This window comes from Paramisgurnus dabryanus, chromosome 5, assembly GCF_030506205.2.
Source record: "Paramisgurnus dabryanus chromosome 5, PD_genome_1.1, whole genome shotgun sequence".
NCBI classification, from domain to species: domain Eukaryota; kingdom Metazoa; phylum Chordata; class Actinopteri; order Cypriniformes; family Cobitidae; genus Paramisgurnus; species Paramisgurnus dabryanus.
The window spans coordinates 38,436,560-38,987,090 of NC_133341.1; the positions used below are offsets into that span (position 1 = coordinate 38,436,560).

At 37.8% G+C, this 550,531-nt stretch overlaps 3 protein-coding genes and 1 long non-coding RNA gene across 5 annotated transcripts; 1 reads left to right on the forward strand and 3 right to left on the reverse strand.

Moving 5' to 3' along the window:
* Positions 1–56,572: 56,572 nt before the first annotated feature.
* Positions 56,573–444,213, forward strand: LOC135774117 (astrotactin-2-like). Its single transcript, XM_065284005.2, has 23 exons — positions 56,573–56,927; positions 131,804–131,991; positions 166,786–167,185; positions 211,330–211,479; positions 237,322–237,426; positions 247,652–247,798; positions 253,354–253,521; positions 280,088–280,172; positions 280,640–280,714; positions 288,811–288,948; positions 317,337–317,487; positions 332,347–332,513; positions 334,524–334,712; positions 377,567–377,691; positions 379,305–379,409; positions 379,763–379,942; positions 392,922–393,184; positions 403,597–403,730; positions 403,877–404,025; positions 427,685–427,826; positions 438,162–438,262; positions 439,507–439,690; positions 441,885–444,213. Exons 1-23 carry the CDS (start codon positions 56,615–56,617, stop codon positions 442,120–442,122), a joined length of 3,897 nt encoding a protein of 1,298 aa, XP_065140077.1. The 5' UTR covers positions 56,573–56,614; the 3' UTR covers positions 442,123–444,213.
* Positions 332,383–342,686, reverse strand: LOC135774147 (uncharacterized). Of its 2 annotated transcripts, none has more exons than XR_010543651.2 (4): positions 342,497–342,686; positions 341,956–342,043; positions 334,532–334,647; positions 332,383–332,507 (listed from the first exon to the last, which is right to left on the reverse strand). It is a non-coding gene; the product is annotated as an uncharacterized lncRNA (long non-coding RNA). The 2 variants fall into 2 exon arrangements; XR_010543652.1 differs by lacking the exons at positions 341,956–342,043; positions 342,497–342,686 and adding exons at positions 335,099–335,192; positions 341,315–341,943.
* Positions 381,881–386,820, reverse strand: trim32 (tripartite motif containing 32). The gene is made up of 2 exons (XM_065284017.2): positions 386,663–386,820; positions 381,881–385,736 (listed from the first exon to the last, which is right to left on the reverse strand). The coding sequence occupies exon 2, from the start codon at positions 385,710–385,712 to the stop codon at positions 383,727–383,729; it is 1,986 nt and encodes a 661-aa protein (XP_065140089.1). The 5' UTR covers positions 385,713–385,736; positions 386,663–386,820; the 3' UTR covers positions 381,881–383,726.
* An 8,544-nt stretch (positions 444,214–452,757) lies between the features above and the next one.
* On the reverse strand, positions 452,758–536,002 carry pappaa (pregnancy-associated plasma protein A, pappalysin 1a). The gene is made up of 23 exons (XM_065284047.2): positions 535,019–536,002; positions 527,975–528,267; positions 526,991–527,760; positions 522,830–522,975; positions 522,323–522,616; positions 521,359–521,551; positions 517,669–517,790; positions 512,482–512,980; positions 503,753–503,881; positions 503,492–503,583; positions 495,676–495,872; positions 484,898–485,005; positions 484,269–484,401; positions 483,871–484,084; positions 477,844–478,018; positions 471,082–471,265; positions 469,529–469,730; positions 468,885–469,080; positions 468,540–468,687; positions 467,750–467,865; positions 465,023–465,094; positions 462,912–463,010; positions 452,758–456,369 (listed from the first exon to the last, which is right to left on the reverse strand). Exons 1-23 carry the CDS (start codon positions 535,404–535,406, stop codon positions 456,265–456,267), a joined length of 4,875 nt encoding a protein of 1,624 aa, XP_065140119.1. The 5' UTR covers positions 535,407–536,002; the 3' UTR covers positions 452,758–456,264.
* Positions 536,003–550,531: the final 14,529 nt, after the last annotated feature.

Below are 550,531 nucleotides of genomic sequence, written 5' to 3' on the forward strand. Positions count from 1 at the left end.
AGAGTAAAAATTTAAAAGACTGCAAAAACCCTAACCCTAAAAACCTGAACACCTCCTAGACATTATTTCAGTAAATGAAAATCTGTATCTTTTATATTTTTTATATTATTTTAGCTGGGTATAAACCAATATATAGTATACAGTTATTTATTCTAGACTATGGATATATTCACATTTATCCACCTGTCGGTTTTTGTGGCGCCATGTGAAGTTGATCTCACCTTATAACTTTTGTCTATTGCTGTCTGTAGTAATCGGTGGACTAGCGCACATGAATTTAGTGGTTATGGAGGCCCCACTCCAAGTCTGAGGCCCTCGGCATTTGCCTACTTTGCCTATAGCCCTGCAATGTCCAAACACACATTGCCCTATTTGAAAAAGTAGTTGCCCCCTAAGCCTTATATCTGTTGGGCCACCCTTAGCAGAAACAACGGCAATCAAGCATTTGTGATAACTTGCAATGAGTCTATTACAGCGCTGTGGAGGAATTTTGGCCCATTCATCTTTGCAAAATTGTTGTAATTTAGCCAAATTGGAGGGTTTTGGAGAATTACCCATTCCACTCCAAAGTCTTCATTTTGTTTTTCTTCAGCCATTCAGAGGTGGACTTGCTGGTGTGTTTTGGATCATTGTCTTGCTGCAAAACCCAAGTTCGCTTCAGCTTGAGGTCAGGAACAGATGGCCAGACATTGTCCTTTTGGATTTTTTGGTAGACAACATAATTCATGGTTCCATTTATCACAGAAAGTCTTCCAGGTCCTAAAGCAGCAAAACTACCACCACCATATTTTACTCTTGGGATGTTGCTCTTTTTCTGAAATGCTGTTACTCTAACGCCAGATGTAACAGTAGACACACCTTCCAAAAAGTTCAACTATTGTCTCGTCTGTCCACTGAGTATTTTCCCAAAAGTCTTGGGGATCATCGAGTTGTTTTCTGATGTGCTTGTATTTTCTTTTTGCTCAGCAGTGGTTTTCGTCTTGGATCTCTGCCATGAAGTCCATTTTTGTCCAGTCTCTTTCTTATAGTGGATTCATGAACACTGAGGCAAGTGAGGCCTGCAGTTCTTTAGATGTTGTTGTGGGGTATCTTGTGACCTCTTAGATGAGTCCTAATCATAGGGAAACCATTTTTAGCTATAAAGCACCTATTAAGAACCATACGGGGGTGATATAGCACCACTATAGCACTGGATATGGTTCTATACAGATTGTACACAGGTACTACATATGTGCTATGTTGCACAATGGTTCCCCTATGACCGGTGTGCAACGGGGTTTGACATATGTTTTCTATTGTTTGGTGGGTGTATCAGAACTGCAGTCCAATCAGCAACAACATGTAAATAAACTACACGGTACTAAAGAGACAGCTCGCACAATGGGTTTAAGGTTGGAATATTCTCTTTCATCCTGGACAGCAAGGGCAGTGACTGTAACATCAGACCCGGTGCCAGACAAAAATTCACGGACAGGCATTTCATTTTTTCAGGGGGGGCACACATGAGATCAACCTCACTGCAATGCATAATATTATTTATTATGAATTAAATGGGAAAAAAGCGAGGAAGAAATAACATACCTCTTCATTAACGCAATACAACGGAGAAGTCGTAAAGATTGGACCTAGCTTACTGAAGCAGTCTAAACGCAAATAAAACACGTCGCAGGGCTCGACACCACTGTTGTCCGCTTAATATCAGAGACAAGTGGATTTTTTAAAAGGCCAAGTGAAAAAGAATTTTACTTGCTCGACCGAATAAGTAGCCTATAAATACGGCAAAAACATTCACCAAAAATGTGTCACGGTGCGGTTTTAACACAAAAGAAGGAGAACCCAAACGCAGATAATGTATAAAATAACAGAAGGTTTATTAAACTAAACAACACAAAAACCCACGTAGGGGTAAAACAGATCAGAACTAAACATGAAGGAACACGAAACAGAGAAACAACCACAGGATACAAAATAACAAACAGACTATGAGAATGATTCAGGTTGACCGGATGACGGGAACAACAAACACTGAATCAAGACGACTGTAGACAACGAACGCGCACACAACAGAAAACGAGAGGGCAATATAAAGACACGACATCAATGGGGAACAGGTGAACATAATTAATTACGTAAGACACAAACACATAAGGGAGTAGGGTAAAAGTGACATTTGAGACATTGGGAACACGTGACACAAATACATAATGTGAAAACACGTGTCCCCACACAAAACACAATGCTGCCATGACCTTGCCCTCTGAAACAGGACCTGAATCATATCAAGGTCAGGCAAGACCATGACAGCGACAAGACCGTGGGAACACGTGGAAGCCACACACACAATATGACTCCACGTGTCCCCACACAGAACATAATACTGTCATGGTCCTGTCAGATGTACTCAGACCTCAATCTAGCACGGAAGGTCTGACAAGACCATGACACAATGATTCTGCATCCTTTAGGGCGCACTCACATTATCCTAACCAAACCAAACCAAGCCCCAGCGCGATTGTCACCCCTCCCTACTCCCCCAGATGCACGCACTCACACTGTACTTGTATCGATCCGAGTCCGGGCGCGCTTTCGTCATTAAGATGCGATTGTTTTGAAAAAGGCAGGAAGTAAGGCTCTCTCTTAACACTGGAATGCACCGTAATGATAAGTCTGTGTTTTTTATTCGGAGTCGTTTGGTGCGCGATTACAGACAGCCCTCTTACATGTCATCATATTGCTTAGTTCATCTGTCATGTGCGCAGCTCGGACATTCACGTAACCCCGCGGCGCGCATCAAAAGGTTTTTACGGAGGCAGATGAAGGTGAGTGGTCGCGCAACTGACGTCTTCACCTTTTGAATCGCACTCAGGCGCGATTGCGCTCACACCACAGCCTTCCACGCCTGAGCCCAAGTGAACCGCGCTCCGGCCCACCTCTGCAACCCGGCCACGGCGCGAATAACCAATCCGCGCTCGGGCGCGGAACAGAGCGATCACACTAGTCAAACAAACCAGGCTTTGGGGGTCAAACGCGCCCGAGCGCGGTTTGGTTTGGATAGTGTGAGTGCGCCCTTAGTCTCAATGGCGACCGAAAGTGCATAATGTAATAACGCAAAGTTAAACAAATAAGTGCAGCAAACACAAAGTGAGTTAACAAAGTGTGTTAAAAATACTGCGGTAAAAATGTGGAGTTTTTAATAACATGATACAGTTAAGCAGCATCACATCACGGTTGAAAATTTGACAGATTTAATGACAGTTCACTAAACAAGTAATTAATATTAAGCCACTTACATTTTAGACGCAACGTTGACTGTTTTGTTGTTTCGGCAGCGAAAATAGTTGAAAGATAACAGCAGAACCATAACGTGTCAGTCTCACTGCAGGCAGCACTCAATCGTGTCTTAACTTTAAGCTGTGGCGCTTAGCAAACAACCAAACATTTCCGCGCTCACTATTGACAAACCAATCAAATACGTTTAAAATATATTTTTTTTTAAATCAGACCAAACACATTTTTATTTTTATTCAGGAGTTATATATGTACAAAACAATAACTTTTAATGAATAACAGTGGCGTATTGATAAAAACATGAAGCTGGTGAACAGGTAGGTAAGGGAGACCTTAGGCTCGTCCAGGGCGGGCACTGGTGACTCACAGGGCGGGCCCGGCCCCTAAAGCCCGCCCATGGCGACGGGACTGTGTAACATCGAATGTATTTTACAGTATTTAACACATATTTATAACAATTTCATCAGGCTCCGGAAACATTTCAAAAAGAACACAAAGAATGCAACTCTTGCGTCATCTGAACCGTGTGTTTAAAGCATCACCGTTTCTGTTTAAAAAATGTTGTGCAACATTTTGTTGTGGCTGAACGCAGCTCAGGTGTGATGAACTTTTTCACACAGGGTCATGTGGGTTCAGATTTTGTTTTCCCTTTATAATAAAAACTTTCATTTAAAACTGCATCTTGTGTTATCTTTTGTTAATATTTTAATTAGTTTGATGATCTGAAACATTAAACTTATGAACAAATACATACATAGAGTATTTTACTTATCTGAAATACAATTTACAGAAATACTGTATTATTTATAGTGAAAAAGAACTTCAAATGCAGCCACAAATCTAACACTGTAAACTGAAAGGGTATTTTAGTTTTAGAGTATAACTATATTTTTATATTAAAATAAATCTAGGAATATAAAAATATAATATATGAAAAATAAGAAAATAATCTATTTAAAACTTACCAAAGTAACCATGGTTTAATCATGGTTATTTTGTGGTAATCATGGTTTTACTACAGTAACCATGTTTTTTTGTTTGAACTGTAGTAAAACCATGGTTAATTTTCGTAAGGGTACTGCCAACTAGTGGACATGAAGCTAGCATTTTTTCATTTATTCTTCGCTGCTCTAAACAGTGAAGAAGAAATTAGTTCTGATTTGTAGCGTTAGCTTTAGGGTTAGCTGTATCGTGCATAACTAGGTCTTGTTTAAGGAAATATTGGATCGCTTTACATGGATTCAAGTACTTGCTGATACAGATGCCAGAATTTTTTGTTTCGGAATCTGAACAACTCTAGATATAATTCTTCTTAAAGTACCTGGATAGTCATATTTCCAGTGAAAATTGGAAGCGCAGATCCATGAACACTCTCAATGGCTGATATTACCCACAGTTCATTGCGAGAGCGAAGAGCTTATTGACAGAGCACTGAAATGATGAGTTAAACTATATACTAAACATTACAATTTATTATACAGTAGTACACCATCTATAAATGTGGTATGAACCAAATTATATGTTTTGCTAAATGACACAGACAGCCAAATGTAGTAAAATAGGATTGAATGATAACCATATAGAGAGGCCACATATTTAAATAAATACATTCTGCCGTACACCCACACTGTACGCTTTACAATCAGAAAAAGAAAGTTTATGAAGACCTTGATTAATCTCTGAATGTATAAAAAAAGATTTGAAAGCCTTTTGAAGTTTGAAGGTTATATAGGCTTTCTGTGCTATGAATACTTTATAATCTATACAGAGAGAGAGAGAGAGAGAGAGAGAGACAGAGAGGTGAGGGTTTGGCTGATTACCTGCTGATTTATCATTGAAACATCACAAATATAGTTAAAGCAAACCTTTTTGTAATATAGTTAAACCCTTCCTTGTTTATATGACGAGCCATAATCCAAATGCTGACACAAGTGGTTTATCACAAGCTGTTTCTTGCAATTGACCGAATGACTACTAAAATCAGCAATACTAATAGGTTTACATTATATAATAGTTTGAATCAGTGTTTAAAATGATTTTCAAAGCATAAACAAGCAAAACAAATAATATAACAATCACTTTAAAATGTTAGTACCCACCCTGTTTCCTTAAATGGTGCATCTTTTTTTCTCGTTTTATTTATTGGTTTCCTATTTTTTTGGCTTTTTAACCACTTTCACTTGGGTTTAGGGTTAGAATTACTTTTTGTTTTATAAAAATGACATCCTAACCCAAACCCCAATTCTAACCCCAACTCCAAGCAACCATGGCTAAATTTGGCCAAAAACATGGACAAACCTGTATATTAAATATCCTCCTTAAGCAAATCTGAAATCTAACCCTAAATCCAAGCGAAAATGGTTTAAAAACCAGAAAAAGTAAAGAAACCAATAAATAAAAAAAATAAAAAGATGCACCATTTAAGTGAAAGCAATTACAATTTGGCGTATGTATTGCACGATTTTCACACTGTGTGCTATTTATACGCATCTACATGAGACTGGATAGTACCCCTGATGATGTCATTCTTTAACGGTTGATGGTTGAAAGGCAGGACTAGAGAGGTAAAAATATTGACCATCACAAATCCATAGCATTTTTAGTGACGCATCCTGTCAATATTAACTATCTTTGACTGAGTGTCACTGATGTGTAAAAGCCGTTTGTGATATTAGTGCTTTATTCTGCATTGTGTTTGAAAGCAGTACGATCAGCTTCATTTTTTAAATCTTTCAAACGATACACTGTAAACCATTGACAGATGTGACACAGACTGCACTCGATTATATTAAGAACCGACCATAGACGCCAGCAGCTTGTCACTTTACATTTCACGTAAACAGTGTGAGGAGATGCTGAACTGGACATTGATGAAGATTTCATCCCTAGAGATGACGGCCAGTAGTCACTGTGCTCTTATGAATCAAATGATGCTGTCAGCTCGTCCCTCGGCAGCAGAACCCTGTTGTGATGAGAGGCTTTGAATGAAGACTTTGTGCTGAGATGCATCACGTTGGATGCTTTGAATGCATTGGCCTGTCTTCACCTGGTATTGACATGTTTTTCAAATGCATCTCCTGTGAGCGCTCGTGATGGGATTTGGTCAAGGACACGCTGTACATCACCGTGTCACCGAAGGTTGATACGGCACAGAAATGTTGATTTGCAAGTTGATATTTCAAACAAGATGCTGTTTTTAGTGGAGTATCTGTAGATGTGCTTTACGTGATCTCTGTCAATGTGGGCTAATGTGTGGATTTTAAACATAAAAATCAGACATCAAATCACTTTTAAAGGCCTCATCTGTTGCCAAGTGCAGTAAGTTAGGGTGGGCGAAATGACCAAAATCATTTACTATATATCAGGACACAGTTAGGTTTTATTTCATTGAGGTTTTATGCTATTACAATCTTTGATACCATAGAATTTTTTTTACACCAACATCAAAAACTAAGACAACAACAAACAAACAAACAAACAAACTCAAGCTCACAGAAGATCTATATTCAAGAGATTTAAATGAGGAGCAATATTATCTAACTTCTCCTTTAAGACCAAAGTCTAGATCCTATATACTGTTAATGTGCATTTTCTTTTTCATCTGTTTACTTTCTCTTAAAAAATAAATGTTTGTTTTTATGAGGATACTTGCAAAGCAGTACTGTTTTTGCCAGCCCTTTTAGTTTTAGTCTTTTGGACGAAGATGCTTTTTAGTTTTAGTCACTTATAAACTTGAAAGTTTTAGTCAAGTTTTAGTTGACCAAAGCACAAAAAGGTTTAAGTCAAGTTTTAGTCGATAAAAACGCAAAAAGGTTTATGTCAAGTGTAAGTCAATTTTAGTAAAAAAGGAGTCTTTAACAAATTAATTTAGGTTAAAAAGTATTGGAAATGGGCTTAAGCTTACCTTGAAATGTATTACAAGCCGATTGTGATTTACCGTCATTTCCCAATATGCAATCAGTTTTTCTTTCAGATGGATTATACTGAAAGTATGTCCATAAATCATCTCGTCGTTTCCGTTTATTGGCGTCACCGGCACGGTCCTTCGAACTCTCCACAGCCGCAGGTGTGTTGTTGTTGTGTCGAATCTGGTGCCCGTGCGCGGCATGGCTGCAGCTGAGTGGTGGGTGTACCCAAAACAAGGATAGGAAGCGAAAGCATTGCTGATACTTTTTACAGTAGATAAAAACAGACAGATTTCATCCATAATAGGCAGAAATGACATGCATTGTGAACTTCAGACTTATAATCATTTTCGTTTCGTCTCATCAACGAAAACTTGAAAGCGTCTCATCATGTTTTAGTCACCTTAGAGCCATTTTTAGCTAGTCATCGTCGCGGTATCGTCATAAAAAAAGGCTGCGTCAACGAAATCATTTTGTTATCATCATCGTTGACGAAAACAACACTGTTGCAAAGACAGGCATTTTTATGCATATGTGTATTTAAGGCCAATAAAGCAACAAAATGCTCAGCGGATATGCACAGCTTGTGCTCTCCTATCACACAGAACCAGTTCGCGCATTTAGCTCTGTTGTTTGTGTTTCAACAGCTTAAAATGACTTGTTGTAAAACTGTGGTGCTTAAATATGTGTGCAAATGTTAAGTTTTCATGACTTAGCGCACAAAATCTCTACCCATTGAGACATTTCTACTAGTTTAATCTACCTGGTTTATCATCCACCCCTAAGTTACATTGCTCTGGTGGTTATGTTTAAGACATTTGACAGGTCAGGTGTGTGTTTACAGAAAAATAATCAACACACATGGAACATTTCTCAACCAATCAGAATAAAGCATTCAACAGACCTGTGGTTTAAGGTCAAATAAAGCGTGTGAAATAGGGATGATCCTTCCTGCACAGGATATGTACATTAATGCAGATCTTATCCGTAACTCGTTCTGTGTGCAATGACACTACAGAAGTTTTTGGAAGCATTGAGGAAAATGATGGCCGGAGGGTATGAGACGGGTCTGCTGAGGAAGATGCTGTCAGTTAATACCGGTTCTTTTCACTTGACTGCCTATTCAATAAAACAGCTAAACAAAACCCCAGAAGATCCACAGCAAGTGCTTTTGGCATAAATCTGCCCAAGATCTTACCATTTACCCAGTCTGATTGATGTGACCGATCAAATTGATCTGAACTGAAGTTACAGTTAGCTATGATCCTTGATTCTGATTGGACGAGAGGCAAATATAATTTTATATAAATATATGCATTTTTTATTCTTGATACTATTATAAAATGTGTTCATTGGCCCCTTACGAAAATAGTAAAACCATGGTTAACACAAAATGACCATGATTTCAAAACCTAGAGTTAAACCAAGGTTACTGCAGTAAAACCATGGTTTTGCTAATAGTAATCAAAACAGCAAAAAAAACATGGTTACTAATACTTTTCCCCAAAAAACATGGTTAATTTTCATTAGGGACAGTCATTTGGAAATTGAAGGTAAAGGGGAAAATAATGTAAGATATTAAACTAACATTAAACTAAAAATAAGAAATTAAACTACCACTATAAATACGAACAAGTCCTGATAAATGGCAATGAACACTACGATTTAAATATACAAGACAATGAGGAATCAGTAAACAAAAGTATGATGACAAAACATCAACTAATCCTGAAAATATATAATTTCTGTTTGCAAAAGACTTGTAATATATAACACTGTTAAATCAACCAATCAGATTAAAGCTTGTGATTTTCATAAAGCTCTTAGTATTCAAACTAATCAGATGAGACATAAAAGCATCTGCTGAATTCAGTTTTTAAAACCTTAATCGATAACAACACTAATTACTTTAATGTTTCTAAACTAATATATAGTCCATCATTCATATAGGAAAATATTTTCTTTACATGCGTAACCTCAAACCTCCTACATTTCTCTGCAGTAAATCAAAAGTCTGTGACGAGCAGAAAGCATTAAAAGCTCGGCGTTAATGCCGACTGCCACTAATGCTCCCATCAGCTGACAGTGTTGTCTTCTGACACCACAAACTCTTTGAAATACATAAATAAGTAAATACGGTTGTGTGGCTTCTACCATTTCTCTGATAGCGAGTGTGTAGCGATGCTTCTGAGATTAAATAAACACGAAATCAAACTTGATGAGCTGAAGAATATTACATCAAATGTGTTATAAAGTGTGTTCTCCTACAGGCGTCATCCAATGTGTTCAGATCTTACAACGTGTCACACACTGCTGCTAAAAAGTAAACACTGTTATAATTCATCAATAATGCACTGAAAGATATTCATGCTAAATGATGTTGTTAAGAGAGATGAATGGCTTCTAATAAAATAACTACTTTATTAAACATTAAGGAAACATCGACTGTAGTTTAGGAAATAAGAAAGCATTTAAACTTCACTACAGTAGGGGACTTTATTTCATTTAAGGGAATCATGATTGATTTCTTATCCTAATTGCCGGAAGAACACAGAGAAGCAGATCTTTTAAAAGTTGCATTGACTTGTTTTTCTAGAGGAAACCAGAGTAAAATGCAATACAGTAGAGGATCAACTTTAAACTCTTTCAACAGCTTGGTTTCCACCACAGATTTTGTGCAAAACATAACAATTTTCTTCTCACTATAAATCCTAACAAAAGTATGCCGATGGCATTTTACGTACTGCAGAAACTGCATTATCCAGGAGCGTTTGATTTCAGGTGAATGACATTAATGTTTTCATGAAGTTTGCTCCCTATCACTGCAAAAATGACTTTTTTACTTAGTATTTTGTCTTGTTTTCAGTACAAATATCTAAAAATTCTTAAATCAGATGTATTTTCTTGATGAGCAAAATGACCCAAGAAAATAAGTCTAGTTTTTCGACCAAAAATATAAAATTTAGTTGAATGTTGTGCTTAAAACAAGCAAAAAAATCTGCCAATGTGGTAAGAAAAAAATCTAAAAATATGTTTAAGTTTTTCTTAAATGCTTAATTCAAGAAAAAAATCTCACCCAATTGGCAGATATTAAATTTGATATTTCTTGTCTAAACAGCAAAAAATGATTTTCAAGGAAAATATATCATTGAATCTTTGTCTTGTTTTCAGTAAAAATATCAAAAAATTCTTAAACACTAAATTCAAGAAAAATTTGCCTACCCCATTGGGAGCGGATTTTTAAGGCGAGTTGAAGTACTCCCAAAAGTGCTATTACGCCATAAAATATAGTTCCTCTTTTAAATCCGCTTAGAAAAGCGCTACATTTAATTTTGTGCCACCAAACTTGCTCGTATAATTACTCGTCTTAAATAGGAAAAACGTTGATGTGTTTGGTCACTTCTAACTTTATCTCTGTTTGGTACCATTGAATGAATGGGGCTAAGCTAAATGCTATCGAAGTGTCGCCGCGTGCCACAGCGATGAAGTGCACGCACTAAGATGATAGAGGGATGTATCAACTCTTCCTAGTTAAGGTAATAACATAGTTTAATATGGAAAAAGGGTAGACTATTCCTATAATTTAAGAATTTTTAGATAGTTTTACTAAAAGCAAGACAAAAATACTAAGTAAGAAAGTCATTTGCGATTATACTTCACCGCATGTACTGTAAACATAATACTTTGTTGAATATATTGTGATTATGCTCACAATCGCAGCAAGTATAATTATATTAAAACAGATGGCGTGTGCTGATTTTAATCGCAAAACACGGCCACACTGCAAAAAAATTATTTTCAAGGAAAAAAATCTTAGTATTTTTGTCTTGTTTTCAGTAAAAATATCTTAAAATGAAGATGCTTTTTCTTGATGAGAAAAACGACCCAAGAAAATAAGTCTAGTTTTTAGACCAAAAATATCAAATGTAAGTGATTTTGTGCATAAAACAAGCAAAAAAAAATTGCCAATGGGGTAAGCACATTTTTGTTGAATTTTTGTTGAATTTAGTATTTAATAAAAATGTTCAAGATTTTTTTGCTTACACCATTGGCAGATTTTTTTACTTGTTTTGTTCACAAAATCACCTAAATTTGATATTTTTGGTCTAAAAACTAGACTTATGTTCTTGGGTCATTTTGCTCATCGAGAAAAAGCATCTTCATTTATTTAATTTTTTTAGATATTTTTACTGAAAACAAGACAAAAATACTAAGAATTTTTTTCTTGAAAATCATTTTTTGCAGTGCATATAAACACTTTAATCACATCTATACCACACTAACTGAAGTGTGCATTTTGTCACGCACCTGGGGCCTCATTTATAAAACATGTATGTGCGTAGGATTCTTACTAAAAGTCTACGTACGCACAAAAGCCAAAAATGGCATACACCAAAAATTATGAAGCAATGTTCCCTTTATAAATAACAGATCACCTGCAAGTACATGAATCATCCTAATATCCCCCCCCTGAAAGCCCATTCTCCCATCAAGTTTGTTTTTTTATAAATCACAACCTTTGCGTGGGAACTTGCGTACGCACGTTTCGAGTTTGTATTTTTATAAATCACAACCTTTGCGTGGGAACTTTGCGTACGCACGCTTTGTAAACGACGCCCCTGAAGCGCAAACTAGCAATGCAAATAATGCAACAACAGCGTATAAAACCCTTACAGAGGCATTGTTCAAAATATTTTTATCTTCATCACAACACCGTAAAACGAAATACGTCCATATTTCTCATTTAACGTAAATAAATTAAAATGGTGGACAGTGACACACCTTTATGTGAGTTTATCATTTGTGCTCAGCATTGGGCCATGTGTGAACTATATTTTAAATCCATTTCTTAGCGAATAATCAGAAAACTGCATGTACACAGGAGTGAAGAGGTAACAGCTCAGTCATGTAAACATCTTACTGCGATTAAGTCCTTACTCTGACTATTGGAAATAATCACATTATGAGGGTGCGTGTAAACGTAGTCAATCTCATGGTACTTTGATGTCATACGCCTGTCGGTCTGTGCAGTGTTGAACACACCTATTCGGGCAGTTTCCTAGAGAGAGATTACATTAATCCAGGACTAAGTTATATTAGGAAATTTAAATCATTTTTACAAACAACCCTTGCAAAATAACAGTACTGGTGTACATCTTGAAACAAAACAACGGCACTGATATATGTTAAGATATGCCCATGCTAGAGGTTTTTAAATTAAGGCATCTCAAACATGCATTGTAGCCTGGAACTAGCTAGGCCTGTCCTGGAGACCACCCCTTTATTTATAATAGATGGAGATGCAGGTGTGTTAATCAAGTAATAATGGCAAAAAAAGCTCCTTATACTTTGGAGTGGCCACGTACAAGGTTTATAGTATATAGTATGGAAGTAGGCGGTTTTGGACGCAGCCTAGGTGTTACATGGCACCCACGTGTAATCTACGTGTTGTTTATTTTGGATGTTATTGAATAAAATACTTTAAACGGATTTTGTTGTTATTTATTCTTAGCGGAGTTTACCGGAAGTTAAGTGATGACCGCGAAAGTCGCTTGTTTATGTTGTTACTGCTGAAAGGGTTTCTTGTTGCAAGTTTTTTGACAAATTTACCATCTTATTCACCTAATTCACAATATAAAAAAGGAAACACACTGCACATGTCACTACGGCAAGCAGCAAGTGTCCGACTTGACATCTTCTTCAACTCCTCCCTGGACTGCAAGCAACAAACCTCGCCAATCTGACTGCACAGTGCCGCATGAACTCGAACACACCTACTGTATTCCCTTACTTAAAAACTGATCATGTGACGCACAGCAAGTGTAAATGTTTTCATTGCACTGATATATATATATATATATATATATATATATATATATATATATATATATTTTTTTTTTTTTTTTTTTGAATTGCCTGAAAAAACACCTCATGTGAGGGTAAAAACTTTTTTGTGATATATAGTTTTTGCAAAATTGACTTAACCTAACACTTTTCTGTCACTGAAATTCATGAATAATTAATTAGCAAGAACCCGTTTAAATAGTTTTTATCCGTCGCACAGTGTTAATAACTAATGCTGTTTTATTGAAGTTAATGCCAGAACATTCATTTCCTCCTCACTTTGTGATTTTTCTTTCTTAAAGGGGCCATGGCATGAAAATCTGACTTTTTCTCTCCATGTTTCCATGTGCTGTATTTGGGTCCCCAGTGCTTCTTTCAACCTAGAAAATGTGAAAAAGATCAACCCAGTAACTTAGTTTTGGTTAACCATTCATGTGAAAATATGTCATTGAAATGTGTCTCTCCTTATGATGTCATAAGGAGATCTTATTATAATAATACCACCCCTTAATCTGCACTATCCAATAACGCACAACTATTTAGTGCAGAGAGAAAGAAAATAATTCACAGCACAATTGAGTTTCAATTTCACAAATTTCACCATCATTGCAATTAATGTGGTTAAATTTCATCAGCTCATTTGCATTTTAAAGCACACACCCATAAATGGCACATTTTTGCTCACACATACAAAGTGTCAATTTTAACATGCTATAATAAATTATCTATATGAGATTTTGAGCTAAAACTTCACATATGTACTCTGGGGACACCAAAGATTTTTTTTACATCTTAAAAAAGTCTTGTTACATGGCCCCTTTAAAGTACCTGCACGCTCCCATTGTCCCTAAATGGTGACCCATGCTGCAGTGCATATACAGTAATGTAGTGTCCTAACAAAGAACAAACTACATCCTCATACAACCTTCAGGCAAATACTTTCTAACAAAGTGACTGTGTTCTTGGCCCACACTGTTTCTCAATGATAATTTTAGGCAAGAGTCATTTGTTTAATGATTGTTGCCCAGCAGGCTGGACTCTATTTTTATAAAGGGACTCGGTTGACCACATGTCCCGCTCACTGCGTACCAACTATCATCTGCGGAGCAAAGGCAAAAAGCGTGTAAGCATCAGCCAGGTCTTTACTTGCACTAATGCTGCCCACTAAGTCTCACATCGGCTTCATTTGTTGATAATTAGTTGGCATTCTCAGCAGAAAATAAACAAATAATGGAAGAGCGAGTTGCTTGTGTGCACAGCTGAGGTTGGTGTTTGCCAGCATCAAAGCTTCGTCCCCTCCGGCTCTGCCTGTGTCTGCTGGATGAGGGACACACATGCGGTGAGATACAGCTGGAGGTTTGGCTTGATGTGAGTGAATCTCTGCTGCCCCCTACAGAAAAAAATCATACAAGCACCTTCTTTGGATATCATTTCATATTCAAAATATCAAATTTAAGCGAATTTGTGCTTAAAACAAGCAAGAAATCTGCAAATGGGGTAAGCTTTCTTGAATTAAGTTTTTTTTTAAATCAAGAATTTTTTTTACCCATTTTTGCAGATTTTTTTGCTTGTTTTATGCCCAAATTTACTTAGCCTACATTTTATATTTTTTGTCTAGACTTATTTTTTTGGTCATTTTGCACAGTAAGAAAATCTTGATTTTATAATTTTTAGATATTTGTACTTAAAACAAGACAAACATACTTAATAAGAAAGTCTTTTTTTTGCAGTGTACTAGCTTGTAGATTGTAAAACTGGCTTTGGTAAAACTACTTATAGACATATAATATTGAAGCCAATACTATCTTGTAATAAAAATTGAATCTAGATAGAAAACGTATCATAGTAAATCAAAACTTTGGTTTTATGGCTGGATTTATGGATGCTTTTTGCCACTAAAATTGTTTGTGTAGATGATTTTATCAATTGCATTGCTTTATGGATATTTCCAACTTCTATACTGCTGTAGGCATTGAAAAAGACTATCCCAACATGCATTGGGCTGTGGAGAGGCAATAAAAATGTGAAATGTCTAGAGATGAGCTTATTGGCAAACTTAAAGTTGCATTTCTGAGTTCTTGTGTGTAGATGAGTTTTGTGTGTTTGTGTAAAGTGTGAAGCATTGGCCTGTAGGATGTTTTATTGAAGGATTACAGCAGCTGTAGGTCTGCTACATTTATCAGTTGACCCAGTTGAAGTAGTGTAGGTGAGAGCACATTTACTCAACCATCAGCTCAAGATGTGACATTCAACGCTCACCTGCACCTTCTCATCATCTCCCACAACAAATACCCTCCACAAAAAGACAGGATTTTCCCCCTGTTGCCTGGAAGGAAAGCTTGGCCTGTTCAAATCGAGCCCCGGGAACAGCTGTGTGTGAAGATAAAACTGGTGAGGTAGGGTAAGGTAGTTTGGTAATAGGATTGCCTAAAGCTGGAGATGTCGACATAAGGAGGCAAACCCTGATAATCTTTACAGGAACTTTTCCCTACTGCTCCATTCGAAGCGCTTTACTAAATTTGCAGCGTTTGATCCAGCACAACACAACAGACCCCAGTGCTAAAGTCATAAACAGCTGAGACAGGACTGGTACAATAACATGAATATATTGTGACTTTGAGACTGTGAGTGTGGCTTTGCCATCTCAAATCTAGTAAATATTCATCCGTTGCAAACAGACATGGATTCTAAGTATGGTAGACATTATGGAGTAAGAAAGGGTCTGTTATTGATAGTTTTCATGTGTCGTCACGCACTTAGGGGAAATGCCTCACTGGTGGGCAAGAGATCGCCATCTGCCTTTCTCCGCAGGTTAAGAATTGAGTGATTTCTTTAGTTTAGCCTAAATACTGAAGAGATGTGGAGATAAGATTGGGCTGTACATTTACAGAATGCTGTCAAAGACAAAAACCCAGAGAGGAAGAATTTGTGAATTTTGTGATTTAGGTATGTGACAGGTATGTGCCTCGAGGCAGTGAGGAAACAATAACAGCCATCAATATACACTCGTAATTACAGTGCCCACTTCATCAAAGTAAACACTGGATATATTCATCATTGTATTTTTAATCATAAAACATTTTCTTTCCTGGATTGGTGTCACGTACCGAGACAAGTACAGTGATTAGTTACACTAAGTGCTAAAGCTGAAGAGTTGTCATGTGAAAATGCAAAAGTGATGTAAAAGAGTGAAAATGCAATGTTTGCGAATCTTTTTGCTCTTTTATTAGATCATTTCTTATAATAAGGGATGGTTTTCCGGTCAGGGTTTATCCCAGTCCCCGATAAAAATGCATGTTTAAGCTGCCTTCATTTAATAACCTCTTGCATTGACATATCTTAACATATATCTGTACTGCTGTTTTGTCTCAAGATTCATGAGTTTATTTATAAGTTATGTTTGTAAAAACTATAATGCTCGCAAGGCTAAAGACATTTCTATTTTCTAAAACATATGACTAATAGGATATTTGTAGTATGTTATAACTCTTTTGTTTGTTTGTTGTATGTTTTTTTTTTATGAACTCATGGAAAGCACGTTGGTCGACTCAAGTTGAAATTCATTTTGCTATATAAATACATTTTCATTAAATGTCCCAATATAACTATGGCCTAGTACTGGATTAATCCGGGAAACCACCTCCAGAAGTAATTTAACTTGTGCTCAGAATGAACTTCATTGTTTTTCAGAAATATGATTTAATTTATTATAATGCAATACAATATTTTAATTGGGTGGCAGTATAAGGCTATTTAAACATAGCCAAAGGTCTGCCATTAATCTGATGGTTTTAATATAGAATCAGGTGCTTTTGTAATCATAAGTTCCCAAAACTTTTTTTTCATACAGTATCTTATTTTCATATCATTTAAATACCGTGCCTTAAACTAGATATTTAATTGACCAGATGGTGCTGCCTCTCTATGCAGAGCCCAATGTAAACTGACGCTTTCAAGACAATCCTGATAGGTCATGTGACTGAAAACTATCAATAATTTGTGTGTTTTTATAAACAGTTTCTTGGTATTGAATCGTGTTGACTTTGGAGATGCTCATTGGGTACTGTACTAGATTCAATAATTCATCATTTATTTTAACACATTGTCTCTGCATCAGATCAACATAAGCAATCATCAATACGCCACACACAAAACACTTACAAATAGCAAGATCCCATTAGATATCATTAGGAAGCAGTCATTGTTGCAACTAACATGTCAAGACTGTATACAGCACATTATTCAGGCTTATTACACGGCTCTCTGGAATGCTTGATTCTGATTGGTCAGTTGAGACATTTGCAGGTTCGTTCTTTTCGAATAATAACCGCTCCAAAATAATAACGCATAGCCGGTACTACTTTTACGAGTAAGATCGCTCCGCGCCAATAAAGATCAATAAAGATTACTGTCTGTTTGGCGCCATCTTGTGACAAACACTGGACAACCACGACAAGACACAGAGAGCTTACTGAGACTGAACTTGACAAAATAGAGCATGACAGCTACGAAGCCAACACACAAAAAAATACAGAATGGGCATTAAAACTTCTCAAAGACTGGCTAAAAGAGAAAAAAATGGAGACAGACAAGTATGAAGCAGAGGATCTTAATAAGGTATTACGATCATTTTATGCATCTGTGCAAAGTTTCGCGGAAGGATAAAAATGTTAATTTAAAACAAATATGCCAATAAAATGTTTCAAATTCATATTCATGTCCAGTTTTTTTTCTTATGTGACAAGTAGCCGTGTAATAAGCGGGATAATGTAGAGTCAGCCGGTAGTTATCGGGAAATAAGCCCCTTCAGTGTGATACAAGACCCTCCGCTTCGCGTCGGGTCCTGATCACACTGTCGGGGCTTATTTCCCGATAACTACCGGCTGCCTCTACATTATCCCTTACATATACTCTCCTACACAATTTAAACATATCATGATGACAGCAATAATTATAATATTTATAAATGATCATCAAATATGAATGCAAAAATAATGTGTTGTGACAGATCTCTCTCTCTCTCTCTCTCTCTCTCTCTCTCTCTCTCTCTCTCTCTCTCTCTCTCTCTCTCTCTCTCTCTCTCTCTCTCTCTCTCTCTCTCTCTGTCTCGCCAAAGCATTTGCAGCTGAGCCTACATATACTGCAAGTAAAAGTTAAACAAAGTGCAAAATTAAAAGTGAAATAGTAAGTTATAGAAATAACATAATAAGAACAAAAAGCTAAACACGAAGTTAAATAACAGAAAAAAGCAATAATATACATGAAGTATCTACATATAACATTGAGTCAGGTCAGATTGATTTTCTTTTATACAGTATATTGTATATTTTATACACACATTGTGCTGCTAACACACAGCAGTCCTTGGGCCCTATTTAACGATCTGAAACGCAAGTGCGAAGCGCAAAGCGCAAGTGAGTTTGTGGGCGGATCTTGGGCGCTGTTGCTATTTTCCCGGCGGGAGAAATAACTCTTGCGCCGGGCTCAAATCAATAAGGGGTTGGTCTGAAGTAGGTTCATTATTCATAGGTGTGGTTTGGGCGTAACGTCAAATAAACCAATCAGAACGCTATCCAACATTCCCTTTAAACGCAAGGGCGCAAGTTCCATGGCGGGTTGCTATTATTATGACGGATTTACCAGGCGTACGCCAGGAGCGGTTCACAGCCGAGGAGACCGACGTTCTTGTAAGAGCAGTCAAAGACATAGAAGTTATTTTGTATGGGGATAGGAGAAATCCGACCAAATCAGCGTCGGTTAAACAGGCGTGAGAGGAAATAGCCACAATTGTCTCATTAGCTGGCATCCCCAACGTTGCGCCAAGCGCTACAATGATGTCAGGAGACGGGGGAATCCCAAGCTTGCCAGCATAAATCGGGCACGCCGTGTAACGGGAGGTGGATCTGCCTCAGGACCTGACGCCAGCAGAGGACATCGCTGCGTCCACCCTCACCGCTGAAAGGGTTTGGGGGCTTTGAAATCGGACCCAAGAAACGCAAGCAAGGTCCAACCCCAAAGTACTCTTACAAATCAAGTTCATATACATTAAGGTTTCTTATGAAAACATTTTAATTATTATTTACATAAAATAAACGTAATACAGCCACACAACAAACTTATGAAAATATTTTAATCGTTATTTGCATGAGAATTTTTTAACGCAGCCACACAATAAATAAAAACTATCACCACAATGCTCACCACTATGATTTCCCTTATCTCGTGTATTAATATTTTTTAGTGTAACAATTTATGATTTGCAAAAATAACTGTTGCATCGTTGTAGATTAGATAAGCAAAGTGTGCGCGCGTTGTGCACGCTATACATTATGGTCAAGCATGCGCCCTTAAATTAGCATAATGAACAACGCACCACTGACTTTAAACTTTTTTTTCTGGTCAGTGGCGCAATTGTTTTTTGAAACTGCAAAATACCATCAGGGATGGTTTGTGCCGGAACACGCCTCCTTTTTTGCGCTGAACCGCCCAGGGAGCGCAAGTTCATTCCCTAGTTTGCCGACGTGCGTCTGTGGAGGGAAAAACCCGCTGTGCGCCGGTGCAAAATACGAATGATACATGCGTCACTGACAAAGTCAATTGCGCTGGGTGCTAGATAGGGCCCCTTGTGTTCTCCAAACAAATAGATCAGTTTCTCATTGTTAACTCTTTCCCCGCCATTGACGAGTTAACTCATCAATTAAGAGAAAACGCTTCCATGCCAATGATGAGTTTTTCCAGCAATCTGTATTTCCGCTATTATCCACCTGGTGGTGCTCTTACCAACCTTATAAAACCTGGAAGTACCCCCTTAGGGCAAACAGTTGAAACTCCGTGTAAATTTTGACGATCGCTCTGAATCTGATCTCTATCAAAAGTCCTTCACAAAAATGCAATTACCTCAGCTTTCTGCACAAAATTTGGTATCTACCCATATTCGAGAGTTTATAAAAAGAAAACAAATAAAGATAGGATGAAACTTTTTTTATTTAAAGAACAACATCTTCTGGAAGGCATTCAACTTTTGTGAAAATCCTACAAAAATGCTGCCACTGGCAGGCAACTTTTTAATAAAAACCGCTGGCGGGGAAAGAGTTCGGTTGGTATTTTTTGGTGGAAGAATGTTCGAATCTTTGCACTTTGTGCATTCTGTTAGAAAGTACAGCTCTGTCTCGATTTGGTTTGGTCACAGTCCAGCCTCTTCTCCTGTGGCAGCCATGCTCTCTCTCTCTCTCTCTCTCTCTCTCTCTCTCTCTCTCTCTCTCTCTCTCTCTCTCTCTCTCTCTCTCTCTCTCTCTCTCTCTTTCCCTTCAAGGCAGGACAAAAACATCATAGATCAAATGTCCAAATGTTCATATGGATTCCCAGTAATGCATAACATGAGGAGTCCAAGATTATGCATTTAGAGCCCTGTTTTAATGCTGTTGAAATAGTTTACGTTGGGCACCCACAGAAACAGGCAAATTAATATTGATTAAATATTCACATTGATATTGTTTTAGTTGTAAAGAAAGCAATGCAATCTTGGAAAAAAAGAAAGAGAAAATGCAACAATGCAAGGGCTTCTAGCCTGTTCAGCATTTTGCTTAAAAACACAAAAGTCCCTCTATGTCGGGTCAGTGTTTCAGAAGACATCCTTCAAACGTAAACAAATAATTGCCTGCGATTTGGCCTCATTCCACACAAAGGCAATGTTAATATTTGATTAATGGTCCCTTTGTGTCGCCCGCGCTCTTATAAAAACAACAGAGGCTCGCGATTGGACGACACTGAGCAGCGTGGTTGGGCGGAGGTGACCTTGTGCCCGTGAGCTCACGTGAAGATGAGGAGTCTGCAGTCCACATCAAAACTCCGGCATCAGCAGTATTTTCTGCTCCGTTGACTTTTCATCTGAGGTGCCCTCACACTTCACAAATCATCCGAAGACTCGCCAAAGTCCACATATGTTTTCCCGAGAGCGAGAGCCGAACGGTGGCCGGGCAGATCGGATGCCAGCGGGGAACACGGAGCAGAGGAAGAAAGAAGTGTAGCCAGCACATAAACAGAGTATTGTGCTTTACACTGACCTGAGTTGGCAGTATTATAAAATGCTGAAGGTCTGACTCACATGCAGTACAGTACAGGGTCAAATCTTTTCACACGGAGCAAGAAAGAGTCCTCACTGCTTTATTTCCCTTTCATTTCCTAAGGCTAAGAGATGTCGTGACCGATCAATTTAACATTTTTGATTAAATCGACTAATCCTTTATATCCAGGTGCAAGATTGTGTGAAAAGTGAATCGTGAAATTCTGATCCATCTTTGTCTCTCGCTTTCGGATAAACAAGAACGAAACGAGGTGTGAACGCAGTTCATCGACTGACCCGGTAGTTCATCAAATCCTCCATATCCAGCATTCATAAAACATAGCTTCCAAATCCAGGCTCCGGGCCGAGCTCCTCCACCTCATAAATCACATACTGTATATTTTATGACCAACCAGTCAGGATTGTAATAAAGACGAGTCGGCTCAGATTGATGGTCTTTTGTAATTTAGATGGGAAGGTCGGAGTAATTTTTGCACGGAGGGATTAAAACAGAGCTTTACGTTGACGAAATGCCTCGTGCGCGTCTAGCTTTAGCATTAGTGTGAGAATGATGGCGTGTGTACGTGACTGTGAGTAACTAATAGTTAATCGAGTCTTAATGGTGCCACAATACATGAAGGAATTAAATATGGATGAAGAGATATTGCTTCATATAAATGCTCATAACTTTGGCTCTTAAAATCCCACGGAGAACAACGTATCAGAAATTACGACGGCTAATGTTATTCTGAATTATGCTATAAACTCTGAAGTGGAGTGGGATGAAACTATTGCCTGCTGGGCTCACGGCTTTGGCATTAGTGTGAGAATGATGCAACGTTTGCTTGCTGCAATGTCTACGTACTGGAACTGTGATCAATAAAACAGATAAAGTGAATGCTAAAATGAATAGAAAATGAATGTAGAGATATTTACATTCATGCAGATGCTCCGATCTATACATCACTATGTGTGTTCACTGGAATCAAACCCATGACCTTTATGTTGCCAACAGTGTAACGAGTAAAGTAAAGCATTACGTTATAAATGTGCACATTAACATTTGAGTTACTTTTTAAAAAAGTAATGCAAGTTACTTTTCAGTTTAAATAATTCAATTTAAAAATGAAATAATGTCATGAATTAAACTGAACATATTACGTAGAATTACGCACTCTGTGCGCCGGAGCGGGAATAGTTTGAGTCAGAAACGGAGATGGCAGGCCAGAGCTTGACATTTTTGCGATCATAAAAAACACCGCCAGGTAAGAAAAAGTGACGCAAAATTGACTTAAAAGTAACGTAAGCATTACTTTCCATGAAAAGTAACTAAGCGATGCAATTAGTTTTCTTTTTTGGGGAGTAACTTAATAGTAATGCATTACTTTTAAAAGTAACTTTCCCCAACACTGGTTGCCAACACAATACTCTAATTCCTGATTTACAAGAAGATCTGGGAATGATCAGATATTAATGATCAGATATTACTTCACATAAATGTTAAAAAATAAAAGAATCATGTTTCTGACATTATTAACTCTTTCACCGCCATTGACGAGATATCTCGTCAATTAAGAGAAAACGGCAATGACGAGATTTTCCGTCTTTCCGCAATACCGCTATTATCCACCAGGTGGCGCCCTTCCGCAACTTTTTAAACCCGGATGTATTGCCCTATGGCAAGCGGCTGCATGTCCGTGTCTGTTTTAAAGATCGCTCTGAATGGGATCTCTATGAAAAGTCGGTCACAAAAATGGAATTATCTCTGCTTTTTGCTCAATGTGGTGTTTTTGCAGAAACCTACCCATATTCAAAAGCTGATTACAAAAGAACCACGGAAGGTAGGATGAAACGTTTTTTTTTTGTTTGAAAGCAGAGGGTCTGTTCTTTCATTTGGTATATTGTATGTTTATATATTTAAAGAAGAACATTTTCTAGAAGGCATTAAAATTTGGTGAAAATCATGAAAAACGCTGGCGCTGGCTGGCAACTTTTTTTAAAAACGCTGGCGGTGAAAGAGTTAAACAGCTAATGTTAGTCCAAGGAACTCTAAATTGATGTGTGGTTAACTAGTGCAATACTGATCCCTTAAACATGATGTCATTAATGTTCCACAATAACCAAAAAATAGCAAAAAACAGTGTATTAATTCTGAAACACTCATCTTGTTTGCCATTGGTCGACAAACACATACAGTAGCCCGCCTCCTGACTCACACTAATGATCAACAAACAAAGCCAGAGAGTCTTGTTGTTTGTACATTTCAGGTAGTCAACAAATCACTTCACCTGCTAGGGCGACAGATAACAGCTTGATCATTTGTGATGTCATCCGTGACATCATCTGTTAGCCTTACTGTAATACATGTGAGAAGTTCAATTATTCATTCAAACTACACATGAAAGACCGGCACATCACAGCGGGTGCCCAAATCAAACAGGCCGAATAATTGCACCTTTAATAAAGTGTAGCCGAGCTCAGGGCCGTGTCTTGCAGTCGTATAGCGTGCCAGTAATCAATGTGAAGTGACTGGAGAGCGATCGATGGTCTTCGGCTGCTGATGAACTGCGATCGATACGAGCGGGTCACCGCGGTTCCTTCTCCCTTCGCCACGGTTGGTGGTTCTGGTTTAGTCGGAGTGCACGCCGGTTAAGTCATCGGACATTTTGACAAAGATTGAACGGGACCATTATGAAGGTCGGGTGTGTTTCCACGTCTCGAGAGGTGCAGTACAATACAATAACAGAGTCCCGACTGTAGAGTTTATAGTTTTGTTTTACTGTGATTGTAGAAAATATGACTTTATTACCTAAGCAGTTGTCTCTATATTCTGAGTGGTTGAAATAGGATGAGCCTTGTGTAAAGATTTTATGACGTTCTGGTTTACTGTCTACTGTAGGTGCTGTATGGATTGGGTCTCTCCGCCAGTACAGTACAAAATCTCACAAAGGTTATCTCTTTATGAAGTATATGCTATGTTTGTGTTAGCTTGAGGAAATTGTCCCATAAGCCCATCAGCAGATGGACGGCAACCTTAAGAAAACAACACATCTTGGATGTCGAGAAGCCAGCGGAAAACATGTCCGTCCATTATTATGTGTGTGCAAAATTCTTTGTCAAGTCTCCAGGTACGTCAACAAACATCAGCAGTTTAACACAAAAGCGCAAGAACAGCAGGATGAGTGCATCTACCAAGAGCTGACGTAATGAAAGCAGAAGTTTCTTCTCAGTTCACTCCCCATACAGATAAACCTGACTCAATCCATCAGACACAATTAGATCACACAACTTGTACATCTAAAAATAAAATATAAATGATTTCAATAATGCTTTCCAAATATGAAAATATTACGGCTGTCAAACGATTAATCAGCCTTAATCGTATACAAAATAAAAATATGTGTTTGCTTAATATAAAAAGTTTTTGTGTACTGTGTGTAATTATTGTGTATGCATGTATATCTGTGTGTTTGTTTATACATAATATATGTATATGTATGTATATATATATATATATATATATATATATATAATGTTAGAAATAAAACAGATGTAGGGAAGAACTGAGGCAAAAGTACCAAAGCAATTTTCTCTGATCCCTGACTACATTTGCATCCCAAACTATGACAGCATCTTTAGCACACAACCCTTGACAGAGCTGATAAATATTGCATTATTACATCATCGTTTAGCGCGTATAGGTCCAGAAAGCTGTTTTCATCCATGATAAGTAAATTACAAAAGCTCCATTTTTTTCTTATAAGACATTGTAGCTGTGTCCCAATTCAAGGGCTGCAACCTTATAAGCATGAGACCTTAAAAGGTGAGCACTCGGTCTTTCAAGGTGGAAGCCTCAAAAGTTCGCGAAGAAAACTGAAATGAGACGGTCTAACCTTCGGTGGACCCATAATTGGCGTCACCTGCTGCAAGCGCCTGTCAGTAGGACACAGCGGATGTTTCTGACTTATTAAAATAAATATGAAATCAGAAAAATATTAATTTATTTTAGAAAATATGACACGTTGATGTAGATTAAACTATTCAACTGTATATCAAATTAATCAACCTTAGAAATAAACACAACATAAAAATAATAATATTAACACAAAACATAACTTATAATGCAGTGACAAGAAAATTTTTTTCTGATAAATACACTTTTATTTAATAAAGGTTTTAATTGTTTATTTTAGAATATCCAGCCATTATATTCAGCCATTGCAGACGCGCAATGACTCTTGGGATATCCTTGGCTGTTAAGGATCCATTCGTTCTATCCTTAAAAGTGCGGAGATATGAGGACGCATTTTGAGGCTTCATTCTAAGCATCCTTTGAATTGGGACGGCCTTACTGGCCTTAAGTCGCGCTGCTGTGACGCAATCGGTCTTAAAATACGTCCTTATAAGGTTGCAGACTTTGAATTGGGACACAGCCTGTGTTTCTGGTTTCATGTGTTACAATACTGATCGATCTACAGATTGTTTAGTGCAATAACACATTGTGAAGTTTTTCTTCTCATAGTTTTTAAAAATTAAGTTAAATCAGGTTTAAATGTCAGGACTTTCTGTCAGGACGAAAGTAACACTTGTTACTTCTGTCCCGCTGCTAATACTGTTGTACGTATATGTTGAAAATGTATTTTATTTTTATTTAATTTAAAAAGTGTTCATACTGTTTTATTCTCAACGACTCAAGTTTGTACTGCTGGGATGTTTGAAACATTTGATGAAACTTAAATTTAAAATGAAAATGTAATTTTTTATAAAAAATAAACCACAAAATATGTTTGCATTTACATATTAACAAGCTCATAGTCATGTAGTTACAAAAAACAAGTGTAACACAAAAATTTGTCTTGTTTTGTTGTGTTACTTTTGACCCACCTGTGTGTTACTTTCATCCCAGCTGATTGGGTCAAGAGTAACAATGAGCTCCCTATGTTCAATGTGAAAATATACTGAAATCGTTTTACATTTGTTCAAAATTATACCAGGTATTGATGGACAACACTTGTGAGTTATTGACCACAGCAGAGATATATATCTGTCTAAAGTCTTTTTTCTGAAAAATGGTGCTTTTGCCCCTGCTCTTCCCAATATATATAAAACATTTATCTTATAATACATTTATGTGTGTATTTATATATTACAATAGTTACACACAGTACACAGAACTTTAATTTTGTATGTGATTAACTCATTCCCTGCCAGCATTTAAAAAAATTGCAGCCAGCATTTTTTGTGATTTTCACAAAAGTTTCACAAAATGCCTTCCAGGAAAATATTCTTCTATAATTATATAAACATACAAATATATCAAATGAAAGAACAGACCCTCTGCTTTAAACAAAATGAGGGAAAAAACGTTTCATCCTATCTTCATTTGTTCTCTTTGTATAAACTCTTAAATATAGGTAGGTTTCTTCAAATATTACAAAATTTTGAGCAAAAAGCTGAAATAATTGCATTCTTTAAAGAAATTTTGTTAAAGATCATATTCATGATGATGCTCAAAACATACACAGAGTTTAATAAAGCAATAAGCCCCGTAAAGCAGTGGGTTACCACAGCATTTTATAACAGCAAAGGGGCGTTGTTAGGCATGACGCAAAGCAGAGTGCCTAAAACCCCCTTAGCTGTTATAAATGCACTGTAACACCACTGCTTTGCGGGGCTTATTGCTTTTATAAAACGGTTACTTCATATGCATAGCAGGAGTTCATAAAATAAAACACAAATAAGTTGTAATTATATAAGTACAAAGACGCAACAAAGACACAATAAAAATATGATTTAAGACTGGTGTTTATTTTATAAACCAACATTCATCTAATTTATACATTAACATTTACAACTGTTGCAAACGTGCAACTGTTGAAGAGATGATCAAATATGCTTTGCATGCTTAACTCTTTCCCCGTCATCGGGTTTTTTTTAAGTTGCCACCCAGTCTTAGTTTAATGCCTTACTGAAAAATGTTCTCCTTTAAATAAACAAACATAAAATATCCAATGAAAGAACAGACCATCCGCTTTCAAAAAAAAAAAAAAAAAAAAAAAAAAAAACGTTTCATCCTGCCTTCATTTGTTCTCTTATCACCTCTCAAATTTTTAGCTAAAAGCGGAGATAATTCCATTTTTGTGAAGAGCTTTTCTGAGAGATTAGATTCAGAGCCACGATCCAAACAATGTGTTTTTAGTGTTGAGTGAATGCGTCAGTGTTTAAGTTGGGTAAGATCGCCACCCAGTGGATAATAGCGGAAATATGAATTTGAGGTAGAAACTCCTCAGCGAACGTTTTTCTTTATTGACGAGATGACTCAACAATATTTATTGACAGTTATCTGGATATCGCCTGTAATTGTGCTATTGTAGACAAATTCAAAATATGATTAAAGACTGTGATGTTTATTTTCATAAATCTGAACCGTGGGTTTACCGGGGTATTTTATCACATAGAACGCGTTTCAACCAATCAGAATGAAGAACCAGAACTGCCCGTTTTATAAAATGCATTAAATTAGTTGATGCTTCAGTTTCTTTTAAGTTGAGTAAGAATAGCGTAACTACAGATAAAAACTCGTCAGGGAAGCGTCATTGACATGGAAATGTTTTCTATTAATTGACGAGATAACTCTTCAAACTCAGTTAATTGCAATTAATCACTTCTAAACAATAATACATATTTTAACAGTAAGGTTGACCTTTTGACCAAGGTTACAATAATGACAAGTCAGATCTCCAAAGCCAGTAACCTTTCAGATATCAGCCCTGAGCACAATAACTAATGAGGTTTGAGATTGTTGACTTCTTCATGTTCTTAAATTCATTAAAGCAGTTGCAGATTTACACTGATAAAGACAGGTAGGGGAGTAAACAACGAATTGGTTTGATCTAATTTATTGTGCTTGCATGATTAAAGAGTCAGTTACATTTCATCATTTGCATTGCTTTTATCTTCCAACTAAATGCAATAAGTTCAATGCTCTCTCATATGTAAGTTGCTACCCTACAGTAGATGTTAGTGTATGTGGCATCTTCTTTCTCTTTACTCAGAGCAAACTTTGGTGAAAGCCACTTTGAAGTAAATGATTCATCTTGTGTCCTGAGTCAATCTTTAGGCAGAACAGTGATGTGAATATCTGTTTATTTCCCTGTTTGATAGTTAGGAATTGAAGTCCTCTTGAAACACATCTGAGATTAAGGAAATGTCATCTCAATAACTGTACTGAGACTCACTGAGTGCTGCTAACACACATCCAACACCAGGACTCAGAGGATTTCTACCACAGACAGGTCACATCTCAATCTACAGAAAAGTTACAGTAAGGCACTTTTAATACATTTACATGGGACTTGCAAAAAATAAAAAATTTAAAGTAGGATTGAGGGCACAAATTATGCCCATTTTAAAAGATGCCATAAAAGTCTCAGGTGTACATAGAATGTGTCTGTGTAGTTTTAGCTTAAAATACCCCACATATTATTTTTATAGCATATTCATAATGCCCCGATTTGCATGGGAGCAAAAATGCGTTTTCGTGTCTGTACCTTTAAATGCAAATGAGCTCCAGCTCCTCACTTTCTTACCAAGAGACAGTGAGCGCTTTTAGTTAAAATAGATCTGATTAATACAGTCTGAGACAATAGCATCTTTAGTTGCATTAGTGCTACAGCGTGCTAACAAACCCATTTCGGTAAAATTAAGCAGTCAGCCAGTGGCTGTGGGCGGGGCTTTGTCTGTGTGACATCACATTAACAAACTTTTTTTTTCATTTAGGTCCACCTTGTTAAAGTGGATTTTGCATATAGGTGCCCTTTAAACAAAGATGTTTCATAAGTTTCCCAATGCCCACAGTCTAAAGAAACTTTATTAAGATGTTATTAAAAATAGGTTGAGAGAAGAATGTTGATTTAATCTCATATAATAAATGACGTTTATCTTATTAACTTCTAGAACCTTGAATAGAGTTAAGTTTCAGGTTTAGGCTCTCCATTATGAACTGTGGAGAAATACATTGACATTTGATCTCCTGAAATGCATCTCTCATTTCACTAGTGTGTAATATCAATTACTGACATCGTCAAGTAATATCCATTCTTTCAATTTAAATTTAATTATCACGTGAACCCAAACGAGTTACGCAAGAACATCCGATAGCAGTATGAAACTAGTATGCGTTACTAACAAGAACTTCATCCACTTAGAAAAGTCCCACTGATGCTGTGGATTGAGATGAACTTATATCGAACCCATGAATGGTTTCATTCATATAAAGAGAGGATCGATGTTACTGAGGTGCCTTCATAATTCAAACAAATCTGCAATTAAATAAATAATCCAGTGGGAAATCCTGTGAGATTTTTTATCAAGGGGTTTAAGCATTGTAGTTGGACATTTTGCTTTCAAAGTGTTTTACGACGAGCCCAAGAGAGATGACTTCAAACGCTCGCCTCTCCTGACTGTCTGGCCAACGCCTGATAGATATTCAGCCCGGGTTTCAGTCGCAAAGGCATCGGTACGGGAGAAAGAAAAACAATGCATAAAGTTCATATTAGTTCATGTTTTATTCATGCTCCACAGTAACTGGCACAGATAAGCTTCGTCACCGCTGGTTTTGCAGGGGTGTGGATGGGTTTTATAAAGTGTGCTTTGATGCAGCCGCATACTAAAGCAAATACAGTATACAGTACCTTTAGCTCAACTGGTAGAGCATTGTATGAGCAGCACAAAGGTCATGGGTTTGATCTCCATTGAACACACATACTGAGAAAATATACTGTTGACACTGTTAAAAAAATGTCATCATTTTAAACTTGGCTAACTCTAAAAACCTTCAGGTTTATGGTTAAAAACTGTAATAGATTGAACTAAATATTACATTTCACAGTGAAATTAAATGAAAGTAAAAAGTTTGTCGTTTAAAAATAAAATCTGTATAAATTACTATTTATTTTATAGTGAAATCTCTATTATATTCAAATGGATCATGCATTTCCTTTTACAGTAAAATATAGTTAGAAATGGTTTCAGTAAAATACAAGTTACTGTAAAATTAACTATAAAAAACAGTCAAAACAATCATATTTTATGGTGCTTTTCTGGCAGCCACAACAAACAAAACACAAAAAATACAGATTTTTTTAGACTGAATGCACAGTACGTTGCTAAACTGGATAAAAGTGTTTGTCAGATGTAGAAATGATAAACAGCATGCAATGAATGAAATGCTGTCTCCCTGTCTGTCTGTGCTTTTCTAGCTCTATCATTTATGGCGGTGCAAAATAAATTCATTAAATGTAGTTTTTGTACAGATGCACACTTGGTAATTTTCAATGCATTTTTTTTTCAAAAGGGAATTGAATTTCATGGGTGAAGTGTACATCTAACACAACATTTATTGTGAAGAGCACGGTCATTTCTATAACCCCCTGTAGTTTTATTCATTGCCTCGGTCGTCCTCTTTTGCTTTAAGTGTATGTGGTTCATCATTTTCAGCTTCAGTGTTTCTTCAGTCTTATGTGCTGAATTGTAGGACAACACTGCCCCCTATTGATGTTTCTGTCATCACACTGGAGCTTTATGAGGTCATCCATGCATTTCAAACAGTTACAGCTAAAACATCAGACCACAAGCCCTTTTTATACTGTATGCCATCTGTAATATAGTTTATAATATGTAACTGTTTGTGTTTGAGCTTGTAACTCATGCCATATACACATCTAAGAGTGATGATCTGTTTTATTGTTTTAATACAGCGAGGAATGCAGTGAATTACCAAATCTGTTTCTGTATGTCTGTCTTTAACACACAGGTTTTTGCTGAAAATACAAAGCAAATTAAAGATGCATTAAATCAATTAAGATATCACAGCTAAAAAAGAAAGATACAGTAAATATATCTTGATGATGAGTAAACAAGCCTGCTCAATATTTATACAAGACAAACCGAGAGCAAAAATAAAGACATTTTTTGGATTAGAGAAACCTTGAGGTTAAGATCAACAGTAAATGAGGTTTTCACATCTGTGTTCTGATACGTCATACATGTCATTTTCAGTTTTCATATACTGGATAAAATCATACAATCATATTACTTTTATCACACAACAGTGCTATTTTAGGTGAACATGGGGTGAATTTGAGTAATTTCATGCTTTGAGCAGATCTGATATCATTGACTTCTAAAAAAATTCATTGTCAATTTATTAAGAAATATTACAATTGTGAGTTTAAGACATTGTTGTATTTTTAGACTCGAACACAACATGTTGTATTGAAAACAAAAGTTTGATTTCCTTCAATATGCATAAGAAATAAATGTATCTGTCATTTTTTGTGGTATTATTTGATATTCGTTGACCTTGATTATTGTCTCATTGAACCTCCATGAAAAACATGCATCGAGACACATTTCATTAATTTCTCTAAAAATCATTAGTTGACTTTATTATTATTTTTTTTATTAAAGTTGTTTTGTTAAAAGCAATTTCCATACTGTTAAGTATCATCTGGTACGTACTGTTGTTTCGACATATAGCCTATTGTTGCGTATATGTACAGGATAAGTAACAGTATGAAATCTGCTTACGTAATTTTTTAACGCAACGGGTTTCCTCAATTTTTTAAGAAAAGTCAACTAATCATTTTTTAACTGTTCAACTATTACTAGAAATCCATTTCCATTTATCACATGCTTTAATCCAAACTTAAGGTTCACCTCAAAATAAAATTTCCTAATAAAATTTGACAGCAGACAACTCTGTGCCGGATCCGTGCCAAAGTCGGCAGCTCAAGTGCGGAGTTGTTTGCTGTTTGGGTATTTTTCTGTTTACGGTAACACAAAAAAAGACCATAAATCGGTCAAAATATCTCTTTTTTTTTTCTAGAGAAGATAATAAAAAATTTTAATTCTTTGTTGAACAATATTTTTGTTTGTTTGTTTAGTATGAAATAATTTATACTACACTAGTCAACATTTGAAGTGAATCAAAAAAGTTGGGTATTGTTAAAAAATGTAAGACTTAAAATCCACTTTAAATGTTGACTAGTGTAGTTTGATATGATATTTGACACTACTCATGCTGTACAGAAACAGGACATGACAGTAACAGGTCTGAGGCGTTTAATGAAACTTTCTTTCTTCATCATAACATTAGATGAATGTGGAGGGACTTTACTGATATTAACTAGAGTCATTTATAGTCAGTGCTTTGCTTTGAATGGGCTTTTATTCATGTGGCATATGTGATGTTTAACCTCATTCATTTCAAAGCCGTAGGAGTGAGGTGATGTCACAGTAGTACAGTCACAGTAATGTGTGCACGGTTTAGATTTTGCAGTCATTGTGATTTTGTAAAAATGCATCTAACATTGGATTCCCAGTATATTTGTCAGACCTTGTTTGATGGTGTAATTGGGAGAAGCTAATTGAATTCCGGGAGCACTTCAGGACAAAGCCCTGGGGATATCACCATGGCAACCTCAGACGGAACCTCCTTTGTTCCACCTCTAATGTAACGTTCCGGGTGTTAATAAGATCAGCATCCCAGGAGAGACCCGGCTTGTATCTCTTTCTCTTTGTTTATTATCGTCTCTTTTACACAAGCAGGTGAAGGAATTTATTCAAACAGCACAAATAAAATGTCTTATACTTTAAACCTGCTGGAATTGCAACATGCTACCAGATGAAAGAATAAAGAAAACATTGGATCTTCACTATATTTACCTGTAAAAGTTTTTAACATTTGACATCTGTACTACTGTAATATATTTCTCTTTTCAAAGAAAACAAGATATTGCACTAAAAACAAATATATGGCCGTTTCTTATTTTATTGATCAGGAATGGATCGTATCGGAATTGGTCGCTCAATATTCAGAATGATGTCAGTTCTCATTTGCCCTCCAAAATGACAGATGCATCCACGTTTGAAGTGTTTTGAGAACCGCATAACCCAATTATACAACATCATCAAACTATCATTATTTGTTTGCTTATTAACTCATTCCCCACCAGAATTTTATATATCAAATGAAAAAACAGACCCTCTGCTTTCAAATAAACAAAAAATAATATAAAAAAACCCCTTTCATCCTATCTATATTTTGTTCTCTGCTTATAAACTCTTGAATAGGGATATTTTTCTTTAAAAAAAACATTTTTTGTAAAAGGAATTTTGTTAGAGATCAGATTCAGAATGATTATCAAAACATGCACAGAGTTTAAAATTAGTAAATAACGTTTTGTCGTTTTTTTTTTTTTTTTTAAAGGTCATATATTAAATAGCATGCATTTTCAAATAAGATGCACACTTCTTGTATCCAGTATTTTGCTTTTTTATGACTAAAACTCAAATTTAAATTTTTGTTTTTCATAATTTTGGTAAGTAATCGCAGTATTGCAGATTAACATAAAAATTCATCAGGAAAAAATGTTTATGCAAATGTTTTCTCTTAATTGACGAGAAAACTCATCAATGGTGGGGAAAGAGTTAAAGTAACCTCTAGTTACATTAACTAACACTAAATTTGCATAGTACATGTATGTAAAATATCAGACAGATAGTGTCATAACTTTGATAAAACATTGACATTTTAAACTACTGAAACCGCATGAAATATTAAGTGAAAGAGCTGAAAGTTCATACTGTACTAGTGTATACTGTGGGGTTCACATTTGATTATTTTATGTTAAAGTTCAACTTAAAGTATATTTCCATTTTTTGCAACTTAATAGGAAATATAAATGTTTTGAATTTCTTCAGACTTGCATTGATATGATAGTATATTTCATTTCTCCAGGCAGGCATGCTGCTCATTTGAACTCTATAGGATACGTTTTTTTTTCTTTCATGATCCTACAGATGGGAAACTCATTGGCTGAATATATCATAGTGACATTTGTATAATTAAGGTCAGTCATTTCTCTACTGTTCCTGACCACAAGACACTATTTTTACCCTTTCCTGACATACTCATCTTTACGTAGTGGGGCTATTTTCCTCTCTCTCACAGTTTCCATTAAAGTTTTACCAGTAAAATGTATATTGGGCTGAATGGACATTGTGCTCCATCAAAGGAGCAACAGCAAGATGGATACGTTAAAAGTTGTTCTTGTACAATAATGGGTTTTCTGGGAATGCCTCTCTGTACATACTGTAAAACATAAGACGATCAATCAAAAATATATTTTTAAGTGTATTTGTACACAATAATGTACAGTTGTTAGTAAGAAATGGGTCTGATTAAGCAAATCATTTAAGAACATGAAATATTGATTTGAGTTTAAATGATGTTATTAGATTATAAAATACATAGATTAATATAAAAACCACACACAGTGGTACAGAAGACAGAAAGCTTTACCAAATCATTATTCAAAAACATCTGCTATCCGACAGCCATTTGATAAAGAAATAAATTATTGCCACGTATCCTACTGTAAAAGGTACAGCACTACCAATACCAGTGTTGTGCCTGAATCAGGGGCGTAGCCAGTAATGGGCCAGGGCGGCACTGGCCCGCCCACATAACTCCCTGGCCTGCCCAGGCAAGTTTAACCAAAATACATTTTTAGTTTATTTTTATTATTCAAATGTATTTAATAAAATATATTAACATAAACCGGCTTTATTATTGACTGGTGTGTGTTTAATTTGCTTTCTAAATAAAATGGAATTGTTAAAGCAAGTTTTAGGAAGCTTCCGAAACGTAATTGGTTGCTTGGTTGCTAGGAGTTCTGATAGATAGACTCTGTGGGGGGCGGCGGACGGCGGGCTCTGGCAGTCTGCCAGCTAACTTTAGCCCTTTTCACACAGATTTTCCGTAAGATACACGGGACAGGCATCCTGGAATTTTACGGGACCGCTTGATATTTTATTCATTCACACTGCCAAGTTTACACCGCATCTGATGGTCCCGGAAAGACACGTGACATGTTGAAAGTCCCGCCCTCTCTTCTACGCAGCGTCTGAAGTTTGCATATTATTTATTATTTCTCTCTCCAGAAACAACTCGCGTGCATTTTTGTTTATGATAAGACTACAAAGGAGCGCGTGAATGCACAGTTCTATTCTGGTGAATGATCTCAGCTTCAGAGTGGATATTTGACAAGCTCCCTGATTTCTGCTTTGATACAGTTTTCAGACATTTCTCATCGTGATTGTTTATATGCATTTAAAACCCGCATTTTGAGGAGCTGAACAATACATCTCGTTGGGATGACATGCGGGTATTTTCGTTTATTATAGGTCTTCTGTGGGTAATCCGTGCGGTGTTGTTGTAGAAATATCCATATTTAAAATGTTATTAACGTTATAAACTACCTTCCGGTAGCGCCGCCATTTTGGAGTGATGCGCATTCAGGATGAGAGCTTACGCAGCGTACAGAGTTTCTCTGCTGCTGCTCTGTGCCCCCGCCCTCCGAATTTGTCATACGTCACTAAGAAAAGTGCGTACACTACGCTAATACTCTCTCCTGAGTCTAAGATGGCGGCGCTACCGGAAGGTAGTTTATAACGTTAATAACATTTTAAATATGGATATTTCTACAACAACACCGCACGGATTACCCACAGAAGACCTTTGTTTATCATCCTGGAGCCGTTTGGATTTAATTTGTGAAGGATGGACGCACTTTTTTGGACTTGAAGGTCGTGGACTATTGCTGGACCCCGTAACATTACATTTAATCAACAGAAAGATCTAAAATATTTTCTAAAATATCCGAAAATGTGTTTGTCTGAAAAACGATGGACATATGCAACTTGGACAGCTTGGGGGTGAGTAAATCATGGGTTTAATACCGTTTTTGGCCGAACTATCCCTTTAATAATTTACTCATCAGTAATCAATCATTTTTAAATGATAAAAGTGTTACTGATAAAGTTAAACAAAAATAATTAATAATTTTCACCTCACAAACAGTGTTTTGATTGGAACACACTCGTGTTGCTCATGTATCAGATGTACTATTAATGCATCTGTGTAATTACTTACCTGATCAAGAGGGGGCGATCTGTCCAGGTGATTCAAGTAAAATACATCACGTATGGTCGGTGTGTCACATGCAGTGTAGTCGCACAACTTTATATTTTTTAATGCATCCAAAGCTGAAAATGGGATCTGATAATTACTCACCCACAGATGGTTGGCACCCCACACAGCCCCTTTACGACTCTCCTTCAGGTTTATCACCCGTCATTTGTCATATACAGCGAAAATAAATAACCACGCTTATTTTATATCAGACAAAGATGACCACCAGTTCAGAGAAAGATGATTAGAGGGCCGCCATTTCACTAGTGTTCCTATAGAGGAAGAGCATTGTTAGCATGCACAAGGGTCATGGGTTCGACTCCAAGGGAACACACATACTGTTTAAAAATACTACTTTGTCATGCACTGTAAGTATCTTTAGATTAATGCTCTGTCACATGCATAAATGCAAATAAACATATACAAATGTCTGTGAATTTACGGCAGGTTACTGTAAGTTACACACTAAAAGATTTTTAACTAAAGAAGAAAAGTTAACTTCTTTAAATTGCTAAATATTATTTGATAGTTTTGTAAATATATGTTTTAACAAACTCTGACAGATTGTGTTGACTATAAACAGCATATAAGAGTTTTCTGAAGAGCACATTTATAGCTCTTGGCTTCTTAATGAAGTATATACTGTATGCTGCTGTCAACCACGAAAACCAATTTACAAAAGAAACCCACAGTTTTATATACCCGACATCTGTTACAACAGCATTTGATTTGACCTGCTCTCATTTAATCTCTACAGTATATAATATCAGATTTGTGTACTGTACTGTGACACAACAGCAGCTCAAAGGTTAAGATATTTCTCATTAGCTATTTCAGAATGACCTCGCTTATTTCCATCCTGCTAAATAAGAAAAAAGGTTTGTGTTGAAGAGAGCAGAGCTGATTATCATGGAAAATAAGCAAGCAGATGTTGGATGTCAACATACCAATTTAGCAGAGCACCAGAGATGAGAAACATCTGTGCTTACTGATACATCTTGAATGTGCTTTTAACGTCATCACATTATTCATTAAGAGCATTTCATATTAAAAACAAGCTGCTCTAGAAATCTGAAACATTTCTCAAAAGTATATATAACATTTATACAGTAACAGATTTATGTGACCTCCAGCCTTCCAATTGGGACTTTTGTGTTGTTTTTGAGACTTCTCTTGCTTTAGTCCAGGTTTTGTGTACCCTTTTAAAAAGAACACCTTTGCACCTAAAGAGGTCACATTGGTACTTTAAAGGCAGATATCTGTACCTAAATTATACATATTAGGACTTTTTTAAGGGTACTTTCTCAGTGACACCTTGGGGCCATTTTATGATAATTTCATCTGCTATGGCATCACTGCAAAACCTCTTCTTTGGTTTCTTTACTGTATGTTTCAGCGTAGATTCAATTGTTTGTTTTAATGAAAGTGAAAAGCTGTATTTTTATTGTTTGTGGTATCTGTGGATTTGTTGGGTGTGATTTTATGTAGTTTATATTTTTATTATAGTAAATTGTGTAATGGCATCCTCAGGTTGCATGTGGAAGAATATGTGAAGCCGGAAGATCTCAGGGCTGTGTGCTGGAAAGGTTTGAAGCGAGCGTCATTATTTTACTGTAATATTACCTCGTGTTTTGTTTGCCTCTCATGTTGAGTCCCACATGAGGTGAGCTTTTTGTGAAGTACTATTCTTTCAAATCCTTAGTAAATATAAGTGCCAAATAATTCAGACTTTCTCTTTTTGCCAACGTGAAAATTGGACAGAGCAGTTGGATATTACAGTCTGAATAACATCTCTTTATATTTTAGTTTTGACACTGTGTTTTGAAATGAAAGGCTTGATTTGTGCCCACATGCTGCCTAAAAAATCACATTTTACTCACTACAGACATCAAACATCAAATCATTTGTATTAGCTATAACCAGTGGTAGGTAAGTAATTCATTACTAGTTACTAATAGTTAGTTACTTAACTATTAACTACTTTCACCCTAATATACTCCAACTACTGCTTAATAATACTTAGTAAAGTAGTTGTTAAGTTTAAGTATTGGTATAGGTAAGATTAAGGATGTAGAATAAAGTTCCCCTAAATCAAGCATTATGATGTGCTTTTTAAGTATTCATAAACAGCACTTAACGTTTTTCATGATAATAATAATAATAGCATAACAATATTTTGAAATTATGATGAGCAAACATGCCAACTATAGTCATGAAGGCTAGCGAACTATTGTCGATCAACTATTGTCGATCAACACAATCCTAGTCACAACTGCTAATGACAGATGAATTAAGAAAACTGATGGGCCAGAAATACTTCTTACAGGCCATAAAAATATATTTAGCATTATTTTTACATTATAAAGGTAATTTTTCATGATTACTGTATTCTTCACAAAGCCTGAGTCTTAGATTCAGAGATTTTATTGAAAGTTTAGTGAAGTTTAGTGTTAATGCAAGCACATTAGTTCAGATACGTGATGCTGTGTAAGGAGATGATCTTTAAAAGACTGAAGGTCTGTCTGGTGTGTGACTAGAGATTAATCGTAACGATTATTGGTTTAAAGGTAAAAAAATGTCCATTGGTGGTTAGTATTACTGCGTCATTGTTTTATTTACCGTTTAACCGTGCCAGTGTCACGGCTCAAAACCCCTGTCTAGCATCAATCAATTTAAGCAATAACGTGAGAAAAACAAATTTTGTTCAGGTCTGATCCCATGTGTTTGTGATGACTGTGCTTCACTCACTGCGTATACATGGACAATTGTAATCAGTTTAAATAAAAATGATTTATACTCTGATCCACAAAAGCGTGTGTTTGTCACGGTTTCATCTCTGCAGCACCGCATGAAGTCAAACAGGCTTTTTGGGCACACGTGAATGGATGTTTTTGCTGCTGCTTCATCATCAGCACGACACAAAGCTTTGCGTGCTCGTCGTTTATTAATTATGACCTGAAATACACGCACAGCAATTTTAGGAGCATGGCTTGTGTGCACATCTTAAAACAGCCTGACACTATTTATGCAATGTGTGCATGTCAAATGATCAAATCTGATTTAAAACTTGCGCCATATTAACACAAACACATCAATCCGAAAACAATATTTAAGTGTTCATGTAAACACTATGATACGATTTTTCAATCAGAATGATTTCATTCTGATGGAGGCAAAAGATGTCCATGTAAACGTAGCTACTGACTGAATTTAAATTTCAAACATTTTCACATTTAGACAAATCTAATTGTACTGACGCATGTTTACTTAATAATTCTTTAGACAGATCAATCTTTTCTCTTCATTCTCCATTAAATGATGTGATCTGATGAGTTTAAAGCTTTGTTTGTTTCTTCTGTGATTGCTGTGATTGCAGGTGTCGTGCAGTTTTACTCCTGGGTCATAAAGTTCACCAGATTTATCACAACATACACAGACGACTTGATAATTTGTGTTTATATGAAAATCTGATTTACTCACTTGTGTTTTATCTGAACTAAATGACTAGATTTACCTCACGACCCCAAATGTGTCATGATTTTTTTATTTATTTTTTATTAATGTTTATTTGTTTTTAACAAAAATAACATACACATTAACACATATGAAAGGAGAAAGGAAAAAACATAAAAAAAACACATAATAAAAAAGGAATTATTAATAATAATAATGATGATAATAATAATAAATGTGTCATGATTATTGATAATTAGGGCTGGGAAAAGATTAATCGCGATTAATTGCATTCAAAATAAAGGTGATTTTTGGCATAATATATGTGTGTTTACTGTGTGTAGTTATTGTGTATATTTAACCACACATCCATACATATATTAATGTCAGATTTTTTTTATTTATATATCAATTTGTATTTATTTATATATAATATAGAATATATAAAAATATAAATAAATATATATACACATGTAAATGTTTCTTAAATACATACATGAATGTGTGTGTATTTATATGTACATAATAATTACACACAGCACACACCAGGGCCGGAGTGGGGCCACTTTTCAGCCCGGGAGTTTCAGGCCCAAGACCGGCCCACTTTTTCTATAGTGTTATTCCAAATTAGCACTTTTTTCAAATTGGATAAATAAAGCAACAGTTCAGCTCTTACTATAGTTTTTATTAATATCATGGTTCAACAAATAAGATAAAAGTTAAATAATATTTAACTTAAGATGAGAAGTTCACAAAAATATTCCTCTACACTCTAAAAAAGGCTGTGTTATTTTTTACCCATAATGGGTAAATATTGGACAGAACAAATGCTGGGTTAAAATAACCCAATGTTGGGTTGTTGTTATGCAACCATGGATTATAATAACCCAACAGTTGGGTTAAAACAACCCAGCATTGGGTAAATTTTAACCCAGCAGCGTGTTCTGTCCAATATTTACCCATTATGGATCAAAAGTAGCCCAGCCCTTTTAGAGTCTATTCCACAAGAAAAGGTTGATAAATTATTAGCATTGCTAATGCTATGATGCCTATGATTAATCAGGTGCAAATAGAAATATAAAACCCAGTCCTAATTAAAAAAGAAAACAATTTGACAAAAATATTGAATCCAATATTGGGTAAATATATAGCATAAAAGTGATTTATAAGCTTTTTTTAGGCTTGTCATTTTTGACTGGGAACACAAAAGGTGTTATAGGGTTCTGAACATAACCTGAGGGTTAAATAACTTTAATTCATATTGTTTACTCATTGCCTCCTCGTTTTCAGCGGGGGACTGCTCAGATGCTGCTTGCATAATATTTGCAAAGTCTATGAAAATCGCATGTATACACAAAAGGCTAATATTTTAACTAAAAAAATGTTGGCTTGTAAATAGTTTGAAAACGGTATTAGCCGAATAATTACGTTGCTAATGCTAACCATTACTAGGCTTATTTCTCTTTAAGTTACCTGTTGTCACTTTTGTTTGTCCTCTTGAAAATAAATCTGTAAGTTTGGCACATTTGGCAGCAACAGCATCCTCCTCAAATGGCTTTTTTCTTCAACCTGATTTTTACGCCCTCCTCCTCTCAGACGCGTATACGGTAGGGCCGGCCCAGCCTACCGGAGAAAAGTTTTGGAAAAGACGTGCTATGGACCGAACCAACTCTATGGGAGGGGAGGGGAAAACTCCCTCACATGGTACAACCCATGCAGAGGCTGCGCGCTGCAGTGTCAATACGAAACGTGTGAAGTGTCATTTAATAGAAGATAGACTCACTAACGTGACAAATGTAAAAAATAAAAAAACCTCGACCGGCCCAAAAGTGAAGCGGCCCACCGGGAATCCTCCCGGTTCTCCCGATTACCCACTCCGGGCCTGGCACACACTCATATAGTATGCAAAAAAAATCACTTTTATTTCGTATGCGATTAATCGCGATTAATCTTTTCCCAGCCCTAATGTTAATGTTCATTTTTTGACGTTTATGTGAACAAAAGTGCACTTACATGTAAAATCAATTTGCTTCAGTCCTTTTTTTACATTTCTAGAAATTGTTCGCAAACTGTTTGCCAATTGTTCGATAATATTGATCATTTATATAGCGCTTTATGTTTATGTGTGACTTTAGTAGATGAGATGACAGACAACCTGTTATAATCCCTGTTAAATATCCCTGCTGAATGTTTTTATTTTCAGTTCTGAGGTTATGAGAAACATATGTTGAACAGCACGGTCGAGCCAGTGAGGACTAAAAGAGTCATGATGTTGAAACACAGGAGCACTAAAGCAGAGGACGCCGCTGTGAGCAGGAAACCAAATGTGTGAGGCATGATTGCAAATTTTGGCTTTCATAGACTCCACACATTTTAATGGAGCTTTTGATCACAAGCCGGACACGTGGGGCTCAAAGCCTGAGCCTGGTGTGGCACGATGTGGACTCGTAAGATTAATGCATCCCAGGGCAAGATGTGAGGTCTTTATAGCTCATTCTCCAGCCTTTATTCAAGGGAATTTTCAGCCTCTAGGGCACCTTTTAGGCATCCGCTACCTTTGTTCTCAAACTAGAAAGGCAGGATGAAGGACATGCATAAGGCATGACGGTTTCATCCTCGCACTAATACACACATATAATCAGCGTCCGTCACAGGGGCTAAAGGTTAATCTGTGCATCATTCATTCTGTACCGGTGGTCACTGTTATGTATAATGCTACAAAGGTTCGAGATTAAGCCCCATGTGATCTTTGAAAAGCAGGACACAACAGCCTTCAAACCCTCTGCACCAGATTGCCTCGCAATACTCAAAACTCATTTCAGAAGCTGTCACAATAAAATATTAGTGCACCATTTTCACAAAGACACGTTTGAATGGAAAAATTACAATATCGCAGCGTGAATAGAGCTGTGTTTTTTTTTTTCTGGGATGCTGAAACAGAAAGCACATCCGGCGCCTTTTGTTACCAAAAATGCATTTAGCAATTTTTCAAGGTAAAAATCTGAATCATTTTATATTTGAAAGCCTTTTTGTGGTTTTTGATGAGAAATTACTTTAGAGCAAGTCTTATGGCACATTTAAAAATACAGAAAAAAAGCAAACCCATGTTGTGAGGGATACATAAATAAATGAGAAAGATAAACTTTTATCTATTAATATTAAATCACCTTAGCATGAGATTTAAATGACATCATCCTGTAAGTATCATATCACATTAACAAAATGAATATTGAACTTTCATTAAAAAAATTCTGATAATTTACTTACCCCCATGTCATCCAGGATGTTTATGTCTTTGTTCAGTCGAGAATAAATGAAGGTTTTTTTAGGAAAATATTTTAGGAATTTTCTCCATTGATGCAGCTTTAAATGATCCCAACCAAGGCATAAGGGTCTTAACTAGCAAAACTATTGTCATTTTAGCCAAAAAAAGTACTTTATAATCATTAATTTTCATCTTGCACTAGCCATGTGATGCGCCAGCGCGTCCTTACATAATAGGTTATCACATGTGCCACGGTCACGCGTTACCAGGCCAAACCCGCCAAATGCAGTTCGATTTCGGCTGTGGCGGTTAAGACCACTTGGCTGGTTGAATATATTTTTTTATTGTAGTTTTCTTAAAAGTAATGTGAAATTTATAAACAATGACACTGGTAAACTACAACTCCCATGAGCACCCAGCGCAACATACTGAAACCATTTGTGGACCAAAGCGCCACCTTCTTACCAGAGATAGCGTGAGAGCTGATGGATTTGTGAATGCACAGGACGCAGTCTGTCTGAGCGCATACACACACACTTTTGGAAAGATAAAACAATTGCATGGAAGTGATTAAAGAGCTATAAAGTGCGTGCAAACTCTCTGGGCAAGTGCGGAGAGAAATTCATAGCGCATCCCTGAATGCACACATCCCAGTTTTGTCCAAAATCAAAGAAAACCCACCAGTGGAGAGGTTTGCTGTAAGGGTTTTGTCTTGTGTTTTGTTTGGTTTTGTGTTTAGGTCTTTTATTTTGACATGTTCTGTTTCAGGTCTTGTATTTTGAATTCTTGTCATGTCACATTTCACTTCCTGTTTGTCCCTATATAACCAGTTCAATCTCCACATCACACTGCGAAGTATGTATAACAGCTGCAGCTCTGAGCGTTTCATGGTCATTGTTAGTATCTTGTTTCATGTCTTGTTTTGTATTCATGGTTTTGACCTTGCCTGCATTTTTGGATTACTCTTTTTTGGATTGGCCCTTTTGGATTTGTTTGCCAGCCCTTTTGGGATTTATAAATAAACCTTCTTGCACATGGATTCTCCTCTCTCTCGCTTTGTTTAAAGCAGCCATATGTTACATTTGCGCATCATTTTAATGTAGGCTACTTTGTGCAACAACAATAATGCCCTCTCTACATTTGCCATTAAAAGTCTTAAATCACTTTTAAAACCACGATCAATCATATAAAATTTACTGCTGTAAATAAATATTTTAAGTGTTTGTCGAGGGTTTTTATCTTTTTACAGTTAACCTTCTACACACTGCTCCACAAACGATATTTTGTTATCAGTCGACTCTGGAAATTGTGCAGTACTTTTGGACCTAAGGGCAGCCTTTGATACGGTGGACCATTTTATTTTGTTGAAATGATTACACTATGAGGTTGGTATCTGTGGTGTGGCCTTAGATTGGTTCAAGTCCTACCTCTCAAATAGGACCATATCTGTAGAAATTTGAGAATTTTCAACATCCCCAGTACCAATTACTTGTGGGGTGCCTCAGGGTTCGATTCTGGGTCCAGTTTTATTTTCTCTTTATATGCTTCCACTGCGTCTAATTTTTGAACGTTATAAGATCTCTTATCACATCTATGCAGATGATACCCAGCTCTATTTACCACTAGACTTGGGTGATGATTCTGTTTTCTGTTAGCATGTTTCATGCTCAGTTAAATGAAAACAAGACAGAGGTTATCTTGTTTGGCTCTAGGCTACAGATTGAAAATCACAGTAAAACTTTGAGTCACCTTCAGTCAAAACATCATTCATATGTTAAAAATCTAGGGGTCATTTTTGACTCTGATTTGAAGTTTGACAAACAAATAAACTCTGTGGTCAGAGCTAGTTTTTTCCAGCTAAAGCGACTTTGCTTAAACGATATGGAGATCGTTATTCATGCCTTTATATCCTCTAGGCTTGACTATTGCAATGCCCTGTACACTGGAATTAGTCAGTCATCTCTGTCACGTCTACAGATTGTCCAAAACGCTGCTGCTCACTTTTTGACGGGGACCAAAAAGAGAGAACACATTTCACCAATTCCGGCCTCTCTTCATTGGCTCCCTGTGAAACAAAGAATTGATTTTAAAGTTCTTATTTATGTGTTCAAAGCTCTACATGGACTCGCCCCTACTTATGTATCGGAACTTTTACGTTTTTATTCGCCTCAGAGATCACTTTGATTTTCATTTCATTTACTTTTAAATGTTCCGAAATTGCGCCTGAAAACAAAAGGAGCTAGATCTTTTTCAGTCTAGGCCTACTCATAAATGGGTTTTATAATTGTAAGAAATTTTTAAATGCTGTATTAAGCTGTGATGTTATGATTTATACCTGACTGCGATTTGCTCTGTTTTGACCTTATTTTAATTGCTTGTTTAATTTATTGCATTGTTGTTTTGCTTGTGAAGCACTTTGGTCAACCTTCGTGTTGTGTAAAGGTGCTATATAAATAAACCTTGACCTTGACTTTTAATATATTCATTAGAAGTTAATCTATTGACGCCTTACTAGCATGTTTCTCATGCACCTAAATATATGATATGATCTATACTGATATTACCAGATAAATAATGTAGTCTTAATTTGGATGGTTAGTCTGCATTTGAAAGTCAATCTGCATCTAATGTAGATAAATCGATTAAAATTACTCAAATAAAAGTCATTTTAGAGTGCCCAAGTCAAGTTTAATCATATAAAATGTATTTTACCAGCAACAAAATTATGGCCAGTGAAAATGCTGAGTGGGTAGTTACTTTAGAAAACAACTAGCCACTTTGGCTGGTGAGCAAAAAAGTTAATGGCATGCCCTGCGTGTTACATATGTGAAACACACACTTGCAGACCATTTTAAACAATAAAACTGATACGAGACATTAATTCGTGTCATTTCACAAAGAGCAACATTTAAACGCTCCTCTTTCTCTACATTTGTAAAGACTGGAGCAGTAGTTTCAAATACGTCATGTGTTACCTTTCCATGTGATTACGTAATACATAAGGTCACGCTGACGCATCACACGGCTAGTTCAAGACGAGAAATTGTGGTTATAAAGTACTTTTTTTGGCTAAAATGACAATGGTTTTGCTAGATAAGACCCTTATGCCTCGGTTGGGATCATTAAGAGACATTTGAAGCTGCATTGAAACAACTGTTGGAGAAAAATCCTGGAATGTTTTCCACCCCCCAAAATCATTTCTTCTCAACAGAACAAAGAAAGAAATAAACATCTTGGATGGCATGGGGGTGAGGAAATGATCAGGGGCATGTTTATATTTAGGCATGTCCTACATTTGGTAGCAAAACAACCAAGATAATTTCATGTTTGCCCTTCTGGGGTGGACAAACAACACTTTCTGCAACTCCATTTACAGAAACTTCATTTTAAATAATCATTTTAAGCAAACATATCATATTTTTTAAAAACGAAACATATCAAGTGCATATTTTGAAAAGCGTGCTATATTATTTTCTGTCATAAGTGCTTTGTTCACTAAGTTTGCGGAAGATTGACTGGGCTCCTCAAATCTAAACATTAGAAATATACCGTAAGAGTCATAGCTCCAGCAGATTCACCTGTCAATGCAAAGTTTAAAGCAATGAAAGACCTCCATACACGCTCACTGCAGTAAAGCCCTCGATAAATCCTCCACATCCTTTGTTTTCAGCTCTCATCCAAATGCGTTTAGGCCTCGGTGCTGTCGGGGGCCTTGGGATCCGGTTGGGCGACCGTAGTTGGCACCACAATGCCATTGTTCTCTGTGCAAAGAGAGCTTTAAGAGCCTGTGTGCTATTGGGGTCTGTTCAAAATCTGCCATCTGTGCTTCCAATTAAACGCTCTCATAGACGAGAACCCATCCAAGGATGTGCTCAGTACAGTTTCTGTGTAGGCCAGGACATGGACATCAGCAAGGTTAAACTTCTTTGTTCTCTTGGTAAAAGATGTTTGTGTTCATCACTAGTGCTCAGGGTTAACCATTTCAACAAACCTCGAAACTTGAACTACTGTATGACTCAAATCATGTCTCTCTCTGCTAGTACTTTACAGGTGCATTGTGTAACTTTTAGAAGGATCTCTTGACAGAAACTATATTATCAGTAGTGTATAAAGACCTTACAAAATGAACTGTATTGTTTTTATAACTTTAGATTGAGCAGTTTTTTATCTACATACACCGCAGGTCCCCTTATGTAGAAGTCATCATCATGTTTCAACAGAAACCCTAAACGGATAAACTGATCTATGTGTATTTAGTCACTAAGTTGTCTCAGGCGATGACGTGTTTGTCCTGTGGCGGCTACCGTAGCTTCTCTATGCGTTTCAAAGGGAGGGGCTGTGGTTGCAATTCACAGTCTCACCACTAGATATTGCTAAATCTACACACTGACTGATCTGGTTGCACAGGTGAAAAGTAGGGCTGGAACTAATCACGTGAATAGGTACAAAAGAAGCAGAAGTACCATTACAAACGCTATTCCAGGAAATATCGTGAAGCGCATTTATATCGCTGTTCTTCAAATAGTTTCAGGTATTTTCATGTTAATAAATATATTTTGAATGATTATGTTTGACGAGTGTTGCTTTTAGCACGTTATAAACGACTCAACTCACAGTGATTTTAGATTGATAAGGACTTCCTACTGACCAAAGAGCTGTAGTACACGCAAAGGCGGTGCATGAAACACAGAATCGAAGCCTTGCAATTCAGAAAGGTTTTCAAACAGATATTTTTATTGGGGAATGCGATGCATCGTCACTGCCCTAGTGAAAAGTGTATTATTTTGATTTAGATTAAAGATGACATCCAGGACATGTGTAGACACTGGAGGATCATAGAGACTTCTTAATGTCTTAAGATTTGCCACATAGCAAGAAGACTACAGAACTAACCACTAATAACATCCTAGCAATCTTTAGCAATGTGCTGAAAACACTCTGAAGCACAAAGTAATACCCTGGTATTCGTACTCTACATTTGATTTAGTTTTTTAGAAAGTGTACAAATGTTTAAATCTTCATATATGTTGCACTTTCAGTACCGAATGCTTAACCATTCTTTTCACCCTGTTACCTTTCACCCCCTTCTTATCATCACTGTGATGTCCGACCCTTCAGAATGGTAAACACTTCACTGAAGAGTTAAAACAATTTATCAACCCTCTTTCTTTACTTAATTGTGAGCCATTTTATCAGGAAAACAAAGGTGTTATCTTCTGAATGCTAAACTCTTACCTGTGAGCTACAGGAGCTTCAGTTTCCAAAATGAGATGTGTTGGCATTTTGTTTAAATTTTGTTGGCATTTAAGAAACAAAGACTGAAGAGCAACAGGACTATGGTAATGCACTTCTTGTTGTTTATCTGCTGTACTGTTGTAATTTTTGAATCACATAGGGACGCATTGTGGTTAAAATCACATCTCTCTGTTCTTTAGACTCATCTTGTGTCTTTTCTTAATACTGTAAGTGGATTTTTCAATCTTTTAGAGGGATTTTGAACATAGCATGTTTTTGTGAAATCTTTCTACATCAACAATTTCATTATTATAGAAATCTTTAAGAGTCTAAATATACCATCTAAACCAAATGTATCTGCCATAAACCAATTTAAGGCATCTGGTGACAAAGGATGCTCAAACATCTATATGAATATTAATCCAGCTACCTTTCTATTTCACCATACCTGTGATGTCCTAATACCAAAGTAACTCGAAATAAAGTCTACTTTATGAATATATACTGAAAAAATAATGTGTATTTTCATACTGTAGGGGTGAGCGGGGCACAAACTAATGCGGGGTTAATTGTAAAATGGCTAATTTACATACTGGATTATACAGGTCCAAGTAAATACTATTCATCAAAATGATAACTGTTAATACAATATCAGGAGAAATAACTCACAATTATGATTTTTTTATATGCATTGCTGCATAATAGACGGATGTTTAGATGAAGGATGATGGATGGATGAATGTGTGGATATCTATCTATTATAGGCAGATATAGAAACAATATCCATTTTTAGTATATAGACAGAATTTGATTTAATTATTTGTGTTTAAACTAAAATTTCGAGCAGGTGTAACAACAAACCCTCTGTTTGTTACAATGAACCCCACCTATGGGGTAAAGTTTGCACTCTTGTCACTTTATGTGTAATTGTATGATAACGGTAGATCTCACAAACAACTTTTAAATGTTTATTTGTAGCAGAGATGTGTTTGTTGATTGTATAAAAAAATAGTAACTTAAATATTTTTTAATGATAGAGCCAAAGACAAAAAGCGTGAGTTTGTGCCGCTCTCCCCTACAGTTGTGGTGATTCTCTGATAATGTTTTTCTTGTCAGCAGTAGATAAACTAGTAGTACATGTCTGTTTACCCGGTAAATTGAAGTGAAAAATGCTATTCTGAAAGCGTGAATCTGCATGTATTTTTATCCCAGTGTGAATTTCTCTTAATTTGGGTTGCAGGTTCGACATCACAGAATGACAGTAAGTGACGGTGGCATTTGTCTCCATAATTGAGCAATCACACGTCAGTCAAACAGACTGAAGCATTTCACACCGAGTCTTGTAAAATAGCAGACAGAAAAGATACTTTTTTCAGCGCTGTGCTGAAACTTTTTATTGTTTTCATTGTTTAAGTGTTTTGTGCAATAAGTAAATTATTCATGAGGCGATTCTCTTGCTTTGTTTGAATATAGATATGTTCAAGAAACTTTTAAAACGATTTGTGTTTTAAACTAATAAATGCAGTAAGGTTATACAGTATACACATTATTGAAGTCATCCCCTGTAGCTAAAATAACAAACTAAGGTATGAATGTTGGCTTCAATAAATGAATGCGATATAAAGGGAAAAGAAATAGGAGTAATTGAGGCTGTGACATAACAAAAGGCCAATTTGTTTTATAAATGACAACCATATAAGCTGTCATGGCGATGTATAACGGTTCAAGGTTTTTAGCTCCTCTAGCGATAAAAGTTCATTTGTTATTTTATGGCAGAATAACTCAGAACAATGAAGAGATTCTGCTGTCAGACGGACACATGCAGTATATGCTTATAGAGCACAGGACGATCAAACACAGGTTTCATGTTTCTTCTGTGAAGATGAAAAATTTTCATATTTTGTGCATCTCCTCTTAAACATATTTGTAGTATTTTAGGGCAGTATTATTCTTTTTTTCTGGTAAAAAAGTCTGCAGATGTTGGACAGAACTGGGAACACATTAATGGACTAATGTAGTTACTCAAAAAGCAGATGACTTTGGGCCGGATCTGGCCCGGAGTATTCTGCTGCCTGGGAAAGAATTCTAAAATATTTAAGCAAGAAGTTGGGGTGGTTTGTCCAGTAACATCAGACTGAACTCCAGTCAGAGTCCAGAGAGGGGAGGGCTTCATCTCTAAGTGTTGAAGCAGCACATTTCTAAAGCAATGGATCATGCTGCGTCCCTGACCCTTCATTACCAGCCACAGCAAGGTCCATTAGCACGCATACACTGAACACCAGGAGGAGAATAAAGACAAGAGAAGAAAGGGGGGTTGCTATGATGTAGCTGGGTGGTTGCTAGTGTTTTTGGGCAGTGAGGTGATACTGCATTAATATAGAGCAGGGGCCTCCAACCATGCTCCTGGTGAGCTACTGTCCTACAGATTTGAGCTGTTCTGAGCGTGGTTGGTGATACCTGCTATAGAATGACGTATTTTTGTACTTTTTTTAAATAGGATTTTTGTTAATTGCCTTAAAGGTGCATTGTGTAACTTTTAGAAGGATGTCTTGACAGCAATGCAACATAATATATACACCGCTGATAATATAGTTATGTAAAGACCATACATAATGAATTGTATTGTTTTTATTACCTAATGCTGCGTTAACACCAACCACGTTTCCGGCATCAAAATCACGTCTACCGTGCCTAGTTTGCTGCTTGAACAGTTTGAATGCATTCGCTCGTCTAGAGCGAAGTAAACGTGCGGAAAAAGCAAGCATTTGACGTGCGTCAGAGGCAAAATTCGCTTCTTGTGGGAGGGGCAAGTGCTATGCGGTTGTCTGTTTGCAAGATGACTGATGTTGATGGTGCATTTATCGAAAGAGTTACCGGTTTGTATTTGGTAACCTTACTATAGGGGGAAAATAAACGGCGCGTGTCGATAAACTCTCTCGATAAAAAGTGAAATGTTTATTACAACTTACCAGGTTGCCCGATGTCCTCACTGACACTCTTCCAAGCGAGGTCCTTTTTATTCATGTCTCCTCTATAGAAATAAGAACTTGTGTGGTATAGCTCCGGGTGACTGCTTACGGACAATATCAAGCCTTCAGGTTGAATGAGTGATTCCGGACGGGGCTGCCGCCACAGCAGGAAAGTTCCGCCAAAGTTCAAATATTTCAATTCGGGCGATAGCCGCAAATTCGCGTCAAACGTAAAATGCACAAAAAGTACCATACCGCGGCAGGCGCTCAAACGCCTCATCTGCGTTGCGAGACCTCCAGACGCGCGTCAACGCGTCTTCACATTGACTTAACATTGCAATCACTCGCGCTTCACGCCTCTACCGCGGCTGGTGTAAACGCAGCATTAGAATGAGACATTTTTATCTTCATACACCGCAGGTCCCTGTTGCCGTCATGTTTCTATAGAAGCCCTAAATGGACAAACTGATCTATCGAGCGTGTTTCATCCCTAGATTGTCTCAGACAATAACATGTTTGTCCTGTGGTGGCTATCATATGCATTGATCCACAGAGTATTTTCATACCAGAAAACCTGTTTTTAAATGTGTTAAATAAAGTTTGAAAGAGCTGTCGGAAGCTTGGTGGTGATGATGTTAATGTCGAATAACTGTGGTTTAGTTTGCTTGTAACCTCAGGTTAGTTTTTCATTTCTAGTAAACGCTTCAAGAAACCAGTGTCCCAATAACTTACAGGTTGGCCTATAAAAATATCATCCATAGTCATCCCTGTGGTGCTCTATAGCAGGGGTTTTCAAACTGTGGATCGCACAGTGGGATCAGGTGGGTCGCGCAAAATCACTAGTTGTTGTAGTGAATGACACAAAAACATTTTGGGATCGCAATTGAACGTACACTTAAAGAGGACCTATTGTCCAACGTTTTTACATTTCCTTTGGTGTGTTAGTGTGTATTAGTACATGTTAACTCTTTTCTTGGACTACAACAAACACACGGTTTGGTGATGTAGAAAAGACCGACATTATCATAAATACTCCCGCTTCAGACTCACAGCCTGTAAGTTAACTCCTGTTATTACACGGCTCTCTGGAATGCTTGATTCTGATTGGTCAGTTGAGACATTTGCAGGTTCGTTCTTTTCAAATAATAACCGCTCCAAAATAATAACGCATAGCCGGACTACTTGCACGAGTAAAATCGCTCCGCGCCAATAAAGATCAATAAAGATTACTGTCTGTTTGGCGCCATCTTGTGACAAACACTAGAAAACCACGACAAGACACAGAGAGCTTACTGAGACTGAACTTGACAAAATAGAGCATGACAGCTACGAAGCCAACACACAAAAAAATACAGAATGGGCATTAAAACTTCTCAAAGACTGGTTAAAGAGAAAAAAATGGAGACAGACAAGTATGAAGCAGAGGATCTTAATAAGGTATTACGATCATTTTATGCATCTGTGCAAAGTTTCGCGGAAGGATAAAAATGTTAATTTAAAACAAATATGCCAATAAAATGTTTCAAATTCATATTCATGTCCAGTTTTTTTTCTTATGTGGCAAGTAGCCGTGTAATAAGCGAGATAATGTAGAGGCAGCCGGTAGTTATTGGGAAATAAGCCCCTTCAGTGTGATACAAGACCCTCCGCTTCGCGTCGGGTCCTGATCAAACTGTCGGGGCTTATTTCCCAATAACTACCGGCTGCCTCTACATTATCCTTTACTTAGCATTGCATTGTGACCAAATCTTTCAAACATGGTAATGAGTGTCAAATTTACGGCTGACGTCAGAGGTATTCAGACCAATCACAAAGTACAGATTATCTGTCCAATCAGGGACACAGAGCTTTTCAAATCCATGCATGTCAGGAAGAGAGTGAAATCTGTAGCTACAAAAATGCAGGTATGTGGAAAATAATGTTTTTTATCATAAACCATGCAAACACATTGTATTATATCAAATACACAAAATAATGTTGCTTTTTAGCAATGAAATAGGTGCCCTATAATTTGACAATGAAATTATAAACTATTTCTTCTAAAAGAGAGAAAAAAGAGAAAAAGTGATAAGTCCTGAGATAAATGGGTCGCAGGATAAAAAAGTTTGGGAACCCCTGCTCCATAGCATTGAATAAAGTGTGCTGACGCTGTCCATGGTCCTGAAGCACTGATTCATAATCCACATTTAGTCTGCAATATTAGAATAAAACAAAGTGTATTACTCGCACAGCTGTGAAAGATTGTAACAAAAAGTGCATTGACTGATAACCAGATCACAAGGGCAATATCCACAAATAAATGCATACTTTTATTTATCTGTAATGCTGAACTCTTGCTCTGCAAACCTGGAGCAGTTTTAAATTTGTTATATTAAATGGAAGCGGGAGCTTGTTGATCGTATTAAAGCTCATAACCTGATGGTTTGAAAAACTTTAGATTTTCTGCTTCGATTCACCTCCATTACAGGACATTAATTCTCAATTCACTCTTTGTAATAAATATTATGAAGCCAGTAATGGAGTGTATTGCTCTTTATGACGAATGGCTTTGGCCCGGTTTCTCTGCACAATTTCTGGCATCTCTAGGATCCGCTTTTACACGAAAGACTCTGAATCATTGGCTAAGTGCAATCATTCAGGGTCCAGACATCTCATACAATGAAAAGCCCTGATGTATCGTGTCCCACATGAATGGCTGTAAAATATCACAAAGCAAGGCAGCATTAAAGATCAGGACCTGCAGTAGGTGGATGAGCATTGTTTGTAAGAACTGAAACTTGAAAATGGTAAGAAAACAGTGCTATTGTTGGCCGACTTACACAGTCCTCCCATGCAGATGGTTTCATATTTAGATGCCAGTTCTGCTGCACCAGTGGACATTTTACCCCGTCTGCAGAGATCACCCGAGTGCTTTGAAATCTGCATTACAGCACTGAAGTGTAAAAATCCCTGACCTGCAAGGTTAAGCAATATTTTTCATGTTAGCACGAAAAGAAATCTCATTTCATAATTGAACTGTTTAAAATGCAGGTGCGAACCACTGCTGTAGATTTAAGCCTATTATACAAGGTTAAGACGCACAGTTGGAAAAATTGTTTGCGTCTTCTGGAAAATAAGCATTGATTAACTGGAAAATAATTTATATAAAAGAGCCCAGTAGTTGATTGTCAGTAACCAAAAGCAATGCATAAATAAAATTCTGAGAATAATCGTCAGGCCTTGAGACGCGTTGAGACTCTGGAGTTCAGGATCACGGACAGCAGCCATGCACACATTCAACAGAAACATGACTGGATGCTGAAGGACGACTCTGCCTCATCGACATTCAGCTTGTGCGCAGAGCTAAAGTTTAAGAAAGAGCCAGAAAACTCACTTCATATTGTTTTTGCCCATCTTGATTCTGAGCAGCGCTGAGACCCAAACACACTTTTTGTAAATAATCCCGCTGAAATATGCTAAATATAATAACTTTATTTCTTATTAAAGATCCCAGACGTGTTTCTTGATTAGTTTTGTGAGATTCATTAATAAATATTTGATTCCGGTGTGTTTCAGCTAAAAAGCATTTTGCATTCGTTTCACACCCTTATCACTTACCAGCAGCTCACTACACCGGCAGAGTGTAAATAACTTTGTAAGCAATAAATAAGCTTTGGCCCTCAAGCAACAAACACGCTGTTCTGAAGCCCATCTTAGAGCGTGCAGGTCGGACGCAACCAAAGGAAGAAGGGAAGGGACAAATTGTTCATTTATTGGTAAAAAACAAGAAAACAAGCGTGGCAGAGCTATCTGTAAGATAGAGAGGAGAGAGACCGGACTCATTACATGCAGTAAACCATTTAGAGCGACTCTGTCTGGACCGGAGCTCGCTGCCGTGTTGTTTGTCAAATTCAATTTGGCAGAATCAGAGGGCTCCTTGGCACAGAGGTCAAGGCAATTTCGACGACAATGAACCTCATATATCCGTTGGGGGAAAGACTTGCATTAGCTCTTAAGAGTCTCTTTGCATACACACTTTCAACACTTTTTGTTTGGCTTCAATGTGTGTCACTGAATTTTCTGTGTATTTCAGGTCTGAAGTAAAGCAGATGCAGACTCATCGTACACGACACATCGGTTTAAGAAAAGCAGCACAGTCTCTGTGTGTTTACATACTGTAGCTGCTCTCTCATTTCACTTCTATATAAAGTGCGTTCGCATGATGATTTTAAATAATGTGACCTTTTTGTAATTTAACCTATGCTGTGTTGTTTCAACCCAAAATGCTGGGTTGTTTTAACCCATTGTTGGGTCAATTTTTAAGTGTAAAAATTGCTGTAGTTCTGCAGCTGTTTTCCAGTAACTTACTGTAAATTTAAATGTTTGTTATTTACTGGCAACAGTTTATTAAAAGTTAAATGAACATTCAACATTAACAAGTCTTCATCTTTACAGAATAAAAATAAAATAACAGCCTCATGAAATCCTCATCAGATTTTGTTTCCCAGAATGCTTTGCATGAGGATTTTTTATTCTGTAAAGATAAAGACTTGTTAATGTTTAATATTCATTTAATTTTCAACAAACTGTTGCCAGTAAATAACATACTGTTCATTTAAATCTACAGTAAGTTACCTTCAAACAGCTGACAGTACTGTAATTTATACAGAAATGTTTAACAGTGTACTGGGTCGGGTTCATCCATTTTTTTTTGACCCAACACTGGAATTTTTTTTTTTTTTTTTTGAGTGCATGCTTTTAAAAACTTAAAAAAATAAACTCAATCACCTTTATTAACATACACACTTGACAATATTTTTTTTAATAAATAAAAGAACATAATAACAATATCAAAGCACAAAATGTGAATAAAAACATCTTGTACACAAAACAATCAATACAAAAGGGCAAAAATTGAATAATATTAATAATATATCTTTAATATTTTAGGAAATATTTTCAAAGTTTCTCATGAGGAAATCCACAGATTTTAGAAACATGTGAGTGTGGGTGTGGCCAATGTCCTCATGTTATTAAGTATCTCAAAATATTATATAATATAATAACAGACTACAAAATAATAATTACATTTAGGCTATTAGGTAATGTTGTTGTGTTGTGGCCATGTTCTAAGATAATAATATTAATAATTAGTAACACAATAAAAAAATATTAATTCCCTTAACACAGATGTAAAAATATGAAAAAAAATATATAAATCTTAAAATCAAGTTGTCCCTTGTAGTGGTGTTATTTGTTTATTACACAAGGATAATACTAATAACTTTAACATTATCTGCTAATAATAATAATGCTGACTGTTTTCTGCTGCCTGTCTCTTCTGAATGTTATAGTTTGTCTGTGTTAAGTTTATATTATGGTATTGTTGTTAAGTATTGGTCATTGTTTACGTTATAATGTGTTTGTTATGAAGGATTGCGTTAATGTGAATGTTTGCTGATGATCCATCGGTGCTGCCGCCTGCCGGTTACGCGCGTCCCCTCCGCGCGCTATAAACCATCCGCGCTTTACGCGAGCCGCTCAATCCACAAGCGGCGGCACCGCGAACGGAGCGCAATGACACCGAGAGGCGCGCGTCTCCTGCTGCTGCTTCTGATGCGGCTCTCCGCTAGCCGAACACGCGCCGGAGGAAAACCCGACGAGGACCGGGACACGCGAGGCGACGCGGAGAGCGCGTGCGAGGTGAAGACCGTGACCGTGTCCACGCTGCCCGTGCTCCGCGAGAATGAGTTCAGTTTTACCGGCGCGGGCTCCGGGAGTCTCTCCGGAGGGGAGTCCAGACTCCTCCTGTTCGTCCGAAGCGACCTGCCGGGTCGCATCTCGGTTCTGGATGATCTGGACAACACCGCGCTGCCCTACTTCACCTTAGGTGAGCTGTGTGTTAGTTGATGGATGTTCTGTGTTTCATTCATAAAGGATCTGAGTGCACGAGAGAAAGATGCTGAGTTTATCTGATCTGTGTTATGTGTGCGTTCTTGCAAAGCAATACAGCAGAACTGGACCAGTGCAGGGTTTTTAGTGTGCAGTACGCTCTCCAAAATCTTTGATGCTACTTTACAGCACCTTCTGCACCCTCATTGGGTTTTAAGAGACCCCAGGCCCTTTTAATAGACCTGTGTCAGGTGGATTGCCTGCATAAACAAAACTAAAGTGCATGCATCAAATGTATTCTTCATTACATTACATACATAGATATGCTTGAGCTCTACCTCTTAACTGCCGTAGTACATTACAATCATGAATGCTGTGAATATTCATGGTAAGATTTGTTTATTTGTGTGTGTCCTGCATGGTGCAATCTTGACCATTATCTTTGTCAAACTGCCATAAACATTTATGAATATGTTAACATTTAGTAAAATATATAATAGAAACATCTTTGCATATGATTATTATTTTGCTTTCTAAAACCTAAACATGAAGATAGACAGGAAGGTGTGGTTTTGTGCGTTTGGAGAAAGTTTTTAATGTGTCAGATTTTTTAGATTTTTAAAGCACCAGTATGTGGATGGTTTTCTGTTTTAGGAGACAGTAAAAAGTTTGATCACTTAGTTTTTTTTTGGTAGCTATTATTAAACTTTTTGTTATTGTTGTTGTTGTTGTTGTTGTTGTTGAAAGTACATGAAGTGTTTAAAAGCTCATCAGCTTATCTTCTCGAGATGTTTGTATTCATCAGATGTGTGTTAGATTTGCCATGAGTCGTCTGTGAATATAAGGTATAAGGTGATGATGAAGGTGATGATGGTGAAGTTCATAACTGCTGCACAGCTCCCTGTTTAGTGTGCAAGAAAACTTAGTATTGTGTGCATGACTCGCTGGACATAACAAAATGCTCGTAGCCAGGACTGCAAATGTTTGCATGATAAACAGTAATGGGAATAGCTTTATATTGACCAATGCATTGGCCTTTCACCTATATATAGAATTTCATTTTACACGCAAACACAATATTGATACCGACTGCTACTGGCAGCAAACAACTGGGGAATATCCCTATACATGTAGTTATGTATGACTCTTCTGCATGTTGGACACGGTTAACAGAGACGCATTTGTGGATATGGCACTTGAAAATATTGACATTGAAAGATTTGTTTGCGATCATTTTCTGCACAGCATCATTGTATAAAGTAGAAACATTTAACCACATGTTGTGAAGCCATGAGTCAACTGCTATTGTGGGCATCACATCATTACAGTTACAGATTATTCATTGTGATCCACCAGCAGAATGCTGATATGTTTATATAATTTTCTGGTTCTGTCTGTAAATAGCAGAGAACTGGTGTCCCTGAACACACTGTACTGTACAATCATAGCTGGATATCCTAAAGGCACTGTGATTTACAGTGAGAGAGTAAAGATTGGAAAACATCATTCTGCTGTTCTCAGAGCCTTCCAGGTTTATAGGCCACGAGAACCAGACGAGTGCAAAATGTCCAACCCCATTTTAGGACTTTGGAGTTAAATGCATGAATTAAATAAAGCTGTCATGTGGAGTACTGCTGCTGTATGAGTGGAGAGATGTCCAACTTTCTTTTGTTTGAGCGTTGAATACATTACAGCTCCCACAGAAAGCAAATGGTGTTAAACAGGCAGACATTGAGCTGAACGAAAGCTGACGGCTGCTCCAATAACAAACCCAACTTTATATCACTAAGGACAAATTCACTAATAATTGTTTGTGCTGGTGTCATTTATTTTCACATTATTCTGTATTGTTTTACTCTGCATATTGCTAGCTATATATAGCTGAACAACAAGATAAGTCATCTATAACTTGAGTCTAGGCTAATCTATAGGTTTGTGTGATGAGAGAATTTCAGGGCAACTTGGCTTAGCATTTATTTATATAAATATGCAACCCATTTACATGAAATGCGTAAAAATTGTGTGAAAATTATGGCAAATTCTAATTTTGCATGCATGTGATATGTAATGTTACGTACACACCAAACGCGTTGCTTGCTCTAGATTACTCGCGGGATTTAACTTTGTGTCATGCGAATTTTTCCCTTGAGTTGAATATTTTCAACTTGCCAAAGGCACGTTTGAGGTGAATAGCACATGTTATTGCGGCATTGTGTTATTCGCATCACCCACGCGAGGACGCTTCTGATTGGGTCTTTGAATTGACTTTGTATGTAATCTACTCTCACAAATCGTTGAACTCGTGTTTGGTGTGTATTCCCCATAATGCTACGTACACACCAAACGCAGGGCATCGTGTTACTCGCTCTAGTTTACTCGCGGGATTTAACTTTGTGTCATGCAAATTTTTAGCTCGAGTTGAATATTTTCAACTTGGGCGAAGACGCGTTTGAGGTGAATAGCACGTGTTTTCAAAGCAAAGGCGCCGCCCATATCGCGTCATTCGCATTGACTTTGTATATGATCTACTTGCGCTCATCGTTGAACTCGTGTCTGGTATGAACCCACAATAAGTCCTTCCCATGCACTTAATATTAAAAAAATTTCAGTTTTTTTAAACCATGTTGGGGTTAGAATTGGGGTTTGGATGTCATTTTATGTAACAAAAAGTTGTTCTAACCTCAAACCCAAGCGACAATGGTGAAGAAAGAGAAACCAATCCATAAAATGAAACGGAAAGGACTGGCATATAATATGCATGCAAATTGAAATTTGGCATCTGTATTACACAACTTTTCACACTGCGTGCTATTTATATGCATTTCATAAAAATGGGCTGAAATATGAGACATGTTTGCACTTAAACAGGATTGGTTACGCTGGATTGCAGGAGGTTAGGTAATACAGTAAGACGCAGGTTTTTGTGCAGAAATATCTGGTATATAAGCTGCGTGACGGCTTGGATTCTCCTCGTGTCTTGTTAATGACAGTTTTCCGCTCTCACGAGTCGATCCGCTTTTTCTGACCCTTCAAGTATCCAGAGAATTCGCTGACCTTTTCCTGATCGTCTCTGTGTTGGCCTCTGGAAAACAGTTTGCAGCAGGACTTTCTGAGTCAGGCTCGCACCGGTGGCTTCTTCCGGCCCAGTGACCCACGCTCGGCTCGATCCATACTGCAGTGCCACGAGTTTTAACTGGGATCGAGCCAACGGTCTGGAGGCTCTGGTAGTGAAACACAATAAAAGCCAATATCATAGTGAAAGCTTCATTTTCTGTGTCATCTGCTCTATGATAGCAATGAATCTATATTACTGTAATGAAGAACCACAGTCTGACCTCATCAGCAGTTCTCTATGAGAAATAAATGAATGGTTGGAAATATTGATCATTGGCAGAGTAGCTGTGCTTCTTTTGTATTACAAGTTCATGTTTGTCTAAGAGGTGAATGATGAAATCAACTTCATCTTAAAGAAATATAAACATTTCCTCTAATTTATTCAAAGTAATGTAAACAAAGTCGAATGATAAATTCAAATCTCATTGGTTCTCATACGACTCATGATTCGTTTTCATATGTGCGTTTTGTTGAGATATGCAAGAACCAATAAGATTTGATGTCATCAACATTCTGATATGCTTGTTTAAGTTTAAGGTTTCACTTAAAGGAACAGTATGTAGGATTGTGGCCAAAACTGGTACTGCAATCACACAACTGGTGGCCAATACACAAAATGACAACATAAACATCAGTTGAGGGCTGCAACTCCACTTTTTAATTTACAATATCCTGGCCAGACCACTGTTGTCAGTGATAAAAGTATTTGAAATGAAAATGATTTCTTAATGTCTAGTGACATATCAGGGCCATTTTATGATTCATTGATATAAATTTCTTACATACTGTTCCTTTAATAACACACCTAATACACCTAGTTTAGCTTCTGAGGATGTAACTGGAGTCATTTAGATGAATTATGAATGTATGTGCTTTTGGAAGCTTCACAAATTATATACAGTGGGAATATATGTGACCAAATCAATCAAATGGATCAGTTTTTTTTTTATGGAGATTTCTACATTATTGGACATGACAATATTTGGCTGAGATACAACTATTAGAAAATCAGGAATCTAAGGGGGCAAAATATTGAGAAAATCTCATCGTTCTCATGCATCTCATGAATAGTTTTCATATGCATTTCAGGTGATAAATGGAAGGCAGATATATCCAGCCTGATGGAATTTGAATGTATTTTAGAAGTTGGCTAATTAATATGAAATTGAAGTGAATCATACAAAAACTTATGATTATTAAAAAATACATCTGGTATGGCATGAGGATGAGTAAATTAAGAAAATATTATTCTTCCCCACCAGTGTTTTTAATGATTTTCATAAAAGTTTAAGGCTTCCCAGAAATAGTTTTTCTTTTAATATATAAACATACAATAAATCAAATGAATAATATAAGATAATTGCAATTTTGTAAAGGACTTTTGTTAGAGATAGGATTCAGAGCAATCATTAACTCTTTCACCGCCAGCATTTTTAAAAAAAGTTGCCAGCCAGCGCCAGCGTTTTTCATGATTTTCACCAAAGTTTAATGTCTTCCAGAAAATGTTCTTCTTTAAATATATAAACATACAATATACCAAATGAAAGAACAGACTCTCTGCTTTCAAAAAAAAAAAAAAAAAAACGTTTCATCCTACCTTTAGTGGTTCTTTTGCAATCAGCTTTTGAATATGGGTAGGTTTTTGCAAAAACACCACATTTTGAGCAAAAAGCAGAGATAATTCCATTTTTGTGACGGACTTTTCATAGAGATCCCATTCAGAGCGATCTTTAAAACAGACACGGACATGCAGCAGCTTGCCATAGGGCAATACTTCCGGTTTTAAAAAGTTGCCTGGTGGATAATAGCGGTATTGCGGAAAGACGGAAAATCTCGTCATTGGCGGGGAAGCGTTTTCTCTTAATTGACGAGATATCTCGTCAATGACGGGGAAAGAGTTAAATATACACCGTTTTTACTGTTTTTGGATCAGTGGGTGCTTTAGTGTTTTATAAGTTGGGTAAGACCGCCACCTAGTGGATAATAGCGGAGATATGAATTGCCCCAAAAACTCCCCCTTGGCAAGAGAGTGTTTTCTCTTAACTCATGAGATAAATCTTAAGGGGATCGCACACCGGCCGCGCAGCTCAGCGTTGCGCAGCGCCGCGTCGCGACGCGCCTAACAGAACTCGGAGGTATTGTAAACCGGAAGTGCACATTAAATAGCGCGAGCTTCGTCAGATAGCGTCTACTTCAAAATGCAAAATATACGTTAGCAGCCAATGTTAATCCTTAATGATTTGGGGCAAATATGATGTTATTTAATGTTAAGCTATGTGAGTGGCGCTGTGTGGCGCGACAGGGATTTGAACAACTTCCTGAGTCACAGCTGGGCGGCACGGACAGGCGCCACCTGGCGGCGCCGGTGTGCGTACACTCATAGAAAACAATGTGTTCAGTTGATTTAGAATGGCGCGGCGCTGCGCGGCGCTGAGTGGCGCGGCCTGTGTGCGATCCCCTTTATTAAGTGTGCTTGCAAAAACACATTTATTGTTATTCATAAGTTTTATTATTATTATTAATATTCCACCCAAATTTTTGGCCAGCTCCTGTGACTAGGCACTTTGATACAGAGACACAGTTCAAACTTTAAAACATTCAGGCAGTGCAGGTGTAAGTTGCTTGAGGAGATGATGTCACAGATCCATGTGGTTCTTCCGCCATATTTGATTGAACAGAAAACTGAAAAAAAAAGATTCACAGGTCATAAATTTTGTCCGAACTTAACGAACCTGGATGTAAATGACCAAGTCTCACAAAAGTTACTAGAAGGATTTTTTTTATTTTCGGAAGCTTTGCCCATCACAGCCCAAATGAAAAACCTAAACAGGAAGTCGTTTATTTCTCAGGAACGCTTTCACATATTGAAACCAAACGTTGTACATGAACTCAGGACTTCAATGTGCACAAGATAAAAAAAAAACTAAATCGCAGCACCAGAGCAGAGTTCATCTAGAAATGCATTTTGTAGTTATTATTGTTATTTATAGAGTATCTTTACAAAAGCCTATGACCCTGTATATTAAACTATGCTGTGGGTTACGTGTAGGGTGTTCAGTCATTTTTGGATTTTTTATATTTTATTGGTGGCCTATCCACTTAGCAACATCTTAGTAACCAGTTAGAAAACCCTACTAACACCTGGTAACCATCCAGGACACTTTAGCATTGACCACAGGCAAGTTTACCACAGGGAAGTGTTTTCCACATTTTCTTTATAAATTAATGTTTATAATATAAACATCATGTTATGATGCAAATCACATTTAGTCCAACCGCATGTTTTAGAATTTCATCATTTATTTTAAGACAAACTTAAACTATTGAAGCCATGGGTGGTAAGAGAAACACATTTGTGTTTTCCTCTCAGCATGCATTCACAAGCTGTTAGAATAAAATATAAGGAGAGAGAGAGAGAGAGAGAGAGAGAGAGAGAGAGAGAGAGAGAGAGAGAGAGAGAGAGAGAGAGAGAGAGGTTTCAAGAGCTTTACCTCGAGTCTCAGACATGATTTATTACCTGAAGCACAAGGGAATGTTGAAAGACAGAGAGAAGATTAAAAAAAGACAAGATAGAAGTTTTTATCCTTTCTGCGGTTTTGTCTGCTTTGTGTGGTCTTTTGTATTCAAGGTGAAGAATTTCATTGACCGGCTGAAGGAATAATGTGTGACAACATAACTGATGGCTTTCTTTTGAGCTCATGTTGACCGTATAGCTAAAAATGTTTATTGTAGGACCTTAAAAGAATCACTGGATGTTTTGCAACTTTTTTTATAAAAAATAAAGCACTTGATGGCTAATCTTAAAGATAATTCAGAATATGTAATTCCCAGGAAAACCAGTGTCACACATTCACTGGAGATGGAGACGTGCTGGTAAAACACATTCAGTGAACTGGAATTGTCAGAGAAACGAAGAAATGCTGCAATTATTACGTGAGCATTTTTCATTGATTTTTTTCCAACCTTTACAAAATGTCAGACTAATTGAAGGAGTTTTGAGGATAATTAGTTTCCCCTTCACAATCCAAGAGCAATTAGCAAAGCCTAAAAGACACAGTCTATCATGATTTATTATTTTCAATCATTTATATCCTCTGTAAAATCATGCAGTGTAGATGAACTTTTGCTCTCAGTTTAGCCTACTTAGACAACATACGTAGGCATCATTTGTGCACATGCTATTATTTTAAAAGCAAAATGATGTTAAAGTGCATCTAATTCATTGCTAAAAAACAATGTTATTTCATGTATTTGGTATAATACAATGTGTTTGCATGGTTTATGGATAAAAAACCACATTATTTTCCCCATACAGTACATTTTTGTAGCTCCAGATTTCACTCTCTTCCTGAAATGCACAGATTTGAAAAGCTTCTGATTGGCCAACTAATCTGTACATTGTGATTGGCCTGAATACCTCTGATGTCAGCCGGAAATGTGACGCAGAGTCTTGCACAGGTCCATTTTTGGAGACCCGCTCCCACCCGTACCCGCAAAGTTCAGCACCAGATCCGACCCGTCACCCGCCGTGCTAATATCAAAATTAAATCCGCACCCGCCCAGACCTGTTAATATTTGGCCCGTTCACTGACCCGTACCTGCATAAATCACACACGCTAAAATCATTCCCATTAAAGTTCTTTATTTTTTATCTCATACCTCTCTCAACATCATAACAATGAAAAAGTAGTAGTAAGTAGTAAAGTAGTAAATCTTTATTTGTCCCTTTACAGGGCAATTTATGCAGCAACAGACCTCACAAACATACAATTTATGAAAGGAAACAACACAATAACCAACCATAAAACAAACATAAAACAATCCCAGAGCATTTACAGTACAGTAAAAGAATCACAATCTCGATTCATACATAAACGTGGTCATCTTTTTAAATGATGGTGATTCACTTGCATGTAGAGTATTTCTCTGTACTCAGATGCTGCATTTACATGTTCAAGTATTTACTTTACAACAATCCAAAATGTTATATCAGTCAAACTTGTGTAAAACCAAACCCTATTCATTCACCAATCAGACCCCATCGTTTCTCTCCTCTCTCTGACATGGTTGGTTCAGGAAAGAGGGGATACAGCTATGGCCAAATCTTGTGAGATTTTGGGTTAAGAGTTACGTTTGGGGTAGGATTATGATGAAAAGTAGCTGTTCTGGTTAGATAGTATACAGCTACGGCCTACATTCATTGAAATGTTGGGTTTAGGGGTAGAATTAGGATGAAAATAGTGTTCATCAGGCCGTAGCTGTATCCCTTCAAGCCACAACCCACATAATCACTTTACATGGTGGATTTGGAGTGAAAATGTTTACACAAAAGAGAAAATAATGAGCGCCATTGCATGAATCGTGGTGGCGACGGTGAGATTGAAGATGCATCAATATTTGTGACCTGTGCTGGCAAAAATGAGTCGTAATGTGCACAGTGTAATTTTGAGCTACATGCAAAAGAAAGTATTAATGTCGATTTTGGTTTTCATAAAAATAAGTTTTCATAAAAATAAGTACCTCATCTAGCCATCCCAATGCTCAAAATAGTCATTAACTCCTTCCCCGCCATTGACGAGATATCTCGTCAATTAAGAGAAAACACGAGATTTTCCATCTTTCCGCAATACCGCAAAACCTTCCGCAACTTTTTAAACCCGGAAGTATTGCCCTATGGCAAGCGGCTGAATGTCTGTGTCTGTTTTAAAGATCGCTCTGAATGTGATCTCTATGAAAAGTCTGTCACAAAAATGGAATTATCTCTGCTTTTTGCTCAAAATGTGTTGTTTTTGCAGAAACCTACCCATATTCAAAAGCTGATTGCAAAAGAACCACTGAAGGTACACTCTAAAAAACAAACGGTGCTATATAGCACCAAAACAGTTGCTTTGGATCGTAACGATAGAAGAACCATTTTTAGTGCCATATAGCACCGGTGAAGAACCAGTGAAGCACCAGTGAAGCACCTGTGTAGAACCATATAGTGCTATGTAGAACCATATGTGGTGCTATATGGCCCCTATATGGTTCTACACTGGTGCTTCACTGGTGCTTCACTGGTGCTTCACTGGTGCTTCACTGGTTCTTCACCGGTGCTATATGGCACTAAAATGGTTCTTCTATCGTTACGATCCAAAGCAATTGTTTTGGTGCTATATAGCACCGTTTGTTTTTTTAGAGTGTAGGATAAAACGTGTTTTTTTTTTTTTTTTTTTTTTGAAAGCAGAGGGTCTGTTCTTTCATTTGGTATATTGTATGTTTATACATTTAAAGAAGAACATTTTCTGGAAGACATTAAACTTTGGTGAAAATCATGAAAAACGCTGGCGCTGGCTGGCAACTTTTTTTAAAAACGCTGGCGGTGAAAGAGTTAAACATCTAAAATGATTTGTATTTTTTTACCATCCTAAAATGCTTAACCTATACAAAGATGCGTCTCAATCCACATGCGTGTCTTCTCATATTGATGTTATTTCCCATGAAGAATTTAAGCAAGAATCTTGCAGCCCTAGTCTGAAAACAATCAGGGTCTAATTGGTTATGTACAATAAATCTGTTAATAATAAACATATTGAGTTTCTTCACGAGAGCGCCCTCTGGCTTTTGGATGTAACAGCATTTTACCGAAATTCATTGAGAAGCATAACAAGCATCATCGGCCGATTTATCGGCCCAACACTACCTGTTAGTCTAGTACAGTATTATTTCTCATGCTGGATCTTGTGAGCAGTTGACATTATTGTAATCTCTTGCGATGTGTCTGCTATTCTCTGTGTTTTTCCTCATAAAACTGAAAAGATAGAACACAGGTAAACTTGTAAAGTGCCACTTTTCATTTTTGGCATTGTGAAATCCTTGTTGTGTGTTTCGTTAGTGCTTGACAGATTTTATAGTTGTTTGACCGGAGCCTCCCAACAGAGTCACGCTCAATTATTTATGATAAATGCACTGCCTCTGCCCCATTTGCATTTATAACTCACTTCTGTCATTTTTATAGCAACTCTAAGGGGAAAAGCGATCAAAGCGCGGCGTGACGGAGCGTCTGCACACATCTCACGCCGGACACTTCAGTCAACAATCAGCGCTAGTGTTCGGTTAAAGACTTTGAGTTTTATACACAGACTTAATCAACTCTCTGTAGGCTGCAAGCCTTGCATTTACACAAACCTTTGATGAATTAAAACCAAAATTATTTGACAGGGGATATACTGGCTCCCAAATAAAAGAACAATTCTGACAGATCTTAAAACAGAAAGTGCTGTGCAGAGCAAATGGTCATTTATTGTTTTCTAGTGAAAGGCATTTGATCATTTAAAGACATAAATCAATTCTTTAAAACTACACCGTTAGTCGTAGCATGTGACATTGGTTAAAAGATGGACTTTCAGAAAGTGTTTGGTTGGGTTCATGAGTTTTGCTGATGCAGATTGCCTGTGGAGCTTCAAAAGCATCAGCCTCTTAAAATTGACTGCATCAAGTGATGCTAAACATTATTAGTCCTTGTGTGTCTCCTCTTTCTGTTGTTACATTGTTAAATTGTTGTTAGATATATGCTCAAACGTCATGAGATTACTGATAGACATATGATTTACTTTTCCAGTTAAATGTGAGTATGGTTCTACATGGTGCCCTTGATTTCTTTAAAAAACAAAATTAAAGGGGGCATTTCACAAGACTTTTTTAAGATGTCAAATAAATCTTTGGTGTCCCGAGAGTACGTGTGTGAAGTTCTATCTCAAAATATCTTATAGATAATTTATTATAAGATGTTAAAATTGACACTTTGTATGTGTGAGCAAAAATGTACAGTTTTTGGGTGTGTCCTTTAAAATGCAAATGAGCTGATCTCTGCACTAAATTGCAGTGCCGTGGTTGGATAGTGCAGATTAAGGGGCGGTATTATTATAATAAGATCCCCTTCTGACATCACAAGGGGAGCCAAATTTCAGTGACCTATTTTTTCACATGTTTCACATGTAGAGATGTGCGGTTGGCAGTTACAGCCGTGGACTCCGCGGATCGGGCGGATGACAGGAAGAAAAATAATATTTGTACCGTGTTTGATTTGACCACACATTTTCTAATATAGTTTGGTGAAAAAACAATGTATAAAACTGCTAATGTATGGTTCTGAATAAGCTCTGCCTGTGTTTACATGAGAGTACATGTACAATCAACTCATAGTATGCTATGCAAATCTGTTGCCAACCTCACAGTTCCTCCTCACGTATTGGTGTGTGCGTTTGTGTGTGTGTGGCGCGGACCGTTTAACGCCGCAAGCCAAGGAGAAAAGACGCAAAGTGTAACAAAACGCACCGAACCGTGACCCTTAAACCGCGGCGGCGGGTGGTTGAACCAATCAAATAAAAAATATATGTTTACATTGTTAAATATTGTTATCTGACTATCCCAAAAAATCGAGCACACTTTGAAATAGTCAAAATTGCATTGCCCATTTGCCAATTGGTCAAAAACATTGTGCGGATGGATGGCGGACGGATGATGAGTTTTGTGATGCGGTTGCGGATGAAATAATATCCCATTTGCGCATCTCTACTGGGTTGATCTTTATCACATTTTTAAGGTGGATAGAAGCACATCTGACCCAATCAGATTTTTATGATATGTCCCCTTTAAATTTGTCTACACGACTGTATTGGGATATTGGAGGGTCTGTATCGACTAAATTTTAGCTACTGGGTTATTTTTAACCTGCCTAACTTTAAATGGCATGTCTTTACTCTTAACACTGTTTACTCAAAACCCAGCTGTATACTTTATATACTTTTCTCTCACTGTACTGAGTTGTCCGATTTTACAGCTCTGAATAGTAAAAAACAAAACAAAACATGTATGTTGAATATTGTTGAGAATTGAAAGTAATTCAGATTGTAAGTTCTCTGTAATTGCATAAAAATAAATCCCACCACTGATTACAATAAAAGGTCTGACACATCTATGAGCAAAGGTTAGGGTTAGGGTTATGTCACTGGAATTCATCTTTATAAAGTCCGATATTAAACTGTTCTCAGTTTGTGACCAACACCGAAAAATGTGATATTAACCACCCAGCCAAATTTAAATGATCATATTACACCCCTTCTGAAATCCTTGCACTGACTGCCTGTCCAATACAGAATTGAGTTTAAAATCCTTCTACTTGTTTACAAAGCTTTGAACAATTTAACATCATACAAACTTACTTCAGCCATATACCTCAAGAGGCGACTATACGATCAGAGGAAAAAGCTCTCCTTTAAACTCCCTGCACAGAAGTTAAAAACCAAAGGAAACGCGTTAGAAGTGTCTGGACCTATTCCTCATATCAGATGGCCCCTCCTGAATTTAAAAATTTACCTTTTTACTTTGGCGTTTAGTACTTGATTTCATCCAAACCAGACATGTTTCTTGAATTTGCTATTACCTCTACTTATGTTTTTAGTTTTTGTTTATGTGTCTTATGCTATTTTGTTTCTGTGTCTTGATGCTATTATACAGCGGTTTGGCCGGCTTCCAGATGTTTTTAAATGTGCTTTAGAATTAAACTGAACTTGAACTTGAGATGATTAAAAAAAGCCAGATTTTTAGCTACTGGGTTATTTTTAACCTGCCTTAGTGTTTACTCAAAACCCAGCTGCATACTTTATATACTTTCCTCTTACTGTACTGTGTTGTCCAGTAAATAAGTTAACTCTTGGGGGCTGCGCTCAAACCACGCCCACTCGCAGGAAAGATGTCATCTCTCTTAACTTTCAAATAAAGCTACAACCTGAATTGGATGCTCGTGACCGTGTTATGGGCGGAGCCATGCTAGGTGGCTCCAGTGCATCATCGAGCTGCAGTTTTAGCCACGCCCAAATAATCCTGAACACAGAAATGTGGAAAAACGGTGAAGCTCCACAATTCAGGACTACATAATTCACAGTCTTTGCAACGTGTTTCAACAATACATCTATAATATGTTCAGAAACAATTCTCTGAATAGACTTTAGATTAATTGAATAAATGAATGTTATTAATTTAGACACATGTGGAGTGCAAGTAATGTAATCTTGTAAATTGCAATTACAAGAAATGTTTCACTTATTTTTGATTAAAGATGTAATTTGTTACTGTAACTAATTAAAAACAAATGATCTTATTTCGTACTCAATGCTGCCTCTTTGTACGATCTCTGTTCTAAAGGATGTGTTTGGTGAAAATACATATAATAAGCAAGGGCAAAGCTAAATAAATTCACCCTTATATGCAGTTAATTGTAAATAAAGTAATATATTATATTTCAGTAAACTATAGCAGGTGTGATGTAGTAGAGACAGTATGTGTATTTCTATGATATAGTGTGAGCAGCTCACAGCAGTGGATTTCATAAAGCTTTCAGTTAAACCCCAGAGAGAAACGGTGGACATCGTCAGCATCCGGCCTTTGTTCTCTCTTCTTTTGAGTTGTATTCTCTTTTTCTTCCTCTGAAAATTGAAACCAACAGTTCCTACATTTATCGCAACATCTGCAGAAAATAAAAGGACACCCGACGCTATTTTTTCTCTCTTTTTCTCGCCAGGATGAATCAGATTGTGACCAGTCAGCTTTTTGATAGATTTCTTTTGGGCATTGTTGTATAATGTACACAGGAGATGCAGACGTCTCTCCACTTCCATTCACAGCTTTAACTTCAGTTGAAGAGTTGCAAGCTTAAAGTTGCCATGAAACGGAAGTAGCGATTCCCTTATTTTCCCCGTAGTGACGTATATCCGAATGAAATGGCTTTTGAGATGAAATAAGGCAGGGCTGGATTTGAATTTGTCCATCGAGATCTGATTGGATCGTTTGAAGTTGGGTCGTGTTGCTAATTGCTAATCGCTGCAAAAAAAAGGGGAGGAGATTTGCATTTTTGATTAAAGATTATGAGCACACACAAATTTTAAAAAAATAATGAAGCTCACAGATAAGTCATTTGTTAATAATACCACAATATTAAAAATATATATATAGTTTTTCATTTCAATTTCATTGCGACTTTAATTCTTGTCCATCTCCTGTATTACGTTTTGTGTTAGCAGCGCAAAGGTCATGGGTTTGAACCCAGGGAACAGATTATAACTTGTAATGTCGCTTTGGATAAAAGCATCTGCCAAATGCATAAATGTAAATGTATTGCTGTTAAAAAGGACACTGGCAAATTCTTTGTAAATGAATACATCACCACTATATTCAATTTTTTTCTGTAGCGCTCTTCACAATTTTGTATTGTTTCAAAGCAGCTTGTCAGAAAATCAGAGTAATAGAGACATAAAGAAAAACTAAAAAAAATATGAAAATATATATCATTACTGCACTTTTTTAATAAAATCTGTCCAATACTGATCCTAACTGTATAGATTCAGAGGACATTAGGTCTGATGTTTTTTTCACTGCACAGCCCAGCCTTCATCTCAGATATGAAGAGCTCGGATGCAAAAGCCACTAAACACCTCCTTCGTCTAAAATAAGATAATGATGTTGTTCATCAAATACTTTCACTTTAAATCTGCTTAATTTTTTGTCAGAATCCAAAGTAAAAAAATTTTTTTAGCAAGGTCCTCAAAGTACTCAGAGTGCATAGACGATACTATCAGATAGGTAGCTGGTTTTTGTGACGATATTTGGTGGTTGTTATTATAATCATACTGCAGTTTCACATAAACATGCACATTACGTGTTTTTCCTCGCATGAGAGGCTTTGTGGGTTTCACTTGCATTTTCGCACTTCTTTTTTGTCTTATCATAAAAATGTACACCTTAAAATGTATGTTTTTTCAACCTACATTTTTAACTAAAAGTACTTTTTAATTAATCATATAACTTGAGATTTTTTTTATTGATGTGATTTTTAAGTTAATAAAACTTTTAACTTTTTAAAGTGTATGCTCAGGTTCAGTTTCACTTTAAATGGCAATGAAAAGGTTTTTCACAAATTTCACTTAAATAAATTTTACTATTTTGCTGCAAAAACCTCTACTTCTAAAAATCCAATTTGCTGGACAAGTTTCAATAAACAGTTTCAAAAGCATTAAAGAAGCATCTAGAAACACTGCAAATGAGTAAAGTCAGAGGCAAAAATGTAAAAGCTGCAGCACACATTAGGGGGCGCTGTGTGATGCATGACTGTTATATTCGGGTTGCTATATTCAGGTCCAAGTACCTACAGGGTAGTGTTGGGCAATATGCCCCATTGTGAGATGATCCTATCATCAGCCTGTGAGATCAATGATACACGATCGTATCGGTGGGCGGGGCAATAGCTTACTTAGTAGGTGTGCGCAGACCGATCGGCGGCTGACTTGAAGCAGTGCATGCCGGTTAGTAATTTTGTCCAACTTGAGCTGGCGCTGCAGTCATGTGACTGTGACGTACGGTTTTAAAGTAACAAGAGAGCGTTCGAGAGTAGCCAGCTGGCTACTGAGTTGTGACGACACAGCTCTTCATGATTGGTCGCCTCACTGATGAGAACGATCATGTGCGTTTCAAGTTAATCCAACCTTCAGTTCCACTAATAAACGTTATAAATTCTGATAATAATGCTCATTTACAATTAAACATGTTACAATTAGAGTGTTTCCATCTGATCTCTTTTGATCTTTATGATCTTCAACCATCTGTGATCAGTTTTTCTCCTCAATTTACTTCCAGATTTGTTAGTGTTGCTGTACACAGCAGATTAACATGACAGACCAGGACATTAAATCTGTGATGAACTCATAATGACAGAGTCCAGTGTAAAGACAAACCCTATGAACAAAGGCCAGATGCGTTTGGCCGAAGCACACTTAACCCCTGACAGTCACCGACTGCACTGCTGTGTGTGTGGACATCATCTCATGGAGTTAAACATTTGGAGCCAAATGCATTGAAAATAAAGTGAGCGTGGAGGACGTCATGACCTGAACTTACAAATCACAAAGATTTCTTATTTGCATCTTCATAAACTATAACAAATTATTTAAAATTGCATACTGTCTTTACTGGATAAATACCGAAAACTGCAGTCATCTGCATGAGAGAGATTGACATTGACTCCATATGTCTCTCTCTCTCTCTCTCTCTCTCTCTCTCTCTGACAGATGTGCTGAATCTTCCCCTCGTTGCTCATTCAAAGCTCAGGAGATTTAAGAGCTTGCCGTTATAACTTATTTACATGTAAACTGTGTCTTTGCTTTTTTAATTCCTTATAATGAATATATATAGAGATGAATGAGGCAGTGAGCAGAGCTGGATGGCATACGATTGTGTGGTCTTGAGAGAATTTGATGATTTCATAAATCAATTTTAAAATCTTGACTTTATTGCAGAGTTTGATATCTTGGCAAATCTGAGCACGATGTAAAACATCGCTGAGATCTCTTGAGGGCTTCAGATGAGAAACCTGAGCACTGTTTCTTTAATATCATTGTGATTTAGATAAAATCATGGAGATATTAATGAGATCTCACCTGTGATCTCATTTTAATTGCAACTGTATGCTATCATAATGCATTGTGATGTATTGATATTGCACTCTTGGAACAAATGTGTTAAAAACAACACATTAGTGTTGATTCTGGGACAACACACTAAATGCGTTTACCCATCTCTGTTAATATTGAAACAACACATTTTGTGTTACTTTTAACACAACACATACATGTAATGTGTTAAAAGCTTAACGCACAAAGATCCTTTCTAAAAGTGTGTATGCATTGCATTGTGAGGTTGTGGATGATACGGAGTAGGGCTGAACAAAATCATAATCACGATTAAAAAAAAATCTATACCCTGAAGAAGGCTATCTGTGCCGCTGCACGTGGGTAGCTGTCCAGTTATATATATATATATATATATATATATATATTTTATGTAATATAGCCATGTTAAAATAATGGCTTTTTATAACACTTTTTTGAATACAAAGAGTGCCTTGGACCCCCCCCCCCTTTTTTGACGTTTTGTATACCCTACAACACCAAAGAGCACCTTCAGTTTTTTTTAGATAACTAAAATTTAGTCTGCCATTTCTGAGCACTTTGGATTTTTCTTTATTTCATCATAATCATGATTATTTTGGTTTAAAAAAACATGAACATGATTATTTAACACAATTACTCTAAAAACATGCATTTGTTTAACCTTTTTTATTAAGTAAGTGTTGCAATTTGCTACATGTGTCAAAGCAGTGGTGCCTTACAAACACATCGGTAGCACTCAATTTTTATTTTACTTTGCACAATAATGGTTTTGCCTCAATTATCTTGTTTTTGTAATATTTGTTTTATTATTTAAACTATTAATTGCACAGCCCTACTTCAGAGCCCTAGTGTTTATAGTATGATCTTCACATTATAATGTTGACCTCCAGTTAAAGTCTCTGACATAAAGTGTTAAAATGCTTGCGGTCTGTCTGTGCAGGTATTGTGTTATATACAATAAGTGCTTGTGTTTAACTGTGAGATAAACAGACTGGAAGCAGACTAAAGGTAAATGTTTAATAGCACCAGCTGACAGAATTAGTCATGACACAAGAAAGACCGTAAATAGGGCAATACCTCCATAGCCAAAAGCTCGGGAGCTGTAAAATATTAATGTTTGAATATGAACCACAGGGCTGAATCGTCCTTCACCGCCTGTGCCATCTGGACTATCATGTGTTACACCTCCAGCCAGTAAATGTGTTATTATCCAGAACCAAAGCCTGATCATCTTCTCTGCTTCAACATTAAATCAATACAATAACCCAATTTCATTCTCTTCATCTGCTAGGATGATATGTGACTGATGTGAATATGCTAATGAGCTAATTAATAAATAATACAGCTGCTTATGTGGATGGTCAAAGCGGTCAATGCTTTTCCATCGTTTTCCTGTTGCATCTATTTTGTATTTTCTACATAATGTCATAGCATGACATGAAGACATTGTCTAAAGAGACTTAAAGTGGACAAATTATGAAAATCTGACTGTTTAAGTTCTACAATTGGGTCTATCAACCTAGAAAATGTGAAAAAGATCAACCCAGTAACTTAGCTTTGGTAAACCATTCTCTGCAAGCATGTGAAAAACAGCTTATTGAAATGTTTCTCCCCTTGTGATGTCAGAAGGGGACCTTATTATAATAATATCGTCCCTTAATCTGCAATATCCAACCACGACACTGACATTTCGTGCAGAGAAAGAGAGAGAGAGAAAATAATTGACAGCACAATTGAGTTTTAATTTCAACAAACCACCATTATGGTGATCAGTGTTTGCATTATCAGCTCATTTGCATTTTAAAGGACACACCCCAAAACAGCACATTTTTGCTCACACCTACAAGTGGCAATTTTAACATGTTATAATAAATTATATGTGGGGTATTTTGAGCTAAAACTTCACACATGTACTCTGGGGACACCAAAGATTTATTTGACATCTTAAAATGTCTTGTGAAATGTCATCTTTAAAGAGCATTACTTATACAGTGCTGCATCATAATACTGATCAATTATCTGTTATAGCAGTGCTGTGTGACAAATAAACAATGGCCTTATTTATCTTTTCTTTACATTTTTCAAGACTTACTACAACCTATTCATTGTTGTTTAACTTTTTACATCAAACCTGGTGAGGACTGGCGAGCCTGGTCAACATTGCAGTATTTAACGTGTTTAAAGAGATTTATACGTGCATCAGATTTATAATAAACCTTGAAAATGTCAGGTAACAGTAGCAGAGGTGTTTATGTGTCTGATCTGAACTTCTGCTGCTGTTTCTGATTTAAGCAGTCGTCTGACAGTGAGGTTTGGTGTCAGTTGCTTGTCTTATTGAAAAACTAAAATACTCTTGGAGTGCCAGGTTCAGGGTCACCTGCTTAAAACAATTGAGACTCGACTAATGGATGAAGGCAGTTCCCTTTATATTTAAACAGTCACTAAAGTGGCTTAAAATGAATAGCTTTGTTCCATGCGTTGTCGTAATTTCACTGAAACTGGAAGTTTTATTGAGTGAGACGCTTCAGATTCTACAGAGCATTTAATTGGTCAGAAAAACTGCAGTGAAGAATGATGTCATTAAAACCATTGAGCCATATTAGCAGAAGTGAAAGACTTTTCAATGTTTGGGAGCACTGGTATCCTATTTATACTAAAACCCCAACAATTTTCATTTGGTTTCACAGAAACTTTAAGATGTTGGGTGTAATGACAGAGCCTGTTTTTAAATATATTGACCTTACGGTCCTTTTGCATTTGTGTCTGTCTGTAAGGGCATTTAAAAATGTTGAGAAAGCACTGATGGGCAGATTGATGGATAGGAACATGTAAAGCTGGAATGCAGAGCCTTGCAAAGCATATTTTATGTATGTATGTAGCATAGACTGTAAAAAAAGGTGGACGACGCCCATTTGCGCTCTTCCATTGGTGAAAAGTGAAGCCGCCAGTGTCCCGATACAGTGCTGACATCTTGGGTCTTGAGTCTGCGCAGTAGCGATTTCGGGTCCAGTCCTGCACAGTAGTGAGCAGGAAGTAAAGCTGTTAAATCAAGGCCCCGCCCTCGCAGAATGCACATATCACAGCTGTCAATCATGACGTTTTTACAGCATTAGGGGCTGGACACACCAAAACTTTTAAAAGCGGCTGAAAACGCCTTGAGGACGCCGAATGCCAGCTGTTTTTCATCTGAGTGCCAGCTTTCATCAGCTGAGCGCTTTGGTAGCTGTGATACTTCAGCTACGAGCCGGTTGGTTGCTGTGGTAATGTCCCGCCCCTCCTCCACTGTGATTGGGCGGCCGTGTGAGAACTGACATTGACGAGCGGAGCTTTTCATCCAAAGTTGAACATTTTTCAACTCTCGGTTTTCAGCGCGGAAGAAAACCGCTAGCTGATGGCTTATTTGAAAAACGCCGAGCTTCCATTGGAAACAATTGAAAACATGCGCCGGCCGCGGGCGTAAAAGTTTTGATGTACACAACCCCTTACATAGCTAACTAAAAACAAACTTATTTTAAAAACAAACACTTGAATTTACATCAGGGTGATAAAAACAACAGTAAATGACAAAACCAGCTTCTAAAGATAGTTGAAATGTAATGACATTTTTTATCATCAGAGAGATCGGAAAGTTGCCCCTCATGATGCCACAAGTTAAACTCATGCAAATATCTTTGCACACAATGCCTCATATATGGCCTTCATTGTGGATGTAGCTTATAGAAATCTGGTGGTGCACATACAAAGTCTGACAAAGTTTGTATCACACGCACTTCATGTATGCATAAAAAGTGAACAATTCCTTGAGATGCATTGTGTGGATGTGGAGTACAGAATTGCCTTAGCAAGGAAAACATCATAGGTTCAATTCCAAGGGGACAGGCATACAAGTCTGATAAAAGAAAATATATAGATTGAATGCAATGCTAGCGGCTTTAAATAAAATTGTCTGCCAAATGCTTAAATGTAAATGATGCATTATGCTAATGAGAATTTGTGGTGAAAAGACTTCAGTATTAATATGTTTTTGTGAGTCTTTGACAGTATAAACCGATAAAGATAGTTGTAGTTGCTGTTAAACGGTGTCTTTTATTTTCTTTACTCTGGGTTCAGGACAGTATGTACTGTACAGAAAGATGTGATCTGCTCTCAAACATCATTTTCAGTAGTGTAGATTTGACTCGGTGCCCATTTCACACCTGTAAGAGAAGCGTGCTTTCCAGAGAGAGTTCAACAGTACCGCTTAACCCGACTTGATCTATCATGACTTCAGTGTCAGACAGAGTTTCAGCTGAATTTAAGATCAGATTTTTACCGGGAAGGTCTATTGAACATTCAGTTATCCATTTAATGCCACATTGTCACCTTATCTTTTTAATGCTCTTACATGAAGAGATTCAGCGTTGATGAAATGTCACCAATAAAAGGATGACACTGGTGCTTTACAATATTTGTGCACCTGCAATATCATCAAACATTGAAAAGATTGAGGTTTTCTTTAATATTTGTCAGTTTTTATATTGAAGTAATAGTTTCAACCAAGTAACTCAAATGTAATAGCTTTATTAATTTTTTTTAAAAGAGAAACACATTTTTCTGTACTGTATCTCATTGGTATGCCTGTGTTCATCTAGCCTGTGTCGGAGAGTTTATCGGGCACAGGCTCGGCTTTGATCCTCTACCCAATTATACACCCTCCTGTTATTACAACACATGTTATCCAGACGTCCGGGGTTTACGTGTGTTTTGAGCGCTGGAGAGCAGTGTCAGGCCCGGCTATGCTAATTTGTTGCTGTGAATTTATGGTCGTTTCTCATGTTGCAAAAAGGTTAACAGGACAGGTGGGCTTGCGTGTTTATATACCACAACTGCTCATCCATATTTATTAGCTCGCTGTCCTTCATAAAGCCTCTTCTGTCTCCTTCACTGCCGTGGGTTTCAGAGACGTGCAGTGATCCCGGTAGATAGTGTGGTACGTTGTGCAAGCATATTTTGGGTCACTTGTTTGTAATTGTAATGCAAACTAGATATGCAATTCCCAAGGAATTACCAGTGCATGAAAATGCAAAAAGTTGATTGACAGAAATGTAAAAGAAATTTAGTCTAGTAGTTTACCTGGCTGTTGACATGTTTTAGTGTGAAGCTAGCATGATTTAAAAAAGTTATCATGATGAAATATGATGCTAGCATGATTAGCATGATTCAACATGACGTTAGCATGATGCTAGCATGATTAGCATGAAGCTAGCATGAAGCTAGCATGATTAGCATGATGCTAGCATGATTAGCATAAAGCTAGCATGATTAGCATGAAGCTAACACGATGCTAGCATGATAAGCATGAAGCTAGCACGATGCTAGCATGATTAGCATGAAGCTAGCACGATGCTAGCATGATTAGCATGAAGCTAGCATGATTAGCATGAAGCTAGCACGATGCTAGCATGATTAGCATGAAGCTAGCACGATGCTAGCATGATTAGCATGATCCTAGCATGAATAGCATGAAGCTAGCACGATGCTAGCATGATTAGCATGAAGCTAGCACGATGCTAATATGATTAGCATGAAGCTAGCACGATGCTAGCATGATTAGCATGAAGCTAGCACGATGCTAGCATGATTAGCATGAAGCTAGCACGATGCTAGCATGATTAGCATGAAGCTAGCACGATGTTAGCATGATTAGCATGAAGCTAGCACGATGCTAGCATGATTAGCATGAAGCTAGCACGATGTTAGCATGATTAGCATGAAGCTAGCACGATGTTAGCATGATTAGCATGAAGCTAGCACGATGCTAGCATGATTAGCATGAAGCTAGCACGATGCTAGCATGATTAGCATGAAGCTAGCACGATGCTAGCATGATTAGCATGAAGCTAGCACGATGCTAGCATGATTAGCATGAAGCTAGCACGATGCTAGCATGATTAGCATGAAGCTAGCACGATGCTAGCATGATTAGCATGAAGCTAGCACGATGCTAGCATGATTAGCATGAAGCTAGCACGATGCTAGCATGATTAGCATGAAGCTAGCACGATGCTAGCATGATTAGCATGAAGCTAGCACGATGCTAGCATGATTAGCATGAAGCTAGCATAATTTGCATGAAGCTAGCATGATGCTAGCATGATTACCATAAAGTTAGCATGAATTTAGCATGAAATTAGCATGATCCTAGCATTATTAGCATGATGCTAGCATGATTAAGATGATGCTAGCATGATTAGCATGAAGCTAGCATGATTTAGCATGAAGCTAACAAGATTTAACATGAAGCTAGCATGATTTAGCATTAAGTTAGCAAGATTTATTATGAAATTAGCATAAAGCTAGCATGAAACTAGCACGAAGCTAGCATGACTTAGCATGAAGCTAGCATGAAGCTAATATGACCCAAAGACCCAACCCCCATGTCTCTATGATGTCCGGATCCAGAGATATAAGGCTTTGTTTATTATGTTGCTAGGCTGCTCATATTTGGTTGCTAGGGGCGTGGCTTAATACCTCAATAAGGATGGTGAGAGACTGATTGGATGCCTGAGTAAAATGAGCCCACCCCCATGTCTCTGTGACACTGTGCTGCAAAGATATCCATCTGGGCATTTTATAATTGCAGTCTATGGGAGATGTTGCTAGGGTGCCCAAAATGGTTGCTAGGGGCGTGGCTTGATAGCTCAATAAGGATCCTAAGGGACTGATTGGATGCCTGAGTAAAATGAGCCCACCCCCATGTTTCTATGACACTGCGCTGCAAAGATATCCCATTCGGGACGTTTTTAGTTCCTTATATGGGCATGATTCCTGCCCCATTATAAGTCTATGGGGAAATTTGGGGACCTCTTACACCCCAGGGGTACAACTTACACCCCATTGTGAGGTATGTTCTTACAGAGCCTGCCAGCCTCTTCAAATGTGGCAAGTCACAAGTTTCTGTGAAATTCTAGGTCTGAGCTACGACTCGTCAAAGTTTGTCTCCATGTTAAGTCAATGGGATTTTTCGGCTGCTTTTTCGCCCCTGGGGCAAAGACCGTACCCCCGATCGCTTAATAAAGTCATAGCACACTATTCCCGAATAGTCCGCACGTTTGAGAGTTTGAATGAAGTTTCTAAGTTAAGCGGTTCGAGCCGTATTAATTGCGGAAATTTGGTTGGAAGAATAATAATAATAATAATAATAAAAAGCCCAGTAAGAACAGTACAGCGCATTTTCAATGCACTGTAATAAATACGAATAGCTGTTAGCTAAGCTGCGACTATAACGTTGTTTAAATTACTTTATTTATTGTAACTTTATTTATAAATCAAAACCGCCATCTTCACAACAGTAAGCTTATAATAATGATTTATAATTTGAGTTGTTGGGTTCAGTTTCACAAAATATATGTCAGTTTAACTTCATTTGAGTGCATTAAGAAAATATCTTTGGATGATGAATGTGCTTTAAAGGTCACCTAATATGGCAATGTTTTTAAGATGTAATTTTAGTCTCAAAGTGTTTCCCACAGATCTGAAATATACTTGTGGTGGTAGCGGTGAAAAAGGCAAAAAAAATCAGCCGAAAAAAAAAGGTCTACTATTCATGTGACACAACACAATACTTTGATTTATTGAACATTTTATATTAATTTCACATTATATTTCATAAATGTTCAAAGTGGGTGGTGATGGCGCAGTGGATAAGACACTGTGACACACCATTGAGTCCCTGAAAAAGACACTTAACGCCTAGTTGCTCCAGAGGCGTGCGACCTCTGACATATATAGCAATTGTAAGTCACTTTGGATAAAAGCGTCAGCTAAATGAATAAATAAATAAATTAATCCAATCACCCCAAAAGCTGAGACTGTTTGTCAAAGCACCACAAAAACACTTTAATGTTTAATATTACTTTAATTTTAACAATAATATTAGGGCTGCCATTAACAACTATTTTTATATAAATTAATCTATTGACTAATTTATTGATTAATCAGTTATTCTTAGTGATTAATTTACCACCAAAAAAATCAACAAACATTCAATCAAACACATTCTTATATCCTAATGTTCTTTTAATATAGCATACTCATTTTCATATTATATATAAATACTATTTATTAACTGTATATGTATTTGTATTTATAATGTATTGTTATGCATTCTGTCATTTATAATAAAAATATATATTTTTAAATATTATAAAAGGTCTTTCTCCGACTGACTCCGGTTTTTCACACAATGTTAATTAGACCCAGGACCCGGAATAATTAAACTGGGACCGACCTGAACACCGGGTCCTCCGTGAAGACCTCTAATGCATAAAACTCTGCTCAAGTTCAGATCCAATGTGACACAGAGCTCAAATCGCACCCAATTTATCAACAAACGACTCACCAGGAGAGACATGTCGTGCTCGCACGCAAAATGTAATTATCAAAGAGTGTCATTATCACGAAAGAACAAAAACAAAAATGAGGCGGTTGTTAACTCATTCCCTGCAACCCAGTATCACGAAATTGCGTGACTATTTCACGCATGGACCAGCGTGACAATGTCACGCTTTGCCGCGTTTGAGCGTGAGCATGTCACGCTTTCTGTTTGTGTCACTGTCACGTATTGGTTACTCAACTTTTTTGTCCTAATTTCTTACCATTGTCGCTTCGGTTTAGGGTTAGATTTACATAAAATGACACCCTTACCTAAACAAACTCTAACCCCAACGTCAGGTGACAATTGGATAAAGTTTAGAAAATATAAAAGAATAAGTATTGTATCTTGTTTTTTTATAAACCAATACTTAAAGTGACAAATACTTAAAGTGACATATAACACAAGCACCAAATCTAACCCTAAAACGAAGCGACAATGGTTTGAAAATAGGACAAAAAAGTTGAGTAACCAATACGTGACAGTGACACAAACAGAAAAGCGTGACATGCTCACGCTCAAACGCGGCAAAGCGTGACATTGTCACGCTGGTCCATGCGTGAAATAGTCACCCATTTTCGTGATATAGGGTTGTTCCCTGCCAGCCATTTTTTGAAAAGTTGCCTGCCAGGAAATTTTTCTTCTTAAAATGTATAAACAAACAAATATATCAAATGAAAAAACAGACCCTCTGCTTTCAAACAAACAATAAACAAACAAACAAAATGGAATTTTTTTTCATCCTATCTATATTTTTGTTCTCTGCTTATGAACTCTTAAATATGGGGTTTTCTGTAAAAATATATTTTTTTTAGTAATAAGCTGAAATAATTGCATTTTTGTGAAGGAATTTTGTTAGAGATCAGATTCAGAACGATTTTCAAAACATACACAGAGTTTAAAATTAGTAAATAACATTTTGACTACAGCTTTTTATAAATTAGGTAATGAGTGGCCTAGTGGATAATCACTGTATTGCAGCTTAACATAAAAATTCATCGGGAACAAGCTTTTTTATGCAAATGTTTTCTCTTAATTAACGACATAACTCATCAATGGCGGGGAAAGAGTTAATATAACTCAGTGTGTGTGTGTCTCTTTAAATGCAAATGAGCTGATGCTTCCCTCCCCAAAAACATACACAATTTTTTATTAGACAATCACATAACTTCATTGTTCATAATCAACGTGTGGTAATACATTACGTATAGAAGAATTAAAATATAAATGATGAACTGACTGTGGATGGTTGTGGGCGGGGCCTGCGCAATGTGATGTCAGTTTGCTCAGAAAAAAAAACCTTCAACAGTTCATCCCATGAAACTGTTGGGGTGTTACAAGGATAAAAAAGAAGTGGTCTTATGTTAATCATTACAGGGTGGTTGTGTACACACACAGCATTTAAAAGTGAATTTCGTATATAAGTTGACTTTTAAATGCTTTTGAGAGAAAAGTTCAAATAAAAGTTCTGTCACTTTTTAATAATTTAATAATTTTCATTTGATTAAACCATCTTGTTGTTTTAAATGTACAGTAAAGGAGAAGTCAAACATGCAGTATAACCAAACACAGGGAGATTAGAAAGCATGGACTAATATCAGAAGATGTATTATCAGATGTTATTAAGCTTGACTGAACACTAACATTGAACACTTTATTGTGCTGTAGCATATTATTCGATGTCAGCTATGTAGTGAAAATCAATAAAGTTTCTCCGTATCTGTATGAAAACCTCATTTAATTCTAAACCACAGATACATTACAAAGGCAAATAGCACATACTTCAAAAACACAAGCCTAGGACTGTACTCTCCATTAAAAAACCCAATCATTTAACCAAACAGGGTGACAGCCAGATATAAACCACACCTGCAGGGGTGAATGGGGCGACTCGTCCTGTTTCACCCTCTTTAAATGAACAGGCGTCAAATGAATTTATTAAATGAAAAAGATTCACATCACTTCCTGATTGCTAAAAAAATCACACGAGGGGTAAACTCGTATTTAGATTTGCATGTCCTCTGCATAATAGAGAAGGCTTACTGATACATAATAACAGAGAAACAGATACAATGTGTCAGTTAGCATTCATAATAGAAGCTGATGTGTTACATTTGTATGTTAGCAATGTAGCAGATAAGTTCAGTGATATAAAATGTGTGTAACTTTTAATGTTGTATGTTGCGAGTCATTTTCTGGTGCTGAAGACTACAATAAGCTCTATAATTATGTCATATTACTTATATTATCTCTGTAATGATGCTTTTTCACTGTACCACTGTACAGTATATGTGTTATATAAAGACTTGATTTCCCCTCACAATTCTTTATTTTGTGATAGCATACGATCTGTGAGCCATGATGAGACCCATCAGAGACCCAAAACGTTAAAACAGCGTCTATATTTAACTTGACTCCTGAGCAGCTCTCATTGTCTTGAAAACCATCTTTCAGAAGATCACAGATGTATTTTCCTCCGAGCTGAATCAAACTTTAATGAGTGATTTCCTACATTCACAGATTTCTTGCTTCAGGTGAAAAAATCAATGTTGTGGAAACTCCAGACATTGCTGAACCTGTGTAGCCAAAGTATGATGACAATAGTAGCACGTTACACTATTAAAAAATAAAGGTGCTTCTTCACAGTGAAGAGCATTAAGACAAAGATCACATTTAAACTTTATTTAAATGCCCAAATAAATCCTGAACCATCTGCATTATACACTTGACAATAAGTTGGAAAGGTTAGGATGCATTTATTAGCATAACTCTGCTTGATGTATAACCCACCTTTTGAAGGAATAGTTAAAAAATTAATTTAGTGCCATCCCAGCTGTATATGAGTTTCTTTCTTTATCTGAATATACACACAGGATGGCAGGTAAATTATGGGCTATTTTTCATTTTTGGGTACTATTCTTTGAAAATATGTGAACTGTAGAATCTGTCTTCATAGTAAACATTTAATATTAAAGGTGCTCCACGATGCCATAGATTAACCAATTATTACTAAATGCTTCTCTGAAGAACCTTTATCATCATGAGAACATGTGACCCTTGACACCAAAACCAGTCATAAGAGTTTTTCTTTAATTTAGAGGGTTTTTTTATTAAGATTTTATGGTTTGTTAGAATAGGACTATATTTGAAAATCTGGAATCTGGCGGTGCAAAAAAATCTAAATATTGAGAAAATCGCCTTAAAGTTGTCCAAATGAATTTTTTAGCATCACATATTACTAATGATAAATACATTTTTTATATTTGTGGTAGGAAATGTACAAATTATCTTCACGGAACATGATCTTAATATTTTTGGCATAACAGATATCGATAATTTTGACCCATACAAAGTATTGTTGGCTATTGCTACAAATATAATCTTGCGACTTATGACTGGTATTATGGTCCAGGGTCACAATTTTGTTTTACAAAAGGTTTTTGTAGTGAAAAAAGGTTCTTTATGAAAGAAATGGTTCAATGGAATTCAATGATTTGCGCGAGTAGATTACATACAAAGATGCGAATAGACAGAACTCGCAGCGTGATTGTCGCGTAAACACGGCGCTATTCGTCAAACGTGTCTTTGCGCAAGTGAAAATATTATGAACTTAAGTGAAAAATTTGCATGACAAGAAGTTAAATCACGCAAGTAATCTGCATGCTTTGTATTTTTTATTCTATGTAGTGTATGTATATCTGTTTATACTGGGATGTTAGTTTGTATGTGTTTAAAGGATACTGACCTCACTTTTCGAGTGTCTTTAGTCAACAATATTTGGGCAGCAGCACTTATGCTGCGTTTACACTAGCCACGGTAGAGGCGTCAAGCGTGTAGAGGCGTCAAGCACGAGTGATTTCAATGTTAAGTCAATGTGACCTCGCTTGGAAGAGTGTCAATGAGGACATTGGGCAACCTGGTAAGTTTTAAATACACATTTCACTTTTGAGTCACATGACGTTTATCGACTCGTGGCATTCCTGACGTTTTTTAAACTATTTTCCCCCTATAGTAAGGTGACCAAATACAAACCGCTAACTCCCTCAATGAATGCACAATCAACATCAGCCATCTTGCAAACACACAAACGCATAGCACTTGCCGCTCCCACAAGAAGCGGATTTTGGCTCTGACGTGTGTCAAATGCTTGCTTTTTTCACGTTTTTAGAGCAAAGTAAAAAACAAAACTGTTTGACACCTCAAACGCGGCTGGTGTAAACGCAGCATTAGACAAAGAGAGTTGTGGGTGAGAAGGTCTGGTTTGTGTCAACGTGCTTTTCTAGTAACAGACAGATATATTACAGGGCTGAGAGCATCTTGAAAACAAAGTCAGTTAATCAGTTAGATTCAATAAGTTAAAGCAACACTTTGCCTCTTTTCATGATGAGAACAAAATCAACAGCAGCTTTTGACTTCAGGTGTAAAAATGACTTCTGTTTATTTTTATCGATTTAACTTCATAAGCCACAACAAGACTAAAGCTGTTAACCAAATAAGTAAATGTTCATGTCCGAAAACAAAAGACACACATGTTCATTCCTGAATGCATAGTTATTCCTTAGGGAAGATACAGAAATAAAGGAAAATGCAAAGAAACCAGTTAAGTCAAATAGTTATGGGTTGCTCCAACATGATCAGCTATCCAATGACATTGTTAACTAGTAATTTATTTAGCCTACAATAAAATTTTTAAAACATCATACTTTTTTAAATGGCACTCCTCCATAACTTTCATCTTTTAATTTAAACAAAAGACATTAATTGTTTAACATTTAAAATGTTAATTGCAAGAAGACATTTAGCATTCAAACCTATTACATTTTAACCTGATAATGATAATTGAATTCACTGTGGTCAGTTTATCTTTTAATAGCATTTTGATCACGTTTTTATTCAACACATAATCAATTTCCAGGTACTCGTGTGTTTTCATCCATTTTATGTGTGTTTGTGAAGGTAAAGCATTCGGTGAAAACGCAGCCACACAAATGAGCTGAAATTCAGGCTTTGAAACCTGCTTCTCAAAGCGTGTCAATCCAAAATACTTTCTGCATTTCTTTCATTGGTATTCGCTGGCGCTCTGATGATAAGAGAAACGTCTGTGACTCTGAATGCCAGCGAGCAACTAAAAGGCCTGCCAGCGCTCCGTATTATAATGTTTATTTTGAGAGCGAGCATCGTGTAACATTATCATATTTACTGACGGGAAGTGGTCCACGCGGGAGGAGGGGTGATAGCTTTCTCTTGATAATATCTCAAATGTGCTCATGCATTACTGATGCATCTGGACTTTTGTTTTGGACTATTTCGTCTAAGATAACAAACCCGGCACCCAGAGTATCACAATCCTCTTTATTATTTGGAAAGCAAGTATTTTGTGAACGCTATCCCAGTAGGAGATAACTGAGCAAATCTTTGCACGCTTATCTTCAATAAACACTGCCTTTTTTAAGATTAATACACATCTCCTATGGGCTTGATATCCTCTCCAGATATGAAGGTTATTATATTTTGAGTTAATCTGCTCAAGTGGACGCTGGGATTTATTCGGCAGCTGTGCGTGACTTATGCAGGCCGCGTCCACTTACATCACAGAGAAGGTAAAAGAGATTATCAAAATCCTTTTATTAAATATTGATAATAATGCTGCGATATCTCCCAGAGCTGATAAGCACTTCTTATATCTCACTGTAGACAGCGAGAGGTTTTAATTCGATTTGATGAGAATATATAATTTATTTATTTGATACATTTAAACATGGCAGGAGAAGCTCTGTGCCAAAACCTACTTTTTTGAACCATAGGTTGGGTCAAATATAGTCAAATTGTCTAGGCTGCATAGTTTAAAAAAATATCAAATTCTACAAGAATGCAATCCCACAATGCATTAAATACAATTATATTTTAAACATTAAAGGTGCCAAAGAATGCATAATCTGTTAAAGTATTATCTGATATCTACACAAAAGGTTTGTGGCTTTATTAAGTGCAAAAATTAACCAGAGTCAGTTTTTCATGTCCATTTACAACCCTAGGATTTGCTTCGAATCATAGACTGTAAAAAAAGATGGACGACGCCTGTTCGCTCCCTTCCATTGGTGAAAAGTGAAGCCGCCAGTGTCCCGATATGGCGCTGACATCTTGGGTCTTGAGTCTGCGCACTAGCGATTTCGGGACCAGTCATGCGCAGTAGTGAGCAGGAAGTGAACCAGCGAAATCAAAAACCCGCCCTCGCTCTTGCAGAATGCGCATATCACACGATATCACAGCTGTCAATCATGACGTGACACCACTGTTTTTATATCATTAAATAACTAACTAAACACAAACTTATTTTAAAAAGAAACATTTGAATTTACATCAGCGTGATAAAAACTACAATAAATGACAGACACCAGGTTTGGAAAAAAGATAATTGAAGTGTAATTATTTTTTTTTGATGGTCTCAAGTCCCATTGAATAACATGGGGAGGTGGGGTTTATGACCTATACTGGGACCAGTTACTGGGGGGCGATCGAGACGTTTTGGCTTCACTTTTCAGGGCTTGTGCGGCACGCTTGCTTTGAATGAAATGGTCTATTATTACCTTATTTGAAAGGGTCATGAATAATAATGTTGAGCTCTGCTCTGATTGGCTGTTTCTCAGAGCAGCTAATTTCAATGGCTAATTTGTATGAATCTGTATGACCACATTCAAACGATGGACTTTCACCACTGTGATTCTGAGTTTAGGGGTGGGGTTTCAATATTTATAAGCACACATGCACACTTAAACACACACACACACACACACGCACGCACGCACGCACGCACGCATGCATGCCCACATTTATAAACACACACACTTTTAAAAACACACAAACTTTTGTAAACACACACACACACTTTTATAAACAAACACAGAAACACACATGCACGTATGCATGCACACGTTTATAAACACAAACACACTTTTATAAACACACACACTTTTGTAAACACACACACACACACACACACACACACACACACACACACACGCACGCACGTTCTGGTTTCCATGTTTTTTGGGGACATTCCATAGACGTAATGCATTTTATTCTGTACAAACTGTATATTCTATTCCCCTTACCTGCCCCATTCCCTAACCCCAACCATCACAGGAAACTGTCTGATACCTTAGATTTTCAAGAAACATCATTCTGTTTGATTTATTAGCTTGTTTCCTCATGGGGACATCAAAATGTCCCCACAAGGTCACAAAAATACTGGTATTCCTATCTTTGTGGGGACAATTGGTCCCCCCAACGTGATAATTACCCGGCCGCACACACACACACACACACACACACACTTTTGTAAACAAACACAGACACACACGCACGCATGCCCACATTTATAAACGCACACACTTTTATAAACACACAAACTTTTGTAAACACACACACACTTTATAAATAAACACAGAAACACACATGCACGTATGCATGCACACGTTTATAAACACAAACACACTTTTATAAACACACACACTTTTGTAAACACACACACACACTTTTGTAAACAAACACAGACACACACGCACCCATGCCCACATTTATAAATGCACACACTTTTATAAACACACAAACCTTTGTAAACACACACACACACTTTTATAAACAAACACAGAAACACACATGCACGTATGCATGCACACATTTATAAACACACACACACACTTTTATAAACACACAAACTTTTGTAAACACACACACACACACACACACACACACTTTTTTAAACAAACACAGAAACACACATGCACGTATGCATGTATGCACACATTTATAAACGCACACACTTTTATAAACACACAAACCTTTGTAAACACACACACACACACTTTTATAAACAAACACAGAAACACACATTCACGTATGCATGTATGCACACATTTATAAACACACACACAATGTGTTTGCGTACGATTCATATGAATTAGCCAACTTGTAAAACACATACCTGTAAGATCAGGCTGCTTCATTCACACAGAACCTGTTGAGGACAGCGAGACATGTGACCTTTCAAACCTCTGTTGAGAGATATAACCTGCATTATTTGAAACAGAACAAATAATGACAGAAAAAGTTTGCAACATTTTCTTCTCCGTTAGTTTGTTTCTCTGTAATTAAATGTGTCTTCTGGCTTTAAGTGAGTTATTTGTTATCAGTAATGTCTTCAGCGGCAGATAGGTGATTCTGCTCAGACACTTTCATTGCCTTGTATTGGCTATCAACTGTGAACACACAGACACAGAACTCATTCTCAGCGGCTTTCACCCGGCAGGTGGTCAACATCTAGTAGACGTGCTGTAAGTTATAGCTGGAGCAGATAACCAGTGTTTGCACTGATGGCCTGCATCACTTTCTTTCAGTCGCCTGTAAATATTCTGCCTGTGATTTGCCTGCTGGCTGAAATATTCACTCTTGTCATGAAATATACACAGACTTTACTCTGGTAATGTTGTGAAGGGTGTTTAGTGCTGGAATGATTTGAGTTGTGACAGGTCATTGCGGGGGTAAGCTGTAGATGATAGCGGTGGGGTGAGAATAGATTTGTTTTCATGTATGTATGAAGTACATGACACAGTCGCCTACGGGTCTCTCTCTGCTGTACTGAATCTATACTCATTTCAACTTCTGTTTTATTCAAACACACAGACTGACACGTGAGAGATGTCATGCACAGGGATTGTGGCATATTATCATGCAATAAAAGAAATCTTACTGTTAGGACTCGGCAGGACTGCTCACAGTTGTTGGATGAACTCAAATGAATAGAGTTAAGTGAAAATAAAGAGTGTCAGAAGTCTCAAATAGGTCAGCATGAGGAGGAGATATTGGTGAAAAGCAAACATGCAGTGCTGCAGTTTCCTACATTAATGCATAATGTAAGTGATGTAAAAAAGGTAGAAAAGGGTGATTCGGCCCCCAGCACTTACGGTATATTAACACGCGTGCACACACACACTTTTATAAACACACATTGACACACACAGACACATGCATGCATGCACACACAAACTTTTATAAATGCAAGTGCACAGACTTTTATAAACACACAGAGACGCACATGCACACACTTTTATAAACACACACAAACACGCATGCATACATTCACGCAAACTTTTATAAACACGCAAACACACACTCACATGCACACACGCATGCATGCACGCACACTTTTATAAGCACGCTGTTAAAAACGCACATGCACACACTTTTATAAACAAACAAAGACACACACACACACACACACATGCACGCAAACTTTTATAAACACGTGCACACACTTTTATAAACACACACAGACACACATGCATGCAAACTTTTATAAACACGCACACACACATGCACACACTTTTATTAAAACACACACAGACACGCATGCATGCATGCACTGTTTTATAAACGCATATGCACACACTTTTATAAACACACACACAGAGAGAGACCACTGATGGTCATGATAAAATGTTTTCGAATCAGGCAGATGCGCTCAAGACCTCACTTATTGATTTCTGTCAGAAGGGCCACCAAAGATTTATAAGTGATGTGACCTTCTGTTCGGCTCTCTTTACTCCTCTGTGAAATTCACTCCAGCGCGCACCAGCAGCTTCTCAATGTTGTCTTAACCCACCTTCATCCAATCCACAGAAACAATTAGCTAATAACTTCAAAGAAGAATTTACATACGCCGTTGTGTTCGCATGATTTAGGAGCGCTGTTTGCATAAACGCAGTCATTAATTTGTTTACTGTAATCGCACAGTAAAATCGCTCCATTTCTCATCCGTTGGCACAAATTGCTGCGATTACAGTGTTTGGAACAATGTTGAAACATGAAGTGTTTATATTCAATGTGTGGAGTGAAACAGACTCCTCTATCAGATCTGATTGACATTCATCTTCAGTCTGTCCAGGACTCTCTGAGGTCTGTCAGGAGGAGGACGTTAGCTGATGTTCTCCGGTTCTCCAAGGTTCTTCTGTCTCCCAGCAGTGTCTGTATACTGGAGGTCATAACATCAGTCATTCACTCTTTCAGGTTACTGTGCTCGGGGCGAGCTGGAGGCTTGTCTTAGCCCTAATGTGCTCTGAAGAAATATACTGTAGGTTTGGTCTGGTGGGAATCAAAAGTGTACAAAAGCTCTGCATGTAAGTTACTTTAAAAGGTCCACTATGTAGATTTTTAGCGGCGTCTAGTGGTGAAATTGTGAACAGCAACCAACGGCTCAGTCCACAGCTCACCCCTCCTTTTCGAAACGCATAGAGAAGCTACGGTAGCCCCCACAGGACAAACACGTCATCGTCTGAGACATAAGGGTAGATTTCTTCAAAAATACCAAATTTTGAGCAAAAGGCTGACATAGAGCCTTTATCAAAACATACACAAGAGTTTTTTATGTTCTTGAATTAGTTTATGCTTCAGGTTTTTATAAGTTGGGTAAGAGCGCCATCTGGTGGATAATAGCAAAAGTATAGATTACCGTAAAGACCCATCAGAGACGCGTCACGCGTCATTGACAGGGAAACGTTTTTCTTAATTGACGAGATTCAAGCTCATCAATAATAACTCATCAATAGTGGAGAAAGAGTTAAGAGTTGTATGGGGGTGGTGACCCCTAGTTCCTCCAGAGGTGTGCCACGTCTGACATATATAGCAATTGTAAGTTGCTTTGGATAAAAGCGTCAGCTAAATGAATAAATGTAATTTAAATGTTGTATTCCTTGTGCTAAACATAGGCAAAGTGTCAAAAAGCACTTGAAGGTATGATGGAGTATTTCAGTGACGAATGCACTTCTCTCGCTGGACACCTTGAGGGGGTTGGGTTTATTTGAAAAGAATCAGTTAAGATAATCCGTAGATTATCGGTAAAGATTAACATGAGATAAGCAGAAACAGGGTGTGTTATATGAGCTTCAAGGTTAAATTTGCGGCAACTTATATTAGTTAGAAACAGTTTATTTGGACCAACCTTTGGTAAGTCTGTGCTTCTTGTTTACGTGATATATTTTTGATTTGCAGAGCCACTCCTTTCAGTATGTTTTAAATGAGAGTTGGTTTTATTCTGGGAAATGATATCGATGAATTGCATTTCATCAAGACAACATAATAGACTTCAGATAGAACGAGCACAGGCCTAAAAGCTCCTTCAGTCGAATCCATCATTTTAAGATGAAGCCTACATTTCTTTTGTAAAGCACTTCTGGGAAAATCTCTACAAGGTTTAAGTACGCCGACCGCTTGAGAAAGTTGAAACGTTATACCGTCATTTACAGTATTTGCTGTTTTATCATAACCATAATCAGATCGTAATGCAAAAATCAATTCGCTTGCAATCCCAACCATCGTTCGAGTCATAACTCTGCCCTGCACGGCTCTGGAGAAGATGCCGAATGTGCTTACGAAAAAGATTCGGGCCAATTAGGACTCTCCCCACGGAGTTAAGTGTCGCTCTCGTACAAAGGTCTGACACTGAAACCCTGCTGATGGTCGAGCGTGACAGTGCCAACGGTGCAGCTAATGCTAGGCTGGCATCCGAGGATCTGCTGTATTCCCTCGATAGCTCTTCAAATCACTTGAATTTGGCATTTTGAAGGAGAGAGAGAGAGACAATGTCAGCAGCGGACATCTCCTGACTCCACCGGACGCTCTTGCATTTTACATTCGGAACAGATAATTAACCACATGCCAGATGGACGCCAATACAGCAAAACTGACAGTCTGTGTCTGTCTATGTCTGCAACAAATGAGCCTAGAAACACTTCCATTGATCTGCTTATCCACTTCTGCTATCACGTGACACGCTGCTTGTATCCACGGTGTTTATAGATAGATGTTTGGTCACTTTGCATTGAAAATAGAAAATGTGATGATTGACACAAATGAAACCATAGCAACGTTCACCGTCTCACGCCTGTTTATCATTTGCTGTTTTGATCAAAGTAATATTACAACGTTGTGTTCTGCAATTTTAATATGCACTGTCTACAGAGGTGATGGGTTTTGTTTGCATTTGTGAGGCTTTTTCACACAACGCTGTCTTCCAGTGTTGTCATGTCCATGTGTCTTTGACACTTAACAGTTTTTGGCCTTGGCTATTTTTTGTCAACAGATAAGTAAACGCTCATACCTCTGATTGTCTGCACCACACACATGTATTTATTTTCTCAGAAGACAGACCTGTCATATTTGTGGTGCATGTTTTAATACTTCATCAACAACTAGTTGTTTAGTTTGGCGTTGTACACACTGCGCTGAATTTTTGTAAAAGCGGTTGTCACTTCCTGTATTTAGCAGTAGGTAATTCGGTAGTAGAATGTGGTTGTCAATCATGTAAATTACTGTGTCTACAGAACAAGATTGAGCACTGAAAGGTGAAGTGACAACCGAATTTAGCTGCATTGTGGACAGGGCCATAAACTCATTACTTTTATTTGCATATTTTTTTATTGCAATCAATAAAGTAAGCATTTTTCTAAGTAATAAACATAGTAAACCATTAGACAACATATGGAGTGTAGATGAAATTCACATTAAGGCCATAAAGAAGGGTTGGAAATAAAACCGAGAGGGCATAAATAAAATTACAAACAAAGTAAAAGATTGAATAACTTACTAATTTTAATAGTATTCGTAGCTTTCTTATTAACAGATGTCCAAATTGTATCCAAATATAAACTCAATTCTTGTTTGAAGACATTGAAATGGGGATTCTTTTTTGTACATTTATGGATATGAAACTTTCCAGTAAATACAAGAAGATTTATACAAAGCTTGCATTGAATATTGCCTTGTCATCAACATAAAATCCAAAAAGAATGTGTCTATAAGTTAAAGAATTATATTTTGGACAATTAGAAATTCAATATCACTCCAGAAAGACTTAGTTAAAGGACAGTCCCAAAACAGATGATCTCAGAAGAAACTTGATAAAAGGAACAGGATGTATCAAGGTCATCTGTAAAAAGTGTTTGACGGGAAATCATTTTATAAGATATCTCTTTAACTTTATTTGTTAAGAAAAATTTCTGGGGGAGTGACCATGCATATGTCCACACTGCAAAAAATGATTTTCAAGAAAAAAAATCTTAGTATTTTTGTATTGTTTTCAGTATAAATATCTAAAAATTCTTAAATTAAGATGCTTTCTTGATGAGCAAAATGACCCAAGAAAATAAGTCTAGTTTTTACACCAAAAATATCAAATTTAAGTGATTTAAAACAAGTAAAAAGGGTAAGCAAAAAAATCTTGAAAATGTTTCTTAAACACTAAATTCAAGAAAATTTCAAGAAAAATTTGAATACCCTATTGGCAGATTTTTTTGCTTGTTTTATTCACAAAAACACCTTAGTGGACCTCAACAGTTTACAGTTTTTTAATGCAGCTTATAAGGACTCTAAACGATCCCAACCGAGGCATAAGGGTCTTATTTGAAAAAGCATCCTCATTTTAGCAAAAAAAAAACTTTATAGCCACAACTTTTCGTCTTGCACTAGCTGTGTGATGCACCAGCGCAACCTTACATATTACACTGCAAAAATGTCTTTTTGCCTTGTTTTCAGTACAAATATCTAAAAATTCTTAAATTAAGATGCTTTTTTCTTGATGAGCAAATCGACCTAAGAAAATTAGTCTAGTTTTTACACCAAAAATATCAAATAAAAAAAACTTAATTTCTTCTCGACTAAACAAAGAAAGACATTAACATCTTGGATGACAAGGGGTTGAGTAAATTATTGGTATTTTTGGAATGAAAGTGGATTAATCCTTTAATATCGCAATAATAGTATTGTTTGTATTGTGTAATGCTAATCACTCCCCAAATAGTACAGCACACCGTGGTTGCATGAGTTCTAGTATGTGCACTGCACTTTTGCAATAATGTAATTTGTGCATTTATGTGATCTGCATAAATCTCTTAGAAAATCAGCTGTTAAAACAGTTGGCCCGTGGACCTCCTTTTACAGCATTTTCAATATTTTGCCCATTTAACCATGAAATCATCTGTAATATAACCGTGGGTCTGGAAATGTGTAAAATCGTATGAACTGTTTTGTCTCTAATCATTGATTTAGATAAACTGAACTCTTTTAATCTTTAGTTCTGTATTGCTTTGTGTGTTTTGGCAGAATGCTGCCTGTCTGTATTTATTATTCAGGTTTAAAACAGCAGTGTAGTGTGCAGGTCTGAGCCTGAGATGTTAGCGGCACAAATCCCAGCGGGAAATGAAGCATCTTTTTAATAACAGATGACAGAGACCATCTATTGCGGTCATGTGATATAGCGACGCGGGCCAACAGAATCCCACTCAATACGCTGCTTCCCGTTTGGGATGGCAGATGCTGGCAGAAGCAGGGCTGTAGGATACATTCACATTGACTTTATTGCTGTGGATATGTTCTTTATTATTTTTTCATAGATGGCATAAATATTTTATTGGGGAAAGTCTGTTATTACACAAGGTATTACGGTTTAAGAAATACTAGAACAGTTACTGAAAAACTGAAAACTTATCAATTGCTTTGATAGGAACGAGCTAAAGAAAGGCCCATAAACTATATTATTTGCTTTATATTTAAAAATGTGAATCTGTTATATATATAATAATCCAGCTATTGCAATATTAATGTGTACATTACAGCTTTTTAAAATGACCTCTCTAAGTAAATGCTTCATCCATACCCTGAAGCATTTAATAGTTGACATCACCCAAAATGTGTTTAAAACATAACTGTAAAAATACGTTTTTGGTGATGTCATTTCTAGGTTTTCATCATAGACCGTATAAATCATAGAAGTAGGGTCCATGACATCACGCGCATGTTTCTGAAGAGCATTTGTGAAGCCCAAAGTGGGCGGGGCCAGCCGTCGCCATCTTGACAGTGCATCATCTGGTTGCTGAAACCACGCCCCCATAGCGTGACAGTGATGACAGCAGAAGCAATCCACCTGTCACTCAAGTGGCCACGCCCTTAATTATGCAGAACTTTAATGTGATAGTTTACCCAAAAAAGAAAATTCTGTTATCATTTACTCACCCTCACATTGTTACAATCCTGTTTAAATTTCTTTGTTTTCCTAAACACAAAGGAAGATATTTGTAATTAAGGCAACAATACACCAACTTCCATAGTAGGAAAGAAAAATACTATGGAAATGGTGCTCAAAACGATTTTGTTACAAACATTGCTCAAAATATCTTCATGTGTGTTCTTCAGAACAACGAAATTTGTACAGGTTTGAAACAACTTGAGAATAAATAAATGATGACAGAATTTTTATTTTTGGGTGAACTATCCCTTTAAATGGGACATATCATGAAAATCTGACTTTTTTCATGTTAAAGTGCTATAATTGAATCCCCAGTGCTTCTATCAACCTAGAAAATGTGAAAAACCACAACCCAGTAACTTAGTTTTGGTAAACCATTCTCTGCAAGCATGTGAAGAAAATAGGTCATTGAAATTTGGCTCCCCTTGTGATGACAAAAGGGGATCTTATTATAATAATACCGCCCCTTAATCTGCACTATCCAATCACGCCACTGCCATTAAGTGCAGAGATCAGCTCATTTGCATTTAAAACGACACACCCAAAACAGCACATTTTTTCCACACCTACAAAGTGGCAATTTAAACATCTTTTAATAAATAATTTATATGATATTTTTACCTAAAACTTCACACACTGCAAAAAAATTATTTTCAAGAAAAAATGTCTTAGTATTTTTGTCTTGTTTTCAGTAAAAAGATCAAAAAATTCTTAAATTAAGATGCTTTTTCTTGATGAGCAAAAAGACCCAAGAAAATAAGTCTAGTTTTTAGACCAAAATATCAAATTTAAGTGATTTTGTGCATGAAACAAGCAAAAAAAAATCTGCCAATTGGGTAAGCAAATATATATATATATTTTTTTGCTTGTTTTATGCACAAAATCACTTAAATTTGATATTTTTGGTCTAAAAACTAAACTTATTTTCTTGGGTTGTTTTGCTCATCAAGAAAAGGCATCTTCATTTAAGAATTTTTAGATATGTTTACTGAAAACAAGACAAAAATACAAAGAAAATTTTTCTTGAAAATATTTTTTTTGCAGTGCATATACTCTGGGGACACCAAAGATTTATTTGACATCTTAAAAAACTCAGACCAGACTGTAAATATTTTTTTCTGCTGTAAAGTTGGGCATTTTAAAATGGGGGGGTGGTCTATGGCATTGACTCTAGTCTGTCTCTAGAGGCCAGTGGATGAATTGCAGTTTAAGTCACTTCTATGGATTCACGAGAGAGACCGGTAGGTTTGCCACTTTATTTTTGTACATAAAGTGATTACAGCTCACGTGAATTTCAATCGTATGCACTGAAACGCACTATATTAATATATTGACAACATCTAAAACATTAAGCTTTTTATACATTATACACTTTATGTACAGTTTGATCATATTTTTGTATGCATCTTTAGAGATGCAGAAATGTTTTCCTAGCTTACTTTCAGATGAAGTTAATAATACCTGAGATTGTATACAATTGTTTGACAGCAGTACAAATAACAAGCCCTGTTGTTGTCTTTCATTCTGTTCTGTAAGAGAAGTCCAAATACTCTTTACCTTTTACATTAGATGTGTTGTTGATTTCTGTCATGTCAGTGGTCTCCACTCATCTTCAGTCCCTAGAGAGCTGGATTAAGTCTCGTACAGCAGGGATTCAGTATCAGTATCTGTAGGTGGTCTGGTTTTCTCTTGAAGGGAGACCCAGGGGTTTTGTGTACAGTTTGTATGAATGTGTGCTTTACTGGACCGCAGGGATCCTGAGCATCACACTCCAGTTATTCCTGCTGGGATCACACTGACACGTATCTTTAAACTAGATGGGTAATGACAGAGTTTCATGTTGGCTTGTCAAAGTCTGATCTAATATTTTACAGTATTGAAAGACAGTCAGATGAACAGTCAGACAAATACAGTAGTTTATTGATTATATACAGTAAGGGTCTCTCTCATGAATCCAACAAAGAAGTGACTCAAGATGCAATTCAACCACTGGCTCCCAGAGAAAGGCTTCAAAATGGAGTCAACCCATGCCCAACTTTACAGCAGAAAACATATTTTTACAGCCTGGTACAAAAAGTGGTGGAAAGACTTTCAGCAGTCATGTTTATGTGACGGCACGCTTTAATTTAAATTTCTGAGCTGAAACATTTATCAGTGCGCTACCATGAGGGAGTGTTGACCTGGAAATGATGCACATTGTGTTAAAATGCTTTTAGTAATGCATCTCAGTGGAATGCACAACAGTATTAAAATGAATGCGCTTCCAAAACAAAATCCATTCCCAGAACAGTAGAAAACTACACTCCTCCATTCAGCCTGAAGTAATAAATCACATCGCACAAAGCGTCTCCTGTCTGCAGGGCTGCTGTGCTTCAGATGAGCTCTGTGGGATGATGTTGTGGTTTCTAGGAAATAGAGCATGAGCCTGGGCAGATATTCACAGTAAGGGACAAGATCTACATTGGCGAAGAGCGTTATATAGATCGGGTACGAGGAGAGCTGAAGTGTAGACGACGGGAGGAACGCATTTTCTGTGTAAAGCTGTAGGTGTGTTAGACCAAGCTGTTAAAAATCACGTGGAGCGTTCATGGATTTGGACAGCATGTTTCCTAACGTACATTTCTAATCTCATCATCAAGAACTTGTGTGTGTGAGAGAGAGAGAGAAAGAGAGAGAGAGTAAGAGCGGGTCAATAGTGTGACGTATTCCTCTTAGTCCTAATGTTGTTTCACCACTCATTGTTTTTGGTTAAAGGCAGAGTGCACGATATCTGAAAAACGCTTTGGAAAGGAGAGTCGGGCAGATTACCAAAACACACTTGTAGCCAATCAGCAGTAAGGGGTGTGTCTACTAACCAACATCGTTGCCTGGGTAGCGTACAGTATGTGTGGAGCGGGTCTATCAAAAGAAGGTCCAGATTCTATTGGGGTAGGGGCGTGTTTGTTTAGGTGATTTCAAATATCAACATTGGCTTTCAGAGATCATGCACCCTGCCTTTAAAGTTACTGTTGGTTCATTTTTTAAAGGCTATAGCAATAGCAAGCGATCTTTGAAAGCATCTCATCCTCCCTTCTGAGGGCTCTCCAAAGCCACACCTCCTCCAAAAACACATGAACTCTTCTTTTAGCTCTTTCTTGATGTTTTTGTAGTAGCCGCTTCTTCTCCATTGTCATGTGTTCAGGAGGAGGATAAGGTAGCTGCTGTTTGCTTATCCATCTGCAGGGTTGCCAGATTGGCATAACAAAACCAGTATAATGGCCACTCAAAACTAGACCAATCATCTTAGCCCAAATAGCAAAATCTTTAAATAAGTAATATGACAAAACAAAGTGTTGCTGTTCCTACTTTAAACTTTTAACTTCAAAATGTAAAACTAGAAAGGACATTTTGTGAAGACAACTATATATTATAGGTAGATGTGCACTGTTTTATAAAGATTGAGAGATTGGGAGCTTTCTAAGGCTTTATGTTTTTAATGAGGTGATAATTATTTACAGTGAAAACCCACAGCAACACTCAGGGGTTCATACATAAACACTAGGATTTGAATGCATTATATTTGACAGACTTCAACATAAATGTCCATGCATAAACATAAAGAGGACAAACGAGGAATCAATGCATTTTTAATGAGTACTTCTAAATTACTGTGAGAAAAATGGTCTTTCCTTTAAGAGACAGAAACTTTATTGAGTTGAGAGTTTAATATTCTGCTCATGTAACTCTGTACAAGTCAATTCACCTTTTCCTATTAAAATGATTTACAATGAAACACCCAAAAACCTGCCTTGCTTTTGCAGTTAGTAATATCTCTTATTTAACAAGATTGTTCCTTTAATATAAAATATCAGAAAAGCCATTACTTTCAGACAGAGTTTACATTAATAATAGAAAAATATTTACAATCTAAAAGAAACATTGTGATGAATAAAAGATTAAATGTAAAAGATTGACTCTGTAAATCACACACCGCTGCTGCTGCTGCCGCTTCTTATTTGAGTTTTCCTCTGTTGTTGTTGTTGGCTGTATGTTCAACTTAATACTCTGAGTGATTTTAAGGCAAGAATCAATGAAAGCTTCTTTACACTTAAGCTTCCAAATTCAATAATAAACTGTTGTATTGCTGCTTTTAGAAATCAAAAAATAGATAACTCTTTATGAATATCATTCCAGACAGCAAATGACTCCAAACCGGACCCGGAGTCATCTCTTGTCTGTATTGTTATCAAGAGCCAATAGTCTGTTTATCATGCTGCTCATTCTTTCATTTGTTTGCCTGTCATTTATTGTGCTAAAATGGATTGAGGACCAATGCATGTGAACTTTGACAGCTGAAGAATAGATTTAGGTTTTATTCTAATTAAGAGAACCTCACGGGACATTTTAAGATGTAAAATAAACCTTTAGTGTCCTCAGAGTGCGTATGTGAAGTTTTAGCTCAAAATATCATATAGATAATTTATTATAACATGTTAAAATGACCACTTTGTAGGTGTGAGGAAAAATGTGCAGTTTTTGGGTGTGACCTTTTAAATGCAAATGAGCTGATTGTAATGCAAACACTGATCACCATAATGGTGGTTTGTTGAAATTGAAACTCAATTATTTTCTCTCTCTCTCTGCACTAAATGGCAGGACAGTGGTTGGAAAGTGGATTAAAGGGTGGGATTATTATAATGAGATCCCCTTCTGACATCACAAGGGGAGACACATTTCAATGAGCAATTTTTTCTGTGCTTGCAGGGAATGGTTTACCAAAACTAAGTTACTGGGTTGATCTTTTTCACATTTTTTTAGGTTGACAGAAGCACTGAGGAACCAATTATAGCACTTAAACATGGAAAAAGTCAGATTTTCATGAGATGTCCCCTTTAAATACAACATTGATGTTTTGGATTAAGTCTGGATTCTTCATTATAAGCTTAACTGAAGTTTGTTTGTGATTAGAGAGACCGTTCTGTCATATTTTTCCCTACGTCAGTTTCCTCTGCAGGACTTCATTTTCAGATTATGTAAAGTGCACAGAGTTATGATGATGATCATAATGTAGACAGTTTTAGCAGTAACAACATAAACAAATGGCTTTTGTAGAACAAACATAACTTCCAGTAAACTATGCAAAGAATCAATAACAACAAAGACCTTTAACAGTAGTTTATTTCTGATAACAGGGGACATAAATTACAAGTAAATTACTTTTGTTCACATATTATATCTAACACGTATCAACTGTTACACTGAGCTTACCCATAAATAAATGCAGACCAGAAGTTCACTTTGTTTCTGGTGCATAACCGCGTCCGATGAAACTGTTGTAGGTGGGAACTACAGACCTGTTTAGACACTTGTTTATGTTCAGACAGACACTGATTAAATGTACTAACCCCAAACACTATTACTATTAAGAAATAACTTAATACCACAAAGATCAGATTTAATTTTTTTTACCTTCAGAAATGTTTGGGTAGATACATAACAAGATTTTGTTTAGATATTTTAAACACTTAAAGAGTTCAGATGCAAAAGCCACTAAATGCCACATCCATCAAAAATGAGAAAATGAATCCTCTCTGAACTTATTATACATTCATCAAATACTTTCGTTTAATCCAGGCTTCAGACCATTCAACGGCACAATGATTTTTTTAGCAAAGTCCTCTAAGTGCATGGAAAATGATTGGGATGAACAATGGCACTAATAATTTCAGTTGTCGAGTTGCAAACGTTTTCACCTGTTTAAAAGAGGTTTCCTGAATTAGCATATTGACGAGCCTTTTACCGTAAGACTTTTTTAACTGGATATTTTTACCAAAAAAGCTTGCGTGCACGTACTGCAGCGAACAACAGATTTGTTAAATAGCAATGTAATGACTAAAGTGACCTTTGTGAAAATGAGGCATTTCAGTTACTGACCTGTTCATAAGCATTAAAGTCGAACGCACTTAGAGGTTTTCCTTATTTTGTACGATCACTAATAAATTAATGAATTCCTGCAGTTAGTCAATCAACTCTTTAAATGTGCGGCTAGAGAATCATTTTTGACACTGATGGTCTTGTTTGCTTTTACTGATGGTTAAGACACATGGAGAAATCAAATTCAGATGGGATTGGATGGATAGAAATGAACATTAATTACAAATCAAGAGTATGAGAATAAAATCAGCAGCAGTCATGTGCTTCATAAATATCTGTCAGCACTGTCATTCCCAACGGTTAATTATTTGCAAAACATATTTGTTTTAATCTGCATCTGAGTGAAAATGTACTTTAATATGACATTTATTCACGTTATGAGTGTCTCCTGTGTTTGCAAACAGGCACGTCTCTTATTCCTCCTGCTTATTTCATTTGCTCGACTCCAACAGAACCAACGACTCGTTGAGTCAGTTCAAGAAGAACCTCTTTAGCCACTTAACAGTGACTCAATAATATCAAAGAAATGCATTTTCTCAATATGAAGTCAAAATTGAAATTGATTTTATCATTATCAGTTACTTTCGCTTCAGCCTGGTAATGAACCCTGCATCGATTTTGCTTGTTTTTAAAATTCAACTTTCTGTTTCCAACCCAAACACATGCCATTAACAGACCGTCTCTCTCAACCAATATGCAATAAAGAGACGAGCGCAGTAAATGTCGCTCTTTAGATTGCAGATAGCACATTCAATAAGATTAGTGTTTTCCAGAACAAAGAAAAGGCCTCATTTAGTTTGAAAATAGTAATTTGAGACAATTCCTGAACTTTCTTGGTAAAAAAAACTCTTGATGTAATGTCTCTGTGATGGAGGCGCTGTATCACTTCTATATCTTCATGCCTTATACCCGTTACAAGACACAAGCTGATTTAAAGACACACTGTAAAAAAAATCCGTAGAAATTGCCGCTGGGTTGCCGGTAATTTACCGTAGATTTAAATTTATGTTATTTACTGGCAACATTTTGTTCACAGTTAAATGAACATTAAACATTTACAAGTCTTTGTCTTTACAGAGTAAAACTAAAATAACAGCATCAAGCAAAGAATTCTGGGAAACAAAATCTGAAGCAAAAAACAGAAAAAGGTTGATGATGATTTCTGGTTCCCAGAATGCTTTGCATGAGGCTGTTATTGTATAGTTTTATTCTGTAAAGATAAAGACTTGTTAATATTTAAAATTTATTTAACTTTGAACAAATTCTTGCCAGTAAATAACATAAATTTAAATCTACGGTAAATTACCGGCAACCCAGCTGCAATACCATTGTAATTTCTACGGAATTTTTTTTTACAGTGCACAGTATCTTATTTAATGTTGTTGACACGATTGTGTTACACAACTTACAGTACGTCAACCTACATACAGTAACACTTAATCCCATTCGATCCCAGAAAGTCCCATAAATTGCCTTCTGTGTGAATGCAAACACGTCCTGTAAAGGGGACCTAGTAACATTGCCGTAACATTTACGTAACATGTCGTGTAAACAAAAGGCAGGAAAAATGTAATAATGTTAGAGATTATCGTTCACTTTTTTACATCACAATTCACAATGAGAAATGTTTGCAAACTGGAATAAAGTTGAGATTGAGAAGCTTCTCACTAACAACGCAAACAGAGATCGATCAATAGCATCATAGAACTGCACGTCATGAAAATAAATGCACGCACCTGCTTTATAAGTTTTCAAATTGATTTTAAAAATCTTCTATTAGTTTTAAGGCATTGCACGGACTTGCTCCAGACTATCTTTCAAATATGATTACAGTATATGAACTCTCAGATCTTCTGATTCTTTTCTTTTAAAGGCACCTTATAGTAGAACAAAACAATTTGGTGATGCTGCTTTTAGCCGTTATGCTCCTCACCTCTGTATATAGTTATTTTATTATTTTTTTATATATATATATATATTCATTCTTATAAATAAATTTTTTATGTATCTTAATGGGTCTATTTTACTTTTTAATTGTTTCTTTTAATTTGATTAATTATTGTATGTATTGGTAGCCTGGGTGCCAGCCGATCTTAGCCCCGCCCACCACGATTTGAAATACGGGGAAGATCGGTCTGGGGATTCACCGTTGAGGAGCTACTATGCGAATACCAAAACAGGCCGACAAATCAAATTGTGAGGGCGGGCTTTATACGATGATGGACAGATGATCAACAGTAACGTATCAACCACGTCACCAAAGAGCGCGTGTGTTCAATCTGTTTACAATGAAATGGCTGCCGCTGGTGAATTCAGATGTGTGGATTCTGACATTGAGTCTGTTCTAAAAGATATCGACAGAGCATTGATTTAAAAAGAGGAACAGAGAAACGCGAAGGCATTTGTTTATGTTTTCGCCGTCCTTCCTATGGAGGACAAAGTTAAAGAAGCAACTGAAATGGGTATCACAGCGATGCAACTCGGCGTGCACGACGAGATGGATATAATTAGCGGTCGTTGCCAGCTTCTTTTCGGAAGCCTGGAATCGTGACTGCTGAATAAGTGGAGGGACATGCTAGGCTCCGATATTTTTCAAGCCAACGTAATGGGTAGCTATCGCTGGGATGAAGTTCAAATGGTAAGAGATAGTCTTACTGTATGACTTAGTAAATACTTAATGTTGTGATATAAATGAAATGTTGTAAACATAGTAGGTGTTGATGTACCTTCGCTAACTCAGACTTAGTATAATTACAATGATTTTAGTATCATTGTAGCGAAATTACTAGCAGTTCGGTCAGGCTGCTAAAGACGCCATTTCAACATCACACACTCCGTTGCTCTGATTGGTCGTATGTCTATCCAATTGAGTGCAGAGGCATTTTTCGGTTGAGACACGCCTCATAATTTTAGCTCAATGGAGCGGTATCAGACTCAAATTCTGACTAGAATTGAGTATTACAACGTCAGGCTAATGTATTGGTTCTTTGTCAAGCACTTTGAATTGCATTAATTTGTTTAGAAAAGTGCTATATAAATAATCTTGCTTGCTTGCTTTCTTGCACTGTAAAAAGCAACGTGTTGCAAAAAGGGGAAAAAAGGAAAAAACTTACACCTAAAAAAATTAAGTTTTATAAACTAAAATGTTCTCACTTAAGTCTGGGTTTATAGACAAAGCTTAGCTAAAGCCAGGACTACACTGCAAAAAAAATCTTAGAGTTTTTGTCTTTGTTTTCAGTAAAAAATATCTAAAAATTCTTAAATGAAGATGCTTTTTCTTGATGAGTAAAACTACCAAAGAAAAGAAGTCTAGTTTTTAGACCAAAATATCAAATTTTAGTGATTTTGTGCATAAAACAAGCTAAAAAATCTGCCAATAGGGTAAGCAAAAAAATCTTGAACATTTTGGTTAAACACTAAATTCAAGAAAAAATTGCTTACCACATTGGCAGATTTTTTTGCTTGTTTTATGCACAAAATCACAAAAATTAGCTTTTTTTGGTCTAAAAACTATACTTATTTTCTTAGGTCATTTTGCTCATCAAGAAAAAGCATCTTAATTTAAGAATTTTTAGATATTTCTACTGAAAACAAGACAAAAATACTAAGTAAGAAAGTCATTTTTTGCAGTGTAGTTAAATTAAGACGTTTAAGCAGTTTTTATAAACATGCCGTTACTGGTGTGTATCTTGAGACAAATCAGTTGCAATGGTATATTTTGAGATCTCTCAGTACTAGTTATTTTCAGTTGAGACATCTCAAACATTTGTTTTAGTCTAGCACTAGTCTTAAAGGGGTCATATTATGAGATTATTTTAAAGATGTAAAATAAGTATTTGGTGTCCCCAGAGTGGGTAAGATTTTAGCTCAAAATACCCCACAGATAATTAATTATTGCATGTTAAGATTGCCACTTTGTAGGCCTTAGCAAAAGTGCGTCGTTTTTGGGTGTGTCCTTTAAAATGCAAATGAGCTGATGAAAAGCAAACACTGATCACCATAATGGTGGTTTGTTGTAATTGAAACTCAATTATGCTGTCAATTATTTTTCTCTATCTGTCTGTCTCTGCACTAAATGGCAGTGCCGTGGCTGGATCGAGCTGATTAAGGGGCGGTATTATTGTATTTGGCCTTGCTAATAACTACATCACAAAACATACCCAAACTAAGTTACTGGGTTGATCTTGTTCACATTTTCTAGGTTGATAGAAGCACTGGGGACCCAAATATAGCACTTAAACATGGGAAAAGTCAGATTTTCACACTATGACCCCTTTAAGACTTTTCTCTAAAACCGGGGCTTAAAGTAAGAAAATGTAAGTTGAAAAACTTTGTTATAAATTGAAGTAATTTTTTAAATTGATCCAACTTTTGTGGATTATAAGCAAATTTAAGACGCTGCACATAAACCCCGACAAGTGCACAATTGGAAATACAAAGCACGTGATGTGTCTTTACAGGATCTTAATGGGAATTATGTGAATGCACGCACATATTACGAAAAATCATTGGCAGCGTAAATAAACCAAAATAAAACAATCCCCAGACAAATCCCAGAGACATTTCCATGTGTGAAAATGGCTCTAGATCATTTTCTATCTTCGTGACTTCAGCTACGATCCCCCAGTTTTGATTTTGACAGCAAATGGCGGAGATGACGATGAGCTCCTGTTCAGATTGAATGAAGAAGTTGTCAAAGTCCACTGATGAAGTGTTGTTGGGTTAAAACAGCATGTCATAATAAATCCACTGCCTGGCTGCTAATCTTCAGATTGTCTGGTTTGACATATTCACATATTCTGAGTGAGATATATTTGGATTTTACTATAAAATATCATTGAGTTTATTATATGAGGAGTCTGGAAGGTTCAGTGATAGATTACACTCTCTGCCAACGTTTACTGGCTGTGGTACAACTCAACGTCATCGGGTTTTAACCAGGTAAACTCACCACTTTAACATGCACTTCATCACCCATGTGTAATATTTTGAGATATTTTCTAAAGGTTTGTTTGAGGATACCTTTAAAGCGGATGTGTAATGTAAAAAAAGTAATTTAGTAGATAGTCCAAATGAGTTTTTCGACTACATTTGTTAAATTAAATTGGTCGCGTAATTGCTGTGTAATTAAGAACTATTTTCTGGTGCTTTTGCTATTTTAAATAGAGACGCTTTGTTCAATTTCTTTCTTTCCAGTTACTTGGATCTTTAGACAGAAATAAATCAGAAACAAAACTACTGACTTGAACTAAAGTGATTAGAGGTTTTAAAGGTAGGAGTTAAAACTTTTTAAAGAGTTTCCCAGGATTTAAACTGTGTGCCTACGTGACCGAAACAAAACCAATCTAGCCACTTTGCTTTTATGTTTGTTTGCTAGACAGCCACTTTAAGGCTTTTACTTTTATTTAACTGCTACAGAACGTCTCAGGAATCCAAGACTAGATGTATTTAACGTGTATCACACTGTTAAAGTCAATCACTTTCATGTTTCCAACACCCGAATGTGGCTCGACATGGACTGAACCAGATGCCGCACGCACCTGTCGCACTATAATTGAGTTCAGATGTTTCCATATTGGCTAATCATACTTAAACAACTCATAAATAAATGTTTAGCTCAATTGTAATGCGGCGTACACACCAAACATGACCTGAACGATTTGCGCGAGGAGATTGCATACAAATTTAATGAAAAGACGCAAATAGACCCAACTCGCGCATGGATGACGCAAATTGGGCAACACTTTTACCGCCCCAACAGGTCTTCGCGCAAGTTTAAAATATTAAACTCAAGAGAAACATTTGCATGACACGAAGTTAAATTGCTCGAGTGATCTAGAGCGAGGAATGTGATGCTTCGCATTTAGTGTGTACACAACATAAGTCTGTTTCTTTAAAATAGTGACATCACACCTCTATCCTCAACAGTCCTCATGTTTCGAGGATTCATCGATTGTTCACGATGTGAATGGTGTGGGATGAGTTACGGTCGAAGCTTAACTCATCAGATTGAGGTTTCAGTCATGAACAGTATTAACAGCAGCTCATGCCTTGGCAAACATCTTCAATTATTCATTATTTAGTTAATTTATTATAAGCAGAGGCTTTCTTATGCACTTACGGCCCTCGGGCAGCTTTGGTGCCAGTAACTCTCTTTGGTCCATCAATCACAACCTCCAGGAATCAAAACACAAGCTTCGAGTTACTAGCCCAGATTTCTACCTACTAATCTAGTGTTGCACTTTTTATCGCGGTACAATCAGTGAACGAACAAAAACGCTTGATTAACTCGTTCCCTGCCAGCCTTTTTTAAAGTTGCCCACCAGCATTTTCACAAAAGTTTCACAAAATGCCTTCCAGGAAAATGCTTTTTTATAAATATATAAACATACAAATATATCAAATGAAAGAACAGAACCTCTGCTTTCAAACAAACAAACAAAATGGGGACAAAAAAAACGTTTAATCTTATCTTCATTTTTTTTTAATAACCTCTTAAATATGGGTAGGTTTCTTCAAAAATTAAAAAAAAAAAATAAGCAAAAAGCTGAAGTAATTGCATTTTTATATAGGAATTTTGTTAAGAGATCAGATTCAGCACGATAAAACATACACAGAGTTTAAAAACTTTTTAAATTAGTTTTTGCTTCAGTTTTTTATAAATTGGGTAAAAGGGCTATCTAGTGGATAATAGGGGAATTATAGATTACTGTAAAAACTCATCAGGGAAGCGTCATTGGCAGGGAAATGTTTTCTCTTAATTGAGGAGATAACTCGTCGATGGCAGGGAAAGAGTTAATAATGCACTGATTCCTTATTTAATGCATGCACACAAAATGCATTGCCACAAAGGGGGCGCTATAGCAGATGTTAGCATTTTTCTCTTCTTCTTTGGTCAGTTTTATGTTTCAGGTAAAGTTTGATACATCAGTATGTTTATAGCTGTTGCTATCTGAATAACAATACATTGGTTTTGGCTTCGTAATTTTATTTCTTTAAGATTTGTTAGCACCTGGCCATTGACGAGACTGCTGGTTTACAATGCTTTGACTCAGTATTTGTATTTACTCTCGTGCAGGGAATATTTTTTCAACTTTTCTAGATCACCTTAGCAAACAGAGCACATTTGAGTAGTCCAAGGTAATGCCGCATGAAAAGGCGTATAACCTTCAGTCCTTTTATTGGTGCATGCTATAAAAACATAATCAGATCCAATCAGTGTAGTTTAATAAAAAGCCCTGTGTTCGTCATCATCGTGTACAGGATTATCAGATTTTCTTTGGTCTGCGGGACCCGTAATTAATAACATTCATCTGCAGTATCAAACTGCATGGAGGTCATTTCTACAGGTTATAGTTTCATATATTAATGTAATTCTTTCACTAAACATATATTACTGTATTGTAATCATTTGCATGGTCGTGAGTTCTTTGCATACTCTCATTGCTTGTATCGCATATATCTCTGTCGCTTATATAAGCGTGATGAAGGTCATATCTGGCATATTCATTCCATGCATGAACTGAATTTGGCAGCCGTTCAGAACCCTTGTCCAAGGGATGAGAGATATTGGGGCGAAGGGCCAAAGCTGATCTCAACCAATCACCTGAGGTCTTGTGTGTGACAAGTACTTAGTTAACATCATTTACAGTACTTTTACAGTCATTTACAGTACTTAAACGGCTGTGTGCTTCAGTTGTGGATAGAAATAATATTTTGCATCATCCAACTTTGTTGAGTTTTTATCTTGCTAGCAACTTTTCAGAACATCCTACCAACCACATGGCCTACCACCATTCAGAATATCTTAGCAACAGCATAGCATCACCATAGCAACAGTGACAAGCTTCATTAGAAAATGCTAATTTTTGTTATCATGTGATGCAATGTTACGGCAAATCAATGTGATCTGTTTGTGTGTTAGTGTGTGTGTGTGTGTGTTTAGTTGGAAACTGTACTCATGTTTATATCCTGTCAGAGGAAGCACACAGTTTCTCTGTGGTTCCTCCGGGCACCATATGTCCTCTTTCCCTTCTGTTGCTTTAGATGTTGGCAGAGATTGAGCAGATTCATCTTGATTTCAATTATACAGATCATGTCATGGGTACAGTATTCCCCAAAATGCTTATAAAACACTGAAAAAAAAACACTAAAAGGAAATTTCCTGACAATCATGTACTGTAGAAACTACTCAACAGGTGGCCCATGGGCCACATCCATCCCGTTGCACTTTACTTTGTGGCCCGCAGCCTTTTGGGCTGTCATCATCCTGACCAGTCCTCAGTGACGTATCACCAGCAAACCTCCAAATTATTCTAGTTCATTTGTGAACCCATTAACACTTTCCCCGCCAGCGGTTTTTTTTTAAGTTACCAGCCAGCGCCAGCATTTCACAAACGTTTAGTGCCTTCTAATTTTTATTTTTTAATATATACATATATCAAATAACATGCAATATATCAAATGAAAAACAGACCCTCTGCTTTCAAAACGTTTTATCCTATCTTCTTTTTATATAACCTTTCAAATATGGGTAGGTTTCTCAGAAAATATCAAAGTTTGAGCAAGATGCTGAGATAATTGCATTTTTTTATAGGACTTTTGTTAGAGTTCAGATTAGGGCCGGGCGATAGAGCTAAATGTTTATCATCAATATTAAAAAAAAATATCATTCGGTAGCGATAATTATTGATACATTTTTTTAAGCTTTTAGTAGAAAAAGTTTTAATTTCATCACTGTATGTTTATTTGCACACTTTATTGAGGCAAACAATAAACAATTTTAGTTTAGCAGCAGAAAAAAGTGTATATCTTACATTAAAATGAAATTAGTGTTAAATAAACTTTATAAATACTCTCTCTTGTGCATTTTCCTCACCATAATGTTTGATTCCTGTTCTTTGTTTCTTGTTTGTTCTAAACTTTGTCTGGAATGGTGGATCGGCTCCTTTTCTTCACCTACATTTTTTTTATGTACTGTAAATGTTGCCAAATTAGTAAGGCCTAGTAGAGTAATAATTTGAATAAAACAAATGTTTGTATTGCATATTGTATGGCATATAATAGGCTGTTTAAGATCTAGGAACAGCGATGTAATGTAGTGCGATGCAGATTTATCAATGCATTAACAGGCGTCATATCGAATGTGTTTTTTCTATCTATGTGTTTTATCGCCCAGCCCTAGTTCATGTTCAGAACAATGATCAAAACATAAACATAGTTTTAGAGTTTTTACTGTTTTTAGATCAGTGGATGCTTTAGTGTTTTATAAGTTGGATAAGAGCGACACCTAGTGGATAACAGCAGAAATACTGATTGCCGTAAAAACTTGTCATTGGCAGGGAAGCATTTAATTTACACGATAATTCTTGTCAATTCTCATGTCATTGCATTTGCATCAGGATTATTGTTTCAGCTTGATCTCACAGGAATTCGTATATATTTTACAATTTGGCTAATTCACATGAATTAGTTTGAAGTGAGTGCTTATAAAAATGTAATTATTATAACAGCAAACAGCAATTCATACAAAAACGTACGAGTGTGGTCGTATGAATTATTATGGATTGCCATGAGATTGCGTTGGTTGTTCAGCAAACTGAGATGTAAAGCGCAGTGACAATGGACTTGATGGATGATATTATTTTTGCACAAACAGAGAAGTCGTTCCGCATGCCCACATTCTTCACAAGCTGAAATGTCTTGGCTATTCCAATATTAGCACTGTAATATATATTATTAATAACTTAAGGACCTTTGTTTCTGATGCCGTAGGAATGTGGCTCTCCCGTCTACTGAAGTTAAAAAGGTCTTCATCTGTTATAAAGTATTCTTCAATTAGAGAAAAAATTCTGCTGCAGAGAATGAATTTATTTCACATACACAAAACCTTTGACTTTGAACCTGCTAAATAAAGAATAACATCATAAATACTTAACTACATAAATAAAAGAAATACGTCTAGCGGTTGGAGTAGTCCATTAGCTTATACTTCCATGTGTCCTAGAGAAAAGTTCAGACTCGGGATGGTTTTCCAGGTTCAGAAATGTTGATTTGGGTATGATTATGACCTGCTTTTTACTCCTACGTGGTGGCTCTGCCCCAAGAGACGTGGAGATGTGTAATCGGTTGCCCGACTGCTTCATTAATGGGATTTTGCTGCGTTTCAACAAAAGTCAATGTACTTTAGAGATAAAGCTACTGTTTATCCTTTTAATGTGTCACTTTAAATACATTAGGCTTTTTTGGCCGTCTGCCTCCTTAATCCTGCACGAAAGCGACGAGACAAACCATTTATAACTTCGGCCGTAAATATCGGCCGCATTGTTTTCCGTAATGATGCTAATTTCCTTGTAGAGGAGGGAGTTTTCTTGTCGTGCCGGAGCTAAATTGTATTAGAGCTGAATGGGATTGCATTAAAGGCGTAAAGCAAGCGCTGTAGGTTTATGAGCTCGTGATAATGCGATGTAAAACGTGGGTCACCTTGGTGACAGAGGAGAGAAAAGAGAGAAAGACCGAAGCTGACAGGATGAGAGCAGTATGTCAATAGTAACAGTAGTAATGTTGAGTTTTATACTGTATGCTATGAGTGTATTGGTTTGCTTCTTTACGGCACGTAAATGTACGGTGACAATATGCCGCATAATCTTACGTACTTCTAACACTTTTTTAAGTCTCTGAACACGAGTTTGATAAAGTTTCCCCACACCTGCAGCCAAATTCTTCTAGGCCCCGCCCCCACCACTGGCCCTTCTTAGCCACACCCCCTTAAATAGTACATAATAAGAGCACTGATACGATAAAATACACAAAATTACATTTGCAGTAACTTGTTGTTTTTGCCTTACAGTAATGCATTTCATGTAATCTGCATTTAATTTGCTTCAATGCAAATTGTGAAAAATGCTATAGAAATAAATTAGAATTGAAATAATCTTGGGTCATTGAGTTTCATCCATAATATCTAATAAAACCCATTTAATGGATCATTGGATTGTTTTTTTATAAGAAATCCCACCGCTGTGTGTGTGCACGTACCTGCATGTGATTGTTGTGTGACTGGCGGCTGAGGGATTGAAGCAGGTTTGAGCCCACAGGCTGTTGCTGTATGAACACACAGACAGTCACGGTGTTTGTCATTGTGTTTGTGTGATGCTGTCAGTATGAGTGACAGATGTTACTGTGAGAGCTGTGAGCAGAGATTCATTTTAAACTACAGGGGTGAGATATTTATACATCCATTAATTACTTCTGCTGGCTCTCATTCTTCAGCTCTGGTCTGATTCATGTAGCAATAAAACAGATTCTAGAAATCACGGCACTCTTATAGTCAATTAAATACAATCTTATAAACGTTTGAGAACATATTTCAGAACATATACATAGACACTGAGAGTGAGATATATTGAATATTGTTAATGTGTTTTTTTTTTTTTAGCTCTACCTGTCTATATGTGTCTGATCTGTTAGAACTGTAACTTTTCCTGCTGTTTGCTGATTGGTCAGATCTGTAAATCTCTGCTGTTTGCTTTATTGCATTGCTATAAAACACTGCGGCACTGGAAACACTTGAGTTTTATTTCTCTTCAGAAACTTGCTTGCATGGTGGCTTTGGTTTGTATAAACTTCTGTATTGACACTGCATTGCACAAATTCTGATTCATTCATTCATCTTATTCATCCAGAATCTGATTCACTCATTTATCTAAATTACTCACAACATAGTTCACTCATTCATTTAAATCACTCAGAATCTGATTCACTCATTCATCTAAATCATTCAGAATCCGATTCACTCGTTCATCTTAATCACTCACAATATGATTCACTCGTTCATCTAAATCAGAATCTGATTCACTCAATTAACTAAATCACTCAGAATCAGAATCACTCTTTTGATCTTAATCACTCACAATATGATTCACTTGTTCATCTAAATCGCTCAGAATCCGATTCACTCGTTCATCTAAATCGCTCAAAGCCGATTTACTCGTTCATCTAAATCGCTCACTATATGATTCACTCATTCATCTAAATCACTCACAATCTGATTCACTCGTTCATCTAAATCGCTCAAAATCCGATTCACTCGTTCATCTAAATCGCTCAGAATCCGATTCACTCGTTCATCTAAATCGCTCAGAATCCGATTCACTCGTTCATCTAAATCGCTAAGAATCCGATTCACTCGTTCATCTAAATCGCTCAGAATCCGATTCACTCGTTTATCTAAATCACTCACAATATGATTCACTTGTTCATCTAAATCGCTCAGAATCCGATTCACTCGTTCATCTAAATCGCTCAAAGCCGATTTACTCGTTCATCTAAATCGCTCACTATATGATTCACTCATTCATCTAAATCACTCACAATCTGATTCACTCGTTCATCTAAATCGCTCAAAATCCGATTCACTCGTTCATCTAAATCGCTCAGAATCCGATTCACTCGTTCATCTAAATCGCTCAGAATCCGATTCACTCGTTCATCTAAATCGCTAAGAATCCGATTCACTCGTTCATCTAAATCGCTCAGAATCCGATTCACTCGTTTATCTAAATCACTCATAATATGATACACTCGTTCATCTTAATCACTCACAATATTTCACTACTCGTTCATCTTAATTACTCAGTATATGATTCACTCGTTCATCTTAATCACTCACAATATGATTCTATCGTTAATCTAAATAGCTCAGACTCTGATTCACTCGTTCATCTAAATCACTCACAATATGATTCACTCATTCATCTTAATTTCTCAGAATATGTTACACTCGTTTATCTCAATCACTCACAATATGATTCACTCATTTATCTTCATTACTCAGAATATATTACACTCGTTTATCTCAATAACTCACAATATGATTCACTCGTTAATCTAAATAGCTCAGACTCTGATTCACTCGTTCATCTAAATCACTCACAATATGATTCACTCATTCATCTTAATTTCTCAGAATATGTTACACTTGTTTATCTCAATCCCTCACAATATGATTCACTCGTTCATCTTAATTACTCAGAATATTTTACACTCGTTTATCTCAATCACTCACAAGATGATTCACTCATTCATCTTAATTACTCAGAATATTTTACACTCGTTTATCTCAATCACTCACAAGATGATTCACTCGTTCATCTTAATTACTCAGAATATTTTACACTCGTTTATCTCAATCACTCACAAGATGATTCACTCATTCATCTTAATTACTCAGAATATTTTACACTCGTTTATCTCAATCACTCACAATATGATTCACTCGTTCATCTTAATCGATCAGAATCTGATTCACTCATTCATCTTAATCGCTTAGAATCTAGTTCACTACTTCATCTAAATAACTCAGAATCAGATTCACTCGTTCATCTAAATAACTCAGAATCCGATTCACTCAATCCTTGGAATCACTCAGAATAGGATTCACTCATTTATCTAAATTACTGATAATAATAATCACTGATCCACTCATTCACCTGTGATATGTGATTAGTTACATGTTTGGGAGGTAGGAAACCGAGGCGATATCAAACCATGAAAATGAGACGTCCATTATATGGAGAAATTACTCAGCAATGCTGTTAAATGATGGAATTGCACATGATTTGTCCAAAAGCGTATTAAAAACAGCACATAGACATATAAACAACAATAATAACTTGATTTTCACCACAGGGGGAACACAGTTTTGGCTTTGTTTGTTTGTGTGTGTTTGCTGACCTCTCGCTCATAATGAACATTTAATTTCTCAGGCTGAAGCGTTGATCTTTGGCCACTGAGAATTACTAAATGAGTATTTCATGTGAAGTTCCCAGTATGAGGTTGTGTTGGGTTTCTGTCTGTTATTAACAGCAGGTCTCTGGAACGGCCGTAGACTTTAATGCTGAGCATTAGCGGCTGAACTTTGTGTTGGACACATAATTACAAAATTACAATGCAAACTGAATCACGTCTCTGTTGGGCATTTGCAATTTTCGCATTTTAATAAACCCCGTGTCCCAGAATGCCAACAATTCCATTTCAGCGTATAATAAGACATCCATGTGGCTTTAAACTGTCCTAATATTTAATTTGAAAAGAGCTCAGCGAAGCATGCAGCTAATACGAGCCTTTCACTAATAACACAAGCTTAGATTGCTCATTGTTTCTCATTCAGCTCTGATAAATGAACAACATGATCTTGTGAATATGATCGCTCTCGTTTGACCGCTCATATGTCATTCTGTGTTCGGTGAAGAAGTCTCTTCACTTTTACAGGATTTGTTGGTGTGATTTTGTGATATCACTGACTGCAGGTGAAACTGTGCTGTTTTTTAAAAGAAGTCTGTTGTGATGAATTACACAGTCAGCACTTTCTATAATGGTCAAGTTTTTTTTTACCCTCTGTGCTGTCATGTCCTCAATAACAGATGAAATGTCCACCTGCATCTCTGATCTTTCTGAATGAGAAATATCACATCATCAAACGCTCGTCACTGTTGTGGGAAATGTTATTTTCTTTGAATCGATGGGTCAGTCACCGAGTTTGATCAGATTTCTAGTTTTATCAGATTATGTCTATTGCTCGTTGGCTTCTTGCTCCACAACTTTCAGGGATATTTTTATCCATAAAGAAATACATTATTGAAAACAAAACTCAAGACTTCCTTAGATGGTATTAGTGATACGTAAAGGATAATGTACAGTCACCTAGTTGTTATTACAGAATAAACCCCAAAGAGTGATCACCCTGAACTTAGTTAGGTGTGTGGTTTACAGAAAAAAAATCAACACCCGAACATTTCTCAACCAATCAGAATAAAGCATTGAACAGGCCTGTAGTATAAATAGACAAAATTTAAAAGGAAAAACATTTCATAGCGGCTTTAAGCTCCAACACAAAGTTCAAACAAGACAAAAATGCCTTTGGTTTTATTATTTGCATAAATTATGCACATTTATATTGAATTATAAGTATTGTGCGACATCTGCTGTCAATACAACCTGATCTTATGGGAATGTATTTTACAAGGTGGCTATTTTGTGTGAATTTGTAGGGAAAAAAACATAATGATACCCACCACACAACTATACAACATTTTTTTTGCAAACGAAGCAGCAGATTTGAGTCAGAATAGAGTCTCTCTTGATACACAATCACAGCCTGTAAAATGCCTCGGGTCTGCCAGCGTTTATCAGACTAAACAAGACTGATGTATACTTGTTTCTCAGCCATGAAACTGTCACTGCTCTCTCGCGCACACTCATCCATACTTATTCACTATCAAGAAGAAGACTGAATACATTACTACTCACTTTTCAATTAAATCTAATTTCTGCCAAAAAAGATAAAAGTAGTAATTTTTGCTGTAATGAAAAGATTAAATGTGATATTGGATATTCTGTTGTGCAGTGCTTGTAAAATAATGCAGATGTAATGTTATGTCCTGCAGGTGTTCTGTAAAGCACCTGGGGCTGAGTGCACCAGCCAGATGTGAAAAAGTTGGGTGTAAACAGCACTTAACTACGTCAGGCTTTGTGAAAAATGTTTACGCCTGTTGCACCATCTAATACTACGACTAGTTGCAGCTACGCTCACATTAGCTGTGTTTCCATTACAGATTTAAGCAAAACTTATGCAATATTTTCTAAATGTCAATAAAAACGTTTGTGAAATGACAGCGTTTCCACTAACTGATGATATGCAACTAAAAATAAGTTTTTACTCTCGCAATAAGTAATTACAAACATATTGATGGAAGTTTGTTATTTTAAGCCATTATTTCAACCAAAGGAGGAGTGTTATCCAAACATTATTGGCAAGGAAAGCCTCTTATAGTTGGAAGCAAATATGTTTGAGGTGTTTCTTAGAGGTTTTAGTAAATACCGTATCATCTTCAAATAATGATTTTGATGTACATACATCAGTTGACCTAAAAATGCGAAAACTATTTTCATCGCAGTATTACGAAATAAACCTCTTCTGAATTGCTTGGAAAAAACACCTAATGCGAGCGTATAAAGTTTTTTGCGAAATTGATATATTTCCATTTGCCATAATTTTAATTTGCACAATTTGAACGCTAATGAAAACGCAGCTATTGATATATGATAAATGTGAGTTTTTCCTCCTCTCACACATTTACAAGTGCATTGTCCCTCAAGATGCGTGTGTCACGTGCCGACCCATCAAACCTGCACATTAAAGATGCAGTGTGTACATTTTAGAAGGATTTTTAGACAGCAAAGTAATATAATATAGATAACTGTGTTTTCAGTGTTGAATAAAGACCTTACAAAATAAACCGTATTATTTTTATTGCCTTAGAATGGTCCATAGATATATACACTAGATGTCGCCTTGGGGCTCTGAGCATGCGTCAAAACCACCGCCATCTTAGAACAGGGGTCTTGTCATTGGAAGTATCTAGGTAAAGCAGCTATCTCCGCCTGTACTTCGAATTCATGAACGATGCCAGACTTTTGTGCTGCGCATGGATGAAAGGGCTACTAGCACTATGCATTACAGTTAGAAAAAGTAAATTTTCATAAAATTAAAACTTTTATTTTTTCCTGGACTAAACGCTAAATACATGTCTGACTGTTGAAACGAACCAAAAGAAAACAAAGAAATTTGCGTTCATGACGATTTATGGTGATTGTATTTCTGTTACATCATTGCCTACAATGACGCTGATGCGGGATTCCCCTGTTTCAAGATGGCGGCTCTGTTTGACGCATTCGGTCCAATGAACTGCTGTAGCCAAGGCGACATCTAGTGTACTTATCTATGAGAATGGTCCCCTTACATGGAAGCCGCCATTTTGTGCCTTCATGTTTCTACAGTAGCCCTAAACGGACAAACTTTTCTATAGAGCGCATTTGTCACTACGTTATCTCAAACGATGACATGTTTGTACTGTGACAGCTACCGTAGCTTCTCTATGTGCTTCGAAATGGAGGGGTGCAATACGCAACCTCACCACTAGATGCCGCTAAAATCTACACACTGCACCTTTAACTAAACAAAAGCCTTTCCCGTTTGTCGATTGATTCTAACAATCCTGAATTAAAACGAAATTAAACTAAGCTTTTAATACATTTTATACTCTGTGTTTGTAAATAGCTAAATATTATATGATATCAGTATTTTTTGGTGCGGTCTCTCATGCATGCATGAAAGCCTAGTGCGTATGCATTAGACACGCAAATGACTTGTCAATTTAATTATTTCTATTTTTGCTATGGAAACATGTCAACACTTTATACTTATGCCTACTTTTGACTAGACGTAAGATTTAGTCTTGGACATACGCTATGCCTAAATTGTGAAACAGGTGTAAAAGCTACGTTGGACGTAAAGTGCATTTAATTTCCAGACGCGTCTTACAACGTGTGCAACCGGCCCTGAACTTTGTGCTTTTTGAAATCAAATGTACTGTTTACCATTCGATCACTGAGATCCAAGTCTCTCTACATGCAACTCGGAACCCTTCAATGCAAGTATTTTTGATTCTTCCAGCCACTTTATCGCCTGCTGGGTAAAACCAGTGAGTCAGATCACTTATATCAGAACTTGCACACCTTTTCTCAACAAGCCACATGATTTGAGGTTTAACAAACAGTCCTGGACAAGGCAAATTTCAAATGTGAGTATTAGAAGTTTGCTGGGATCGTTTATCTTACATATGAGCTTTAGCAAACAAAATCCAGCACAATGTTTCCAGCATTGTGTTCCTGCAGCGTTTTTCCCGCTGTGACTTTGAGCCGAGCGATACGGCCGGCCGAGGCTCTGGTGTGAATGTGATTTGTGAAATTCAGATAGTCTCTGCTCGCTCTCTGGCAAGTGTGCTGATTGCTTTTCTTTGGGAGAAGCACTTGAGCCTGGAGTTGAGTAATAAGTGTTTTGCTGACTGTGGCCATCGAGTGACTTTTGTTGGAAAGACATCGAGGGCATTACTGCAGAGTCACCGAGGGTCACAACAACAGTGAGGATTTAACAAGGACGTGTGGTGAAGCAGTTTCTAACCGAACACAAAATGGGACGATGTGCACAGGACGAGGTCTTGGAGATCCTCTCTCTCTCTCTCTGAGGTTGAAGCCCTGTGGTTGTTCTTGCTGGTTGTGTTTTGAGACCTCGATCAGTCCCAGTGCATCTCATGTTGTTAATGGGGTTACGCAAATGAAACACAAGCAGAGCTGTGATGTGGGGACGTCCTGTGGATCTCGGCCCGGTGACTCTTCATACTGATGTCCCTGTTCTGGGGTCAGTATTTTAATGAATATTGAGTGCAATATGTGAGGTTTATGTTAATTGAAAGGTTTTTTTTCTGTAATTTAAATGAAAACAACTGAAATGAACAGAACTGATTTCTGTTAATAGGTTTACCAGCCGTGATGTGATTGTTCATTGTTGCCACGGGCTTACCACAGTTTTTTTTTTTATTGTAACAGATTTGACATTGTTGCATTGATGAAAAACTGTTTGTTGTTGTCAAAACAAGTCATGCAAACAGTGAGAACAAACATCTTTCATGTACTGCTAATGCTAACTGTGTCTGTGACATTATATCTTTTTAAAGTGCACCTATTTCATTGCTAAAAAACACGATTATTTTGTGTGTTTTGTATAATAAAGTTGTCCACATACTGTACATTTTTGTAGCTCCAGATTTCACTCTCATCATGAAATGCACGGATTTTAAAAGCTCTGTGTCCGTGATTGGCCAGCTAATCTGTGCATTGTTATTGTCCTGAATACCACTGATGTCAGCTGAAAATGTGACGCTCCTTACCATGTTTGAAAGATTCAATTGCTTACAATAGTTAACCATAATCAGACTCTAGTTGCCCATTAAATATTTTTTGTTGAAAGCACTTAGTAGCAAGTATACTAAATATTTATGATAAAAACTATATGTTGGTTTGTGAACTAATCTGATATCAGATATCTCGTCAATCAAGAGAAAACGCTTCCCCGCCAATGACGAGTTTTTCCGTCTTTCCGCAATACCGCTATTATCCACTAGGTTGCCCTTCCGCAACTTTTTAAACCCGGAAGTATTGCCCTATGGCAAGCGGCTGCATGTCCGTGTCTGTTTTAAAGATCGCTCCGAATGGGATCTCTATGAAAAGTCCGTCACAAAAATGGAATTATCTCTGCTTTTTGCTCAAAATGTGTTGTTTTTGCAGAAACCTACCCATATTCAAAAGCTGATTACAAAAGAACTACGTAGGATGAAATGTTTTTTTGTTTTGTTTGAAAGCAGAGGGTCTGTTCTTTCATTTGGTATATTGTATGTTTATATATTTGAAGAAGAACATTTTTTGGAAGACATTAAACTTTTGTGAAAATCATGAAAAACGCTGGCGCTGGCTGGCAACTTTTTTTAAAAAACACTGGTGGTGAAAGAGTTAATGTATTCTGGGTTGGGCAGTATATCGATTTTTGGTATTTTTTCCAGGAGGATGTGAGATGAGTCAATACCGATTAGAGGTCTTCTCGGGTCCAAAGACATGTACCCGACCCTTTACCAGAACCCGATTTGCTTATAAAAACAGACATAATTATACCCGAGTCTGAACTTGATGCACACATGCAAGATTGGTTCTTTTCGGGTATGTTCTGCCAAAACACAAATATTTTTGAATTACCTGAGGTCGCTCATATTATACCTGACCCGTGTCCGAGGCACACGTAAAAACTTTTAGACCTGAACCCGCTCGGGTCAGACCTCAGGTTTTTCAGATCTAAGTGACCCCTTAAAGACATTTAATACTGATTATACAACAGTTTTCTCTGGTTCTCGAATCTGATTGGCTGAGCTCTTCCCAGCTATGCCATATTCTACCAATAACACCACAGTAAATTATTCTGCCAACCCCTTCTTGTCATTTTAGTATTAGTGAGGGAGGCTTCCTTAAACACGTGAGTCATAAGCTTACATGACATATCTCTGATCGGAAAAGCTGCTACCAGTGCGGATGGTCACACACACACATCCACAGGCTCAAACGCTGTTTTAAACACTTAATAAGTTCCCTAGCTCGTGAATCAGTCTGTGTATCCTAATCGGAAGTGATTATCCCATTGAAGATCAGCGCTCATGGATGTAAACTTCCGGGGACGTACCGCAAAAATGTCACATCGGCGAATAAAGCAAAGAAAACAATAATTTTCTCTTAAGCAATCTGTTTAAACATCTCTCCAAGAAATGTTATGACATCGCGTTCCGTCTGGTTAGTACGACAACTCTGATTAACATGGAAAATATACCTTTTATTGCGTGTTGTGTGTAGTTAGGACTTGTTGTTATACTGTATGCACAACTGGAACTGCACTATAGCCTATTCTTGTGGTATCATAAAGTTTCAAAGTTATCCACCTCTAAAGAATACATAAAAGTGATTAGCCGAGTTGTATAAGTTCATGGCCTGAGTCAACTGCACTGACGCCATACTAACAATAGTAAATGTTTCTTGAAAGAGTTTGCCGTCCTCTTTATGGAGATGAATACGTCTGAGGATGAATTTGTTAATGTGATGATACAGCATTATCAGCTCCAGTGGTATTGTTATAAGATCTTTGCAATTGTTTTCTTAAGCACGTTGAGATTATTGCCAGCATACTTACAGAGGCCATGCATTCATCAATAGATAATAACTGAGCTATTTAGCCATTGTGTGCTTTCGTGATTTCTTTTGCACAGAGGTTGCAGATTTAAACAAAGCTTATAGATATTGACTAATGCAACCACACTGAACTAACCATGCTCTTCAAATCGGGTTCAGCCAGGCCCTAACTATATGTAATTTATTTAAATGTATTCAGCTCAGAGTAGTGATGGTAATCCACTCCAAATTGATCTAAATGGCTCGAAAGTTTTGGCGTGCTGCCTGGAAAGCAAGTTTTTAAGCTAATTGAAGTTGATGGTGTCATGAGACTGAGAGATCCTGCTGTTATCTTCACTTGACCACTTTTCTTGTATTTATGTTTATTTTCAGCGTGTGGCCCGAGGGCCGCCGGTGGGTCGACATGTTTTTATTATAAAGGATCCGATCCGTGTCAGGCTTGATTACTCACTGTCTGCTACTTTATACAACAGGAGCTGATTAAAAATCTGATCACACCATAAATTTCCCATATAAAGCTTGGCGATTTTTGTCTATTAGTCAAAAAAATGCTGAAAAAGGTGTTTTTGGAGTTTTACATAAGATGAATTATTATAACCTAATGCGCCACTGTCAGCTAAATTGATCGTGGACAAGTACAGTAACTGAAATCAAAATTTCACCTTTAATGTACACATTAATGTTCAGTCTTGTCTCACTGTTAATACGTTGTTTTAATACGTAACTTTCAAAAACACAAAACATATACATTTAAATACACGCCGAAGAGTACAATGTAGACATATGTGCATCATTTATTTGTAGCTTACGTTTTTTTTAGCCACAAAACGTAACACATTTACAGATACCATTTTATGGATAATGTTACCACCCTAAATGGGGTCACACACAGGACACGCAACTCAGCGCCGCACAGCGCCGCACCATTCTAAAAAAACTCGAACACATTGTTTTCTATGAGTATACGCACACCGGCGCCAACAGGTGGCGCCTGCATGCGCCACCCAGCTACAACTCAGGAAGTGCCACTAACATAGTTTAACATTAAATAACATCATATTTGTCCCAAATCATTGACGCGTATTTTGCATTTTGAAGTAGACGCTATCTGACGAAGCTCGCGCTATTTAATGTTCACTTCCGGTTTACGATACCTCCGAGTTGTCCTAGCCGCGACTCGACGTGGTGTGTAGCGAAGCTGAGCTGCGCGGCCGGTGTGCGACCCCCTTTACTCTAACAAAAGTATCAGAAGTACTTAAAATGAAGATGTGCATAGTCGCTGTCCTCTCTGGAGTTTATAAAGTACAGAAATTAAAGTTAATCCAGCTTCTCTGTGTCAAATTGTTAAATAAATAAGTCAGTAAAATACAATTAAAAACATAATTCATATGAGTATTTTTTTATTAATAGTAATACGTAGAAATCTGTACGTCTGTAAAGCTGTTAATACATAAACAATTAACATATTAATGCTGTCAACACGTCAGTATTATACGTTTCAGTGTGTATAAAAATGTACCGTATTATCCGGGACTATAAGTCGCTGCAGAGTATAAATCGCATCAGGAAAAAACATATATAAGTCGCACTGTACTAAATGTCGCATTTATTTAGAAAATTATTTCACAGAATCCAAGCCGAAGAACAGACATTTAATCTGTAAAGGCAAGTTATTCAAGTAAACAATAGCACAGAACAGCAGGCTGAATAGATGTCCGTACATGTTAACGTAACATTAATAGTTATTTACACAATAGCATACAAAACATACCTGGGAGGCTGAATAGGCTAAATTAACACGACAAGCAAAATCTAATTCAAAAAGCATCACTGAATCCATTGAATTACATAAATAAAGGAGCAGCATAGAGCGGACTCTCGCGGCTGTAGACGGTAATGGTTTCTCTTGGTTCATAAGTCGCACCTCAGTACAAGTTCCAGGACCCGCCAAAAGTGCGACTTATAGTCCAGAAAATACGTTAATCAAATACAACCACAGTTTATGTTAAAATGCACACATATTCTCATGAGATCATGTTGTAAAGTTACAATTACTATATGCAAATAATTGATTAGTTTTTCTCCAGGAATATTAAGAGAAACATCTGAAATAAACTCAACACTCAGATCTTTACATCATACTGTAGTTGGTTGAAAATCTTCCTGTCTTCCGAATGTCCTGCCTTCAGCATTCCGGTCATTCTGAGCTCTCCCAGGATCAATTTCCTGCTCATTGTTACCGGTAAAACCACTTTGCCACAATTCTGCAGATCCCTTAAAAATATCGAGCTTATTGCGTCCGAGGTCACACCGAGCGGTCAAACCGCAAACGGGACCTGATGGAAACCCATCCCATTTATCTGATATCTGTCCACATGTTATCAGCGCTGGGGTCGGATCACATGTGCCGGCTTTAGGTCTGGATCTGTCCTTTAATAACAGAGCTGGGTTCACTGCAGGCAGGAGATGGTTTAAAGACCGGAACAGATCTCTGGGTCTTAAATGATTGATCATCAGTTCAATAGAGCTCTTTAACATTACTTTATCTTTAGTTCAACTGGTTTTACTAAAGACCTCAGTGGTATACAGAAAAAAAAACATTGGGATTTGTTAGGAATAATAACATTGGTAACGTAACTGAAGGGAATCGTTTTTTAAAGATAAAAATGTTCTTGTATGTCTTTCTTCTTGTTTGTGTTTTACAAACATATAAAGGTATAGTAATGATCTTTTGGATGTGCGTTTATCTTTGCCATTTCATATGAATTCATAAACATTTTAAACTTGATAGTTGCCAGAAAGTTCGCACCACTGTTACTTGGATTAAAGTCGAACCTTTTTCAAGCACATCTAACAATGTCACCTTTAGTATAAAGACGTCAAGCAGCGCTATAGAAATCAAAAGTGTTGCTATAAAGGTCCTCGCTTTCCTCCTAAGTGTGTGATGTTCAGCAAAGCACATTTGATGTGGGGAAAATAGACACCTAGGTTTAGATTTCATAGCTCAGCATTTGATGTCAGAAAATACTGAAACAGCCTGAGGACCCAGACGGAGGTTCTGCCAAGGGCCACAATACAGCTGGAGCAACAATTTATCAATCATAACACAATGATGTAACAACATTAACATCATGACAATATATCACACATAGTATATGCATATACAACTGCAGAAAAAATAAAGAGACCACTCCAGTTTTGCCTTTAATCATCATTTCTACATGTATTACAACATTTCTGTCCAGTGTATGTTACATTTCAACAAAAACAAACCTCGCGGGTGACAAAAAGTCATCCAAAAGCAATGTAAAAGACTGGAGTAGATATAAAGACACATTATAGATCAGGGTTATTTCATAACATTTATATTTCAGAAATTTGCCTAAAATGCATGTAAAAACATTAGCATTTTGTTATTGAGAAATTAATTTATATACTGCTTTTTTATTTATTTAACCCATGTTTTCCCTATTTCAATTTTCAGTAAATAATTGCAAATAAAAACATTATTTTATTAGGAACTTGGTAGTTGGCAGAATGAAACAAAAATGATAATTTTACTTAAACACATAACTATAAATAGTAAATTTAGAAAAACTGAAATGGTCTCTTAATTCTTTCCGCGACTGTAATTGGAGTTCATTCAGCATTTCATTTATAGAATAATTAATTACTCTCAATAAAGGATGGGAAGTTTATTAGCACACAATGATGCTTTCCATATTATGCAAAATCGACTTTTACAAGGCATTTGGACATAAATGTGTGTTGGCAGTGCTACCCACTCCATTTTAAATCCCCATTAAACCAAAAACATGCTGTTTTGATTCTCTTGTTAATGTGACATCACACTGATAAAGCCCCACCCCCAGCCACTGACTTTACCCAAAAGCTTTTCTAAATGTGTTTGTTAGCACATTGTAACACTAATTATTATAACAATATTGTCCCAGACTGTATTCACAGAAATCAGATCTATTTAACTGAAAGCGCTTACTGTCTGTTAGTTAGGGAGGGAGGAGCTGTAGCTCATTTGCATTTAAAGGTACAGACATGAAAACAGTACCTTTTTTGCTCCGGACATGCTATAATAATATTTTCAGCTGAAATTTCACAGACATAAAAAACAATCTTTAAAATAAAGGTGCTTAAAAGCAATGCCATAGAATAACTTTTTGGTTCTGCAAAGAACCATCTACTCAAAGGAACCATTACTTTATACATTTTTTATAATCCGAAGAACCCTTTTTCATCTTAAAGAAAACATTATGCTTCAGATGCCCAGGTCAAGTTTCATTCCAAAACCAGAAACAAATTATTCATACAGAAAAAATAAAACCTGTTTTTGTCTTTGTCTTCAGATTCTTCAAGCTGTGCCATTGTGTTCATGACAATTAAGCACATTTGATTTCTTATTACTGTAATGTTAAATTTGTACATCATAATATGTTATTTCCCAGAATAAATGCATTCAGATTTGCACTTTGACTTACGCGTGGATGAAAGTGAAGAATACTTGTAATGAAATAAATTGTTTACTTAGAATATCACAGCAAGAATCATTGTGCTCTGAAAACTGAATTTTTCAGTGTGTGTGACCCTCCAAAGAAAATGCAGGACATAAAACAAACAATATAATCTATATCTGTATATAAAGAAATATAATCTCAAACTTACAAAAAACATAGTAAAATATTAGGGGTCAAGCCCAGAATGGGCGAAGACCCCTATTGTATCGGGATTCTTCTTCCGATTCTTCTTCTCCTTCTTCTTCTTCCGCCATTGCGGTCTATTGCAGCCAATAGCAGCGTACATAGGAAAGTTATGAAATTTGGCACACTTATAAAGGACTGTCCAAAAAGTCTTCACAGCAAATTTGGAGTCTCTATCTCTAACCTGCTAGCAGAGATGTATAGTAACGAAGTAGAACTACTTCACTACTGTACTTAAGTACTAAAAGACAGTATCTGTACTCTACTGAAGTATTGTTTTTTTCTCCTACTTCCACTTTTACTTCAGTACATATTTTCGATGAGTTTAATACTTTTACTCAGATACATTTTTTATGTGCTGCATAGTTACTCGTTACACTCAAATGTTACGAATCATTCCAAACCCACATTATCACTGTCGGAGCGGTGATACACATTAGAAACACACACAGATCGTGTTCTAAACCAATCGGAGAAAGTGAAGGGTGGACCCCTCCCTCCCTCTCACTCACAAATATGAGCCGGGGTTGTGGACATAGGTCCTGTCCCAAATGGCACACTCTGGACTTGTGGTTCTCCTCAGAGTCCACACTTTGATGACATCACGTAGTCCAGACTTTAGGGACCCTTAATGCGAGTCCACGTGGGTGCAATGGAGTCGTATTTTGGGACAGACTCGAGCGTCACACCGGAAATAGGTAGAGAAGTTGCCCGTCAGTGTGAGCTCCTCCCTTCCGTCGTCTGATTGGTCTGATTGCTCTTTCGCAAGGACTTCTGGGTTGGTAAAGTGCGCGAAGCCTGCTGCAGTGCGGGCTTCACTGAAGACCGATGGGACACCCTACGGACTCGTGGACTAAGCGAGCACGCGCAATTTAAGGCCACGAGACCAAAAGTCCACATGAAGTGCGCCATTTGGGACAGGGCCAAATGTGAAGCGAAGAGAGAACCAAAGTGCGCGAGAGAGACCGAGAGAGAGAGAGAGAGTGCGCGCGAGAAAGGGCCAGTGTCTGTGTGAAAGAAGGAAACCTAAATTCATTGAAACACCTTTTACCTTTACCTATTACCATTATATCGACTAATATTTCATTAATTCTGAATTCTCTATCTCCATATCAGTTAAATTAATCTAAATTATCTGAACATTCATGTCCTTGTACTCCTGCTACAGCCAAAGAAATTGTGAGTGTCCTTTAGCTTAAACATTTGAAATAATATAAACAATATTATATTCAAACTTTTGACTGTTTTCTTTAATAACTACATTTCACAATACTTGTACTTTTACTTTCAGTACTTGAGTAGTATATTTAAAAAAAAAACTACTTGCAATACTTAAGTACAAAACATGTTTAATAATTTAGTACTTACACTCAAGTGCTGTGCTTAAAGAGCACTATAACTTCTACTCAAGTCACTTTTTTGAAAGAGCACTTGTACTTTTACTCAAGTCTGGGTCCCTAGTACTTTATACATCTCTGCCTGCTAGTGCCAACAGTCCAAATATGCACTTATGTTTTTGCTTCTAACTTCTAACCCGTAAGTCCTAAACACGAAATTCTTTCATCTGATAATTTGATTTATCCGTCGTGAAAATTTTTCCATCATTTTGAATTATTCATAAAACCCACTTTTACGAACTCGTCCTAGTACGAATGTTTTACACACCTATAACTGCGATCAATGTATTCTCACGGGACTTGTTTCCTTTGAGTCCTGAATAGTTGCCGAGTCCAACGATACCAAACATGCCAGAATTTGACTTATGGTTAGCCATGCACAGCAAAATAGCCCTTTAAAAAACACACCCCGCAAGCGTTATTTTGATCGACTCGAAAACACCATACGACATTACATTATCTTCTGAACAAAAAAAACTATTGCCGTTATATTAAAATTTCCATCAGAAATGGCCGAAAATTGCAAAAAACGAAAAATTACCTCCAAATGTTGTGTTTTATACACATAAATGGTTATAACTTTTTTCACAAGATTTGTGTACAATGATGTACGAGCAGAGTCTGAGGCCACATCAAAAAAATTGTATGCTTGCACCACTAGTTGGCCTTATAGACCCTTTTACTGTTTGTACACAATGATGACGTGGCAGCGTATGCGCGCGCATTTAGGCAACGGAAGTATTGTAAGAATCAACAGTGAAGCAACACAAACAGTAAGTTATTTTAAAAAAATTGACTTTAACAACATTTTCACTACAGCTACCAGATCCGTGTACTATAGTGGAGTGGATAAAAGACGTTAGCAGATGGCCAAAAATAAAGTTGCCAGATACATATATACGTATATTAGTATATTATATTAGTGCAACCAAACGCAACAACGGGACATTTTGATGTTGAGAAACCGTTTTAATAAACTTTCTGAGTTGCTACCACGTTAGAACCAATGGGGAATAACACCACTTCTGTTGCCCAAATGCGCGCGCAGGCTATTTGATCACGTGAGCTGTAAAAGGGTCTATAATTTAACAAAACCTTTAAAATCAAGCAAGCCCTATGGTCATACAACTGTTTCTTCATTAAACTAAAGTGTATAGTCACGAACTAGCTAGATGTAACACAGTCATGACCTGAGGTTGCATGCACAATTTAGTCATTGCACCACCTAAATGGTCATTTTTGCCTAAAACTACTGCAACAGTACATCTTAATCCTTGAGTAATCATGGATTATTCCTTTCATGGATTGGATGTCAATTCACACCCTAACAACCAATGAGAATACCTTATCAACCGTTTTTGCAAGACCTATATCTCTGCATCAAAACATCGTAGAGACACGGGGGTGGGCTCTTTTGACTCGTTAAACTTGTTGTAATATGTTGTGACCCACTGCAAACACCACTCACATGTCCTTCAGTGCTCTTATATTCCATGATTGTCAATAACAGAAGGACAACTGCAGTAGACAAGAACATAGATTATTTGTGTTGATTACTTTTGTGTTTTTTCATCTGAAATCATTAGGTTTACTTAGGTTCTTTAATCTGCTTATCCAAACTCAACTTTACACCCTTCTGTGCCCTTTTCAGCTTGACCCCGGTATTGCTGCTTGCAGCTATATTTCAGTGTTGATCTGTTGGTTGGTCATTTATCTGCACTCTTAGAGGAAAATGTACCACCCCAGTGACACCTTTTGTACCTCCTTGTACCTTTTTTAAAGTATGTTGTTGCTTGTTTAAAAAGAATTAATGATAAATTTCATTCTTTCATAAAATGTCATCAAACTGTGGTCCAGCTGACTGCCAACCAGCTTGTGGCAAACTTCTAGATATTTATCATTAAACAGAGTACAAAAATATTCTTGTTGAAATTGCATAGTACAAATAATAAAAAATGTAATGATTTTAGCTGAATGTGAAATCATTTTTGGTCTCTTGCCATTTCTCACGCAGCTGAACTAAATTAAATGCAGGAAGGGATGGTGCCATGACGCGGGTCAGATTCAAAGCAAAGTTTCTAGGTTACACACCACAGATGTCCAGCAGATTCAGTTCATGTGTTTCTTCTTCTGTGTTTTGTAGAGATGTCAGGAACAGGTGTGGACATCTCTCAAGTGCACTGGAAACAGCAGTGGCTGGAGAACGGGACGCTGTACTTTCACGTGTCCATGAGCAGTTTGGAGCAGCTGTCGCAGGTCACGCAACCCCCCGTCCACGAGCCCCCGCGTGTGTTACACGAACACATGCACCTGCTGCACATCTCTGTGATGGTGAGTAAACATCATCATGATGACACACCGAACGTCACAGAACGACAGTAAGCAGACACATCATAAGAAGACACAGTGCACTTCTTCACATTTATCTCTTGATTCGCTTCCATTCACACACACTTTGACTGTTAAGGGTGAGAGATTGATATCCAATCTGACAGGAGACAGGAGAAACCCTCAACAGGTGAAAATGAGTTTGGAGGGAAACACGTATGGTCTTCTTCACTGAAAAACAAGGTGTTTCTGTCTGCGTGTGCGATAGGCCAGCGGCGCGCTGGCATTTTGAGTAAACATCATTAACTGTAATTCTGTCAAACAGGTGACAGATTGAAGACGGTGAGCGCTGTACCTTCACCAGCCGGCTGTCGCTCATATACTGTTTATATTCACTTGTTGTTAAGTTTGATCCCTCCGCTCTGAAGATGAACGATATGAGTTTAAACTAGAGAACTGATGGTTAATAAACACATCCACACAGACTCATGCCACAGTCTTTATTACTTCAGTACGTAAAAAGTCATTGTGATTGTTGTTTATCACTTCTAGAGTTATTCTTACCAAACCACATGAGTTACAAATCCATCTGAACTTTTCTTTGATCAGCGTGTTTTATGAGGCGACAAAGGAAACTCCTAAAAGAATCAGAGATTTCAGCTTCATATGGCTTATTGATTTCTGTGTAGTACAGAGTCAATTGCTCTTAGACGCTGACTCCTCCAGTGAGCACCTAATAAAGGCCAATTTATGAGACCCTACAAGCACCGTTAGCTTTAATAGTCATGTGGACGGTCGCCCTGCATGAAAATATCCCTGAAAACAAGATGCTTTCGTTTTTGTTGTGCAGCGGATGCTGATCCTTTATAAAATATTACTGCATATTAGAAGGAGATTTAAGAAACGCACTTAATCTGTGGCACATTACAGTTTTGAATATTGTTTGAATGTCTTTTTCGAGCACCCTGAGATAAACATCATTCACATTTATGAATGAATCAATTTATTGATAAATAATAAGCAATTTGTGGTAAGTATGGATTATAACAGTATTTAGGGGTGCACGGGGCGAAAGCTAACGCGGGGTTAATTGTTACACGGACTGTTTACATTGTTGCACAGGGTTGAGCGTTTTGTTTTTCCGGTATTGCTTTCACGCTTCCAAAAGACGATCTCCCACAAATTATTGGAAATATATAAGGTTTTTCCAGAGAGTTACTGATGAACGAGTGTTTTGGTGGCATGAAAGATGACATTTTTTCATCATATGTTTTTTTTCGCTTTCTAAGTTGGGTGTGTAAGATATCAAATCCAATGCTTATGCTGTCATATTAATCAGTGTCTGGTTGACTAACACATAGCATCATTTTGAAATATGTCTGCAGCTCTTAGCAACTTTTTTGGTGGCTTGAAAATATTTTGACCCAGCAGGGTTAGTTTTAACACAGCACTAACGATATGAAAACCGCTAATATTAGCGTAATTCTTGCCGTTGTTTTAAATAGGCTATACACTAATAATTGCTTGCTGCAAACAAAATAAATGCGACTTTCTTATCAAAAATTGTGTCAAAATTTATTTTTTTCATGTCTTTAACATTAATTTACAGAGCACCTAAGGGGACATGGAGCAAAAATGAAATGAAGTTAGTTTTGCGTGAGCATGTGAAACTATCATGTTTAGTTTTGCGTGCGCACGCGAAAGTTTCACGTGAGCACATGAAACTAAACTTTAGATTTTTTTTACTCCAATGTCACATTAGGGGCTCAGTATTGATTGAATAAGGTCACGTCAAAGATTGAAATCATAATTAAATGAATGGCTAAAAACAGAATTCGATTTTCGTTTTCTCTGAATTTGATTTTAAGACTTTAGTATAGTTTTTTACAGACTGGGTCATATATGAAAATGTTTCCGGCTTTTTTGTCATAATGTTCTCACATATTTAGACATTTGTATCCATTTATAATTGAACTATTGCTAGAAAAGTGCTGGATGAATGAATACAGTGTGGATACCTGTCTTTTATAGACGGATATATAAACAATATCCACTTGACGTATATGGACAAAATTGTATTGAAATATTTATATTAAAAGTGTTACAACTAACCCCCCTGCCTGTTACATTTGTTGTAACATTTGCACTTCTGTCACGTTTGGTGTAATTGTTCAAGAATGGTAAGTACTAGAAACAAACTTCAAATGTTCATTTGTAGCAGAGATGTGTGTGTTGCTTGTGTAAAAATATAATTAATCAAACTCAAATATTTTTTGATGATTGAGCCAAAACCAGAAAAGCATTAGGTTGTGCCCCCCTCTCCCCTATATCATATATAATTCACACACTGCTATACGCTAGAAGATGGATGCAGGGATTTATCTCTCATACAGACACAGAAGCATCATTGAGGTCAGATGCTGATGATGGGTGATGAGGTCTGGCTCACAGTCACTGTTTCTGTTCATCTCAAGAGGTTTTGAAGCAGGGCGGGCGACTTCTTTCTTTAGAGACCCTCAGACCAGCACATAATGAGAACACAATTTTCTAAAATGTCTTTTATATGATGTGGCTTTAAGATTATTCTTCAAGTACCTTTAGTCATGTAGTGTAAGATACGTGAAAATACGACACTGATCTGGGATTATTCTTATCTAACAAATACTTCCGTGTAGTTCCTCGTAATGGGAATATAATCTTAAGATCTCACAGGGCAGTTGAAACACAAATAGTTTGATAGCTTTATCTTTATTTCTGAGCTGCTTTTGAAGGTATCGTACATTGCATTGCAGATGTAAATGTGTTAATGCTATAATGTGTTAAAAATCTCAGTGTTAGGTGGAAAGAACAGAGAGGGGAATTTGATAATTGAGTCCTCGCGTCTGTCTCATCACACACAAACACTATTGATCTATACAGTAGTTAACAATCTCACATTCATATTATTAATATGCAGTCATACAGTCAGTGTGTACAGAGAGAGTATTCAGTGTTTACTGGGATCAGTTCAGTAAGGTTTTTCTTTGCATACAGCTCGGAGCAGTTTTTAGAATGTCTTAATAATAAACAGTGAGTTTATAGATGTGCAATGTTTAGTTTTTAAAATCATCTACATAATGCCGGATAAAATTGAATATCTAATTGAGTGACTAGAGCGTAAATATCATAATGTTGAAAAGTACTACACTGGAATAGATAGCATGCTGTTTTTATGAAGACATTATGATGTCAATAAATTATAAGATAAACTCATTAATTGAGTTTGCTAAGGCGATTATAGATTTCTCCTTGTTCACTAAATTAATCTCTGCTGTCATGGTTAATCCTGAGCTATTTATGTCGATGGAAAACACACAATGTGTAAAATAGATATGTTTGTTTACATTTAATAGTGAGACATTTGCAGCAATTTAGAAAATTAAACATGCTGTCAATAATGGTTATGTATTGTGCCTAATAACAATTAAAGAATAAAAATAAAAAAATCCTATACTTACAGTGAGAAAGAGACATACTTTATTACCTGGCCCAACAAATCATCAGAGAAATGACATAGCAGCAACCTTGAAATGTCATAGCAACCACCTAGAGATATCATAATGCAGCAACTACCTTAAAATGACATAGCAACCACCTAGAAATATCATAGCGGCCACCTAGAAATATCATAGCGACCACCTAGAAATATCATAGCGACCACCTAGAAATATCATAGCGACCACCTAGAAACATCATAGCGACCACTTAGAAACACCATAGCGACCACCTAGAAATATCATAGCAACCATCTAGAAACATCATGGCAACCCTCTAGAAACATCATAGCAACACCTAAAAACTTTAAAGCAACCACCTAGAGAGGTCATAGCGACCACCTAGAAACATCACAGCGACCACCTAGAAACATCATAGCGACAACCACCTAGAAATATCATAGCAACAACCTAGAAACGTCATAGCAACCACCTAGAGATGTCATAGTGACCACCTAGAAATATCATAGCGACCACCTAGAAATATCATAGCGACCACCTAGAAACATCATAGCAACCACTTAGAAACATCATAGCAATCACTTAGAAACATCATAGCAACCATCTAGAAACATCATGGCAACCATCTAGAAACATCATAGCAACCACCTAAAAACTTTAAAGCAACCACCTAGAGAGGTCATAGCAACCACCTAGAAACATCATAGCGATCACCTAGAAACATCATAGCAACCACCTAGAAACATCATAGCAACCATCTAGAAACATCATGGCAACCATCTAGAAACATCATAGCAACCACCTAAAAACTTTAAAGCAACCACCTAGAGAGGTCATAGCAACCACCTAGAAACATCATAGCAACCACTTAGAAACACCATAGCGACCACCTAGAAATATCATAGCAACCATCTAGAAACATCATGGCAACCCTCTAGAAACATCATAGCAACACCTAAAAACTTTAAAGCAACCACCTAGAGAGGTCATAGCGACCACCTAGAAACATCACAGCGACCACCTAGAAACATCATAGCGACAACCACCTAGAAACATCATAGCGACCACTTAGAAACACCATAGCGACCACCTAGAAATATCATAGCAACCATCTAGAAACATCATGGCAACCCTCTAGAAACATCATAGCAACACCTAAAAACTTTAAAGCAACCACCTAGAGAGGTCATAGCGACCACCTAGAAACATCACAGCGACCACCTAGAAACATCATAGCGACAACCACCTAGAAATATCATAGCAACAACCTAGAAACGTCATAGCAACCACCTAGAGATGTCATAGTGACCACCTAGAAATATCATAGCGACCACCTAGAAATATCATAGCGACCACCTAGAAACATCATAGCAACCATCTAGAAACATCATGGCAACCATCTAGAAACATCATAGCAACCACCTAAAAACTTTAAAGCAACCACCTAGAGAGGTCATAGCAACCACCTAGAAACATCATAGCGATCACCTAGAAACATCATAGCAACCACCTAGAAATATCATAGCGACCACCTAGAAACATCATAGCAACCACTTAGAAACATCATAGCGACAACCACCTAGAAATATCAAAGCAACAACCTAGAAATGTCATAGCAACCACCTAGAGATGTCATAGCAACCACCTAGAGATGTCATAGCAACCACCTAGAGATGTCATAGCGACCACCTAGAAATATCATAGCGACCACCTAGAAATATCATAGCGACCACCTAGAAACATCATAGCAACCACTTAGAAACATCATAGCGACAACCACCTAGAAATATCAAAGCAACAACCTAGAAATGTCATAGCAACCACCTAGAGATGTCATAGCAACCACCTAGAGATGTCATAGCAACCACCTAGAGATGTCATAGCGACCACCTAGAAATATCATAGCAACCATCTAGAAACATCATGGCAACCATCTAGAAACATCATGGCAACCACCTAAAAACTTTAAAGCAACCACTTAGAGAGGTCATAGCTACCACCTAGAAATATCATAGCCACCACCTAGAAACATCATAGCGACCACCTAGAAACATCATAGCGACCACCTAGAAATATCATAGCAATCACCTAGAAATATCATAGCAACCACCTAGAAACATCATAGCAATCACTTAGAAACATCATAGCGACCACTTAGAAACACCATAGCGACCACCTAGAAATATCATAGCGACCACCTAGAAATATCATAGCGACCACCTAGAAACATCATAGCAACCACTTAGAAACATCATAGCGACAACCACCTAGAAATATCAAAGCAACAACCTAGAAATGTCATAGCAACCACCTAGAGATGTCATAGCAACCACCTAGAGATGTCATAGCAACCACCTAGAGATGTCATAGCGACCACCTAGAAATATCATAGCAACCATCTAGAAACATCATGGCAACCATCTAGAAACATCATGGCAACCACCTAAAAACTTTAAAGCAACCACTTAGAGAGGTCATAGCTACCACCTAGAAATATCATAGCCACCACCTAGAAACATCATAGCGACCACCTAGAAACATCATAGCGACCACCTAGAAATATCATAGCAATCACCTAGAAATATCATAGCAACCACCTAGAAACATCATAGCAATCACTTAGAAACATCATAGCAACCATCTAGAAACATCATGGCAACCATTTAGAAACATCATAGCAACCACCTAAAAACTTTAAAGCAACCACCTAGAGAGGTCATAGCAACCACCTAGAAACATCATAGCGATCACCTAGAAACATCATAGCAACCACCTAGAGATGTCATAGCGACCACCTAGAAATATCATAGCAACCACCTAGAAATGTCATTGCAACCACCTAGAAATATCATAGCGATCACCTAGAAACATCATAGCAACCATCTAGAGATGTCATAGCGACCACCTAGAAACATCATAGCAACCACCTAAAAAACATCATAGAAACCACTTAGAAAAGCCATAGCAAACACATAGAAAAGCCATAGCAACAACCTACAAATGGCATAGCAACAACCTAGCAACGTCATAACAACAACCTAGAGATGTCATAGTGACCACCTAGAGATGTCATAGCAACCACGTAGAGAAGTCAGAGCAACCACCTAGAAATGTCTTTGCAGCCACTTAGAAAAGCAATAGCAACCACCTAGAGATGCTGCAGTAACCACCTAGAAACAACATGGCATCTATCGAGAAATGCCCTGGCAAACACACAAAAAAGCAACAACCACCACCCGGAAACCACCTTTTTGGTTTGGAGATTTTTTACTTGCTGCAACAAATCACCCGAAAAATGCCATAGCAACCACCGGGAAATGCCCTAGCAAACACCTTAGCAACCACTAGGGAAGCAAGATATATATACAGTATATATCACCAAAATATCATAAATGTGCATATCGCTACACTTTGAAAAGATTTAGTTTGAAGCAGATAGCAGAGAGACTGAAGAGATAGACAGAATTTCTTTTCCCAGAAAGAAAGTAAAACACGTATGTTGTTATATCATTTTTAAGTTACAATCTTAAAGCATTATTGTATCGCATATTGTATATTACATCATATAGCAAGTTATAGTGCATTTATCTTTAATATCGTGTAGCCCTAGCAACCACCCCAAAACACCAAAGCAACCACCTAAAACCCCATAACATTGTTGCACCATTGGCAAACTAACATTGTGTGTCTGTTTAAATGAGTTTTTCTTTGCACACATTTGGTCAGTATTGTGTTTGTGTGTTTGTTGTGTGGCTAAGTCACAACAGAGATGTGTTTTACGAGGCACTAACAGTCAAACACAACTCTTGTTTACATCTGTTGTTCATTAGTTGTATTGCAGCTCACAGTGCAGTGGTCTCAGCAGCTCTGCGTGTCCTGCCGGAGAGGACGCAGGGAGTACACGCGGTGTGTTTGCATGCCGCATGCGTCCCTGAGCCTTTGCATAATGGTTTGTAGCCGTTACTCTCTCTGCATGTTTGGACGAGATGCCCTCAGGACACTAACAGACTGACATTCATTCAGCCTTTTATTCTCATGTGTTGTGTATCAAACAGAGCTGTTAGAAGATAGTCTGGATTTTAGCTCTTATCTTAGAGCTTTATTTAAAAACAGCCTGTCCAGAATACAGATAGAGCTCAGGAGACCCTTACACAAACACCCTGTCCATCACATTATTTATGATTCTGCCCTTGTATATGAAACTGATATCTCATGTTGTCTGCTAAGGGCAGCATCACTTACAGTGTCAACCTCAGACGTCACGCCCACAGACCATTGGATGAACGTCTGATACATACGGTGTCATGACCAATTGGGTCTCCCCTGACAATACAGTCTTCTTAGGACCGCAAATGGTACATAAGGAATAACTGACAAGGGCCCGTTGAATTATTCGAAAATAATGCACACCCAAAGTTTTTATGTGTTTAGCTTGAAATAATGGCACAAATAAATATTTTTGATCTATAAAGGCTTGACTTTATTGCGTTTCACCCCTTTGGAATCGAAACCAAGAATCGCTAGGAATTAGAATCGCTAAGCGAAATTAAATTTGGAATCAGAATCGTTACATTTGAAACGGTGCCGAACTCTGGTTGCACACCGGTTTGTTATTGTGGAGACCTTTCCTTGCCCCTAAACATGACGTGGCACAAAACAAGAGGTGATTGGTTGCTTTACTGTATGTGTCAGTCATATGGTCTCTTGGGCGGTAATTAGCTATCTAAACCTAACCACTTTTACTAACTCGTTTGACTTTGTCATCTTGGCAACCATCTGAAACGATCAACATTCGCATTTGCCAAAATTAGGTTTGTTTGGTTCAGACGAGTGTGACATAAACATTGCTTTGGGCGACTTGTAATTGAATAAGTGCAACTCGACTGACCCTCCATATGTTACAGAGTTTCCTGGTGATTTTATTTACGCACCCGTTCAACAGCACATGATGTGAGATGTGTGGTTTAGAGGCGTTTAAAGTCGAAGCACTCTTCCTCTACAGTTTAATATACTGAAAGCGTGTGTGGGATCTTCATAGCCTCCGGCCGTCAGGACGCTATGGAGTTATTAAGAGTTTTTCAGAAGGAATAAGTGTCACACTGACGCCGCTGTTATGATGAGATACAGCACAATGCATTAAAGAAAACAGAGCAGACCAAACATAATCGCCTCATCTCACCGGGAGGACAGTGTGCGTCTGGGGAAACACTAGCAGAAATTGTGTGTTGTGTATTAGTGTAACTATACAATTTCATACACACAAACCAATGGGATATAACAAAACAGATATTGATTTACAAATCATGGTTTTGTGCACGTGTGTAAACATGAATCGAGTTCACTCAAAGTTCAGTCGGCTGATAAGACCGCACGTAATGTCTGTACTGAATGATACTGATACTGTCAAATAAAGATGAGCAATCTGACATCACATCAATAATTCAAACTATAAACACAGAGTTGACTGAGCAAACTTTGAAGCTGAGGTGCATTTTAATTCATTTTATAAATATGTGACCAGGATAATACGATTGACATACAGTAACATGTACAGTAACACACAATGTGACACACAGTGATCTGGGGTCAGTCCTGTTTTGTATCACAGACGACTTTTTATAAAAAAAATCTCATTACTGCAACAAAACATATGATATAATGTAATGATATACAGCAATGTTAAAAAAAAATGAGTGCAACATCAGTAACCTGAAAAACAATAGAGCCAATGGTAAAGATACTTGTTTTGAATTATTGACTCATTTATTCAAAGAGTCGCCAGCGTTTTTTTTTTTTAAGTTGCAAGCCAGCGCCACAATTTTAAAACATTTCCAGAAAAGTTTAATGCCTTCCAGAAAATGCTCTTTTTTAAATATATAAACATACAATATATCAAAAGAAAGAACAGGCACAAAACATTCATTTTGATCTCTTTTTATCACCTCTCAAATGTGATTTCTTCAAAAATACCATTTTGTTTTTGCAAAAATGTGAGATAAATGAACAAAATAAAAAAACAGATTCAGAGTGAAGATTAAATCATACTGTTTGGTACTGTTTGGCATAAGGGAATACTTCCAGGTTTTATAAGTTGTATTAGAGCACCACCTGGTGGATAATAATGGAAATATGGATTGCCGTAAAAACTTGTCATTAGCATGGAAGCATTTTCTCTTAATTGACAAGATAACACATCATTGGCAGAGAAAGAGTTAAGTAAGAGAGGAAGCAAATGTTTATTATAAAATATATCTGCTGCTGAAAAGTAAATGGGCCATTCAAACATTGCTCAAAGGAACAATGCAATTTTATTAAAAAGTTTATTTCAGAGGGGAAAAAATATAAAGAAATGCAGCAAAGTTTGGGATGCTCAGCTGAAATGACCTCATTTTTTTAAAAGGCAACAAAACCTGAAACACATGAAAGAAAACAAGCAACTACTGTAAATACAGATCAATGAATAGTCAAGATTGCAAAGATTCAGACCTCTAGAAAGATCAAAGATGATCTAAGATGATCTGTAAGTACTGTGACAGTCAGAAGAAGCCAATCTGTTTGCAAGAAGCCCCATAAAGCAGCATTAATGAAAAAAAGACATCAACACATCAACTGACCCAAAGAAAAATGACATTAACTCTTTCCCCACCAGCGTTTTTTTTTTTTTTAAGTTTTTCATGATTGACATTGATGAGTTAACTTGTCAATGGCTGGGAACGAGTTAAATTTTGTAGACTGATACTGTAAGTAGGGTAAAATAGTTTTGGCTGTGGATCCTGGGCTGAAATATCTGTTTCTAGGTGTCAGAAGTTGGTTGACTCGATTTGACAGAGATGTACAGCAGTTATTAACAACTGTAGTTGTGCAACTAAATATTAATAATTCAATAATTAAAAGTTAAATCTTACGAAATTTCTTGAGTTTCAAGTGTCTACATAGAAAAATGTTGACACTGTTATTTTTTAACAGCTTAAGATTTGATTTCTTTGCTTCCGTTAAAAGAACAAGACAGACTTGATCAATTTTGTAAAATTTTGTTAATTTGAAATTGAATGTGTAATGTTTTGAATACATTTTAAATAAGGAAATAAACTTTATAACAGTTTTGCACTTTATTCACGTTTATTAGTACAGTGAATTGTATACCACTTAATAGTATGTTTTATACATTTACATTTAACTCTTTCCCAACATTGACGAGATATCTTGTCAATTAAGAGAAAACATTTGCATGAAAAAACTGATGTTTTTATGTTAATCTGTAATACCGCAATTGTCTGCTACCGTGATTACCCAATTTATAAAAAACATTTTTTTATTAAATTTAAACTCTGTGTTGCCTATGTTTTGACAATTGTTCTGAATCTGATCTCTATCAAAAATCCTTTACAAAAATTCAATTATTTCAGCTTTTTGCTAAAAAAAAAAATATATAGATTGAATGGATCTTTTTTAACGTTTTGTTTTGTTCTGTGGACTAAGCCTTTCTGACTTATTAAAATAAATATAGAACCACAAAATTAAATGTTATTTAAAAAAATATGACACCTGAATGTAGATGAAAGTAAACAACAGTATATCAAATTTATCAACCTTTGAAATACACAAAAGTAAAACATACACAGTATTGCAGAAACAATATTAATACAAACATCATTTATAATACTAAAAGAATGACAAGGACATCTGAAAAATACACACTTTTATTTAACAAACTTTTTCAATGTTTAATTTGTAAAATATTCATCGTTTTTAGGCATGCAATGAATTTCAGGAAGGCCGAGGTTATGAAGGATCCATTCGTTTTATCCTCCGCGGCTTCAGGAAAGATGGATGCATTTTGAGCTGCTGTGATGCAATCGATCTTGGAATGCAGCTTTGAATTGGGACACAGCTACAATTTAAAAAATTACAAATATTCATGTGTTCAGTTCTGTAACTTGTTTTAGGAAAACCTCACACAGTCCTTCCTCATTCAGACAACAATTAAATCTGAATGTCTGCACTTTATTCATTCTTTAGTCTTATATATAGGGTTTATTATAGGGTGCAGAGATGTTGACCTTATGAGTTTATGGATGTTCCAGCATGACTTGTACCTTCCATCCGACTCAATTTAGTTTTCAAATGGTCCGGGATTCGCTCGACATTCTGAATCCAATAAAATCAATATTTCTGCTAGCAGCATCTGCTCGTCTAAGCTAAATATAAAACGATATTAATAGAATAAGAGTTTACAACTTAAATACAGCAAAATAGCACTGATACCAGAAACTGCATCTCTCTCTCTCCTCTGTTCTTACACTTTCCTGTCTTTACTTTTCATGATTTATTCTCATGAATGTGCGTGTTAATCCTCAGATGTGCAAATGCAGTATATGAACATGACAGATCACATGAAAATGATTTTATTTACCTCTGCTGTCTCAGCAGTTTTTAATTCTTCTGCATTCAACTCTGAAGGTGAAATTGTGTCTTTATTAAACAGTAACATACACATATGTATCATCAACTTCCATGATTTTAGCTCGTAAATACCATAAATACTTTATACACCGTAAATCATGCTGCAATTAAAAGAAATGTTGATTCTGTGGTATGTTCATGGCTTTACATCTGAAGATGAATATCTAACTGAAAGTATGTAATCATTTGAGATGTATAATGACAGCTTTAAGGAAAGGTTGAAGTAAAACGGTGTTTAACCACAGCAAGCTTTTGGATATTTATAGTACACAGTTTTGTAATCTTTGCTGACTTTCTGCCAGTCTGATGTGTGTGATATTGCATTGTATAAAACACGGTTACATTAACTCAGATTTGATTGCATTGCTATGTTAACAGGATATACAGTCTTTAATTTTATGCTAAACAGGAGATAGGATGAGGAAAACACAACCTCAGTGTTTGTTCGATGTAAAGATCTGTAGAAACAGAGATGGACGATTCAGAGACGATTGATTGGTGTTTAAAGATGGATTCTTAACTTAAGACCAATTTTGCCCATCCGCTCGGTGAGCTTAGCAGTAAAGCATTCAGATTAGAGGTCATTAATAAATGCACAAGCAAATCTAAAGCTCTTGTAAGCTCATGTATCTTCCACAGAGATCCCAGCCCTAAAGCAAACTTCAATGGGAAACCCAATAAAGTTCACAAAAGACTAACTACTCTTCAATATTTTATAGCTGAAGAGATTTTAGGGACAGCACATCATCTGCATTATACTTTCAGCAGCTGCTTTGAGATTCACAGGGAAATGGACATCTTCAAGCAACCAAAGATGGTTTAGCATGTAAATGATAAAATTATTTTCATATTTGGATGAACTTTTCTTTTAAATGAAAGTGAGGACTTCTTGGCTGATTTCTAAGTCTGTTCCTGAAGCCCATCTGCTGAGAGTTATATTTTTCACAGATATCACAGATTTAAGGGAAATATAAATCTGTAATGAATGATGTGAGATGGGCTTGTGTGACAGACACATGAGACAGACTTATGGTTGGCCATCTATAAACAGGTCTTATCACAAAATGTTATAGTGTAAGGTTTATGCACAAACCATTTCAAAATATGTTGACAAAAAACACATGTATACAGATATACTCCTCCGAAGGGTAATATAGACAGTTCAGAAATTAATGATAGAAAAATTATAAAGACTAAAATTATTTGTTTTAAAAATATTTGTCTGTCTTTTAGGCACAAGTGACATTAACAGACATTAAATGAGCATTAAATAATAAGTGACATCTGGAGGGAATTATGGATATTCAAATTATATGCAAATGAGGTTATGCATTGCCTGTTCCTGAATGTTCCATATATGGTCATGTGTAAATGGGGATGAGAGCATCCTTCATGCACTCCAAAAAACGTTGGGTTGTTTTAACCCATGATTGGGTCAGATACGAGAAACTCAACTGTTGGGGAATGCAGGGTTCATTCAAACCCAATGTCGTGTTGTTTCAACCCATGGTTATGTAACAACCCAGCACAGGTTTATATAGAAATTAACAGTTGGGTTTGTCCAAATTTGATCCAATCATGCGTTAAAGCCAGCGCCCCCCTATTCATTATCCAGGTCCCTTACCTTCAATAAAAAAATAGCTAAATATCTTTCCTGAATATATGCTGATTAGTATTTTGTCTTATAGGGGACAAATCATGAAAATCTGTCTTTTTCCATGTTTAAGTGCTATAATTGGGTCCCCAGTGCTTCTATCAACCTAGAAAATGTGAAAAAGATCAACCCAGTAACTTAGTCCCCTTTAATAGTAATAATAATAATAATATGCATGACATTGTTATTTTTCTTTTTTAATATTAGCACATAATGAACTCTTTCCCCACAAGCCTTTTTTAGTTAGAGATTAGATTCAGAACGATGATCAAAACATACACAGAGTTTACAATTAATTAAATTCGTTTTTTGCTTCAGTTTTTTTTATAAATTGGATAAGAATTAAACTCGTCAGAAAAGTGTCAGTGGCAAGGAAATGTTTTTTTCTTAATTGACGAGATAACCAGTCAATGGCAGGGAAAGAGTTTAAAAGCATTTCACTTACTACATTTGAAAAGCTACATTGTATTTATAGGTCTAAAAACTACAACAAAACTCTATATTCTGTTTATAATAAATGGAATATGGCCACTGTATTCTGTTTATTTATAAATAAAATAACTACTTCTAAAACTAAATATAAACAAAATGGGTATAAAAATATAATGTATGCTGCTGTTGACCTGCCATTGGCTGTTGTATTTGAATAAATAATGAGGTGAGTCTTTAAAAGGATAAATGGCTATTCCAGGTGCTTAAATTATAAATGTAATTGTTTCATATTATTAGGTTTTATTTTATTAGGTTTTATTCTAAATATGCAGTATTTTAAAGTTACCGTTGTAGAGAAGTAGTAGTACTGGAATATGGAAATCAAAACTTATGGATCATAAAAATGGCAATGAATAAGCACATCGAGATACACTGACAAGACATATTATGATCAATCAGATGAGTCATGCATGTGCATGAGAAATAATGGCTTTATACGCTCACTTGTCATTGGCTGAATGTTAGTTCACTCAAATCTAAGTAACAAATCAGTAGAGAGTAGTGGCAATGTAAAAAAAGTGGTCTGGGACGTGTTCTCCGGTCCCCTGCGTTTGCTGCACTCATGGTTGCAGACAGTATACTAAGTTTAATACATACTAAGTTTTTTGGTATAAACTTGCGAACGACCCCCAAGAACACCTCTTTCAAAAGTCTTGCTTCCAGCGCCCCCTATAGGGCGAGACCACCCCCATTGAGAAACGCTAGCTTAAAACAACCAAACATTTTTTAGAGTGTGATCCCAGGATGCATTGCAGCTATGAAGATGGTGGATGAACTGTAAGGATGATTATAAATACACATACAATGAGAAACATTATTAGCTGCTTTGATGCAGGGGCGGCAGTGGCTCAGTGGTTCATGTAGGTTGTCTACAAACCCAAAAGGTTGGTGGTTCAATCCCCTGTCCTTCAACAAGACACCTAACCCCAGCTGCTCCGGATGAGCTGGATGGCGCCTTGCATGGCTGACACTGCCATCGCTTTATCAATGCAGTCCATTTACCATTTGATGGAATGGTTAGTTATCTAGAAGAAATCAAATTCAAGGGCAAACGTTTCCACACATGATATTTGTAAGTACAGCAAATTCATGTTACTTTGGAAGTTAGTTTAAAACACATACGGTTGTAATATACTGATAGCTCCGGTTATTTGGGGATTTTTTTTAGTAATGTACTGGTAAATAATTGATTGTAAATATAATATGTGTAGATTCATCTCTAGTCTCTCTGGTCTCATTTTGCTAGTAAATGTCCCAGGGCAGTTTGTTATACAGAACCAGTATGAGTTGTATGGCCGGATAGAAACACATCAGCTGGATAAACCGGTCCCATGTGGTTTCTTGTGTTTTTAATTGGTTTACCTCGATAGATTTCTTTCCTCTTTAATAAACTCTCCTCTCTAATGCGCTGTGTGAATAGTTAAAGCGCACTGAGTATATTATGTGCAATATCTAAGAGGCAAATTAATATTTAACTGGATTTACAGCTAATCATCGCAATATGAAAAATTTAGATTATGCTTTGTGGCGGGAGCCCTTCAGACAGTAAATGCATAACATATCGATTATAGGCGTTCTTTTCTTCTTTTACATTTGACTGTTTAACCCTCAACCACACACACTAGAGATGATGTTTTGTCTTTCATTGGATCAACACAGTCTCACACCCATGGCGTCAATATTTGACGACACTTGACCATGCGTCAATATGTTGACGCGGAGGGTATACCTTTCGCGTCACTTTTTGACGAACTGGGGACTTCAATACTATTAGGTACGCGAAATTAAACAGTTGTCAACTGACATTGGGGTTAGGGATAGGTTTGGGTAGGGATGTCATTATGTAAATCTAACCCTAAACCGACGCGAAAATGGTAGAAAATGGTAAGAAAATAGGAAAGAGAATTTCGCGTACCTGATAGTATTGAAGTCCCCAGTTCGTCAAAAAGTGACGCGAAAGGTATACCCTCCGCGTCAACATATTGACGCATGGTCAAGTGTCGTCAAATATTGACGCCATGGGGTGATATAACTCACTCGCTATATTCTTTTGAAGTGATTCGATGATTCAAATTCCTCTTAAAGATAATCTGTTCCTTTAAAGAAAGTAATAGTTTGAAAGTTTGGAGAGTAATAATTATTCAGTGATGGAGTTGCAGTGATCCTCGTAGGCACATGAAGGGACGGAGGTTTAATTCATTCAGAGCTGTGAGTGATTGTCAACCTTCTCCCGCTTGTGAATTTCTCATTTCTTATTCACAAGCTTTATTCATCGCACACCGCTTGACAGTTTTTCGATTTGAGACCTTCATTGCTGCACAGATCAACAGAATATAATGGAGTCCCAACCCCCTTCCTTTCTTTACAGGCAATATTTCAATAAGACTCGACTGTAAACAATCTACAGTATAAAACTACCACTCAATTATTATTGCCAGACACAATCTTTGATTTAACAGTTGCGCTCTTGTAATTTTTCTTTTCGCTCATATAATCTGCATTACCTTAATAAAATATTCAAATATATAAATATTAAAGCGCTGAATTGTTTCGCTGGCATCTCGGTTTGTGGATTAATTGGCATGAAAGAGCAACGACTGGTTACAGATGAGCTGTGTAGCGGATCATTTTCTCCTGAAGACAAAACTAACGTAATAAATGCCCTAAAGTGGAATACATTTACATATTTTGGCAGATTAAATGATTCACACACCTGTCACAGATCTGCTTGACAACAATCCATACACAAACACATAGGACCAAACCATCATATTGGCGTGAAGTAACGACTTTTGGGATTTACTAAAGACGCGCAGTGCTGAAAAGATGACCTTATTGCATATGTATTATTATTTAAATGATTTACTAATGTTTGCGCATGTGATATTACTGATATTTGCGCTATTATTTAACGCTGAAAAAAGCATGCCTTAAGTTATTTTGCACTTGAAATGACTGCAATTGTTGCTGATATGAGGAGACATCACAGAGATCAGACAGCGTGTTGTACAATGCAGAGGATTTTTTAACACGTACTAGTTTTTTTGGAATGCCAGAGGAACATATTATTCAAAATTATGGTTTGCCAATTCATGTTATTTTTTTATTTGCTGGAGGTGTCATTAGGAGAAGTCACACAATAGCAGGTGTTTCAAAACTTCCTCCAGTGCTTTTTAGTGTATTGTCTTCAATAGCTGGGATTTCACACCCTGAATTTTCAGCTGTTGCATCTGTGTTATTTATTTTGCACTTTTTAGGAAATAACCAGCAGATATTACAACTCCCATCGGCACTTTTTTGGAATTGTGCTTTCAAGCTAATTTCCCCCGTTTAGTAAATCTGGCCTCTTGTGTGTTAAAAACTGAGATTGCATTAATACAATAAACAAACAAACAAACAAACAGAACTACACAGTCATTTCTGAAGTGATTCTCTTACAAACAAACAACTTTGCACCTTTTACATAAGAGGAGCACAGATGCAAAAGCCGCTAGACGCCACCTCCGTCAAAAATGAGGTATTAACCAAATGCTATTGACACAATCAAATAATTTTAGTCCAAATCCACTTAATCCCGGTCTCAGGCCATTCAGAAATACCAGAATCCATTAAAAAAACATGTCAGATGGGTTTTGCATCTATTTGCATGTATTTCTTTTTGTTATGAATTCTTATCCTTTGCTAATGCAAACATAATTTACGATGGCTTATATGCAATAGCACATAATGCTTTTTCTTAATAGCCTCATCTTTTCAGGTGAATATGACATGGATGTTTCTTGACATTTAGTGTAATTCAGCCTACTAGAGTTGGGATCGCTCTTCCCATCATGCTTTGCCAGAAAGCAAAGGCTACACTTGACTCCAACTGCCGTCTGTTTTTTACTTGATCATCTGTGATCGTGTCTGGCGAGTGATAAATGGCTCTTTTTCTGTAGGCCAATCACAGATTTGTCTTTTTTTAGCTGTCCAACACTTTAGAGGATGATTCATGAGCAAATTGAATAGAGGTATTTTTCTTGTCAAAAATCAGAATAAGGCTGCAGGATTCAAATTGCCTTCCTTTAAATGATGCACATGTGCACTTTCACATTTATCTGACAGTGATTAAGAAAAGACAAAGGTCCGTGTTTTTAATTGAGTCACATGTTTGCGACGCATCGGTGATGTTTCTCTTTGGCGTATTTACTATCGCCAAAGCCTCCGGCTCGACATCTCCACTTACCTTTCCACCGTCTGCAAGGTTACCATGGCAATAGTTACCGCTGGAGACCGGGAGTTCAGGGAACGTGGAGAGCAGGGCTACAGGGAGAGAAAGATTATTGGATGATGGAGGGTTAGTTATGAATTTCACTGCACTTTTTACTTTGAAGGATTTTATGAAACGCCGCAGGTCTGAAGGAAATATTTATACGCGTATGCCATGAATCTTAAAGTGCATTCATTGTAAATGAGGTTTTACTGTAAAGAAAACATTGGGATGGGACTGTATTTCCTATTAGAGATTGAATGAGTGAAAATTCGTGTTTGGCTAACAATTAAACAAACACATGCACACTTACCTACAGTCCCTTTCTCAAACTGATGACATTTCTTAAAGTCGCTGTTATGTGAAACCTTTATCATCACACAGATCATTAATAACATTCATTTCTACCCTCCGCAGTAAAGCGCGGTCGCCCTTGGGTTTTCTTGGCTTTGTAATTTATTTCTCATACCTAGCACACAGGCATTTTCCAACCCCAGATTAAAATATGACTAAATTGAACGGTGGATGCATTGATCATGTGGACATGAATATGGCAAGCTGAAGCCCTCGATCCGCTCGCCGTTGGTTTTGTGGCTATACTCGGATCAAAAGAGGATGTCATGCCGATTTTATAATGAATGTTGCAGATGGTTGAGAGGATTTTTATGTGGTTGTTGTTAAGTTGTTTTGCTGTGTTGTTTCTTGGGTGTTTCTGCTGTGGTTTTCTAACCAGAGAAAATCTGTCAGCTCCTCGGATTCAAAGCAAATCTGTTGAATTTTTTATTTCTCTACTAAGTGGATAAGTGACGTGTAATCACTTAGAAAACTAACAGTACACCCTTATTTGAGGTATTGTTTATTTCTGTGTAATTTCTCCCATTTGTTACATGCTGCGATAAAGTGAATAAATGCAAACGCAAATCAAAAAATAAGAAAATCTCAGAAGACGTGACAACTTGAATTACAAATCATTTAAATTTTTCTGTTGTTCTGTGATTTATGAGCATTAGTAGAACAAAGCGTTTCAGATGTTCACCCACCCACTTGTCAGTTCCTGAAATGTTGTATTCACAATGTGATTTTACTATAGTAACTGAACAGATGCTGCTTTTATTGGCACAGCAAGCATGGATCTGCATGCAGGTATCAAAGACTTATAAAGGTCAGAGATCGGCTGCATTCAGTCTTCATCTCTGGGTCACATAGCACATAAACATTTGGCTTAATTGACTTTGGATTTTACCCAAAACTGATGAAATCACAAGCTCCAATCAGATTGTTCAAATGCAACAGTGGGTGGGATTAAAGGTGCACAGGGTTTGCCAGGAAACAAAATCTTTAAGATTTTTTGTGCAAAACTCTCTTTTGCTACGTACACACCAAACGCGTGGCTTTGCGTTACTCGCTCTAGATTACTCGCGGGATTTAACTTCGTGTTTAATATTTTCAACTTGGCCGAAGACGCGTATAAGGCAAACAACGCATGTTTTCAGGTCAAATGCGACGCCCATATTGCATCATTTGCATCTCCCCACGCAAAGACGCATCTTATTGTGTCTTTGCATTGACTTTGTATGTAATCTACTCTCACAAATCGTTGAACTCACATCTGGTGTGAACCCACAGTTAGAAATACATTAAAGAGGATCAAAAGAATTCTTCACAGTGATGCCATTGGACGGTGTATTCAAACTCCAGTCCTAGCAAACTCCATTCCCAAAATGTTTCAGATGTCTCCAACTCTTACTCACCAGCTTGTTAGTGTGTTCATTATGGAGACTTTTTTGTTCAGGGTTCCGGTAAATTTCCGGAAACTTTCCATGGTAACTCAATCTGGGGAATTTTGAAAATATTCCAAAATGGAAACCTAATGGGAATTCATGGGAATTATATGGATATTTATATAAACTACATCATATACACTACCCAGTCTCACAAAATTACGTACTTATAGCCACATAATTTTTTTATTCTTTTTCGTGATCATATCACAAATTTCTGCTTATGTGTCATTGTCACGTATTGGTTACTCAACCGTTCTGTCCTATTTTCTCACCATTGTCGCTTCGGTTTAGGGTTAGATTTACATAAAATTACATCCTTACCCAAACCCAACTCTAACCCTAATGCCAGGCGACAATGGATTAAATATATTTAAAAAATCAGAAAAAATAGTCAATCTGAAATGAAGGGTTAAAGACTTATAAAGACTTATCTCAATAGTTCATTAATATTACTTTACATGGCTATATTGCTTGACTCAAATAGCAGGAATCCACATCCGAAAGCAGATAACAGGTGTATAGTGTTAGGTCTGCAAGGTGATTATACATGAAAATGGTTAAATGCAGTGACTTTTCTTACTGATATTAAGCGACAGTTCATCAGGAAGTGACAATTTTACTCCTGAATGTAAAAGTGTGCTTCATTCGCAAATGTTTAATTCGATATTCCAATTATGAGCATAAGTTTAATATGCATATTTGGATGGAAACATAGCTATTGTTGCAGTTGGGTCCGAGTCAAGACCAAGACAAGAGATCAAGTGTCGTGTCCGAGTCAAGATCGAGTCCACATCCAGTTTTATCTGCTCTTGGTCTTGACTCGGACTCGTCACTCAATCTCTGGTTTTGACTCCGACTCAAGAATGACTCTACTACAACGCTGTTAAGAAACATAGCCATAGTCATAGCTATAGAAGAACCATTTTGGTTCCCTTAAGAGCATTTCAGTCAACGAAGAACTGTGATTGGTCACTTTGCACGTTGGGCAGACTTTTGTAAGAAGCTCTTAGCTCAGATGTTTCAAAGCAATGAAGCATTTTTTAAAGAAGCATTTTATCTCTTTACTTTGCATGTTATTGGCAGATGCCAAGCACTCATGTGTTTTATCAGGTTTTTACTGTGAAACCCGTCATCCTGTTAAGGAAATGTAACATAAAATCTCCTCATTAACATATTAGCACCTCCTTATTCTCTGTGGATTGTGAGGAGCCGAGCAGATATTCATAGCACACTGCTAATGACTTTTCTGAAGCTACTCTCACTTCTTAATTACTTTGCTTTACCTGCTAGACAAGTGCCTTCCCATAATCCCCTTTACATAACCCCGACTCAAAGAGATTAGCCAAAATAACTTCCATATCTCATTAACCCCGATGCCCCCCCTCTGTGGTTTTCAGTCCCACTTCTCTGTGTTGTGTCAAAGACCATATAAAGTTCCTCACAAATTTCTTTCCCGTAACCATATTGATTCATTTAAACCGGGCGATGTACACGTCTGGAGATGGGCTGTAGATTATCAGGGAGACTCTTGTTAGTCCCTTAAAATGTAATGATGGCAGACGTGAGGACCGATGTACGATAATGACTGTGGTGTGAACGCTCGCAGTTCTTTCTCTAAACGCCGGAGTCATTTCAGAAGCATTAAGCTTCACTTTGTCAATGCCGCTCTCAAGCGTTACATTTCCCAGGCCTCTGTAATATCCACTGTAAGATTGGATGAGACGTTGATGTAAAATAAAAGAAATGTTGCTGTCATGGTAGAAAATGTGAATTGAACAGAATAATTACTGACTGACAGTGATGAATCTGAGTATTTCTTTTAAAGATGCTATAGCAAGAAAGCATTTACCAAGAACATCCAAGATGGTTAAAATCAAGTAAAACAAAAACGTAACCGGTGGAAGGTAATACAGTACGAGGTTAAGAGTATGGTACGCATATTTAAAACATTAAGAACATTTATTTCATGCTGTAATATTATAATCAATCACTGTAAAAGTTGGGTTATAAATCTATGCTGGGTTGTTGTTCCTCAACCATGTGATGAAACAAACCAGCATAGGTTTATTTATAACCCAAACATATGTTGTATCCAATATTTACCAAGCCTTGGATTAAAAACAACCCAACAATTTTTTTAAGGTTTAGTCAAAGTCCCTTTAAGGAAGTTGCACCACTAGGTGGCCATGTTTGCAACACCTACAGGCAATTACACTAGTCAAGTGGATCAAAACTTTCCAAAAAGTGGGCTTAAACCAGTACCCAATATACCTTCTTGTCTGGGACAACTTTGATGAACTTTTTTGATCTACTTCAAATGTTGACTAAAATCCTTTAGTCATGCAAGAATAAAGTCATATCTACTTGAATGGGAAAAGAAAAAGACTGCAAAATACTTTACTTTTTTCTTGTTTTCAGTAGAAATAAATTCAAATTCTCAAATTAAGATGCTTTTTCTTGATGAGCAAAATTACCTAAAATAAATCTAGTTTTTAGACAAAAAAATTAAGTAAAAAAAAAAAATAATCTGCCATTGAGGTGAGAATTAAAAAGAAAAAAGTGTACTTTTTTTCTTAAACAATAAGTTAAAGAAAAAAAATGTCTCACCCCATTGGCAGATATTTTTTCTTGTTTTAAGGACATATTTACTTAAATTGCATTATTTTTATTTTTTTGGTCTAAAACTAGAATTATGTTCTCAGGTCATTTTGCTCATCAAGAAAATGCATTGTGCTTTTAAGAATTGTTTTATATTTTTACTGAAAACAAGACAAAGTCATTTTTTGCAGTGCAAAAGAAAATCAAATGAAAAAAAATCTTTGGCCATATTTTCGCATTACATAAAAAATCGAAAAATAATCTCAGATTTATTATAATGAAAATAATCATTAGTTTCAGCCCTACATATTCTGATCAACAATTAAACCTGACATCAACTCTACCATACCTTTGCTTCCTAAACTCAATAGGCTTTATGCCCAGCTGCACTCCTTCCTGAACTTCGGCCAGCTCCTTGTTTCCTGTCTGTCATTATTGGACAAACTGATTAATCCAGGTGTGCCTGACCTCAGTAGTCACAACAACAATAATCAGACACACCTGGATTAATCAGTTTGTCCAATAATGGCAGACAGGAACCAAGGAGATGGCTGAAGTTCAGGAAGTAGTGCAGCTGGGCATAAAGCCTATTGCACTAAAAACATCTTTTATTTAAGGTCATTAGAGCAACTGAGCCTGCACACAGGTTGTCAAGCACCTCCCGTGACTCTATACAGAGCTCCTCCCTAAAGAATCATCAGTCTTTATCGATTGATGATTGGTTCATTTAACCGGACGGGACTTCTGTCACCAGAGAGGCCATATTGAGCATTGCATCGTCCCCTATGCATAGTAAAATGAGTGCTCAATCTTGTTATATTGAATATATTTGGTTTAGTTCATTGATCATGTTAGGGTTAAAGATACAGTAGAGAACTTTCCATTTGATGACACAAATCAAATTATTTCTGTCCAGACTAAAGTGATTGTGTATTTCTAATTTCTTTGAACGCAGCGGCAGGAGATCTTGAGACTTTTTCATTTTCCTGTGAGAATGATTCTCGAAATCAATTAGCACGAAATCTGTGTGATGAAGAGTTTCCAACAGTTTCTATTAAAGCAATCAGTAGGAAATGGAAATAGATGTGTAAAATATGTGACTTGACTCAAGTTTTTACCATTAATACTTTAGACATTATTACTGTTACTGTGGTGCATTTCTGCTATTGGTGAACTTGACACCTGTTGTATGACTTTATGGCACTTTACTATCTTTGGTTGTCAGACTCTATTGTAGTTTAAAGTTTGATTTATAGCTCTACGACATAGGCGATGCATCAGTTTTATTCATACTTCATACGTCGATGTGCAATTAGATGGTAAACAGACAGCACCTTTATTGCAGCTTGGCTTGTTAAATATTAGCTCCTCAACTCCATCTTGGTATTTATCGTCGCAAATAGAAATGCTTCAGAGGAATGCGATGCATATTTTTTGATCTGACAATCACAGTACTTGCAATCCGGTTAGACCCATTGTTACATTTTCGGAGAGGTGCGTATCAGTCCATGCCAGGGGTCTTCAACTACTTTTTTTTGGGGGGGGGGCAGATTTAAAAATTGTAAATAGTACGCGGGCCAAACTTTTACCCCTATTTTTACCTTTTATATATTTTGTGGGTTTTTTTGTGTTGTGTGTATTGTTTTTGTTAAAAACATATTGAAATACATCACTTATTTCGGAATTTTAACAATCATAAAGTTGACCATTATTCTTAGTTAATCGTAAATTGTTGTAATATGCTTATAATTTGTGAATGCAATGCTCAGTTAACTTAAACTTGATGACGTATATGCAGTCTGCATTTGCGACCTCTGGAGGCTGCAGCCTTCCGATTGAGAAACGGCCAAAGATGACCAGCGGGCCGGATAAAGATAATTGGAGGGCCGCACTTGGCCCGCGGGCCACCAGTTGACTAGCCCTGGTCTATGCCATAGGGTACAGCGTAGGGTTCACATCTATGCATAGGCTATGCCATAAAATCGACACAAAATAGGGCTTAATAGGCCATGGCACACTGTCCAACGTCAATGCACACATAGTTTAGCTTCAAGTGAAGCAACATTGACTCACTGCATCACACTGCACGACTACATAAAATTTCTGATCACCGTCGGAATTTAATATTCATTGCAAATCCAATTAATTCAGTGAATGTTCAGTTTTTATGCTTTGTTTTGTTTGGTTAAATCACCTGTGAGATTGTCTAAGTGTTTGCTGCAGCATCAGCAGCTGGTGTAGATGTTTGAGTCTGGCAGAGTTTTTCATTGGCGATGGTTTGAACCACCAGACGAGAGATCAGCAGAGACCTGGAAAAGTGCTGAGATGATTTTCTCCATGGCGCTCAGCAAATCTGTAGTCACAAGCAGTCAAAGAGAGTAAAAATAATGAGAAATAACAAACTATACAAACTCAAGAGGAATGAACATGCAGTCACAATAATAACTCAAGAATACTGCAGTATGATTTTATGGATCAACATGACACTAATGCGAGTAGTGTATTGTCTAGTTACCTTATTATAGCCAAAAATTGAATAAGAAAGTTAACTGTGTGTTTCTGCAAAGTACTGTTTTGTTTACTGTACATACAGTAGTGATTGTTACAATATGATATTGGTTATGCATAACCAACATTAACCACTTTTAGCCGTTGGCTGCCCGATTTAACAATTAGGAACCGGATTGACCTCTTGTGGTATTGGCACGCGAAACGGTCTAGCAGAGTAATTACAGTCCATCTGAAAATGCCAGCGTGAAGGGCAAAGCTCAGGGACTTGAACTGCTAACTAGTTCTCCATCTCACAAACACTTCTTTTTTAAAAAGTGTCGTGAGGTGCGAGCGAGCGTACTTCACCCAGCAGTGCTAATTTACCAGTGTAATGAGCGGCCATTGATGCATGATTATCAGGCAATTATATTTGGTTACCATGCAAACAGAGAGCATCCTGGGACATCATTACACAGCATCACAAAAACACAACTCTTGTTTTCCAAATGGAAACTATTAGCTTAACACCGGCCCGTTCGGCCCTGATTTGCATAAATATTAAACTGATGTCATCTGCCGTGACAAATTGATATTCAATTGCATCTTCGGTCTAATGTGAATGATGATGATGATGATGATGATTACCATCAGATGAAGTTGTTGGAGTGTGAGTACAAATTGATTTAATTGTTCCTGTTCATTGTGGGAGCTCTCTTAAAGAACAGAGCGGGTGGGTACGGTTTGAGATGAAACATTGATCGTTTTTCCCACTTTCTGTCATTTATGAGAATATGACAATAATTGTTCAGCCACAAGTTTAATTTGGTTAAAAGTTTAGAGTCACTTGACTGAAATGTTTTTCATGATCTAAATGTTAAAGGGCACCTATTATGGCCTCTTAACATAAGTAATATAAGTCTCAGGTGTGTCCAGAATGTGTTTTTTAAAGTTTCAGCTCAAAATACCCCACAGATCATTTATTATTTCATGTCCAAAAAACGCTGTTTTAATGTCTGTACCTTTAAATGCAAATGAGCTACAGCTTCTCGCTTCCCTACAGACAGACAGAGAAATAGTATCGTGTTGACAGAGTACATCCCACTGAAATTGAAAACTATGGTAATGCAGGACTGTAAGTGGGCGGGGCTTTATCAGTGTGACCTCACATTGATAAGAGAATCAAAACGGCATGTCTAATAAAACTGCTTTGGTTTAATGGGGATTAAAAAACAAGGACCGGGTGGTTTTTTTCATCGTAGGGTGATTGTGTTCGCACACTGACAGCACACATTGGGGAGGTTTCCCGGACAGCGGTTATCCTAGTCCCAGACTAAAATGCATGTTTAAGATGGCTTAATTTACAAACCTCTTGACTTATTTTAATTTATATCAGTGCCATTGTTTTGTGTCAAGATGCAAACCAGTAATGTTTTTTAGTAAGGTATGTTAATAAAAACTACTTATATGTCCTAATATACGTAAGTCCTGGACTAATCTAAACCCATCCCATTATGTCCAAACACCTTGTTAAAGTGCATTTTAAATTTAATTTATACCAAGCCCCTTGGTATTAGTATTAAATATAAGTGTTGAATCAATCTGGGTGTTTTGGATATCATTCTGATCTAACAGTATATGCACACAAGCATCATGCTGACCTGGAGAATCTGTCCTCAGATGTTTGCTTTATCTGTCACAGTAAATGTTTTTACATCTCTCTCTCTGTTGATGCGTTTTGCATTGACTGTCACTGGCCGAAACATCATAGAGAAAAGATCAGACAGGACAAGAGTTCATGTATCATCTCATCAGTACATGAGCACTACATACACACATTACATTATCAAAATATTTTAATAGAAATCTCAGGATTGATTTTCCCCTGTTTTAAGAATCAATAGTTTTTGTTGTATGAGTGAGTGTTTCGATATTTGATTTATGAATGATTATAAAAGTATTTTCATTAGCTGTGTTTCCATTCAAGATTTGTGCAAAACTTTATTGTTATTTTTTAAATGTCGACGGCAAAATGACGTTGTTTCCATTAACCTACTAAAGCAGACTTTTGTTGTCTTGTGACAAGTCTAACCAAAAACCATGGCAACAGGTGGGTTTGACTTCATACGGCACAGCTGTACTCCCGAATCGCTCTTTTGTGGTATGATGATGTGATGCACTTATCATTGAGTGCGTTTACATGCACAGTCTTACGCCGATTATGCTTAATAAACTGATAACACGTGGGGTCATGTAAACGCGTAAAGCGGTTTTCTTTAATCGGGGAAAGCCCATAAACAGCGTAAGCAAAAACCGATCGGCACAGGTAGTTTTTTGCTCATTACGCCGATTTCGCGTGGCATGTAAACACCTTAACCCGCTTTCTCACGGTTTTGTCCATGTGCGCATGTCTCCGCGTATGAAAGATAAACGTCACACGCGGAAGTAAGCGCAAGGTAACGCATAAAAGTCTCCGCTCGACTAAAGCAGTTGGCAGAGAAACTGTGAAAATAGAAGCTCATGTTACATTTACAGGTTCTGCAGACACGAGGAGAGATACAACAGTACAGCTTAAGACAGATATGCCGTCGGCTTTTTGATCGACTATTATGTACTATGGCGGTGACGTCACTGCCTGCGAGAAAACTGATAATTCTCCAAGTCCCATGTAAACGCAGTTGACTGCATAGCCGGCTTATTGATTTGCATGTAAACGCATGAAAACAGTTTTCTATAATAAGCAGATTTTTAATAGTTATCCGCTTATTCTGTGCATGTAAACGCACTCATTGTCACGCCACCTAAAGTCGACCACACCTCAACTGAGTGTAAAAACTTTTTTGGGATTAGTTTATGTTTAAAATCTTAGACTTTTTTTTTTACAAATTTTCAATTTGCAGATTTTAAAAGGTAGGGGTGAGCGGGGCACAAACTAACGCATGGTTAATTGTAACACGGCTGCTTTACATATTGCTACAGGGCCGAGCAATCGGTTTATTTTACTGTCAGAAGATCTCCTGTGAATTTGTGAAAAGTGTTGACATGTTTTGGTTAAGATATTAAACAAAGAGTGTTTTGGAGGCATAAAAGTAAATTTCTTTATCTTATGTTTTTTTTTTTTTGATTTCTGATTTCTAGTTGTCACAGTGTTACAATGAAGCCTATATTAAATGAGCTTTTTATTCATTTTAGTGGCTCAGTGCTTTTATAAGGTGTTGTATGGTTTAAAGGAATCTTTCTGCTGTCAGTAGGAAAGTTTGTAAACTCAAATCTTGCTTGACTTAATCTTATTTTTATAAATCTGTTTGACTTGTGACTGTACCACAGTATTTATGTCAGGTGATGACAGCATATTTACTAGATGAGAAAAGTGATATGTGCATCTGAAATTTCATTTTCTTGAATCACTTTAGGGGGCTTGAGATAAAAGATGAACTTGTGCCTCTTTACTTTAAATCTCAAATGATTGATTGTAAATTATAAATGATTATAAAGTGGGCAAAAGAGTAACACAATAGAAATCCAAATAGTTTTCTTCATTACTCACTACAGATGCTGGATGTGCTAGCATTAGATTTGAACAAACACAGATATCACAGATTTCCTTTGCCATCTTGTCAGAAACTTCACAAAGTTTTACAACAGTGTTTCCTTATAATTCTTGTAGAAAGCATTTAGTGTCTCTGTCTCTCTCACTTTGTCTTCGGTTTGTTCCTCAATTGTCCAGTATGTGCAAGGAGGTCACATCTGTCGGACTGATGTCTGAGTATCTGGGGTGTTCGTAACTCTTCACTAATACTCGACCGTAAGTCAAAGAGACGGCCAAATCTCTCACCCAATCTGCCCTCGGCGTGCCGTCTCATCCGCAGACAGACAGATAGAGAGAGAGCGACATGAGGACATTTTGTGCTCCGTGTGTGTTCGAATGGATCGAGGCCACGGTAACGCCTGTGATCTTTACTCTGTTTTCTTAGACTGAATGTAATCTGGTCAAAAGAATGAGCTAGAAACCAAAACATTCGTTCAGTCTAAGCGGACTCGCTCATGTGGAGTCAAGGTTTAATTTGAATTTCATATCAGGTCAGATACAGAGGAGAAAAGTAATTGATATCTGTTAAGATCGCCCTTTAGTGATCTTCATACATAGTGTGCATTTAAAACGTCATAGACTTCTTTTGTTCCATGTAGTAGGCAGCTAAATTGTGCTGTCTTCCAAGAAAGCTTATTTTGATTCAAATTTAAGATTGCATTGCAGTATCACTTGATATAATAAATATATTTAAAGGAACACGCACACATTTTGGGAATTTTGCTTATTCACCGTAACCCCCAGAGTTAGATAAGTCCATACATACCTTTCTCATCTCCGTGCGTGCTGTAACTCTGTCTGACGCACCCACCGCTAGCTTAGCTTAGCACAAAGACTGGAAGTGAATGGCTCCAGCTAGCATACCTTCTAAGAATATACTGTAGTTCCCAGGATGTATACGGTTAACAGATGGCTGTGTCTTATATCTACTTGTTATTTACGGTGTGACTATACAGATCACAACACATAAATAGGAAAATGTTGGCGTTATTTTGTCACTTATTGGGAGCAGAATGCTAGCTGGAGCCATTCACTTCCAGTCTTTGTGCTAAGCTAAGCTAACAGGGCCTGCGTCAGACAGAGTTACAACATGCACAGAGATGAGAAAGGATATGTATGGACTTATCTAACTCTGGGGGATACGATGAATAAGCTTAATTCCCAAAATGTGGGCGTGTTCCTTTAATGCAAAGTATTAAATTAAATATCTTATTGCAACCTTAAAAAGTAAACCACATAAACGGCAGGCTTAAAGCCTGTCTTACCACTGAACAAGCCCTTGACTATTATGGGATTTTGTTCTTTCCAACCTCTTATTGCTTGAAGGCCATAATTGAACAAAACTGTGGCGGGTATTGCTTAGGGTCTAACCTCTCTCTCTCTCTTCAAACACATCACCGTGAGAGTCAATTTCTGGCTCTGAACATGGAAAAACGCCAATATGCCCAAATGAATTCTGTCACCTGAGAGAAGGACAAATAGAGGGAAAACAGGAGGGTGTCAGGACTGGAGTGGGAGGAGACAGCTGGCACGGCACATGGCACTTAAACATCACACCGCGCACAGAGACCGACACACGCTGAGCTCGGTGCGGGAGTCCACTCTGACTCTAATAAGCCCGCTTGCATGTAAGAGACACCCAGAGTTCCCTGCGGGTAACAGAGCATCTATCTTCACACCTCTCCGTACCCCAGGACTCCCAGACGAAACAGATGTCAGATAGTCTGCGTGAAAACCGCCGATTCCTAAACCCGGAGCAATGCTTTCTGTAACAGACCTATAACTGAACCTCATAGATGATGAACGGCTTAAACTGTCTGGCCAAGCTGATGTTTACCTGGTTATTCAGTTGTACGCCCAGCCTTACCAGCTGACAAGTACAGTATAATTAGGGAGATAACTGAGATGATTGAAGTGCACTACATAAGCACAAATATTTACGTACAGTACAGTAGCCCTGATCATCAGCCCTGCTCCATTTAAAGGGCACATATTATGCAAAATCCACTTTTATAAGGTGTTTGGGCATAAATGTGTGTTGGCAGTGTGTGAAAACAACCAACCTACAATAAAAAAAAAAAAAAATCTTCATTTTTTTATCCACATTAAACCAAAGCAGTCTCATTAGAGATGCTGTTTTTATTCTCTTGTTAATGTGATGTCACACTGATAAAGCCCCACCCACAGCCACTGAATGACTGGTTAACTGTACCCAAAAGCTTTTCTAAATGTGTTTGTAAGCACTTTGTAGCACTAATGTGACTAAAGAGACTATTGTCTCAGACTGTATTCACAGGAATCAGATTTATTTTATCTGAAAGCAGTAGCATTATAACAGATTTACATTATTTTCAAATAATTCAAAGGACTGGAGTCAATTATTCCTCTTAAACCACAGTTACCACAAACATTGCTCTGGTGCCTATTTTTAAGACATTTGACAAGTTAGATGTGCGGTTATCAGAAATTAATGCATACCCGTGAGACATTTCTCAACCAATCAGAATACAGCATTCAACAGACCCGTGGTATAATTTAAGACATTTGACAGGTCAGGTGTGCGATTTACAGAAGAATAATGCATACCCGTGAGACATTTCTCAACCAATCAGAATAAAGCATTCAACAGGCCAGTGGTATAATGCAAATGCAATTGATTGTTTATGTTGTTGTTTATGAAACTCATACAGGTTTAAAACAACAGTCTATTTGGGGGATTTTCACCTGGATTTGGCCTACCCAATTTCAAAAGCTTCCCATACCCACATGCAGAGGTTTACATACAAAAGTTTGGTATAATTTTACAGGAAACCCTTTGAAATTACATAAAACACTGTTGAAAGTGGTAAACATGGTTGTATGTGTTGTCAGTCCTCTAATAAACACAAAAATAAATAGGCGCTTTTTAAGTTTTTTTTCTAAAGTCTGTATTTGAAAGTGTATAACTCTGGTCCTGGGTGCCTCAGCTACCTGCAGACAGTTCTCTTTGATTCCAGCAGATGTCAGCTTACAGGGGAAAAATGATTTTTTTCTATATCATTATTTATGCAAAAGTTATTATATTCCAATTGAAGGGAGGAATAATACCCTTTTTGTATACAATTTCTGGCTAAAAATATTTGAAGTGCTCCCATAACCACATACAGTGGAATAAATGCATTATCTTTATATCATTTTGCAGAAAACCCTTTGAAGTTACATAAAAAGCTGCTGTTTGTGACAAATGGTGTTATTTATGTTGTTTTTCATATGATGAAACACCAAATTGTCTTTTTTTATGTTGTAAACACAGTCTATGAAAGTGAATAACTCTGGTTCTGTGTGCTCTAGCAGACTGCAGACAGTTCTGGTTGTTACCAGCAGCAGACAGTAAACACCCAAAAAAGAATGAACTCTTTATCATGTCGCATTCAAAAGATATTCTTATTTTACTGAAGGGTGTGAAAATACATTTTTCATATAAAAGTACTTTGTTTTGTTTTGCACATATAATAAATAGCTAGGGATTATTAATGAACACAACCAAATAAAATGCTGTGAATGGACTCATTGTTTAGAGTAGGACCTAAAATAAAAGATGGTGTATCATTTGTGGCTATATGTGCTATCTGAGGCAGTTCACACTCAAGTTTCACATATGTTTACAAAAGACAATTTTTTACCTTATTATTCATTCGACGATTGTTGGATATGTGATGACAATAGAATAAAAATAACGATGTAGCCTTATTCCTGAGAGTGAGAGCTTTCATTTGATATAAGACTTGCCCATGTTTGTCATACTTGAAAAATATGAAATATGTGAATATTAAATCATATAAAAAATGGGGGGGGGATGATAGTGTAAATTAAGTGTAAATAACTTTCTTACAGTAAAACATATCTCAAAGTGATGCATATCTGCAGAAAGTATCACAAACTGCCAAAACTAAAATCAAGCCATTTTTATGTGAATATTCTGCTGTATAACATTAACACTTACATTATCATTAATCATGGCACATTTGGGGTTGTGACTTAAATCTAGTCATCTAGTTCAGATAAAAGACAAGTGAGTAACTAATGAGTAAATAAATGAGATAAACACAGGACAAATCAGCAAGTCATCTGTCTGCAGAAGAAACAAACAAAGCTTTAAACTTATCAGATCGCATCATTTAATGGAAAATAAAGAAAAAAGATGGATCTAAGATATAAAGTAAACAACTAGATTTCCCTAAATGTGAACATTTTTTATTTAAATTCAGTCAGTGAAGCGCTGTAATCACAAACACAGATCAGACCTGAATGAATGTGTTTGTCTCACGTTATTGCTTATATTGGTTGATGTTGGACAGGGGATTTTAAGCCGTGACACTGGTGCGGTTAAACGGTAATTATGGGGTAATACTGACCGTTGGCCATTTTAATGCAGTTATCCATTAAACCGTAAATCGTTACATCTCTACTCCTGAACCTCCAAAGATGAACCTTATGTGGGATTTCTTTTTGTAGTTTCAGGCGAAAATAATAGGGCTAATTGCTAAGGAAATACTATGGTTTAGTAGAAATTTGCATGAAACAGTTACAGTGATGGTTGACTAATAATGCAATGAGTAATGATCACAGCTTCTGAATGATTCACAATCTGTTAACACTAGATTATAATAGCAGAATTTTCAATCTGTTGATATAATAATAATATAATGTTTTGTGTTCATATTCTGGTCATTCTTCACTGTTGTCTGTAGATTTCTCTGTTGTATTAAAGTTGTGAATTGTGCATCCCTGTAATGCAACGCCTTTGAACATATTACTGTTTATACCAGATGGTCTCAGAAATGTGTTGTTGATTTTGTATTTTCTTTATTATTTCTCTAAAACTGAATATCTCTTGATATTTGAAGAGTTTTGGTGTTTAGACATACGTTTGATGGCATATCTAGCACATGAAGTTATTAAAGAAAGCTAATTGATTTGAGAAGCACAGGTGCAGATAACAGATAGGGAAGTTTATTTCTCTTTCCCATTGGTTGTTTCTTATGTTGAGAATTTATATAACATATTTGTGAGGTTATTGCAAGCAGATTGGGTTTTTACAGGAAAACAAGACACCATTACAAATGATTAAAAATGATATTTTGCAGTACCATGTTCATACCATACTCATTGTTACAGTACAATACTGTGGTCTTTTTCTTTGTTATTTTATGGTCCTCATTTCCCCTTATTTTTTCCAATTATGAGACACAGACGAGATTTTTACTTCACAGTCTCATTCTTTCATCTGGATGTAGCGTTTCCATTTCCATTCATAACATTTGCCGACCGGCTCCATTGTTTTCCATCTTAAAACATCAGACATTGTGCGCCGAGAGTCCCAGGAGTGTTTCAAAGTTTAAAGAATGGCTTGGCCTTTCTCATTTCTCCGCGTTTAACTTTAAGGGAAGTTTACTTTCATTGGCTGAGCTGTTACGGGAGATTAATGGACACATTTGGTCAGGGCTGCATGGTTCCCATCGAAAATGCCCATCTACCGCCGTATGATTTATGGACAGCCGGCAGTGCGTGAGCTGTAATTTGAGAGGGGTTTGTTTTTTCTCATGAAGATGGAATATTTTAAATCAGATATTAATAACAGCACTCGAGTTCTTTTATACAGTGATACAGAGAGACGGAGGGAGGATGGATGACAGAGGAAACTGTTGTGGTTTAAATTGGTCAGCGCATGATGATGGAGCTCTAATAGTTACTGAATTATAAAGTACAGTCACTGAGGACAAAACAATGACTTCTATCTCCGTTATTGTCTTCTGAATTGAAGGGTTGTTAATGTTTTGATTTTGGTGTCCAGTCATTGCTTTTCCAGCAACACACCATTAGCTTTTCTTCAGCTGCCATCATTACCAGTTTGCCCATCGCTGGGCTCATGCTGGGCTTCTCTTGAAGAGTCATGAAGTTTCTGTTTGTTGGCTAAGTATGGACATCTCTTCTTCTTTCTCATCCAGGGTGGTCTGATCGCTCTACTTCTCCTCATTCTTCTCTTCACGCTGGTCCTGTACACCCGTCAGCGCTGGTGCAGACGCCGCCGGGCTCCTCAGAAGAGCGCCAGCACAGAAGCCACTCACGAGATCCACTACATCCCATCTGTTCTGCTGGGACCTCCGCAGGGCAGGGATAGTTTTCGTGGATCCAGGCCCCTGCAGCACAGCTCGGTCATCGGCGTGCCCATCCGAGAGACGCCTATCTTGGACGACTGCGACTGCGAGGAGGACGAGCAGCCCGGACACCTGCTGGATGGGAAGGTTCATTTGGATGATGACTTGTGCAGCCAGGGAACCCACAGCGTGGACAGTTTGGGGAAAGTGATGGGAGAGTCCAATCACAAACACTGTATGGATAACAGAGGTAAGAGGAATCTTATTTTATGGCTTTGGGCAAACCGATTGCATTGTACTAAGCAGAACTCAGCTCCATTGCTGTAAAGATGAAAGAACCTCACAAGTTAATACTCTAAAGTTCGAGGGAAATAAAATGCCACAAGCAGAGTCTTAAGACTAAACTCTGACCCAGAAATCTGATGAAATGTTGTTCCAGGTACACGTCTTACTTGGCATGCTAAGAGAAGACACTTTCTTTTCGCCTTCATCATCAAACTTTAACTTTTGACTTTAATTATCACATCCTGTATAATCCCTGAAGCCTCACACACCTCTAAAATTGGGTTAACCAGAAACCTAAAGCATGTACACTAAAATGAAAGGTCACAGGCTGAAATGAGAAACGCTCCTATTTATCTCTTTCAAGTGAAACTGATGTCACGTGTTTAAGCACATCTGAGGAGGGTTTGATATAAAGTCACCTGAATTATACTGATGAGTTTGATTTCTCTACCATGTGGGCGCTTTGTCAGGATGGAGGATGTATATCCAATATGCAAGAGGAAAAAGTATTTGTGTACAGGCATATCTATATGTCTGTCTGTATGTATGTCTGTAAGTCCATAATCCTGTCTGTCGGTTTGATTGTTTGTCTGTAAGTCTGTCTGTCTGTATGTCTGACCATAGGTATGTACGTCTTTCTGTAAGTCTGTCTGTCCATATGTCTGTAAGTCTGTCTGCGTAGCGGTTTGTTTGTAAGTCTGTCTGTCTGTCTGTAAGTATGTCTGTCTGTTCGTATGCATGTCTGTCTCTCTGTATGTCTGTTTGTATGTCTGCAAGTCCATCTGTCTGTAAGTCCGTCTGTCTGTCTGTAAGTCTGTCTGTGTGTCGGTATGTCTGTAAGTCCATCTGTCTGTGAGTCTGTATGTCTGTATGTCTGTAAGTATGTCTGTCTGTTCGTATGCATATCTGTCTCTCTGTATGTCTGTTTGTATATCTGTAAGGGGCTGGACACACCAAAACTTTTAAACGCGTCTGAAAACGCCTTGAGGACGCCGAATGCCAGCTGTTTTTCAGCTGAGTGCCAGCTTTCTTCCGCTCTGCACTTTGGTAGCTGTGATACTTCAGCTGCGAGCCGGTTGGTTGCTGTGGTAATGTCCCGCCCCTCCTCCACTGTGATTGGGCGGCCGTGTGAGAACTGACATTGATGAGCGGAGCTTTTCTCCCCAAGTTGAATCTCTTTCAACTCTCAACGCTCAGCGCCGAGCACGGAAAAACCGCCGAGCGCCGGTTTTCAGCGCGGAAAAAACCCGCTAGCTGCTGGCTTATTTGAAAAACGCCGAGCTTCCATTGGAAACAATTGAAAACATGCGCCGGCCGCGGGCGTAAAAGTTTTGGTGTACACAACCCCTAAGTCCATCTGTCTGTAAGTCCGTCTGTCTATCTGTAAGTCTATCTGTGTATCAGTATGTCTGTAAATACGTAAGTCTATCTGTCTGTCTGTATGTATTTAAGTCCGTAAGTCTGTATGTCTGTAAGTCTGTCTGTAAGTCTGTCTGTAAGTCTGTCTGTAAGTCTGTATGTCTGTAAGTATGTCTGTAAGTCTGTATGTCTGTAAGTATGTCTGTATGTCTATAAGTCTGACTGTAAGTCCGTAAGTTTGTCTGTCTGTCCATATGTGTGTATGTCTGTCTGTAAGTCTGTCTGTTTGTCCGTATGTGTGTATGTCTGTCTGTAAGTCTGTCTGTTTGTCCGTATGTCTGTAAGTCTGTCTGTAAGTCCATAAGTCTGACTGTCAGTCTGTCTGTAAGTCTGTCTGTTTTCTGTAAGTCAATTTTTGTCCGTTTGTCTATAAGTCTGTATGTATGTATGTCTGTCTGTATGTTTGTAAGTCTTTCTTTCTGTCTTTCTGTCTATTTCAGTATGGTTATGTAAAATATAAATCTAAAGCTTTAAGGCGAGTGATGTGCAGTTTTCAGTGTTCAGTAAGTATAAAATGGCACATTAGACACAGACGTTTTTATTAGGCTATAGCTCAAAGCATTATTCATGTTCTTCATGAATTTCTCGGCAAAAGAATAAAGTATTTCCCAGAACAGTACTCAGTTTGGTTTGTTCCCGCCCATGAAAGAGACACACGAGTTTCTTAACAGTGTAGATTAAATTTTACAGTCTGTATTTGATTTAGTCATTAGTCAAGAGTACTGTACATTCAGTGTAATTGGTAACAGAAAGCACTCGGACGAGGGTTTCTACCAGAAAAATAAAATAAATACTGTGATCTGATTAAAGCCAATAAAGCATCAGATCTGTACTTACCGGATGTGAAGTACATGACAGGTGATGGAGGTGTGACATGACTGTCAGGGGTACCACCTGATACTCTCAATACTTATTTATTTATTTTTGGTTGAAATTTTAAAGAGTTAAATATTCTCCATTCATCTGTGTAAGACCTCAGTGACCGGCGAATTAATCATTCCCACAGAGAAGAGAGAGGGAATTGATGTGATATTACAGATAGGTCTATAATTGTATTATTTCTGAATCTGTTTAACCCTGTGTGTCAGGCAGCTTTTAAATTATACATCTGTTTTTAGAAAAGCCTTCAGGTTCTGAGCACACAGTATTCATCATCATTTCAGGGGTTTCCACTTGATACAGCAACATTTAAATGCTTTCTCAGTATTAGATCAATGCACCTGAAAATCAACCTTTCGATCTTAGCATCATGAAACTGGATTAATTCACACTTAAACTCTAAAAACAAACAGGTCTTTAGGAAAGTTTTGTTCCCTTTCAGTCGGTCACTACGACGTCACGTCGTGACCGACGAATTGGGAACTCGCTTAGAGAGACCAATCTGCTTCGAATACTACTAAAACGCCAATGAACTTGGCATTGAGATATTTGCATAATGCTGGCGCCGCCCCGCCAGGTGCGTATATAAGCCACAGGTGCAAATATGGAAATTAGCTTTTTTCGCTTCGAAAGCCGGCATTATCTGCTACTGAGAAGCTACTCTCTGCTCTTCTGGGAACGGTTGCTGAAGTTGATTGACAAGCAGTACTGACACAGCGGACGCTCGCAGTATTCCACTGCTCTGCATATTTTTTGTTTTGAGTTTAGTGTGTGCGTTGCCTCTCCCTGTGCGCATCATCAGCTGAGCACCTAAAGAGTGATTTCCCTAAAGAGTGATACGTGAGAGCTCTGTGTCTTTTTAAAGACAGCCACTCTCTCGTATATTCGGAGATCAGCGTCCTTTTCAGGATAGCTTTTCCTCTGTGCGATCTTGGATGCGAGAAGTACAGGGATTCCAGTGACGGTCACGAGCGCTGTCTTCGTGCTTGGGCATCGAGCACTCCGAGGCTGCGTTCGTGGAGAGCTTTTGTTCTCTCTGTGAGAGCATAACCCTCTTGGATTGCGGAGACGACTGTCGTTTCTACGGGAACGACGTCCGCGCCTTTGCAGTGCTGAACGCCGTCATGGTGCGGCTGTCAAGCGCTTGCAGGACGCTCTTCGCATCACTACGCTGAGTAGGACGGAGGATGCGTCCTTCACCTACCGGCCTTCTCATCCTCAGCCGGTTGAGGCTCCGGTGGAGACTGCAGAGTCGTGTTCTGCGATTTCTGCCGAATCCATTGGACCTCCTTCTGGTCCCGTCACTTCTGCAGCATCAGAGGGGTGCCCATTTTTTCCCTCCGAGGCGGAGTCGTCCCGGAGATGGCGGCCGTGCCCGCTCGAGCGGCGGAAACGGTAGAGTTGGAGGGGTTAATCCCTCTCCGCCCGAACCGTCCCGCCCACATGATTGGTACTTCGGAGCTGTCCGGGCATCTACGGTCCTCACCTCCTGTGCCTGCCTTTCCCGACGGCACGAAGAGCTGACGTGATTTGCGGCCGTCTCGGCCGTTCAGCTTCACCCCTCATCTCCCTCACTAACGGAGCCGCTAAGGGGGGATCCCTTCAGTTGAGCGGGGGGTTGCGATGCAGCTGCGTTCCTGGAGGGACCACCCAACCCTTCCCTCCCGTGTTTGTATAGACAGTCGTCCGGTTACGGGCGCTGCCCATCAGGCATGCGGAGACGCGGCTTCAGCCCTGCACGCATTAACGTACTGCAGGTTCACCAAACGAGGCTTTAGAGATAAACGAGGGAAGCCGCGACCTTCAGTCGTGCGATGTCCACCACAGTGTTCAAGATCGCCACCCTTGGCTATGTCTGGCTTATATGACGGAACAACTTCATGAATGCTCCTGTCTCACAGACCGGCCTCTTCGGCGAGCCCGGGGAGTCGTACAGCTCCGCTGCGCAGACTGAGGCGATCTCCTAGGTCGTGCCCCGGCGGATGAGAGCTGCCCTGGTCCACCAACGCCGGCTCCTCAGTCTGCCTCTCGCCGTCCGCGTTCTGCGGCGGCCACCTCCGTTCCCCTCCTCGGACCCCATCTCGGCAGCGCAGGGGAACCGGTCGTCAGCAGCTCGCCCCGCCCGCTTAGCCGCTTCCCGTGAAAATCGGGAGTTTAAGTGGCCAGAGACGGGCGACCCGGAGTGGCAGAGGATCACTCTTCAGGAGACAGTGATTCGCTCCTTCCCCCGGTAGAGGGTCGGGTGGAAAATCCTTGGTTTGCATATGTTCCACCGGCTGTCCAGCCGGTACCCACTTAACCACACATAAGAGTGCATTCCTCTTTCCTCTCCAGGTCTCCGGAGGATCGAGAGAGCCGTGGGCGTACACCTGCTCACTCTACCTCTCCTCTATCGCCAGCGGGTGTCCTGAGGAGTCCGAGCTCTCCACTGAGCAGACCGGACCACCAGCACCCTCATCGGAGTCTGCGCTCTCCGCAGAGGAGACCAGACGACCGTCACCCTCAGCGGGCTCAGGTCAGTGTCTCACACACACATACTGTAGATGTTTATGCTGTCACAGCAGACGCACCGGCAGTATCACCTGTCTCGCTTCGCTGCCCCACCGCGGGTACTTCGGTAGTGTCGTTAATTCTCCTCGTACGGTCCCGGGATGCTTCGCTTCAGTTCCCAGCCCGTCTCGTTGGGTTTTACGCACTATCCGCCTCGGTTACGTAATACAATTACCGGCACTCCCCCAAATTCTCGGGCATTCGTTTCACTATAGTGAAAGCGTCCGATGCACATGTACTGCGTGCAAAAGTCGATGTCCTGCTGGCGAAGGACGTTTCGAGCCGGTCCCTCTTACCGAGAATGATGATAGGGTTTTTCCAGCCTTTATCTCATAGTACCCAAAATACGCGGTGGGTTACGACCGATTTATTTACACACCGGCTCTACAAGTGTGATCCTTTAGGATGACACGCCGAGGCTCGTATTTCAATATTCAGATCGGTTTGCAGCATAGACCTGTAGACGTGTACTTTATGTGTCCATCTCCCCTCGCCTTAGACCGTTTTTCGCTCTGCGTTCATGGAGTGGACATACTAATACTAAGTACACCATTCGAGCTGTCTCTCTCTCCCCGTGTCTCCATGAAAGTGCTAGTCATGGCATTAAAATATCAGAGAGAGAGAGCGTTGTTCGTATTCTGCTTATATTGACGTCAACTATAATGGCTCGTTCTCGGCAGACGTGCGCGAACACAGAGATTTAATGCTTCAGCATCTCGCTCGTTTAAGTCATCAGGTCAGCTGGGAAAAGAGCAACTTTGCCCCGTGCAGAGGATCCTTTTTGGAAATAGACTCGATCGATTTATTGGCGTGTTTTACAAGAGCGCGCAACCAGTCAGTTCTGACTTGCCTCGGTTTAATTCGAGGGAAGTACGCGGTCCCTCTGAAACAATTTCAGAAGCTCTTGGACATATGGCAGCATGCTGCGGCTGTGACACTGCTCGAGCTGCTTCATATGAGACCGCTTCAGCATTGGTTTTACGATCGAGTCTCGAGGAGAGCGTTGCGCAACGGCATACACTGTGTAACCATTACACCTGCGTGTCATTTCAATTTTACCCCGTGGCAGACCCAGCATTTCCGATAGCAAGATATGCCCCTGAGTCGGGTCTCCTGGCATTCTGTAGCACATACAATGCCCCCAGCACGGGATGAGCAGCCACGTATGACGGGCTTGCAGTCTCAGGGGTGTGCATAGCACCCCAACTGCCGCGAGCGGTGCGCTGTATATCTGGGACTTGTACGCTCCGCTATGGAGATGCGAGGGAAGGATGTATTAGCCGACACCGACAACATTGCGACTGTTGCGTTATTTACCGTTAAGGCGGTTTTTGCGCTCTCGTCACCTGTCGCATCTCGCTCGTCATCTCCTCCTTTGGAGTCAGAAGCATCTGAGGTCCCTTCGTGCCATTTACATCCCGGGTTCGCTCAATACAGCGGCAGACGCGCTTTCCCGAGCTGCGCGCCCCGGTGAATGGCGACTCCACCCCCAGACGGTCCAGCTAATTTGGAAGAAGTTTGGTCGTGCGCAGATATATCTGTTTGCGTCGCCGGACGATACCCACTGTCGCCGGATTTTATTCACTAACCGAGGGCAGCCTCGGCGTGGATGCGTTGGCACACAGCTGGCCGCGGGGGACGCGAAAATACGCATTCACTCCAGTGAGCTTAATTGCACAGACACTGTGCAAAGTCAGGCAGGACGAGGAGAGCCTTTCGTTAGTCGCCCCATACTGGACGACCAGGAATTGGTTTTCAGAGTTAACGCTCCTCGCGACAGCCCCTCCCTGGCGAATTCCCCTAGGAAGGACTTTCTTTCTTTAGGAAGGGGCACATTATGGCACCCGCGCCCCGACCTGTGGGATCTCCATGTATGGTCGTTGAGTGCGCGCAAGGTTTAGGTGATTTATCGCTAGCGGTATCTAACACCATCGACGCGGTACGAGCACCGTCCACATGACGGGCTTACGCGCTTAAATGAAACCCTTTTCGTCACCTGGTGCTCTTCGCAACGCGAGGACCCCAGAGAATGCTTAACATTGTGCTTTTATATATCCTCAACATAGGTTAGATGGTAGGCTGTCACCCTCCACCATTAAAGTTGATATCGCCGCTATTTCTGCTCATCACTCGCTTATTAACGGCAGATCAGTTGGCAGCATGATTTGGTTATTAGATTTTAAGAGGCGCTCGCAGGCTAAACCCCTCGCGCCCTCCCTCTATTCCTCCTGAGACCTGTCCATGGTGCTGAAGCCCTACTACAGGTTCCGCGTTCGAGCCTTTGCAGTCTGCGAGTCTGAAGTTTTTGTCAATGAAAACTCTGACCCTGCTAGCATTGGTCTCCGTGAAGAGAGTAAGGAATTTACATGCATTCTCTGTTGACGATTCGTGCCTTCAGTTTGGTCCTGCTGTCTCACTGAGACCCAGACCAGGCTACGTGCCCAAAGTTCCCACCACTCCCTTCAGAGATAAGGTGGTGAGCTTGCAAGCGCTGCCCCCCGGAGGAGGGCAGACCCAACCATGGCTTTATTATGCCCCGTACGAACGTTACGCATCTACGTGGATCGCACACAAAGCCTTAGGACCTCAGATCAGCTCTTTGTTTGTTATGGTGGTCAGCAGAGAGGGAAAGCTGTCACTAAGCAGAGGATGTCTCATTGGATAGTTGATACTATCGCCCTTGCTTATAATCTGCAGGGCATTCCTTGTCCATTTAATTTGAGAGCTCACTCTACTAGAAGTGTTGCCTCATTTTGGGCATTCGCTCGTGGTTCCTCGCTAACAGACATCTGCAGAGCTGCTGGTTGGGCGACACCTAATACGTTCATTAGATTTTAGTGTTCGTGTCGAGCCTGTCTCCTCTCGTGCCCTTTCCTCGTTAGGGGAAGCACAGAGAACAGGCTCGCAGGTCGGCTTGCAGCCTCCGACTGCTGCTCCAAACTGAGCTCAGTATGGAAGGCCACCAAGGCAAAAACGCGTAATAATTTGTTTTGCCTTCCTCCGCTGCCTTGGCAGCCTGATGTTGCGGAGCATCCGCTGCCAGCCTCTCACTAGCTGCATCCTCGCGAACCTGTGTTTGGCTCGGGCATCCACATTGCGTCCCACCGGGTTCCTTTGTGAGTATTTTCCGTGGGGTTAATCCTACTAGCCCACGTTTCCCTCAGCAGAGCACTGCTTTGCTTACACAGCCACGGCTGTCATTTATACCTCAACTACGGTTGACTTTCGCCCACCAATAGCCCTTAACAGGGCGGTGGCTTCCGCAGCGTCCCTATACCGCTCAGATAGGGCGCTTCCCAGTCGCTAGCACTACTGTGGGGTTAAAGGAACATCTAGTGCCCGGCCTTCTGCCTTAAAACCTAATTCTCCTTATCCTTAAGTGGAACCGGAGGGCTTTACGCAGACACTGGAAGAGGTCAGCCCTCAGTGGCGTTTTGGTAGGGATTCCCAATTCGTCGGTCACGACGTGACGTCGTAGTGACCGACTGAAAGGGAACGTCTCCGTTACGTATGTAACCCTCGTTCCCTGAAGGACGGAACGGAGACGTCACGTCCCGTCGCCACAGGGCTGCTCCCTGCTGTTTATCGGCCGGTCACACTTTCCGGCTTTCTCAGCGAAAAAGAAGCTAATTTCCATATTTGCACCTGTGGCTTATATACGCACCTGGCGGGGCGGCGCCAGCATTATGCAAATATCTCAATGCCAAGTTCATTGGCGTTTTAGTAGTATTCGAAGCAGATTGGTCTCTCTAAGCGAGTTCCCAATTCGTCGGTCACGACGTGACGTCTCCGTTCCCTCCTTCAGGGAACGAGGGTTACATACGTAACCGAGACGTTCTGTTGCTCTTTAGTGTCAGAGGAAAACATTAAAATGACTTTGACAATATAATATTCTTCCTACAAAACATTATGTTTAACTGTTTCCCCGCCAGCGTTTAAAAAAAGTTGCCAGCCAGCCCCAGCATTTTTTATGATTTTCACAAAAGTGTAATGTCTTCCAGAAAATGTTCTTTAAATATATAAACAGACAATATAACAAATGAATGAACAGAGCCTCTGCTTTCAAACTAAAAAACGTTTCATCCTACTTTGATTTGTTATCTGGGCATTTGTCTGCGATTTCTCAAAACCTGTCGGCGAGTCAGAATCAGGGCTAAAATCGTGCAGTCTGAACTCTGCATATTGGGATATTTCCAGGTTTTATAAGTTGGGTAAAAGCGCCACCTGGTGGATAATAGCAGAAATATTGATTGATGGAAAAACTTGTCATTGGCAGGGAAGCGTTTTCTCTTAAGCCCTGAAAACACTACACGATTTTTGCCCTCCTATAAGATCATTACCTTATCACACTGTGCGACATGTATCGTTTAAACTCAGGTAGGAGAGGCATGTAGACTGTACGATGATGACCTGGAAGCTTCGGCGGCAGCGTCACATGTTGCGCAACGTCACCAGCATGCGCTCGTGGTAAACAAATACCAGCACGCAGGTCGTAGCAGCACACACGGTGCGTTGATCATGCCGAATTTCTGACACTGTCAGAAAACTATTGTAGGCTATATCTGGACGCAAGACCAGGAAAACGGGCGTCTTTGAACCTCTCTCACTGTACGACATAGGACCACCGATGAAGAGCCACGATCACAGAAATCGCGACGATAGTTTCACGATGGTAATCTTTCGTCTGGGACAGCCAATAAACGTGCAGTGTATTCCGGGCTTTAATTGACGAGTTAACTTTACTTGCACAGTGTGATATATTTAATTTAGCTGTGTACTTACATTATCCCAAAAGCTCCCAAGGATTTGTAAATCCAGAGAAATAATTATTTTAAATAATGGCTGTATCTTGTCTCCCTTGTAATCGTTGCCGTTTTAATGACTCAAAATCCACGCTTTCCTCAGTTTCTGATTTGACTTTGTAGGTGTCAGCAAAAATATGCTGTTTTGGTAAAATGCAAATGAGCTGATCTCTGCACTAAATGGCTGTGTTGTGGTTGGATAGTGCAGGTTAAGGGGTGTTATTATTACAATAAGACCCCTTTCTGACATCACAAGGGGAGACAAATTTCAATGAGCTATTTTTTACATTTTTGCAGAGAATGGTTTACCAAAACTAAGTTACTGGGTTGATTTTATCACATTTTTTAGATTGATAGAAGCACTGGAGACCCAATTATAGCACTTAAACATGGAAAAAGTCAGATTTCCATGATATGTCCCCTTTAATGTTGAAATGTTTGTTAGATTATTGAATCATTTATTGGCGAGATGCTGTGTTTGTCTGTATTTGTTTACTAAAGTCAATATTTGATTTCAACTACAGTATTTTACATCTATTCAGTGACTTAAATAACCTTTGCTGCTATTATAATGGTTTACATTACAAAGCTGATTTAACAAGTAAAAAAATACACTATTAACTGTAAAATATGCATGCAAAAACTTGCATTCCCACTATAAGTTGTAGTCATGTGAATTTCTTGAAACTATAGCTGTCAGTTTTCTGCTGGTTTGGGTTGGGCTGTGTGTGTACAGATTCTCCATTTCAGATTCTGATTTGCAGTACTTACATTACAAACTGCTGTTTTAAGACGGATCTAATGTTTTTGAACAGATGTGTTGCTTATAATATTTTTATTGGCACTGGGGGTTTGCAGCCTGTGGTGCTGATGTTGGCACGTGTTTCTGGATGAAGGATGGAGATCTATCAGAGTGATGTTGACAAACACAAGGAGCTTCAGGCCTGAATAAATAATGAAGCAGTTCCCTGGCATCAGGCCTGCTCCAGGACTTTAGCTCTCCAACACTCATTTTTATTTCTCATCATTCACAAACAAGAACATTTAGGTGGATGTCATTTCAATCCAGAAAAATCACAAAATCATATCGTGAGTACTTTCCCTTTGTTGTAATTTTCAAACAGCCTCTTAACACAATTGTCACACAGTTAAAATTAAAAATCGTGTCAAAACACAAACATTTCTATTAAAGCTAAATACAAGTTTAAAAATCACCACTTAGTAGTGTGTTACTAATCCTTCTCCTGCTACTCATCTGTTGATGCTGTCAATCACCTGTCAAAGAGATACATGCTTGTACTTTCTAACCCATTAGATGATAAACAGAGCCATGTGATGTGATGAGGTTTGATAGCTAACCTATTTTATATATTAAATTATTGTCCAGTCAATGAAAGACAGATGTGATGCTGTAGCTTTTTCAGTATGTGAATTTTCTCTGTGCTTTGCTGTGAGTTGTTTTAAATTGATTATGTGGGGTCTGAACGTGTTCTTGGAGTTTAATGGTGGGATATTCACTCATGACTGTCAGTCATGTCAGATGTGTGGAGGAAGCGTCTGAGACGGCAGTGTTTGTGTATTCTGCACCTCACCATCGCGTTCGAAGATTTTCAATTCATTCATACACAACCACAATTTGATTCAGAGAGTTAAAGTGAGTTCAAGGTTTAAGAGTCCATTTTATGAGAAAGCAAGATGTATAGATAATATATGTTGGATAGAAATTAAATGCATTAGCCTTGGTTCAGAAAATCTCAGAGTACCTTTCTGTCTAAATTGCTTCTTAAGACCAACATTATACAGCCGTCTGAGAAATATCAGCGCGACCAAATTTTATAAGTGAATTACATTTAAAAGAGTAATTCACTTTCTAGATGCCAGAGCACGAACCCGAGGTGATTTTGTGTGCAAGCAGCAGTATTTTGTGTAAGCAGCAATATATGTGTGTGAGCAGCCATACTTGTGTGCAAGCCATATTTCTGTGTAAGCAGCAATATATGTGTGCAAGCAGTAGTATTTGTTTGGAAGCAGCAGTATTTCTGTGTAAGCAGCAGTATTTTTATGTAAGCAGCAATATTTGTATGTAAGCACCAGTAGTTGTGTGTAAGCAGCGGTATTTGTGTGCCAACAGCAGTATCTGTGTGCAAGCAGCAGTATTAGTGTGTCAGCAGCGAGAGTTGTGTGCAAGCAGCAGTATTTGTATGTAAGCAGTAGTATTTGTGTGCAAGCAGAAGTAATTGTGTGCAAGCAGCAGTATTTGCGTGCACACATTAGTATTTGTGCATAAGCAGCAATATATGTGTGCAAGCAGTAGTATTTGTTTGTAAGCAGTGGTTATGTGTGAGCAGCAGTAGTTGTGTTTAAGCAGCAGTATTTGTGTGAAAGCAGCAGTATTTGTGTTTAAGCAGCAGTATTTGTGTTTAAGCACCAGTATTTGTGTTTAAGCAGCAGTATTTGTGTTTAAGCAGCAGTATTTTTGTGAAAGCAACAGTATTTGTGTGTGTGCAGCAGTATTTGTGTGCAAGCAGCAGTATTTGTGTTCAAGCAGCCATATTTGTGTGCAAGCAACAGTATTTGCTAGCCAGCAGCAGTATTTGTTTGCAAGCAGCAGTTTTAGTTTGTAAGCAGTGCTTTTGTGTGTAAGCAGCAGTATTTGTGTTCAAGCAGCCATATTTGTGTGCAAGCAACATTATTTGTTTGCAAGCAGCAGTATAAGTTTGTAAGCAGCAGTATTTGCGTGTAAGCAGCATTTACGTGTGAGTGTTCGTTTGTGTGCAAGTAGCAATATTTACGTGTAAGCAACAGTATTTGTGTCTAAGCAGCAGTATTTACTTGTAAGTGTTTATGTGTAAGCAGCAATATTTGTGTGCAAGCAGCAGTATACGTTTGTAAGCAGGTTTTGTGTGCAAGTAGCAATATTTACGTGTAAGCAACAGTATTTGTGTCTAAGCAGCAGTATTTACTTGTAAGTGTTTATGTGTAAGCAGCAATATTTGTGTGCAAGCAGCAGTATAAGTTTGTAAGCAGGTTTTGTGTGCAAGTAGCAATATTTACGTGTAAGCAACAGTATTTGTTTGCAAGCAGCAGTATTAGTTTGTAAGCAGCAGTATTTGCGTCTAAGCAGCAGTATTTACTTGTAAGTGTTTATGTGTAAGCAGCAATATTTGTGTGCAAGCAGCAGTATAAGTTTGTAAGCAGGTTTTGTGTGTAAGCAGCAGTATTTGCATGTAAGCAGCAGTATTTATGTGTGAGTGTTCATTTCTGTGCAAGTAGCAATATTTACGTGTAAGCAACAGTATTTGTGTCTAAGCAGTTGTTGGGATGTAGAATGTTAAAATAGGTGACAGTTTTCCGTTAGGTGAAGGTTCTGTCTATAGTAAATTGGCACTCGACAGCAGACAGACGACTCAGGTTTGGAAAAGTGCTATTAAATATTTCACCAATAGTTTCAGATGTAGTCCTATGGGAATTATGTATAGATGTAGATTTGAAACCGGTTCTTTCAGAATTCACACTAGAATGTAAAATCAACAGAATTTTTTAATGTTCTCATTTATTTGAATATCTTACAATATTATTAGCTGCTTAAAGCAAATAATATGTAGAAGTGGTGTAAAACTCCTAATGCAGTTAAAGATTGACAGCTATCATTGTGCTGTTATCCTGAGGCAGCAGAGACGGCTGTCTGCTAAATAAAGTGTTGCAGAACGCCGCCGGCCGTCAACCGTTAACTGTATGTGAGGCAAAGACCACAATTACAATCAAATCATATTTACCATTAATCTGTTTCTCTCTCTCTCTCTCTCTGTGTGTGTGTGTGTGTGTGTGTGTGTGTGTGTGTGTGTGTGTGTGTGTGTGTGTGTGTGTGTGTGTGTGTGTGTTTGTGTGTGTGTGTGTGTGTGTGTGTGTGTGTGTGTGTGTGTGTGCACTTTGGCTAAAAGGCTGAATAATTTAATGTGGAAGTGTTTTGTGCATGCTGTGTTGTGAATATCAGTCTATGTGTGTTACTGAATGTCTGTTGGATTGTGCAGTACTTTACCTTCCTCATGTTTTTTGCCTCTGGTTTTAATAAAGCACTTTCCCCATTGCTACTTGTAAACCTTTTTAAACACGCTTTGAGCTCCAGTGTTGTTTGTGTAGAAGCCAAATACTTGCATTTACAATGAAATCACTGCAAAATTGTTAGTGTATATCTTTATGACATTCATATACATAAACTATGAGGGAAACCCCACAGCCTTTAAATCATTATTTATTGTACTTTAAGTTATCAGTTTCCATCACCATCATAAATATTTGATAATAAACAGATGTATTTCTAGACCTTTCCAGATATTTCTATTGAAATTCTTACCTGTGACTCACCGGCGTGTTCAGTATTCAACCCCTGAACCTCCTGTATGGATCTCAGCTCAGTCTGAGGTCTTTTAATACAGAGTCCAGCTGGAGAAACTCACTCAGTGTGTTGCTTTAAATCCTCTGAGACAGAAAGCTAAATGTATCAGATATCTGACTTACTGTGTGGAGAGACATCGGCCTTATTTCAGGGTCCACTAGACGTCCACAATGACAGCATCAGATGTTTGCGAAGCCGATATCACACCCGGGGAAAGGCTTTGACCCACATGCTGGTCAGATAAATGACCAGGTCCTGTATGTTTATGTTTTGCTTGGTTTCCATCACTGGATGTATTCAGGTTCAGGAGACAATAACACATCAGATGGGGATGGTAAGAGAGAGAAACACACACACACACACAAAACACATTGAGCTCTCACCGATATGAAAATATGTAATATGCGAATACTATCAATATGCAAACAAATGTAAGAAATGTCATGCTGTCAGATTTATGAAAACACAAGCATGTTTCACACAGTTTGCGTCAGCGTCTCTGTGGCATATCTGTGCTCGGCTCGGTACTGAAATAAAGACATTCTGGGTTAATACAGTCATTCTGTTCATTTCATTACGGTTATAAATTATGAAATGAATATCAGGAGGAAGCCACTGAGAATTATTACAAACTCCAAATCTAATTTACATCCAAATGGCCATGTGTAAGAAATAGACCGAGAATCTGTTAATGTTATACGTTTTTTATGATTTTTTTTTAAACGCATCATTCAAACTTGTTCATTTTTAAACCTGGCTTTAGTGATTTTAATAAATACATGCATAATGTTATAAAACCGTTTGCATTGTTGTTTTAATTGACATCATGTTTGGCTGAAACTGAAATGTAAAATAATAAATTCCGTTCTTTTCTTCGCATGATTTCTTACACGAAATGGTGTTGAAATACATTCAGGACTCACAGTCTGTCGAGTGAACAAAGTACAAAAATAAAACCTCATTATGAGTAAAAGGTTTTTTATTACGGCCTGCACATCTTTGCCTCACCACCAGCTATTTGATTCACGGGGGGCAAAGCACTAAAAAGTGTGAAACTACAACGTGTGAATGTGACTGAGTTTTTTCAGATACTTCACGCCTACAGTATATGAAATGTACATGTACAGTAATAGAGAGTCAGAGACGTTGAGTCAGTGGTGAGGTTGCTGTGAGATGAGCAGGAGATTTGGAGGAACAGAATTTGGTGACTTGGTAATATTATGTGTAAAGCAGACCGGCGGTTTGTCATCCTTCATTTGAAGTCTAAATCTCAAAGTGATTCCCAAAGTGTGGTACGGGTATGCGAGCTGCCACCAGGGGCTGCGCGAGAGTAAAAATATAATGGCGGTCTGTTTCTTTAAGTGTCGTTGGCTTAAAGGGATAGTTTGGCCAAAAATGATATTAAACCCATGATTTACTCACCCCCAAGCTGTCCGAGTTGCATATGTCCATCGTTTTTCAGACAAACACATTTTCGGATATTTTAGAAAATGTTTTAGATCTTCGAGTTGATTAAATGTAATGTTACGGGGTCCATGACCTTCAAGTCCAAAAAAGTGCGTCCATCCTTCACAAAATAAATCCAAACGGCTCCAGGATGATAAACAAAGGTCTTCTGAGGGTAATCCGCGCGGTGTTGTTGTAGAAATATCCATATTTAGAAACTTTATTAACTAAATAACTACCTTCCGGTAGCGCCGCCATCTTAGTTGCGTCCCCATTCAAGATCAGAGCTTTACGCAGCTTACGGAGGCTACTCTGCTGCTGCTCTGTGTCCCCGCCCTCCAAATTTGTCATACGTCACTAAGAAAAGTGCGTACACTACGCTAATACTCTCTCCTGAATACAGAGGAGTCTAAGATGGCGGCGTTATCGGAAGGTATTTATTTACGTTAATAAAGTTTTAAATATGGATATTTCTACAACAACACCACGCAGATTACCCTCAGAGACCTTTGTTTATCATCCTGGAGCCATTTGGATTTATTTTGTGAAGGATGGACGCACTTTTTTGGACTTGAAGGTCGTGGACCCCGTAACTTCACATTTAATCAACTGAAAGATCTAAAACATTTTCTAAAATATCTGAAAATGTGTTTGTCTGAAAAACGATGGACATATGCAACTCAAACAGCTTGAGGGTGAGTAAATCATGGGTTTAATATCATTTTTGGCCGAACTATCCCTTTAACTTAGCACCCGTATCTATACGTTACATTAGTAATACGCTCGCTTATAATGTTGATTCATAGGCGCAGCAAATTTTGCTGCTTATGCTATCTGTATTATGTTATGCTATCTGTCGATTTTTTCTGTGCTTTTCACTGCTTCTATTAATGTAAAGCTGCTTTGAAACAATTACCAATTGTGAAAAGCGCTATATAAATAAAATGTAATTTAATTTTTCCGTAAAATATTAAAAAAATATGAAGAGTAAACATTTCCTTTGTAATTGCTTTTATTTAAAATAAAAAACTATAATTTATTATTATTATTTTAAAGTGGGGATTGGAGGTGCGGCAACCCGGTTGGGACATAGAAGGGGGTGCGCTGGAAAAACAGTTTTGGGAACCGCTGGCCTAAATAATCCCCAACCCAGGGCTCGCAAAATTCCTGGTAGCTCTTTGGGCAGGCACTTTTCAGTTTTTGGTAGCCCAAAATGCATGCAAGTAGACTGAATAAAAATAACTATTAATTATTTTTTATGTAGAATATTGAGAGCAAACATCTATCAAAACACAAGTCATAATTATAGAAAAGAATTAAATTACAATCATATTTGCTTCTCACTAAACTTAACATTTCTGAACAGATAAAAAAAACACTTGATGTTGACGGCATAGCACAGGGTTCCTCAATTAGTTAAAAAAAAAAAAATGCAAACTTTTGCCAACAATTCAAAGCCATTGGCCACTGATGCCACAATGTTTGCTCTGCTATTTTAACGTATTATGTTCACTTCAAGACATAAATAATTGTTTTTCCTAGCATACATGTCAAGTTGTTTTGTGTGTGTCTGTCTGGTAAAGACATGAGATGGAGAATGAGTGCGTGTTGTCGGAAATGCAACTCCGTATGTGAGTTTCTGAAATGAAAGTGTGCTTCTGTACTTAGCTTGTGAGTAACTGTTATGCAATCTATATCACATTTAAGCTTTCTGTGGGAGACTACTTTTCCTAAGTGAGGATAGTAATGAATGACAAGATGACATTGGAGGAATTTGTGCGCAACAGGTCAAGAGCATCAATAACAAATCATTAGTGAGCGCTCCTTGTACAGTTTGAGCGATCGCGAATGGAAAGGGAAACTAAAAAGCGAGCGTGCATTCAAACGCAAGACCTTTCCATACCTGATGCACAAATTGCATACGATATAATTACCCAAGAATGCAAAAGCATTAAAATATATTTTTCCTCCCTAAGATGGCCCGACGGGCAGGGCAGAGATACATTAAGCTGGCCCGACTAGAAGACACAAAGACGTCGTGCTAGCGATTCTGCAACCACATCAGCACAAATATAAGACGAATATAATGTTAATATTCACTCAGGGCAGGTTGTGTTTGATTGAAGCGTGTGCTCGTGAATGCAGTTCTCTGTCATGTGTGTTTGTTCTGGTGTGTTTGCACGCGTCTCATGTCTGCTCATGTTTGCTGTAGACAGATTATCCAGCCTGAGACAGTCACGATGGAAATGAATTCTTTCCACTACAACTCCTCTGACGTCTGCTTTTGAACGACACAGATGAATGAAGAGGATTTAACACGGATATAAGCTCAGCACTGCTCTCATACTCAGTCTTTTGCTCTTTATCACCTGGGATGTCTTAGTTTCACACCTTTCTGCCATCTGACAGCTGGTTTCTTAACTCACGGCTCATGTTATTAGTGTTAGACCTTCATCTGTGCTTTATCTAACACATCTACGGCATTTTTCCTATTATGTGGACTGGACTGCATTTATTATGTGACGTTTTACATTTTGAAAACCAACCCGGTCAATAGAAACGGAAACGGTTTACTTTTTTAATACACGTTTCTGTATGTTCACATGATGTTATGGGAACGCCCCCTGAAGGCCAAAACATTTCTATCTTCTGCTGTCCGTCAGGTCACGAAGTGAGGGATTTATTTCGTTTGGCCAAATGTCGAATAGTCGACAAGGAGACTTGTTTAATGCATCTAAAGCCTACCCAGTCTCATGTAGATGGGTATAAATAGCACAAAGTGTGAAAATCGTGCAATACATACGCCAAATTCCAATTTGGCGTGCATATGATACGCTAGTCCTTCCTATTCACTTAAACGGCGCATCTTTTTTGTTGTTTTATTTATTGGTTTCTTAATTTTTTTCTTTTTTTTAAACCATTTTCACTTGGGTTTAGGGTTAAATTTCAGATTTGCTTAAGGAGGTTATTTAATACAGAGGTTTCTCCATGTTTTTGTCTATATTTAAGCCATGGTTGCTTGAAGTTGGGGTTAGAACTGGGGTTTGGGGTAGGATGCCATTTTTATATAACAAAAAGTTGTTCTAACCCTAAACCCAAGCAAAAATTGTAAGAAAAATAGCAAAAAAAAAGAGAGAAACCAATAAAATGACAAAAAAGATTGCACGATTTTCACACTTTGTGCTATTTATATGCAACTCCGTGATACTGGGTTCTCTAAAGCACCTATCGGATCGGAAAACTTTGTATCCTCCGATAGACGCAACCACACGCCACTTTTGTGCGTTTCTTCATAGGAAATAAATGAGTCTGGTTTATCTGCCATCATTTGCCCTATGTTAAGCCTGATAAACGTTATTAGTTTACATTGATATAACGGAAGTACATATATATTATATTGTCTGTACTTTTGTACGATTTCATCCAGGCGGCAATGCGAGGTGAGAGATTCTTCACAAGATAGATGTAAACATCACAGAAGTCGAGCTCTGGCAGGGATATTTTCAGTTTCTGAAATACGGTAGCGGGTGCCTGCCGTAAATGAATCACAAGTCCCCAAAACTTGCAGTTTGTGTTCACATGTTCGTTTTTCTTCTGTTGGGAGGCGATGCAAATATTTGTGTCTTGAAACAAAAGGAAAGTTGATCAGCTTGTGCTGTGTATCCACGGAGAGCCCAGTGTACAGTAAGCCACCATGCCCAATGTTTTCTCCTTCAGGTCACATGACTGAAAACTATGAATTATTGTGCAAAGTCTTTATTACCTCAGTACTCGTTACCAGAATAAAGTCATTTGTAATCGTTCATTAAAATGTAATCAGTTTCTCTACAACTAAAGCATTTCAGCTGATATCAGCTAGACTGCATGTGCAAAATCCCAAATCACTACAGTGAATATTTACTACAGTAAAGTAGGTAATGATTAACATTAATATAATAAAGGTTACATCAATAAAACATTGTGAAAGTAGATTAAAGACTAGAGAAGACAACATAAACTTTTTTTTACTATATAAAGTGTTCAAAAAAGTTTGCAAAGCGTATTAGAGGGAGAGAGAGAAAGAGAGAGAGAGAGAGAGAGAGAGAGAGAGAGAGAGAGAGAGAGAGCAGGTCTCTTGACTAATTGGTTGACTCTATCCACCAATGAGCATTCAGATTTCTGCCCTTCACAAACTTCACACATCCGTCAGGTTACATCGTTGTTTCTCTTCTCTCTCTCTCTCTCTCTTTCGCGAGTAACTGTGGATATGTCAGCGTTGGAAAGGGCACGAGGACATTATCTTCTGACCAGACTCTGAAGTTCATTAAAAGAATTCCAACATCATTAAAGTCAGACTGTTTCCAAATGTCACCTCCTGTTGGTCACGCCGCCCTCCACAGTGACACATGGATTGTGATGCCGCTGTGATGGCCGTGGTGAATAAAATAACAGAAGGGCGTTTGATGTCTGAGGACTTTTTTGTTATCATTGCATTCTGTTAATGTACAAAAATACTGATGTGCAAATAGTAACTGCCAATATAAAGTATAGATTAGGGCTGTAACAATATATCGAGTGTCCCATTAAAAAGACCTGTCTAAAATCAATTCTGCATCGCAAGGCTGCGATTCTGTGTTTCATGCACAGCTTGTGCGTGTATTACGGCTCTGTGATCAGTAGGAAGTCCTTATCAATCTAAAATCACTATGAGTCGTTTATAACGTGCATTTAAAAAAGCAACACTCGTTAAACAAAATCATTCAAAATATTCTTTATTATCATGAAAATACCTGAAACAATTTAAAGAACAGCTATATAAATATTCCTGTAGACATTTCCTTGAATAGTGTTTGTAATGCTACTTCTTCTGTGGCACAATTGGAGTTTTTGCACGAGAGCGTCCCCTAGTTTCGGATGTGCCGGGATTTCACCGTAATTCATTGAAATTCATTCATTGAGAAAATGCGTATTTGTGAGATAAACCGTTAAAGCCCTAGTATAGATAGCATTTAATTATTACACTTCCTTACTTTAATACATGTACTGTACAATTGCAATGGCTCATAAATGTGACCTTAGGAGGACTTCTGAAATGAGCGCCAAAATGAGTTTTATAAATCCATGGTTATACTATAAACACATTGCAAACCTATAAATGATCAGATAAACTTACAGTCTAAGGCTTGATGCTTTCCATGGTCAGTTGCATTCCTGTCTGGCAAGTCACTTACAATGCCTTCAACTATTTTAGTCAAAGGTTTTTGCACCATAAACACCCAGCAAGCAAAAAAACAAAACAGTGAAATTACAGATAGTCCAGCTATGAGTAACCCACTTCTACCCAAAATAACTTGGAGATGTATGATATTCCAGCATGTCAGCAAAGTCAACTGGTGTTCAAGGTGTTTGCTTTCATTTCTTTTCTCAAGTATTTCTCAAGTATGCACATCGTCTATTTTTGGGTTATGGTTAGACCAGTGGCGGCCGGTGACTTTTTTTTCGAGGGCGCTCGATGCGAAGTTTTTCACAACATGTATGTAGGCCATTTCATGTATGTGGTTCCTTTTTTTAAAATATGTACTGTATTCTGCGCATCACGTGATCCTATGTGCATCACTTGTCTTGTCAAAATAAGTGCCTGCTGCAGATGCGTCTAAAGGGTTTATGATAAAAGACACGCTCGCGTTTGCCAGATACTCTCATAATCTCATACATAATCAGAGTTTAGTGTTAAGGGTGTGTCTTACGTATATTTTGTGAACGTGGGCGGCTCTTTTGACGCTTGTGCAGCAGGCACTTATTTTGACAAAACACGTGATGCACACAGGATCTCTCCACACGTAGAACACATATGTTGGAAAAAGGAACCACACACATGACGCTCCAAACACTTATTTTAAAATTAACGCCCCTCGGATGAGCAGTCACGAGCCGCCACTGGGATAGACATCTATTATACTTTCACTGGCTGCCAAAATTTTTCATTGTTTTATCCAAAATTGCTTCTGGACAATAACCTGCACAAAGAAACAAGCTTTTGTGTCCACCGTACCTACAGTATAAGACTTTTGTATGAGAATGAGCTATGATTGCATCTACAAAGTCCACACTGTTGCCAAATAGATGTTAATATGCAAGCAGACAAATGAGATAGACAGGTGGATGGATGGATGGATATATAGATAGATCTATTGCGATCTATTGAAATAATGTATTGTGACCACTGTATGTTGAGTTCAGCACTGATCCTCAATTCATTTGATTGTTTTATTAAGCAGCTTTATTACTCGCTCTTTTCATCACATCATTCAAATCAATTAGGCTGTTTTTAACAATTATACTGTGTCTGTTTATATAATGTTTTTGTGGAATTTATATAAAAGTGCCAATGTGAACAAAATTGTAAAATGATGTTTCATAATTAATACAGGCTTTTACTTGTGTTATGTATAATTCTGTTTTATCTCCTAGTTTAATTTGATATGTGTTTTTCTGTTTGATTAGAGCTTTCTGCAGGTCATTTGTTTTCAGCTCTCTCTAGATCATTGCATGTTTGTCTCTACATGAATCATTAAGAGAATGATTGTTTAAACAAACAATAGAGATTTAAATATAATGTGGGTAATATAAACTCAACCCAACTTAAAGGGCCCCTAATATGCAAAGTCCACTTTTACAAGGTGTTTGGACATAATTGTGTGTCGGCAGTGCGTGATCACAACCACCCTAAAATGAAAAGAATCCAACCACTCTTTCTGTTTTAATCCCCATTAAACCAAAGCAGTCTCATGAGACATGCCGTTTTGATTCTCTGATCAATGTGAGGTCACACTGATAAAGCCCCGCCCACAGCAACTGACTGACTTCTAAATGTGTTTGTGTGTTAGCACATTGTAGCACTCACGTAGCTATACTATTGTCTCGGACTGTATTTATCAGATTTATATAAACTGAAAGTGCTGACTGTCTGTTGGTAAGGGAGTGAGGAGCTGGAGCTCATTTGCATTTAAAGGTACAGACATAAAAAAAATGGATCCGCCTTTGCAAGTACAAGTAAATACTTTTAAAAATCACAAATCTGCCAGTGTCAACTTTTTTTTTAATCATTTGTTTGTCTTTCTGTTCATCATTTTGAAACACTTCTGTGTGTCATGAACATCTCATCTGATTAGCATCTGTTGATTATCTTTACAGTGATTTCTAATATCAATGTTCTGCTCTTTTCTGACTAATGGACGTGATGATTTTCACCATCTGCCTCATGAAAATAATTCATGCAAGCTTGTAAAAAATACAAACAGATATTGTTGTGTTTCTTCATCACTTCATTTGCATACATTAGATATGTAGATTTCATATACTGTACATTCTTATTTGCCAGTGGATCGGTGGGTATTTTTTCATTGGATTATCCCGTAGCGGGTTCCCTCGGTTTCTAACATGCTTTGAAGTTTCTTAGACTACAGTACACAAAAGCCAGTTGCAATTTCTAAAATCTCTTAATAAATTACTTACAGTCGTTCTTTTAACTGTAAAGTTAACCCACTTGAATAGCAAATGATAAAACATGCTTTTAGCTCGCAGGAAGATGTCTGAAAAAATTATCCAAAACATTGCATCATAAAAGTTCTCTGCAGGCCTGTAATATGTGTGCTAGAGATCTGATTATATTTAAATTTTAAACAATCTGCAACCCACAAAATTCTGTATAAATTGTCTGTTTGTGTACAATCATGTGATATTGGCCACAAATGAAGAGAAATGGATTTTTACCTGGACATAAACACTATTGGTCAAATACTGTATGTTGGGTCACTTTTGACTCTTTTAATGTTTTAAAACCTTTTGATTAAGAAGGATACGCTTAAATTATTAAAATTAGTTTTGTTAAAGAATGCTTTTGAAATGGATGATTTGGACTGAATAATAAAGACAAAACTGTCTAAATAAATTGGTACTGTTTAAAAAGCATATTAGGCTGTGACCTCGCTTAATAATTCATAAAATTACATATCCATAGTTTTGATAAAATCTATTAATAAAGAAAAAGTAAGGAATAATTGACCATGAACCATTGAATTATTAAAAAAAAAATAATGCACTCCCCATTTGGTAATGCGACCACGACGTGAAGTGGAGTTAAGGGCCGTTCACGTTATAATGATAATGATAACTAGAAAAATATAGTATATATATTCACAATATATTCACAGTTTATAGATGCGCGAAACACAGCGTGTTATAGTAAACACAACAAGAACAGCATATTTATACATACTTATTAATGACATGTAAACAATTACAATTGTTTTTATTAAAGGAAATACTGTATGCAATATTAGTTAATGCCATTGAAAATAAATGATTTACGCATGAGTATTGCGCCACACGAGCAAATTAGCATAAAGTTAATGTTATTGTCCGGTGGTGTGGACGCTAATATAGTTATTGTTATAGTTAACGCTATTTTGTTATAATGTTTTATTTTAAGGTTTTGTCCTTAAAAGTTTTCTTACGCTTTTCCGTTGCTAATTCCAAAACATCATTTTACAACGAGAGAGAGCAAAAGAGCGAGCAGGAAGGATGAAGACAGACTATAGCACAATATTACATAGTACAATATTTACATATCAATATATGAACCAATCCTATCAATATTTATATATATTTTTTCTTAATTATTTATGTATGATTTGTTTTTGTTTTATATGATCAGGAATGAAACAAACAAAACTGAACAAGCAAGTAATCAGAGTTTATTTATTGCATTCATTTTCTTTCTTTGAATTATTTTATTCATTATTTTTCTTTTGTTACCACACACATTTATACTTTATTTCTTGAATGTTATTTCAGTTAAAGGTCCACTGAAGTGCCTTTGCTCACGTGCAGCATTATTTGATGTGTTGACATCAGTTTCATTGAAACAATGGAACTATTGAGAAGCCCCTCCCTCTTTTTAAAGTGGCCAATAGCGTTTCATGTACTGTATGGCACAGTCCAGCAAAGACGTACTGTGAGAAAATGTTAAGGGTGGACGCTTCAGCATCTAAACAGCATTTGATTGGACATGAAATTTGATGAGAAGTAGAAGTGTAGAGTGATGTCATAAAAACTCTTTTAGCACATGTGCCAAACTGTTAGTTTTGAATGCTTATATCTTCTGTATGAGACTTTTGTCAGTATTTTGGACAATACCGGTTCATATTTATTCTTAAGCCTAACATATTTTTACTAAAAAGAAAACGTTTCATTTTCATTTCATGGGGACTTTAAACTTGGTGTTGTGATATGGAACTGTAATGCGGTTGACAGACCTGGAACTATACTTCATATGTGTATGTGTGTTAACCGAAAAATAATGCACACCCATAGCACGTTTCTCAGCCAATAAGAATAGAGCATTCAACAGCGTGTGGTGTAAAAATACATTTGATTTGATTTGACTTGGCATGTATATCCAGATGCACAGTGTAGTCAATCACAGCCTTTAAAAGAGAGGGAATCGGATGTTGTAGTGCTACAATAAAATATACCAGATCACAGTAATCTGCTGGATAGTAGTACACAAGCTAGACGTGGTCTGCGAGGTTGTGTTCACCCAGCACATGGTTTGCGTAGGCAATGCAGACGGCGTGTGGAAATAAATGGCGCTCTCAGCAGGTCCAGAATCAGTTGAGCTGAGAGGAGATCGAGCGCTGTCTTTCCTTCACTCAACACACAGTTCACGAGAAATCGCCCTCATTTATAGCACCTTCCATTAACTGAATTATCTGCGGCTCTGATGAATTGCTCGCCCATAATAATTACATTTTCATAATGTCTTTTCTGGTTCATTTCCGTCTTTACATGTGTTAGTAATTACCAAAGTACCTGTGTGCCATCAACCTGCCTATATTTCCTTCAGCAAAAACTCACCAAATCAGGAATTCAGTGTTTCTTTAGGGTTCGTGTATAATAAATGAATAGATTGAATTCAGTCTTGAGTATAGCTGTAGATGTTACGGTAAACACAGTTTTACTCTGCTCTGGGGATGGTGTGTAAGCACATGCTGCATATATTCCTGTATTGTTTTCAGACATCATATCTGACACGCATGCGGGCTTGGTGATGTCTGCACGGCTCTCTGACCGGACTGAAAGTCCATTAAGGTCTTCCCATGAGAACCAGACCGACCGGATCGATGGACTCGGCCCGTCAGTTCTCATCGGCCGGATTTTTCTAGATGCTAAAGGTCTGTGGCTTCATTACCCTTTAAGAGGCTTTCGGCAATGGTTGCTACTTTTGCACCTATATTGGGGGGGGGGTATTTTCACTTGTGCTTTGGCAGAACCCCCAAATTGCTTCATGATTGTGATCTTGAAACAAATGATTCATTACAGAGTGATTTATAAAGAGTGAGTCATGAACTAAACCACCATATTCAGGGCAGAAAAGTACACTTGAATGAAGCACCCATAATGCATATTGTATTTTGTAAATGTGAATTAACAGCCTGTTCTCACGAGAATTCGTACATATTTTTACAAGTTGGCTAATTTGTATGACTTTGTACAAAGGTAAAAAATAGTGAAACCCTCCCCTTAACCACAATGTCACAGGGGCAAATTGTCCAAAATGTACAAATGTTGTCGTACGAATTAAGTAAGGAATAACTGAATTTTTAAGAAAATAATGTACACCCAATGTGGTAATTCCTGTCATGCCGTTACACCGCGGGTGTGCATTATTAAAAAATAATTCAAAGGACCAGAGTCAATTATTCCCCTTATACCAAGGTTACCACAAAAATTGGTGGCTATTTTTAAAGAGCCAATAAGGTGGCAATTTAAGGATCCTATCACTGTTCATAAGTCCCAGACAACAGGCTTAAATGCATGCAAGGTCAAAAAACACTGTAATTTTCTCAAAATATACATTCAAAATTATCTCATTTCTCAGAGATCCCCAAACGATTTGTGTAAAGCTGTTCAACGACTCAGTCTGCCTAAACCCCACCTTTCAGTAGCCCACTCTGCTCTGATTGGTCAACTGAAAGAGTCTCCACACAGACCACAGATCAGTGGCACAGACCAACAATAGTGCAACATGTATTGACCTAGTGCTAACATGAGCCGTTTCTCAATATGCGTTCTTGTCTGTACTTGTGTTCTTGTGGACTTGTGAAACGTCATCAGTCGCGGCCCAAGTACTGTTCCAATTCAAAGTTCGCATCAAGCCCAAGTTCACATAAAATCTCCGGATGTGTTCTTGATCCGCCCATTTTATCGAGGATGCATCAGAGGAGACTTGTGTGGACTTATGACAGCGAAGTTTCCCAGAATGCATTTCGCGTCAGGAGTTCGTTCTTCCGAGTCTAAACTTGCAAGTTCGAACTACGAAGGACACAAGTCCGAGTTCGGCGTACTTGGTTTTGAGAAACGGCTATGATTTTATCCACATCAATACATATCATTCATTATTAATCCAAGCAATAAAAACGACGATAGAAACTAAGATTTTACACTCATTTAAGCATTTATGTAAGCTAACCGGGTCATAGCAAAACCGTAAGTGAGCATGTGTTAGCCGCTTGTTAACGTGACTCTCTGACAACGACATCATTCATCATTAATCCAAGCAATAAAAAATTATGATAGACTTTTTACACTCATTTAAGCAAGTATGTAGCTATAATCATACTTACAGGTTGTGGATAGGAGACGCATGTTGTTCCAAATAAAGTGGGTACTAAACCATCTTTCATTGCCAAACGTCTAGTAAATCCCTCCGTTAAGATTTTATTTTAACCACTGATTCTTCACAGCCAAACGTTTAGTATATCCCTCCTTGAAAAAGTAATTTTAACCGCAGATTCTTCATATATCTTCATCCTTTGGTAGTGGAAAACAACACAAACTGAAAACACAGAGTGATATGATGTTTACACACTAACTAGCTGTGGGCAGGTCATAGTTTTCGGCAAGGCTGTAGGCGGAGATTATTATGCAAAGTGTTTTTATTACGTGGATAAAGTCAGGCAGGAGATTCTATCCATACAGTATGGCAACTCGTTTCAGCGATTCAGAGTCGACTCCCTACTTTAGAAGCCAATAACTATATTAATCGTGCACTTTTTGGTTCAACTACTTTGCACATTGTTTACATTGATGGACAGCTATATGACACACTGCAATGCAGGTCAGTTTCGATTTCGGATCTGTGTGGCTCTTTAAGACATTTGACAAGTTAGGTGTGCGGTTATCGAAAAATAATGCATAGCCGTGGAACATTTCTCAACCAATCAGAATACAGCATTCAACAGACCAGTGGTATAATACGCATTAACCACCCCGTAAAATAAGAATGAATTACTATAGCCCTTTTCACACAGAGATTACGGAAAATGCAATGATTTGTCCGGGATCGGTTGATTTTTGGTTTATTCACACTACAAACGATTTTCCAGAATTTGTTCCTGCTATCGCACACATACTGCAAAGATCCCATAAAGACACATGACGTATTTAAAGTCCTGCACTTGGTTGTTTTTAGTCCAGTTTGATGACATTTCTCATCGTGAATGTTGATCTGTGTTTGTGTCAAAGAGCTGAACCATAACTTCTTGTTGCGTTGACACGTGTTTCCTCACTATGGTACACACTTTACGGCATTGTTTCTGCCTCTTGTTCACATAGAATCATTATCGTGAATGTTACGGCAAGGTCCTTTTTACGGGAGTGATCCTAGAACATTTACGGAAAGCTTCTGAGACCAAAGTGCTGTGTGAATGAGGTTTATGAGACTGCTTTGGAATTAAGCAAGCATTGCATGTCGATTTCCTATTTACACATGTTCTTAATACTGCACAGGCCTATCGATGATTTATAATCCTGTGCAAATAAATTATTGGTCATTACTTATTGTGTTTCAAAACAACATTAATATTAATTTGATGTCATTACACATTTGATTTCAGGTATACATCTGTTCTCTTGGAGATGAACTGACAGTAATATCTATGAAACAGAAGACTTGTTGTTGTTGTGAATGTGACGTTAAAGTTGAGGACATCTCTGATTATCCCTGATGGATCTTTCACATGATGAGATCTGTTAATGGCCTTTGTGTAATGATCTCCTTCTCCTCCAGCTAAAGCACTTTCTCTATATTAGTTTTTTATTTTGTTTTTGTGTTGAGAAGCCGGCATTATTACAGCAGCACTTCTGAACAGATGTGCTATAAAACTGTTAATAACATTAGAAGAGGCGTTGATGGATCACCACACGACTACAACACAAGAATATGATCGCCTACTCCTGGCTGAGATGTTTGTGTTGAGCCGTGCGTGAGAAAAACACAACAGAATCGTGATCTCTTCTTTCATTTTTATCCTAAAGTCATAATGGACCATTTATGAATAAATTAGAAAATATAACTCTTTACTATAAGTTACAGACATGTTCAATACATCACTATATATTTTTATTGAGATTGTTAATGTTTGAATTAAGTTACAGCAGAGGTGATAATAAGCAAAATGTTCACACTATCAGTTGTAGTGATGACTGAAGAGGTGTTCAAACTAAATGACTGTAAGACTTTATAAGTTATTTAATTTCTAAAGTAAAACTTATAAGGACAAACTTTAACATTACAGTCGAGATGTACACCCACAACATTAAATTACACATTAAATTAAGTACAATGTTATTACAATGCTAAAAAAAAGTTGTGATCGCTGAATTAGCACTATACGCTAGTTAATGATATTTACTAGTTAATGATATATGCTTGTCAATGCTATATCCTAGTTAATGCTATATGCTAGCGTTTAGGCTGAAGTTCTACTATTGACGTTACAGTTACGTTTTGCAGGTCCATACTGAAAAAAACACAAACTTACAACTCAGAAACGTCCATTAACAATCTCCAAACAATTGATTATTCCTCAAAATCTGATACAGACTCAAACATAAGATCTGTTTACACACACACAGAGCTACTGAAGGAGAAACAGCCAATCAGAGCAGAGCTCAACATTATTATTCATGACCCTTTCAAATAAGATAATAATAGACCATTTCATTATAAAGACAAATCCTAGGGTTTTAAATGGACATGAAAAACTGACTCTGGATCATTTTTGCACTTAGCCACAATCCTTCTGTGTAGATATCAGAGAATAATTTAACAGATTATTACAATGCATTCTTTGGGACCTTTACCTATTAGTTGTTGTTCATTTAGAATCAATTTTGGTTTATCTGAAATTTAAAGAAGCCAACAATCTGATTTTTTTGTGGTGTTGGATGAAATGTGCTGACTTTGTTGTAAACTAGACAGTTTAACTGTTTAAACCAGCTTAAGGTAGTCTGAGCTAGACTGGTAAGGATGGCTGGATTTAAAAGGGTTTTTGAGTCCTTTTACGATCAGTTTTGGTGAACAGTTGAAACTAGTTAAGATCAATAAACAAGCTTGGGTCTTGTGGTCAGTGAGACCGCTGCTGTGCTGAAGGTTTTTGGTTGATGAGGTTCTGCTGTGTCCTCGTGTTATAAATTATCTGGACCTGCTGTCTGCAGTCTCTCCTTAAGGTTTTGGAGTTGTACATTACTTAGTTGTAGTTTTAAATTTAGATTTAAGATCTACTGGCCCTGCAAATATACAGATAATGATTATGAGTGATTTGAATTTGTAGGATCAGCTTTAAAGCATTATTCATAAGAAGATGATCTGAGAGCCGTGTGTGTGTTACTTTCTTTTGTGTTCTCAGTTTATCTGCATCACCTGCAGCTCTGTGTGATTTCTGCATGAGCGCCGCAGTGTACACACTTCACAGATACATTCATATTTCATCCGGCCTGTGGCAACAAATGCTATAGATAGCAGACTGCTCCTGTCCTCTGTCCTGTCCTCCCCTGCCCTCTCAGACTCACAAAGAGGACAAAACCTGAGCTAACAAAGTACGAAAAATACCACTTTGGTCATTTAAATGTAAATTTTTAAGATAAAGCATTTTTTTTCCAGAAGTGTAATAATATTAAAAGAATAAAAGCACTATAAATCATGCTTTGTGGAAATATTTTTACTTTTGATGTCACTATAAAGTCAGATATCAAATGTGTTTTGAAAACTACACCAAACTACATTTGAATGCTGGAAAAAGTAAATAAATAAAATAAAAACTGGCAGCATTCTCTTCTCCCAAACATTGGGGGCGTGTTCGTGTCTACTCTTAAACCACGCCCAATTGCTTGAAAGTTGCCATCCCTCTCAACTTTCAAAAACCGCTACTACTATCTTAATGAATGTTCGCGATTGTGTTACTGTGGGTTCACACCACATTTTGAGTTTACCTGCTTCAGTCACGCTTGAAATTCTAGTAATTCACGTGGAAATTCACGTTGTGGGAGGGGCTTCTGCGACTCCACTTGCTTTCTGTAATCACGTCACTACTAGAGCAAGCTCCTGATTGGTTAACGCTGCGCGTTTTTCTGCAGAAGTTCAAATGTTTTAACTCGCGTGTTAACCCATGGCAACGCTCATTTTGCGTGAACTAGACGCGCGAATGAGGCAGAATCACATTTCCTGTGCTGCCAAATGCCTCATTAAATGCGCGTCAACGTGTCTTCACATAGATTTAACATTGAAATAACTCGCGCTTGATGCCTCTACCGCGGCTGGTCTAAACGCGGCATTAGGGGCGGGACCATGTGCGGGGGCTTAAGTGCATCATTGAGCCCCCATTTTAGCCCCACCCAAATAATGCTGAACACAGAACCCTAACCCTCTGCAATTCAGTACTAGATAGTTAACAGTCTTTTAAGTGTGTTTCAGCAGAACATTTCTAACATTTATAAACAATTTTCAAGATTGACTTTACAATTTGGTTGCACATTTGTAAATCATATTATTGTAATATATTAACAAAATTGAGACTATTTTTACACATTCATAAAGTTATTAAGTGACATAATGGTGATGTTTCCGTAATTGAGTTTGATTGGGATGCATGCTGTTGTTGTCATGAAACGGAAGTGGAGTAAGGACGCAAACGCCGAGTTCGAAAATAAATAACATTTAATGATAAAATAGGAAACCAAAAACACGAGGAGTAAAATGACGAACAGGTAGCAAACACAGGGACATCCAAACATGACACTGGAAACAGACTGGGTAGTAATGACAATCTTCCGGCGACAAGTGTGACACAGACAGCAGTATAAATACACAAAGACTAATGACACACAGGTGGAATGAATGAGGTGATAATTAACAATTGTCCAGGTGATGACAATATGGAACAGACATAAAACATGACACGGATCACCATGACAGTATTTCTTTATATGAAATTAAATGACATCACAAGCATATACATTTTTTGTTAGTTCAAAAGATACAACAGAGAAAGATCGAGCAATTTATCACCCCGGCTATTAAAGAAAGCAAAGTCGAAAGAAACCCAAAACTTTAAAGATGAAAGGTAAGAAAAAGCAAAGCCATTGGTATTGGCAGTGGCACATACAGTACACCCCTGACTCATTTTGGGTGATTATAAAAAAAGAAAAACAAACACAATTTGCAACACAGAAATCAGTGTAAATAAGTCGAATCAAAACAATCCCTTTATTATATAGGTCACAGGCAATGTCTCATAATATCATTCAACATTTTCTTTTAACTACAGTAAGCATTTGTAGCTGTGTTTGTCATTTCTATTCTGTTTGATGTCAGCAAGTGTTTCCTGATGACTGTATTATCAGTGTTGTTATGGATTGACATGGCACATTGCTGATGGATGATGAAAAAGAAGAGGAGGGGTGGATGAAGACTGCGTGTGGTGCGAGTCTCTAAACACTAAATGCTTTCCCTGGTGGATCTTCGTCTCTTTGGGGACTTTAATTGTTGATTTGTTCACATTATCACTTGTGCGCATTAAAAGTGCAGTAAATTCCCAGCAAGCAATTTTGCATTTAAAAGACGCCGTTCAATAGTCGTCCACAATCCATGGCACAATTTGGGCTGTCAGTGAAACCAAACACATTTAATCATGGTTGACTTTGCTTGTATGCTAGAATATCGCATCTCACAAGTTATTTTGTCAAGGCTTTGCAATCAAAAAATGTGGTTGTAATGGAAGTCAATGGGGCAAAAAAGACACAAACAACTAATTATGGAGAAAAATGTAAAATCTGATGCTGCACAAAAACTAAAAATGCATCAAAGCCAATGGGTCTCATTCACTAATAATTGCGTACGTTTTCGTATTTAAGTATTGGGTGGGTTTACAAATATGACACTTCATTAATATGACATATCTGTAACTAAAATAAAACAGACAGGAGATCAAGTGATTGACGTTTGGACTTCTCATTACATCTACATTATGTTTACATTAGGCATTAAGCAGACTTTAAAATAGAGATTTAAAAAGTGAGGAAGATAATCGTGAAGATTTGTCATTACGTGCATCTTTTTAATAGGTTTAGAAATATTATAATATAAAATATAAATGTTATATATCAACATTATTATAAACATTATAATTATAGCCTACTATTGGATTATAGTGTACGTGATTATTGCGTACGAGTGATTTTAGGTTTTCTTGAATTTTTGCGCACATTTAGAAGACATTTTGATACAAAGTTTTTGTTGAATCACGATTTGTTCGTGAAAACATCCGTATCCCAAATTTGTGCATACGCATGCTTAAAGGAATAGTCTACTCATTTTCAATATTAAAATATGTTATTACCTTAACTAAGAACTGTTGAATCATCCCTCTGTCATCTGTGTGTGTGCACGTAAGCGCTGGAGCGCGCTGCGACGCTACGATAGCATTTAGCTTAGCCCCATTCATTCAATGGTACCATTTAGAGATAAAGTTAGAAGTGACCAAACACATCAACGTTTTTCCTATTTAAGATGAGTAGTTATACGAGCAAGTTTGGTGGTACAAAATAAAACATAGCGCTTTTCTAAGCGGATTTAAAAGAGGAACTATATTGTATGGCGTAATAGCACTTTTGGGAGTACTTCGACTCGCCTGAAAAGTCCGCTCCCCTTCTCACTCTCATAATAGGAGAGGGAGGGTGTTACTGCGCCGAGTCGAAGTACTCCCAAAAGTGCTATTACGCTATAAAATATAGTTACTCTTTTAAATCCGCTTAGAAAAGTGCTACGTTTTATTTTGTACCACCAAACTTGCTCGTATAACTACTCGTCTTAAATAGGAAAAACGTTGATGTGTTTGGTCACTTCTAACTTTATCTCTAAATGGTACCATTGAATGAATGGGGCTAAGCTAAATGCTATCGTAGCGTCGCAGCGCGCTCCAGCGCTTACGTGCACACACACAGATGACAGAGGGATGATTCAACAGTTCTTAGTTAAGGTAATAACATATTTTAATATTGAAAATGAGTAGACTATTCCTTTAATGAATCAGACCCATTGTTTTTATAAATCTTTGACATGCCCAAGACCGTGAAAAAGGTACAAAAAATCCAGTCCAAAATCACTTTTTAAATTGACAATTGGTCATTTTGTGTATTTTTTCCCCAAATCAGTGACATCACTTATAAACTTGCCAATTATAGAGTAAAAATCATGGAATTTGTATAAACATTTGGTAGTACTGAGGTTGATTAACAGATATATGCAAAAAAATCCAATCAAATAATAATCTGATAAATTTTTACAGCTGTCTAATTTAGTGGCTTTTTTGTACACGAACACCCCGGAAGGATAGTAAATTTGAACAACCCACAAGCGTTAAAATCACTCTGTTGTTGTTTACTAGGTTTTTTTTTCAAACTTTGAACTCTCGAACTGTTGTATAAAAGCAATATTGCTCTCGGCACGATATTGCGGCCTCGTGCCTCTGTCCTAATTACAGCCGTGATGATATAGAGCTACATCACACTCCTACTCCAGCCATATTGCTTTAATATACAGTTCTGCTAAGGTGCTAAGAGCCTCGAATAAAACTCTGCTTTCCTCAAAAGCTGTTGCTGTTTCATCCTGGTCAGCCAGAAAGAAAGATGATTTCTTTCCAGGGAGACTGACGAAAGCTCGTGTGATGCCAAATTGTTTCAAACACGTGATTTTAGTCTAGGCTCCGTCTGTGTGCATTATTCATCAGATGGTCAGATGAGTATCTGTCGTCTATGATCATCTCATTAATCTTCAGCAAACAAGCAGACTATAAGATATCTCAAGATACTGTTGCCTCACATCTTTAACACTGATCAAAACATGTCTATTCAAAAACATTGAAGAGCATGAAGAGTTACTGTGGTTTACTCATAAAAACTTCATCATAAAACCCGACTTACTTTCTTCAGTGAAATTTTGATGGTACTCATAAAGTTTTCTTATTCGTCCTGTTATATTTTTTTAAGGAAAGTATCTTAAAATAAATCTTAAACATTTGTTTCATATTTGGCGATCCATCATTTCACTGCATACAGAAAGTGTAGTGCTCTGTGTCTTCACTATCTGCTTTATGAAAACATTCATCTTGAAATAATGTTTGATATAAACCTCACAACATTCATAACAATGATGATAATCAGCGCTGTTCAGACACGGTTTTATTCTCTGTCAGGCTATCGGAGACATTAACAATCTTTTGGACACAGATCTTGCTCCTAACCTTCATGTCTGTGACATTGATAAGGTCTCGAGGGAGGCGTTTAGAGCTCACGTGTCTCTCCATCTGATCTTTATTATAGCTCAACCCCTTATGAGCGGAGGAAGCTTGCTCTCCGTCTTGTTCTTCAGACTGTAACCGATTTCGACCCTGATGGTGTTTGGTTCTGAATTATGGCTTTGGTTCTCGTCTTAGTGCTTGTTGAGATCTCGTGCAGGTTATTGACATTTTTCTGTCTTCTCCTGCGGTGCCTATAACAGACAAACCGTGTACACAACACTTAATCCCAAACAAACAATTCACCCCATCCCTCCTCCTCGCCGCGCCCCTGGGGTCCCCTCTGAATCTTCTGAGTGGTTTTGGTGGATTATCTTGAAGGGTTTGCTGGCATCACTCCACTGAGATCCAGTCCCGGACCTCGACACGCCGCTATTGGCTGTGTCCAATTCCTAAAGACACTGTTTAAATGTGCTGCCTGTGCTGATAAGGGAGTCACAGAGATAAGATGAGAGTGAAGGAGAAACAAAGGGCACAGGGCTTCAGAGGACTGCTGTGTGTCCAGCCACAGATGAGCAAATGGATTTGCCTGTAGACAGAGCTTTCGTTACGGCCTTCATGCAGATCGCCGTGGAGTTTATCTGTGACGGCAGAAAATGCCGGACTGTTAGTGACGGCGGAAACGCTTGAAATCCTTTTGCGGCTAAAGTGACAGGTGAAAACTTTAGCTTCCTGGGCAATCTTCAAATAATGGTTTTCAAAAATGTCATCTTTGGCTGCACGGCAGGTGTCCAAAGCAAACAACATGGAGGTGTATTAAAACAGCTTCTAATTAAAATAATGATAGATTTCACAGAGCCCAGGAGCAGGAATGAGTCACACTGCAAATAAACGTTGACTCATTATTAATGTTTGATTCCTCTGGCTGGGATTTCTCAATGCTCTTGAGCTTCTATTAAAGTCCAGTCTTGGGTTTCTGCAGCTCTTCTGTAGACTGACTGATCTTGAGTAATGGACTGTGTGATATGGTCATGCAAATAGTACAATAATAAAAATAAAACATACAAATATCATAATAGTTGGGATTACACAATGTTTAGGGTCACTTGACTCTTTAGCCTACTCTTAAAAATCTTTGATTTAACTTTGTGTAGCTTAAATGTTTGACATTTGTATTATGCACAATTTATTCTTTTATTTTATAATTAAAATATTAAATGTATTCTTTACCTTTTACTAATGACTTCTGAAAGATTGTGTTTTCTAAAAAGTTGCTAAAATAGAACAGTTTTGATTCATTTTGAATTGTCATAGTTTTTTTCAACATTTTTGTTATTTTATTATTTTAAAATGTAGAAAAATATTAATAAAAAAACTATCGTCTTGACTTCATGTTATCTTTTGTTCCTGTAGTCTTGAGTTTCTGTAGTCTTGAGATCCTGTAGTCTTGAGTTCCCCTCCTCTAGAGTTTTTGTTGTCTTGAGTTCCTGTAGTCTTGAGTTCCCCTCCTCTAGAGTTTTTGTAGTCTTGAGTTCCTGTAGTCCTGATTCCCCTCATCTTGGGTTTCTGTAGTCTTGAGTTCTTGTTGTCTTGAGTTCCCCTCATCTTGAGTTCCTGTCGTCCTGAGTTCCTGTGGTCTAGAGTTCCTGTAGTCTTGAGTTCCTGTAGTCTTGAGTTCCTGTGGTCTTGAGTTCATGTGGTCTTGAGTTCATGTGGTCTAGAGTTACTGTAGTCTTGAGTTCCAGTGGTCTTGATTCCCCTCATCTTGAGTTTCTGTAGTTTTTAGTTCCTGTAGTCTTGAGTTCCTGTAGTCTTGAGATCATGTAGTCTTGAGTTCCCCTCGTCTAGAGTTTTTGTAGGCTTGAGTTCCTGTGGTCTTGAGTTCCTGGGGCCTAGATTTTTGTAGTCTTGAGTTCCTGTAGTCTTGATTCCCCTCATCTTGGGTTTCTGTAGTCTTGAGTTCTTTTCGTCTTGAGTTCCCCTCATTTTGACTTCGTATAGTCTTGAGATCCTGTGGTCTAGAGTTCCTATAGTCTTGAGTTCCCCTCATCTTGAGTTCCTGTCGTCCTGAGTTCCTGTGGTCTAGAGTTTCTGTAGTCTTGAGTTCCAGTGGTCTTGATTCCCCTCGTCTTGAGTTTCTGTAGTTTTAAGTTCCTGTAGTCTTGAGTTCCCCTCATCTTGAGTTCCTGTCGTCCTGAGTTCCTGTGGTCTAGAGTTTTTGTAGTCTTGAGTTTCTGTAGTCTTGAGTTCCAGTGGTCTTGATTCCCCTCGTCTTGAGTTTCTGTAGTTTTAAGTTCCTGTAGTCTTGAGTTCCCCTCATCTTGTGCTTCTGTAGTATTGGGTTCCTCTTGTCTCGAGTTCCCCATGCCTTGAGTTTCTGTAGTCTTGAGTTCCCCTTGCCTTGAGTTCCTGTGGTCTTGAGTTCCTATTGTTTTGAGTTCATGTAGTCCTGAGTTCCTGTGTTTTTGAGTCCCTTTGGTCTAGAGTTTCTGTGTTCTTGAGTTCCTGTGGTCTAGAGTTTCTGTAGTCTTGAGTTCCCCTCGCCTTGAGTTCCTGTGGTCTTGAGTTCCTCTTGTCTTGAGTTCCTGTCATGTTGAGTCCCTTTCATCTTGAGTTCCCCTTATCTTGAGTTTATGTGGTTCCTACTTTCTGTTGTTCTAGTATTTTGGGTAATTTAGGCAGGGTAATTAAATGATGTTTGCAGCCTGAAACATGCTCTTGGTTTTATTATGAAGTTGTTAATCCATATGAGTGATCTGTCTTCTAAACCCATCCACACCTCTTTCCTTATTTCCCCGTGGCAGCAATTATGAAGATAAAGGAGTCAGTCATCTGCTGTGCTGGTTATTAATCTCATTCACACTTTATAGAGTTCAGTGTAATCTTAAACTTTTATAAGTTTATAGGTTCCGCTGTTCTGCATATTAACATCTGCTCACACACCCGTTGAGCCCAAATGAATTGTTTTAATTTCTAACAGTTTTTGTAGCAAGTTTAGTTAATGTTTAGTACGCCCAATAAGAATTTATTGCCTGATTAAGTCGTCTCCGTCTTGGCTTTCCTGAGTGATCACACAAACGGCACCACACAAATCCAACAATTCCATTTTAATCGTGGACAACAGCACGGCCATTGAAAGGCAACAGACTGCATTTATAAGCGCCCAATCAATATCCTGCCACAGCACGGCTGAGATGGAAATGGAGAGAGCCATCACCGGTGAACGATCGGTGTCTGTGAAGCCACAACCCAAATTTTGCACTCTTAAGGATTGTATTTCTAAATCCCAACAGAACAAACCCGGGCCGTGGACATGAAATATGCATGCAGCGTTTAACCTCCCGTGTTGCGTCAGGTTCTTCTCAGTCACGGCAGGGCAGATATAAGTAGATCTTGTCCAACCTTGATTTGTTTGGTTAGCTGTGGCTGGATTAGCCATGAGCACATTTAAAGACTCGACAGGGAATACTAAGTATTACCATGCACACAGTCTTTACCATGCTTTTGATCCCGATGTTGCGGTGTACAGCGTAACAGTGCATGCATGCTTATATATTGTAAAACCCTCTTATCTTCTCTGTTGTTCATCTTTCCCTAACTACAACTCTCTACCTACATGTAAACTAGTACTTATTTTTGGCTCCATTAACAAAATGTTCAATGCTCATAATGCATTATAAAATACTGTATGTGATTTCCCATTGTAGCACATCTGTAAATAGTGAATAGTAAATACAAAGTTTTGTGATATTCTTATAAATTTAAATCAATTTTGAAAGATTAGTTTGGAGGTATACATTTTTCTTTAACATTGGTCATACTTGCCAAATTACACCCTTGATGTTTTTTTATTTTTATTTTTACATGTAGCTGTAGAGACGTAATCTTTGTTCAAATCTTTTTGCAACAAAACAGCTTCCCTGGGCTGAGGAACAATCTCGTTCAACAAACTGGCGTACATTTCTCTATTGGTTTGCCAAATGCATAAGGACTGATTAGAAACGAATTTGGAGAAATTAGCATTTTCACAATGGTGTTGTAGACTCCAGTGAGAGATTAGTCAAACGAGATTACAACAGCAATATAAACACCAACAGAGCTCATTCAAATTGAATTAAGAGTTTTTGTCCTCCATTGTCTTTGTTGTGGGCCCACGCTGGAGAAACACGGTTTGATTCGGTCTACCGCTTCTCCTTCTTCATTAAAGAACACATGCAGTTCACAGCAGACGTGCTAAGTTATACTGTACATTATATGAGACATTATATGCGGAAAAATGTATGTTATGCTTTGTGTAGGATTTTTATTGATCTTTTTCCATAACCTGTTTTCATTTAGTTCGTCATTTAACTAAATTTAACTTTGCAGTAATCAACCCACACATAAATCATCTGTGTTGTTTTTACTTATTTAGCATTTATTCTTGATGCATCGGGTAAGGGGTTCGCATTAATATTTAGCAGCCAACCATTTATTTAGCCCAGCATGGTTTTAAAAATTGATCACGTTGATGCCATAGAAGAACAATTATTGGTTCCCTAAAAAAACATTCAGTCAAAGGTTCTTAAAGGATCCCAGCAGGCATTTCAACTTAATTCACCGTTGAATTAACGTCAAGGACAGGGTTGAATCAACGTTGAACAAACAACTGACATAATTTCAACCAAAATTCAACGTAGATTTTTAACCATTTTATTAACCTTTTGCAACCGTTTAGCATTAACTGCTGTTTCAACGTTGTTTCAAAGTTCAAACAAGAACCGACATTATTTCAACCATATTTCAACGTTGAAGATCAGTCATATGCCTGCTGGGAATAGTTCAGCCAAAAAACTCCCCCTTAAACCATCCACAATGTATATGATTATGCTTTTCAGACGAACACAATCTGAGTTATATTAGAAAATCTCCTGGCTCTTCCAAGCTTTATAATGGTAGTAAATGGTGCTTCTGATTTAAGGCCAGTCATTACCAGAAGCTAGTCACTTGAGTTTGTAACATTTTAAACTTTGATATTTTTCTTACAAAATCACAACAATTAGGCCTTGAGCTGTGTGGATTACTTATGTGATGGATGAATGCACTTTTTTGGGCTTCAAATCAGAAGCACCATTTACTACCATTACAAAGCTTTGAAGAGCCAGGGGTGCGTTTCCCAAAAGCATCGTTCAAGTTCCATCGTTACTAACATCGTTCAACGATTTGGTGTTTCCTGAAACCATCGTTCAAACGAACATTCGCAAACTGCATCGCTAACTTGTGTCGTTGGAACGACAGCTCTTGACCTGTCGTTAGAAGCATCGTTCCTTGTTATTATCATATTTAGACTTACGTTGATCATAGTTTTGTAAGCAAAATAAGCAAAAAACATGTAGTACAGTCTATATCCATCCTTCTAAATATATTACAATTTTATTTTACGTCTTTAAATTTGTAAACACAATGAAAGTGCTGCATTTGAAAACTGCGCATGTGCACACACCTACGAGCTTTAAGACCCTGGGGAATCCCTGGGAAGAGTGACGTAAAGGGAACTTGCGCGTGAATTAAATATCTTGAAAATAAACAACAGATAACTAAATCACGATAACAAAATCAGTCTTCCGATGCAATATATGTTATTTACAGCAATAATCTGACATTAAATCAATTTGCACAGATTGATTAGTACTTCACCTCCCACGTGACATCATCAACTATGTTGTTAAACCAACATCGTTCAAACGACGAATGTGCAACAAAGTTACTATGCTTTCGGGAAACAGTCTTGACAAGGTAGTTCGTTTCTCCAACGATGCATCGTATTATGGTCGTTCAGCAACAAGTTACGTCGTTGTTTGGGAAACACACCCCAGGACATTTTCTAATATAACTTTGATTGTGTTCGTCTGAAAAAAATATAATGATACACATTGAGAATGGCTTGAGGGTGAGTACATTTTTATTTTTTGGCGGAACTATTCCTTTAAAAGTAGTGATCGACCGATATATCGGCCGGCCGATACATCGGGCCGATTTTAGCAGGTTTTAGGTGTATCGGCATCGGCCGATTCGCGGCTTGCGTTCGCCGATAGTTTTTCCCCGGCATTAATTACAGACAGGCGCCCACAGGCAGCTCTGTGTTGCTGCCTGCAGCCGGTGCATTGCCCCTCCCCCTACTAGCAGAGCGGAGCGCTCCAAGCTTGTGCTGGTAAGTTTTAAACTTCAAAGCATCTTTTAACTGTTTGACTGAAATATTGCCATATACTTTGAAAGTGTAAACACGTTGCTCTATATGTGCGTGCAACCATAGCTAAGAAAGTTTGGTGGTCCTAATGGAAAACGCGAATGCCTATAAAACTGCTTGCCATTGTATTTAGGGAGCTTCAAATAGCTTTTAGGCTAACCGTATGCATACGGCAGCTGTTACGAACACTGGTCATAGGATTATATAATGCTGACGTTGTTCCGTGATTTCGTGGTATTTATAGGAGTTTTATTCAGCGACCACCAGTCTGACGTTTGGACGCGACGCGTGCTCATAATGCCGCAAGCGAACGCAGGTCATGTGATCAGCCGAACAGCTGATCATAGATGGACAGGGTGGGTTTTTAATTCTCATCTCCATAAATATATGTAGTAGTAAAAGGCTAAAAATCAATATCCATTGCTGATAGTTTCTCATCATTGTGGAGAGCGCAGTTCATGGTTGCATACGTTTATGGTTGTTAACGCGGAGTTTCGCGGAATTTTCGTCAGCGAAAATAAGAAATTCGACCCAAAGCACTTAGTTCCAAACAGTTCACACATGACTTTTATGTGACCGGAGAAGTGTTTTTTTGTTAGTTTTGTCAACATTTCCGTTCACTGGGAGCGCAAAGATACATGCACTCTCTCATCCATGTCTCTCTCACTGCACCTCTCCCACGTGCACGCGCTCTACTATCTGACCGAAGTCCGTACACAAATCCTCATGTATTTGTTCAGTTTTATGCGTTTTAAGCGAGCTGAGGCAAACTAACTATCCCTCGCATTTATTATAGGGCACTAGGGTGTGTGAGGTACAGAAGTGGGGCAATTGGCATGTTATTCAGAATTCTTAAGTTGTTTTTTGATCAGTATTGCTGTTTACATTTTCCTTGTCTTCTTATTAAAGACATTTGCTCTACAAGAGATTAAGTTAAGTGCACTAAAACTTAGACCTAAGCATTAAATAGGTTGTAAATAGTTGGTTACTTTCATGGGTAAAGTAAAGTGTTCCCCTTGTTATGCTGCTTGGTTGCTGCTATTGTGTGCAATGGTGTAATTATTATTTTATTTATGTATTTTAAGCAGCACTGAATTTTCATACTTGTTCTACCTCACCTTTTCTTACTATTTGTTAAATATAGTTCAGTAAATGTTCCTTTTTTAAATTAAGAGTTGTAACATTTGGTTTTATCATTGTGTCATTTTTATGATATAAACTGAATGAGAAAAAGCAGTATCGGCTCCAAATATCGGCTAAAGAAAATCGGCAGCCTGTATCGGTCATCGGCTAAGGCTGATGGAAAAAAATCGGTATCGGCATCGGCCCAAAAAAATCCATATCGGTCGATCCCTATTTAAAAGTACTGCCTTACCTTTTATAGTATAAAGAAACTTTTCCCACTGCTATGAACCTTTTGTGCAACAGAAATGCGAAGCTTCTTTATGAATCCTTATACCACGAGGATGTTGAATGCTTTATTCTGATTGGTTGAGAAATGTTTCACAGGTATGCATTATTTTTCAATAATCGCACACCTGACCTTAGGCCAAAAGTTTGGGGACATTACGCAAGTGACGTTCCTACGTAAGCTTGCATTTGAAACCTTATCAAAGAACCTAATATATTCAGAAATATTTAGTATAGGCTATAGTACTAAAAACGGGGTAGCACTTACATTTTTCAAGAGTCCAGGTGTAAATACAGTACACAGATATAATTTTAGACGAATTCTGATCTTTGGCTTTTTGGTCGATGCAAATGAAACACAGCGTGTGTCTCGGACCGAACATGTGTTATTATCACGGTTAAAGCTTTCTCACATTGATCTTGTGTGTTGTGAATACGGTCCATAGATGAATGTGACACTCACATCAAACTGCTAACAAACAAGCAAATGCTAATTAGAAAGCAGATGAGCGAAATTTTGCAAAAAAAATATATATATATCCGGCACCGTTCAGAGTCGACCATTCGCTGCCTCATTCCTTTGTGAGATCTCCGTCAGGGGTCCTCGATGAAATCGCCCCTGTCCACAGCCATTATACCTCTGCTGAGAGCGCAGCCCTCTACATATCTCAAGTTAATTGAAGTTGTGATACAGTGCCGGCCGCGGGGAGCGGCTCTAGGCCTTCCTAATGGAGGTGGGAGATAAATTGCAGTCGACTTTTTGAGGCATCTCGTCCCGCTCCATTCTTCTGTTTCACCTCCTCCCGTTCTCGGAGCAGACAATACGAGGAGGAAGTTTATTTTTGTATGTAATGCCTCCGCTGTGGTGCAAATGGGCCAGAACGTGTTCAGATGGGTCAGTCGTGTCCCCCGAGGCTTTCTGATTTTCTGCCTGGTGGAAATCACACATCACGGCGTGACGCGTGTCTGTCCTCCTATAGTGCTGTTGATTTCCAAAGACACACATGCAAAAAGTATGAGATGGGGAGTGTTGAGGAGTCATCATGGGTGACATGAAAGATATTTTGTGTTCATGTAGACGCATAACATAACCAACCAATCTTTGAGCTCTTGTTTTAAACGTTCGGTGTCTTTAAATGCATGTTTATAAGATGAACGAGTTGAGAACAGGTAAGGGCGGTTTGTTAAAGACAAGATGAATGCAGAACTTGCATGACCTCATTTCTCTTTTAAGGACAAACCATTTACTGAGTAAATCATCTCGCACACTTCGCGCTCATTTATCTTTTTAACACAGAAATAGATAAATTGTAAATCATACGCTGCATTTTTTTTACAGAGTCGTGTGAAATGTGTGTGTTTCAGGGTTGGATCAGGATCAGGAGAGCGTTGAGGCTTTGATGCAGAGGTTTAAGGACAGTTACAGGACCAACACTACAATGGAAATAACACACTTTCAAAACGTCATACACAGCTCGTCCACCGGACGGAAGAGAGGACCGACTAACACAAGAGGTATGAAACACACACGTTGCTCATGTGTATGTTTTGAGTTTGCGTCCGGCCCTTATTTCTTCATGCCAAATTTCCTGACACAGAATGAAAATCCCATTCCGTGATCCTCTTCGAGATCTTTGATTTCCGCTTATAGGAAAGTGTGACTTTAGTGCAAAACCAGTTTTTTTTATGCAACAACAAACATAAATGGTGCAAGTTTTCCAGTTTTGGAGTTGGAACTCAATTATGCCGAGGAGTTCATCGGGCCACTGCCAGTAGATTAGGCCTTTGGAGAAATGAAACGGAAGCAAATGAATCGAATACACGGTCAAATATTTCACGAGACAGGGTCAGCGTGTATGTTAATACCTCTGCGTCTGACTGTGCATTTTGAGTTGAGAATTACTCGATTTCTCTCTCGGGTCTTCCCTCACAATTCCCACTGCACATCTGCATGGATTTACACGCCGGGCTGAACTCGAAAGCAGATTAGCGCTTCAACGGATGAGGGAAACTGCAGCACTGGACTGAGGTTTTTAAAGGGACAGTTCATGCTGAAATTACATTCAAATTGTACGAGTTTGGAGCGACACAGAGATGAGGAAATAGCTGGGTTTCCATCCAACGGCCAAATTTAATTTATGCAAAACAAATTGGCATACAGCAGAAATAATTTGCAGCATTTTCGTCCCAAATGTTCAGGAGAACAAAATCATCACCTGCGTGAAAATATCAGTGGGGTTTAGAAATAACGGTTCAATATAATGCATTACTTGTGATTTAGAGCACGCAGACAGAAGTCTCTTACAAGGCTGATGTTTGCCTAAAAATGAACAAAAGTGTTTCAGGCAGTTTTGGGATGTTATAGTCATAGTAGTAAATGCTGCTCAATTGATAGATCACTGTGTTAGCAACACAAAGGTCAGGGGTTTGATTCTCAGGGAAGTCGCATACTGATAAGATCTAAAGACTGTAAGTCGCTTTGGATAAAAGCATCTGCCAAATGCATAAATGTTAATGACCGTCTGTATCAAACATTTAAATCAGTGGTCTCAAACTCACGGCCCGTAGGCTATTTGCGGCCCCTCTCTGCGGCCTGCATCTGCTTTCAAAATATAACATAATTTGCCGTCCAGCTTTGCGGTTTTATTTCAGTAAAATTTTAACATAAGTGGATGAAAATCACGCTAATGAAGTTTCAGTTTTGAGTCCTCTAAAGAAAAAGAGTTTAATGTTTGCTTAGCTCGATGTGAGAGGCGTCTTATCTGTCTGAACTCGTGAATCATTATAAATCTGTAAGACGCTCAATCTGAATTATTTTCTAAGACAGCGAGTGAATGGTCGGCTTGTGTGAGTACGGTCAGCGTGTTGGCAGGGACAGATACAAAGTGTCTCTCTGACAGCGATTAGCTATGCTAACGTGACCGCGGGCAGCCGCCGCGGGAGACGACAGAGAAGACCATCTGTGTCCAGAGCCCAAAGGTCTGACACCGTCATTCCAACTCCTTACACAAATTATTCACAGCATCTCTGACGGACTGAAGGACGGCATCATGGGATTGTTAGCGGCGGAGGCTGCGTGTTGGGATCCTTAATTTGGAGTTTACCAATGACTATTTTTAAAAGATCCCAGAATGCATTGCTCATAGGAAATTAGACCTTAAGGGCACATATTATGCACAATACAAGGTGTTTGAAAATAAATATGTGTTGGCAGTGTTTGATCAGAACCACCCTGCAATGAAAAAAATCCACCCACCTTCTTTTTTAAATTCCCATTAAACCAAAGCAGCTTTTTAGACATGCACATTTTTTGTTAATGTGACATCACACTGATACAACCCCGCCCACAGACTGACTGGTTGATTTTACCCAAAAGGGGTCAAATGGGGGCATTATGAACATGCTATAATAAATGATCTGTGTGGTATTTTGAGCTGTAACATCAAAGACACATTCTAGGCACACTCGAGACTTATATTACATCTTGTACAAATCTGCATAATATTTGCCCTTTAAAGTGTATTTCTTTTTTTTTATCCAGAAATGAAAAGTTAAAAACATAATTAAGGCAGGTTTAATACTCAAGGGTTTGATTAAATTGGATGTGCACCATGCAAGTATAATAAAACAGGCATTAATACTACAACTGATGTAGTCAGAACGTACCTGACCCTGAAACAAGCTGCAGATCAGATATGAAATTGCTGGAGTTTGTCAGATTGTATCAGCGTTTTACTTTGATGTTTCGGCTTTTTACAGAGTAATTTTGCCTGAATCACGGATTCATCTGCATACAGTACACCTCTGTGAGGGCCGCTCGCGTCTGTAATTGAGCTTTCATGTCTTCTTGACTGTTGAAACGCTGTACGGTTTGATCTGCTCAGATGTTTCTCCTGGATTAGACAGTCTCGATCTGCTCGTGTGATAATTGGAGGAGTTTGACGCTTGTTTGTGAGTTTGAAACAGACAGAGAAATGTCATGATGGTGTTTGAATTGCTCTCAGGCACATCTCACCTGTGTTTTTATAGAAAATACTCTTTAATTACAGTTTATTATAGACAGAGATTAGCTTAAACCAGGACTTGGCCTTAGTTTAATTAGGAAATATAACTAGTTTTAACAAACATGACTTACTAAAAACATTACTTGTGTGCATTTTGAGGCAAAACAAAAGGCACTGGTGTATTTTAAGATATGTCAGTGCAAGTCATTTTCAGTTTGGACAGCTCTTACATTTATTTTAGTCTAGGACTAGTCTAATCCCTGTCTGGGAAACTGCCCCAAAATGTCTGACAGGCAGCTCTCAGCAAAGTGTGTTTGTGCCCAAACTTTCTCAGAACTGCTTATGTTTGTACCTATAGATGATGTTATTTTTAAGCAGAACAGGGTGTTATATAATACAGCAGATAAACCTTCAATGCTTGACCTAAGTTAAATAACTTTTTGTGCAATCTTCATTTATGTTCATATTTTGTCTGTCGTCGAGCTTCAGATGAGCCCAAATTGTGACCACTTATTTTGTCCATGAAAAAACAATAAAACATTTATTTTCACCTAAAAACTCATCTTCATCTAAGTACCTTAATTATAAGCCTAATGCATGTTTTTAATAGACCAATGACAATGTTTTTTTTTTTTTTTTTTTTTGATTGACAGTATCCCAGCTGAAATTGTTATTGCCCAAAGGTTGCTCTGAGCTAAAGTCTTTTATACAGTAAGCTCAACATTTGATCTCATGACTGTCTGGAAGAAATAATTAAAACATCTCATTTCTGATTCTCCTATGGAATAACAATAATATGCTGTAAAAAATATGCAGCATTTTTGTCAAATCAACATATATTTTTATGTTACTTTAACTTAAATAATTAAGCTAAACAATTTCAACTTGATTTTATAAGTTATGTCAAGTTTTGCTATGCTTCGAATTAAAATGGATTAAATATTACACCTCCCAGCAGAAAAAGTAAACATATAAAAACGAATCAATGTTTCTCCAAATATGCACACTTTGAATTAAAGGCCTGATGGACGTTGTCATGACAACCATGCAGGAGTATTTTTAAATATGACTGAGGGTCATATTTCAATTTAAAGGTATGTACTCCATTACTGGCACAATAGGATTTTCAGAATAAAAAAAGTTCAAAAACTGAAGCTTAACCATCTTTAAAATAAGGCATAGTTGTTAAAGTACATTTAAACTAATGTAAATAAGGAATGCTTCATATCGCCCTCGTGCTGGTTAACAGGTTAAAAATAAATAAAAAATAGTAATTTCTACAAATTATTACAAGTATTAGTCTAATAATTTGTTATAATTAGTAGCAAATGACCTTTCTTTATTTTTCTGTGAAACACTCCCGTTCATTGCATTTATGTATTTTTGCAGTAATGCACCTTTGCAATACAATAAATCGTGCGTGCATGCATGTGTGTACATGTTTGTTTGTGTACAGCATGTGTGTGTCTTGCACAAGGCACACTGTACAGATTGCATATGTATGCAGAAATAAGATGAGCAATGGCTGAAGATGTCTCAGCAGGTTTATAATTAGCGTGTCACTCGGGTCTCTGTGGTTCTTTTGGGTCGGTATAAAGCTCAATGCAGCCTGGTTGAATTAATAAAACACTCACTGGTTACAAAGACATTGAAATAAATCAATACTTTAATCTCACCGCATTAACTTGATATGGAACCAAACCAGACTGTTGTTTCTTTGTGATGCTAGTAGGTTACTCCTAAGCACGCTGATAAGTGTTGTTTGCTAGGGTTAGTATTATTAATACATGGGTCAGTAAGTTTTAATTTGACCAAACAGCATCTTCGCATTGTGGCCGTGAGTTTTGCATTGAGATGCTCGGTGGTGAGCTTGACCTAGAAACCACCCAGAGCACCCTGGCGATGTTCTAAAAACACCTTAGCAACCTGATTGAAAGGCCCTGGCATCTGATTTGCATCGGTAATGAGCACTCACATTTGCGTCTGGAAATGAAGAAATGCAGTCGACCCTTTCACAGTAGAGCGTGAGTTATAAATTTAAGTCCATTTGTAAAGTATGAGAAAGCAGTGGTGGGAGCCGTTAATATGCCCATGTGTCTAAATCAAACGTTAATCAAAGTTTGAAGAAGTGAACGAATCCGAAGCCAAAAGACTCGGAGACGGCCATAAACCTCACGCCTGCCCTCCGCAATGGCTTTCAATGTACGGCCGTGACTCTTACACATAAAATCTGTCGAGTTTATTTGTAGTCCACTTATTAAGACCTGAGCGACCCAGCGTGTGCTTGCTGCTTTTACTGCAAGGCTTTGTCTTAATCTTTGTGCTCCCAATGCTGAATTATTGTAGGAGAGAAAATTAGGAATGGAAATAAGTTACAGTAAGCTGTTATGAAAGCACAGAAGCTTACTTAATTTGTATTATTTTAATTAAAAGTGAGTGATAGTGATACTCAGACAGGTGAATGGGCCGAACAGGTGTGATACTGACCCACGTTCACCTTAAATGACAGAGAGAGAAAGAGAGAGAGGATTATGATCATGAGAAGTGTTAAGGGCATCAGCGGTCAGCACTGAGATCAGACAAGATGCTGTGCGACTGATGGAGATGTGAAGAGATCACACTGAGAACTGTATGTCATATATGTTTTTTAAACCTTATTTTAAATTTGATGTGCTTTTATGTCTAACAACACTCTTTAGCCACAAGGATGTGTTTTATAAAGCTAAGTACTGTACTAGGCTGTATGCCGATTAATGCATAGACATATTAAGGACATTTTCACTGATCAGGTTCGGAGACCTGTGGCCGGTTGCATAAACATAGCTGTGACGTTAAGAATGAGTCTGACTAACTAGCAATTAGTTAGGGCTAATCAGTCTTATTATTTGGATTTAAATTAGACCAATCTACCTTTCTATGTAACATACTTAAAACAGTTATGATCAGTCTTGAAGAAAAGGTCCTAAAGGTTTATGCAGCCGCCCACAGCTGTTCCACCAGTTTAAGCCAGATGACACACCCAGGCTGGAAGACCAGGAATATAAGGCCAGCCAACCAGTTTAGCCAAGCTTCCAGCTTAGTCAAGCTGGTTTAAGATGGTGGGTCAGCTGGTCTTCCAGCCTTACCAGCTAAACCAGCTAAAAAGTATTCAATAACCACCTAAAAATAATTTGAACATTGCCTTAACAGAGAGTAAGTTGTGTTTTCTCTCAACACATGTTAAGGCAAAGAAAATTCACTTTTTGAGTACCCTTGCAAACAGTGATGTATCCCATAATCCCTCTCTCTCCCTGTTGTTTTTAATATGAGTCTTTAAAATAACCTGCACATAACAGAAGAACTCGGCAGGACTCCTGACATAAACATCTGTTTGTTAGCTCATCAAACGAGTGACTGTTTGTTTCATCTCTTGTGTTTTGTCATCTTGTTATTTTGAGCTTCACAGATTTTCATCTGTGAGTTTTGCTGTAGATCAGTTTTTAAAGTTCCCAAATGATGTCAGTGAAGACAGCAGTGCGTACAGTGTATTACAGTAAACTATGGTGTATTACAGTATATAACCGTATATTATAGCAGTGACCCGACACCAAGAATAAAAATAAACATCTATGCTTTTAAACAGTACAATAAAGGTAACATTGCATTTTTTGTAGTTTATTTGTTATGTATATTGTCAGCCAGGCTGAATTTTTATAGTATTACAAAGCCTCCTATGTTTTATTGCTTAACATAACCTGTGTTTAATTCAGACAGATAACACTTAACTATTTACTATAGTTTTTAACACCTTGACTCTGGATGTAAAAGCAAACTTGTGCGAAGATGCACATATAACTTGTGTTTTATGCAGCAGGTAAAGATCTGTATGAAGTGTGAGAACAAACACACGTACATATGCTCACATACTGTACACAAATAGACACATACATACACAAATACACACAAACACATGAAAAATGCAATGCAACAAGAATAACTCTCTATTGTGATCATATAAGTTTTATTCTAACACATTTCTGTTTTAACAATCTAATATCTTTTATAACTGAATCTAAAGCAGGAATGTCAAAAAAAGGCCTAAAGAAAAGTCCAGTCTGTCCTGTGAGAGGATTTAAGAATGTAAAAAAATGAATGTTGTCCATTTATTATATTAGTATGACATTTTATGAATCTAAGGTTTTTAATGTGTTATGTAGCAGATCTTCACTGTCCTTCTGAAACTTTGTATGGCCAAATACAAGAAACAGAAAAAAATATTTTTTACACTTTGTGTTTTCTAAGTTGACAGGCACTTTTTAATACTTTTATTGGTAACACCTTACAATAAGGTTCAAAGATTAACATTAGTTAATGTATTAACTAACATTAACAAACCATGAGCAATACATTTGTTCCAGTCTTTCTTAATCTTTGTTCATGTTAGTTAAAAAAGCTTTTAATTGTTTGTTCATGTTAGTTCACAGTGCATAAATTAATGTTAATAAGATTATAATGAATTATTAGTAATTAATAAATTAATAAATGCTGTATAACTAATATAGTTAACTAATGTTAACTAATAAACCGTATCGTAAAGTGTAACCATTTTATTGGTTTAATTTTTGCAAAAACCACTGAAAAATAAAAAGAGTGATCAATAATAATAATTTCCCTACTGGAAAGATCAGCTAAAACCAGCCTACAGTAAGATGGTTGGCTGGTCTACGAGCCTGGTTTAAGTTATTTAAGCCTGTGTAAAATGCTGGTTTTAGAGGATTTTTGGCCACTTCTTTAGCTGGTCAAGCTGGTCTTAGGTGGTAAGGTTGGGAGACCAGCTGACCCACCAGCTAAAACCAGCTGAGCTGTCCCACCAGCTTGACCATCTTAACCAGCTTTATCAGGCTGGAAGGGCCATCTTAAACCAAGTGGTGGGTCAAACCCCTCTAAACCCAGCATGCTACACCAGCTTAGGCTGGTTTTAGCTGGTCTTTTTAATAAGGTTATGACAAAATAAAATTGACAAAATATGGAGATAAGTGATTTTGCTACGATTTGTGTTGTAGCTTCCATCAGAATCTTATTTTTAATTCAGTCACACATTCAGTCCTATTGAGGTTGTGCTTTTCAGCTGAAGCTGATAGGTAACACAGTTTTTTTCTGGGTCAGCATCTGGGTCAGTTCATTTGTAAATTTGCTGTCAGGTGTAAAGACATCATAGCGTACTCTTCTAGTCTAGAAACTCAGTGGTATTACGACTGATAAACAATGATAAGACATCAGCTACAAATAGAGAAGCTGGCATGCATTGAAAAAACTCTGACAAAAATATGTTGATTTTTGTCATTTGGGCCAAGCTGATTTTAGGAGCTTATGTGCAGAAGGGCCTGAAAGAAATTTGTGCTTTGCTTAAAAGCATTTTTGTCACAGAAGCGAAATCTGCTGAGCCGCGTGAAGGCTTCATTAAAATCGTCATGTGTGGTCTGAACGGATCTCACTGATTCTTCTGTCTGTTTTCATGGATCGTCTCACTCTTTGATCTCCAGGATCAATCGCTTTAATCTCTGAATCATTCAAAAGAAAATAAATTCTGTCCGCCTGTCTGTCTTTCTACACTGTTCACTTTCTAAAAAGCAAAAATTATCTGTAATAAAACCATTTTTTTGCATTGTGCTGAGTTAATTCAGTTTAGTAGAGAAGGGGAGCGTGATGTATACTGTAAGTAATAACAAGCACAGGCCAAGTAAAGAGTTTAGTTTGACAGCAGGAGAAAAGCTGTTCCAGCGCTGCAGGGATCCCAGAAGACTGAATCACATAATGACATGCATTTTTACAATCAGAAGACTTCTCGTCTTCACCATCAATAGTTCTCGGTCTGCGTCATTTCACAATTAAACATTTCAAGTCTCCATCAGTCCCCCCTACGTTTGGAAGAGACAAAAATCAAAAGTCTCCAGAGAGAAAAGTGCCATTATTGTGTTTTAAACCCAGGAATCATGGGAGTGCAGAAAAATCAAAGCAAATTGAATTGAATTTTGTAAAGAGGACAACAAAGAAACCAAAAGCAGCTTGTGAAAGAAAAATAACTCTTGAATCAATGAGATTTCTGCTGGACACATCTGCTAAAAAACTATTTTATTGCCCACATTCATCTTTTATTTATAGGAAAGACAGTAATGAATCAAGACACGGCACAGGCAAGACTTGAACTCCATTAACCAACCGTTCTGTATAAACCTGATGAAAGTACACAAAACCACTGTCCACAGCTTTGATCTTTACAGTACTTTACTATATTAACATTTATATCAACTATTATCCTATAGATTAATTTGTAGTATGTTTTTTATATTATTCATATTATTCTTATCAATGCGAATGAAGCATTAAGCGCGAGTGATTTACATGCTAAGTAAATGCAAAGATAGACATCATGTGGCGCAAATTTAGTATTTAAATGGGATATATATATATATATATATATGTTGAGACTACAAACTAGCTAAAGCAACTACAGTCATAAAGATTTCACTACTTCACTTTATTCTGTATGAACTGCACAAATATTTTTTCATAATTCTTTACTATTTACAGTATGATACTGTATGCATGTTTTACAGTTGGTTACTGTACTTTTTACAGTGAAATACTGTTTAAAATACAACAACCAATGAAAGTACTGTAAGTTAAATAACAGTAGAGAGTGATTACAGTACTGACCATACATTTTCCCATAATCCTTTGCTATTAACAGTATATTACCGTATATTTGTTTTACAGTTATTTACTTTACTTTTTACAGTAAAATACTGTTTAATTTACAACCACCAATGACAGTACTGTAAGTTAAATAACAGTAGAGAGTGATTACAGTACTGATCATAAATTTTCCTATAATCCGTTGCTATTAACAGTATAATACCGTATACATGTTTTACAGTTGTTTACAGTACTTTTTACAGTAAAATACTGTTCAATTTGCAACAAGCAATGGCAGTACTGTAAGTTAAATAACAGTAGAGAGTGATTACAGTACTGACCACAAATTTTCCCATAATCCTTTGCCATTTACAGTATATTACTGTATACATGTTTTACAGTTGTTTACAGTACTTTTTACAGTAAAATACTGTTCAAATGACACAAATCAGTTACAGTGTATTAAAGTACAATACATGTTATCATATTTTTTTTGGCCGGTGGGTGCTCGGCACAACATCACGCAACGCTTAGGTTTCTTAGTAATGGCAGATGATACAGGAGCCTCCAAGCGCTTTGGAAAGAGGTAGGAAAGTGACACAGCTGTGTTTTAGACGTGAAATGTGAAGTACCCCTTACTGAGCTCATTCATCAAAGCATTGTAGATTTTACATCTTGTGAGATCCACCAAACAGAGAGGCTTCTGAATTTCCAAAGCATTTTTGATTTAGATTAAGTAAGCATATCTGGCATTTTCAATCGGTGCTCGGACATTTTGGTGGGTGCTCGAGCCTTGGAGCACACATGGGATCGGTGCATATGCATGGTATTGATATAGATTCTTAATGTATGTCACATTAATCTTTGACGAACACAGTTGAGTTGTTATAACTTATAAAATATAGCTGAAATATGTAAAATTCATTTTGTAAGTTGAAGCAACTCATAATTTGTGAAGATACTGTAAATAATAGTAAGTTGAAATGACTTGTAAATCTAAGCTAATTAAACAGAAAAGAAAATAAGGCAGCAAAGTGATTTTACAGTGTCATTTTTTTCTTATTTTTTTCTGTTTTCTTTATTCCATGTAAATGCTTGGAATCAATGCAAAATTGTGAAAAGAGCCACAGTATTTAAATACATTTGAATTGAATTTGGCTTTAACGTTGTACACAAAATATCCAGATTTTATACTTCTGACTTTATTAGCAAATGTGCACTGTGATTTTTTTTTTTTTGGTATCAAATCTTGCAATTATAAAATGCAATGGTTTACGTCATAAGCTAAATGTAATAAATGTACTTGTAAGTGGGAGCTTTCCATTAACAGTGAAAAGGTCATGGGTTCAAATCCCAAGGAGTCCCACATAGTAATAAAAATGTATGACTTGAATGCACCGTTAGTCGCTTTAATTAATAATTCCTGCCAAATAAATGTAAGAGTATAGAAAGCTGGACGACACAACGTCATTGGTCCTTGACCCAAAATAAACTCATTCAGGATAAAATTACTTGGCACTGTGGACGCAGAAGGAAATAAAGAAAATCTTCCCCTAATGCCTCCGTGAACGCTCTCTCGTTCTTCTTCAGTGCAGTTTATCATGAATCTGACATGTTCTGTTACGGTTAAGAGAAAAAAAAGTGTTTTACTTCATATGAATTGTGCTCTCCGAATGCAATGCGATGAAGCACATCGGCTCTTTATTTCCACACGCTCCGTAACTGCACGGGCTTGAAAGAAACTGAGACTTCAGAAGTGATTTCTGCCTCCGTTTTATCACGCATGCTAATTTTGTTTTCCTAAACACAATTTCTTTGCCGAATAGTTTAGAAGCGGTTACGAGAGAAAGGAAACAGAAACAGGCGTTCGCTCGCTCTCCATTTATGTTAAGCTCTCGGGAAATGACCTTTCTTGATTTAGCCAATTTTATTCTCTTTTCTATTTCTGTGTCTGTCTCTTTTCTTCAGCATCACAGGCACTGAATGCAATAGCTTTGATCTCGCATTTCAAGTACGGCACTGTACATTTTCATGACAGCCAGCTAGCTTCTTCTCTCAGGTCAGCTTTGATTTGTCTGGTAATTGGGTTTTGCCGCTTCAGATCTGTCTTTATTAGCATGCGACTCTGTTTTTAGTCCTTGAGACGTGTTTTATTGAAAATATCTGCTTCAAGAGATGCAGTGCTGAGCACATTACAACCGTAAATGCACAATGACCATCAGCTGTCAATTATAGTATCGAAACAAGATGATGTTAAAGTAAACTTTTCAGTCGTGACCCGGTATTACTCTGGCATTGCAAAACAACCAAATACTGGTAGTTTAACTCATTCCCCGGCAGCATTTTATTTTTATTTATTTTTTATAAAAGTTGCCCACCAGTATTTTTGTGATTGCTCACAAAAGTTTCACAAAATGCCTTCTAGGAAAATGTTCTTCTATAAATATATAAACATACAAATAAATCAAATGAAAGAACAGACCCTCTACTTCAAACAAACAATAAGCAAACAAACAAACAAACAAAATAGGAAAAAAAATATCCTTTTTTTCTGCTTATAAACTCTTAAATTGGGGTATTTTTCTTAAAAAAAATAGCAAAAAAGCTGAAATAATAGCATTTTTGTGAAGGAATTTTGTTAGAGATCAGATTCAGAACGATTTTCAAAGCATACACATAGTTTAAAATTAGTAAATTTTTTGCTTTAGTTTTTTATAACTTTGGTAAGTGCCATCTAGTGGATAATTGCGGTATTACAGATTAACATAAAATCTCATCAGGAACACGGTTTTTCATGCATTTTTTTACTCTTAATTGATGAGATAACTTGTCAATGGCAAGGAAAGAGTTAAAAGAGCATCTGATTTTTCAATCCATTCAAGATGGTGGATGACTTCAATATATTAATTTAAGTAATTCAGCATTTTTGCGTGATGTGTTTCTATGGTTAATAAAGTAAATTATATAGGGGAGGTTTAGGTTAAGCCAAGACTAGGCCTTTGGTCAAATTAGGACAATAAAATAGTTTTTACAAACAAAAAACAATACTGGTGTGCATCTTTAGACAAAACAATGGCACTGATATATGTTAAGATTTGTTAATGCAAGAAGATTTTCAATTAAGGCACCCCAAACATGCATTTAAGTCTTGGACTGGGATAAGCACTGTCCAGGAAAATAGATTTGTAACACGCTAAGTTAAACTAAAAATGTTTTCAGACCTGTAGATTGATTGCTTTGTTTCAAAACCGGAGGTTAAATGGCTACAGTGGTGCAGTTTCATGTTGGTTTGGTTTTCAAACGAACCAGACTTTGTAAATACAAGTCATGTGCAAGTAAACTCTCCTTTAATTTGTCTGGGTGCATCTGTTTATTTTCTGTGATTATGATCAAAGTTGTCTGTCGCGATTGACAAACAGCAGCTTTGTGGAATTAATGTGTGGTTTTTTGGTAAATGCGGTTATATTACTTCATTATTCTGAGAAATCAAAACTTAGGCAGGACAACATTCTTACCATCTACCTATTCGGAGAAAAGCAATAAGACATTTTATAAGGAACAGGTGCACTTTGGTTTTGAATGGTGCAGAATTTGTGACCAATTAATCTATCAGGTATATTTATTAAAAAAGATACAGTAGCCTGTTCGTTGGTCCATTGGGTCAGATTTGCAATTTGTTTGTTTGCAATCGGGCCAAGACCACCTCGTTCTCGGATCTGTTTTTGGTGCAGATCCGAGCGCGATTGCCGTGTTCACATATGCACAAATGAACCAAACCAAAGGAGAAAATGCAGCAGGTTATGAAAACAAAGGCTCAGGTCTGAAAACACCCTAAGTCAAATTTATTGTCTAAAAAAAAGTCTAATTTAAACAGACTTTGAATTCTGATTGGATGAGGGAAGGATATAAGGAAGTTACTTCTGAGATTTACAGGAGGGGTTTAAAAAATTTTCAAACCATTCAGAAGTATGAAGATCCATTTTTTTTTCTGCATTGAGATGTTAATGATAGTTGAGTCATTGTGGGCTCATTCAGAGAGGTTAAATCTTCTCATTTACTTTAAAATAGCACACAGAAATTTGCATCATTAGCATATGCATGAATTTACAAGATTAATGTAAAATGTGTTTGAGTCGAATTTATGTCACCAAACTCTAACATTATGCTTTATTTCACAAATTAGCAATATCAAGCATACACGTTCCCAACTGAGAAAACAGCTAGTTTAACAGGTTGATAAAGAGTCAGTTTGTTAGTTGAACAAATTGAAAACAATTAAAACAGAGATTCATGTCAGCGAAATAATTATTACTAAATGCACTTTTCTGTTTGTGTATGACTGAAAAAAACAACAACTGAAAAATCACATTTATCATTAATGTCTACAATAAAAAATATTGTCCCATGTGCATGTGAATAAGGACATCTAAAATGTGTTGATTGGTCATATTTATTAAACCCTTGTTTTGTCAGGGCAGGGACTTTCAGACACATCACATAATGTTTCTCAAGACTGGGATCGGATGAGAGATATAAATGCAGGTCTGAATGTCTCTGCATAGCTTGGAGAATGATATTATTGTGTAGAGGCGGCCATCCATCTTTCAGGATTGAAGAAAATCCCACCTGAACTCAAAAATAGTGAAAACAGCAGCAGGAGAAGCTGAATTTTCAAACCAGTCACGCAGCAGCAGGTCCGTATGGAGAAACTGGACATCATCTGATTCTGAAACAAAAACAAAACTTTGCCCGAGTTCTTCTTTAGGATAGGAAGCTAAGTTAGGGTACAGGAAACAATGGTGTGTCTTTAAAAGTCTACTTTTTTCCGCCTCAGACTTAAAGTTCAGAATCGCAGGTAACCCTTTTAACCGTTTGTTTTGAATGTCATATTAACTCAATTTTTAGTTTCATACTAAATATAGTTTCTGGCTCACAAAGTGTAGTTTTAAGATTAGTTCAGGTGATAATATATATGTTCAATATGCAAATGTGCAGTCAATTAGTAAAGATAGCGCCTATTTGAGCATTTGCGTAGAAAAAAATCGGACATGTGAGTTCCAGGCACAACCAGCGGGCGTCGGTGTGAACTCACTCACCCCGCTGACCACAGCCTGATCTCAGATACATGTCATTTACTGGCTCTGATGTATAGTGATGGTCGTTTTCGAAGCACTGCTTTATGAGGCTTCGAAACATTTACGAATATTTTGTTTCGAATCAGTGGTTCGGAGCTTGTTTCAAACTGGCCCAAGTCACGTGATTTTAGCAAACGAGGCTTCATTAGGTCATAACTGTTTCGAAACGTTTCGAAAATCCGATGGTTCACCACTAGGGGGAGTTGATCACATGACCAGTGTCTAATAAGTTTAGGTGAATTTGGGTCAGTTTTATTATGAAAGTTCATAAAACATTTATCCTTCTGACTAATAACACTGCCATGTTGTCTACTTTTTGTTTATAGACAGATTTAATGACAAAAATGTGCATAATTAAAAGGGTAGTTAGTTTTATTCATTTGTTTGCCCTAAATAAAACTAAAAACACATAATACACTTTTAACTAGGTCTTAATTAAGTTAAATAATTTTTTTAACATATTTTAATAAAAATCTTGCTATTATTTTGTAAAGAAAAGTGTAAAATGTTTGGACATATCTGCTTTTACACTATTTTGACCAGCAGGGATCGCCAGCGTGTGTGGGTTTCGAACTGCTTCAAAAAACTGAATCAATTTTCGAAGCAATTGGTTCAATTGATTCGAAGCTTCGAAAAGCTTAGTTTCTTCCATCACTACTGATGTATCAGTGTCTGATGATCAAAATAAGATTTAGGGCCAGATTTACTAAATGGGGCAAGTTAGCATAAGAGCGCAATTCTAAAAAAACGCTTATAGGAGTTGTAATATCTGCAGGTTGTTTACTAAAAAAAACACAAATTAAATACCACAGGCGCAACAGCTGATTTCCATCATAATCTACTAAAAGCAGCGCAAATGAGTTCAGGGTCACAAATAAGCAGAGCTGATGAGGTGCGGGTGATCTATTAACACCTGATGAGCTTGAGTTCAGCACTACAGACATCACAGCTGAAAATGTGATATGTGTAATCCCAGCTAACGAAGCCATAGGACACTGAAAAGAACTGGAGGACAAAAAAAATTAAGGTTAACTTGATGTTTTGAAATGTCTGCTATTGTGGGACTTCTCCTAGTGACTCCTTTTTTATTTACTTTAAATAAAAAAATAACATGGTTTGGCAAACAATATCTTTGAATAATATGTTAATCTGGCATTCCAAATAAACTCTCATGTGAAAAAAAATCCTTGTACCACACGCTCTCCGATCTCTGTGATGCCTCTTTTTTTTTAGTAACAATTGCAGTCATTTCAAGTGCAAAATGATTTAAGACATGCTTTTTTCTGTGTTAAATAATGACGCAAAAACTAGTATTATCACACACACAAACATTAGTAAAACGCGTTGCCTGAATCATTGAAATAATCTCCTCCCTTTAATTTTGCGTCTGAAAGGGAAACTCATAGAAATGCATATGCAATAAGGTCAGTCACAAAAATAACTAGAGCACACCTTTACAGCGCTAATTATCCACACGGCGTCTAGTAAATCCAGACAGACGTTATTTAACGACAAAATTATTGTATTTGTTTTCCTATTTTTATTCTTCTTCTTCCGACATTGCGGTCTATGGCAGCCCATAGAACCGTAAGTAGGAAAGTTAGGAAATTTGGCACACTGATAAAGGATAGTCTAATGTGTCCCCAGAGCAAATTTGGAGTCTCTATCTCAAAGCCCCTAGTGCCACCAACAGTCCAAAGTTGCACTTATGTTTTTGCTTATAACTTCTGATCCGTAAGTCCTAGCAATCAAAATTCTTGTTTCCTTGGCTCAAGACGATTCCATTGGACCCTACAACGTCATTTTCTGTCATGAAAAATGTTCCGCCATTTTGAATATTCGTAAATTATTTGTGCAAACTCGTCCTGGAGCTTTTGCCCGATTGCCACCAATGAGAATACCTCATCAACCGTTTTTGCAAGAGCTATATCTCTGCATCAGAACATCGTAGAGACACGGGGGTGGGCTCTTTTGACTCATTAACATCACTGTAACATTTTTTGAGCTGAGTATTGCCACTGCAAACAGCCCTCACATTTCCTACAATGTTCTAGTTATCAAAGTTATCAGTGTTCTAGTTATCAATCATTGTCAGGGAAATGTTTTCTGTTAATTGACGAGATAACTTGTCAATGGCGGGGAAAGAGATAAATGTGTTTTCAGTTTGTCACAACACAATAATTGTGTTATTAACCACCTATTCTGATAAAATGATTATGAACTATTATAAAAACCAAAATCAGGCAGGATTTGTCAAATGCTGGGGGTGTGTCCGCTGTTGGCGCTGAAACCACGCCCTCTTGAGGGAAAGCTGCCATCTCTCTTCACTTTCAAAACCAGCTACAACCTAAAGGAACATTTGTGATTGTGTTAGGGGCAGGGCGATGTATGGTGGCTTCAGTGCGTCATTGAACCACCGTTTTATCCCCACCCAAATAATCCCGAACAAAGAAATGTGGAAAAAAATATTGGTGTAACTCCCCCATTTAAAACATACTGAATACAGTGTCTGTGTAACGTGTTTCAGCAAAACATTTTTAAACATTTATAATGTGTTTAGAAACAATTCTCTGAAATGACTTTACACAGACTTTAATGATGATTTAAAGACCAAATCAACATTGCTATTTTGTTTCCACCTTAGTAAAAGTTTACGTGTATGCATTTAGTTGATCCAAAGTAGAATGTACCTCAAATGGACCAGATCTTTGCTCCATTTCTTGTTATTCTCTTGTTGAAGCTGCTTTGAGAAGGTTTACTTGACCCTTTTATTGACCAATGACACCCATCTTCTTTTGGTGATGTTGATTTATCAGTAGATCTGCTTCTGAAATCTCTTTCCAGCTGCTCTCTAATAGAGACAGAGATTCATTACATGGAGCTCTCACCTCATTTGAACTTCTGTATCTCCTCTCATCTTTCACCCTGCTGTCCTCCTCCTCCTCCTCCTACATCTTCTTCTCACACATGATTCCTCAGACATGATATTGCTGTGTGTTACTAACCCAGCGGTTTAAATCTGGTGCCATGCACATTTGAATGACTTTACAGTTTCAATGCAAGATAATGCGTTTAGTGTTTGAAGAAAATATCCTATGCAGTTTTATGTTAAGTAACTAATGCTTTTGACTAATGTAGACTGTGTGACTGCATCAGTTCTCCTGAACACAAATCATCTGCTAATGATCTCGTTGTTGTCAGATTTGAAGTGTTACACATGTAGTGTCTGAAATAAATGAATGTCCAGCACTGTACGAGTCCAGATGGCATCTGCTCGGAACGATGAACAATGAGTTGTTAATGTAATGACGAGATCCAGCGTCTGACATCCAACACAACTCACAACATATATATCCTGTCTCTATATCTATATATGGATTATGGGTGACACAGATAGTTAATGTAAAAGTGTTTTGGTCACTGTCAGACACAATGATAATGTGACTTTAGAAAGTCCCTGTAAAAGTGTGAATATAATAAAATGCACTTGATGTCTAAAAATATTCGAGGTATCTCTGTTTGATTGTTTTGTAGTAGTATTGCTTGGCAGCTATCACTGTTATTTTGGCTCATACTAAGGCCATGTTCACACTAGGGGCTCTATCTTACACCCGGCGCAATGCAGCGCAATGCGCAATGCAAGTATCTTTTGCTAGTTTCCACCCTGTGCAATTTTTATTTTTACGTTTAGCGCCACGTTGTTTAAATAGCAAATGCATTTGCGCCCCCTTTTGCGCCCATGGGCATTCTGATCTAAAAACGAGGTGCATTGTTGGCGCGTTGCTATTTTGAGGCAACTAAAATAGACCACACCATTGACCCACAAAAACCTGCTCTTAAGTCATAGGGTTACAACGCGATATGTTTTTTTGTTATTTAAAGAACGCATTAGTAATATGCGCCTATAAATGGGACGACGATGCGGGTTTGCTTATCACACACATGAATGCGCAGAAGCACAAAATTGCTTTGAATATGAAAGATTAAAGTATTGAATGTAAAAGATTATTATTGAGTCTCTTGGACATTTTTAAATGCTACTTCAGGGATTTATTGGATATGATGACTCTGTACCTGTGGATATGGTGAGATGAGAAACATTTTTAAGTAATGCTTAAAAAAAACTCAAGACGCTGAAACGGCTTTCCGCACGTTTGTAAATTCTTTGTCTCCTGTTTGTTACAAATAAAGTATTTTTACAGTACAAACCTTTTCTTACATACAAGTAAATTATTATTTTTTTAAATATGTTGGATAGCCATAGATTTAAAGCAATTCAAAGCCTGCTTTTTTACTTCCATGACTAAAAGAAAACGGGTTTTAAAGGTTTTAATAAAAAAAAAACAATTTCAATACAAGTGAAAATCAAGACAATTATTTAACATTAATCTTAAACTGGGGATCTTCTTCCTCCGCTAAGTTTTTCAGTTTACAAAGTCCGTCATCTAAATAGGGATTAGACATAGCGCAAGCGCAACAGGCTTTTAAAGGGGATGAGAGCTGAGACTCTCATTGGTTTATTGCACGTTACGCCCAAAATACTCCCATTACTCATTTAAAAAAATAGCACCAACCCTTTTCGACCACAAACCATTTTCCCGTCGTTAAATTAGCAAAAGTGGATTCGGACACGCCCATTTAGACGTTGCGCTGTGCACTTTAGACAATGCGCTTAGATTGGTAAAATAGGGCCCTAGGGTTGTGATGATAGATGATGCTATTGTATATGGATGATGGTCAGACATATGGTCGATAGTGGGCTTTCATGCAGATATTTCATAGATCGGATTCAGAACGATTATCAAAACAAGCGCAGAGTTTAAAAATTATTAAAAAAGATAACTCGCCAATGGTGGGGAGAGAGTTAACATGTGCATTGTGCGCTTTTCCTCGTTGGGTTGTGTTGCTAATTGCTAATCGCTACGATCTTTTCCCTGACTCCGCCCACCTGCCATACCATATGACCAGAAGTAATGAGAGATCGTTTTGAGAAGGGGAGATTTGGGTTTTTGTTAAAGATTATGAGGTCACATGATAAAAAAATAAAGCTCACAGATAAATCATTTGTAAAAATATACCACAATATTCCAAAACAACTGACAGTTTTTCATTTCAATTTCATTTTGACTTTAAAGTTTCACTTTAGGTGAAAATTTAAGTTGAATAAACTATTTTTTAGGTGTGACCAATAGATTGTTTATCCAACTTTTCACTTTTTCAGTGCTGATATGTCCTGTGTTTGACGTCAGATGCTGTGTCGCTGTCTCCTTTGTTAACATGAGTGCACCATGTTATTAGCCTACTGGAATTCAGGCTTCTGATTGGCCAATGTGGCTTTGCGGTTAGCGTTATAACAGCACCTGCTGGTTTGGCATGTTCTTGACAGTGCTTCATAGCATGTTATTGTGTTTTCATATGGATGGAGACTTTTTTAAACCTTGGTTGTGTGGAGAAGATATTTGTTTTAACAAAGGAGGGAAAGCAATTTATAAAAAATGCCTGTGTACGTGTTGACTAGGCCTAAGAGTTCAGTGCTCAAATCAACCCTATTTTGTTAAATTTGGTTCACTTGTGTGCTTTTTGTTTTCTAAATAACTCGCTTGGTGATGATAAAAGTGAGTCATAGACCCCCATACATTGAATAAGGGACCCAAGCCACATCTGGAGAATTACACTGGGGCTGTAAACAACTTTGAAACAATACATCTTAGAAACCGCACAGCAACATGATTAAACCTACATCACTGACTTTTTCTTCAGAAAAAGTTAAAATCTCATCAGAAACACTATTGGGAGACACTGCTATTATGAACTTTACCATTCCTTTCTCACTCTCTCTCTCTCTCTCTCTCTCTCTCTCTCTCTCACACGAGTGCATGCTGGGAGTGAGTGGAAGGAGCAGGTTGGCGTGAGCGAGGGCTCTGTCTGAGTGAGATTTTCTTTCTTCTTCTTACTTAACAATTATTTATTTATTTTTTCTTTAGTTATAGGTTGTAAGTTAAGTGAGGTAGTTATCACTGACTTCGGTCAGTGATCTAGGATAATGGATGCGAGAGATTTCTCGCAGTTGACACTCAGGCATGGATGCAAATGTATGCCTGATGCTGATGTGTCGGTAGAAGACTGTTTGATAGCCGTAAGTGCGGTGGTTGGGGGCAATAATATTCAGTCTGCCTCACGCATGAACAAGGCTATCGTTTTCTTTCTCAGTGAAAGTCTAATGGTAGATGAATTGATTGAAAGTGGATTAACTATCAAAGATTCCTTTGTGCCCGTTTTGCCATTGTCGAGCCCATCTAAAAAGGTTGTTTTCTCTAATGTACCTCCTTTTATCAAAAATGAAGCATTAGAACAATTACTCCAGAGGTATGGTAAAATAATAAGTCCTATAAAGATGATCCCGCTCGGTTGCAAAAACGCCGAAATAAAGCACGTAATGTCTTTTCGGCGACAGGCTTTTATGATCTTAAATAACCAAAGTGATCCTCTAAACCTGTCGGCGAAATTAAGTTTTGATGGAAAGGACTATACTATTTTTATTAGTTCTGAATCCATGAAATGTTTCGTGTGTGGTAGTTTTGGGCATGTAAGACAAACTTGTCCGAATCGGAACAAGCCGGCAGGTGCTGTTGCGGCTCCAGCTGCGGATGCAGAGAACAGCGGGAGGGCTTCAGGTGTGGATGTTGCTGCGGCCGCTGTGGAAGTACAACCCCAGCCGGCCGGAGCGATCTTTGTGCCGGATGAATCGCCCGAAGGGAGACCGGGGGTGGCTACCTCTAAAGTCGGCCCGGTGGAGCCTTCTGAAGAGGCGGCTGGCCCAAGTCACACGCCCGCTGTTCCGCAGGCAGAAACGGGGCTTATACAGGCGCGGTTGCAGGCTGTATCTAATGCTGATTCGATCTGTGTTGAAAATCAAATTCAAATGGACAAAACGGCTGCGGATGACCAGTTAAGCCAAAGCCAAGAGTTTATTTCCTCACAAGAACTCACGGAATCTAAGTTACAGACGGAAGATTCTGATAAAGATTACGACGATATTGAAATGGGTGATTATGATGTGACTGATTCTGAGCCTGCCTCTGGTGGTAAGTCAAAACTTTATTCTGTCAAAGAAATTAATCATTTTTTGGACACCACAAAGGGACTCCGCAAACCGAAAATTGAAAATTATTTTCCTGATTTAAAACTGTTTGTGGTATCGGGTACAATGGCAATGAAAGGGGCGTCGTTCGATGAGCTCGACAAACCTAAACGGTATCGTCTGAAAAAGCTCCTTAGCAGTGTTAGAAGTGTTTTGAACACCCATGTTAAAAAGTAGATATGGATTTGTCTTTTTGGAGAGGTTTTTACAGCTTATATTTACTGAGTTTTCTTATTTTTACCTTTATGGCACCTTTGAGATTTAGTTCTTTAAACATTAATGGGTGTCGTAATGCTATTAAAAGGGCTAGTCTTTTTGACTATGTGACTTTAAAAGGTGAAAGTATAGTGTTTTTGCAAGAAACTCATACAGATGCTGATAATCAGGTACTGTGGTTAAGTGAATGGAAAGGACAAACTTTTTTAAGTCATGGCACCTCTCTGAGTGCAGGGGTCGCTATTCTGCTGGCACCTGAATTTAAAGAACAGCCTGTGAACATTATTGAATTAGTCCCAGGTAGAATGTTGAGAGTTGATGTGATAGTTCATGGATTAGATTTTTCTTTTTTTAACGTGTATGCTCCTAATATTGGGTCTGAGCGTGTTTCCTTCTTTGAAAAGCTTAAAACCGCTCTCAGTGATGTCTCTAGCAACAGGATTGTTGTTTTGGCTGGGGATTTTAATTGCACACTAAACCACACTCTGGATAGGAATCATATGGAACCACATAAACAGTCTGCTGATATGCTTAGGTCTTTGGTCACATATCATGACCTTGTAGATGTCTGGAGAGAATCTTTTCCACTGGCTAGACAATATACTTGGATGAAAGTGAATACTAATATGATATCTGGGGCTAGGTTAGACAGAATTTACGTACAAAGATGCACAAGAGACAAATTTTATAACTGTTCTATTTTTCCTACTGGTCTATCTGATCACCATCTAGTATCTGTTGACGTTACCACTGCTGAAAACACTTACAAGCACACTTATTGGAAATTCAATAATCAGTTGCTTTTAGATCAAAACTTTGTTAACGCTTTCACTTATTTCTGGGAGATGTGGAGAGAGAGGAAAAAACAGTATAAGTCACTAAGTCAGTGGTGGGACATCGGTAAAGTCCACATTAAGGTGCTTTGCCAGAACTTCTCGGCTTACACTAGGAATACCCTGGATAAGGAGATGGCACAGCTAGAGCAAGAGATCCTACACTTTAATACTGAAGGGGACAGTGCAGAGATCAATGTGACTCTGGAACGAAATAAATTTCTTTTGCGGAGCCTTCTGGAGGAACGAGCCCAGGAAGCTCTAATTCGTGCAAGATTTTTAACTGCCAACAACATGGACGCTCCTACATCCTTTTTCTTTAAACTAGAAAAAAAGACTGTGGACAAGAAAATTTTAAGCTGCCTAAAGCTCCCTGAGGGGGGGAAAACTACCGACAGTCAAAGAATACTTTCTCATGCACGATCTTTTTATGAGAATCTTTACACTGCTGATCCCTGTGAGGAGGAAATGGCTGATCTACTCCTCCAAGATCTACCTCAGCTCTCAGGAGGAGAAAAACTAAAGCTTGATAAACCACTGACTTTGGAAGAACTATCCTCAGCTGTCCAAGACTTGTCTCCTGGTAAAGCCCCTGGCTTGGATGGATTAAATGCAGAATTCTACAAACGATTCTGGTCAGTCATCGGAAATGATCTGCTTCTTGTTTTTAAGGAAAGTATAGAAAATGGCATCTTACCAGTGAGTCTAAGGAGGGCTGTGATCACTCTACTTCCTAAAAAGGGCGACCTAGAGGATATCAAATGCTGGCGTCCAGTTTCATTACTGGGTACAGACTACAAGATCTTCTCGAAGACTCTAACCAATCGGATTAAACTCTGCATATCATCTGTGATTCATGCGGACCAGTCATATTGCATTCCTGGCCGCACTATTTTTGATAATCTTTTCCTGATTCGAGACCTGATTTCTTATGCCAAAGTACACAATCTGGATATTGGCCTTGTTTCTCTAGACCAGGAGAAAGCCTTCGATCGGGTTGATCATGGTTTTCTCTTTAAATGCCTTGAGGCGTTTGGTTTTGGCACCCCTTTTATTACTTATGTTAAACTGCTGTACACAGATGTCTATAGCATGTTAAAAATTAATGGTTCTCTTACAAAGCCTTTTAAAGTGAACAGAGGTATAAGACAGGGGTGTGGTCTCTCAGGTATTTTATATGCAATTGCCATTGAACCTCTACTGGTAACATTAAGGAACAGGTTGGGTGGCTTAACAACAGTGTGTCCATTCAATGAAGAGCCAGTAACTGTTAGACTCACTGCCTATGCTGACGATGTTACCATCTTTATTAGGTCTCTTGAGGATGTTAGAGAACTAAAGAAATCCCTTGAGGTTTTTCAGAAAGCTTCCTCCTCCCGCATTAATTGGCAAAAGAGCGCTGCCTTTTTGCTAGGCGATTGGGTAGATGGAGGGCCTCCAGCACTTCCTCAAAACTGCTCATGGAGTTTGGAAGGCATTAAAATTTTAGGAGTTTTTCTTGGATCAGAACTGTATATGCAGAAAAACTGGGATGGTATCTATGATAAAGTGGTTGGACGTTTACACAAATGGGAGTGGATTCGCCCACAGTTGTCTTACAGAGGAAGGGTACTAGTGATTAACAATTTGGCAGCCTCAATGATGTGGCATAAGTTAAACGTGCTCAATCCACCTAAAGATCTGTTACAACGCTTACAAAAAGTATTTGTTAATTTCTTCTGGAATGGTTTTCATTGGACGCCCCCTGTAATTCTTTACCTGCCAGTAAATGAGGGAGGTCAAGGCCTGATAGATCTTGCAGCGAAAGTTGAAGCAATGAGGCTAAAAGCTGCGCAAAATCTACTCTACCCAGTAGAATTTAGACCTTGGGTGTCATTTGGCATGGCCCTCCTTAGATCTTTTGGTGGGTTTGGGTTGGACAAACATTTGTTTTTAATGTCTTATCATGGTAAGGTGTTTACATCTGATGTCAAATTTTATGCCTCTGTTCTAGACTCTTGGTCAGTTTTCAAACTGCACAGAAATGAAAACCACCACTATGGACTTAATGAACCTCTGTTCTTTAACCTTCTTTTAAGTGACTATACTTGTACATCTAACACTGTTGTCAACACCTTCATGGAAAAAGGGTTGTCCAAGGTGTCTGATCTGGTTAACCTTTCCTCCAAAACATGGAGGTCGGCAGAGACAATATGTAGACAGACAGGCTTTAAATCTGCGAGGATGATAAAGCAGATAACTGATGAACTGAAAACAGCCCTTCCTGCCACTCTTCTCCTTTTTATTAACGGTGCACTGTCGGGAGCCCCTTTTAAATGCACCTTTCCTAAGCTAACTGTGTCCCCTAATGTTCCATCGGGTGATGAAAGAGAGGGAAAACTGCTCACGTTTAAGCATTTACATGAAATTGATTTTCAAGAGGCCGGGAAAAAAGAACTTTATCAGACTTGTGTTAAGGTCAAGTATTTTAAGGGGATAATGGACAGAGACGATTCAAAATGGAGATCCTTTTTAATGACTCCAGCTGGTCTTTCTCCATCATGGAGGCTTTTTTACAAGGGTCCCCTACCCAAGCGATCAGGAGACCTACAGTGGAGGGTATTGCATTGTATACTGCCCACCAATACCCATGTGTCTAAATTCAACATGAATGTTTTACCAAATTGCTGCTTCTGTTCGGCACCTGAAACTGTCTTTCATGCGTTTTCTGAGTGCCCCAGATTGATTCCACTGTTTTCAGCTGTAGGAAAAATACTTAATGTTTTGGGGTTTGTCTTTGATATAAGTCTGTTTATTTTTGGCCCCAGATACTCAAGGGCGCTTAAACAGCAATGTACTTTAGCCAATTTCCTAACTGGACAAGCAAAGCTGGCCATTTGGAAATCTGGCAGACTAGCGGCTGAGGGGAATAATGTGAACCTTCTTGAGTTATTCACCGCATTGGTTGAATCCAGAGTAAAAGTAGAGCACAGGTTTTTCCAACTGACTGATAACCTACTTGAATTTGAACTTAAATGGTGTATAAATGGGGCGTTATTGTCGCTTGCTGAAAATGGAGATATACTGTTTAATTGGTAATATTTGTTAGTCTTTGAAATTGCCTACACATTTTATATGTGTGTATATATGGAGATATGTATATGTATATGTGTGATTATGTATGGGTGGATGCATTATGAATCGAGTTTTATATGATGAGGTGATTGAGTGCAAGTAAATTATGTTCCTAACTTAACGATTTAATAAATTGTGTTAAAAGTCAAAAAAGTCTCTCTCTCTCTCTCTCTCTCTCTCTCTCTCTCTCTCTCTCTCTCTCTCTCTCTCTCTCTCTCTCTCTCTCTCTCTCTCTTTAGCCGGAGGAGGTGTGTTTGGTCATCAGGGAGATTCAGGATCTGAGATGGATGATGATAATCAGATGAAGTTTTACACTGAACACAGAGGCCGCAGACGCAGCAGAGGTACTCACATCACATTCATACACCTACTGTACACATCTCCATATTATAATGTGATATATTTCAGTCTGGTGTATGATGATGAACTCAGACTTCAGGATTCAGGATTTTAATATGTCACTATAATGAATAGTAATAGCTTGAGGCACGTTCCTGAATAGGGAACAAATAGGTTTAGTTTTTAAACCAAACACATGAGCCCCTGGTTTCACAGACAAGGCTTAAGAACCCTGCGGAAAAAAACAGCATACCAGCAAGACCAGCATATGTTGTGTTTTGGTGCTGGTTTGCTTGTGAACACAAGCTAAACCAGCAGCTAAACCAGCATCAAACCAGCATTAGGACCAGCATCAAACCAGCATTAGCACCAGCTAAACCAGCATCAAACCAGCATTAGCCCCAGCTAAACCAGCATCAAACCAGCATTAGCACCATCATCCCATGCTGGTCATACCAGCAAGACCAGCATATGTTGTGTTTTGGTGCTGTTTTGCTAGTGAACACCAGCTAAACCAGCATCAAACCAGCATTAGCACCAGCATTCCATGCTGGTCATACCAGCATATGTTGTGTTTTGGTGCTGGTTTGCTAGTGAACACCAGCTAAACCAGCATCATCACCAGCATTAGCACCAGCTAAACCAGCATCAAACCAGCATTAGCACCAGCTAAACCAGCATCAAACCAGCATTAGCACCAGCATCCCATGCTGGTCATACCAGCAAGACTAGCATATGTTGTGTTTTGGTGCTGGTTTGCTAGTGAACACCAGCTAAACCAGCATCAGCACCAGCATTAGCACCAGCTAAACCAGCTTCAAACCAGCATTAGAACCAGCATCCCATGCTGGTCATACCAGCAAGACTAGCATATGTTGTGTTTTGGTGCTGGTTTGCTAGTGAACACCAGCTAAACCAGCATCAGCACCAGCATTAGCACCAGCTAAACCAGCTTCAAACCAGCATTAGAACCAGCATCCCATGCTGGTCATACCAGCAAGACTAGCATATGTTGTGTTTTGGAGCTGGTTTGCTAGTGAACACCAGCTAAACCAGCATCAGCACCAGCATTAGCACCAGCTAAACAGGCATCAAACCAGCATTAGCACCAGCAAAACCAGCATTAGAAACAGCATCCCATGCTGGTCATACCAGCAAGACCAGCATATGTTGTGTTTTGGGGCTGGTATGCTGGTGACAACCAGCTAAACCAGCATCACACCAGCATAGACCAGTATAATTCCCGTACTGGTCCATGCTGGTTTGATGCCGTTTTTTCAGCAGGGGACAGTCCTAGACTAAAACACATGTTTGAGCTGTCTTAATTGAAAATAACTTACACTGACAGATCTTAAAATAAGCCTTTGCCATTGATTTGTCTCAAGATACACACCAGTAATGTCTTTTTCTAAGGTACGTTTATAAAATATGCTTATTACACCTCAGTCACGACATTCCAAGGTATGTTATTCCGAGATAACAACCGCCTGCAACTATAACACACGGTTTCAAATCATTATTACAGATACAGTTTAGGATTACACAATATAAATATGTATTTTAATAACATAAACAACATTATATGTACAAGTGATTAAACCAAGTTACGTGTTTTCCTACCGTAAGGTCTGCATTCGTTAAAAATGATTTTATTATCATGAAATAAACCCCGACGTGAAGCGTTCAATGCATTAAGCATTTCTGCGATGATAACCTGCTGTCTCTACATTATTCTTTACTTTAACACCTTAATTTAACCACGGCCTAGGCTTTGTTTTAGCTAAGCCTTGTCTGTGAAACCAGGCCGAGTTGTTTTATGCAACATTTAATTTATAATTTATATGTGGTTTGCAGATTTTACAACCCTGTTAATATCATTTGATTTTATAAGGTATGGTACAGTTCTACCATAAAGACTCAGAAGGCAAGTGAACGTTTGAATGACATTTATTCCATGTTGAATTAAAAGACAGAAATTCAAATCAGACTCAATTAAATGGATGCTTGAGTCTCGTATAGATTCTTTTGGCGTATGCCCCGCCTTTCGTCCGGGTCTAGCTGTAGTCCGGCAGATCCTGCCTGATGTTGAAGGCAGGGGTGGAGCCTACCCCCGGACAAAAGAACAGGGAACAACCTGGTGGTGGTGGGGAGGATGGAGGCGAACTTCAGCTACGACACCTACGGGCAGCAGGAGAGAGTGTTAGTTCAGCGTTTAAATAGTCGGCATTGAGCTGTGATTGGTAAGCCGATTTTATGAATGAATGACGTGGTATTAGAGTCTTCCTGGTAGAACTTACGCTGACGCTTTCATTTCTATGTAAATATCTAACATAAATTTTAATAGTGAAATGTTGTGGCTACTGAGTTTGGTAAGAATTGTTGTTTTGTAGATGTTTATAATTTTGTATTGTCCATAAAGAAAACCCATTTGTATGGTATATGTTCGTTTGGGTTGAATGGTTGAGCTGGACACATGCAGTCACCACAACATTATGTGAAAAACTGAAAAATGAAATGAGATTAGTTACTTGTCTCCCGTTGTGTTAAAATGGTCCATTTACTTTCATTACTTTTTTGTGTTATTTTAAGGAGCGGTTTATTTTTGTTATGGGGAATATCATTCAGGGCTCACTATTATAGATATCTAACATAGCAATTGTGATGTTATTACAGCTGTGTTTCTTCTGAGAGATCCATTGACAGCATGATTGAGTTTCAATTTTAACAAAACATCCATTATGGCGATCAGTGTTTGCATTTCATCAGTTCATTTGCATTTTAAATGACAAAGCTCCAAACAGCACATTTTTGCTCACACCTAAGTGGTAATTTTAACATGTGATAATTAATTATCTGTGGGGTATTTTGAGCTAAAACTTTACATATGCGCTCTGGGGACACCAAAGACATTTTTTACATCTTAAACAAATCTCATAATAGGTCAGTTCGTAGAATATATTGAGCAATATAAACAGTCTAAATAAACAAGTTTTCTTTTATTACTGTAATAACTAAATGAGATGGAACAGTATAATTCACTCTAAAAATGACCCATGTGGTTAATATTGGACAAAATACATGCTGGGTTAAAAACGACCCAATGCTGGGTTAAAAATGACCCAATGCTGGGTAAAAAATGATCCAATGCTGGGTAAAAAAATGGCCCAATGCTGGGTTAAAAATGACCCAATGCTGGGTTAACAACGACCAAATGATGCGTAAAAAATGACCCAATGCTGGGTTAATAACGACCCAGTGCTGGGTTAAAAACGAACCAAGGCTGGGTTAAAAACGACCCAATGCTGGGTAAAAAAACGACCCAATGCTGGCTTAACCACGACCCAATGCTGGGTAAACAACGACCCAATGCTTGGTTAAAAACAACCCCAATTGTTGGTTAAAAACGACCCAATGCTGGGCTAACAATGACCTGATGCTGGGTTAATAACGACACAATGTTAGGTAAAACAACGCCCTAATGCTGGGTTAACAACAACCCAATGTTGGGTTAAAAACGACCCAATGCTTGGTTAAAAACGACCCAATACTTGGTTAAAAACGACCCAATGCTGGGTTAAATACAACCCAATGCTGGGTTAACAACGACCCAATGCTGGGTTAACAACGACCCAATGCTGGGTTAACAACGACCCAATGCTGGGCTAACAATGACCCGATGCTGGGCTAACAATGACCCGATGCAGGGTTAATAACGACCCAATGTTAGGTAAAAAATGCCCTAATGCTGGGTTAACAACGACCCGATGCTGGGTTAAAAACGACCCAATGTTGGGAAAAAAAACGATCCAATGCTGGGTTAACCATGACCCAATGCTGGGTTAAAAACGACCCAATGCTGGGTAAAAAATGACCCAATGCTTGGTTAAAAACGACCCATAATAACCCAGCAGTTGGATTTAAATCAATATTGGGGCAATTTGAACTTAGTGCTGTCTTCTGTCCAATATTTACCCAACATGGGTCAAAAATAGCCCAGCCATTTTTAAAGTGTTCAGGCAAAAACGAAACAAAAGCTAAGCACTTTAGAGAGGGGGTTGACAATACTTCACACAGAGTTACCCTGGTAACTAAATGGATGTAATGTGAATGTGAATAATTTAAGTCACATCAGGTTTATTATTCAGTATGTGGGCACTGTTTTAGTTGATCTAATATCTGATCAGTGTCTTTTAACAGCCTTAGGCGATGTTAGTTACATACAATAGCTCTATACATAACACACGAATGACACAGAACCACATTTCAATTTCGAAACAAGAAAGACAATGACATCGTGGGACAATGCGAAATATAATCCATGATAAAACTGATGGTCTGCAAAATACAGGCCACCTGTGACTTAGTTTACAGTAGAAATATTAAAAGACAAACGCTTCAAAGAGTGATGGTCCAACCAATTACGAGTTTCACTATTAAATGTTAAAAGGGAGTTGAGGTGATTCCTGCATCAAATGTACAAAACCAGATCCGCTTGTGCTGGAAGAAACATCCCAGCACGTTCGACTTTACTAAAACAGAGGACAAATCAGTCATTTCCTGTTGTTAATTTCATCAGGGTTGAGAGACAAACAACTGCAGGTAAAGATGATTAGCTCAGCGTGTAGCATCACGGCCCTGCAGTCACAGTAATCCATCACCGGCTTTCAAAATGGCCCACTGAGAATATATGATACTGCACAAAACACAGCGTATACAGGAGACGAGCAGCACTCATCTCATACGCCTCAATGTTACCATAATGACTTTAATGACACAATGTGGAAATCAGGTTTCCTACAGTACACTCACATAAACCATAGTTTTGATTTTATGACCTAGTGAGCTGCCTACAGAGCCATCACCGAACATGATAGATGTACATCATATACATTAAGATCTCATATGCATGCCTCTGAAAGGAGAAATCCCAAAATGCATTGCAAACATCTTTACCCATATTTCATTTTAAAGGGGACGTATCATGAAAATCTGACTTTCCATGATTAAGTGCTTGGGTCCCCAATGCTTCTATCAACCCAGAAAACGTAAAAAACACAATTACTTTGTTTCGGTAAACCATTTTTAATACAGATTTTGCTCCCTATGTGACATAAGGGAACTTAATCACCACCATCAAGTGCAGAGAAAGAGAAAGAGAGAGAGAGAGAGAGAGAGAGAGAGAGAGAGAGAGAGAGAGAGAGAGAGAGAGAGAGAGAGAGAGAGAGAGAGAGAGAGAGAGAGAGAGAGAGAGAGAGAGAGAGAGAGAGAGAGAGAGAGAGTTTGCATTTTATCAACGTTTGCATTTTATTAGCTCATTTGCATTTAAAAGGACACCCAAAAACGGCACATTTTTGCTCGCATCTATAAAGTGCTTTAACATGCTATAATAAATGATCTATGGGGTAATTTAATCTAAATCTTTACATACACACTATGGGGCCACCAAAGACTTATTTTACATCTTATTGGTCTCATAAAATGTCCCCTTTAATACTAAAAGTAAAAAATAGATATGTGTTGTCCAATATTTGTGTGCTGTGCATTATGCTTATTAGAGTGCATGCTAATGTCAAACCGGATTGAAATTGAAGATGAGTTTTGCATGATGTATACGTTTTAAAGTACATTTTTAGACTAGCCACACAAAGTGCATGTGTGCAACCTCTCAGTGCCAGACAAGAGAAATCCAATACACTACAGTATGTATAAAAAGAAATAATAAAGTAGCGCAGTACAGTATGTCTCTGAAATATGTTTAGTGGAGGATGTGCTCACATCCACCGATAGAGAATAAGAGTTGTTAGTGATTTCTTCAGTCCAGTGTTTATCTGCTGAGTGCCGTAGCTGTGAATTATTCTTCTTAGCTGTGATGTTTTCAAGAGGATTTTTGTGTTGCTCATTCAAGGACACGCACACACAATAATCATAGAATACAGACAGGTGTTCTGTAGCAGAGATTCTGTTGTGTTGATTTGTGTTTTCTCTTTAAGTGCATGTTAGAAAATCTCTCTAAGTGCAGGTTCAAGTTATTTAGGAAAACTGAAATCAACAAAAAGCATGTGTGTTTGTGTGTTATTGGCATGTTGTGTGCATGCGTGTTGGTATTTTCGAGTGTCGTCGAGTGTTTTGCGAAGGACACACCAGTGTGAGGGTTTGCTAAGTGATGTCAAAGACTCATTCGTAAGTGTGTGTGTGTCAAGTGTCTTTAAAGACTGTCCCATCTTCTCTGTTCTTTTAGTGACTGTATTAGGTGCGCTTCACATTTTGTGTGTTCGGCGCAAATACGTTGTTTTTAATGTAGACGTGTGGCAAGCGCCCTCAAAAGGGAGTGAAACGGTCACGAAGCATACTTTTTTTCAGGCACTTCACCGATGCAATAAATTGATATTTCAAATATTTCAACTTTTCAGAACGTCACATCTGCACCACAGGTCATGTGTCAAGAGAACCAACCAATCAGCTTCACCCTTTACACATCAACATTGTGTCATGTAAACATTGGTTCATTCAGTAAGACGATTATAGCTGTACATGGATACATAGTGCATGGAGACACATTAGGCCAGAGGTCTTCAACTTTTTTCAAACCAAGGACCCCTAATGAATAGAAAGGAGAAGTAGGGACCCCTAGTACATTAAGACTATTTATTTTTTTAACACATACGTTTTACAATGTTTATGTTACAAAGATATTCAAAAAAATATGCTTTTTTCATGGGATTGCTCTTCAGGTTTATTAGTTTATTATTATAAACCTATTCTGCCGTCCAAAGCGAAAGCGCAGTAACTACACACTTGGTCGAAATTGAGTTAAGGCTTGAAATGAGCTTTATGACATCTGTTCTGTCTTGTGACAAAGTCTCCTGGTTCAATTTTGTCCCGTTTCAGAGAAATGAGGGTGTCAAAATTGCAGTAACTACAAAATCCATGCTAATACCAAGGCAAACCGCAGTAAGTGATGTTACTGCGTTCTGGCTTTGTTTTTCCGGCTTTGATACCGCAGATACTGCGGTTTCCCCCGATCGTAACACACAGAAACAACAAACCATGGCACAATCCCGCGGCCAAATGATGGTTGAACTCGCGTTAAAACGCAAAAAAACAAATACTGGTAAGGAAGATAGCTAAATAATACCTCATGCTAAGGCAAATTACAGTTTTATAAGTAGTTAACATTGACTAGCCAGCTGCTAGCAAGTTTTGACCTACCTGTGCTCGTCCATTGAAGGCAATATCCTCTGACAATAATGATATAATCCGATTCAAGCGCATTGGTGTTTGTTGATTCGAACATCTCTCCACTTTTTAGGCAGCTAATCAAATTGTATTGACAGGGGTTACTCCTTCAAAAGTTTGATAAGAGTTTGGTAAAGTTTTATTGTTAGGCAAAGATAGCGGAGCCCAGTCAACCTGACGAGCGCAGCCGGGCCAGCAGAAAGCACACTATGTGAAAAAGTACACTTCCATAATAAGTGCTCTTTCTCCACGAACTAATTTTGTAGGCTACTTAAAATTAAAACATTTAGTTTAGTACTTCTTAAGCTAATCTTAAAAATATCTAAGTTTACATAACTGTGCTACTTTGAGATGAAAATTAACTAAAATGTACATACTGTTAGTTACCACTTATAGTACATTTGAAACAATAATATCTTTGGGACAAACATGTTCTTCTATTTTTAAATGATGTTAATTTTTAACTACTGTTTTAAAGTAAACCTCGTCTAATGTAATTTTTTTAATAAATAAAAATTAATAAAGTGAGTTAAATACTCTCTTTGTGGTAAATTGAGCATTTTTAGCATTCACAAACATAAATAAAACTATTACAGTTATTAAAAACAATCAAAATGTATTAAGAAGCATGAGAAAAAGTTGAATGAACACATTTAGTTCGTAGATACTGCACTTTGCTTTTGCAATAGTGTTTTAGTTGTGTAAGGTCTTTCAAAGGCAGAGTGCAGTATCTGCATTTTGGGAGTCAAAGGTCACATCGGTGGTCATGTTTTTTATCTATAAAAAATTTCTTCCTAACAAGGCATTACATGAATGCATTACCACTAATCTACCTACAACATGTTTGGCTGGCTAGTGTAAAAACTTTAAAGCCATTTTTCTCAGTTTCTGTGTTTGCGTAGATACTGCACTTAGGCTTTGGAGGGCAGTATTAATGCATAATTTAATAATAATAAAAAAAAAATCATTCAAACTATATTTCAAGGACCCCCAGTAATACCACCACCACCTTTTTTTTTTTTTTTGAAAAGTTGCCCGCCAGCATTTTTTTGTGATTTTCACAAAAGTTTTACAAAATTCCTTTTAAAAATTTTTTAGAATTTTCTTCTAAAAATATATAAACATACAAATATATCAAATATAACAGACTCTCTGCTTTCAAACGAACAATAAACAAACAAACAAAACAAAATATTTTTTTCTCTGTGTATAAACTTAAAAATATTTTTTTTAGCAAAAAGTTGAAATTTTGTTAGAGATCAGATTCAGAACGATTATCAAAACATACACAAAGTTTAAAATTAGTAAATAACGTTTTGGCTTCAGTTTTTCATAAACTGGGTAGGTGCGCCATCTATTGAATAATGACGGTATTGCAGATTAACATAAAAATTATTCAGAAACAGTTTTTTATGCATATGTTTTTTCTTAATTGACCAGATAACTCGTCAATGGTGGGGAAAGAGTTAAAGGACAAGTTTGGTGTTTTACACATAAAGCCTTGTTTTCAGATTGTGTATGTTGAAATAGAACGGTTTTGACAGAATTTTGGACATATGCCGCTAGGCACACATTATTCTTGAAACATTACTTTAACACAATATTAATATATTATTATGGTCAAATATGCTAAAGATGTGTGATATAGATAGTATGCTGATGCATGAGTCTGGACACTTGAACTATAAAGTTTCAAATATAAGAACCAAGTGTTCAAGATTAAATGATAAAATGCCTCTCTTCTAAATATGATGAATATAAAAGCATTATTATGTGACAGGGTTGAACATTTTCTTTAAATTCTTATGGTCTTCTCACATCAGATGTTTTCCTCTTCTATTCTTGTTTATTTCCAAGTTATATTTGGTATCCTAAGGCTTTTGTTTACCTGTGTGTGAATCAATTTATCCCACATCCTTCTGTTTAGCTCCTTTTGGCTGATGTCCATCATAGAGTTTTGCTAAATGTGTTAGGTGTATCTCCGGTGGAGTAAGCTGTAAGTTAGTAATGATGTGCTACGGTATAGACGGAGTGTTTGATCAGATTGTTTTAGGAAAGATGTGAGAAACTGTGAATGTTGCACAGGTGTGACTCCTGAGATCAGATTATGTGTTGTCTCTACACCAACAACAGCAACAAATATAAACATCCTGGCTGCAGAAATCTCAGTTTGGAGTAAATCTGCTTCAGCATCAGCAGTACACTTTTTTTCACCTTCCCGAGCCGCTATAGCACTTCACCGGGTGGATCTCGGCACAGTTTCCAAGACAACACTTTCAATATTATTTTTAGGCTTTATCTAAACACTGTTATCCGAGACATGTTAAATAATAATGAATACCCATGAAGTGTTTCTCTAACCTGAGTAATTAAACTATGAAACAGAAAGTTTTGGATATGTTTATCATGGTACAGCGTGCAGGAACTGATGCATCAGATTTGGCTTTTTGATATTTATGGCTTTGTTCTTCCAGCGTGTTGTTGGGCTTTATCTGCAGGATATGTAAAGCGTCTCATCTTCATGAGGGCAGTCAATGTCTTTCGTCATTTCTCTCCGGCTGTGGACAGTTTAGCACACAGAGGCTTTAGTTTAACCTCTGTCTTGCAGATGAATTGCTCCTGCTGGATGCTAAGCTATTATTTATATGCTACATAAATCAGATCCATCAGAGAAACGGGAATAAATGCCGCACACCCACCACCACTCCACAGTGGACTCCAGGATTCAATTTGTAGTCAGGCGGTCCTCAAAAAGAAATTGTATTGTATATCTGCATTGTTACAAAATGATTCTCATTGACCTTTCATTGAGGTTCCCACAGTGTTTTTACAGACTGGGTCACAAAGTCTCTTCTGCAGGTGTACATTTCTTTAGGATTGGTCAGTGTGGGAGGTGTATTGGTCAGTGTGGGTTTGGTGAGAGTAGTTTTGTATTAAATGCATTGCATGTATGTGATCTATGACGGTTGTTTTTCCTCTTCTCTCTCCTCACAGGCGGACCACACAGTCCCATGAGTAAAGCCACATTAACATTGATCACAGTCTGTACGTGTGTGGTGGCAGTCGTGTACGGCACACAGACTTCATGTCCTCTAACTGTAAAGGTCACACTTCATGTACCTGAACACTTCATTGCTGATGGTGAGACGCACGTATACATACATATACATTTTACTTAATTTTGGTTATTTTTGTCACACAGCCTAGAATGTAAAACTGTATTTATATCAGCATAGATGAATAATAAGAGTTCTGTACATGTTAATGAAATATCATGAGCCTCAAACATGATTTTCCTCCTTCTTATGTAAAACTTGTGCATGCAAAAGACCGCTGGAAAACAGACCAATCTCAACATAACACTAACTGTGACGTTACAGTCAAGATGTACGCCCCTAACATTAAATTACACATTAAATTAAGTACAATGTTATTACAGTGCAAAGTTGTGACTGAGTTAGCGCTATATGCTAGTCAATGCCATATGCTAGTTAATGCTTTATGATAGTTAGCGCTATATGCTAGTTAATGCTATATGCTAGTTAGCGCTATATGCTAGTTAATGTTATGTGCTATAATGCTATATGCTAGTTAATGCTTTATGATAGTTAATACTATATGCTAGTTAAAACTATGTGTTACTTAAGTAAGGGATAATGTAGAGGCAGCCGGTAGTTATTGGGAAATAAGCCCCGACAGTGTGATCAGGACCCGACGCGAAGTGGAGGGTCTTGTATCACACTGAAGGGGCTTATTTCCCGATAACTACCGGCTGACTCTACATTATCCCGCTTATTACACGGCTACTTGTCACATAAGAAAAAAAACTGGACATGAATATGAATTTGAAACATTTTATTGGCATATTTGTTTTAAATTAACATTTTTATCCTTCCGCGAAACTTTGCACAGATGCATAAAATGATCGTAATACCTTATTAAGATCCTCTGCTTCATACTTGTCTGTCTCCATTTTTTTCTCTTTTAGCCAGTCTTTGAGAAGTTTTAATGCCCATTCTGTATTTTTTGTGTGTTGGCTTCGTAGCTGTCATGCTCTATTTTGTCAAGTTCAGTCTCAGTAAGCTGTCTGGGTCTTGTCGTGGTTGTCGAGTGTTTGTCACAAGATGGCGCCAAACAGACAGTAATCTTTATTGATCTTTATTGGCGCGGAGCGATTTTACTCGTGCAAGTAGTCCGGCTATGCGTTATTATTTTGGAGCGGTTATTATTTGAAAAGAACGAACCTGCAAATGTCTCAACTGACCAATCAGAATCAAGCATTCCCGAGAGCCGTGTAATAATGCTATATATGCTAGTTAGTGCTGTATGGTAGTTAATGTTATATGCTATAATGCTATATGCTAGTTAATGCTATATGCTAGCGTTTAGGCTGAAGTTCTACTATTGATGTTAAAGTTACGTTTTGCAGGTCCATACAAAGAAAACACAAACTTATCACTCAGAAACGTCCATTAACAATCTCCAAACAATTATTCCTCAAAATCTGATATAGACTCAAACATAAGATCTGTTTACATACACACAGAGCTACTGAGCTACTAACAGCCAATCAGAGCAGAGCTCAACATTATTATTCATGACCCTTTCAAATAAGGTAATAATAGACCATTTCATTCATCATAAAGACAAATCCTAGGGTTTGCAAATGGACATGAAAAACCATCTCTGGGTCATTTTTGCTTTTAATAAAGTCACAAACCTTCAGTGTAGATTACGGATGCACCGAAAAGAAAATAATTATCTGAAGCCGAATGAAATGAAACACTTAACCAATTATTTTATTTTTGTCAAATTATTTTGCCAATTTTCTAACCAATGCACACGTTACATTTTCAGAATGTCCTTCTTACTATATTTATTTCACATTATTTAACAACGACATTTTTTTTAATATTCCAGCAGTCATTATAAGCACTTTTACACCTGGTAACATCTCTTAACAGATAGATTTTTGACTTGTTAAAACTTTTTCATTTACATCCGACTACATAAATGAGTCTTGTCCAAAAGTATATTAATCCCATCTTCTATTCTTGCACAAGATTTAAATAACCTATTTATTACTCTGCCTTAAGAAACTGCAATGACGCTTATATAAAACTTTACTGTATGTTGAGCAGCAGATGCGCCTACGTGCACAGCCAACCACAAGCAGAGAGAGAGAGAAAGAAAGAAAGAGAGAGAGAGGGAGAGAGAGAGAGACCACGGCAATATTGACAGGAGCATGACAGAAGAAAATACATTTATTTTTAAAACGTAAATGTTTTATTTCTTGTTTAATATAAGCATGTTTGTCATTGTAGGTCTTTACTGATTTTAGGAAGTTTTTATTACATACTGCTGACGGTCTTTGTCGTTCCTCTTCTCATCTATGACATGAGATGAAGGGCTAAAGTCTCTCATTCTCTGTTCTTCCTCTGTATTGTATTCAGCAGACAAATACCCATTTTCCCTACTGTGTCTTTCTCAAACACTGCATGGTGTTCAGGATGTCTTGATTTTAAATGATAAATGAATCTTGTAGCGCTGTATGTTTTCCCATCTTTCTCTGACACTTTAAACTGCTTTCACCAACATGTTTAGTGCGTTTGCGAGCCTCTCACTCGGCACTGGTTGATATTAAAATGTATTCTGTCTTTTCACTTGTTCGACTGAACATCGAAAATTAGTTTTTGCTATTTGCCGATCATTCAGTGCATCCCTAAAGTAGATATCAGAGAACAATTTAACATATTATTTCAAAGCATTCTTTAGCACATTGAAAAATTTTTTTAAACAAAAACACATTTCAAAATAATAGTAAACTAAAAAATAATAATAATAATAATAAAATGAAACAAAAGTAAATTATGATGTGACAAAAAAATTCAAAATAAATCAAACTTTGACATATTTTGTGTTTCACCCAGAATTATATAAATGTTTGCTTGCAGTTTCTTGAGATCTCGAGATCTTAATCAGTCTATTTATATCCATTTCAAAAACAATTTAAAAACATTTTTGTATTGAAAGAAATGATTGTGCTGGCATAAATAATTTTTTTTATCTAGTTAATATCAAACATTTAGACCTATGCTTTAATAAAGTTTAAAAAATAATTATAATTTTTTCATTTCTTTCATTTTAGAATGTTAGTGTTTCTTATGGTTTCTTATAAAGTGTGTGTGTGTGTGTGTGTGTGTGTGTGTGTGTGTGTGTGTGTGTGTGTGTGTGTGTGTGTGTGTGCATGCCTGTGTCTGTGTGATAATATTCTAGATAACAGGAATGATCCACTTTAAATGTCAGATATATATATGATGCATTTGTGTCCGTAAAATAAAGGAAGAGTGTATCTTCTGAATGATGCAGTGAACATTTACTGTAAGATTTTGTCTGAATCTGATGAGATTTCTCTCTTGCATCAGTGAAAAGCAGCCTGTTTATCATGCAAAACATCTTTTGCACCCCCAGTCATTTATATCTCAATATCTGATTATTTCCGACTCTGCTTGAGATAGGAACTGTGTCCTGTGTGTTTTTTTTAAAGCAATTGTTTAACATGAATATTTGTAAGCGTAGTGAAACTTACATCACTGACTGTCTGATTATATGACAGCTTAGAAATACAAATCTGAGCACAACACCACATGCAATCAAAGTAAGCAACAAAATGAACAAAAAATGAAAACTAGGGTGTTACAGGGTTAAAAATTAACTATTTATGGAGCGAGTACATAAAAAATCAGTATCGTATATCTTAACACCATTCACAGCAGCGTGCTTATAATAATGATTTATTGTTAGAGCTGTCAGGTTTGATTTATTTCAATTCAACCTACACAAAGAAAATGACTTTGCAAGTAACTTTTATGTATCAAACAGAGATGGCAATTTGTTACAGTTTTTAAAGCAGTTGAGTCACTGTGATATGTTACTACTTCTCTTTCAAAATTACTAAAAGTAGATTATTAAACATTGTCTTGTAAAGAAGTCGTAAGATTATGATCAGTGTGGTCCTACACCGCAGGTCAGACATGGCTCTGCTCCAGAAAAGCAGAATCTCTTCTCCTGTTTTTTTTTTTTTTACAATATACACCTGTGTTTTGAGTCTGTTTTTAAAAAAAATATCTTGAGGTGAGTGTTTGAATCTTTTAGACGAGTACGAGGAGGCTTCAGTTGTTGTATTGGTATGTCTAGATTTTTAACCAAATGCTGGATAAATATTGGACAGAACACATGTTGGGTTGTTGACAACTTATCAGTTGACTTAAACATGCAAATAGACTGTTTCTTTTGCAGTTTTGTGAAATACACCTTTTCCGAATTGCCTTAAAGGGGCCATGGCGTGAAAATCTAACTTTTTCCATGTTTAAGTGCTATGATTGGGTCCCCAGTGCTTCTATCAACCTAGAAATTGTGAAAAAGATCAACCCACTAACTTAGTTTTTGTAAACCATTCTCTACAAGCACATGAAGAATAGGTTGTTGAAATTTGGCTCACCTTATGATGTCATAAGGAGCTCGTATTATAATAATACCGCCCCTTAATCTGCACTATCCAACCACAGTGCTGCCATTTAGTGCAGAGAAAAAGTGAGAAAGTGAAAATGATTCACAGCACAATTGAGTTTCAATTGAAACAAACCACCATCAATGTGAACAGTGCTTGAATTTTTATCAGCTCATTTTAATGGACACACCCAAAACGGCACATTTTTGCACACACCTACAAAGTGGCAATTTTAACATGCGTTAATAAATTATCTATATGGTATTTTGAGCTAAAACTTCACCTATGTACTCTGGGGACACCAAAGATTTATATGACATCTTAAAAAAGTCTTGTGCCATGGCCCCTTTAAAAACCACCTCATTCGAGCGCAAAAACTTTATTCTTTAAACTGTTTTTGTGCTAGGACAGAAGCAAAAAACTGACTATTAAAACTGGTCATTTCTGTATGCAATGCTGGTAATGCAACTGCGTTACACTGAATATATTACTTTAATAATGTTATACATTGTTGCTTTTAAATGTATATTATTATATTAAAATGTCTTTAATGTAATTAAATGCTATCAAATAGTAATTTCAGTTTTTGCTAATGTATGTCCTGTCATGTTTGTCCACGCCAGTCCAGTATGTGCTTTAGTATGATGACAATAGCTGCTACAGCAACTTTAATCCTTATGTTTCTGAATCTCTCTCTCTCTCTCTCTCTCTCTCTCTCTCTCTCTCTCTCTCTCTGTGAGTGACTCTGGCGAACATCCAGAGCTTCATCCAGTTTCTGATTTAAAAAAGCTGAAGGGATTATAAAGCAGTAAAGCCATTTAATTTAAAGTAGTTGTTATCTTTAGGAAGAGCTGTATACACACTTTCAGAAAGCATGACAGGTGTAGACACACACCGAGTCTGCGCATCCCAGAAAGACGGACGATAGAAAAAAACTTGATTATTTTATACAGAAAGATCTTCTGTAAACCTGATGTGTGATTGTATACTGTTAATATATACAGGATATATTTTGATAAGCGTGTTATCCAGAATATAAATCACTTTTTTATATTTGCATTCCTTTATACAGTACACCTTATGTAATGCGTGATTCATTTGATCTGTTCAGACCTATGTTTACAGGGTTTATAATAGAGCTGTGAAGTTAACATGACTTCTCTCTATGTCTTATGTTTTAATACAGGCAGCAGTTTTGTTGTAAGCATGGGAAGTTACCTGGATGTTTCAAACTGGTTGAATCCAGCAAAACTGACCCTGTACTATCAGACGAACACATCCACTCAATGGGTACGAGACTACTGCGGTCAGAGGACCACCGAACCCTGCGAACAACTGTGTGATCAAGATACAGGTGTGTGGACATGCATGCCAATGCACTCGCTTTAAAAACTATACATAAGACTTTTAACTGGTTACTTTGACTAGAGGGCTACTAGTATATTTTACGCAAGACAGGTGTGTTACTTGAAGCGGAACCATGAACCATGCGAGATGTCAAAACGAGATGTTGACAGGTTAGCTGCTTGTGTAAAAGTCATTTTCATACCTTACTAACACATATTGGTTTTTTTTCTGGAGTTGTTAATCTATTAAAATGTTTTTTATTTTTCAAATAATATATGATGTTTTACGTACATCCCAATGAAAAGTCTGGTCGTGCTCTTCTTTTTTTTTAAATAAATGTTCACAGTGTTCTTCTTATACATGCATTACTTGGTGTTCTCGACTTATTTTGTATACGATACAGCAAATGCCCAAATCTCGGTTGGGTTTAGGGTTAGGTTTAGGTTAGGATTAGGTTAAAAACAGCGGTTCTGGCTCAATGCGATACAATATAGCCTAAATCCTGTGAGATGTTGAGTTTAGGGTAGGATTAGGATAAAAACAGCACCTTTATCTGGTGAGATTTCACGACATTTTGCCATATCGTTTTGCCATCTTGCGTGATTCTTTGTGATTATTAGTGATCCAATTACAACCCTGTCTTGCAGTCCACAGTCAGACCCATCTCCATTTTTTGTATATTTTGAAATATAAAAAAAAATTATATATATATATATATATATATATATATATATATATATATATATATATATATATATATATATATATATATAAGCTTTTATATTCACATGGCATTAGAAGGTTTGAAAAGGTTCAAATTAAATATATTTATTTTAAACTGCAAAAACATACTTCATAAAATTCAATATTTTGCCAGGAAAATATAGTTAATGTAGTGTGGGTTGTAAAATTAGAAATGTATTTGTTGTGCCTGAAATATATTTTGAAATATATGTTAATAATATAAACCAAATATTTTTTTCAATTAAAAAATATACACAATTAAGTTTTACTACCTACAAAATGTATTTAGCATATATTTAAAATATATTTTTGCCCAGGGAATTGTCTAGTTTTTTGCCATATAGGGGTGAACCGATAAATGCACTATGCACTTATTATACGTGGTCTATGACTTTTTTGAATCGCACTGCCCATATTATTCACAGCTATTTTATGTACTACGGCTTTTGATCACTAGGTCCTTATCGATCTGAAATCACTGTTAGTTTGAGTAGTTTATAACATGCATTGGAAAAAGCAACACTCGTCAAATATAATCATTATAAATGTTCTTTATTATCATGGTTTGAATAACACCAATATAAACAAATCCTTAAGCCAATTCCTGGAGCTGCGTGTCATAGCTGGGTGTGTATGGTCCTTCGTCTGCATCGCATATTGAGTTTCTTCACGAGAGCGCCCCCTTGCTTTTGGATGTAGCGGCATTTCACAGTAATTCATTGAGAAGCATAGCGAGCATCATCGGCTGATATATCAATGCAACCCCTAATATGGGACACAAATGTTGTCCATGCAGGTTAACGTGGTTTGCCAAGGTTTCTGATCGCTGCTATCATTTTATAACACGCACCCACACACTTCATGGTCGTATTTTGAAAGACATTTATTTGCCTGTGACCTTCGACTGTAATCTACAGCTCCATGTCTCAATCAGGTTGAGTTGGTTTGATAAGCTTGCCAACCCGTGTGGATCACGGGATAACACAACCCCACTGTGTCATCAAGGGCTCACGGCTTATAAGTCTCATGCTTGACATTTACAGTTATTGTTGTGAAATCTGTTTCTGATCTGATGTCTTGTATTACGCTCACAGTTACACACGACAGCATGTGTGCTGCTGTCAGACCGCTGATAATAAAAGTACAGTCTGGTAATGAGACGATGATCGACAGACAGACATTTCATATTTCATCTACTGTAGATTCATATTCTTGTGTTTTGGCAATGTAAAGTAAAGCTATACACCTTGTTTATACACCACATCTATTCTGTCTCTAGCGTCTTTAAAAATAGTTTTAGTGGTGTAGGTCTCTTGCTTGCATTTATTTTTTTATAAATGTAATAATTCACACTCGGTTCTGTGACCTGACATTTTGAAGCATCATCCACCTCCTCTGCCTCTTCTTTAACCGTCCTTTCTTTAAAAATGGGAGGAACCCAGATAAAGAATGGATCTGTACGGTAGGGTGACCCGTGTTGGAATATATCCCCAATGATTTTAGCACATGAGTTTGCTAATGCACTGTCAGATATGAAAGATACTGCCGTGATGTGGTTTACTGTATAAAGCCACCTAAACAAACACTAAAGGTTAGATTCATAAATGTGAAGGTGAATCTGGAAAACCAAGAGAAACGGCCCGTTAAAAAGTGCTGCATAAGCTGAGCGGGGTGAGAGAGAGAGAGAGAGAGAGAGAGAGAGAGAGATGTTTAAAAGAGGATTAAAAAAAAGAAAAGATACCTTCGGTCATTACCAAGGTGAACTTATGTTAGTAATGTTATCTAAAGGAACAGATGGGTAAAAAAGGACAAAAGAAAACACAGACATACTTCTGCAGGGAAAAACAAATCTAAAGCAAGTTTGTGACTTTATTTTGAAAGTATTGCATCATTTGGTGTTTGTCAGGAGTTATATAAAGTGTGTGATTTATGATCCCAAACATAAACATCAGTTTCCAATTGTGTCAGAGAGATTAACAGGAATATATCCTCCTGCAACATCAATATTGTTTGTTTGTTCTGTTATGAAGTTATTGTATTTGCATGTATGCAGATGCTTTTATCCGACTTATACCATGCATTACATGATGTACAGTTTCTCAGTATTGTTTGGGATCAATGACCTTTGATCTTTGTGCTGCTAACACAATGCTCTACCCACCAAGCCACAAAACTTTGTCAGAAGACAGGTGTTGAAGAAGACAGACTAAGCTGAATTATTCCTGTACTGACCTTGTGTAACCTCAGATGGTGTTTGTTGTGGATCTATTAAAGTGATCTGGTAGGTTTTGTTTTAGGATATGGACTATGTGACTGTGAGGGTGCAGAAGAGAGTTTTGTGTTTTTAGTCACTGTACTCAGATCAGTTTCTGTGAAGCGTGTATACCAAGGGGCAACCTTCCAATTTTGATCGTGAAGTGAAGTATTGAAGTGACTTAAACTGTAATTCATTGACAGGCCGCTAGAGACTGGTTCCAATAGGGAGTCAATTCCCATAGACTGTAGATGTTAACTCTTTCCCCGCCAGCCAGCGTCAACGTTTTTGTGATTTTTACAAAAGTTGAATGCCTTCCAGAAATTGTTCTTCTTTAAATATAAAAATATATCAAATGAAAGAACAGACCCTCTGCTTTCAAACAAAAAAAGTTTCATCCTACCTTGATTACTTCTCACCTTTTAAATATGGGTAGGTTTCTTTAAAAACACCACATTTTGAGAAAAAGCTGAGATAATTTTTTTTTTTGAAGGACTTTTGATCAGAGTACGAACTCTGTGCATGTTTTGAGGATCCCTCTGAATCTGATCTCTTTCACGTGAGGCGTTGCTTCCGTGTTGTATAACGCCGGATTTCCACCAACTGCGTAGTGGCTGCAGATAGGCTTCGCTGCGTTACGGCTCCGCACTCAGCCGTCCGCCAATACCCACCATTTCCGTATTTGTTGCAGAGCGGCTGCGTGCTGAAGTGACGAGGACCCATGAGGTTTCGCAAATTCACATGATGATCGCGCAATATCTAGTTCTGTCTCCGCCCATTATGACGTTAAATTATGACGTTTTTCTGGACCAGCCCAGATTATTATTTTATTATTTTTATATAAAGAGTACAAATACATTCAGGGAAAGAAAATCATTGTTAAATTACAGACAATTTGAGTAACAATAAAAAAATATAAAAGATAAATAAACATCATAATCAGTAATTGGTTTGCATGAGGTTAAGCTATACTGTCGTAAATTCTATACATGGGTAAAAAAAGTGCATAATTTAAGCCACATCTTTAAATAAATCATCATAACATTTCAAAAATAGCATAATTTTTTTTTATAAGTCTTAGAGATGAGACAATGGATCTTATTACAGAGGGGATTTAAGCCATTTTTGTTTGTGGATGAAGAATTTAGCATATAAAACATTTTGGGATATTACCAGCCCAGATCACAACAAGAGTTCTCGCAAATTCAGGTATGATCGCGATAAAGTCATGGCTCCGCCCTGCGGAGCTGTCCGGCATCCGGCCAAAATAGAAGCTCTGCGTATTGTGCCGGAGGGCTGCGGATGGCCGGAGCTGTGACAAATTTGGAACGCAATCATTGGAAATACACACATAGGGCCCTATCTTGCACCCAGCGCAATTGACTTTGTCAGTGACGCATGTATCATTCGTATTTTGCGCCGGCGCACAGCGGGGTTTTTCCCTCCACAGATGCACGTCAGCAAACTAGGGAATGAACTTGCGCTCCCTGGGCGGTTCAGCGCAAAAAGGAGGCGTGTTCGCGCGCAAACCATCTCTTATGCTATTTTGCAGTTTCAAAAAACAATTGCGCTACTAACCAAAAAAAAACTAGTCTAAAGTCAGTGGCGCGTTGCGCGTGGTTCATTATGCTATTTTAAGGGCGCATGCTTGACCATAATGTATAGCGTGCACAACGCGCATACACTTTGCTTATCTAATCTACACAGATGCAACAGTTATTTTTGCAAATCATAAATTGTTACACTTAAAAATATTAATACACGAGATAAGGGGAATCATAGTGGTGAGCATTGTGGTGATAGTTTTTATTTATTCTCATGCAAATAACGATTAAAATATTTTCATAACTTTGTTGTGTGGCTGTATTACGTTTATTTTATGTAAATAATAGTTAAAATGTTTTCATAAGAAACCTTAATGTATATGAACTTGATTTGTAAGAGTACTTTGGGGTTGGACCTTGCTTGCGTTTCTTGGGTCCGATTTCAAAGCCCCCAAACCCTTTCAGCGGTGAGGGTGGACGCAGCGATGTCCTCTGCTGGCGTCAAGTCCTGAGGCAGATCCACCTCCCGTTACACGGCGTGCCCGATTTATGCTGGCAAGCGTGGGATTCCCCCGTACAAGGACGTCAGTCTCCTCGGCTGTGAACCGCTCCTGGCGTGCGCCTGGTAAATCCGTCATAATAATAGCAACCCGCCATGGAACTTGCGCCCTTGCGTTTAAAGGGAATGTTGGCTAGCGTTCTGATTGGTTTATTTGACGTTACGCCCAAACCACACCTATGAATAATGAACTTACTTCAGACCAACCCCTTATTGATTTGCGCCCGACGCAAGAGTTATTTCTCACGCCGGGAAAATAGCAACAGCGCCCAAGATCCGCCCACAAACTCACTTGCGCGTTGCGCTTCGCACTTGCGTTTCAGATCGTTAAAATAGAGCCCATAGACTTGAATGGAAACCGATTGACTCCGCCGCCGTTCTGCAGCAGATCCGCAGCCTTTCCGCAGTCGGTGAAAATCGGGGGTAAGTTGCAGAACGTCCGCCACCTGGTGGATAATATCGGTATTGCGGATAGCCAAAAATACTTTTCATTGGCAGGTAAGCATCAATCCATCAATGGCGAGGAAAGAGTTAAAATACCCAACTTTACAGCAAGATACTGTATAATATGTTTACAGCCTGTTTTTGGTCTATAAAGCTAATTTTGCTTTATAATAATAAATAAATATTAAATAATATATCTTTGGAGACAGCCATTAGATTACATCGCCATATAAAATGGCAACAACATACGCTTATGAACCATAGAAACCAGCATGGTCATATTTATATAGAGATAGGATAATGATAAACATTTTCAACATTTACAAAATAGCATTTGTATTATCTATTCACAAATTCCTGATCTTAATTTTTCCCGCTTCTTGTCTTTCATCTACACTTTTATTTCTACAGTAAGTTTGCTTTGTTGTTGTGGCTGGCAGTGCGATCGAGCTGCTTGCCGCTTTTGTGACGTGACATCACGCAAGTTAGGCCTACATACTGTATTGTAACCTTAACAAAGAACCTAATAAAATATGAGCATATTCCAAAATATTTAACAAAAGCTATAGGGCAGGGTTCCTCAAATCTTACCCTGGACCCACCTGTGATTTTCTAGTGATCATAAAGACCTTGATTTGCTTTGCTTGTGTGTTTGATCAGGGTTAGAGCTAAAGTCTGCAGTGCTCCGGACCTCCAGAGAGAAGGGGACTGTAGGGAAATGCGTGCAATATACATGGGTTTTTATTTTGTTTTTAATTAAGTGACAATTACTTTACCCAGTTTTAAGATGACCCGTGCATGACAATGGCTTCACATCACATAATTTTTATGCAGGTTTACACAATGAATGATTACAGAAATATAAACAATAAAGCAAATTAGCAGTTGCACATTTCTCCTGAATCACTGCAAAAATAAATTCATATCAACATAAGTTTTACTTTAACTTAAAATAATTGATTCAATTCATTTGAACTTAATTTGGTTAAACTTGTATGCAGCACTGCAACATTTTTTACAGTGAAATGGGTGTATATATTATACTTCTAGATGTCTACAGAGTCAAACGCTTAATATTTCAGCAGTGTTGTATAATTTGGCGAATTATTTTTTTCACTTTATTGTAAAGTGTACATATTTACAGTACTGTACTGTAGCTAGAGTGTTTATGATGACTGTAAAACAGAGTTGCATAGATGTATATATTGATTTCCATCAATCACTGGTGTATAACAGTGGCTCAGCCTTGTTTATGTGACCCGTTTAGTCTTTAGATTTATTACCGGACACATTTAATAGGGCTAAATAAAGCTCAGCATTTACACAGTGACAGGATCACTACAGCAGCATCAGGCTGAAGTTTAGCGGCCCTTTCATTTGAAAAATTGATTCGGCCTATTAATCAGTCTGCACGTGGCGATCTGTGTTTTACTTAATGGATCATGCGCTTTATTTATGAGCTTTAAATGCCATTTTCTCAACAAAGATGCAAAAGAGACTCGTCATAAAACCCGAGTCAATGACTCGGAGAGCAATTTCCTATAACGCTATGGAGCGCTTTCAGAGTGATGGCACGAAATCGCTGATTTGCCAGATGCCTTTTTTCCCTTTCTAAATGTTTGGGATGTAAGTGGAGCTGTGCAGATATTGTTATGTTAATGAAAGTGATTTTGAGCTTAGCTTCAGGCGAACGCTTACTCTGTGGTCTCCTCTTCTTCCTCTTCTGGTTCACTCCTCTTCCTCTTATTCACACTTTTGAAGATCTGCACACATGATGTCTGGTGAGAAGAGGAGCAGATTAAAGTGAGCTGGCAGTGAGCAATTTCTTATATGCATCATACTGTATGTGTGGCATACCTCAGTATATTACATTGTATTATTAAACATGTCTTTATGATATCTTTAATGTCTAATCGACTGTTATCCAGTTAAAATGTTTCCAGGTAAAATCAACTATAAAAAAAAAAAATTAAAGGTTGTTCATTTTGGTTAAGCAGTATATTGGAATGCTACTCATTTGTTTAGTAGTTTGTTCAATCACAATTGTAATACTGACATAAATAGTATTTGATGTAATCTTTATTCTTTAATACTAAACCCAGTTAAGAAGCTTAACTGCTTACTCAGTTTACTTAAGTAAATTAAGTAACTCATCTTAATTATTTCATGTGTGTTGTGGCAACATCAATCATTTTTATTGACTAACTGAAACTGTAAGGATGACTGAGTTCCCAGCATGCTTTGCTTTCATAACAAATGAAGACAGTAAAAGTTTTTAAGCAAGATGAATGTTATGGGGATGTGTTATTGTTTGTTTTTCTTTAATGTTACAATTCAGAAGTTTTCTTTTAGGTATATTTTTTTGTTTCCCTTAGGTTCAGGACGAACATGTTCATACCATTTTGGCATGTATGCAACTTTACTCAATGTATAAATCATGTGCAAATACTCATGCATTTATCAACCTGATCTTACGGATTTCCGTGTTATAGTCAAATAATATTTTTCTCATTTATCTGTGTCTTTGTCACGGATCCCCGCATTTACTCAATTGTTTTTCCTATTTTCTGTCATTTTCTCTTGGGTTTGGGGTTAGAACGACTTTCTGTTACATAAAATGACATCCTAACCAAAACCAAACTCTAACCCTAACGTCAGGCGACAGTTGTTTAAAAATAGGAAAAACAATCAAGTAACCAAAACGTAAAACTGACACGGAAAAGAAAGTCTGTGGTACGGACACAGAAAAATGCGGAGGTCCGTGACAATGACACGGATAAATGAGCAAAATATTCCGTGACTATACCATGGAATTTTGTGAGATCATGTTGCTTTAATCTTACTTGTGCTTCCTGTCAGCACCATTCATTATTGTAAAAAAAAAAGAAATATTTATTTAAAAAAAAAAAGTCCAACAAAAGCAAGTGAAGTTAGCTGGCTCAACACAAATCAATTTAAATAAAATAAGTTGAGTGAACATTTCCCATTTTTACAACTCCCACGGTTTGAACTTTTACAATTCCCACAGCTTATGTTCAAAGAAAAAAAACTATTCAATTGTGTGGAAATAGGTGTAATAAATTTATTAAAGGGGCCACGACATGAAAATCTGACTTTTTCCCCAGTGCTTCTTTCAACCTAGAAAATGTGATCAACCCAGTAACTTAGTTTTGGTAAACCATTCTCTGCAAGCATTTGAGAAAAAAATAGCTAATTGAAAATGTCTCTCCCCTTGTGATGTCAGAAGGGGCCCTTATTATAATAATACCGCCCCTTAATCTGCACTATCCAACCACAGAACTGACATTTACTGCAAAGAGAGAGAAAATAATTCACAGCAAAATTAAGTTTCAATTGCAACAAACCACCGTCATTGTGATCCGAGTTTGCACTTAATCCGCTCATTTGCATTTTAAAGGACACACCCAAAACGGCCCTTTTTTGCACACACCTACAAAGTGTCAATTTTAACATGCTATAATAAATTATTTATATGGTACATTTTGAGATTTATTTGACATCTTAAAAAAAGTCTTGTGCCATGGCCCCTTTTTAAACCAACATGCTATTTTTGAGTGCACAACATTCACATATTCTGTAATGATATGTATAGAAAGATAAAACTTTCATAATCTTATACTGTTATGAATTTATATAGATGCAATTTGCTTCTATAATGCATCACAAAGTTATAACTGCTACAGTAGGCAATGCTTTGTGCTTTGAATGTTTGTCATCTCCTTTATCATGGCTGGCTAGAAATAGATTTCATTGTGTTCTCACAGCCGGTCAAGTGTAGCAGGCTTTGTGTTCTTTAAATTAAAGAAAGACTACACTTTTGTGGGTTTGTGTTTCTAGCATGTTTATATAATAGATAGCATATAATAGAGTTATTTGAAAGGGAAGTGTGTGTGGTATGACAACAGCATTGAATGGCAAATTTATTCTTAAATAAAGTTTGTTGTTTTTTTACAAAGATGTATAATCTGGAAATTTTTTTGGTAACACTTTACTATAAGGTTCATTAGTTAACATGAACTAATAATGAACTGCAGTTAAACAGCATTTGTTAATCTTTGTTAATGTTAATTTCAGCCATCACTAATACTTTATTAAAATCTTGTTAATGTTAGTTACTGCACTGTGAACTAACATGAAGAAACAATGAAAAGCTTTATTTCTATTAACTAACATTAACAAAGATTAATAAATACTGTAACAAATGTGTTGCTCATTGTTTCTTCATGTTAGTTAATACATTAACTGATATTAACTAATGAACCTTATTGTAAAGTGTTAATTTTTTTTTTATGTTTGCCTTTTTATAGTGGTCAAAAAGATATTCTCTAAATCTGATTGGTTGAGCAGTGTTTGAAGGTGTGGTTAAAATACAGATACATGTGACCATGTGTGTTGTTGATTTACAGCCAGATTTACTAACCGGGGCACCAATGGGAGTGGTAATATCTGCTGGTTATTTACTAAAAAGGCACAAAATTAAATAACAGGCGCAACAGCTGATTTCAATAATGACCAACAATCTACTAAGAGCAGCGCAAATAAGTTCAACCCAGTCTCACGAAATTTCGTTATATAGTAACGTATTTTTTTGATTCTTTTTTGTGCTATTCTCAAAAAAGAATCAAAAAAATAAGTGACTATATCACGAAACTTTGTGAGACTGGGTAGCAGCGTTCAGGGTCACAAATAGCTGATCTGATGAGGTGCAGGTGATCTACTAACACCTGATGAGCTTAAGCTCAGCACCACGAACATAGCAGCTAATGAAGCCATAGGACACTGAAACAAACTGCAGGACAAAAAAATGAAGGTTTACAAGAAGTTTTTGAAACACCTGCTATTGTGTGACAACTTCTAGTGACTCCTCTATTATTTCCTCCAGCAAATAAAAATTGCATGACTTGGCAAACAATATTTTTGAATAATAGGCTGTTTCTCTGGCATTCCAAATAAACTCTTACGTGATAAAAAATCCTCTGCATTGTATCACACGCTCTCTGATCTCTGCAATGCCTCTTCTATCAACAATAATTGCAGCCATTTCAAGTGCAAAATGATTTTTCCGCCTTAAATAATGACGCAAATACCAATAATATCACACGCCCAAAATAACTAGACCACACCTTTTCAGCGCTAATTATCCACTGCACATCTTATGTAAATCCCGACAGTTGTTATTTAATGCTAAAATTATGGTTTGCACTGGCACAAGCTGTTAGTAAACCTGGCCTTTAATTGTTACATCGAAAAAGTATATATATATATATTTTTTGTGGATAAGCTATTGAACTGTATTGTTTGATGCAAAACCCAGATGCAAAAGCTGCTAAACATCACTAAATGAGATCGATTATACGTTCATCAAATAACTTTGCTTCAAACATGAACGTTGTTGGAGAAGCATCAGCAGTGATGCCGGTAAATAGACAGTGGTTTTATTACAGCCTATCTACATGTACATGTTCTTAAATATAAGTAAATATAAATCAAAAGTCAAGTCAGTGATTTGGAAAATGCTAACTTAAGCCTGATAGCACTAATTGCACGCGATCCCACCATCCCTGCAAAACGCCATCCAAAGCCACGGCTCCTCCAAAACACATGAACACACAACAGCACTGAAGCGTAACAAAGTGTCATAGCATTCGGTCCAGTGGTCCAACATTTTATGGTCCTACACTGCAAAAAAATATTTTCAAGAAAAAACATTCTTAGTATTTTTGTCTTGTTTTCAGTAAAAATATCTAAAAATTAAATTAAGATGCTTTTTCTTGATGAGCAAAACGACCCAAAAAATAAGTCAAATTTAAAAATATCAAAAATATCAAATTTAAGTGATTTTGTGCATGAAACAAGCAAATAAAATCTGCCAATGGGGTAAGCAAAAAATCTTGAACATTTTTCTTAAACACTAAATTCAAGAAAAATTCACTTAAATTTGATATTTTTGGGTCGATTTGCTCATCAAGAAAAAGCATCTTAATTTAAGAATTTTTTGATATTTTTACTGAAAACAAGTAAAAAAAACGTCTCGGGTTACTAATGTAACCATTGTTCCCCGAGAAGGGAACGAGACGCTGCGTCGCCGAAGCTACGCTATGGGAACGCCCTCTGCGTGATTGCGTCTGAAGCACGTATGTCAAATCAGTCCAATGGTCAAGTGACACGTCATAGGCGGGTGACGTGGGAACCAGGAAGCTATAAAAGAGCACCCGGCAAGCCGACTTCAGCTAGATTGTGCCGAAGCAAGGCGAGACAGGGATGCAGGGAGTATGGCAGGGAGACGCAGCGTCTCGTTCCCTTCTCGGGGAACAATGGTTACATTAGTAACCCGAGACGTTCCCCTTCGAGGGAACTCGAGCTGCGTCGCCGAAGCTACGCTATGGGAACGATGTACCAAAACACCATACTACCAAATGCCTGTCTGTGTGTAAAAATGCGCACAGCTTAAGACATGAGCACCTGGGCTCCAGGCGTAGCACCAACATCTAACTCGTAAAACCGAACGAATGTGAGCGGAGAGGACCAGCCTGCCGCATCACAGACATCCTGCATTGAAGCCCCTAGCCACAAGGCTTTGGAGGCTGCCATACCCCGAGTAGAATGAGCCCTGACGGCGATGGGTGAAGGCCGTCCAGTGGTCTCATAAGCCAGAGAGATAGCCTCAACTATCCATTTACTGAGTGTCTGCTTGGTCGCCGGCAGGCCTTTCTTGGGCGAGCCAAAGCACACAAACAGTTGCTCAGACCTTCTCCACAAAGAAGATCTGTGAACATAGGCATCCAGTGCTCGCACTGGACACACCAAGTTAAGCTTTTCCTGATTCCTATCCCTAAATGGGGGAGGACAGAAGGCCTGAAGTACAACAGGTCGTGGCACATTAGTCGGTACCTTAGGCACATAGCTGGGCCTTGGGTACAAGAAAGCCTTAACCATCCCCGGTGCAAATTCAAGGCACGTAGGGGAAACCGACAGGGCCTGAAGGTCACCCACTCTCCTCAGAGAAGTGACTGCCAACAGAAGTACTGTCTTAAGTGCCACAAACTTGACTGGAACGGTCTCAATGGGCTCAAACGGAGCCAAGGACAGACCTTCCAGCACCACGGCCAGGTCCCAAGCTGGGACCCTGGGTCGGACTACAGGCCTCAGCCTCCGAGTGCCACGAAGGAAGCGAACCACCAGCGGGTCTCTCCCAAGGGACTGCCCGACTAAAGGAACATGGTAAGCCGAGATGGCCGCCACATACACCTTCAGTGTAGAAGGAGATAACCCTGCGGTGAACTTTTCCTGCAGAAACTCCAAGACTGTACCAATTGGGCAGTTCACAGGGTCGTGCAGGTGTTTGCTGCACCAGGAAGTAAAGACTCTCCATTTAAAGGCATAAAGCTTCCTCGTGGAGGGAGCTCTGGAGTGAAGAATGGTCTCGGCAGCCTCAGCTGAGAGACCAGATTCTATGAGTCTGGCCCCCTCAGTGGCCAGACCCACAGTTTCCATAACTCTGGACGGGGGTGAAGAATCGAGCCACCCGCCAGAGAGAGGAGATCCCTCCTGACGGGTATTTCCCAAGGCGAGCCGTCGAGGAGGGACACCAGGTCCGAGAACCATATCCGGTTCGGCCAGAGTGGGGCTACCAACAACAAGCGGACGTTGTTGCGACGAACCCTCTCCAGAACTCCCAGGAGCAGAGCGATCGGGGGAAAAGCGTACAGCCGTAGCCTCGGCCACGGCTGAACCATGGCATCCAGTCCCAGCGGTGCTGGAAGTGTGAGAGAAAACCATAGCGGACAGTGTGTCGTCTCTCTGGACGCAAACAGATCCACTTCCGCCTGGTAAAATCTCGCCCAGATGGACTCCACCACCTGAGGGTGGAGCCTCCACTCCCCGGGCCTCAGCCCCTGTCTCGACAGGACGTCTGCTCCCTGATTCAGACACCCGGGAATGTACACTGCTCTGAGGGACAGCAACTTCCCCTGTGTCCACAGAAGGATATGGCGCGCCAATTTGTACAAAGGGCGTGAACGCAAACCCCCCTGGTGGTTGATGTACGCGACTACCGACGTATTGTCTGTCCGGACTAACACGTGATGGCCCCGCAGGTGAGGGATGAAACATCTCAGGGCGTAGAACACTGCCATCATCTCTAGGCAATTTATATGCCAGCTGAGCTGCCTGGCCCCCCATAATCCATGAGCCAGATGGCTCCCCATAGTTGCTCCCCAGCCTGTGAGGGAAGCATCCGTTGTCATCGTAACTCGACGGAACTGAGCCCCCAACATCAGTCCTTGGGAGAGAAACCATGGTCTCTTCCAAAGATCTAAGGCACGAAGACATCTGCGCGTGACCTTGATCAGACGGAACGGGTTGCCCCTCGGGGAAAACCCTTTGGTTTTGAGCCACCACTGTAGCGGTCTCATGTGAAGCAGCCCAAGGGGTATCACATTGGACGCTGCTGCCATGAGCCCCAACAATCTCTGAAATTGTTTTACAGTGTGTGACTGGCCTAACTTCACTCTGCCTACAGCCAAAAGAATGGATTCCACACGAGCAGGGGACAGATGTGCCTGCATTGTCGTTGAATCCCATATAACGCCAAGAAAAGCTGTCCTCTGTACTGGAGAGAGCATGCTTTTCTTTGCATTTAGCCTTAACCCCAGTTCTCTCATGTGGGTCAGCACAGCATCTCGATGCTGCGCTGCCATACTCTCTGATTGGGCTAAAATTAACCAATCGTCTATGTAGTTTAAGACACGGATGCCCCGGAGTCGTAATGGAGCCAGCGCTGCATCCATGCACTTTGTAAATGTACGGGGTGACAGAGATAGACCGAAAGGGAGAACCCGATATTGGTAAGCCACGCCCCCGAAGGCGAACCTCAGGAATCTCCTGTGTTGCGGGAGGATAGATATGTGAAAATACGCGTCTTTTAGATCTATCGTCACAAACCAGTCCTCGGATCTGATTTGTGTGACGATCTGCTTTATAGTTAACATCTTGAACTTTAGTTTTGCAACAGACCGGTTCAGATGACGTAGATCTAAAATCGGACGTAACCCCCCGTCTTTCTTTGGAACTATGAAATAGCGGCTGTAAAACCCTGACTCCCTGTTGTGAGGAGGAACACATTCTATGGCTTCCTTGCACAAGAGAGTTTCTACTTCTTGTTCCATTATTAGAGCCTGCCCAGCACCCACTATGGTAGATAACACGCCGTTGAAATGGGGTGGCTGGTTGCAAAACTGAATTTTGTAGCCCTTTTCTATTATTTGCAAAACCCACTGAGACACGTTTGGCAGGAGTTTCCACGCTGCCGAATTTTCTATAAGGGGGACCAGCCTCTCGAGACTGGCTTTTTGTGTACTGCTTAAACTTTCCCCGGTGCCCTGAACCAAACTGGCAGGGTTCAACCTGGGTGATATTAATGCCTCCCTCCTCGGAGAGAGGTCTTGCGTGCCCCGCGCACGAGGCACACAAGAATATGAAGCCGCTGTGCCCCGAAACACACACTGCGGCGGGGTTAACACACTGACATCCCGAGGGCATCGAGGAGAGACGGGCACCGTGTTGTGAGGTGACTGCCGGCTCTCCCCGATTGGGGGCTGCCCTCGGAAACCTGACACTACGTCCCTCAGGACTTCTTTTTAGCCGACGCCTTCCTCGCCATAATAACAGCCCTCAGGTCTGTTTTCTGTTTAGAAGATGTCTGAGTACGACCGCCCGAACCCCAGTTCTTTTGAGGGGGACCACGAGTGGCAACACTACGCTTCTGCGATGCTCTATACGATGGCTGCTCCCGCCCAGCAGCCCTAGAATCAAGAGCACGGCGGGGGAGATAGCGTTCGAACGCCGCCGACTGCTTACGAGCCTCCGTAAATCTCTCGACGACAGTATTAACGGCATCGCCGAAAAGACCGGAGGGCGCAACGGGCGCGTCTAAGAGGAAAGCCCTATCTGAGGATTTAAGCTCAGACAGATTAAGCCATAAATGGCGTTCCGTGGCTACGAGAGCTCCCATCGATCTACCCACGGCTTTCGCAGTTTCTTTAATCGCCCTGAGTGACACGTCAGTGACTCGACGAAGCTCTTTAAAAACATCAGACGTACCCCCCGCCTCGGTATCCAAATCTTTAAGTAGTTCTGCTTGGTACGCCTGTAAGACAGCTAGGGTATGCAGTGAAGCCCCAGCCTGCCCTGCAGACTTATACGCTTTACCCACTAAAGACGAGGTTAACCTAACCGGTTTCGTGGGAAGCGAAGGCGATTTTAAAGATGACGCCGCAGCGGGGGAGAGATAGCTCGCAAGCGTCTGCTCCACCCGGGGCATCGTTAAATACCCGTGCTCACCCATCCCCACAATGTTGGAATACATGGCGGCGTGAGGGGTATGAACACGGGCCGAATACGGAGCTTTCCATGATCTCGACAGCTCGCTGTGGAGATCAGGGAAAAAAGGCATGTTGCGCCGCGAAGGTTGAGATTTTTGCTTTAAAAAACGCTCGTCTAACATGCTCTGAGGACGAGCGCTCTGTGTTTCCGCCGGCCAGTCTAACTTTAAGCGAGCCACAGCATTAGTGACAACCTCCATCAAATCATCGAACGCGGGGGACGAATGAGAAGGCTCCTCAGCGTCCACCACGTCCACAGACATAATATCGACTTCCTCGGACGACGATACATGCAAAACTGGGCTCCCGCCCTGGGCGGAAGAAACCGCAGCGCGTGCTTCCGAATCCAGAGACGGGGCGCTAGATCCCGCGGGTGAAGGCTGAGAAAGGGGGAGACCCGTCTCAAGCTCGTCCGCGAGATCTAGTTGTGATCCCCACGATCGCAGCTTCCGCCCTGCCTCGGCAGCAGCGGGGCCAGAACCGTGGGGAACACGCGGCTCACCACCCTCCTCGAAGAGAGCGAGCCGCGAGCGCAACGTACGGAGCGGCATCCTTTCACAATGTGCACAACCACCCCTCTCAAGAGATGATCGTGCGTGTTGTGCCCCGAGGCACATAACACATAGACGATGCGAGTCCTCGCTCGTAATGAAACGAGGACACGGGGAAGCACACTCCTTAAAACTTTGCTTAGACATGATAATGACACACACTCGCTTGCTGAGGCACAAAGAGCTGAAGTCGGCTTGCCGGGTGCTCTTTTATAGCTTCCTGGTTCCCACGTCACCCGCCTATGACGTGTCACTTGACCATTGGACTGATTTGACATACGTGCTTCAGACGCAATCACGCAGAGGGCGTTCCCATAGCGTAGCTTCGGCGACGCAGCTCGAGTTCCCTCGAAGGGGAACTAAGAATTTTTTCTTGAAAATAATTTTTGCAGTGTAAGCCTTCCACAAAGGATATATATTTATAAAAATACATTTAGATCACTTAATGTAGTGATTTCAACCAGCAAAACACCTTAACATTTCTCATTGTCATATGGATTTGAAACGACACAAGAACAATTAAATCAAGACATTTTTAGGTGAACGATTCCTTAAAACAAAAGCAAAGGTGTGTAATGTTGCGCACATCATGCGATCTCTGCTGCGCTCGTGTATCTCGCGGTTGCGAGCGCAGCTGTGCTGAGTTTTATCAGACGTTTGTCTCTGCTGGAGAATTGGCTGATAAAAGCCTCTTGTCTCTCCACACACACGACTCTGTGAGAGAGCGTTCGGGCGTCCGGGCCCAGCGCCAGCTCAATCTCGACCCACAACCGGCTTTTGATTAAACCGCAAGGTTATCAGCTCTGCTCTCTTCTCTCGCGGGCCGCCTCGCAAATGTATGATTCGCTCATGACTTAATAAAAACTAGCCAACCCTCTCTTGTGTTCATCTGCTATAAATATTCTCAGATTCTCTCTCCTACATAGACGACTAATAGAGGACAAAATGGTTATGTCATTTCATAGCATTGAGGTTTATCAGACTCTCTACTGCTGTCCGTGTGTCTCTGAAACAGTCGGATGTGATGAATCGCATTGTGTAACGCCAAGAAGTGTTCATCTGAACAGCAATATCTCCCACGCGATGAACCTCCAGATCAGAAAAATGCCTGCGCTGCCTTTCTTCAGATTTTAATGAAGGTGTCTGGTTATCACCCGCGGTTTAAAAGCAAAAGAGTTTTAATGATCAGATTGATTCTGGTCAAATCTTTCATCATGTGAAACAAGGCTTTGCTACTGTACAGTAAATGAAGTTTGTGTGTTCTGCCGTGCATAAAAGTGAGTTCAAGTTCGCCCACAATCCATTCGATGCTCCATTTGAAACCAAGGACATCGGTAGCTTTTGTATTGGACCTGAAAGCTTGCAATAAATTTATTTTATGATCTCAGTCAGAGTACAGCTAAAACTCCTTCACCGTTGGCACCGCCAGCACAACTTTTCTGCTTTTGCTGTGAGCAGGTGCGTGTCTCAGGTGTGTGACCATGAGTTATGATGTTAATGAGAAGAAAAACTATTCAGCTTTATTCGCATTGCACCGCAGGAACTCATATCTTTTTAAAGGTGAGATAAGACGATCACAGACCAAGGTTGGTTGATAAAAGTTTTGCTTACTGTGCAATCCATTTTATAAGCAAAATTGTGCTGTACTGGAGAGCCGGTGTGCATCCTGTCATTGCAGCTTTGACCTCTAGAAATGCGATTCTGATGCACTCCATCTCTTTTCTTCAAGGATAAAGGCTCGTGTTGTACCGTTATACCAGGCTCTCCATCACACCCTGTGTCCAAAAAATATGTACTTTCATACTATATATGTAGTACTGCATATGAAAATCAGTTTTTGAAGTAAGTAGTATAGTATGTGCAAGAAACAGCAGTATGCCAAGAACAGTGAGAAACGTCCAGATGGTCTACTGCATCTGCTGAGATTTCTCAGTATGCTTGAATTGAGGTTTTTCTGTCCCACGAGGCTTTTGGAGCCGAGAAGCCGCCACACCTATCTTTAGGGACAATCGAGACGTAGTGGTTAGAGAGTTGAGCTTGTAACCCAAAGGTTGCCGGTTCGATCCTTACGGCTGGAAGGTTACGACTGAGGTTTTTCTTTGAGCAAGGCACGTTTCTCACAGTTGCTCCCCGGGCGCTGCAGTGATAGTTGAACACTGCTAATGTCACATGACAGTGTAAACATGATGGATGTTATACTGTATGGCCAAAATTAATGCATATTTAGCCTGGTCTCACTGTTAATACACCGTATTAATGCGTATGTGTACTTTTTGATGTTTAAATAGATGAAGCATACATTTTAGACGTATTTGCAACATTTAATCGTAGTATTATTACATTTTTACAGCTACAAAACATAAAACATGTACAAATCTTTCATACCATAAAGATTGCTGTATAATTTTCCTTTAACCATTTTAAGGAAGTCACGTTACTGTGGTGGCCTATTTGCATGTCTCCAGGTATTGCTAAAGCAAGACTTGTCAGATACTGTACGTGTCCAAAGTCCCTCCCACAAAGGATGTCATTATTGACGATTGGCTCTTTTTTTTTGGAAGGCTGGACTACATCGGCCATATTGACCGTTGCGATTTCCATCTTAGTGATATTAAATATCTCTGGTTGACATGACACCACACTACAGCATCGGTGCAAATGACACAGATAACAGTGCAAGTCACTGTGCAATCATACTGTATGTACGGCAGAGTAAATAAGCAAATATAAGGAATAAAGTCTATAAAAGTTCAGGCTTTGCTACAAAAATAATGCAATAATTTTGGCTGCATTTACATTGCATGTTTGAAGTGACTCAATTCCGATTTTCCCCCATGTGGCACAGATTGGATATAACCCATGAGCATGTAAGCAGGAAAAAAAGTGCATGGATTCCAATATTCTTTGATTGGTTTTAGGCCTTATTTGTACTGTAATATTAATGGTCAATTCGGACGGGATTAGAAATCTCAGTAAAACATTCAGAAGTGGGAGGGGTAACTCGATTGTGCAGCGCCCAACTCATCGTCACATGAACATTAGCTTGTTTCCTGATATCAGATGTGCAAACAACATGACACAGACAAGGAAAACGCAAAACACTGTGATTAATTTCAGTTTGGAGAGAACGTTAGTTTCAGAAACAGTTCACTGTCTCTGAGAAGTAAATTTGACTTTTTTTTTAAAGTTTGTGTCGTGTTATTCAGGAACTGACTTGCCACTGACTTGTTTTTGCGCTTAGAACGCAAGTAAATGCTCTTTTATATTTAAAATAATCCACCAAATTAAAAAGAAATTATTCAGGAAATGAGGAAAAGTCGCCGTAATCTTTACTGACATTGTCCGTAATGATTACTGACATGGAGCATTTGGACAGGACTAAAATCACTGAGAAGCTCTGATAAAAAATGCTTTACCCCACCTCCATCTTGTATCATTATTTTCTTTGTGTCCATTGCATATTGCAACATTTTACTTCCTCTGTGGTTGAAGCTGTTTCCGGGTCAGTATGTCTACCTTGAATTGTTTGCCAAGTGTTTAGTGTAAATGCATCATGCATGACCTTTTGATGTGATTACGTAAGGTCACGCTGGTGCAAGACGAAAAGTTTTGGGTTAAAAATAATTTTTTTCCTTGCTAGAAAATTTTGATAGAAATATTTTTGTTTAACTAGATAAGACCCTTATGCCTCAGATGGGGTCAATTAGAGTCCTTTGAAGGACCACTGAAGTCCACTATATGGAGAAAATCCTGGAATATTTTTCTTTAAAACTTTAATTTCTTCTTGACTGATCAAAGAAAGACATAAACATTTAGATAACATGGGGGTGAGTAAATGATCAGGATTGTGGAGTAATCCTTTAAGATTTGCAGTGTAAATTCAACCTTTGATGCCAAATTGCCTTTTCAGACGTCTTTATTTCAGGTCAACTGAATTACTTCTGTATAATAGAGGAGTCAAGGTAAATCTGAGAGCAGAGCCAAAAACATACGGTTGTACACATGTGAGAAGCAATTGAAAGTTGTCCTTCAAACAGAGTCATTCAAAACACTTTCTAACTTTCTTCAAAAAGATTTCAATAATCCTTTGAGACGCTATGACACACAAAGCATCGCTTACAGGATTTCGAAGGACAAGCATTTACTGTATAGACAATCCACCTGCTGAAGATCGCTGAAATCCTTTCAATCAGAATAACAGTGACATGATGGAGAGAAGCTGTGTTGACTGGTGCTCGGCTGTTTTATAAGATAGAAAGGTTTGCTGTGTCGTACAGAAGAGCTCTTACGGAGGAATCTGTCACATATTTATGCAGTCATAGGATATAAATTATGAAATGCTTGGTTATTAAACTAATTACATCTCTTTCGTCTGCATGCACAGCAACTTTTATTACATTTTTATTCAGGGTTTTGTGTAAAATTACATTCACTTGTTTTGTATATGAGAGTTTTGTCTGCAAGTAGGAAAGCACAAAATTATAAAATCATTTTGACGTAAAATTTTGCCTTGCATATTAGCGTATTTTTATGAGAATAAATCATGAAATCAAAGCTCTAAAACTCAATGAATCTTATGATCATGGTGTGAATACAGACAAGTGCATATTATTTCTAATATTCATCCCTCCAGCTCATGAAATATGAATGTCTGTGCGGGCTGTTTGTGAAATGACTTTTATCATTGTTTCATTTTCCCTCCGGCCAGCGCAGCGGTTCAGGAATTAACCTCATATCTGAGGATCTTCTTATCTGACTTTATGGGTTTTTAGAGTCTGCTGTTATCTTAACTCATTTAACTTCTGTGAAAGAGAGGCAACAATCTTATTTTAAGTAATATTGTATTCTTATATCTGTTGTACCGTGTTTAGTCAGATTTGATGTAGTTTATCTTCTACATTTTGATGATACATTTAAAGCACATTAACTGATAAAGATATGAAATCATTTGGTAACACTTTATTATAAGGTTGTATTAGTAAACATTAATAAATGCAATAACTAATATGAACAAACAATATCATTTTTTAGCATGCTGTATAAATTCTTGTTAATGTTAAAGTCAATACAGTTACTCGTGTTAGTTCATGGTGCATTAAGTAATGTTAGCAGTCACAATACTTGATTTTATTAATATATTAGTAAATGCCGAAATTAACATGACTTAGATTTATAAACAATGTAGTATCATTGTCATTGTTAATTGATGTTAATGCATTAAGTAATTGTTAACACAACAACAAGTTTATTGTAAAGTGTAACCAATTATTCTATAGTTAAGGCGAGATTGTCTTTCAAAAATAACGACCGCATCATTTGTTTGTGTATGCAGCTTATTACAATCTTTGGTTACGTTTCAAGGTTGTTTGTTTTTTGCATCAGATGGGACACATTTTTTTATGCATTTGTTAAATTAGAAACCGTTTCATAAACATTAATAATAATAATAAGATATTTTGGATCATTTAAGTTAAATGCTTAACACTAAATGCGTTGTCCCAGAATCCACCCATCTCTGTGTGATTATTGAAACACGTGTTACTTTTAACACAACTTGTGTTTTATTTTAACACAAAATCAACACAAAATGAACATAATGTGTTAAAAGCTTAACACAAAAAGTTAATACATTAAAAATTAACACATCTTTCTAAGAGTTTAGTGATCCCTTTTGCGTCTCTTTCTCATATAAATTGAACGTTTGACATTGGTACACTTGGAATATTTGTAGTTTTTGAAAAAATTACAGTTTCGTATGCTGTGTTTTATTATATAATTAATAAGTTAGTGTTTTTTGCTCAAAATGCCTGAAGTGTAAAGTGTAATATTTTTTAAACTTTAAAAAAAAAAAACTTTAAGCATCAACTAATTGAAAAACATAGAAAACTCTGTGTATGTTTTGATAATCGTTCTGAATCTGATCTCTAATTATCACAGCTTTTTGCTCAAAATTTGTATTTTTAAAGAAACCTTCACATATTTAAGATGTCATAAAATGAGAACAAATAAAGATAGCATGAAATGTTTGTCAATGTTATTTTTGTTTGTTTGAAAGTAGAGGATCTGTTCTTTCATTTGATATATTTGTATGTTTATATATTTATAGAAGACAATTTTCTACAAGGCATTTTGTGAAAATCACAAAAAGAAAATAATGGCAGGCGACTTAAAAAGAAACACTGGTGGGGAAAGAGTTAAGTTTGACCTGCTGCCAGTAGAAAAGCTAATTCTGTAAACACATCTGTGGGTCACATTTGCGAGAATGGACAAATAACTTAAACAGATATCTTAGTTGAAGTATATAGGTTGGTTAAGACAGCTTTACCTGCACCTGAATAAAATATTTAAACATGTAGAGCTCTCTTACTATTCATAATATTCTTTGACAAAAGTGCATGTCTTTGAATTGTAGTAGTAGCTCAGCAGATAACACTGCATTAATGTTTTTTTTTTTTCTATTTTAGTTTTATGTTGTACTTTCATTGATTTTATGAATTGTACGGTTCATATCTTGTTTTGAAAATCATAAACTCTGGCAGCATAAAAACGCTTATACTTTGATTTCCATGCAGGTTAAGAAAAGAAGAAAATAGAAGCAATAACAGTCGCTGTGCTTTGATCACTAAGACAAGAAAAGCCGCAAAGAAATATTGGACTTTCTTCTGATAAATATGAAAGCATGTTTGAGGCTTTCTGACTGTAATGTGTGTGGAAATTGAGATTAGATTGGTCAATGTTAATAATACGAATTATGCAAATTCTTTCATGTTATCAGAGCTCATGTTTATGTTTAAAAGAGTTACACATCTGAACGTCAATGCTTTAGATAACAGCTCATCAAAGTGTATTAGTTTCATTTAAGAAAGATGGGAAGTTTATTCCGTTTCAAACCATTAAATTAAGCATACACTTTAAAACTGATCGATAAAAAAATCATGAAATCAAAGTGGCTCATAAAAGTTAGTTGTGAGAAAAGATCTTGCCTCATTCGTTTCCAGGTGACCCTTGCAAATGCGATATACACTCACCTAAAGGATTATTGGGAACACCTGTTTAATTTCTCATTAATAAAATTATCTAATCAACCAATCACATGGCAGTTGCTTCAATGCATTTAGGGGTGTGGTCCTGGTCAAGACAATCTCCTGAACTCCAAACTGATGTCACAAAGGGAAAGAAAGGTGATTTTAGCAATTTTGAGCATGGCATGGTTGTTGGTGCCAGACGGGCCGGTCTGAGGATTTCACAATCTGCTCAGTTACTGAGATTTTCACGCAAAACCATTTCTAGGGTTTACGAAGAATGGTGTGAAAAGAGAAAAACATCCAGTATGCGGCAATCATGTGTGCAAAAATGCCTTGTTGATGCTAGAGGTCAGAGGAGAATGGGCTGACTGATTCAAGCTGATAGAAGAGCAGCTTTGACTGAAATAAGCACTCGTTACAACCGAGGTATGCAGCAAAGCATTTGTGAAGCCACAACACGCACAACCATGAGGCGGATGGGCTACAACAGCAGAAGACCCCACCGGGTAACACTCATCTCCACTACATATAGGAAAAAGAGGCTACAATTTGCACGGGCTCACCAAAATTGGACAGTTGAAGATTGGAAAAATGTTGCCTGGTCTGATGAGTCTCGATTTCTGTTGAGATGTTCAGATGGTAGAGTCAGAATTTGGCGTAAACAGAATGAGAACATGGATCCATCATGCCTTGTTACCACTGTGCAGGCTGCTGGTGGTGGTGGTGGTGTAATGGTGTGGGGGATGTTTTCTTGGCACACTTTAGGCCCCTTAGTGCCAATTGGGCATTGTTTAAATGCCACAGCCTACCTGAGCATTGTTTCTGACCATGTCCATCCCTTTATGACCACCATGTACCCATCCTCTGATGGCTACTTCCAGCAGGATAATGCACCATGTCACAAAGGTTTCTTGAACATGACAATGAGTTCACTGTACTAAAATGGCCCCCACAGTCACCAGATCTCAACCCTATAGAGCATCTTTGTGATGTGGTGGAACGAGAGCTTCGTGCCCTGGATGTGCATCCCACAAATCTCCATCAACTGCAAGAATCTATCCTATCAATATGGGCCAACATTTCTAAAGAATGCTTTCAGCACCCTGTTAAATCAATGCCACACATCAGTTCTGAAGGTGAAAGGGGGTCAAACACAGTATTAGTATGGTGTTCCTAATAATCCTTAAGGTGAGTGTATTGCTATGCAATAACAGCGTGCCCAACAAAAGTCTTCGAATTTTTTCGAAAGGCAATCTTTTGAAACCTGAATCTTAAAAGAAAGAAACCAAACGATCTCTCATTGTACTTTTGGATGATTATACGCTTTGTGGTTTCACAGTGTACAGTTTTATTGTACAGAAACACATTTTGTTTTAAAAATGGCCTATAAAACAAACAGGTGAGATATCTTTCTTTTTCTCCTGACAACACGTTTAGACAATCATCTCTGTGTATCATATACTGTATACTGAGAGTTCTTATGTGAGGACTTTCAAGATAAGAAAGATCTGATATGGCAGCAGTGAGTTCACCTCACGTTGCCTTTACAAAGCTTTGTACTGGACCGAACCCATGAGCTGAGCAGCCCCGCCGCTCCCATAACGCGCATCACGCGCTGTGCGTAGGGCATCACATGCTGAGGGGGCACCAAAAATAATAGCCTAATGAAAAAAAATTATAATGCTGAAATTATTTCATTAGTCTATAGAAATATTATTAGGCCCTTTATATCCATGTATATGTTACAAAAAAGGGGGAACGAGATAATTTAATGGCTCTAGTCTAGAAAGTATGCCCCCAGCCTTTGATGTCCGTGCCGGTTGATCGCGCGGGCGCCTGACGAAGTTTGACAGAGGCCGTTTCTCAATCCGAAGGCTGCAGCCTCCAGAGGTAGCATTTAGAGGCTGCATACGTCACTAAAACTTTCTTATTTCGTAATATTAACGATTATAAAGTGAACTATTATTCTTAGTTAATCGTAAATTGTTGTAATATGCTTATGACTTGCTAATGTAATGTTTAGTTAACTGAAATAAACCAGGCTTGATGACGTATGCAGCCTGCATATGCGACCTCGCGCAGGCTGCAGCTTTCGGATTGAGAAACGGCCAGTCAGAAGGCAACTTTTGGAAATGGTCCCGAAAAGACAGCAGGAGTCAGGATCGGAAAAAAGAAAAAGGAAGAAACTGCGGGATGATGCCCGTGCATCACTTGCAGGTAAATCCATCATGTTTTATCATTCACTCCTATTAAGGGAAATGCGCATGGGCTGCAGCTGCTGCTAATCGTAATGCGCCTCGAACTTGCTGTGCTGATATTAATGTTTAGCAAACTATGTTGTTATTTATAACTTCAGTGCAAGCTAAATTGAGATTTTACTGTAAAACATTACCTATGCATATTCACTTTACAAATAACTGACGCAGCTGTTACTTTCTTTTCTACGTTTCTTTAGATATTGAGCAGCAGTTTATTTTGTGGTTTATTTTGACGTGACGGTGGTTAATACTTTCTCAGTAAAAGTTAACGTTAGCAGTCAGTGCACATGTTACAATTCATCACTTTAAATATATAATATAAATATAAAACGTCATGATATGAAGCAAACATTACTGTGACACTTAGTTCTCTGAATCTTTGTTTTATTTAAGAATATTGAGTATTCTTGTTTACTTATTGATGTTTATTTAATGTAATTTATTTAAAGTGACATTGTACTTGGGAAAACCATGTCTGGATTATTTTGATAATTTAAGTTTGGTAATTTTTTCTGTTTTGCTATTCTATAAAAGTTTGCACTTAAATGTGTAGTGTGTGTTGGCTAAAGCTGTGAAGATTTTACTTTCTGCTATTAAGTTATATGTTTGTCAATAAAAAATTAAACTGGCAAAAACAAACATTGTTTTTCTCAGGGTCGGGGCATTATAAAGGAATTATGCTTAGGGCACCAAAATGGCTAGCAGCGGCACTGGAGCTGAGCGACCGCTGGACGCCACGTGGACATGAGGGATACATGAATATAATCGGTCTGTGTGTTGTGTTTTCACAGGTGAATGCAGCTGTCTGGAGGGTTACGAGTCTGACCCGGAGCACGAGCATCTGTGCGTTCGCACCGATTGGGGTCGCAATGAAGGGTGAGTGTCAGAGTCGAACAAACAGAGAGGTGAGAGCGAGAGAGAGAGAGAGAGAGAGAGAGATATTATTCATCACCTCATGCCAAATGTACTGTAGTAACTCTGGCTGTGCATGTTAATGAACTCAGTCAACAGCTGGTCTAATATAACAGCAATGAAACATTTGGGCCAAACGTCAACTCCGGGGTCGAGGGGAAGATAAAAAGTGGGACAGTGTTAAAGACAGACCGCAGTTAGTGTTGACAACATTATGATCATTTATTAGTAGCAGTGGCTAAAGCAAGCTTCACATTTACTACTACTTATTGGGTTGGTATTGTATAATCCAGCTATTAATGCCATAGTAAGCACATAGCAACATCCTGGCAACCACTTATAATGTGTTCATGCATGCTTGCCACAGACAGAGTGATTTATGTATCATTGTGCATGTTGTTCATAAAGGCTTTTCTGTGTTTGGTCCACAGTCCATGGCCGTACTCGAACCTGGAGAGGGGTTACGATCTCGTGACAGGTGAACAGGCACCTGAGAAGATCTTCAGGTAAGCCCAAATCCACATCTCCTTGTCTGTCTCCTGAGCTGTCTGAATCTCCCATACCGAACATGACAATCCCCTGGGTGTCCAGACGGGCGTCCCTCATCTGCTGTCAGTCACCCTCACAATGCTTCTCAAGGCCTAGGGGGCTTTCCAGAATGAATTTGCCTCAGGCCTGTCTTACCTGGTGGAGTTTCTGGAGCTTTTAAATCAGGCTCCAGTTCACCGTGAATATATAGTGGCTTTATATACAGCATTTATATTTCATCTGCTTGATATAATGTTGGGCTTAGAAAGGAGACAAGTACAGGTCACAAACCGCAGCACGTCACTTTAGATTTCTGTACGCTTGTGAATGAGTAAAGTCAGGTGGATTCATGCATGCTGACAGCAGAGTGAATGATGTTTATGTGTTTATATTATTTACATGAGGACTTTAAATGTTTAAATGTTGCATCTATACAAATGTAGTGTCAGAATTATATTTATTATACATTTGTTTTTATTAAAGATGTTATGAGATAAATGAGGTTGCATTTGGCAGATGCAACTTACAGTATAAGTCAATTTTAGGTATAATTTTCATCAATATGTGTGTTCCTTGGGATCGAACCCATAACCTTTTGCGCAGCTAATGCAATGCTTTATCAGGAACATAACAAGTGTTTAATTAGGTTATACAAAACTATTTACATTATGCTTTTGGCAGATGCGTGAATCCAAAGCAATTTATATTGCATACTAGGTTTGCATTTTCTTTGGGATTGAACCCATGACCTTTTTTACTGCTAACGCAACACTTTACCAGTACAAAAGCACAACAAGTGCTTAACTTGATTATGCAAAAATATTTACAATTATGCATTTTGCAGATGCGTGAATCCAAAGCAATTTATATTGCATACTAGGTTTGCATTTTCTTTGGGATTGAACCCATGACCTTTTTCACTGCTAACGCAACACTTTACCAGTACAAAAGCACAACAAGTGCTTAACTTGATTATGCAAAAATATTTACAATTATGCATTTTGCAGATGCGTGAATCCAAAGCAATTTATATTGCATACTAGGTTTGCATTTTCTTTGGGATTGAACCCATGACCTTTATCACTGCTAACGCAACACTTTACTAGTACAAAAGCACAACAAGTGTTTAACTAGATTATACAAAACTATTTACATTATGTTTTTGGCAGATGCGTGAATCCAAAGCAACCTATATTGCATACTAGATATACATATTCTTTGGGATTGAACCCATGACCTTTTTCACTGCTAACGCAACACTTTACCAGTACAAAAGCACAACAAGTGTTTAAGTAGATTATGCAAAAATATTTACATTATGCATTTGGCAGATGCGTAAATCCAAAACGACTTAAATTGCATACTAGGTTTACATTTTTTTGGGGGGATTGAACCCATGATCTTTATCACTGCTAACGCAACACTTTACTAGTACAAAAGCACAACAAGTGTTTAACTAGATTATACAAAACTATTTACATTATGTTTTTGGCAGATGCGTGAATCCAAAGCAACCTATATTGCATACTAGGTATACATATTCTTTGGGATTGAACCCATGACCTTTTTCACTGCTAACGCAACACTTTACCAGTACAAAAGCACAACAAGTGTTTAAGTAGATTATGCAAAAATATTTACATTATGCATTTGGCAGATGCGTGAATCCAAAACGACTTAAATTGCATACTAGGTTTACATTTTTTGGGGGGGATTGAACCCATGACCTTTTTCACTGCTAACGCAACACTTTACTAGTACAAAAGCACAACAAGTGTTTAACTCGATTATACAAAACTATTTACATTATGTTTTTGGCAGATGCGTGAATCCAAAGCAACCTATATTGCATACTAGGTATACATATTCTTTGGGATTGAACCCATGACCTTTTTCACTGCTAACGCAACACTTTACCAGTACAAAAGCACAACAAGTGTTTAACTAGATTATACAAAACTATTTACATTATGTTTTTGGCAGATGCGTGAATCCAAAGCAACCTATATTGCATACTAGATATACATATTCTTTGGGATTGAACCCATGACCTTTTTCACTGCTAACGCAACACTTTACCAGTACAAAAGCACAACAAGTGTTTAAGTAGATTATGCAAAAATATTTACATTATGCATTTGGCAGATGCGTGAATCCAAAACGACTTAAATTGCATACTAGGTTTACATTTTTTGGGGGGGATTGAACCCATGACCTTTTTCACTGCTAACGCAACACTTTACTAGTACAAAAGCACAACAAGTGTTTAACTCGATTATACAAAACTATTTACATTATGTTTTTGGCAGATGCGTGAATCCAAAGCAACCTATATTGCATACTAGGTATACATATTCTTTGGGATTGAACCCATGACCTTTTTCACTGCTAACGCAACACTTTACCAGTACAAAAGCACAACAAGTGTTTAACTAGATTATACAAAACTATTTACATTATGTTTTTGGCAGATGCGTGAATCCAAAGCAACCTATATTGCATACTAGATATACATATTCTTTGGGATTGAACCCATGACCTTTTTCACTGCTAACGCAACACTTTACCAGTACAAAAGCACAACAAGTGTTTAAGTAGATTATGCAAAAATATTTACATTATGCATTTGGCAGATGCGTGAATCCAAAACGACTTAAATTGCATACTAGGTTTACATTTTTTTGGGGGGATTGAACCCATGACCTTTTTCACTGCTAACGCAACACTTTACTAGTAAAAAAGCACAACAAGTGTTTAACTCGATTATACAAAACTATTTACATTATGTTTTTGGCAGATGCGTGGATCCAAAGCAACCTATATTGCATACTAGGTATACATATTCTTTGGGATTGAACCCATGACCTTTTTCACTGCTAACGCAACACTTTACCAGTACAAAAGCACAACAAGTGCTTAACTTGATTATGCAAGAATATTTACAATTATGCATTTTGCAGATGCGTGAATCCAAAGCAATTTATATTGCATGCTAGGTTTGCATTTTCTTTGGGATTGAACCCATGACCTTTTTCACTGCTAACGCAACACTTTACCAGTACAAAAGCACAACAAGAGTTTAAGTAGATTATGCAAAAATATTTACATTATGCATTTGGCAGATGCGTAAATCCAAAACGACTTAAATTGCATACTAGGTTTACATTTTTTTGGGGGGATTGAACCCATGACCTTTATCACTGCTAACGCAACACTTTACTAGTACAAAAGCACAACAAGTGTTTAACTAGATTATACAAAACTATTTACATTATGTTTTTGGCAGATGCGTGAATCCAAAGCAACCTATATTGCATACTAGATATACATATTCTTTGGGATTGAACCCATGACCTTTTTCACTGCTAACGCAACACTTTACCAGTACAAAAGCACAACAAGTGTTTAAGTAGATTATGCAAAAATATTTACAATTATGCATTTTGCAGATGCGTGAATCCAAAGCAATTTATATTGCATGCTAGGTTTGCATTTTCTTTGGGATTGAACCCATGACCTTTTTCACTGCTAACGCAACACTTTACAACAAGTGCTTAACTTGATTATGCAAAAATATTTACAATTATGCATTTTGCAGATGCGTGAATCCAAAGCAATTTATATTGCATGCTAGGTTTGCATTTTCTTTGGGATTGAACCCATGACCTTTATCACTGCTAACGCAACACTTTACTAGTACAAAAGCACAACAAGTGTTTAACTAGATTATACAAAACTATTTACATTATGTTTTTGGCAGATGCGTGAATCCAAAGCAACCTATATTGCATACTAGATATACATATTCTTTGGGATTGAACCCATGACCTTTTTCACTGCTAACGCAACACTTTACCAGTACAAAAGCACAACAAGTGTTTAAGTAGATTATGCAAAAATATTTACAATTATGCATTTTGCAGATGCGTGAATCCAAAGCAATTTATATTGCATGCTAGGTTTGCATTTTCTTTGGGATTGAACCCATGACCTTTATCACTGCTAACGCAACACTTTACCAGTACAAAAGCACAACAAGTGTTTAACTAGATTATGCAAAAATATTTACAATTATGCATTTTGCAGATGCGTGAATCCAAAGCAACTCATATTGCATACTAGGTTTGCATTTTCTTTGGGATTGAACCCATGACCTTTTTCACTGCTAACGCAACACTTTACCAGTACAAAAGCACAACAAGTGCTTAACTAGATTATGCAAAAATATTTACAATTATGCATTTTGCAGATGCGTGAATCCAAAGCAACTTATATTGCATGCTAGGTTTGCATTTTCTTTGGGATTGAACCCATGACCTTTATCACTGCTAACGCAACACTTTACCAGTACAAAAGCACAATAAGTGTTTAACTAGATTATGCAAAAATATTTACATTTATGCATTTGGCAGATGCGTGAATCCAAAGCGACTAAAATTGCATACTAGGTTTACATTTTTTGGCGGGGGGATTGAACCCATGACCTTTTTCACTGCTAACGCAACACTTTACTAGTACAAAAGCACAACAAGTGTTTAACTAGATTATACAAAACTATTTACATTATGTTTTTGGCAGATGCGTGAATCCAAAGCAACCTATATTGCATACTAGGTATACATATTCTTTGGGATTGAACCCATGACCTTTTTCACTGCTAACGCAACACTTTACCAGTACAAAAGCACAACAAGTGCTTAACTTGATTATGCAAAAATATTTACAATTATTCATTTTGCAGATGCGTGAATCCAAAGCAATTTATATTGCATGCTAGGTTTGCATTTTCTTTGGGATTGAACCCATGACCTTTTTCACTGCTAACGCAACACTTTACCAGTACAAAAGCACAACAAGTGTTTAAGTAGATTATGCAAAAATATTTACATTATGCATTTGGCAGATGCGTAAATCCAAAACGACTTAAATTGCATACTAGGTTTACATTTTTTTGGGGGGATTGAACCCATGACCTTTATCACTGCTAACGCAACACTTTACTAGTACAAAAGCACAACAAGTGTTTAACTAGATTATACAAAACTATTTACATTATGTTTTTGGCAGATGCGTGAATCCAAAGCAACCTATATTGCATACTAGATATACATATTCTTTGGGATTGAACCCATGACCTTTTTCACTGCTAACGCAACACTTTACCAGTACAAAAGCACAACAAGTGTTTAAGTAGATTATGCAAAAATATTTACAATTATGCATTTTGCAGATGCGTGAATCCAAAGCAATTTATATTGCATGCTAGGTTTGCATTTTCTTTGGGATTGAACCCATGACCTTTTTCACTGCTAACGCAACACTTTACAACAAGTGCTTAACTTGATTATGCAAAAATATTTACAATTATGCATTTTGCAGATGCGTGAATCCAAAGCAATTTATATTGCATGCTAGGTTTGCATTTTCTTTGGGATTGAACCCATGACCTTTATAACTGCTAACGCAACACTTTACCAGTACAAAAGCACAACAAGTGTTTAACTAGATTATGCAAAAATATTTACAATTATGCATTTTGCAGATGCGTGAATCCAAAGCAACTCATATTGCATACTAGGTTTGCATTTTCTTTGGGATTGAACCCATGACCTTTTTCACTGCTAACGCAACACTTTACCAGTACAAAAGCACAACAAGTGCTTAACTAGATTATGCAAAAATATTTACAATTATGCATTTTGCAGATGCGTGAATCCAAAGCAACTTATATTGCATGCTAGGTTTGCATTTTCTTTGGGATTGAACCCATGACCTTTATCACTGCTAACGCAACACTTTACCAGTACAAAAGCACAACAAGTGTTTAACTAGATTATGCAAAAATATTTACATTTATGCATTTGGCAGATGCGTGAATCCAAAGCGACTAAAATTGCATACTAGGTTTACATTTTTTGGCGGGGGGATTGAACCCATGACCTTTTTCACTGCTAACGCAACACTTTACTAGTACAAAAGCACAACAAGTGTTTAACTAGATTATACAAAACTATTTACATTATGTTTTTGGCAGATGCGTGAATCCAAAGCAACCTATATTGCATACTAGGTATACATATTCTTTGGGATTGAACCCATGACCTTTTTCACTGCTAACGCAACACTTTACCAGTACAAAAGCACAACAAGTGTTTAAGTAGATTATGCAAAAATATTTACATTATGCATTTGGCAGATGCTTGAATCCAAAGCAATTTATAAGTGCATTAAAGGTAAACAATTTTACCAGCATGTGTGCTCACTGGGTTCAAACCCATGACCTTTAGCACTGCTAACACGATGCTGTACCACTGAGCTATACAGGAGCTCTTATATGCATTACAATATTTTTCAGAAAGTTTTCCAAAAGAAATAAACCTTTATGATGTATGCTGTACCATTACTGTGATGTACAATAAAATCCTCTATCTGTGAAATAAATTTGAGATCATACCGCACCCCTAGTGTGACCAGCTCAGCTGAAACAAATGTGCGCTGTGCACTGCCCAATTACCTAATGTAATACCAATATCCCACTTTGCTTCTCTCAATTAAACCCTGTCTTGTGTTAATTAAACACCGAGATATATTTCTGCCTCCTTCCTCGTTTTCAGCCGCGAGGCTTGAACAGATATTGGGTATAATAAAGATGAAAATAAATTCCTATCATCGGTCAGGTCGCTCTGCACTAAACCAAACCATTGAGCATCTGACCACAGAAGGCATTTAGTTCATCTGACAGCGGTTGACTGATAGCAGAGGCTCAGGGAGTCGATCGATGCCCTCTGAAGTGTCAATTGATGGTCGGGAGCTCGGCCGAGGATATCGCCGTCTGATTTATGAATGGAAGTATGCATTGATTGAGAATAATTCAGATGTGCTTGTCTCAGTCCAGGGTCAAGAGCAGGGCTACCTTCAGACCTGAATGCATGCGTGACGGATGAGTTTCAGGCAAACAAATCGCTCTGTTGTATGTCGGAGGTCCATAAGGCTGGTGTGACCGTTCATACCACAGTAAATACATTTATTTACCTGAGAAAGATCGATGTTTTACTGTTTTGAGCTTTTAAAATTCAATATTATGTAAAGATTTCATATAGAGGCTGTTTATTAAATTAAGTTTCCATTGATATGATTGGAACATTTACGTTTTGACATTTAAAGAGCTCAGATGCAAAAGCCGCTAAACGTCACATCCATCAAAAATGAGATAATTATATTAATGAACTATTAACTGCCTTACATTAACACATCTTGACATATATCAGTGGATTTGTTTGTCTCAAGATGCACACCAGTATTGTTTTTCGTAAGGTATGTTTGTAAAAACGACTTAAATGTTCTTATATAACTAAGGCCTAGTCTTATTAATTTAAACCCTTTCTGGGAAACCACCTCTACATATCATATATAAGTGCTGTGGTATATACGCCTTTAGGGATAATGTAGATCACATTTGTGACATTTTAAGGTTGCTTCTAAAGAAACCTCAGGAATATTTTGAGTCGGTAGGCATTGCTACACTTGGTATTCCTGTAGTATACTTGTCTGTCTGAAAGTAGATTAATTTCCTCCCATTAATGATGTGGTCATTAGTGGAAATATTAAAAAGCGTTATCAGTATATAACCGTAGTTAATGACAGCAAAGACAGAATGAATACTAGATGAGAGAAAGAGGGAGAGATGCTGTGAGTGAATGTGTGTGGATTTACATTTACATCTTTTTTTAAGATTAATCATTATGCAGCCCTAGTTTTCAGCATTATTTAAGTCAAGTCAAGTTTTTTTTTTCATATGTTCTAATGATTGTTCTTCTTCTAGACTGTATTCTTCAGAATCTCTTATTTCAGAGTCAATTATGTCCATTATCAACAACTCTTTATAATGTTTGTTATTGTAGTTATTGTTATGAAACATCCTTGTTTGTGTTATTCTAATTGCTGTCTGGATTGATGGTCTTTATTTGTGTATATGAATAATATATGAAGGCTCTCTCAGCCGTCTGTACTTCAGTCCTCATTGATATTCAGCTGACTTGTAAGCCTCTTTGTGTTGATGTCCATCATTCTGCAGGTCATCCTACAGTCTTGGTCAAGGCCTTTGGCTGCCAGTCAGTAAGAGCTTTGTGGTTCCTCCGGTTGAGCTGTCAATCAATCCTATCGCCAGCTGTAAGACAGACGTGTTGGTTACTGAAGACCCAGGAGAAGTGAGGTGAGTTAATCACAGCTGAACTCAACCAATGCAACTAATCCTTCTGTGTGTGTGTGTGTGTGTGTGTGTGTGTGTGTGTGTGTGTGTGTGTGTGTGTGTGTGTGTGTGTGTGTGTGTGTGTGTGTGTGTGTGTGTGTGTGTGTGTACCTGGTAATTATCACGTTGGAATAGCAGTACTTTTGTGACCTTGTGGGGACATTTTGAGGTCCCCGTGAGGAAACAAGCTTATAAATCAAACAGAATGGTGTTTATTGAAGATCTAAGGTACAAGAAAGGTTTCTGTGATGGCTGGGGTTAGGGAATGGGGTAGGTAAGGGGAATATAAAATACAGTTTGTACAGTATAAAATGCATTACGTCTATGGAAGTGTACCCACAAAACATGGAAACCAGAATGTGTGTGTGTGCGTGCGTGTGTGTGTGTGAGTGCATGTATTTTAATGGGTAATTATCAAGAAAATAATGATTCTTTATATAGGTATTTATACATGCAATTAGATAAAATAACATACAATTATTCTACATTGTCTTTTAGCATTACATCTATTTATCTGTCAGTCCCTCTATCTGTCTGTCCATCTGTCTTTCTGTCTCTTATTCTCTTTCTCTGTCCATCTGTTTGTCTGTCTGTCTCAGTCTCTTTCTCTGTCCATCTGTCTGTCTCTCTGTCTCAGTCTCTTTCTCTGTCCATCTGTCTGTCTCTCTGTCTCAGTCTCTTTCTCTGTCCATCTTTCTGTCTGTCTGACTGACTGACTCTTTCTCTGTCAATCTGTCAGTCTGTCTCTCTCTCAGTCTGTTTCTCAGTATCTCTGTTTGTCTGTCGTACTCTCTGTCTGTCTGACTGTTTTTCCTTCTCTCTGTCTGTCCGTCTGTCTGTCTGTCTGTCTCTTTCTCTGTCCATCTGTCTGTCTGTCTGTCTGTCGACTGACTCTTTCTCTGTCCATCTGTCTGTCTGTCTGTCTGTCTGACTGACTCTTTTCTGTCCATCTGTCTGTCTGTTTGTCTGTCCTACTCTCTGTCTGTCTGACTGTCTTTCCTTCTCTCTGTCTGTCCGTCTGTCTGTCTGTCTGTCTCTTTCTCTGTCCATCTGTCTGTCTGTCTGTCTGTCTGACTGACTCTTTCTCTGTCCATCTGTCTGTCTGTCTGTCTGTCCGTCTTTCTGTCTGTCTGACTGACTGACTGACTGACTGACTCTTTCTCTGTCTGTCTGTCTGTCTGTCTGTCTGTCTCTCATTCTGTTTCTCAGTGTCTCTGTTTGTCTGTCCTACTCTCTGTCTGTCTGTCTTTCTTTCCTTCTCTCTGTCTGTTTGTCCGTCCGTCCGTCTGTCTGTCTGTCTGTCTTTTTCTCTGTCCATCTGTCTGTCTGTCTGTCTCTTTCTCTGTCTATCTGTCTGACTGACTCTTTCTCTCTCCATCTGTCTGTCTATCTGTCTGACTGACTCTTTCTCTGTCTATCTGTCTGACTGACTCTTTCTCTGTCCATCTGTCTGTCTGTCTGTCTGACTCTCTCTCAGTCTGTTTCTCAGTATCTCAGTTTGTCTGTCCTACTCTCTGTCTGTCTGACTGTCTTTCCTTCTCTATGTCTGTCTGTCCGTCTGTCTGTCTGTCTGTCTGTCTGTCTGTCTGTCTGTCTGTCTGTCTGTCTCTTTCTCTGTCTATCTGTCTGACTGACTCTTTCTCCCTCCATCTGTCTGTCTATCTGTCTGACTGACTCTTTCTCTGTCCATCTGTCTGTCTGTCTGTCTGTCTGTCTGTCTCTCTCTCAGTCTGTTTCTCAGTATCTCTGTTTGTCTGTCCTACTCTCTGTCTGTCTGACTGTCTTTCCTTCTCTCTGTCTGTCTGTCTGTCTGTCTGTCTGTCTGTCTGTCTGTCTCTTTCTCTGTCCATCTGTCTGTCTCTTTCTCTGTCCATCTGTCTGTCTGTCTGTCTGTCTGTCTGACTGACTCTTTCTCTGTCCATCTATATGTCTTTCTGTCTGTCTGTCTGTCTTTCTGTCTGTCTGACTGACTGACTGACTCTTTCTCTGTCCGTCTGTCTGTCTGTCTCACCCTCAGTCTGTTTCTTAGTGTCTCTGTTTGTCTGTCCTTCTCTCTGTCTGTCTGTCTGTCTGTCTGTCTGTCTGTCTGTCTGTCTCTTTCTCTGTCCATCTATATGTCTTTCTGTCTGTCTGTCCGTCTTTCTGTCTGTCTGACTGACTGACTGACTCTTTCTCTGTCCGTCTGTCTGTCTGTCTCTCTCTCAGTCTGTTTCTCAGTGTCTCTGTTTGTCTGTCCTACTCTCTGTCTGTCTGTCTGTCTGTCTGTCTGTCTGTCTGTCTGTCTGTCTGGTTTTTTTCTGTCCATCTGTCTGTCTGTCTGTCTGTCTCTTTCTCTGTCTATCTGTCTGACTGACTCTTTCTCTCTCCATCTGTCTGTCTATCTGTCTGACTGACTCTTTCTCTCTCCATCTGTCTGTCTATCTGTCTGACTGACTCTTTCTCTGTCCGTCTGTCTGTCTGTCTGTCTCTCTCTCAGTCTGTTTCTCAGTGTCTCTGTTTGTCTGTCCTACTCTCTGTCTGTCTGTCTGTCTGTCTCTTTCTCTGTCCATCTGTCCGTCTGTCTGTCTCTTTCTCTGTCCATCTGTCCGTCTGTCTGTCTCTTTCTCTGTCTATCTGTCTGACTGACTCTTTTTCTGTCCATCCATCGGTCTGTCTGTCTCTCTCTCAGTCTGTTTCTCAGTGTCTCTGTTTGTCTGTCCTACTCTCTGTCTGTCTGTCTGTCTCTTTCTCTGTCCATCTGTCTGTCTATCTGTCTGACTGACTCTTTCTCTGTCCATCTTTCTGTCTGTCTGTCTGTCTGTCTTTTATTTTCTTTCTCTGTACATAGGTTTGTCTGTCTCTTTGTATATCTGTCTGTCTGTCTGTCTCTCAGTCTCTTTCTCTGTCCATCTGTCTGTCTGTCTCTCAGTCTCTTTCTCTGTCCGTCTGTCTGTCTGTCTCTTTTTTCTCTTTCTCTGCCTGTCTGTCTGTCTGTCTCTCTCTCAGTCTGTTTCTTAGTGTCTCTGTTTGTCTGTCCTTCTCTCTGTCTGTCTGTCTGTCTGTCTGTCTGTCTGTCTGTCTGTCTGTCTCTTTCTCTGTCTATCTGTCTGACTGACTCTTTCTCTCTCCATCTGTCTGTCTATCTGTCTGACTGACTCTTTCTCTGTCCATCTATATGTCTTTCTGTCTGTCTGTCCGTCTTTCTGTCTGTCTGACTGACTGACTGACTCTTTCTCTGTCCGTCTGTCTGTCTGTCTCTCTCTCAGTCTGTTTCTCAGTGTCTCTGTTTGTCTGTCCTACTCTCTGTCTGTCTGTCTGTCTGTCTGTCTGTCTGTCTGTTTTTTTTCTGTCCATCTGTCTGTCTGTCTGTCTCTTTCTCTGTCTATCTGTCTGACTGACTCTTTCTCTCTCCATCTGTCTGTCTATCTGTCTGACTGACTCTTTCTCTCTCCATCTGTCTGTCTATCTGTCTGACTGACTCTTTCTCTGTCCGTCTGTCTGTCTGTCTGTCTGTCTCTCTCTCAGTCTGTTTCTCAGTGTCTCTGTTTGTCTGTCCTACTCTCTGTCTGTCTGTCTGTCTGTCTCTTTCTCTGTCCATCTGTCCGTCTGTCTGTCTCTTTCTCTGTCCATCTGTCCGTCTGTCTGTCTCTTTCTCTGTCTATCTGTCTGACTGACTCTTTTTCTGTCCATCCATCGGTCTGTCTGTCTCTCTCTCAGTCTGTTTCTCAGTGTCTCTGTTTGTCTGTCCTACTCTCTGTCTGTCTGTCTGTCTCTTTCTCTGTCCATCTGTCTGTCTGTCTATCATTCTCTTTCTCTGTCCATCTGTCTGTCTATCTGTCTGACTGACTCTTTCTCTGTCCATCTTTCTGTCTGTCTGTCTGTCTGTCTGTCTTTTATTTTCTTTCTCTGTACATAGGTTTGTCTGTCTCTTTGTCTATCTGTCTGTCTGTCTGTCTCTCAGTCTCTTTCTCTGTCCATCTGTCTGTCTGTCTCTCAGTCTCTTTCTCTGTCCGTCTGTCTGTCTGTCTCTTTTTCTCTTTCTCTGCCTGTCTGTCTCACCCTCAGTCTGTTTCTTAGTGTCTCTGTTTGTCTGTCCTTCTCTCTGTCTGTCTGTCTGTCTGTCTGTCTGTGTGTCTCTCTCTTTATCTGTCCATCTGTCTGACTGACTCTTTCTCTGTCCATCTTTCTGTCTGTCTTTCTGTATGTCTGTCTTTCATTTTCTTTCTCTGTCCATCTGTCTGTCTCTTTTTCTCTTTCTCTGTCCGTCTGTTTGTCTGTCTATATGACTGCCTGACTCTTTCTCTGTCCATTTTTTGTCTATCAGTCAGTCTGTTTCTCAGTATCTCTGTATGTCTGTCCTTCTCCCTGCCTGTCTGTCTGTCTCTTTGTCTATCTGTCTGCCTGTCTCTTAGTATATTTCTCTGTCCATCTTTTTGTCTGTCTTTCATTTTCTTTCTCTGTCCGTATGTCTGTCTGTCTGTCTGTCTCTTATTATCTTTCTCTGTCTGTCTGTCTGTCTCTTTGTCTATCTGTCTGTCTGTCTGTCTGTCTCTCATGCTCTTTCTCTGTCCATCTTTCTGTCTATCAGTCAGTCTGTTTCTCAGTATCTCTGTTTGTCTGTCTGTCTGCTGATTAGCATTTTGTATTGATTTCTTACAGTACTGTATGTCATATATATACAGTTTTATGTTCTCATTTGAACTATAATTATATATTTAACGACCGTGTGGTTGGTTCTGTATTTACTGCAACACCAATAAAAAGTCTTTCCCGGTGAATCTCTGTCCTCAGTGAGGTCATCTCCTCATCATTTAGTTTCAGTATTAGTAGATTTTTTTATTTTTTTATTTACCCTTTATTTTACCAGGTGATGTCCCATTGAGATATTCAAATCTCTTTTGCAAGGGAGCCCTGGAGTCTATTAGTAGACTTCTGACACTTCTTTCAACCTCTTTATTTCTGTTAGCCTCATAGCTGTTGTTGATTTTATCACCCTCAGGGGAGCGACTTATTTATTTCACATTTTCACAAGCAAGCTGTTTTCATCATTGTTGCAAACCCAACATATACGGCGAAGTGTTTTCATGGTGTCAGCGTGAACTTCAGTATGGACTTACAGGTGTAGACTTACAGCGTGAAACCGCAGACATCAGATCTTAAGTGAGGTTTATGAAAGCTTTCTTGACACATTACGATGGATGGTTTTTATTCCACACTAAATTTGTTCTTAAAAGCCTGCCAGCTAAGGAATTATGTTCTCGGTTGCGAGTGCATTATGGAAAATTTAAACAGTTGGAGCACATTTGAGAATATGATCTTTGCCAAGTAAGTCAAGCAGTGTTGAAAAGTTGTTTAATGAAGCACAAGAGTTGCGCTTCGTATTTTGTGTCCGGTAATAGGATTATATTAGTTTCTCTGAAAACACTCTCTCTCCTCACACGCTTAGATCATTTCTGTTTTCTGATGATAAATAGCTTTCATTAACATTTCAATTTCGTCCCAGAACGAGGCGGCCGTCTCTTCCCCCTTTGCCTGAGAGGGGAAGTGGGAACAGAGGCGTGTGATTGCTTTTATTTGGGAATGGATATGAATGGTGGATTTTGCAGCGGTAGCGGGCCGTTGCCGCCCTATAGCGGTGTGCTGCGGTTTCACGACACTCCAGAGGTTATCGCCAATTTCGACTGGAGTGATACGTCACGGCATTTGGGAAAATACACAGTCCTAATGTGCTTTTAACACAGCTGTCAGCTGCAGTCATGCAGGCCTTTGCAAATAAACTCCTTTAAAGACAGTGTTTCGTTTGGCAACTAACAAATTTAGCAACCATTGATGGGACCAATTTCCAGAAAAGTGCATGCACATTAGATGTAGTTCTGATGGGATCTCTGGAGAAGGATTGGTGTGTTATATTGAAATAGCATTATTTTAGTAATGAGCCCAACATTGATCTTAACTAATGATCAGTTTGTGTGTTCAAGGTTGAAACTTTGAACCTAAACACAGAGAATTCAGCATGTCCTGCTAATGGGTTCAAATGTGATCTCTGTGTTTATTTCTATTGTTGTATAATGCATACATGTTTCCTTTTTCTCTCTAATGAGTGTGTTGTGTTGTGTTATAATGAGGAAGTATTTCTGTGTCGGGAAAAGCAGTCCAGGTTCAAACTAAACCAACTCTATAGCCTGCGTACATTTCTTGTAAATAAGGGAAGATTGTGAATGATTTATTAAGCTTAATTAGTGCTTAACACCATGGCAGGGACCAAATAATAACTTTGAGAAAGGAAACACACACATTATTTGTGATTAGCCGTTTCAGAGGAATACATTATATCAGTTTAATGTATCTGGAAAATAATTAGCTCTCAGTTTCATAGGAAATGTCTGTCACATCGCACACGGCACATTGAGTAATGGGCCGTCTTCATTATGCTAATGAGATTCAAAGGGAAGACCCGGAGTGAAAGCTGCTTACTGAAGCGACTGAAAAACAAAACATCATCGAGTCTCAATATTCAACTGATGAAAGAAAGGCAAATCCATAAGAGATGACATGAATTTAAAATTAACTTTCTTGTGTGTGATTCATCCGTAATTGTTGCTCTTATTTTCAGCTTTGACATGTTTTTTTTTTTCCTTTTCTTGGGCTTCAGCAGTGTCCAAATGCTACGCATGAATGGTTACTGGTTCATTTTACAGAAAGTAAATCCCCCACAATCCTTTCTGGTTTTGTAGCCCATTTGTTACCGTCCATTCAAACTACAGGATAAAATAAATAAAAATTTAAATATATTTCAAAATATAAAAAATGGCCAAAATATATTTTCTAAAATATATTTTGGAATGTTTACCTATTTTTTTGGCCACTTTAAAATATATATTACACTTATTACACGGCTCTCTGGAATGCTTGATTCTGATTGGTCAGTTGAGACATTTGCAGGTTCGTTCTTTTCAAATAATAACCGCTCCAAAATAATAATGCATAGCCGGACTACTTGCACGAGTAAAATCGCTCCGGGCCAATAAAGATCAATAAAGATTACTGTCTGTTTGGCGCCATCTTGTGACAAACACTCGACAACCACGACAAGACACAGAGAGCTTACTGAGACTGAACTTGACAAAATAGAGCATGACAGCTACGAAGCCAACACACAAAAAAATACAGAATGGGCATTAAAACTTCTCAAAGACTGGCTAAAAGAGAAAAAATGGATACAGACAAGTATGAAGCAGAGGATCTTAATAAGGTATTACGATCATTTTATGCATCTGTGCAAAGTTTCGCGGAAGGATAAACATGTTAATTTAAAACAAATATGCCAATAAAATGTTTCAAATTCATATTCATGTCCAGTTTTTTTTCTTATGTGGCAAGTAGCTTCGCGTCGGGTCCTGATCACACTGTCGGGGCTTATTTCCCAATAACTACCGGCTGCCTCTACATTATCCCTTACATAAATACATTGTAAAGCATAAAACTATATTTATCTCCCCAAATATTTTAATCTAAGAAATATATTTAAGTTGCATTGGAAGAAAAACTTCGTTACGAAGCTGTAAACATAACAGTTTTAAAAAGGTTAAAATTAAATAATTTTCAATTTCAAAAATGTACTTTATAAAATAATACTTTGGCAAATAATACATTTTTGCCATATGGGATGTAAAATTCGAAATGTATTTGCTTACCCTTGAAATACATTTTGAAATGTATGTTGATAGGCTATTTGAAGGTTAAAACTAAAAATATTTCCAAAGAAAAAAAATGAGCATAACTTTCTACAAAATGTATTTAGCATATATTTAAAATATATAATAATAAATAAATAAATGTCAAATAAATAAATGTTTTTTCTTTGCGGTAAGGGATTGTAGATCTAAATCCCATTGTAGGACCTAAATTGTTCATAACACAACACAGCTAACATTTATATCCTGGATGATTAATAATGAATCACTGTGATCATTTCTGTACTGTCATAACTTTAAGACTCAGCACTGGTTTATAGTAAATCTGGCATTGTCAGGGTGATTTTTTGGAAAACTGAAGCGTATCTTAGCAAATTAAATTTCATTAAAGTGCTCAGCCAGCTGTGTTCAGGAGAACGTCACCGTATTAAAGGCTTATAAACAATATTTGATGGATTTATTCCCCAAACTTTGCATATTTCCTGTTTAATTTTCATCTCTTAAGTCTGTTATATTATTGGACGGCTGTAGAGTTTGGCATTTAAACCCAGACAATAATCGATCGTGTGCTGTTTGCATGTGCATGTTTGTGTGATGTCTGGATAAGGAGCTCATCCACAGGAATGATGGAAATTGATGGGTATATGTATATTAGTATATGCTAAATAATTATATACTAAAATATAGGCACGTTGTAATGCAGAGTTCTCAAACTTCTTTGGTTTATTACTGTTAAACTTTCATAAATTCTTAAATTTCAAGTATTCACGACTAAAATTGCACTTCATGTTTTCTTTTTTTTAATACTTTAAAGATATATCGGCTAAACTGCCTTTCCATTGTACACGACATTCGGATGTGACTGTCAGAGTTCGCCCCCTAGTGGCAGTTGTAATGAAATTTCATTTTTATCTAAGAATATATTTATAGTTAATCAATCGAAGTGTAACTGATAAAAGAGTTACAAAAAAGGATTAATAATTTTTACCTCACACAAAGTCTTTTGAATGAAACACACTGAAATGCATCACTTCTGGTTAGCGTGTCACAAGAAGTGTAGTCGCACAACTTTATATTTCTTAATGCATCCAAAACTCAAATTGGATCCGCAGATATTTGACACCCCACGCAGCCACTTTATGACCCTCCTTTATGTTTATCGTCCGTCATTTGTCAAGATAAAAGTAACCACGTTGATTTTAAATCAAAGATGATTGGAGGGCCGCATTTGGCTCGCAGGCCACCAGTTGACAAGCCTTGCAATGGATCGATATGAATCAATGCATCAGGCAAATGTCTAACAATATGATGGATCAATGCCACACATAAAATGTTGAGATTGGTACCTTTATTTTGACACACATGTTCACAAAACGTGAGCATCGTTTACTGAACACCAAAACAGAAAGCAATGAATAGGCAAAGCAGAGAACTTTGTGTCTGTGGTCCAACGCTCTGATTAAAAATGGATAAATCCGATTAGCATTTATATATTTATACATCATTATTCATTTCTTGTATTTATTGATTTGAACAAAACTCTACAGTTTATATTCTTTGACATGATCCTCAATTCACAATGTGGCTTGCTAAAAGAGATATAAGTTTTTCTGAAACTTCATTCAATGAGGTTTGACCCGATTGTGAGTGTAAATTGCTTTCAGTGACCCACATGCTTTTACATCCAAGCTTTTCAGCATCACACAGGACTTTGTAAGACATTTTTTCTTGATTCATGCGACCCTTCGTGATTTACAATAAGGCTTTTGGATCAATACTCATCTGCAATGTGCTCCTGACGGGACAATGAATTCATGCATTACCACGACACTGTTTATTAGAAACGCTATCGCCTCTGTGATTGATATGCTGACGCTCCAAAACTTCAGTCAGTGAAAGTCAGACAGAGACTTTAGGTGGCTCGTAGACTTTAACAGCTCTGCTTATAGACGCCGATCTCCTGTGATTTAGATGGCACCGTTTAGCGATTCCAGCAGCGTGAGGTTATGTTTATCACAGACATCCACACGCAATTGCGCCTTTAGCTTGGCAGTAAGCCGATTCTCATCCAGACTCCACAGGTCTTGGAGACCTGCACCATCTGAAAAGGTCCTTAAAATCCCCAAATCGATTCGACTCCAGGCGTCTCCAGCTGTGCTCAAAACCCATTGTTCTGTCAATATGAAAGTGTCAATAAATCAAGGGGGTGCACGACAGCTGCTGTGCTTTTGATGAATGGCAAAACCGAACATTACCACAAGCTAATGTCCTCTGTACTGCACACATCTTTCAGCCTGTCATATTTCATACAGTGTGCCAATTTTTCCTGCTTTGACTTTTTTTAAGGAATATCTAGAGGCAATTTTCATGGCACTATCTGTTGTGGTTTATCTTGCACAAGCCAAATTCTCTTTTGATGCCCACAGACCAAACATCAACTACTCTGGAGTTGTAATTAAAAGTAAATTGGCCACACCGTATTGAATATTGAATGGAAATATGAAAAACAAGGAATTTGCTGAATTACAGGAATTAATTTTGGGCTCTATTTTAGCGATTTAAAACGCACGACACAAGTGCACTTAAGGCGTGTCCCAATCGACTTTTGCTAATTTAATGATAGGAAAATGGTCTGTGCGCCTGGCACACAGTCTAAAAGGGTTGATCTTATTCTCGAAATGAGCAATGGGTGTATTTTGGGCTAACGTGCATTAAACCAATGGGAGTCTTATCTTCCACCCCCTTTAAAACCAGTTGTACTCTCGCCATGCCCATTCTCTCCTTACATGATGGAGTTTGTAAGCTGAAAAACTGTAAGCAAAGGAAGAAGACCACCAGTTTAAGATTGATGTTAAAAAATGTTTTATTAATTGAAATTTGTGTAATTAAAACCTTTGGTTATATCAGTCATGGAGTATTAAGTAAAATAAGCTGATCAAGTATAATGCATGATTATTGTAAGGTTTTAATAAGAATGCAAAATATGAAAAAAAAGGTTTGCATAGGTAAAAATAATTTATATTTGTAACAAATGAGAGATAAAGAATTTACAAATGTGTGGAGAGCCGTTTCAACACTGTTTTGAAAAATATTACTTAAAAATGGTTTTCATCCACAGGTACAAAGACAACAAATACAATAAATCTGTGGAGTAACATTTAAATAAATAAATACATCATCTTACCAGGCTACAGGTGAAGCAGCTCTTTACACCTTCTAAAGTCCTGTAATCTGTCCTCATTATGTCCAAGAAACACTATACAAATCTTTAACATTTTAATCCTTACATTTTTCATACTTAAAGCATCATGAAACCCCACTGTTTCAGCTCCAGTCTACCTCACTGTCATTTTGAAAAATTCTACTTAAATGGGCGTGGACGCTGTGAGAAGAACAGCGATAAGTGGGCCAACTGATATAAGCTAAGATTTACTAAGATTAGCAGTATTACAGAAATAATTAAACTGAATATAATATTTTACACATTTACTTCAGAACCGTATCTATGTGCGATTATCCTGAGCCCCAGACACCTCTCCCCCGGCTGACCTGGCAGCACATGCGCACACACACAAAAGCGAAACGTCTCCACATTGGATAAGAAGATGCTTTCTTATGAATATTAATAAGACACTGGCGGTTATGAGGTACTACAGTAATTTGCCTCGTCACAGCCCGTGACATTTACACGATATGGAGTTTAAACCCGGAAGACAAAAATATCACAAAAAAGCTAAAAATTAACTTTTCTCCTAATGTTAAATTAACAGATACTAACATTGTCTTTTATGATGTGCAACACAACTAACTTTGTTAACATCTAAAAAAAGTGTTGGTTAGTGTTTCATGATGCTTTAACTTATTCGCCGCCATTCTTTTTTGAGAAGTTGCCTGCCAGCATTTTTTTATATTTCAAATGAAAGAAAAGACTCTGCTTTCAAACAAACTAAACGGAAGGAAAAAGTTTCATCTTATCTATATTTTTTCTCTGCTTATAAACTCTTAAATATGCGTATTTTTCTTTAAAAATGCAATTTTTAGCAATAAAGCTGAAATCATTGCATTTTTGTGAAGGATTTTGTTAGAAATCAATTTCAAAACGATTATCAAAGCATACACAGAGTTTAAAAATATATATTTTTTAAATTGCTTTAGTTTGAAAAAAAACCTAGTGGATAATTGTTGTATTACAGATTAACAGGAACACGTTTTTTTATGCAAATGTTTTCTCTTAATTGACGAGATATCTCGCCAATGGCGGGGAAAGAGTTAAATATGTCTGTGTACTGCTGCGTGTCCATGTATGTGTATTATGCACACACTTCCCGTTTATAAGCGCATATTACTAACACCCTCTTAAAAATAAAAAAATAAATATTGCACCATTTACTTAGACCAGATTTTAGTTTGTCAATGGCGAAGTCTATTTTAGTTGCCTCAATATAGCAACACACCAACAATGTGCCTGAACACACCTTGTGGGTGCACAAATGGGCGCAAATGCATTTGCTATGTAAATAACGTGGCGCTGGACACGAAAATGATAACTGCGTCCAGCTGAAACTAACACTTGCACCTTGTTTATGATAGGGCCATTTAGCTTAAAGTTTTTGCTTTTGTTATTGTAATACTTTGCTATTCTGTGTTTTCTTTGTTTCGATTTCATGTGAAGTTGCTTTGGAAAAACTAACAATTGTGAAAAGCGTTATGTAAGTTATGATGTACCATCACGGTCATTTCCTAAGGGGCATTTCAAAAATTATTTATAGCATCTATTTTTTCTTAAATAGTTTATTAATTTAATAGTTTAGTTTATTAAATTTTAAGTAATATATTCATTAAATTAATAATCATATTCTGACAAATTGAATTCTCTTTGCTGGCTAGTTTGAATGGTGCTGAGAGGTTTAAATATGGGGTCAATCCAAAATCCCCTTGCATTATTCCCTTTGCGATTTCACCTCGAGTCTCATCTTCTGTTTGTGAAACTGGTCGTCTGATGAGGTCTTGTGTTGACTTCTGTCATTTGTCATGCATGTTAATGATTTCAATTAAAGGCAGCGTGCATCACTGGAGTTTAGTCAGCCACTGGAATCTGTGATGAAGTCCAACATATTTGTGAATTACTGGCAGAGGCACATTCATCAACTTCAGATCAACCCTGAGCAATTATAAGTTAGGTAATCGTGGCCAAGCAAGACGCTGGCGTCCGGCAGAGGTGATCCATCTTCCTGGAGGAAAGAGAGAGAGATAGCCGAGATTAATAATGCTCACATTAATGTCGCTCTTTGCATCTTAATCCTGAAAATCTGTTGTGGGCCAATGCAGCACCAATCTAAACCACATACGATACGGCTAGATTCTTCTCAGATAAGCATTTATGTTAAAGAGGCATTTATCAGATATGGAACTGGAACCAGGTGACCTTGTGAAACATGAGCTGAATAAAACTCCTCATTTTAAACAATAAACTTATTGCAATGTGATCATTTCTATGTAAAAAAAATATTCTGCTTTGTGTTTCATGAATGATGCCTGTTGTTTTGTCATACAGCAGCCATCTACTGTTATAGTCTACTTAGCCTTACAATGCTTTTGGGAAACACAGTCCAGAGCGGTTGATGTGTTCAGATTTGTTAAGTTTGGTTGCAACACTGTAAAACATAATGGCAAATCAATTTATATTTTAATGTTACTTTAACATTTCTTTTTGTAATATTTCTTGTGGATTCGTGCATTCATAACTCGACTTTTCTCTAAAATAAACAATGAATTACTAATGATGTTGTACGACTAAAATAAAATCCCATATGCCGAAGACAGTAGGAAATATATTTTAGATGAATGCATGTCAAATGCATTTGAGTCTCTCTCTCTTTCGCTCTCTCTCTTTGAACAGCTGGGTCTTTTGTTGCCTACTGTACAGTTTTACTTGTTTCTAACTCCCTGGTTGTTCTCCTGCATCTTTTGTTTTTAACAAAGCCATCTGTGAGGAGGAAGCGTTTGCAGACGTTACTTCCCTCTCCACCTGCCCGACTCTTTCTCCTCACGGTCTGGGACTCATTTTCCTGCTTTGTTGGGTTTGGCAAACGGTTGCAGAGATGTTTGTGGACTGTAGCAGATGTAGTGAATAAAGATGTGCCAGAAACTTCCTACAGGAAGTTAAAGTTTTTGTATCAGTGCAGTTTTGCATATGTACGGCAGTGTAACCGGATGTCAGATGGAATAGGAGAAATGACTGGTGCATGACAATTGAAGTATCATCTGTGGTGTCCTGTTTTGGATTTCTTTTGTGTGTTTTTAGTGTTTTTATTTAATAAATGAAAAGTAAAAAGATTGTTGATCCATGCATTTGTCAGTCGCTGTTATCCAACTTGCTGTGCATTCAAAATACAAGCTCTATATTTAGCATCAGTTTGTGTGTTTCCCTGGGATTCAAACTCATGATTTGGTGTTGCATGCTATACAGACAGAGCCACAGTACAGTTCACTGTAATCTCTAATGCTGTTTACTATGAATGAAGTGCAGTTGATAAAGTCAAGATATCCAATAATGATTTAATAGACCTGTCGGTCATTAACGATTCACTGAATCTGTATTATATCGTCCGCATTCACTCGAAGCTTCATGTAAACTGGAACCGAGTCAAATTATGATGGAAGAGTAATTGAGCGGCTGGAATCCAACCAGACACAAAATACAACAGAATCGATCCACCTAATTTAATTTCTCCTCTCGCTATCATTTCCAAGTCCTGTTTACGAGTTATGCAATGGCTTTTGAAAGAAATAAAGTCACAGCCGTAATTTTATGACGCCATCTGTCCGGCTTATTATAGAATGTTTAGGGGAGAATAACAGCTTCTGTCCCTGGAGTCTTTTCTTACATCACTGTCAGATGACGAGGTTGTCAGGCTGAAGTCTTTCAGTGCCGGTGTTTGTGAAAAGGTCAATTGAGAACAGGAACAGTTTGTAAAGTTTCTGTCTGTGATTTTGAAAGCAGGATAGACTCTTATGAGTGACACACAGTTTTTTCTTTCTTTATTCAGGCTAAACGTTTCTTTCTGAAAAAGGTTTGGTGTGTCAGAGCAAAGCATGCTGGGTAATTCTAACAGATCTTATTCAAATGGTCAGTTTGTAGACAGTTAAAGTATAAAAGCAGTAATGGCAAATGGAAAGAAAACCGCACAAAAAAGTACATGCTTTTGAATCAATTAGTGCTTTAGCTTTTAAGTGTTGCATACTGAAAGAAAACTGAATGGCGTTTAAAGCAAAACGGGTAGATGTTGTGAAAGATTTCATTATAAATTTCACAAAGGTGTTGTAAAATAATTGTGAAGCTTTTTAACTCTCTGGGGTTGCCTGCGGCACAGGCGACCCAAACTCTTTATTTGTCAATCAAAGAGACTTAGATTACTCTGCTGATTTTGGACACAGATTTGATTTAAACATCATTTAAAATCTTAAAGGGTCTAGTTTTTTTTTTCTGTCCACTCCCAGTAAAAATAGTATGCTGTGCTTTTTGCAAAATTAAGAAAATAAACATGAGGGGAGATTTCACAAGACTTTTTTTTAAGATGTCAAATAAATCTTTGGTGTCTAGAGTATGTTTGTGATGTTTTGGCTTAAAATACCCAACAAATAATTTATTATAAGATGTTAAAATTGTCACTTTGTAGGTGTGAGCAAAAATGTGCAGTTTCTTTAAAATGCAAATGAGCTGATCTCTGTACTAAATGACAGTGCCGTGGTTGGATAGTGCAGATTAAGGGGCAGTATTATTCCCTTTCTGACATCACAATGGGAGCCAAATTTCAATTAGCTATTTCTAACGAAAAAACTAAGTTACTGGGTTGATCTTTTATGCATTTTATAGTGTATTACTGAAATATGTAACAAATACAGTAAATCTGTAGTACTAATTGTGTTACACCGTTAAAAAGTTTTTTCACATTTCTGTGTTCAGGATTATTTGGGCAGGGCTAAAATGGTGGCTTGATGACACGCTAGAGACAGCAAGCATGGCCCCGCCCTTAACACAATCATGAGCATCTATTCAGGATGTAGCCCATTGAGATAAATGGCAGCTTTCCCGCCAGTGGGTGTGGTTTCAGTGCGTATAGCAGACACGCCCCCAGTATTTGAGAGCAGAGAAACCTGACTATTTTTACAAGATTCAGATAACTTATTTTATTTATTTTTAATTATTTAAATTTGACTGTTTGGTTACTATCACTTTTTCTGTTCTGAGAACACATTTAATGTTGGACTTTACATGATGACACATTTCCATAATGACCAAAACAATTTACCAAGAGCAGCGCGAATGAGCGTAGGGTTTAAGACATGTCTTTTTTAGATGTTAAATAATGGCACAAATACCAGTAAATTGACGAGCACAAACCTTAGTAAATCATGTTGCATGATTTATTTAAATATCTCTCCCCCACAAATGTTACATCTGAAAAGGGAAACTCAATCAAGTCAATTGCAAAAGTTCATGGATTTTCATTGCGTTTTTTTAGTAAATCCTGACAGTAGCATATATATATATATATATATATATATATATATATATATATATATATATATTTTTTTTTTTTTTTTTTTTTTTTTTTTAAATAGGCGTTTGTATTTTGCAAGCTGTTAGTAAATCTGGCACATAGTGTGAAAATGCTGTCGACTTTTTGTAACCCTGAACAACAAAACCAGTCATATGGGGTCAATTTATATAAATTTAGGTTTGTGAAAGTTTAATAAATAAGCTTTCCATTGTTGTATGTTTTGTTTGGCCCATTCACATGAAATGTGTATAAATATCGTACAATACATATGCCAAATTCCAAATTTGCGTGCATATGATACGCCAGTCCTTTTCGTTCACTTATACGGCACATCTTTTCGTGTCATTTTATTTATTCGTTTCTTATTTTCTTTCAGCTTTTTTAGCATTGTCACTTGGGTTTGGGGTTAGAGCAAGTTTTTGTATCAAAAAATGACATCCTAACCCAAACCCCAATTCTAACCCCAACTCTAAGTGACCATGGTTTAAAAGTAGACAAAACATGAAGAAACCTATATTATATGACACCTTAAAGCAAATCCCAAATCTAACCCCAAACCCAAGCAACAATTGTTTAAAAAAATGAAAAAAAGAGAGACTAATAAATAAAACGATACGAAAAAAGCGGCATACATGGAAAGGACTGGCATATCATATGCACGAAAAATTTGAATTTAGCCTATGTATTACACGATATTCACACTGCATGCTATTTATATGCATTTCATGAGAATGGGTTAGGTTTTGGACAATATTTTGCTAAGATATTTAAAATTCTGTAATCTGAGGTTGCAAATAACATAAATATAAAAAAATCACCTTTTAAGTTGTACAAATAAAGTCCTTACCAACATATACATGTTTTACTAATGCTAAATCATTTGTGATATACACTGAAAAATGATTCATTGAATTTAATCAATTTTTTTAAGGTAAGTGGTTGCAATCAATATATTTAAGCTACATTAAACAAAAGTTTTATATTTTATTTTACTTTACTAATCTTTTTTGTTTAAATGTAGCTTAAATAAATTGATTGCAACCACTTACCTTAAATAAATTGATTAAATTCAATGAATCATTTTGTTCAGTGTATTTACGGTAGGAAATGTACAAAATATCTTCATGAGACATGATCTTTACTTAACATCCTAATCATTTTTTACATATATATATTTTTTTTTAAATTTGACCCATGCAATGTATTGTTGGCTATTGCTACAAATATATCTTGCGACTTATAACAAGTTTTGTGGTTCAGGGTTACATTTGTAAACCTGATTGAGTAGTTCATTGAAATCAGTAGACTCATCGACTCATGGATATGATCATGCATTTCGAGCAAACTCAGTTGATTTCTGTTGAATTTAACAGTGCAGCATTGCAGTTTGGTGAATGATGATGTCTGTGACATGAAAAACCGACAGAATATTACTGATGATGAACCAGCAAATCTCAGGCGAGTAAATGAGCTCTTGTCCCATTAAAGAGTAAATGCAGCAGACTCAGAGCTAACTATCCTCCTGTACACAGATACACTGAACAGAATACATCATGATTAGTGATGCACACTGAGCAGAGATGCTTACTGAGCACTTTTCTACCGAACACGAGACCATTAGTCATGTGCCGACAAGGAGAACCGCTCGAACTGTAGCGGGGTTGTTTTTTCCCACATTTACCCAATATAACCTACAGTACAGTATATGCTATTTGTAATGTTATGCCATATGTAAAAAATATTTAAATAAATGTATAACATAAGGCCGCTTTAGCATCACCTTGCACACAATTCAAAGACTGAAGTCAGGACACAGTGTTCCTGTAGCTCACTTTTAGGCATTTAGAAGATGCTTTTATCCATAGATTAGGAAACCAATATATCTATGTCAAGTATTTTTGGAAGAGATGGGTTTTTAATAGTTTTTTTTTAATGTGGACTGGATTCCAATAAGGTCATTCCATCAGCAGGGAGAAGTGAAGGAAAATGAGCGAGAACGTGATTTAGTGAAGCACTGAGTTAACAGCACACAGGTTGTGGGTTCGATTCCCAGTAAACACACACACCAACACAGTCTCACACCCATGGCGTCAATATTTGACGACACTTGACCATGCGTCAATATGTTGACGCGGAGGGTATACCTTTCGCGTCACTTTTTGACGAACTGGGGACTTCAATACTATCAGGTACGCGAAATTAAACAGTTGTCAACTGACATTGGGGTTAGGGATAGGTTTGGGTAGGGATGTCATTATGTAAATCTAACCCTAAACCGACGCGAAAATGGTAGAAAATGGTAAGAAAATAGGAAAGAGAATTTCGCGTACCTGATAGTATTGAAGTCCCCAGTTCGTCAAAAAGTGACGCGAAAGGTATACCCTCCGCGTCAACATATTGACGCATGGTCAAGTGTCGTCAAATATTGACGCCATGGGGTGAGACTGTGTTCACACACACACCTACTGATTTAATGTATAGCTTGAGTCGTTTTGAATAAATTGGTCTCTCAAATGCATGACTGTAAATGATTCAGAGCGTCACGGCAGAGATTGAGTCAAACGGTTTATTCGCATGAGATGGAAATTCATTTGCTGGCCACAAAGGTCAAGCAGGTGTCTGTCTGTATTCCAGAAGATAAGATGGAAGTTAGCAGTTAATGAAAGCGAAAGTGAAACGATCTGCGTGTGAATTCAGAATATAGTTAGACGTCAGAGCTCCATTCAGTTGAATATTATTTCCAGACGATAATATTGTCTAGCATATCAGCGTCGTCTCTTTCACTGTCAGTCATTCTAGTGTGCTTTAGAAATGCTCTGGCAAAGCTTGTAATGTGATGAACATCTGAAAACCTTCTCAAGGGAACGCTCGCAGCTTTGTTATGACAGCTATGATGTCCACAGTTTTTGCCAGACGTTTTATATCTCTATCCTAATGTATCAGAATATTACTTCTGCTGGATGATAATAACAAATAATCCAAGCATCATTTATATATATTTTTAAAAAGAGTAAGCACATATCACATGTATATTTTTATATGTTTAACTGTTTAAAGAAAGCAATTATTAATATTTTGCTGTGGTATTTGAATAGATATTATTGGTGTCAACTTATGTTATGTTGACAGTCACAGTTTTAATTCAGATTGTGTGAGAGATATGAAAGGAACAGTGAGGAGACTGGAACTCACCAGGACACTTTTCATCTCAATGGAGAATAATCATTACTCCTTCATTACAATTACAAGATTCCCTCTGAACAGTGTTTAAACTTAAATGAGTCATAATGGAGGAGGAAGAGAAGAGAAAATGCTGCTTGAATTATATTTCAGCTTCAACCTTATGCAGATCTGGGGTTGCCATCTTCAGCAAAGAAAAAGACTCTTTCGAATTATTTTAAGATGAAATTATGATCTTCTATCTGCCTTATTTTTGACGTAAGCTTCTTTATGCAAGACTTTCAGTGAGCCACTAAAGCTAATGGTAGTCGTATTGTCAGGAACACGAGTGTGCCATTTTGACTGGCTTGTTAATGTTTATTATGAAATAAAGGAAGACTGGCTTCATTTGTGCGGATAGGGGTTGTCATAATAGCTGGTACAAACACAGTAAGTTTCTGCCAAACAAACTATAATCCATGCACAAGAACTAAATGTGTATCTGGCGCACGTGCACCCATGATCTGTATTCACACATCCATCCAGTAAAAACGTTCATAGAAACTGCCAGTGAACAATAAATACTAATAAAAAATTCAAAAACAACTAATATTTCACGATACTGATAAAAATATGCTGATTTATTCTGCTACAATATATTATTACCAAAATGTGAATATAGTACAAAATATATATGACATAAACTGATTTTAGTTAATTTTTATAATAGTTTTTAAAGTGTTTGCACGTACTTTTGTTATGTTTTTAATGATGAAGCAAATAATTTTAAAATAAGAAAATAATTTAATAAGCTGATGTCTCCATCTAGTGCGTTAGAAGCCATGTAGTAATATTAAATATAAAACTAAATATAAAACGAAAACAAGTCTGAATAAATGTAATTGTTTACCATGTTTATTATGGTTTATTCAAATAATTTACAATGTGTTGAATGAGAAAGATACTGCTGTCTGACCACGTCATATGCTTGATGTCGCCATACAAAACAAATGAATTAAAAATTGACGTTTAAAAAACCTCACACTAGGGGGATAGTTGTGACATTAAAAAAAAACACAACATTAAAAACACAACCTCTTGGTCTATTATATGTACAAACACTCGACTGAGGTACTGGTATGTGTCTATGCTTTTATTATTGCGCATTGAAGACCCGTCACCCCTGAGCAACAACACAAAATGATTGAATATATCTTAATATGATATATCAGGCCACTTTTTAATTTCATTTCATCCTCACACCGGGTTATACATGGCAGGTGTAGTAAATATTAACCATAACTGCTAAATCATGTTTTATGCATGCTTCCACCACACTGTTTTCTACCAGCTGCTATTGAAATGGACGTCTCGCACAAAAAAACATACGTCTCCATCAATTACTACTGCGTTCGAAAATAAGGTGGATAGATTGTCATACTTTGTTGGTTTTGTAAATAATAAATTAATTTTAATGTATCACTTTTGAGAACATTACACTGTGCCATCACAGTGTCCAGTGGAGTTTTAATATCCATCAAAATGGTATAAATAAAACACAGTTCTGATATTTACCTTTAAAAGAAATGATAGCACAATAATATAAATGAGTTACAGTTTTTTCCTCCCAGTATTGGAAAGTTATTTTATACTTTGGGCATTCTAGAATGTACAGTAAATGATAATATGCCCTTTAAGGTGTGTATTTATAAAGTATGATGAAATGAGAAGAGCGATAATTTTTTTCTTAATTAAACGAGCAACCACTCACATTTTCAACTGCATTATAATAAAATATTTTTGCTTCACTTTTTTACACTCTTTATAGACATGTAGTGTATTTAAGAACATAACACTTTATTCCGATAGTCCACTTTAGACATATTACTAATTATAAGTAACTTGGCAACTGCTTATCAACTACCAGTCTTTAGAGAATTAGTAGACTGTCTGCTTAATTTCTACTAACACTTTATTGTGATGATATCTCAACTGACATTCAACTGTCTATAAGTATCTTTGCAGGTGCATGTCAACTTATTCCACTAACCCAAACCTCTTCCCTAACCCTAATACACTAATGACAGTTGCAAATGATTGAAAGTTAGCTTACATGTAGTTGCAAAGTTATTTATAGTTAGTAGAATGTCTAAAGTGGACTATCAAAATAAAGTGTAACACATTAGCATTCTCCATTTTTAAAATCGCAGGATTATAACTAAGAAGTAAAAGGCTTAGACCCCCTAAAATGTTATTATTCTTTATCTTGAGATCCATTGATCAAAACATCAGTATGTACAAAAGCAGGGTTTCCCGCAGCACTTTTCAGTTCGGTCGGCCCACCTAAGCTGGGATACCCTACCACCTTAACAAGGTCGTCCCAAAAAAAAAAAAATTTGCTGCACAAAAGGCCGTCAAGTGCATCTCGGAGAACAGCGTGGACCGTGGACGCACTTCACACTGCGAGCGGGCACGCGCCACATGGCCGAAATGAGAGAAAGACATGGTCCGTCAATGTCTGGAGGATAACTAGCCTGTTGGTAAAACATTTAATTCATTAATAATCTAGTATGTGTTCATTTTCTGTCATAGTTTCTTCAAAATTGAGTTTTATTTGAGTGTTTTAAATAAAAATATTTTTATCATGATGCCCCTTTGATTGCCACGCCCCCAGCCCGCCCACCTGCACAACCTTACCACCTTAACTAACAAATTTTCTGCAGGAAACCCTGAAAAGCCTTCTAAGGCTTGGACCCCCTCAAAAATGAGATGGTTCATCTCAAGGGGTTATCCTTGGAAAAAAAAAATGGCTGCAACCAACATTTATTTTTATAATTGATTACTAGGGCGATTATTTTTTGATAAATTTGTTGACGAATTTCATACAGAATTATTATTGATTTTATCTATTAGTTTTTACATCCCTAGAAATTAAGTCATTTGACATCCAAATACATGGTTTAGGATGTGTTAATTCGTATATATTTTTAACATTATTAAACTATTTTGTGAAATGCTTTTTAACACATGATGTGTCATTTTAACACATTATGGGCCAGATTTATTAATAGCTTGTGCCAGCGCATTTTGGCATTAAATAATGACTGTGTGTTGTAGTTATTTTTGCGACTAACCTTATTGCATATGCATTTCTAGGAGTTTCCCTTTCGGACACAACATTTATGGGAGATTATTTAAATGATTCACACAATGTGATTTACTGATGTTAACACATGTGATATAACTGGTATTTATGCCATTATTTAACGTTGAGCATATTATAATTTTGCTCTTGAAATGACTGCAATTGTTGCTGATAGGAGAGGCGTCACAGAGATCAGTGAGCGCATGCTACAAGGCAGAGGATTTTTTGACACGTAACAGATTATTTCGAATGTCAGAGTAACAAATTATTCAAAAATATTGTTTGCCAAGCCATGTTATTTATTATTTGCTGGAGGAAATAAAAGAGGTTTCTTGTAATCCTTCATTTTTATTATCCAGTTTTTTTTCAGTGCACTATTAAAAAATGCAGCATGAATTTTAAAACAACGTGGTTGTGCAAGTCAATTCCACAAACTATTTTAAGTTTTGATCTATGAATAGATGACATACCTTATATAAACCAGTTGAAGTTTTGTAAGCCGTTATGCCTGTGTTATTTATGCCTGTGCTGTTTTGAAATGTTAAGTGTTGTACTTATATTTTAGAATAGTTTGTGTAATAGTTGCAATGTTAGGATCAAGTTAAATTATATCCATAATATCAGGAGCCCTCTAAATGTTTTTGTTTTAATTGAAACTAAAAGTTCATACATTACTGAAATTGATATTTCAGACCTTTCATGGCTATATGGCAAAATAAGGGTCAGGAAATTCTGTGTTCACATTAGCTCAGTCTGTGCCCCTCATCAACCTCATTCACCCAACTCACCCTGTGGAAATGCCACCATCATGTTAAATAAATGCCTGACAAATCTACTTTATAAATACTGTGATCGCAATAACAGTTAAGAAGAATACTTCCCTTTATCAACCCTTACAACAATGTTTAAGAGAATCAATAATATGACCTGTGTGTAATATAATAGTTCAGTTTGAGGTATGATGTATACGTTTGTGATGTTTGAGAAATCCTGGGCCTTCTACAGTGTTTGATGTTCTTATCAGATCAGAAGGTTATACAGTACCACTTTGTACGTTGTTTGTAATGATGCCTTCAGGTACCGTGACTTACTGACAGCAGAAGACATGAGGATGGAAACATGAAAGGATTTACACATGATGAAGAACAGATCCTGTAATGTCCAGTTCTGAGATTAGTTGTTTCACTCTCGGACAGGTCTAGTGAAATGAGGACTGATGATTTGGAGTCTTGTCAGACAGAGTTTCTGTGACGGATAACAAGTCGACCTCTGTGGAATGGCCATTTTTGAAACCTCATTGCTTGTCATAGAGTTCATGTTCTGGGGTGAAACAGCAGAGATTAAAACAAAACTCAAAAGGGTTTTTTGACAGGAACGATGTGAGAGAGAAATAATACTATACTGTTTTTTAACACATTAAACTACAGACTTTATGTGGGCAGAGAATCAATTGAATCATATCGCATGGTCCATATTGGTCAGAAACATGAAAGATGTTCACTCAATGTCCCTCAAAACCCAAAGATCTGCTACTCTGTGTTTTGTGTAATAGTTAGTGTTGTAGTACTCAAAACCGGTCTTGGTCTCAAGAACATTTTTTTTTTATTATCTTGTCTTGGCCCCTCAAAGTATTGTCTTGTCTTGGTCTCCGTCCCTCAAAGTCTTGGTCTTGTCTTGGTCATCGTCCCTCAAAGTCTTGTCTTGGTCTCTGTCCCTCAAAATCTTGGTCTTGTCTTGGTCTCGGCCCCTCAAAGCCTCAGTCTTGTCTTGGTCTCCGTCCCTCAAAGTCTTGGTCTTGTCTTGGTCTCGGCCCCTCAAAGTCTTGGTCTTGTCTTGGTCTGGGCCCCTCAAAGTCTTGGTCTTGTCTTGGTCTCGGCCCCTCAAAGTCTTGATCTTGGCCCCTCAAAGTCTTGGTCTTGTCTTGGTTTCCTTCCCTCAAAGTCCTGGTCTTGTCTTGGTCTCAGCCCCTCAAAGTCTTGGTCTTGGCCCCTCAAACTCTTGGTCTTGTCTTGGTTTCCTTCCCTCAAAGTCTTGGTCTTGTCTTGGTTTCCTTCCCTCAAAGTCTTGGTCTTGGTCTCGGCCCCCCAATGAATTTGTCGTGGCTTGGTCTCCTTCCCTCAAAGTCTTGGTTTTGGTCTAGGCCCCCCAATGTATTTGTCTTGTCTTGGTTTCGGCCCCTCAAAGTCTTGGTCTTGTCTTAGTCTCCATCCCTCAAAGCTTTGGTCTTGTCTTGGTTCCTTCCCTTAAAGTCTTGGTCTTGTTCTCGGCCCCGCAATGTATTTGTCTTGTCTTGGTCTCGGCCCCTCAAAGTCTTGGTCTTGTCTTGGTCTCGGCCCCTCAAAGTCTTGGTCTTTTCTTGGTCTCCGCCTGTCAAAGTCTTGGTCTTGTCTTGGTCTCTCTCTACCTCAAAGTCTTAGTCATGTCTTGTTCTCCGCCCCTCAAAGTCTTGGTGTTGTCTTGGCTTCCTTCCCTCAAAGTCTTGGTCTTGTCTTGGTCTCTCTCCCTCAAAGTCTTGGTCTTGTCTTGGTTTCCTTCCCTTAAAGTCTTGGTCTTGTTCTCGGCCCCCCAATGTATTTGTCTTGTCTTGGTCTCGGCCCCTCAAAGTCTTGGTCTTGTCTTGGTCTCGGCCCCTCAAAGTCTTGGTCTCTTCTTGGTCTCTGCCTGTCAAAGTCTTGGTCTTGTCTTGGTCTCTCTCTACCTCACAATCTTAGTCATGTCTTGTTCTCCACCCCTCAAAGTCTTGGTCTTTTCTTGGTCTCTCTCTACCTCACAATCTTAGTCATGTCTTGTTCTCCGCCCCTCAAAGTCTTGGTGTTGTCTTGGCTTCCTTCCCTCAAAGTCTTGGTCTTGTCTTGGTATTGGGCCCTCAAATCCTTGGTCTTGTCTTGGTCTCAGACCCTCAAAGTCTTGGTATTGTCTTAGTCTCTGTCCCTCAAAGTATTGGTTTTGTCTCTGTCCCTCAAAATCTTGGTCTTGTCATGGTCTCGATTTAGTTGTTCTCAACAGCAACACTGGTAATGGTCAATGAATGCTTTCAATACTCATCCAATGAAGTTTTTATACAGTGTGTTCCCATTCTTCTTTCTCGTTTTAGTTTTCTCATCTGTGTTGGGTGGGTGATGTATTGCTTTTGTGATTTGTATTGATTCCTTTTTTCTTTGACTTTTTACATCTTGATATTTTTCTCTATTAAGTGATTTAAACTGTACAGTACAGTGTCAATACAATTTTGTTAAGCCTGTCATAGCTTAGCCACAATGAAGGTGTGCATTTCAAAACCTGAATAAAGTGAAACAAAGTCATTTAAGCTATGAATCCAGCAGAAACTTAGCACTGACAGAGATCACAACCCGGCCTGTCTTCAACTCATTACATGTTTCCTTTCATTTCAATAAAGTTCAGGGTTTTTTAACTTCTTGACTCTTAGCAGTGCAGTGATTTAATGTTGTGGTTTCAAGCTGGTGTCACATCAGCCGGGCGTTCCTGAACTTTGACTCGTGTTTCGGGAGGGGCTGCGACCGAACCCCAGCCAGCATCAATAATTCAGACTTCACATTAATTACAAAATCACTCCGCGGTGCGCCGAGCGCAGTACAGCGAAGTCATCCATCAAGCCTTTCAGCCATCTCACATAAAGCTCACATTCCTCCTGGGGTTCAGACTGTGGAAAAAAAACCCTTTCTTTCATTTCCACAGGTCTCCCGGCAGGTGTTTGCTTGCGTGTGTGTTGTTGTGTTTGTGTATTGTTGTGTGCATTACAACACAATCTTAAAGGTTACAATGTTGCCATGCTCACCAGCTGTCATTGAGGAATTCAATTAAGACATCACAGCACCGGGCACACCAGATCAAAGCCAAATGATGAAAATTGTCAATAGTGGCACGGTTATGAAATGCCACGGCAATATCGTCCTCCTATGAATCAAAAGACGAATGGTTTTCATCTCGGTACCAGCGGGAGCGACCTCTGATTGAATCAGCAGAATTTCAAAGGAATTATCCCGATAATATTATTTCACCTTTTTCATCCTCATTCCTATGCAGGTTGCAATCTTAAAATTGTATAAATCCTTCTGTCACAGCTTACAACAGTAAAAATATAAACGGTGGATGTAAAATTGTATCATTTCTGTCAGGCGATCTGCTGATTTGTGGGTGAATTTCTTGGAAACATTTCAGTTTGCATTTATTCCCAAAACTGGTAAGCTAACTGAAATGCTTCCTATGATGATGATGATGATGATGAGTTTGTTTGCTGTAAATCTGCAGAGCTCATTTTGATGCTATGTAATATGAGCAGGCAGACTGTGGGCTGTGTTTCAGCTCTTGTCATGGGAAATCATGTTCACTCTTGTTAGGAGAAGTTTTGGCCATGTGAGGACGACTTATAATCACCTGGGTGACTGTAACGCCTGTGGACGTCCACCTGCTCTACACACACACACACACACACACACACACACACACACACACACACACACACACACACACACACACACACACACACACACACACACACACACACACATATGAACTCATCAACTGCAAACCAAATCTGGCTAGCACTGTGTTGTATAAGAAATATCTGAGATATTGTCAAGGACAGATTATGACTTTAAATTGCCCTGGGCACGGACGTCTCAAAGGCCCCCAGCACCAACAACAATTACGCCACAAAAGCACATGTAAAATGCACACAATATTCACTTTCAAGCCGAAAATAGCATTTTCTGTATGTATTGCACCAGTTTTGAACATCTAAACGCTGCTGACCTTTCCAAATCATTTTACAGGAGACCATTTCTTACATTATTTACATTTGGCATTTAGCAGTCCATGCATTACAAAGCACACAGTTCCACCAAAGCATTTAAACAGCTAACACACAAAGTACCAGTTACTGTACACAATTTATTCCTCATTTTTTTGTCATTATTTTCTTTACCATAACCTTACCAATTCACAGCGTCGCCGCTATGATCACATAACATTGCAAGAAAACCAAGAACGTTTTAGATATTCGTACTGTTTTGGTAATTTCATAACTTAGGCTACTGGCCCTTTATGAAAATTAACCATGGTTTTACTACAGTTATAACCAAAAAAACATGGCTACTGTAGTAAAAACCATGGTTAATTTTCATCAGTGGCAAGTGGGACAATTGTGACATTTTAACCATCGCCTAAAAAGGTTAAAAACACAAATTCTTGCAACAACACAAAATGATTGAAAATATCTTGATGTGAGGTGTCAGGCCACTTCTTCATCCCCACATAACAGGTTATACATGCCAGGTGTATTAAATATTTACCATAACTGTTTTAACCATGTTTCATGCGCTGTTTTCCACTGAATGGCAATTGAAAGGGAAGTCTCACACAAAAAGGGAAATACGTCACATCACTTACTTCCACGTTTGAAAATAAGGTGGATAGGCTCGTGCCATAAACCATCCCTTGATATTGTATGATGTTGAAATGAAGTGTGTTTAGATGATTTGCTGCATGATATCGTGATTTAAATTTGGCATTGGATTTATTCAGTCAGACTTGTTATCCAAGCGTTTGCGTTTAAATCGGATTGATTCGAGGACATGTTGTAATTCACATCTATCTGAATATACCTGAATTGAATCTTTGCTAAAAACTGCATTACTTACATAATGGATGAATGCTGACTGAGTTTGATCGGCTTAAATGAAGTTCACAGTGTTCTTGAAACAGGTCATGAACAAGGGCATGATGGTGGTAAAACAAAAATGATCTTGCTAAAAGACGTTATGATAATCGTGTTTCTCTGTCTGTCTGTAGGGAAGAGGCCATCATGTCTACATACTTTGAGACGGTGGACGATCTGTTGGCATCATTCGGACCGGCGAGGGATTGTTCCAAAGACAACGGCGGATGTCGGAAGAACTTCAAGTGCGTCACGGACCGACGGATGGACTCCACCGGCTGCATGGTGAGTTGCCTCGGTGTGATTTGTGATTGACAGCGGTCCGAGTATTTTAATGTGTTGCTAAGTGGCCCGTCACGGAGAGCGGCGTTTATGAGGAGAGTCGATCCCGGCAGATTTATCTCATTACAGGCAGATACGTTTGTCTGTGTTACACATGCAGATTAAAGGGAAGCAGATGAGAAGGAAACGCGGTTAATAGGTTTTGGGGGTGAAACTGATGAGCTCACGGCTCGGTGTTGATGGATTAATCAATCACATGTGGAGCTTTCATCACTTACAACACTGTGTCATATTAGAAATGAAAGCCTGATGCTGATTTAGCAATCTGATCATGTTGTGCTTTAGAGGAGGAGTTTGTCTAAAAACATTATTTTTCAGATGGACAAGAGGAGTGTTCAGAAATGACCAAAAGCTTGAATTTATATACACTCACATAAAGGATTATTAGGAACACCATACTAATACTGTGTTTGACCCCCTTTCGCCTTCACAACTGCTTTAATTCTATGTTGGGGTCTTCTGCTGTTGTAGTCCATCCGCCTCAAGGTTGTGCGTGTTGTGGCTTCACAAATGCTTTGCTGCATACCTCGGTTGTAACAAGTGGTTATTTCAGTCAAAGTTGCTCTTCTATCAGCTTGAATCGAACCATTCTCCTCTGACTTCTAGCATCAACAAGGCATTTTCACCCACAGGACTGCCACATACTGGATGTTTTTCCCTTTTCACACCATTCTTTGTAAACCCTAGAAATGGTTGTGCATGAAAATCCCAGTAACTGAGCAGATTGTGAAATCCTCAGACCGGCACGTCTGGCAGCAACAACCATGCCACGCTCAAAAGATTGTCTTGACCAGGACCACACCCCTAAATGCAGTAAAGCAACTGCCATGTGATTGGTTGATTAGATAATTGCATTAATGAGAAATTGAACAGGTGTTCCTAATAATCCTTTAGATGAGTGTACATATATTTACTTAATCGTTTTTAATGATGGTGCTTCATCATCTTTTGGTGAGATTAGAACGACACTGGGGCGTAAATGATGCAAAATTGACATTTTTACTTTTTGAGATTATTAATGATGCATGGTTGCATTTAATGCATTGCGGTTGAGACAAATGCATGGTGTCCTGAAGCACAAATACAATGTTTATAGACTGATAATGGGAGATTATTACTATAAAAGCAGATTATGAAATATTTGCATGTTGCCAAATAATTGCTATTTGGTTATATGCAAAAAAATTGCTAAACTGTCACAATAAAGCATCATGTTAACTGTCTGCTGTGCACACACCTTTGCTTTCTTTGAAATAAAACAGATGTCCAAATGGCTGAATGTGCACCAACTCCAAAGCTTTCTGTTCATTTGTGGTGTTTATTATGCGTGACAGGGAAAATTCATACCTGATATTTATCACAAATGTTTTAGTGCAATTGTAAATTTAAATCACATGGCTGAGAAGAATAAATTGAGGGGTTTTAATGCTCAGTATGATGGATTTGGAATCTAGGTAGTCATTATAGCATTGTGAAATGACAAGAGTAAAGGCGCTGACATCACCTGTGCACCTGCCAGCTATCGGCAGAAGTCGTTCTTATGAAAACAGAGCATGCGTTTAAACAATCAGTCCGGCACTTTCAGGACATTTTCAGCCATCGCTGCTTAATCCCTTTAAGTGTACACTTCACCTCTATTACTGAGAGTGTGGAGAAATGGCAGAGGAAGGTAAAGCTTTTAAAGTTAGCTGTGCTGAAGAGCAGACGGTGCAGAAGGACTCGTGACCTCGACCCGACTCGTGAGATTCAGAACTGAATCCACTTCAGGCAGTAACCAGGACACCTTCACCGTCTCAGGTGTCAGCTTGGGAACAGAGAGATGTACTTAGACAAGCTGGATGGGACTGGAGTTAGGTTATTACTGCTAAGATTTAACACTTGAAGGGCATGTATTATGCCCATTTTTACAAGATGTAATATTAGTCTCAGGTGTGCTCAGAATGTGTCTGTGTAGTTTCAGCTAAAGATACCCCACAGATCAGATCCAAAATGCACTTTTTGGGTCAAAAAAAGGAACTGTCTTCATGTCTGTACCTTTGAAATGCAAATGAGCTACAGCTCCGCACACCAATGACATGAGAGAATAAATCATGCAAAGTTTTTACTAGATTATTAATGATGCATGGTTGCATTTAATGCATTCCGGTTGAGACCAATGCATGGTGTCCTGAAGCACAAATACAATGTTAGAAGACTGTAAATGGGAGATTATTACAATAAAATCAGATTATGAAACATTCGCATGTTGCCAAATAATTGCTATTTGGTTATATGCAAAGAAAATTGTTAAACTGTCATAATAAAGCATCATGTTTTACTGTTTTTATTCTGCGGTGCACATGGCTTTTTTAAAGGTACAGCGGAAGATTTTACCGAATTTGACCTGTCAAGTAGAAACTTCGCGACTGAGGCATCAGTGGGAAGCCCAACCTGTGCTTTTAGCGCATGCCAGTGTGTGAAGTATTCTCCCAAAAACACTTGTCATGCAATTCGTAGACATTTTTTCTCCTGCGAACCTCAGACATTTTGAAAAAAAAACACTGTGAGAACGTGAGCTTCAATGAATGGCTGAGGCTGTAGCCCACCATAAACACCTGAAAGTGCGCATGTGCCGAAAGCGAACCTAGGGACGAGCACGTACGATGGCCTTACGTCAACGTATAATCAGAATTATTGACAACTGGGATGACCAATAGTCTTGATGATCCACCCGGAAAAAGAAAATCTTCTGCTATACCTTTAAGTGAGCGTTTTTGGTTAAAAATAGATCTGATTCATGTGAATACAGTCTGAGACAATGGCCGCATTAGTGCTACAGTGTGCTAACAGACACATTTGGGTAAAATTAACCAGTCAGTCAGTGGCCGTGGGCGGGGCTTTTTCAGTGTGACATCACATTAAAAAGAGAATCAAAGTGGCTGCTTTGGTTTAATGGGGATTAAAAAGAAGGAGAGAGTAGATTTTTTTAATTGTAGGTTGGTTGTGTCCACACACTGCCAGCACACATTTATGTCCAAACACCTTGTTAAAGTGGATTTTGCATAATATGGGTCCTTTAATGTATCATGCAGAAGATGTCATGTAAAATCCATTTGACCAAACTTTTCTTTTTTAAAGTTATTTAGGATGATCATGTGTGGCAGAGTTAAATGTTATGAGCGTTGTGATTATAACAGCAGTATGTTGGTTTAATGTGAGATTAGTTTATTACAGTAAGATCTCTGTGAGATTATTTAATTGAAGCTTTAACAATGTGCAAGTTGTCCTGCATAACAGTTTGACCCTCAAACATGTCACACAACTGCAATGCTTGTTAAAAGAAAGAGAGGATTAAAACAATACAAAAATAAATAGCATTTGTTTTCTCTATTATAAAAGTTGATCCTCTTCAATTGTTTAAGTTTTACTGTTTGTTTTTGGTTCATCTATAAACAGCACAAATTTACAGTCATGCATGTGGCAGGCAATGTTATCCAAAGTTACATACACTGTTTTGTCAGTATCGTGTTACCCAGGGATCAGACTCGTGTCATTTGTGTTGCTAATGCAGCTACCGACAAAGCTTCAAGATGATATATAGAGTATATAATATACGGTAAATATATGTAGTCTATGATAAATGAATATAAGCTGCATAAATGAGAATAAATGTGATGAAATGGTTGTCGATGATCTGCGGGTCTCCATATGTATTTTTAGCATGATCTTCTGCTAAAGCTCACAGGATTATGTGAAATGTCACTTAGAGAGAATGGCACTTTCACAGTGAATTAGTGAGCAAATGTCAGGTTTAGTGCTATTATTCACTAAAGTATAGTTTTATATACTGCTCGTAGAATGGGAGTAAATTCATTCCTTTAAAAAATGATGAAATAATTACTTTATAATAATTACTGTATATGCACTTGATTACATAAACATTGTAATCAAGTACACATAATGTGTTCTTCAGAATAAATGATCATTACCTTTTCATTAAGGTAGAGTAGATATTACTAAAATAAATGAATTTGAATGTTGTTGTTTGAGATGCTAAAATTTTCTAGCATTCCACATGTTTCCATGGGAAGTTTATGTTGGAAAGGTTAAATTAAATGGGCCCTATTTTAATAGTTTGAAGCGCACGACACAGGTGGATACCAAAGGTTTTATGCCCCGCAGCTGGCGTATGTTTTCAATAGAAGCATGGCGTTTTTCTTAAAAGCAAGCAGCTAGCAGTTTTTTTTTCACGATCAGCACCGAAAATTGAAAACTACAGTATTCAACTTTGGGTGAATGTCACTTCTCACACGGACGTCCAATCACAGTGGAGAAGGGGCGTGGCAAATATCAAAACAATCAACCAGCGCAGCGTTCAACGACTGATAAACAAAGCAGAAGTATCACAGCAACCAAAGCGCTCAGACTAAATAACGCTGCCAGTTGGCCTCCGCCGGGTGTTTTCAGACGTTTAAAAAAGCTTTGGTGTGTCCGAATCTACTTTTGCTAGTTTAACAATGGCAAACGGTCGCCATGCCAGGCACATGGTCCAGAAGGGTCGTATATATAATTCTGTTAATGAGTAACGGGTGTGTTTTGGGCGTAACATGCAGAAAAAATCAGGAAAGGTTCCTCACCCTTTTCTTTTAAAAGCCAGTTGCACTTGAGCCATGGCGGATTCGCTCTTTACATGGAGGAATTTGTGCGAGCAAAGATACATGCAATGACTATTCTTATGATATTAATATTTTTATATTGTAATGTTTTCATTTTTAATATTTGGCATGTTCGTGTTCTGTTTGTGTGTGTAATAATCAATGTGTACACGCATGTGCACCAATCCATATTACTAATACGCATTTTAAATTAACAAAACACTGCGCCATTGACTTTAAACCTGGGACCTCACTTATAAAATGCTGCGTAGAAACCATGCTACGTTTGATCTTACGATCATTTATCAAAAATGCGTACGTGTGATTCATAAACCGAACGTACACGCAGAAAACGCACATACTCATTTATTTTATATGTGAAATCTAGAATTCACAAATGATTGAACTTGTGCACAGCTGAGCAGTTTCAGATCTCCGCCTTTAACCTCCTAAGACCCAAGCTTTGGTCTGTCTTATTTTCAGATTTCTTCCAGCTATTTTGGGGTTAGGAAGAACCAATAAATAAAATAACCACTTTTTTACATGAAGCAGTGTAATTGTCCATGTGGACACACCAGGTCTTTTGGAGATTAAATGATGCATAATTAATGTCATAGACATAAAAAAGTGCTTGTCAATGTTTAAGTCCTTTTCAAACAGCAATAATGGCGTATATTTCCAAAAACCTGCAGCAATCAGACAAGCAAAAGCGCATATGTCAGTGATGCGCGAGTCAATGTATAAACATCCCGCACCCGACCGACGTTTTCAACTAACCCGCCTGCAACTCGGACTGCAAAAAAATTCAAAATAAGTATTTTACCCAACATGCTCAATGGCCAATTTTTTTAAAAGTAGTAATTGTTTAAAATATTTCATTGGCATCTTGATTTCAAATGACCTGACTGACCGCAACCCAAATATCATGAAAAATATTTTCGAATGACTCGTAACTGCGGGTAACCGCGGGTAACCACTGGTAACCGCAGGCACCCGCTCATTTCGGATCAATCCGTGCATTACTGGCGTACGTCTGCTCAGACACTGATGTGGCGCGAAGCACCTTTCCAAGACTGTTTTTATAAATATGGACTTTGCGGTGGATTTTTTCGTACATACAATTTACGATCAAATATGTTCACACCTTGTTTTCAGACCAGCAAGCCCATGGGCGAACAAATGGGCGCAAGTGAAAATAATAACTGTGTCGGGCTGAAACTAGCAAAAAACACTTGTGTTGTGCCGGGCGTTGCATTGCTCAGGTTGTATGATAAGGCCTAATGTGTTTTTGGTGAGAGATAAGTCACATAAAGCTGATAGTGTGATGCCATGTGGAGAAATCACTGCCTTTGCAATGTCTCAAACTGGGGGGCCCTAGTTTCATAAAATGAAATAAAACTACTCTCATATTATCATAAAGTCAATATAACAACACAGCCAATCAAGATTTACAGGACGTAAAAAAGCATAAAAATATAGAAAAGCAATACAGTATGTATAATAGCTCTTTAGTTCTGTATCATAGATAATGATGATCATCCAGCGGTCAAATCTCAGATAAGAGCAGAAGGTCGACTCAATACCTACAGGCAATTTATGTCAGGGTTATTTCTCTGTATGTGAAGCTACTGGCTACGCTTTCCCATTTTTTTTAACAACTACAAACTGCACCGACAACATAATTTGAATGTTGAAATGCATTTTTTATTTTTCAGCGAGAAGCTCTCCATATGAAATATACATGAAGAACAACTAATAAGATTGTGTGTGAGTGTATTTGGTGCTGAGCTGTGAGGGCAGAGCTGCTGCCAGTGGGTGATCTTATTAAAACGTTCGGTCGGGAAAAAACGCCCTCTCGCTACCCGCCGACAATTTCTCCTTCTGATTCACTTTATTGCCTTTTTTTTTCACTGACCGCACGGATGAAAAACAGCCTTTACAACGTCTGTAGAGTTTTGAAGGACTTCAAAGCGCATACGAGAGCTTTGTGGAGGAGGAAAGCGTCCTCTTCATCCCATCGTGTTCAATTTTCTCACCTCACTGAACCAGAGTCTCTTACCTCACCAACTTCACTTAGTCTACACAACTCAAATTCAGATAAAGGATTGGTGAGACCGCGGTAGGGCTGAATGATTATGAAGGAAGAGTTTCAGTAAATTTTGCTTGTTTATGAAGTTGTTTATTGTTTTGAGATTATTCATCACCACTCATTTGCCTCAATGAGGTTCCAAATAATATTAAATGTTATAATATTTAAGGTTTTTTGTCTGTTTATGCATGTCATTTTTCTATGTATGACGGATGGAGCCAGAGGCGAGATATTCATATATTCTCTTTATTTTATACCTTGAGGCTATTATTAATGTTAAAACATCACTTTTTTTAAGCAATACGAAGACAATTTATTCAGTCGCATCTTTTAGTTCCGTATGTCTCCTCTGTTTTTGTATTTTTGTGATGGCATGTCTCCTTTCATGCGCTGCTTCTGTATTGCAAATGAAACAGCTTGGATGTCCGTCATTTAAATTTCCTCCCTGGAGTTCAAGCCAGGTGTATCCAGACCGTTACACTGTGCCGATGGCTCCCTCCTGTGTCATTAACATAGAGAGAGAGAGAGAGAGAGAGAGAGAGAAGATCTCTCCGAATCTTTGAAGGGCTAAAAACATGAGGACGCTGCAGTGATATGAGGTGACTGAAGGATGATTTATGAACAGACGAGCAGTGCACGCAGAAAAGAAGAGATAAGAGATACAGACGAAAACGCTTTTTCACAAGGATTAAATGTTGTGAATTTCTGCAGAATTTTGTAGGTCTGTCATGAAGCACTGGGACTGTGTGGACATCTTCGGGGGGCAGAGGGAAAATTTGGAGGGGCAATGCCCCCCTAGCCCCCCGTAGACCCGGCCTTGCCGCCTAGTGGCACGATGTCAGGAAACACAAGTCAGATTAAACGCAGAACCTGGTGGATAATAGCGGTATTGCGGAAAGACGGAAAATCTCGTCATTGGCGGGGAAGCGTTTTCTCTTAATTGACCAGATATCTCGTCAATGGCGGTGAAAGAGTTAAAATATATAAACATGCAATATATCAAATGAAAAAACAGACCCTCTGCTTTCACACGAACAAAAAAAAAAACCTTTCATCCTATCTTCATTAGTTTTTCTTTATTACCTCTCAAATATGGGTAGGTTTCTTCAAAAACACCAAATTATGAGCAAAAAGCAGAGATAATTGCATTTTTTGTAAAGGACTTTTGAGAGAGATCTGATTCAGAGCGATCCTCATAACTTACACGAGCATACAGCTGTTTGCCCTAGGGCGATAATTTCGGGTTTTGTAAGTTGTGGAAGAGCGCCACCTGGTTGATAATAGTGGTATTGTGGAAAGCCATAAATACTCGTCATTGGCAGGGAAACGTTTTCTCTTAATTCACGAGTTAACTTGTCAATGGTGGGAGAAGAGTTAAGGATACTTTTATTTACTATTCGTTTACGTTCTATTAATTTTACTTAATTCATATTTAGCGTGTTGATGTCTGATGTAAAATATGTGTCTGTTTTTCATCAATGGATGGTTTGTTATTTGCACAATATTTGTGTTTTTGATATCTTTCTCATTCATTGTTTTTTTTTCATTTATGGTCGCCCTCTTTCACGTCTTCATAATACTGTTAACAAGGCAGAAATGTTTAAGGAATGACATTCAATGAGAGACACACATTCAGTTATAGCTGTAAACGTGCAAAAGCCATCATAATAAAATTCTGTCATCATCATTAAATAGGCCGAAGGCTGTATTATGAGTTACGATAACCTTAAAGTACCACTATTGCAACACTAAAATGTGTTATTTTCAAATGTCTGCATAGACAAACACCCAGTGTTTGATTATTGTCAAAGATTATAAAGGTATCCCCCAGCCACCACTTTTTTATTGTAGGGTCGCCATGATTTCACAAAGTAAGATGTTTTCCAGGATCAATATTTTTGGTTGGTCCAGGATTAACGTTTTAATAAGAGAAACTCCAAATGACCCTTAAATCAAACCCCAACAAATTTTACCCTTCAAATAAGTGAGAAATAATAGTTTGAGGATACTTTTTTAAAAGTACCGAACCCTAAGGATAAAAACAAAAGATTCTTACTGCCAAACGAGGTGAAAATAATCCACACGCAGAAACATTGACTCGTCTGACAATTCCTCCAGAAAACTGCGTGACATGCACACTTTATATTTATTTTAGTCAGAAATCTTTTGGATTAGTTTATTGCGAAACTGGGAGAAATAATGGACAGTATCGCTGTGTGTCAGCGCAGCATGAGAATTTAAAATGAATGTATTATTTAAATTTTAATAAAAATCCAGGGGACCACCCAAATCATATGTTGTGCTTTATAGGGGGTCCCTCATTGTTTGTAGGACCACCACGCTCCCCCGTCCCCTCAATTCAAACACTACAAACAACAACTTTTCAACTGGACAACATACAATGCCAGGTAAAAATAAAGCCTTTAATTATAATATTATTTTACAAAAAATATTTTTGTAAGTAATATTGAATTTTAAAAACAAATCAGTTACATGAATTTTGTGTAAACACAGCTCATACCCAGCGCACAGGTCATACCCAGCGCACGCCTTCGGAGCAGCTAGAGGTTAAGTGTGTCACAGGAACATGGATCTCTCACACCAAAGGCATGTGTCTTATCCACTGCGCCATCACCACCCCTTTTACAAAGTGTTTGGACATAAATGTGTGTTGTCAGTGTGTGAACACAACCACCCTACGATGAAAAAATCCACCCACTCCTTGTTTTTTTATTCCCAAAGCAGTCTAATTAGACATGCTGTTTTGATTCTCGTATCATTGTGATGTCACACTGATAAAGGCCCGCCCACTTACAGTGAGTGGTCCTCTGTCCACTTAATACTATTGTCTCAGACTGTATTAATCAGGTCTAGTTTAGCTAGAACCGTCTGTTTGTAAAGAAGTGAGCAGCTGTAGCTCATTTTCATTTAAAGGTACAGACATTAAAACAGTGCTTTTTTGCCCCCCCCCCTTCCAAATGCTTGGATATGCTAAAATATGCCTTGCCTTGCCTAAAATCTGTTTTTTTTTTTATTTGAAACTTCACAGACACATTCTAGGCACACATTACATTTTTGTATAAAGGCAATAATAGGTGCCCTTTAAAACCGGTAAGTGGCCTATGCAATCGTCATATCAATTCACACTTGACTTCCTGAACAAGAGTTTTTAAGCCACAGTCCTTTCCTGAAACATTTTTTCATTTTTTTGTGTTCGTTTTCCTGTTTTGGCATCATCTGATAAGGTCAAGTTGAGAGCTGAACGCCAGGAGCGAAGGAATTGACGTGTCATGAAAGACGTCCAAACTCACAGTAGCGTTCCCGATTGCCCGAGCTGTGCGCAATATGAGATATTTCACAAAAGACTGCCATTTCAATTTCCACTCTTTTAATGGTTTAATGAATGCAGGAGCTTCAGTATTATGCAGGGCAGATATCATCTCCCGGCTGAGGCGAGGAGCCGGTGGCCACCAAATAAGAAAACATTTTCCTCCTCACAATCTTTTACTGCCTTGTAATGTTTTCTCATTAATGCATTCAGTGTTTTCAGATGCATGTGAAGATTGAGTCTTTACACGCTGGTATTTATGGCCGTGAACTAAACCGGCGGTTGAAAGTTTCAATAAAGCGACACGTGCATTTATTTATTTTTTTACAAATTAAATAGCCGTGCTGGTTTTTCTTTCCTTTCCAAACTTCTGTTAATTAAAACATTACATTTAAATAGTATCAATCAACATATTTTACTCTGTATAATGTACCTCAGAAATTGACAGTATATATAAGTTCTTTATTTGTGCCAAGCTTTTGATTTTTAAAGAAGTCACCTGTGAGTCATGGATCAGATGGGCGACAGCTTCACTTCTCCATATGTTTGATTCAAACTCTCATCTGCAGCTGAATATTGAGAGACACACAGATTCATTAAACTGAATGCTGTATCTTTAATAGCACGTTGTCTGATTAAAGAGCCGGAGGTGATCAGATTGACTAATGAGAGTAAATGCAGAGGCAGATCGAGCTCTGGAGGATTCTGCCCGTCTCCAGCATCTGTTGTCATGGCGATCGTCTTTTACAGCCGCCAGCTGAGCGTTTTACGGTTGCCCTTTAAAGGAACATGCTGTAATTGTTACAACATTTTTTATTTGTTTTCTTAATCTTCGTATCGATGTGGTGCTGCCTTCGACTCAACGATTAGACGTGTGGTGTAATATAGTGGCACTTTGTTTGTTGTAGTGAGTAAATGAGCTGCCGACCTCCTTCACATCTCCTTGAGATCTCATCCAAGCACTGGACCTTCTAAACCTCTCTGTGTGTGTGTGTTGACCAAGAGACTATATAAATGTAAACTAGTAGCTGCTATCAGACACGACCCGGCTCTAAATGTTACATGGGAACTGTGTAAAAATCATACTATTGAGAGAGGAGTTTTGTTAATGGTTATAAGCTGTTGATCTACTGTAATTCCTCAATTTGTAAATAAGGTTGACAAACTGTACTTTAAAAAATGTTTAAACCTAGCTGTCATTGGGGTGGTACCTTTTCCAAAGGTACAACTTCGCACCTAGAGTGCATATTGGTATCTCAGAGGTACACATTGGTACCAAATAAATACATATCTGTACTGCCCCAGTATCTCAGGCCTTAATCCCACTTAACATTTGTGACCCACGCTGGCAAAATGAGTCGAAATGCACACAGTGTAATTTTCAACTACAGGCAAAAGAAAGAAAGTATAAATTTTGATTTTGGTCGAAATTAAGGTTTTTATAAAAAAAATCAGAATCCGTGAATAACTTAAAATGCCCCAGATCCGACTTGTGTCACTACTTTCCGTGATTGGTCACATTTTGGTTTTAAAGAATGCAGGAATTATAAAATAAAGTGTAGGACTTGCTTGATGTTAAAATAGTTATTAAAAGAGTTAAAAGTTGCAACCTGATTGATGTTAAAAGAGTTATTAAGAGAAACATGAAATAATTTTCTCCACACTGACTGACAGATCTAAAGCATGCACACAGGCACGCAACCACTCGACCCCAATATATACACACATATTCAGAATTACAGTTTTAAAAATATCTGTTTGAAGAATTCTCGCAGATATAATTTGTTATGTCTTAAGTGGTTAACTGTTGGGTAAAAATATCTGATGTGTAAGATTATATTAGATCCTTACATTATAGTAGATCTCAAAGCTGTCTGTCTCAATGTCAATCAAACAATAAAAGTAAGAAAAAACATATATTTTTCCTATTGATATTGTTTTAGACTTTGTGTGTGCTAAATCTGTTAGTTTTACAGTGATTTTAAGGTATGGATGATTTTGATTTTCTACCTTCAAACTCTTTTTTTTCAAAACTGACTTTGACTCTGTCAACTTCAAAAACAAATCATACATCATTATGAAGTTTTTAATAAAAAATGTTAGAATATTTAAGAAATAATTGACTCCGGTCCTTTGAATTATTTGAAAATAATGCACACCCAAGATGCAATGCGGCACGACGTGAAGCGGAGTTCATTTTCAAATAATTCAAAGGACCGGAGTCAATTATTCCTCTTATACCGTGGTTACCACAAACATTGCTCTGGTGCCTATTTTTAAGACATTTGACAAGTTAGGTGTGTAGTTATCAGAAATTAATGCATACCCACGGAACATTTCTCAACCAATCAGAATACAGCATTCAACAGACCCGTGGTATAAAAATAACACATTTTTGAAAATGTGCTCATTCCGACTCATATTTACTGCTTAATGTATACAAAATTTAAATGTTTTTAGATTTCATTTCTTTTGACAATCTGTTATTTGTATCTTGTCACTGTTTCATGTTTTTGTTATTTTTTTGTGCCATTTTACCATTATTTGACACACAAAAAATGCAAGGAAAGGACAGAAAAGTGCAGGTTGGAGAAAAAGATACACCTATATGTTGGAGCACTGCACACATTACACAATCGGCTATGACTAGCTACTGTATGATTTTTGTGTGGAGATTTTCTTATTATGCTGATGAAAGAGAGCAGGAATAACACATTGATCTTTTAAACCATTCAGCATTAAATCGAATGACCTTCACATCGCCTCCCATAAGAGAATGTGTGTGTAATGGTTTAAGTGCTTAAAGTAGTGAATGAATAATCTTGTGAAAACGTCATATATTCACTTCCGCCTAACTTTTCATCGCATACTTTCATTTCAGTTTTTTTTTCTTTGACAGTGTGTTATTAGTGATCTGAATATATAAAATCTAATACCAGTGATGTAAAGAGATACTCCATTACTGTTGTTATGACCTTTTGTCTGCTTTTACAGTATTTCTGAAGTGTTGGGTAGACATCCGAACAGTGAATAAATAAATACATCTTCACCAGCATGTTTCGTTTTCCGGTTGCACTTAAAAACATCTTTTATTTCTCATTTGATCTCCTCGAATTCATGTGAGGGTTTTAATCTAAATCCTTTGCTCTTAAAGTCTCTCGAAGTCTCACAGTCTTTTGGGTCTGACCCTGTTTATGGATATATCTAACAAAACACTGTTTTAGCATTTATTATGGTCTAATGTTATAAAAAATGAACACATTATTCTTTATTTTCTGTTTGATGATGAAACCGTGTGCTTCGATTGCTATACATAAGCAAATAATGTACTATTCAAAAACTGCACAGAGGAGACCGGGATGTTTGTATAAAGCACTAACACTCAGTTGGCCTACTTTAAAAGCTTTAAGATGTTTGTAAAATAAATCCTTGTCTTTATAAATCATGACAAACTGAATTGTTTGTCTGTTTTGTCATCTGGATGAATCTCATCAAAAAGCTGTCAAGAATTGTCCGGGTCACAATTCAGCTCAAAATCACAAGAAAGAAAGAAAGAAAGAAAGAAAGAAAGAAAGAAAGAAACGGTGAATGCTGTAATTCAAAATAAATAAATAAATAAATGTACAGTTAACTGTTGTAATATTTGTTTTGTTCATTAAATTGTTTAGATTGTTGTGATGAAAATTATTAGTAACATTTGTTAACTAACAATGCATAATACTATTACATCATTTATTAATGTTAGTTAATGTTCATTGTATCATTTATTAACATAAAATAAAAAGTTGTATCTGTTAACATTGTGTAATGCACAAGGAACTAACAAAAACAAACAATGAACAATAATATGAACTATCACTAAAGGGCCATTAACACGTTAATGTTTTTACCTGAAGTTTTTTAGCGTTTTGGCAGTTCGTTTACACGACGATGCCGTTCTGGGGTCATGAAAATGCAAACATTTGAAAATGGGTTTTTATATAGTTTTCGAATGTATGCATTTTCATGACCCCAAAATACCATTTTCATGTAAACAAACCAAAAGTTAATAAACATTGACGTGTAAATAGCATATTATGGCGGTTTCACACTGCACACGTGAGTAGCGCGTCAACGGTGCCAGTTTTTTTCGCCGCCCATTTTAACAAGTTAGAGCATGCACGCCTGAACATACAATCAGTACAAGAGTTGTCATGTAAATGTAGCCTAAGAAAGATTATTAAAGCTATAAAAATATATTTCTTGTTCATGTTAGCTAATGCATTAACTATTACATTTTTATAATTGATTTATATAATTTTTTATTTATATATTATAATTAAATAAGTTATTTTAAAAATAATAATAATGAAAATGAAATTTAATGGGGATGATGATGCTTAACTGCAAAAAAATTGTCTTAAAATATGCTTTATTCTGTAAATGCAAATAAAAGGCTCAGGTCACATTATAATCACACAAAAAATAAATTAAATTCTTCTTGTCTGTGAATATGTAATGTACTGAATGTCATATTGAGGTTGTGCTTTATTTTGTAAATTATGTGATGCTGCCTTGGAAACTCTCATTAATGCTCTTCCTTCCCTAACAAACACTTTTGTTCATGACATAATAACTCCCCGCCGGGCGTGTGCACCCTCTAAAAAGGTTACTTCTCATCTTCCTTCTGTAGTTACCTGGTAACAGAAAGACCAAATCAGGCAAGCAGATGTTGATCTCCATGTCTGTCTCTTTTTCCAAATGATCTGTAGTGCCCGGAAGGCTTGCGGCCCATGAAGGATGGTTCGGGTTGCTATGACTACTCATTGGGCACCGACTGTACAGACGGATTCAATGGAGGCTGCGAACAGTTGTGTCTTCAGCAGCTGGTACCTCTGCCCGATGATCCCACGTCCAGCAATGTGCTGATGTTCTGCGGGTGAGAATAAAGCCTAATATAATATATAATATTATAATAATGTCAAATCTGCAAATGGCTCATCCAATCTATACTTTATTTTCATCTATTTAACTTTTCATCATTTACTCTTATTTATTGACTTAACTCATTCCCCGCTAGCATTTTTTTGAAAAGTTGAATCTTTTGTGATTTTTCAGAAAAGTTTCACAAAATGCCTTTCAAGAAAATTTTCTTCTAAAAATTTACAAATATATCAAATTATAGAACAGACCCTCTGCTTTCAAACAAACAATAAACAAACAAAACGAGGAAAACTGTTTCATCCTATCTATATTTTTTTCTCTGCTTATGAACTCCATTTTTTTTATCTTAAAAAAAATACAAAAATGTAGCAAAAAGCTGAACTAATTGCATATTTGTGAAGGATTTTTGTTAGAGATCAGATTCAGAACAATTATCAAAACAGAGTTTAAAAATAGCAAATAAATTTTTGCTTTAGTTATTTATAAATTAGGTAGCCATCTAGTGGATAGTCCCGGTATTACATATTACCATAAAAACTAATCAGGAACACTTTTTTTCAGACAAATATTTTCTCTTAATTGATGAGATAACTAGTCAGTGGTGGGGAAAGAGTTAATGATAAATCTCCAGATTAGGGTTGCAAAGGGGCGTAACTTTCAATGAGATCTGGGGAATTTTTGAATTATTTTAAATTGGAAACTTAATGGAAATTAATGGGAATTATTTGGAATTATTTTGATGAACATGAATTAAGATATTCTCAGAAATGTTTGTAACCAAACCGATTATGAGACAATATATTTTTCTATAGTAGGAAAAATAATACTATGGAAGGGAATGGGGCTCATGAACGGTTTGTATACAAACATTCCTCAAAAAAATCTTTGTGTTTATCAAAAAAAGACACAGGTTTGTAACACAACATAAAAAAGTGAGAAAATGATGACAGAATTTTCTTTTTTTGGGGGGGGCAACAATTCCTTTAAGTTCCTTTATATATGCAATTCTGCATTTTTTATTCCCAGTTTATTCCTGTTATGTCCTGTTAATTCCCATGAATTCCCATTGATTTCATATATTCCTGTTTATTCCCATGGAAAATTTCCAGAATTCCTTTAAGTTCCTTTTTATATGCAACTCTGCATTTTTATTCCCCGTTTATTCCTGTTACGTCCTGTTAATTTCCGTAAATTCCCATTAATATTATATATTCCTGTTTATTCCCATGGAAGATTTCCAGAATTCCTTTAAATTCCTTTTTATATGCAACTCTGCATTTTTTATTCCCAGTTTATTCCTGTTACATCCTGTTAATTCCCATATATTCCCATTAATTTCATATATTCCTGTTAATTCTTATGGAAAATTCCCAGAATTCCTTTAAGTTCCTTTTTATATGCAACTCTGCTTTTTATTCCCAGTTTATTCCTGTTACGTCCTGTTAATTACTTTATATTCCCATTAATGTCATATATTCCTGTTAATTTCCATGGAAAATTCCCAGAATTCCTTTAATTTCCTTTTTATGCAACTCTGCATTTTTATTCCCAGTTTATTCGTGTTGGGTCCTGTTAATTCCCATATATTCCCATTAATGTCATATATTCCTTGTAATTCCCATGGGAAATTCCCAGAATTCCTTTAAGTTCCTTTTTATATGCAACTCTGCTTTTTATTCCCAGTTTATTCCTGTTACGTCCTGTTAATTCCCATATATTCCCATTAATTTAATATATTCCTTGTAATTCCCATGGAAAATTCCCAGAATTCCTTTAAGTACCTTTTTATATGCAACTCTGCATTTTTATTCCCAGTTTATTCCTGATACGTCCTGTTAATTCCCATATATTCCCATTAATTTCATATATTCCTTGTAATTCCCATGGAAAATTCCCAGAATTCCTTTAAGTTCCTTTTATTGACAAATATTGATTTGCTCACTGTCACTGATGTGTCTGTGTGTGTGCATCTGCGTGTGGTTTGTGTGCGTGTGTGTTCACTCAGGTGTGTACAGGAATATAAGCTGGCAGCTGACGGGCGTTCGTGTCTTTTGTTGGCCGATCACTGTGAAGGTCCGAAGTGCTCGAGACAGGACACACGCTTCAATGACACGCTCTTCAGTGAGATGCTGCATGGATACAACAACAAAAGTCAGCAGGTTAATCTGGGACAAGTCTTTCAAATGACCTTCAGGTAAGTACAGCATCATTGTGCTCTTTATTTTATTTGTGTTTTATCTCTGTTCAAGGAAATTAATAAGAAAAACTTCCTCTGTATTTCACAAAGAGCCTCACATTTACAGCAACACTTCATGTCTAAGTACAGTAGTGATGTTTATTTATGTTTCACTGTCATGTTGTAGGCCATGAAAACAACACTAGCTCTCTCTCTCTCTCTCTCTCTCTCTCTCTCTCTCTCTCTCTCTCTCTCTCTCTCTCTCTCTCTCTCTCTCTCTCTCTTCTGTGTTTTTGTAAGCTGTAATCTCAGCACTACACCACAACACTGTTAAACCCGTTAAAGTCACTTCACCTTGTCTCATAAAAATGAATGTTTCGGCTGGCTTGTGTTTTAACACTCACTCGTAATGTTTTGTGTCTCTGATGTCTGCTGGTGGGGTTTATATGAGATGTTCATGCAGCTTGACATCATGGTGTTAAAACTCAATGCTCAGTGCTAGGAAAGTCATCAAAAACAAAACGTCTCGGGTTACGAATGTAACCATTGTTCCCCGAGAAGGGAACGAGACGCTGCGTCGCCGAAGCTACGCTATGGGAACGCCCTCTGCGTGATTGCGTCTGAAGCACGTATGTCAAATCAGTCCAATGGTCAAGTGACACGTCATAGGCGGGTGACGTGGGAACCAGGAAGCTATAAAAAGAGCACCCAGCAAGCCAACTTCAGCTAAATTGTGCCGAAGCAAGGCGAGACAGGGATGCAGGGAGTATGGCAGGGAGACGCAGCGTCTCGTTCCCTTCTCGGGGAACAATGGTTACATTCGTAACCCGAGACGTTCCCCTTCGAGGGAACTCGAGCTGCGTCGCCGAAGCTACGCTATGGGAACGATGTACCAAAACACCATACTACCAAATGCCTGTCTGTGTGTAAAATGCGCACAGCTTAAGACATGAGCACCTGGGCTCCAGGCGTAGCACCAACATCTAACTCGTAAAACCGAACGAATGTGAGCGGAGAGGACCAGCCTGCCGCATCACAGACATCCTGCATTGAAGCCCCTAGCCACAAGGCTTTGGAGGCTGCCATACCCCGAGTAGAATGAGCCCTGACGGCGATGGGTGAAGGCCGTCCAGTGGTCTCATAAGCCAGAGAGATAGTCTCAACTATCCACTTACTGAGTGTCTGCTTGGTCGCCGGCAGGCCTTTCTTGGGCGAGCCAAAGCACACAAACAGTTGCTCAGACCTCCTCCACAAAGAAGATCTGTGAACATAGGCATCCAGTGCTCGCACTGGACACACCAAGTTAAGCTTTTCCTGATTCCTATCCCTAAATGGGGGAGGACAGAGGGCCTGAAGTACGACAGGTCGTGGCACATTAGTCGGTACCTTAGGCACATAGCTGGGCCTTGGGTACAAGAAAGCCTTAACCATCCCCGGTGCGAATTCAAGGCACGTAGGGGAAACCGACAGGGCCTGAAGGTCACCCACTCTCCTCAGAGAAGTGACTGCCAACAGAAGTACTGTCTTAAGTGCCACAAACTTGACTGGAACGGTCTCAATGGGCTCAAACGGAGCCATGGACAGACCTTCCAGCACAACGGCCAGGTCCCAAGCTGGGACCCTGGGTCGGACTACAGGCCTCAGCCTCCGAGTGCCACGAAGGAAGCGAACCACCAGCGGGTCTCTCCCAAGGGATTGCCCGACCAAAGGAACATGGTAAGCCGAGATGGCCGCCACATACACCTTCAGTGTAGAAGGAGATAACCCTGCGGTGAACTTTTCCTGCAGAAACTCCAAGACTGTACCAATTGGGCAGTTCACAGGGTCATGCAGGTGTTTGCTGCACCAGGAAGTAAAGACTCTCCATTTAAAGGCATAAAGCTTCCTCGTGGAGGGAGCTCTGGAGTGAAGAATGGTCTCAGCAGCCTCAGCTGAGAGACCAGATTCTATGAGTCTGGCCCCCTCAGTGGCCAGACCCACAGTTTCCATAACTCTGGGCGGGGGTGAAGAATCGAGCCACCCGCCAGAGAGAGGAGATCCCTCCTGACGGGTATTTCCAAAGGTGAGCCGTCGAGGAGGGACACCAGGTCCGAGAACCATATCCGGTTCGGCCAGAGTGGGGCTACCAACAACAAGCGGACGTTGTTGCGACGAACCCTCTCCAGAACTCCCGGGAGCAGAGCGATCGGGGGAAAAGCGTACAGCCGTAGCCTCGGCCACGGCTGAACCATGGCATCCAGACCCAGCGGTGCTGGATGTGTGAGAGAAAACCATAGCGGACAGTGTGTCGTCTCTCTGGACGCAAACAGATCCACTTCCGCCTGGTAAAATCTCGTCCAGATGGACTCCACCACCTGAGGGTGGAGCCTCCACTCCCCGGGCCTCAGCCCCTGTCTCGACAGGACGTCTGCTCCCTGATTCAGACACCCGGGAATGTACACTGCTCTGAGGGACAGCAACTTCCCCTGTGTCCACAGAAGGATATGCCGCGCCAATTTGTACAAAGGGCGTGAACGCAAACCCCCCTGGTGGTTGATGTACGCGACTACCGACGTGTTGTCTGTCCGGACTAACACGTGATGGCCCCGCAGGTGAGGGATGAAACATCTCAGGGCGTAGAACACTGCCATCATCTCTAGGCAATTTATGTGCCAGCTGAGCTGTCTGGCCCCCCATAATCCATGAGCCAGATGGCTCCCCATAGTTGCTCCCCAGCCTGTGAGGGAAGCATCCGTTGTCAGCGTAACTCGACGGAACTGAGCCCCCAACATCAGTCCTTGGGAGAGAAACCATGGTCTCTTCCAAAGATCTAAGGCACGAAGACATCTGCGCGTGACCTTGATCAGACGGAACGGGTTGCCCCTCGGGGAAAACCCTTTGGTTTTGAGCCACCACTGTAGCGGTCTCATGTGAAGCAGCCCAAGGGGTATCACATTGGACGCTGCTGCCATGAGCCCCAACAACCTCTGAAATTGTTTTACAGTGTGTGACTGGCCTAACTTCACTCTGCCTACAGCCAAAAGAATGGATTCCACACGAGCAGGGGACAGATGTGCCTGCATTGTCGTTGAATCCCATATAACGCCAAGAAAAGCTGTCCTCTGTACTGGAGAGAGCATGCTTTTCTTTGCATTTAGCCTTAACCCCAGTTCTCTCATGTGGGTCAGCACAGCACCTCGATGCTGCGCTGCCATACTCTCTGATTGGGCTAAAATTAGCCAATCGTCTATGTAGTTTAAGACACGGATGCCCCGGAGTCGTAATGGAGCCAGCGCTGCATCCATGCACTTTGTAAATGTACGGGGTGACAGAGATAGACCGAAAGGGAGAACCCGATATTGGTAAGCCACGCCCCCGAAGGCGAACCTCAGGAATCTCCTGTGTTGCGGGAGGATAGATATGTGAAAATACGCGTCTTTTAGATCTATCGTCACAAACCAGTCCTCGGATCTGATTTGTGTGACGATCTGCTTTATAGTTAACATCTTGAACTTTAGTTTTGCAACAGACCGGTTCAGATGACGTAGATCTAAAATCGGACGTAACCCCCCGTCTTTCTTTGGAACTATGAAATAGCGGCTGTAAAACCCTGACTCCCTGTTGTGAGGAGGAACACATTCTATGGCTTCCTTGCACAAGAGAGTTTTTACTTCTTGTTCCATTGTTAGAGTCTGCCCAGCACCCACTATGGTAGATAACACGCCGTTGAATTGGGGTGGCTGGTTGCAAAACTGAATTTTGTAGCCCTTTTCTATTATTTGCAGAACCCACTGAGACACGTTTGGCAGGAGTTTCCACGCTGCCAAATTTTCTATAAGGGGGGCCAGCCTCTCGAGAATGGCTTTTTGAGTACTGCTTAAACTTTTCACGGTGCCCTGAACCAAACTGGCAGGGTTCAACCTGGGTGATATTAATGCCTCCCTCCTCGGAGAGAGGTGTTGCGTGCCCCGCGCACGAGTCACACAAGAATATGAAGCCGCTGTGCCCCGAAACACACACCGCGGCGGGGTTAACACACTGGCATCCCGAGGGCATCGAGGAGAGACGGGCACCGTGTTGTGAGGTGACTGCCGGCTCTCCCCGATTGGGGGCTGCCCTCGGAAATATGACACTACGTCCCTCAGGACTTCTTTTAGCCGACGCCTTCCTCGCCATAATAACAGCCCTCAGGTCTGTTTTCTGCTTGGATGATGTCTGAGCGCGACCGCCCGAACCCCAGTTTTTTTGAGGGGGACCACGAGTGGCAACACTATGCTTTTGCGATGCTCTATATGAAGTCGATGGCTGCTCCCGCCCAGCAGCCCTAGAATCAAGAGCACGGCGGGGGAGATAGCGTTCGAACGCCGCCGACTGCTTACGAGCCTCCGTAAATCTCTCGACGACAGTATTAACGGCATCGCCGAAAAGACCGGAGGGCGCAACGGGCGCGTCTAAGAGGAAAGCCCTATCTGAGGATTTAAGCTCAGACAGATTAAGCCATAAATGGCGTTCCGTGGCTACGAGAGCTCCCATCGATCTACCCACGGCTTTCGCAGTTTCTTTAATCGCCCTGAGTGACACATCAGTGACTCGACGAAGCTCTTTAAATAAATCAGATGTACCCCCCGCCTCGGCATCTAAATCTTTAAGCAGTTCTGCTTGGTACGCCTGTAAGACAGCTAAGGTATGCAGTGAAGCCCCAGCCTGCCCTGCAGACTTATAAGGTTTACCCACTAAAGATGAGGTTAACCTAACCGGTTTCGTGGGAAGCGAAGGCGATTTTAATGATGACGCCGCAGCGGGGGAGAGATAGCTCGCAAGCGTCTGCTCCACCCGGGGCATCGTTAAATATCCGTGCTCACCCATCCCCACAATGTTGGAATACATGGTGGCGTGAGGGGTATGAACACGGGCTGAATACTGAGCTTTCCATGATCTCGACAGCTCGCTGTGGAGATCAGGAAAGAAAGGCATGTTGCGCCGCGAAGGTTGAGGTTTCTGTTTTAAAAAGCGCTCATCTAACATACTCTGAGGACGCGCGCTCTGAGTCTCCGCCGGCCAGTCTAATTTTAAGCGAGCCACGGCATTAGTAACAACCTCCATCAAATCATCGAACGCGGGGGACGAATGAGAAGGCTCCTCAGCGTCCACCACGTCGACAGACATAATATCGACTTCCTCGGACGACGATAAATGCAAATCTGGGCTCCCACCCTGGGCGGAAGAAACCGCAGCGCGTGCTTCCGAATCCAGAGACGGGGCACTAGATCCCGCGGGTGAAGGCTGAGAAAGGGGGAGACCCGTCTCAAGCTCGTCCGCGAGATCTAGTTGTGATCCCCACGATCGCAGCTTCCGCTCTGCCTCGGCAGCAGCGGGGCCAGAACCGTGGGGAACACGCGGCTCCCCACCCTCCTCGAAGAGTGCGAGCCGCGAGCGCAACGTACGGAGCGGCATCCTATCACAATGTGCACAACCACCCCTCTCAAGAGATGATCGTGCGTGTTGTGCCCCGAGGCACATAACACAGAGATGATGCGAGTCCTCGCTCGTAATGAAACGAGGACACGGGGAAGCACACTCCTTAAAACTTTGTTTAGACTTAGACATGATAATGACACACACTCGCTTGCTGAGGCACAAAGAGCTGAAGTTGGCTTGCTGGGTGCTCTTTTTATAGCTTCCTGGTTCCCACGTCACCCGCCTATGACGTGTCACTTGACCATTGGACTGATTTGACATACGTGCTTCAGACGCAATCACGCAGAGGGCGTTCCCATAGCGTAGCTTCGGCGACGCAGCTCGAGTTCCCTCGAAGGGGAACAGCCAGCTGAGCTTCCAACTTTTCCTTAGAAATACATGCAAAGTTCAGCAGAAAGCAACACTTCAGAGAAAGACACATTAGCACTTCATATTATGTTTATTAGATTTATTAAAAAGTAGCTTTTGTTACCCAAAAGATCTCAAACCACGTTACACCATCAATGTTAAATTTGACATACGGCTGTATTTAAACAGGAATGTATAAACGAAGACCAAACTGTTTTTGAGTTTGCATTAAATGGCCCATATTATGCCAAATTCATTTTTACAAGATGTTTGGACATAAATGTGTGTTGGCAATGTGTGAACACAACCACCCTGATAAAACCCCACCCACTGCCACTGAATGACATTATTGGACAAACTGATTAATCCAGGTGTGACTGATTATTGTTGTTGTGACTACTGAGGTCAGGCACACCTGGATTAATCAGTTTGTCCAATAATGGCAGACAGGAAACAAGGAGCTGGCTGAAGTTCAGGAAGTAGTGCAGCTGGGCATAAAGCCTATTGGTGAGGTTGTCAGGAGGTTAAGGTGAGGTTATGTGATGTGTTCTAGGTTTAAAGTTAGATTTGGACCAGTCAGTGACTGTTTTACATAATTGGGGAAAAAACAGATGATTGAAAGGACAAAATTGACCCTTGAGCTCATTTGGCATTGAAAGTTTTGATGGTCTGTGCTTTCCTGCACTGAATGGATTGATGAATTGAATTTCTATAAAAAGAAAATAAATGATTTATTTTCAGCAGGAACACAATCTTCTCATCAGTGATGAAGGACAGCAGTGGATTTTGTGTTTTTAAAAGGAAAGTTTGTGTACCTCTGGTAGTCTGAAGGTTTTAAAGATGTGGAAGGTATCTTCAGGGCTCAGGTCTTTAAGGGGGGATGTGGAGGATCGCATCCCACATGTTGAAAAATAAAACCAAAAAGCATCCTCTCTGTAAAACTACCAGCCCCCAATCGTGTATAATATAATATTTCTCATGCAAATGCAGTATTAAGCAGCATGCTCCCCGTTTGCATACCAAAAGTGAATTATCATGTATTTGTGTAGTGTATTCTGTTCAGATGCTTGACAAAGGCATGAAGTAGTACAGTTTTTAAGTACTGTGCACCTTTAGACAGACATGTCAAACACTGTTATAACCATCATTAAAATGCTTCTGCAAAGAAACACCACTATAATTGGTATCATAATGGACATAAGTGTCTAAACAAATGACATATATGCCTTAATATGAGGTATAGAAGATAATGAGAGTCAGTAAATGAGTAATATTCTCAGGTTTCAGTGTTAATTCTTAGATAGATGAACTGAATTGACCCTGGCAGATTTATTTTCATCCTGTGTTACACACATATAACAGCACACAACACGGCATCGGTCAAACTGCAAAAGACCCCATCATTTGAACAGATCACACATACAGGACTATCGGCAGGTAAACCCGCTACACGTACCTTGATCTGACACAATCTGCTGTTTTAATGGCCATCATTCTGTGAGCGAGATTTTGAGTCATTGGCCTGTGTCGTGTCTGGACAGTTTCTGTTAAAAACATAAAACACAAGAGACATAAAATCAATATGAACATACACTATAAGATAACCATGTGTTGATGTCTTTCCTCTGTGAATATATATATACAAATATATATGCTGTATTTTTTAAGTTTTGAAGGTTTAAATCAAACAAACCAACTGCAGTTGAATTGATATTAATTTGAATGCACAACCAAAAACGAGATTTCTGAAAAATATATATACTCAGTGAGGGCATTCGCCTATTGTGGGGTGCACGTCTGCATCTTTTTCAGAAAGGGGTCCATGGTGGCTCTCTTCTTCAGACTGCATGCATTTCATTTAAAATACTTTTGTCAAGCACAGTCAGGCATAACATTAAATCCTTTATTTATTTATTTTAAAGTGAAAAAAATGTTATAAAATGTACAATGTACATCCAAAACAAAACGTATTGGCTTCAATGTTATTTAAATCTTACCGAGGCGAGTCAAACTTCATTTCATTCAACTGTCCGATGTGCTTTCTCTTTAAATGTTCGTGCATGACCGAGGTGCTGTCGTGATACGCAAAGACTGCTTTGCAAACCATTTTTAATCACCGTATCCAGGCTAAAATGCTTCCAAACTTCAGATGTTTTGGTATGCGCAGCTGCTGCGTTGGACGCCGCCATTTCTGTTATTACTGAGCAGAGAAGCTAATGCGCATGTGCGACTCTCGGCAGAGTTTGTAATGAAGAGAGATGCCTCACTCGGCGGAAAAAACATGTCTGGCGACAACTTCGACAATGATATTTATTGTCGACTATTTCTATTATCGATTTTTCTCGACAACGTCGACGAATCGTTGCAGCCCTAGAACACAATAGAGTGCCGAAGTAATGGCGTCACTTTGTAGGCTAAAACGCGGAAGTGAGTTAGCATTTTAGCACTACGGGTTCCCTCGCCCTGAAGTCAATGGGTTTTTTGAATGGGTTTTTGCTAAATCGCCTGAAATAAGGTCTGTGGTTAACAAAACCTCTAAATATTTTCACGTTTTGTTGTATGACATAAAATACACCAGTTATAATCTGCTTGTGATTTTTTAAAACTTTATTATGCCTATAAAACGGTGGTTGCTAACAAGTTGCTAATAGGGACTACATCCTTGGCGGGGAGTTTAGACGTCATCATCATGACAGGAAATCTGTCACTAGCCTTTCAGCCTCACGTTCTCAAGTTTACCTTTCAGTTAATATACATAACGTTATATATTTAGTCTTTTCAAATTGTAGTTTTTCCAAATATTGTTGTACTGTGGAGAGACTGTAGTTTGACATGTTTTGTTTTGTCCGGAGATGCAACCACAAGTCGTCGATGAAAGATGCTCGTGTACAGTCCGAAGTTCCCCAGCGTTTGTGCCGTAAGGTAAGCTAACACAACGATGATTTCCATGTGAACACCGTATTTACTGCCTTAATGTGGCCATGCACGACCAAACTTTAATGGTGCATATTGCTCAACACGCGAATGATATGATACTTTGACGGTCAGATGAAATTAAAAAGGCTAAGTTAGCAAGAATAAACGTTTTTCATTACAAAATCAACAGCTAAAATAACTTACCTGTGTCTTTCTCTTAAAATATCTTAAAGCTTGTTTACTTTGCTGTTTAATAGATTAGATCCGCTGCAGTTTTATTAAAGGCTAACGTTACTTCGAGAAATGTGTTTAATTAAAATATTTACCCACTAATAATAATGATTGTAGTTATTTGTAAACAGCACTAGTTAGGCATTAGATAACAATGATATTAATCTTTGTTATTTTAGTAGTAAAGTATGATCTTTGTAATTTTAATTTGTAAAGGTGTAACTTCCATAAAACGAACACTGCTTATTTTGAATTTATCCTTAGACGAGCTGACCGGATGCCCAGTGTCCATTCTCGCATCTGCAGCTGTCATTTTCCTGCAGGGGATAAAATGTCCCCGTTTTGTTTATATCCACAAATGATGTTCCCACTGGACAAATTTTGGAAGATCATTCATACTCCCTGAGACAGGATAGGGCTGATGTGCCTAAAAATGTTCCACCACCCATTTATAAAGAGGAGGAAATGGCTACAATTTATGGCTGACAAAGATGATGAACCATCTCCGGCTGATCAAACCCTCACTATCAATTCTGAGGAACAACCAAATAAAAGCACAACTAAAGAAGAGCTGCAGTCTGGACGAAGAAGAAGAATCCAGCTTGAGATTGAGTTAGAGCATTCCATAACAGAGATTCAGCTTCTCAAAGACTAACTTCAAAGGCAAACGAGTAACTGTCATGACAGGTATTCAGCTTTTCAGATGAGTGAAAGTGTGATTCGAATGGAGACAGAATTGCCAGATAGGGATACTTTCAGTGCTGTGTTTGAATATGTTGCTCATTTTGAGGATTCCATTACGTACTTTGCTGGATGGAGGAGACCCAAAGAAATCATCCTTGAGGACCTTGATTAAAATTCGCCACAACTATACACACTTGCACTTGCATTTTCCATGTGGGCATTCACATTGTGTTGCAAAAATACCTTCTTTCCCTGTAGAGACTTGTCATGTGAATTATATAGTATATAGTTTGTTTTCAGTTTACTTATTTTATGAAAATAAAGATGTTTACTACAAAACTTGCTGCAATGTTTCTGTGGATATGTGATTGGAGCATTTTGTTAACTTTTGTTTAATTCCCAGAGAACACGCTGATATCTATAGCTTGAATGCACTGTAAGTCACTTGTCTAACAAATACCAAAAATTAAATGTTAAACTATTGTAACTATACACCAGTCAGCTCACAGTAATGTGAGATAAAATTTACTACACAGGCTCTCACATTGGGGCTTGTGGATTACCAGGTAAAAATATATAGAAAATGTGAACAAAATTAGTATATATGGTTTATTTAGGGAACATGTATGGTTTAATTATAATATATTGTATTTAAGCATTGATGCTATTGGACAATTCTCTTTAAATTCAACATATATAATTATCTATTATATTAAATGTTTGGAATTTAACTGTGTTCTGTTTGTTCAGAGATTGTATAGTTATCTTATAAATACATAGAGCACTTTATTTAACTCCTCTATCTCTCCATAGTTTTACTTAATGAGACTTGATAAACCTTGTCCCTCAAGCTGGCCCTTACAATACCGGTAAGTAAACCAGCATCTTAGCTGCACTGTTATGTCCAGATTTATAGTGGTTCTCTCTCCTCGATCTATGGTTTTCTATCGTCTAAGTAAGAAAAAGTACATAAGATTGGAAATTGATACGGCAATAGCTAGGGCTTCTGATATGTTTTTTTTTTTCTGGCGAATTAGCAAATGGTATGCAAACATGCAATCAAACATAATACAGTGAAAGATAATCTTTAAAGTTTATTTGGGGCACAATGATCATGCATCATAACCTTAATCACAAAGAAAATAATATTAAGGTTTATATAAACTAACGAAATAATAAACTAATAAATAAATAAAACATTAACAAAAAATCTCAAAGAGGCACGTGTAAACAATATTTCTAACATTTTTGGAAATAACGAATGGGCAATATTTATCATGAAAAAGTGGATAAGTGTCCATAAACAGCGCAGATCATGTTTTTTAAATAAAGTTTGAGGAAGCTTGATGATGACGTTGATCCGCGACCGGTGCGCTGTAGTCCGTTTATAGCATACCGTTAGCATTTTATATCTGACGGCTTTATTTAGGCTTCAAAATGTATACATTTTCGTTTAACTTATAAAGATTATCTTGATAGACAAAACGTGTAAGGTTCATAACTCTTTGTTGAACACAGATCTTATTTTTTGCGATTTTCCAAAAGTCTATGGGAAAAATGAATGGCTTTTCGATCGAGGGAACCCATGCGCCGCTAACTTCCGGGTTGGCCTACAAAGTGACGTCATGACTTCGGCACTCTATACTAATTATCCTGCTGGAAGTAGTCATCAGAGGATGGGTACATGGTGGTCATAAACAGATGGACATGGTCAGAAACAATGCTCAGGTAGGCCGTGGCATTTAAACGATGCCCAATTGGCACTAAGGGGCCTAAAGTGTGTCAAGAAAACATCCCCCACACAATAACACCACCACCAACAGCCTGCACAGTGGTAACAAGGCATGATGGATCCATGTTCTCATTCTGTTTACGCCAAATTCTGACTCTACCATCTGAATGTCTCAACAGAAATCCAGACTCATCAGACCAGGCAACATTTTTCCAGTCTTCAACTGTTCAATTTTGATGAGCTCGTGCAAATTGTAGCCTCTTTTTCCTGTTTGTAGTGGAGATGAGTGGTACCCGGTGGGGTCTTCTGCTCTTGTAGCCCATCTGCCTCAAGGTTGTGCGTGTTGTGGCTTCACAAATGCTTTGCTGCATACCTCGGTTGTAACGAGTGGTTATTTCAGTCAAAGTTGCTCTTCTATCAGCTTGAATCAGTCGGCCCATTCTCCTCTGACCTCTAGCATCAACAAGGCATTTTCGCCCACAGGACTGCCGCATACTGGATGTTTTTCCCTTTTCACACCACTCTTTGTAAACTCGAGAGGTGGTTGTGCGTGAAAATCCCAGTAACTGAGCAGATTGTGAAATACTCAGACCGGACCGTCTGGCACCAACAACCATGCCACGCTCAGAATTGCTTAAATCACCTTTCTTACCCATTCTGACATTCAGTTTGGAGTTCAGGAGATTGTCTTGACCAGGACCACAGCCCTAAATGCATTGAAGCAACTGCCATGTGATTGGTTGATAAGATAATTGCATTAATGAGAAATTGAACAGGTGTTCCTAATAATCCTTTTATGTGATTCTACATTCACTGATAACCAGCCGTATTATATACAAAATGTAGATTTATTGCTTGATTATGTTGTTAAGCTTTTTTGGAGACTGGCACAATAAACAACCATCCTTCATCTTCACTGTGTATTTTGTCATTGTGCCCATCATCACATTTTGTTTAAAACAGAAGACACACATTTCACTTTTTTAATTATTTCTTTACCCCAGTAGCTCACTAACATGTGTTTTATCAGTCCTTCCAGAAAAACGTCCTTCCAGAGTTTTTTTTTTTTTTGTGATTGAAGCGGGCAAAAATCCTTGATCTTGCGGCACGTTTTCTTTAAAAATGTGATGGAATATGCGGGATATTTATGCAATTTTTTGCAATGAAATTGTGTGAACTTGCAAAAACTGTGGGAATTGCAAAAACTGTTTGCAGCTTTTCCAGCTTTTCAATTATGTTCATGTCACATAATTACGTCACTTCATAACATTCCCATGGCAACAGGGGACATGGCTGCGCTTGTGTGAAGTAAATGCAACATTTTTCCACTTCTTGATTAGATTGCTACAAAAATGCAGGGATAATGAAATCATGCAAGCCCCGCATATTTTGCGCACGGAAATCTGCAATTTATGCTGCAAAAGTGCAGCGTATTTGAAAAATGCGGCCCCCGCATAAATATGCAGACTTTGGCTGATTATTGAATCATGCGATCACATAATCGCGGTTTTCTGGAGGGACTGACTTATCCAGATAAGACACAAGATATATGGTGTAATAATGTCTTGCGGCAGACCATAGTGCATGCACACTGCAGATGTCACATGCACACTTAATGTTAAAAATTTGTGCTATACAATGACAGAATTTAAAATATTCAGTTGTCACAATAAATCTTGGGATAGCTGAGGCTGTGAAAGATGCATTTGTCCTTTCCTTCCCATAAGGACGCATTTCAAGGCCATGTTTGAGAAAAGGGCCGTCCTTCATATCGGCACTTTAATGCATTCTGTTTCGAAATCCAGCCTTCGGAGGATGAATTTTAAATTCTGAATTGTGAAAGCCACGTCAACCTTTTATTGCATTACTGTTGCATGCTAAAAAACTAAAAGTTTGATCCCAAAAAATAATATGTCATGCAATTTATAAAGTTTCTACCAAAAATAATAGCACTCAATGAAGTAAACATTTTCATACATTCATTTACCACGGCATATTCATAAAACTACTGTGTGTCCATCTGCCATATTTCTGTCCATTATTTGGCCCATAAAGTGAGCCCGCTGTGATTGTAATGAAGGCTTTGATATGCAGATGATGGATGTGTGATGCAGCCACACAGATGCTCAGTCACATGTTGCTCATCACTAATAATATTCATCAAGCATTGGTGCATCTTATTGGTGATATTTATGCAGCTTCGCCCATATGCGTCCCTGGAAACAATTTGTGGAAATGAATCTTTAGTGCAACAGTGCCGTTTATTATTTATAAACAACCATTAGGCGTATTTTGTTTGTGCAAAATAGAATATGGCGTCTTCTCATTTTATTTTTATCATTATTGTTGTACATGGAGTACTTAATATATGAATATATATGAACACATGTTAGATATAATTATATTTAAATAGACTTTAATCAGAAATCATAATGTACATTGTATAAACTGTATTATAAATCATGTCATCTATCAAGTCAACAAAAACTAATGGTGCAAGTTTTAATATGCATATGCATAAATGAGATTTGAGAGCCATTTGAAGCATTTTGAGTTTTGTGTGAATGATTTCTGACTGCTTTCATCTTTATAGATAGATGCACTTTTCCTGACAGCTCACACAGACTTTTCCCAGCATGCCTTTCGGTTCGGTCTCCTCAGAGGTCTGCATCAGGCGGCCAGCGTCAGGGCCGCTGGAACGGCTAATAAATATTGACATGTCAATCTGAGAAAAGAGGCTCCGAGTCTCCCGCTGACCCCAGCGAGCACAATGTTTCCTTTAAAAGGCATTCAGCGTCCTTCTCCTCGTCCTTATATGAGACAAGATAGATTAAGAGCATCCATCCGTCAGGACGCAGCCTTGTCCTGGCCAGTTGAAGGGATGGGATGATAGGATATGAAAGTCAAGAAAAGAGCAACCAATGATGACAAGATAGACAGGGATAAAAGTTTGGTGTACTCAATATGGTAATGAGTTTTGAAAAGTCACATCACTGAATTAAAAGGCAATTAAAGGCTCTCGGTGGTTTCAGTGAAATGGAAAAAGACAAAAAATTTTGAGGATTTTCTGTTGCTCTTCTTTGCTTGAAATGTGAAGTTGGGATGCGGTGGGGAGAAATTTGATTAAGTAAAGTCAAACCGTAAGATGAGGGAAGAGCAGCTGGAGGCGTTAATATTCACATGAGAGCGCTTTGCATATTTTACACTTTCTGCTTTGTTTCCTCTTTATTTATTTAAATATTTATTTAGTCCCAATTACAGAGAAATGTCTGGTTATAGCCCAGAAACTAAAATACCTCTGGAATAAACACAACACAACTGAATTTAGTTAAGCATATTTCTGATCATAAATATCATATCACATTTATTTATCATTGTTGTAGTGAATTTAGATGTGTCTGTCCCTATGGTCCGATGACAGTAAAATGTAAATTGGACTTCATGCATATTGTCCAAAGTCTAGCTCAATGACTCATAAGTGATCTTGTTTTTTAGGTTTTGATCGTTCAGCTCAAGAAATGCCACACAGCTTTGGCAACATAATTTATTGTCTTGAAGACTGAGGTTCGCTTTAAAGGTTCACTGTGTAGATTTTTATCGGCATCTAGTGGTGAGGCTTTGAATTGCAATCCCCCCTTTCAAAATGCATAGAAAAGCTACGACAGCCACCACAGGAAAAACACATCATCGTCTGAGACAATGCAGTGACAAAATGCACTCTGTAGATCAGTTTGTCCATTTAGGGCTTCTGTAGAAACATGACGGCGACTTCCATGTAAGGAGATCCGCGATGTATGGCGATAAAAACGTCTCATTTTAACTCTTTCCCCACCATTGACATCAATTGTGATCTCATCAATTAAGAAAAAAACCTTTGCATGTTTTTAATTTCACATTCCTAAAGCCAATCCCAGTGTTGATCTATTACGCCATGCATGTGTTTATAGTCGGGGTACGCTTTAAGAGACTAGATGCATTTAACTGCACGGTCAAGGTTGTAAATATAACTTTCCAGTGGTGGCGGGTGACGACTTTTTCGAGGGCACACAACGCAAAGCTCATCACAAGATGTATTTAGCCCATCTTGTGTGTGGCTTGCCATATGTTTTCGGTGCGTCATGTGAACCTATGTTCATCACACATCATCAAAATACGTACCTGCTGCAGATGATTCGAAGGAGTTCATGATCAAAAAGGGACGCTCATGTTTTCCAGATACTCGCTTAATCTCATGTTTAATCAGAGTTTAGTGTTACGTGAGTTTTAGTGTTTAGTGAGCATCTCTTTTATTAAAAACCCTTTTGACGCGTGCAGGTATGTATTTTGACATGACACGTGATGCACATAGGTTCACATGACACTCTGAACACATATTTTGAATTTGCGCCACTCGGAAGAGAAGTCACCGGCCACTGCAATTTATTTCCCAACTTTCAAATTTGAGCAGTGCAGCTTGTAGAAAAGGTTTCGTATGTCTTAAGAAATAAATAGCCTACAGATCCCGTCTGTGACATCAGGATGCTCCACATTTTAAAGACAAAACCAACTATCTTCTGTCAAATCAAAGATTAAACAAGCCAACCTAACAGATTATCCAGGTCACATTGAAACGTTACTCTGCTAACCCGGCAGAGTACACAAGCTTTAAGTCTAATCGCAGTCATCCGCAAGAAAGACCTTCTCCAAAAGAGTAAAACATGGAGTTGAGTGCCAATTATTTTCCTGGAAGCCCACATGATTCGTTCCGGAGCCTGTCTAGGAATCACAAGCAATCAGTTTTCTGGTCTGCTGTAATAGGGCCCAATATCAGGTGATGTAGGGCAGATTTTAGTCCTGAATGTGTTGCGTGTGTCCAGGCATGGGCCAGTGAACACTAATTTAAAGTCCTGGCATTTTTGAGCACGCTAACCTGTGGACCGTGAAAAGAACTAATGCATCTCAAAAACAAATGTGGAGCATGGAGGGGATTTTCTCTTTCAGTTTAATATGACCGAATGTAAGCACTGTACAGTAGACCTTTAAAGAAAGGTCATTCTGACTCATATCTGATCATTTCCAGACTGCGTCCGAAATCGCATACTGTGACAGTACTGAATTAGATGAAGTGTATACTCATCGACTGTTAAAAGAGTATGTTCTGTAAGGTAGTATGAAAAAAATTTGGACGTACAGTACTACATCTGCCATGTTAAAACATCACGTCATCATGAATAGAAGTAATGTCATGGGCAGTTGTAGTCTAGTGGTAAGAGATTTGTAACCCGAGAGTTGCAGGTTCGTGTCTCATGGCTGGCGGGTTTTGTCTGTGGTGCCCTTGAGCAAGGCACCTTACCCTAATTGCTCCGCGGGCACTGGAATAGCTGCCCACTGCTCCGGATGTGTGTGCATTTACTACTTACTGGGATGGCATAAATGCAGAGGTCACATTTCAAGTGTGTGTTTGCATACTTGACGAGCTTGTCACTTAAAAAAAGTGAGTCATTAACATGATGTGAAACAAGCACAGTTTAACCATATGTGTTTATCATAAGCGGCTAACTGATGTATTTTCCATGAGTTCGCTATGTTAGCGATTATAAGGTTACTTAGCTAATAGTCTCGCGTTTAGGTCTGGTGTTTTTCACTGCTTTTTTGGCCAATGCCCACCCAAGAGGTTATTGACCGACATGTCAAACAACCAATTACAGTTTATTTTGTCTACACTGAAAAAAATGATTGATTCTATGTACTAAATTTTTGTAAGGTAAGTGGTTGCAACCAATTTATTTAAGCTACATTTAAAGAAAAGTTTTTGATTTTATTTTACTTTACTAATCTTTTTTGTTTAAATGTAGCTTAAATAAATTGATTGCAAGCACTTACCTTACAAAAATGTTTGTAAATTGAATGAATCATTTTTTTTCAGTGTAGCTTCACGTTTCAGAGTGTGGAAATGTCCCCACAAAAACGAACCGGCTGGTCCCAAGTATTTGAAATAATTAGCCGCAACCAAATAGCATCTAAATAAACATCATTATTCACCATAGAACAACGTTGTACACTCAGTGGCATGTTTACCCACCACGCAAAAACACGCGGGCTTGGGGGGCCCCCTACTGGCCAGAAGGTGTGCAAAAGTATGTTACGTTTATTCCGACCCAAATCTAAGGTACGGATAAAGCATTAAGTGAATTTTTTTTTAAACCTGTAATTTTTGTCATACCAAACTGTAACAATTTAGTGTTATTTTAAGCAGTGTAAAACAAAATAAACCCGGTTTATATATATCTCACTTAATTCTATATACTGAATATTATTGTTGTGCAATTCAAATGAAAAACCTTCGGCATGGGGGGCACCAGTTTTTGGACTTTGCTTAGGGCCCCCAAAATGGTAAACACGCCACTGTGTGCACTTTATCAACAGCCACACCAATGAGACGCTCCCGGTAAACATCCTTTTGAAGCATATCTCTCCACTTTTTAACAACTACAAGCAATTCGAGAGAACCAAGTGCTAGCTGAGATCTTTTGACTCCACTAACTGCCTCAAGCTAAACTTGGATGTCTTTTAGAGAGTATATACCAGGAACTTTTATATTTTTGAGAATGCAAAGTTTAGCTGATCATGATTAGCCACGTAAACACAACTGATTCTCTTCCTCGTACGAACGTCAGAGCTTTGTTTCTCGGGGGACAGAGAATAATCGCGACACTCGCGTCTCCCGGAATTCCGGTTTATTTCAACAAATCAGAAGACAACTTCGACATTCCCACAGGGTTTCCAGTTAAATGTATGATACACATCAGACGTTTAGCCAGCATTCTGTGGGCGTGACGTTTGAGGCTGAGACTACCTAGCTAAATATTAGCTATTGCGTTTAAATTTTAATTTCAATTTCATTTGTAGCTTGATTTGTACACAACTTTGCAATAAATGAATGATTTTGAAGAATAATATTAGGCCTTTCTCTATCTCTAAAAATACAATTTTTGCTGTATTATTTATGTCCCTTTAACTCTTTCCCCGCCATTGATGAGTTATCTCGTCAATTTTGGAGAAATCATTTCCCTGCTAATGAGTTTTTACTGTAATCTGTAATTTAGCTTTTATCCACTAGATGGAGCTCTAACCCAATTTATAGAAAAACTGAAGCAAAAACTAATTTAACTAATTTTAAACTCCATGTATGTTTTGGTCATCATTCCTAATCTGATCTCTAACAAAATCCCTTTACCAAAATGCAATTATATCAGCTTTTTGCCCAAAATTTGGAACTTTTTTAAGAAACCTACCCATATTTAAGAGGTTATATAAAGTGAAGAAATGAAGATTGGATGAAACGTTCTTGTTTGTCTGATAGCAGAGGGTCTGTTCTTTCATTTAATAAATTGTATGTTTATATATTTATAGAAGAAAATTTTTCATTGAAGGCATTTTGTGAAACTTAAAAAAAACACTAAGTTAAAGGAGAAATTTTATGTTTATTGCCCCCCCCCACTGTTACATAAAATTTATGCCTATAGTATTTACATTTGTATAGAGCCACGTTGCCACTTTTGACACTTTTTTGAATATGAAAACACCTGAACATTTTCTTCTTTGTTGAGTGACTCCTCTCCCGCTGGTTCACAGGATAGTAAAGTGTCCATCGAATGTGCACTCAAAAATTTTGCTGTAAGCAGTAGATTATCCAGGTACTTTTCATCTTCAGTACTGTTTTTCAAATACTATGAGTTCAGACATATTATTCACCTCGCATAGAGATTTATAGGACAGAAAGAGGCTGAAAGGTTTTTTTTTTATTGTTCTGTTTTTATTATTTATGATTTATGTGAAGGTGCACTCAAATAATTTACTCAACTTTTAGAGAAAATGTTTAAGGTTCCTCATGTTTTTAACAGCAGGATTTCAATGATGTGACAGACACAAACTTAACCTGTATGGAATCTGTATTTAAATCTGTATTTAAATCTGTATGGAATTTAGATTTTTTTTTTTTAAAGGACCGGTTTACGGCAGGGAAGTAAAAGATGACTAAACATTCTCAGACTGATGTAGAACTAGTCAATTAGTTTGTAATTGAATTCAATTTTGTTAAGTACTTCTATATTGATCATTAGGACACTTAGCAGCTTAACCATAATAAACATCAATATTGGCCAAACTTAGCTTCAAAGGTCAAAAATAGAGGTCTTCACAGGTCCACTTAGATCCGCAAACCTGAGGTCCGACCCGAGACCCGACTGGGTTCAGGTCTAAAAGTTTCACGTGTCTCTCAGACACAGGTCGGGTGTAATATCAGTGGCCTCATGTCATTTAAAATGAATGTGTTTTTGCCAAACGAATCGGAGAAAATCCAAACCATCTCATGTGTGTGCATCAAGTCCTTTTCCAACCCCTCCTTACAACATCATGTGGTTAGCAGTAGGTTAATTTTTGTTTAGCCAGACCTGTCAATCAATTTTAAATGCATAATGTAGCGTTACCTTAGTGACATCATCAACAAATAAATAAAAAGAAATGGAGCAGTGGGCCAAATTGGTGGCCAAAGAAGTTTCTTTCTGGTGTGTGCGGGTTGCAGACTGCAGACCCTTCATTGCCTTTTACTTTTGGGGCCAGTAGGTTCAAAAAAAGTATGTCTCGGTCAAACTCTAATTATTTGGTTTTTTTGTCAAATCGGGTCTTTCTTTTTAAAAGAATAATGATTTATGCACGTCGGGTTCGGGTAAAAGGTTATTCAGGTCATTTTAGGTTGGGTACATTTCTTTGTACATTTTAAATAACTGAAATAAGTTGGCAACATGTAATGACAAATCCGAAATGGCAAAAGGTGTGTGGATCAACACTGCTGGACTTTACGTTGTGCACAAAAGTGAAATTTCTTGCTGTTATATTTCAGGTTGCGGTGTGTGTGCATGCAAACTCTGTATTACATCTCTGTAGGGATTTTTGTGAGTGTGTAGGAGCACATAAACAAAACTGTTATATTCACTGCTTCAGGATTTACTGTAATGAGACTGTTAGGTCTGAAGCAGAGGCTTCTGCAGCGAGCTGATAGTGAAAACTGAGAAAATGGCCGAGCCTTTAGGAAACACTAAATCAATATGGGACTCAACAGCTATTGAGAATGCTGTACTGTATATAAATGAAGTGTTGTAGGGGTTAGAAATGCAGGCCGGTCCTTTCTATAGGCAACCAATGAGAAAGTGTGGCTTGTAAATGGATTTAACCCTTCGTAGGCCGTGGCTGACGCTATTATTGTTTTACTTTTATCGCACTTCAGGGTTGCTGCTTCGCAAGAGATGTATCTCTGTTGAGATGAATGTTTTTGATTCAGAGCTTGTGTGTATTATCTTATGTTTGGTTATTAAAAGGGAACATTTTGAGATTTTCATACCTGATTATTAAAAATTACTTTAGTTTGTGTCACCTTAGCCAGGTTCAAGTCATGTATTTTTTTTTTTTTTTTTTTGATGAAAGTTTTCAGCAAATCCATTGCTAATTCTTGATCTGTGAGATGTTTCAACACTAAATATGATGTCACTTCCATCTTTAAAAGTTTTTTTATCCATTAAGAGATACAGTATGATGTGGAGATGAAACTGCATCTCAGTCTTATCTGTACTCATTTATAATAAAATGTCTGTCTTTATATGTCCCATCTTCTTCTTGTAATGAAAGGAAACAGTTTAGAGATTTATATTGCAGGATTTCATGAATGGAGAACAGTCGCTTTGTTGGATGACTCTTTTGACTCCTTAAAGATATGAAAACACTTAAGCACTCGTTGCATTGAAAAGCATTTCTTTTAGACATCTCTCATCTCATCCAGGTGATCCAGGGTTACTCTACAGAGCCACCTAAACCGAGTGGGTGAACAAGTTGTGGTCAAATATCTAACATTGTGCACTATTGTGGCTTTGGAGTTGAACAGGCAGTGACCCCTGTTGGTGAGACCATGAAAATATGAATGACAGTACCATGTCAGGCTGTCAGTTCTTTATATGCTTGTTAACTCGGCGTATATTATTTAATGACACCAGTTTATAAGCTAAAGACCTAAAGTGCTTTGCCATAATGTTTTATAGAGCAGCTGACTAAGACTAACAAACGTGATGTAAAGACTGAACACTTACTCATCCCTAACAGGTGACCGGTCTTCATCTGTGAGTAAATGAACATGATGAGTCAGAAAACAAGACAGGGAAACTTGCATCTGTACACTAGAGTTTATGTCTTCATGTCATGCTTTTTAACAACTTTATTACATTAAGTGCGTAACAATGACTGTAGTCTTACATATTGAATCATGAAAAATAAATCAAGTCCTACATCTGGACAGAGGAGTCTTCAACTACTCTTCTTCGAAGGCCAGATTTTAACACTATTTTACCTTATATATATATTTTTACTTTTACTTATTATATATTATTATTATTAATATTATATCTTATAGCTTATGTTGTTTTTGTTATACGTCATATATTAAAAAAGATGCACACTCTTTTGTATCCAGTATTTTGCCTTTTAATTACTGAAAACTCATATTTTCTTTTTAAATATTTTTTAAATAATTTGAGTTTAACAATACAAGACCCAAATGTTAATATTTCAACTATGAACACTGCAACAAAAGTGCAAGTGTAAAAAATCAACACACGTATTTTTGTATAACACTAACTGTAATGCTCTTAAACATTATAACTGTTTCACTTTCATAAATTGTTAAATTTCAAGTATTCACAACATATAGCCAGTCTTCTCCTAATAATTAAAATTGGACTTCATGCTTTCTTTTTTAATATTTTAAAGATATATCGGCTAAACCGCCTTTCCATTGTACACAATATTCGGATGCGACTGTCAGAGTTCGCCCCCTAGTGGCAGTCGTAATGAAATTTCAGTAAATCCTTGTCAACATGGGAGAGAAGCTCATTCAAGTTCAAGTAGTATGCAGTTGATCAGTAATCAATCATTTTTAAGGGATTCAAGTGTTACTGATAAAGTGAAACAAAAAGGAGTAATAATTTGTTTTGTTTTGATTAAAACGCACTGAAATACATCACTCTCGGTCAGCGTGTCACATGCAGTGAAGTCGCATAAGGTTTTTTATGCATCCATTTTTTTGGCAACCCCACACAGCCCCTTCACGACTTTCCTTCAGGTTTATCGACTGTCATTTGTCATGTACAGTGAAAAGGAGAAGTTAACCATTTTAAATCAGACAAAGATGACCGGCGGGCTGGATTAAGATGATTGGAAGGCCGCATTAGGCCCACAGGCTGCTAGTTGACTAGCCCTTTTTTACATAAATATCAAAAGAAATGTTTATTATTAATTAAAAAAAGGAAATTCATTATTTGGACAGTTAAAATTGTTTGCATTGTGACATTAATAAAAAAAATTGCTGTAGTTCTGCAGCTGTTTGCCAGTAACTTACTGTAGATTTAAATGCATGTTATTTACCGGCAACAATTTGTTCAAAGTTAAATGAACATTAAACATTAACAAGTCTTTATATTTACAGAATAAAACTAAAATCACAACCTCATGCAAAGCATTCTGGGAACCAGAAATCCTCAACAACCTTTTTCAGTTTTAAACGTTGCTGGGAAGTGACTGTAGATCCGTCTTGCCATAGTCAAGTAAATAGGACTCGGTCTTACAGTATATGACTGTAATTGTTGCCTGGGCGAGTTGTAAACATGCCTGCTCAGTGTGATGACATTCCTTAAAGAGATTTTAGTATTCTACAGCATGAGGATTTAAATTTAACCATGGTATAAGGTTTCAAACCAAACCCCACCTATTAAAGCCCAGTGTATGATTTGTTTACACACCTATTTCATTATGCTAACTCGCAGGCATCCACATTCTGTAAACTCCAGCATTGTTTGAACAGCTTATAAATTACTGCTCGCTGCTCTGACGTGGACTAATAACTCTGCGATTTGTAATTCAGAGTGTTTTTTTATGAACATGATAAAGTGTTGAGTCTGCAATGCCTGGATGCTTCGATACACTCCAGGGTGACATTGGCTTTTTATCAACGTTGCCAGCGGACTCTCGCTCTCTCATTACATATTCATTTGAACAATAGATATTAATGTCAATAAGACTATTACTCATATGCTGGTAAATCTTTGTTTTAAAAGATTTACTCTGAAGATGTCCAGGGCAGATAAAATAGAGATGATGCAGATGGTGTGAAGGGCATGGCACAGGTGACATTAGGGCGTGTCCAAATCCACTTCAGTTTAATGATGGAAAAATGATCAATGGTCCAAAAGGGTTGTACTTATTCTCTTAATGAATCATGGGTGTGTTTTGGGCGTAACCTTCAATAAACCAATCAGTGGCACATCTCCCATTCCATTTAAAAGCCAGCTGCACAATGGCGGATTCACTTTATACATGGAGGAATTTGCAGGAGCAAAGACTAAACACTTCTCCAGCAATTTCATTCGTCATTACTTCAAATAGGTAATTCTGATATGTGTAACATTGAATTTGCAAGTTGAAAATTAAAATTAAAACAAAAATGTAAATAAAAATGAAAACCAATAAATAAAAGTGAACATAAAATTAAAATGAAGTTTACATTTTAATTTTATTTTTGTCACTATTATTGCGTGAGCATTATATAAATGCCTTTTCACAATGTATGTTTTTATTCTTTTTTCACGTTTGCCTTTTAATTTTAATTTGTCTTTCCATGCATGGTTATGAGATTGTATTGAAAATGAAATGTCAAATCATAAATTGCATTTTATATTTAAATTTGGCAGGAATGATGCTTTATCACCTTGAAGATGAAAATTAAATAATGTTAAAATTTTTATTTTTTTATTTAATTTTTAAATTTGGGACTTATTTTGTGATTTTTTTATTTTTTTATTTAATTTAAAATTGGATGAAAATACCTTCCATACTAAATACTTCATAAAGAAAATAAGAATATGAAAAGAATAATTTATATACTACTATGCACCTGCCGTAAATCAGATTTTTTGACGAGAGTTTATATGCATATAAAATTATCAATTAAAGTATTAGCAAATGATACCCATTAAACATCTGCACACACAAGCACAAATATATGACAGAATCTGACATAAAAACACAACGTCCCTCCTTTAATTTAATTTATTGTAGCAGGTGAATTTGTATGTACCTGTAGGATGTGGACCTTTACAGAGTTCTCACATGAGATCCTGACTGTAGTTTTTTTTTTAATTGTTTGTAAAATTGGGTACATTTTACGGCCAACGGGGATTACATTTCATTTTCAATTCATAAATGTTTTTGACCTTCCTGCATTTACACTCCTAGACCTTTATATGGAATGGTGCTGAAATTTGATTTATTATTTGTGAAGATGACTGAGTTCCTTGGCTCACGTCATTTTGTCTCCTTAAAGTCAGCGTGGCATTCACGACCCATTTCACTTTTGTAATGTGACATATTTCTGAGTGAAACCGGATATTTAATGAGAAAAAGAAGTGCTCATCCGGAATTGATTAGATTGGGAGAATTGGGTGTTATATTCAGAATGAAGTCAGACTTAGGAAGTTATTTAAGACAAATATCATCAGTTTCTCATGTACAGCCCATTAGTAGTATACAGTATATACATTTATAGCCACTCCCAAACTGCTGTCTGCGAACCACTATAGGTTCACAAGGGAATTGCAGAAGGTTTGTGAGTTGATTAATCTAATTAGTTACTTGCATCCTATAATATAATTTTAAATAAATTATTTTAAGTCCGTCCCCACCACCATTTTTTTTTTTCTGAGAAGTTGCCCCCCAGCATTTTTTGTTATTTTCACAAAAGTTTCACAAGCCTTTCAGGGAAAATTTTCTGCTAAAATATATAAACATGCAGATATATCAAATAAAAGAACAGACCCTCTGCTTTCAAACAAACAATAAACAAACAAACCAAATAGGGGAAAAAAAACGTTTCATCCTATATATATTTTTTTCTGTCTCTGCTTATAAACTCTTAAATATAGGTATTTTTCTTCAAAATTATTTTTTTAGCAAAAAGCCCAAATATTTGCATTTTGTGAAGGAATTTTGTTAGAGATCAGATTCAGAAGGATTATCAAAACATACATGGAGTGTAAAATTAACAAATAATTTTTTGCGTTAGTATTTTTTTATTGGGGAAGTGTCGTAGTATTACAGATAACCATAAAAGCTCATCAGAAACACGTTTTTTCATGCAAATTTTTTCTCTTAATTGACAAGATAACTCGTCAATGGCGACTAAAGAGTTAACATTAAAAAATCCAAATAAAACAGGGATGTGCACTGGAGTTTTAGGGCTCCAGATTGCCACCAAAATTTGAGAGTGTGCCACTGAATTTTACATCCAGTCGCACATGTGCGACCATTAAATTTGACCTTTTTTTTTTGTGATGTGACACTGAATTTAAAACGGCACATTGTACTTTCTGTAGTTTTTATTGGTAATACGGTGTATTACTTAGTAGAAATGTGAATATTTGGTTAGTATGTTGATTTACGGTGTGTGCCCCTAAATTTTCTGGTTGTGCCCCTAAAATTTTCAGTTGGGGCCACTGTGCTCCTAGTAAAAAAAAAGTTAGTCTGGAGCCCTGAGTTTGAAAAACAATGTTTACATCATTCAAACTAACCAAACTCTGATGTGAAATGGACCCAGGTGCCCACCAAACGTGCTAAAGTGAACCCCCCTAAACAAAAGTTGCCAACCAGTGCCAGCTTGCTTTAAGAGATCTCTTGTAAGAGATGAAATTCAGAATGACGATCAAAACATTCAGAGAGTTTTTACTACTTTTGGATCAGTGGATGTTTTAGTGTTTTATAAGTTGAGTAAGAGCGCCACCGGTGGATAACAGCGGAAATGTAGATTGCCGTAAAAACTGGGAAGGAGGAAAACTGGCAGGGAAAAGTTGAAGAGTTACTTCAAGTAAATAATTTAGGTCGGGTGGGGGGGGTTTGGCTGAAAAAAAGGTTGAAAAACCCTGCTATATATACATATACATTACTGTACGCTATATATCTGATTATATATAATAATAATCTAAAAGCAGTCTCTTGGTAATTACCAGTCAGAATATATTTCTCCCGCCTTCAATTCATAAAGCGATACAAACTTGTCTTGTTTTGGAAAACGGCCCATCTGTTAAACTACAGCGGATGACGCCAACAAAATCTTCATTCTGGTCTCTTTTAAAAATTGACGCGGCCTGAAGAGAAAGCCCATCTGTTCTGTCCACAGCTCGAGGCGTTCGGTCCAACACGAGCTCGAACGCTTCATTCGCGGCTCATCTCCGACAATATGGTCGCCCGACCGGATACGTCAGTGCCAATAGCTGGCTGTCAAAGCCACGAAAGGACGTGTTGTGTCATTAGCACCAATCAAAGTGTGAGTAACTTTCAGACGAGGACTCATGGTGAGATAATGTTGACACCTTCACTAAATCAGCCGTTATAAAATGGAGAGCGCACAGACTGTGACAGCTGCTAATGGAAATGAACTGTTTCACTTCTTTCTCGCATCCTGTCACAAAGTAAAGAGGTGAGATTGTTCTGCTATTCGTCTGACTGAATGATGTCACAGAGAGATTCGGGGTTTGTGGAGTTGCTGATGTGAAAGCAGTGTAAAATGTTTCTGAGTGATGGTCCTGCGGCGCTCCTGAATCTCTTGAGCTTTATATAACATCAACTTTCACAAAACCCCATACAGGTGATTTACAGTAAAACACTTTACATTAACAGCACACAAACAACACTCTACACTTGATAAATTAAAAAGCACACAAACAAATTTGGAGCCATTTTATCTGTGCTTTTCAGTGTAGATAAACCTTTTAACTCATTCAGCACCAGGATTTTTTTTAAAGTTGCCCGCAAGCATTTTTTGTGATTTTCACAAACGTTTCACAAAATCCCTTTTCTTCTATAAATATATAAACATTCAAATATATCAAATGAAATATCAGACCCTCTGCTTTCAATCAAACAACCAAAACGGGGAAAACATTTTCATCATCTTCATTTGTTCTCTTCATTTGATCTCTTAAATATGAGTAGGTTTCTTCGAAAATACAAAATTTCGACCAAAAAAGCTGAAATAATTGCATTTTTGTAAATAACTTTTGTTAGAGATCAGATTCAGAACACTGCAATGATCAAAACATAGACTTGACTAAATTATTTACTTGAAGTAACTCCTGAGATTTTAGTAAATATTCAATATTTTAATAACTTCCCTGCCAGTTTTCCTCCTTCCCAGTTTTTACGACAATCTATATTTCTGCTTTTATCCACTGGGTGGCGCTCTTACCCAACTTATAAAACACTAAAGCATCCACTGATCCAAAAACAGTAAAAAAAAAAAATCTGTGTATGTTTTCATCATCATTCTCAATTTGATCTCTAACAAAAGTCCTTTTCAAATAAATTAGGTTCTCAGGTTTTTGCTCAAAATTTTAATTTTTGTAGAAACCTACCCACAATGCAAAAATGACTTTCTTAGTTAGTATTATTGTCTTGTTTTAAGCACAAATATAAAAAAAAATCGAAAAATGTATCTAAAAATGATTCATACAATTTACTCAATTTTTTAATGTAAGTGGTTACAATCAATTTATTTGAGCTACTGTACATTTAAACAAAAAAATTGAACAAATAAGTCAAATAAAAAACTTTTGTTTTAAATGTAGCTTAAATAAAAAGATTGCAGCCCTTACCTTAAAAAATTGAGTAAATTGAATGATTTTTTTTTCAGTGTTGATAACACGCTAAACTATAGATTACCAAATAAATTGTCTGGAAAGTGTCATTGGCAGGGAAATGTTTTCTCTTAATTGACAAGATAACGGAGAAAGAGTTAACAAACCCAGTTGTTGGGTCAAATTACCCCAGAAAATGTTTATATTAAACCCAGCAATGGGTTAGATCAATATATTTACACTATAGAAATGTTAAAGGGATGGTTCACACAAAATGAAAATTCTGTCATCATTTCTCCTCCTCATGTTGTTGTAAACTAGGGGTGGGCGGAATTACCAAAAATCTATTCCACGGAATGAGTAATTTTATTTCACGGAACGGAACATTTCACGGTATACATGTTTTTCAGTTTATACTGTTTTTTGATTATAAAAATTTACAGAAATTTGCCACTCACTATAGCTTTTAACTAAATGCTCACCACAGTTTTAAATTATGAGCAATTTAAAGTTAATAATGTTAAAGTGAAAATGCCCAGAAGATAACAACAGATTAAGTCTTGATAAGACAGAATCTTGTTTATAATTGAGTTATTAATTTTATAGACTATTGAAGCTATAGTATGGCTTCATTGTATTTTGTATTTATGCATACATAACATTAAAAATAGGCAATATGTAAAATGAACATGTATAAATATATGCAAAAACCTACAGACAGGATAAATACCTGTATATGAGAGACGAAGCTCTAGATATTATAAATGTGACAGGTGCTATGATATGATGATCATGAAGTCTGTTTTAAGCTCTTGACACCCTTTACTTTCTATTAGACCTTAACATTTGCGTCTCTTTCTCGTCTTTCCGATCAAATATGTTTGTATAAGCAAATGGCGCGTCAAACTTCATTGCTCCAGCAGCGCTCGTGTCACTGATATAAACGCAAGGTTTGTCTAAGCTTGCTTAAAGTTGAGAAAACTTTACAACCAGCATTATGTTCAAGAAGAACCCTTTATTTGGCGTCGCAGCTCCTTGCGCTTGCCTAGAGAGACCTCTGCACGCGAGAGACCGGCCGGCTGCTGCATGAGCACACAGAGAGAGAAAGAGAGAGAGAGAGAAAGAGCGCGCGAGCGAGAGTCTCACTGCGAGACCCGCGGTGGATTCACTGTCAGTTATTATAAAAAATTACAGAAAAACTCGTTCATTTTTTATGAGTGAATTATTTTACATGTTTCTCCGTCACACTAAGTCTTACATGCGGGAGGGCAGAGTTAGCCACGCCCACTTATTTGCATTCCGCGGAATAGACTGAATAGAAAAATCTGTTACGTCTGACATTTTATTCCGCGGTAACGGAATATACCGTCATACCGCCCAGCCCTACTGTAAACCTGTATTATTTCTTATTTCTGATGAACACAAAAGAAGATATTTTGATAAATGATGATAAACACACAGCTGATTGTAACCATTTACTTATAGAGCAAATACGATGAAATTCAATGGGTATCGTCAACTGTGTGCTGACCATAGTTTATTTAAATATCTTCTTTATGATTTATCACAATACTTTCAGAATATTTGTTTTCATTTTTGGTGAACTATCCCTTTAATGTATAGTACAACTTTACGCTTACACAAGCTAATAAAAACAGGTCAACTATTCCCACGAGCAGTGCAGAAATCAAGTTTTTTGACATCAATAAACAAATTTCCAGTTTGTATTCGGTTAATTCATCTGTAGTTGAGTTAATGAGTAAATGTTTTCGCCTTAAGGAGATGTAAAAGTACGTTTCCATGGCTCGTTGAATCAAGTGGGTGGTGAAGTTTTATAGTTTGACAAGCCAAATGCATAATTTTCGTCACACGGCTGGACTAAAGCGGGTTTTACTTCTGTATGTATTTATAACTGTTGATCATTTCCACTGAAATTCAGAGCGCTAACATGATTGTAGGCGATGTGTGCTGATGCTGAAGATGTATGTATGCGCTTGTTCGGCCGGGGAAATGCTGTAGGAGCGGCGATGAATCATTTGGCAGCGTTTGATAGATTGATATTTGTGTTCATCTGTCTGTTCATCATGCGTTGGGTAAAACAGAACCCCAGCAGCAAACTGTAGTAGGCGGTTTCAGAAATGCTGTGTGTGGTTATTTGGTGGAACTGAGTTAACACTGCACACGGATTGACTTGAGAACAACCTGAAGACATTTTAGGTGGGTGGGACATGCGTACGGTTTTGGGAGTTTTGAGTCCTCTATTTATAATTTCAATTATTTCACTATTAACACATTAAACATATTGCCTTGGATTTTTTTCAATGGATGCATCATACTATTAATCAAAACCTGTTAATACAATATCAGGAGAAATAACTCACAATTATGATTTTTATCTTAAAATGCAATTGCTGCATAATACAATGATGGTTAGATGAAGGATCATGAATGGATGAATGAGTGGATATCTATCTAGTATAGACAGATATATAAACAATATCCACCTTTAGTATATAGACAGAATTTGATTGAATTATTTGTGTTTAAACAAAATTTTCTAATAGGTGTTACAATGAACCTCATTGTGGGGTAAGTTGTCACGTTTTCACTCCTGTCACTTTCGGTGTAATTGTACGATAACGGTAGGACCCACAAACAAACTTTAAGTGTTCATTTGTAGCCAAAAAGTGTTAGTTTGTGCCCCAATCTCCCCTAGTCGTTAAACATATTACATTACATCTTATGAGTCATGGATTGAATAATTTTTGGATCAGCAAAAAAGGGAAATAAGGAAATATTTCTAATATAATAAGGTTTAGAAACTCATGCAAATTATATCATGTTATTTATTTCTGACCAATGCATATTTGAGCGATTATTATGTCTCTTTTGTTTGGGTGGGCCAGCCGTCAATCTAAGTGGGCCATCAGTGTCCCACACTGTAACCAATGTAACCAGACACTGTGATGCATTATTATCTCATTGATTTGTGATTGTGATTATATTTACTGTCCACTTAGTAACATTATGGTTATACAGTAATCAGTGTTGGGTTAGTAATTCACTACTAGGTACTAGTTACATCTTCAATCATGTAATTAGATTACTCTCTCCAAAAAGTATTTAATTACTTAATAATAACTACTTTCTAAATCCTATGCATTAAATGGTACAAAATAGGCTTAAAACAGCTTGAATAAATCATATAAAAGTACATCAGTTATTCTGGTCGCCATTTTTTATGATTTTCACAAAAGTTTCATAAAATTCCTTCCAGGAAAATGTTCTTCTTTAAATATATAATCATACAAATATTTCAAATGAAAAAAACAGACCCTCTGCTTTCAAACAAACAATAAACAAACAAACAAATCGGGGGAAAACATCTCCGTCTTATTTCTCTACTTATAAACTCTTAAATATGGGTATTTTTCATAAAAATACACATTTTTTAGCAAAACTAAATAAATAAATAACAAAGCATTTTTGTTAAGGAATTTTGTATAAAGTTTAAATAAAGTTTTCAGTTTTTTGTCATAAATTGGGTAAGTGCGGTAATTGCGGTATTCCATAATAAATTCATCAGGAACATGTTTTTAGGCAAATGTTTTCTCTTAATTGATGAGATAAGTTAAGGTCAAATTCTCATTTTTACCTAACTATTAACTACTTTTGCCTTAATATAGTCCTACAGTATACTGCTTATTAATACTTAGTAAGTAGTTGTTAACTTAAAGTTTTGATAGGTATTGGGTAGGATTTAGGATGTAGAATAAGGTTTTGCAGAATCATGCATTAATACTGTGTGTACTTAATAAGTATTAATAAACAGACAATATCTCAGTAACATTAATGATAATAACTAACCAGTTAATAGTGAGAATTGTAAACTATAGTGTTAACCATTATTCTTATTAACTCACCAAAGTATTTAAAGTGCAAAAACATGCATTTTAACCTTAGACTTTAAATGTTGATGTTAAATCCACTATACAAATGTCCTACAGTCCATACACAGTATTTAGTGTTCAATTACATCAGAAGTTACTGTCATTAATTTACTGAGTAATCAAATTACTCAGTAACTAATTACTTGTTACACCCAACACTGGTTCTAATCTGTAATATTTGTTTAAACACACTGAATGTGGCATCAGCTGAATAACTTTGGTGTAAGTGTTTATTTCATTGAAATACATCTGTGAATATCAGATATCTACAGTTCTTGTGTGTAGTTCTGCATTCATGTCAACAGGTATAAAATCCAATAGCATTGTTGTTGCATCAGTCAGCACAACAGCAGAATTACTGTAATACTGATGCTTCGTCCCATATTTGCATTTAAAATTATAAGACTCGGTACAAATGATGAGTTTTATAATCCGTAAATATTAAACTTCTCACTTAATGATGTGTTCTGTATGCTTATGTTTTATTCATCACATTTCGAATTTTAAGCTAGGACATTTGTAAATATCATATAGCTTGATGTTGGTACTTTGTAATTTCGAATAGATATAATGTATATATGATGGCTTGACTATAAACAGATGCATTCTTGAAGAACCTCAGGATGGTCAGAACCGGTTTAACTCTCTCAATCTCTCCTGTGACAAGTACAGTGAAAGTGATCCCTCTAGTGCTGAAAATCTGTATGACTGCATCACCACACTGTTAACGTTAGTTTATTCATGTTTGTAAGAGCAGATATACTCGCATGTTTCAGACAAAATAAAATCTTTATGGTATTAAATACTCCTAGTAGTAGCAGCATTGACACTGACACTAGCATCCGTTTTCTCTGTTGCACTGAAGTGATAATGAACTGTAAGTCATACAGGCAGGAGAAGAAGGTGTGATGTGTGCCATAGATTCTGCAATAAACTTCTGTTAAAGTGCATTTGATTAAAGATGATGTGATCTCCACCACTCTCCATATGTTCATGTACTGAAGATACAGAAAGACAGATGTGCAGATGAGATGGAAGTGTGTGGAAATAATGTGAGATATGAGTTTGTACAGATGACAAGCGTTCACTGAATGCATATTGCTGTTATAATAAATGGCAATGTTTACTGTAACTTTGATCTTTTTATTGTGGCTGAGATGTTTGTTGTTTTTACTGTTGGTATGAAATATTTTGAATGCATAAGGTTTATAAACAAACCCTAATCTTGCAAGATGCTAAATGTGACAAACACATCATTTGGCATAAATCAGCATTCACTTTAATTAGATAATAGTTATTTCTCTTTTGCTCGTCTTCTATTGTTTTTCTATATAACGTCCACCGGACATAGGAAAGCGTAAATCCACTGCAGGCCAAACGCAGTGTGCAGAGAGTTTGAGAGCTGGAGATGGATGATCTAATGAAGACTCTTGAGTCCTGAATATAACATACATTCATTTCCAGTCAGCCAGGCACACACAGATACAGTTTTTTATTTCTTGAGAGCAGTGACCTGCATTAACAACTGAATACACACAGACACTGTGGATCATTCCAGAACCTCAATGTGTCCGATATACAGTATGTGAATCTTACTAGACTTGATAAAAACATGCCAACATAGTTCATATTTCATACCAAAATATATACAGGTATTGTGTTAAAAAATAAATAAAGCCCATTTTAAAAATCTTTCCTGCAGTCTTAAAGTTGCTAAAAGCTTTCTTCACATTGATGTCATAGAGAAACAATTTATTTTCTAACCTTTTTATAGTCTGATTTACAACCGTTTTTCCACTGGAAAGGTTCTGTAGATGCAACGTGGAATTAAACAGCCTGAGTTCAAATATCCTTTAGGAAACCTTTATTTAGGAGTGTATAATTCAAAATTACAGTAAAGACAATTCCATGAAACGTGATGTCATAATGGAAAAAATATAATTATTAATTAATGTTACACATTTTGTAACATCATATACATACAAACAATAATTTCATGTTACTTTGATAATGTTTATGAAGCAGTTTATTACAGTCCTTGATTCTGATTGGCTGAGAAACGGGTGTGCATTATTTTTCAGTAAACGCACACCTATGAAGTAGTTCCAGGTCTGTCACCGCATTACAGTTCCATATCACTACACCAAGTGTAATTGAAATAACGGATGTATTTAATTTCAACAAATAAACTGTAATATATGTAAATAAACACTGACTGCCCACTTGTTCAGATTAGTATTTTACTTTGTTCCTTATAATATAAAACTAGAACAAATTATACATAAATACTGAAGGAAAAATGAATTGCTCTCACGCTCTCTCTCTCTCTCTCTCTCTCTCTCTCTGTCTCTCTCTCTCTCTCTCTCTCTCTCTCTCTCTCACTGTAAATTAATGTTTTTGAAATAAACAATGGAGGCTTTAGATAATAGTCCTGCTCAAGAAAGCATATAACTTTTTCCCCGCCATTGACGATCAATTAAGAGAAAACATTTCTCTGCCAATGACGCTTTCCTGATGAGTTTTTAGGGTACTCTGTTATTTCGCTATTATCCACTATATGGCCCAATTCATAAAAAATGAAGCAAAAACATTGCATACAACATGCAATTATCTCAGCTTTTTGCTCAAAATTTGGTAGAAGAAACCTACCCATATTTGAGAGGTGATAAGAAGAAAACAAATAAAGACAGGATGAAATTTTTTTTTTTGAAAGCAGAGAATCTGTTGATATATTGTATGTTAATATATAAAAAAATCTGACAGGCATTAAAGGTGCAATTTGTAGAATCCGCCACTAGAGGGCGCATGATCACAACAATTTGTAGAATCCGCCACTAGAGGGCGCATGATCACAACAATCAAACAAGAACGAGAAATCATGTTGACGGATGAGGTAAAGTAATCAAGTTTTATAAATGTTGCGTTTGATGACATCGTTTTATTTCTTTATGTAAGGTTTTGTGTAATGATCAAAACGAAATTGTTAGTCATAGATGTTACAGTATTAGTCCAATTCAATTGTGTGTTAACGCAGCACAGAATTAAGTGCTCAAACTTACAATCTACAATGATTTTCACATAATGTATTGACAGTACAAATCTTTTTGAGAGGTTATGATGTAAAATTATGATAGCTACACTGTACAGTAACAAACTCTATCCAATACTCGATTTAGTAAATGTCTGAAAGTCACCATTTGCGTTATGTTATATTGCTGTACAATACCTCTTGATGTGCATTATATCATCTGTGGGAAGACGCACTGATTACAGTCTACACATTAATGTTGTGATCGATATAATAGCATAAGATTTTCGAAGGGTTACGGTTCAAAACAACTCGCCTGTCGCGTAAAACACAAGCAAGATCAGCATCTCTGTCTAGTTTAGGGTTGTCGCGAAGCTCTCTCCATCCAGATAATTCAACATTGATATTGATCTCATTCTTTCTCTCGTCTTGTTCCAAACTCTTCTTGGGTCGTTTGTTTGGCCCGTACGCTTACGGGTGCTGTCTTTGCCGACACAACCAGTGTCAGACTGTAAAGAGTAATCATGGTCCATAAACAAGCAAGACGCTATACACTAACTTCTGCATTTGTCCACGACGCTGTTATCATGTGTTTTTACGTCAGTAAAGGCGGTAACAAAAAGTAAGGTGGATATTAACTTCATTGACAGGCGACTGCACTGCCCGTGTCACTGTTTAGAATGGCAATTTTCTCACAATTTACAAGTAGTTGAAAAAATTATAGAATTGAAAGTAATCAGCTGGACAAAATATATAACACTGGCCTAGTGTTTTTTTTTTTTTTTTATATTTTACTGCAAATATCTTACAAATTGCACCTTTAAACTTTTGTGAAAATTATAAAAACTACTGACCCCGGTTAAGGATAAAACCTGTCAAATGTCTTAAAATACGTCTTACGATGTGTTAATCCAGCCCAGTCTCACGAAATTACGTTGAAAATAGGAAAAAACAGTTTAGTAACCAATCCGTGACAATGACACATAAACAGAAATTCGTGATACGATCACGAAAAAACACAGAAATTCGTGACAGCATCATTAAGTTTGTGAGACTGGGTAAGTGAATCGTGGTATAAGCAAAAAAATTGAAACCTGGTCTGTTGAATTATTAGAAAATATTGGAAATTTTGCATAAGTAGTAGAATTATTTTCTAATAAATGAACGTCCCTGTGTCAATTATTGCTTAGATTTGATCACAGTGCTGAATGAACTTCATTCTGATCATGATGTCTGTATAGTTGTTCACGTTGTGAAACTCTGCTGTTTCTGTTTCTATAGTTTTTGTTCTTTTAAAGTCACACAAGGGATTAAAAACACCTCTCACACATCACAGTTAGTGTGTATAAAATGTCCTTTTCTCAGCGAGTGTATAATGTCTATAATGCTTTTTTCTCTCTACGGACAGTCTCGGAAAGCTCAGAAAGTATTTTATCATCACCAGTGAATTTGTGATCTGGTAAAACAGCTCAAAATACCCAGAGGCACTGCTGTGTGCTGCTGTAAATGGAGGACATAATGCACAGAAGGGTTTTCTGATGGACATCTGATGTATCTGAGTCTCCAATGTGATCCTGAACATTTATTACAGCTCTTCATTTAGCTTTACTTCTATTGCCATGCTGTTTTCCCTTTAATCTTTCATTCTTTAATTTTTAAAGTGTAGTGCATTTACATTTATGCATTTGGCATATGCTTTTATCCGAAACAGCGAAACAGGAGTGACTGTAGTGAAGCATTTGATAAATGATGTCAAATTGATGTACATGCTTTTGTGTGTTATGGTTTTACTGTGGTAACCTTTTTATTGACTGACATTTACTTTCTCCTCATTATGCAAGTCTTTTGTTTTCTAGCTGTCAATCAATCCTTCTCGCATACGGCCCCTCTAAACAAAAAGTAAACAAAAAGTTTCTAAATCAATATATTGTTTTATGTGAATGAGTAGGCAGGATGATTTTAACATAATTTTAAAGAAAAAAACTCTGGACTACTAGATCCTGTTTAGAAAAGTCTTGTTAAAACATGTTTAGTATGGGTTTTGTGGACTTATATCAGTGACTTATAAATGTAGCTTTTTTAAAAACCACGCATAAACATTTTTCTGCAAACATGTACATACATGTAGCTCATATAATATTTTAGCCCAGTTTGTGCTGAACGCAGTGTTTTGAGACACTTGCCATTAATATGTTTAAAGCAACTGAAAAAAGACCAAATGTAAGAGCATGTCAGAACCTCTGACAGTGTCCTAAAACAGTCGGACCCCAGAGGGTTACCACATTTTTAATTGTTGAATAGTGGTAATGAAAATAGATGATAATGTAACTAGATCAACAGCTGATTTGTGTAAAAGTAGTTTGCACTGAAGGTGAAAACACATCCCACATAGCGCCATTAGCCTTTCTGTGAAATAAATAAAAGAATTAATAACATACTTACTCCGGTGGCAAGGACAAAGTCTTATTTAGCAGAAAATCCATACGGCCCAACTTTTATTTGTGGGCAACCGATGGGTTGACCGGATCGCTTCGGGTCAGACTCAGGGTGATTTAATTTGGTAATCAATAGATTTGTGTGAGAGCAAGTGAGTAATGGTTTTCCCTTTCTCTCTCTCTCTCTTTCTCTCTCTCTTCTTCAGCCCTTGAGTTTCCTCTCTTCCAGTAAAGCGTACACTGATTGCCTCTTACTGACTCCTGCGGTTAAGACTCACATCTGATGAAAACCACTTTAAGAGGCAGTGTAGCAACTCATAATGTAATAACTGCACAGAACGTAATAAATATTACATTAACGTTGTAATTAATCGTTAATAATGTAATAATTTTCTTAAAACGTAATACAATCTTGAGCTCATAATGTAATAAAATTATAACATTATGAGAAATGTATTACATTATAAAATCACCAAAAATATTGTCATATTGTCATAACTGTAATATGCTCTACAAACATTGCAAACTTATTATCAGTCGTGCATGCATTTATTCAATAGCATCACTATTATTATACATCGTAGAGACATCATTAGAGATACAATGGCGGATACCAATAATGTAATCAGAGTTCATAAGGGAATACGTGCAAATGATTTAATTATGTTTTAATATAAATAAACAAATGTTACATTGTTGACCATGCATTTAGATTCATGCCATTTGAGTCGATACATTTAAAGCCATACGTGACTTTGTGTTCTGTTTTGCCGGTAGGTCATGAATTTCCATGAACTTAATAATAGTTTCATTACCCAAATCCTCACAGTCTCACCCTTTAATTTTGCAGGTTTCTTTTCTTGTCATTCATTTTTTATTCCTGTTTTCACATTTCTTACTGTGCGGGTGGGAAATAAAAGATTTTGTTATGTCTTTGGCATCTATCTATATATATATGTGTGTGTATTGTGTAATTGTATAATAATAATAATAATAATGTATATTTAAATACACACACATATAATTTTAAGAAAATAAAATGTGTATATATTAAGTATTCATATTTATAATATAAATTATATATATAAATATATACTTGCATCTGTGTATTTATAAATAAATTATAAGTATTATTCACTCTAAAAATGGCTGGGTTATTTTTGACCCATAATGGTATTGGACAGAACACGTGCTGCTGGGTTATTATACCCATGGTTGCATAACAACAACCCAGCATTGGGTAATTTTTAACCCAACATGTGTTCTGTCCAATATTTACCCATTATGGGTCAAAAATAACCCAACCATTGGGTGTTATACACAATACACAATATTCTGCAAACTATTATAACCAATTAGTTGTTATCCAGCCCTAGTTGCCATTCTGTTGCTGTGTGGCTGCTAGGGTGTTGCTAGGGTACCCGGGGTGGTTCCTAGGGAATGAATTGGCATCCACCAATGATTATGCTTAGTGAAACAAGCCCTACGATGTCTCTATGATGTTTAATAATAGTGATGCTTTGAATAAATGCATGCACCACTAATAATAAGTTTGCAATGTTTAAAAAGCCTATTACAGTTATAACAATATTGTTGGTGAGTTTATAATGTAATCATTTTTTATTGATTGATTGATTGATTGAAAATCTTTATTGACATAATATATATTGTACAAAGAATAAATAAATACATAAAATGGCTTTGTACAATTATCAGTCAAAAGGATAGACACAATAAAGCCATTGGCTTATTTCCATTGTGGTCCTTCAAAATGTATGCACTTGATAGTGCGTGTGAATGTTTATAAATGTAGGGATATGATATAAGCATATCCTAAATTAAATGTTATTATATATTTTGAATAAGCGAATGATTAAAACAAACAAAAAGAAATAAAACCATAAAACGTAGACAAAACATCCCCAGACATATAAGAAACATACAAAACACGTGACTCTTATAACTCTACTACTATCTACTACTGAGCCAGTTCTTTAGGGTTGATTTAAAATGATTAGTATTGTCTGTTAACTTTAAGGCTGCTGGTAACGCATTCCATAAAACTGCTGCTGAATACATAAAAGAGCCCTTGCCCTTACAACTTTTAAATTTGCATAATACAAAATCAGTGGTACTACCCCTTGTTGAATAGCTGTGTACAGCATTCACCCTAGAAAAATAATTACAAAGATATGTAGGTACTTGATTTTTAACTATTCTATGTACCATACACATTTTCATGTAAGTTACTCTTTCTTCTACTTTAAGCCACTTAAGGCTACTAAAATGGGCTGGGTTGAGGTGTGTGTGTGGGTGTAGTATTACATTATGAGCTCAAGATTTTATTACATCTTGAAAAAATATTACACTATGAACATTTCATTACAATAATAATGTAATACGTATTACATTATGTGCCGTTATTATATTACTAGGTGCTACAGACAGGAAAAATGAACAGAACAGTGAGTAATAAGAAAGTAAAAGTTACAGGTTGCATTTAGGAATAGCACGACATCTGGTTAGTGTGCATGTAGGCATACTGTACAGGTCCACTTTAAAATCTAGTGAGCTGCCCTGCTGTTGCCCTGCAAACATATTGGGTAAATAAATACTGTATACATATATACTGTGTGTGTATAATATATGTGTGTGTATATATCAGTAAATGCAAATATGTGTAACATAATATGTATAATCTTAATGTAATTACATCGCAGCGTTCTGTATAATCTCATAAATCCTGTCCGTGTGTTGTTATCTATTCCGGTGACGTGTTTCTCAGACTGGAGCTGATGAAAGTTTTGTTTGCTTAGTATTGATGTTTCATACAGCGGAAGCTCAATTAAAGAGATTGAGTGTTTGGAGAGGGATTTTAATTGGTGGCTCATTACACTTCATTAGATAGGAGAGAAAGTGGAAGTCCCAGTGCAGACACAACTTCCAGAAATCCCTGAAGATTTTTCATAATGTCTACTTACATTTGCTCAGTCACAACAAAGAGCTTATTACACCTATATGGGCAGTTTAAATATCATTATGAAATGAATAGCTCCAGTCCTGGATGCTAATTGTTTAATAAAGTATCATGATAAAATTAAATGCACACAATCCTTACTGTAGCAAACAACTCTACTTAAAAATATTAGTTGACAAAAAAAAAACATTGTTTAAAAACCAACCTTAAAGTTTTAGGGCAACCAGGTATCTTACTTTTGAAGTTGAACCAATTTTGTGTTGACCTTAAATATGACACTTTATAAAATTATCTAAAGGTTTTGTCATTAGTATTTTGTAAACATTTTACTAGACTTAAGGCATGTGCTAATAAGCTTATTTATGCGTGTTGTCAATATATGACCTTAAGCAGCTAATTGTTTTAATTATTCATTTTTTGAAACTGATCGGTTTTGTTTGTTACGGATTCTTATACAAAGATGCAGGTTTTTGATATTCTAATTGTTGGCACCATTTGTTTTGCAAAAGCCCTGCTTCGGTTTGTCCATTCAGTGAAAATTCATAGAAAAGTTAATGAACTTCTGTAAAGTGTACATTTGCTCCACTAAAGCTAATAAGGCAAAGCACCATGAACAGTTTAATCTTACTGAGCTTTGTGACTGGGGAAATACCCATAAGCCCTTGCGTATGAATAATTTAATCGGGTGCGTTTGGTCAGAGCATTGTGACTTACTGTAAAGGGAAATGAAAATAATTAGCTCTTTAGATCTGAGCAGATGTCTTCGGCTCTTTTAAGAGCTTTTGATGAAGCTTTGTAGTAAAGAGTTTGTGGTAACACTTTATTTCGATAGTCCACTTTAGACATTTTACTAATTATAAGTAACTTTGCAACTACATATCAACTACCAATCTTTAGACAATTAGTAGACTGTCTGCTTAATATCTACTAACACTTTATTGTGATGATATCTCAACAGACATTCAACTGACTATAAGTATCTTTTCAGGTGCATGTCAACTTATTCCACTAACCCAAACCTCTTCCCTAACCCCAACCCTTACAGTCTACTAATACTCTAATGACAGTTAGTTGACGTATAGTTGCAAATTATTGAAAGGTAGTTGGCATGTAGTTGCAAAGTTATTTATAGTTAGTAAAATGTCTAAAGTGGACTATCAAAATAAAGTGTAACCGAGTTTGTTGGTATGAAATGAACACAGGGATATTTAATGTTATGTACAGTATGGTGAATTTTGGCCCTGTTTCATTAAAATCATTTCTCAACCTGTAAACACGAAACCTGCGCAAAACAAGATGATTTCATGCTATACATTGTATACTATTTTTTTAAGTTGAGTCAACCAGAATGCTTTAAGGGGCTGGACACACCAAAACTTTTAAACGCCTTGAGGACGCCGAATGCCAGCTGTTTTTCAGCCGAGCGCTTTGGTAGCTCAGATACTTGAGCTGTGAGCCGGTTGGTTGTGTGGTAATGTCCCGCCCCTCCTCCATTGTGATTGGATGGCCGTGTGAGAACTGACATTGACAAGCGGAGCTTTTCACTCAAAGTTGAATCTCTTTCAACTCTTGACGCTCAGCCGCGAGTGCAGAAAAACGCCGAGCGCCGGTTTTCAGCGAGGAAAAAAAAACAATTGAAAATGCGCCGGCCACGGGTCGTAAAAGCTTTAGTGTGCATGCCCCCTAATAGTTGTGAAATAAAAATGTTAATATTTTTCTGTTGAAATCTGGCTCACACCTTTTTGAATGTATCGCTCATTGTTATGCATTACATAAGTAAAATAAATGGGGTCGCACACCGGACGCGCAGCTCAGCGCCGAGCCATTCAAAAAAAAATTAAACACATCGTTTTCTGAGGTGGCGCCTGTCCGCAGCGCCCAGCTACTGCTCAGGAAGTTGCTCAAATCCCTGTCGCGCCACAGAGCACCATTCACATAGTTTAACATAAAATAACATCATATTTGTCCCAAATCATCAACAATTAACATTGGCTGTTAAGGTATATTTTGCATTTTGAAGTAGACGCTATCTGACTAAGCTCGCGCTATTTAATGTGCACTTCCGGTGTATGATACCTCCGAGTTGTCCTAGATGCGACTCGAAGCGGTGTGACCCCCTTAAGGCTACTAACCAACAGTATTACAATGGGGGGGGGGCATGGGGACCTTCAGCACATGCCGAAAGTTGCATTATATAATTGAATTGAGTTTTTAATACAGTACAGTATATAAGGTAAAACAGATCAAACTAATAAATGTTTAATGACCTGTTTCTTTAAATGCGAATGTGCTGTAGCTGCACTTTAATCTCTGCTTTGGGAAATATGAGCTTGATATTATTTTGCCAGCGAGCACATTAATGCTCTAATATCTGTCTGATGTTTTATCTCCATGTATTGTAATTTCAGGGATAATAACTTCATCAAGGATTTTCCTCAGTTGGCTGATGGACTGATGGTAATTCCTCTACCTGTTGAAGAACAATGTCGAGGTGTTCTGTCTGAACCTCTGCCCAATCTACAGATGCTCTCAGGTAACACAAACACACGCACGCACACACACACACACACACAGGGAGCATTTAACACTTTTCCTTAAAGGAATATTCCACTTTCATAATAAAAAAATGCAGTTTCAATGCAGCTTCAAAGGGCTCTAAATGATCCCAACCGAGGCATAAGGCTCTTATCTAGCTAAAGCATCGTCATTTTATAATGTATAAGTGAAAAGTTTGTTCAACTTAAAAAAAATACTTTAATTGGTAACACCTACAAAACTCTTTCCCCGACAGCGTTTTTTTTTTTTTTTTTAAGTTGCCAGCCAACGCCAGCATTTTTCATGATTTTCACAAAAGTTGAATGCCTTCCAGAAAATGTTCCTCTTTAAATATATAAATATACAATATATCAAATGTAAGAACAGACCCTCTGCTTTCAAACACAAAAACTTTCATCCTACCTTTATTTTTTCTCTTTTATCACCTCTCAAATATGAGTACGTTTCTTCAAAAATTCAAAATTTTGAGCAAAAACCTGAAATAATTGCGTTTTTGTGAATGACTTTTGATAGAGATCAGATTTAGAGTGATTATAATCATACATAGAGTTTGAACTGTTTGCCCTAAGGGGTTGCTTGCAGGTTTTATAAGTTGGGTAAGAGCGCCATCTGGTGGATAATAGCGGAAATACAGATTGCCGGAAAATCTCGTCATAGGCAGAGATGCGTTTTCTCTTAATTGACGAGTTAACTCATCAATGGCGGGGAAAGAGTTTCAGTTTTCACCTAAAGTGAAATTTTAAGTTAAAAAAATTACATTTTGTAGGTGTTACCAACTGAAGTCATTTTTAAGCTGATCCAACTTTTAAAAGTTGTTAAAATAAATGAAAGGGACAACACAAGTTGTGTTAAAAACAGTGATGGGAGTAACGCGTTACAAAGTAATTCCATTACTGTAATTCCACTACTTTTAGCAGTAATGAGCATGTAACAAAGTATTTTTTTAAAACATGTAACGCAGTTACAATTACTGAAATTTAAATGAGTTTGCATTAGATCAGAAATGTCACAAAATAAAGTAATGTGAGTAACTAACTCGTTTAAATAAAAATAAATAAATAAAAAATACATCATTACATGCTTAAAGTATGGTTAATCTTATATGGTAACCAAGCTAGTTAACCAAATTTGCTAAACATAGATAAAGACAGACTATAATTAGTATCAGCAGTCACTCAATAACTGCTAAAAAGAGGTCAATAATATCCAGGAAACTGTAAGGTCTCCCTTTTACTGTCTGCCATATGATAAACAGAGGATTTACAGTGCTAAAAGATGCCAACTTACTTTAAGCCACTGTAATCCACTCAATTTATACTACAAGAACATTTAGTTGGGAAAATCTGAAATGCATGACTGTACATTACATTAGTCACTGTTTGTTTAACAGTCCATATATTGTACTTGGTTCGGTTGTCAGAAATGGCAAGAAAATGATGTTGTTGTGATGTCACTCATTGAAGAATTCACAGCCACACACCTCACACACCTCATGCATCATCAGTTGTTATTAGTTGACAACAGTTGCCACCCAATTTGTGCCACACAGAGATGGATGCTGACTTGAGAGTGTTCTGCTTGTGTTTACAGGAGACGTCCAGTTCAGTGAAGCCACGGGATATCCCATGATGCAACAGTGGAGAGTTCGCAGTAACCTGTACAAGGTTAAACTTAGTGCGATCACCCTGTCCACAGGTAAAACATCTACAGAGGCAAACACAAGCACATGACAAACATGTTAATTCAATTCAAATGTATTTCGGTGGCGCTTTTCACAATTTTGCATTGTTGCAAAGCGGTTTCAATGAAAATACAAATTGGAAATTGAAATAGGAGAGTATGTACTGCATAAGTGAAATGAAGCATTGGTGACCCCTAATATTTTTAGGGGGGGAATAGGCTTAATTGTTATAATAATCACAATGCACATAATCTTAATGCTTAATGAAATATTATTTTGCAACTTTACATTTGACTTTATGGTTAAATATGACTTGGACGTGTTTACTGAGCATGCGTTGTTTGTTTATGGTGGATATTGTGGGCAGATTTCTCAAAGGTGCTGAAGTCGCTGACACCGGACAGCACTCGAGACGAGCTGCTGGCGTTTATTCAGCAGTACGGCAGTCACTACATCTCTGAAGCTCTGTTTGGTTCTGAGCTCACCTGCAACATCTACTTTCCCAGCAAGAAAGTCCAACAGCAGCTCTGGCTGCAGTACCAGAAAGGTAAGAGTGAACAGATGGTCAATGGTGAGACATGAGAGGATTGACAGATACAATATAAACAAATCAATAAAGGTTTAATCCAAACCTCCCATCTCATGGGTTTTGTGTATTTAAGCGTATTTGATGTTCTGGTTTCATATACACCCCCACTGGATACTGGACACATATAAAATGATAAAGAGTTCAAACTGTATCTGTATGAACATGGTTCATACAGATGGTTTGTGGCCCTGATGTGTACCTGTAGATGATATCATTTGGCCCAAGGAGAGACCCAGAGTCACCAATTTTATCATATTATTATCCATCTGTGTTTTATCTGACATTTGCTGAAGCTTTGATTTCAGGTGTTGGGTCAAACTTAATACATGAAGATGCTCTAATAATAAACAGCAACCAAACAAAACCTAGAATTACGTAGCTCCGTAGATGACTTGCAAGATTATATTGTGGCCACGAATAAGGGATTTGTACACTCATTTTAAGTATTAATTTGTTCCCTCATTTTGCAAACTAGTTAAACATGCCTTCGGTTTAATAAACAAAGAATGAATTCCTAATTCGTGCCCACGATAAAATTATTTCCTTTTTGCGTGTTATCTGCAGGGCTTGGTGAAGAATAGATATAAACTTATTCTGTACTCTTTAAAACGCATCTACGGGTAAAACCTCAAAAACGTGCTTGATTTTTTGGCACAATGTAATTCCCATAGTTACATTTGTGTTATTGCATAGTTTAAATCAGTGTTTTCAACCGGTGGGCCGAGCGGGCAGGCAGAGGTAGACTGACAGAATTTTACAAATTTGTACTTGAAAATCTTGTTATTTTCTCATCAAACTTTTCCTATAAATTTATATGAATAAAAACGCTCATTCAAGATGCATTATTTTAGCCCATTTATGTTTGAATATCACAACAACAATCACGTCACTTAAAATAGAAAGTTTTTTCATTCAGATGCAGTCAAGTCAATACACATTACGTTGAGGGATTGCACGTCTATGTCGCATTACACATTTCAAATGGCGCTCTGCTGAGACTTTGGTTTGCGATACCCTGAAAAGAAGCAAAAGCCTTATCCCTGCAGCGTAGATACTCAGGGTTTTCCCCTTCACCATTTTTTTTTTTTTTTTTTTTTACATACAGGTTAGGCTACTATCAGTTGGAAACCTCTAAAGTGACAATAAAGTCACCCAACAGCAATGTGAAAGACTGGGGGCATGCCAAGACACAGTAAAGATGTGATTAAAAATCAGGGTTATTCCATCAAATATTCAATTTTGAATGATTCCTAAATAAAGGCAAAATATAGTAGTTTTGTTGCAGTATTCAAAATCTGAATCTTTTTCCCAATTTCAATTTCTTAGTTAATAAATGCAAATGAAAACTTTTTATTAGAAATTTGGCAGACATGTTTTTAGTAATTGATAAAATGAAACAAAATGACAATTTTTTCAACAATTTTTACATTGAAAATGTAACTTCGCAAAACTTCTCAAAGGTTGGGTATACCCTTGAGTACTAGCATAATAAAGTCTAAACCTAAAAGGTGAAACTTTAAGGTTTGTTTTCTGGACAGGGATTCTTTAAACCAGGGCTATGCCTTAATTATGAAATAAAACTAGTTTAAACAAACATGCCTTACTAAAAACATTACTTGTGTGCAAAATAAAGGGCACTGGTGTATTTTAAGATATTATGTCAGTGCAAGTTGTTTTGAGTTTGGATACCTCTTATATTAATTTTAGTCTAGGACTAGTCTAATAATCACGGTCCATTAAATCATCCCTAAATGCTTTTTCCAATGGAAATGATGCCTGTGGTTTAAGTCACCACGGGAAGCAATGGCATTTCTCATTCGTCTTAACTTTTACCTTTAATAGACTTATAGAAAATAAGCGTTAGGGTAATATTTAGTCATTAAAGACCAGAATAGCTCAGATATGTTGACTTTATTGCACACAATTGGTCATGAACAATATAAACAAGAATTTGGGACTCATTTTACAGACAACAACAATGCATAATACATTTGACCTAATGAAAGAAATTTCAGTTTAAAGTATCCTGCTTTAAAAACTCTCTCGAAAGAACAACAGTGTAAAACTATTCTCATTACTGAGACCTTCAAAGGCATGATGGGTAATATTAAAGACCCAGGAAATTAGTGCATCTTTGGGGCTTATATGTGTGATTATAGCGGCACTGTAGATTAGCATTAACAGTTCCTGAAATTCATATCATAAACAAGTAAATTTAAGAAAGAAAACATTAATGTAGCTTTGGGAGCATTTACTAAATGTGAAAAAAGTAACAAAAGACCAGAAGTTATTAATGTGCAAATTAAATAATATAATGAGTAGCATTAACAGATCCAACGCAATTTCATGGGAATTTGTATGTAGTTACGAGGTGACTAATTCGTACGAGCATGTGTGTAGAGTTTTTGTACGATCTGCTTTCCTTGTGACCTTTGGGTTAGTGGTGGGGTTCTATTATTTGTTTATGATAATAAGACGTATCTCATTTCGTACGAATTTATACAAATTAGCCGACTCGTAAAACACGTACGAATTCCTGTAAGATCAGGCTGCCCAAATTGAAACATAATAATTCTCGGCTTCATTTCCGATGGACTAAGCTATAAGATCCATCTCTTAAAAAACAAGGACACTTTAATGCAGAATATCATATCATAAACAGTGTAGCGTTGTAAATTGCTCAGATTTAGTTTTAATCGAGTTACTTTAGACAAATTACTACAACAGGGACTCTGGTGACATGCGCCTGAATTTCACAGTCCTTTGGCTTCACAAACCAGATTACGGTACAACTAATCACAAACAATGATTAACATTAACAATACCAGTAACAGACAACCCTACTGAAAAATCCAGCCTGACCAGCTAAGTCCAGATAGCCTAGGGTGACCATACGTGACATTTTTCCTGGCCAGGATTTCGGGTGTGTCTTCCAGAAGTCATATTTGTCGACTGCATACATCATCGAGGTTTATTATTTCAGGTCATATTTCAGAAAAGAAACCATTACATTTCAAGAAGAATGAAATTACAATGATTGTGTATGTTTTTAACTGATATGTGAGAACCTCAATGATGTTTGTGGTCGACAAATACGACTTCTAGAGGACGTCGCTGAAATCCTGGGAAAGTATGGTCACCCTAAACTAGACCATCTTATAAAGTGACCAAAACACAGCTAGACCAGCCTGCTACAGCAAAACCTGCTAAGACCAAGCTGGGAGACTAGCTAAAACCAGCTCACCAGCTAATGTATTTTTTTTTTCAGTAGGGAACTTAAGTGAATTAAATATCCCATCTGTTTTTTTTTACCGGTTAAGTCTGTAAAGGCTTCAGATATGGGGGGCACTTTAACATTGAGGCTTTGTGGGAGAGAAGTAAACTATGACGCATGGGCATAACACACAACCACTCACACACACACCAATAGTGTTTTAAATCAGCACGATTTAGGTTTTCCAAATCTCATTTCTGTAATAAGATTTCTTATTGACAAAGTAATTCACCTTTCATCTTAATGTCAGTAGAGCAGCACAGAAATGTAAATCGCAGTTATTGCCATCAGTTGTGCTGTATTCCAACATTTAGCCAAAATAATATACACCCTCCAATTGCTCCATGGCAGTGGTGGCATGATTGCGCAAATCTCCCAGCAGACCACCGGTCAGATTTCACTAAGAAGCAATCACGTTGTAATGTTGCCTGTGAATTAAAGTGACACACCTAAAAACTGTCCATCATCTTAACAAGTAGAGGAACGTCTCCTCTGCAAATATGTGAAGACCTTTACACAGTGGTCCCAGCAGTCCAAAACTAGCAGCTGTCCCTTTTGAGTAACAGCGACTCCTACAGGACAGGTAAGGCCTTCCTGAATGAGAACGTTATAGCCACCTTCTTTTGGGAATTGAAGAATCTCCTTGCGGCCGCTGTCCGTCACGAGCAAGTCTCCGTTCGAGTCCACGCACATGCCGGTAATGCACCGGAAGTCCTCCGTCTCAGAGAAGAAATGGCTGAGTTGTTTACCCAGCTGCCCGTCCATACCCACTGAGCCGATGGAGAAACCTCCCTCGAGGTGATGCTCGTTGTGTCTGTTCTCGATGTTCAGTCCCAAGCCCTGGGTAAAGTAGACTGTACCCGAGGAGTCGCAAGTCACAAATTTGGGCCTGACTGCCGAGCACAGGCGGTTGTAGTTCACCACCCCTACGTTACGATCCACGGCCAGGCACCAGAGCTTTCCGCCCTCGACGTCGGACACCACGAACTGACCCGACGGCATGGCGGCGATCCCCCATGGCTTGATGAGCTGGTTCTTATGGCAGGCGATGCAATGGCCTTCGGTGGTGTAAACCTTCACGGAGTTGTCATAGTTATCAGTCACACCGATCAGGCCCTGAGCGGTGATCGCAATGGAGAGAGGAATCAGGTTGGGCAGGTCAGCACCGAGGAAACTTAAGACAAAGTTGTCGATGCTGCTCGGGTTACGCCGTATCTCCCTTTGGAAGCCCTTGCGGTTGAAGATCTGGATGCGGTAGTTCCCTCGGTCGGCCACCAGCACCTCTCCCTGGTGCGTGACGCAGATGCTTACAGGCAAGTTGAACATGCCAGGCAGATTCCCTTTGCAGCCCATCTTTTTCACAAACTGGCAGAGCTGGCCACCCGTCGCCCCTGAAGAAGGTCCCCCTCCATCTACCGACTTGGACTTGAAACTACCAGGCGAAGCACAGACGGCCTCTTCGACGGCCGCCACCATATCGATATCACGATAAATGTCTAAAGGGGTCCCGGAGGATGCAGCAAATTCGATGCCATCTTCCTCCTCTGCGTTGACAGTGCAGGGTTTTGTAGTCAGCTGCCCCACCTCTAAAGGTTTCGATTGCTCGGTTTTCACCAGTTCTGGCTCCTGTAGTTTCAGAATGACAGGCAGGTTGGTTTTTAAATCCAGCTCCTCTTCATCGTTATTGCTTTCCTCCTCTAGTAGTGCGATATCAGTCTGCTTGATCCTCATGGTGAGGTAGTCACAACGTGACACAACCTGAACTTCTGCGATGTTGAGCAGGTACGTCTGCTCCTCTAGAATCTGGGCATTGAGCTTTTCTATCTCAGTCATGGAAGTGGCAAAGGCACGACGGGAGCGGCCCAATTCTTCCTGGAGCCGCAGTTCGGCCTTGGCATACTCCTGTTGGACAGCCTTATACTTCAGTCTGAGCGACTTTGCCACGTTGTCAATAGCAGCCTTCTTTTTTTGGATGTTACCCATGGCTTCACGCAAGTTAGCGAGCTTCCCGCCGAGGTCTTTGCGGCGCTGTTCAGCGGCCACGCGAATGGCCTGCACGACGTGACCTTGCCGCTGGTGACCCTCGGTTTTGCAAGTGTCGCACAACACGACGTCACAGTCGCGACAGTACTGACGGGGCAGGCGGTTCTTACAGGACTTGCACATGAGACCCATGGTCGATACGCACGAACTTGCACAGTCGATGATCTTCAGCACGGTGAGATTGTCGGCCAGCTGGGAAATGCTGCTCATGCGGGACACCTTGCTGCAAAAGGGGCAGCGCACGCCGTTGATCGTGCTGGCGAGGAGTTTCTCGAGGCACTGGCGACACACCGAATGACCACACTGCAGCAGCTTGGGTCGCAGCTGGTCCTGGTTGTAGGTCTCCAGGCAAATGGGGCATTCCAACACCTCCCGAACCAAATCTGGATCTAGAGATGTCGGTGTAGCCATGATGCCTTCTAGTGCCTGGGCCGTCTACAGGAGAGGAAAGATGAAAAGTTATGTCTGTGTGTTTGCTTTTTATTACATTAAGTTATAATAAACATGTAACCATTGACCCTGTTTACATTTATCCATAGCAATGTGTTTAATACACTACAAAAGCATAAATGTGCATTAACTCATTAACTTCTTGAAAGCAAAGAATATCATCCCGATATATATGATACTACTTAAAGATAGCACATGTACTCAATATTGCTTTAACACTTTAACTAACTGTAGTGTGAATGTGTTAATCAGCAGAGTGATGGCAGGTTAATCACAAAAAAAAAAACGAAATATATGCTGATTCATCATATCCGTCAGTCAAACTGAAATATTCAATTCTGTGATCTCATTGCAATTCATCATCATCAAATAAAATCACATTACCGAAGTCAACCTAAAACTTCTAGCATACAAGAGTCCACAGGGAGGCAGGGAGATGACGTGGGAAACGTCACGTCACTTTAAAAGCAGAGTGATGACAAGTGGTGCTGATGCTGCATCCTACCACACCTACTGATGCATTCTTACCTCATGATACATATGCATCCCTCATAGACAAACGAAATAGATGATAATAAAGACTTTAAAATAAATAATAATAATAATGAATAAACAGCACGTTATCGTTTCGTCTGTTTGTTTTGGTTATCCAGCTGCCAATCATGATTCAGAAGCATGCATTGTGATGGTTCTAGTACGCATTAATGCAGCACATCAACACATAGAGCCTTGACTGACTGTAAACATTGTTTAATGGGAATAAATGCAGGCCCAGGCTTCAAAACATTGCGATCTAAACCTCGACAGACCGTGTCTGCAGCATGCCCGTCATTCTTGACGTAACGCACAATTACGATGTATAAAGACAACTTCGGTGGTGTTTAGTGTTAGATTATGAAACGATTTCTTACCTTTAGTTTAACAGCAGCTTTCGTGTAACGTGACGACGCGCGCACCTCTCATATCAACGGGTGCGCGCGACACTGCGGAGGTGACGTCGAGACGGCGGGCGTGGGATCTGTGCGTAAAGACCCGCCCCTAGTGCCGTGTAATTTGTTCTCGCTGAAAGGGGGCCGCCCTATGTCTGTTGATTGACAAGAGCGGGAACCAATCCGACGACCGGTTGAGCTGCTGCTGAAAACATACGGGTAAATGCAAGAAAAGAGGAGTTATTTAGCAACTTTATTCGTTTTTTTTTTTACTTTAAACATAATTGTTGACAATCCAGAAGATTTAGATCAGAATAATATTTATATGCAACATGTAATTTTTGGTACATTTTCAATGTTGATGTAATGAAATATAAAGACAATATTATTTAATATATGATAATAATAATAATTATAACCTTATTTTATATAGCGTCTTTCAACAATCTTAAAGCTTTTATATCTGGTTGAAGTACTCTGTTTTACTTTTACCTTTGTTTTATATATTTTAATTTATATATTTTATTACTATTATTTTTTTTTAAATATTTTATACATTATGGTTGTCGTGTTTTACTTTATTTTAGTATTTTATCTGTTATTGCGCAAGTGATTTGTTTCTCTGGTGTAAAGCACATTGGTCAACCTGTGTTTTAGAAATTGTGCTATATAAATACAGTTGACATTGACGCTTTACAAAGATTCAGTATACAATCAAACAAAATTAATTTGAAATATGACAGAAAAGAGACAAAAATGTTAATGTTAAAATAATTTATGTTATATAATCATCTATAGTGTGTTAATATAATTATAAAAACTTAATAAAATAATAAAAACTAAAATAATAATAAAAACTTAATAAAAACTATAATTGTAATGTTAATTTATTAATTTACATTAATTTATCATATAATCCTAATATAATTTATGAATCTAACATGTAAAATATTTATTATATTTTAATTATTATTTAATTCTATAGATTATTTTATAACAATTTATTTATTCACCACTAGATGGCAGCAAATAGTTGTGCTTAAATATTTCTATTTGACTAATATACAGTGGTATTAATGCTTTAAGCAATAGTGTAAACTAAAGTATTGCAACAGTATCGTAAGCATCTGACAAATATTTTTTTTTTAATTGTTAATTGATTAGTATCTTAAATGACAAGTAATTTTCTCATGCAATATGCTCCATGTTGTTTATAAGGAAATTACAGAACGTGCCTGACAGATAATGGCAATTTGGCAAATGAAGTTTTTCCACCTTGCATAAAATAAATGATGATTTAATGATTTTAACTGTGTGTAAAATGTGATCCTTGCATGTGAAATCCAGTCTAAAGTCTCATAATCTACCAATGAGGTTAGGAGCACCAAAGTTTGATTTCACTCAAGATTATATTTTTACAGAATAGTACAATGATTTTATTTAGAAAACAGTGAATCTCAGCTGGGTTTTCACAGACTGGGTCATGATTAATGCACATATAATTTTTTGTACTCATCTGCAGTTTTCAGATAGGCTGGTCAGGAATACCAAGAATAGGTTACTCATTGAGATCTGAGCATTCACCTTGGGAAGGTCTGTGAGGCTATATAGATCGCAAAATAATCTGCATTTATAAAGCAACAGTGTTTTCTTCATAAAGAAATAGATGTTTAATGTAACCGTATAAACCTTTCAAGACAGATGTATCATGAGCTCCAAAGGTGTAAAGTGATATACTGTATGGCATCACTTTACAGCAAATGTATTGTGGTTGCAGAGAAAGTATGAAAATCACGATATACTATGTAATTTGATAACAGATAATCTATGGTTATGTAGATGTCTGTGAATTCAACTTATTATCAAGTGTTTAATAGCTAAACATCCCTTATTGACATCCATTTCAAAGGCCTCGTGAAATACCACCATGCCACACTTTTTACTACCTTAAATGATTTGCTTGACTTTACAGATCTTGAAGACTTTTTAAAGCTTTTAAAGTTGTTTTTCTGTTTTTACATTTGATTCAGTAGGTCTACAGAGGGAACTTGGATAACTGTATTGCAAATTATTTCAAATGACCAGTTTATTCTGATTAATTCCCATATATTCCCGTTAATTTTGCAACTCTATAGGCAAGTACATGCATGGGCATGATGATGTCATTGCATGCAATTTCTCACCAAGTCCAAACCCAATACTTTGAAATATAAAGCGTTATTACAGGCTTAAAAACCTTAATTTAGGGCAAATTTGGATCGTATTGAAGGGGGTGGTGTACTCCGATCTGTGATCCGATCAGCAGGAGAAAAGTACACATGTGTAGATGTCATGATACTGAAACAGATCGTGTTTACTCAAACTCTGTTGACAATAGTGCTGGCTCAAAACAGATGGAATAGGTTTAAACAAACAAAAAAATAACCAACAAATACTGAAACCACATCAGCATAACACGTAACGAGGACTCGCAGGGCCAGATGTGGAGCCAAACGTCGTGCCGTTTCAATATGATGAAGTCCACTACAGGAAATGAATCATTTAAAACACTTTCTCTAAGCTGTTACCAATTACTCCATCTGTGTCTTTTCCTCTCTTTCCCTTCCTCTGTGTTGTATGAGAACGCTCCAGACACGGGTCTGTCGAGTTCGACTGCGGTCTGGCTTGGCACATCTGTGTGTTGTTGCAGACGCAAATGCTGTCGGGACTGTTTGTTTTCCCCGCTTTTCAAAGAGTTTGCCTGTCATGCTAAAGTCCACCATAATGACTCATGCGATTGTCAGACGCAGCAGACGGGAATATTGAAGGGAAGCCGAGGGTAGAGAGCAGAGCTCCACATCTGGTTATCCATCACAGACTCTCAACACTCAATTAATAATCTTTCTTGCCACAATTGCATTGTTTTTGTTTGTCAGGGCTGCTGTGCACGAACAGAGAAGAGAAAATTTGATCAACTTCCTGATAAGTGCCTGACATGTTTGACCAAATCTCTCTTAGAGACTGTAACAGTATGCAATCCTATATATATATATATATATATATATATACATTTCTTCTTTCTTCACATACAAAAGTTTAAAGGAAAACACCACAGTTTTTCAATATTTTACCATGCTCTTACCTCAACTTAGATAAATTTATACATCCCTATCTTTCATCAATGCATACACTTAATCTTTGTACAGCGCTTGGTGAATGTGTTAGCATTTAGCCTAGCCCCATTCATTCCTTAGGATCCAAACAAGGATGAATTTAGCAGCCACACTTCCATGTTTTCAAATTTAGGAGGTCAAAGTGCTGCAAACTAATGTCGTTTTTCCATTGCATAGCACGGTTTGGTTTAGGTCAGGTATGGTCAGCTTATTTTGGGGGGCTTTTCCACTGGGTGCAGTACGTAGTACCCGTTACTTTTTTTTTGTACCACCTCGGTCGGAGTTCCAAGCGACTCGAGTTGATACCAAAACGTGACGCGAAAACACTGTAGATCACTGATTGGTCTGAGAGAATTCCCACTACCAGCATCATCGCTATAATGTAAAGATTAGCTTTACCTTAGTGCTAGTTTGCGCTGTCTTGAGTAAACCTGTTGTCATCTGTGCTTTGCTGTAAGCTCCTAAACTCCCTTTTAGCGATGAAAAACATCCACAGGTTGTGAATCAGGAACACCATAACAGTTGTTTTTTTAGATTGCAATGGAAAAGAGCCATTAGTGCTCTTCCACCATACAATATAGTTCTCATTTTTTATCCACTTCAAAAATTACCACGTTTTATTTTGTGCCACCATACTTACTCGTGCGACTACTCATGTAACAGTCTTTAAATAGAGAAAACATGGAAGTGTTTGGTGTCTTCTAAATTCATTCCTGTTTGGATCCTAAGGAATGAATGGGGCTAGGCTAAATGCTAACACATTCAAGACGCGCTGTACAAAGATTAAGTGCAAACATTGAAAAATGATGGGATGTATTAATTCATCCAAACTGAGGTAAGAACATAGTAAAATATTAGAAAACGGTGGTGTTTTCCTTTAGGGGTCAGAATTACAAAATAGGACAAATTAGCGTGAGAGCGCAATTATAGTAAAATGATTTAGTAACAACAAGGCACACGTAGTGCACAAATGTACTAAAATAAAATCATATTCATGATTCAAAAATGTATAATATGCTGTGAACATTGTGTTAACATTTAAAATGTGTTTAAAAAAATGGTGCTCCTGTGATAGAACCTTGCATTAGCAGCCCAAAAGGTCATGGGTTTGAATCTAGGGAACACACATACTTATTAAAAATGTATACCTTGTAATGCACTGCCCTGTGTGTTTGTTTGTTTGTTTTTAAAGCACTGGTAAAACAACAGAGCGCTGACCAAATTCTTTACAGTGATAACTAATTCATAAAAAACATTATAATAATAAAATGCATGAATGTAAATGTGAAAAGTAGAGTATGAAAAGATTTAAAGTCATTAAATCAGAACCACAAATCAAAACTAACCAACATCATGCAGATGTACAGTATGCAACCAGTGTTTGAATTGAGGGGGGCTGGGGTGGTCCATGACCTCCTATATGCATTGAGGGACCCCCTTTAAATCACAAAAAAACTAATTGGGGGGGTCCCTGGTTTATATTAAAATACCACAGAATTTACAATAATAACAACAAGTTCTTTAAACGTAGTTGATTTATATAACAAGCAAAAAACAACACATAGATTACCTAGGACAGTGGTTCTCAAACTCGGGGCCGCGAGATGGTGCCAGGGGCGGCCCAGTTTTATGACATTTTATAAAATACATTAATTTATCATGAATTCTGTGTAATTGAACCTAAAAAAAAGTAAGGCTACTAACCAAAAGCACTACTTTGTATAATACAATGTTTTTTATTAAAATGTTGAGTTTTAGAACAGTTTTTTGTCATAAATGTTTTTTAAGCGGGGCCGCAAAATAATGCACCGTACACAAGGGGGGCCGCACGCTGAAAAAGTTTGAGAACCTCTGACCTAGGAAACTGTAGTGTTTTTAAAAAGATTTTTCTTCACATTGTCTCAGCCTTTCATTTTTGACTTTTAAAATGGGATAGTTCACACAAAAATGAAAATGTTGTCATAATTTTCTCATCCTCATGTTGTTTTAAACCTGTATGAATTTCTTTTATCTGATAAACACAAAAGCAGATATTTTGATAAATGATGGTAAGCACACAACTGACTGTAAACATTGACTTCCATAGTAGGAAAAACAAATACGATGGAATTCAATGGGTACTGTCAACTGTGTGCTTAACATCATTTATCTAAATACTTACATAATATTTGTTTTCCTAAAGTCAATCCTTCCAGTTTTTTTTTTGTGATTGTTGCGGGCAAAAACCCTTTATCTTGCGGCACGTTTTCTTAAAAAATGCGATGGAATATGTGGGAAATGTATGCAATTTTATGCAGTGAAATTGTGGGAACTTGCAAAAACAGTTTGCAGCTTTTGCAGCTTTTCAATGATGTTCACGTCACTTCATAACTTTCCCATGGCAACAGGGGACATGGCTGCGCTTGTGTGAAGTAAATGCAACATTTTTCAGCTTTCTGCTAAGATATATGTAATTTTTGCTAGGAAAATGTGGTGATTATGAAATCATGCAAGCGCACAGAAATCTGCAATTTATGCTATGTAAGTGCGGCGTATTTGAAAAAACGCGGCCTCCGCATAAATATGAGGACTTCTGGCTGATTATGCATTGAATCATGCAATTGCATAATCGCGGTTTTTTGGTGGGACTGGGAAGTCAATAGTTACAATCGGCTGTGTGCTTAACATCATTTATCAAAACATCTTCTTATGTGTGAAAATGATAACAGAATTTTTATTTTTGGGTGTATAACTATCTCTTTAAATGCGATGTGGCACCCATCCCAGGATGTTTTAGGTGTCTCCCCACACCTGATTAAACTCATCAGCATGTTAGTATGTTAATTATGGAGACATCTTCAACATTCTGGGATAAAGCTGACAAGCTAAATCAAGTGTTTCATATAAGGAGAGATTTAAAACATCCTGGGAGGGGTGCCACATAGAACTGGGTCGGTAAACATTGCTTTAATGTACAAAAACATTTTTATAGTTTTTTTTAAATAAATCTGTCATCTTCTTGTTCTGGTAAAACTGAAGGTGATCTGAATCATGGATCTCCATTAGTACACGGTGTACCAGTGACGTCATGCTGTCTGTCACCTCTACAGAAGTCACAGATCAGGGTGGCCGTCGGGACCTGAAAGCCGTGCCCTTCATCAGCTATCTGTCGGGCCTGCTGAAGACGCAGCTGCTGTCTGATGACCTGGTTGCTGGCGTGGAGATCCGATGCCAGGAGAAGGGCAGCTGCCCGGCAGCCTGTCACCTGTGTAGGCAAACCGGCCGCGAGACACCCAGCCCGACTCCGGTCCTCCTGGAGGTCAGCCGTGTCGTACCCCTATACAGCCTAGTGCAGGATAACATCACTAAAGAGGTAAATGAGGGGCGTTCATTTAATTCAATAATATGCAAATGTAAAGCTAATTTACATGTGACATCACCGAAAGTGAGGAGGGTGTGGATTCCGTCTTGTGTAGCCTAAATATGAAACTCACTTTACCAGACACACCAGCAGATGGCAGGCATGATTTATAATGAAATCATTTCAAAGAGTAAAGCATTGACATCATTTCAGAAGGCCGACAGCTCCAAAGTGAAAAGTCGAAAGAGGCATTGATTATTGCATCCAATTCTTGGCTCAATTGTGTGACTATAATGTAATATCTCCGTTTTATTAGCAGTCACTGTGTCTTTTGAGTCACAGCTGTAATGAGGAGATTTAATTGTGTTTTGGAGCAGATAGCAGGACTCTCTATTCACTTCATCCTTTCTGCCGCTGACGTCCTATAACAGAGGATGCTAATAACCAGCGTCTGTTCTTCTGCAGTATCAAGAGACCTGAGAGTGACTCACGAACCAAATGGCCCCAGACCCTTCGCGTACCTGACGGCACACTGATTTCCCATCTAATTGCTTGTCGCACCGACTGTGTACCTGTGTGCGTGTGTGTCTGGACTTTACCAATAACAGCAGCGTTGACAATAACGAAAAGCTCGCAATCGATAGCAGACGGTCCCTAGTGGAGGTCTGTCGATAGGTAAACAAACAGGAGAGCGAAACGTCTCCCCCACCCTCGCAGTCGCATACAGAGTCGGCCGGGAACGGGGCAGGAGTGCAATGAAGATGCTGCGAGATTATGAGGATGATATTGATGTCATCGACCCTGGGGATGAGCCAGGGCTTCTTGTGGTCTTCTGTCAGCAGACACAAAGACCCGCAGAACACACACATATTCAAACACAATGCATCCAACCTGCAACGGTTTTGGGATCTGGATGAGGTAGTGACAGTTTTGTAGGTACATTGTAGTACCTGCAGGCTTGCTTGGCATGTGAACGCTGTTACCCTGTCAAAGTCTTTCTAATGATGGGACATTGGGCTCGGGTTACAAGCTGGAATAAGTCGACCCCTTTATCAAATGCACTGCATTCAGGTGCCAAAAGAATTAAAGGGGGCATTTTTAAGACTTTTTTAATATCTTCTGTGTCCCCAGAATGCATATGTGAAGTTTTAGCTCCACAGATAATATATTATAACATGTTAAAATTGCAACTTTTAGGTGTGAGCAAAAATGTATCATGTCCTTTAAAATGCAATTGAGCTGATAAAGCAAACACTGATCACCATAATGATGATTTGTTAAAATTAAAACTAAATTGTGCTGTCAGTGATTATTTTGTCTCTCTCTGTGCACTAAATGGCAGTGCCATGGTTGGATAGTGCAGATTATTATAATAAGATCCCCTTCTGACATCACAAGGGGAGCCAAATTTCATTTTGAGATATTTTTTCATGTGCTTGCAGAGAATGGTTAACCAAAACTAAGTTACTGGGTTGATCTTTTTCACATTTTCTAGGTTAATAAAAGCACCTGAGACCCAATTATAGCATTTAAACATGGAAAAGTCAGATTTTCATGATATGTCCCCTTTAAAAGTGCAATTTTGATCCTGTTTTCAGCCATTACGCTCCACCTACACACTAAGATGCATTTTTTATATGATGTTGCAAATATAAGCAATTAAAAAACTAGCCCAAAGTTAAAAACATGGATCTGTCCCTGTCAGGTAAAAAAAAAAGTGGCCACAATTTTTCCAAAGCCAATGTGAATCTATAACAATAAAGTATTACTTTCACTTTCCTCACTTCCTCCAAGTTTTTGCTCCAAGAAACTTAAGTTGTTGTAAACTTGCAAAACTTGTGGATAGGTGGAGTGCTATTTGTGTGTGTGTGTATTCTGGAGATAATGTTTGCTATAATTGAGCGGATGGCTGCTTATTGGAAGCGGTCCCGTAAACGTGAATTAAACTGCACCGCCAGGGAATCGCCATTCAAAGGTGCGTCCGATCCAATCAATCTACAGTCTCCGTTCGCTCAGGAAATAAAGCGCAATGTACTGCTCTTATAAGTTGGTATTAAACCCCAGCCAAGATGCTGACCAAAATCAATTTTCCAGGGAATGCTATACCCATGGATTTTGCTAGCCATTCAAGTAGATGGAGGAAGCAAATCGAATCAGCTTTTAAGCAGCCCTGAGCCGATTTGCCGGCCTTCAACCGATGCACGCTTTTATTCGCGTTCCTCGTGTCCCCTTCTGAACCTCGGGTTCAATCGAAGGCATATCTCCCTTCCTGGAAGAGGTTTATAGGTGTTCCTAGAAAGAAGGACATTTCCTTGACTACATTAGGCCGAATGATCGGAATGACCTGTTCGCTGAGGTTTTGGGTCAATTCCTCTGGCCAGCTGGCTAGTGTTTGCACATATCAGACACTGATTGGAGACGCTAATAGGGTGAGCTCAGATGAGCGAAACAGATAATAACATTTGGATGACATGATTGCGTGATGCGCTTCTTGGTATCGAGAAGCGGTTTCTCTGAAGTCAAAATAGCTAAGAGGTTTTGGAGACGGAGAAAGGAAATCGAGCTGTTGTTATTGTTTGTTGCGTTTGACGGTCTTATCGGTGCAGTCGTGAAAGTCTCAGAAGCCCACGGGAGTCCTGACTGATGTATGGCAGAGATCCCTATACATCACATGGGCCGTCTGACCTCCAGCAGAACCCCTACGTTACACACATACGTGCAAACACACAGAGCCCTAATTACATTCCCTGTTTACTCAGTGGAAACGGGCTTATGTTACACTGCAAACATAAACACGGCAATAATGGGTTTGTCTATTTTTCACATGTGCAGTTGAGCAGTCACGCGTGTTTTTCTAGGAAACGGTTGGTGGTAAATGTATGTGCACGTTCGCGGGCCACTGTTTGTCTGCGGGCAGGCGTGCAGTCATCGGCGTGATATTTCACGTTACGCTTTCTGCTCATCTGTTTCCCATTTGAGGAAAATGTTTTATTAACCCTTTTCTCGAGTGCTGAATGCCGCTCTAATGGGCCGTCCTTGTATTGGTTAAACCATCAGTTTTTTTTTCTTTCAGGCGTCAACATTGTAGTGCTGTATAATAAGCACACAATCGTGGATTTCCATTCAACACACACACACAGCAGACACATTTAAGTTTGTTTTTGAAGCCATACTTCAAACGGAAAATCACTTCTGCAAATATAATAACATTTAGTTTTGCTGTGCATGCATTCTAACTTCCCTCTTTGATTGCTCCTTCATCTAAAGGTTTCGACCTTACTCACAGGACGTCAGCTTAGAGCTGTCACGATTATGAAATTAAGCTGACGGTTAATTGCCTAAATATTTGTGTCTGTTATGATGATTAATTGGCTATTTTAGGGCTTTGATGATTATGAAAATAAATTGTTGGTTTTATTGCTTTGAAATTTAATTCTCATACATTTTGTTTGTTTGTTCGTGAAATAATTTTCACACATTTTTGTGATTATTTACATTAAATCTTTTGCAAGGTTTAGCAAATATTAATACACATAACACATATTTTAAAGTAATTTTTTAATGAATATATCTTTCAAAAATAAAAAATATACAAAAAATTGATAAGGCCTCGTTTATACAGGCGCTGTAGCTCCTCCTTGTGTATTTTAGAGAGATATGCAATCATTGTGGTGATCTGAAATCATCACGGTGAGGTCAAACAATTGCGATGAGACGATTATTTAATCATTGTGACAGCCCTACGTCCGCTTCTTTATAAAGTTCTTAATAAGTTAAACCAATTTTGTTTTGCAAGTCAATTCAACCTAGGATTTTAAGTTTTGACGTGTGATGAGTTGACATAACTTATTAAAACAAGTTGAAATGGATTAACTTATATGTTTAGGTTACTTTACAAATTATGCTACTTTGACAAAAATACTGATTTTTTTACAGTGCAAAGTTAGTTGTAGGATTTGAAATTTGAATATGTAGGAAATTTGGAAATATGGTTGGTAACTTAAAGGGCACCATTTATTAAATGTATTATGCAAAATCCACTTTTACAAGGTGTCCACCCTACGATGAAAAAAATCCACCCGTGCCTTGTTTTTAATCCCCATTAAACCAAAGCAGTCTCATTAGACATGCGGTTTAGATTCTCATACAGTATCAATGTGAGGTCACACTGATTAAGCCCCGCCCGCTGACAGTCCTGCATTATTACAGTTTCCACCCTCAGTGAGATACTCTGTCCACCAGATACTATTGTCTCAGACTGTGTTAATCAGATCTATTTTAACTTAAGGCGCTCACTGTCTGTTTGTAAGGAAGTGAGGAGCTGTTGCTCATTTGCATTTAAAGGTACAGACATTAAAACGGCACAATTTGCTTCGACCCAAATAGGGGCATTTTAGACATGATATAATAAATGACCTGTTGGTTATTTTGATCGGAAACTTACAAACACATTCTGGGCACACCTGAGACTTATATCTTGTATAAAGGCAATAATAGGTGCCCTTTAAGAAATTAAAGGAAATTATTTGGAAATTTATACAAGCTGTATCACATACAAACATTGGCTTCCTTGACATCTGACTCATCTTGTGCCACAATTCCCATATATTCCTGTGTAATTTCCATTCCAAAACAATGGAATTTTGCAACTCAAATTAAAATAAACTAGATAATTAACCCTTTTAACTCATTCCCCGCCGGCTTTTTTTAAAAAACTTTGCTTGGAGCATGTTTTGTAATTTTCACAAAATGCCTTCCAGGGAAATGTTCTTCTATAAATATATAAACATACAAACATATCAAATTAAAGAACAGACCATCTGCTTTTGAACAAACAAACAAAACGGGGAATTTTTTTTCATCCTATCTTCATTTGTTCACTTTTCATCACCTCTCAAATATGTGTAGGTTTATTAAAATTAGCAAAAAGCTCAAATAATTGCGTTTTTGTAAAGAAATTTTGTTAGAGATCAGATTCAGAACAATTATCCAAATAATTTAACAGTTGTAAAATTAGTTTTTGCTTCAGTTTTTTATAAATTGGGTAAGAGCGTCTAATAGCGGAATTACAGATTTCCATAAAAACCCATCAGGAAAGCGTCATTGGTAGGAAAAATGTTTTCTCTTAATTGATGAGATAACTCTGGAAAGAGGTAAATTCCAATGTATCGTGGGAGGAACACTGCATTATTTGACACCGAACTTCATGACAAAAACTTCAAAAACAAAAAGCTTAACATGTCACATATCTTTGGAAAGTTGATATTTGAATTCGTGTTTTGTGAATTTGTGATTCGAATGATGGAAACCCTTTAGCAGGTACAATATGTGTCTTAAAAATTGAAGACAAGACAGCTGCTCTATCAATGCAGGAAATGCATATGAAGGATGTCATTTAATCATACTTTAAGATCAGATTTATCAACAAAGAAAAATGAGTTTTCTTTCCATCAAATTGAACATAATGAATAAGTGAAAAATCTAATGAGATCATGTACATTTAATTTTGGCAAATAACTGCACTGTAAAAAATAAATTGTTGGCTCAATGAATTATTTTTTAGTAACTAGTTCCACAGAAATTTTACGTTCACTCAATTTCTGTCTCCAAAGTGTTACCTGGATTGATGTTTTTTAGTTGGCCCAAATTTGACTCAAATATAAAAAAGTATGTTGGCTCAATTAGCTTTATAGTTCATTCAACTAAAATGTTTTAATCAGTTGAATCTTTAAAAAATTACAGCAAAGACTCTGTCAATTAAAATTTAAGTATACACTCAATGTTTTATGTGTTACTTCAATTAATATTTATTATTTGGGATTTTTTTAATAACATTTTAAAATTATTTATCAAATAATTTATGCTGGTGTTGTAAACAAAATAATTAACTTCAGTCACATAAAAACAAAAGCTTTTTATTCACTTATCATACAGACTGAACATACAGAATTAAGTCTTCTTTAAATAGAGGGCATAAAACAGTCCAAAAAGCCTCCAAAGTCAGTCAGAACATCTCCAGGGCCATTTAGGAGACTTTCCTCAGCCAGTCCAAGCGGAGACTGTCTCGCTATATGTATCCTTCTGGTCTTCCCCTCACATAATCTCCGCTCTGGTTTGATAAACAGAGGAATATAAACACACACACATACATAAATAACATGTTTAATATAATAAATTTTGACGGTGAAAGACTTTATTCCCTAAATAACGTTAATGTTAGGCCAAATTTCCCTCAGACATCACACATAATTAAACACTATTGGGCGGTTTTCTCGGACAGGGCTTTTCACTGACTAAAATAACTTACTGACATCTCTTAACATATGAGTGCTATTGTTTTGTCTCAAAATGCACGCCAGTATTATATTATATAAGGTTTGTTTGTAAAAATGTCCCAATTATAATAAAGACCGAGTTCTAAACTTTGTCCGGTAAACCAACCCTATATCCAGGCTTTTTATCTTAACTAAAATAGCTCCACTTTACTTCGGTCACGTAACATAACACACTTCTAATGTATCTTTACAAAAATATAATTACAAAAACGTCGAGTATTTGCGTCTTTGCCAATTAATATATTCTAAAATTAACATTTAATTACAAACACTTACCTGACGTGAACTTGAGGAAACGGCTGACTTGTGTCCTCCCTTGTGTGAATCAGTGAGTGATTCCAGCTGTTGCGTGCGGATTGATCTCAGATGAAATGACCTGTGATCCAGATCCTTCCGAGTTAAAACATTTTAAATTCAAAATACACAGACGCACGCGCATACATACATACATATATGCACACGCGCGAGCACGCGCGCGCGCACACACGCACGCACGCACACGGGTACACACACGGGTATATTTAGAAGTTTTAAGATTGTTATGATATTGGGACTATTTCTCCACTCGCACCTTCAGCTCTGAAGTTCAAAATCGCAGGCAGTACGCAGCCCAGTTATAACAAATGTGAAAGATATGAAATATCATTCAACAGCGATATCATTTAAGTGCAATCCTAAAATATGATTTAAAACATACTGGTAAACCTTTTATTATTAAGTATAAGAAATTAAAATGAATTAAATCGCATGTTTAAACGCCACAGAGATATAGAGCCAGCAGTCGGTTTCTGATGGGCTTGCCGAGGCGAGGCTGCGCTGGGCGGGGTGTGAGCGCTTAAGTGTCTGTGATTTTCTGGAGCTCATCTGGAGCTCTTCTCCGTCCGAAAGTGTCCGAGCACATTTTTAAATAGACGCTATCTATATTAACCGACCGCATATTTAAACTTAAAGCACATACATTCACGCCTGAACAACTCTTAAAATTACATTTTGTTACCAAATAACAGTAATATTGTAAGCATTTTGTTGTCAGGAAACATAGCTGTCATAAGTCCACATATTGACCAGATTTGTCTTAATTAGTTCAGTCAACATAGCCATTCTGAATGTTGACTGAATTTGGAAATAACCATTCACTTAATGTTTTAAACACAGATTTATCTAGACTTAAAATAATATGTCTACTCAGCTAAGCCCAAACAAGAAAATTGGTTTAACTTATATATTTTTGCCCTTCCAACATTTCATTAATTGGATTTTTTACAGTGTGGCGTTTACATTTAGGCATTTATCTAAAGTGCAATTTCATTTATAAAGTACCTTTAATAACTCAGTTTAATGCATTATCTCATGCAAAACACTTTTTCTCACTGAACTCAGTAAAAATAGGTACAACCGGTATAACTTTATGAAGATGGTGTGTTCACTTCATTGACTCTCTGTTTGTCATCCTCAGCGCTGTGTCTCTGCCAGGCATCTCTCATGCAAGTCATTATAGCGCAATGGATTGCAGTCTTTCTCCTCCATTGCTCTGCCTCTGTAATAACTTCTCATTCATCAAGGCCGTTTAGAGAGAGTTGCCTGTGCGTAAATAAGGGGTGAGGTCTGGCAGCCAGAGACCTGCTGATGCTATCAGTGAGAGTGGGGCGTTTTCCCTCGACCGTCTGCTGGCTGCAAACCCACATCTAGACTGGAAGGCTGGACTTTTTCACTTTCCTGACATGGAAACGTATGTTTTCAAGTTGACAGACAGAGTTTGTATTTCAGTACTTAAAGGGCACCTATTATGCAAACTGACAGTCCTGCAATACCATAGTTTCCGTCCCGTTATCCTATTGTCTCAGACTGTATTCACAGAAATCAGATCTATTTTATCTGAAAGCGCTCACCATCTCTTTCAATAAGGGTGTGAGGAGCTGTAGCTCATTTGCATTTAAAGGTACAGACACGGGCTGTTTCTCAATGTCAAGGATACTTCCTTGGCAGGACTGGTCTTTCCAAGTCACTTCCTTCAGAGGCCAGGTGAGGCTCCTCTTTAGAATTCGGAGAACACGTAAATGGAACAGGCTAGCAAGTGCACGTCATTACGTCAGTAAAAAGGTGTGCTTTCGGCGCTGGGCGCATAGCATTGTGGGTGATTTGAGAGCACGAAGGATACACATATGCATCCTTTCCTGTATATGGGATATTTTTCGAACGAAGGACTCAGACCTTGGTTGCAATTCAAAGGATCCTCGACATTGGAACAGTCCTCCGACGGATGTCGATAACGTACTAGCATCCTTGAAATACTGGCTTCCGAGGATCCTTCCTTGACATTGAGAAACAGCAAAACAGGGGTATTTTGAGCTGAATCTTCACAGACACATTCTGGACACACATGAGACTTACATCTTGTAAAAATATGCATAATTTTGACTTTTAAATGGATAGTTTTTTTTAAAGATGTAAAATAAGTCTTTTGTGTCCCCAGAGTGCGTATGTGCAATTTTAGCTCAAAATACCCCATAGATAATATTATTATAATTTTATTATTATATTATATTAAATTTATATAGCGTGTTAAATTGCCACCTTTTAAATGCAAATGAGCTGATGATAATGCAAACACTGAGCACCATAATGGTGGTTTGTTGAAATTGAAACCCAATTGTTCTGTCAATTTTTTTCTCTCTATCTCTGCACTAAATAGGAGTGTTGTGGTTAGATAGTTCAGATTAAGGGACGGTATTATTATAATTAGACTTGCTACCTACATCACTAAACAGACGAAATCTGAATGACCTGTTTTTTTCACATGCTTGCAGAGAATTGTTTACCAAAACTAAGTTAATGTGCTTTTCACTGGGGACCTTGTTATTGCACTTAAAGGGATAGTTCGGCCAAAAATGATATTAAACCCATGATTTACTCACCCCCAAGCTGTCCGAGTTGCATATGTCCATCGTTTTTCAGACAAACACATTTTAGGATATTTTATAAAATGTTTTAGATCTTTCAGTTGATTAAATGTAATGTTAAGGGGTCCACCCATAGTCCACGACCTTCAAGTCCAGAAAAAGTGTGTCCATCCTTCACAAATTGAATCCAAACGGCTCCAGGATGATAAACAAAGGTCTTCTGAAGGAAATCTGTGCGTTGTTGTTGTAGAAATATCCATATTTAAAACTTTATTAACGAAAATAAATACCTTCCGGTAGCGCCGCCATCTTAGACTCCTCTGTATTCAGGAGAGAGTATTAGCGTAGTGTACGCACTTTTCTTTGTGACGTATGACAAATTCGGAGGGCGGGGGCACAGAGCAGCAGCAGAGTAGCCTCCGTAGGCTGCGTAAGCTCTCATCCTGAATGCGGACGCGAAGATGGCAGCGCTACAGGAAGGTATTTATTTTCATTAATAAAGTTTTATATATGGATATTTCTACAACAACACCACACGGATTACCGAAAATGTCCGAAAATGTGTTTGTCTGAAAAACAATGGACACATATGTATGGATATTACATATGTAACTCGGACAGCTTGAGGGTGAGTAAATCATGGGTTTAATATCATTTTTGGCCGAACTATCCCTTTAAACATGGAAAAAGTCAGATTTTCACACTAGGACCCCTTTAAAAAGCAATCAGTAACTTAGACCAAATACTACAGTATATGAATATAACAAATCGAATTACTTTAAGCTTGAATTACCACGCTGAGGAAAAAGGATTTCTCATTTCACTTGGTTGAAATGAGTCATGAGCTCTTTTCTTACTGTGAACCATCGCTGTGCTATGTCTCAGTTTGCCCCTCCTTCTCTGCCCCCATGCTTGTCCTATTATTGCCCCTGAGATGGAGTCTCTTGACACTCACACATAGGCTGACCTTTTTTGGTACAGCTTCCAATTAAATCTTGACAGGTTTTCGTCTGCACGAAGTGCCCCGAGATGCCCTCGGTCCGCGTAACTTCACAGAGATACACTGCTTCTCGAGTGGAGGTGGCAGAGCGTGTTGTTGGCGAGTGGAAGGTGACTCATAGCGTACCATGGAAGGACGCGGCTCGTGGAGATAATTGCTTTTCTCTCACCTGTGCCATTTATTTTGCAGGCCTTCAAAAGCGCAACGATGAGCTCATACTGGTGTGCGGGGAAGGGTGATGTCATCGAGAACTGGTGTCGCTGTGACCTGACTGCGCTCGGTAAAGACGGCCTACCCAACTGCAGCCCCCTGCGGCGGCCCGTGTGAGTTACGCTACGAGCAACCATCTCTCAGCATTTAATCTTGCGCAGACACCGTTTATGGTTTATTTTCATGTTTTTTAACTTAACCCTGCAGGGCTAAGTGCTGTACTCGATCAATGAAATCAACTTTTTCTCTATCTTCCCAGATTGAGACTTGCTCCTCACCTTGAGCCCTCCAGTACGATGGTGGCACTGGAGTGGATGGACGTGGAACCTCTGATTGGCTACAAGGTTTCAGATTACATCATTCAGCACAAGCGTGTGGAGGACCCATCGGAGGCCGAAATATACACAGGTAAAGATCGATCCATCAACAGGGTTGTTTTATGCCATGAAGTCTGCACGTGCAAGAGAAACTACATCTCGGTGTACTCAGATTTGTTTTCACCACACAACCCCAACTGTTGCGCACGGACAGAGATGTTTTTTCTTCTCACTACTTTGTCTTTGGGTCTAATGGACTTTCCCCAATCTTCCGAGATGGTTCCAATCATTCAGATGTGAATGTACTATTCTTACGTCTGTAATCAATTTGGAAATCTAATTTCCCAGTGCTGGGAAATTGCAGTTCAATCAGGGCTCTACAATGACGTTGTCCTCGTACCCTGCGGTCAGACTCTGAAATACATAACTGATAGTCTTGTTGATCTTGTCAAAGCTTGTTAAGCTCCCATGGCGCTGTGATCTCGGAGTTGCAGGACCAGAGGGAGAAGAAGATTGAGGGGATAGGGGAGGTGGGTTAGTAACAGCCTCTGTAATTGTCAGCGACCTGGTCGAGTCATAGCTCATGTGAGTCAGAGCCTGGGTGGTAGGAGTCCAATCGCAGGAGACAGACAGAATGTACAGATTGAAACAGACCGGGTTAAGTCATCGGATACAATCCACCGCACCAATTCGTGTGGCAGGATGAGTGCTGATGAGTAAAAGCAGAAGATCTAGACGCTTCTTAGCAGGGGTGCGAACGTATGACTGGTGCAGATGTTGTGTGTCATCTTTTATTCTTATCGCCGAGACCAACGGTAGTTGGAGAGGAGGATCACTCCCTCCGGTGTTTTACAAAGTTTGTAAAGTCCTGTGTTGTGTTGGTTATTTTTAAAGGGGACAGAGAATGAAAAAACATTTTTACCTTGTCTGTGTTGAATAATGGTAGTCTACCCACATTCACAAACATACAAAAAGTGCTAAACATGCTAAACATCTCAGTCTCATAGAAATTCCTCTTTTAGAAATGTCAGCCAGACAACGGCTCAATCTGAAAAACTGATGCTTATGACATCACAGGCATCTCACTGCCCCTCCACTTTAAAATAATTGGCTACATTTTTTTGAGTGGCAGCAAAGTCAGCCAATCAGTAATGAGATTGCAAGTTAAGCCAGTAGGGGGAGCCAAATAGGTGCAAAACCACTTGTTTAAAATCCCCCATCCTAATAGAGCTATCTGAGAGAGGTTTTTAGGAAGCTTCTAAGGCATTACAGACCCAAACAAAAACATTTTTTGTCTACATGTCACATCAAAGAACAAGGATAAATACCCCGTTCAATCATTCTATGTCACCTTTAAGTCTGTGAAAGTCATTTTTGATGATTTATTCATAGTGTTTTCTACATATAACCTGCATAATGTAAAGAACAGTCTGTCAAATATAACCTTGATATCTTTTACGCATTTTACCTGCGTAATTAAGTCGACGAGTTACTTTGATGCTTCTAATCTCATCATTGGATTATAAGATATTAGCCTTTATTCACACGATCAAATGTGTTTGAACAGCCACAAAGACGGCCTGTTGATCTAATGTCTGATGTACGGAGCACAATGTGTTTACATCGGCCCTGACTTCTCTCATGAAGCTACAGTGTTCTGCGTGGTCTTTAGGGTTTCATTGTTCAAACTAAAGTGTTGCTCTTCGCCTCTTCCTTTTTTTTTATTTTGCGAGCGTGTGAAAAGTGCACAAGTTTAGGGCTGCAACAACAAATCGATTTGTTGTCAATTATCAATCAGTTGGTCTGTGATATCGCATGCTCCAGACAGCACGGCAGCTTCATGCAAGTCAGGTGCTGTTTTTTCTTTTCGTTGCCAGGTCTCCAGCTTTTCAGCGGAGATTGACTTCTTTTAAACTGTTTCTGCAGGTTGATGTTTTTCTGTGGGGGAGAGATGAAGGATTTGGCTCATTAGTTGTTGGTATTTAAGCTGTGAATAATCATTGGGATGCTTTTGAATGGCCATCGGATTGTTATATTATGTTATGTTATCCATTAATATAAGTGAGTTTGTATTTGATTAATTGTTGTTGGGTTTTCATAGAAATAGTAATGAACCACAAACTTAACATCTGTTAAAAGTCAGGGGGAAATCCAGGTTTTATTACTGTAACAACGCCGCAATGTAGGCTATATCACTTTCATATCATATGGCTTATTTATTATGTTAAAAAAATAATAATGTTAACATTCATCAATTTGCAGATTAAAATGAGTTGATTAATCTTTGGCTAAATTAATTCACCAGCACATCCCTGTAGACTTAATACTTTTTATTTATTAATATTTTGACATTTAAGGATGTTTTACTATTTAAAAGCTGCACACACTTTTTAATTTAAGGCTTTTTAAAATATCAAAAAGGTTATGTTAGTAAGGGGTTGTGTACACCAAAACTTTTACGCCCGCGGCCGGCGCATGTTTTCAATTGTTTCCAATGGAAGCTCGGCGTTTTTCAAATAAGCCAGCAGCGAGCGGGTTTTTTCCGCGCTGAAAACCGGTGCTCGGCGGTTTTTTACGCGCTCGGCGCTGAGAGTCTAGAGTTGAAAGAGATTCAACTTTGGGAGAAAAGCTCCGCTCGTCAATGTCAGTTCTCACACGGCCGCCCAATCACAGTGGAGCAGGGGCGGGACATTACCACAGCAACCAACCGGCTCGCAGCTGAAGTATCACAGCTATCAAAGCGCTCAGCTGATGAAAGCTGGCACTCAGCTGAAAAAACAGCTGGCATTCGGCGTCCTCAAGGCGTTTTCAGACGCGTTTAAAAGTTTTGGTGTACACAGCCCCTAAGTCTCTGTAGTGTGTGACTTTTGCACTTTTAAAAGTACACTTACATGTGAAATATACAAATTTAGTGCCTTATTTAGGAAAGGCAAGTTGATTTGTATAGCACATTTCATACACAGACGTCATTCAAAGTGCTTTATATAGAAATAAGAAAACAATATCTGAGAAAAAAAAAATTATACGAGACACATGCTAAAATCACAATAAAAACATCAATACATATTTAGTTATAATAAGTGAAAAATCAAGGTTTTTATCCGATTAGTCGGAAAAAATATCACCCGATAAATCGATTATGAAAATAATTGTTAGTTGCAGCGCTAATATACATGTAAAAAACGTTGTGCAGCATGTTTACTAACAACACAAGCAGCGGACTCGCATTCACATTCATCAATTTAAACCTATCATTTTTCCCGCTCGTGTTTTAGGGATTCGCTCATAACATCCCCTCAAAGTACACTGGAAAAATTATTCATTCAATTTACTCAATTTTTTAAGGTAAGTGGTTGCAATCAATTTATTTAATCTACACTTAAGCAAAAAAGTTCAGTAAAGTTAAATGTAGCTTAAATAAATTGATTGTAACCACTTATCTTAAAAAAATTGAGTAAATTGAATGAATCATTATTTTCAGTGTAATAAGGACAGAAGTGGTAAAAAGAGACGGTTTAAAACACCAGATGTGAACAGCATATGCATCTCTCTCATCCTCTTGTGATCTGATCAAACAAGCACATCTAAATACCTAGTGTAAACAAGACTGCATTAAATCCTACTCAGTTAGTGTTATCAATTTCATTGGACTTGATTTGATAGATTGAAATTTATATTTGAGGCGTTTTTTGTTAATTTAATTGAATGCTTGCCTAAGTTGACGTATTTTCATTCACTTTTGTTGGATCCGTTTCTTTGTACGTCATCGTTTGTGCCCATTTTCCCCGAGGATAATGAGTTTGTTCTCTGTCATTTAGCCAGACACAGTGAAGTCATTTGAAATATTCATTAGAGATTCATTCATATGAGAATCATTGTCGTACTAATGAGAAATAGACAGTCAGCCTTGTTTTATAATTTTGTCTTTTTTATGTCGCTACTCCAAATATATTGGACATCCTTTGATATCATTTGGCATGCAGTGTCTTGTCAAGTACTTTCTACATCTGTGTGCAATAAACAAAGCTTAAATTAGCTTGAAACTGAAACTTTGAAAACATTTCAGTGAAATGCAAATGTTCAGCAGTCAGACAAGCTTCTTAAAACTGTATCTTAGATATATTTGTTTGGCACAACCGTTATGTTTTTGTTAAAGCAGATTGCACCCTTTATTTATCAGCCCAGATCTATAAAGTCTCTCATTTCCATTGAACTTAAAATCTTTGAAAGCAAATGTTTTGAACATGTTGACAGCAGAATATCTCAGCCAGGCCGCTTCTCTTTTTCCAGCTAAACACATATTATGATATCACTGAAATTTCACAACCAACCACTGTGTTCACCTAAGGCGTTGACTCGCTGCCCACAAATATGTTTCGCATTTACTAATTAAACAAAATAAAATGTTTAGCTTTGTACTTACTAATGCTGGGAAGCCAGAATGTTCTTGTTTTGCCATCTATAAACAACTTTATTACGTGCTGTTTGCTTCACGATTTCGTGCACATAAAATAAGATTCTCGGCAGCGGCGTGCATCACTGTGTGTCACTGCGTGATAGAGTCATGTGTGAGCGTGGGCGACAAACATTTAACACCGCAAGTCTATTAGAATAGATTCCAATTCATTAATGCACAACTACAGTATATTTAGCACATCAACATGTTTTCAGTGGAAAAGACTAATAGTGTTTAAACCGGCGGCAATTTACAATAAGGTTATACGATAAGGTTATGCAGATACGATATTCGATTACTTAGAATGACAGTTTGGAAATTCTGATAGTGGGGGGATATTGTGTTTATCTAACACTACCGATTATAGGCAGATATATCTGTGCATCCATAGTTAGCATAAACTAATAATAAACAATATTTCTCTAATGTTCACTTCAACATTTGCGACTACATTTTTGAAATAATTTCTTAACAATTTCATCTTTCAATAAGGGCAGTGGCGTGTTTACCATTTTGGGGGCCCTAAGCAAAGTCCAAGAACTGGGCCCCCCATTGCCCAAGGTTTTTCATTTGAATTGCACAACAATAATATTCAGTACAGAGTGTGATATACTGTATATAAACCAGGTTTATTTTGTTTTTACACTGCTTAAAATAACACTAAATTGTTACAGTTTGGTATGACAAAAATTCTTGGTTGAAAAAAATGTTTCTCAGATATATCTTTTGCTTGCAAATGTCTTATAGGATGTATTTAAAACAATGTAATTAATACCGCAACTTCAGTGTCTGATATCTTACTAAAAAAAACTAAATGAGGGAAAAGAGGAAGCATTAGATTATGATTCAGACTGATCTAACAAACTCAACTAACAAACACCAGCAAACAACATTGTAATTTGGTTTTTGCTTAAATTTATGGATGGGAATCACATAACTCTCATGTTCATATTGCAAAAACAAACTTACTGTGAGATACAACAAGCATATAGACTAGAAATACACTCGATGGTCAAGTTTACTTTAAAGACTTTGGGCTTCACACCTGTGATTGGTGGTTTGGTTTGATCTGTGACACGCATCTTGTGTTCCACACTCGTACAGGTATAAACATGATAAAGACGTCACGCAGGGGTTTAAATCACATAGAAAACAGATAAATCATATTCTGTATCTCATCATTGTCATTCAAATCTCATCTTGTGCAGTTATGAGAGCACAGAGAGAGTCGAGCGAGCGCTCATTCCAGCACGTGTATGGCTGCATTTGTGCGCGTTGAGTAGAGGTGCGCTTTCCTGTAGAGTTTCGCTCATGAAGTAGAGCCTATATGTGCCCTTGCGAGGATGCGCGCAAATATTGTTCTGCGTGCATACTCGCACATCTCTCAATCACGCGTGCTTTATCAGTACCTTAGATTTGGGTCTGAATAAACGTAACATACCAGTAGGGGGCCCCCAGGCCCGCTGGGCCCCACGAAATTGCGTGGTTTGCAAGGTGGGTAAACACGCCACTGAATAAGGGAATGTGTATGGCCGGCAGGTTGTTTTAACAGAATAAGGTCCTATAGGGCAGGGTTCGCCCTAGTGGTTCACTGTGTAACTGCAGGTGGTTCGTGAGTTGAAGAAATAATAAACCAATTATAATTAAATCATTTAATGTAAATACATAATTTTTGGATAAAAATTTTTTTTAAAGACTTGACAAAATATATATTTTATTTGTTTAATCTGCATGTAATGTCATTTATCGTTTTAGTTGTTCCAGATCGATTCGATTTCGATTCACAAGCTATCAATACGATTTCGATTCCGGTTCTCAGGCCGGTTTTTATACTCGATTCTCGATTCAACTCAATGAATATAGATTTGATACAAATACTATATTAATAAAAATGAACAGTGAACAGCAGTTTACAAGTGGGTAATTAATAAAAAGAAATTAAAAGCTACAACAATACCGTCGTCGTTGTCTTGCTTGCAAAATCTAAAATGCTTCCATACCTCTTACTTTTTATGTGAAGGTGGTATCAACGTGGACCAAGCACCTGAAACCGCCATTTTGAATGAATGAATGACAGGCTCGCCTCTTACTCCTTGGTAACATTGCGCAAGGCAAAAATGAGGGTGACATCTAGTGAAGAAGACTAGTAATTAGATTAACGTTAATCTTACGTTCAATGTTTGCGGAAATAAAATAAAAAATCGATTCTGCTCAGCCCTACACAACACTACAATATAGCAGAAAACTGAGAACTCATGCAAATGAACAGATACGTTTTATGTACCATAAGGGGGTACTTCAAGTAAATTATTTTAGGTCGAGTGGATAAGGATAACAAAAACTTTGAAAAAGCCTGCTATAGGGGAATTTTAACTCTTTCCTCGCCAGCATTTTTTATGATTATCACTAAAGTGTAATGCCTTACAGAAGATTTAAAAAATAAATCAAATATATAAACATACAAAATATCAAATGAAAGAACAGACCCTCTGCTTTCAAATAAAAACATCATTTCCTCCTATGTTCATGTGTTTTATTTTTATCAACTCTTATATGGATGGGTTACTTCAAAAAGACCACATTTTGAGCAAAAAGCTGAAAAAATTGAATTTTTGTAAAGGACTTTTGTGAGCAGATGTACGCACTTTTGCTAGTCTGATTGCTGCAGGTTTTTGGAAATATAAGCTATTCTTGATGCTCGAAATTGTGAGATCTGAAACTGCTCAGCTGCGCACAAGTTCATTTGCGATTTATAAATTTCACATCTGAAAGAAAGGGGTACGCGCATTTTCTGCGTGTACGTTCGGTTTATGAATCACACATACGCATTTTTGATAGATGATTGTAAGATCAAATGTAGGATTGTTTCTACGAAGCATTTTATAAATGATTCAGAGCGATGATCAAAACATGCAGAGAGTTTTGACTGTTTTTGAATCAGTGGATGCTTCAGTGGATGCTTCAGTGTAAGTTTGTAAGATCGCCACCTAGTGGATAATAGTGGAAATATGGATTGCAGATCATACTGTAATAAGTCTTTCATTTCTAAAACAGTGTTCAGAGATATTTTCTATGTCTGAATGAATAGATTTAACTCAGAAACCACAGGAAGTATGGTAGTAAAGCATTGAAACAATAAAACATTACCAGTATTTCTATAAAATTTTATTTATTTCATCTTCACATTCTTTAAAAAATAGTTTTACACTTTTAGATGGCATCCATTTGCTGAAATACACCTCACTGTCTCTGGCACAGGACTAGATTTGTGTAGCGTTAAACGATTCAGGTAAAGCGTCTCCGGCTATCTATTAGCACTGACCTTGTCAAATTGTATGGAGATATATTAATGCCAAGCCAAAGTGCCTTTTTAAAATCACATTTTGGAAATGGAAGCAATATAAACCGAGTGAAATGAATGTGACAGGTGCACATTCTGCTTGGAGATCCAAATTAATCGGAGTCAGGGGAGATTTACAGTAACTCACACGACCTGCACTGCTCTAACACTTGCATCGCATTAGATTTCCTTATTTGACATCAGAATTGCTCGCTTGAAAGTTTATGAACACTGCATATAACTGACATATAACATAAGGCACTCATGTCACATGTGATGCTTTGCAAAGGTCTCATTAGTTCCGTTTCCATTACCCTTACAATGCGCAAATTTACACTGCAAACTTAAATTACGGCCAGTGGAAACACGTCAATTTAGCAAAAACTATCATATATCGCAAAAAACTTTGTATGCTCGCATGAGGTGGTTTTTCAAGAAATTGCAATCTGCAATGGAAACATTCAGGTCACATGATGCAAGTAAGTCACATAATTTCTATTTGAAGAGGATGCAGTATGAACTAAAACCTCACAGAAACACCTCAATACGTGTCTGTTCCCAAGTTCCTTGCCAATAATGTTTGTATTGATGAATATCAGTCATGTGACCTTTTATGTCATTCCAGTTGCCTGACCCCATCTTGAGTACCTACCGAGTACCAGTAGGCTACTGACAAGCATAGGCTAGCTTGCTAAGATTTTACGGATTTCTTATCCTTTCAACTAAAAGGTCAATATTGTGTTTCACTTGCGACAAAACAACAAATTATCCGTGCATTTATATGAACTATGCTTTAGGAAATATCCATCTTTACTCTCCTCCCTCCTTATGTCACATTCTGAGATCGATACATCTTGACTGGGAAGATGGAGGCGAGTAGACGCCAAAACAACCAAAGTCAGTTGTAAAGTAAGATGTTGTGTCGTGCCTTCTTAGTGTTGTAAAAATAGCGATTTTGATGCTCACAACATATTGAAGGCATAGCTTATAGTTCTTTTGCGACCACTTCAGGTACTCAAAATGGTGGAAGACAAGTGAGTGACGTCAGCGGATATTCATGAATAACACTCCTAAATCTATTTTTATTTAAAATAATCTACTATTGCCTCCAAGAAACACTTATACGTTGCTGCCCCTAAGTATAAGGGGCTTTCCTTGGCATTAATGTAGAATAATAGTCTTACGTCTCCTTCGCTTAAAAATAATGCCTTGTGCGGCGGATGTGATACTAGTAAACCTACCAACATCAGTCGATGTTATGTGGAATGACTATAACAAGAGAGGAAAAACTACGTTTCAGTCGTATATCATTGGTTAATGGAAATGCCATCATTTCTCAATAGTCTTTTGTTGACATTTAGAAAATATAGTTAAAGTTTTGCACAAATCCATAATGGAAATGCATCTAGTGATCCTTAGTTATAGATCAAAAGACTTAATGTAGATCTTTCCTCCTTATATTGAGAGATCTTCTTCTTTGCATGATGTTATATCAGTGGTGTTTGAGAGACATCTGAGATGCAAAAGACATCAGGAAAGTTTCAATGTGTTCTAAATTTACTGTACAGCTAAGATTAAAGATATGTCATTTGAGATTTCTCTTTCCTATAGCTTGTGTCATTTTAATTTTCAAGCGTGTATACAGTCTACAGTAGTGTTGAAATCCTTCCCACCAAATCTGACTGATTTCTAGTTTGAATCAAGTGGCATACAGTCAGTTTCCAAAATCAGTCATACATGGCAGACCTAAAGCACATGCGGCGTTTGTAAAACACACATAATCCATCCTGACATATGACGTAATGCTCTAGTCTCACACAGGCGTTGCTTTTTACTGCTTTAACAGCCACGCGAGACCACACGTGTTGGTCTGAGTTTCTTAATTTGGGCGAGATAACGTTCCCATACAGCTGACAGCCTCGAAGAACAAGTGCGCTCCTTCCACATCCGCTAATTAACATCGGGAAGGTGTCAGAGGGAGCGTGAGTGTCTCCCACTGTTCCTCACCACGGACACATCATGGAAGTCCGGGAGACGTAAGGCGAGAGGGTGGGGGAAGTGAGGAGAGGTACGAGCGAGAGAAAGGGAGGGAGCCAGCCGTCACATGCCAATGATGTCATCTCACAGCTCTGCTGTCAGACGGCTAGCAGCGAGACATTTGATCTTTGAGTCTCATCTTCGTTTCATCCTCTCGTCTCAGCAGGCGGCTTACTTGGAATAAGTCGCCGTCCGACACCTTTTTCTCCCCCTGTCGAGGGTCAGGCCGTCTCTCCGTCGAGGGCTATCCTTTTGTTTACATAACAATCCGGAGCGGAGCACGTTCCCTGAGTGCCGATGCTCGTTGATGCGCCTCTCCCGGAGATAAAAGGGTGTCCTTGAGAATGAGCGGAGATAACGAATTGGAGAGCCTCGGCTGACTTGCTTTGTTTGCTTAATTAAGGATGACCTCATCGCTAAAAATGGCTTCCGCTCCCCTGGCGTCACAAACAGGGCCATCAGCAGATTGGAGAGAAGGCAGAGAGCCAAGTCTGACTGCACTATTCAGCACATACACATACGCACACACTCACAGTAGAGGCGAATGCAAAACCAATGCATTTATGGATGAAATTAAAGAGTTTTTTTTTTTTTTTTTTTAAAGACACACCCACACAATTACACATAACCATTCATCAAAATAAATAGATTTTTATTGTCATATATTGAATTAAAGCGAGCAGAGGCTGATGTCACCTGGTCTCCCTTGACTGGATGTCACATGAGGTCACTGTTATTTAGTTTTTAGTTCAGGAGGGTATTATGACTGAAGATCAAGTGATGGCTCATTAACTCATCTAGCATTTGAGATGAGGCCAAAAGTGAAAGGTTTTTAAAGGACAAAGCCAATTTTAGCTGCAAACCAAATTATAGGTAAAACTTTCATGTACTCATGTCATATATCAGATCTTATACAAGCAAGATATTACCTTTACTAGGATTTTGTAAGGCATTAAAGGGGACATATCATGAAAATCTTTTTTTGTGTGTGTTTTAGTGCTATAATTGGGTCCCTAGTGCTTCTATCAACCTAGAAAATTTTAAAAAACAGAAAAACCCAGTAACTTAGTTTTGGTAAACCATTCTCTGCAAGCATGTTAAAAATTAGGTTGTTAAAATATGGCTCCCCTTGTGGTGTCAGAAGGGGATCTTATTATAATAATACTGCCCATTAATCTGCACTAGTATGCAACCACGACACTGCCATGTAGTACAGAGATATAAAGAGAGAGAGAGAGAGAGAGAGAGACAGAGAGAGAGAGACAGAGAGACAGAGAGAGAGAGAGAGAGAGAGAGAGAGAGAGAGAGAGAGAGAGAGAGAGAGAGAGAGAGAGAGAGAGGATAATTAAGTTTCAATTTCAACAAACCCCCATTATGGCGATCAGTTTTTGCATTTCATCAGCTCATTTGCATTTAAAAGGACACAGCAAAAAACGCACATTTTTGCTCATACCTACAAAGTGAAAATGTAAACATTATAATCAGGGGCGTCATGCACCATTTTTTTTTAAGGGGGCACAGTGTGCACAGCTCACAGAAATTTGTGCATACACAGACATAAAAAAACTATTATAGAGCTTTCAGTCTATCCATGGCACTTACATTTCTAACCCCTGCCTTTATGCAAAAACCTTCAAAATAAAAGTGTTGACTAATTTTTATACCAATATTTACATCTGAAACAGCATGTTTTGTTTATTTACATTTTGTTTATTGACTTGTTTAATTGTGTCATTAATGCATTTAATTTAACTGCATTATCCTATAAAATTAATGTAATTTTTAATCCATACATAAAGTATATAAACAACCAAAATAACATAAGCTATAGCCACGTGAATGATTTTAATGTTCAATAATTATTTAAAAAATATGTTTAGATAAAATTATTAGAAGAACAGATTTTTGCATTAAATTTTACCTCATATGTGAGCATGTGTGATTTCGCGCCCCATGAACTCTTGCGAACTTTGGCATTGTACCGAGAAGATGAATCTAGAAATTTCTACTAATATAACGTTGAGACGGTCACATTTTAAACCATACATTTTCTACACAGAGGAGGTTAACTGCACATTACCGTACTGGGGTTTGGAAATGTTGGGAGCATTTTAATTCCTCAGATAGCAAAATGCAGCAGCAACAGCGAAGAGCTCGTGAGCGCGCTCAGACGCTGATGACGTCTGCGCTGACTGCTGTGCCTGACGCCAGAATAAAGTAATGTGACACGATCGAAACACTATCAAAATGACAAAAATCTTTGAAAAGGGACAAATATGCAGCACAGAATTAATAATATTTTGCATATTATACAGATTAAAAGACAAGTAACAGATTAATGGACGGTTCTTTGATTTTGAGGTTGCATGCAAAATCCATTTGGCTAAAAAAAAACGAGGGGGCACGTGCCGTTTGAATGGGCATTGCCTCTGTTATAATAAAAAATCTGTGGGGTATTTTGAGCTAAAACTTCACATATGTACTCTGAGGACACCAATGATTTATTTTACATCTGAAAAAATATTATGAAATGTCCCCTTTAAAGCTAAATAAAGTTTTCAGAGCAATTGTTTTATGCTGTTGTCTTTCTGTTGTCTTGAAAGACAATTATTTTTGTCTCATGTCCCCATTTTGGCCTTGCACTATAGTTTTTCTGTGGAATATATTTCTTTTGGGGGGGTATTTTAGGGCACTTAACATGCTTAAAACTCATAATGCACATCCTTAAAAGTTTACATACACATTTTAGTTGTCGGCCATTAGGCATAATATAGGCAAAGGTTGGCACATGGGCGGGGCTGGAGTCTCAAAGTACTTTAGCTATGACAAAAATTAGCCACGCCCAACATGAAATCGTCTATTTGGGATTGTGTTCACTAACGAAAGACTTTGAAATAATCTTATTTCTTAGCTTGCCCAAGTGAATTGGTTTTTGAGTACCACTGTGTGGCGACGGTGCTGTCATCGCTGCTTGCAGCATTATTTGATTGTTTGTTTTATAGTGTTTTTTATTTTGCCTGTGTTAACTTTGTTTTATTTTGTTTTGTTTGTTCTGTCTGTTTTTTTGTTTTGGCTGCTCATGCATTCAGAGGTTCCACTTTCTTCAGAATTGAAACGCTTCTGATCATATTTATTTTCTAGGTTTACTCTCTAGAGAGGGTTTAATCAATGGTTTAGCATCAGGCACACTGGCTCGAATCTCTCAGTTAGGGCCATTATACAGACTGTGTCTCCACTAATAAATTGAATAGGCGCAGTGATGTCAGATTAGCAAATGGCTTTTTAAAATGCAGAGCCGTGATCAGTCCCTATCTCTCTCTTTTTTCTCTTCCTTCTCTCGTCCATCTTTCTTTTTTCTCTTTATATCAGTCACAGACTGTGGAAAGGGCATCATGTACTTTTTGACTTTGTCAGGCACATAATTAACACTGGGCTACTGAGGGCAGGCACTCCAAAACCTGCAGCCCATTCTCACTTTAACTCTTCATTTCCTTCATTTAGGACTTAAACGTCATCAGAAACTTCAGGAATTTCAGTCTGTGAATGCAAACAGATATTTATTCACATAATGTAACACTGCAGATTAAAGGAACATGTTGCTTCATACATTCACCTAAAGGATTATTAGGAACACCTGTTCAATTTCTTATTAATGCAATTATCTAATCAACCAATCATATGGCAGTTGCTTCAATGCATTTAAGGCTGTGGTCCAGGTCAAGAAAATCTCCTGAACTCCAAACTGAATGTCAAAATGGGAAAGAAAGGTGATTTAAGCAAATCTGAGCGTGGTATGGTTGTTGGTTCCAGACAGGCCGGTCTGAGTATTTCACAATCTACTGGGATTTTCACGCACAACCATTTCTAGGGTTTACAAAGAATGGTGTGAAAAGGGAAAAACATCCAGTATGCGGCAGTCCTGTGGGCAAAAATGCCTTGTTGATGCTAGAGGTCAGAGGAGAATGGGCCGACTGATTCAAGCTGATAGAAGAGCAACTTTGACTGAAATAACCACTCGTTACAACCGAGGTATGCAGCAAAGCATTTGTGAAGCCACAACACGCACAACCTTGAGGCGGATGGGCTACAACAGCAGAAGACCCCACCGGGTACCACTCATCTCCACTACAAATAGGAAAAAGAGGCTACAAAGCTCACCAAAATTGGACAGTTGAATACTGAAAAAATGTTGCCTGGTCTGATGAGTCTCGATTTCTGTTGAGACATTCAGATGGTAGAGTCAGACTTTGGCTAAATAGAATGAGAACATGGATCCATCATGCCTTCAGGCTGGTGTTGGTGGTGTAATGGTGTGGGGGATGTTTTCTTGGCACACTTTAGGCCCCTTAGTGCCAATTGGGCATCGTTTAAATGCCACGGCCTACCTGAGCATTGTTTCTAAACATGTCCATCCCTTTATGACCACCATGTACCCATCCTCTGATGGCTACTTCCAGCAGGATAATGCACCATGTCACAAAGCTCGAATCATTTCAAATTGGTTTCTTGAACATGACAATGAGTTCACTGTACTAAAATGGCCCCCAAAGTCACCAGAGATGCTATCAATCTATCAATATGGGCCAACATTTCTAAAGAATGCTTTCAGCATCAATGTAGAATTAAGTCAGTTCTGAAGGCGAAAGGGGATCAAACACAGTATTATTATGGTGTTCCTAATAATCCTTTAGGTGAGTGTATATTGTAATGCATTGTGTCTTAAGAAGCATAAAAGAAATTGCACATGCATTTGTTGTATTATAAGAGGGAGAGTTATGAATAAATCCAGTTTTATTTTAAATCAAGAACCCTGTGAAGCTTCTGGTGTTCATGTCAAATGCATTATGATAAAATTAACTTATTCACGTTGAGTGGTTGGTAGACTGAGAGGAGGCAGCTGCTGACAATTGTGACAACTCGTAAAAATAACGTGTTTTATTTGGCTATAGGATAAAGTGAATGCGATTCAGTCATTTTGTAATACAAAAGATCACTTTATACTAATCGAAACTGGGTGAGAATTACCAGAAGGCAATTACTTATGAACAATCTGATCCACCAAAAAGTCACACTTTTGAGAATTAACAAATTATTGACAATTGAGTGAGAAATTAATACGGTACACAGCATTACAGAGACAAATGTTGTTAATTTTTAGGTATTTATGTGAAAAACAATTATCGATATGTCACAAGGTGATTACAGAAATAGCACAGCGCATTTATTTACAGGCGCGGTCCACTGGAGACCACAAAACCAATTTCAATGCAGTTTCAGAGTTTAAGTAACTTTTCCAAATACTTTGTATATTCCACAGAAATATTGGATATGCATAGTTTCTAAACTATTATTACAACATCACTCCTGCATGTATTGAAACATCATGATGACAGACATAACTTAAACACTTTCACAGGGAAGAAGATTCATGGGTTACGCCTTGAATAACTCCTATCGCAGACAGCCCGAGTAGATAAATGAGATAAATACAGGAAAACAGTTCCAGTCTCTCTAACATCAGTTGGATGGGATTTCTTTCCTGCCAGCTTACTCTAGCAAGAGGTCACCTCACATCTGCCACAAGGTTTTAATCGCTGCGTTACCTCCTCATCACGCAATACCTCTCCAGAATTTCTCCTCGAATGTAAACCGGCTGTTCACGGTTCCTGTTCATATTGACAAACGCATCTGATAGGTACCAGGCAGGATTCTGGAATGGCAGGTACTCCTGTGTAAACTCTCACTGAGACCTCACACGCAGGATAGTTCATGTGTTTGCCATCTCTTCGCTTGACTTGGTTGGTTTATATTTAAAGAGGATTGGAACTGATACTGTAATATATATTTTTTACAGTGTATAGAATGCATCACACCCAGAAGTGCAAATTGTGCATATTGCACGCTCCGATCTGATTGGCCGGCTTTAGGTAACTTAAGAATTATATATTCAATTTTGTCTTCTGGGTCTTTTTTTAGTACACAGTCTAAGCAACTATGGCTGACGCATCACTGATTATCGCTGAATACCCAGCAGAAACACGCAAGCACAAATGTAGCGTATGTAGTGCGTACAGTACTGGCCGTACTGGCATCCTGCTGATAACGTTGTGATGGTAATGAATGAAAGCAGCCGGCTAGCATGAGCGTGATGTTCCTGCCTGGCAGGGCGAGAGCGTTGGCCAACAGGGGTGAGCTGAGGTAACGTCCAGCCTGCCAGGCTGTAGTTTAGCTCGTGGAGCTGGGGTAGAAATACAGAGAGAAAAAGTTTGTGTTTTTCTGTTAATGAAATCAAACAAATAACGTGAGTGTATTCAGTCATGAGTTTGTGTGGTTGAGTTGAGAAGAGAGGAAAAGTGAAGGGGATTTTGTTACTTTTGGATGGTACCAGGTAGGGTCGCAGCTATTGATTATTTTTGTAATCGATTAATCTAGCACTTAACCAATAAATCAATCGATTAATCGGATACATTTTGTGTTTTTAAACAACCAAAACGAATAATGCATAACGGAAATGATGTGGCTGTAAAACGATTAAGCATTTGGCTTTTATTTCTAAAATAACAAAGGTATTGATTCCAACAGATTCCAAAAGAATCAAAAGATCTAATGTGCCGTTTACACCAACCGCGTTTCAGGTGTAAAATCGCGTCTAGTTTGGCGCTTGAACAGTTTGAATGCATTCCCGCGTGTAGAGCAATGTAGACACGCGGAAAAAGCAAGCATTTGACGCGTGTTAGAGGCAAAATCCGCTTCTTGTGGGAGGGGCAAGTGCATAAGGTTGTCTGTATGTAGATTTGTAGATCTGATGTGCATTTATCGAGAGAGTTAACTTGCTGGTTTGTATTTAGTCACCTTAATATAGGGGGAAAATATACAGTGTGGGTCGATGTGTATTACAACTTACCAGGTTGCCCGATGTCCTCACTGACACTCTTCCAAGCGAGGTCCATTTTATTCCTTCCTCTATAGAAATAAGAACTTGTGTCGTATAGCTCCAGGTGACTGCTTACGGACAATATCAAGCGTTCCTTCATGTTGAATGAGTGACTCCGGGCAGGGCTGCCGCCACAGCAGCAAGCAGGCTCCTGATTGGTTAACGCGGCACGAAATTCCGCCAAAGTTCCAAATTTTCAACTCGGCTCCAGCCGCAAATTTGCGTGAACTGCAACATGCACAAAAAACACCATTCTCGCATACCACGCACAAAGCTCAATTTGCGCCTTCCGCGCCGCGCCAGACGCCTCATCCGCGCCGTGGGACCTCGTGCTTCACGCCTCTACCACGGTTGGTGTAAACACAGCATAAGAGTCCTTCTCGGTTCATATACTGTAATCATATTTGAAAGATAGTCTGGAGCAAGGCTTTTGGCAAATCTTTCCCCGCCATTGACGAGTTATTACATCAATCCATATTTCTGTTATTATCCACTAGGTGGGGCGCTTACCAAACTTATAAAACACTGAAGCATTCACTGATCCAAAAACAGTAAAAACTGTGTATGTTTCGATCTGTTGCTGTTCTGAAAAAAACAAGAGTCCTTTACAAAAAAAATTTGCTCAAAATTTGGTATTTTTGATCATATTTTTGGTGTAGGTGATAAAAAGAGAAAAAATGAAGATAGGATAAAACTTGTATAATGCATAAAACATTTTTATTGTATAAAGAAAAAAAACATTTTCATAAAGCAATTAAACTTTTGAGAAAATCACAAGAAATGGTGGCGCTGGCTGCCAACTTTAAAAAAAAACACTGGCAGGGAAAGAGTTAAAGATCAGATTCAGAATGATGATCCACAGAATATTTACTGCTTTTGGAACCTTAGTTGCTGCATTGTTTTGGGTAACAGTGGAAATATGGATTGCCGTAAAAACTCGTCTATGGTGGGAAAGCGTTGTCTCTTAATTGATGCGATAATGCGGGGTGGGGAAAGAGTTAAGTGCTCCCTAGCAACACACATCTACAAAGCTAAAACGGTGTCATCTTATAGATGGACCATTACAAAACAAGCTTTATTAACAAAATGTGGATATTTACACAGAAAATGTGATATAAAGTCAGCACAAAATAATAAACTGAATTATTGTGTGAATTATTCCACTTAGTAAAAAGCCGCTTGCCACATAAACTGAAGACAAAATATTAATTAGCGACAAAATCTTTTATTAGTTATTTTATTGAAATGTGAAACATTTAGGTAGCACTGTTTAAACAGCTCTTGATCAGTCAAAAATCACTTAAACCTCAGATTTGAGATGGAAATTTAGGAATATTAGTTTGCTTTAAATCGAGATTGACCAATCAGAGTATTCTTGAGCAATGTGTAATAAATGACAATAGCTGTGTTTCCATTCAGTTGCATATTAAACCTGCGAGCATAATTGCAATATCGCGTGAAACATTTAGGAATTAAGCTTGCGTTTTGATCCAGTAAGCTAAAGAGAGCAAGCTTTACTTGCAAATGTTTAATGTGATATTGCAGTAATGCCATCCAAGTCGCATTACTTTTTTATGCGCATCTAGGTATTAATTTGGTTTTTGTCGTAGTTCATGCGCATGTTTTCTTATTGAATAAGAAAGTTGTTTTATGTGCATACGTTTTTTATGCACATTTTATGATTTATATAAGCTACGTTTCTGTCCAGCTTTTTTATGCCCATCTCTAAAAAGTGCATTAAAATAGGTGGATGGAAACATAGCTAATGATGTAGAGTTGGCCATTTCTTTAAAGCACAGAGGTGAGTTTATGTCAAACCCACTTATATCTTCTCAAAATCGTCAACTTTTTGACCATGCATACAAGGCTGTGTGATCAGTGATGTGTGGTGAACTGAAACAGGACGAGGGACAAGTTTATATTCTGAACACGAGTGCTTTAGACCTGAGCTGAGATTTCAGACATTTGAACAATGGCAATATTCAGATTATTTTATTATATATACAGACTATGTGCATTATAAAGGCCAAATATAAAGCTGAGAACATGCATGGTGGAACATTTAAAGTTGTTCACAGAAACATTTACAGTACAAAATGTTGTATTTTGAAATATAGCGTATGTTTTATATGTGTCCTGTGTAATATATTTTTCTGTACGGATGTGACAGAAGTGAGTTAGTCAGATACAGTATATATGTTCAGCTCTAATCATCCGTCATCAGGTCTAAAGCGAGACGGCAGCTGTAGGTGATCATGTTGGACGTGAGCAAACGTTTCCTTTTTGAGCGTTGTGATTTCTCTATACTGTTTTTCTACTTTAGGATTGCCCAAGTATGTGATAATTACTAGCGAAACGGCATTTCCAGTCACAGATCGGCCTATTGATTTATTCTGATTATCAAAACATACAGAGATAGCGTTTCGATCCAAACCGCATCCAGAAACATAAAACATCAAAGTTTTCTTTCCCCCTTCCTTCTGCGTTACCTATCAAAGCATCTCATTCCTCCTCCCTTCTCTCGGCTTGAGGCAGCCGGAATTTGGCTCCGTTCGATCATTCCAGACATATTTGCGTCAATACGGGGGAAATGGTCCGAGGAGCAGGCGGTGTACGATAGATAGTCAATCTTAAGCACTTCTTGTTACTACTAATGGTGGGAAGGAACAAACCTGAGACGATCTACACTCTCGTTCTCTGATGCTTTGCAATGGTAAATCTAGAGTAGATGAACTATTTAAGGTGTAGTTTAGACAGAAGCTCATGCATTTACACGTCAAAGATTCAGTACGGTTAACATTTAACCCAAAACAGGTGGCCTGCGCTTCCAGACGCATGAGGTGAAAGAATCAAGCAGACTGAACGTAACAGCAAATATATTACATAAATTCTTTCCATGCCTCCAAATAATTCAGTCCAGGGATCCACATACGCTTAAACCATAACCTCCGTGTTTACACGACTCTGAGTCTGAAGTCAAGCTGCTCTCCATCAAGGACCATTGTGTTTTTCTGACACAAAGCCTTCTGTCTGAGATCTGAGACAGTTCTTCGTGATTTATTCCTATGACGGACTGCCTAATAGTACAATGTAAATTCATAGCTGTACGGTTGCATGGAGAAATCATGTATGTGCTCGGGAAATAAAAATAAATTTGACAATTGTTCATTTTGTAAAGAAAATGCAAGCCTGCCCAAAACTAATCACCACAAAGGGTTGGGAATCGAAAATCTATTACAATTCTGGAATCAGGTCATTACATCCTCACAACAAAATATTTCAAATCAATATACAATTCCTGTGTGTATACATTTTAGGAGAGCCAGGGTATTTTCCTTTTATCAATAAGATCCTGACCTAAAATAAACCTTCAAAGCTAAAGTCAAGTAAATGTCAATCCTGACAGACAAACTCCAAGCGATCCAAAGTGTTACTATGTTTTGGGAAGTGAGATATTGATTGCTTTTACTACTACAGTATGGGTAAAAGTAATAACGTAGTTGTAACCACCAAAATGACAAAGCATATGTGTGTTCATTCATTGTATATCACTGTAAAAATGTTCATAATTATAATGTTTTTTAATGCTGCTGTAAAAACCCATTAACTGGCTAACTCAAAAACATCTTGACATTTACGGTAAAAAAAAAAAACTAATAGATTAAAAAGATTGCATTTCTTTTTAGGGTGAAATAAAGAAAAATGTATTATTTTATAAAAGTTAAATGTATGAATTACCATCTATTTTCATTTTCCTTTACGGTAAAATATTGTTAAAATTAGGGGTTCAGTTAGTTAACCCTTTCCCCCGCCTTTGACGAGTTATCTCGTCAATTAAGAGAAAACATTTCCCTGCCAATGACACTTTCCTGATGTGTTTTTTTACAATAATCTGTATTTCTGCTATTATCCACTAGACGCTCATATTTACTCAATTTGTAAAAAAACTCAAGCAAAAATTAATCTCGTCAATTCAAAGAAACATTTGCTTTGAAAACATGTTTCTGACGAGTTTTTATGGTAATCTGTAATTCCGTGATTATCCACTAGATTTATAAAATCTACCCAATTCTTACCCATCTTTCCCAATTTATGAAAAAAAAACGAAGGCAAAAAAATATTTGTTTATGTATGTTTTGTTAATGTACGTGTATGTTTTGATAATCGTTCTGAATGTGATCTCAAAATTCCAGAAAATTCCTACTCAATTATTTCAATATTTCAGCTTTTTGCTCAAATTTTTGCATTTTTGTAGAAAAATACCCATATTTAAGAATTTATAAACAGAGAAAATAAAGATAGGATGAAACAGGTTTTTTTTTTTTCATTTTGTTTGTTTGTCTATTGTTTGTTTTAAAGCAGAGGGTTTGTTATTTCATTTTATATATTTGTATGTTTATATATTCTTTAGAAGGAAATGCCTGCAAGGCTTTTGTGAAAATCACCAAAAATGCTGGAGGACAACTTTTTTTTTTTTTTTAAGTAAAAAATACAAGTCACCGTAAAATTTACTTTAATACTTTAAGTATGTTATTTGTAGTAAAACCACACTATAAAGACATTTTAAAAATATTAATTAAAACGGAAGTACTTGTTTTGCAAAGCTACAGTAAAGGCAAAATGTGACCCGTGCTGTCTAAATAAGTGGAAATGTCCATGGTCTAAGTTTGAGCTATACCCAAAGAAAGTAAAAATGACGGTTTTGGACGAAATTTAGGTTTTAAGCCCTTAAGGTTTTTAGTACATTAAGCCCTCGTCTAGTGACCCCAATGCTCTATATAGTCATCAAACATCTAAAAAGATCTTTATTGGTACGTTTTCTGAGAGGTGCACCGTCCTAATACAAAGATGCGATGTCCATCCACATTCATCTGACATTTTGGTTTTCGGATGCAGGAACTGAAAGTGCAGTGATTGATGTTTAAAGAGCTACAAGACTCAAAAACGATCTTCCTCGCACTGACTGACAGATCTGAAGCATCTTTCTTTAGTGAATGTGTCGGGGAGAAATATAGATTATATTAGTTCCTTGCATAATAACAGTAGATCTTAAAGCTGTCTGTCTCAATGTCAATCACACAATAAAGGAGAGATATTTTTATCAAAATTGACTTTGCTGACTATCAACTTCAAACAAGTATTATCCCTGTCTTGTTTTTTCAAATTGTACATCGTTTTGAAGTTCTTTTAATAGAAAATGTCAAAATATAAATTGCAATTTTTTTAGCCCAACCTGGTTCACAAATGACCATATGTTTGGTATGTAAATGTTTGACTTTCTTTTACCACATTGGATCCGGAACTGGGAATTGAAAATAATAGGAATCGATAAGCAGAATTGAAATGGATAAAAATCAAACAATACCCAACCCTAATGATGTGGTGGTGTTAGTGATTGTCAAGCGTTTGACTAAACGGTCCAAGACTAGCGGTCCTAAACTAGTTCAAGTCAAAATATTTTAGTGCTTAGAGATGATTCAGGTCCCGCCTGGACATATTTAGGTTTAATTAAAATTTAAATTTCCATAAAAATATATAATAAAGTATTTAATATATAGTATATCTTCCACAGGATCAGCTTGTTGTGGTTTTAGGATGAGGTTTTTTTTCTCTCAAAGATTTTTTTTCCAACAGGGGTTTTCTTCTAGTTTTCTTCAACCCCTAGGCAGACAGCTAACATTAAGTTATAACTTTATTCTATACATTACATACTACTCCGCTCATTAGTACGTTTTAATTTGAACCGCTGTACTACTTTTGTTGTCCTCGAATTTTTTTTGTGCTTTTGCTTGTTTTTATTCATGTAAAGCTACTTTGGAACAATTGTGAAAAGCGCTATATAAATAAAGTTGAATTGAAATTGAATATTATGCGTATGTGGGATCTGTAAACGCAGAGTTATTCACAACAGGCAGCACAGTTTGAGGAATCATTCAAAGTTATGAGTCAAAGTTTTATACCGAGGCAAAGGGGTTTGTTCGAATCTTTACGAGCAATAATGGTGTAAACCGAGGCAAGTTTCGCTATAACTTATAAAGGTTTTCCGCACACACATCCATCTGAGGTGGAAAACAGTCTGTGGTTTCTGTCATTACGACCTCCCACAACCTTTTGGCTGAAGTTACTTTACATGTAGCATATGGCTCACTGGAATATTTAACCAGCTTTGTTTTGACTGTCAACTTGAAGAGCAGCGTAGGAGAAACATTATATCACATATAACGTAAGCAGCGCTGGCTTCTTGGAAGAAATCAAACTGTGCATGAATTTAAGAGCATTCCAGCAGCCTTCGGATTAGTCAACACGGACCTTTTGCGGTCGTGCGTGGGGTTACCAATCCATTGTTTTCCATTTAATGAAAGTTAAAATATTTGCAAAATATACAGAACCTCTTTAGAAGGTGTAAGCAGTGGGTTTTGAGAGACCTTGTAAGACGATATCTTGGTTTGGGCACCCCTCGAGGTGTCATTGTGTTTTCTGGGAAAATGCCTCAATCATTCATTCGATCAGGACCCTTGTCTAGACCACCCATTTTTTCCGTATGCGAAGCAGACTCCTGATATGTATTTTGTAACGTATGCCAGCCTGCGACGCATATACGTCTCGCTCAAATCGGAGGCGTCAGATGTTGTTTTGGTTGCTCTGCCTCTCAGATCGTGCTAAGAAATGTTTTCTGCAAGTGCCTGTGTGTCATTATTTTTACCAAGCTGACTTCAATGTTTTCCTGTTTGTTAAACCGCTATTCACAGGACACCACAACATGCTTCAGAACGCTCCGGTGTCATGCAATCCTTTATAATGTGTTTCTTACATATCAAATCAACCAAATTCATGTTTGAGTTAGTTTATCTATGAAAATAACCATAATCCAAATCCATATGAATTTGTATGCAAATATAAAGCCAGACTTAAACATAAAAGTGCTTAAAGGGCCACGAAGAGAAATGAGTAAATGATGATTTTTGGCTTTGTGTCTTTCTCAGGAGAGGTTCTCAGTCTCATGGATGATCTTTTCTCGGGCCTTGGCTCCTCGTGTGTGGTGGCGGGTCGAAGAAGCGGTGAACATCCTCACACTACCATCTACTCGCTGGTTTTCAAGTGCCTGGAGCCCGACAGCCTTTACAAGTAAGACTTGTCTGTATCCCAGTGTTCGCATTGCATATTCATGCATGACATGGTTAGCCCAGATATTGATATAGAGCGGTCAGTAATCTGTGTAAGTGGGTCCCGAACGGTCCCGCTTCTTGATATATGGCAGTCATTCACTTCGCACGCTTGGCTAGCAGCTCGACTCAAAACAGCAACTAGATTATATCCCAACAGTCTTTGACGTAATGTAAGCGAGGAATCAATATTCAGCCTGGATGCTTTGGAAGGACAAATCCTCCCAACACCGACCTAATGGTCTCAAGACCTCCGGCCAGTAAATGTGATGTGGTTTTGAATTGATAGTTAAGTTAGCTGAGGGTGGTATTACCCATTGTTATTTTAGTAAGTTGTGTTTATAGGCGGGCTTTTAAAGACCCTCATTGGTAGCCCTGGTCCCTTGTGACGGCACTTGTCAGAACGTGGTTTTGTTACGAACGGGATGAACCTCATCAATGTCCAATGTTATTGCGTGCGCTGCCCTTTTTTAGATATGAAGAAACACTGGTTAAAGAACATTGTGTACATTTGCGTTCTTTCTTAAATGTTTATTCTAGATGTGTGATTTTCTGTTTCGCTGCCACCTTGGTTCCTCACCAGACTTTCACAGGATTTTGCTCTCCATTTTAGGGGATTACAACTCACTTTATATATTGTGTAACTGCAGGTGAAAGTATGACCTCTGTGTTGTCCACTCTGTCACAAAATTCTGGAAAAATCATCTTATTTTTTTTACAGCGCTGTTGTGTAATGAAAAAGGTTGGTTTAAGAAGGTAAATAGTGGACGGGATGGTGTCACCTTTTACTATTTAAGGAAAGATAGAGGGTTTCATATGGAGTACGTTACTAGTCCAATCTCCCCAAAAACTCTGTCCCTCACTAAGATTTCTTAAGACATACCGTCATCCGTGATTTCATTATTAATCACAGAAAGATAAACGCAAAGAGGACATATATTTTTCATGCTTAAGTGTTATACTGTAATTGTGTCCCCAGTGCTTCTATCAACCTAGAAAATGTGAAAAAATCAATCCAGTAACTTTGGTTTTGGTAAACCATTCTCCACCCCTTGTGATCTCAGTAGGGATTCTTAATATAATAATACCGCCCCTTAATCTGAACTATCCAACCACGGCACTGACATTTAGTGCAAAAAAGAAAAAAAATATTTTCTTAGTATTTTGTCTTGTTTTTAGTACAAATATCTAAACATTCTTAAATTAAGATGCTTTTTCTTGATAAGCAAAATGACCCAACAAATAAGTCTAGTTTATAGACCAAAAATATCAAATTTAAGTGATTTTGTGCATCAAACAAGGAAATAAATCTTGAACATTTTTCTTAAACACTAAATTCAAGAAAATTCAAGAAAAATTTGCTTACCCAATTTTCAGATTTTTTGCTTGTTTAGACTTATTTTCTTGGGTCATTTTGCTCATCAAAAAAGCATCTTAATTTAAGAATTTTTAGATATTTTTTTCTGAAAACAAGACAAAAATACTAAGAAAATGTTTTCTTGAAAATTTATTTTTTGCAGTGTGCATATTAAGGGGCAATATTTTTTTTCTTTATAATAATGTTTTTTTGCAGTGCAAGTGTTTAAAAAAAAAAAAAAAAGGTTTCTTGGCAGTTTTTTGTTTTTGCTTGTTTTAAGCACAAATTCACTTAAATTTAATATTTTTTGTCTAAAAACTAGACATATTTTCTAAGGCCAAGAAAATATATGATGAGTTTGGCTTCGAAACGCAATAAACGCCATTTAAAAAAAAATTGTTACCACCAAAATCAGTATTGTGTCAGGTCAGTATTAAAAAGTAAATTCTTAATTTTACGCAAAATCCTTCAGTGTTATTCTGCCATCTTTTGTCCTTTTTTCCAAAACGAGACGACAAGCCAGTCCTTAATCTCTGCAGAATGCAATAAATTCACTTTACCAATCACAGCGCACCATTCCACGCATTTTAAAAAACAATGGCGGCGCGCACACGCAATCCTAGTTTTCCTCATCTACTTTGTATTTCATGATCACCAACAAACAAAAACAAAATAATATTTTGATGGCATTGATAAACCTTTGGTGGTAAGCCATCAACATCTAATAATTTATGTGAGAGGCACTCGGGAGACGAAAAATGCCGGCCGTTGATTGTTCTCACACGACAGCTTCTGTCATGCTAACACATTGACCCCAGGGGATCTTAAGAAATACTTTCCATTATTTTACTCAAAGTCAACAAAGTCTAGCCGGACTTAACATTTTACAGCTGATCGCTGTCAAAAAAAATCAGCAACGACGTCCCAAATATAACACAATGACAATGTACTTAATATGACAAAGTAAGTGTTTGGATTAATGTCATTAATGTTAATTTTTTTAATCAGTGTATACCACTAGTCAACTATATGAATATAACATGGCAAAGAATAAGGCACATTATACATTGATTCAATAGATTTATAGCCTTTTGAAAAAAAAATTGTCATGGATTTATTGCATTTTGCGGAAAAAATTATCAGTTTTTATAATAAATCTTTGAAAATTGAATTTTTTATGTTTTTATAACCTAAAGATGCTATATGAAAGTTTGTAACAGAAAATAGTGGTTTTCATCTTTTCACTTTCTTGGTATAGAAAACACATTTTTACCAAAATTTGTCAAAATTGATTTATTGCGTTTTAGAACCAAACTCTTCGGATTTTGATTAAGAATTGTTAGATTGTTGTACTGAAAATCCTAAGTAAGAACATGTTTAAGTAAGGGACAGTGTACCCATCCATTCCCTTGCATAGTAATGAGAGGGGGGGTTGTAAGGGTTTGGGAAATTTCCCTTATTTTCCAATCTCAATGTTGACAGGTATGACAGTGGTGTGAATTATAAGAGGTTTGAATTATGCCTATACTTGCCAGGGGATTAGTTCAAATCTTACTCTTTTTTATGGCAAATACAAAGCATATATTCCACTAAACTGGAGTCCTCTTTCCTAAATGGCTGAAATTAAGATCAGCATATCGATGAGGTACACTGAAAAACAAAAGTATTTACTGTTTTTGAAAAAGGCAGATTTTTTGTGAGATCTGGGGCATCAAATAACTCCCAGGTCTCTTTCTGTCGCTTTGCATAGCTCGGTGTTTTGTGATTTCATAGTCCCGAGACACGTTTTCAGGTTCAAAGGAGACTCCTGAAGGCCATATGCCCTCAAACCGTGCTTTCCTGTGAAACCTCTGAGCTGGAAACCAGATAAGAAATGCTTTACAGGAATCAGGAACACATCAGCGTCTGTTTCTCCATCAAACAAACACATGAATCCAGAGAGACACACAGACAGTCTCTGTCTCCATGTCCATTATCCTCACGTCTTCATACCCACTAATTGCCATAAATACTGATGTTTGCTAAGGCACTTTTGCTCATAGGAGAGAGGTTTTGAATGAACATTACCGTGCATCTTCAGTGAATGAAACCACTGTTTTTTTTATTCTTTGTTCTCATTGCACATAAATCCCTTTTGGTTTGTTCAGAAAAAAAAGTGTCAATATGCAATATATCTTCATCTATACCATTGCCATAGTAACAATGTTAGCATCAGTACCAAGAGACAATTGGACAGAGAAGTGGACATTCTGTCTTCTTGTGTCTCCTACAGTAAGATGTCTTTCAAACAATACTGAACTTATGAGGTGCATGAAAGAAAGTAAATGACATTTCTTTATTTACACATTCGATGTGCATACAGTATACACCAGTGGTCTCAAACTCCCGGCCCGCGGGCCATTTGCAGCCCTCCCTCCCTCTATCTGTGGCCTGCTTTAAAAAAAATAACATAGTCCGACAGAAAGATTTTTATTTACTTCGTTTTAGATTCGTTTGATTATTGATGTAAGCTTTAAGGGCCTTTCACATGTCGCTTCTTAAAATGCGTGTTAAATGCGAGTCAAGGCACTTCTTTGTTCTTTTAAAAGCGCTTGAGATGTTGCGCGTCTTCCATCGCTACACAACAGCGAGGATAAAGGAATGCGTGATCAGATTTCTCATCTGCACCTCACGTCAATCATATCATTGTCACCATGTGATCAATTAATCTGGTCGGGACTTTGCCCCCGCACCACTAGGGGGCCCCTTTGATCTCAAAATAATCGAAATACCATTATACCAAATCAAAATGATTATTATTTAAAATGTAAACAAGACATTTTAATAATTTGCAAACGTGCGGATGTATGCAGGTTTTTAAAAATACTTAATGATTTCTTTAATTACTGATATGTCCTCGGACAACATACAGGACGCGTTTTCCAATCCGAAGGCGGCAGCCTTCAGAGGTCACATTTATAAGTTGCATATGTCATGAATATTAACAATTTTAATGTTGACTATTATTTTTAAGTTAATTGTCAATTGTTATAGTATGCTTATGACTTGCAAATTAAATGCTCAGTTTACTTAAATTAACCAAGCTTGATGACATATGCAATGTTCATATGCGACCTCCGGAGGCTGCAGCCTTCAGATTGAGAAACAGATGTGTGCATGACGCAGGGGTGCATATCATATGCCCACCATGGCTTCAAAACGGAGCTATTCGTCTGGAGCAGAATAAAGGGAAAAACTGTGAAGCAAGGGAACAAGAGGAAGATGTGTTTTGTAATATTTTAAAGTGGTGTTAGTATTGCAAAACATAGCAGTGCAATATTTTCAAAATATTACTGCAATACAGATTCCCAAATTGTTTTGTTTGCCCTTTATAATAAGTAATTTTCAGTAACTAAGTAATCATTTATGTCAGTGAATATAAAGTAAATCACATTTCTGTTTTTTTCTCATAACACAAATTGAATAAAAACAGCTTTACAGCAAATACATGATTCATGTTATAATCAGCTAGTTTGTTATTCAGAGGTGAGTGTCAAAGCAATGTCCATATGGCAATAATATACAGCTGTAAGATAATACAATACGCGGTTAGTTAACAACTAACTAAGCAGAAACATAGAATGGGTTTTATGAATGCACTGACAGGGGGCCCCTCACAAAGGTTTGCTGAGGGACCCCTAGCATCTAGGACCGGCACTAGATAAAAATGTGCAAAAGGTAAAAGTAGCCTATGTATGCAACTCACTCATCTCAATATGAGTGTATAAAGTATATCATTATGTTGCTTGCTATGCAGTTACACATAGAGCAGTAATATTAATTCTTACAGAGATGAAACATAATGAAGTCAATACGATTACTTAAAAAAAATTAAAAATAAATCAAAACATTTTTGGTGGCAAAAATGTAGGCTATAATAGTTCAGGAATTTAATTTGTTAGTTTAGTGCAAGGTTGTAATAGAAAAAGTTATTTAAGATAAGGTAATAAAAGATTGAAAGCATTGTTTATATTTTTTTATTATTATTATATTAAAGAACAGAATTTAAATATAGTATGGATATGTGCAAAAAGCTAGCTCTTACTGCGTTGCACAAACAAATACTCAGTTTCTTATCCTATAAGAAATATTCATCCACAAAGAGGTCTCTTCGTTTATTTTCATTGGTGTATAGTGTAGAAGAAAATGATGAGATAATAAATACTTTTAGCATGAGAGTACAATTCCAAAAAATGGGATGGGAGTAGTAATATCTGCGGGTTAAATACTAAAAAATCACACTGGCTGATTTATATAATGACCAACGCAATCCACTTATAGCAGCGCAAATTAGTTCAGGTTTTGCAAATAAGCCGATCTGATGCTGCTCAGGTGCAGGTGATACACTAACGCCTGATGCGCTTCAGTTCAGCACCACAGACATCCCAGCTGTAAATTCAGGGTGTGAAATCCCAGCTAATGAAACCATAGGACACTGAAAAGAACTGAAGGACAAAAAATGAAGGTTTACAAGAAGTTTTGAAACACCTGGTATTGGTATTTCCTCCAGCAAATGAAAAATAACATTGTTTGGCAAACAATATTTTGGAATAATACGTTCCTCTGGCATTTCAAATAAAGTTTTACCTTCAACCAAGCACTCTTTGATCTCTGAGATGCCTCTCCTATCAGCAACAATTGCAGCCAATCCAAGTGTGAAAAAATTTTGAGACATGCTTTTTTCTCCGTTAAATAAATAAATTATGAAACATTAGTAAATTGCATTGCGTAAATCATTTAAATAATCTCCTCCCATAAATTTTACGTCTGAAAGGGAAACGCATATATGCAATAAAGTCTGTCACAAAAATAACTAGACCACACTTTTACAGCGCTAATTATCCCCTTTCGTAAATCCAGACAGTCGTTATTTAATGACAAAATGATGGTTTGCGATGGCGGTAGCCCTAAGACTTTTACTGATGCCTCCTGGATCTCTGATGTTTTTCCTAAGAGAAAGAGCCCAGAAATCTCACACTTCCCAGCAATGTCATTCAAATATGAAATTGTCCCCTATGTTAAACTGTTGTCTTACAGTGAGGTAAATTGAGGTCCAGCGACACACACATCAACAAACACAACTCAACAAAATGCTGAACTGAATATAGAAGAGCCAAAGGATTGAGCAAAGCCAAGAGCATTGAAGAAACCAGAAAATAGTGAAGAAGAAAACAGGACAACAGAGACATGTCAGCCATCCAGAGAGAGAGAGAGAGAGAGAGAGAGAGAGAGAGTGTGTTTTGCCAGCATGTTTTGACATTCCCAGTGAAGAGCCAGACCACTTTGAGCTTTTGTTCTCATGGGTGATCTTTATCTCTGCCAATTGTTTGCAGAGTCCTTAGACTTCATAGTCGGATCTATTCAGTAACATAACATCCATAACAACAAAGATAAAAAATACTGAATATTGCAATAAGGAAACAAAAGTAATTTCTGAGAGTTTAAAGGAATGCTCAACATTTAAATGCTAAATTCAGAGTCAGTGTATAGTCAGTAACGCCAGCCCGAAACAGCAACGAGTCCTTAACCAAACTACAAATTGTCTGATAAAAAATGCACAACCACATAATTCAAACAATGTGATTGTTCTGATGGGGTTGGCAGGGAATGCTGGATTTGGATCGATGTTTTTTGGTGAGGTTTAGGAAAGGAATGCCACGCTCCTTCGATGAATAACAAGATCAGGCAAACTATGCAAGTCGTGTATAAACAGCCCGGATTACAAACAAAACAATCAGCTGGTGGTCATTGAAATATGGATTTCCAAACAAAGGAAGAGTCAAAGTGTAGAAACCATGCCGTGTAAAGAAACGTTTCCCTGGAAGTGGGAAGAAACATTTCGGTCGTTTGTTCGTTCTGTTATGCGTATCGATTTCACCGGAGTTGATTACAGACGGCAGCGGGCCTTTATTATACAACCGAGCTGAAACGAGAAAATGTCTGGATGCATTTGATGTCGGTTTACAGTACCAATGCACGACGGCATTTCTGGTAATGATGGAATTTAAATAAATATTCCAAAATTGCTTTTAGATTTAATTTGATGTTGGAATCCACCGATAGAGTAATGCTGCTCCATTCTCACGTAAACTTCTGAATACTTGTGGTCCGGCACAGTTTTGGAAATCGGCTAAATACATGAGGTCCATGTTTCTTACAGTACTTAGGCATTCTCTTACAGCATTGTATAAACATCAAGAGCTCAATTGGCTGGCAAGTAGCTTTAGATAAAAGCATAAATGTAAATTTATCAAATTAAAAATGTACAGTAATATAAGCAATGTTACTACACTGTATATGTGAAAGTTCCTCTACTTAAAAAAACTTCTCCAATTGTTAATTTTTTTTTATAGTTTACAGTTTTACTTCTCTGTTCTTAGTTGAGTGAAAATTGTAAGGTGAAAAATGACTTTAATTGGTAACACTTGAAATATTTAACAATTTTCAACTTAAATTTTTTATGTAAAGTGAGAAAATGTAAGTTAAATAAAATTTCACATTTTTAGACGTTACCAATAAAAAAAATTTTTAATTGATCCAACTTAAAATTTCACTTTAGTTTCACTTTAGGTGAAACATTTAAGTTGGATAAAATTTCACATTATTAGGCTTTACCAATTAAAGTTTTTTTTTTAATTGATCCAACTTAAAATTTCACTTTAGTTTCAGTTTAGGTGAAAAATTTAGGTTGGATAAAATTTCACATTATTAGGCTTTACCAATTACAGTTTTTTTTAATTGATCCAATTACTTGACTTTAGGTGAAAGATTTAAGTTGAATAAAATTTCAAATTTTTTAGGCGTTACCAATAAAAGTATTTTTTATCCAACTTAAAATTTCACTTTAGTTTCACTTTAGGTGAGAAATTTAGGTTGGATAAAATTTCACATTATTAGGCGTTACCAATTAAAGTATTTTTTAATTGATCCAACTTAAAATTTGACTTTAGTTTCACTTTAGGTGAAAGATTTAAGTTGAATAAAATTTCAAATTTTTTAGGCGTTACCAATTAAAGTATTTTTTTTTATTGATCTTTCACTTTAGTTTCACTACAGGTGAAAAATTTAAGTTGAATAAAATTTCACATTTTTAGGCGTTACCAATTAAAGTATTTTTTATTGATCCAACTTAAAATTTCACTTTAGTTTCACTTTAGGTGAAAAATTTAAGTTGGATAAAATTTCACATTATTAGGCGTTACCAATTAAAGTATTTTTTTATTGATCCAACTTAAAATTTCACTTTAATTTCACTTTAGGTGAAAGATTTAAGTTGGATAAAGGTACATTTTTTTAGGCATTACCAATTGAAGTAATTTTTTAAGTTGATCCATATTTTTCTTTTTACAGTGTATAGTGCTGGATGCTGATAAGACAATGTTATGTTCTAGTCATGCTAGCATAGTTGACATTAAAGTATCGTAAAGTCCTCAACCTTGAATATACCAACAGTATAGCATGACCTGGAGTTACGTATTGCTCGATTAAATTTAGTTTACGTCTTTTGATACTTGTGACTCATTAAGATGGATAGTCGATGAAAATGACTGGATGTTATCAGTTATATAGAGACAAAGTGTTGTATTGGGGGGCACTGACCTCATTGACCCGAGCGCTGACTGAGAGCCGTGATTAACTGGAGACAGCGCTGTTTCCAGAACAGTTCAGTGCAGGTCTGTGGTCTGGGTGGTCTATGAAAATGCTGAGCTCAACTTTAATGTGTTTCGTATTTGCCAAGCGGAACTCCGTCATTAGAGGAAGTGGGAGTCCCATTTAAACTGCTATTAGCCTTAATAGCTGTTGCTTTTTTCTGCGTGCACGCTATTTCCACACATCTCCTGGAATCACAGCTTTCATGCTGCATGCTGGGAGTTGTGCTTTCTAATGCATAGGGACACCTCTTGATTTTAATCACCCTGCTAAAGATTGCGTGTGTGAGTTTGTGTTGACTAAGCCCAAAGTTATTTGGTGTTTCTCTGTCAGTCTTTTTGGTTTATTTGCGTGTTTAAGTGTTTTGGTTACATTTAAAACAATGAAATGGCCTGAAAGAGATCTTTAACAGCGGCCACTGAATGAGGCTTTCTTTGGGTTGGGAGGGTTTAAAAAAGACGACAAAAATCGAATTCAGTCCATGCAATATCTGATATGTGGTATCAGCCTTAAGTTTATAAACCCTTTGCAGAATATTGGACCGGGTCATTAAATTGTCCACTGATCTTCAGAAATATTTTGCACGTCAAAACATGATGCTTTTTCAGCATCTTCTGTATATTTGTCTTCTATCCAGCAGTGACTGTATGATGATAAGAATTATCTTTTTAAAACTAAAAACAAACAACTATTACAAAGCATAAAAACATTCACTGATGCCAACACCATACATGAAGATCCAGGGGTATGTAAACTTTTGAACACAATGATTGGTGTCAATTGTATTTTTTTATTATTAACATCTTACAGATACTGAAAGGGTAATGCACTGTAAAGTTATAGTTTCAATTGTGTATATATTAATATATATGACCACATATGTGACTACAAAACCACTTATAAATCACAAGTGTATTTGCAGCAATAGCCAAAGATATATGGATGGGTTAAAATGGTAATTTTTTATGTCAAAAATCTTTGCGATATTAAGTAAAAATCACATTCCATCAAGATATTTTGTATTTCCTACCATAAATATATTTGAAAAAATTATTTATCATTAGTAATATGTTTTGCTAAGGACTTTAAATTTGGACAACTTTAAAATAGATTTTCTCAATATTTTGCACCCTCAGATTCCAGATGTTCAAATAGTATCTCTGCCAAATATTGTCCTATCCTAACAAACCATACATCAATGGAAAGCTTATTTATTCAGTAAATAAATCTCAATTTCAAATTCTTCTGTAGGTTTACTCTGTATGCTGTGGACAGCCGTGGCAGTCGATCAGATGCGAGTTTTGTGACGGTCCGCACGTCCTGTCCCATGGTGGATGACAGTAAGGCTGAAGGTACAGCGCCGTTTATCCTCAATCCCTTCACATGAATAATGTAAAGCTGAGGTCTTCAACCGTTTTCAGGCCAAGGAGCCCTTAATAGGTAGAAAGGAGGAGCAGGGACACCGAGTACATGCATAAAATTTAAATACATGCATAAAATATTTGCATACTTTGTTATGATGGTTATGTTACAAATATATTAAAATAAACGTTTGTATACACTGCAAAAAATTATTTTCAAGAAAATATTTTCTTTGTATTTTTGTCTTGTTTTCAGTAAACATATCTAAAAATTCTTATTTATATCTAAAGACTAATTTTCTTGGGTCATTTTGCTCATCAAGAAAAAGCATCTTAATTGACGTTTTTTATCCAAAGATTAGGAAACAATAAAAGCGATGTGTCACAGGGAGGCAATAGTTCAAAAGTTTTCACTATTTCTAAACAATACCTGTTTTTTTACTGAAAAGGAGAAAAGAAAGAAATGCGGCCAATATGTTTGTGATTCAAGTATTTGAATCAAGTTTTTATCATTTCTATTATAAGCCTATTAATCCAATCAATTGAATTTTTCCTAAAAAAAATATATATATATATTTTGAATTCAAACAATGTTTTACTGCAAAAAATGACTATCTTACTTAGTATTTTTGTCTTGTTTTCAGTAGAAATATCAAAAAATTATTACATTAAGATGCGTTTTCACAATTAGTCTTAGAATTTAGCAAAACAATCTGCTAATGGAATAAGACATGTTTTGCTGAATTTTTATTGTATTAAGTAAATTCAAGAAAAAACTTCTTATTCTATTGGCAGATTTTTTTTGCTTGTTTCAAGCACAAATTCACTTACATTTGATATGTTTAGTCTAAAAACTAGACTTATTTTGCTCATCAAGAAAATACATCTTAATTTAAGAATTTTTAGATATTTCTACTGAAAACAAGACAAAATAAGTTAAAAAGTAATTTTTTGCAGTATTGGAGGACCCCCCACAAATACAACCACAGACCCCCAAGGGGCTCTGGACCCCAGTTGAAGACGCATGATGTCACAGTCCTAAATCTGTATTCGCATCAGTCTCCAGTGTGAAGAACACTAAACAAAAACTATATCACATTATAAAAAAGTAAAATAAAAGTAGAAGTCATTACAAACAATAATTAAACCATGAATTAGGTGCACACAGAAGTACAGACCAAAAACAGATCGTCAATGAATAAACGAACACTGACCTTTCCATTTCCTTCAAACAGAGATCGCAGACAAAGTGTACAACCTTTACAACGGCTACACAAGTGGAAAAGAGCAGCAGACGGCATATAACACACTGATGGAGATCTCTCCTCCTCTTCTCTATCGAGTACAGCATCACTACAATTCACACTATGAGAAGTTTGGGGATTTCGTGTGGAGAAGTGAAGATGAGCTGGGACCCAGGTAAGAGAGCGCATCCATCAATCCTCTTCTTCACCTCTCATTGTACCTCCTGTACTACTTATTCACCCGTCCTCCTCTTCACCCTTTGCCCTCTCCATCAAAGTTCAAGTCATGTAATAATAATAATACTAAAGAGTTCTGGCGTATAAAGAACACAAAGATCTGGTGATGGGGTACAGGGTTTCATCTGGGTACGGTTTGTCCTGGTCATCAGGTTATACAGTACAGTACAGGTCGTATTACTAAATGATCTGTCGAATTCAGCTTTAAAAATCAGCCAGTGTTAGTATTATAATGGCAAATGGTTTTTAAACATTGTTATGTATTATAAAAAAGTATGTTATAAAATAGAGACCAGCAGTTACTATTCATTTACTCTTGAGGATCAAGGAACAGATAATCTCTATGAATATCCAGCACAGAGTTTGTATTATGGTTTGAAGTGTATTTTGGATCTGTATGTCATGTTTGACTCAAAATGACCCCTGAAAATGCTTTCAGAAGAGAAAACTCACATTGTGAGTTTAAAGCTGAATGTAAATGTGATTGTGGAGCAAGGCTTGTGTACTGTATAAACATACTAATGTATGTTTCCCACAATGTCTATGCACAGAAAAGCATTGAAATGATTTGAGAATGAGAATGATGATGATGTTAAGGGGTTTTATGACAAATAGATGAGAAAGATACTGGGAGTGTTATCTTTAAATTCATGTTAGTTCCTAATTTATTCGGCTATTTAAAGTTTATTAAGGTAAAATATAACTGTTTGAATCATCATATATCAGAGGAGTTAAGATGCAAAACACTTTTAAGTGCATCTGACATTTTTGATCAGGATCTTATGTTTAGGTTCACTAATTTCATTTTAATGGCAATAAAAAGGCTATTAGTCAGTAATTTAAATGCCTTTTTTTCATAAATGTCACTTACGTTCTTTTATTGCTATTTAACAAATTTAACTTTTTTTCACAAAACCCTCTAAGTGCAAGCAAGGTTTTTAGGTCAATTCTAAAAAAGGCACTTTATAAGACAAACTATACGACTTATTCAGTCCGACGCCATGCTGATTCCAAAACGAGGCTGTCAAAAAACACATGTCACGCTTTGCGCCGCATTGCGCCGGGTGTATGATAGATAGGGCCTAATATCTGTTTTGCAGATTAGCATATTGGCTAATATCTAATTTATCATGTTGAAAGCATGATTACTTTTCTTTAAAACACCAATATAGTGCAACAATACAATTTTATGACACCAACAAGTATACATCTCCAGTTTGTATAGATCATAAGTCCGATGTATTTTCTCTGTTATGTTTCTTCAAGACATGAACACTGACTAAATAACGTGTGATTGACTTGATAACAAGTCCTTTATGAAAGTTACTGTATGTACAAATGTTATTTAGTTAGAAATGAATCATGCTTGGGTTGATTCCAGTCAATGTGCTTAAAAAACTTACCGTAGAAAAGGTTTTTACGTAAAAAATCTGCCAACTGCGCAAGCAAATTTTTCTTGAATTTAGTGTTTACGAAAAATGTTCAAGATTTTTTTGCTTACCCCATTGGCAGATTTTTTTGCTCGTTTTATGCACAAAATCACTTAAATTTGATATTTTTATAAGCTTAATTTAAGACTTTTTTGATATTTTTACTGAAAACAAGACAAAAATACAAAGACATTTTTTTTCTTGAAAATCATTTTTTGCAGTATTTTCTGTCAGTCAGAATGTAAAATGAAGAAACTCAAGCACACAACAGGGGGCGCTGTGAAGCATATGACTGTCAAATTGTGTATTCAGATCCAAATACTCACAAAGGACACAAGTTTGAATGTGATCCACGATTGTTTCACATTCGTCTTCTGTGCACTTAGAGGACTTTGCTGAAAAATTGTAGTGGCGTTTAACAGACAGACCATAAAGCTGTATTTTCAGGATAGCGAATTTGAAGCGAAAGTATTTGATGAACGAATTATACATGCTGATAGCCTTCGGTCAATATCATGATCTAATTTTTGACACATGTGGCGTTTTCAGCATGTTGGTTTCATCTCACTGACTTTGATTTGTTTTCTTTAATAGACATTTTTACTTTAGTAGTACTAAAAACATGTTCATCATAGCTGAGATTCAGGACTTCTTTGACATCACACAAACGGCACACGTGACTTCTCTCTCTGTCGTCTACAGGAAGGCCCATTTAATCCTGAGACGAACAGATCGGATGAGTCTGTTCTGCAGATCTCTGCTCCGCAGCGGTTTTATCCAGAGCCAGACGGAGAACGTGTCGTACATGTTGTGCCGCAGCGAGGACTCGCGGTCCGTCGGCACGTTATGGCACAGTTCTCTTCACGAGAGTCGCCTGGTCTGTCTGGAGAAACTCATATCGGTGCAACGCAACATTTACGGGAAGTCTAAACTGCGATGAGACGAGGGGACGATGGGACTCGACCTTCTCTGGCTCGGATGTTTTTTATTTTCTAAATCCAAACGAATGACTTTGAGACTATAAGAAGTGTTTTCAATCCAGAGAGGAAGGTTTTCTCACGAGGACGTCTGTATGGAGACCGGTTGATCGGTTTTTACGACCGAATGTAAGAATGTAACTGCATGATGGTGCTGCAGAACTCAAAACCAGGAATTTATTGACCCTTGGTTTTAAAACATATCTTTCGGGAATACCTAGCCAAGACGAGGACATGATAGCTGGTCTGCCTTCTTTTCTATTTAACCTTTTTTGACATCCATTCTGTACATCTTTTGATATTTTTTTGCCACTAGTAATAGAGTAAACTTTAAGGCTTTTATCATTGAGGCTCACAGAGAAAACTCCTGTCACACATTTAATATCTGGGGCTGGTTGCATAAACATAGACTGTGTCTTAACCAACTAGCAATTAGTTAGGGCTAAACAGTCTTACTTTTTGGATTAAAATGAGATCAGTTTACATTTTTATGTAACTGACTTGAATCAGTTTTGAAAAAAAAAAAAAGAATGACTAACTTTAAGACTAGTCTAAAAAGTTTATGCGACCGGCCACTGATCCTGTCTGTCAAATCCAGACTAAAGTCTCATAATCTAAACATTTGAGTTCAATCTTTGACACGATCTTACTTTGTCAATATTAAAGATATCAAGATTATATTTTCACAGAATGTGCATTATGTAGGATGCGAACACTAAATGACAAAAACATTACTTTAGCTGGGTTTTCACAGATAGGTTCACATGTCATCTTTACTCAGACGAGAGAAAAACGTTCAGAACAGAATTTTGTAAATGATTTTGTTGGACAATTTGTGTCGCTGAATATAAATTGGAGAAGCAGTAAGAGCAGTCATTTGATTAATTCATGCTATATTTAATGTGATATTTCATGATACTAATGTAAATAGGATTGTAAATGGGGTATGTAATAATAAGTCAATATGATTGTTTTATGGGATGGGGTTGTGGGTCTATTAAATCTGTATATACAATCTCAAGAATCTGTTTTAATAACGTGAAGATCTCAAGCAAATCTCACAAAAAACTATTTCAGCTTAAAGGTGCGGTCAAACTACACTCTTAATTTAATTTACTTCCATTCAGACTGGAAACGCAAGCTTATGCGAAGGTATTTCCAGCCTGATCTTATGAGAATTCGTACATATTTAACAAGTTGGCTAATTCACATGAAATGAATCCTGCAAGAACTTACGATTATCTTAAAAAACAATAATGAAACCCCACCCCTAACCCCAACATCACAGGGGTCAGGCAAATCATACAAAAATATATACGAATGTGGTTGTACGAATTAATACAAATTAGCCACCTCGTAAAATACGTACGAAGGGCCATGAGATAAGGTTGGCTGATTCTCACGAAATCCAGATTTAGAAGGTGTCCAGCATCAGATTTTTTAAAAAGCCCGTGAAGCCATTTTTTGCACATATAAGATTAAGGTCTGAACTTACTATAACCATTATTTTTAGGGGATTTAAAAATATTTCCTATAGAATTATTTAAATTTTTTAGATTATCATTATCAAAAATTATCATTACCGCAACATGATCTTACATTAAATATATGCACTAACAAACTCATGTTTCGGTAATGAGAACTAAAAAGTTGTCTAGGTACTATGACAAACAAAATTTTAACTTTTATCTGGAGAAAAAATAAGGAATGCTTACCTGGTAGCCATCTTGAGTGTCACAGTCAATTATGTCCCTTCAAACAATTTCTTTTGAAAATGTTAGTTCCTTGAGGGTTTACACAATGATTAAAAATTGTTGCGGAGGATGAGAAAATTGGTCTTGGACACATTTATATTTCTTATTATTGTCTCTACATTTACCAATGATCACCAAATACCACATGTTTCTTTACTATAAATGTTTATAGTATAACATGCACTGAAGCTTTTTATTTTTTAATTATAAATATTTACTGTCAAAGAACCCAAATCCAGTCATGGGCACGTTGCGGTAATGAACTTTTTCCCTTAAATGTGAAAAAAAAATTGGTTTGTATGATGTCATGTGCAAAAAAGTACATGGAGAGATGTTTGTAACTGTATGCTTCTTATTTTGATAGCATTTACTTTTTTATCAAAATGTTTCATGACACCTCATAAGTCTAATTTTGCCAGAATCACCCGGTTGGTATTTTGCATTTCGCTGTGTACCAAAGTTTAAGTCGGGTGAACTCTAACCTGAAAATTCGTATCACATGGAGACGTGTGACCGGTAGAAAACACTCCGTCACAACGTGACCTTTCTTACTACTGAAAAAAGCAAAGCTGGACGGAGCGTTAACTGACCCGAAAAATATTTGCATGCTTTAAAGTCTAGTGTGACTGCCCCTAACACATTCATTTACACTGAATCTAAATTCAACATCTCTGAATTTGTGCAGTCACGCTGAACCTTTATAACGTAACTCCTTAACATTTTCTTCTGAGAATGAGTGAATGATTTTTTTTCTCATCAACTTTATTAAATCAATTCACATAATCGCACGAAGACTTTAGTCTCTCTGTCAGTTTTTGAGCATTACGACTGATAAAGGTTAGTGATCAATAATTTCCAGTGAAAGATTAAGTTCTTGCATTGATGGTCGGGTCGTGTTTACTCATTGTAAACAACAAAACTGATGTCATGTGAAAACTGTATCCTGTAATTTACATGTTACACACGACTGGTTTTGCATTTACCAAGTACAGTGTTTGTTTTTTCTCCTGTCCCTCGCGTGAAAAAGTCACTTCTGATGTTTGCACATCAAGCGTCTCGTTTATAAAGTGTACGCACAGATTCACAGATGCATAATTACAGCTAATTTGTTGCAGTGTCATAGTATTCAAAAAACAGTAGGAGAAAAGTACCTGGATGATCCCAAGATCCCAAAGTGTTCATTCAATGGACCCTTTACTACTCCATGAGCCCCTAGGAGAGGAGTTATCCACTGAAGAAGAAGATGCGTTGTTTTAATTAAAAATGTTCGAAAGCGGTAACGCAGCTCTATTCAAATGCAAATACATATATTTAACAACTGTCCCTTGTGGTTAAACGGTACTTGTTTAACGTCGTTCCAATTAACAACTTACTTGTTGTTATGTCGCGTGTATTGGATGTATTCATTCATACTATCCATATCCATAGTATATACTCTAGTAATTACAGTTTTAACTGCTGGTAGCTTTGTTTAAGAAATAGAGCAAAATGATTTTTTTTTTGGTGAAATTATCTTGTTTACCCACAATACTCAGATCTTATTCAGAAAACAACTTGCACTGCAAAAAATGTGTCAAATTAACGTAGATTTTTATGTTTACTTTAACGTAAAAAAATCTTTTCAACTTGATTTCATCTTAAAATAGTAGGTTGAATTGTATATGAGAAATAGCAGAGCGTACTACACTGGTCTTCTTTGTAACAATCACTGGTGCTCTTTGGAAGATGAGAGGTAATAATTTTACTAAATATGCAAAAATCCAAGGCACTCAAGTGAGAAAAATATTGAAAAGCCTTTAATTCACTGGGCTTCATGCAAAATTTAAAAGGTAGATCAACGCGTAGATGCATTGATACACAGCGCTCTACTTAAACAGTAATCACGAGCAGCTGGATAATAGATGGGAGTGGCCACCATTCCACTCAAATAAAGACAATCTAATCACTATTTTCAGATTCACTTACATCACACAAAAATGTAAATAAAGTAAATAAACAACCATTACAAAAAAGGCAAAAAATAAATGTCTTCATCATTTTACACTACACAGAAATATAAAATAAAAATATAAACAAAATTACAAAAAAGGCAAAAAGTCAATTTCTTCATTAACACCAGGAAACTCCATACTCTTAAGTGTATAGATCCGAAACGTTTCTCTTTGTAGAAGCCGTTTTAATCTATTCCCCCCTCTTATTGTACAGGGGATGGATTCAATGCCAGTAACTTTTAATGAAGATTCACAAGTATGACCCGCCTCAATATAATGTCTCGCCATGGGTTACAACACGTTTTTTGTCTGAATCGCATATGCTCTTCTACTCTTAACCGTAATTTCCTTTTTGTTTGACCAACATAAAATGCCCACATTCACATTCTAATCTACTGTATATATTACATGAGAAGTATTACAACTGATGAAAGAACTAATGGGATACACTTTTCCAGAATTTACATCTGTAAACGTATTAGTTTTCACCATATTGTCGCAATGTCTGCACTTTTAAAATAACCGGTTAACGAGGTTAGCCATGTTTTTTTCTCAGGCGCCGGAAGATAACTACGTACAACCTTATTCCGTATCGATGGCGGATGTCTGTAACTTACCATAGGCTTTTCTAAAACAATTGTTCGGAGCGTACTGTCACGTTTTAAAATGCTCCATTTGATGATGTGTTTAATTCGAATAGCCTCAGCGCTATATGTTGTAGAAAAATAGACACGATTAGAGTTATTATAACGTGGTACCTTGCTTTTTCTCAATAATTGTTCCCTATACATAGATTTGACTCTTTCTGTTGGTTTTGTTAAAATTTGTGGTTCATAACCTCTTTGTCGAAATCTATTTGTCATGTCTTGCAATTGAAATTCAAAATCACTTTGTACATCACAAATACGTGTCAGTCTTTGATACTGGCCGTATGGAATATTTTCTTTCAACCAAGACGGATGAAAACTATCCGCGTGTAGATCACCTTTAACGTCTTTAGTAATTTTAAGATCAAGAAAATTGATCTCAGACAACGAATATTCCAGGCTTAATTTTAAGTTAGGATTTATCCCATTGATGTACTTGTGAAACAATTGCAATTCAAACTCAGAACCTGACCAAATCAATAAAACATCATCAATGTACCTGCCCCACAAAACCACTTTATCAAAAAAAGGAATTATTGGCTGGGAGAATATATTTCTCTTCCCACAAACCCAAAAATAAGTTTGCATAATTGGGTGCGAAACAGGCGCCCATCGCTGTACCTTTAACCTGCTTGTAAAAGACATCCAAAAATAGAAATACATTATTCTCAAGTATCCATTTCATCAATTGTAAAATTAAGGAAGTGGGCGGCATATTCTCTGGTGATCGATCACTTAAAAAATGTTCCGTTGCCTCCAAACCCTCAGAATGATCAATATTAGTATACAGTGATTCAACATCCATTGTTACCACTGATGATTCACCTACATTCTTTAAATCATAAATCATATTTAGCACATGAGTACTGTCTTAGATGAAAGAAGGCAGATTTGCAAAACCAAGTTGTGTTAACGTCATGCTGCATATTTTTTACAGTGGGACATAGCTCTTGAGATCACTGTAAAACATTTCTGTAGAAATTACAGTATTACTGGGTATTACTGGCAACTAGCTGCCAGTAACTTACTGTAGATTTTACATTTGTTATTTTTCTGGCAACAGTTTGTTCAAAGTTGAATGAACATGAAACATTTTCTGTCTTTATCTTCTATAGTAAGTTACTGGCAACCAGCTGCATAATAACAGCTAATTTTTTCCAGTGTAAGTGAAGTTTGGTACAGTAATGTACACTGTTAAAAATGTGTTTATAAATGACAGTATTACCTGCAGCTGTTTGCCAGTAACTTACTGTAGATTTTAATAATGTTATTTACTAATATGAACAGTACACATTAACAAGTCTTTATCTTTACAGAATAAAATTATAAAATAAACGCCCAATGCAAAGCATTCTGGGAACTAAAATCTGAAGGAAGGAGGAAAAAGGTTGATTTTGGTTCCCAGAATGATTTGCATGAGGCTGTTATTTTATAGTTTTATTCTGTAAAGATAAAGTCTTGTTAATGTTTAATGTTCATTTAACTTTCAACAAACTGTTGCCAGTAAATAACATACAATCATATCTACAGTAAGTTGCTGGCAAACAGCTGCATAACTACAGCAAATAATTGTCAGTGCTGTAAAACCACCAGAACAGCGGTTATGTTTATATGTTTGGTGAATATTGTACTACAATAACGTCTAGGTAGAAGCAGAGATGATTTTAAACTGCAGTTAATGTATGCGGCAGCACGTTTAACCCATCAGACGTTTTTCCTCCCCATCTTGCAAAGATTTGTGGTGGTTTTAAATGTCAATAGTCTGTCTAACTATAAACCCAGTATCAGTTTCAGGTCTGCAGTGGTTTGTTTCCAGGTGTCGGGCTCTCAGTAAAATCATTGACAGTTTGGGACGTGCCTGCTTCATAATTCAGACTCAATTCTATTGAACTGGATCTGTTTTTCTGGTACCATCAGCCAAACAGCTGAATAAAAGGCAAATATGAAAGCAAAGCAACAAATGAAATGACGAAGCTTCAGCGTGTTAAACATTACCAGTGTTTATTAATGCACGATACATGACAGAGAAATAAAGTTACTCATTCAGCATCTTTCAAATCACGATACATCAGGTGTGTTTGCAATAATCCAGAGCACCAAAGTATAAATATGACTGACAACAAAACTAAAAAAACAGGAACTATAATAAAACATAAGTGTGGTATGTGCAGAAGAGTTTGTAACCGCCTGACCACCCAGACAGCAGACGACTCCGGGCCGGATCCACACCTGAATCTGTCCCGGAGTCGTCTGCTGTCTGGGCAGAATGAAGAATTCAGAGGAGTCTGTGTTGATTCAGTGTGAGAAGACCAAAAACTTGCAGTAAGAAAGAGCAAATGAATTCAAAACGTCATGAACTCGTGAAACGTTTATAAGATTGGGTTCCTGTGTCCCTTGTAATACAAGGCAAATGTTATATGAACTGAGCAAAGGACAGAACTGAACTGATCGCGTGCATTTTAAAGAGGATAAGTGTTGTGAAGTTAAATGAAGAGGCACAAATGTGGCTATGATGTATAAAGATGTAAATGAGACTGGAGGAGTAACTGAGATTATTGGGTCTAATGAAACTAAAGGTACGCTCGCATCACTTTTTATACATCAGTACTGTCAACTGCTATTAATCTCCTAAACAACTCAAATGCAGATCAACTTAGAGGAGCAGGAGATCCGAATACTAAGAAACTCTTAAACTGTAACTGCACTGCAAATAATGACTTTCTTACTTCGTATTTTGTCTAGTTTCAGTACAAATATCTAAACATTCCTAAATCAAGATGAGCAAAATGAAATAAGAAATTAAGTCTAGTTTCTAAGACAAAAAATCTAAAATTTAAATAAAAGTTTAGCTTAAAACAAGCAAAAAACTGTCAATTGGGTTAGAAAATGATTCTTGTATACACTGCAAAAAAAAATATTTTCAAGAAAAACATTTTTTAGTATTTTGGGCTTTTTAAAAAAATAAAATATTTAAAAATTCTTAAACTAAGATGCATTTCTTGATGAGGAAAACGTCCCACACAAATAAGTCTAGTTTTTAGACCAAAAATATAAAATTTACGTGATTTTGTGCATAAAACAAGCAAAAACAATCTGCTCATCAAGAAAAAGCATCTTAATTTAAGAATTTTTTGATGTTTTTACTGAAAACAAGACAAAATACTAAGAATTTTTCTCTTGAAAATCATTTTTTGCAGTGTAACTTAAAGGGGACATATCCCAAGACCTTTTAAGAAGTCAAATAAATCTTTTGAGTCCCCAGAGTACATATTTGAATTTTAGTTTAAAATACCATCTAGATAATTTATTATAGCATGTTAAAATTGACACTTTGTAGGTGTGAGCAAAAATGTGTTCTGTTTAATGCAAATTGGCTGGCGAAATGCAAACACTGATCGCCATAATGGTGGTTTGTTGAAATTGAAACTCCATTGTTCTGTGAATTATTTTGTCTCTTTTTCTCTGCACTAAATGGCAGTGTCGTGGTTGGATAGTGCAGATTAGGGGCAGTATTATTATAATAAGATCCCCCTCTGACATCACAAGGGGAGCCAAATTTCAATGAGCTATTTTTTTCACATTCTTCCATAGAATGGTTAACCAAAACTAAGTTACTGGGTTGATCTTTTTCACATTTTCAAAGTGGAGAGAAGCACTGGGGACCCAATTATAGCACTTAAACATAGAAAAATTGTGGAATTTTTTTTTATGATATGTCCCCTTTAAAAAAGTATAACACTCAATAAATAGTTCTGCTATGCACACCGTTATATGCCGCTTGAATTAAGCATCTTATTTCAAGATTTTTTTCTTACACAATTTTTTAGCTTGTTTTAAACAAATTTACTTTTGTCTAAAAACTAGACTTATTTTTGTGTAACTTTAAAATGCATCTTGATTTAGGAATTTTTAGATATTTCTACTGAAAACAAGACATAAAATAAAGTTTTTGCCGTGTGTCCAGATTTTGACACCTGGACAAACGCCTTTGCAACAGCAAAATTTTTATCTGTCATCCACTGCTGATGAATCTGAACTCAAAACATTGTGCAGTTGTGTCCCAGTATTTCAAAGTCTAAAAAAGAATGAGGTGGTATACATTAAACCTCTTTATGTGCAGTTCACATGAATTACTGAAGGTGCAAATACAATAAAAAATGGCTGATTAAAACACTTCACAAATGACGCTTTGTTTCCTTCTCTTAACAACAACCCAAAAAATGATACATATATTTATATATGAATATGACATGTTTCGTCTTAAACCTTGAGCGGTGAAATAACAGATAAAGAACAGAACAGACCCTATATGTTTAAGACCATTTTACAAGACCATTGTACAAATAACTTACATGGACAATAAAAATATAACTTAAAAAAGTATAACACTCTCAATAAATAGTTCTACTATGTACATCATATGTTGCTAATAATCACTAAAATATCAAAATATGGAAGCAGCAAACTTTACAGGCATATGAGGTACGGCGAGAGATCCCACGGTGCGGTACAGTAGAGCTGTGAAACTTCATTGAACAAGCTTTAAACCTGAACGCTTCGATTCCAGTAAAACTGACACAACAGAAAGGTTTTTGGTTTGTGGATCTGTCCATAGACATGAAGTATATACCGACAAGAGATCGAGAAAGACGTGAAAGAGGAGATTAAACCAGGCAGCACATTTCTTAAAGAAAGATAAAGGAAGCATTGGCTGACAGGCTTGTCGTTCGCAAGCTCTATCGATACATTGGCAAGTGACTTGAGGTTTGATGCTCATTTGGCAACGCATGGACGCTGATCTCTCTGTACCTACAGGCAACAAACCTTGCATTGATTTGTTCATATCTGAAGTACAGTTACATCATTTTATGTTATAGCAACATGACATATTTTGTTAATATATAACAAAGAAAATCTTTATACATCATTAAATCTCTCGTTCATCTCATAAAACTATCTCTCATCTGTGAAATATTTCCTTACAAATCTTTCCTTTTTCTTTGGGTGTGTGATTCCTTCATTATAATAATACAAATAATGCTGCTGCTAATAATAATAATAATAATAATGATCCTTCAACCAGAACAAAAACAAAATACACACAAGACATATTTGCATCACAAATGATAAAAAAATGACACGACATACAATACACTTTGAATAACATTAAAATATTAAAGCCCAGTTCGCTATGATCCCAAAGTCTTGAACATAGAAATCAGACAACATCACAACATTTGATATTCGCTCTGCGTGTTATGATAATATCAGCCAATGGGACCACAATAATGCAACAGTCATCAATAATCACAGAAGCTCATCATATAGTAAAAATAAAAAAATAATTATACATTAATAATGTTTCCCTCCAAATTTTCCTGGCATACAATAGCAGCGATTTTAAAAGTTTACATTTTCTTAAAGGAATAGTTCACTCAAATATGACAATCGCTCATGAGAAATATTAATCAGTTATCAACGTGCCAACATATTTCATCTTTCTATGCTAATCTGTACGTTGCTATGGATACACAACATATCGGTCGCTAAATAAAAACAATCGTTTAGCTTCATATTTCAACGCTATCTCATGGCAATTCATGCACTGCAAAAAATGATTTTCAAGAAAAAAATCTTAGTATTTTTGTCTTGTTTTCAGTAAAAATATCTAAAAATTCTTAAATTAAGATTCTTTTTCTTGATGAATAAAACGACCTGAAAAAAAATAAGTCTAGTTTTTGGACCAAAATGTCAAATTTAAGTGATAAAACAAGCAAAAAAAAATCTGCCAACGGGGTAAGCTATTTTTTCTTGAATTTTTCTTGAATTTAGTGTTTAAGAAAAATTTTCACGATTTATTTGCTTACCCCATTGGCAGATATTTTTGCTTTTTTTATGCACAAAATCACTTAAATTTGATATTTTTGGTCTAAAAACTAGACTTATTTTCTTGAGTCATTTTGCTCATCAAGAAAAGGCATCTTAATTTAAGAATTTTTAGTTATTTTTACTGAAAACAAGATAAAAATCCTAAGAATTTTTTTTCTTGGAAATCATTTTTTTGCAGTGTATTTTACTAATTCACTGCAAAAAATGACTTTCTTACTTAGTATTTTTGTCTTGTTTTCAGTAGAAATATCTAAATATAAGAAAATAAGTCTAGTTTATATACAAAAAACCAACCTGATCTCACGAATTTCCGTGGCATAGTCACGGAATTTTGTGCTCATTTTTCCGTGGCATTCTCACGGATCTCCGCATTTTTCCGTGGCCCTGCTACGGACTGTCTTTTTCCGTGGCATTCTCACGGATTGGTTACTCAACTGTTTTGTCCTATTTTCTTACCATTTTCGCTTCGGTTTAGGGTTAGATTTACATGAAATGACATCCCTACCCAAACCCAACTCTAACCCCAACGCCAGGCGACAATTGTTTAAAGTTTAGAAAATATAAAAGAATACATCAGAAAAAATTATATAAACCAATAGTTAAAGTGACATACTAATGCAAACACCAAATCTAACCCTAAACCGAAGCGAAAATGGTTTGAAAATAGGAAAAAGCAGTTGAGTAACCAATCCGTGAGAATGCCACGGAAAAAGACAGTCCGTAGCAGGGCCACGGAAAAATGCGGAGATCCGTGAGAATGCCACGGAAAAATGAGCACAAAATTCCGTGACTATCCCACGGAACTTTGTGAGATCATGTTGCAAAAAACATACAATTCAAGTGAATTTGCGCTAAAACAAGCAAAAATATCCGCGAAATGGGTGAAAAAAACTTAAAATATGTTTGCTTTTTCTTAAACACTTAATTAAGGAAAATTTTCAAAAAAAAATTCTCATTTTTTTATAAAATTTTTTGTCTCATTAAAAAAAATTGTCTAAAAACTAGACTTATTTTCTAAGGCAATTTTGCACATCAAGAAGATACATCTTGATTTAAGAATTTTTAGATATTTCTACTGAAAACAAGTCACAAACACTGCAAAAAATCTTACGCAGTATTGTTATGACCACATTTGTAAATTTTTGTACGTTTCCTTGCCTCTGAGATGTTAGCGTTAGGGGCGAGGTTGGAATTATCCAAATCGTAAAATACGTAAAAAATTATTTTGAGATCAAGCTGGATCACTTTCATGATAGACGTGTGTGCTTTTTGGCGCTTCACCATATTGAGCCCCATGAAGATAACATGACAGAATTTTAATATAAAATGATTCGAATGAAGAAATGAAGTCATATTTATCTGGGATGATAATAAATTATGCAAAAATATGGAAAATTGGGTGAAGTATTCCTTTAAATGGGCCTCTCAAAAGTGCACAACTGAGGTGAATAACACAAACACTGATTACTGATACATAAGATGTTGTTATTTTTTTGTCTTTCGTTCTTTTGTTAGAAATATAAATTACAGAAAATGCAATAAGCACAATAAAAAGTAACTACTGTTTCTACTTCAGCCTTTACGCTTCGGCACATATAACGAGATTTCTGAATATTTTCAAGCGTGATATAGATGTCTGACCTTCTTCCGTGTTTTTTTTTATTTTTCTTCTTTATAAAGTAATTATATTTTAACTATCATACATCTACAATTGCACAAAGTGAAGCCTATCAAAACGTTAGGCAAACAATCCTTAATGCCTCGGCATATTTCCACACCAATAAAACCACCACGAAACCCGTTTTCGGGCCAATTTAAAATTTTCTTCAGCGTCGGCCCAATAACAGCGAGAGTAAGTGTAGCGGCTCGATGAGAAATGTTCAGTTGTTCGGTACAACGTGAGGTTTTGGCATCACTCCTCAGCAGATGTTACACAACACAATGCCTCTCTCGCACATGAACCGATGGCATTGTTTGTTTTCACGAGCCTCAAAGTTATGGGATGTAAAACCGTGCGACAAGTAATGCCAAAACAAGGGAAGATCTGTACGGACGTCAGTTTAAGACTTTGGGGAAGAGACAAATCTTCACGGTTGGTAGCCAGATATTGTTTGATGACGAGTCTTTCTGATGATGGGGAAGCTGTGTGTTATTTTCTTGATGAGAGAAAGCTTTTTGGCAGCTTTGAGACTCGATTGTGCCCGTAGCATTTTAAGTTTAGGGGCCAGAAACACTAAAGGTGGTTTAAAAGTTGGCACGTGTACGGTAATATACTCGTCAGAAAAAGTGTTTTGACTGGCAATAAATTCACAAAGACAATTAAATTCTCTTTGATGTCAGATTGATGGTTTTACAATACACTGTCCTGATTTAACCTCTTCACCAGACTGTGTGAATAAAATCTCATTCATCTGGTGTGGGACGCCTGCATCGCTCTTTATCATTTCATTCATCCCAATTTAATGATAGACATCTTGTGATTATTTACTCATCCTCGTGGCATTTTAGGATTTTATTGTTTCCTTCTGCGCAACACATTATGTACAAGATCTGGTTTCTATACAACCAGACGGCAGACGACTCCGGGCTGGAGCCGCACCGGATCCGCTGACTTCTGATGCATGGAGTCACCTATTGTCTGGGTTGCATTATGACTGTGGCATTCATACAGAAGTGACGGTGGCTGTCAATATATAGCACAAAAGCCATGCTTGCTATAAACTGTCAATGTATAGAAATAGTTCCTAAACGGAGGATCAGTAAAGAATCACAATGAATAGAAAAGGTTTACACCAATGTTTCTTTTTTACATTCAGTGACTATTTAACATACAATCTTTAGCATGATGATACACTACATATATATCTTCTGCACTGTGTGCAGATGGGAGGTTATGACAGATCAGAGGTAAATGTTAAGGCAGACGGACGACACACTCGATGCTGTCTGTTGTTTCGATCTATAGCAGCGATCGTAGCAGCGATGACAGCGGCCGTGTTAACACAACCACATCGTATCCACTGTTTGAACGTGAAGATCTTTTTTTTTTTGGCTTTTCCTCTCGTTTCTCAAAGCTTTTTGCCAGTTTTACAGATTTCCCGATGTGTATCAGTCTGAAACAAGCAAACACTTCTGGCTGTGCAACGAGACTGAAGGTTGGACGGCTAACAGTTAGCAAGTTTATAGCCACATACCTGAATAGCAACACATTCGGGTTAATGGCACACACGTTTGACATTAACTCTTATGTACTGAGGAGCGGAAAGGACCAAACTCCTGCAATGTGCACATGAACTTGATCTGGTTTAAACCAGTCCTACACCCGATCGCACTGTCCATCGTCTGTGTTTCAGGACCTTCAAGAAGTCCGGACGAGCACTCACCGTCTCATCGAGTAAGGTCGTGTCCGAATAAACAAACTCAAAATGAACTGTGTGGAGCGGGTGTTTCTTTTGGCAATGATTTTGCTCTCTGTAGTCATATATGTTTGGTAAATTTTGAGATTTTTCTTCATTTTTTTGACTTTGGTCTTAATGCAAACAAAAGAGAAACTGCATTATTCGGTTCTGGAGCGGTCAAGTGGAGCGTTCACGTGGAGCGTTCACATGGAGCGTTCACATGGAGCATGTCTGTGAGCGTGCTTTTCTTTTGTGTTTTTGGGAAGGGTCGATGAGAGATGACACCCACTTTGGTCCTTTCGAGGGTCTTTTTTCATACGTAGGAGAAGCAGGGTGAGGAAAGAGTGAAGAGCTATGACATAAGAGGTACACCTGTGAAGCAGCAGCATATCTGTGTCTCGGTCTCGGCCTCGGCTCGCTGATGTCTCATCCCAACGAGTGCAGGTGATCATCCTTTCGGTTCTCCAATGCATCGGGATCCCGACATGCACATTCTTTTCGGATATCGCAGGACGTGGGAAATGGGGTGACCTTGAAGAAAAAAAGAAAACATGTTAGTGCAAGTCCAGTGTACTTGAAGGCCACGTTTCAATGGCAGCGAGGTCGAGTTGGTCACAGTTGAGCCGCTTGGACAGATTGAGAGAGAATGCGAAGGTTTGTTTAGCTCTTGACGTCACAAGTAAATGCTGGTAGTGCGTCACTGACACCAGCTGCCGCGGTGCGTCGTCCCCTCGAGACCCCAGCTGCATCTCAACATAAAATCCTCCAGAAAGCAGGACCATATGTGCTATTCCCATTTGTTTGTTCATATCATAATGCCTAAACGATTGAACAAACGAAACTGATGTGATAGGATCCTGGGGCACAACAAGACCTTTGTGTGACCAATGGAAGACGGAGATGAAGCCATTAGTGCTATAGGAAACTTACAATTCATTCGATACTAAAGAACATTTACAATAATAAAATAAAACATCTCTTAAGGTGGTTACCAGCTGACAAGTGCCATAAACCCCCTTAGGCCAACAAAACCTGACCAGACCCATAGACCAGCTAGACAGCCTATAGTGGATTAAGCTTGTTTTAATTGCTTTCCTCCTGTCATCACTCCTCACACAGCTCTCTCTTTCTGACTATCAGATTGGGTGGTGGGTGGTAAATTCGGTGTGATTTTCTTTGCCCTTGACCTGTAGGGTGTCAGGGCCAGCTGTCACATCTGGGGCTGATGAAGGGCAGCCGAAGGGCAATTGCTGGATCGCCCGCTACCCCACGCTGACATGAAAGTTTTCTGACAAATCATGTAAGTCACGGCCCGTAATCCCCACCTCGGGATGAATGCGTCAGACTGCGGTTCGGTAGGAGGAGGCAGGAGATCCTCAGCAGACCACAGCCTGATGTTCATCCGCACTACGGCTCCTGTACAGGCTCAAGTAGGCCACGTCTTTCTTAAAACCGTTAAGCTTGATGTATTACTTTTAAAAGCGATATTGAAGTTGAATGAGAAAGCCTAGCTGTCCGTTTTTAGAGGAGCAACAATTTGTCTGCATTATAAGAGGTTTGTGGCAACCATTACGCCCCACTTCCCATATGTTTAAGTTTGCATGCAACTTTTCATTTTGAATTCTCAGGGGTCTGCAGTATTCCTGTATTTTCATGTGCAGTATTTACAGCTAAACTCTTTCACCCTAATGTTTTCCTCTCTGCAGTAACCAGACGTTTCCCAGCTTTGCCCCTTTTCTGCACGGCTGGCACTTCATCGCCATTATTCCCTTTAACGGGCAGGATTAAAGGAAAGTCTTTGGAAAACTGTAAAGCCCATTTGGAGATGAGGTTTTATAGCCGTAAACATTGTGTGGCAAGCCCGACATGCGTTGATAATTAACTCTTATAAAAAGGTAAGAGACGCGAGCGGTTTCTGCCAGCCTTAATGGCGGCCTGCAGGACTTTCCCCGCTCTCTAATTTACTGCTTTGGCAGGGTACTGGGTGTTGGGAATGCAAACAAGAACCTAATGAATCCAGGTTGTCCCTCAGATGCCTTGACAGCCAATTGAGATGCTGTATTTTCTTGCTAAGATCAGGGTTTGGTTATATTAATGATTGATGAAACTCACCTAAAGATGAATATCACATATAGACAAATATTGCATATATTTTTACGTATTGTTTTTCATGTATGTACTAATATGTAGATTTACACCACCTTTAGATGAATAGCGTATAGATTATGGATTTATTACACAAATGTATATATACATAGATGTCATCATGCATATAAAAATATTATACATAGATGACTATCATATATACAGTATATAGATAAATATGTAAAGGTGGTTTGCAGGGAAAAAGTGTAAGGGTGATTTGATTATTTGTAATGAATTTGTCATGGGTAATAAACACATTTTTATAAAATAGTAATGATCTAAGATGTTTTTGTATGTCTTAAACCTTTCCAGAAATCATAAAAACTCCTGAATACACTACACTATTGTGATTCAGAGCACATTTACTTCAAATTAGACTAGAAAAAAAAGCCTCTTTAAACTTCCTGCTATTAAACAAACTTTTAAAAATTGTGCAGACGAACTTCAGTGAAAACATCATGTGCATGGTGATATTTACTTAAACCTTACAGTGGTGTGCTAACATTTTCTTTACACTTTAAAGTAACCTGCGCTCAATCTGAAACTACAGCGGAAATGATCGTTTAAAAAAAAACAGCTCAAGTGTAAGACTGTTACATCTGGCAACAAAACCTTACTGAACCAAGTGCCAAACAGAAACACATCTGACTCTATGATGTTATTATAAAGAAACACTCCACTTTAAAAAATCAAGATACTTTACTCACCCCCATGTCACCCAAGATGCTTATGTCGTTCTTTGTTCAGTCGAAAAGAAATTAAGTTTTTTAAGAAAAACATTTCAGGATTTTTCTCCATATACGTAGTGGACTTTATTGGACCTCAACAGTTTACGGTTTCAATGCAGCTTCAAAAGACTCTAAACGATCCCAACCAAGGAAGGTCTTATGAGGTCTTATAAAAGCAAAACCATTGCCATTTTGGCACAAAAAAATCATGTGGAAAGGGTACGCGTTTACAAGTGTGGAGAAAAAAGGAGCGTTCAGGCGTTGTTGTTTGTGGATTGATAATAATTAATGTCTTGGTGTCATCTTATTAACGTATACGTAAGGTTTCACTAGCACAACACACAGCTAGTGCAAGACGAGAAGTTGTGGTTTAAAAGTACTTTTTCATTTTTTTTACCCTTTTTGACCCTTATTTCGCGGTTTGGATCGTTTAGAGATAGGGTTGCGTAACAATTAATCGCAATTAATCTATTGCAGAATAAAAGTTTTTGTTTGAATCATATATTTGTGTGAACTGTGACTAATAATTATATATATATAAATATGCACACATGCATGTATAAACAGTATAAAATATATACATGCATGTGTGTGTATTTATTTATACAAAGTTATTATACACAGTACTATATGATGTAGGGCTGTGCAAAAATATCGATACAGGTAACTATTGTGATAAAATTTTCTACGATAGTGTATCGATATTTCAATTTCTACTATCGGTATTTAAAAATCAAATCCCTCTGTGTGCATCAAACGATTTCCTCCGCCGCTGCTATAGTTGTCGCTGTCCAGTTGTCTGTCATATACGACCATTCGGCCAATGTCTCAGAAGTTAGGGGGAATGAGAAAATGGCAGAAAATTTTAAAACGTCTGCAGCTTTCAAAGCCGACGTGTGAAAGCCCTTTGGCTTAAAAAAGTAAACAAAAAATCAGCTCTTTTTAAAAAAAAATTATAAAAAAAGGAAAAGTATTGCAATGTATCGCAACATGCAACGTATTGTATCATTATACATTGTATCATGGTCATTGCATCGTGATATGTATCGTATCGTGAGGCCCTTGCCAATACCCAGCCCTAATGTGATGTAAACAAAATCCTTTATTCAGCAATAAATTAATCGTGATTAATCGTTACACAACCCTGTTTGAGTCCTTTGAAGCTGCATTGAAACTGTAAACTGTTGAAGTCCAATAAAGTCCACTATATGCAGAAAAATCCTGAAATGTTTTCCTCAAAAAAAAAAAAAAAAACAAACAAAAAAAATTTCTTGACTTAACAAAGAAAGACATAACATCTTGGAAGACATGGGGGTGTGTCAATTATTGGATTATAAGTCTCTTAACTCTACACCTGGTTCAACAAATTCAATGTTATTTTACAACATTAGTTAGTACAGCAGTACCAGTAACTTGTAATCACTCGACAGAAACAAAAATATTTTCAAATGTGAGTTCAGGAACTTGTATTTCAGTGCTACAGTGTTCCAGGTGGTTGCCAGGGTGCTGCAGGGCACTAGCTAATATCCCTTACTCAGGGGTTAAATTGGGATTTGTTATGTGGAGGTGGGCTTTCGAGGGGTATGGAAAGCTAATACAATCTTATAAACTGGTAAACGAGAAAACTTACGTGGTGAGAGCATAATCATAACCAGGGTTAACAGGTTTTTACAACAAAAAAACACCAAATTGCTAAACTAGAAAAATAGCTAACCTAATTGCATTTCAAGGGGGGTCATCCGGGGTGAAATCACATTCCGGGGGTAAAATCTGCATTTTTGGCAGGGTTCATCTGCTAAAATATTCATTCCCGAGGCTAAATTTCACATTATTGGGGTCCCTTCAACCCGCAAACATGAAAACAGCCTCTGCAGCAGTGTTAAAGTAGCCCAATTTTGTGGGAAAACTGTGGACTTGGCAACCCTGATCATCACTGCGATTGTCATGTGCGGATTTTTCCCTGAACCAGATCAGTGCCAGATCCCGCCCTGCATTGTTTGAGGGTTAAGGGTTAGGCATGAGCATAGTGGTGGTAACTCTGACGCAATCTTGTAAACTCAATCGTCCATAGGTATGAATAAAAATACATTATCCTTGCTTCATGTCGGGTACTTTTACACTAGTTGGATCAGGGCGAGACCATCAGCCCCAGCCCAATTGAACCTCCTAAGACCTGGTGTGTCCACATACGCGAACATCACATTTTTTGTACTTTGCACCATAATACTGAATTCTGTGCAACTGAAAGTGAACCATTACACTGCTTCATGTTCAAAGAAAAATATTTGGTTATTATATTTTTTGGTTCTTCCTAACCCCAAATAGCTGGAAGAAATCTAAAATGCAAGCCAAACCAAAGCTCGGTCTTAGGAGGTTAAACCTGCCCGTACAAGTCTACATTAAGATATCCCAAGTATCTATGATGCTCTCTGATTCCTTTAAAAGGATTATTTTCAACTAAGAAAACAGCACACTTCAGTGCCGATCTTGACAACAAGTGAAAAAAAAACTATTAAATATATCCCAGCCTAAAAGGAAATCCTTTAGAAGAGAAGTGAAGAGGTGGCGTCTCTGTGCCCGCCGGCTGCCAGCTTGTAATGATTAGCGAATCATCCATCACTGACCTTACATACAGTTTCACTTGCACCTTCAAAGTCCCTGAGAGAAATAATAAACGGTCAGTCATCCATACACAAATCTCTCTGAGAACGCAGAGCTGGGATCAAGTGAATACGGCAGGCTGAGATAAGCAAGAGAAACAAACACGTGAGCGGCAGGGATGAATCCGAGGTGGTGAGGTCACAAATGTTTTGAATAAAGGTTCATTGTACGGCACAGAGACGTTAAGTGCAATTCAAAATCAGAAGATCGTAAGAAGTCTGACTGACGCTTATCTGAGCATCAATGTGTGACCTTCATTGATCTGTTCTTGCGTTTGGGAAAAATAAATGAGTTTGGGACTCGTTGAGCACAAAACTGATACTGATGCCAGTAACAGATCACTTGGAATTAAACTTAGATGATAATCTTCAGTTCACTGTTTGTTGACAAGCAATCCAGTTAACCAAATGATGATTGGTTCATTTTCTTTAAGCACAGGTGAACTACAGAGATGGGATGTTTTGCAAAGCCCAGCTGAAATATTTGCTGTCAGGGTGAGAAATGGGTCGAATGCGAGGGAATTCTCGTATCAGTCGATTCTCCGGGAGTCGGACTTAATCTGTCGCCAATAGAATGTATGTTGTTTCCCTGACCCAGAGGTTTATGGGAGTTTTCTGCAATACATCAAGTTTTTGAAGCAGGAGACTTGAGATCTGCCGCGTTCGGAAATCCCAAACTTGGCAGGGTTTGATATGCATCCTGCAAAAACCAAACTAAACTACATGACATTGCCTGACTCTCTTTGGCCAAACTTATTCAAAGCGATACTGCTATACAACAGCTCATCAAACGATTTACCTCGATGACCTGCCAACTGTGTGACATACTATCACAGGCACCAGCGGTCTGGCTTACGGTTGCAGAACAATTTAACCTTCTATCAACACTGGCACACGGTCAGCACCAGCTAAGATCTCTCTCTGCTCGATGACGTAGGCCGCACTATTGCGAAATCTTCAAACAGAATGCTCTTGCAGACAGGATTTAATGAATCGAGGCAATTTGCACATTCAAGCTCTGAACCGAAGCCAAATGTTTTTGACTACGACGGTGCAAAAGGAGAAGAGCTCAGAGCTGCCTGGAAACGTCAACTTTCCACCGTTTTAAAACTAGCAGACTCATTTTTCAAGATCCCAAATTTACCCAAACCGACACTTCGGGATCCTATAAGTGGGAAATTATAATCTCAAGAACTATTTGATCAGTGTCATTATTGGCTCTGCTTCTGTTATCTCGCTGTAAAGACCAATGAAATGAAATAGAGTTTGTTATGTGAAAAAATCTGCACTCACATATATCTACCTACCTGCTACTAACTACCTCAAACAGGTTTACAGGTTCCATGCAACTTTTTCCAAGCCTGTGATATGCACCCATATGCACAGACTCCAAGAAATAGGATAAAGCCAGCCAAATCAAATTGTGCAAATGCTTAAACTGATGGACAGTGATATATGATTAAGACCTGTACGATGAATACATAATAACAAGGATAACAAACGGTAGTAAAAGTTGTAGTGTTGTGGATGGGTTCAGTACCTTCTTAGTCTTGACAGTGGAATGGCAGCAGTCTCCTCCATCATAGTTGCAGTAAGCTCGGTTGTTGATGGCATCACAGTAATTATCACCCATGAACGGCTGTGAGAAAAGACAGAGAAATTCAGAGCAACACTTAAAGTATCACCAATAACAATTAAAATGTGTGACCCTTGACCTAAGCCTGGATTAACACAATGTAGTGCCCTAGGGTGATCACATGTAAAGTGCCCCCCCCCCCCCTTCATATTTTAAAGGTCTAGTAATTGCAGGGCTCCAGACTAACTTTTATTTGGTAGTAGCATTGTAGGCCCTTACTGTAAATTTTAGGAGCGCCAGCAGAAAATATTCCCCAAAATAACTTTATCTAAACTGTATATAACTTTGATAATAAATAGACTGAACTCTCTATGCATTTATTGCTCATGTCATTATGTACAGTTGAACTTTCAGAATAGGAAGTTGTGAACCAAAGAATAGTACAACCCCCTTGACGATTCTGGCCATAAGAGACACCAAAAGACTCAATTTACAACAAAAGGCTAGAGCCCTTGGTGCCCCCAATCGCCCAATCCCACCTATGGATAATCCAGCCCTGCGTGGACCACAAAACCAGTCATGAGTCGCACAGGTATAATTATAGTATAGCTAACAATACATGGGTCAAAATTCTAAATTTTTAATACCAAAAATCATCACGTTCATGTTCCATGAAGATATCTTGTACATTTTCTACCGTAAATATATACAAATTTTATTTATCATTAGTAATGTTGCTAAGGACTCCATTTGGACAACTTTAAAGGTGACTTCCTTAATTTTGGGATTTTGTTGCACCCTCAGATTCCAGATTTTCAAACAGTTGTATCTCTGCCAAATATTGTCCTATCCTAACAAACAGATGATGTATAAATCTCAATTGAAAAAAGACCATTATTGCTGGGTTTGTGGTCCAGGGTCACATATGAAGAATTTTATGAATTTTATGAGTGGAATCTGAGTTGGAAAAACTAAAATGTTCAAACTTTTGGAAGTAACACACGAAAATTGGACAAAAAAATAAACAATAGCCAAGACGCGGCATGGCAGTGAGCCTTTCTTCTGCTTACGTCAACGGGCTTAAAATAGGCGTCAGTGTCACGATACTGGCTTCCTTCTTCAAGTTTTTGTAGTCTAGTGTCAGGATTGTGACAGCCCCATGTGTTTTGTGTGATAGCACATGGCTTTATTTGTTTTAATCAGGCCATGTGCTTTCCTGTCTCGTTTCTGACCCCGCCGCTCGTTTCCTCCGTTAATTATCTTGTTATTGGTTAATTCCTCTCACCTGTTGCCCTCTTAATTTGCTCCCTTATATTTTGCTCTTGAGTTTTCTGTCCTCCAATGTTTTGTTTTGTAACATTGCCTATGTCCAGTCAAGTCTTGTTTAAACTTGGCTAAACTCTGCAGGACACCGGCCCTCCAGGTCCGAAGTTGCCCATCCCTGATGTAGACTGTATGATGATGACACCTATTGAATCAGAGGCTTCAATGGCTGCGTCACACGTTAGCGCAACGTCATCAGCAAGTGCTACTGGTAAACAAACACACTGTGCGTTGATCATGCTGAATTATCTGTCAGAAAGCTATCTTAGGCTATCTTTGGACGCAAGACCGGGAAAACATCCATCTTTGAACCTCTCTTTCTGTATGGCATAGGACCACTGATAAAGAGCCACGATCACAGAAATTGCGACGATTGTTTCACGAAGGCAATCTTTCATCTGGGACAGCCACAAATCATGCAGTGTATCATGGCCTTAGGTCACAATTATTATTTTGAAGATGAAAATCGTGCGTAAAAACTGACATAAACATCAGCAGACATTATAAAACCATTTGCACGAGTGTCAAGAAAGAACAGAATAACATCAAGAGAGCAGCTTAATCAAAGTACGTCATCATGACATCACAGTCACATGTACTGACTTTAGCGTAGAGCTCTTCTACATCTTCATAATCTTCATTAATCTTCTTAGGCCTCTGAAAATGGAGGTCAAGGCAAAAGTGTTGCCAGTGAGGGAGGGAAAACCCAGGATAGATTTGAGTGCATATGGACGGGTGTCCGCATTTCTTACCTCACAGCCTTTGATGCAGTGAAGGACTTCTGGATGAGGGTACCACTTCAGACCCATAGTACACACAATGTGCTGTAAAGAGACGTAAAAACAAAAGATGTTTAGAAAGCTAAACCCTCGAGAAACGCAACAGTTATGTAAATGTCCGCTATGGGTCGCCTTGCACCGAATCAGAAAATGCAATGCATTATGAGCAGGTTGAGCAGGTTTGCAGCGTGAGCAGGTTTAACGTACGGTAGATGTTTTGTTCCTACTGGACAACAAGCATAAAAAACCCAAACAGTGATGTTTACCCTTGCCATTTGCCAACTTGAAAAACAGGACTTGACCCAAAGTCAACAGCTTGTAAAACTGTTTTCATAACATTTAAAATGACGCGATGACTTACATTTCAGTTGTACATGTATGTTTCAAGCACATCTGTCATGCAGTTATGGGGGGAAATGAAAAGTGTGGAACACAGTCTCACGTTTGTGACCCTTAAACACACCGCGCTCTTATGCTGCACCAGCCACTGCAAACTAAGGTATTTTTCATTTCATGCCACTCAGCAAATCAATGCCAAAAACTGAGAAATAAAGGCAGTGGAAAATAACAGAAAAGCATTTCAGAAGAGCTTATAAATAATGCACACGGGCGTGTGTGGCGGGGGAGATACTATTGGATTGCTTTTGGGGATAAGACAGTGCCAACTTATTTACTATGTCAAGTCTTTTATGCAACATGACAGTAAACTCATAACCAACTTTCCTTAAACTGGAGCAGATGTTTAACCACTAGGCCAGAGTTGTGCCACCATCCTGCAGAGTTTAACTTGGCCCCCTGATAAAATATCCCCGAAAAAGTCGATGAGGGTCATCAGGTTTGTAGCAGCAGCAGCACATTTAAATAGTCCCACAGCAGTCCAGAAAACCGTATGATTCATCAGAGGTCAATGAATAAGTTATGTGACGTTAGAACGACATGACCTTACTGATCGATTTCAGGGCGTGCGGCCGCATCGCTCCGTCTCCCCTGGACCGGCGTGCCATCATTGTAGCTTTATCAAATTAGATTGGGCACGGTCTCTTGGAACAGTCTCACAGATTGCATTTAGCTCTCAAGCCTTTTAATAAAGGTTTGGGTTATTAATTCGAGGTTAATATTAGTACTCCCCTCGGCATGAACGATCGACTGCCACCGGCATTACGTAAAGGCCACGGCGTGCCAAGCCCAATGCTCGTGCATCAGCAATGTGCGCTGTAATTCTGCTGATGTAAGTCAAGTGAGAAAATAAGAGAGGATTCTTAGTAGGTCAGCAGCGAAACCCGAAACGACTCGCTCTCGGGGGCGATTCGTCATAATAACTGATTCACGACTCAGCAGGAAAATAAACACGAAGAATAAATGCATTGAGTATGAACTGGATTTGGGATTCACGGTGTGAGGGATTGCTGACAGCTTCGTAAGTGCTGGTGAGCGTCAACCGAACGCCAGTCAGTTCGCCGTCGCTCGTGCTTTTCCACTTTTCTCCCGGCACCTCTGTTGACACCTTGGCTGGTGTGAATTTATAGGACGTTGGCCAAAAAACACAGCACGACCGTTAGCATTAGCCTGGGTGTCAATCAGGGCAGCTTACGGGACGGACGGTGCCCTTGCGTGGCGAGCAGAAGTGAACGAGTGCTGTGGAATTCGAACGCCATCGATTGACACGGGGCGACTTGTGCAGAACGCCATCGATCTCACCTCAGTCAACCCCCCTGGAACATTTCAGCCGCATCGATTCGGCCTTCTCTTCCCCTAGCGTTCTGTCTCCAGACTCGAATTACCGCCCAGTGAAGATCATATCAATTACACGAATCAATCACAACCGTGTCGTTTCGTTTCTCTGCTGAAAATCGCCTGCCTTGACACAAATCTAAACACGACGGCCATGCGAAGGGGAAATCGAACGCTCGTTGAAATTCATCTTCGATACGAGCCGTGCGTGTAACCCGTCTGCAAAGCATCCATGACATGACAAAAAGTCAAATCTACGAGCCCTGTAGTACTTCTGACAGGTAAATTTAAATCAAGCTGTTCTAACAGTGTCTGTAATAGGGTCATTTTTCTAAATTATAGTGATTACAGGCAGCGTTTTACCTTTTATGACTCTGCTCCCGTCTCGCTGCGGTTCAAACGGGTTCAGAGATTACTGTAATCATACCCAGTTTTACCCATGCAAGGTAATTGGAAAGCCACGCATGCCTGAGTTTGCGACTAATAAATGGTAATTGGACGAAGGCTGGTGCAGACGACTACTACATGTGGCTCGAAAGTTAACAACACTGCATGTGTCCGCTTAGTGAGGTTTGCTTTGAAACTCAAGCTGAGTGATTTTTTTTTCAGATCACTTTAGGTCACACAGCATAAGTAATGTTACACACGGTTCCTTATCAATTGGCTTCGGTATTATGGTGTAAATATCAAAATAAATAGTAACTATCAACTAAGTAATGCATGTATCAGGACTAAACAGTATTCAATAATCTTTCTGTATCACCTCAGAGTTTAAGGAACCTTATGAAAATTAACAAGGGTTTTACTAGAGTAAAACCATGGTTACCACAAAATAACCATGTTTAGTTAGTGTAGTAAAACCCTGGTTTTGCCAATAGTAATCAATACACCAAAAAACCATGGTTACTATACTTTTATCACAAAAAAATCATGGTTAATTTTCATAAGGGATAAATGAGAAACACCTACCTTGACTTTAGGAGGATTCATCCAGTGATGTCTGAGAACGCTGATGGTTGTCATGTTACTCGGCAGGATGACCACATCATTGCTGCTGTCTCTACATGATAACTCGCACTCTTCACCTGAGAGAGAGAGACAGACAGATAACATCAGACAGCTTTCATAACAGCTCCAACCATACATGAATCACCTCCTTGACTGTTATCATGTCTTCATTGATGTTTTTATGATATATAATGAATTTTAGTTCGGGAGGAGCTTGGCCATGTATTCCAACCAATCAGTACGAAGAGCCGTCCCTTACCTCGGTCCCATGTGTTTTTGCAGCATCCCTCATCCACCCCATCGCCTCATCCTCAGCTATTGCATCTATTCAAATTTTTGCGCTAAAATTCCAAACACTGAGCCCTCCCCTCGGACAGCTCGCTAAATATGCTTTATCTCATTCCTTATTGATTACGTGTTAATGCAAACTCATGAATTACTAGTAAATTTACACAATGAGTCACTGTAAAAATGGTTGCACTTACATTTTTTTAATTTAATCAACTTGTATAAATGATAAAAATAAAATTGAATTAGCGCAAGTTATTTCAACTGCATTGTTATAATTTATTCCTCACTAGTCAATAAAGTTTAAATTAATTGTACATTTTAAGTTGATTAAGCTCAAAAATGTAAGTGTAGTTCAACAGATTTGCATGATGATTTCAAATATGGCGGACTTTCATTGGTTCGTGCATGTCTTTTGACTCCAGCGCACTCCCATAGTGTTTGCAGACATCAAAATTCCCACCTATGCCGTATCCCTTCCTGCAGCTCATCCGGATACTGGGATGCAGGTTCTGAGGTAGAGAACATTGACCCTTTAGCTGTGGGCATAAGCGGAAGCTTCCGGTCCAGTTTCCATCCTTCCTACAGCGGATGACGTTGGTGTTGAGCCCCTGTGATGAAAGCGAGACACGTGTTACCAAAACCTACTTGTTTTGTATTTGGTTGCATCTTGGTTGAATTTTAAAGATGCTGCATTGAGTTCAACTTTATAAATCGTGTCAACTCTATTGAGACAGATTCACATAAACAGTGATATAAATACAGATATAAACCTACAAAGTAACATGAGGAAATTTTAAACACAGACCTGTTTGCAAGGTGGATCTTGTCTCGGCGAATGGTTCGTCCCATTGCAGAGGATCCAGCAGGTGCTGTCGAACTTGAAGCCATCTGTGCACTGATACATACCATGAAAGACGGATGGGGGAGGCGGACATGTCACAGGTTCACATGAGCCCTCCAACCAGCGCCCGTCTTCTGTACACTGACGCTTGAAGGCTCTCCTGTTAAAAAAAGAGATTGAAATACTGCTTGTATTCATTCATTCATTCATTCATTCATTCATTCATTCAGTTGTAGGATGCTTAAGGTTAATACTGATTTTCTACTGGCCAAAGTACAAAGAAAGCAACTATCTATATCAGGGGTGCCCAAACTCTGTCCTGGAGGGAAGGTACCCTGCAGAGTTTGGCTCTAACAAGTCTGTAGTATGCTTAGTAAGATCTTAATTAGCTGCTTCAGGTGTGTTTGATTAGGGTTGAAGCTAAACTCTGCAGGACACCGGCCCTCTAGGACCGAGTTGGGCACCCTTGTTCTTTTTGGTCTATAAATATGGCTTCATACAAGCCATACTTTTATTGTCCATCAGTTAAAAATTGTGAGCATGTTCGCTTGAAAGCACTTATTATCGGTTAAGTCAAGCTCATTTGTGAATTATCTGATGTTGCTGACCTTTTTGGCTTTTTGGCCACATGGTATCCAGGTTTGCATTTGTATTTGCAGAGGGTTCCCACTTTAAGACCCGTATCATTGCAGCGCTTGGTCTGAAGCATGGCGTTGGGTACAGGAGGCGGAGCTGGGCAGCGCAGTTCACATAAAGCCTCTGGGAACGACCACAGACCATCCTCCATACAGGTCAGAGTATTATTAGTGCCTACACACAGTCAGAAAACAAGATAAAAAATAAATAAATCGACAACTACCGATCTTTTGATTGACAGGATATATCGGCCATGACCATCGGTTGTTTTTAAACTATCAGTCTGAATAATCGCATATCGGCCGATAGTTTAAAAACAGCCGATAGTTATGGTCAATATATCCTATTATTCAAAGAGAACAGGAAAGAGCAAACTCTATTGGCTCAATCTGCAAAATATCGGCAGATAATCTGTCTGAATAATCGACTATCGGCCGATATATCCTATAAATAAAAAAGAACAGGAAAATGCAATGAATTTGAGCTCTATCAGCAAACTATCGGCAGATATCAGTCTGATGATCGGCTATTGGCCAAAAGTTTAAAAACAGCCAATAGTTTTGGGCTGTATATTCTGTCAAGCTAAAGAGAACAGGAAAGAGCAATGATTTTGAACTCTATCGGCAAACTATCGGTAGATATCAGATATCAGAATAATCGACTATCGGACAATATTTATGGCCGATATATTCTGTCAATCAAAAGAGAACAGGAAAGAGCAATTTGAACTCTATCGGCTCAATCGGCAAACTATCGGCAGATATCAGTCTGAATAATCGAGTATCGGCCGATAGTTTAAAAACAGCGCAATATTCATGCCCGATATATCTTGTCAATCAAAAGAGAACAGGAAAATGCAATGATTTTGAGCTCTATCGGCAAACTTTCGGGATCGACAGATATCAGTCTGAATAATCGGCTATCGGGCGATAGTTTAAAAACAGTGCGATAGTCTTGCCCAATATATCTTGTCAATCAAAAGGGAACAGGAAAGAGCAATGAATTTGAACTCCATCGGCAAACTATCGGCAGATATCAGTTTGAATAATCGACCATCGGACAATATTTATTGCCGATATATCCTGTCAATCAAAAGAGCACAGGAAAGAGGACTGAATTTGAACTCCATCGGCTCTATTGGCAAACTATCGGCAGATATCAGTCTGAATAATCGAGTGTTGGCCGATAGTTTAAAAACAGCACGATAGTCATGCCCAATATATCTTGTCAATCAAAAGAGAACAGGAAAGAGCAATGAATTTGAACTCCATCGGCAAACTATCGGCATCAGAAGATATTAGTCTGAATAATCGACTATCTGCCGATAGTTATATAAATAAGAACAGGAAATGCAATGAATTTGAGCTCTATCAGAAAAATAATATTTTATATCAGTGCATCTCTAGTTAATTGTATATAAATGTACCCAGGTTTAGTGTGCTTGGATAAAGTTTACTGCTCTGTTAAAGATGCTAAGCATGATAATTTGCCCGTTCAGCTACATTAAGATTTTCCAGGTTCTCACCCACGAGCTGAGCGGGTTCCCTGCAATGAAATGTGCTCTTCTTGCCGTACGTGGTGCCTTCTGTGAAGTTAAAGTGGGCAGGGTGCACGTGGTATTTATCTGGCAGGCCGCAGTCCACCGGCTCGCACGATACCTGCTTGTTCCAATTCCTAACAGCACAGGTTATGATCACGCTCGAGTCCGTCTGAAGAGAAAACAAAACATTTACAACAGTTCAGTAAGTCATGCAACTGCTGTTATCATGGTAAAGAGAGATGTGAGAATAAAAGCAAGATCTCAAATTAGCATAAACTATTCAAATTACTTTAGGTATGCTAATACAGCATCATATGAAGGCAATCCCACAATGCCCCAGCTCAGTGAGGAAGAAATAACTATTAAAATGTCCTTTAATAATAAAATTAAATAGTATTTGAGTGTGCTGAGTATTTTATGTTTACTGGAGTGTTTTGTAAGTCAGAATCAATTGGAATTGAGTTAAGAAGTCCGATTCTCAAGATATTATGTTGCACGGAACGTTACAAATCAATCACTCATGAGAATTCATTTCACTTAGGACGATCAGCAGCACACATAAAGGCAGAAATCATTCAGGCACAAACCAACGGCAACACATCTTCATCTGTCTATAAAGTTTTATACGATGATGTGTTTTGATGGACAATGTGTTTAGTTTGGACACAGCTCGCTGTCGGCATCTATCCTTGCCCAAAATCCTGTTATTCTAAAAATGTCCTGAAATGACCTGACATCACAGCATCCCAGACATCTCTGACCTCGGATCTTAGTTTTGTAGTTTCACTGTGTAATGCACTTTTTAAAAACTAATGTAATTTGACTTGCATAAAAACAACTGGGCACAAGATCTTCTAGCTCCTACAGTTAAGTAAGCAAATAGGTAATGTGATGCGAACGTGACAGTAAGATAAAGTGAGAAAGATGAGCTGTTCTGTTCAAGAGAAGAATATTGATCATTTGAGTTAAAGTCAAGAGTCACAAGATAAAATTTCTTACTCGTTCACGGACTAAAACACCTGATCAACACCCCAAATGCCTGTTCTCAATCTATAAAGACTTTGATTTTCAGATTGAAAATGCTTGGATCTGTAAACTGCGATTATCAAAATAATAAATTAATCTACTATAATATAACCAGGATTATTGGTAGATGTTGTTTTATCTCAAAATAATCACAAAACATACAGTTATCATGAAACTAATGATGGTTTGGCTGCGCTGCAGGAGGAAACAGCTGTGCTTTATTGATGTTATTGATAAGCTCCGGTATATTTTCTTCCCGTCTTCTATATTTCAGTCTTATCTCGTACTATTCGATATGCCATAACAATATCTCCTTACGTAGCCATAAGTCACTTATACATTTCTCTGTATAAGACATGTGCCTTCCACATGCTAAACTCGATCAATATGTTTAAGAATTCCCGAAAGGGTTTGAACTAAAATAATGATCGCATTAGACAAGGTCACATCTTCTCATGTGAAAGACAGACAGCACATGCTGACCTATGGACATGAACGCATTAGAGCGCATCACAACTCAACTCCCTGAGGGTATAAAACAATGCCCTTATCAATATCGTCCTACATATAATCGTGCGTTCTTGATCAAGAGTATCATGCAGGACCATCTCATGTTCTCATGTGTCTGTTTATAATCTGCTTTCTCGTCCAACTAAAAGACCTTCAGAAGAAGATTCAATGACTTTATGTTGTGGTCGCTGACGGAGAAGTGAGAAGTACCCTTTCAAAAAGTACACATTTGTACTAAAGTGTACCCATAGTGACGCACACATGCACATTTAGTCATAAACACACAAACATGGCTATGAAATGCACATAAAACACTGTGATACTGGCAGTAAACATTCATCAGGATAGAGACGGATAGGGTAGATAGATTTTACTTTAAAACACTTTTATAGTCAAAATGTTTCTCCTCATCTGATCTAATTCAACACAGTCATGCTATTATTCAGTTACCAAATCACACATGCAGTACTGTGAACAAAAGCTACAATAAATCCATTATTTTTAATGAACATAAATATAATTCATTTTGATATTTGTGGGCCATGAACCAAAAAAAGTCAGGTTGGAAGAATCTTATGGGTGCATGGAGTTAAAGATGTTAGGGATAATTTCTGTGCCGATATTGCTATTTAATTACTCTACTGATACAGATAGTTTTGCTTTTTACTATTATGAAACCCTAGATCTGCAATTCTGTTGTCATTGTGACCCAATTCAAAATAAGTATATTTTTTCAATTGTCAGAATATAATCTGCCCCGATCATCACTGAGTTTAAACAATCGGACGATGTTTGATAGTGGGGAAAACTACTTTTATTTGACGAAACGAATTATAGGCCGATATATCGGTGCATCAGTAATTAAAAAAAGTTAATTTGTACATTCAGGACAACCTCATGTGAGTACAGCCCTGATTTAAAATCTAAATCTTTACTTTGTTTTTTTATGTTGACAGCTGTACATGAAAAATAATGTCCTTGTGTGCCTCAAGATTATATGGAAAATGAAATGTCAAATCATCAATTTAATTTAATTTTTCAATTTGGCTGGAATGATGCTTCATCATGTTCAAAATAAAAATGAAATAATTTAATGTTTTAATTTTTATTTTAGCATTTAATTAAAATTTGGGACATATTTTGCGATTTCATTTTTTATTTGATCATTTAATTAATTAATTTAAAAAATACCTTCCATACTTTGAGACTATATAATCATGTAGTGAATGCCTAAATTTTTTTAAATCTTAAATCTGAAGATGATAGCTCCAAAGGTGAGTTAACGCCACTAACAGACATTGATATTAACTTGGCAGTTCAATTTTAAATATTGAGAAACAACTGTTGTCCTCATTCTGCCCCCAAAACACCAATTGTGCAATGAAGACAACACAGAACTACTGAAGAACTGAAACAGATTTGGAAAATAAAAAGGTCCAGAATTCATTCTGAACACTAAGTCTCAAAAACAGCTACAGGAAACATTTACAAGAGGATGTTACTGCTAAACGAGGATCTTAAAGTTACAAAAGGGTTCTGCAACTGAATTTGTAGAGATTTGCCATCGCACTGCAAAGGTTACACAATTATACATGTACAAACAGGTACAGGATACACTGTTTGGATAAAAGCATCTGTCGAATGGGCTGTAGCGCCTATTGTATACGTTAGTATTATTATTCCTAGACATTGGAGTCTATGGCGGGCCTATGAAGTTTAAGTAGGAAACTGATGAAATTTGGCACAATCATAGTGGTGGTCCTCAAAAGTAATCTGACCAACTTTGGGGTCTTTAGGACTAACTCTATAGCACCACCACTTTCATTTCTAAATGGCTATAACTTTTGAACACTTTGATCTACAAAAATACACTTAGTACATCTGATTGCACTCATCATCACACTCATCGCATTGAACGGCTTACATTAAGACTCTGCCCATTACAGCAGTGGCCATTTTGAAAAGTACAGTATTTTGTTTTTGCACTACTCCTTCAAATTTTGTTCAACTGTTATGAAATTTGGCTTTGATGGTCTTTGGATCAGACTGAGCTGCACAGAAATGACTAAACAGAATTAAGATTTTTATTCAATTCAATTTTATTTATATAGCGTTTTTCACATTTGTTTAATTGTTCCAAAGCAGCTTTACAATAATAAAAACACAGAAAAATCTGAGGACGACAGAAGTAGCAAAGTACAGCGGCTAAGATTAAACCTTACTAGTGAGTGGAGTTGTAATGTAATGTATAGAAGAAAGTTCTAAGTTAAGCCAATGTCAGGTGACTTTATCTTTGTTCAAAAGTTATAACGTCACAAACTTAACAATGTCGACTCAAAATTGGATTGGAGGCTGTATCTTGGCCATTCTTTGATAGATCAAAATGAAACTTGGAAATCTGCTTTGGCACCATGAATTTGGCGTCCGTGCCAATTTTGGGAACAGTGCCACCTACAGGTCATGAGATTTTAAAAAATGGCTATTTGAGCTCATAACAGAAAATGATAATAATTCTGTCTGATTTTTCTAGTCACATTAGATAGTTAACGGTTCATACAAAAATGCTTGTAACTTCAAAAAAAACTTTGTCTGAAATGAATGACAATATCTCCCCTGCTGAAAAAACAGCATCAAACCAGCATGCACCAGCATGGGAATTATGCTGGTCTATGCTGGTTTAGCTGGTGGTCACCAGCATACCATCACCAAAACACAACATATGCTGGTCTTACTGGTATGACCAGCATGGGATGCTGGTGCTAATGCTGGTTTGGTGCTGGTTTAGCTGGTAATGCTGGTTTAGCTGGTGTTCACTAGCAAACCATCACCAAAACACAACATTTGCTGGTCTTGCTGGTATGCTGTTTTTTCAGCAGGGTCATCTGTCATGTTCCAACATTCTGCTAATGTGTTATTTTAGCACATGAAACCCTTTTTTTATTTGCTACATCATTTACAAATTTGATCAAATTTTGTTTAAACACGGCTCATATAATCTTATAATCAACAAATAATCATATAAAGACTGAGCTGTACAGAAATTAACGAACAGATTTGTGATATTTGCTTAAGTTTCCGAGAAATGCCTCTACAAAGTTGAGTGTGCCTGTGACTGTTGCATTATGCTAATTAGCTTAGCATGCAAATTAATTAGCATGCTAAATAGTTGCCATTCTTTTTAATGTGGCTATTCATCTATCAGGTTAACTTTAAGCTGTGTTAGTTTAGCATGTTAATCATTAAACATATTGAATAGTGCTTTTATGTGCTCATTCTTGCTTTGTAAGCCCCCATGCATAATGAGAGATGTTGTTAAGCCAAAAACTCTAAACCTTGAACTTTTGGATGGATGGGGGTTCGAATCCTGTGTGGCGAATATGTTAAACCATATGAATTAAGCAATGTTTCCCAATAAAATCAAATGTCCAAATATGCCAAAAAAGCCATATTGGCCCTGACCCTAATAATTGCAGCAAAGCAGCTATATTTTCAACATTTATTGTGTTTGTACATAACTGTGACATTGATTTATATCAGAGCACACTTAATGCACAAATGCCCGGCTCACAAACGTTTTCTTTCAGCTGTAGCTACGCTATATGAGGGATGAACCGGTGTCACTCTTCATTACCTGAACATCTAATGCAAACGTTAGAAAAAATGCAAAAGCCCCTGGACCGCTTTCCATTGGTTATCCATTCCAATCTAAGCGTAGTGTTTGCACGAAGAAAACAAACAAGGACACACACACAGGCACACAAACAAGTGAAGAGAACAGATCGTTTTGACGATAACATCATCTAAGGCAGATTTCCTGGAAGCCGTGTGACACAGCAAACTTTCTAATGATGCTCGACAAGATGCAAAAACCGACTGTCCTTTTATTTTCACGGATGCATACTGATTCGACCAGATTCGAATCATCACAGAGGGAAGCTGTCAATCAAAACATTACATCATTGCAATGACAACCAGATGAAAAGTCACTGGTGCCAAACTTGGTAAGATATCAAGAAAATAGTTACACATTCAAGACACATCCATTTAAAACAGGTTTTAATATCTCATGCCACATGACGCAATATTTTTTTTACCAGGAATGCAACTTTAGATAATCAATAGCTACAGCTAGTTGGAAATTGATGTTAGAACAACAAGGACCTACAACAACCAACAATGCAATGACTGTTGAACTCCAGCAACAAATTACTGATTTATTATGCAGACCAAGGTTATTTTATTCTGATCCCAGAACAGGCAGTCCTGCATAAATGAACGGTGGTTCAAAGTGATATTTTTGAGTTACTGCATCGAGTATTTCCTTTAACGATGTAATAAAATGGTTAATGGGGAAAACCATGAGAATTATTACAAACCTGATCATTATAATATCTAATTTACGTAAGGAATGCATTTACAGTCAAATGATAATTATTCTATACACAAAGCAAAACAATGGGAAATTATTTTATGTTGTGTAATAATGTTGATTGTCTGATAAATGGGTACAGACGTCAGAAATTATGCCGAACTGTTAATATGAAGGGTGAAAACATGTTAACTGCATGCTGCAGATCTGTAAAACAAGCCAAAACACCAGCGACTCGTTTTCAATGCATTGTTGCCTTAGCGGCATGCCATAAAAAAGCACAAAAACTATTTCTGGGTAAACAGTCGACATTAGCTATAGCAATTTTAAATAAAGGGAAAATTGGATAACATCCTAAAGGACTATGGAGGAATTCTTGTAGACTTTGAGACGTGAAACAGAATTAGACTTTGATCAACGTGATGCCCAGCCGATCCGCGACCAACGACCACCGGCTGAACCAGTTTAATCCGCTTACCCGCTTCCTATCCCTACCATGTCTATATATATAAATATATATTAATTTCTCCCAAGGGTTTTTGTCCTTCTAGGAGTTTTTCCCACCGGGTTTTCTCCTAGGGGTTTTTTTTGTCCCAGGGAGAGTCAGCCAACTTTGGCTTAACTTAGCACTTTACTGTATACATTACATTATTAATACGCTCGCTTGTATGGTTTAACGTTAGCCGCTATATTCTACTTCTTATATTATCTATTGATTTTCTGTGTTCTCCTCTACATCTACTCTGCTTTGAAACAATTAACAATTGTGAAAAGCGCTATATAAATAAAATTGAATTGAATTGAATGAGCCTGTTCAGTTTCAGATCTTTCACATCGAGTACCTGACTCTTGATGTTATCATCCCCGTGGATCTTCAGGTCGTAACCGCTGTGACATGTGACAGTGCAGCGAGCTCCGTTGTCCGCCATCACTTGCCCATCATCGCTGCAATTCACATCGGCATTCCGGATCAATGGCTTCTTGCAATCAATGGCTTCACAGGAATAATTTACACAGCTGCACACAGAGGAAATGAAAGAGAGATGGTTAAGTGCCACAGAAAACCCACTACAGTAGCCTACGTCGAAAGTGTGCTAAATATGACATTTTACATTCATGTTGTTATTTTACCATTTTATTTTATTTCTAATGTCTGATGCACAATTTGATATGTTGACAAAATAATGTAAAGGTCAGGGGCCACAAACCCCTTAAATGGCACCTATTATGCAAAATCCACTTTTACAAGCTGGTTGGACAAATCTTTGTTAGCAGTGTGTGAACACAACCAACCCAACGATGAAAATCCACTCACTTCTTTTTTAATCCCCATAATTTGATTCCCTTGTTAATGTGACATCACACTGATAAAGCCCGCCCATGGCTGTCCGCCATATCTCAATAGTAAGACCATATTTCTCAGACTGTATTCACAGGAATCAGATCTATTTTAACTAAAAGCGCTCATTGATCTTTTGGCAAAGGAGTGAGGAGCTGTAGCTCATTTGCATTTAAAGGTACAGGCACAAAAACAACGCATTTTTGCTCCCACCCAAATAGGGTCATTTTGGACATGCTATAATAAATAATTTGTGGGGTATTTTAAGCTGAAACTTCACAGACATATTCTGGGCACACCTAAGACTTATATTACACCTTTTAAACATGTGCATTATAGGTGCCCTTTAAAGCCCAAAAGGTCCTCCTTCTAATTATTTTACTATATAATGCATACGTTGTACTGAGAATCAAATTTCCCATGGTTCATTTATAATATTTCACACTTTCAGAGGCACTCCATTCACAAACAGCACTCCAGATTGTCTGACAGTCGTGTGTGTCGTAAAACTTGTGAGGAGAAACAACTGTGACAAAGTTTGATGCTTGAATGAATCAACTGTGAATTCCATTAAGTCTCCCGAGCGATGAAAAGTCATTCCTCGGACGCCTGACAGCAGAATACAAACACATCACATCTAACTTCAGCGACACACACACAATCTCTCCCTCACTATCCTTACATTAATCTTCATTAGCCTGCCAGCCGGATTATAAATAGATGTTTCCAGTATACTGTGTCTGAACAAACAAGAGTTACTAACAGCAACCAAAACTCTCATTCAGTCAATGAGATGTGATTACACCGAGGGAAACATTTACCGTAGTATTCAAACAGATCATACCAGCACAAATCACTCAATCAGGTCCTCACTAGTTAAACTTGGGTGGTATCCCTACTTAAAAAAATATAGGGCTGGAAGACTAGCTTATATCAGCTTGACCAGGCTGGAAGCTTGGCTAAGCTGGTTGGTTGGTCTTAGCTGGTCCTACAACCTGGACAAGCTATTGGGCAGCTGGTTTTAGCTGGTTGGTCTGCTGGGACCAGCTAAGAGCAGCTAAAAAAGCTTTGGCTTGTCTTTTCAGTAGTGATACTACCTAAACCAGCTAATCCCTGATGAAAAAAACTGCATCAAACCAGCATGGACCAGCATGAGAATTATGCTGGTTTGATGCTGGTTTAGCTGGTGGTCACCAGCATACCAGCACCAAAACACAACATATGCTGGTCTTGCTGGTATGACCAGCATGGGATGCTGGTGCTAATGCTGGTTTGGTGCTGGTTTAGCTGGTGCTAATGCTGGTGCTGATGCTGGTTTGATGCTGGTTTAGCTGGTGTTCACTAGCAAACCAGCACCAAAACACAACATGTGCGGGTCATGCTGGTATGCTGGTTTTTCAGCCAGGATGGCCAGCTACAGTAAACACCATGTAGAACCATCAGAAACATCCCTTTGTTTTTCTGATGCATATTGGACACCTACAGGTGCTTTCATACTGTACCTGAAGAGGTACCAAAGGTATGATGTATACTAGATAATAGAGTTTTTGTTTTGAACATGCACACTGTTACATAAAGAGCAAATGATGTGGCCAAATGAACAATGCTGGCTGAAGTTTGCTCACACAGAAGAAAGTGGCAAGAAAAAATAAAGCACTACTGGAGTCAGTCTGTAAATGCAGAGTTGGCATTTTCGTCTCTTAGCTGACCAAGTAGAATCCTGACAGATTTGGCTGCGGTCAGAGAGGGGCAAACATGAGCTATGGGTCCTGTTCTGTACGCAGGGACGCATGCGAGAAATGAAGAAATATGGTTTTAGGTTTCAGCCACATTTTCTAATGCAAGAGAACCTGAAAAGAAGCTTCTGTCGAGAGCTTGGAAACCATTTCATTGTTGTAATCCTGACAGATTTCTGCTTTGCTCACACAGTATTGGGATTTGTATATAAATAATGCTTCTGCGGAGTTGTTCAGTCCATACTGAAAAATCCAGCTAAGACTAGCATAAGCTGGTAGCTGGTTTTAGCTGGTTTACGATGGTCCTCCCAACCTGGCAAAGCTGGTCAAGCTTGGATGAGTCCAGTTAGACCAGCTTAAAGGGAAAGTACACTTTTTTTTGAAAATATGTTCATTTTTCAGCTCCCCTAGAGTTAAACATTTGATTTTTACCGTTTTGGAATCCATTCAGCTGATCTCCGGGTCTAGCGGTACCACTTTTAGCATAGCTTAGCATAATCCATTTAATCGGTTAAGATCATTAGCATCGCTGTAACATGGCTGCAGCAGTTGTAGTGATATTATGCACTACCCGAAAATAGTCCCCTTGGTTACTTTCAATAGCAGGGAACTATTTTCAGGCGCTGTGTAATATCATTGCGCCTCCTGCAGCCATGTTACAGCAACAAAGTCCTTGATTATTACGCCAGAATGTGAGTAAAGTTCCTAGCCATATCTGCCTAGAAAAGGCAACTTTTAATTTTCTAGTGGTCTTAGTACATGATGTAACTACAGAATAGTCAAGTTTTAAATAGGAAAGATATTGAAACTCTTTGGTTATTTTTAAGCGCGATGCTAATGGTCTAATCAGATTCAATGAATTATGCTAAGCTATGCTAAAGGTGGTACTGCCATACCCGGAAATCTGCTGAATGGATTCCAAAACGGTAAAAATCTAAAGTTCAACTCTAGGGGAGCTGGAAAAATAGCATATTTACAAAAAAAGTGGAGTGTCCCTTTAAAAGTGACCAAAACACATCTTTGGGCCGTGACGTACTGGTTTTCTACTAGTCTCTATGTGATATGAATTCTCATGAGTTCCCCAGACTTAAACTTTGCAATGCAGCCAAATGTTAAATATTTTTGCACAAGCTTGCGTTTCAATGGAAGTCAATGGAACAAAAAGTGGTGTGATCGCCACTTTATTCTATAATGCAGGTGTCTGACCTCATATTAACTAGAAGACTACATGCAATAATTGTACATTTATCCATTTTCAGAAGTATTTATCCCATGTGACTTACAAACCCATGATATTTTGCCAAACCGGTAAATAATTGTATTGTATTTAGAGCTACATAACAATTAATCGCGACTAATCGTTTGCAAAATAAAAGTTTACATCGTTTATATGTGTGTACTGTGTATAATAATTAAGGGTGTCACAATTCGCCAAATTGTCGAATCGATTACATTTTTGATTCTAAGGTCACGATTCGATTTGATTCTTGATTTTTACTTTTTTTTGAAAGCACAAAAATGCCATGACATTTTAAGACTAGACTTTTATGAAATATAATATCTGACCTTGAACCTGGAGATCCCCTGCCATGTTAGTCATGCTGCCAGTGGAAAAATATGGTACTCGCACACACATACCTGATAACACGAAACTTCCTGTCAGTACTTTGCACCTTAAAAACGCGCTTTTATTGAGAAATGAGAAATCAAATTTAAATTACAATAAAATTATAATTTTGGTAATAGTTGGTACTATCAAATTGATAAATGGTTCCTAACAATTGCTTCTATAATTAATCTACAGTAAAAAAATAATTGTTTTGAAGTGAAATGGCATCTGATTAAGGAAACCAAATAAATATGTACGTTACAATGCAATAATCCCTAATAATAAATAAACATAGATAATAAAAAACTAATTATAATAATAATCTAAACTATTACATAAAATGCAGAAGGCATTTCGCAGTGGGACGAGTCCTTACTAAATACGGAAAATAATATTTCATTATGCACAAATTATTAAAACATTAAAATAATTTTAAACAAATAATTGTTTAATGACTACATTTTATAATATTTAGTCATTAAACAATAATGAAAAATATTATAAAAAAACATTAGTGCACATCAGCTGAACATCATTAGCCTAAACAAGCTTCTGCTACAAATTCGAGTCATTCTATAGGTGACATTTCAGCACTTGACAAACGAATAGCGACTCGTAAGTAGCACTTAAAACCCAGCTGCGAACGATCGTTTAACGTGCATCTTTGGGAAACGCACGTAAATGAAAAACGAATGTTCGTTAAGTAGCTCGTAGAAAGCACTCTTAAGTGCTAAGTTCAATCGTTATCGGGAAACCCAGCCCAGTTCTGTCACAGACGCCATTCTGCTGTGCACGTGAGTGCTGTTTTTATTTTTGTTTCCCATGTAAAGAGCAGCTTGCGTGGTGTCTCCTGCATCTGCCATGCTATCTTTTAACTGGCTGTAGCTAGCGAAGTTAGAGGAGGTTGACTCTCAGCACTCAACACGTGTTTTTTTAAAGTTCATAACTTAATTTCGATCGATTTCTATTTAAAATCGAAATCGTGACACCTTTAATAATAATTATGCATATATAAATACACACACATGGATGTGTAATTTTAAGAAAAAAATATTTATTAAGCATTTATTCTCATAAATATAAAAATGTATTTACACATGTAAATATTTCTTACATATACTTGTATGTGTGTGTATACAGAACTATTATACACACATAGACTATATACTGTATGATGTAAACAAAAATGTTTAATTTGCAAACAATTAGTTGTGATTAATCGTTATGCAGCCCTAATTGTATTGTATTTATTGTACTTATTCTATGAGCTCATAATGATTTTCTGCCTAAATAGTAAAAAGTTTATATTTCCACAACCTTAGTGTCTAAAAGTGCACAAAGCCATACTGAATTATAAACGGCACACACGCACACAAGTAACTGTTAATATTTGGCCTAATGTTTTCTGTTATATTGCTTTGCAGGCTATTTTCTATAATCCTATGAGCCAAAACTTAGTGCCAATGTAGTGAATAAAACACGGCGCTCCGAACACATTAAACTCCTGCTGAAGTGGCATACAGTTCAGAAAAAGTGGAGAGAACATAAACCCGAAGCATGTTAATGGCCTCCGTTGTTAACAACACTGGGAATTGGGGACATGGTGTTTTGTAGATCGGGCAGTATTACGGGAAACATTTTGCCGGCGGTCAAAGGCCTCCACAGACGACTCCATACAAGACGCAAAAGTCCCGTAGCCAAAATATGAAGTGGTGTACAACATATTTGTGTGTATGTGTGTGGACCAGAGGAAGTGAAGGGGTTGTACTGTATATACAGTACGTGTGTGTCCATTTAATTGCACTGAGAGCAAAATGGCTTTAGGTGGAACGGAAGTCAAGTATAATAAACAAATATATGTTCAAAATCATTCAGTCATTGCAAACCATTGATATATTGAAAGCGATATTGTGCATATCTTGCGGCCCTTATAGTGAATCAATTATTAGCTGATTCTCAGCTTCAGAACGCTGCAGATCTTTTGAAGAATAACTGTAATGTAAAGGTGGTAAATGTGCACTGATTTATAAATATCTTTGACATTATTGAATATTCACGCAAACCAAATATGCATTCACAGTACATATGTTATCGGTGTCTGTGTTCACTAGGAATCGAATCCATGAACTTTGCATTGCCAAATGAAAAAATTGAAACCAGACATGACTACAGTGTGATCTCTCACCGCTGGCCCATGGGGTTGTAGATCTCATTGCTCTGGCAGCCGCTGATGGTTATGGGGTCGAAGAACTGGAAGGTGCGCAGGCCGACGCCGGAGATGGCCACCAGCTCAGAGCGAAACATAAGGAGGATGGCTTGGGTGTGGTAGAAAGCGACGCTCAAGTCGTGATACACCGGAATCACCAGTGGATTGGATCGACAGCTCAGACGCCAGTCACCTGGGATAGAGATGAGATGGACAGACTGGATTTTAATATCCAAGCCCCAAGCATACTTTTGTTCTCAAATATGCAAACAATCAGTCTCTGTCCCATATCTTTAAGGGCTACGCAACCAATTGAATGATGCACATGTGCTTGTTTTGTACTTCTGCCGACAGCGACAACATGCGCCAGTGCTTACCTAAACTGTGAACGTCCCCTTTAGTGTCAATCAGCTGAACTGTAACGTTGCATTGGGTTTGATCGATGTAGCTGGTGCCGTCTGCTGCCAAATGGATGATGACAGCCGCAGCGACCATAGGAAAGAAATGAGCCTGTGGAAGATCAGATCTGCTGATTGCCACATACAGAATGCAAGTGTTTGATCTATAGTATCTTCTCAATTCCCAAAAGGAAAAATTGTGACTTTCTAAAAATACATGCTTGTAAATACTGTATCGTTCTGATGGAAACCCATTTAATGAAAAAAAAACTCCAAATTATTTTCATCATAGCCTAATGAAACTTTGTCAGAGGACCAACATCTTAGCCTTTATGCATGCTGGGTCTGTGATCCACTTTTGCAACATTTTCCAAAATAAATAAGCATAAACATCATCATTATTTTAATCCAAGGCTTTTATTTTAATCAATTGCCTCTCCAAGGGCTTATTGAGTATTAAAGATTATTGAGGATAACCAAAAGTCTGATCTTTTGAGCAGACTGAATGTTTACTATTGAATAAATAAATCTACATCTACACTTCTTTATTATGACCTCCTCTTTATTTCCCGATCTAAAGCTTCAAATGAAGGAAACTCAAATCTTACCTTAAGCCAATATTGAGGATACCAAGAGATGCTCTGCGCCTCACGACATGGAAACCAGGCGTACTGAGAAACCCCATCAGACAAATCAAATACTTTGGACTGGCACGTCTGTAACACCCAAAAAATGACAAATACATTAACTTTATTTTCTCAACATTGTAATGAGTAATTTTTTTATGTCAGATGACTAAAACGTATAGCTGAACTGCGAAAAAATGACTTTCTTACTTGGTATTTTTGCCTTGTTTTTAGCACAAATATTTATAAATTCTTAAATAAAGATGCATTTTCTTGATGAGCAAAATGACACAAGAAAATAAGTTTAGTTTTGAAACAAAACATATAAAATTTAAGTGAATTTGGGCTTAAAACAAGCAAAAAAGTCTGCCAATTGGGTTAGAAAAATCTTGAACTTTTTTCTTAAACACTTAATTTAATAAATTCAAGAAAAATGTTCTTACGCCATAGGCAGATTTTTTTTTTCTTGTTTTAAGCACAAATTCGCTTAAATTTTATGTGTTTGGTTATTTTCTTAGATCATTTTGCTCATCAAGAAAATGCATCTTAATTTAAAAATTACATTAATTTAATACAGAAATACCAAGTAAGAAAGTCATTTTTGCAGTGTGAGGGGAAGGTGTTTAATTATATGTGTCGGTAAATTAATGAAGTAAATACAGTAGTAAAAAGTTCACACACATTACAGTACACTGTAAAAAGTGAAAAGTTCAACTTAAAAAATTACTTTAACTGGTAACACCTACAAAAATAAGTTTATTCAACTTACATTTTTCAACTAAAGTGAAACTAAAGTGGAATTTTAAGTTGGGAAAAAACAATTAAAGCAATTTTTTTAATTCATTCCAATTTTTTAGTTTTTACAGTGTATTAAGTAAAAATAAAATTGTAAAAATATAACTGCACTGCAAAAAAAAGTAAAAATTTTCAGTAAAAATATCTAAAAATCCTTATATTAAAATGCTTTTTCTTGATGAGCAAAATAACCCAAGAAAATAAGTCTAGTTTTTAGACCAAAAATATCAAATTGAAGTGATTTTGTGCATAAAACAAGCAAAGAAATGATTTTTTGCTTACCCCATTGGCAGATTTTTTTGCTTGTTTTATGCACAAAATTACTAAATTTGATGTTTTTGGTCTAAAAACTAGACTTATTTTCTTGGGTCGTTTTGCTCATCAAGAAAAAGCATCTTAATTTAAGAATTTTTAGATATTTTTACTGAAAACAAGACAAAAATACTAAGATTATTTTTTCTTGAAAATCATTTTTGCAGTGTGGTGTTGTTATTTATTATTTTAAGCTCATTTGTTATATATCATAAATAGCTAAAACTCTTCATCTTTCCAGAAAACACCCGCCACTCTTTCTGTTTTCTCTGATGTTTTGCTAAAATGCGCCATTCATATACATCAATCACTGAATGTAATTTTATCGTAAAAAGAAAAATGATGCGTTAACCGCACTGAAAACAATGATTTCTGTTGAGAATACTTGAAAAATAAATTTTTTTAAACCTCAGAGCCCATTAAAAAAAGCTTTACGCACCATGACATTAGACAAGGACATCATGTTTCGTCTATTTTCCTGATCATGTGAAATATGATATATGTAATCAGAGACACCATGGAAAGTACACTAAAAAACCCATAGTATCTGACCAAGAGATCTGTTGATGTGTTCTCTATAATCTGCTCCATAGGGGGAACAAAGCAAATCTTGCACTTCCAAGCAGCGTAACCGCAGGTGGAAATTCACACTGAACGGTCTTACATCAGTCTTGTGCCGGTATGAAGAACAGTAGATGTATGAAACTCGCTCAGTGTGTTTTCATCAATGATTTCATGAAGTCATTAGAGGATGAAATAAACGAGAAGCCGCTACAGATCAGCGGGTGGTGGAAGTCTCCCTGCGGACGCATAGCAGGCCGATGAAATCGCCGCTAACCGCAACACCAACGCCAGGAACGCTCAACCATCAGCCCAGTGTGAGGGGCTAAATAAACCAATAAAACAAATGATCTACAACATATCGACTCAAACCACAGGTTACTGGAATGTGAGGACAGGCCGTAAATTACAAAAGGAGCCGGAAAATTTTTTTTTTTATCGAGAGGAACTTTTTAGTATCTGTTACGGTGCTACGACCTCAATAAAGATCCTGTGGTGTTGGACAAGTGTTTTTCAGTAAGGTGGAGCGTGGACAGCTGTTGGTTGCATGCGGTTTGTCGCCTGGTTCTCAAAGCCCCAGCGAATTTTTATCACACGTCACGATGACTTTTTCCAATACTCACATCGGGCACCACGGTCAATCTCAGTAACTGGATGTTTCGATGTAAAGTTAATTTTTAAGCAAATAACCCTGAGCGCTCACTCCTTAAAACAAAGTAAGTCCGGGTTTGACGTCTGCGTCCAAGACCTAATGTAGACCATCTGTGTAGTTTTGGCGTGGACCACCCCCCACATTAAAACAGAAACATATACACAGAACCAGAGCCAAACCCTGAGATTTTGTTTGTAAATCACCACTTAAGATAAAAGGCAAATGGAAAGGAAAAACTGCATCTCCATAGTTGCCAAGTCACTGCATCAACTGAGCCAATGAACCACATTTACCTGTGCAAGTTTACCAGTCGCCATGCCCGGTGCAGTAAATTTGTAAAAACACAAAAGGAAAAGACGAAAGAATTACAGTGTGGGACCATGTAGCCAGATATATAATGGATGACTTCATTCTTTGCTCAACTCGATGCAAAATAAAACACTGCACATCAGGGTTGACTCAGGTCAGTCACCGCAAACCTCAGGGTTGCCCAATTCTCAGTACACAAATGCTTTTTTGGGAACATCTGCACGAGCTGGCAAAGAATCGAGCTCTGGATGGAGGTGCTGAGCGTCAACATTTGATTAACAGTCAGGTTTAAATGAACCACAAACAGTAAGTGTCAAAAATAAAACATGTCTGACCCTGAAATGTGAAAAGCTCTTCGTGCGTTCGCATGTAAGTTGAAGTAAATATTATCATGCATTTTATCCATAATAATAAAAATTTAAATGTACTACTTTTGCAATACGGCCCCGTGAGGGTTTTCTTCTTTTGGTCTCTATTGTTCCTAAAAGACTTTTCTCTGCATAAACAGAGAATTTCACGAAAGCGACTGTTTCTTATTTGGAATATATTTGCAAATTTGTTTATTTATTTTCCCTGCCCACATTGGATAAACTTTAACTTGTTTTTCCGGCAAAACCGGGACAAATAAGGCAGGGATTTGCCAAACGACCCAACATCTGCGAGATATTTGCCGAGACCTGTGTGAGATTCAGATCGCCATCACGACACGAAGGAAGCATGCACAGCGTTTGCGATGTCCTCTGAACGCCATTAAGTGAAAAAGATCTCTGAGAAGTGTTTCAGATGTTATCTAGGTATGAAAAATCTCCTTCACAGACTGTATATGAAAGCACTGATCTCAGAACTGTGACTGGATGAGATTGGCTTCACTCTTGAAGTTCTTCTGTGGGCATAAATGTGCGGTTGGACATTGGTCTGCAAGTTACCTCCAGATCGCATAAACAGCCTCGGTTCTGCAGACCCACACCGCACGAGCTTCCAAAACCCTTGACGTGTTAACAGTCAGCTATGTAAATGGAGGTTTATTTAATGTCCGGGCCGTTATGGGAAAACCAGTCGGTCTTTATAATGATAAATGAAATGGGAGTTGCCACAAGCTCACGATGATTCATGCAAACTTATCAATTTATTGATACAGGTACATCTCTGGTCAGAGCAAAACAGGTGAGCTATCGGCACATAAGAGCCGTAACCTATCTCATCCTCCAACCACGCTTTGGTTTGAATGCTAAGACATCACGCGTATAGCCCAACTCTTTCTTATGTGCCATCATCACGTTACGAACGGCTTCAGGGCAATGAATCCTGCGTCGTCACTCGCTGTAGAGCTCGGGCTCCTTAAACATCAGCTGGTTGAACTAACATGTGCTTATCATTAATCTGAGCACTAGCCGCTGGTGGATTCTGGTACAAGCAGCATCCCAATAGTGCCACTTCATGAACTAGATGATCCCTTCTGAAGAACTCTGTATTCGTACTTTGCCAGGTGTGGAGTATCAGAAGTACCTCGGCTTGCCACAGAAGCACCGTTACATCGGAGAGAAGGGAAAATTAACAGCGGGTTATTATTTAGAAATTTCGCTGCACCATTAGCTGCTGTGTGTTGTAAACAGAAGATTTTATTTTGGGGGAATTGAAAAACGAGAGCTGAATATTTAAAGAGTTTTCTATACCAAGAAAGTGACAAGAAGAAAACCACTATTTTCTGTTACAAACTTTCACATAGCATCTTTAGGTAATAATGATACCATAAAAAATTCAAATCCATAATTAGATTTTCAAAGATTTATAATAAAAATTTATTTAAAAAAAAAAATGCTATAAATCTATTGAATCAATATATAAATGTGCATTCATCTTTGCCATGTTATTATCATTTTGTTGACTAGTGGTATACACCGATTAAAAAATAAACATTAATGGCTTTAATCAAAACACTTACATTGTCATATTAACTCTTTCCCCGCCATTGACATTAACTCGTCAAAAAAAAAAAAAACGCTCCTCTACCAATGACGAGAATTTTCGGCTTTCCGCAATACCGCTATTATTACTATACAATTCCGCAACTTATACAACCCAGGAGTAATGCCTCAAGTGATAGAGAAAGAACTACGTGTATGTTTTAAGGATCGCTCTGAATCTGATATCATTCAAAAGTCCTTCACAAAAATTGAATAATCTCAGCTTTTTGCTCAAAATTGGGTGTTTTTGAAGAAACCTACCCATATTTGAAAAGTTATAAAAGAATGAAGGTAAAAGAGAACTTTTTTTTTTTTTTTTAAAGCAGAGGGTCTGTTCTTTCATGTGATATATTATATGTTTATATATTTAAAGAAGAATGTTTTTTTGGAAGGCATTAAACTTTTCTGAAAATCATGTAAAAGCTGGCGCTGGCTGGCAACTTTTTTTTTTAAAAAGTTTAACTTTTTTGACACCGATCAGGTGTAAAATGTTTTGGTCCTGCTTGATTTTCGTTGACTTTGCGTAAATTTTTTTTCATAAGATCCTCTGGGGTCAATGTGTTAGCATGACAGAAGCTTGATGCTGTCGAGAGAACAAGCAACAGCCGAAATTTTTTCTTCGTCCAAGTGCCTTACACGTAAATTATTAGATTTTGATGGCTCACGTTTCTTCCCTGTAACAGAAAACCACCAAAGGTTTATCAATGCCATCAAAGTATTATTTTGTTTTTCGTTGATCATGAAGTACAAAGTAGATGAGGAAAACTAGGATTCCATGAGTGCCGCCCTTATTGTTTACAATGCATGGAATGGTGCTGTGTGATTGGTTAGGCTGATTTATTGCATTCTGCAGAGAAGGAGGACTGGTGTTTATCGCGTTTTGGGAAAAAAGATGACAGAATAACACGCCGGATATCGGATGTTCCGTAAAAGGACGATTATAAAACGGGCAGTTCTGGTTCTTCATTCTGATTGGATGAAAAGCGTTATAAGCCGTGATAAAATACACCGGTAACCTCACGGTTCAGTCCGCATTACATAAGTATCACTGCGCCACTGTTACTGCGTACTGATTTATGAAAATAAAAAACAGTGTCTTTAATCATATTTTTTATTTGTCTACAATTGCACAATTAATGGCAATATCCAGGTAACTGTCAATAAATTTTGTTGAGTCATCTCGTCGATAAAGAGAAAAGGTTGTCTGAGGAGTTTATAACTCAAGTTCATACGTCCGCTATTATCCACTGGGTGGCGATCTTACCCAACTTAAACACTGACGCATTCACTCAACACTGAAAACACAACGTGTAAGTTTTGATGGCTTTGAATCTGATCTCTTACATAAGTTCTAAACACAAAAATTGAATTTGAGAGGTGATAAAAGGAACAAATGAAGGTAGGATGAAACGTTTTTTGTTCGTTTTTGTTTGAAAGTGGATGATCTGTTCTTTCATTTGATATTTTATGTTTATTTAAAGAAGATAATTTTTCTGCAGGGCATTAAACTAAAACTGGGTGGCAACTTAAAAAAAAAAAAAACGCTGACGGGGAAAGAGTTCAGCATGCTTCCAAGCATATTTGATCATCACTTCCACAGTTGCACACAGGGCCTGAAATTAACACCCGACCACGCGCCAAATGCGGGTGGATTTTGCAATTGGCGGGTAACACTGTCAATCTACCAGCCACATTGGCGGGTAGCCAATGCGAATCAGTGATGCGCGGGTCAATGTATAAACAACCCACTCCCGACCGACATTTTCAACTAACCCGCCTGGAATTGTTCAAAATAGTTTTTAAACCCGACCGACTGACCGCGGCCCGAATATCATTAAAATATTTGTCTGGGTAACCGGCAACCGCTCATTTCTTATCAACCTGTGCATATCACTGATGCAAATTGAGTGATTCATTGAGAGGATGCGACTGCTGTTTCGCAACGTTCATGCGATTGGAAAGAAGATGAGGCACTTCTCTGACTACGTTTGGATGTGCGAGTAAGTATTAAACTGTTGATGAGATGGGATGAGAATGCAATGGTGACATAGACTACAGTATAATCACAGTTGCACAGATGTGTAGTTCTGCTGTGACGGATCAGAACTCTTGGATGTGTAAACTTTAAAGAGAGTTGCGCTACTGTGTCTTATACTGTAGTATATTAACATACATTTTGCGAATAGAGTAATGAAAAACAAACGTATGTGGGGCGTTTATGTGCGCAGTTTGTGCCCCCTCCGTATATGTGTGCGCGCGCGGGTTTAAGGGCACTCAATAGGGAACATCGGAGAGACGCCTTCCTCAAAGCAAGCGTACATAAAGTCTTTCTGCTCTTGACAGGGCACATATAATAAACAAAATAATCTCAACAGTATTCTTATTCTAATAAAACATTTCGTTATGTCTTAACTTAAGTGTATGTATAGAGACTAGAGAGTCAAAAACTGTGTCTGTGATGGTCTTAAAGAGACAGTAACCTCAATTAACATACTTAAGTCTGTGTCATTAATGTTAATCAAACAACCTAAGACAAAGAGAAATTCACTTTTATAGCTCTAAAAATTATTATATTTAATTCATAAATGAAAAACAGTGTTATCATTCACTATTCAGGCAAAAAAAAACTGGCTGGTAAAAAGTCACTGTGGCAGGTGGATTTCTAAATCCACCTGCCACAGTGGCTGGTGGTCAAAAAAGTTAACTTCAGGCCCTGGTTGCACAATATCAATGTTAATGTATAAATTAGATGAATGTTGATTCATAAAATAAACACCACAGTCTTTAATCATATTTTCATTGTGTCTTTGCTGTGTCTGTGTTGGTTGGGAACTGCGCTCTGTTTCAGTCACACTTGATTCTGAGGAACTACTTTATTTGGCGGAAGAGTAATATTTGTACTAATATAATTACAACTTATTTGTGTTTTATTTGATAAAATCCCTCTAACTTTATGCATATGAAGTAACCGTTTTATAAAAGCAATAAACCCCTCGAAGCAGTGGGGTTACAGTGCATTTTATAACAGCTCCGCTTCGCGTCGTGCCTAACAATGCCCTTTAGCTGTTATAAAATGCACTGGTAACCCACTGTTTCTTGGGGTTTATTGCTTTAATTTACTTTTTAAAACTCTCCAGATACAATACTGATTTTGGCAGTAACTATTTTTTTTATTAAACTTTTCCTTTGTATTAGTCTAAAATGGCACGTTGTTAAAACTTGATTGTACTTTTCACATGCAAAATAAAAAGGCTAAATGCAAAATTAGTCCATTACAGTTACAGAATGCAAGTTGTGTCCATTACACACTGCAAAATACAGCTTTTAGAGCATTTAAATAGATCTAAAGCCCCTTTCACACAGAGATTACGGAAAATACACGGAAAATTAATCCATGATTTGTCTGGGATTAGGGGTGTAACGATTAACCGGTCAAATGCGTGTTTTCTCAATTAATGAATTGAAATGTATTACGGTGAAATCCTGGCACATCTGAACGCCAGGGGGCGCTCTCATGTAGAAACTCCCTTTGTGCCACAGAAGAAGTAGCATTTCGAACACTATTCCAGAAAATGTCTGCAGGAATATTTATACACTTTTCTTCAAATTGTTTCAGGTATTTTCATGATAATAAAGAATATTTTGAATGATTTGGTTTAACGAGTGTTGCTTTTTTAAATGCACGTTATAAACAACTCTGACTCATAATGATTTTAGATTGATAAAGACTTCCTACTGACCACATGCAGTAGTACACGCACAAGCTGTGCATGAAACACAGAATCGCAGCCTTGCGATTCAGAATCGATTTTTAAAAGGATTGAATCGTTACATCCCTATCTGGGATTGTTTCATTTTTAGCCGGAATATTTGCGTGCATACACACACATTTTTGTTTATGATAAGATCATTAGGAGCGCATGATGCGCTGTTCTGTCATGCTGGTGAATGATTTCAGCTTCAGCGCTGACAGTGACAAGTTACCTGATCTCTGCTTACATCCAGTTTGCAGACATTTTTTAGTTGTTAAAGTTAATTTGGGTTTAAATCCCTGTGTCAAAGAGCTGAACCATAACTTCTTGTTGCAATGACACGCGCATCCTCACTACGGCACGCTGCTTACGGCATTGTCACAGAATGCTTTCCGTGAATGTTATCAAGTCCTCTTTACAGGAGTGATCCCAGAACATTTACAGGACGTGTTTGTATTCATACAGAAGCCTCTTTGCCAATTTTACAGAAATTTTCTAAGACCAAAGTGCTGTTTGAATGGGGTTTAATTGTGCCACATTGTGTTCTTTCAATGCCCTCAATGCTGCAATTTTGTCATCAAACGCTCCATCAGGTCTACTCTGGTGTGCATGGAGAAACATTCCCAATGTCGCTCGATTGGGAGATGTTTGCATTTTCTGAAAAAAGCTTCTGTGATTGTCCTGATAATACTGAATCTTTCATTTTGGGACTTAATATAAACTGGACCATAATGAATGAAAGACAAAAGAAGGTAATAATGGGCTAGTGTTACTGCGGATGACCTGAATCAGGACCATCTCATCCAGGCCACACATTGAGAGGAGAAGACATTCTGTTCTCTTTAATTACACGACACATCCACGGTCTTTAAAAATGTCAGGTGGTGAGAGGAGACATTACAGTGTGCGTGTTCTCAAATGAGGCTTTCACATTCATGAAAATCTGCTCTCTTGACCTGAAGATCGGGTTGTTCTTCATGGCAAATAGCTTGAAACCGTGGCTCCGGGCCCACTGGCAACCGACGCTGAACCGCAGACCTCATCCACCCGCGCTCGCTGCCTCTCCTCCGAATTTTGTCATGCATCCCAACAGATTCCTATCGGCTACGCTCGTTTCCTTGAGGAGTTGTTTGAAGGTATGTGACGTGCCCGAACACTTTGAAGAAATAAAGCGCAGAACACAAAACAACAGCATTTCAAAGCCGCGAGCTCATCAAATGGCCCTGATACAGCCACGCCTCTTTAACTCATGTTTGCTCTCTTAGATGAAGATAAGGGCAAAGTCGCATGCTGTAGATGTAAGGATGAAGAGGATGGATGCATGGAATGAAAACATGTTTGGATCACATTTCACCCCTTATTAGTCTAATGTAACTTTTGTCTTTATGTTAACGTTTGTTTTTTCTCATCATAATTAGATTCTTTCGATTATCTTTAATTAAATAAAAACAATTTATGGCAATAAACAATTACTGTATGTAACAACTTATTTCTTCTTACAATACAGTAATGAGATTACACAAAGGTTTTTAAATAAGGCTTCATTTTTTTTTTACTGAAATGTTTTTGAGTGCTGGTTCCTATCTGTGTGCAATGGCTATTTGATTATTTTTGACCTCCCTTTGACTCATTTTTGATACGATAACATGAATGCAGCTTGCTGTTGTAACCGTACTATACAGGTGGTGGTTATATTATGCATTAGTCCTATGGATTGATCTAGAAGTGCTTATGTTGGGACTCTCTGTGTCTTTATCTGTCTCATCTCGCCCTTTGAAGAAAATCTCCCCCAGTCACACATAGCACTGTCTGCTCGCTGAGGGAAACACGCCAGGACATCGTGCACCAGAGGCGTTTAAAACCGAGGTCAGCGTGTAAATCGCAGACATCTTTACTGTCCTCTCTGGTGATGTTATCTACAGAAGAAACTAAAGCACATTTTCAAGCCAAGCCCCTTGAAAGGACCATGTTTGCAAACCTTAAACAGCCAGTCAGACCTTTGTATCTGAATAAAGACGTTGTTACATTTGAGCTGATGATGTAACGAGAACACATAATCACTTCTAAAACAATTCAAATCCCACACTAAACTAAATCACCTCGACATGCATGTAATTTCATCTCGTACCCTTTACTGGATAAACGCTTTTGTACACTGTGGACCATTTGTGAGGGTGTTTGCATTTGATACCCATGACGACATAAAGTCGGCATTGACAAAAAAGTACACTCGCCCCTCTGGACTTCGTGTTCTTCACAGCAGAAATCTTCTAGATTGCCTCTTAACACTTTCACATAAAGCAGAACTTCACGGGAACGTCAAATTTAGATGTTCACAAGAGTAAAACTATTGTTGCTCTTTGGAAATCATTCCGGTCAAATGGGTGTAATCTCATGGCGGGTTGAAACGGTTACCTTAGTAACAGTAGGGTATCCTGCAGCCACATCCGCTGGACAGTAAAGCTTTTCCTCATGTGACACCTCCACCTTGTTGGCCCACTGATCCACGAAACCGTTGGGTGTGTACAGGCCACAATCCTTAACACTCGTCTCCCTCTCAAAGTCTTCGCACACGCCATCGCCGTCGTAATAGTAGCACATGCTGGGCTCGTCTGTGAACACAAGAAAGATTAATGTACATTGCATCAGTGATGAGGCTACATAAGGGCCAGGGTGGCACTGGCCCACTCAGATTGACGGCTGGCCCACCCAGTCAGAAGAGACACAAAATATGTTTGTGGAAAAGAAATCACACATAAGTGATAATAATCTCTTTAATAATAATCGTTCAAATACGCATCCTTTAGAAATAAACAACTATTTATATAGAAAGGTCATCATTTGCATGTGTTTCTAAACCTTGCAAATGTTATCATTCAAGCCATTTTAAACAATTTAAGCACAAGAAGATGTTAAAGTGAGCTGTTTACTGTGCACAAAGACGCACACACATACCCAAATGGACACACACTTAAGCGCACGCACAGAGACACGTGTTTCAAAAAGCACAAAATCTCAATACACTTGACCAGACACATACGTGCAAAATTATCTCGAAATACCAAGTCTTGGCAAGTATTCTCATCAGTTATGTCTTAAAGTGAACGCAAACGGTGCAAAAGAAATCGCTTTTCCTTTTTTGCTGACTTGAAAATGATTCGATCCATGACTCAAAAAAACTTTATGTAATCCATTTAACCTGTACTATATTGTAAAATGATGTAATCTGAGAGTAGGCATTGAGGTCCACACTATTTCACCAACGTCTACTAAGTTGAAGATTTCTGGCCTCACTACTATGGAGCTAGAAGAGTCTCAATAAAGATAAATGCACACACTACATTCACATATGCACACACAGGATTCATAAATACACACGCAGGATACACAAATGCACACAAAATTCACAAATGCACACACAAAATTTAAGAAGCACAGAAGATTCACAAATGCACACAAAATTCAGAAATGCACACAAAATTCATAAATACACAACCAGTTCAGAAATGCAAACAACATTTACAAATGCACTCAAGATTCACAAATGCACAGGACAAGATTCAGAAATGTATTTCTGATGCACACACAAATATATCTTGATTTACAAACAGTTTTTGGTCTGTGAACTTTACTGCATTTGTGTGTGAATTTTGAGACTCCCATGACTTGGCTCGACACACAAATGCCTTTTTTTAAACAGGGAATGATCTGCAACCAATTAGATATCTACCTTGTTTTAGCCAATCACAAGAATGCACCCCACGTGGGGGATTGTTTACTTATAAGCCAATCACATGACCTTTAAGCTGGTTTGCCAACCGCCAATAAAACCGAAGAAGAAGAAGTTTACACAGCGTTATATGCACGTGGTGCGAGCGCGAGCTAACGTTAGCGCGGTGTAGTTCTGTCTGTCAGTTGGTTGGTTGAGACCTCAACATGGCTTCTGGCAACCACATGGGAGCGGTATGTAGAACTTAAAGTGTTTAGCTAGTTATCTCCTTGTTATAATCGCCAAAAGCCTCAATTACAACTATCCATTTGTGCTTATTTTTGTGCGTTTCGGACGTATGTTTGGACACCAAATACAGATAATCATGATTACAATATCAATGTGAATAATCTGCAATTATTCTCAACCAACCAACTGACAGGCAGAACTTCACCGCGCTAACTTTAGCTCGCGCTCGCACCACATGCATATCACGCTGTGTAAACTACTTCTTTTTCGGTTTTATTGGCGGTTGGCAAACCAGCTTAAAGGTCATGTGATTGGCTTATAAGTAAACAATCCCCCACGTGGGGTGCGTTCTTGTGATTGGCTAAAACAAGGGAGATATCTAATTGGTTGCAGATCATTCCCTGTTTAAAAAAAAGGCATTTGTGTGTCGAGCCAAGTCAGGGGAGTCTCAAAATTCACACACAAATGCAGTAAAGTTCACAGACCAAAAAGAGTTTGTAAATCAAGATATATTTGTGTGTGCATCAGAAATACATTTCTGAATCTTGTCCTGTGCATTTGTGAATCTTGAGTGCATTTGTAAATGTTGTTTGCATTTCTGAATTGGTTGTGTATTTATAAATTTTGTGTGCATTTCTGAATTTTGTGTGCATTTGTGAATCTTCTGTGCTTCTTAAATTTTGTGTGTGCATTTGTGAATTTTGTGTGCATTTGTGTATCCTGCGTGTGTATTTATGAATCCTGTGTGTGCATATGTGAATGTAGTGTGTGCATTTATCTTTATTGAGACTCTTCTAGCTCCATACACTACTGCATTGCATCATTTACAGCCTAAATATACTTTAATGTGAAAAAAGCATGCAGTTAAATGTTACACAAGCACTGTGGACATACTGGACATATGAACTGGACACCTGGACCACAAAACCATAAGGGTCAATTTTCGGATATTGAGATTCATACATCATCTGAAAGCTGATTAAAAAAAATTGTTGAGGATGCAAAAAATTTAAGATTGCACTGAAAAAAAATGACTTTCTTACACTTACAAAAAAACATTTTTCTTAAACACTAAATTCAAGAAAAATTCAAGAAAAAATTGCTTACCCCATTGGCAGATTTGTTTGCTTGGTTTATGCACAAAATCACTTAGATTAGATATTTTTGGTCTTAAAACTAGACTTATTTTCTTGTTTTGCTCATCAAGAAAAAACATCTTAGTTTAAGAATTTTAAGATATTTTTACTGAAAACAAGACAAAAATACTAAGAAAATGTTTTCTTGAAAATCATTTTGTGCAGTGTACTTCGTATTTTTTGTCTTGTTTTGAGTATATATCTAGAAAGTCTTAAATCAAGATGTATTTTCTTGATAAGAAAAATTTAGAAAATAAGTCAATTTATATATAAAAAAATATGCAATTTAAGTGAATTTACACTTAAAACAAGCAAAAAAATCTGCTAATGGGGTAAGCTAATTGAATTTTTCTTGAATTAATTAAAAAAAGTTTTTGTCAAAAACTAGACTTATTTTCTTAGGTCATTTTGCTCGTCAATAAAATTCATCTTAATTCAAGAATTTTTTATATTTCTACTTTAAACAAGACAAAATGATTAAGTAACGCCAAGTTAAAATGAAGTCCTTAGCAACACATATTACTAATGATAAATAAAGTTTTTATATATTTACGGTAGGAAATTTACAATATTTAATACAAAATATACAAAATATCTCGAAGAAACATGATCTTTACTTAATATCTTAATGATTTTTTGCCATAAAAAATCAATAATTGACACATACAATGTATTGCTGGCTATTGCTACAAATATACCCGTGCGACTTATGACATGGTTTTGTGGTCCAGGGTCGCATATATGTTTTAACACTGAGTCGTGTGGAGGGACTTTTCATTTTACCTGTAAAAAAAGTTTCACTTTATCTCTGACATACAGTATGCGATATCTAATGCTACAACCAGCGGCGGCCGATGACTTCTCTTTTTCCGGGGGGCGCAAATTCAAAGGATGTCTTTGGAGTGTCGTGTGTTGCTCATCATTTCAAAATATGTGTCCCTTGTGTCATGCATCATGTCAAAATATGAGCCTGCTGCACACACGTCAAAAGGGTTTATGATAAAAGAGACGCTCACGTTTAGGAAATCCTCTTACTTAAAATGTCTGCAACGTCTGCAGCAGACTCGTATTTTGACATGGCTTGTGATGCACATACGTTTACATAACGTGCCAAACTCTTATTTTGAAATGGCGAGCCACACACATGACGGGCTACATATATGTTGTGATGATCTTCGTTGGCCTTTAAAAAGAAGTCACCGGCCGTCAATGGTTACAACCAATGCTAAAAAAAGATGTTTCTATCGCAGATATTTGCTGAAAGCTGTGATCAAACTTGACACCCTATTTGATGAAACCTTGAAGTGACAAGGCTGTAAAGAGTCTGAACTCAATGACACAATGAAGCTCATTCCAGAGACGCTCATTCATTTCTCTCTCCGTTTCCTTGTTTGCCTTCATTCACTATTTCCATTCTCATCCATCTCCTCCTGCTTTGTGTTTTTATTTCAGACGCAAACATTATTGTGAATTAAAAGCAGAGAGGAAGAAAATGTGTGCGTTCAAACATGACTAATGACTATTTCCGAATTGAAATGAAATGTGGTGCATCTTCATTTTTAAGAATGATTCATCATTGCACTGATATTTAAAGCTCTGATATTAATGTGTCCTGAGTTTATTTAACCTTTGATGTACAGTATGATATCTGATAGTTTGAGACAGTTTATGAGTAACTGTAATAATTCAGTAACATTATTCCCAACACTGTGGTCGCTCCAAACGGATTTTATTTACTTGCCAAAGCAGTCATCACTCGCATTTGGCCTGCACACATCTTTCCTGACCAGATGAAGGCGACTTAGCCGACTGGATATTATGCAAACATTGCCTGTAAATGGATAATTTCTTAGATTGGGGACTGATCAGTGAAAACAGGAGGGTCCTCGGATGTCGGATGAGTTTTCCAGACCCTGGAGCTTTATGAGGGTTTTACTCTTTTTTTCTGTTTCTAATTCCTACTTTTTCATGTTATGTTGTCTCAATCCTAATCTCACTCTCTGTCTTCTTGTCTGTCTCTCTCCATGTCTGTCTTCTTCTCTTTTTCTCTCATTCTTTCACTGTAAGGGGTTCCAGTAAGGGGGACGGAGGCATGCCGTGCCAAGTTGGCTTGCGTCTCTGCAAAAATTCCAGCGCTCCCCTTGGTTCTGCTGATGTTGAAACGAGGGGCTGTCGAGGGGGTCGAGCACACACACGACTCAGCTACCTATCGTTGAGGACGTCTCATCCCTCCGGTCGTGACGCAGTGTGCCGGCGGTTTCTCCAGAAGCGACGTCTCCGGCCGGCAATGCAATTCTAATGTTTTCGTTACTTAATAACAAAGATAAGGTATTATTGAGAGAAGGAACACCAAAACACTATCTTCTGGGTCAGCAGAGGGCAGCAATAAAAATAATCAGATCCAGGATCAGAAATACAAACGCTCTATTCATGATGGTGTCCGATTTCCCCACGAAAAGACAAATATTTAAAGCTGCCACACAGATGTGACTCCTTCAGCACATGGCAGGATTAAACTCCATAACTTTGACTACAGGCGGAAAGATGCAAAACAAAACTGAGACATGCCTGTTTTCTTCCTGTATTAGCTGTGCAGATGAGGTTTAATCTCATTGTCAACATTTCTCTGATGTAACCCACAAACTGTTTTACCAGCTCATGCACTGTGGAGGGAAATGTTTACGTTTTAAAACATCAATGAAACATTAAAGGCCACCTAATATGAGAAATTCACTTTTATATGTGCTTTGAACATAATGATGTGTGTACACAACCACCCTGTAATGATAAAAATCTGTCTCGTGGGACAAGCTGTTGGGGTTTTAGAGCAAACTGATGTCACTTTGCACAGGCCCCGCCCCCAAAACCATCCACAGAAAGATCATAATTTTTATTTTTAAGGGAACATTTCACAAGACTTTTTAACGATGTAAAATAAATCTTTGGTGTCTCCAGAGTACATATGTGACGTTTTAGCTCAAAATACCCAACAGATACACTGCAATAAAAAATTACTTTCTTACTTAGTATTTTTGTCTTGTTTTCAGTAAAAATATCTAAAAATTCTTAAATTAAGATGTATTTTCTTGATGAGCAAAATGACCTAGGAAAAAGTGTAGTTTTTCAACAAAAAATATACAATTTAAGCAAATGCTTAAAACAAGCACAAAAAAAATGGAATAAGAAAAAAATCTTGAATTAAGTTAACTTTTTTCAGAAACACTTTTTTCTTATTATAACATACACTTCAAAAAATTATTTTCAAGGAAAAAAATCTTAGTATCTTTGTCTTGTTTTCAGTAAAAATAGCTAAATTATTAAATTAAGATGCCAATGAAAATTACTTTCTTAGTTAGTATTTTTGTCTTGTTTTAAGCACAAATATGTAAAAATTCTCAAGTCAAGATCCATTTTCTTAATGAGCAAAAAAACTAAGAAAATAAGTCTAGTTTTAAGACAAAAAATATCAAATTTAAATGAATTTGTGGATTAAACAAGCAAAAAATCTGCCAATGGGGTAAAAAACTTTTTGAACTTTTTGAACTTTTTTCTTAAACACTAAATTCAAGACAAATGTAATTGCTTACCCCATTTTTTTTTTTTTGCTTGTTATAGGCACAAAATCAATAAAATTTGATATTTTTGGTCTAAAAACTAGACTTATTTCCTTGGGTCGTTTTGCTCATCAAGAAAAAGCATCTTAATTTAAGAGTTTTTAGATATTTGTACTGAAAACAAGACAAAAATGCTAAGAAAATGTTTTCTTGAAAATAACTTTTTGCAGTGTAAGCAAAAAATCTTCAAAATTTTTCCTAAACACTAAATTCACGTTTAAATCAAGAAGAATTTTCTTACCCCATTGGCAGATTTTTTTTTGCATGTTTTATGCACAAAATCACATAAATTGAATATCTTTGGTCTAAAAACTAGACTTATTTTCTTGGGTCGTTTTGCTCATCAAGAAAAAGAATCTTAATTTAAGAATGTTTAGATATTTTTACTGAAAACAAGACAAAATACTTATAATTTTTTTTCTTGAAAATCATTTTTTGCATTGTTAAATTGCCACTTGTAGGTGTGAAAAAAATGTGCAGTTTTTGTGTGTGTCCTTTTAAATGCATATGAGCTGATCTCTGCACTAAATGGCAGTGCCGTGGTTGGATAGTGCAGATTAAGGGGCGGTATTATTATAATAAGATCCCCTTCTGACCTAGATGCCCTACTGGGTTGATCTTTTTCACATTTTCTAGTTTGATAGAAGCACTGGGGACCCAATTATAGCACTTTAACATGGAAAAAGTCCGATTTCATGATATGTCTTCTTTAAATCTAACTTAAAGGACATTGATTATGAACAAAGAGGTAATGTGATTGTCTTATTAAACACGGTGTATGTTTCCGAAACAAACTGAGAGAGAAGCAGCAGCTCATTTGCATTTAAAGAGACACACACAAAAACAGCACACACAAAAATTGTCCTTTCAACATGGAATAATAAATGATCGATAGGGTATTTGGACCTGAAACTTCCCAGGCACTTTCTGGAAACATCTGAGACTAATATTACATGCCATATTAGATGACCTTTAATATACGAAAATTGATCAGATGGATGAAACTGAAAACGGTTCGGCCTCTTCATCATGTCAATCAAACCTTTGGTGTCAACCTGAATCTTTCTCTATATAAATTTGAGGCTCTGCTCCATATCACCGGCAGTATAAGTGTCTATACTTCACTGTGTTTGCTGAAATACTCGACTCTTGTCTTCAGATGATGTAACTTTCCTCAGAACAAAGCCGAGACCAGAAAGCATCTGATTATTAATAAAACAGAACAGAAAGAGGTGCCAAGACATCCTTTATGAATCTGTTAGCGTGTTCTTTTTCAATTCAATGTCTTCCAGATTTTACAAGGATCTCACAAGGATAACATATGGGATAGCTATGAGATAAACAATAGCTTTGGCTCTGGAGAAACCAAATAAAGAGCTCAGATATGCTATTACTCTAAAAGATGTTTTATCAGGGTGGGACAGTAAACGCTTCTCGCAAAACTGTCAGCCGACATACAGCAGTGCCTATATTTAAAAGCATCTCACACTACGCGTCGCTGGCCGGTTTCTCCGGACACTTACCGTAACAATTAAAGAACGGCTCCTTCTTACAGTGACTGGAGCAGCCGTCACCGTTAATGGAGTTCATATCGTCGCATTCCTCTCCCTGGGACCTGAAATAAACCAATAAATACATCATAAACTACATTGTAATGATGTTTAACACCACTGAAGTGATTTATTTATCTTCTCTTTTGGGGATTCTGTGATGCTAAAAGCCTGAACTCGCACATGAGCACAGTAGGTTTATGGGATTATCCATTAAAGAGAGCGGAAACGCACCTCTGGATGAGTCCATCTCCACAATACGGAGCTCCCAGAAGGTGTGTGAATGGAGGAGACGGCTCGCTTTCGCTACGACTGGAGATGATTTGGACCTGGTAGGTATACACGCCATTGAGTTGTACGTCCCTGCGGACAAAATGCAGAAAATTTTAATACAAAGCTGTGGTGCATCTGACCAAGCTGTCAACTTCAAACATAATAGTAGATAAACAGCTCCTAGTGAACTGGATTTTATGCTGGTTTGGTGGTGGTCTAGCTGGTGTCAGCGTATACAGTAAGATGCATCTGTGCTGTTCAACATAAAAAAATCATCCAGTTAGCAGATTTTAATGCAACTCATTCATTTGCACCCTTAGCTGGGGGCGGTTTAGATGACGTCCGTGATAAGCATCATGTGATGCCGTACGGGTTCGAGGACTACCAGCTGAACCGTGTGCATGCCATGAGGGGGTTTCTGTTACGATCGCTGCGGTCAGGTGGTGCATGTTGTGCTGAGATGATGTAACAGAAACCCGTCCCGAATGGTGGGCTTCAAACAAAGCGTGGGACTGAACGGAGAAGGACAATGACAATGCTGAGCTGGCTGTAGATTTAAAAAGATGATGGAAAAATGAAGAGAAGATCCAGTGGGAAAGAAACAAACTTTAAATAGATCCCAATCAGGCTTTGCGTGAAGGTTTGTTATGCATGTTTTCGAGAGCAGGTGCTTAAAGGGTTCTTGGGTTCCAAGTGTGCGTCACAGCGATGTGTTTTATAGTCGCTCTGATAAACAACTGGAAAGCTACTGGTAAACTGCATGCAAGCCAGAAGAGAAAGTGTTTGCTGGAATTACACAGCCATTTACACACAGACCATCGAATGGCATCTTGAATACTGTATAAGAAATCATATCTTAAAGGAATATTCCACTTTCATTAAATAAACTCTGATAATTTCCTCACCCCCACACTGCAAAAATTATTTTCAAGAAAAAAAATTCTTAGTATTTTTGTCTTGTTTTCAGTTAAAATATGTACAAATTCTTAAATTAAGATGCTTTTTCTTGATGAGCAAAAACACCCGTCTAGTTTTTAAACCAAAAATATTAAATTTAAGTGATTTTGTGCATAAATCAAGCAAAAAAATCTGCCAAAACTTTCTTGAATATTTCTTGAATTTAGATGTTTGCTTACCCCATTGACAGATTTTTTTGCTTGTTTTATGCACAAAATCACTTAAATTTGATATTTTTGGTCTAAAAACTAGACTTATTTTCATGGGTCGTTTTGCTCATCAAGAAAAAGCATCTTAATTTAAAAGTTTTTAGATATTTTTACTGAAAAACAAGATAAAATTCTAAGAATTTTTTTCTTGAAAATATTTTTTTTTGCAATGTAGTTACAAAGTTAGTTAGTTAAAGGTCTAAAGTGGACAGTCAAGTGTAAATGCTAAACTTTCTCCAAAACTACAAGAAACACAGACACACACGGCATAAATGAAAGAGCCAACAAGCGACGGGAGAAAAATGCACAAAGCCTTCATTATTTGCATTTATGTTGGACTGCGTCCCTGATGGAAGCACAAGCACCTCTGCTGATTAACAAAACAGCGCTGCCAAATGACCAGAACGCTTCGTACGTGACGTTTATTACAAGCGTTGCTGGTGTCACGGTTATAAAGTGGACAGAGAAGCAGTAACGTTTAATAAGAGGCAAAACAAATCACTTAAATTAGCACTTGACACGAATGATGCCGCTGACAGCTTTATGTAGCCGGTTTCTCGAATGAGCGAAACAACAGAGGGGAAAAAACTGACTGTGAAAGCCCTATAAAACTAAACGACAACAACACAAATAAGCTTTCACACAAGAAAGACGCACACTTATACGGACGTACACACGTAAAGCTTTGACTTCAGTATGTGTCTGAGGGTTTATAGCAGGAAACGCTTTTGACCATTGTGGTTTTTGAAAATGACGTGTTGCATTTCTTTTCATCTTCGTGAAACCAAAAGAAAAATGCGCAAGGTAACGTGAGACGTCATCAATACATATAATGCCGTTTGCATCGCAAACCTGAGATTCAAACTTAAACCTTAAAGAGTTAAAGAGGAAGAAAACGTGCAATATATATATCCAAGTTTGCATGTGTAGGAAATGTCAAATAAGATAACTAATTGAAATTAATTGATGTGCACAGACACTGACATACAGTAAAAACACAGAAAGGTATTACAGTGCGGACAGTATCCAGATCATTTACTCTCGCTGGAATATGATGAGAAATGATGCAGAAATGGTTGGCTTTTAAATTGAATGAATGATATGAAAGAGATCTCGTTTGTGGGTTTTTCCCACAGCAGCTGCAGTTGTCAGGTCACGCACACACACATAAAACACCAGACTGCAGCTTCCTCCACATTACACACTGTTCTTTATTCTTGGCAGCTTCCACTGGCTGTTAATTGAAAGGGAGAAGCATTGCGAGCGCGTGCCAGTACAGAGCGAAACATCGCAAGTAACAGTGACACACGTGTGAAAGGGTTTTTACAAGGTGCATTCATGGAGCATTACCAAAGTCTGCAATAACCCAGACCTCAGAAAAGGCAAACACAAAAAGAATCATCGCCGGTAATGTTTCACTTCTTTGAAATTAAGATGCACTATTACGATCGGAGGCAGAATTAGATCATGTTGTATGTATAACTGCTATCTAGCTACTAATGGACATGCTACTACACTTAAAAAAATAGCTCATTGGCTGAACATGATTCAATCATGTTCCACGTTTTCTCAATATAAAATTAACATGTAAGCTCTTCTCAATTACTTCATGTTGATAGAACAAGACTGATGCTGTGTCTGAAACCGCTCCCTTGTTCACTCATTCACTTTTGCCTATATTGCGATTGACAATTGAGTCCATTATATGGGGAAGAAGTGAACGAAAATAAGTGAGCAATTTTGGACACTGACGTAATACCATGCGTCAGAGAGCTGTCGCAGAGTTTGTACCATCACAGTCAGAGTGCATTGTGGGTAAAAAGTAGTGAACGAATGTAGGCAATGAAGTTGTTCACTCAGGTTTTGGACACCACTGCAAAATGGCCAACACCTGATATAGTGCACTACATAGAGCCGTTTCGGACACAGCTCGAATCACGTTTATCTTTGAAGATAACCTATTACATTGCTAAAAACAACTTTGGTTTAATACAATGTGTTCGCGTGGTTTATGGTAGGGGTGGGTCGATCCAATTCTTTGAATCAGATATCGGGTCGATCCGGACCTTTTTTGCTGGATCGGATATCGGAATAATGGGGCCGATCCAAATCCGATACTGCACTCGTGGTTGTTACTGTCATGCTATAGAAAAGTCAGACTATTATAAAAGCACCATAAACGTTTTATACACTATATACAAAGTCTTCCTAATATATTCAACAGTTTTATGCGAAAAACAATTGCATATATGAAGTTTTAAGGTCACAAAAACTGAATGGTGTGGTGCTTGTGAAGTTAATGCACTGGATTAGTGATGAATTAAACACGTCATACACACCAAGACCCACACAAACAATAAACGTATTTTAACTCTTTCCCCGCCATTGACGAGTTATCTCGTCAATTAGGGGAAAACATTTCCCTGCAATGGCGCTTACCTGACAAGTTTTTTTTATGGTAATCTGTAATTCCGCTATTTTCCACTAGATTCTTACCCAATTTATAAAAAAACGTGGATGTTTCGATAATCGTTCTGAATCTAATCTCTAACAAATTTCCTTTACAAAAATGCAATTATTTCAGCTTTTTGGTAAAAAAAAATGTGTTTGTTTGTTTAAAAGCAGCTGGTCTGTTCATTCATTTTATTTATTTGTATGTATGTTTATATATTTGTAGATTTTTTTTCCTGGAAGGCATTTTGTGAAACTTTTGTGAAAATCACAAAAAATGCTGGCGGGCTACTTTAAAAAAAAAAGTCTGGCGGGGAATGAGTTCACCTCCTATGAAATTCCATGTTTTTTGTCTTAACGTCATCCCCAAATTAAAAGTGGTACAGCTCCCATATACTTTGACGCTTCGGGGTGTGTGGTGTCCGGAAATTCGGTCAGAAATGTCAAGATTGTGAGGCAAACAAATTGTTTTGGTTTCAGCTTGGATATTCCATTTCCTTGGACTCTTGGGATTTATGAAAACAATTTGTTTTGGACAATTTCACCGAAGTGGATAAAGGGAAGAATTTGAAGGTAAGTAAACAAACTTGGTTCAGGTAACTAACAATGACTGCTATACTGTGTGTGGGCTTAATGGAATCCTGAGAGTCTAAGCTTTCAAACGCTGTGTTGCATGACCGTATATTTTGAAGATTTAATGCTTCAAAGTTACAATAAAGTTTATGCAGCCTCACTCCTGAGGGGGGTTATGCCGTATATCTGATTAAAAAGTCTCAGTAAACCGCTGGATAAATGTGCCTAGCATATACAAGATCCATAAGAAGATGTTTTAAGCACATTATCCTGTGCCCCGTAAGCGCAGAAAGGACAGCTGATGATTCAAGTACATAATTCTTCTCCCAGGATGTGCATAAGCGCTATTGTGCTACTCAAATCTTTCATGTTGTGACAGTTTTGCACAATTAAGTAAAAATGTACTTGGACTATTATTTGCTCAGTCATATGTCCACTCAAAAACTACATTATTAATAATAAATAATATTAATAATTGAGTTTGTTACACTTGATATTCTCCTGAATTCGCGTGTGTATATGTGTGCTTATATATATATTTATGTGTGTGTGTGTGTGTGTGTGTGTGTGTATACATACAAACACACACACACACACACACACACAGTCACTTCTAAATGGATCAAGAAAAATAAGCTCGGTAAGCTGGTGGGTCAGCTGGTCTTCCAGCATGCATGGCTAAAAAGTGGCTGAAAGTCAAACACTCCTCACGTTTCATCTCAGCCCTGTTTAGACTAACTGAACATGTATGGGTTTGCAAAATGTTTATGTTGTTTTGCCGGGTGTTTGAGACCACGAGTTGGGCCAGACAAGCGACAGGAGTCTAGCCGCCACACAGAGAGCAAAGCGTGTGTCAAAACTCTAGTGATTTTTACAATGCACCTCATTCCAGAGCAAAAGTTCACATCAGGCTTTCTTCATAACATCTGCCAAGATCAACACGTCCATTCAGCCTGACATTATCAAAATGCCCCGGTGCTGGAATAAACATGAGAGTGTGCATGCAATACAAAGAGAGAGAATGAAAACAAAGCAGAGAAAAAAGAAAGAATAGAAACAGAAAACAGATTTTTCAAATTGTCATGCAGGCCGTTTCAAATGTGAACTTGACACCTGAAACTAAAGGCCCCAATCGCTCCGTTCAGTCATCACAGACAAATCCTTGAGCGCTTGTGTGCAGAACCACGTTGCACTTTCTGTGACGTCATTTAGATGTCACCCTCCAGACTTCCTCTGTCACACATATGCTGTTAAAGGTGTTGAAGAAAGCCATCACAGAGTTTGCCATCATCTTCTTTCAGCATCCACCCATTCGCACAGCTTCATCTGTCTCGCATTACCGCGCACGACTCAACTGCTGCGAGCGTGTGCAGCTGATGACATGTCACATGATGGCATCCGAGCGACCCGCTCCAGACGCTCCTGACAGATCAGCAGGCCCATCGATACGCTTACGGAATAAATATATTTTGACAACACGGCATGAAACGAGGCAACATGTCATCAGAATTGCGCTGGCGGCTCATCTGTCAAACTTTGGCGGAGTTAAAAGTTTGCGACGCACCATCTGTTTGCGCCTCTGATCAACAACGGTTAACATTTAGTGCTCGTAATGCACAGGAAACTTTGTGTGATTCGAGTGCCAGCTGTGAAGCCACAATGTAAATTTAATGGAACAGAATTCCCTGGCAAATAAAACAAATATTTTCAGTTTTCAGACAGTCGTTCTTAATACTTGCTAGACTTACAAAGATATACATCAAGATTAATGAAGTGCTTGACGTACACAGAAAACAGCAGTACAAGTGTTTTCTGCAAAATAAATTGTCGCTTTCTGGGCAAATGATAAGAAATAAGATGCCAACACCTCCAGAACCATCAGTATTTCTGAACATTTTGGGGAAACCAGCTTCACCGGTGCCAAAACCACAGCAAATTAAGTTTTACTTGCGTTCTCCAGAATTCAGTCGGGAATGATGATACTGCATTAATGCAGTGAACGCAGTGATAAATCATTGGCTGGGTTGTCCGCAGCGGTTCTGGTTGAGAACTTGTGTCAATCAAATGTTTGTAAAGGGGATCAACTCACACCAGTGACTTGCAGAGAAACTCCAACATTTCCACGGTGCTAATCTTCGAGTTCTGGTAAAAAGGGATTACTGCGGTCGGCGATGACGTCTGCAGTACAGAGCTCAGCGCGAGGGGTCAGGGCTCTACAGCAGTGTGTACGGCGCATGTAACTGCCTTTAGTTTACATATAATCATGCCTAAGTCCTTGTGCATGTGTTTGTCTAAAAAATCAAGCTTTCTTGGAAATCTGAATAGCAATGTCTCGAAGAAACCAGCCACCATGATGCTAGATGCAAAATAACCACATCATCCCAAACCTCAGGGTTCTGCCACTCCAGAAATGTGGTTTGTATTAGGAGATTACGAAGGGAAGGCAAAACCAGCGTACAGAAGTGGTTGCGAAATAAACTTCATTGTGGGACGACCTTAAACACAGAGTACTTCAAAAAACTGTCAAGTATTGATTCCATTTTGCAAAAACAGCAACTTACTTTCCAAAACTGTAATATGGGTACCATTTGAACAATTTACATTTGGCTTTTACTTCCTCATCAGTCTATTGCATCTTTTTCACTAGACTAATATTCTGTAAGCTGGATAAATCAGTTTTCCAGTTAGATAAAAGAGCAAACCACTTTGCATCACGAGCTGGTTATGGGACTACCATAACTGATGGACTTGACAACATAGGCGAGAGATTTAGACCGAGCGGGGGCCCTTTAACCAGACGAGTTGGCCAGTTGTCTTGGCCTTTATGTCTTTGGCAAGGGAGGTCCTGTCAGCTCAAAGCAGGGATGCCCTTTGAAGCCATAACAGCAAAGAGGGCCGGGTCAGTTAGAGGAATTGCAGATGGCTTAGGGCTTTGCGAAGGCCACAGTCACTCGTCGGCAGGGTCAAACCCCTGCTGTGATTTACGTCCGCATTTCAGAGCTTCAACCAGTTTCCAAACAGACCTAAAGCTTACACTTTCACCAAGCCCCGAGGCCCTTGATTCAAATGAACAGGGGAGACCTACAACAGAGTCAATGGGGTGACCCAAATTAGGGTGAGGTGTCAGAACGTATTTATCAAAGATCAATATATTTTCCGATCGAGAGCAAATGAATGCATTCATCACGGGACCTCACAAAAAGCTTTGGGCAATTGATTATAATTGATTTAGACCCCACAGTTATTCATTCGAAAAAAGCCCTTTGAACCCAGCTGCGAGCTGACCGCCGTTTATTTACCGCCAAAATCTTTTCTACGTCTGCTTCACCCAGCTCGCCACCACCGAGGCATAGACTAGCACACATGCAAACCCATGAAGAAGAAAATTTGCTACGGCTTGACGGGTCACCGGAATTGTGCACTGCGATTATTATCCACGCCAAGCAAATCAGTGCCGCTGACGTAAATAAATGTGAGCTGCACATTTTTAAACACATGAGAAACTGCAAACCATCAAATCAGTGGGTGGCAAGTTAAACCCTACTCGCCGACACATTCAATCCTCAAGTGGCCAGTACTGAACGCTGACCGGAGCGCACGTCCACTCATTTCCACAATAGACCGGGAGCTGCGTTTCAACACAACCTTGTTTCTGTTGGAAAGGTCCCGCAAGGCCTTTTTCTGGGTGGATGAGATCAAAACAAGAACTACGAGGTCCAGTAGAGACCCAGTATCTGGCTTCAAGCGGGGAGGTGTTAGTGGAAGGATACTACCCAAACCGACGGTGCCTAGCAGAGGCCGGAGCATGTTAACCGACTTCCCGATGCCAGACGCTGGAGGGAAGTCAACCAGCAGCTGTTCCCTCTCTCTGTTGCCTTTGGCTCCGTTTGAGAATCGAAAAGGAGTAAGAGTGAGACTTGAGCTGGGATATGCTGTGCGCAATGCTGACCAGGCACATTTCACACTCCAACTTTGATTAAATTACGTTCGTTTTGTTCTGTGGTACAACTGTTCACTAAATTGAAGACGAGTTCCAAAGTCAACACGATTTCGTGCGGAATACTGTTTTCGCTGGCGGGAGACGAGCATCTAAATATGAATGCTTCAGTAACAGCCAGGAACTAGAAACATCTAATAGGAGTAAACGTGTTAAGGCACTAACTCCCACGTATTATCTAATGCACCAGGGAAGCAACAGAGAAACAAAAACCCTTTGTTTAAGGACAACGTTTTTGCAACATCCCTCACGAAACAATCCTAAACAGACTTTACGAAAAGGGATAATGCACAGCCAGCAAAGCGGTTGGTTATTGCAGAAGAATAAATGGTGACAGGATAACAAGAGTCTGGCTGAACATTATCCTACTTATTACATGGAAGGTGTAATAAAACTGTTTCATAGTGGCTTTAAGCCAAGTCCAAAGTTTAAACTATACTAGGTTTAAATGATTCAAAAACGGATGTTACTTGATGACATGACTGGACATTAAGAAGACTCACCTGTCCACATATCTTCGCGTGGAGTCACTCAAGGCGACGCCCTGGGGCGCGTGTGAAAACGCCGGCTGACGCAGGAGACGGTGCCGAAGCGGCTCACATTGACGACACAGCACGCAGTCGGGTTTGGACGTCAGCAGAGTGGCATCGATTTCTAAATGCTGCTCCATGGTGAAGAACTGCACGCCGTACACCTTCTCATGCACATCCAGTTTAATGGTCAGCGGTGTGTCACAGAACACATTGCTGGGACCCAGTGACAGGTTGTTGCCGCTCACAGTCAACAGGATGACGTTGTGGATGGCGGGCAGAACCGTCTCCTCCGGGGACGAGAAGGTCACCCACACAGTGAGGGAGTCGGGTACCACCGGATGGGCGAACTCCAGTTGCAACATGCAGCCTTGCTGAGGACACGGAGGAGGCACCAGGCCCAAAACCATGCTGTTATGCGGACTCCACGTGCGGACGCTGGGCTCGCACGCCTGCTCCACATCTGGGGGTCCTAAGAGATAAGTTACATCGATTACGTCACAATACAGTTTGTATTTCAAAGCAAACATTTCATTTGAGTGAGTTTTTTTTTTCATTTATGAGATGCTGTCTCCCTTTGAACCATAGATATGTTTTAATATTCATTTATCATTCAACTATAAAAGCAAATGTTTGTGATACCGAAAATGAAGTTACTCTTTTGATCTCGAGATTAAGGCCTGCAGATTTCTCTACAATTTATCTTGTTCAGCAAAGAATATGGAACAGATTTTGCCCGCTCCTATTTCAAACAAAGCATAATAACTCCACAGCATCCAAGCAATTGTTCTGTAAAACATTATGCTTAGCAAACAGATTCTATTCTTGGTCAGCTATTTAGAGCCATAAATTTCATGAACAGCATCTTACTTAATGGATGAACTTGGATAAAATTGGACGTTACAAACATTCCAGTTAACATCACGTCATAAAAATAATAAAACAAATTGGATAAAATATGTAAAGCATCTACTAGTACATCAGAACTATTTGAAGGTCTAAAAGAAAACCCAGTTCTGATAGTGACACGTTTGATGTGTGGAGTCGCAATAAATCCAACTTTCCTTCATGTACTGTCGGTATTCCATGCCGTGTCGACCCAGAACCATCCCAGAGGCCTCGTGTGCTACGCTCCAGCCATATTTGGAGTCAACAGAACTTATATGACATCGATCGAGCGACGTCCACCAACATTCATCAAATGTGTGGAGTAGAGACATGGTGCTGCAGAGAGTGCACTCCTGCTTTTCCTTTGTGCAATTCCAAACTGGCAACAGCAAAAGCCATTTGCTAACCTCATTTCTGGGCAGTGCGCAAAATTCCAATGTTTAATCAACCGACTTTCCAGGCCACATCATCTCAACACGTTTGTTATTGTGAGTACGTGTGTGGCCAGAAGAGAAGTAAACTTGAGATACAAATGTCTTCGATACAGCAGGTTTATGGATCTTTATACCTCCTCCTGGACAACCTCACTGTGTTTGACTGGAGCGCAGAGTGGGAATATTTCTGCTTGTAATAATTTAAGATAACTGCGACTAAATGACTGTAATAATTGTATTCATCAGGTAGTAGATTACCTATCTGTCATCTGTTAGCTCATTGACTCTTAGTGGACTAATAACCCTATCCCGGAGATGGATTAGTCAGGGCTCGAGCATCTCAGCATCTGTGGTGATGTTTAAGATGACTCGATAATTCGGCAATGAATCAGTACTTTGAGTTTCACATGATTAGCTAATCCCATTGGAATATTAGCTTGTCTAGGAAGGGGCTTATGCATGGACAAAAGAGGAAGTGGGATACAGCCAAAAAAACACACAGGGAAAACAGTCCGGTGGGCCGCCGATGTTGTTATAGTTGTCAAGTACTCATGCATACTTGTAGACAAAACATGTAATACAATATTGTTTGTAATTTATAAGTCCAAATATGAAAATTATAAGAAAGTGGTCACATATATTACAGGCAGACAGCTGTTATCACGAATTAAGCCCCTTCAACTAGCTGGGTTTTCATCAACGCGATTTTATGCGCATTGTGAAGTATTGCATAAGAAACGAGTGATGGAAAAGCCAAATTGTGAATAAAAATCCTTAAATTTGCAAAAACTTTTTTACGCTTGCTTGAGGTGTTTTTTGTTTTATGCGAATAATGGGAGATGAAAGCCCATTTACCCCCGATCGGCAGTTCTGAAAAGATTCGCTACAGGTTTGGATGGAAAGCTTGGGACTTATTTCTTCGATAACAACCTGCTGCCTATCCCTTACTTAAAATATATTATTTAAACATTTGATTACAGAATGCTGTGTTTGACCTTTTGAAATTAAACATTGCACAGAGGCCTGTAATAAACTGAGATATAAATCAAAGTTTAACAGGGGCTGTATTACAAACTACCAAGTCCAATGTTTTAAATAGTATCTGAGTTGTTCACTAAACAGATAGGAAAGCATTCAGAGTTACTGTTAGTTGTTTCTGTGTTATAGTCCCAGATGTACAAATACTTTATTAATTATCACATACACATGGTGGTGGTGCTGTCTTATGTCAGAAGTGATGTTCCAGGAGGAGACATCAACCTTCTTCCAAGACGGAACGAATGCATGGAGGTAAAGTCCTCTCCATACTCATACGCCGTTATGACTGAAACATCTGGTTAGTGTGTAGATTCACAGACACAGATGGACTGTTTTCAACATCCAGCTTTTGATTTCGTCCTATCGCTGTTCAATCTCTGATCAGCTGCTTTCAATTAGCGCTTCACATCCGTTCCTTGCACATGTCACAAACCACATGTGATTTTCTGCGCTCTGAAACACCTCAATCGCTTTCTACGCCGCTTTCCCCCACGTGCCGCTTTTCTTTCCCCTAACTTTCGAACGTTATACTTCCTCTCTAGTCGGCCAAGATTTATTAGGAGGGTTTTCCGCTCCTGTAGGTTGCGAACACAGGCTGCACGATCCTCAAAACCACGTGAACTCCACGGCCGACAGGTGGAGCATCTGATGCCCGCTCTTCGCTGGGAGGGTGGCCGCCGAAAAGCCGCCCCTGGCCAAGAAGCACAAACAACAGAGAGCCAAGCAGCTGTGCCGGGCTCGACGTGCAGGAAAAACACAGACGCAAGAGGGGCGCGTTTAGGGGGCCGCGATTAAAAGGGAACCCGTCCAAGAGGGCAAACAGCAGCAGCAGCAAGTCCAGACATGTCTCTGTATTGCTCAGCAACAAGTGCTGAACGCTGCATGTGCAAGAGTTTATATTTTAAGAGAGGAGTAAGACATCATGATGCGCTCCATCTGCTGTATAGAGCAATTGGACAAAATCATGATGACTTTTGAAATGAAGCGCTCTCTGACAATCAGATTGACAGCAATCTTTGACTTGTATCCTTCACCGTCTCGGGTAGCTTCATTTCCATCAAAGCAGAACTTTAAAACTCCTCCAAATGTTCTGATGGAGATAAGACACTGCAAGACACCAGAGATGTAGAGCAAAGCGTGCCAACCGTGGGAATTGTTTAAATTAAACGAAAGCGGACGCCGCTTACCAAAAGCCTGACCCAGGGCTGTCGCCAGAACATACAGGAAAGCATTTTGTTTTCATGGGGGGCACACTTTATAAAGTCTTCAGTTCCACCAACAACGCAATAATAATAACAATACATACAGTAGCAGGTAGCATGTTAAAGTGTAAGGGCTATTTTGGGGATGTTTTACTGTAAATATAATTTTGTTTCATATTATTTTGTTTTAAATTATTACATTTAATTTAATAATGTGTTAAATTATCCGTTGTAGAGATCAGTAGGTCCTTTCCTGTGGTTTAAATACTGCTGAAGAGAGCGCTTAGAGCATTATGCGTATATGAAAGTGATCAAGATATTAAATAATAAGTTTGACCATATTAAAGGGGCACATCGTGTCATCTGGGGGGGCAATGCCCCCTAACCCCCCCCCCCCCCCACCCTCCGGAGACGGGCCCGGCCTGACCACAAAAACATATAGGGCATTTATCAGACTCCCAGAGGAAACGCTCAGCGTAAGAAGATTCCTCAAAGACGTGACTAGAACTATTTTATGCCAGCCATAGGGCTATTTTACGCCAGTAGTGCTCGCAAACAATAATTAATAAAGCAGCTGTCAGCGAATTCTGGAGAAGCACAGCTGTGTCGACTATTTATAAAAGAAAAGATTCCACCTCACTGATCACACTTACTCTCAAAGCAAATATAAGACATGCCGAGAAGTAACAGACATGCAGGAATACCTACATTAAAATTAATCATTTCGATTTCTATTGTAAACTAAATATATTTGATGGTATAAGTAAGATGTAGGTTGACTTTACTGAAGTGAGTAAGCGAGGCTCTTGACTTACCAATAGCAGATAAGCGGAAAACTGTGTGAAAAGGGTGATTATTTTTATTGTTAAATTATTCCTCTTACTCTTTATTGTTTTAAAGAAATCAATCCTGAAGACTCTTTCTAGTGCTCAAGCTATGTTTCAAAGCAAGCAAATCAGCTATTTTCACACGCGAGTGTTAGTGTAGCATTTTTTATATCAGTAAATTCCCAATGACCATGAAGCAGACCGACAAATTTAGACATCCCACCATACCAGAAGAATATGAAATGAGAGTCTTACTCATGTGGACGAAGGCAATTGTGCCATGGCAACAGACAACAAACATTTCCATTGGGATGCTCCGGTCATGGCTTCACGAGACTTCGGCACCCACATGCCAATGATCCGGAAAGCCCAAATGTGCATATGACTCTGCTAGCAAGTATCCCACAAGAGGAAGGAGACTTACCGTAATAAGCCTGAGATATTGACGGATGAAATTTTTATTTTGGTTGCCGAGTAAAATATTGCACAAGTAAATATTTTCGCAAGACTTCTGCTTCGGTCTAAATCACACTTGTCTGGAAAGCAGACCGATTCATCACCGCCACGACACATTCTCTATATCGGGTTTGATAAATAATGTATAATACTCAAGGACTTTTGGCACCCACACCTCAGACACAACATACATCCGTTATGGAGACGACGGTATGGCCGTCTTTTAAAGAAAAATCAAACGCATGCAGGATTAGCCAAATTCAACCAATGTTTAAAATAAATGTTTTTGTGTTAAGGCCGTTGACTGATGCTCACCTTCCGCTTCTCTTGGGCTCCAGTGTCCGGATGGGGAGCAGGGGCGTGGGGACGAGGAATTGGAGGCATACTGTACGAGGACCCCACCCTCGGCACATTTATCACATACTGATCCCACTTCTCTAGGAAACCAACAGAAAGAGACAGAATGCAACTTAGATAGAGTTCAGAAGATCAGGACATCACAATCAACACACACATCTCTGCTACAAATGAACACTAAAAGTTTGTTTGTGGGATCTACCGTTATCGTACAATTACACTGAAAGTGACAAGAGTGCAAACGTTACCCCAAAGGTGAGGTTCTTTGTACACAGAGGGTTTGTTGTAACACCTGATAGAAAATTTTGTTTAAAAACAAATAATTAAATTATTATATACAATTAACCCCGTGTTAGTTTGTGCCCTGCTCACTCAATACTGCAATAGTATGTGCTCATTGTGAAGATACGTTTTAAATATCACTTAACTATTGTAGCTAACTACATGAAAGCTACTTAAAGGCGAATCTATTTTTAAAAACTATCTAGATATGAGGAGCTCAGATGCCACCTGTCTCAAAAATGAGATGATGTGATAATGATATTGATAGTAGTGTTAATTTCGTCAGACGAGACGAGACGAAATATGTTCGTCAACAACCTTTTTTCCCATGACTAAGACGAAACGATGACGAGAGTGCACACATATTCAAAAATGCTGACTAAGACTAAATTAACATGCATTTTTGTTGACGAAAAAAGACGAGACTAAAATGTTTTGCATAAAATAAAAACTAAGATAAAATCTCTCTTCATTTTCGTCTTCAATCGTCTCTACTACATTTTATGCAATGAGGTCATATTTAAATGTGAATTCATTCATAAAAAGACTGCGTGCTCTTATTATGAAACTGCGCGTCTGTCATAACTCCAGTCAAGCTCGCGCTGCTGAAATCTCCATGCTAAGTGTTCACAATATAACATCCATTAGCAGTTAGTCTACAAACGTATTACATATGAGAAATATTGATATTTCTCCGTTGTTTCCATCGGATTTTGTTTCAAATAATCTTCATATGGTTTTTCAACAATTGCACGCACACGCAGCGCGATTCCACTATTGAAAAGGCATACGCGATCAGGTCAGTAAGAGTCTCATGTGTAAAATGAGCCCACACACATTATGATTAATATTTCACAAACAGCTAAAAAGTTTAGTGTTATGCAGCATTGTGTTGATGTTTTTGTGTCATATTCTCGTGTACCTGTTGTCTTCAGTAACTTCCACTGTCCACATTCGCTATTTACCAACATTGTTGATGTACCTTATATTATTCAAGTATTCTGAATGTACAGTATATTGTGAGGACAAAAACTTATTATTAGTAACTGATCGCTGCCTGGGTGCTTTCCTATCGCCCATCACTGAATGAATGGTGACGCAATTTACACGCAATAGAGATACGTCACCGCCGTTAACAAAGTTGCATTCAACAAAAATCATTCAACAAGTGTAACCAATATTTGAGATGTGTGTAACCCTATTTGACTAAAATGGTTATCAGAAAAAATCTCAGAAATAATTTCTTTTTAAAAAGCAAAAATGTTTTAACTAAAACTTGACTAAGATATATTAAGTCTTCTTTTGACTAAAATTAGACTAAAATAACAAGACTTTTAGTTGACTAAAACAAAACTAGACTAAAATGACAAGACTTTTAGTCGACTAAAACTTGACTAAGATACCTTGAGTTGTCTTTTGACTAAAACTAGACTGAAATGATGAGACTTTTAGTCGACTAAAACTTGACTAACAAAAAAAGATATGCACAAGACTAAGACTAAGACTAAATTAAAAATAGGTGACAAAATTAACACTAATTGATAGAATGCTCTCGGCACGTATTATATGTTCATCAAAATATTTTTGCTTAATCCCGGTCTCAGGTCTATGAAAAATACAGATTAATCTTGCAGACTTCGTAAAACACTTTCAGCAAAGTCCTCTTAAATCTGCATTATAAACTTACTCTAAAAATATATGAAGAGTTTGGTTCCAAAACACGATAAATGCCATAAAAAAAATAGTTACGGCCAAAATCAGTATTGCATCAGGTCAGTATTAAAAAGTAATTTCCTAATTTTACGCAAATATATCCGATATATCCGCCATGTTATCCTGTCATCTTTTCTCCATTTTTTCCAAACCGCAACAAACGTACTCCTCCTTCTCTGCAGAATGCAATAAATCTGCTCAACCAATCACAGCGCACCAATCTACACATTGTAAACAACAATGGCGCCGCGCACACGCAATCGTAGTTTTTCTCATGTACCTGTACTCTAAACAAACAAAAACAAAATAGTAATTTTAATGGTATTCAAGCTTCAAGCTTCTATCATGCTAACACATTGACCCCGAAAGATCTTATGAAAAACTTTTCATTATTTTACTCAAAGTCAACGAAAATCGAGCAGGACCAAAACATTTTACAGCTGATCACTGTCAAAGAAGTTCAGCGACTACGTCCCAAGGATGACATCAGCAATGGGAGTGTTATTAATATGACAAAGTAAGTGTTTTCATTAATGCCATTAATGTTTTTTTTAATCCGTTTTTATAATAAAACTGGTTGTGCACTGTCGTGGGTTATTTCTGCAATAACAACCGGCTGCCCATACATTATCTCTTACTTAACGTCACTATAAAATGATGATGAATTTTCACCGGTTCACTTAACTGAACTGATTCATTAAAACGAATCCCACATTGTAAGCAAGAAAATCCTTTAAAGCACATATTGCAGTAATTCTTCATAAGCTGTGAGTCAGAAAACAATGTCATATTAAAACCAGTGATGATTTCTGAAGAACTGAAACTATTAATTTATTAAAGCTGCTTTAAAAGCAGTTAGATTTGAACTATTTCTACTTTTAAGTTACTCTTCAACACAATACTGTCGTGAGTCATTGACCTTGGCCAAAGAAAAACACCAAATCTGTTTTCTGCTAAAACATTCAGTCTGTCATGTTTCACTGTTGGGTATGCATATAAACAAACGCAAGTGAACGGTCCAGGCAGAGAGTCTGAGAGCAACATGTCCCAGCATGCCTCATCCATGGGGTTTCCCTGACGCCCACTTCAGTCGAATCCACCTGTTTCTCATGTAACGGAGCCTCACGTACCCTCCACGAAAAAATACGACCGGCGTGCTCTTTAATTCTGATTCATAAACCGATGCAAAATAACACACAGACGAGTTCCACAGCTCTGAGTCACTGAACTGTTATCGCCAACCAGATGATTTTGGAAGGCGATGTGAACGAATTCCACTGTATCTACAACACAGCCGGTTCAACGCAGGTTGAAAACAGCGCTATTAATTGACAGCATGTGTTAGCGTTTGAGGAAAGTGTCTGTTTGGCAGACGCCGAGAATTCTGGGTTGTTTTGCTACACGTCCTCCCGTCTATTCTCACACTGTGCCCAAGAAAGCAATTATGAAACGTCTCCAATATTTGCCAAAGAGAACACGTTTGGACACGTCTCCTCTTTGCTCGAGTCAATATTTATATTGCACTATTCCAGCTATGCATATGTTAAAGCGAATCTCCCCCAGAGAGCGGATCGCATGCCGGTAATCGTTTCCCTACATGCAACCCAATACATTAGCAGTCTAACGGTCCGTGTCATCGCAACCTCAGTTCACCTGTCATAGAAGTGGCCGGAGATCGGAGGAAACCACTCCAGAGTAATGGACTCTTGATCCTGTGCCACCACTTGGGGAGCCAAAGGGACCGGAGGAGGCCTGTGGCGGGGTTGCCAGGTCTGGTAGATGAGATCCAGGTAACAGTGCATACGAGCCACCTGGTTGAGCGTGAATGAATCGGTGCAGTCGTCATCTAAGGGGAAGACGTTTGGCATTTATACAGGAATACAAATTCAAAGATGCAATAGCAGAAATAACACAATCATTAAACTACGAATTAACAATCAATTCCATATGAACGCTTTAATCAACACAGATGAATGTGTGGAGTGAAAAGAAGAAATGTAAGCAGTGATCGCGTACAAAATGTGGATTGACAACATCCTGTTATTGTAAATGTTGCCAAATATTTAAAAATATATATTTCTTTTCTGTATGCACAGAAAATGTTTATAGAAGTACTGCTTTGTTAAGAAATGTCCTGGAATGTATATGAATTACATGTGTTGTCAATTTTTCATGTCAAAAAATAATGCATATCTATATTACAATGTATATTCTTAAATGTAAAATTATTTATAAGGTAAGGTTATGTTAACGTATGCATTAAAATGGTAATGTTACGCAACCTTGACTGTTAGCAATGTGACAACAATTTTAATAGGACATTATTTTTCGAGAGCTTGCGATATGAGATATCTTCTGAAACGCCTAGACAGCAATGAGATCAAACGGAGATGTTATGGAGATCACATTTACATCCGTTCTCTTATTGGCGACAACCAATGAGAGCGCAGAAAGGGAAGATCATGTGATTTACTTGACCTCAAGCGGTGTCAATGCACCTTTAGATAGACTTAAGTCTCATCTGCCGTCTGATCTACATTCCTTCAATGTTGCATGTTTGTTCACGTGTTTGGTTTTACGGTGGAAATAGCGAATGTTTTAGGGAATATCTTCTTACCTGCGTAACTCATGTAATTATTAAACGGAGTGTGAACAAAGTTGCGATTCCCACACGTCTCGTTCCCGGGCTCGGGGTCCCGACAGTGCTTGTATTTGGGTGTGGGGTTGGTGTCGGCGCACAGATCGCCGGTTTCCAGCGAAGGTTCAGTCTCCAAACAGGCGTCGTTGCAGGATTCAATCTCAGAAATTCCCCGGAAGACGTGGTACAGGCCCAGACTGTGACCGATCTCATGAATCATGGTATGCGTGTGGCCAAAGGTACCGTAGAAAGATGGATTCAGCACAATGCCACCTGAGAGGAACCAGTTAAATGATAAACACTTCAATTAAAATATTGGCACAGGCATTTTGAAACATCTATAAATTCAATCATTTATGCCAACCACAAAATATGGTAAAGGAACACAGTGTTCAAAAGGATCTGTGAAAAACTGACTCAGCAACCGCAAGAACAGATTTCAAAACTCTTGACCTTGACTGAGTTTATGCAATAATTTCTCTTTACCTAGATGCGTCAGCGCCTCTTTGTCCCACGGCCAGGTGGCGACTCCAGCCAGGTCTTCATCTGAGGAATTGGCGAAGAAGATGTTGAGGTGTGTGGAGCCGTCCACATTGAGGATCTCTTTTAGCTCTTTCACATCCAGATAGGCCCTGCAGCCAGAAACAAACAAATGGGAAATTCGTTCGACATCAGTAACGAAAGCCAAAACTAAAGAAACTGCCATGTCATAACTGAAGGTATGCAGAGAGTCAAAAAATCTCCAAGATTAACAATTTAAACGAGACCGCTAGAGATTTCTTCTCGAAACAGAGATCTCCCATGCTTTTTTTCACTGCGTGTTGTTCGTTAATCGTCATGTTTGGACAAGCAGTTGTATCATAAGTATATTCAACACATGCACCACTATTTGCTCATGCAAAACAACAACTTCACTCAGAACATCAGATGTTATGCAATGAGATATCCCGGTCTGAGTAGTTTGTATTGTAAGGTATGGGAAATAAAAGTTGTTTTGGACATCTAAGAGCAAACTAAACAAAAGCTTGGAGGCTCAACTTCAATAATCAACTGACATCAATAAAATACACAAATCTCAGGGAATGTATACAATTTTTTATATGATACCAGGGTTTCTCACAGCACTTTTCAGTTTGGGCGGCCCGCCTAAGCTGGGAAACCCTACCGCCTTAACTAGGACTTTCAAAAAAAATAAATAATTTGCTGCAAAAAACCGTCAAGTGCATCTCGGGGAATAGCGCGGATGCTCTTCACACCGCGAGTGGGCACACGCGCCACACGGCCGAAATGAGATAAAGACGTGGTCCGTCATGTCTGAAGTATAGCCAGTTGATAAAACACGTGTCCGTGAGAACTGTAAGTGGACTTATGTTTTGGGGGTTATTTAAGCCTGTAATTGTATTAGTCTATAGTTCTTGCAAATTTAAAGTAAGTTAGCTGGTGATTTGTTGTTTGAGAAACCTGCTAGCTAGGTTTCCACATATAACCACACATATAACCACAACTTTTCGTCTTGCATTAGCTGTGTGACACACCAGCGCAACCTTACGTATTACATAATCACGTGGAAAGGTCACGGGTTACATATATGAAATGCACATTTGTGGACCATTTTAAACAATAAACTGACACAAAGACATGAATTAATATTATTACACATACAATAACGTCTAAACGCTCCTCTTTCTCCACACTTGTAAACACTGGGGGTGGTAGTTTCACATACGTCATGCGTGACCTTTTGACATGCTTACGCAATACGTAAGGTCACACTGGCACATCATAAGTGTAGTGCAAGATGAGAAGTTGTGGTTTAAAAGGGCAAATTTTCACTGAACAAAGAAAGACATCAACAATTTGGATGACATGGGGGGGAAACAATTATCGGGATTTTTTTATGAAAGTGGAGTAATCCTTTAAAGGACGGCAAAGCAACAAACACAGGAGGATTAGCTCTATCCTAACATTGTCAAAAATGCAACCACTTTTTCGCCAAAATCATTCCAGGGTAAATAGAAAAAATTCACAATCAAATTTAAGTGCAAAAAAAGTATAAAACACAAATCTACAAACATTTCTGACAACAAGGTGTGCACACAAATCTACAAACCCACAATCTACTTAAGCCAATCATATATGACCAATCGTGACAGACTATAGCTTTTTTTGCATTTTGTTTTACAATCAATCATTTAGTTTTAAAACCGTTAACTCCTGTTAAACGAGTTAACCTCTTCACTCCTGTAGTCAACTGAGATACTCTGCGTGCAGTTGACCTGAAGCAGTTTGCCTTAAGCTCAGCTTTCCCATGGGACAAAACATTACAGAGGTGAGGAATTTTCTACTCGCATGCTTTCACCGTTCCACTGGAATGTTTATGTGACGAGTTTAACTTCTGACGGAGATAATGTTGCATTACCGTAACTGAAACCTTCTTCAGACACCTTACAGTACTTTAAAAATAGGACATACATTAGAATGGAAAAAGGCAATGAGTGATTTTAATACCGCTAGGAAAGTCATTCATTCAATTTGATTTGACGCAACTAACATCTTCTACACAAATTCACTGGAATAACAAATCCATGCCAATGCAGATAAGCTCCTCAACTCCTTCGGGTTGAGATAAGAAACTACGTCAAAGGAAGACAGGACGCGACTACAGGAACATTTCAGCTGTCTAATAGCACGCGGTTGCTATGAGAGAGATTTCCACAATAAAAGGATGAAGAGAGACATCCAAAACCGTTGTGATATACAAATCTTGGAACTCCGTCAACTGACCAGACCCCAACCTCTTTAGTTCTTCTTCTTCTTCTAAGTCTGGTCCACGTTGACCTTTCAGAAAGATCAGCAGCAGGTGTGCGTCTGTAAGTGTCTTTCCAGAGACAGGTGCTTTATGAGGGCTTGATGTGCTAAGAGACCATTTTACACCAGAGCACTACATAAGGGCAAAACCATTAATGTCGGTTATGTTTATGGGCTTCAGCTCAACACTCAAGTGTAAAGTGCTCGAGTCAGGACTTCCCTTAGATGACCCCTACACCACTGCTCGGGAAACCCTTGCACACACTACAGCCGATGGAAAGTGGGGTCGTGACAACACCAAAGCCGTGATGGAAAACTATGTGACCCAAAACTGGTTTATGAATAAATGCATGGTAGAGATTGACTCGCGATGTGTAAGTATTAGGTTACCAAGCAGCTCTATACACAAATGACATTCAGGGCTTAAGTTCGTCCATGTGGCAGAAGTTCAAATAAAACGACGTTATAAAACTCCCTTCCAGCCATGCTCTCCCAAAAACAACATGCAACTTGATTTCATCAAAGGTGCTTAAAACAAATGCCGAAAACATGCAAGAGGACAAAAGTATCCCTGTGTTCTCCCACTGGATGCAAGCATCCAACCTCATGTCTTCTGTTAGCTGGATTCCTAAACAAGCAAAGTGGTAACAGGCTCCGGGTCTACAAAAATAAACTTCAGACCACACAGCCGCTGTTGCGCCACGCATGCAGCACAACGTTCCTCCAGAATTCCACAATTAAGACGGAATGTTGACGAATGTTTGTGGCGCGGCCATCAAGCGCGTCCCGCTAGACGTTTCATAATCAAAGCTAAATAAACACCCGCTCGAGGCTCTTATCTCAATATTCTCACTCTCGTCTTTCTAAGAAACCATCTTTCATCCGTTATTCGCAATATTTCCATTAAAGGCTCAGGTTTGGCATACCGCCGGTTACTGCAACTGGATTGAATATCCGCTGATAAATAGTCTCTTGATGATTACGATGGAATAATATTTGTGAAAAACCACCTGCTTGTTTTTTTGCGACGGATGTCATCTCGAAGCTCATTTGAAGAACTATAGAAATATCACTGGACGTGTTCGTCCGGCCTGGAATGTTTTCAAAACAGCTAATAGAAAACATTGATTTTTCCTTGAAAATGAGATTACTGGAATACCGAGATGATTCAAGTTGTTTACAGGCACTTATCGATTCATTCACCCTTTTCTCCGAAAGCGGATCATCTCGACGTGGAACGTTTCAACTTTTCCCATGAACCTGCGTGCACTTTTGTAAACAAAAGTTTATGACTGCATCCGAAAACAAAACTGTTGCTCGGACACAAGTCTAAACAACAACTAAATACGCTTTCGTGAAATGTTCGTAAATAGGACTTTGTAGTTTTGCATTCCACGCAACTTAAATCAAAAACAATTAAATCCTCGGCTATTCTGCAAGTCCTAGGGCTGTACCTGTTGTTGTAAGACAAATGACCGCTGCTACCCATCCCGAACAGACGGTCTCCATTCTCAGAAACTGTAAACATGTTGTGCTTTCTCTGCATTTGCCTCAGGTACTTGCACTTAGTAATCCAATTTCCTTTTGTCTTTTTGGCTCGAATAGTGATGTTTAAAAGTGCAAGGAGATCATTGTACAGCAGTCAGTAAACAGTTTTTCTCAGAGGAACACAAAACCCTCGAGAAAACACTTAGAAGATCTCACTTCAATAGCCAAAGGCTTGTGAGAGACTCTGTAAATGCCTTTAGACTATCCGGTAAGCCACTATCCACCATTTAATAAACCCTAAGTGCTTCCTCTTTGGAAGAAAGATTTAAAGATGTGAGCTCCATAACTCACCTTAAATGAGAAGATGGATTGAAGCATGTCTTGGTCACATCGGTGACGCTGGGGTCGCAGCAATCGCCTTTATCGTAACTGTAGTTCTCGTTGTTGCATTCTGGGTCACAGACGCCATTGCCTTGTTTATGCTCGGGGCATCGGGTCCTAGGTTTGCAACAACCGGCATCAAAGCCAGTCAGCGTGTGGTTACATTCGGGGTCACAATCTTCATCGCCCACCTTGCTGATGTCACAGTTGGCAAGCACTAGACGGTTAAACAGAGAAGAGTTGCTCACGTTGTGTACGGTCAGCTCCCAGGTGATGTTGTACATGCTGAAGGCCTCGTTCAGATGCTGATGTTGCAGATGAATCTGCTGGTCTGTGACCGTGGGTTTTCGGCGAAAGTCGTCGAACAAGTTTACGACGCGGTAACGCACCGTTTTGGGTCGCCGGAAGCTCCAGAAGTGGTTGTAGTTGCGTACCACTTCCGTGTTATCGCACACCGTCTGTCCGCAGTTCGGAGGCTCCAAGGTGCCGTCCAAAGACCCCAGACCGGCGCGAGGACCCTCGTCCGGTACCGGTAAACTGCCATCCTTTACCGGAAGCCATTTGCGTGCTGGGTGCTCGAAGGTCTCGCGGATCACCAGGTCCACCAGATCCTCGGGATCTTCTTGTCCGTGCATGTCGCTCATGATCTGTCGCTGAGACATGGCCTGTTGCCACAGACCCACTCGCTCCACCGAACCTCTGTAGTTATGATTTAAGGCATTTCCACCAACCATCAGCACCTGGAGATCAGATCAGATCCACGTGTTATATTTAACATGGATACATGATTTATGTGTGACCTGGCAAATTTTTGATCTTCTAATATGAAAACACATCTGCATGGTTGTCTAAAGCAGTCTTTTGACATATTTCTTACAAAAATCTAAGCAAACTTGCATGTCCGAGATGTTGGGTAAAAATGAAAAGCTTCACAGCTAACAGAATTAAACTTACCTTACACTTTTTAGTTAAAGGGCTGAAGACATCACCTGACTGTTCTCTGCTAACAGCTGTCTGAGCACCATTGACATAAAGCTTCATATAGAGGCCATTGTAAGTCACGGCTACATGAGCCCACTGGCCGGGTGCGTAGCGAGCATTCGAGTGAATGGAGGTCACTTTGTGTGCTCGATCCGTCTTTAACGAGAAGAAGAAACGCGGGTCGCGGTTTCCCTGTTCGCTTACGGCTTGAATTCCCAACAGCCATCCGCGATCACTGGAGGCGTAGAAGCATTTGTCGAAGAGACCTGCGATCGAGGACACAAAATAAGTATGAATTAACATTTACAACATGCGCATTTGCTTGTTTGTTAAGTTGCTGCATATAAGCAACTATTACTTTTTGTTTTACAAGTTATTTTAAATGCTATCACGATGTGTCGGAGGAAGAGTACCACCTGACTGGCCACGTCCCCCCAACTTGCACTTTACATTATCAACTTGCAAGGCCATGCACACATTAACAAATGCTTTTTCAGAAATAATAATAAAATAAACATGAATAGTGCAGTATGATAGTCTACATAAAGAAACAACACGAGCAGTAAAGCACTGTTAGGCTCAAGCTGCTTGGTTCTAATAATGCTTTAAAGGAACAGTAAGTAGGATTTATCCCCATCTAGTGGTGAAATTGTATTGTGCATTTAAATGAGTAGTGCTCTCTAGCGCCTCGCTTTTCCAAATACGTCTTGCAACTACGGTAGCTGTTATGTAATCATTGATCTCCTTGTCCGTTTCAGCTAGTTCACGTGTTCTGAATCAAAACGTATTGTGGAAACGCGTTGGTAGCCTAGTGCTTTTTGTCCCTCTCTGCTATTATAGTTTATCAATACGGCGGAACGACATGGAAGCCTCCTTGGACTTACCCGTTCAATGTAAGTAAAGAGGATAAATTCTAAGCTTGCAAAGAAAAGTCAGATCATTGGCAGAGGTCATTTGACACCAATGAGGACATATTTATGAATAAAGACATTGATTTTGATTAATAAAACACTTAAAATCCTCCTTACAGTCCCTTTAAAGGGCACCCTTTTATGCAAAATCCACTTTTACAAGGTGTTTGGACATAAATGTGTGTTGGCAGTGTGTGAACACAACCACCCTACCATAAAAAAATTCACCCGGTCCTTTTTTAATCCTCAAGATACCAAATCAGTCTCATTAGACATGCCGCTTAATTCTCTTATCAATGTGATGTCACACTGATTAAGCCCGCCCACATATGTCATTTCAAGGCTTCTAGCATCTAAAGCAGGTCAGTAAGGTGCAACATACAAGTAATAAAGATAAGGTGTGTTTATGTATGCTAGTAAAACTTTCCGGCACTGTGACCTCTGTCAGACTTGGGAATCTTTCTGACGATGGGAATCCTCTGAATGCTGAGCAGGATTTGAGGTGAGCAAGAAGATCGTATCTGGGTCAATATTAAACGGAGGAGCTCCTGGAGTCTGTGGGGCCGTACGAGGGGTCAGCGCTGTTAAACATTACAGCTGAGCTATGACACAGACAGAAAGGTCTGCCATCTGTCAGTAAACACACTCAAAGTAAAAGGTGTGCTAAAATGCCTGAGGGTCTATTATGTAAACACCTGTCAGAGGGCTGCCACGCTCAATTAATCCAACACATTACATTTTTGCAGACAAACCGTGCAGTGCAGTTGAACAAACACACACAGACACACACACACACACACACACACACACACACACACACAGGTATTTGCATACAAGCAAAACCATGCAGAACAACTTCAATCTGGCTCAATGAAAACCTCGTTTGCACTTGCCATTTGTCTTGCTTTAGGAAAACATATTCGATACATAATTGAGAAAAATGCCTTTCAGAGGCTGATGAAAAGCAGAGGTTGAAGAAATGCATTCAGACATTCAGAGCTGACTCTCATTTAGAGAAAGAACCACAGGAAGAGGAAATTTCACTAAGATGAGGATGTAAAGACTGTCATCAGATCATTTTTGTGAAGAAAAAAGCTCAACGACACTGAACAACTGAGTTAAAATCCAACAATCTAATTTGAAAGAAGATCTGTTACTGCTGTGCATTTTGAAATACAAGCAAAGAGTTCATCCGTGAATTCACTGCCGGTTTGACACAAGTGCTTGTGATCTTAAACTTTTAAAAGCTCGTGCAAGTCTTACAGAAAGACAGACAGACAGGCAGACATAGACAAACACACACAGACAGACAGACAGGCAGACACAGACAAAAACACACACAAACACAGACAGACACACACAGTCAGACACACAGAAAAACAGGAAGACGCAGACCGAAACACACACAGACAGACAGACACTGACAGACAGACAGACACACACATACACAGACAGACACACACACACAGTCAGACACACAAACACACAAAGAAAACAGGCAAAGGCAGACCGAAACACACAGACAGACACACACACACGCACACACACAGATTGACACGCACAGAGACAGACACACACACAGGCAGACAGACAGACAGACAGAAAGAGAGACAGACAGACACTAACAGACAGACACACAGGCCCGACAGACAGACAGACAGACAGAGAGACAGAAAGAGAGACAGACAGACACTGGCAGACAGAAATAGAGACAGACAGACACTTACAGATAGAAACACACACAGACAGACAGACACTGACAGACAGACAGACAGACAGACACACACATACACAGACAGACACACACAGTCAGACACACAAACACACAAAGAAAACAGGCAAAGGCAGACCGAAACACACAGACAGACACACACACACACACACACACACACACACACACAGAGATTGACTTGCACAGAGACAGACACACACACACACACACAGGCAGACAGACAGACAGACAGACAGACAGAAAGAGAGACAGACAGACACTGACAGACAGACACACAGGCCGACAGACAGACAGACAGACAGACAGACAGAGAGACAGAAAGAGAGACAGACAGACACTGGCAGACAGAAATAGAGACAGACAGACACTTACAGATAGAAACACACACAGACAGACAGACACTGACAGACAGACAGACAGACACACACATACACAGACAGACACACACAGTCAGACACACAAACACACAAAGAAAACAGGCAAAGGCAGACCGAAACACACAGACAGACACACACACACACACACACACACAGAGATTGACACGCACAGAGACAGACACACACACACACACACACACACACACACACACACACAGGCAGACAGACAGACAGACAGAAAGAGAGACAGACAGACACTGACAGACAGACACACAGGCCGACAGACAGACAGACAGAGAGACACAAATACAGACAGACAGACACAGACAGACACTTACAGATAGAAAGAGAGACAGACAGACAGAAAGAGAGACAGACAGACACTGACAGACAGAAAAACAGACAGACAGACAGACAGAAAGAGAGACAGACACTGACAGACAGACACACAGGCAGGCAGGCAGACAGACAGACAAACAGACAGACACTGACGGATGGACAGACACAAAGGCAGACAAACAGACAGACAGAAAGAGAGACAGACAGACACTGACAGACAGAAAGAGAGACAGACAGAAAGAAAGACAGACAGACAGACAGACACTGACAGACAGAAAGAGAGACAGACAGACACTGACAGACAGACAGACACACAGGCAGACAGCCAGACAGACGGACAAACAGACAGACAGAAATAGAGACAGACAGACAGACAGACAGACAGACACAGACAGACACTGACAGACGGACAGACACACAGCTAGCCAGAAGGACAGACAGACACTGACAGACAGACAGAAAGAGAGACAGACAGACACTGACAGACAGACACACAGGCAGACAGACAGACAAACAAACAGACAGACAGAAAGAGCGACAGACAGGCAGACAGACAAACAGACAGACACTGACAAACAGACACACACAGACAGACAGAAAGAGAGACAGACAGACACTGACAGACAGACAGACACATGCAGAGAGAAAGAGAGACAGACACACAGGCAGACAGACAGAAAGAGAGACAGACACTGACAGACAGTCACACAGGCAGAAAGACAGACAGGCAGACACTGATAGACAGACACACAGGCAGACAGACAGGCATACACTGACAGACAGACACACAGGCAGACAGACAGACAGGCAGACACTGACAGACAGACAGACAGACAGACACACAGGCAGACAGACACACAGGCAGACAGACAGACAGACACACAGGCAGACACACACACAAACACACTGAAAAACAGGCAGACAGACAGACAGACAGACAGACAGACAGACAGACACTGACAGACAGACAGAAAGAGAGACAGACAGACACTGACAGACAGACAGACAGGCAGACAGACAGACAGACAGACAGACAGACACACTGAAAAACAGGCAGACAGACAGACAGACAGAAAGAAAGAGAGACAGACACACAGACAGACACACAGACAGAAAGAGAGACAGACAGACACACAGACAGGCAGACAGAAAAAGAGACAGACAGACACACAGGCAGACAGACAGACAGAAAGAGAGACAGACACTGACAGACAGACACACAGGCAGAAAGACAGACAAACAGACAGACACACAGAGTCAGACACACAAACACACTGAAAAACAGGCAGACACAGACAGAAACACACACACAAACAAACACACACAGGCAGACACATAAACACACAGAAAGACCGGCAGACACAGACAGAAACACACACACAAACACACACACACACATACAGGCAGACACATAAACACACAGAAAGACAGACAGGCAGGTACAGTAAACAAACAAATAGGCAGACAGAGGCAGACACACACACACGCAGAGAAAGAAAGGCAGGTAACCAGACAGTTTGTGATGTGTTTTCACGGGATGTGCTGGACAAATCAACTTATCTGAGCTTTATTTACTTTTCCTGCCATCCTAAAACACAAACACACTTTGATGTTTCTTAACAGGTCAAAGTATCTGAGATGAAATCTGCTGTCTCAGCCCTTCACTATCTCATAGTTTTAAAGACGAGCACATGATTCACCTGCTCCCGCAGCAGACCTGATGGAAACTCCTAATCATCTCATCAAAGTCAACATCAGACTGCTGAAATCACAAGACAATGTGCTTTTTCCTCTACTGTTCCCAGTGTTCAAAGTCAACACCCTACAGATCTCCAGTCTGATGTCAGTCCTGAGAGTTCAACTAATAATCTACGAGCTCTATAGAGGACTCGTCCAGATGAGCTTGTCTACAGCCTGCAGTCTCTGCGCTGTTCAGGGTGCTGAATTCACTCATGTTGGCAGGACATTTTAATACTGGAACTTAATTTACTTCTGTTTATCCTTTGTCAAACGCAATATAACCTCATATATGTTATGCTCCAGACTATAACAGCCCTGCTCCACGGTCCATGCGTTATGAAATAACAAACATGACACCGCACCGAGAACAAAACAACATCAAAACTGTGCAAAAACAACAAGAAAGACAAACAAAACAGCGGCTTCCCTCAAAACAACAGCATGTTAGACTGCCTTATGTTTTCAATCTTAGATTTAAAAGATTAAGCATGCGCACATCTGCCCAAGTGCACATCAATCACTTCGGATTGTTTATAAAAACCATACTGCATAGATTTCAAAGCCATCAACACAAGCACAATATAAACAGATATATAGAAATAACTCTGGGGTTCACTGATGGCTTTGCAATTTTCAAATTTTTCTATTATTATTATTATTCAAGCCTTTTAGACTTCACTGTGTTGCCTTTTAATTTATCTCATACATCATCATAACACACACTTTTATAGATCTAATTGAGCATTTTTTATGCGGTAACATAATTTTGTTGTAATTTTGTCAAATGCAATAAAGTTTCATATACATCAAGACTTTTGGACTTTATGGCATTACATTTTGATTCTGCAAATATGCTGCAACGAGATCTATGACATCATCACGCAGGCTTTTACAGATGTACTGCATAATATTTCACATGGTTTATTTCAGACATTCAGTCCAATGCAAACCCAGCAGCTCACTGCAAGCCTGAAACAGATGATGTCATCTCTGTGGTGGGAGCCTGAAAGGGAGCGCATTGGCATCACATGACGCACCAGTTGTGGAAGTTCATTCTGATGCATCCATTCGTGCGTGACTGTGTGGAAAAAACAAACGTCTGGCAGCCAGAATATTTTCTAACTTGAGACTTAAAGATGGACTTGGTATCGTGTCGTTAACGCTCTCTGTTGGCAGAAAGCGGAATGAAAAGCGATGCTGTAATGCTTACTCATTCAAAAAACAACGTGAATGTGTGAACTGCGTGGCATTTGGAGATTGCAAACTCAAATATGTGCTTTTTGAGTCCGAAGGAAACGAAAGAGACGCAATGCAAAGCGCGAAAAGTGATGCGCAAAGCGACCGCGCACGCCGCACACACACATCTGCAAGCATGTTTCACTTTTCTCTTGTTTTTCTCTCCTGGCTGGTTGGAGAGGGGGGGCGGGTGGGGTTTTCGGGTCTTTCGGGGATTTGAGGGTCGTGTGGTTTAAAAGAGGGGCAGGTCCGTGTTGCTCTCCAGACGCGCAAAGGCGCGGGGAGGGAAAACCCTGGAGATGTCAACAGTACAGTATGTGTGAAACATCACGGCTGAGGTCTGGATACATTCACAGATACAATTACACCATACTGAATGATAAGCCAATGAGAAATAAATGTGTATCGTGTTTTCTCTCTCTGTGTGTGTGAATGGATTAATATCCTGTCCGGTGCACACGAGATAGCAGAAATGCACCAAAGTATATGTCAAAATCAACTTTATGCCAAAGGACTCCACATTACATACCCTACATTTAATTCTGAAATCATTAGTGATATAAAACTTGGTTTCATCGATTCTGCACGATTCTAGTGTTGTTACACCACCTGCTTATAAGCATCAATATTGTGCACAAGTACAAACATGCATTCATGCGTTAAACTTGGACATGAATCATACCGGCTATTACTGTAGGGGAGCGCTGACCACCCTCCGGCTTGACCCACATCTGGAGAGTAAAATTTCCCCTCGGTATCTCCACGCCGGGTTTGAGTCTCAGCTGATCCCCTCTGCCCGTGAAATACACGGCTTTTCCCCGAGAGGAACTCGCGTCCTCCGCTGGAGAGTAACGGCGACGCTGGCGCGGAAGCCGGCGATCCAGCGCGGGGAGGGAGCGCTTGCCCCGGGGCAGTCGGGTGGCACAAGCCCCCGGGAAGACCGCTTTGGCTTCTCTCATCTTCACCACCTCGCGCTTGGAGCGGGTCTTTCTTAGGACCGTCCCGCAGTCTGATCCCACGCACAGGATGAGCAGAATGGCCAGACACTGGAGAAAAGTCCAAACTTTCATTTTATCCAAAACAGTGATGATGGGTAGATAAGAAGTCCCAAAAGCAATGCGCCCGGTCGCACTCTTCGTCTCCAAAGTCCCTCCACTTGTTGTTTTGGTCTTTTCGTCTTCAGTCGTTTGTCAAACACGAAGGATCCAGACACACAAACCCATGGAGGTCTTTCCTCTTTATTTCTTTATACACGAGACGCATTTACCGCGCCTGGAGGCAAAAGTGAATCTTCTGCGCGCTCAGGGGTTGAATCATTGATTCAACCCGATAATCAATCAGTAATCGATAACGATCTTCATGCACAATTAATCTTCTGTATAACTCGCAAAACAATGTTGAGAAAACACGTGTGAACGCAGAACAGGTCCAGACACGGCGAGCTGTCATATGTGAGGATGTGTTTGTGCTGAAGTTGGATGAGATGTTCTGCTTGAGGTGTCCAGAGCATCGCGGATCCCCATGGATGTGCTGTGAGGTCCTTCAGTCCTATATGAGTGAGAGTGATCCTCACATGAGAGCAGAACAGCCCATGTTTCAATCCTGCAAGAGTTTCCTCCTATTGTGCTGAGCTGAAGTCACAGGTAACTCACTGAGCTTGCACACATGCTCGTTCCTCTAAGTGTTGGATAGTGTTTCCAGTGTGTGTGTGTGTGTGTGTGTGTGTGTGTGTGTGTGTGCGCGCGCGCGTGTTTGTGTGTGTGTGCGCGCGCGCGCGTGTCCCTCTAGTGGCTACAATTCAAATAATCTCATTCATTTGAAAGTTTTTGGTGGTTCAGAGCTGGAGATCTGAACGCAGTGGGAATACACCAAACTAAACTTGTCTTAATGTTCATGTAGAGCATTGCTTTAGTAAGGTTGTTTAGTTGTTAGTATGAAAGCATCTGCCAAATGTGTACATGTAAACTTTGTTTTTATGGTTTATAAAGTCTGCATGTGCTTGATCTTGGTAGACTTTGAGCAATGCATTACATTTAAACATATTACCAAAATCATGAACAATGGCATTATGAAACATTAAGTGTTAATTACGAGCGTTTAAAGAGGTCCCTTGGCCTGCATGTGTCCTGCCGAAACAGGAAAAGACCTGGAATCTGGGCTATTCTCCATTAAATTGTCCGAGAGTTTATTTCCTCAGTTCTTTGAGGTGGTCCACCTTTGTATAGCAGACCATCTGTGTGGAGCGTGGAGACAGAGCTGCTGTGGAATGCCACAAGATCTTTTGTTCTCTGTTTGTTTGGTGTAAACGAACACGCAGACAGCAGAAAATTGCTACCTACCATAAAACAAGGCCAAACCAATGTTAAATATTTGCCTCAGTTTTGTCACATTGCAGTGGCTGGAGCACATTTTTTTCCTTTGTCCAGACGGAAGAGAGGAATGACGCAGGTCATAGTGGTCATGTCACCCTGACTGACTGATAGACCATCATCTCATCTCTCTTTCCGTTCTGCTGAATTCCTTCTCACAAAGGACATGGCGTCAAAGTTTGGCTAACGCTCCATAATGAGATCATCATTCATAGAGAACATCATTGTTTACATTAAAAGTTGCACAAAAATGAAATTATAATTCACAATTTGCTTAAACAAAGTAGGTTGCAACTAGCGTTCATTTTCATTACCGATTAATCGGACGATTAATTTTTCCAATTTATCAGATAAAAGCCCTAAACATCGGTTCAATTCAATTTTTCACTTATTATAGCTAAATAAATCCCTAAATTAGAGTATTCATGTGAAGAAGTCTAAGCAGTTTACTAAAATAATCTTATATTTTAAGCATTAAATAAAAAGTTTGTCCAGTTTTTAAATTGTAAAACATCTTTAAATGTTAAAATATAACACACTAAGTTTTTAGGAGTATTAAGGGATGTGCTGGTGAGGAAATTTTGTCACAGATTAATTAACTTATTTTGATCTTTAAATTTAGATCTTGATGAGATAAACATTATTCATGTTATTATTATTCAACTAATAGATAATGACACTAGTTGACAACTATTTTCATGATCAATTTTATCAATTAGTTGTTGCTGCCCTAAAACAAAGACCATTATGAAGGATTTATTTATTTATTTATTTATTTATGCTGGTCAGAAATTAATCGCGATTAATCGCATACAAAATAAAAGTTAGTTTTTGTTTAATAAAAAGTGTGTGTGTGTGTGTGTGTGTATTGTGTGTTATTATTGTCTATATTTAAACCTGTACACATACAAGTATACATTTCAGAAAATGTTTATTTATATATATTTTTATTTATATATAATATAGAATATATATAAAATACTCACTCATATATTTGGCAAAAACTCACTTTTATTTTTGATTAATTACGATTAATTGCATACAAAATAAAAGTGAGTTTTTGCATTAAAAAAGTGTGTGTGTACTGTGTTTAACTATTATGTATATTTAAACCTGCACACAAAAGAAAATGTTTATTTATATATCTTTTTATTTATATAGAATATAGAATATAAAAAATACTTATATATTTGGCAATAACTCACTTTTATTTTTTATTAATCACAATTAATTGCATACAAAATAAAAGTTAGTTTTGTTTAATAAAAAGTGTGTGTATTGTATGTAATTATTATGTATATTTAAACCTACACACATACATGTATACATTTTAGACAGTGTTTATCTATATATCTTTTTTGTTTATATATAATATAGAATATATAAAAATACTCATATATTTGGCAAAAACTCACTTTTATTTTTGATTAATCGTGATTAATCCCAGCACTAAATTATTTATTTTATATTATTTAAAAAAATTAGTATAATCTGTTTAGATGTTGTATGTTTGATTATCAGGACAACAGCATCCGTATATCAAATGATCGGATAGACAGAAATAGCTTTGTGAAGTGCTTTAAAGCCAATGTCCGGGGTTAGTCACAATGCTGTAGATTGAACTTCATTAAGTACAACTGATAATTAAGTCAAGAACAGCCTCCTAATGGCCCTTTTGCTTAAAAGCCCCCCCTAAAAAACAAAAAACAGAAATCTCCTCTCATCACTTATACACCCACGTATTGTTTTTCATTTCATTATCTTCTTAAGTAACGTCCCGAGGGTGGATCTCCTTAAACATTTTCTGTTAAAACAAACACTTTAAGTCACTTCATTTTTTATTACGTAAGTCACTTAATTGTCCTCGTATCCTTTAGGAACTCATGATAGTTTTATTCAATCTGGAGCCTTTCAATATCAAGTGCCAGATAAAATTATTATTACACCTCCCTGTATGTACTTGGTTTTCGTGTGTAAAACAGATAAAACAGACACATGGCCATACAGGAGTACATGCTTATTATGAGGACATGTTGCTTTTTTTTCACTGATTTGATAAAACATCCTTTCGAGTGACCCTGAAGAAGAGTGGATGAATCTTATTAAGAAAAATCAGATACTTATTAAAGGAATCAATACTCAATCCTCTGCCAACAACAACCAACTGATGCAAGACAGTGCAGAATATTTAGAAGAGAATTACATGATAATCCTCTGAATGTCAATCTCTGGGCTGATTTCTGATTGACTGGAACATAAAAGGCAAAACACACTGAGGTATAATCCATTAATGCCAAAATAATCTGTTACTTTATAGTAGCTTAGAGAGAGAGAGAGAGAGAGAGAGAGAGAGAGAGAGAAAGCACATCTTACATCCAGTCCTTAAATCTGATTGAAAGAGATGCTTCGCGAGGGCTGATATAACACAAGAATAACACCTTCTTCTGTCCACCATATCTCAACATTACATTTCACGAAGTAGAAATCTACTGACTAAAACTAAAGGTATCACAAAGTGTCATCTGTTAGTCTCTTAAAGGGATAGTTCACAAAAAAATGAAAATTCTGTAATCATTTATTCACCTATAAGTTGTTTCAAACCTGCTGAACCCAAGGAAGATATTTTGAAGAATGTTTTTACTGTAACAAAGCAGATCTGGGGCACTATTAACTTCCATATTAGGACAAAATAATACTATGGAAGTGAATGGTGCCTCTGATCTCTTTGGTTACAAACATTCTTCTCTTGTGTTGAGTGAGTAAATGATGACAGAATTTTCATTTTTCGGTGAATTATTTCTTTATAGTCTTTCTCAGGACCTTGAAGTATTAAAGGTGGGGTAAGCGTTTTCTGGGAACCGTTGCTGATATTTCTAATAACCAAAACAAACATGCCCCTATCCAAGTAGGATTTAGATCCTCTTTTGATAGACACATACGCACGCAACCCAGTCAACGATTATAGTAAACAAAGTTGAATGTGTTTTGATAGTGGTTTTGCTCTGTTTTGATGAGTTTTGCTCTGTTTCACACAGAAGGCGACGTTAAACATCCGGCACAAGAGGAAGAGGCAAAGGTCGGAATGTTGCCGCGGAGACATAGATCGAAATCCAATCAGACTTATAAATCATTATTATTATTATTAAATGCTTAGTAAGTAACCATTGAGAATCCTGGTGAGGTAAGGAGGCAGTTTTGATGAACACTTATTGTTTGCTGTTTATTATTGTTTATTTTTAACTAAAAAGTTACAGATTACAGCTTTAAAGTCAAAACCTTAAAATCAGTCCTGATTTACTACACAAAAGATTTTAGTTTTTAATACCTTGACTGATCATGGCACAACACACATTTAACACTCACAAAAAAACAAAAAACAAATACAATAAATTTCAAAAAGTTTTCAAAACAATTCCTCACTTGTAATGATGAAGCAGCTAGTTGCTACATAAAACTGTTATCCAATCATAGCAGTGGGCGTTTATGTGTAAGACTTTAATGTGGCTACTTAGATTATGCCAAAAGTTCCTAAGGAACTTTTCCTATTAAAAAATATGGCTTGTTCCTTGTAACTGCACTGCAAAAAATTTTCAAGAAAAATGTCTTAGTATTTTTGTCTTGTTATCAGTAAAAAATATCTTAAAATTCTTAAACTAAGAAGCTTTTTCTTGATAAGCAAAACGACCCAAGAAAATAAGTCTAGTTTTTAGACCAAAAATATCAAATTTAAGTGATTTTGTGCATAAAACAAGTAAAAAAAAATCTGCCAATGGGGTAAGCAAAAAAATTCTGAAAATGTTTCTTAAACACTAAATTCAAGAAAAATTCAAGAAAAATTTGTTTAAGAAAAATGTTTTTTACTGTTAAAATTTTTTACTTGTTTTATGCAAAAAAATCACTTATATTTGATATTTTTGGTCTAAATTCTAGACTTTGTTTCTTGGGTCGTTTTACTCATCGGGAAAAAATTCTTGATTTATTCTTAATTTAAGAATTTTTTGATATTTTTACTGAAAACAAGACAAAAATACTAAATACAAAAAATTTTTGAGTGAACTATTGCTTTAAACTTTGCCTTTGTTATTGTTTAATAGCGACCTCTACCAGTGAAAATCCTACATATTGTGGCTTTAAAGCAGACATTTCATAAGACTTTTAAGATGTCAAATAAATCATCCCTGGAGTACATACAGTATGTGAAGTTTCAGCTCAAAATATCATATAGATAATTTATTATAGCATGATAAAATTGTTACTTTTTAAGTGTGAGCAAAAATGTGCCATTTTGGTTGTGTCCTTTAAAATACAAATGAGCAGATCTTTGCACTAAATGTCAGTGCTGTGGATGGATAGTGCAGATTAAGAGGCGGTATTATCCCCTTCTGACATCACAAAGGGAGGCAAATTTCAATTATCAATTTTTTTACATAGAATGGTTTACCAAAACTAAGTTACTGGGTTGATCTTATTTACATTTTCTAGGTTGATAGAAGCACCGGGGACCCAATTATAGCATTTAAAAATGGAAAAGTCAGATTTTCATGGTATGTCCCCTTTAATTAATAAAATGTAGAAAATGAATGTCATTGTGGAGAAATTTAGCACATTTCTCCCTAAGATCCCTAGATTTGTCCGGCACATATATCCAGCATGGACAGGATGTGCTTTTCCTGAAATCTCTCCATAAAAAAGGAACTGAAAGACATGAAACGGATGTGTCATTCAGACCGGAAAGCTCTTTATAAACCTCCCGGTCACCCTGACGTCATGAACGGGCGCTTAATTAGAATCATAAGCGGGAGCAGTTGGCATCCCGACATTCAATCTAATCTTCAGCAGGACACAGTGGTGATGTAAAAGCCCGTCACTGTCATCTGAGAATGAAGTCATCCACCAATCCAGCCAAGATCTCAACATGAAGTCTTTACCAGACCTTCAAATCATAATTGTGTGAGATATTTGTCTTATAAAGTCTCATCATCTTACAGGATTGGCTAAAAGTTTGAATATAAGGAGGAATATGTGATTCTGTCTGTGAAATCCAAGTCTCATTTTATAAGATTAAGAGCATCAATGTTTGGTTTCAATGTAATGTTTAAAATCTATTTATCACAAGGAATTTAAACAACTGATTTATAAAATCTATATATTTATCTATAAAATAAAGCACCTAATTAATGAGTAATGAATTTAGTAACCTGCTGTGAAGTTATACTACCCGCTGTGACGGCCGAACACATGATGTAATGGCGTCTCTCCCTGTGGTTTGTTCGTGTGCATATGGAGGTGGTTAAAGGCCTCATTAGCCGCTTTGTGTTAAGCCCTTACAGCGATGTGCTACTATAAAAACACGGACGGATGAATTAACAGCACCGAGGGCTTTACAGCATCACCCTGCGGCTAAACTAAAGATCTCCTGTCTCAGTACAGTAACACACAGACAGGACTCGAGTTTAATATCGGCTACAAACTGAAGAAATTTTACGAAGGCTTAAACACCTATAACGACGGCTGACTTAAGTACTTGAATGAACCATACTGTACTAAAAAAAACATTATTTATGTCATTTCCTTTTATGTAGGAGCCGCTTCAACTTTCTGTTACGCTGATACTGAAATGGCTGTAAAATCCCAGACACCACAGGTTTAATGCAATAAAATTCCTAATTGGATCCAGTTAAAAGCAATCGTGCAATTTAATTCAGACACGCTTGCAATTTTTGCAGTAAACCACAATCAACACCCACCAAGGGTCACAGAGAGTCTCTTAATCTGAAGTGCAGTAACATTTTACTCAAATTTTCTTAACTGGAATACAAATGCTTCAAGGAGCGGAAAATGCAAACGTACAGTCTGTGGAAAACAGGAATTAAATCGGTTTCAGTTACTCCAGATGGCAAAAGTAGTTTTTACATGCCGGTGACCTGTTAATTATGGTATCAATTTGCTTTTGTAAAAGCAAGCCATTTTTCTACACTAAACTTTAGGAATAACATCCTGTTGCACGTCACATTAACAATCACAATTATCTACATCATGTTGGTCAGTAATACAAGAGATCAACTTTCGAAAGAAACAAAGTACGAGATTATCCATAAGACCCTAGGGAATTCAACACAATCTCATGGCAATTTGTACGTATTACATTTACATTTTGTCATTTGTATTATACGAGCTGGCCAATTTGTACGACCACATTCATACGTTTTGCTTTTGCCCCTGCGACATTGGGGTTAGGGGCAGGGTTTCATTATTGTTTTTAAAACAACTTGTATGAATTCCCGTGAGATCAGGCTGGGGGAAATCACACTTTTGGCCTACAGTGTAATTGTACTACAAAAACAAACTGTAACTTTCAATGGCTTGCAATAGTCCTCTGTGATGTCACATTGTCTAAAACTCAAACAAATTAGCGTCGCACACCTGAAGTCAATAGATAGGTGCGTAGGATAAGACGACAAAAAGTCTCAAAATATACAAAGACAATTCCCGCACACTATCTGCTTGCTGAACAAAATTTGTTTAATGAAAGTTGCGTTGCAACGTTTCGATCAACTGATCTTCATCAGGTTGCCTGAATGAAGGAAATATAACTGAAAATAACCCTTTACTGAAACAATTCTACAAAACAACTCGTTCTTTTTCTTTTGCACCTCCCCAGACAGTTCACGACTCTGAGCCAGATCTGCACCGGATCCACACCAGAGCTGTAGACTTTGCTGCAGATCTGGCATCTGCTACTGCATCTGGATCTGGACTAGGGTTTCAAAATTACAAGAATTTTCAAGTCGTGAAACTTTCCATGGGAAATAACGGGAATTATGTGAATTTAAAAGAATATATGTGAATTAATGGGAATATATGTGAATTAACAGCAATATATGTGAATTAATGGGAATATATGTGAATTAACAGTAAGATATGAATTAAATGGAATATATGTGAATTAACGGGAATATATGTGAATTAACAGGAATTATTGCGAATTAATGGGAATATATGTGAATTAACAGTAAGATATGAATTAACGGAAAAATATGTGAATTAAAAGGAAGATATGTGAATTAACGGGAATATATGTGAATTAACAGGAATATATGTGAATTAATGGGAATATATGTGAATTAACAGGAATTATTGCGAATTAATGGGAATATATGTGAATTAACAGTAAGATATGAATTAACGGAAAAATATGTGAATTAACAGGAATGTATGTGAATTAATGGGAATATATGTGAATTAACAGTAAGATTTGAATTAAAGGGAATATATGTGAATTAATGGGAATATATGTGAATTAACAGGAATTATTGTGAATAAACAGGAATATATGTGAATTAACAGGAAAATATGTGAATTAAAGGGAATATATGTGAATTAACAGAAAGATATGTGAATTAACGGGAATATGTGCGAATTAACGGGAATATATGTGAATTAACAGTAAGATATGAATTAACAGAAAAATATGTGAATTAACAGGAATATATGTGAATTAACGGGAATATATGTGAATTAACAGGAAGATGTGAATTAACGGAAAAATGTGTGAATTAACAGGAAAATATGTGAATTAACGGGAATATATGTGAATTAACAGGAATATATGTGATATAACGGGAATATATGTGAATTAACAGGAATATATGTGAATTAAAGGAAATATGTGTGAATTAACAGTAAGATATGAATTAACGGAAAAATGTGTGAATTAACAGGAAGATATGTGAATTAACGGGAATATATGTGAATTAGCAGGAATGTGTGAATTAACGAGAATAGATGAATTAACAGAAAGATATGTCAATTAACAGGAATATATGTGAATTTACGGGAATATATGTGAATTAAAAGGAATATATGTGAATTAACGGTAATAAATGTGAATTAACGGAAATATATATGAATTAACAAGAAGATATGTTATGTGAATTAACGGGAATATATGTGGATTAACAGGAATATATGTGAATTAACGAGAATATATGTGAATTAACAGGAATATATGTGAATTAACGGGAAGATATGTGAATTAACAGGAATATATATGAATTAACGGGAATATATGTGAATTAACGGAAATATATGTGAATTAACAAGAAGATATGTTATGTGAATTAACGGGAATATATGTGGATTAACCGGAATATATGTGAATTAACGAGAATATATGTGAATTAACAGGAATATATGTGAATTAACGGGAAGATATGTGAATAAACTAGGAACTTGAAAAAAAAATTCCAATTTGCAAATTCATACAGAATTACTGTAACACCCAATTATTACGTTTCTTAAGTTTATTACAAGAATAATGATGTTTATTATGTTTTTGTGTTACTCAACAAAAGACTAAATAAAAGTTCTATACTTACAATAAAATCAGTCAAGATGTAATTTTTAAATTTTTTATTACTTTGCATGCATGTCCTAAATTTCAAAATAATTCCCGTTAAGTTTTCCAATTTGGAATATTTCCAAAAGTCACCAGATTAAGTCCCCATGGAAAGTTTCCGGAAACTTTCCGCCCTTTTGCAACCCTAGTTTGGACTATCTCCACAACAGCATATTCATTTCTACACTTACATCATTTACAGTTAATGAGCAGATGCTTTAATCCAAAGCAACTTTTATCAGTATGTGTGCTCGCTAGCAATCGAACCCATTGACCTTTGCCCTTCCAATCCAATAGTCAACCAAGGATCATCATCATTTATACTGTCATCAGGATATGAACTTGACACATTTCATCGTAGATTATAAAACCACTGACAATATGATGCAGTGCCGTGCCAAATCTATTCAGAGCAAAGCAGACCAAGTCCAAATGGAGAGAGAAAGGGGAAAATGTGACAAATCAAAAAACCATAAAATACAAACATAATCGGGTTGCAGACGTGCTACCAAGACTTCACAAATATACTTAGGAGCAAATGGGTGATTCTCACGAAATCCAGATTTAGAAGGTGTCCAGCATCAGAATTTTTAAAAAGCCCCTTAAGCCAGTTTGTTTTGTTGTTGCACATATTAGATTAAGGTCTGAACTTACTATAACCATTATTTTATTATTATTTCATTATTTATTATTATTAGAGGATTTAAAAAAATATTTCCTACAGAATTATTTACATTTTTTAGATTATTAGCAACATGATATTACATTAAATATATGCATTCACAAACTCATGTTTCGGTAATGAGAACTAAAAAGTTGTCTAGGTACAATGACAAACAAAATGTCAACTTTTATCTGGAGAGAAAAAATAAGAACTGCTTACCTGGTAGCCATCTTGAGTGTCACAGTCAATTATGTCCCTTCAAACAATTTTTTTGTTCCTTGAGGGTTTACACAATGATTGAAAATTGTTGCAGAGGATGAGAAAATTGGTCTTGGACACATTTATATTCCTTATTATTGTTTCTACATTTACCAATGATCACCAAATACCACATGTTTCTTTACGGTAAATGTTTATAGTATAACATGCACTGATGCTTTTTATTTTTTTATTATAAATATTTTCATGTCAAAGAACCCAAATCCAGTCATGGACACGTTGCGGTAATAAAAGGTAATAAAAACTTCCACTTAAATGTGGAAAAAAAACTACAAAATTGGTTTGTATGATGTCATTTCAAATCATGCAGTAGTACATGAAGAGATGTTTGTAACTGTATGCTTCTTATTTGGATAGCATTTAGTTTTTTTATCAAAATGTTTCATGACACCTCATAAGTTTAATTTCACGAGAATCACCCAAATGTGTCATTTCATATTGTGCACAGACTTTGAAAATGATCAGCGAAATGAGTTTGAAGTTCTGGTGATAATGACCTCTAGTGGAGTTTGCAGGTGTAAACAAGAATCACTAAATACTACTTATGCAAGCAAGCCAGACAGACAGACGTGGCTAGTCTCCTAAAAAAAAAGAGAATTGTATCTCATCAATCATGCCACAAGTTGGATCCCATTAAAGGTTGTTATGTCAGAAGCATCATGTTTTAAGAGTTATTGCAATTTATGAAGTAATAATTAAAATAAGATTTCTTTCTGTTTGTCAGAGGCTCCAAAAGACTTGGTGCTTTTTGATAGCCTGAGGTCATGGGGTGTTATTGTATGAAGATGTTTTAAAAATCCATCTCTGTGTTGTATGAAAAAAATAACACCAGGGTAGGTAAATACTTTTCATCTGGATCTAGAGCACGCTTTTACCAAAACATGACGTAAGGGGTTACAAGGCTACGTGTTGTTTACTGGATTATGTAACCATTCTCAAAACAAACATGGCACACTATGGTGTTTGCGATCAGCTTGAATTCATTTTATTTAAATTTAAGAGCATATAGCTGAAGAAGAGCACCGCTGCCAGAGGAACATTTTTGGCCCACAGAGCAGACGATTTAAATGCATGCAGACAAAATTCCAACGCGCTAGACACAGGACATTCATCAAACCAAACATCAACCCATCGAAAAGTGAATTGCGATGACAAGTCAAGAATTCGGAAGCAAGACTTTTCCAATATTTCATTCAGCCTCTGCATTCAGATGAAACAAATGTCCTGTGATCTTCAGCCACTTTGTCAATCTTTTGATGAAGCTGCTAAAGCTAGCCAACACAACGTGATCTCCATCCCATCTACATTCATAAACCATTCAAACTTTCAAAGGAGTTTTTTGCCAAACTGACCTGCGGTGACAGAAATCATATAGTCTGTAGATCTGATCTCTTCAGGCTTGCTGAGACTGCATGTTAAAGACATCACAACATGAACTGGCTGATTTTTATAACCATGATTGATCTGGAACCATCATAAAAGACTAAACCCATCAAAACGCATTTTATTTATCTCAACGGTTATATCAGATTATAAAAGAGAAGGATGATAACTCAACAAAAGATCAACAGCTCATATAAGCTTAACACTGATCATCTCCCAACCATTTCATCAGTCAATGTTCGTACAATAACTGAATTCAGCGTGGAGTAACCATCTGAAGACCTCTGTGAGGATATTGTGCTATAAATCAAGAGCTCCAATGATGGATGATAATATTAAGATGCCAAAACTTTCGTTTCCACTCTGGATAACATTACTTTATGAATTTTTTTCTTTTAGGTAGAGAAATGTGAGTGTGAAAAGGTATATATACAGTTAGGTCCATAAATATTTGGACAGAGGCACATTTTGTGTTAATTTATTCCAGTTAAAGTCATACAATAAATATTGGCTTACAGTGCACACTCTCAGCTTTATTTAAATGATATTCACATCCATCCTTCAAAAGTCATGGGACAGTTGACTTAAAAGCTGTTTGATGGACAGGTATTGTCTATTTGTTAAATAATTTCCTCATAAATGACAGATTTAGAGTTTAGAGAGTAAGGTTTAGAGTTAATTTTAGGTGTGGCATTTGCATTTGCAATCTGTGGCTCTGAACCCTCATCGTGTGGCTCAGGGAGATCTCCGTGCAAGTGATACAGACCATATTTATGTTTCAATAACACAACAAATCCATCAGAGAGATACATTAAGAGTGTCCAGATCAACAATTTGGTACATTCTGACTAAAACAATAACACAGTGCGAGCTCAAATCCTTCAACCAATTTGGATGTGAATATCCTTTAAGTAAAAGATTACAATTATCTAATCAACCAATCACATGGCAGTTGCTTCAATGCATTTAGGGGTGTGGCCTGGTCCTGAACTCCAAACGGAATGTCAGAATGGGAAAGAAAGGTGATTTAAGCAATTTTGAGTGTGGCATGGTTGTTGGTGCCAGACGGGTTGAGGGTCTGAGTATTTCACAATCTGCTGAGTTACTGGGATTTTCACACACAACTATTTCTAGGGTTTACAAAGAATGGTGTGAAAAGGGAAAAATATCCAGTATGCGGCAGTCCTGTGGGTGAAAATGCCTTGTTGATAGTAGAGGTCAGAGGAGAATGGGCCGACTGATTCAAGCTGATAGAAGAGCAACTTTGACTGAAATAACCACTCGTTACAACCGAGGTATGCAGCAAAGCATTTGTGAATCCACAACACGCACAACCTTGAGGTGGATGGGCTATAACAGCAGAAGACCCCACCGGGTACCACTCATCTCCACTACAAATAGAAAAAAGAGGCTACCATTTGCACAAGCTCATCAAAATTGGACAGTTGAAGACTGGAAAAATGTTGCCTGGTCTGATGAGTCTCGATTTCTGTTGAGACATTCAGATGGTAGAGTCAGAATTTGGCGTAAACAGAATGAGAACATGGATCCATCATGCCTTGTTACCACTGTGGTGGTGTGTAATGGGGTGGGGGATGTTGTCTTGGCACACTTTAGGCCCCTTATTGCCAATTGGCATCGTTTAAATGCCACAGCCTACCTGAGCATTGTTTCTGACCATGTCCATCCCTTTATGACCACCATGTACCCATCCTCTGATGGCTACTTCCAGCAGGATAATGCACCATGTCCCAAAATCGAATCATTTCAAATTGGTTTCTTGAACATGACAATGAGTTCACTGTACTAAAATGGCCCCCACAGTCACCAGATCTCAACCCAATAGAGCATCTTTGGGATGTGGTGGAACGGGAGCTTCGTGCCCTGGATGTGCATCCCACAAATCTCCATCAACTGCAAGATGCTATCCTATCAATGTGGGCCAACATTTCTAAAGAATGCCTTCAGCACCTTGTTGAATCAATGCCACGTAGAATTAATGAAGGGCTGAATGCAAAAGAAGGTCAAACACAGTATTAGTATGGTGTTCCTAATAATCCTTTAGGTGAGTCTATATATATATTTTTTTTTAAATCAGTTTAGAATTTCCAAAATGTAATGATGAAACTATGCTTAATTTGTATTAAAAGTCTGAAATAATTGTTACATTAAGTCACTTTGTTACAAAATCAACTTCAGTTTGAAGGAGAGATGCAATAAAGCCGGCGAGTCTTCTGTTTCCTGTTTTCATTAGACAGCTGGATGGAGTAAAATTGAAACACATGTTTGACAAGTCATAATAACAGAGCTCTACTGTTCAATAAAAAAACATTTAAAACTGCAAAGCAAAGATTTTGCTGCCACCTGGTGTCTACTGATGTTAGTGCATTAGAAACCTCACACTTTCCCTTTATTCTATTTGCGTGACCTGTCAACTACTGCAGAGCCCTTTAGTAAGAGAACTGCGGCAGAAAAGACTGTGAATGTGATGAAATGGGTTTAGATGAATCAAATAACTTCATTCATTGATGCGTTTGTAGTGGATTATTTCTCATTAAATTACTTCTTGTAGTGCAGTGGTTCTCAAACTTTTTTGACATTTTATAAAATACATTAATTTACCATAAATTCTGTGTATTTAAATCTCAGATAAATAAGGCTGCTAACCAACGTAATGTATCATCCTAAGACCTGTGTAACTGGAACCTGTTGTACACAAACGTGGACATTTACACTGCTTCATGTTCGAAGAAAAATATTTGGTTATTATATTAATTGGTTCTTCCTAACCCCAAATAGCTGAAAAAAATCTTAAAAAAAACAAAACAAAGCTTGGGTTCAAATTTTAATTTTTGTAATGTTTTATGTCATGCATTTTTATTTGGGTGCCCGAAAGGATGCATTATACACAAGGGGGCCACACACTGAAAAAACCACTGATCTAGATGATGTTAGTAGAAAACGGGTCAGGCTAGGAATGGCTGAGGATAACGTTAGCAACACATAACAAACCACCAGCAGCCTTTTAACGGTAAATTTAATTTTCTTAATGCAGATTTATCCATTATTGTGTAATTAGAGAAACAGGAGGGAGTTTCCCCT

Bases quoted from the DNA above. Each gene is read 5' to 3' on its own strand.
- trim32 (XM_065284017.2), bottom strand. From the start codon at position 385,712: ATGGCTACACCGACATCTCTAGATCCAGATTTGGTTCGGGAGGTGTTG.
- LOC135774117 (XM_065284005.2), top strand. From the start codon at position 56,615: ATGACACCGAGAGGCGCGCGTCTCCTGCTGCTGCTTCTGATGCGGCTC. The intron at 247,799-253,353 runs GTGAGACGCACG...GTTTTAATACAG, and splicing joins TGAACACTTCATTGCTGATG to GCAGCAGTTTTGTTGTAAGC. The intron at 280,173-280,639 runs GTGAGTGTCAGA...TTTGGTCCACAG, and splicing joins GATTGGGGTCGCAATGAAGG to TCCATGGCCGTACTCGAACC.
- pappaa (XM_065284047.2), bottom strand. From the start codon at position 535,406: ATGAAAGTTTGGACTTTTCTCCAGTGTCTGGCCATTCTGCTCATCCTG. The intron at 484,085-484,268 runs GTAAGCACTGGC...TCTCTATCCCAG, and splicing joins AGGGGACGTTCACAGTTTAG to GTGACTGGCGTCTGAGCTGT. The intron at 469,731-471,081 runs GTGAGAACCTGG...GACTGTGTGTAG, and splicing joins GGAACCCGCTCAGCTCGTGG to GCACTAATAATACTCTGACC.